The sequence below is a fragment of the Mus caroli genome, unplaced genomic scaffold, assembly GCF_978045245.1.
Source record: "Mus caroli unplaced genomic scaffold, Mus_caroli_1 scaffold_9, whole genome shotgun sequence".
Classification (NCBI taxonomy): domain Eukaryota; kingdom Metazoa; phylum Chordata; class Mammalia; order Rodentia; family Muridae; genus Mus; species Mus caroli.
In genome coordinates, this window is record NW_028227264.1 from 57,510,794 (window position 1) to 58,087,509 (window position 576,716).

Sequence of the window (576,716 nt, forward strand, 5' to 3'; positions counted from 1 at the left end):
GGCTGTGTGGTTTTTTGCTTTTTTTGTTTTTCTTCTGTAAATTCTCTTACTAGTGGCCTGGTTGGGATATGCCTCACACTTAAACCATGACAAAGGAGCAGAAGTCTCTGGAAAATCCAACTGTGTTGTCATTATAGCAAAAGAATCGAAATCGTCCTACAAAAACATTTTTGGCTTTACTGTTCCTGACTAGACCCACAGAACCACACGTTTAGAAACCATTGCTTTCAGACGCCTGAAGCTCTTTGTCCCTCTGTCCCAGAGAAGTGCCAATCAGTTCCATACTTTAGCAAGCAAGGAAAACTTTACCGTTTTTAAACGAGTAACAAATGTTAGAGAAGTCTTTCTTTCCCTGACAGGGAGTAAATTATCTCTGGCATTGTCCTTAAAGGTTCTCTTCTTTTAGATCAAGATTAACTCAAACACACTTAGTGCCTTATAGAGTGTGCTCAGTATTTTTTTAAAGATTTAATTTTATTCATTTTAACTGTACGTATGTGTCTTGTGTGGTTAAATACTGGTGTTCTTGGAAGCCCAGAGTTGTTGGATCTGCCCGACCTGGGATTTCAGGACGTTGTGAGCCACCACCCAGCACGGTGCTGGGAACTGAAATCTTAGCTATGTGTACCACATCTCCAGACTTACTGTTGTTGATGCTTGTTTCTGTGCTGGTTTGTTTGAGGCTAGGTAATAAAATCTAAGGCCTTTTTTTTTCCATGCTAGGTAAATGCTCAAAACCCAACATCCTGGTACACCTCCTCCCCGGCCCCATTATATGTTCCCATGCTCTTCCTGAATCCTAGGCATGTGCTAAGTAAGTGCTTTTTCATTCATTGTCTCGTTCCTCACAGCAAGCCTAGGGCCTAGGGAACAGATAATATTGTATTCCTTCTTTGCAGATGTAGCACCCAAGATACAGGGAAGTTAAAATCTAACTTTATACAGAGTGGGTTAGGATTTAACCTCAGATGACACTCAATTGTCATCTATTATTCACCCATAAAGTATGCGGGTGGGAGATTAAGCGAAATCCTCGTGTTCAAAAGTGTAAAAAAGACGCTTATTAAAGCAAAAACAACTGTGGGCCAAGCCAGCCCCGACAGTCACCCCGGTTGCATCGTCTTGTTTCCCACTCCACACCCCCACTTTATTTCCTAAATTCTTATAAACCTCTCCTAATTTTGCACAACTGTCCTTCCTGAAGGCTTCGATGGCTCTGAGACCCGCTGCTGACCCTGAAATGAAGGCGCTAAATCCTACAGGAACCCGGGCGGGGGTGGTGGGGGAAGCCCCATGGTAACCACGGGAACGGTGGCGTGGCAGGAGCTCTGCGCAGGCGCACTGCGTCCTCGCGTGGGCCAGCCTTGGCTTGGAACACCCCGGGCCTGGGCGACTCCCGGGTGGGTGGGAGGCTCGCAGCATGCGCCTGCGCAGTGGCGCGGGAGCTGGTGTGACAGAGCGCACGTAGCGAGGGCTGCGGCCGCCCCCTCTCCGGCGCGCCGGCGCGGCAGGGGAATATAAAAGAGACGCCTGGCTCCCTCTGCTGCCCAGTCGCACTGCCAGCAGGCTGAGGGCGTCAGGGAGCTAGCTAGCGGGGACTGCAGGCGACAGGACTGACCCGAGCCGAGCTGTCGCCTTCCTCACGGCCCGCTATCCAGGTGAGGCGCTCCTCCGATCTTGGGGACGGATGCAGGGTCCTCGCGGGCAGCCGGGGTCCCCTCGCTCTGGAGTGGGACTCAGCCCTTCCCACAGCCGCCCCCGGGTCTTCCCGAGAGGACCCGGCCCCGCACCCCCGAAGTCAGGCCGCCCCGGCGTTCTCCCAGCTTCCCTCGCCGTCCCCCCACCCCCGTCCTGCCTCTGGCCGGAGCGGCAGCAGCGGCAGTAGCGACTTGCGCCCCGCCCCAGCACTAGGACCTTCTTGAATGTTCCATCCCGGGCAGCCAGCCTCCCTGATGACTTGTGCAGCGGTACCTCGTCCTCCCCACTAAGCCGGGGGAAGGCGAGGGCGGACGGGCGGGGGTCTGGGCCGCCCCAGCCGCAGATGGTTAGCATGTGGCAGTGGAGAAAGCAGGCAGCGCTTGCAGTCGGGGGCTGAGGCTCTCCGTTTCGATCGCTCTTCTTCTCTTTTCCTTTTCACTTTTGGAAAGTAAAGCTGGGAAGTGGGACCTACTCAGAAGTTAGGACTGAACTTGTCTGTTGCTCTTCTCCGCGCTGTCTCAGCAAGTAGACATAGCCCGGGGCGCCAAGTTTAGCTGAGAAGTTGCTGTCATTCACAGTTGGGGAAGCTGGCTTCTTCCTTCCTCTTCATCCCAGTGAATCACTTAAGGACACACGCGTCTGTCTCTGTATCCCTCTCTCCCCCAGCTCCTCTCACGGTTTCCACTCTTCCCCACCTCCTCTGGTTCGGCTCACCCTGATGATCCCCTTTCCCTTTTCGTCCCTCACGCTCCCCTCCCCTTGCAGGGTCGACAAGTCAGTCCATTTTAGCCAAACCTTCTATGGTTGTGTGAGACTTTTAAACTGAATTTTGTGATTGGTCCCAGATGGATGTTCAGTGTGGGGAAGGATGGTACAGTTAAATACGGTTAAATTCCACTTCTAAAGAGTGGGAATTTGGTACAAAGGCAGGCTTTCGACGCTAACATCTTCAGCTGACCATCCAAAATGAGGACTCTTGGAGTATTGCACCGTGGTTTATAGGGAAGAGCCTCCACAGAAAGGGATAGAGAAGCTTCTGGATTCTCTTTTAGGAAATGATTTTTTTTTTTTTTTAATTAAAAGGAACCTGCCAGGTTCGACTTAACTCGAGATCCACGGCTCTTGGACTTTTTCCTTGGAATGCACTCTGGAGGGATGGAATAGCCACTACGTGAGTGGGGGAGGGGGGAGACGTGGCAACGCTGTTCTTTCATCAACTTTTTTTTAAGGTTGAGGGGGAAAAAAACTCGTTTCCCTTCTCAGGTTTAGATGTAGCTTATGAATGGAACTAGTCTTTTCCTAAAATAATCGCATAAAAAAGATTACTCCTGCATAGCAGGAACATTGGAAATTAAACTTAAAAAATACACATATTTCTAGGGAGAAAAGAGATTTTTAAGCAGGAAGTAGAAGCTAAAAGTGAACATGCTCTGAATATTTTTATCTTGATTTGAAATAGGAATAGTCATGATTTCTTTCTTTTTTTCTTCAGCCACTGATTTTCTTTAACTTTAGACCATCAGTGTCATTTCAGAACCTTAAATATGAATTAGAAGCTTTATCTTTTCCTTTTGTAGGAAGCATAGATTTTTGTTCCTTACTTTAAAAGGTCATGACAGTTTGATTTTGGAATATTGTGTCTAATTTTTTCCTGAGGGCAGATGCCTTTTGGATTTTCAGACTAAGAAAAGGTCTACTGTTTCTCTTTTAGGTGGATGAAGCTATTTCCATTGTTATGCTGAAATTTTTTTACTTTGAAATTAAGCTGAGAGTTTGATAAAAGGCTTAGGCATTTTGTCACTTTGTAAGTCAGCTAGTAAAATAGGTGAAAACCAGATACAACATGTAATTGTAACGAATAAATATTGAAAAAAAAATTGAAAAACCTTTATAGCCAGTGGTGGTCATACATGTCTTTAATCCTGGGACTTGGAAGGCAGAGGCAATCGGATCTCTGTGAGTTCAAGGCCAGCCTGGTCTACAGAGTGAGTTCAGCATAGTCAGGGCTACATAGAGAACTCAATCTCAAAAAACCAAAAACAACAAAAACAAAATAAAAAACCAAGGAGGAAGTGAAAGAAGAGGGGGAAGAGGAGGAAGATGAAGAGGAGGAGGAGGAAAGAAAAGCTTTAGTTCTCCTGTGTATCACCATTGTTGTAGGAGAACTGTAGCTCTGGTGAGGAGACACTAATTTTCTGTTACTACAGAGTGAGTTATGGACTGACAAGCTGTGGTTTTCATGCAGAGGTTAATTTCAAGCATTTGCTTTGATGCTAGGGATGTAGAGAGAATAGAGACAGCTATAAACCTTATGAGCCTTAATTTCTGTGGGAGGAATGCTTTGTTTTTAATAAATGACTAACCTGGGTATAATTATTGTTTTTAGATAAATTTGTGAGATCCAGAATGTTTTTCAGTCTATTTTTGAAGCTATGAAATCTCTTGAATGTCTACAGCAGAGTGGGGGCCTAAATCAGAAAATACAAATATTTCTGTATAGTTTATATACCATTTATGCCCTCACTCATGAGCTCTGTTATAAGAATCCCTAAAAACTTGAAGGCTATGTAGGCTTCTTGAGACAGACTTCCTTGGCTATTTCAGAAAGCTGAAGTGAGCATATGTATCAATTTCATCCAAGTATGAGAGTGGCCCTCCTAAGCTATTGCTGAAAGTGTTTCTAACAAAATAGGTTCTTAGGACTTGCTGAACTACTCTATTGTGAGTCAGTTACAATATATCATATTAGATCTTGTCCCTCCTCTCCCCCAACATTGTAACCCTCTGAAGGTGAAAAAGCATGCAGAGAAGCAAAATGAATGGAATGGTCCTTAATGTTAATATTGTCTGTCTGCCTTGTGGTGAGCTCTAACATCTTATAATTAAATCATTCTGTGAAACGTATGTATAAATGTATGAACATAGGAGAAGCAAAATAAACTAGGTGTCTATATATGTGAAATCAGTGTTTATATTCAGTGAAATGTTTTTATATAATTTTTATATACATTTTTGTAAGACTTGAAGCTATTCTGTCATTAGTTTTCCTTTAGCCAAAGTGATATTATGCCTGAGTGAAAACATAAGGAATTAAAAACAGTTCTCACTTAAGGGGCCACGGAAATGTCGAAGCAGATTCCATACATCCCTTTTCCTTTAGATGTTCAGGAGGGCTGTTAGTATATTTGACTGGGTGTTGGCTAAAAATACAGTACAAAGATTCATGCTTCTTACATAACTGTCAGCAGAATGAATCCTGCCTTAGATTTTTTCTGCTTCCTGTTTTTATCAATGTGTTCGTGTTTTGGTGGTTTAGTTTTCTCAGTAATACTAAATCAGTATGATACGTCTGTTATTGTATATTTGAGCTGTTGTTATAAATAGTCTGAAGGGAAGACTGTAATTCAGTGGTAGTTTCATTTTCTTGGATGGTTGCAGTTAACTTTAATTGGCTTTCTTTTCATAGCTATACTTAATTAGTTATTGGGGGGTGGATTTCTCACTGAAAAGAACTGAAATGTCAGCCTACCCATGTCTGCCTAGTCACTGAAAAACACAGCAGACAAAATTCCGTTTAATATTATTAGCTCAATTTCAAAGGATGCAAACTTTAGTGGATTTCATCAAAGGTGACAAAAGAATGAATGATAGCAATTTTAAGAATGAAAAAAATTCAAATGTACTGAAGGAAGAAAATCACAGCTGGGAGAATTCTATGACAACATAGAACACCAGGGAAGAGGATTTAAAGCAGGTATTAGAGTTAGTGAAGAGGAAAAAAACCAGTGAGACTGAAGCAGTAACTAAAATGTAAAGGAATTAAAATATTTAAAATGCAAGGGGAGAGTAGCCCTGGTTGACCGGGAACTTCCCTCAAACTTAGAAAGATCTGTCAGTGTCTGCCTCCCAAATGCTAGGATTAAAGACATATGCCACCATGCCCAACCTTGTATTGGTTATTTTTCTATTGTTATAACAAAAGACACAAGGGTAGATAATAGGTAAAGAAAAGAACTTTGTTAGTTAATGGATTTGGAATCTTACAAGTAGGACATGAAAGGGCCATCAGCTGCCAACCTGATGCGGGTAATGTACTCCATTGTAAGGATGGGTAAGTTCTGAATGGAACTACATATTTGGAATCATTCACATCTTTTCTGCAACTGAGTTCATTATTTTTTGCTCTACTATGTATAATATTCTTAAAAGATTTATTATTATTGTATGTGTATGGGCGTTTTGCCTGCATCTGTCCTCTGCAGAGGACAGAAAAGGGAGGTCAGAAGCCTTGAGAATGGAATTTGCTGGGGGTTGTTAGCTACCATATGAGCACTGGGAATCAAACTCTGGTCTTCCGGTAGGAGCAACAAAAGATGCTCTGAATTGCTGAACCATCTCTCCAGCCCTAGAGCATGTGATCTTAAGAACACGTGGTGTGTCTCTTTCTCCTCTTGAGAACTGGCGTTAGGAAAGAGGAAACTGAAAGCTAGAAAGAGAAGAGTTAGGCCTAAGGAAAAGGAATTTAAGATAGCTAATCCAGCACTCCAGAGATGGGCAGGGGGAGCACAAGTTTAAGGCCAGTCTGGGCTATGTAGTGAGAGCATACTTCAAATGAAACAGAACACCCAGAGGCACTTTCGGTAGGATGGCCTTGGGAGAGATGGAAGTTTGGTGACGTGTACGTTGAAGATGACTTTGAAGCTGTAACCTGTTTGTTTGTTTTTTGTTTGTTTTTGAGACAGGGTTTCTCTGTGTAGCCCTGGCTATCCTGGAACTCACTTTGTAGACCAGGCTGGCCTCAAACTCAGAAATCCACCTGCCTCTGCCTCCCAAGTGCTGGGATTAAAGGCGTACGCCACCACTGCCCCAGCTAACCTGTTTATTAAGAGGATAGAAAGTGTTTCTGCTCTCTATTAACTTGCCTGCTTTCTAATGGAATTGGTTGTGGCCAGAGATAAGAGAATACATAATCTTTTGTATTGGGGATGATATTGGAGCACTATAAAGTATATAACAGCAGTTTGTCTCTCAGGTATGCAGAGTGTGTTAAACCCCCTAGATATTTCAACATGGAGTCAATATTTTCCTTTTGGACTATCACAAAGAACCTAAAATAAACAGTTGATAAATATGTCATTTTAAAAAAAAAGCCTTGAGCCTGGGACTGAAGAGGTGCTTGACTGTTGGGTCCACTGGCTGCTCTGTCAGAGGACCCAGGTTTGGCTCACAGCACCACATACACTCTCAAAACCATCTGTGGATCCAGGGCCCCTGTGCTAACCTCTGAGGGTACTCCATGCATATTATACACCAACAAAACACTCCTGCACACGGAATAAAAATACACCAATCTTTTAAAGGAGGGGGAAAAGCTTTATTAAGTACTGTATGATGGATGCATCAACTAGAAGAATGATATGTAGTTGTCCCCGGTCATCCACAGGAGGTGCCTTCAAAGATTCCCAGTGGGTATCAGAAACCTCAAGCGATAGACTATATTTTGATAAACACACACAAACTAAAGTAAAGCTTAGTTTGTGATTTAGGTACAATAAAAGATGAATATCAATAACTAAATAGAAAAATTATACTGTATCATATAATAAAAGCTGTGTTTATTATCTCCCAAAATATCTTACTGAACATTATGGCTGTTTTCTTACAGGGAAGTACTTTATGGCTTCTCTTTGTATGTCTAAATTTCCAGCATCACTACACCTGTGCTTAGAAAATCGTGATTCATCATGACACTACAGTGACATTAAAAACTTGAGAAAAATATCACTACATTTACTGTGGGGGGGTGGGGGGTATGTGTACATCTGTGTCATAATGTGTGCATGTGCCATAGCGTGCATGTGGAAGGTCACATAAAGAGAGTGACTTTGAAGTTTTTAAAAATTTTAACTATATTTTGTGTGTGTTTTGCCAATATGTCCCCAAACCCTAGAGGACAAGTTTTGGGTTTTGGTTGACCTCAAACTTAAGCAATCTACCTGGCTTTGCCTCCCCTGTCCTGGGATTAAGGGTGTGTGCCACCACTGCCCAGCAGTAGTGAATATTTTAATGTATAGCCATCATAATTACAGAAATGGACTCTATAAACAGCTCATTGGAAGCTTTTATAAGGTCTCTGGAGAGCGAATAACTTTTAATAAATGTTGTTGATGCTAATCTTTCTGGTTTTCTGGTTATAATTTTTGTAAGATTCTTTACCTCAGTTCCTGACTTTATCGTCTGAATAGTTTCTCAAGCTTGATCATGACTTGTTCTCTGAATTATTTGCACCCCTTAAAAGGCAAAGTTGGTCCCAAATACAGTGATAACAGTCAGCAGTTGTGACACCAACTGCCCAGAGCTTTACATTAACTCACCTCTTTAATCCTCAGAGGATTCTATTTTACAAACAATGTCCTTCTCTTCAGAGGCAGCCCACCTGCTGTACACTTGTATTGACATGGAGTGAGAAAGAACTGTAGAGTTGGATTTGTTGTTAGTTTCTGGTTTTTGTTTATTTTTGTTTGTTTTGCTTGCTACAGAATCTCTTAATCTAGAGCCTAGGCTGACCTCAAACTCAGAATCTTCAGGCCACTTTTCCACTTCTCGAAGTCCTTGGATTTTTTTCCCCATGTCCCTCATATCACATGTGTCTGGTCTTGCCTGATTGTACCTCTGTGTACCATATGTTTGATGTCTGAGAAGGCAAGGAGAGGGTGTTGGATCCCCTGGAACTGGAGTTAAAGATGGTGTCAAGTGGTCATTTGGGTCTGGGAGTCCAATCCCCGTTCTCTGGAGGAGGAGCTAGTGCTCTTAACTGCTGGATTCTCGCTCCAGCCCCCAAAGGACTGGTTTAAAAATTATTTGGTGCTGGTTACTGTTAGCCTCATGTTTTAACTCCTTGCTTGTCCCCCTTCTTACTAAAGGGGCCACCAAATAAACTAGACATTGTTAATGAGCCTTATTTATTTAGAATGCTTCTAATATCAAAATGTCATTTTTAGGCTCTCTGTCCTGGGAAATAAGATTTTTTTTTCAACACGTATTGAGACAAGATTGTGTGTGTGTGTATGTGTGTGTGTGTGTGTGTGTGTGTGTGAGTGTGTGTGTGTAGATATAGATAGATATCTTGGGCTGGCTTAGAACTCATAATCTTAATGTTTTAGTCTCTTGACTACTTGAATTGTAGGTTTGTGGCAGCACACATGGTAGGAGATGTCTGCATATATCTAAGGTGCTTGAAACAATTAAGAAGTCTGTTACATAGTTTAAAGAAGGCAGTCTCAGCCAAATGTGACAGACAGAGGTAGATCTCTGAGTTTGAGACCAGCCTGGTCTACATAGAGAGTTCCAGGACAAGCAGGACTACATAGAAAGACTCTGTCTCTAAAATAAAATGTGCAGTTCAAAAATAAAGAACAACATCATTTAATAGCGATTCTTAATTTTTTTTATTAAAAATTTGGTCAAAGTTTTAAAAAATTGTCCATCAGTGTACTGGCTAGTTTTCTGTCAACTTGACACAGCTGGAGTTATCACAGAGAAAGGAGCTTCAGTTGGGGAAATGCCTCCATGAGATCCAGCTGTAAGGCATTTTTTTCTCAATTAGTGATCAAGGGGGAAAGGCCCCTTGTGGGTGGGACCATCTCTGGGCTGGTAGTCTTGGTTCTATAAGAGAGCAAGCTGAGCAAGCCAGGGGAAGCAAGCCAGTAAAGAACATCCCTCCATGGCCTCTGCATCAGCTCCTGCTTCCTGACCTGTTTTGAGTTCCAGTCCTGACCTCCTTGGTCATGTAAGCCAAATAAACCCTTTTCTCCCCAACTTGCTTCTTGGTCATAATGTTTGTGCAGGAATAGAAACCCTGACTATGACAATCAGAAGCATGATGAAACTTGATGGAATAAAGTGAAGACAATGATTTGATGAAGGATTACAGGGAAGATGAGCAATTTAACTGTTCCTTCAGTAATTGCTTACTTGTTTTGGAAAACATGTCCTATTTTGATTGAAAAGCATGCCAAGTCCAGTTCCGCAGCACATTGTGGTGGCCTTCACTAGGAACCAGTGTGCTGATTGTGAAAACTCACAAGACTAAAGGTGAACACAAAGCAGCAGTTAGGGTGAGATCTGCTAGAGCTTTCTAGAAGGTTTCAAGCAAGACCGGGAGGCATGGACAGATGTAAAAGGAACCTTGTGGAAAATTTTAATGTCAGGCAAAGTTTAGATTAGAATATCAAGCATTCTTTCATCTCTGTTAAGATTTGGATGATGTGTCTGGGTAGGAGGAGTTTTCTTAAAATGTTGCAACTTTTTTAGAAGAAAAGTATGAGGCTGAAAGGGTAATACAGTTTCTGCCAGATGCCCTGTGCTAGTCATACATTAAATAACTTGTACTTGGAATTCAACGAATGCTGATAATACAGTAAATGTTTATAGTGTAGTAGTAAAACGCTTTCAAAATCTGTTCCTAGGTTTGGTCGCCCTGTGGAGTGTGGGGGGCTGCACTTTCCTGGAAGCAGGACAGAAGTTTGTTTGTGTTGAAGTTTGTTTGTGTTTGTTTGTTTCTCAGGCCTACCTGAGAATTCGTCTTTCAGGAAGGTTGTCCCTATTCACACTAGCCTATTATATACATACATGTATGTTACAGGGTTGTATAATTTACGAATCTACTGTAAAGAATAATCAGACCCTTGTCCTTTTTGATGTGCAGTTTTGCTATGTAGCTTAGGCTGGCCTGGAACTTACATTATGGTGACTCATGATGGTCTCAGATTTACAGTTTTTCTGCTTCAGCCTCATAAGTGCTGGGATTATAGGTCTGCACTGCTATACCAGGCTCAAATTATTTACTTTTTTTAAAGGTTTATTTATTTACTTTATGTATATGAGTGCACTGTAGCTGTCTTAAGACACACCAGAAGAGGGCATCAGATTCCATTACAGATGGTTGTGAGGCACCATGTGGTTGCTGGGAATTAAACTCAGAACCTCTGGAAGAGCAGTCAATTCTCTTAACCTCTGAGCCATCTCTTCAGCCCCCTCAAATTATTTTTAATAATCATTCCTATTGCTACAGCACCAAGTTTATCTTGGCATCGGTGAGTCTTCTTGGTCTTCCTTTTCTGTTTCTTCTTCCCTCCCTCATCTCTTCCCCTAGCTCTGCAAGTCTCTCAGGGATCCTAAGACTTGATTTTTTTTTTTTTTCTTTTAAGAGATTACATTTAGTATCTCTGGGAATTCAAGGCCAGCTTGGACTCTACTCCAAAAACCCAAATAAATAAATGATTAATTTATTAATTTTTAGTGATTACATTCAGTTTAAATTCTATTCCATTCTTGGAGACTTTGGAGCAGAAGACATTTATGTGTCACTTTTCTTTGATGCTGTATTTTCTTTGAAGCTTGACTCTTAACTACTCTATAGTATTTGCTTTGTGGACTTCGAAGAGGGAAGAGATAAATGGAAGTAGGGTATTATAACTAAGAAAATCATTTAAAACAAATGATTAATAAAGCTATGTCTCCGTATTAACATGCCACTTAGGTTGTTCAGTGGGTGTGGCTAAATGAGACATATAGTATTAAAACAGATTAGAGGAACCATTCAGTTGCGTGATTCTGTTTTTCCAGAAGAAAAATTGAAGAGAAAAGCCCATTTTAAAGAGAGTTCTGTTTTTGTGATTTCAATGTTTTTCTGTATCCAGACCAGCAATATCAGCAGCTCATGAAATGTGTACAAACTGCCTGTTTATTCCAGACCTTTAGATGGTTCTGATACGGCAGACATGAGACATCCAGAAAACACATAGATGACAAGATGGCTTTGTGGGTGAGAGCCTTGCCACCCAGCCCTGAGGACCTGTGTTTGTGCCCCAGGGTACATGCAAAGGTTGAAGGAGAGAACTGATTGTACAGTTGCCCTCTGACCTCCACACGTGTACATCATGTCATTTGTACATACAATAACACAAAAAGCAGAAGTGTGAGAGAAAGCTTATTCCTATATTTTTATGAATGAATTTTCTGCATATTTTCTCACACTGTTAAAACTATGTTACATTACTAATTTTTTCCCTTTTGTTTTGCTAGAGACACTTTCTCACTATTTATAACCCAGGCTGGGTTTGAACTGCTGATTCTTCTGTCTCAGCCTCCTACATGCCTGGATTACAAACGTGCAAGTTTAAATGGTTTTCATGTACTGCACACACTAAAGCGTGTGGGTGTGTGTCTGTGTGGGTGTGTGTCTGTGTGTGTGTCTGAGAGACAGACAGACAGCAGAGAGAGAAAGAGAGAGAGTGTGTGTGTGTGTGTTCCCATGCGTATTCCCTCGTGTGTGCATGCATGTGCGCAGGTGCCTGCAGAGGCCAGAGGATCTGAGGGTTAAACTCACGTCATTAGGTTTGTTGGCCAGTGGCTTTTCCCACTGATCCTTTGGCCACCTGTATTCTTCTTTCTTTTTTTTTTTTTTTTTTTGGTCTTTTCAAGACAGGGTTTCTCTGTGTAGCCCTGGCTGTCCTGGAACTCACTTTGTAGACCAGGCTGGCCTTGAACTCAGAAATCCGCCTGCCTCTGCCTCCCAAGTGTTGAGATTAAAGGCGTGAGCAACCACCGCCCAGCTGTATTCTTATTTTTAAGCTTATATATTCCCAGCTTTTTTTGTTTTGTTACACTGTTTTGGTTATGGAGAGACTTTGTAACTTATTTTGTTACACTCTTAGCCAAGGCTATTAGATCTTTGTAAAATTTATTTTGAAGAAGCAGACATATTCATATTAATAGAGCTTTGAGGTTTTATATAGGCTTTAAAGTATAGTTTCCAGGGCTGGAGAGATAGCTTGGAAGTTAATAAATAGCACTGCTATTCTTCCAGAGGCACTGGGTTTTGAGTTCCGGCTATAAATTCTAGTTTCAGGTAATCTGATGCCCTCTTCTGGCCTCTGCACACACTGCACACAGGTGGCACACAGACAAACAGGCAAAGGATCTTTATACATAAAATAAAACGGGGATGGGTGGGCTGGAGAGATGACTCAGCAGCTTAGCACACTTATTGCTCTTACAGGGGACTTGGGCTTGATTCCCAGCATCATGGTAGATCAGAACCACCTGTAAATCCATGTTTAAGGACTGCAGTACCTTCTTCTGGCCTCTGAGGGCACCAGGTGTGCATGTGGTGCATATATACATACATGCATGCATGCAGGCAAAACATTTATACACATATATATAACTCTAAAACAAAAAGGGAAAAAAGTTTTAAAAAGAATCAGTTACTGGAAGAACAATAGCACTTTCGAGCTGCTTTGTAGTTATTTCTGTAAGCTAATGACTCTTGGTTTAAAGAAAACAGCCGGTAACAAAGAACCTCTAATAACAATATATTTTAGTAATAAAAATGTTCTTACCTGACAGATCTAAACTTTATCATCAAAGTTAAAAATTTATATAATACTTGTAACTAGCCTTGTATTAATATATTGAAAGCATGTATAATTTTTTTTTCTGGAAATAGCATTTACTCACCAAGAAAATTATGGCAGAAATCTGATTAAACACTGAGAGAATTCTAGACTCTTCAGACAGCCTGGTGTTTTGAAAAAGCTTTGTGCTTTGGCAGGAGCTCAAGAGAGGAAGTGCCTGCATCTGCTACATTCTAGAAGCTTTCCCCGGATCACTGTAAGGCAGCCAAAAAAACTGTGTTTCACTACTGTGTGGTTCTGGAAGTATCTGGAAATTTGTAGCAAACTTGAGAGAGGAGATATAGGAGTTCTTCCAAAATGACATTTTATTGTGGTGAACTTTTTCATTGCGATTCAACTTAAGGAGAAGATGAAGGTCCTTTTCAGCTTTTGTGGATTTCAGTCGGCCTCTGTTGAAGCCGGTTAGTTTACACAGCTCCACATGGGAAAGATTAGAGAAGTGTCTACAGGACAGGCTGGCAAGTCAGCCTAACAGAGAGTAACCTGCTTCTGAGACAAGCCAACCTGTGGTAGTAACTCACTCTGTTTAAAGCAATGAGAAAGCTTGTGTGTTTGGTAGGGGAGGAGGAAGAGTATAAGGCCAGTTAGTATGTAAAGCAAGGTGGAGCCTTTCAGTGGGTTCTCAATACCCTCTTTATGATGCACAGTCCTCACTGGAAAAGACTACTGGGGCAGAGGAAGCAGGAGGCAGGGTGTGAGAGGCTCTGTGGTTAGCAGACTGTGAAGACCAGAGTTCAGTGCCCCAAGTGCAGGTATTATGCCAAGGGGGTATGACAGGCTGGCTGCAGGGACTCCTGGCCACATGAGTGAGTTCTGGGTCTGGCTGAGAGAACCTGCCTCTCAGTAATGTAGATGAGTGATTAGGGAGATTCAGGCACCAACCTCAGCATATGCAGCTCACACATAAGAATGGAAAAAGAAAACAAAAGTTATCAAGAAGAGCTTTGCTACCAGGTTGAACATGGGGGGAGGGGGGAGTCACAGCTGTGTACAAGGCTTGGGTGGCTTTATTTGTTATTTTTCAACATAGAACACAGAAGTAAGAGAGAAAGTGTTCCCTTACCCCTTCCTAACAACAAAACAAAACAAAACAAAATCATAGCAAAACCTTTCTCCTCTAAAGCTAGCCCTCAAAGCTCTATCTTTAAGAGAAATTACTAGTTTAAATGTACAGAGCTCTTTTGGTATCCTCCACATCTTAAATGGCATTATGGGTACGGGTGTAGCTGAGTCGATACAGGACTGGCTTATGCTCTGGGTTTCATCTCCAGCACCACCTAAACAGGGCATGGTGGCACATACCTGAGATCCCAGTAATCAGTAGGATCGGAATTCACAGTTATCCTTGGCTATATAGTAAATTCAAGGCCAGTCTGGATACATGTGATCCTGTCTGAAACAAAAAAGAGCATAGCTTCATTCATGGTTAATTAATATACTAATGCAGTCCCATCTCTTTCATCATTCATGATTCAGCACTTTCACAGTTATGAAATAATCAGTTACCTTCCATTTTTATCACCTCCACAACTTCAAATATTAAAGTTTAGAACCATTCCTGGGAAAGATGGGTTAAGTTACAAATTTTAAGGATTAAAGTACTCTGATTTTTTTTCTTTTAAATCATTTCTAACATCTTTAAAGTGTATTGGTGATCTCTAAAGTATATTTTGTGAGACATTCATGTTTTAGAGCTAGACAAAGGGACAACATTTTCATACTAGATAAAAAGCCTCATCTGGGACTTGAGAGATGGCTCAGCTGTTAACACTTTCTGCTGTTCCGGAGGACCTGAGTTCTATTCTCAGCACTGTATCTAGTGGCTCTCAACTGCCTATAATTCCTGCTGTAGTGCCGGCATCTGATGCCTCTGCCCTCTGAGGACACCCACACTCATGTGTTCATCACTGCACACACACACACACACACACACACACACACACAGACACACCACAGACACACAAAATTAAGAATAATAAAAAGGAATTATTTTTAAAAAGCCACAACTGTTTAGTTGCTCTGCTTGTGATAATGGGAAAACAAGTGGGTTGAAGTTTTTCTATAGTATGGAGCATCTAAATTTATTAAAGTTATGAATTAGTTATTAAATTGATTTGTAAAAATTAACATCAATTCTAGGGGCAGCCTGGAAACTAATTATTGCTGTTCTTATAGGTGTGTGAACCTGTGAAGTGCCCCAAGATGATCTGGGTTGTTTTAATGATGGCGATTCTACTTCCTCAGTCTTTAGCCCATCCAGGGTTTTTTACGTCAATTGGTAAGTCTTAGGTTTTAACATTTTAAAATTTACATGCTTTAATATTTTTAAATTGGTAAAAAAAATGCACTATATTCCTGAAGATTAGCCTTGGTTTACTCCTTGCCTATTTAAAAGGGCCATTTTAAAAATTCCTTAATGGGGGGCTGGAGAGATAGCTCAGCAGTTAAGAGCACTAACTGCTCTTCCGAAGGTCCTGAGTTCAAATCCCAGAAACCACATGGTGGTTCACAACCATCCATAATGAGATCTGATGCCCTTTTCTAGGGTGTCTGTCTAAAAACAGCTACAGTATACTTACATATAATAAACAAATCTTTTAAAAATAAATTCCTCGATGCCTGCCTTTCTTTGTTCTTTAAGAAAGAAAGAGTTTACTGAGTCCTCTATAGGAGTACAGTGTGGGCAGTAGTTACGCACTCTCTGCCTTGGTTTCCTTTAAATTAATTTTTCCTGATTACAAAAGTGATATGTATTATGCTTAGAAACTTAGAAAAATTTTGAAAAGCATACCAAAAAAGTTAGTGATAGTTGGGGTATGGCAGCACCCAACTATGTATGACTTTAATCCCAGGACTGGAGGCAAAGGTAGACAGAGTGGGATGAGTTTGAGGTCAAGCATGGTCTTATACTGAGGTCCAGGCCAGCCAAGTCTACATAGTCAGACCCTGTTATAAACAAAACAAAACAAAAAAGAAAGCGATTAATCTCTACAAATAATTAATGCATATACATACCATTTTAATGCATAGATATATAGTTGCTCTGTACATTACTTTTGAATATGATTTTACTTCATTGTAAACGTGCTATTTTTTTTCCACACCATCATTTTAAAAAGTATTACACAAATAGTTCGTTGAAGCTGGGCAGTGCTGGTGCACTCTTTTAATCCCAGAACTTAGAGCAGAGGAGGTAGATCTTTGTGAGTTCAGAGACAGCTTGGTCTGCAGAGTGAGACCAGGACAGTCAGAGCTCTATCACTGGTCTGGCTTAAGGCTTTTGCTTCTGCTGCACTGTTAACACTGGGTCCTCAGCAGGACTCCTCTCGGATAGACTGTTGTTGCAGGATCATGGAGATCCTGCAGCTTTGGATCTGCAGGACTGACCCCTTCTCGAGCTCCAGCAGTTCATAGATGGGGTAGATGTTAGTGTGGATCAACTAAAGGCCATGGATCTTGGCCTGCATGGTAGCTGAGCTGGTCTGCCCACCAGCTCTCCCAAACCCACGCCACTAGGATGAGCTCTCTAGCATTGCTCTGACTAGTTCACCCAATGCTATAACTGGCTCTCATGCCCTCAGGCTGGTTCACCTACACCTAGGCTTGCAGGGCCACCTCTAGCATGCTGCCCAAGTAAGGTGTGGGAGCTTTCTCTTCTCTTCTCTTCTCTTCTCTTCTCTTCTCTTCTCTTCTTTTCTTTTCTTTTTTTGGTTTTGTGTAGCCCTGGCTGTCCTGAAACTCACTCTGTAGACCAGGCTGGCCTTGAACTCAGAAATCCGCCTGCGTCTGCCTCCCAAGTGCTGGGATTAAAGGCATATACCACCACTGCCCAGCGGCTTATTTCTTAAAAATAAATTTTAAAACTTTTGCAACTTTTTAAAGTGTGGATTTTTTTTTTTTTTTCCGAGACAGGGATTCTCTGTATAGCCCTGACTGTCCTGGAACTCACTCTAAATACCAGGCTGGCCTCGAACTCAGAAATCCTCCTGCCTCTGCCTCCCAAGTGCTGGGATTAAAGGCGTGTGTCACCACCACACAGCTGTAGATTTTTTTTTTAATTGATTAAAAATTTGATCCCAATTTATCTTGAAAACTAAAGATGAGCTATAAAAGCAGAGACAAAAAAGAAGAAACATTAATTCTAGTAAAGCACTGTTTTATTGTTTATTAATTTAGTTTGCAAATGAAAACACCATTTTCCAACATATTTTCAAGTTTGCAAAATTTATTAGTTCTAAAAACTAGAACCAGAACTCATTAGAATTTTATTTGGGTTTATCTGATAGGGAAAAAAAAGGAAGGAAGGAAGGAAAATGGTCCTTTACAACAGGCCTGTTCCATTCCAGTTAAATCTCCTACAGGATAAAAATCTTTCTAATGAATTCTAAGAGATTTATATTGATGAATATTTAATAACCTTCCTTTTCCTGTGTAGGTCAGATGACTGACTTGATCCATAATGAGAAAGACCTGGTGACATCACTAAAAGATTATATTAAAGCAGAAGAGGACAAGTTAGAGCAAATCAAAAAGTAAGTGTGTTTTCCTTACTACCGCTGTCTCTGTCTGGATGTTTTCACTCTTGCACTAAAGCATAGAGGGGAAATGAAAGCCAGGAAAGTGTCTAAAGCAGGAAGCCCAGGAACACAAGGGTTAGTCCTGGGTCAGGGTTGGTGTGTGTCAGCTTGTGGCCTAGGTATATGTACATGCATGTTTGCTGATGTACATGTACATGTGCATAGAGGCCAAAGGTTAACGTCAGATAACTTTCTCTAGTACTCTCTTTTTTTTTTTTTTTGAGACAGGGTATTGAATCTGGCAAGGCTAATTGACCACCAAGTTTCAGGAAACTTCTTGTTCCTACCACCCAGCTCTAGAATCACAGACAAACACTACTATTGGTGGGGGTGTTGGGATCTGAACTCAGTGTCCATCCTTGTGTGATAAACATTTTACCACTCGAACCATCTCCCTAGTACCTAGTTAGCTTTTTTATTATTGTGGCAAAGTAACTTAACAAAAACTTCTTGGAGGAAATAATTACTGTCTCACAGTTCAGATGTTCAAGTTTCATTTCATTCTAACTGAGCAGCTCAAATGGCAGTTAGGGAGCAGAGGTAGAGAATGGAGGGGTTGGCAGTCTTCCTTCCCAAGCCTGTGTAGGTGCTGACCACATTCAGGGTCAGTCTTCTCTGAAAACACGTTACAGACACACCCAAAGCCGACCCTTTAAGAGCTACTTTGTGGGCTGGAGAGATGGCTCAGTGGTTAAGAGCACTGGCTTCTCTTCTAGAAGTCCTGATGTCAATTCCCAGCAACCACATGGTGGCTCACAACCATCTGCAATGGGGTCTGATGCCCTCTTCTGGGGTGTCTGAAGAGAGCAATGGTATACTTATATACATAAAATTAAATAAATCATTTAAAAACAAAAAAGAACTTCTTTGTAATCTAATGATGCTGACTATCAAGATTAACTATCACAGTGTGGAAGAATATGAATGGATGAGGACATGGAAGCCCTGCTAGTATCTTTCATAATCTCTCCAATAAGCCACCTGCTAGAGCAGTTTTCCAGTTCAACTCGAGGGATTCCGCTGTAAATTTATAGGGACAAGTATGATTAGTCATATCTAATTTAAAAACCATGTGGTTTTTCTTGAATGTTAATTTTAGTGACTCAGGTTTGTAGTTAAACCTGACTTGAGAATTTGTACTTTGTTAAATGAATGCCTTAGTGTTAATGTATTAGGTTTTGAGACAGTCTTACTGTGTAGCCCTGGCCGGCCTGAAACACACTGAGATTGGCCTGCTCTACCTGTTGCATGCCGGGATTAAAGGTATGCACTACCCTGCTGAGTCCTGCATGGCCATGCAGAAGGAATGGCGTAACACAGTTCCCATCCCTGGAGCAGAGCAAGCAGGGCATAGACCTCCACTAGTGTTGATAGTTACTAGGCACGAGGCTTGTTTGTATAATAATGTGCATATTTTCATGTTCCTCCTTTGGGGAATGTTCTCCCTGCTAAGGTTAATGACTCCATGAAAATAAGAAACAGTGCGAGTCTGGGAGTTGAGGGTGTGTCCAGTTTTCCTGAGCAAAAATGGAAAATGTTGAGACCCCACAGCCCTTAAGGCTGTGGAAATGAACTCTTAAAAAACATGAGTTAAGAAAAAATTAGGATTTCTCAACTATGTAAAATATAAGGATGCGATATGAGTTATATGAGGGGCTTCATGTACCTAAAAGAACAGAGGCAGGTACACTATAAGCCAGCTTGTCAGAAAGATACAAAGAAAGGAGATAAAGAGGTTTAGGAAACTTTGGTCAGAAACACAAGACTTACTTCGAGACTTAACACAGCTCTCTTTTTCTAGAAGCTTTTTTGGCTTTGGTCAGAAAACATGAACTATCCAGAGAGCTTTTAGAATATTTCCTAGCATGAGAGAGATGTCTTAAGCAGAGAGCTATCCTGAGCAGACTGCAGAGCTGTCAGCTTGTACTTTGATTGTCTTTGTCGATTGGCTTCGAGTTGTTCTTTTGCTGCTCCCAAACACCCCTTCTTCAGAAACCCAGCTCCAAGCCAAGGCTGGCCCTGGGCACTAACCCACATGGCTCGTGGTTCTGTTTTAAAATCCATATTCTACATAGGGTGTAAAAATTTGCTGTAAATTAGCGCATAGTTGCACAGATGTGGTTCCAGCACTGGGAGTGGAGTCAGGAAGATCACAAATCGAAGGCCAGTCTAGACTGCACAATACAGTAAGACCTTGTCTCAAAAAGCAAAGCAACAGCAACAAAAATAATTAGTATGAATTAGGCAGGGCTCAGTGGCACACATCAGTACTTATTGCTACTCAAGGAGATGAAGCAGAGAGATTCTTGAGCCCAGAAATTCAAGGTTAGCCTGAATGGTAACAATGTGAGATCCAGTCCTTAAAAAGAAAGAAATATGTAAGGTGTTAGAGAGATGACTCAGCAATTAAGAGCTAAGCTTTCAAAGGCCTGAGGTTCAATTCCTAGTACTCACATAATGGCTCACAACTGTCTGTAACACCCCTTCTGGCTTCTTTGGGCACCAGGCATGCATGTGGCAAACATTCATTGATGCAGGCAAAATGCCATATGCTATACAGAACATAAAAATAAGAAAAAAGTAGAAAAAATTTTTAGAGCATAACATAAGTTGTTGTAAATATATACTTAGCAGAATTTAGGCAGGGACAGTTTATTTTTATTTTATTATAATAGTGATTTTTAGCTTTTGAGGGCTTATGGGGATCAAAATTTTCAGTGATTAAATTTTAGCGCTTGTCTGAGATGAGATTCCATTTGGGAGAAACAGTCTAAAACAAAAAAGTTGTATTTTGATTCATTGTTAGGTTTTTTTTTTCTTCTGTATGATGTGTTTTAGAGAGGCTTTATATTTTTACTTTAAAATGAAGTTATAGGCAATAGTTTTAAGTGAAAAGCTTATAATTAGTCTCATTTCCCAAGTATTTTACTTAATTGATTCTTTTCCTTGGTGCACTCTTTTTTTGTGAGGTGGGGAGGGACTCACTATGTAGACCAGGCTAGCCTTGAATTTACAGAGACCTACTTGTCTTTGCCCCCTGAGTGCTGGGGTTCAAAGCATGTGCCACGCTCGGATGGGTAGGGAAATGGGGAGGAGTTGGGGGAAGGGAAAGCATAATCAGAATATATTGTTTGAAAAAAAAAGTCTATTTTCAGAAACAAAAAAAAGCATGTGCAACCATGCCTGGCTTTTAGTACACACTTTTATGTCTGATATCTATAGATGGGCAGAAAAGTTAGACCGGCTAACGAGTACAGCAACAAAAGACCCAGAGGGGTTTGTTGGGCATCCTGTAAACGCATTCAAGTTAATGAAACGTCTGAACACTGAGTGGAGTGAGTTGGAGAATCTGATCCTCAAGGACATGTCGGATGGTAAGTGTAAAGGGGTGGGGAGACGGAAAGCTGACTCGGGTCCCAAGTGCATCACGTGCCTGTGACGTAACTGAAGTATTCACGTGTGTTTGCTTTGACTAGAAATTGAAATCTGGAGCATTTGATCTAAAAAAAAAAAAGTAACTTCTAATATTTGTGATAACGTGGTTAATTTTACCTTTTGATCTTCAGAAATGATTAGATTTTTGACATATAACTTCATTTCTAAGGGCAAAAACAATGGGAGTTGTGTTACAAAGAGGAGTTAGCTGTGTTCTACCCAGGGTTTTGTGATTAGGGTTATTTTTCTTAATGTTGGCAATCATTTAAAACACTGATGCTACAGACATCAATCCTCAAAAGCTTTTGTACATGAAATAATAAAACTAGTTGAAGTGTTGGTGTTCTAGATCTCAACAAACACAGAAAACTAAGTCTGGAGCTTGAGGAGGTAGAGGGATTATGTAGTGTACAACAGAAGCACAAGGATTACTTGAATGGTTGCTGACTGCTTAAAAAAAAAAAAAGAAGAAGAAGAAAAGATGCAAGCTACACTATCTGTGTAGTGCTCTGTAGAGTGCATGCCAGTGTTGGTGAGCAGTAGGGCTGCCATAGTCTCTTAATCCAAGGTGCTCACAGCCACAGCTCCAAAATGCCAAGTGGAAAACTTGAAAAATGGTAAGATTTAAGTTTTGTGGCTCTCCAACTGGTGAGATGAACTCTCCAGTTTCCCTGCTGGGATTTGAGGCCCCATGTTTGTTTGCAGCATGCCCCTGCCCTGAGTCCTTAGCCCTCTGTTTAAGTAACATGTGTTGGAGCACACATGGTCCATAAGTGCAGGCTTTAAGATGCTGCAGTTTGGATGTGTCCTCATAAGTGAAAGGTCTTGACCTAGAACTGAAGGAAAACTGTGTAGACGTTGCTGAGGTTCCTGGTACGATTAGGTCTCACGTTCATTAAATTGTGATGGAAAAAGAAGTTGTTTATAGTTTTCCTTTTGCACCTTAGATTACAATAGCTCTAGCCACACTGCATCATGAGCACCTTGGTTAGCTAGAAAACATACTGAGCATTCGGGTGTGTGTGTGTGTGTAGAAAAAAAAAACTTATCTTTAAAGTTCTGGTACCATCCATGCTCCCTTCCAAATACTAAAAGTATTGCATGTGTCTCCTGTGGGTAAGGAGGAAACACTACTACCTATAGGACCATGAAAAGTAATGGCATATGCTTGTGGGTACTAATTTACCATAAGCAGGTTTTCCCATGTATTAACACCCTGAGAACAGTTAAAAGGAAATACACCTTTTGTTTCTCCTACACTCTATACTCACTCTCTCTGTCTCTGTCTCTGTCTCTGTCTCTGTGTCTCTCTCAAGTAATGACCTGTAGTTCTTTTATAATGTGAACCTTGAGACTTTGGCAATTTTTCTGTGTGTTAGTCAATTCATAATTACACACACACACACACATATAAAATCACATATACATTTTTCTTTTTTTAACTTAAGGAGAAAAAGAACTTAAGCAACATATTTGGTTTTGTTTTGATTCATGAGAAACATAGGGGCCAGGTGGAGTGGCTTACGCCTTCAATCCCAGTACTCAAGTGGCAGAGGTAGTCAGGTCTCTGTGAGGTTGAGGTCACCCTGGTCTAGTAAGACCTTGTCTTGGACAAAAATTAAAAGAAAAAAGAAACTATTATAGTCTTCTGTAAAACTTGCTTGTAGGATTTCTTGTGGCAATTGTTAGAGTTGGCTTAAAGTAGAAAATATTGATAGGAGTGCCAGTGTCCTTTCAGTTAGCTGTTCATGTGTGTAATTCCACTAATTTAACTAATACCGGATACTTACTGATCGAAGGACATGTAGCTGATAGTCAGTTAATGAAAGTCTTTACAGTGCTGACATTTGTGTTATTAAATTTAAACCACATTTTGATAATTTTTTTAAGGAGTGTTCTTAATCCATTCTCCTTAAGGGATATATCGTTCTTAAAGTAATTTATTTGTTAGTTTGATTTTACTATGTTTTATATAAATCCCATAGTGTTTATATCTGTCAGGAAAAGGTGCATTTAGACAGGTACTCTACCATTGATCTCTATCGGCCAGCTTTGTATTTCTGTTTCTGTGTCTCTGTATTTTTTAGACAGGATCTCACTGTGTAGCACTAGCTGGCCTGGAACCCACAGACTGTACCTGCCTCCACCTCTGCATGCTGACTGAAGGCATGTGCCAACATGCCTTGCTTCCTTGGGCATTTAATACAGTCTCGTGTGTTCTAGATTGCCTGGCATGTTTGTCATCCTCTTGTCCTTGTAGTTCTTGGTTCAGAGGTGTGTGCTACTATTCTGGCCTCTGGGTGGGTTTGGGTTTTTTCTCTTTTGATTGTTTTTCCTTGTTATTTTGTATAATAACAATTACTATTAGTAATTAATATTAGTAGTGACTATTAGTAGTTTGATCTTACTAATATGGATGTGATTTTTGCAGTGACCTCACATTGCTTACATTTGAATGGGACTAGGTATTGAAGTTAATGGTCTGTTCCATCTCTGTGTTTTTTTCTTGTAAATATAGAAATTTCATGGTAAGGTAGAAAACTGCTAAGATATTTTTTATACTCAATTTTTTTTTTCTATTTCAAGGCTTCATCTCTAACCTAACCATTCAGAGGCAGTACTTCCCTAATGATGAAGATCAGGTTGGAGCTGCTAAAGCTCTGTTCCGTCTGCAAGACACCTACAATCTGGACACCAATACCATCTCAAAGGGGAATCTCCCAGGTAAGTGGACGCTTCCATCCGTGGATATATTTGTCACTTAGCTGCTCTTCAGCCCACAAGGAAAATAATTTTTTTTCATTAATTAATTTATTTATTCACTTTACATCTCAATATCCTCACCTCCTTCTCAGTCGTCCCTTCACACAGCTCCTTCCCCATGCCCCCATATAAAATCATATAATATGATTTTATAGCAGGATCCCCTGCAATCCAGGCTGGCCTCAAACTCAAGTTCATGGCAGTCCCTCCTGTTTTCGCCTGCTGAGTCTGGGATTACAGGTGTATACTATTATACCTGCCTTTTGATCTTAATGGTTTTAAACTGTAGCTTTTATTTGTTTATGTATTGTTTGTTTTGTTTTTTGGAGACAGTGGCTCTCATTTTAGTCCTGGATGGCTTGGAATTCACAGAGATCTACCTGTGTCTGCCTCCTGAGAACAACCTAAGGAAGGAATTTTAGTATATAAGAAAACCTAATTTTTCCGGTATTTTAGAACATCCGCTATTTCTTAAATGATTTGTATATGAAACTATAATCATCAAAATGTTTATAAGCTAAGATGTTCAGAATATGAACAGGTATTAAAAGGTTCTGTAGTATGAAACTGAAGAGATGGCTCAGTGGTTAAGAGCAGTGGCTGCTCTTGCAGAGGACTTGGGTTAAATTCCTAGCACACACACTATAACTATCTGTAATTCCAGTTCCAGGGGATCAAATGCCTTTTTCTGGCTTCTATATGTACTGTGCACATATGTGATACATAAGCACACATGTGGGCAGAACACACATACACATATTCCTTTTTAATTTAAAAGAAAGTTCTATAGTACGAAGCAATCTATTAAATATAGTACAAGTTGCATTTGACTTTATGGTAATTTGCTTCTGTCACTGTCTTTCATTATTACTGGAGAAATAAAAGTGTTGCCTCTGGTCAGACTGAAATTGGTTTTCTCAGTAACAAAAGAAGACAGATGGTTATTGAGGAAGATGCTTTTTGTGCATCTCTCTTCATCTGGGATAAGCCCTGGGAAGGTAAATTTAATATAATATGTTAAGTAAGTTTTTAACATAAACTGGAAAACTTGCATAAGTATTCAGATTTATGTATTTTATTTTCTGTTTCTATTAGCACTACGTCAGAACATTTGATAAGATTATAACATTTAAAAGCCGGGCATGGTGGCGCATGCCTTTAATCCCAGCACTCGGGAGGCAGAGGCAGGCAGATTTCTTAGTTCGAGGCCAGCCTGGTCTACAAAGTGAGTTCCAGGACAACCAGGGCTATACAGAGAAACCCTGTCTCAAAAAACAAAACAAAACAAAACAAAACAAAACAAACAAACAACAAACAAACAAAAAGATTATAACATTTAAAAATTGATTTCTGGTTTACAACCCCACATTTAATAGATATTAATTACATCATGTGTGCAGTTATTAAGGTCGTTCCAAAGATATCGTAAGACAATACCTTTGTCAACTAAGGCACTTAGATAACAATACAGTGAATGCCTGTATATAGAGAGCCTGCCGTTCAGCTAAGTAACAGGAACTTTGTATGGCTTCACTCACAGTTCCAGTGGGACACGCATGAGTTAGGAATGGGATTTGGTTTGCGAGAGTGGTGAGACAGGAAGCTAGAGCGGTAAGCACACCATCTTTTAGGGACTTGTGTTATTTCTCCCTTTTTCTTGCCTGTTTGTTCCCTTCACACCCACTATGGAATGTCCTCATTTTCAGATGCTGTTGATTTTATTTTTAATTTGTTTTCCAAAACCCAATTCCCAGAAATCTTTCTGTAATAATTCTGAGTAGATCAGAATCACTTTACCAAAGCAGAATAGCAGAGGATATTCTGCGCTTTAGCTTACTCATAGGGCACTGCCGGGATACTGGGTCAGTTACAGAGTGTTACTGTGCTGTTTGTGTGTGTTGACGTGTGCGTTCCCCTAATGTGCTTTCTTTGCATGGCCCCCAAACACTCAGTGTTGCTGACTCATGAGCTCAGTTTAGACCTATACCAGTAGCACAGTAACGAAGGTGAAACTTTAATATGATTCTTTGCTTTCTGGAAGTATATCACATTAAACTATGAAGAAGTTAGGATTTTGATATCTGCCTTGTTTAAATATGTCCCCTGCCAATTCCAACTATTGAAACTTTATTGCCATGCACTTGAGACCAGCCTGGGTTCATAACAGGTATCAGACCATACAGGAATTGTTTCTTTTATCAGTTTTTTGGTGAGTAGACGAGTCTCTGGGCTTGCCTGTTGGGGATTGTCTTCATTACAGATTGAGGTAGGAAGACCTGCCCACTGTAGGTGGATTCATTCCCTTACAAGGATAATGTGTAAATTTAACAGGAGTGTTTTGCTTGCCACTTTAATTTTTTTAATTGAAAGTACGTTTTTTTCCATACAGTATATTATGATTATTGTTTCTCATCCCCCAGCTGCTCCAAGATCCTCCCTACTTCCCGACCTACCCAAATCCACATCCTCTTTCTCTTAACCAGTAGAATACAGACAGACATCTAAAAAAAATTAAATAAAAACAAACCAAAATAGGACAAAACAGGTGGACTAAGAGCCACCCCTCCCCCTAAAGAACAAGAAACACATACAGACTGAGACGTACACATTCACACACATACAGACTGAGACGTACACATTCACACACATATAAAACTCATAAAAACAAAATTGGAAACCATAACATAGAAGCAAAAGATCTGTATGGTTAAAAAAAAATGCAAGTCCAGACCGAGCATTATGAGGGGAAAATAACCTCCAGGAATACCACTGAGTTCCTTTGTGTTGGCCATCCACAGCTGGGTGTGGGGTCTGCCCATAGTGTTTGTATACCCAGTGAGAGAGACTCCAGTGGAGAAAACCCCCTCTGTTTTCTCCTCCTTTCCCTCCCCCTCCCTGTTTGATTCTCCCATTGCAGTTGTCTTTGCCCTGCCCCCACCCCGCCCACTGCCTATTCATCCACTTCTTATCTATGCTTTCTCTCCTTCCTCCCCCTAGTCTTGTGCTCTGTGCTTACACAGACTTCTTAGCTAATATAATCAGATACATATCACATTTGTCCTTTGGGGGCTGGATTACCTCACTCAGGATAATTTTTTTTCCCTAGCTCTTTCCATTTACCTGTGAATTTTTTTCACAGCTGGGTAGTGTACTACATTTTCTTTAGTCATGCGTCTGTTAATGGACATCTGTTCCATTCTGGCTATTAGGAACAGAGCAGCAATGAGCATGGTTGAGCAAGTGTCCCTGTAGTAGGATGTAGAATCCTTCGGGCATACGCTGAGTGGAAATAATACCCACAAGGAGTAGATGACAAGAAATAATCAAACACAGGGATAAAATCAATAACATAGAAACAACAGAAGCAAAAAAAAAAAAAAAAAAAAAAAAAAGCAATACAAAGAATCCGTGAAAGAAGGAGTTGGTTCTGATTAGTAAACCCTTAATCAAATTGACTAAGAGAGCGAGATCCAGATTACGAAAGTGAGAGCCAAGGGCTGATACCCATGGGTCCCGAGGAGTCTTTGAAGAAGAGCCTGCTCGGCTGTTTGCTTTTCTTTCTCTTCCACTCTCTGCTCATCTCTTGCTAGAGCGTCCCTTAAGCATAAGATAGATAGCTCATTTTTGTTGTTGCTTTTGAGACAGATACAAGATATAATTCCTGCTGTGCTATAGTATACTTTAACTTAATCCACGTCTCATTTTGGTAACTTCATATGCTTCATATATACTGGATAAATGAAAACACATACCTGCTCAGTAACCTGTACTCAGATGTTAATGATGATGTAATAATAATAATAATGTAACATATGCTAACATATGCTAACATATGCTAACATATGCTGCGAGATTTTATCTAAGCCTGTGTTCTTCTTAAATTTTTTTTACATTTATTGATCCGTGTATGTGTGTGCTGTATGGGTTCTGTGGCATGCATGTGGAAGTCAGGACAATTTGTGGAGTGGATTCTCTGCTTCCACTGTGAGTTTTAGTGATGAACCTCATGACTTCCTGCCAAGCATGTCACTGACCTCAGGCCCTTTAGGCGCCTTCCCTGTCCCAGCTATGCAATTCTTATTATGCTATGTTATTCTGTCTGTTTGTGAAATTAGGCTAATTTTTGCTCTGTTAATCTACTTACTATTTGAGACAGGGTCACTCTATATAGCTCTGACAGTCCAGGAACTAGACCGGGCTGGCCTTGACTTCACAGAGAACTCACTGCCTGCCTTTGCTTCCTGAGTGCTGGGATAAAGGTGTGTGCTAACACACCCAGCTGATTTTTGCTTTTTTTACAACTAAACAAATATTCCAATGTTCAAATGAAAGTGAAGTAATATTTGGAGAGCTATGTAACGCTATATAGTTCACTATGGAGATTGCTAATGCTCTGGGCGTTTGTTTGTTTGTTTGTTTGTTTGTTTGTTTTTGTAGGAGTGCAACACAAGTCTTTCCTGTCAGCCGAGGACTGCTTTGAGCTGGGCAAAGTGGCCTACACAGAGGCAGATTATTACCACACAGAGCTGTGGATGGAGCAGGCTCTGACGCAGCTGGAGGAGGGAGAGCTGTCTACTGTGGATAAAGTCTCTGTTCTGGATTACCTGAGCTACGCGGTGTACCAGCAGGGAGACCTGGATAAGGCGCTTCTGCTCACCAAGAGGCTTCTCGAGCTAGGTCTGTTATCTGGCCTGACTTACAGTGGCTTCTCTGGGTGTCTGTCTTATCTGCATATTCACTTGTTCTTCCCACCACAGTCAGCCATGTGCTAGCTACAAAAAGTCTACAAGACAGATATATGTTGTTCCCAGATCAAACAGTAACTGAAGTTTCACACAATATACCACAATGCTTGTTGTGTTCTCTGATGGTTTTTCTCCGGGAATTTAAAAAATTGGAACTAGCCAAGCAATTGTGGTGCATTCCTTGAATCTCTAGCACTTGGGAGGCAGAGGCAGGAGGATCTCTGTGAGTTCGAGGCCATCCTGATCTACTTAGTAAGTTCCAGGACAGCCAGGACTACACAGTGATACCTTGCCTCAAAAACAAAACAAAACAACATTGAGTAAATAAGAACTAGATCAAGCGTAGATGAAGACTCAGTTGACAATGCTTACGTACCGCGTGGTAACTCCCAGCCACTTTCCTTTGAGGGACATTACTGCTTTGTTGCATTTCATAGTCAAATGTTAGAAAAATGATATGAGAATTAAACAACAACAAAAACGGTCTGTGTGTATGTAGGTGTATCACGTGTGTGTATTGATCACCAAGGCCAGACAGAAGAGGGTGTCCCATCCCTTGAAAGCATGTGGGTGCTGGAACCCTGGCCCTTCTCAAGAGCAACAAGTGCTCTCAACCTCTGAGCCATTTCTCTAACTGCCCAAATATCTTGATTTCCACCCCAAGATATACTATGCTGCAATCTTCAGAATGTATAAAATGATGAATTCAGGCAGCCTTTGATACATTGTGAAGAAAGGATATTTAATAAATATTTTTATGATTAATTAAGATGATAGATGTTAGGAAAGTGAGACTGCTCAGAAAGATTGATCATCTGAAAATGAACTTTATGATAATTGATTTATTTCTTAGTTAGATAATGAATCAAGATATTAATTCAAATAACATTTGTTTTCCTGTTCTGTTTTTCTATTGATTTAAATTATACTTTGTATTCAATATAGAAAATGTTATTAATATAGAAAAAGAGGAATCAACTATTTTTGTTTCGTTATAATGTATATTCCCTTTTCTATACACTTTTCTCTCTTCCAAAATTAGGCTTTTATTATATATATTATGTGCATAATTTATGTATTATCAACATACATTGTGAGCAGTTTCAGAAGAACTAGAAATACTTTATAAACTAGTACTTTAGTGCCACAAGTGATGTCTCTAACTTCCTGTTCTTTTGTTTCTGTCTGTGTGTGGTTGGTTTTTCCTTACTAAAAGGTAGCTAAAAATTATCAGTAGCAATTTCTGAGGCAGTTAGTGGATTGTGACATATTTGAAAATTATATATTCAGTTTCCTTTTTTCTTCTTACTTGGAAATGTGGAGCTTAAGTCTACTCAGCCCTCAGATGTATGTTTTTCTGCGCTTGGCAGTGGTGAGAATTGGTTATGAAGTGGGTTCAATTTGTCTCGGATCTATCATAGTGATTACTTTGGAGCCACAAAATTATCTTTTCACCATTACTTACAATACACAGCTGAAGAAGGACTTCTTTTCTTTTCTTTTTTTCCTAGACAGTGTTTTTCTGTGTGTCCCTGGCTGTCCTAGAACTCACTTAGCTTAGGCTGGCCTTGAACTAAGAGATCCTCCTGTCTTTGCCTCCTCAATTCTGGAAGTAAAGGCATGCCTAGCCACCCCCAGCTGAATAAGACTCTAAACTAAACATTGTTCTGGGGCTGATTAGTAAAGTTCTCAAAGCAGAAGCAGTAATTGGTGCCTGAAGATACAGACCTGTTCTGTCACCAGAACTGTTTCTGTACAGGGCAGCGTGTGCTCTGATTGACTGGATGGCACTGCTTTGTATCTTGTTTTGGCACTAATTACTTTGGCACTATTAGTGCCTCCTTTCTCAAAGGCATCTTAATTAGAAGATAAATCTTATGTAATATAAACTGTTTATATTGCTCTTTTCTGATGATGGAACAACTGTAAACTTGCCTATGTCCACACTTTATTTCTCTTTCTTAGATCCTGAACATCAGAGAGCTAATGGTAACTTAGTATATTTTGAGTATATAATGAGTAAAGAAAAAGATGCCAATAAGTCTGCTTCGGGTGACCAATCTGATCAGAAAACTACACCAAAGAAAAAAGGGATTGCTGTGGATTACCTGCCAGAGAGACAGAAGTACGAAATGCTGTGCCGTGGGGAGGGTATCAAAATGGTAAAGTGGAAAAAGTCAATTGTGTGTATGTGTGTGTGTGTGCTGCTGTGTGGGGATGTGTCTGTGTTTGTATCTAGTCCTGGAGCGATTCAAAGCTTTGTATATTATAGTCTCTGTGGTAAAATCAGAATGACTGCACAAAATAGTGTGCTGTGTGCCTACTGCAGGTGAAAATGCATCGCTGTGCATGCGCTACACACTGTTCCCCAAATAACTGATAGTGGAACATTGTTAAAGTTCATTTTTTTTTCTCTACCAAGGAACTAAACTTAGCCTTTCTGTTTTGACGTCGAATAGTGTTATCAGCCTAATCACTAATTGCAGATGTACATTGCACCATTGTGGACATGTCCACAGTCTGATTCCTAGCAAAAAGTGTTTGCTTTTACTTGGGAGCTAGTGAGCCATGTGAGAATAAGTAGACTTTGTCAGACTCCTTCAACTTCCTCACTCATGTCATCTCTAAAGTGTAGCATATGTGCTAGGCACCTTCCTGTCATTGAGAAAGTGCTCAAGAAAGACAGCTTTCAAAGGAGGGGAGCTTTATTTTGGCTCACAGGTTCAAGTTGTCAAGTCCCTAATCCATCCCATTGACTGGAATGAGCCCATGGCCAGGCAGGACATCTTGGAGAGGGTTTGTGTTGGAGCTGAACTACTGATCCACAGCCACTTGGAAGCAGAAGCAACAGGGACGGGATTCACAGTGTCACCTTCTGAGCACACCCCAACAACCTTCCCTTAAGCCCATTTCTTAAAAACTCTGCCACCTACCAACCACACTGCAGGCTAGAGACCAAGCTGAGAATTTAGGATCAATCTAGATGCAAGCTCTAATAATACATACCTTTTAGAGATAAGAACTCAAACTGGCTAGAAGACATTATCATATCTTTACACAGTTGTAGAAGTGACATAATAATCAAATGTCTAGTTAGTTGCAGATTTCCAGTGGTGAACTGTGTCTGTCTATCTGTTTTGGAAACCCAGGCTGTCCTATATGGAGGATTATTGGCTTGAAATTCAGCGTCTTATTCATCATGGAAGTTTGACCTTCTGCTTGTTATTGAGGCATCTCTCTTCCCCAGAAAGTTCTCTTTTATTTTCTTCAGTGCTGGGGATTGAACCCAGGGCCTTTGATATGAGATAACCACTCTGTGCCCCAAATCCTAAGAATCAGTGATGACATTTTAAAGATCCTAAATGTGTGTTGGTTTGATGCAGAACCTGTACTGGGCACTGCTGCTTTGTGTGTAGTTCCAAAGGTCATCTGTGTATGTGTACACACATCATCATTATTGTTGCAGAGATCGTCTGTGCATGTGTACACACATCATCATTGTTGTTGCAGGGTCATTTGTGTGTGTGTAAGCTCGTATGTGTGTATATGTGTGTGCATGTGTGCACATACAAACATCGTTATTGTTTCTAACAGATGTACGAATGGACACTGAGTTGCTGTTCTAACACGTTTTATTACTTTCTTTGTACGCAGACTCCCCGGAGACAGAAAAGACTGTTCTGCCGCTACCATGATGGGAACCGGAATCCTAAGTTCATCCTGGCCCCAGTCAAGCAGGAGGACGAGTGGGACAAGCCCCGGATTATCCGTTTCCATGACATCATCTCTGACGCGGAGATTGAGATTGTCAAAGACTTAGCAAAACCAAGGGTAACTTTTTCTTCTCAGTTTACCAGATATGTGTGTTAATCTTTTAATTTGCAAGGATAACAGGAAGGATAACTGGGGTGGCTGTAACTTTAGATGGTTTTAACTGTTACTGCCTCAACACAACAGTGTTAACTTAGAGTTTACACTAGTTGTCTTGGTTTGTTATCAACACAAGTAACATATCCTGTAGCTGGGCTTGAAACAGTGAGTAGTGAGCACCATAGATATGTGTTCATACACAAAGAGTCAGCAGTTTGCTGTCTCACTGGAAGACCTTTGCACATGTCGTAGCTCTCAGTACCACTCAGAGCTCAATTTTTTCATACCTAGTATTTTTTTTATCTGAATGAATACTCCAAGTATTGTAATTTTCCTTTAGACATAATAATAGTAGAAAAGTATAATTAGGAACAGATATTTTGCTAGTTTTAAAATAGTATTATAGTTTACTAATTTTAGTTTATTATTATTGTGTTAAATTTTTCTTTTATGTGTATGGGTGTTTTGTTTGCATGTGTGTCTGGACCATGTGCATGCAGTGCCCATGGAGGTCAGAGTGGGTTAGATCCTCTGGGACAGGATTTCTGTGTTCTGCCTGCAGTGCAGGGAATCCAACCTTGGTGCTCTGCAAACAAGTGCTCCAAGCTGCTGAGCCATCTCTCCAGCCCTCGTAATCTGTGTTAATAAGAAAAGTAGTTGAATGTGAATTATGCCAAATTCTATCTACACTTTCAGTGTTTGTCATAGAAACTTGTCTTTTGTGTGAGAGTGGAGAGTGGAGACTACCTCTCTGCCCTTACCTTTTCCTAGCATCTTGTTCTTTAAGACAGTACTTCTTATTAAAGATAAAATGTAAACTTTTGTAGACATTATTAAATACATTCCGATTATTAGTTTTTCTTCCATAACATGTCAGATTGATCTGTTTCTATAAAGGCTGAGGTAGTAAATGTGCTAGAGGGCTTTGTCATCTGTGTGGTCTCTTGTCACGACTGCTCAGCTCTGCCATCTGGTGTAAAGGCAGCCAAAGAAAATAGGAAAATAAATGAGGTGGTTATGGTACAATCAAGATTTTATTTCTAAAAGCTGATGGCAGTTTATTTGGCTAGTGGGTTTGCTGGCCAGGTGTGTACATACTTAGATAAATTTCAAAGTTTTTTTAAGTGTTATTATTTTCCAAATTAACACTTTTTTTTTCTTAAATTGTGTAGTTTTTGTGATGCAATGGGTGCTGTCCAGGGATCTAGCAAATCTGCTGCCAAGCAGAAAACCTCTTAAAAATCATTCCATATTTTCTCATTCTCTTTAGAATTCCTAACCCACTCCTTTATTTATAGTCAGACCCAGTTTACCAGTATTTCTTGGTAGAATCTTTGTTAAGGATTCACTTTTGAGATGGAAGGCCTCAGGCTTCATAGGAAATGTTTTAGTTGTGATTATTTTTGAGCAGTAAATTTAAAAAGTTAATTTTTCTGTTATTTCAGCATCAACCTCCCATTTAATTTTTTTTTTCTCTTGGCTGTCAGCATTTCTGTTAAGACTATGCATTCCTTTTACCTGCATGGCTATGGAAAGGCTGTTTTACTGTACATACTGTTAAGTACACACTTTCTCTTGAAAAGAGGAAAGAATGGCCTTAAAATAAGTTTTAAACAATATTGGGACCCTCTAATCATGTTGTCACGAGTCACAATCTGAGGTTTTAGAGTCTATGATTAATTAGTTGCAAATGGCCATTCTTATAATATCAATGGTACTTTGCGTTTTAGAACCTTTTCTTTATGTTATCAATGTTCTATCCTACTGAAGAAATTAATTCCAACCTTTTCTGTTTGTGTGACCTCTATTCATGCAGTGAAAAGCAAGTAAAATAGTTTTTAAGAAACATAAAACTAACTGGCTTTCAAGGCGCAACACAAGGTGATTGGAAGGGTATTGAGTTATTTTCTATTCACCCTCTTTTGTTTAAAGAAGAAAGAAAAGAAAACCCAGCATTCTGGCTGGTTAGGGAAATGTGATCATTTTTTGTCTTGTAATGCAACTGTTCTGACGGTTGGCTTCACAGCTGAGGCGAGCCACCATTTCAAACCCAGTAACAGGAGCCTTGGAGACGGTACATTACAGAATTAGCAAAAGGTAAGATTGGATGCCACATATTTTCCTCCTAACGAGTGTTTTGAACATCCTACCAGAATTCTTCTTAACCGAAGTGGATCGTCTCCAGTCTCCAGCTCAAGTGGCCGTCATACACTCCAGAGCAGTGCATGAATGAGTGCTTGTGTTTCACAGGCTTTCCCTTGACTAGAAGTTCTGTTTTTAATCTCTGATTGGTCTCAAGTTTCAGGAACTAAGTGCATTGTCATGATCAGGTATTAAACACTCAGGAAATTTCCTGGTCCTTTTTATTTCCCTTTGTTGTGAGCATGTTAAATTAAGAAAAAAAAAAAGAAGCAGTGTGTTCACCCAGGGTGGTGTGCTGCACACACGCCCTCCCCTGTGGTGATTGTCTGCTGTTGTCTTTTGCCTCCAGGCTGTCCTTGTCATATGGAGTAATCTGGTCTGAAGTTTTTTATTCAAAAAACAAAAAACAAAAACCAAGCCACTGGCCCACAAGATGGCTATGGAAAGAGCAGCTGTGCTTCTGAGCTCAGCCTTCCAAATCACTTCCTACCTCCGTTGACTTGGATGGTTTAGAGAAAAACCAGCTTGTCTTGATGAAAGTTTCAAAACAATCAACTAATTTAGAAAACTTGTTGATCTATATTTGAAGCATTATACTTCTAGACTTAGGAGAGCTCCTGTGAAACCCACTGCTGCAGATCACTGACATACACACGCCTCAAAGGGTTTTAGTCTTAAAAAAGTGAAAGGACAATAAATACATTTACAGTCGGATTTTCTCCGGACGGACGAACAAGTGGCTCTTCTTGCCACCTTTCTGAGTGTTTTACGATTCGAACCATTCCCCACCAGGCAGACCAATCAATCCTTCCAATCACCTGTGGCTTGGCAAAACAGAGAACAAAGCCCAGAGACAGCCTGCTGGAGTGTAAGCCTTGTCCTTTCTCTTTTTTCTTTTTGTAGCTGAGCCGAGCTACAGTACATGACCCTGAGACGGGGAAATTGACCACAGCACAGTACAGAGTATCTAAGAGGTAAGGGAGAATGGACAGAACTTGAGGCATATTTGGAGTGCTCTTTCCTGAGGATCTGATTTTGACCATCTTTATATGATACAGTTTCTAAGACCTAGATTTCAGATGAAGCTTTTGGTATCTGTGCTTGATTTTCACGATGGACAGATCCAGGCAGTTCCATGCATTTCCTAGTCATTGACTAGTATACAGTGAATGCCTGGGGAAGCTCTAGCAGTGCTAACCGATAGGGAAGAACTTCTAAAAGGCTCTGCCCAGAGCAAGACCCAAGGCAAACTGCCGTGATGCTGGGGCTATATGGGTCACTAGTAGCTGTTGAAGAAATGTCTAGAAGGACAAAGAAGCTACTACAAGTCAGTTTAAAATCCCTTGCTTTTAGCAACATTTAGAAGTAACTTTTAGAGTTAACCATGGTGCAACTCCAGCTGCATAACTCAGAGTTAGGGGCTGAGTGAGTTAGTATAGCATTGACCTCTCTGTTGGCTCACGGGATAAAGGCTGCTCAGATCACAGTGAAAACAGGAATGTCATTGCACTGAATTGTTTTATTCTAACCCTAAGTAATATTTTTCCACAGATGCAACAATTACAGAAATAATCTTGTTATAAACATTTAATTTTACACATTGCCCATCTTGTTATTTATATTGGTAATAATTGCTCAATCAATTGCTTAGATTAATGTGTATAATAATAGTTGAAACAACTCAATCAGAAGCTACTATTTTTTGAAATTGTTTTAAAGGTGTTTTGTGATGAGTGTGTATGAGTCTGGGTGTGTGCATGGTACAGTGGGCTCGTGGAGGTCAGAAGGTCTCTGCATCTGTGAGTCTGTTCTCCACTTTCACCTTGTTGAAGCATGGTCTTGCTTTCTATGTGTGCTATGCTGTGCACTGAGGCCTGCTGGACCCTGAGGTTCCAGGTGATCGAGTCTCCTCTCATCTTTGCATAGGAGGGCTAGAATTACAGACATTTTGTTTTGTTTCATTTTTTTGAGACAAAGATTCTCTACATAGACCAGGTTGACCTCGAACTCACAGAGATCTGCCTCCCTCTGTCTCTCAAGTGCTACGATTAAAGGCACAAACCACCACTGCCTGACCAGATGTGGGTTTTGTTTGCTTGCTTGTTTGTTTTTATGGAGATGGAACTCAGGTTTTCATGGTATGATCTTGTATCTGAGCTACTTTGCTAGCCCTAAAGATATTATTTTTAACATGAGCATTTATGTAACAGGAAATATAAATTTTTTGTACTAGAAAACTACAATGTGATGAATGTACTTTTGGTGTAAAGTTAGAACTCTGGATTAAGATTTCTCCATATCAATATTTTTGATATTAAAACTTTGTTCATAAAAGAATGGGAATGGGTGGGTAGGGAAGTGGGGGGCGCTATGGGGGACTTTAGGGATAGCATTGGAAATGTAATTGAGGAAAATATGCAATAAAAATATTAAAAATCAAAAAAAATAAAAATAAAAATAAAAATGTACCATCAAAAAAAAAAAAAAAAAAAAACTTTGTTCATATATATTTTTCCTTTTTGGGGGGGGGGTTACTTTGTAGTACTGGGCGTTGAACCTAGGGCTTCTAGCTGGGCAAGCACTGTACCACTGAAATATGTTCCCTGTCTAAGGTCTAAGGTGTAGCCCAAGTTAGCATGTGACTTGATCATCCTGCTGTATCCTCTTTAGCATTTGCCTATTGGCAAGTGCCACTATGGTTGACAATTGATATTTTGAATCAGGTCATTCTGTGTTGGTGGCGGCTCTTTGAGCAAGGTTAACAGCACTCACTACATGTCACAACTGGAAGAAGGCGTAGGGAAAGTTAAGTTGCTTGCTGTGCCTTGATAGGACAAGTACCTACTACCACCTCCCTCCTCCTCTCCCCCTCTTTCCTTCTCCCCTCTCCCCTCCCCTCCCCTCCCCTCTCTCCCCTCTCCCCGTGTTGAGAACCACTGAGGTCAGTGAAAATGCAAGTGCAGGGTTCAGGGAGGGGGAATGGTGTGAGAGTTCCAAGCCTTGTGCCCATTTTTTAAAAATGTTTTAGGTTATATTTTATTTATGTGTACATGGGCATATGCCCATGTTTATGTGCATGCATGTATACGTATGTGGTTACACACATGCAGCATGCCGTGCATATATGATCGGAGGACAGTTGGTAAGCTAGTGTAATGGTGCACACATTCAAGAAGCAGAGGCAGGCAGCTTTCTCTGCGTCAGAGGCCAGCCTGGTCTGCAGAGCACCCCCACAAAGCCTTTTCCATAGTTCAGAGACTTGGGCCTAGGTTTGACATTTTGGTAGTAGTTCTCCTGCTTCTAGGATGCTTAGACGCTTAGACGAAAACCCCTGCCACCCAAAAGGAGGGGAGGGAGGAGAAGCGGTGTAGCTCTGCTTTAACGTTAAAGAATAAAAACAACTTTCATGAGTGAAATGTTTCAGATTGCATTTTTGAAAGCTTTCTTGTTTATAAAATAAATGTGAAGAAGGAATACTCAGCCAAATACATCACTGGACTCACCAGCTGTAAATAAATTGTGTTGAAAGTGATCCCCAACTGTTTGTTTTCTTATAGCTAAGCAGTTTCGGACTAACTTTTAAGTACCCTAGTTTCATAACCCTGAAAAGTAGCTTTCTCGGGTTTACTGAGAAAGACATAGTCAGACTTGACGCTATACATCCTAAGAGGCAGCAGAAGGCTTGCAGCCAGTAGCATTTAATGGCCAAGAATAAATTCTTGGCAAAGAGTGGTGTGTTTTAAACAGACTAAAGAGAAATAGATTTTATATTTCAATGACTTTAATATTTATTTTTAAAGAAACTTGTATCAAACTAAAAATATGCTCAGAGAGAGAGAGAGGGGAGGCCTTAGCTATTAAAGAAGCCCCTACTGGAAACATTGAGTATATTTTAACACAGTATTAGAGGAGGAACTTCACTGATGAATAAATGGGTAGAGGCAGATGTGTCACCAGTAGGAATCGAGTTTTCTTTGTGGTGAGCCAATGTCTTTGTGTGCTAAACAACCAACTGTGCCATGTCCCTGGCTCTCATTTAGGGGACAGGGTCTTACTAAGTTTCTCATGCATAGTTTGCCTTGAATTTGTAATCCTCCTGCCTCTGCTTCCGTAATACTTGGGACTACCCTAGCACAGGTATGAGGCACTGGGCATAGTTGTGAAAACCTGAATTTTGAAATTTATATTAAATTTTGAAGTGATAAATTATTAAATAAACTGGTATTTTGTCTCCCTTATAAGTTACGATAAAAATGCTTCATAGAAAAAATGTGGGTGTTTTGATGTTAATATAATAATCCCTTTTGTTCTAGCAACATCTGCATTTTTAAGATTCCAAAAAGGAATTTAATCTGTATTTTAAGACATTTCTAAGTGATGTTATTTTCTGTAAAAGGAAAAAAGATTTCAGCATCCAACAAATGGAATTTTCTTTGGCAAAGCATACATGGAAGTTTGCTACTGTTTAAAATGAAAGTTTAGGCTGGCTGTGGTGGTGGGTATGTGTAGTCTCTATGTAGTTATGGCACTCGCTGTGTGGACCATACTTATTCCCAACTCACGGAGGTCCTCCTGGTTCTGCCTAAGGAGCGCTAGGACCAAAGGTGTGCCCGCCACTCCCAGCCAGAGTGCCAGAATTTTTACTGATTTCAGAGTGTTTAAAACTGCCCTAATGTGTAACAATACTGCCCTCTAATGGGTTGAACATGGTTTTTCAAAGGAAGAGAGTCAAAGTAGACAGATACATAGTATTATTGCTTAATTATCCTACCAAGACTATATAAGTCTACTACTAATTAGTCGTTGCTTACGTCCAGCACCTAAAAGAATTATTAAAAATTGGAAATGATGCTCTTGGGAACTAGTACTTTAAGCCCAGAATTATCATGTCCCTTTGCAAAGGGACAGTCTATTGGTTTATAATAGCTAATTGTGACATGTTAGTTTTCACATCTGTGTTGTGGTAGGATTTGATTGTATTACTTACATCTTCCACGGAGGTCTGTTAACTGTCCCCCAAGCTGCCCCAACTTCACCTGCTTGCTCTCTACAAGCTAAGTGAGGATGTTCTTCAGCCAACTTATCTGTGATGCTTTTAAGATATACGTTAAAAGAAAAGTCAAGATTATTTAAAATAAAAGAATTTTGCTTTAAAAAATGTAACACACTAATTGAAAGTATGAGGCCTTTTATGAATCCAAAAGGAAGCTACTTGGCTATTTAACTTTTAATGAGAGATATGGTATATATAGAATTACCAAAACAGGTAGGTAGACGCAAGAGGATTTGGAGTTCAAGACATAGTGAGTTCAAGGCCAGCCTAGGCCACATAAGATCCTGCCTCAAAGTGACAATGAATAGGCATTTAAAAGTCTCTGGCCATGAGGAAGTAGAAGTCAGTTTCTGTTTTTGAGTAATAAATTCAAGTTAGGAAAGCACAGACTCACCATTCAGAGCACACGTGACTTACTTTGTGACGAGTGTAAATAAACTAGGGGCGGTGTATGCCCTCAGTGTTAAATATTTACCTAGCATTTGAAAGGCCCTAGGCTTCATCCTCAGCACTGCAAAATGAAATATAATGAAAAAGGATAGAAAAATGATGTAGGATTATGGGTTTTTCCTGGACAGTTTAGGTTTTTAGTGAGAGCACTGCTAATACAGTAGACTGTAGAGTCCAAGCTTAGTGAGATGTGAGGGAAGGAAATGTTGACGAACAGAAGCAAACGAAGGGCACATTTGAAATGGTCCACGTAAGTTCTGAGGTTTACCTGGGGCTTACATTGGAGGAACCTTTTTAAAAATTAATTAATTAATTAACGGTTATTTTATTTGTTTACATTTCAAATGTTATTCCCCCCCTTCCCCTTCCCGGTTTCCCCTCCACATTCTCTATCCCATTCCCCCTCCCCTTTGCCTCTATGAAGGTGCTCCCCCACCCACTCACCGCTGGGACATGAAGCCTCCAGGACCAAGGGGCTCCCCTCCGACTGATGCCAGATAAGGCCATCTGCTGAGCCTTTATTAATGTGAAGTACAGCTGCCAAGTCATAAAGTTCACTCTTTTCAAAGATTTTTAAATGTTATTTTTACTTTATGTATATGAGTGTTTGCCTAAATGTATATGCATAAATGTATGTTAAGTCTGGTGCCAGCAGAGGTCAGAAGAAGGCATCAGATACCCTGGAACTGGAGTTACAGACTGTTGTGAGCCACAATATGGGTGCCGGGAACCAAGCCCAGGTCCTCTGGAGAGGTGGCCACTGCTCTTAACTGCTGAGCTGCTCTCCTGCCTTATTTTTACATTTTTTGCTTTCTTGGTTTTTTGTTTGTTTGTTTGTTCGTTTTTGTTTTTTATTTTTTCAAGACAGGGTTTCTCTGTGTTGCCCTGGCTGTCCTGGAACTCACTTTGTAGACCAGGCTGGCCTCGAACTCAGAAATCTGCCTGCCTCTGCCTCCCAAGTGCTAGGATTAAAGGCGTGTGCCACCACCGCCCAGCTTGTTTTTACATTTTTAAGTTTTATCAAGTTTTTTTTTTTTTTTTTCAGACAGGGTTTTCGTCTGTGGTTCAGGGAGGCTTTAAATTCCCAATCCTAACTCAACTTCCCAGATCCTAGGATTGAAAGCATGTACCCACAGCTGTCAATTCACTGTTCTAAAGGGTGGATTTCACGTGTTCTTAGTCCTTTGAGTTGGCCAATTATCATTTAATTCCAGACATTTTAATATAGTAGCATTTGTGCATATGTATATATATATATCTGTGGTCACATGTATGAATGTGTTCGTGTGGAAACCACAGGTTGATGTCAGGAATCTATCTCATTCTCTTTTCTTTATTTTATTTTATTTTATTTTATTTTCCTGAACTAGGAGTCCACCAGGTTGGCTAGTCTACTTAACCAGCTTGTCTGTCCTAGAATACAGTCTCTGTCTCCTGTGTGCTAGGGCACATCATCCACAGACTCCTTAAGCATTTTTTGCATACATCCCATTAACTAATCTGTGGTTTTAGATATTTGTAATGAGTCTGATCATAAATTGATGGACATTAAGGTTGTTACTTTTTGGCTGTTAATAACATTGCTGTGAACATTTCTGCTTCTCATGATTTAATTTTCCTTGCGTATCTAAACAGAAATAGAATTGCTGGTGATAGAGTAACCATGTTTAACATTTGCCCCATTTCACTGTCCAGTCAGCAATGCATGTGTATAACTTACATAAGCAAATAATACATGAATTTGCATGAACAATGTTAATGCAATGTTTCACAGAAACATGGGATGTTAGTTTCTTTCCTCTAACTGAATTAGTAAAATTCTTATCAGTCAAGCAGACCAGGTAGAAGTCGTGCGGTGCGATGTAGTGCAAACCGGTTACCTTAGCACTTGGGAGACTGAAGCAAGGCAAGCTGGAGTTCAGCCTGGGCCACACAGTAATGAAACTCTGAGGGGAAGGAAGGTTACCAGGAGCAACCTTGGCATGCACACTGTCCTGTGTGGTATTTAAAATGTTCAGTGTTCTCTGTGCCACTTTGTAAGTGGTAGGTATTGGGTTTTATCTAATGAAGCAGTAGCCCTAAAACCAACCTTTTCTTGTCCTAGTGCTTGGCTGTCTGGCTACGAAGACCCTGTGGTATCTCGAATTAATATGAGAATACAAGATCTCACAGGACTGGATGTTTCTACAGCCGAGGAGTTACAGGTAAGCAGCCAGTGTCTTAAGTTACTCCCACGTCTCCAGGAGGCCCTTTAGACTTGCTGGCACTGAACAGGAAGTGCTGACCTAAATAATCCCTACGGACACAAGTGACCCTGTAAGCCCAAGCATGCGAAGGACATAATAATCAACTGCAGAAACTGGAAATGGAAGAGGCATGCTACTAAGCTTACTACTAAGTATACTCTTAAAATTTCAAATTATTTATATTTTTATTATATCCTGTGTGCATGCATACGTATGTATATGCTGTGTTTGGTGGCACATACCTTTACACCCAGCCATCCCACTAGTCCCTAATTTTTCTTGTTAATTTCTAGACTCAGTCTACTTGTTGAATGTCTGGAGTGAAATTTGGCTTTTTAAAGGTGTTCTTTAACCATATACCATACGGTTTGCCTTGGTTTACATGTGGTTACCTGGTTGTGACCTCATCACCAGGCTTTAATTCCAGACGTCTCCATCACACTAGCAAGAAACTGCACGCACGCCCTGAGCAGTAACTTCCTAGTCCCCTTCCTAAGCCTCTGGCAACCACTAGCTACTTTGTGCTCCTATGGATGGACTTATTCTGGATATTTTTATAGGGGTTGTTTAGTATGTGGCTTGTCTGTAAGGTTCCTTTCACTAAACACCATGTTGGCAAGGTTTACTGAGGTCGAAGCGTGTACTCCACTTCCTTCCTTTTCACGGCACAGTCCTCTGTGCTCTGTGGATTCTCATCTGGCTGCTCATTAGTTGGTGGGTACTGGGTACCTTCTGCTTTGCTGCTGTGGATGATTCTGCGTGCGAGGTTTTGTAGGAGCAAACATGGAAGTTCCGTGTGTTACGAATGAGAGTGGAGTCGCGTGATCGTCCTGCACTTAACATTTGAAGAGCTTTCAACAGTTTTCCTTAGCGGGTGCAGCAGCAGCACATGCAGGTCCCAGTTGTGTCTCCTTGACAACACCTTCTTCTCCAGGGTTCGTGCAGCCTGGCAGGAGCTGGGGCTGCTGCTTCCTGGGCTCACTTGCATGTTCCTGATGGGCTTATTAGTCATTTCTGTTGTTCTGTTAATTTGTGGTCTTTATATATTCTGGATACTAGTCCTTTATCAGATAAACGTCTTATAGATTTTAAATCCCACTCTGTGACCTGTCCTCATTTTCTCAGGGGTGTTCATTAGCACAGGTTTTAATCTGTGTGTTTGGTTCATGTATTTGCACCCAGGGGAAGTGAGACGAAGGTGTTGGGTGTCGTGCTCTGTCACTCCTGCCTTCTTTCCTTGAGACAGGATCTCAGTGAGCCCCAGTGAGCCTTTCTCCCTCCCTAGTGCTGGCCTTACACGTGGGCACAGCTGTGCCCTGCTCTTAAACACATGGATGCCAGGAACTCAGATCCTCACACCTGGGCAGCAAGCACTCTTACCCCTGAGCCCTCTACCCCATGACTTCTTACCTACTGATGCAGTTTGCTGTGTCACTTTCTGTTGCCTTGCCTTTAGGTATTTAAGAAGCCATTACCTAATCCACAGTCAGCTGTATTTCCTATAGTAGTAATAGCTTCAGTTCTCTTTCTCCATGTGCTAGGAACTAAACCTCAGGTCTTACACATGTGACCATACACTCTGCCCTTGGCCCTAAAGAATTCTGTTATTACTTACATTCAAGTCTTAGGTCCATTTTGGATGATGTCTTACATGTGGTATTGTGAGGGAGGTGGGGTCCAGTTTCGTTACTTCCAACTGGATGTCAATTGCCCTAGTACCATTTATAGAAATCTCCCCCTGCTCTCATTGGAGAACTAAGTATTGTACTTTTAGTTGAAAAACATTAATAGTTTGAGTGTCCTTTTTTCCCTTGTCACAGTTTTAGAGTGGGCCAGGGTGCTCCTTGTACCACGTCATACTTCTGAGTTTGGGTTTTCCCCTTTGTCCTTTCAGTGCTCTGAGGAGGACTCCTGAGGACTCCTGTGGTGATCACACACACACACACACACACACACACACATACACACACACACACACACACACACATACACACACACACACACACACGTGTTCTCCTTTTCATTAATCTGCCGTCATGCGGTCCCCAAGATGCTTGCCTAGAGGCTGTCAGATGGCAGTGAGCATGGTTCTTTCACATCTGTCCCTGCACGCACACACTATGAGTTTCATTTCTACACTCTTGTACTACTGTTCTGTCATCTCTTGTAGACTGTCACACAGATTTATCACAGGAGACAAGGAGGTGCCACACTGTAGGCCTTGCTGTCTGCATGATCCTGAGGTGTAGCTTTCACTGCCAAGTTGTTAAATGAGAACCAGCAGCAAGCTGGTTCATAGCACAGCAGCTGAGCTGACACTCAGCCATGGCACTGAGGTCTGTGTGCCTCGAGCAGGCGGCCGGTATGAAGGAGTGGCTTACATTGCCTTTTATTCTGTGATAATCTGCCTTGGTGTTTATCTGGTTTTTGGTTGGTTGGTTGATTTCATTTTGATTTTTCCACGCAGGGTTTCTCTGTGTGGCACTGGCTGTCCTGAACTCAAATCTGTAGACCAGGCAGGCCTTAAACTTAGAGATCTACCTGCCGCTGTTTCCCGAATGCTGGCATTAAAGGTGTACACCACTACAACCCAGCTTAAACATCGTTTTGATGTCTTTTTCTCCCCTAGCCTAGTTTACCCTACTTTTACAACCTCCTAGAATTGTTACATTTCTACTTCCTAGAGGATCCAAGTGCTTGTACAAGGTAACAGAGCACACAGTGTCACACTTGACAGCGCCTTAGTTGTCTTCTATTTCCCAGCAGTTTATTTTGTTAAAGACAGTATCATTCTCACTGTATATTGTGTTTCAGCTGTGACATGGACTTAGACTGAATGCTTCCGTTGCCTCTTCTGCCCCTTCACTGGGGCACCATGGTAACTGATGCTCTTAGGACCCACAGCAGGAGTGATTACATCGGTTTGGACTTTTCCCCCTTTAACCTTAAGTGAGAAAAATTATGTAAAGGAAAATGTATTTTTGTTAAGTGCACTGGGTTAGAGAGATGGCTGCGTAGTTAACGGCATAGCTGCTCTTCCAAGGGACCCAGGTTCAGTTTTCAACACCCACAGTGTAGCTCACACCTTCTGTGATTCCATTTCTGGGGGACCTAGTACCCACTTCTTGCCTCCACAGGTTCCAGCACACATGATGCACATACAAATATACACTCATGAAGGCTTATAACATACAAACTTTTAAAAAGAATTTATAGTTTACTTAGCTATATAAGCTATATTCTTAGGATGGAGGATCCTAAGGTACTAGGGGTTGGACTCAGAACCTCATTCATGCTGTGGAAACTCTGCATCCTTGAGTGGTAATATTAGTACTTCTTAGTCTTCTCTCTTCTTTCCTTCAGGTAGCAAATTATGGAGTTGGAGGACAGTATGAGCCCCATTTTGACTTTGCAAGGGTAAGTGAAAGAAAGAGTAATTAACTCACTTAGGTTAGGGACTCCATGTTTAAAGACGAAGTCTTCATGACACGTGTTTAAGACAGAAGGCTTGATTGGGCGTGAGTGGGGCGGGAGCAGCTGTAATGAGGTTTTTCAGTGAGAGATGAAGCTTAAGTTCAGGTACAGAAGGAAACACGGACAGCTGCGGGGCTGTGGGCAGTACATTGATCCCTGAGCAGTAATGGGCTGTCCAGCTGCAGCAGGGACAGGAGCAGGGTGCACTACCTGGGGGAGGCTGAAAGACAAGGAGCCCCGTGAGAGAGCAGATACTGAGCATGCAAAGCCCACAAGTCAGGGCCCAGCGAGGCAGATGGAGGAGGAGTGTGAGTGGGTGTGGTCAGGAGGAGGATCTTTGCTGATTCTGTCTTAGTATAAAACCACATTGCCTGATTGACAGGTATGACAGGAGATCCTAAAAAGCCTTCTCAGCAGAGAACAACAACAAAACCCCTCATAAAAGGCTTTTAAGACTTTCAGTTCAATGCATTGTTGAGCCTGGAGGAGCATAAAGGTTATTTCCCGCAGGCACACTGAAGCCTGGACAGCTGTCGGCTGGGGATGAGGCAGGAAGACACACTGCTGGCAGCACCTAGAGCTTTCGGGTGCCAGCTCTGAGAGAGGACTGGCCTCTAGTCAGATTACAGTCAGTTGGGGAAGGGCGGACTGACAGGAGCTACTCTCTGGGAGTTTTAAAGCACAGACCCAGCCTCCTGACAAAGGTCAAAGCTGCTCAGGGTGGAAATGTTCCTCAGTGTGACAAAAGCAGGCTTCATTCTCCCTGCAGATTTAAAAACCGACAGTACCTAAGGTAGGCTGAGAAGAACTCGGCAGCCACAGCGTGCCCTGAGTTGCTTGCATACTGTGTGTGTCACCTGTAACAAAATCGACAAAAATGACAAAATAGCAAAGGGAAGTTCTAAATAGGAAAATGTTAACATTTAGAATTTAAAGGATATAGGGGGGGTTTGTTTGTTTGTTTGTTTTTAAGATAAAAGACAAGTGAAGTGAATTATTGAGCAATAGGTGTGAAATACTTACAAGAACTCATTTAAGAGTGAGAAGCAAACTGGAGTCCAGGAGCTGAGAGATCATGAGACTCCATTAAAGTGTGTCATTATTAAATCTCACTTAACCAGGTCTTACCACAATCGTAAGCTTCTAACACTAATACTGTGCTGTGAGATTCACAGACTCCACCTCCTGTGCTCTCCAGGGGAGAAGCAGGCGTCCAGTCCCGGAACAACTCTCCTGGCTTTATCTTAGATCCCCATGTTCTTTTCCTGTGGGATCTTGCAGAAGCTGCAGTTTTGTCTCTTCTCCACTTACTCTCTGATACTGAAGTCAGGGTTTTGATGATATCTGGTTAAAAGTCCCATTACAAATTTACAACATTATCTTAGCTTTGAGATAATCATTGATTCCTATAAGTAGCAAATGAGAGTACAGGGCACCCCCGTGAACCTCTCCCAACACGCACAGCCCCAGTCTGCAGTGTGCCATGTGCATATTCATGGCACGCACTGTGATGTCACCAGTTCTGCTTACTTGTCAAATGGCTCTGCACTTCTGGTATAAGGTGACCTTATGTAATCCTATGGTGCCCAAGGTCTATCACTGTCACAAGGCTCCCTGTAGTGGTTGTTACCCCACACACCCTTCTCACATCCTTCCGCTAGCACCATTAGACAGGAGAACACACTATTATTCAGTCAGAAAACAGATGTAGAGTTTGTGTTCTCTGATGATTTTGCATGTATATGTGCTGGATTGAGCCCTTGAAAGACTAGTGGGACACAGCACACTGGCGGGCACAGGCAGCATTTGGGGTGTGTCCTTCCACTTACTACTGCTGTGCCCCTGGAGTGTTCACATTACTGAATTTATACCATTCACTGTTTTATCCACAGAAAGATGAGCCGGATGCCTTTAGAGAGCTTGGGACAGGAAATAGGATTGCCACGTGGTTGTTCTATGTAAGTAACAGCTAAATGTTTGTTTTGGATTTAGTTGCAGGGCTCACTTATTCGGGCATACTTTATGAAGTTGGTTTGGAGTGGGTCCTGTTTAGCATTCTTAAGTTTTTATTATCCAAGTACCTTTGAGGGAGATGGTCTGGAGTCATCTGACTACATCATGAGTTCCCAGCTAGCCTGGGTGTCAAAATACAAAAAGGGCTGGGGCTGGGGCTGGGGCTGGGGCTGGGGCTGGGGCTGGGGCTGGGGCTGGGGCTGGGGCTGGGGCTGGGGCTCTATGCTTCCTTTAGCATGCAGGAAGGTTTGGGTTTGATTAAACTCAGGGCCTAAAGTACATTAAGCAAACACTCTTCCTACAAGAACAACTCCAAAATTAACTTAATATTTGTTTCACTTTTCTATTACATGACAAATTACCCCAAAACTTTTCCACACTCTGTGGGGAGAGGGAGAAGCGGTACATCAAACCAGAGGTCTCCTGTGTGTTCTGGGTGGCTTTAAGTAATAGTCATTATTTCCTCCTATAGCAGAGATGTTAATGGGGTTAACACCCTGTTCAGCTCTCTCACACACTTATGCACTAGGATCTTCTGGAAGGCGTATGCAGATGGGGCTCTGTGGCCACCGTCTGTACAGTCCCAGCCAGTCTGTGTGGCTAGACATCCTCACAGCCTGGGGAGTAGTAAGCCTCTCAGAAAGAAAATTGTACATGGCATGGCATTTTTACAGCCCGTCTTTAGGAGTCCCGAGTGTCCTTCCCAAGGTGTTTTTAAGTCGCACCTGCTAGAGTGTTTATGCTTCCTCTGAGCTCCGTCTTCAGCCCCTCCCAGCTTCGAGGGGAGTGAATGTGGGCTGCACCACTTGAAATGGGCTCCAGAGCAGGTGGAGCTCAAAATCCCATGCAGTCAGAATGTATTACATTGGGAAACTACACTTTGTTAGTGGTGTGACCCTTATTTTTAAAATATGCTTTAGAAGGGCATGGTGGCATAGAGTTTTAACAACTTAAAGTACTTGTTTTAGAGGTGGCTTTATGATACAATACATAGTTGGGCTTTGTTTGATATTTTCTGATTTTATGGTTAAAAATCTTCACATTGTGGTGCGGTTGAGGTTCCTTAGTGTGTGCTGTTTTTTCTGTTAATTTAGGTTTGTATTTTCATTCTAGGTCAACTTTATGATAACTATATATAATTCTTTAATCTGGGTGGGTTGTTTTTTGGTTTTGTTTTTGTTTTTTTCTTCGTTTAAATTTTCTCTAGAGAAGGATTGGAAATGGCTCAGTCATTAAAGTATTGAACAAAACACGAGGCCCTAAATTTAGATTTTCAGCCCTCAACAAAAAGCCAGGCCTGGTGGTATACATCTTTATTCCCTGTACTGGGAAGGCAGACAGGAGAATGCCTGAGGTTTGCTGGCCAGCCAGCCTAGCTGAGTAGTGAGCTCCTGGTGAGAGGTCTGACTGAGCAGGAAACCCTGTGTCACAAAATGAGGTGGACAGTAATTGAGAGGAGACGCCTGCTGTCAGTCTCTGCCCTTTACACACACGTAACGTACAACAGAGAGAAACTTTATGTAAGCAGATATTTACTGAGTGCCAACTATTAGTGAGGACTTATTCCGTACACTGAAGATTGTCAGCAAGTGAAACCTGAGTTCTGCCTTCTAGAGAGGACATTCAACTTGAAAATGCTTACGTGCACTTCTCATTACCTCATTATTTACTTTAAGATGTTTCTTTTCCGAGTTATAAAGGCGACTGCCCAATTCTAGCTCCATCTTCCTCTGTCGTTAGTAACTTGGGTGCATGCGTCTAAACTGTATAGCATGTTAAACCAAACAACCCAGCCATACCTAAGCAAGCCTCCAGTGTCCATTCAGCATCTGCTCCACCTCTCAGGGTTTCTACCCTCGTTTCTCTTGTAGATGAGCGATGTGTCTGCTGGAGGAGCTACTGTTTTTCCTGAAGTGGGAGCCAGTGTTTGGCCCAAAAAAGTGAGTATGGTTTGTTGAGCCTTTTTCTCCTGAGTTAGAGCTGTACCTACAGTTAGTGGCTCAGGCAATGCGCTACATTTTCAAACGACATCCATCCCCAAGTAAAGGTTGGGCCAACGTTATGGTCTTAACTTCCATATGGTCAAGAAAACATCTGAAAGGGATGGACCCACAGAGTTAGAGAGCAGCATGTACTACTATAGAGGGGACAGGCAAGTGTAAGTACCGCGGAAAGTGGAAAGCTGGCATTTCACTGAGTGATGACACTGACTGTTCTCCACAGGGCACTGCTGTCTTAGCATATACTACTATAGAGGGAACAGGCAAGTGTAAGTACCGCGGAAAGTGGAAAGCTGGCATTTCACTGAGTGATGACACTGACTGTTCTCCACAGGGCACTGCTGTCTTCTGGTATAATCTGTTTGCCAGTGGGGAAGGAGATTACAGTACACGGCATGCAGCCTGTCCCGTGCTAGTTGGAAACAAATGGGGTAAGTAGTTCCTCTATTCTCAGAGAAATGAGTCATTTCACTTTGAAACTACTAGAACCTGTACCTTAAAACAGAAAGCTTTCTCCCATGGATTTGCCAGCATGGATTCACATTGTGTGAGGTTCAGCCAAGCCTGTCTCTGATCTGAATATAAATTTACGTCTCATAGATGAGCGGTTCAGTGAGATTGTTTCGCAGGTGCATGCTCCTTCTCCAGCTGATTCTGCGAGAAGCATTAGTTGGAAAGTTAGTATTTCCCCTTGAAAGGTTACAGTTGGAGACTGTGTCCTACTGGGTTAGTCAGAATATGGCCCAGTGCAGCCTGCTGACCAAGGTGGAAGAGGAGAGGGAGAGGGAACCTTCCTAAGCCTTAGGTTAATTTTTGTTTCCTCAGCACACAACAGTTATTTTTAAAGGAATGTTAAGTGCCAGGATAGATTTGGTAAAGGCCCCTGGCTTTAGTGCAGAATTTAAGAGCCCCCCCCCCTTTGCAGACCATACAGGCATAGGATTGACTCATTAACAACTAAAATTGAGAAAGAAACAGGTTTAAGCTGGGCATGGTGGCGCATGCCTTTAATTCCAGCACTCGGGAGGCAGAGGCAGGTGGATTTCTGAGTTCGAGGCCAGCCTGGTCTACAAAGTGAGTTCCAGGACAGCCAGGGCTATACAGAGAAACCCTGTCTCAAAAAAACAAACAGGTTTAATGTATGTTAACCCAGTGTACGAGTTTCAGTGTATCAGTGCCACATTTCAGATGCTCACAATCTGTATGTCTAGAGGTTATCACATAACCACTGTAAAGAGGCCTGTTCAGCAAGGACTTAGAATTCCCTGGCTGATTATGATGCTTATGAAATGTTGGGACGCATTGAGGACAGCAGACAGGGAAAACAGATTTAGAGACTCTGCTCTGTTGTATGCATGGGCAACAAGAGGTCTAGTCGTAAACAGCAGCAAAAAGTCTTGGCTCAAAAATAGAAGAAAAATTGACCAGTTGATGAATAAAGATTGGGTACCAGAGAGGTGATGATAATGAGTGTAGGAACCTTGTTCAGATATGTTGATCAAGTCAAGGAATGCAAGAATAGCCTGGTCTACAGAGTGAATTCCAAGACAGCCATAGCTATACAATTTCTCTAACTCTGTCTGGAAACCCAAACATCATGAATCCAAGACAAGAGTATGAATATGTGATAGCAAAGATGTCTGGGACCCTTTCCAAAAGAGGAGTTGTCTTCCTTTCTGCCTTTGGGTTTGGAGGGAGGGCTTGGAAGAGGTCAACGCGCTGTCCACACTGGCTCTTAGCACCTCCTGTAGCTCACTGTAAGCCTCACTAGGTGTGCGCGTATGGCTCTTATGTTTCCAACATTGTCCAGTGTATGCAGCATCTACCTAGGTCTGGCTTTTAATCTTAAACTTTTCATCTGTGTTGAAACTGCTGTAGGCAAGCTTTTGGATCAGAAGAACATTCTTTTTTCCCTCTCACAGTATCCAACAAATGGCTCCATGAACGTGGACAAGAATTTCGAAGGCCGTGCACCCTGTCAGAATTGGAATGACAACCAGGCTTCCCTTGGCTCCTGTTGTCCTCTAACGCACCAGGCACGATCGCTGATTATAACTCTCAGACGTTTACAGCTGACTAACACTCCATGATTAATAGGGTCATGAGCCTCATCCTCGTGTCTCATCTGTGGACAATCACTTATTTTGTGGATTTTTTTTTTTAATTAGCTCAATCACCACACTATGTAAAACTTATGGTTCACTTATCACAGGATACAGGACATTTAAAATGAGGAACCTAATCTTGTGTTTAAAAGAGCTTTTGGTTAATTTTTTTTAAAAAGCATTCAGGAGTAGATTTCACCACATATCAGGAGCTGGTGGAGCAGGCGAGGCTGTGTGGCAGGCGAGCAGATGCCTGTGGTCATACAGACGGCAGGCATGCAGACGCCCGTGCGCTGCTCTTCCGCTGTGTGGACTGCTGAGCACTGGTAACTAACTAGGGCCCAGTCAGGTCTGCTATTCCACCTGCAGAGATCCTATTACTTAAACTCTTTTTATCAAATCCCCCTCCTCACCACGGTGAATTCAGCCAGTCTGAGAAAATTACTTTGTTCAAAAAGTCCTGCAGAACTGGCCCCCCAACCGGATGCTCAGACTTCGCCCTTTCCCTCAGTGACTGCTGGTTGTCCGAGACTGTTCCAAGTGCCGATCCGCTGCAGCAGGCGCTGGTGTCGGCATTCTGATTAAATTCTGTGCCTTAGGAGACGGGGAGTTAGAAAATGGACAGGTCCTTGTACTGAGGGAGTTGATTTTTAAAAAGAAATGTTTTATAAGAAGCCAAGATGTTTGTTTTTTCCATTCTGAAATGTGTTATGATAACAATGACCTATTTATGATCTTAAATCTTTTTTTTTTTTAAAACAGTCTCTGTGTGGTATTTTCATGTTTAAATCCAAATGTAAGAATTGAGTGCTACTCCCAGGCCCATTCTAATTTACTTCTTTACTGCATAGAGCTTAGATTTACTATTCATGGTTAAACATTCGTCACCCAGAACAGGCTTCCTTGGGATAAGCTTCGGAGCATTTGTCCCAAGACGGTGACGCTTTGGTATGAGTTGTTACAGTAAAGACACTTGCAGTTTCTCTTAGTCAGAAGCAGGAACGTGGTCTTGAGGCCCTGCACTTGATGAATATGAAGGAATTCTTTACACGGGGCTCCAGCTCATTTTAATTCTCTGGGAAAGTAGATATTAAAATGAGCTGTGTCCATCACAAGGATTTTAGCAAAAAATATCAAAGATTAAGTTCAGCAATTTAAACTGATTTTATAACCAAACTGTTTTAAAAAACAAACAGGCTGGAAATGGTGGGCCCATATCTTTGGTCCTAGCACTTAGGAGGCAGCAGCAGCAGAATCTCTCTGAGTTCAAAGACAGCCTGACCTACATAGTGAGTTCTGGGTCAGCCAGGGCTACATAGAGAGATCCCATCTCAAAAACAGGCAAAACAAGTTCTTTTATAGCTTAGTCAGAGCACCAGTGTGAGTCCCTGGCTTCCATTCCCACTACCAAAACCCTGTGTTCTAGCTAACATGAACGCAACAGATTTTACAAGTGAAATGGGGATTTCAAGGCGAAAAAACAGTTCTGTCACAAGGTGTTAGCAAGTAGCTTGTAAGTTAGGAAGCTAACATATGCATCAGCCTGCCTGTATCCTGAGTCCTGATGAGAAAGTGGGGACTTTGTTGAAACCAGCAATGGCCTATAAACACGTGAAGAAACACTCCACCTCTGGGCCTTTAAGGAGATCAGCAGTGTTAACCCAGGGTCCTATCAGGACAGTAAAGTTGCCTAGAATGTGTGAGATCTGTTATTATGGAAAAGTTCCTCACAATTCGACTTCCTATCATCAGTTTCTGAGTATGAAATGAAGACGGGGTGGAATGTTTATACCAGTGCTCATAACAGGATTATTTGTAATCACCGTAAAGAGGAAGCCACCTATGTTGAGAAACAGGTGAGTGGAGAAACGATGGCATGTGCATTAGAAAAATAGCCACAGCCAATTCACCCCGCTCAACATGGACGAGCCCACTTACACGAGATCCCTAGAGGAGCCGATGGTGCCTGAGCCGAGATGAGATACTTGGGGTTAGCATTTACTGGGTGTGTTGCACAGCAATGTAATACATTTACTGTGATCTCAATACACTCTTTGACTTCAGATTTACTTTCTATGTACAACTGTTTTGTCTGCATGTATGTATGTGTACCTCATGCAAGTTTGGAGCCCTTGGCTATCAGAAGCAGACATCAGATTCTCTGGGGCCCCTTAGAGTTGGCTGTTAACCATTACATCGATGCTGGCAAATGAACTCTAGTCATCTGTAAGAACAGCAAGAGCCAAGCCATCTTTCCAGCCCCTAAACACATATAAAGAGAAGTAGAGTCGAGCATGCCCAAGGTCAACCTTCAGTCTGCTCCAAACTCACAAGGTTACGTTTGATAATTTAAATAATTGTATTACATCCTAATTCTTTTTATAAGTCCTCCAGATTGAAAGCAAGGAAATCTTTACATCCATGTTTGTGATTGTAGTACCATTAGTCCTGTTGACCAAAGGTGGAAACAATATTTATCTATAATTGAGAGGATGGGTGAAGGTAAAAGAACAAGATGATTTTTAAAATCTGAAAAGAATTGACAAACATTGAAAATTAGCAGACCCCCCCCAAACAAGACTAAGGGACGAGAACGTCTTCAAAACAAAACAACAACAAAAATGGTCAGCCAGGCACAGTGTTCTACATCTCTAATCCCAACACTCAGAAGGCAGAAATGGACACATTGCAGACTTTGAAGCCAGACTGCTCTACGTAGTTCAAGCCAGGCCTCAGGACTACATAATGTAACTCAAAGACAACTTTTTAAAAAAATATTTAACACTCCATACTGTTTAGAAACAGATGCTGTATATCTGAAAAAAAGAATCGCCAATGTGAGTACAACCTTAGGTTTATCAGATCTTAAAGAGGAGGAGAATTGGCCATGTAAGTAAACTTCATGACTTAGAAAAGAGAGAATTAGATTATTAGAAGGCGTTGGCAACAACACCCATAGAACAGGAACATACTTAGTCAAGAAAAGAGTATATGGGCTGGAGAGATGGCTCAGGGGTTAAGAGCACTGACTGCTCTTCCAGAGGTCCCGAGTTCAATTCCCAGCAACCACACAGTGGCTCACAAGCATCTGTGATGGGATCTGATGCCTTCTGCTATGCATGAAGACAACAGTGTACTCAGAATAAATCTTTTTTAAAGGGGAAGAAAAAGAGAAAGAGCGAGTGTGGGCTTGGGAGCTCAGTACTGGAATTTGGTGACTCAGAACCCATGTAAATTCCATCTTCCAGGTAGGCATGGCAGCCCTCCTGGAAGATGGAATCTCCCAGACGATTCAGCAGTCAGAAAATTGCTGAGTTCCAGGCCCCTGTTCATAGAGCAGTCTGGGAAGACTCCTAATACCAGTTTCTACCCTGCACCCACATATACCTAGGCACTTACACTGTCACATGCATGTAACTGCATACATACAACACACAAATAACAAATCTATAGCCAATGAGACATCACGTAGACAAATCTATGAATATGCAGGCAATCAGAGCATGGTAAATCCTTTCCCCAAGGAACCTACTAGGAGTCGAGCTCTGACCTCCAGACTACAAATTACAGAATAGTTCCATATCTGTGGGATGTGTCTGTATTCATAGGTGTTACAGTGAATCTCCAACCCCAATAAGCCTGTGTAAAAAAGCACACAGCTCAGTTACAATATTTATAAGCTACACACCTTAGGGCAGATTTACCACTACACTACTCTATTCCCCAGCTATGAGATCCCTTGTGCTTGCAGCTTCTCTGGGCCATGTGGTTCTGCTCCATCTTCCTTCCACCTCTTCCTCTGTCTTTCTTCCTCCTTCCTGCTCTAACCCCACTCTTTAAAGCCTCCATTCACATCTTTCCCTTCCACTGCCCAGTCACAGGCTCTAGCCTTTATTTGACCAGTTAAAATGAGAAGGTTCTCATGAGATCACCCGAGCATGTGTTCCACTTCTTGTTGGGGCAGCCCCTCTTGAGGAAGCAGAATTGACATCATGCACCAGGACAACCCACAACACATAGGGATTAGTGTTTGTGATTTTTTTTTTTTAAAGAATGCTTTTCATCAAACAATTCAGGCCAACCTCACACTCTTAAGCCCCTCTCCTCCAGGGCTGGGATGATACCATCATGCTCAGCTAATGTTTATGATGGTTAAATCTACATTTGCTGTTGTATTCTAGTAGCCTGCTAAAGTATAGTGGACACCCACAGTTAGTGAAAGAGGAATGCCCTAGGAGAAAGCTATTAGAGGTCAAACCTACCTTACAAAATAGAACATGGTGGAATTTCATTTTGTAATCTAGAGAAGGGAAGCAGTTGGAGTCACCAAGAACCTGTGTATGATTCCATGTGTTCAGAGTTCTAGAGCAAGCATACATAAAATGAGAAAAGAATAGGGGGAGAGGAGGATTAGAGACCTGATATCTGACTTTTCTTCAGCTAGTAATGGAAACATTTCTAAGTTGTGTGAACTAGGGGAGGTTTGCACACACTGGAGAAATGGAGGTGGGAGGATCAGAAATTCAAGGTTGTCCTGCCACATCGTTAGGTCAAGGCTAGCCTGGAATACAAGACACCCTGTGTCCCAAGAACAAATGTCCGGGGGTGACTATAATCCTATGAGCAAGCCATCGGATGAAAACTAAAATGTATAACAACTCTATAAAATATACACCTCAAGTAAGTTGGACGGTATGAAATATATGCCTCAGAGCCATTTTTTAAAAGCTAGAAAAATAACATAAATAAATGAAATGTAAACTGGGCCGACCTCAGAGAAATTTAAAGAAGCCAAAACCTCCAGCTAAGCAAATTGCCAATATCTTTATGACAAATTGGGAAGATTATGATATTAACAAATTTCTTAAAAGAGAAATTGCTAAAATCTCAAAAACTCAGAATATCCCCACTATTGAATTAAGAAATTAAATACTTAAAAATGTTACCAAAAGGCAATACATTAAACTCTACCACACATAAAGAATCCACCAACCCTATACAGATGACTTTAGACCTCTGAATTTCCCAGCAAACCTTAAGAAACATCACTGATCTCTAAGCAGACTAAGGAAGTCTAGGGAAGAAATCATCAGTATCTCTCATGAACATAAATGCAAAATACTCTTAAATCTAACCAACTGTAACAGTATACCTCGTTCAACAAGTATATCAAAGTCGGGGCCAGTGAGAGGCCTCTGAGGGTAAAGGCTCTTGTGGCTAAGCCTGGCCACAGGAGTTCAATCCCAGGAGTTCACAGAGTAGGAGAAAGCTGGCTCCCACAAATTGTACTCTGACTTCATACGCATGCTGTGGCAAACGCACATGTAGCCTCTCAAATAGATGTAATAAAAACAAACAAACAGACACGAAGTCAGGTTCATCTCAAAAACCTAAGATTGGTTTAAAGAATCCAAATTCCACCTGAGTAATCGATCATATTAGCAAGTAAATGTCGGGGAGAAATACGTGATCATTTCAGTAGCTGCAGAGAATGCATAGGACAAATATCATATGCTGATGACGTTCTTATAAGTGAGCCAAGTGTGATGGCACGTGATTGTGGTCCTTGGCTCAGGTAAGGAAGCTTGCTCCAAGTTCAAGGCCAGCCTGTGCTGTAAAGCAAGTTTCAGGCCTGTCAGACCCTGCCTCAAATAAAACAAAATTCCCTCAACTTGACGAGTGAGGGGCTTTTCAGAGATCCTGTTCTGCTTCACTTAGCAGTAAAAGGCTGGGTGTTGCCTTCAGTGCGGCAGCAGCTTTCCTCAGGGGTGTTTAGCATTGTGTTTGGGGTCCCAGTCAGTAAGAGGAGGAGAGGCATACACACCCAACAGGATGCAGCTGTCCTCATAGCTAGCTTGAGCAAGTTTGTAAAACATCCCAGAGGAATCTACAGAACTCTTACAGTGGAGCTTAGCAAGAGTGCAACACACTCAACACAGAAGCTGAGTGCTTAAAAATAGGACTGCTAAGAAGTGTTAGAAAGGTGTGCATAAATAAAGAAGGGCCATTCTGAGGTAAGAAAATGTCCTATATCCTGGTGGCAGTACTGAGTGAGGTAGGGACATCTGTCAAGAGCAATTTATAGTGCATTCAGAATGTGTGCATTTTTGTGTAAATTGTCAGCAAGGTTTGATGTGAGTGTATTTGTGTGTGTGTGTGTGTGTGTGAGAGAGAGAGAGAGAGAGAGAGTGAGAGAGAGAGAGAGAGAACAACTAGGCAGTTTAAAACAAATTAAAAATAAAATAAAAATATCAGAAACAGCCAGGCATGCTTTTAATTCCAACACTGGAGGTAGAGGCAGGTGGATCTCTGAGTTCGAGGCTAGCCTGGTCTACAGATCGAGTTCAGAACAGCCAGGGCTACATAGTAAGACCTTGCCTTAAAAAAGAAAAAAATCCAACAAATGAAAATATCAGAAACAAGTATTGCTTGTCCCCTGACTGTAATGATGGTTAAAATATTAAGTATTTGAAACATTTGCTAATAAAATCCATATTAGACATGTTGTTGTTATGAAAAGGGGTCTGGTATTCGTGTCAAAGAAGAAAAACAGAAGTCCTACAAGTGAATTAGAATCTCAAGATGACCAAGGCTGGCCTTGAACTTATGGTGAAGGTGGACCTTGAACTCCTGATCCTGTCTGTATCTCCCGAGTGCTGAGATTATATTTCTGAACCACTGCCCAGTGGGAATGGGAGCTCCCTGCTCAAACCAGCCGAACCTGCTCAAACCAGCCGAACCTGCCATACGTTCCTGGCGAGTATCACATTAGGCTGTGAAGCCAATTTTGAAATATTCTACTTAAGACCAGAAATAAAGTTAGGACACACGTCAGCACTCCTTCCTGGAGTGGTTCTGGGGTTTGGTTTGATTTTTTTTTTTCCCAGGCACTGGGGATTAAATCCAGGACCTCAAACATGGTAAAGATACTCGGCCACATTCCAGTCCTCAGAGTGCTTATGGAGGAGAGCACAAATATATAAAGAGCAATACGGAACAGTTCCAGGGCTTCTCCTGCCCTCTCCAATTCCTTTCCAAATAGGTTGTAGGAACTGGCCTAGATTTCCACACAGACACCCCTAGGGGCAATGACTTGTACAAAGCTTTTGATCTTTTGAGAAGCCTCGTGGTGGTTGGCATCTCGGTCTTCCAGAGCTTTTGTAGTCAGCTTGTGACATAGTCCTTACGATCATAAATGCCTAGTGACGGTAATGGCTGGCTGGATATTTTACTTGCTATACAGTACCCAAGCTCAACACGGCCATAGGTTTTGTGACCTTATCAGGGATATTTTTGTTGTTGTTTGTTGTTTTATTTTATGTTCTGGGGCCGGTTCTTATGGATTCTAGGCTGCCTGTGAACTTGTTGTGTTGTGGGGGATAGTTCGTGATCCTCTGGCCACTGCCTCCCAGGGCTGCGATTACAGATGTTTGCTATTCTGCCTGCTTCTGTGCTGCTGATGACTAGTGCATGCCGGGCAAGCACTCTTAACAGGTAAACTACACCCCCCCCAGTCCAAGACAGAATCATTTCTGTGTATTTTTAAGGGGTGGAGGTGAGGCTTGTGCCTGTGAGTGCAGTGCCTAAGGTAGCCAGAAGAGGGCATCAGATCCCCGGAGCTGGAGTTACAGATGATTGAGAGCTTCCCAGTTTAAGTGCTAGGAACTGAATTCTGGTCCTCTTGAAGAGTAACAAGTGCTCTTAACTGCTGATCCATCTCCCTGGCTCCCTAATGACTTTCAATGAATTATTATTACTATTAGTATTAGTAGTAGTAGTAGTAGTAGCCTGAAATGTTACAAGAAGCTAGCACTCTTGGCCAAGAAAAACGAGAATAACTAAAGGGAAATTACTTTCTCTTTATTTGTGTTTCATGTGCCTGGGTATATATAGAAAAAAATTGAGCTATATGCCATATAAAAGTAACTGTGGGGGCTGGGGAGACAGCTGCATCACACACATCAACTCAGACACATCTGTAGCTCTGAGCTGAGGAGACAAGGACAAGACAATCCCCTGAGATTGCTGGCTAGACAGTCGTCCCATACTGGTCCTGTTCAGATCCAGTGGCTGACTGTCTCAAAAGCTAAGATGGGGAGACATCTGACTTCGACCTCTGACCTTCTGACCTTTACATGCACATGCACACACACACACACACACACACACTCACACTCACACTCAGTGCACATATACCGTACACACAAGAACCACAGTCCCAAAGGGATTACACCATCAGACTTAAAAGGTGTTAAGAAAGCTGACCTAAAAACCTGTTAGGTTATTCAGAGCAGAGAGAACTCCTAGCTTTGGAGGACGTAGTGGTGCTGAGCAGGGTTGAGGATTCGTGAGAGGCTGAGATGCTTGCTGGCTGCTAAGAAATAGATGAGATTCAGAATGTCGACAGGCAGTGGGAACCATAAAGTAAAGGAGCTGTCAGGGCAAGGTGGGAAGTTAATACGGTAAAAGAGGAGAAGAAAATGGGGAAAAGTGAAGAAACCCACCACGAACTCGGGAAGGATGGAAGTGTACCTAATACGGAGGGCGTTTGCCTGGGCATATGTGAGTGTGCGTATTTCAGAGTTGAGGCAGCCAGACAGGAACACAAGGATGCTCTAGTGGCAGGGCCCTGTAGCTGGAGAGATGTGAAAGATCAGTTCTCCAAGGGTTAACAAAGCAACCCCCTCCAGTGGGGTGACTGATAATTTGAGGAGAGTCACCACAGGGTCATCCTTCCGGGATGGGGGTAGGGCTCTTGATAATTAACTTTAAATACAAATACCAGATACTCTTTTCACCCCTATCACCGCCCACTGCCTGCCAAGGGTTGTGTGCACTATCGCAGGCTTTTTAAGGAGAGCCAGGAAGTGGCTCTTCTCAGTTTCCTCACTTAAGCCCTCGGCAAACATGGGCCAGGGCCTAGATTTCCTTCAGATGCTCTGCCATGTAGACTGACAGTCTATCCAAAGACACAGACGTCCTGCAGGGCCTCCACTGAGTTTGTCCTGGAGGCTCCCCTACTCTGCAGGGAGAGGGAGAGCCTTATTAGAGACCAGGCAATGGATACCGAGCTTGGTTCCCAGTATTCACTGAATACAGAGATGGTGGGAAAGAAAAAAGGAGAAACTCTAAAAGGTGAGGTGGGGTTCTCAGTTTTAGTTTCTCAGCAGCAGGGTGGGGAGGAGGATGGGGGAAATCCAAACATCAAAAACAAACAACAACAGTGAACTACAGCTACACTACAGGACCTGGCAGGAACCTTGGTTACAATCAGATCTCTTGCCCAGGGCAAAGGACCAGGAGATCCGCACACTATCTCCCCTGTGCCTTTGTCAGAGGCTGCTCCAGGGTAACTGATAGCCGGGCTACTTCCAAATGGACACTGCCAGACCTCATGAAGGAGGCTCAGGTCACTGAAGTCAGTCTCCAGGGAAAGCCAGCGCTGCTCCAGGAGCAGAACTTGGTTCAGGAGAGAGCAAGGACAGCTACTACCCTAGAGACAGCTGCGCCACCCCTCATCGGTGCAAGAACACATGCTCGGCACCAGCAGACCAGGAGCCAACACCCTGCAGTGTAAGGAACAGGCGTGGGAATGGAGGCACTGCTCTACTGGGGGGTGTTCACAACGCAGAATCTGACCTCGAATTACTCAGCCTGTTTGGATGCCTCACCGTGCTTTCCCACGCACACTGGCGACAATATCTACCTTACCCAGTCCCGAGAAATACACCCATAGACACCGACCCCTATAGAGTACACTGCACTTCCTCCACCTTTCATGACTTCCTGCTAGGACTTGTATATGCCATCGCTCTGACAAGGTTGACCTACAGTGAGCCATCTAGGTTCCCATGGGCATTTTGCCTTGTCTTCCATTTCACTGAGCTATAATCAAAGTTCTATAGTTCAGTGTCCTGAATACACAAATATAACACATGTACATGTGTGTAGCACACTTGGCTATGGAAAAATGTTGTAGGGTTGGGACTTTGAGCCTGGGGTTACAGACTCATCTTACCCTGCAGAAATCCAGTTTACATGAAGCTGACAGACAAATCAGCATGGTCTTGAACATGCTACATGGAGATAACAAGGTGTGTGTTGGGGGAGCATACAATCTTTTTAAAATACTAGGCAGTGTACTGGCTGGTTTTGTGTGTCAACTTGATACAGGCTGGAGTTATAACAGAGAAAGGAACTTCACTTGGGAAGTGCCTCCATGAGATCCAGCTGTGGGGCATTTTCTCGGCTGGTGATCAAAGTTGTAGGGCCCATTGTGGGTGGTCCCATCCCTGGGCTGGTAGTCCTGGATTCTATAAGAAAGCAAGTTGAGCAAGCCAGGGGAAGCAAGCCAGTAAGTAACATCCCTCCATGGCCTCTGCATCAGCTCCTGCTTCCTGACCTGCTTGAGTTCCAGTCCTGACTTCCTTTGGTGATGAACAGCAGTATGGAAGCGTAAGCTGAATAAACCCTTTCCTCCCCAACTTGCTTCTTGGTCATGATGTTTTGTGCAGGAATAGAAACCCTCACTAAGGCAGGCAGTCTCATTTCTATTATAAGCTTTAAAAAAATGTAGAGTTGTGAGGTTGGACAGATAAAGCCATTGTTAAAGTGCCTGCTAGACTTGAGTTGGAGTCTCAGGACTCAGTCAGGTACGGTGATGCCTGTGTGTAGTCTCAGAGCCTAGAGACAGAGACAGGTGGCTCCTGAGATTGCTGGGCAGCCGGCCTAGCTTAATTGGCAAGCTGCATGCCAGTAACAGATTGCACTATTTAAAAAAAAAAAAGTGTGTGATTTTAATTTGCAATTTAAAAAAAAATAAAGTTTCAAATCAATAAATAAATTCAGTTGAGTGCACACTTTTATACTTTTCATCTCAGATCTCAGGGGCAGAGAGAGGTAAATGGATCTCTGTGAGATTGAGTCCAGCATGGTCTACATAGTGAGTTCATGCTGGCCATGACTGTACAGTGAGACCCTGCAAATATATAAATAAAATTAAAAAGATAGGTGGCGCCTGAGGAAAGACAGCTAAGGGTATCCTCTGCCTTCTACACACACGAGCTGATGCACACAAAGATACATGCACACTGAGTAGCTCTTCTGTGTCTGTGAAGAGACACCAGGACCAAGGCAACTCTTTTTTTTTTTTTTTTTAAAGATTTATTTATTCATTATATGTAAGTACACTGTAGCTGTCTTCAGAAACTCCAGAAGAGGGCGCCAGATCTCGTTACGGATGGTTGTGAGCCACCATGTGGTTGCTGGGATTTGAACTCTGGACCTTCAGAAGAGCAGTCGGGTGCTCTTACCCACTGAGCCATCTCCCCAGCCCCCAAGGCAACTCTTACAAAAGTAAGCATGTAAGTGTTTGCTGACAGTTTCAGAGATGGAGAGCATAGTGTGGTCCACAGGCAGTGGTGCTGGGGAGGTAGTTGAGAGCTTTATATCCTGATCCATGTGTGTGTGTGCAAAAGAAAGGAGAGAGCAACAGAAAGATAGACAGAGAGACTGGAGCTCAGGGCCCACCCCTAGTGTCACCTATTATGGGAAATATTAAAAAAGAACCACCAAGTTCCTGCGCTCTATCTAGCTACTCTCTACCCACCAACTCTCTGGTAGGGCTAGACCTCTGGAGTTCCCTTCACTGCCACGCCAGCCCCACGCAATGACCATCCACCCTGCCGTCAGATGCCACAACACCCAGCAACCTGGTAGAAACAAAACTCTAGAAGCTTATAATTAACAAGTCAGATTTATATATCAATAAGTTCTCAACTCATAAGATGCCCACACAATAATTTCAGGGCCAATTGATAATGGTACAAGCTGCCCACCTAGAGTAGACAAGTTATCCCAATTATTCTATCCTTTATGATATCATAGCTACCTGTGGCTATTTAAAGCCACACTGGTTCAGGATCTTCTTCCTGTCTGTCCTCCATTTTGTTTTTCCTCCTTTTCTCCCTGAGTCACTCTCTGTCCCTGCAACTCTTTGCTCCACCTCTCTTTTCCCTGTCCAATCACAGGTCTCCTGCTGCACTAATATTTTAATATAATTGGACAGGGGAATCCTGCCATAGCACACTTCCTCCAACAAGTCCACACCTCCTAGACCTTCTAATCCTTTCAAACAGTTCCATTTCCTGATGACTAAGTATTCAAATATATGAATCTATGAAGACCATTCTTATTCAAACCACCACATATACACATACACCCATCACTCCCTAACTCCAGAAACCAACTCTCTCTGGTTAACACAGTTGCAGCTGAAGAGGTCTCCACCCCTCAGTGGGCAGAAACCCAGGAAGCAATGAGCGCCACTATCTGCTCTTGAGGGTATGCACTCTACTGGTCAAGCAAAGACCCTCATGGAACTAGCCATCACCCACCCCATAACTCATTTGAAAGTTTTCTTCAAGAATTCAAGGCAAAGGTCTGCATGGGTACTTCAGAAGGGATGACATGATGGCATGATATGGTCCTGCCCCTGGAGTAGAGCGGCCCCTGGCCTGTTCATGGGTCTCCACGAGTGTTAATGGTTGCTGTAGGCATAAGGCTTGTTTGTATAATAATGTACATATTTTCATGTTCTTCCTTTGGGGAATTCTCTCTCTACCAGGGTTAGTGACTCCATGATAATTAGAAACAGTACAAATCTGGAAAGCTAAAATGTGTTTATGTTCCTCAGCAAAATGGTAAATGCTGTGACCTGGATAGCCCTTAAGGCTATGGGAAAGAACTCTGAAAACATGAGTTCAAAAATATATAATTTCTGAACTATGCAAAATATAAGGATGCAATATGAGTTCTATGAGGGGCGTCACGGGCCTAAAAGAACAGAGGCAGCTGCACTATGAGCCAGCTTGTCAGGAAGATACTAAGAAGGAGATAAAGAGATTTAGGGAGTGGTGATCTTGGAGTGAGATCCCACCCAGCTAAACTTACTGTCTTACAAAGGCAGGCAGATCTCTGAGTTCAATTGCTATGTTAAAAAAAAGTACTTGCTCTCTTTTCTAAGAATCAAGGGGCTAAGGTCATAAGATGCTGATTCATGGGATAACCAAAAGGGAACTTGGGGTGGTGGAGGATTGAACAGATATGCAAATAAAAGACTGGACTTTGGTCTGCAAGAGCTGAGCTGTCGTCTGGAGAGATGCCTTGAGCAGAAGACAGGGCTGTCAGGATTGCACCTAGGATTGACTTCGAGTCCTTTCTTTTGCCTCTCCCAAACACCGCTTACTCAGGAAGGACTTACTGAGGCTGGTCCTCGGCAGGCGATGGCGCATGGCTTTAATCCCAGCACTAGGGAAGCAGAGGCAGTCAGATCTCTCTAGGCCAGTCTAGTCTACAGAGCAAGTTCCAGGACAGACAAAGCTACACAGAGGAACCCTGTCTCAAAAAAAAAAAAAAAAAAAAAAAAAAAAGGTTCGCGACAAGAATCAACCCCATGCTTTTGGGAGACAAGGGAGTCTTCAGTTGGCCTTTCTGAAGACACCAACTCAAGTTGGGAGCCTGACAGTCCTGTCCAAAGACAGCAGCCAGCACGCTGCATATGCAGCCACCTGTTTAAGAAGCCACTGTGATGGGAACTGGTTCATTATGGAAGATGTTCTTCCTCTTTCTGTTATTTGTAGCTCTGGAGTTATGCAATCCCACCACTATGATGGAGTCAGAAAACTGATTCTGAGTGGAAAAATGGGGCGGACATCTGCTGTTGCCAGTTTTTCTATTTACATCCTGCATGTAAGGTTTTAACATCAAATGCTTAAATCTAAGGCATTAATATAAGAAAGTAAGAAAAACAATACTTGCCACAATATTTCTGTGAACAAGATTTTACAATTCAACTTTATAGTGATTTAATTTTTCTGGACAGTACTGTTATTTGGACTTTAAAGAAAAAAGTCAGTTGAGAATATGCTTAAATCTAGGGTTAAAGATGGCGTCCATTCATCCATTTGGACTGAAGGTGGAAAAAAAAAAAGAGTGGAGAATTGTGGAACACTGAGGTGCAGCAGAAATAGTGGTATCTTTGTGTCTGTGAAATAAAACCTTTGAAGAGGTTGAGCTGTGAGCTTTGTAGCACCCTGTATACGGGCAAGCAAGGGTCACTGAGGTAAGTCGGTTGATAAAGGAGCTTGCCTCTAAACCTGAGTTCCTTCCTGGTAGGAGGAATTGATCCAACACTCTGCCTAGCATGCTTGTGGCCCTGGTTTCTATCCCCAGCCCTACACGTAGCATTAGGGGAAAGTAGCTATACTAAAAGGCAAGGGACCACTGAAGCTTCCTTTGGGAGCACAAGAGGAAAAGCATCAGATGCTGAGAACTAAGACGCCAAGCCTGGGAAGACCTCCCTGGTTCCTCCATGCGAGCTTTGTCCTCCGTCTGTTGGATAAATCTGGAAAGGCGTTCCCTAGAGTGACTCGGCTCCCAGAAAACCTTAGGGCTTGATTATTGCCAACAATCCTGAGTTCCAAACTTCAATACAAATGCTTAATCTCTCTTCCAGAGTCTACTGAGAAAGCAGGGAGGGAAAATATTACCAGGAGTGTTTTCAGCCTTCAGTTAGATGCAAAGGGCCAGATGGAGGATGGGTTTCCACAGGCCAGTGTGGGCATGTCTCTGAAACTGTAGTGGGCAGACGAGATTGACAGCTGCCTGTAAGCTCTGTGCCCAAGGAGCAGAGTCAGGAGGATTGTGAGTTCCAAGCCAGCCTGGGCTACACATGATCCTGACTCTAAGTGATCAGCCAACCCAAGCCTTCCTCTTTACTACCCTTTGTAAAGTAACACGGGCTGTTATGTTCTCAGGTTTGCCTGTCTGAGTTATGGGGATAAAATGAGCCACTGAGCACCGAGCCCTGGGTACTCAGCTGTAAAATATTTGAAGTTGATTTTGAAGTTGAATGCCAATATTTTCCAGGCTTCCAGTTTTAATGTTCATTTTCAGTTGTAAATATTTTATGTAGTTATTTACTTACATAATACTGTTTGTAAATTTACAACCAGATGTTAGACCAGATGACCGCTCTGCTATTTGAGATTTGTAGATGTTGCTACTCATCCATCAAACCCCAGACCGTTGAGGTTTATGCTTGTGGAACACTCATCAGAAACACTCACGTCATCCTCTGTACTAAACGATACGGTGACTCCTCAGCACCGGTAAGAAGGCATGCAGACTCCATCGCCACTGTCCGTGTCTCACCAGGTTGTCCTGCATGCAAGAACTTATTTTGAATATCCCATCTGCCAGGCGGTGGTGGCACACGCCTTTAATCCCAGCACTCGGGAGGCAGAGGCAGGCAGATATCTGAGTTCGAGGCCAGCCTGGTCTACAGAGTGAGTTCCAGGACAGCCAGAGCTATATAGAGAAACCCTGTCTAGAAAAAAAACCAAAAACCAAAAACCAAAAACCAAAAACCAAAAACCAAAAACCAAAAACCAAAAACCAAAAGCCAAAAACCAAAAACCAAAAACCAAAAACCAAAAACCAAAAGCCAAAAACCAAAAACCAAAAACCAAAAACCAAAACCAAACAACAATTCCCCTCTGTTGTGCTTACCCTGTAATGGTAATCAAAGCTACATTACTATCTTTGTGTTCCTAAAGATGGCAGCTTTGAACTTCCTCTGTATGAATGAATTCTGTTGGCACTGGAGCCAGTTGCTGAGCACTGGTGCTGGGACTGGATCTGAGGATACAGGAAGAGTTCCCAGTGCTAAGCAAGCAGTTGTGTGCAGGGCTTCGTGGAACATAAGCCAGCAGGGCTCATCCTTAGTAGGACTGTCCAAGTGTCTCAGCAGAAGGCTGCCAAGGCTGCCATAGAGAACAGGAGCAGTGTATCTCAAGAGTGCCAAGGAGAAAGAGATTCTCCTTTACTGAGAATTCTATATCTGGCAAAAGTGTGCTTTGAAAATGAGGGAAACAATACATTCCTGTTGGTGCTAATTCTTTTATTACTTTATAGGGTTCCTGCCTTCCAACCTTATTTCCCCCTAATCCCTTCCAACCTCCCCCGCCCCCACCTAGACTAAGTAGGAGAGGAAGGTTAGAGGGAAAAGGCGGGCATAGATCTCTTCTGGCCAACAAAACAGACTACTTCCTGCTGCTTAGGGGCATTGGGTTCCTTGGAGCAAGCCCTATCTGTGTCATCAGAATATCTCTGGCTTCTTATCAAACCACAATTGCAATCAGGAGTAGCAGGGACCAACAACAGTCGCCTCTTCCTCCTCCTCTTCCTCCTCCTCTTCCTCCTCCTCCTCCTCTTCTTCCTCCTCTTTCTTCTTCAGAGTGCCTCAGTCCCTCTGTGGGCTCTGGCGTTTATTCCCTCTCCAGAGTCAGAATTAAACTATCTGCCGCTGACAAAAGCCACGCCCCCTCCTAGTTAACAATCAGTTAGTGGCTGTGAACAAACACAAGTAGCCCCATATCCCATACCTGGAATTAAAACAAAAACATATTCACATAACACAAACCAAGGAAACAAAAGGCTTCTACAATGAAAAGTTTAAGAAATGACAGAAGACACTAGAAGATGGAAAGACCCTCCCACCCGCAGGAATTAGGAAATTTAACACCGGAAAATGGCCATCCTATCAAAATCAATCTCCAAATTTAGTGAATTCTCAATAAAAATTTCTGGGCCATCCTTTATGACATAGAAAAAAAAATTTAAATTCAGATGGAATCACAAAAGGCCCTGATAGCCAAAGCAGCCCTGAGCCAAATAACCACCGCCGAAGATATCATCGTATCTGACTCCAAGTCATGCCACAGATCTATCACAATAAGAGCAGCTCAGTACCAACACAAACGCCCAGATCAACGGACTAAAAGATGCAGATACAAGCTTACATGGCCATGCATGTAACTAGACAAATATGCAAAAGCTGCACTGGAGAAAAGACAGCCATATCTTTCCACCACCAAAAATGGTGCTGGGACAACTGGACATCAGCATGTAGAAGAACGGAACCAGATCCTTATCTCTCACACAAACTCAACTCCAAACAGACCAAGGACCTCAACATGTGACCAGGCACCCCGAAACTACTACAGGAAAAAGTCGGGAGCATGCTTCAGGATCTAAGCAGGGGTGAAGCCTTTCTGAGTAGAACTCTAGCAACACAGGAAGAGCAATAATCAACAAATGGGAGCTCATGAGACCAGGCGTGTCCTCCCAGCAAATGAAACTGTCAACCAAGCAAAGGGCTGGTCTACAAGACGAAAGAAGATTTTTGTTATCTAGAGAATTGTTGTCTAGGATATACAAAGATCTCAAAACACCAAGATAGCAAACGACCCAACTAAAAATGAGCTATAGAATTGAACAGAGAGTTCTCAGAAAGAAACCAATGACTACTTTTAAGTGTTTGAGACTTTTAACCATCAAGGAAGTAGGTATGAAAACTTCTTTCAGGTTCCATGTTCCCCGGGGCTTCATCGAGTAAACTAAAACCAACACACACGGTGAATATGAGCAGAAAGAAACCCTTTAATTCACTTTTAATTTTATATATGGTATGTGTATGTTGCCTGCATGTATGTCTGTGAACCATGTGTGTGGTTAGTACCTGTGCAGGACAGAAAAGGGTGTCCTGGACCTCCTGGAACTGGAATTACAGATGGTTGTGAGCCACTGTGTGGGTGCGGAGAGTTGAACCTTGATTCTCTGGAAGAGCAGCCAGGGCTCTTAACTGCTGAATCATTTCTCCAACCCAAACAAACTTAACACACTAACAGGTGCAAGTGTAAACTAGTGTCACTGTGGAAATCAGCCAACACATGACCCATATATGGCACTCCTGGTCATGTATCCAAAAGGCTGCATCCTACTTCAGAGTCCTGGCATGTTCATGTTCATTGATGGGCTGCATCCTACTTCAGAGTCCTGGCATGTTCATGTTCATTGATGGGCTGCATCCTACTTCAGAGTCCTAGCATGTTCATGTTCATTGATGCTTTATTCGAACTAACTAGGAAATGGGATTGGCCTCTGTGTCTGTCAACTGATAAATAACAAGAAACAATGCATACACGAAACAGAACAGAAAGGAGGTAAGTCAGACCCGGAAAATCAAACAGAATGTGTTGTCTCTTGTACGTGGTTTTTAGCTTCAACTCTGAGAGGTGATAACATTGGAATGCCTGGAAAGATCTGGAGGCAAGGAAAAGAACCATAGAGGGAGTGGGCAGAGGGAAGGGTACGTGAAAGGAATGGGGATAATAGAAAACACGAGACAGGAAAACAGAAGGAGGGAGGATTAGGCGGGTGACAAGACTTATTCAGGGAGGGCAAGAGATAGGGGAGAAAGGAATGTGAGGCATGTGAGGAGAGTCAGTGAAAGCTAAGGATATGTGGAGCCTGGAGAGGTGACTTGGTGGCTACAAGTACTTGCTGTACCCACAAGGTGGCTTACCTTCATCCATAACTCCAGTTTCAGGGGATCTGATGCTCTCTTCTGACCTCCTGAGGCATCAGGCATCCCCGTGATACACGTATGTACACACAGGCAAAATATACATGCACATGAATGAAATAAACAATACTGCCTTTTAAAAGGGGGCAGGAGAGATGGCTCAGTGGTTAAGAGCACAGGCTGCTCTTCCAGAGGACCCAGGTTTGATTCCCAGCAACCACATGGTGGCTCATCATTGTCTGCAGCTCCAGCCCCAGGAGATTCATTGTCCTCTTCTGCTCTCCAGGCACTAGGCACACATGAGGCTTACAGACAAACGTGTGGACAGAACATGCATACAATTAAGTCAACACAGTGATGATGGAGAAGCCATGTGGAAATTGACTACGTTAAAAACTAATTTATAAACACAGTTTAAAGAGACTGTAAATGGGCTGGGTAGTGGTGGCTCTCAAAGCAAAGCCAGAAAGACAAGAAAGGAGAATGGCCACTCGGTGGAAGGGGGGCTGGGGGGAAATGTGACTATAATGTACTACATACGTGTATAAAACTGTCAAAGAGTAACTTTTTAGAAAGGTATAGAGAAACAGAAACCCTCTACTCTCATTGTATCCATAGAGCAACAGATGAAGGTCTGGGTAACAGATCTTCAAAAGGCTAAATAAAATTAACGCATCCAGAAAATTCAATTCCAGACCTACACCCCACAGAACTGGAAGGCCAAACTCAAGAATCTATGCTGGCGCACACAATTCACGGTAAGGACCCATTGGCAGACACTGCATGGACAGGCTTGAAACCACCGCGCTAAGCAAAAGAAGGCAACACAAGAGGACACATCACAGGATTCCATTTCTCTGAGGCACCAAGACTGGCCAATTTCCTTAGGAAGACAGAGGCAGATGCAGCGGGGGGGGGGGGGGGGGGCACGACTCAGTTTAGGACAATTAAAAAAAAGCTTTGGAAATGGTGCCAGCACTTGTCACACAACAACACATTAAGAACCTCAATCCTCAAAATAGTTAAAATGATAGATATGTTTCCTTCCCTCAAAATTTAAATTGAAGGGAAAAAATACTACCAACAGTGCCACTAACAGTTGCATAAGGTAAAAAAAAAATTCTACTTGTGTCTGTTCAAAGAAAATGAAATTACTTAAAGCAGTGAAAGACTGAGCTTTGGTGAATTAAATGGATTTTCAGAAAAATAAAAAACAAAAATCAAACAAAAAAAACCAGTCTCATGACCAGCACAGCACATATTATTAAAACATTATACATTGTATATAAAATTATGACATACATACTACTTGTGTATCACTATTATTTTTGCATTTAAAAAGACTTTTTTGATACAAAGTTTCTTTATTATCATGAAACAGGTAATATCTTTTAAACACATAAATCATCACATGTAGATATGTAAAATTAATGACAGAATCGACTACATAAGAAAATTTCATCTCATGGAATTGTATAAAACACAGCACCAAACTGATCAGATAGCAAAAATTATCACTAAAATGTTACCAAAAAATAAAAAGTCAAACTGGTAAAAAAAAAAAAAAAAAAGAAAAGAAAATTGCTGAACATATAAACAAAAACTTAAATTCTAGATGAGAAAAAAAAATACTCACAAACCCACAAAGCAACAAGAAACACTTAAGACCCTAATCAGCAAATATATAGACAAAAAATTTACACAAAAGAAATCAAAGGCCCATAATAATTTGTTATACAAATATGCACTTGTGGGGCTGTGGGTGTAGAGGAAGAGGGGAGTGGGAGAGAGTGCCCGCGTCCAGCCAGAGTTCCAGTGCTCTGGGCAGGCAGATTCGGTAGGACTGGGATGCTTGCCATGTGGCCCCAGGTGGGCATCTGGCTGTGTGAAGCCACTGACCCCACATGGCCCAGCCCCCAGTACCAGGTTCTCAGTCTCCCTCATCCCACACTGGATACTGTAGAGGAGCTGAGAACAGAATAGGGGCCCCAGGGCAACACTCTCCTCCTTGGAGATATGGGAAGAGGGCAGAGGGAGAGAGGTTCCCATGCAGGCAAGAGTCCTTAGTCCCGGCTTTGATGAACAGAGACAGTCTATGGGTTTAGAGCTTTATTGTAGAAAGGCAGAGGGAAAGAGAAAAGGTAGAAAGAGAGAGAGAGACCGACCATGGCCAAGAGGAGAGAAGGGGGAAAAGGAAAGAGAGAAGAAAGGCTAGAGAGTAAGAAAGCTTAAAGAGAGAGAGGTAAAAGCTTAGAGAGTAAGAGGGAGAGAGTGAGGTGGGGCCAAGCAGCCCCTCTTATAGTGGGCTTGTTATCTTGCTGTTGATAGGTAACGGCAGGACTCTAGCCTGAAGGTCAGAAGCTTGGGACATTGTGTAAGTGACTGAAAGCCAGGAGCCTCTCCTGTGGGGCTGTGGGGGCGGTAACTTCAACAGGAGCCAGGGGTCCAGGAGGGAATGCCTTCCATTCCATGTAGGTGGGAATTACCACCCATTGGGTTTCACTAGGGTTCAAAACCTCAGCTCGACTGGAGACCAGGCTGTTTGTGCATAGCCCATTGTCCCACATGCACTGACAACCAGGATGACTCAAAGTGCTTGGGGCATCTGGGAGAGCAAAGCAGGTGCAAATGTCCTGCACCTGGGTGCATTCTATCGTGATGCAAAGCCAGTTTTTCACCACATCTAATACAGAAGGAACTACATCATGGGTTGACTTGGAAGTTGCTTCCCATCATGTATGCTGTTTAAATCACCTAGTGTCTGAATATTGGTCCCCCCCCAAGCAAGTATTGGTACTTAATTCTCAATGTCATGGTAATAATAGGGGCCTTTAGGGAAATAATTAAGTCAGCAAGATCCTAACCTCACAAATGAGATTAGTGTCTTCATAAAAGAAAACTATCTACTCTTATCTCTTCTTCCACAGTCTGTTAAGTTGATGGCCAAGATTAACCATCACAAGTAGTCTCTAAGTTACACTGTTTTCTAAAGGCTTTGAGAGGGGGCATTACATTAATATATTTTAAAATATTTTATATAACAGACATTTCACATTATGTTCCCATTAATATGACTATTTTTAATTATATATGTGATTGTTTCTTTTACTTATAGGCCATTATAGAATATTTCAGATCCCCCATAATCTGTATTTTGAGATAACTTCAAAATAAAAATTAAAATACATTAGTAATTACTGAGATTATTGTTCCTATTCTGATATACTTATGTCATAATGTGAATGTTACTTATGTTATTATGCTAAGTATTATTAAAGAAATTAATTTTTTGTTTATTTAAGTCTATAAATAAACAAAAGTTTATTCCTTCTTTTCTTTTTTTTAAAAATTGGATATTTTATTTATTTACATTTCAAATGTTATCCCCTTTCCCAGTTTCCCCTCTGCAAATCACCTATCCCATCCCTCCTTACCCTGCTTCTATGAGGGTGCTCCACCACCCACCCACCCACTCCATCTCACCACCCTAGCATTCCTCTACACCAGGGCATCAAGTTTTGACAGGACCAAGGGCCTCCCCTCCCATTGATGCCAGATAAAATCCCTTCAGCTCCTTCAGTCCTTCCCCTAACTCCTCCATTGGGGTCCCTGTGCTCAGTCCAATGGTCTGCTGCAAGCATCCACATCTGTGTTGGTCAGCATCTGGCAGAGCCTCTCAGGAGACAGCTGTATCAGGCTCCTGTCAGCAAACACTTCTTGGCATCAGAAATAGTATCTGGGTTTGGTGTCTGCATGTGGGCCGGATCCCCAGGTGGGGTAGTCCCTGGATGGTCTTTCCTTCAGTCTCTGTTCCACTCTTTGTCCCATATTTCCTTTAGACCGGAGCATTCTGAGTTAAAATTTTGGAGATGGGTGGGAGGCCCCATACCTCAGCTGGGGTGCCATGCCTAACCACTGGGTATGATCTCGATAGGTTCTCCCTCCCCTTAGTGGGGTATTTTAGCTAATGTCATCTCTGTGGGCTCTTGGGAGGTACTTGCTTTCCTGGCATCTGGGACTTTCTGGTTGCTATCCCCAGTTCCCCATCCCCCACTGCTACACACCTGTGTTAAATTTCCTGACCCTCTGTACTTCTCCTCCATCTCCTTCCATGCCTGATTCTTCCTCTGTTTTTTCCCTCTCCCTCCTTTCTTCATCCCAAGTCCCTCCCACCCTCTACTTCCCTTGATTATTTTGCTCCCCCTTCTAAGTGGGACTGAAGCATCTGCTTTTTGGTCTTCTTTCCTCTTGAGCTTCATGTGGTCAGTGAGTTGTATCATGGGTCATCTTGGTAGATTTTTCCTTTGATGGGTATGAAGTTCCTTCCTTATCCTTTTTGATAACTTTTGGTTGAAAGTCTGCCATGCACACTCCAGTAAAATCTGATTGACAGGCTGAGAAGCCTGGAAGCACTCACGAGGCATAGAGTTTCACGGAAACTCACCTCCTGGAGCTTTGGCGTTCTCATTAACCCGTATACTCATACCCTATCCCCGAGTTAGTCTGGTGTATGGATCCACGTGCTCTCTTTTAGTATTATCTTATTATAAGTGTTTTTTAAGATTGAATTCTGACATACGTAAGCCCTCGCCAGTGTTCCAAGGTGCCAGAAGCCAATGAGCTTGGAATCCTGTAAGAATGCAGTAAGGAAGTTACCTATTCAGTAACTAATTAAGCATTACAAAAGACAGAGCCAAAGCAGCTCAAGGCTGGTTACAGAAAGAGCCAGGGAATCCCACTGAGATAGAAATCTTCAGTACAGGCAACATTGCATATTAGAAGCATGCTGGTGAATTCTTCTGACAAATGGAGTTTCTCCAGATACTTAAAAGTTACACTCATATAAGAATTTAACAAGGCCTAGGAAATAGGGGGGTTGTGGTATTGCATTAGCAGAACCCCCTGGTGCTAGCCTTCACAAGACTCAAAGGAATAGCCAAAATTCTGACTCTTTCACTAAGTAAGTGAAATCCTTACCTGTCACTAAGCTGACCCTAGGCAGGTCTGCTTTATCTTTACTGTAAACATTTACCTGATTCCTGTAAGTCCCTTTGTAGTCATTCCTTTGTTTTGTGTCAGGTAACTTCAATGTACTTTGCCTGCTGTGACTTCCTACCCCTTTTATTTTCTGTACTATATAAGACTGGTGTTCACTTTGTGACAATACATTCAGATTCTACACAATCTCACGTGTTGGTCTGTCTGTCACCCTCTGACTCCTTGCCCATCTGCACCCAGAGACTCGTTCCACGCAGACAAGGGACCCAGAGGGTCTGCAGCAAAAGTCGATTTAATTCAATATTAGAATGGTTACTCGAGCTTGTTTCTTGGGACCATTTGCCTGGAAAATGGTTTTCCAGCCTTTTACTCTGAGGTAGTGTCTGTCTTTATCACTGAGGTGCATTTCCTGTATGCAGCAAAATGTTGGGACCTGTTTATCCATCCAGTCTGTTAGTCTATATCTTTTTATTGGAGAATTGAGTCCATTGATGTTAAGAGATATTAAGGAAAAGTGATCGTTACTTCCTGTTGTTGTTGTTGTTGTTAGAGGTAGAATTATGTTTGTGTGGCTATCATTTTTTGGGTTTGTTGAAAGATTACTTTCTTGCTTTTTCTAGGATGTAGTTTTCCCAAGTTTTCCATCTATTATCCTTTGTAGGGCCAGATTTATGGAAAGATATTGTATAAATGTGATTTTATCATGGAATATTTTGGTTTCTCTGTCTATGGTAATTGAGAGTTTTTCTGGGTATAGTAGCCTGGGCTGGCATTTGTGTTCTCGTAGGGTCTGAATGGCATCTGCCTAGGATCTTCTAGCTTTCATAGTCTCTGGTGAGAAACCTGGCACGATTCTGATAGGTCTGCCTTTATATGTTATTTGACCTTTTTCCCTTACTGCTTTTAATATTCTTTGTTTTGTGCATTTAGTGTTTTGATTATTATGTGTCGGGAGGAATTTCTTTTCTGGTCCAGTCTATTTGGAGTTCTGTATATTCATGGACATCTCTTTCTTTAGATTAGGGAAGTTTTCTTCTATAATTTTGTTGAAGATATTTACTGGCCCTTTAAGTTGGGAATCTTCATTCTCTTCTATACCTATTATCCTTAGGTTTGGGCTTCTCATTATGTCCTGGATGTTTTCAATTAGGAGCTTTTTGCATTTTCTTTGATTGTTGTGTCAATGTTTTCTATGGTATCTTCTGTACCTGAGATTCTCTCTTCTGTCTCTTGTATTCTGTTGGTGATCCTTGCATCTATGACTTCTGATCTCTTTCATAGTTTTTCTAACTCCAGTGTTGTCTCCCTTTTTCATTTCTTAATGTTTCTATTTCCATTTTTAGATCGTGGATGGTTTTGTTCAATTCCTTCACCTGTTTGATTGTATTTTCCTGTAATTCTTTAAGGGAATTACAGAGACCTGAGTTTAGTTCCAGATACCTGTGTCAGGTGACACCCCCCCCCAACCTTCAGCTCCAGGGCATCCCCCAGCCTCCACAGGCTCCTATACCCACATATGCACCCCATTCCCAAACACACTCGAGGCATTGCACATATTCGAGGCATTGCACATATTAGAGGCACTATTGAGTTGTGCCCCCCACCCCAGTTTTCCTTCCTTTTTGAAGAAGGAGTCCCATGGTTCTGTTCTGATATGATCTCATCAGTTATGGCCCTGGCCCAGCCTTGGGACCTAAGTAATGAAGTCATTTAATCTCTCCCTGATTTCTTATTTCTCAAATAAAAATATCAACCTTGCCTAACAAAATAGGTGTGAATGTGTGGAGGGAGGGAGGGAGGGAGGGAGGGAGGGAGGGAGGGAGGGAGGGAGGGAGGGAGGGAGAAACAAGAAGACAGGGAGACAGACACACATAGAGAGATAGACATAGAGAAACAGGAAGAAAGTCAGAGAGAGACAGGAAAGGAGAGATTGAGAAGAGACTAGTTCAGAATGTGTATGGTCGTTTCCCAGACTGGTGATTTTATAGGTATTTCTTCACATGGCCAAGAGCAAACTACGCTGAAAGTGACGCCCAAACCCTGGATTCCAGAGAGCAATCTCAAAGCTTGGAATCTCAAACAGGCTTTCTGATAGCAGCCTGGACTTTTATCTGCCTAAAAGGGGGTGGGAGGAAGGAATCACCGCTGGGGCCATCTTACAGTCTCAGGGGATCCCAGGATACAGCACTGAGTATAAACACATGCCCTGCAGATTCTCAGAAAGGTATTCCCTGGGAGGATAGTAGGACCTTTGCCAGATGGAAGAATTTGAGCTAGAGACACGGAGGGACCAAGGCAGAAACTGGGCTCAAAACCTGAACTCTCACCAAGGCACACTTGGATTTTAGCCCCTCATAATCTGACTGTTATTAGATTCACCTGTGGTGACGGTGACCCCAGTAGGGCTACCGGGGTCTCGCACACACCCTCATGGGCCTCCCCAGGACAGGTATAGAGGAGGAAGTAGTTCAGGGGTGTGGCTGAGATCTTGGGACGAGCTCTGCAGTAGAGAAACCTGAGGTGCCCAAGTGTGCTGGAGAATCCCAGGGCTCCCGTCCCGCCTCACAGAGCTAGCAGTCATCCCCCCAGCGCTTCGGGGTCCACTGGGAAGTCCCCTCTTGGGCCATCCTCATACAGCCCCTCCCACAGTTTCACCTTTGTCCTCTCTAATCACTCGGATCGGCTCCCAGCCTCCATGGCTGTGTTTAAAGTCCACCTCTGGGGAACACAGACTGACTGTACCGATAAGCCCGGACACGGGGTTGTGTATGTCCCCAGGGCTTCCTGGGACCCTGGCTGGGGTTGGGGACGAGAGCAGCCGCGAGGGTCTACTTGTGCGTGCAAGATGAAGCTGCTCTGCGGCTTCTTCCTCCTGTGGCTTGGCCTGGTAGGGAACCTGGCTCAGAGTGACCCCAGCCCCAAGGAAGAGGAGTCCTTCTCTGACTGGGGCCTGAGGCAGCTGCGGGGCAGCTTCGAGTCTGTCAACAGCTACGTGGATTCCTTCATGGAGCTGCTGGGAGGGAAGAATGGAGTCTGTCAGTACCGGTGTCGATATGGTGAGTAGATGCCTTCTCTGGGGTGGGGGTGGGGAGTGACAGCATGAGCAGCAAAGCAGGTCACATCTGTCCTACATCCAGTAGGCCAGGTCGCCAGGCATAGCAAAATCAGGTGTAGTGTCATCCGAAATGCAAGTAGGCAACTAAATCCTGTGAGGGGCCCCGAGTGAAGTCTGGGTTCTATATCTCCTGATAAAAGTGTGATTTATCGGAAACTCAGGCTCTGCTCAGCTTCCTGGGAACTTTCGCTGAGGCCTTTTAGGAGTTTGCTGGAGGCAGGTAAGGCCTTAAGGAATGGCAGAGAGGTTTGAGAGGGACCTCAGGGTCTCAGAGATGCTCCTAAGGGGAGAACGCTGAACCGCAGAATCTGCCCCGGGTCAAACAACTGCCTTCGCATCCCAAAAGCTTTGAAGGACTCTCCTCTCTGCCGCAGGCTTCTGCCTGCGATTTGCCTAGATTCTGCCAAGGGAGGGGTCCAGCCCTGCCTTAGTCACTGTTATCACTGAACTGACCTGCCTGCTGCCCGCCGGGGGTCCCAAGCTCTGCCACCCGAGAGCCAAACACCAGAGACACAACTGGGAACTGGAGTGGGCTCCCATGCCTACCTTGCTTGAGTTGGAAAGCCAGCTAGGGCAGGAGCTGGGGCTGAAGACAATTTCCCCTTCACCCTCTTGGGAAGAGATGGGAGCTGAGTATCGTGTTCCTACCCTACCCCCCAAAACGTTATGGTGTCAAATTCTGGGCGACTCAGCATCACGTTTACTCAAAGTTAGATGGATAAGCACAAGGCCGGGTCACCTCATTAAGCTCACCTAATATCCATCAAAGAGGCAGGAAAGTTAATGCCTGCCATTTGAATCAACACAAGTATTGTCAATATACCCAAGGTTTAGCAAACATCTAACAACAGGAGGACTTCTTGTAAAATGGTGAGCCCGATCTTGTTCTTACTTCTCTAGTAAAACAGCGTCAAAAGATTTCAGCAAATTTTGGTTGGGCAGCCTCTGACTGGGTGGGACCAGCGAGCTCCCCAACTGCTTATGGGAGGAATGTCTTGAGACTGTGATCCCAGCTACTGGAGAGACTGAGACAGGTCAGCCTGGCTACGCAGTGAGACCCTCAAGATCCTCTCTCAGCCCACTTCCTCCTAAAGGATGCTCTAAACACAAATCTTTAAATTTTTTAAAAAATCAACAAAAATAATAGTGGCTACTTATGGAGAAGCCTGGTGCTTTCATCCATGATGAAAAGGCTCAATGCATAGGCCACGCCTCCCACAGATGATCCTTTTATTTGTGGTGAGAGTGTTAAAAGTCTGTACTCTGGGGGTTTGAGATTGGGTTTCCTTTCTCACTGCACGTTTGCTAGAAATGATTTAAGGAAGGAAGGGGCTTATGTGGCGCGGGGTTTCAGAATGTCTCTGCCTATCATGGAAGGACGCTAAAGAAGCAACTGTGGGCAGTGGGAGCCTGAAGTGGAGCCTGCTTCACCAGGCAACATTGGCAAGCAGAGAGAGCTAGGCTGGGTGTTGCCTTCAAAGGCATGGCCCTGGACAGCTACTTCTGACACACAGGCCCCCTCTCTTAGAATTAATTCTTCAGCTTCCCAAAACAGTAGCATCAGCCAGAAAACTAGCATTCAAAACAAAATCCTGTGGGGAGTTGTGTGTGTGTGTGTCTAAATATACATAGACATGGAGGCCAGAGAAGGACATCTGTGTCTCAAATTATCACACTTCACCTTGATCCCTGAGACTGGCTCTCACTGAACTTGGAGCTAGGCTGGCAGTCAGAAGGTGTCAGCCATCCTGACTCTGGTGTGGTTTTTTTTGTTGTTGTTGTTTTTTTTTTTTTTTTAGATTTATTTATTATTTTCTGTATGTGAGCACACTGTCACTGTCTTGAGACACACCAGGAGAGAGCTCAGATCCCATTACAGATGGTTGTGAGTCAGCAGTGGTTGCTGGGAACTGAACTCAGGACCTCTGGAAGAGCAGTCAGTGCTCTTAACCACTGAGCCATCTCTCCAGGCCCCCTGTCTCTGTATTCATATAGCCTTGGGGTTGCAGGTGCAGGAGCAGTCATGCCCAGCTTTTTTACATAGAAGTTATTGATTTGACCTCAGGTCCTGATGCTGCGCATCAAGCATCCGTATTTACCCACTGAGGCATCTCCCCAGTCCCCATGGAGCATTTTAGGTTCAAACGATAGCAGAAATATGTAACACAAAATCATAGGTGTGATCATCAGTACAAAAAAATTACTAAAACTTATTCGTTCCATCAAAAATGGGCCCTTTGGCCAAGATCTCTCTTTCTCAGTTTCTCCTCCGCTCAGCCTTTCTGCTCTCCGTTTCTAGGAACCTGACTTTTCTTTCTTAGGTTCCACACTGGAGATCATACAGTACGGGTTTTTCTGATTTACCTCCCCCACCCCACCCCCAAGTGCATTGATTTCCAGTTCCAGGATGACAGGCTTTCCTCCTTCCTATGGTATAGCATCCCACAGTGCACACACGTTTTCTTTATCTACTCCCACATTGACAAGTGTTTGAGTTGTTTCTGTGTCACCATCAATGCTGCGATGAACAAGACAGGGTAGATGTTTTTTCCACAAGCTCAGCTTTGATGGATATATACCGGGAGTGGGATTGCTGGGCCATACAGCCATTCTGATTTTAGTTTTTAACTTTTCATGGAGGTATGAGCTCCCTTTGGCCATCCTAGCAAGTGTAAGGTGGTGTGCATCCCTTGTGGTCCCCACTTGTATTTCCCTGGAAACAGGGATGCACCTTTGCATGTGCACCCATCACTTGCTAGGCTTCTTCAAATTGATTTTTGGATGTATTTATTTTATTTTATTTTATTTTATTTTATTTTATTTTATTTTATTTTAGTGTGTGGGTGTTTTGCTTGCATGTATGGATATCATATGGGTGCCTGGTGCCCATGGAAGCCAGAAGAGAGCGATGAAATCCCTGGAACTGGAGTTATAACTAGTTGTGAGCTGCCACGTGGGTGCTGAGTCCCCTGTTTGGCTTCTTTTGAGAAACATCTTTTTGTTTTGGTTTAATTTTTTTGAGACAGGGTTTCTCTGTGTAGCCCTGGCTGCCCTGGAACTCATTCTGTAGACCAGGCTGCCCTCAAACTTAGAGATCTGCTTGCCTGCCTCTGCCTTCTGCACGCTGGAATTAAAGCATGGGCCACCACAGCCAGCGAGAAACATGGCTTGGCCATTCTAAAGTTGGGATTTTATTTATGCTATTGCTCCTGTCCGTGTTTTGGGTGCCAGCCCTTTCTTAGCTGCACAGTGTGCTAATACCTTCTCCGTCTCTCCGCTGCCTCTGGTCTGTCATGGCTCCTTTTTATCTTCAGAAGCTTCGCACTGCAGCAAATCTTCACTTTTTAAAATACTTTGAGACAGTGCCTCATAGGACCCAGGCGAGCTCCAAACTTTCTCTGTAGCCAAGGATGACCCTGAACTTCTGATCCTCCTGCATCCACCTCCTGGGTACTGAGATGATACACACAGGCCACCATGTCCAATTTACTCACATCCAGGGCTCAAATCCACAGCTGCATGTCATCAGGCACTCCACCCACTGAGCTACATACCAAGCCCTGTCATTTTTAATCTTTTTTTTTTTTTTTTTTTTGGTTTTTCGAGACAGGGTTTCTCTGTGTAGCCCTGGCTGTCCTGGCACTCACTTTGTAGACCAGGCTGGCCTCGAACTCAGAAATCCGCCTGCCTCTGCCTCCCGAGTGCTGGGATTAAAGGCGTGCGCCACCACGCCCGGCATTTTTAATCTTTTTAAGAGACATTTTTATCTGTCTGAAATGCCATAGAAAAACTTCGCATCCTTGTGTTTGCCTATTTTCCCAGCAAAGGACTTTTCTACAGCCTTCACTGGGTTCTCAGAAGCCTGTGGAAAGAAACAAACACCTGCAGAGTTAGGAGCCAACCTATTGCCTCAGTGCTAGGGTGAAGAATTTACCAGTTTGCTGAAGCAGACAGGGGGTGTGGTGGGGGTGGGGGCCAAGGATCTGGGACTTTTGATATTTAAACAGGATCAGGACCAATGAACTAGGAAGCAACTTACTCCTTTTTAGTGTTTGGCGTGAAAAGTCTATTCTGTTGATGGATGGATGTTATCTTGCTGCCTCCAAATCACCGTACTGCTCACTGGGGCATCCCTGGAGGTTGTCAGGCAAACGTGCACTGTGTCCTTGCAGGTACCTTTTGGAAAGCAGCTGGATGAGGGCAGCCTCACCCTCCATGGGAGACATTCAGATCCCTGATCTGTGATGTGCCCTTCTCTTCATCTTTACAGTAACAAAAATGAGAGAGGAGAAAGGTTGATCAAGAGGGTGGGGCCCGTGGCGGGAGGTGGCATTGCTGGGCATCTCTGCTAACTCTTCCCGGAACCTCCATCTCAATGTCTGTGTTTTATGGGGTTAACTTGTTTATGCTTTACATTTTATGGGCACAAATTTGCCAGTCTCTTTCTTTACAGCCCCTGACTTTTACATCTTGATTAGAAAAGCATCCTTGGTTTAAGATTGCAGCAATCTCCTGTGATTTCTTTCCCTGTGGAGACAGTCACAGCTAATACATACTAAATGAGTGTGGCTGTGCCCCAATAAAACTTCTTTATGGGCGCTAAAACTTGAATTTCATATAACTTTCACATGTCATAAAATATTATTCTTGTTTTGATTCCCGTCCCTGATCATTAAAATAGATGAAGCCCATTTGTAGTTAGCAGGCAACTACAAGTTATAAAAGTCTGGCAACGAGGGGAGTCACCATTTGCAAGCCAAGGAAACAGTTTCAAGTTCTCAACTGCACCAGGAAATAAATTTACATGTAAACATAGCATGTTGGGGATGCCCAGGCTCAGAGCATCAACACTATAAACAACAGCTGGAGTGTGTTATCTCTGCCTAAATTCAACTGTCTCCTCCACTAAAACTTAGGCTCCATGTCTCTCTCCCAAGCAGCTTCCTGAAGCGAATAACCCTGCAGCTCACCAGCATTGTGCGTAGGGCAGCCCAGTCATTCCATTATCCTTCAAACTGACTTTAGAAGTTTCTCATCTGTGGTTTCTTAAGTGCAAAAGACCAAGGGTAATTTGGGAAGCCATCAGTGTATGCAGCAATCACCTCCTGCAGTCACTAAAATGATGCTTTGGGTGGGGGTGGGAGAGCTGGAGGGATTGCCCAGTGGCTAAGAGCACAGGCTGTTCTTCCAGAGGTCCTGAGTTCAATTCCCAGCAGTTCACAATCATGTGTAACTCCAGTTCTCTTCTTGTCTCCAAGATCACCAGGCATGCATACGGTACATAGACCCACGTGCAGGCAAAGCACCCATACACACAAAATAATAAAAGGCAATTTAAAAGAAACTATAAAAAAGCATTGCCTGTGAATTCAGACATTAGTTTTATTTACGTTTTTCCTGATGTCTATAAAGGTAGCTGTGTGGAACGCTTATAGACGAGCAATCTGGAGAAGAGATAAAATTTCCCTCGTTTTATTTCCAGGAGACAACATTGAATTAAACCACATGGCTCCATTGTTTGTCCATGTGTGACTCATCTATTAATGTCAGACTATTCCCCAGTATCTGTCTGTCTGTCTGTCTGTCTCTCTCTCTCTCTCTCACACACACTCACACATACTTATACACACTCACATATACTCATTCATATTCACACACATGCTCACATACACTCACTCTCTCACACTCTCACACACACGCATTTACACTCACTCTCACTCACACATACTGACATACACTCACTCACACATACTCACACACACTCACTCTCTCACGCTCACACTCACACATTCTCACGCACTCATTTACACTCACTCTCTTTCACACACACTTCCATACATACACACACCCTCATACACACTCACTCACACTTTCTCCCACTCTCACACACACATTCACACACTCACACACATGATCACACACATACATGCTCACACACTCACATACAAACACTCACACACATGGTGAGATGATAATGGAAACCTTCAGAGACGGAGAACGTGAGGAGGTGATGGCGGGCAGATCCTAACGCTGCAGACCCTGGGGCTTGGGTCTGAGATAGGAATTTCAGACCCAGGTCAGGGTGTCTAGTGCTCAATACCAAGAGAGGTAACTGGTCCCTTAAGAATTGGGGTGCTGAGCCTGAACGACTATAGAAGGACGAGTTTCTTTCATTTCCATAGACATGTGTGTCTGCTGCATACATATTTTCTGAGAGTCCTTGAGTTGGTCTGGATTATTTAGGGTTCTAGAACTGGGAGCCAGTGCCGACCTGTAAGTGCTGACAGCACAAGCACAGACACTTGTTAGGAAGAGCTACGTTCAGATTCTGGCTGGAGTAGACGCTGAGCCTGGCAGTCCTTGCCTGTAACCCAGCCCTGTGGGGCAGAGACAGGCAGATGCCAGGCACCTCCCCCAACATGCATAACACACACACACACACACCCTCCACACACACACCACATTACACACACACACACCACACATAACCACATCACACACATTACACACATACACCACACCATACACATGCACACACACAGCACAAACATACCACACACCACATACATGTACATACATACCACCACACACCACACAAACACACATTTCACAGGCAAATACCTTACACATACCACATATATACCACACCACACACATAGCACACACACCACCACATACCACACATATCACACACATGCTTATACATGTGCACATACATATACCACACACATGTACATGCACATATATGCATTGCACATGCATGTACACAGAATACACTGCATATGCATGTACACACACACACATGAACTCATTCATATGCACAAAGAGATTTCAAAATCTCAACCCAATATTACAAGAAAGAAGCAAGATGCTTCCCATCTCCCTACAGTGATGAGGGTGAAGAATGGTCACCGGAATCATCCCCAGCTCCAGAACACCTCACACGCAGGAAATGAGCAGAACTCACCTGGTATTCAACTGTGGCCCAAGGAAAGCCAGGCTGAGCAGTAACTGTGGGTACCTAATCAGCCTGAGGCTTCACGGTCACAGCCAGAGTGTTGGCAGGATGGAGCATAGATCAGTGGCAGAGTGTGCGCTTACGGTATGCAAGGTCCTGGTACAGTTCTGGAACATTCACTGCCAAAAGCAATAGTTTCTCTGTACATAAGAACTGAGGTGGTGGGGAGATGGCTCAGCAGCAATTGAGAAGAACTTGTAAGGTACCTATGCCTGTCTGGATTTCCAGCTCTAAAAGTGTCCAAAACCTCTGCACTTGACAGACATCAGCATGTGCGCACAGAGCCACACATACACGGGATTAAAAACAAAGTAAGTAATTTTATTTTTAAATCGTGCGTGTGTCTGTGAGGTATGTGCATTTGAAGCATGCACATCTGGGGTCTGTACATGTAGTGCCCATGGGGGCCAGACGAGGGTGTTGGTGGCCTCACTCTGTCTGGAGGAGATATTCAATTTGCTACCTAGTCAATGGGAATATCTTATGGGAGACAGTGACATTTAAATGAAAAATAGAATATGCTTTAAGGAAATATTAATTTGATGAATAAGTGTCAAATGTTTGACTTCTAAATATTTCTTCCACTTTTTTCCTTCTTCCTGCCAGGAAAGGCGCCGATGCCCAGACCTGGTTACAAAGCCCAGGAGCCCAATGGTTGCAGTTCCTATTTCCTGGGTATCAAGGTACCAGGAAGTGTACGTATCACTAATATTGCCTTCTTCATTGATGCGTTTTTAAGTAAATAAGGGCAATCCAATGATAATCAGTGACAGAAGCGATCATTTATGGAATCTACTGGAACAGTGGGATTTGGAATTTTAAACTAGAATGGGGGAAGGGAGAGAATTTTCAGGAAAGATATTTGAGTTCATTTTCTCAAAGACTGCTGAGTTTCTGGTATCTGTGAACTTCAAAGTCACCATTGTAAGCATCAGCCAAGATTTATGGCATCAGGACACAACTTAAAGACGACTGGATGATGGCGGTTTACTTAAACTAGTAGTTCATTCCAGCGAGGGACTAGAGTGGCTGGTACTGGCCAGAAAGAACGGATTGCTATGTTGGCTGACTTCTGCAAGCAATAGCTTTGTGTTCAAAGGGTCATATCAACAACATTTGCAGTTTGGGCTGGAGAGATGGCTCAGTGGTTTAAGAGCACTGACTGCTCTGTCAGAGGTCCTGAGTTCAATTTTTAACAACCATGTGGTGGCTCACAACCATCTGTAATGGGATCTGATGTCCTCTTCTGGCGAGCAAGCTGATAGAGTGCTCATATCCATAAAATAAATAAATCTGAAAAAAAATGTTTGCAGTTTGACCCACTCGCTGCTTCCTGAGATCCATTAGCACATCACCAACCCCTTCTCAAACTGTCAGCCTCTCCTGGAAGCAGGCTGTGATTTGATCTCCTGGTAGATTTCTCGGACCCATCTGGGGTTTGTAGAGTGCTTGCCTTGCATGCACAAAGCTCTAAGTAGCATCCTGTAAACTAGGTGTAGTGGCACATGCCTGTAATCCCAGCACTCCAGAGGTTGAAACAGGAGGAACAAAAGCTCAAAGTCATCTTTGACTACACAGTGAAGTTGAGGCCAGCCTGGGCGACGTGAAACCCTGTCTCAGAAATTAGGAGGTTGGATTGGGTGATAGCTCAGTCAGCACGGTGCTTGCCTTGCAACCAAGAGGATCTGAGTTTGCTCCCCAGACCCCACATTAAGAAGCCTGGTCATCGTGGCACACACTTGTAATGCCAGCACTGTGTGGATGAAGACAGCCAGGTGCCAGAGGGAGCAAAGAATTTATTTGGAATGTTCCCGGCAAAAGATGCACCCTGACTCAAAAAAGCAAGAGAATTGGCCTCTGGGAAATAATAGCTGAGGTTGACCACTGGCCTCCACTCATAGGCTCCCATGGGTGCACATACTCATACAAGTACACACATGCACACCTGAGCATGCATGAACACACACACACAAGCACACCTGAGCATGCATGAACACACACACAAGCATACACATACATACACATACACACACAACCTGAGCGTGCATGAACATATATATAAGCACACCTGAGCATGCATGAACGCACATACACACAAGCACACACACTTACCCCCCACAAGCACACCTGAGCATGCATGAATACATACGCACATGCACGTGTGCTCATAGACACACACATACACACACAAATCATGCTTTTGACCTGCACTATAGAAGAGAGGTTTGATATAAAATGAAGCTAGAGGGACATCAGCTATAATATTGAGTTGTGTCGTGTGTGTGTGTGTGTGTGTGTGTGTGTGTGTCTATGAGCACACATGCATTTAGGAAGACAGAGGGCATTGCTTCTCGGCCTTTTGGCTAAGATCAAGTGAAGACAGAGGGCGACACTAGATATCTTCCTCATTTGCTCTCCACCTTACTTTTTCCCCGTGTGAGCGTGTGTACTTGTGCATGCTCATGCACACGCACGTGAGGAGTGTGTGCAGTCTAGGGGTCAATGCTGGATAATTTTCTCATTCATTCTCCACTTTTAAACTTTTTAAATTATATTTTTATTTGTTTTGAGTGTGGGGCCATGCATGCCACGGTGCATGTGGAGGTCAGAGGCAACTTGCAGGAGCTGTCTGCTTCCACTGTGTGGGTCCTGGTGTCCCGGGGACTGAACTCCAGTCTTCAGGCTTGGTGCCTTGCGCTTTTAGGACATGAAATATCTTGCCTACCCTCTGCCTGTTTCTTTGTTCCTTTGTTTCTTTGTTTGATTCTTTCTTTTCTTCTCTCTTTGTTTCTTTCTTCCTTTCTTTCTTCTTTCTTTATTCGTTGTTGATTTTGAGGTAGGGGTGTGTGTGTGTGTGTGTGTGTGTGTGTGAGGTGGGGGTCTCTCATTGTACCTGAAGCTCATCACTTGGCTAGGCCAGCTGGCCAATCAGCTTTAGGGAATCCATATGTCTCAACCTTTCCCCTGCACTGGGGGTTGATAGACAAGCTACCGTTCCTGGCTTTTATGTGTGCAGTGGGGGCCAGGACTCGGGTTCTCTGACTTATACAGCTGGCACTTTATCAACTGAGCCACTTCCTTCTTATTTCTTACCTAGAGCTTACCAATTTAGCTAGACTGCCTGGCTCACACACCTTGAGAATCCTCTTGTTCCTGTCGTCCCTGGATGGGCTGCACACAGCCAACCTTGTTATGGACTTGGAGAGTTAACTGTCAGGTCTTAATGGTTGCACAGCAAGTGTGTCACTCAGGCCCAGAATAGTGTGTTTTTTGAAGGTTTTTTTTTTTTTTTTTTTTTTTTAAGATTTGTTTATTTTTATGTATGGGTACACTGTAGCTGTCTTCAGACACACCAGAAGAGGGCATCAGATCCCATTACAGATGGTTGTGAGCCACCTCGTGGTTGCTGGGAATTGAACTCAGGACCTCTGGAAGAGCAGTCAGTGCTCTTAACCACCGAGCCATCGGTCCAACCTGGAAGTTTGTTTTTTTTTTTTTAATACATTTTTTTTCTTTTAAATTTTATTTTATGTGTTTGGATGGTTTTGTGTGTATGTTTTTGCTGTCAGGTATGTCTGTGCACTTCATGCCTGCAGTACTTCTGGAGGCCTGAAGAGGGCATCAGATCCTGGGATGGCTTCATAGATTGTTGTGAGACATCATATCAATGTTGATGCCAGGAAATCAGACTCAGGTCCTCTGGCAGAGCAGTCGGTGTTCCTAGCCTCTGAGCCACCTACCTTCCCAGGCCCCTGGATTATATTTTAATAATACAGTTACACCTCCATTTTTAGCTGATTTAAGAATTTCACTGGGCAGTAGTCTTCTAAGCAGCTCTAGGACCCTTGTTCTATCTGACCTGCTGCTAGCTTATTAATTACAATTTAATTCTGCACCAACTGCAGGAAGAGTCTCCATTCTTTAGGCAATTTCCATGCATCTGTCAGAAATACGCATTCACACACTGATTGGCTAGAAGAAGCTTGACTGCTATTGGCTGAACATGTTTTCTTAAGTATGTGAAATTGAATGTCTTGCCTCTTTCCATGCAGTGTTTTGGTAGTGATCACCACTCCACTTTGGTAATGGACAGTTGCTTTGTCATGGTATAATTTTAGTTTGGGGGCTGAGGCCAAGCAAAGTCCTTTTCCTTAGGCATTAGACAACCACAGCCTATGAAGACTTACAGTACCCAGCCTGTGCTGCATTGAATGAGCCGGGATGTCTTTAATAGAATGTTGTTGTTGTGTTGCTTAAGAGGACATTTTAAATTGTGAAAGTTCTTATTCTGCATCTGATGACCTTGGGTTAATAAGAGAACCCGGAGCCGGGCGTGGTGGCACACGCCTTTAATCCCAGCACTTGGGAGGCAGAGGCAGGCGGATTTCTGAGTTCAAGGCCAGCCTGGTCTACAAAGTGAGATCCAGGACATCCAGGGCTACACAGAGAAACCCTGTCTCGAAACACACACACACACACACACACACACACACACACACACACACACACAGAGAGAGAGAGAGAGAGAGAGAGAGAGAGAGAGAGAGAGACTGGAAAGCACTATTGAGAAGGGGCTCTACCACCACTGATGTCGCACTCCTCACACACGCCCTGAAAGCAGATTTGCTCCATCTCTCATCCACATCCCAGCCTCCAAAGCCAGGTGTGGAGGCAGGAGGATTCATTCAAGGCCATAATGAGTTTGAGGCTAGCCTGAGCTATATAAGAACCTGTCTGGAAAAACAATAAGCAAGAAATCAAGCCCATGTTATCAGGAAACTGCAAAGACATCTAAGATGTCCTCCCTAGTACTAACCTCACCTACTCTGTGATCTCATGCCCCATTGAGTGCACTAATGCAGCACTGAGGGCACCCATGCAGCACTAAGTGCACTCACACAGCACTGAGGGCACCCATGCAGCACTGAGGGCACTCATGCCCCATTGAGTGCACTAACGCAGCACTGAGGGCACTAACGCAGCACTGAGGGCACTCATGCAGCACTGAATGCACTCATGCAGCACTGAATGCACCCATGCAGCACTGAGTGCACCCATGCACCACTGAGTGCACTACTGAGTGTGCATCTATCCATGTTTTTGGTTTTTAAAACCATCTTTGTCTTGCTCTGTATTATGTGTTAACTCTAACTTGGAAGGCAAAGCTATTTATCAAGCTGGGCTTGGTGGTGCACATCTTTAATACCAGCACTCGGGAGGCAGAGGCAGGCGAATTTCTGAGTTCAAGGCCAGCCTGGTCTACAAAGTTTGTTCTAGGACAGCCAAGGCTACACAGAGAAACCCTGTCTCGAAAAACCAAAAAACAAAAAAAAGCTATTTATCAATTTGGCAAGTAAGTTTCATTTTGCGATGCCAAGGCTCAAATTTGGTGCCTCAGGTATAGCCAGTGAGCCAGATTCTAAGGCCCACAAAGCTTCTTCCATGTACATACGTGCTTGCACACATATATATGTGCGTACATTTCCTGCTAAAATCTTTGACACATTAAATAAATTGACTTGTTAATCTGATCATTCTCTTTTAGTGCTCTGATCTACTTTGATTTTATTTCATCTTCCTCCTCCTCCTTGCCCTCCTCCTCCTCATCCCTCCTCTTCTTCCACCTCCTCCTGTAAAGGCACAGTCTCATGTAGTCCAGGCTGGTCTCAAGCTTGAAATGTAGCCAAGGATAGCCTTTACCTTCTGGCTGTCCTGCCTCTGCCTGGGATGCAGGCATGTGCTGCCAGGCCTGGTCTTTGCAGTTCTGGGGATAAAACCTCACACACACTAGGCAGGCCCTTTCCTAGCTGAGCCACTTTCAATCTTTTACTTCAACAGACTCTTAGACCAATGTTAAGTTTTAACCAAGTTTAAATCTCCTGGTGCTCTGCCCTCTGGACTGTCCCGCTAATCTCTGTTTTGTATCACCACACATGGCTGTGGATTTGAAAATAACTAATATCACAAAAGGAAAGATGGAAAAATAGGCTACTGTCACTTAAGAAGCTAATAACAACATTAAAATCAGCATCCTGTGACTTGGAGCAGCTTCTCCTGAGTCCTTGGCATCTCTGAACTGATCTAGTACGTGGTACACACTAGTTCACAATGAGGTGGGCAGGGTTACCTCAGGTCCCCGTTCTTACGTGGCGCACTCTCCTGCTTCACTTTCCCAGATGGACCTGGGCATCCCAGCAATGACCAAGTGTTGCAACCAGCTGGATGTCTGCTACGACACCTGCGGTGCCAACAAATACCGCTGTGACGCGAAATTCCGATGGTGCCTCCACTCAATCTGCTCCGACCTCAAGCGGAGTCTGGGCTTTGTCTCCAACGTGGAAGGTAAGTCTCTTAAGGACACTTCCTGGTGACAGGGAGCCAGGGTCCCCTTGACTGGAGAGAGGGTTGGGGCTTGCAGGAAAGGTGGAGGGAGAGACTAGGCACTCTTCATGGAAGATCTTTGCTACCCATGAGCTGCTGGGACCCACCCTGCTGGGAAAGGCTGCAGCAGTGCTTCCCGGAGAATAAAAAAACCTGCCTTTTAAGACTGGAGAGAAAGATTCCATGCCCCTGCTTAAAATTTTTCCACTCAGTAGTCCTTCTATATAGGATCATGTGGTTTGGCTAACACTCTGTTTTCATAATTCGCGTTTAGTTTGGGCAGGAACTTTAGAAATTCTCTTCTGTGTGCACAGCTCTCTGTGTTCCTCCAGATCGCTGTTTGGAAGCACTGCCTAACCCCTCGGCTTCCAGCTCTGGCTTGGTTCTTTCTTTTTTTCCTAATTGACTGTTCAAAAGTTTTCATAGCTCTTTGTCGGACGCCAGAACATGATAACCTGGTGTTAATGTTCAAAGTTTCCAGATGGGAAAGGTTGAGACTCCAGCTCCTCTGAGCCACAGAGATAGCAACTGTGGGGACAGTCTTGGATGTGGTTCATAGAACAGTGTCTAGAAAATAGTCTTTGTGTGAATGTGTGAAGGATATAAAACATTAACTGGGCCTTGTAAAAGCAAGATCTTCTCTAACCTGTGGCCACAAAGGGTAGAAAGAGATGTCATTGATGTAGGCTTGGGTCAGGAAATGGTTCTAGGCCAATGTCCTATTGATTTTTTCTTCCTAAATATCTCATTGCTCTCTTACTGGCCAGGTTACTACAACATTCTGATTTTATGTTCCACCAACTGAGGGGCCATCCACTGGGACCAGCTCTATTTTAACATTGCCTATATCTAATGGCCTTTGCCTGCAGTTGAAGCCACTGAGCAGTTTGTCTTCTCTAGAGACTAGATACAAGTCCCAGAGCTCTGCATGCACAGCTCTGTCTAAGTCAGCCCTAGGCCAGCTCCTTAGCACCATTTCAGCCATCCTGATCTCCCTCTGGACTCCCACACTGAAATCTATCTGGGTTGAAGGCCCGGGCTTTCCACCCTAAAGTTCCATCTGTGAAGAACATTCTGAGAATGCGCTGGTGGCACTAAGACCATGTATTTGAGGCTGAGCAGTGGTGGTGCACGCCGTTAATCCCAGCACTTGGGAGGCAGAGGCAGGTGAATCTGAGTTCAAGGCCAGCCTGGTCTACAGAGCGATTTCCAGGACAGCCAAGGCTACACAGAGAAACCCTGTCTTGAAAAACCAAAACCAAAAAAGAAAAAAGAAAAAAAAAAGACAGTATATTTGAGATTTAATTTATGGATTATTTAACTCATTTAAGTACTAGTAATATGTCTGCAGAGTTATACAATCAGCCTCATGTTCATATCTTCCAAAGAAACCCCATAGCCATTTCCCTCAGACCCTCACCCCCACCCTCACCCTCACCCCTGCTCAGCCCAGCTGGGAAACTAATTTCCACCTCTATTGATTTGCCTCTTCTGGAATTTTTATACAGTGGAATCAAAATACTTGGGTTTCTGGGACCAATTTCCTTCAATTCTCTATGCTGAGGAACGTATCAGAAAGTTATTTCTCTTTAGTGCTGGAAACTTTGTACCCCTTCCCATACCATCTTCATCTGTCCATCAGGAGGAATTGGGGTTGGCTTCGGCATTAGTACTGCTACCATGAACACTGGCAGATGAGCATCTGCAGGAACCATGTTTGTGTGTGTGTGTGTATGTGTGTGTGTGCATATATAAATGAGAAATTGCTGGATTATATGGAACATGTGTTGAGCCGTTTGATAATCTTAGAAAATGTTTTTCTAAACAGCCACATCATTTTATATCCCCCAAGGCCCCAGATTCTTCACACCCTTGTCAACATTCATTATTGTTTTTGTTACAGACCCTAAGTATCCCCCTGATAACTGATGATGTTGGACACACACACACATATATGTATATATATATATATATATATATATATATATATACATATATATATATATATATACATATATATATATGTAGGACATATAAAGTATTTATCCAGGTTTATTGTCCCTTTTTAAATTTTTATTTTAGTCATTGAGTCAGGAGAACCTTTCTAATCCCTCATCAGACTTATGATTTACAAGTATACACACACACACACACACACACACACACACACACACCCTTACTCTTTGAGATAGGGTCTCTGTGTAGCCCAGAATGATGACAAACTTCCAGATCCTCCTGCCTCAGACTCTGGTCTGGGTTACTGGTGGACCCACAGCAGCTTCTACTGAGTGTTATTTATTTATTTTTTTTTGAGACCCAGAAAGCTTAAATTTTGATGAAGTGAAATCTGCTTTTTTTCATCAATGGTATTTTTTGCTGTTATGTGTAGTAAAGGCTTCACCAGCCCAAACCCTAAAGTACGTACTCATCTTTCCTTCTAAGACTTTGTGGTGTCCCCACCACCAGAGCACTGCAGTGGATCTGCAAGCTGAGATGTGCCCTGGAGTCTTGTTCTTTGTGAAGATCTCTCTGGACACTCCAGATTCCTGCCATTTCTATGGAATTTTAAGATCGGCTTCTTAATTTCTGCATTAAATGACAGCTGTCGTTCTCAGAGCTGTGGATGAATCTGTGGATAAATTCTAGCAAAATTATGTTTCCCAGTCCAAGCACACGAATGTCTTTCTTTTTGTTTGTATCTCTATTCATCCCCGCTCCCGGATCCCATGTGCTATCATTGTTGTAGCATAGGCCTTGCAGGGTTTTGGTTTGTTGTTTGTTTGTTTTAGTTTTTTTCCTTTGTAATATTATAGTAAATGGAACTATGTTCTTCATTTTCTTTTTTAAATTTTGCTTCATTTTTTGCAAGTGTGTTTATGTGGAGGTCAAGGGACAACTCTCTAGTGTTGATCTCCCCAGCGATCCTCCTGGCCCCGCCTCTCATCTTCTTATAGAGATGCTGAGATAACACCTCTAAGCCACTGAGTCCAGCTTCTGCTTTTGCTCTTGTTTACTAGAGACAGCATCTCACTGAATAGCCTTGGCTAGTCTGGGACTCACTACGTATTCTAGGCTGGCCTCAGACTCAGGGATCCTCCTGGCTTTGGCTCCAGCGCTGGGGTCAAAGGTGTGAGCCACCACTCCCGGCTCCAGCTTTTGTATACTTCTGATTGTGAGCCTAGCCTTGAAGCAGCTGAGCCATCTCTCCAGCCCCTAACTCCAGCTTTTGTATATGGGCTCCTGGGATCAAACTCAGGATGCATCAAGCTGGTGCAGCAAGTGCTGTCACCCATTGATCCCTTCCTCCTACCATTTTAATTGGCTTGGCAGGTGACTTATTGATACTGTGCAGAGAGATGATTGATTTCTGCCTATTGGTTTATTCTTCCATCTGGCTGAACTCATGTATTAGTTTTCAGTGCATAGCTTAGTCTTTCACACGATGCCATCAGCACGTCCTTTCCACTGGGATCTGAATGCCTTCATTTTGCTTGACTTTCCTGGCTAGAACCTTAAATACCCATGCAATGGAAGTGTTGTGACTATATATCCTTGTATATCTTCTTCCTGTTCTGTAGGGAAAAGGTGTCAGCTTAGCTCTGAGCATGAGTCCTGGCCCTGAGTCTTCCTAGGTGCTCCGTGTCAGGTGTAGAAGTCCTCCTCCTGTGTTGTTGAGTGTTTCTATCACGGAAATGTCTGCTGTATGTGGCGTGTGACTTTTATTTTATTGGTAGGGGATATGCTATACTGAGCTCAGTGTGTTAAACCAGCTTGAATCCTTAGGATAAGCCCTACTTGGTCATGGGTAGGAGTCTAATTGACTAGTGTCTGCTGAAGATGTTGCATTTAGTCATGAGAGATATCTATCAGTGGTTTTCTGTCTGTTTGATTTTATTATCAGAATACTGCTGACCACATACAACGGGGTAGATATAGTCCTAGGTTTTGGAAGCATTTAGAAGGGATTGCCATGAATGGTAAATATTTCTTGAAACCACACGGCAATGGATCTCTTTGGGAGATGCACTTTTTAGTGACTAGTCATCTGTTTTCATTTTCCATTTCATTGAGTCAGTTCAGTGGAGAACTTCTATTTCCTGCAGGTTGTTTAGACGTTCTGGCGTGTCCATGGTATCTGTTATACAAGTGAGCCAAAGTCTTTCCCTGCCTCATCTTCCCTCAGAGCCCCTTCACCCAAGGGACAGGAACCTTTCCATGAGTTCCCAGCCACCTTGTGGTTCCTGTCACCATGGTGTAGTATAGTTAGCTATTGTCCCATTTGTTCGCTTCATCTCTTGGTCCAAACTAGGAGGTCCTTGAGTTGGGATGATGTGTTTTGTCTGTTTAATCTCTGGTGCCCTGCTTATCTCTCATGCACATCTCCCTTCCATCAATAAATAACTGTGCACCCCATGGTTGATCAGGGAAACATGGCAGTATAGTCTAAACGAGTATTCTGAAATCACGATAGTGTGGGATTTCTAATGACTTTCTCCTGGAGGTGCCACAAAAGTGAGGTGCCAGCAAGCGTATCTGCTTTATTGGACTAGGGGGTGGAGCTTCTCTGAAAGTGCCTCACTTGAAGGTATGCTGTTCTTTTAACTCTATGCTCCCTGTCTCTGCCACCCCTCTGCTCATCACCCTGGAAATACCCTGCCTCACCCGCTCCTGGGGTGGTCTGTGCTGGGTCTTTACGTTTCTATTCATCTTTCTCAAGCAGCCTGTGATTCTCTGGCTGATACCGTGTTCAACACCGTGTGGACCTTGGGCTGCCGACCCTTTATGAACAGTCAGCGGGCAGCCTGCGTCTGTGCAGAGGAGGAGAAAGAAGAATTGTGAAGAGGAGGTGGCTCTTCCAGGCTTTGAGGCACATCGGGGCGGTTTCAGAGACGGCTGTGTGACAAGAGAGCCGCCCTTTCTTCAAACCCTTCGGAAACCACGAGCTGGGAAAGGGAAGCAGCAGGCCTTGTCCTTTGAGGAAAGTTAAGAAAAAGACACGCAGAGTCTGAAGACTGTTTGCTCTCCCCAGCCGAGAACCATGTGCCTGGAAATCGAGAACCATGTGCCTGGAAATTCAGTTCTTAGCGGAAGGACCGCTACAAGTAGATCCCGCTATTCCTAGATCTGGTCATGACAGTCATAAGCGAAATCTGGGGGAGCCCAAACATTTGGGACATAATGACTTTTCTCTGGCCCATGTTTCAGCTGCCAGTTGACACCTCACATTTAATAAAGCACACTTTTTAGAAAACTCTAAGAGAGATGAATGAATTCCATTCTCATCTATAGTTCTATCTCACTTAATGAGAGCAGAATCCGGGCCGGTAAGTAAGTTCTGCCCATGAGATTCCTCACTGGGGAGCAGAGGCTAGTTGATGAAGGTCAGATGGAATTGGGGCGCCTGAGCTTCCATTTCTCCCTCCAGCGGCCTGTCCCCATGGGTCCGCTCAGACTTCAAGCTCTGTGAGAGTCACTTGCAGATCTGAGATGCGTTGGGTTAGGGGTAGGAGGTATGCTTGGGAGTGACAGGGAGTGACAGGCCATCCCCTCAATTGTGGCTCTCAGCATTAGGAATACCTGTGGATCCATTAAACAAGGCCAGTCAAGACTCTGTGGGCGGTGCCCAGGCCACTTCTGATACTCTGCAGATGTTCTGTCGCCCCTAGCAGGCCACCAATGTAGACTATAATTAGCCAACAAAGTAACACCAGCCTGTTACTTGGATTCAGTTCAAGGCCTGCTGCTTTGTATAGCCTTTCTGAACACAGCCCACTCACTTTTATATTTGTATCTATTTGTTTAAAGCTGCTCTCACCCTGTCATGTCAGAGAGAGAGACAGAGACAGAGACACACAGGGAGAGACAGAGAGAGAGAGACAGAGAGAGAGACAGAGAGAAAGAGAGAGGTTATGATGAAGACTGAAAGGCCCCAATGTTTAAAACAGTTACCTTTGACTATTTATAGAGAAACATTGTTGATTTCTGACCAAAAATTCCCACTCCTTCTATTCCCTTCCTAATTTCATTAAGTTGAACCAGAATTGTCCATCATTCCTCATGGCAATTAAAGAGACCTCCCCCAAAAGAACCCCCCAAACCTGAACTGTTTGTTGCCGCCATTTTAGAAGTCGCCTGACTAGGAGTTAATTGGAGTATCAAGGAGCTGAATTCCACTGCAGATAACATTTTTCTTTATACTTTATGGTATTTATTTCAATAAAATTTATTGAGCACCTGCAAAGTAAGAGTATGATGTAATTGTATACCTTTTCCTATTGTCTTGTCTAACCCAGGGCGCAGAATACTGATATTCCGGGTATATGGGGCCAAAATTTAGTTTTGCTTATAGTATAGCCATTGAATTATTTACGTGCATTCTGATAATTTGAAAAATTAATTTATTTTACTTAGGTGTATGAGTGGTTTGCCTGCATGTGTGTTTATGCAGCATATGCATATCCCATGCCTGGGGAGTTCAGAAATGGCCATTGGATCCCTGGACAGAGTTACAGACAGTTGTGAGTCACCACAACGGGGTGCTGGGAATCGAACCCGGGTCCTCCACAAGAGCAGCCAGTGCGCTTAAGCACCTTATGAATTATTTTTAGGTGAAAACATTTCACCCCAGGCAATATGAAAACACTAAAAAGTACTATGTGACGTTCAACCTATTGTGTTTCCTGTTACACATTATTTTATTAATAGGCTTTCAAATCCCCTTTAAATACTCTATACTGGGGTTGAGATTTTAGGTCACAATTATTAGATATCTAGGAGATCATGAGTTATGCTCTTAGTCATTCATTATTTTAGGGTTTTGACTTGGAATGACATTCCCAGCTCCTTACATTAGTGGCCCTGTTACACCACAAACGAGGTATTTCGTTGTAAGAAAGGAACAGGGAGAATGAGGGAGGTGTCCTTCCCTGAGGAGAAACGCAAATCTTTGAGTCCAGAAGCTAAGGCCCACCTAGGCCACACAGGCCAGCAGTGCCGTGATTTGGACGAACCCAGGGACAAAACCAGCCAGCCAGTCCTTTCATGGGGTGGGGTTATCTAAACTCACAGTACATGATTTAAAGAAGCCAGCTGTCTTAGGAGGTTCTCTGATGTCTCTGAGGACACAGGAAGTTGTTCTAGAGGGGAGGACGGCTGGAAGTGACGAAGCAGGAACTAGTCCTCCCAGTCGATGGCGATGGGGCCGCCTGTCAGTGTCTGGCTCTGCAGCCCAGCAGAGTCCTCGTCCTCACCCACCTCACGACGTACTCTTCGGTGGCACCCTTGGGCACAGCGGGAACGCTCATCCAGCACCCCACATACAAGGACGCGGCAGTGTAGAAATACCTCCTGAAGGGATAAGGACAGTCAACTGTCACTGTAGGCGACAGCAGAGAGTCAACACAGTACCTCTCAGTTCATAAGCACCAACTAGACAATGACAATCTTGTATTTATGGATAGGAAACCAAGGCTTAGAATAAGGAAATTGCCCAGTCCACACATTAAGAATGTGGCCACAAGGAACAGAGACACATGGGTGACCTCAAAAGCTAGCACTATAACTCTGATACGCTGAAGAGCCTTTAGGGGAGCAGTGTCCTGTGCCTTAGCATTTCAGTCCTCTGGACTGGGAGGGGTTCTGGGGCCCAGTGCTCATAAAGAAGTCTTTTTCAGAAGGGTCTGCTAGGCCAGGATCAGTTACTCAGCTGGAGTTTTGGAATAACAAATGGCTGCAAAGCTAGCTCACTTAGAGGCGTTATAGGAAAGAACCCTGCTCTGTGAAGCTTGACCTGAGCTGTGTTTCAATACTGCCAACAGCAGCAAAAGGGATCCATCTTGTCACCCACAGCCTCTTGGGATAGACAGCCTCTTGTCAGCTTGACCCTCCTGTACCCTGTTAGGACACTTTCTTCACCCCTGCTTTTCTCATGTTCATAATTTTAAAGACTGCTTAATGGTCCATTAAACTGATAGTGTGGCCCCTTGGCTGTGTTTATTTGAGGCTCCCCTTTTGCCCTCTTAAGAGCACGCTCTAAAACATAATCTGTTTCTGTGAGATTGCCAAAAGTGTATTTAGACAAAAACCATGTGCGAAGTTAATGATTGTGGCATACTGCCAGGTAGCTTAATTTAAAAATATATATCAATGTATGCTGTTGTTGTTCAGTGCCTATGGCTTAGAAGGCCTCGTAATCTGTAGTTCCCCATACATTCCATGTAGGACACTCCCTATTACGAAGTTATGTCCTATGATTAGCATTCTGGGTTCTACTCTCTTCCCATTCCTGGGCTGTCTTTCCATGAGATTCCTGTCTAAATCCTTTGTTGAACTGACGGCATCACTGGCGTTTTACACTAATCTGCCCACAAAGATTCCAAATTATGGTCCTATGATATTCCTTGTGCACAGCCACTTTATGTGGGTGTGGTGAGGGGCAGGCAATTGTAATTTGTGTGAACCCTGAGTTTCTCAATGGCCAGTTTAACTATAATCTCCCAGAGGTTGTGCACAAGCTAACCACAGGCTCTTAAAATGTCAGTGCACCGGGGCAATACGAAGGAAGGCTCAGGCACGGGGTTATGGGACAAAGGCGTCCAGCTTACCTTGTGGTCTTTGCCCACAAACTTGAAGACCGGGGCTTGGAAGTGCTTTGCTAGGTGGTCCCTGGATGAGTACTGCTTTACTGAGTCATCGGAAACACAGCTAAAAGTAGGATAGACAGCGTGTCAGACCTGATGGCTTCCACAGAGGCAGCGTACACTCCCAGCCAAGGCATTTGGCCCAAGGAGAGGTGAAGTAGGTGGAGTGTGCTAGGCTGCATGCCAGCCTTGTGAGAAGCAAGAGTCAATAGCTTCCTCTCCTGGCAAAGGCATCGTCAGACCTCATCGGGCAGGGCTAAGTAGGATGTCTGCCCTATCCTCCATTCATGGGACCCCAGAGAAAACAGCATCCTGGCTTGGATAAAGGCTCTACGTAATTAGAAGCACTGAGATGTGCTCTTCAGAGAGACTATTGGCTAGTAAGCTTGTCTTTCTGTCTGTGACATGTCATAAAAATCTAGGTTAGTATAGTTGTTGGTCTGAGAAGGCTCTTCCTTGGTTTTAACACTTACTTCCTGGACATAGGAGGGACACAATCCCCCAGAGGGAGTACAGAGGTGAAGGACCCATCTGTGCACATACATTTAAGCTTCTCAGGTGACAAGTGGCCTCAGATGGTTTCATCTCTCTTTTCCCAAACATAACAGCAAGCTGCCATTTCACAGAGTCTGTGGTCTTAATCTTAGTTCAGTTTGGCACATTGCTATGAGGTGCCTGTCATGATGAACTGGGGAAAGGACTTATTAACTGACACACTGAGGCTTGGATATGAATGCACATTTTCTCCTAAGAAGCTAAGGGCCCTCTTTGTGTGATTTGATCCGTTCTAACTTATTTTATATCTTCTTGCATGTACATGCATGTGTGCACACAGAGTCACACACAGACATATATGTACATATGCACAGATGTATTTTTCTATTTTATATGTACTAAGGGTCAAGGTAGAAACAGCAGAGCTTCTTTTGAACTATCTAGACAGAAGGTGACAGTCTTTTACCCAGAGTTTAAATAACAAGTACGTAAGCAGACTTCCCAGCACGAGACAGCAGCTGACTCGTCTCTGGCAAATATAAGAAATGACTTCTAAGCTGACCTTGTCACATTAAGGGTCAGAAACCATTGTTCAGGGTGCTGAGAGCTGTGAGGGGAAAAGAGAGCTGGGGGGATGGGGGGAGGAGGAGCAAGAAGCTGGAGAGAACTAGAAACTTCCAAGGGAACGGGGCAGCAAGGGGAGGGAAGGACCAAAGGCCAAGGAATGTTCCCAACACACGCCATGCCTCTCCCCCATCTAGAAGACTGAAGTTCCTGTCTGCCTGAGCTATGTCCCAGCTGCCATTTAGGCCAAGGAAGAAAGAGATCTTGATATGAACTAGGGGAGTGTTTAGGTTCGCTAATGCCAACACACACCTACAAACCCAATCTAGGGCCTCTCGGCCATTCCACAGAAGTCTCCATATTGTTTCCTCCAGCATCGACCAAGAGGTTCTTCCCTTTTCAATCCTTCCCGATTCATTTCTTATTTCTATGTCTATGCCTGTATGAGGTCTTCTTGTGCTCATAAGGGTATGTGCATGTGTATATGTGGGTTCATATGGTTATGTGCATGTGTATATGTGGATTCATATGGGTATGTGCATGTGTATATGTGGGTTCACGTGGGTATGTGCATGTGTATATGTGGGTTCACGTGGGTATGTGCATGTGTATATGTGGGTTCATGTGGGTATGTGCATGTGTATATGTGGGTTCACATGGGTATGTGCATGTGTATATGTGGGTTCACATGGGTATGTGCATGTGTATATGTGGGTTCATATGGGTATGTGCATGTGTATATGTGGGTTCATATGTGCATCTGTAAAGTCACAGGGCAATGTCTTCCTCTGTCGCTGTCCACCTTAGTTTTTGAGGCAGGGTCTCTCACTGACCCTGGAGCTCATAGATTAGATAGATTGTTTAACTGGGTGAGTGGGCTCCTGGGTGCCAGGAATTTGAAGTCCTGTCTTCTCTCTTGGGGCAGGCATTTCACCTGCTGAGCCATATTCCTAGCACGCCAGTATCAAACTTCTTGAAAGAGGAGTCCACACAAGCTGTTTCGGTGTCTTCCCACAGCCTTACTCTGTTGTGACTCCTGACACATAGCTTTTTCCTCTGAGCAGGGTTATGAATCCTGCTCTTAGCGATATGTGGACAATTCTCTGTTCTGTGTAGTTCTGACTGTGTTCTGGAGACTGGCACACATTTCAAGTGACCCATCGAGCTTCTTCTTAGGTATTCCACAGGTGTCTCAAGTGAAAAACTATTTACTGTTTTATGACCAAATTCAATGGTACCTCAAATTTGCTTATATATGTATATATATATACACAATTTATGTATATAATATTATATATAAAATATATAATAATTATATATGATATTGTATTATTTATATATAATTACATATAAATATATGTTATTTATATATTGTATATATTATACACATTATATTATTATAATTATACATAATATATATATAATTATATATATATAATTATACATAACATTATATATTATATATATCACAACACACACAACACACACACACACACACACACACGCCAAGACAGCGCTGCACTTACCCGTCCTGGATCAGGTAGTACTTGAGGATTTCATCCATCTTTGCAGTGGGTGTGGCAAAGCAGCTCTCTACCAAGCTCTCCAGGCCGCTCACATGCACCAAGGGCTCAATGCCAAAGTAGAGTGAGTCGCGAAGCTTGAGTGTGGGCAGAGTCTCCCGGTACGGTTCCTCGAATTCACGGTCCTTGAAAATCTCCAGTGTGAAGGGGAAGATGCCATGGTTTCGGCTCCTGATTTCCAATGGGGCATTGCGCAGGTTGGGCACGTATCCTTCCGAGATGGTGTACAGTCGTGGGAACTCGCAGGTCACCGGGATCAGCAGTTTGCTGGTCCGAATGATGATGTCCCCGCTGCTCCCAGGGGTCTGCTTGGGCAGACCCGTCACGATGTTGCTGGCAACAATTTTGTCATTCACCACCTGTGCCAGTCAGGGGTGAAGAGAGATTGTGAGATTGTTTCTAGTTACTTCTCTCCTCACCTTAACATTCTCCAAACAATCAGTGAATGCCAAGCTCTGGCCCTCACAAGAGGCAGTGCCACATGCAGATCCTGCTGCAGCTAAGCTAGCCGCGGATTCATCCCGAACCTGCACCCACACCAGTACAGAGGCATTTCAGCTATATACCCCAGAACTGTTTCTGCTCAACCAACAGGAAGTGGTACCAGTCAGTTATGGGGCTATTCCATCAGGTTATCCATAGAAACAATACACACTGCTTGCCTAAATGAGGAACCCCTATTCCTCCATAGATACCCTGTATCTCACCCATAATTAGCCCTAGGATTCTTTTATCAGCACTCATAAACAAATGATTTACTAAGGCCTCTGCGCTGACCTGTATCCAGTCCTCTGTATATCATCCATCTTGCACACTATGTGGTCAGAGCAACTAGCTTCATCCAGTTTTTGTGGACTCAAACCTGCTGTCCCTCCCTAGCACACAAGTCAGGCCTTTGGAAGCAGGGCAGGCTGCTCTGCCCATCAAAAAGATCCGTTGCCTCTTGGCTTGTGTGTATCACACACAGTTCTACCCACATTCAAGCCATAGCCCTTTCCTGGACTCCTAGAGTCCGTGTCTGTTGTGTGTCAGACAGCCCAGCTCTTATTTACATTTTATATCATCTCAGGACTGTGTATGTGTCCTAACAGGCAGGAACTTTTTCCATATTCCCCTCTGGGGCTTCAGAATGGGGGTGTGAGCATGTTTAGATAAGAAAAACATAAGCCTTTTTACCTCAGCCTGGATTAATGTCTGGACTCATTCACCTGTCCTAAAATGATCCACCAACTCCTTAGCCCACTTCATCCTTAGCCTCCAACTAATTGACTACAGGCTGTCGTCAATCCTGCCTCTTGGTACTCCTGGGATTGATGTGGGAAAATACCTTGCATTCAGGTGTCTCAGGGCTGTGTATGAACAGCGGTGGCAGAATTAGTCATCCTACACCTCACTGTTCCAGGACCATGGCTCAGGGCAGAAGATGTCTTGAGCTCAGTTCTCTTGTGTGGACCTATCTCTCCATATACCCTCTGTCCAATACCTCCCTAAGTAGCTTTGGTCACTCCCTAAGTGTCTGCCAGGGAACCTACGTCAACCACGGTGCCGCAGGTCTTGAGGGAGAAGACGATGTTGATGTGGGTGCCATTGGACACTCCTCGGCAGGAGGTGTTGGTCAGGAAGAGCTCCAGGCCTCCAACCAGCTCCCGGGGGACACTCACTTCAATGGCGCTGGACTTGCACAACACGGGGACTGTGTGTAAAGGGGTTCTGTTAGAACAGAAAACCTGGCTTGTGGGGAAGCTAAGGAGGCTTCTAAGGGAATGCTTTCTCCTCCGTGCAACCTGCACTCTTGGCTCTTTTCTTCAGGAAACAGCTTGAAGCAAGTCAATGAATACAGCCAGGATCCCTAATTCCCAAGACGCTGGTCAATGATGCCCCTCAAATCATATTGATTTGAGGCAGGGAATGGTGTGGTTAAGCCTCTGCTCAACAAACGCCTGTCCAAAGGGTGGCTGGCATGACTCCATGGGATGAGACATCCTAAGGATGGACTTTAGCGCCCACACAATTCATTGGCAGCACAGGAAAGACACCACTGACATAGGACTAAATGGCACAGCAGAGCTGCTGTGTTTTGACGTTAGTTACTGCCCCATTAAACAGGCATAAACAGTGTTCCCGCACTCTGGAAGCCTTCCCAATTGTCCTTGAGCTACTCAGTCAACTGCAAACTCAAACTATAAATTCCACTTTAACTTAATATGAAGAAGAGGAGGTCACTTTTCTGTGGCCTTCCTAAGTCTATGTTCTCTCACCCTGCAAACACCCTGAAGGACACTAGGTACTGTCAGAGTTCCCATCTGTGAGCATACATCTCAGCATCGAGACGTACAAAGAAATCAGACACTGGTGCTCAGTCTGTGTTTGCTGGGTGATGGGATGAATAGCCCAGACACCAAGAACTGGGGAACAGTTCTCAGGACACTATTGATGTTGGGGAAGAATTCGCCATTCATCATTATTCAAGCTAGGCTTGGCTCCTGGAATCCTGCTGAATAAGTCAATACTTCTAACCGAGTAGCAGTTGCACTGTTGGCTGTAGAAATCAGAGACCAACTCAGGCAATCAGCAAAGGAAAGGTAGCTTTTCTGGACTTTAAAAAGAGAGAGCTTTCCCCACTCCTGTCTGTTTATGAGACAAGGTCTGACTGGGTAGCTCCAGTTGACTTTGCTTTCTTAGGCAGGGTTCTAGCCTCCATCACCCAAGTGCTGGGATTACCGGCACACCCTGAAGGGGGGAGGGGAAGGGAGAGAGGATTCTCTGTTGAACCATTCCTGTCTGCTGACTCAGGGGACACTTGGTGCTCAGAGGGACAGTGTTCTGAAAGATAAGAATCTTACAGTCTGGAAGGAGGGAAGGCAAAGGTGGGAGGGAGGGACCTCCTGTGAATCAGAAGGGATTCAACCCTTGCCCTACCTTGGCAAGTGTGATTATCTTCAGACAGCACCAAGCCCCGGGGACAGTCACACTGATAGCCCTTCTCAGACCCAAGGCAGGAATGGCTGCAGCCACCGTTGTTGTTGTGACAACCTTCGATGTCTGCAGAGGGAAGTGGCAAAGATAAGAGTCCCGTCCTGTAACCCGCTTCTGCGGAAATCTCAGCATTAGTCACCAGAGATTATTCTTAACTCATGACACAGTCTCCTGTGCTCTAATGTGGTAACCGGTGACTAGGCAAACCCACAAAAATGTTCACTAAATGTTATGACTGCCAAGAGTAATACACCGTCCTCAGCAACAGCTACTGAAGCTCTCCGGACATTTGTAGAGTGTCTTTCTAGTTTTCTCATGATTAGAATGAGGTCATAAATATGTATAAGGCTCAAAGCCATTGCTTAACTGTTGTAATATATGTACACATAAATTAAAATTTTAGAGACCTATTGATGGCTGAAAAGGGATTGAGTAAAAGTTCTGGACCTGCTGGCTGGGTCAGAGTTGCTGCAGAGCAGTTGGGTCATTGGCCCCTCTCCTAGACTCTCTAGGAATAAGAGCACCAGATATAAAAAGTCTTGTGTAGGCTACGGGGCTGGAGAAATAGCTCAGTTACAGTGTTTGCCTACCATTCCCAAGGCCCCAGGTTCTGCCCCTGCTCTAGCATGTCAATGACCATAACCTTAATCCCCAAAATGACTTTTGTGGGACTTGGACTTATCTTTTAGGTTGAGGGCTGTCAGATCCCAATCTGCTACACGGTGTCTAAAGGAAGGTCTATTAGCACGCACAGGCATGACTGTTTGCAGATCATGGCGGTCTATGGTTATTTTATTTATTTATTTTTCACTACAAGGGCAGAACTGGGTACTTCTGATGGATTCTGGATGGTCCACACAGTATTTACAGACTGGTCTTTATGCCACAGTTTTGTGCTCTTTTCTAAGAAGACGGAAGGAAATGTTTCAGATTATCTGACATGCTCAGGGAGCGATGGAAGCTGATGCCTAAGGGTGCTTAGGAAAGACAGGTTAGTGGGTCATCAGTAAGTTGCTGTGGTGTATCAGTACTTGGGCAATGGAAGCGACTAAAGTTGTAATGAATTAATCTTCATTACCTGCTTAGAAGCCCACCTATAACAATTAAAAGAATTTATGTAGTGTGTGTGTGTGTGTGTGTATGTGTGTATGCAACCATGTGTGTATAGAACAGTGACAGCTTGTGTGTGTATAGCAAAGACAGTGTGTGTGTGTGTGTGTGTGTGTGTATAGCAAAGCCACAGTGTGTGGAGGTCCGAGGACAACTTGTGGGCTCAGTTTTCTCCCTCTAGCTTGTGGGTCCCAGGGATCAAACTCAGATCCTCAGGTTTGGTGGCAAACCCTTACCTGCTTCGACATCTTACCAGCCCTAGACAAGCCATATTTTTCCATTAATTAATTAATTTACATCCTGCTTACAGCCCCTCTCTCTCCTCCCAGTTCCCCCTTCATAAGGCCCATCCTCCTCCCATTCCTTTGAGAATGAGGAGCCCCACCCCCATACAAACCCACCATGGCACCTCAAGTCTCTGCAGGACTAAGCATATCCTATCCCACTGAGGCCAGGCAAGGCAGCTCAGTTAGGGGAGCAGTATCCAAAGGCAGGCAAACAGAGTCAGGGCAAGTCCATACTTCAGTCGTTGGGCGACCTGCATGTAGGCCAAGCTGCACATCTGCTACATATGTGTGGGAGTCAGGGGAAAGGGAGGTAGATCCAGCCCTTAGATGCTCTTTGGTTGGTGGTTTAGTCTCTGTGAGCCCCCAAGGGTCCAGGTACGTTGACTCTATTGTTTTTCTATGGAGTCCCTATTCCTTCCTGGTTCCTCAATTCTTCCCCCAATTCTGCCACAAGATTTCCCAAACTCTGTCTAGTGTTTGGTTGTTGGTTTCTGCCTCTGTTTCTGGTCAGCTGCTGGGTGGAGCCTCTCAGAGGACAGTCATGCTAGGCTCGAGTCTGTGAATCCAGGCTAACAGATACAAACATAGCCTGAGGCTCCAAGGAAGTTGAAGGAGAAAGGCAGGCCTGCAGGGTGTCCCTATTGATCCCTGTGGGATGGCTTGGCACACACCTCATCCCCTGGCCCCCTACAAATTGGCAGGGGTTGCTACTCCATTCATTTATGTCTGTCTGACACAGGACACCTGTGTGTCCAGGCCAGCAGTGACAAATATCGCTGTCAACAGTGTCTTCACAGGTTGTATCACTGTGAAAAGCCATGCCATCTATTTTTAAAGGATATATGCAGTTTGTGGATTTTTGAAATAGTTGAGATTATAGATAATAATGTGGAAGAAAATATAAAAATTTGCTACTATGCTATGAAGTGTTAAAATCACCGGGATGTGATATGCATGCCTTTATTTCCAGCACACTGGAAGCAGAGGCAGGCGGATCTCTGTGATTTCTAGGCCAGCCTGGCCTATATACCAAGCTCCAGGTCGACCAAGGGTATATAGTGAGACACCGTCTCAAAAAAAAAAAAAAAAAAAAAAAGGTGTTCAAATCCACATTAAAGGTTTTTTTCCTTCTAACAGAAGACTTCTCTTTCAGTGCGAGGTCACCCCCAGGGCTTCACCTGGCTCAGCATACACTCTGCTGCCCGCCACCTTCAAAATGACCTTTCCTAAGTCAGTTTATTTCTCTAAGTTGCAATTTCAATATCTGTAAGATGAAGCGGTAACCCTAACTAAGTACACTGGGCATTTTCAGGTCAAAAATGCAAAACAAACAAAAAAAAGCCTCCCCCCCCCCAAAAAATCCAAATTGCCTTAAAGGATTTAAGCCCCTCGGGACAGTGGAAAGAAATGTTCAGGGCAGAAACTTCTAGCCCTGAATGACTGGGGGTCATTTACATTTTTTTTACTCTTCCCTATTTTCCTATTTATATAATAAACCATTAAAATTTACTTAAAAATTCAAAAGTATAATTAATTTTTAAAAAGCTATAACCATTTAATAGCCACACTAAAGAAACAAATACATTTAGCCTTTCAATAAAAGTTAAATGTTATAAATAGAAACACTATTCTTAAAGTATTGCTCAGACAGACACATAAAATTTTTATTATTTGCTAAATATTTTTCAGTTATGGTTATTAGGTTTTAAGATTATATGAATATTAACCATAATAGTCTCAATAATGTGTTCATGAATAATTACAACTGTTCTTCATGAAATATTTTATTAATATTCAAATATGTTGAAATTATTACATAAAATTATTAAGATTTAGGGAGGACTCCTGACATTATCATTATTCAATAAAATTCAAAATAATTTAGTCTCTTTATAAGGACAGCAATGTAATACTCCAGTTAATGTTCTCTGAATTAATAATGCAAACTTTGTAGGACACTACTCATAAATTTTTCTCTTTGGGATGGTATCTTATTATTTTGAATGTGACAAAAAGAAAATGAACTCTTATATATTATAGATTGTAACTATTAATAAACAGGTTTAATGGTACTGATGGGCAATCATATAGCCTTTGTAAATAATAACAGCCATGCTATTTACCTGTCCATGGCAGGCTCTCAGGGGTGTTAGGGCAACTTAGACTTGTGAAAGCAGGTGTGAGTTGTCCTAACACTGGCCCTAGCTGTGGCTAGGACATGGTCTGAGTCCCAGGGAACAGTAGCAGATTACTGAATCATTACCCATAAAAATGTGAAACGTTACATCAACTAAAAGGTAATAGAGTAACAATAGATACTTTCATTTCAATTCCTTGCAATACATCAGTAAGGCTTTGGTTACTAAACCATGCGCATAGCAACCCTGTTATTAAAAGTAGTTAATGGGGTCAGGGAGCAGCTGAGGGGCTAAGAGCCCTAGCTCTCTTCCCAGAAGACCTGGGTTCAACTCTCCCAGCACCAACACAGTGGCTCACAACCATCAGTAACTCCAGTTTCCTAACCGCTGTGGACACCAGTCACTCATGTGCTACGTGTCCATACATGCAGGCAAAGCGCTCATACAAATAAAAATTTTAAGTAGATAAGTTTATCTTCAAAATAATTAATCTTCCCCAAAACAAAGAAAAAATAAATCAATGTAAAAAAAGTTTCTCAAGTTGTCTGTCTTTTTTGTTTGTTTTGTTTTGTAAGACAGGGTTTCTCTGTGTAGCCCTGGCTGTCCTGGAACTCTCTCTGTAGACCAGGACGGCCTCGAACTCACAGAAATCCGCCTGCCTCTGTCTCTGGAATGTTAGAATGAAAGGCGTGGGCTGCCACCACCTCTATCCTAGTGTTTTCTCAATTTTCTAAGCCAGTAAGAATCACCTATAGAATTTATTAAAATTGTAAATTCTGAGGTCTCATCCCAGCGTGTTGAAGCAGATTTCCCCACTAGAAGTGGCCTTGTGGGGGTTGGGGTGGGGATCCCAGTCTCAGACCCAGGAAGGTTGAGAACCTGGGCTGCTGCATGCCACTGTCAGCTTCTGGCCAGCAGTAGCTGGCACCTAGACATTAGTTAGCAACATAGTTACCTCTGCACTTTAACAAGATCCTATGGGATTTGTGGACACATTTAAGTTTGAGAAAGTGGATATTATTCCTCTTCAGTTTCCCCACAACGTTCTAATTCTTGCAACCCCCGCACCCTTCGATCTTGAATTCTGTCCACAGCTTAAGCACCGCCAGTGCCCTGTAGTCATTTCCTTAGGCTGACAAAGTGTTATTTTCCGCTACCGCCAAGCCAGCTTCCCAAAAGTCAAAGAACAAGCCAGTGGCTCCCTTTGGATGCTGGGTTTGCATCCCCTCCTCACCCAGTCTCACCTTCGCAAGTCTTCCCGTCGCTCCTGAGCACGCGGCCGACCCCGCATGCGCAGCGGTGTGAGTTTTTGAGGTTCACGCAGATCTCGCTGCAGCCACCGTTGTTGTGCTCGCATTCATTTTCGTCTGTAGAAGAGAAACCACATCACTGCCAACACCATTGAGCAACCTTACCCTGCCCCAGCTCCTGAACAGAATCCCCGTTCTGTGTCTTCCAAGATGCTGTTGGATAGCCCGGTGCCCCATTGTGCATGAGCCAGCGTGGTCCGGTCTATGGGCCTTGTCCCTCCCTAATTAGCTGTTAGCTCATCTGTCCTCTTCTGTTCATCTGTCCTCTCCAAGCAGAAGGTGTCCGAGTACTTGTGAGATGCTATTCTTTAGAGTAGAGCTATGGGGCTGGCAAGATGGCTCAGCAGAGAAAGGCACTTTCTGCTAACCCGGACAGCCTGAGTTTGGGTGGAACACACAAGGCAGAAGAAGATGAGAACTGACATCTGGAAGTTGTTCTGTAACCTCCACATGTGTGGCATGGCACATGGGAACTCATGCACAATAAATACATAAATGTAATAAGGGGAAGGCCACGGGGGGGGGGGGGCGGGGAGGATGAGGTTCCTCTCGTGTGCTAGGTACACTTATTTATTTGTTTTTATGAAGTCCTCTTTCTCCAATAAGTTCATGAAAAAATTGTTCAGTGCAAGGTCATCGATTTTACTTTGTTTTAAAGCACAGAAAGAGCTTAAGGGGCAGAAGGAACTATCTAGCAAAACACTGTGTGAAAATAGTCCTCTGTTATTGCATGACAAACCACCCTCATGTGCCAATAGAGGAACCCCAGGTCAGTGCACTGCAACGGCTGAAACATAGATGTTCGCCTCCCACTTGGGATGTCAATCTCCAGTTGAGAAACTGATGTGCAATTGGTCCTGACTTACAGGCACACTTGGAAACCTGCTCTGGAGCAGGGCATCCTTGGAGGAGGCGAGACGGGTGGGTAGAGAACCACAGAAAGCCCCTAATGCCGGGTGAGGGCGTGGCACAAATCACTGCAGACAGCTCACAATGGAAACGAATAGGCACGTTGTAGAGGCTTTGACTGGTGTACTGGCTACTTTTGTGTCAACTTGACACAGCTGGAGTTATCACAGAGAAAGGAGCTTCAGTTGAGGAAATGCCTCCATGAGATCCAACTGTAAGGCATTTTCTCAATTAGTGATCAAGGGGGAAAGGCCCCTTGTGGGTGGGACCATCCCTGGGCTGGTAGTCTTGGGTTCTATAAGAGAGTAGGCTGAGCAAGCCAGGGGAGGCAAGCCAGTAAAGAACATCCCTCCATGGCCTCTGTATCAGCTCCTGCTCCCTGACCTGTCTGAGTTCCAGTCCTGACTTCCTTTGGTGATGAACAGCAGCATGGAAGTGTAAGCCGAATAAACCCTTTCCTCCCCAACTTGCTTCTTGGTCATGATGTTTGTGCAGGAATAGAAACCCTGACTAAGACAACTGGTGATAAAAGAATAAACCAAGAGCCATACAAGCATTTTTTTAAAGAGAAAAAAAAAATCCAAAGGGAAAAAATGAACTAAGTAAGGGAAGCCAATGTTTAGAGCTTGCAGTAGAAAGACAAAACGGTAAACAACAGTAGATAAGATGAGAGTCTCATGTAGCCCAGGCGAGCCTAGAAGCACTATGCAGAAGAGGCTGGCCTTGTACTCCTGATCTTCCCTTTCCATCTTCCAAGTGCTGGGGTCTCAGCTATGTGTCACTGTGCACTGGGCCCTTGAAACGACGTTGAAATGACCCGATAGTGCATCTCAATTTGGATATCAGATTTTCTGGGTTTGCTTTTTGAGTCAGAGTCTTGCCTATGTAGCTCAGGATGGTCTTGAATTCACCATGCTTCTGCCTCAGCTTCCTCAGAGCTAGAGCTACAGAGTAAGCACACCTTAATGGAGGCCAGTTCTCAGCAGAAACATTTAATCTGTATTTACGGTTCGTAAAAACAGACAAATTTCTGTCATTCGAGTTGTCCCAAGCATTTTTTGGTTTGCCAATGGCTGGATCAAAAGGTGTTTATATTAAAATCTAGTCAACTGAAGAGTTGGACCCTCGGGGACACTGGCCACTCTCAATGGCTTTATAAGAGCAGACTGTGTGGTTCCAAACTGTCCCTGATCACACCATGAGCTTGTGCTGTGCTGTAGTTGTGAGCAACAAAGACAAGCTCAATTGCAAATGCTCAGAGATTCACTGGGATGTCTCATCGATCCCGAGGGACCATTTCTGCCCTGTGACTAGTTCTTACCAAAGCAAGTCTGCCCATCTGGGCCCAGCGAGGTTCCTGGAGAGCACGCACACTCGGTGGTATCCAGGCAGTTGCCGTGACAATCCTCATCACAGATGTCATAGAAATCTATGGAAGGACAACAGTTACCTTCTGTGAGTGGCGAGGCTCAGAGGACCCTGTCTTTTGAGTTGTCTCATGAATGCCGGCGTGGGCCACAAGTTCCTGACATTTCTCATGGCTCAGGGAATGTATCATCAATGGAGTGAGACCAGCTGCTCATGGGCAGTTTGGTCCATTCAGATAACCAGTTTGCAGCTACAGATCTCAGGCCCATGGTGACCAGAGGACTTCAGCAAACTAAACACATTAGTGCATACGAGCTAGGTCATGCTCAGCTGTGGTCTCTCCAGAGTATGCACAGGAGCTGGGAACACCAGCTTCTATGGGCCCTGGGTTTGAGCTTTACTGTTTAAAGGTGTTTACAAAGTCCCCAGATTTTGATGGCATTGGTGATGTGGTAATTCACTTCTAAGTATTATTGACACTAAGTTGCATCTTCCCGTTATATATCATGCCTAAAAAGCATCGAAAGCAAGCACAAAGCTACCGTGTGGATTTCTGGGCATCTATCTGTTCACCCATTGGTCATCTCTACACAGGTAGATTACTGAGGGCTCTTCCATACTCAGGAAGGTGAAAATCCATCACTTCTAATCTTGTAATGTTTTAATTTCTTTTCTTTTAATGAAGAAATAAGCACCACACTAACTAACTGGCTTTCATACGGTGCCTTTCTCTTTAACTCCATCTGTGGGCTTCCTGGGGAGGGAAGGGAGCACAGGCGGGTACTTACGGCCACAGTAGACATGGAAGCAGACGCTGGGCCTGGCCAGCCGATACACGTAGTAGCCTCTGGGGCAGGCCTTGACTTCCACCGTGGCGTTCCACAGACAGCAGTTTCCTTTGAAGCTGGCACAGGCCTGGCGTTGCACAATGCCATCCTCTTCTAGGGGGTGGCTGCCATTGAGCCAGACAGGAGCATGGGTCCCACAGTGATTTTCTGGTATGCAGAAGGTAGGCATGGCATCTCCTGCCATCCCCGTGAAGCGATACCACTCCCCATTCATATGGTTGTCGCAAAGAGGTTGATTCTGGGACTCGTCAAACTGGTGGTCAGTGTTCCTCCAGGGCTCGTTCAGACTGATGTAAGCGGAACAAGGATCTAGGGCTGGGGGTGAAAGAGGACCCAGAGATACCCGGTGATGTTTCAGATCACAGTGCCAATGACTGGCTACATCCACCTCGCTCTTGCATTTTGATTTGTCAAACAAAAAGTGTGTGGATGTGATGTGATGTGATGTGATGTGATGTGATGTGATGTGATGTGATGTGATGATGTGGTGTGGTGGTGGTGGTGGTGGTGGTGTGTGTGTGTTGTGGGGAAATTCTGCTAATCAAGATCAAAGTCTTCTGAGACTTGACACGTAATGGAGGACTCCCTTCATTGGCAGGGCTCCTCCTTCTCTGATTTTGTCTGGGGAATTCAAACCGTTCACACATACCTCCATGCCCCTGTCTGCAGGGCATTGTCATTCATTGTAGGTACTCAAAGGCTGTGTTCATCTCTGTTCCCCTTGCCCTCCCGGATCAATATCAGCCTATGATCCCTGAGGGCGGGGAGAGTTTTGTGTGTGTGTGTGTGTGTGTGTGTGTGTGTGTGTAAAAAAGGAGGAAGGCCTTGAGTTACCTTTGCAAAAGTGGCAGTCAGGTCTTGCCTCAGTATGAAGTCTGACTGAATAAAGAATGTGGAAAGCTCATTCCACAGAAAGGGAAAGGCCCGAGGCACACGGCCAGTTGCTTTGAAATACTCTGCAGCTTGGCAAGAGCAGGCGGGAAATAACTTGACGGTCTGGGGCAAAAAGTGTTCAGGACACTGTGCTTTCTGGAAATGACATTTGTAAGATTGTAAATTCTTGCTTGTGCCACCTTCTCTTCAAGTTTTGTGAGTTCCTTCCAAAGTCTTTAAAATGCCTCTGAGCTGCCCCAGCAGAGTGCCAGCTGACAATTCAGTGCTTCCTGAAGGGATGTCCTCAGATTCCCTCCCTGCTCCTAGGGGGCAGTCTCCTCCACCCCTCTGACTATGGCTCTCCAGCCAAGCAGGGCTTCCAGAACAATTTCACAGATGATTATAACTTCATAGAAATATTTCACTCATCTCCCTGTCTCTAATTTTACAAGAAATGTTAGACTCTCAACCATTCATGGCATTGACAGCAACTCCTGTAATGACTATTCCATGATTTCTAAAGTTTTCCTTAAAGTTAAAGGTCATTTCTTAGACTGTTGGAAAGTTCAGTTGCCCTCCTGTTGTAGAGGAACGGTGGCGTGAAGAAGAGATTGACCCTATATGAGATGTTACACAAACATAGTTGCTGGATATTTGCTGACATTACATTCTTCCACCCTCTTTTAAAATCCCCATTTGGTGTCAAATCGTCTTTTTGCTCTCAGTGTAGAGGCAAGAGTGTGGCATTATAGAAATTGATCCTAGTTAGCTCAGACAGTCCTCAGCGTCTTGCAAGAGAACACCCTGTATGTTTCTCTCAAAGTCTCCCTCCTTGCTAGAAAGCTCAGTGGCTCAGCAGAACACTTAGGAGCTTGGGTCTTATACAAAGACCAACCACGGGACCTGAGCAGACGTATTTGTGTCCCTATCTTGTTATCCTGGAGGCTGGTGTACCTGGGAGGCCCTGTACACTGTCCAAGTCACAGTTTTTGCAGCCCTTGTGCCTTTGCTGTGTCTAGAAGCTCCCTGTCCTGTCCCCTGCTTCTCCCTGCCCACCTCTTCTTTCCTGGGTTCCAAGCACTGAGAAGCACCATTGATTATTATTATCTCAAGCCTGTGGTCATTCACATTGTTTTAGTTTCTATCTACAATGTCCCCTGTCCCAGGATCCCATCCAGGATATTGTAATACGCATATCTCCTCAGGGTTCAATCTGTTGTTGTTTGTTGTTGTTGCTTGGTTTCTGTTTTTCAAGACATGGTTTCTCTGTGTAGCCCTGGCTGTCCTGTCGAGACTCACTCTGTAGACCAAGCTGGCCTCAAACTCACAGAAATCCACCTGCCTCTGCCTCCTGAGTGCTGGGATTAAAGGTTGTGCCACTATTGCCTGGATTCAAACTTTGTGTTTGTGTGTGTGTGTGTACATATGTAAATATATATGTGTATATGTATGTGTATGTATATATATACATATATACATATGTATATATGTATATGTGTATACTTAAAGGTGTCAGTGTGGCCCAAGTAACTGCAGAGAAACTAATCTAAGCCAGTCACACACTGAGCTACACAGAAACACCCAGAAGGATCCTCGTTGGCAAGTTTTATGCCAAGCCTGAGAAAAACAGCTTGAGAGTTGCTTGGTCTGTGCAAAAAGTCACTCGTATTTCTAAAGGTCAAATTTAATACCTGTTTTATCCAGGTCTGCACCCTTCATGGGGACAGAACATTTGCTCCCTTTTACTCATTAAGGAAAAAGCTCTGTTCTCATTTCTAAAAGAAACAAAATATTGTTTCCATTCTTAAAGTTGGAACTCTAAAGTCCTTACCCTAGGAAGAGATCTAATTTCTTTTCACACATACTCCCATAACCCCTTAGCTCATAGGAGGGTTTTAGAGAAAAAAGGTCCTTGGAAGTCCTAGCCACTCAGGCAGGAAGCTAAAGGAACATGAAACAAAAATTCTCTGGGTATATATCCGTGTAGGTTGAATGACTGTTTTTGTTTTTTTGTTTTGTTTTTGTTTTTGTTTTTTTTACACAACCATAGGGCTGTATTTAAGACCCTGTCATCTGGTTCTTAACATTTGGTACCCAAAAGCAAACAGCAACACAAAAGTACATTGTGCCAAATTCTTGACACGAGACTTACCCGCAGGTGACACCAAGGTGACTGTGCTGGAGAGGCAGGTGAGCAGCAGGAACAGAGGCATCGTTCTGATCCAGCTGCCAGGAGTGGATAGAAGATTCACGGTGTAACAACAGTTCTCCGTTGTTCTTTCAAGCACTCAGGAGAGAATATCCCTCTGGACTCTTAGGAAGAAAATCTGTATCAGCACTGGCTGGGACCTCGTGGGACAGCGGAAGAGGGTGCGTGGGATAACGCTCTGGCCTTGACTCCAGATAGAGGCCCTGCTCCTCACCTTCCCCAGCAGTATTTTACTGATATGGGTCTTTAGAGGAAACAAGAAACAAAAAACCCCTCTCCATGCCTCATCCTCCTATTGTGTGTGCCCCCACCCCGCCAAGAACCTCCTGTAACAGAGCCTTCAGTATCTTATCCAGAAGGGAACTCTCACTTAGGGACATCCCCTCACGTCAAATCTTGTTTTGTGACTTCTAGGAACTGACTTCCTGATGTGGCAGCCATGGCATTGTGCAACCTTCTTCAGCCAGAGCGAGTCAAGCCACACCATTGGAACTGGGTACTGGGGAAATGTCTCAGTCTGATGGTCCAGAGCACACACACACACACACACACACACACATAAACACAGAGAAACACCAGAAATACACACATACACACAGAGAGACATATATATAGACATACATATGTACATACATAGACACAAACGCTCACACACAGAGACACACATAGACACAGGACACACATACACAGACACACAGAAAAACACATACCCAGACACCCACACATGCACACAGGCACACACACACACACACACACAGGAGACAGTGAGGGGCCTGGGAGGGGCTGGTATTCTCTTGAAGTAGTTCCTAGGTTTTCCTTATTCTGGTCTCCAGTCTCAGAGTTTCTGAGGGGACAAACCTTCACTCAGGCATTACCAACCCAGCAGTGATGCCTGGTGGTTCCGTGCTGAGTTTCTTTTCCATGGGGCCTTAGGGGTTTTTTATTTATCCAGTTCTCACACTAAAATGATAGCAGGAACTTCCCAAAATTTGGAACTACCCATTAATTAACAAAATCCCAGACCAAAGAGGAAGACCATGGGGATCAGCTCACTAGATGTCACCAGGCCTGGGTGTAGTAGCTTCAGACATGGGGGTCAAAGGTCTCTGGTATTCTAGGCTGTGGGCACCCAGAACCAGAAATTATGGTAAAAAGGCAATGCAATGGGGTCCATCAGCAGGGTGGGCTAAACATATGTCAAGATCTATTTTAAATAGATCGGAGGGAAATACATTCTCTCACCCAATCCAACTTTTAGAGCCTCAAAGTCAGAGCTTATCCCCACGTCCCCTCTGTCCCTTCCATACCTGAGTTTGTTTTCTGAGTAACCACATCTCTAGCAACTGGGACAAGAAGCATGTTTGGGGAAGGCAGCCCTTACATTTTAAAAAAAATTGGTCTTAAGCACTTTTCCCAAATGATTGTGGCTTCTTTCTTCTAAGGGCTCCATTTCCAGGAACTATTAGGGCTTATTACTAGATTGCTAATTTCTAGATTGTGACGGTAAACAGAAGTGGGATGTGCAGGAGCTACAGGTAAACAAGGAATCTCATGGATCTAACTTTCTTTCTTTCTCCTCGTTAGGACCCAGGCAACTTGACCACTAGAGTCTTAAGTTGTAGTTTGACAGCAGTGATGGATGACGTGGGACCCCATAGCTGGGCAATGCTGCTGTTGCTTTTAACAACAACAACATCAACAACAACAAAAAACAAGCCTCGCTGTTTCCTGTCCCTGAGAAGACATTCCAGTGCTTTATATGTGTTTGAAAAAACAATTGACGTGTGCCTGAGATAAACCCAGGCTTGTGGCCAAGATTGATTGCCGGAGTCAAGGACTTGCACCAGATAGCCCTTTGGTTCTATAAACAAGAATCCTGGGATGCCAGGATACCCCTCCCCCACTCTTGTTGGTTTTTTTGCCTTTTAGTTGACCTGCCTTTAAAAATATACAGGACAGAAGGATGGTGAACACCCAGCTGCGAAGCCCACTGACATCTTGATTTTTGATTTTATTTTGTTCACATTCCACGGTGCATCCCTAAAGAGGTGATCTCTCTTATTTATGTCACCACGAGGCTGTTATTACAGTTATGGAAAGCAGGAATAATTCTTCGGCATCTGATGTCCTATCTGTGTTTAGCTTTTCCAATAGTTTCAAACGTTCATTTGTATTGCTAGTTTGAATCAGGCTTGAGCAAGACTTTTACTGTAGACTGCATTTTGAGGTGTCACTTAAACGTTCTACACCATCCTGCCTCTTTTATACTATTGGCCAGACATCTAACTAGCTGCTTATAGAGTGTTCTGTGTTTCAGATTTGGTTAATTGCTTCTTTATTGTATCATTTAGTGCCTTCTCCCCCATTGTTAGCACTTGTTTGTATTTTCAAGTCTCCTAAAGTATGTGTCCTTAGGATTTAAGCCCCCAAATACCCTGGTGACAGGGAAGAAACTTACCATACATAGGACAATACAGTCAGGGAGGAAAGGAAGCCAGCTTGCTGCTCTAGAGAGACCTCAGAACCAGACTGGGACAGCCTTCAACATATAAATGGTACCGGATTTGGGGGAGTGGGCGAGATTGCCCAAGGGAAGTGCGCCCCAGGTTAGATAGAGCATGGTGGGAAGTTAACACTTAATATGTGGTCACTGGCAGGAGACTCTGCAAAGAAGACTAGGAAACTGTGGCCTTGAAGAGGGAAGTCCAAGGGCTGAGACACAGGAGCAGAGAGATGTTTGAAGGAGAGGGCCCTGTTTAGCATGGGCCACACTTATAAAGAATATGTAAATGACATGCAAATGCGAACATATAAAACAGGTAACTTAACATCCAGTATGATCCCAAGGAATTGACTCCAGAGGTGGTTTATGGAAGGCATACATGGTATGTGACTTATTAGGGGAAAGAAAAGGAAAGATGGGTGGTGTTGGGGAAAAAAAAATCAGTGACATTTATGTCACTTTCCTGTAAGGGTCAGGGAACATTGAGGAAGAGGGGGCAAGAAGTGTGTGAGAGCTAGAAGACAGGGTGACAGGCTTCAACATGCCATCTAGACTTAAGACAATTCCAATCGTGAACTTAACCACCATGGTTACCAGCACTGACCTGTACAAGGCTGGCCCTGTCAACAATCTGTCACGGGTGCTCATGAGACCCTATCCCTTGTTGCTGAACTATTGGCTACTGATAGCTTCTGGGAGAGGGGGCGTCACCGACATCACCAGGCTCTCTTGGGCAGCTCCATGGTCATGCAGATGGCCCCTGTTTAAAGTACTCAGTGGGTCATTAAATAAAATGCATAGACATGAATTAAGAAAGAGACAAACAGCTATAGCTGGGACATGTCACTGGAGTCAACAGCCTACCTGTGATCTTTCCTTTCCTCTCTTCCTGTTCTTTCTCCAGAGCAATGGCTCATCTGGACCACCATCTCAACAGAATGGGTGCACAGAGGTAGAACATTCAGTTCCACAACCTTCTAGGAGGTGCAGATCCTCTCTGAGGACCCTCTGCTGGCCTCAGCAAGTCCCCTCAGCCAAACTGCATTGCCACACCCAGTGACAGATCGGCGCTGACCAATCTGTCTTTAGTGAAAATTCGCAGCTTTAAATACAACAACTATTCCTAACATAAAAATCTCCCTGCAAACTATCATTTATACTTCTGTGAATTTGATTAGCTATTTCACACAAGTGGAACCATATGATTTTAATGACTTTTTTTCCATTTAGCTTGTGATCGTCACAGTTCATCCATGTTCTAGCATGTCAGAACTTACGTCTTTCTCGGCCACATCCAGCCATCTGTCGCCACTCTGTCTGTAGAAGCGTGCTGAGGGCCACTTGGCATTTTTTTCTGCCCTTTGGCTGAACTGAATAATGCAGTCACCTGAATCCTCAGGTTCTTTCTGACACATACCTAGAAGTGGAATCGCTGAGTCTTATGGCCGTTCTGTTTAGCTTTGCTTTCAACTGATATCTACTACTTAGTGGATACTTTGTAAAGCACCGTGTAACAGAGCTCATCCATTGTCTCCATATTTCCCATGAACCTCCACCAAGGTAGATGTTACACCCACATCTTACAGACAGCACAGGCATTTGCAGAAAGAACAACTGCTCCCCCTTCCCTCCGCCCTCCCACCAGGAGAAGCTCAACCACAGTTTGCCCTTCATTTGCCTAAAATCCCCCAGGCAAAGTTGAACAGAATGTTGCATACAGTCAATGGCGAAACAGTTTCACCCTTCCCTACTTTACACTCCTCTTACCTCAGAGGTATCCCACGAGGCTCTGTAAGCTGCAGGGAAGGACAATGGCTCTGCAGGCTCTTTACCAGAGCAGCCAGACACTATGTTGTTGTTGTTGTTGTTGTGTTGTTGTTTTTGTCAGATGCAGCCTTTGACAATGTGGTTCCCCATGATAATTTCCTATTTAGTTAGTGATCATTATAAATTGGATTCAGTTTCTGAAATAGTGAATATTTACTTTGATTTATCTTTGAGCAGCTTTCTGGAGTACCAGGTAATCAAGGCAGAATGACATAGAAGTGATTTTGTTTTCTTCCCTGTACATTAAAGGGCGAGGACACCAGTTTCATTGCAGCTTTATACTGGCTATAGAGGCCACTTGACCTCTTGGCTTTGAAAACTTAGGAATATAATATCTATTTATGTTTGGGAAGAATTAGTGACATACAGGCTCTAGCAGGAAAGTTTGCTTTGATATTGTTATTTCTACAAAATCTACTTTGATTGATTTTTGTTGTTGTCTGGGTCTTTTGTTGTTGTTGTCTTGTTTGTTTAGGTTTACTTTATGTTTTTGTGTACACCGTCTGTCTCCAGACACTCCAGAAGAAAGCTTCAGATCTCATTACAGATGGTTGTGAGCCACCATGTGGTTGCTGGAAATTGAACTCAGGACCTCTGGAAGAGCAGTCGGTGCTCTTACCTGCTGAGCCATCTTTCCAGCTTTGTTTTTTGAGACAGGCTCTGACTGTGTAGCACTTGCTGGTCTAGAACTCACAGAGATCCACCTGCCTCTTCCTCTGCCTCTGCCTCTACCTCTCTGCCCCTCTGCCTCTGCCTCCAGAGTGAATACTAGGATTAAATGTGTGTGCCACCATACCTAGCCTATATAAAATAAAACTTTAGACAGAAAAATCTTCCCAGCTACAATCACAGGAAAGGCAGGTTCTTTCTGGCTTTGTTGTAAAGAACGAGATGCCATGATTCAAAAATTGAATAAGTATTTATTGTTCCGGAAGGTACATTGCTTTTTATACATATTTCATAAATGATACAGGATTGTACACGTGTCCAACATCTTGCTCGCCCACCCCCCGCCTCCCACACTACTCAGAGGATTTGCTCATTGCACTGTGCCATGCCTTCTTAAGAACCCTGCACACAAACAGGATAGATGGCTTAAAATAATCTGCACAAGGAAAAGAAACAGGGGAGAGGTTGAAGGACAGGAAGGAAGGAGGAGGCGGGCTGGGGACCGAGACATGCATCCTCTCTCTGGCAGGCCAGTGGCGGCTGGTGGTGGAAGCGGTGGCGTGGCTGGCCTTCAACCTCTGCAAGGCACCTAGAGTCTGGGTTTGTCATTCAAAGGTTTTCTTTCATACACAATGATCCCCAAAGGAGGAGGAAAAAGAAACCCCTTGTCCCATGAGGCGGGGTGAATCATGGGAAGGAAGCTAACCAAAACCAAACACCCAATCGGCTGTGTGGCAAGCCCCCGTCCTCCTTGCCATCCTGTCCCCAGAACAGTTAAAAACAGGACACTAGGCAGAGTGCTTTGACTTGGAGCGCAGGTACCATCTGGAAAGATGGTAGAAAACACTCTATCAGAGTGTAAGAGTAATTCTCCTGTCTCTCTGTTTAAGATAAAAATAAACGGGGTGGAGAAGACAGGCCAAAGGAAGCCATAGGAAGATATTCCTGGTAAAAAGATAGCTGCACCCTTTGAGATCTGCCCTTGATTTCCAGCAGCTGGGGTGGTGGAGTTGTGAGAGCACATGATGACGTGAGTGTTAGATTAACCCAGAGTCTCCGGGTCTGAAATAGACTCGGAGCCTGATTTTTAGCCGATCTGTAAACCTTACATCCTCCTCTTTTGGTAATATGGATGAGCACGGGCCTTCTGATCCGTGGTGTGCAGGAAGTGGGGGTTATCAATGGGATCAATATATAAAGGAAGGAATTTTTCCTCCTCTCAAGACTAATTAGTAAAAAAAAAAAAAAACCAAACCAAAAGAAAAAAAAATGCAACAAAAACCCTCATGCAGTATTGCCAGTGACTTCTAGACACTGATTCAGAGCCCGGGGGAGATCGACATGAGATCTCATTAAGAGATAATCCACGTGTCAATCATCAAACAATCATAAATTAATTCCAATGATTATGTGGTTAAAAGCAGTGTGACCAACCAACCAGGATCCGCAAGTAGGTAGGTGGTCAGAAAAGGGGTGCAGGGCCGAGAGATTCTGGTACCTTTGCAGAGACCGGGTCCAGCCTAAAATGAAGGCTAGCCGCACTGGCCCAGACTCTGCCATTCATGAATCAGAAGATTTGATTTTCTTATACACTGATTTATTCCTATGTCAAAAATAAGAAACTTTAAATTAAAAAACAAAAACAAAAACAAATCTGGAGCGGAGTGGGGTGCTGGTGTGTGAGTGTTCCGCAGACCCTGCAAAGATGCAAGACGCAAACACCCCAGCATCCTCTGCCCAGCTGCGATGAGTCTTCACTCTCATCCGAAATGGAGATGCTTAAGACAAGACTCGCTAAGCCCTTTGCACTTGGATTCCATGATGCCGGATCCTCAGCATTTAAGATCCCTTTATTCCCTAAGATCCTTTTTGTGTTTTGTTTTTAGAATTAAAGGTAAAAACCCTCTACCCACGCGGCCCCAGCCTCCGCCTGCCATGCTTTAATTAAAACGGCATGAGTTACAAACAGGCGCGCTCTCTGCCGGGATTCACGGTCATCTCGGATCATTCCTTTTCTCCAATCTGTCGGAGGGGCAGGTGTACTTGTAACGGGTCTCTCAGTCTCTTAAGATCCATTTCTGCCTAAAATAGAAACAACAGGTGAGGAAGGGCAGCCAACGAAGCCCATAGCAACATCAGTGCCTACTGAGACAGGCAACCACTCTCCTTCCTTACCATCCTCTCAGGGACTCTGAAAACCCTAAGACTTTAGCCCAAGGCAGAGCTGCCCACCCAGTCTCAGCAAAGACCTGCCCAGGGGATATAAGGAGCCCAGCCTAAGGATGCAGGGGCCATCTCAGACATACGTGACAGCATGTCTCCATAAGCCTTTAGGAGGAGCCAGTCTTAATCTCTGGCATTTAAGATTATTTATTCATTCAATATCTATTTAAGTTATTTTACTCAGTCATTGAATTTTTGTTGTTTTTCCTCTTTTCTTTTCCTCTTTCTTTCTTCTTTCTTTCTTTCTTTCTTTCTTTCTTTCTTTCTTTCTTTCTTCCTTTCTTTCTTTTTTTTAAGATAGGGTTTTTCTATGTAGCCCTGGTTGTCCTGGAGCTCACTCTGTACACCAGGCTGGCCTTGAACTCAAGATATCTGCCTGCCTCTGCCTCCTGAATGCTGGGGTTAAAGGTGTGCACCACCATGCTTGGCTTTGTTGTTGACTTTTGAGACAGTCTCACTCTGTAGCCTAGGTTAACCTCAAACTCATAGAAGCCTTCCTACCTCAGACTTCAGGGCCAGGATTACAGGTGTGAGTCTAACACTGCTACAACACCATTAAAGGGAGATGTGCAGTCAACTGAAGCATCTTTAGAGCCTGTCACATGCTTGGGTCTCATCCTTAAGTAGTTGTATTAATTAGCATGGGTGGGGCTAACGTTCCTCTATTTGTACTGGTCCAGAGATGACTGGTCAGTATTATCTATGGCTCAGAATGACCTCATGCACAGCCACAGAAGACAATGTGCACTTACACACACACTACACATACTCACATGTACATGATCATGCACACTTACAAACACACATAAGACATGCACAGATTACACACATACTCATTCACACATAGATGTACACACACACACAGACACACAAACATATGTACTACACACAGACACACACACTCATATGCTCACAAACACACAGACACACTCACACAGACACATACATATGTACCACACACACAGCCACATACAGAGAGACAGAGACACACACACAAATACACTCATACACACAGACATGGACACAAATACACTTACACAGACAAGCACACGAAACACACAGAAATGCACATACACTCACATACCACAACCTTCCCCACCAACACACACACACACATACACACACACACCACACAGAGACATGGACATACACATACTCACACCACACAGACACAGACACACACATATACCACACACACAGACACACGAACACACCAGAGAAGGGTAGCCAAACACTCTAGGGAAGGAAGGCCTTCTGGTAACTGCTGAAAACCTCTGCAATTCCAAGACTATGGGGAACAAATGAGGATTTAGTCACCCAAATCAAAGGGTCTGCAGGAGTTTGAAAGAGGGCCAGCTTCTGTGGAAAGGGAGCGTGTCTTTAAAACGCATCCCCCTGAACGACCTCTCGAGTACCCTGCCCAGCCCTCCTTGGCTCTCCCACAGTGCAGTTTGCTTTTGGCTGTAGCATCCACCCAGTTGACTTGGAAAGACTTTGAATCAGTCATTGTAGAGAGAGTAGAAGAGGAAAACAACAAGAAAGTAGAAAAAAAAAAAAGGTTCTGAAGAACTGACTATTAAAAAAGGAAAAAAAAATAGCTCTAAAAATTCCAGTGTGTTTGTGTCAACAGCAAAGCTGGGGCTCACCATTTTCATCACTGAAAGGTGAGACCCAGAGCTACGGTGAGGGCACACAGTGTACAGGTGCCTGAGAGGCTGAGGTTGGAGCGAGACCTGGAGTCACAGGCCAGCCTAAGGCAGGCATCCAAACCTATCTCTTCAACAACAAACAGCAAAACCAGCCAGGGTGCAGCTCTGCCGACAGAGCATTTGCCCAGCAAGCCTGAGGGTCTCACCTCAACCCTCAGCATCTAAACCTTCGGTGGAGTCAATCCTAAAGGAAGGTGGAGGCAGGAGGACCAGGAGTTTGAATCATTCCCAACTGAAGGATAGCCTGGGTCACAGAGGCCACTGCCTTAAAACAAACAAACAAACAAACAAACAAACAAACAAACAAACAAACAAACAGAAAAATATCCTTCTAACAGGAAGCCAACCCCCTTAAAAAACCAAAAAACAACCTTCTAGCTAAATAAAGTTTTAATTAACCACCTTTATACTGGAAATGGTGGCCATCTCCTTCCCTCAGCCTGCCCGATTGCAGGACCACGGTTATCGATGATAACGATGCTATTGAAGACGGGGCTGGGCTCGTTTAATTCTCATAGGACTTACCTGAGCAATTGCATCCTTGAGCTGATTGTATTTCTCTAGGTCGAAACGTGACTTTTTGGCTCCTTTATGGAAAAATAATAAGTATTGTCTGTCTCTGGCTTCTGGATAAACATATTCCTACACCACAAAGGAGAAGTTAGCCATTAGTATTCTAGACATTTATTAACTGCTGGTTGATAATTCACTGTTGGTTAGATGCAATACAATAAGTATTCATAGACAGACCCACATGCTGTGTTACATATTTAGTTATTTCTTAAACGTTGTTTGCCTTTGTGTTTCCCTGGGCTCAAGCTATCCTCTTGCCTCATCCCCGCAGGCAGCCGGGACTACGAACACTTGCCCTGTTCCAGGCTTTGGTTGCTCTTTCTTGGCCAGAGTCTATTCATTTCCAGTGCTACATGGTATTGTACTGTAGCCCACCAGAGTGTTATTGTCTCCTCTACCACGACTAAAGCTGGGATGATTGCAGGTATGTGCTAGCATGCCTGGACTCACCAGATCTTCTTATTTCAAGGAATTTGATGTCTTACAAAGATTCTTCAGGTTGAGAATGAATGTAGTGTGTCATTGTAATGATTCTGAAGTGTTTAGATGTTGCTTAACAGTCATTTAGCTCATGGTGCTAATTAGAGATGCTAGTTAGGTAAGCCAATATGTAGCCTAAGGAATTATGTACATTTAATCGGCTAATGTTTCTGGTCAGAGGTGTGACCAAACTGGTTACTACTGCTATGTCATAACTTGTCACTTGGGGGCAGTAACAATACTCTGGAAGTCCAGTGGAGCAGGGAACACAGGACAGACACAGCATTACAGCTGTACATGGTAATGAAGAAGAGAGAGCCGCCACTGTGTTGCAGACTAACACCGCAGTAAGTAATGCAAAGGCACATTGAGCGTGTACAAAACAGAGCTCTCTGGGGCAGTGCCACCCCCTCCGCCCCTCCCACCAGCCCAAGCAAGTCTCTCTGTACATCAGGATGACCTTGAACTTGCAATACTCCCCGGCCTCTGTTACCTATGCGCTAGAATACTTCTTTTCTCTTCTTTCCCTTTCCTTCCATCTCTCCCTTTCCTCTCCCCCTTCCCCTTTCCCCTTCCCTTCCCTTTTCTTTTCTTTCTTTCCTTTTTTTTTTTTAAAGATTTATTTATTTATTATATGTAAGTACACTGTTGCTGTCTTCAGACACACCAGAAGAGGGCATCCCATCTCATTACAGATGGTTGTGAGCCACTGTGTGGTTGCTGGGAATTGAACTCAAGACCTTTGGAAGAGCAGTCAGTGCTCTTTACCACTGAGCCATCTCTCCAGCCCCCATCTTTGGTATTTCTACTGTTATTCTAGATCCAGATGATTTAGTTTTCAGAAATAACTACTCACAAATGAACTCAACAGAGGGAAAGGTGGTATAAAAATTTATCAGAAAGGGAAGCTTGGGGGCAGGGCACACTTGGGTTCAGTAATTCTTATCCTAACAAGCTACTTCCTCATCTGTAGAATGGGTATGTAGTTACAGAATTGAGACTAAATGAGTGGCTATATATTCATGCTTTTTGATATAAAATATATGATTCACCTCGGAAAAAGGTGCACAGGCATTTTTGCAGATGTGAGAGGGCTTAATCTTTTCATAATCAAAGAAATGCAAAATCCATAGGGAAATGCCATTTTTAAAATTTTGCTGACTGACTGGAAAGAATACATCAAAGAGTTTCTGAATTCAAGATGTAACTGGAAAGGTTCTAGTGTGTGCCCAAGGGTGTGGCTGCCTTTTATTTTCATTTGTTCATTTCATTCAGTCCTTGAGATATAAGGAACCACGCATATTACAGGACAAGGGAGCGAGATGTGGATGACACCAGGCTATGCAGGTGTGGTGGGGCACACGGGTAACCCTGGCACGCTGAAGACCCAGGCAAATGCCAGGCCACACTGAGTTACAAAGTGTGAACCTGTTCCCCAAAGCAAGCAAACCACACCTTTACACACACACAGACACACACACACACACACACAGACACACACACGTAAAAGATATTATAGTCTCCTTTGAAGGAAAAGACACTGAACTAATAATTGTGATAACGCACAGGGCAAGAACAATAGAATAATACACCACAGTGTTTCACGGGAAACGGGAGACAAGGAGCTGTAGGAAACTGATTAGACGTTCCTGAAAGGTGGAAATTCAAGTAAGCCTTGAAATAGAATGGAAAGGAACAAGGAGAGCATTCCATACTGAAGACTGGCATGGGGAGGGGAGGGCAGAGGAGGGCAGAGGAGGGGAGAAAAGGGGAGGGGAGGGGAGTGCAGAGGAGAGGAGGGGCCCCTTGGGGACTAGAACACAGTGTAAACACAGGTGAGCTGAGAGACATTTAAGAATGGACAGCATCAGTTGTAAAAGCCCTGGCTGAGGAGGAGGAAGAGGGAAACTGAGGCAGGCTGCTGGGCGGATGGCATGCTTGCCAGCTCTGCTCCCTCAGTGACTGCTGTGAGTCACAGGATCACAGCAGACCCGGGTAAGCATTCAGAGGACTGGACAGTCCACTTTCTGCCTTCCCTGCTAGGTATGTATGGGAGGCTGGGAAAGGTTAATTACAATCCCCACACAACCCTAGATGCACAGTCACTGATCTAACGGCAGGAGGGACATGCCCAGTTCAAAAGCAGCCGCAGGAAGGAACTCTTCGTCTGCTTTAGACAGAAAAGGGAACCTGGGGAGCCTTGTGTGTCTCAGCTGCTTCAAATGTTTGTTATTCAAGGCTATGCTGCTTAGATCCAGTATGAGAGACATAGAGACAAGTGCTACAAGGGCGCAGGTCTCAGGTACAACACAGCTCAGCAGTGGAGCATGGGGCTCAGGCACAGCTCAGCGGTGGAGGTGGGGATCAGATACAGCTCAGAGGTGGAGTGTGGGGCTCAGGTTTAGCTCAGAGGTGGAGTGTGGGGCTCAGATTTAGCTCAGCGGTGGAGTGTGGGGCTCAGGTTTAGCTCAGCGGTGGAGTGTAGGGCTCAGGTTCAGCTAAGCGGTTGTACTGGCTATTTTTGTGTCAACTTGACACAGCTGGAGTTATCACAGAGAAAGGAGCTTCAGTTGAGGAAATGCCTCCATGAGATCCAACTGTAAGGCATTTTCTCAATTAGTGATCAAGGAGGAAAGGCCCCTTGTGGGTGGGACCATCCCTGGGCTGGTAGTCTTGGGTTCTATAAGAGTAGGCTGAGCAAGCCAGGGGAGGCAAGCCAGTAAAGAACATCCCTCCATGGCCTCTGTATCAGCTCCTGCTCCCTGACCTGTCTGAGTTCCAGTCCTGACTTCCTTTGGATGAACAGCAGCATGGAAGTGTAAGCCGAATAAACCCTTTCCTCCCCAACTTGCTTCTTGGTCATGATGTTTGTGCAGGAATAGAAATCCTGACTAAGACAAATTGGTACCAGCAGAGTGGGGTATTCCTGTGACAACCTGACCATGTTTTGGGGAGGACTGTGGAAGGACTTTGGAACTTTGGGCTTGAAGATCCATTCGTTGTTAAGAGCTCTGTCAGATGTTGTGTAGGAGCTTGGAAGATAATGCTGAGAACAGTGCAGAAGATGGAGGCCTGGTTTGTGAAATTTCAGGGGGAAAATTAAAGACTCTCTTCAGGGCCATTGCTGTTTTTATTGTGAAGATTTTGTAGTTCTGGTTAGCTGGGGCTGAAGAATCAGCTGTGATTAACAAGATACCAGAACTACTAAAGCAAAAACTTTGCATTACTGGGACTATTGATGCTGGTTAGCTGGAGCTAAGAAATTAGCGGTGATTAAGAAGAGACCAGCATCGTTGAGGTGACATCTTCTGGGAAGAGTTCTCTGAAAGCACAAAGAGGCTGTGTTCCAGAGATAGGCAAGGTTGTACTCCTTCTGCAGTGGGACTTGGTAATGTGTAAGGGTCACCCAGGTGGTACTGGTTTTGAAGGCATGAAGGGGTCACACAGCAGCTCAGGCTCGGCACTGTGAGAGGCCATGGAAGGCCATTGGTGAAGGTGCAGCCCCAGTTGTAATTGAAGGCCCAGGACTGAAGGGGTCATGCAGTGTTTTGGAGATGCCAGTACCACGAGATGACCACCAAGAGCAGCAGCAGCAGTGGAGTACAGGCATCTGGAGCCCAGAGGACGACGTGTGTGCTACAAAGGGCATGGCTGGAGAAGTGACCCAAGCCCTTGGAGGAGTCCAGAAGATCGTGAGTTGGATCCCAGACGTTGGACGGTTGGAGATTGATTTTTGCTTTGATTGTGACTGTGCCCTGATATTTTCCCTCTTGAAGGAAGAAACTGTTTTAGTGGAGCCCACAGTTAAGAGACTTTTAATTGTAAAAAGACTTTGGATTTTAAAAGAGATGGATATTTTAAAGAGATTGAAATTTTAAGAATATGTAAAGACTGTGGGACTTTTAAAGTTATTTAGATCTTGGGGATGAATAAGATAAGGGTTGAGGCTTACTAGTGATGTGTTTGTGTGTCAAGTTGACAAGGGGTCAATTGTACTGGCTATTTTTGTGTCAACTTGACACAGCTGGAGTTATCACAGAGAAAGGAGCTTCAGTTGAGGAAATGCCTCCATGAGATCCAACTGTAAGGCATTTTCTCAATTAGTGATCAAGGGGGAAAGGCCCCTTGTGGGTGGGACCATCCCTGGGCTGGTAGTCTTGGGTTCTATAAGAGAGCAGGCTGAGCAAGCCAGGGGAAGCAAGCCAGTAAAGAACATCCCTCCATGGCCTCTGTATCAGCTCCTGCTCCCTGACCTGTCTGAGTTCCAGTCCTGACTTCCTTTGGATGAACAGCAGCATGGAAGTGTAAGCCGAATAAACCCTTTCCTCCCCAACTTGCTTCTTGGTCATGATGTTTGTGCAGGAATAGAAATCCTGACTAAGACAGCGGTAGAGCGTGTGTCTAGCATACGAGAAACTCTCAGTTCTCACCGGCACATTAAAAAAGCTATAATCCATCATACTTCTCAAAATGACGCCATGGATTTCCATGACACTTGAATCAACAAAACTGTCAACAAACTCGGTTCTAGATCCTGGCATTCACTAAGCTGGCCTTGGTTGATAGAGAACTGACTGAGGGTAAGCTGGCTGAGTACCTACTGGTCACCTCTTTAGGGAAATCAGAACATCCTTGAATGTACACAGAAGCAGCTTAGAGTTTAGTCTATGCATTCGATTCATTATAAGGAATTCTTCATTCCTAAAGTTCAATAAAAAATGAATGACACTTACCACCCAACTGTTACAGTAATTACATAAATACAGAAAATCAGGCCAGTAGGGCTGGGAGGTAGCTCAGAGGCAGAGCACCTAGTGTCTATGAGGGTTTGAGCCTCAGCACTGTAAAAATAATATTACAAATAGCAAAGAAATAAATATCAAGCAAAATGGTGAGCACGTCTCCTATGGAGGCACACTTTTCCATGCTTGTCGTACCACAACCTCAATTCTGGCAGCATCTCTGCACATGCACCCTGGTGGCCCAGGCCGTGTCCTACACATCCCTCTCCATGTTGAGCGCCACCAACCTTGCCGACCCGTAACTGAGAGCTGGCCTGGTCGGCTCCATTCCCAGTTGGTAAAAGAGACGTGAAGAGGAGTTCTCACCTGGCGCGTCATTACAAAATACGCGTACATGGCCATGGCGCTTCCGTACGTGATGAAGTAGGTGACGGGCTCCATGATGTCCCAGGAGTACTCCCACCAGGTGAGCCGGGCCAGAATGCCAAACTGGGTGGCCATGTAGGCCAGGCCTCCCCACAGCACCAGAGTGGTCCTCTTCTCCGCTTTTCTGCTAATTTCAATTCGTACCTATTGGGCACACGTGGACAACATCAGTCACAGGCTTTTAGAACCAACTCACAGCTCTTTAAACTGCCCTACATCCGCTAACGGAACAGGATCTACCAACAAGCTGCAGTCAGTCCCCCAGACGTAACCGGTTTCCTAAATAACAGCGGCAGTGTTCACTGAACAGAAGTCTACAGTGACAACTAAGATTTCTGTGTGCTTTATCAGAGGTTTGCCCTGGAAGTGGGCTCATCCACCTGCAAGGCTAACTTGAAAGAGAAGCATAAAAGCCGTAATGTCTGCTGATGGGTATGCCAGATGGCATCCATTATCAGTTTCAGTTCAAACTCCTCACGGCAGAACAAGAGAGCCAGTGAGCAGTCTGTGGATGCTGAGTGACTGTACTCGGGATGAGGTCTGCAGACAGGCAAGGACACTGCATGACTGTGACACACGGTGGTATCAATGTGGTAACAACCACCCTTCCGAGAGCACAGGCACCAAATTAAAGGGGCTTATTTTGCTCCTCAATCCCAGTTATCCAGTTTCTTAAAATGAAAATACAGTCCCATGCCACACTGTTGTTTTGGTCAGTGAGGGACCACATGTATGATCGGCTCCCCCAAGACAGCGTGTGATTCCCGTGTTTGTGGTGATGCTGGCGAAAGTGAGGCCACTGCACTGTTAGCACATCAAAGGGTGATGTGATTCTTGTAGGCAACGGACAGGTATGCTACGGGGGAAGTGTTTTCTAAACTATACGTTCTATTGCTATGTTAGAGGCTGTTACACAAGCCTCATTCATGTAGGGCGACCAGATCTCAGGCTATAACGAGAGGCCAAACTGAATGAGGACCTCAGCCATCTGTGTCTGTGCAAATATACTCTGTGAGGTCCCCACAGTGGAATCTCTCCTAGACATTTCTCAGACTATATCCCCATCAGTGAATGAGCTGTGTCTGCATCTGCAACACTATAAACATTCAGGTTAACATGTTTGTTACAAAATATTATAAACAGTGTAAAGGAGAAAAATCAACCACGGTCCTGTGGCTGTATTAGGACATTATATTACTTCTGATTGTCCTTTGTGTGTAATTATAGACGTGCACAGGTATATGAATAACACATTAAAGCCTGGATCACAGTGGCCAGTGAGATGCTCAGTGGGTAAGGGAGCTTGCCAGCAAGGCTGGTGACACAAGTTCAATCCCTGGGACCCACACTAAAGGAGAAAACCGACTCTTGCCCGTTGTCCTCTGCCCTCCACATGCGCTCATGGTGTCGTGTGGGTATCCACAGATTTATAAATAAATAAATTCATTAAAAAAAAAAACACCTGGATCTTATCCACACTGGTTTGGGATTTACCTTCTGAATCTATAATATCACGGCTATTTTCTACAGCAAATTGAGTTTACATAAACAGTGTTCTGTACGCTATTCACCTATCCACAATCAGAAGCTCTCAGGGTCGGTAGTAATTCTAGTCTCTGTATCAGTGCCGGTAAATCTGGCACGGGGCGGCACAATGGACCTCAGTGCTCTTGGTCTCTTACTGTGCTCCAGACAATTCCCTTTATTTTGTCTGTGATTGAAACTTTGGACCAAAAAAGTGAATGGACAGATTTGACTGAGTGGTCCCAGTTGTATCGAAGTGAGACACAGAAGTCATGTGTACTGGGGAGAGAGGGTAACACAGGGGAGCCTGGAGGGGTGCTCACCTTCTCCAGGGGGGCCAGCTGCTGCTTGAGGTCCTCTAACCTCTCCACGAGCTCCCGCTCCTTGTTAAGCTGATGCTGCTCAATGCACAGTGTGGTGTACAGCTGCTGGACCAGGGTCTTCACGTCGTTCAGCGTCGCTGCATCTTCATGGCTTAGGAGGTCTGGAGGAGAGAGGTTTGTAACTGGGGTCAGGATGTGATGGATGAGAGAGGAATAATAATAAAAAAAGATATGGTACCTTAAATAAAATAAAACAAAAAATGACATGGTACCATAAAATAAAATAAAATAAAATAATGATTGAATATCTTAGCCAGGAGATGGCTCAGTGGGCAAATGTGCCAGCGTGGTGAAGCCTGATGACCCGAGTCCAATCCCAGAGGACAGCATGGTGGAAGGAGAGAAGTGACTTCCACAGGTTGTCCTCTGCCCTCCACATGTGCACAAGTACGCACACACTCACAGTATGTGCACCTGGGCACCTACATAAGTAAATAAAAATGTTGATCAACACTGAACACTTTAAATGAAGAATTGCTATTCCCAGAACTATTAGGAAATGACAAGGCCTCAAGCAGTTCCATCCATTACAGGAGGCCTTCTGCATTAAACTGAATAACTGGTGTTTGTTTCTTTGTTTGTTTGTTAAAATTGGTCTACATATCAAGGAAGTAAATTCACATGAGGGCAACTCGGAAACTTTGTAATCAACACCCATTATTTTATTCATGGACGTACAAGTACTACGAACACAGACAAGGCCAAGGGAAACAGGGAAGGGTAACGCCCAGTGGTGGGTGTGGCTGGGGAACTCATCTAGCATACCAGGCCTTGTGTTCAATCCCCAGTCCTAAAAAACAGCAATAGTCCCAACAGACAGAGGAGCACAAAAACCTTAGGACACATGTTCAAAGCCAGTCAGGAGCGTCAGTGTCACCGTCATTAAGACTCTTTATTAAATGGTTGGTCTGTCATTTATCCCCGGTCCTTGACATTTTTGTTTATGCTTTTCCTAGACAGTTCTGAGGAAAAAATATATAGCATTTCAAAATTGCAAATGATAAGGGCACTACATGCATACATACACCTTCACTCTCATCAGCTAATAATGCTCACCCCCGCCCCCCAGCACACCAACCAACTTTTCTACTCGACCTTGTTTAGTGAAGGCAGAGAATAGCTGTTTTGGCCTCAGTATCATGCTGTGAAGGACATAGTTATGAAAATGACCAAGAAGATTAAACTCTTTGACTCAGTATCTTCTATTATGGGCAGCAGTGTTTCCAAAAACCTAAAATGTGTTTTGAGTCTCTAATAAAAACTCAGCTACATTCCAAGCCCTGACCAGGACCAGTCCTTTCCCAGATCGAAACACAGCCCGAAGAACATTAACCCTCTATTGAAAATATCTTTCAACATAACTATCACAAAAGTTAACGAAGAAATCTGTGTAAGGCCAGGACATAGGCTGGAGAACAGATGGTAAAGCATCCAACACGGAATCTCCAGGAGCTTCAGTCAATGTTCACGGAGTCACCAGTGATGTAGACAAGACCTCTGTGAGGTCTCTTGAAGTCATCTGTGACAACAGGATCCTCCGTGAGGCAAAGCTGCAAGCTCACATGTGAACACAGAATTTCCACGGACACTACATTCTAGACGGTATTTCTCCTGTAACCTGCCTAGAACCTTGGTGTGACTTGGTGGGACCCACTGCTCCCAACTCCCAGGCTAGGAGCTGAGCTAAGACGTAGCTACTGTCACCCCAGTACTCCCTGCAGCTCATTTCTCATTTAAAAAGATAAACCCTGAAGCTGTAATGAGTTACCTGTGGTTAAAAGAATTCTCTCCCAAATAGTATCCCTTGCTGTGGTGGTCTGAATGAGGATGGCCCCAGAGGCTCATGTGTTTGAACGCTTGGTCCCCAGTTGGTGGAACTGTTTGGGGGGGATTAGGTGTGGACTTGATGGAGGGGTATGTTATACATAAGAAGTGGGCTTTGAGAGTTTCTAGCCATGCTCAGTGTGCTCACGGCTGCCTGCTTTTGGGTCGAGATGTGAGCTCTCAGGTGCTGCTCCAGTTCCTGCCTGCCTGCCTGCCTGCCTTTCTGCCTGTCTTCCTGCCTGCCCTGCCTGCCCTGCCTGCCCTGCCTGCCCTGCCTGCCCTGCCTGCCCTGCCTGCCCTGCCTGCCTGCCTGCTGCCACGCTCTCTGATATCATGGTCATGACTTTCATTCCACTGGAACCATGAGCCCAGACAAGTCCTTCTATAACTTGCCTTGGTCATGGTGCTTTATCACAGCATTTGAAATAAGGCTTATATTGTTTTAGCAAATCATTAAAAATGTGTTAGTTTAAAAACAAAACAAAACAACGACAAAAAAACTTCAGACCATGGGTTCTGGCATATAGAATTAATTAGTTAATTAAGAGACAGTGCCTTATTCCGTAGCTCAGGCTGGCCTTGAATTCATCTCATGACTGTCTCCTGAGCTAGGATCTCAGGCAAGCACCACATGCCTGTGGAATACATTTTTATAACAGTCTTCCTGTGCTCACTAAGGCAGTACAGCTTTTTTTGCCCTGCTGGGCTGATGTTGTAGATTTCTCATTCCACAGTCATAGGACAGTTTCTTCCGAAGGGTCTTTTTTAAAACTTCTTTTAACATGTTAATGTTTAATGATTTTTTTTCTTCTTCTTTAAAATCTGAACTGGGATCCACACTCCCTCTGTCCCAACAGTTCTCCACACTGTCCTCCCATACATTCAATGTTGCATGTAAACTGTGGCAAAAGATCAAGACTCTAAGTCCTGCCAGTAAATCAGAAAACAAGCAATGGGGGGGGGGATGATGTACAGGATGGACAGATGACGGACATGGGGGGGGGGACTGGGGAGGGACAAAGGGAGACAGAGGAGGGAGTGACACACGGACATGGACACAAGATAGACCTCATCCAAACAAACACAGCAGGACAGCTGGGGAGGAGGAGGAGGGGGAGAGGGAGGGAGAAGAGGAAATCCTTACCAACTGGCACGAAGTGCACCAGAGCCTACTGGGTAAGGGAAGCGGGTTAGTTAGGCTTTTATGCCTGGCCGATGTGCGAAACTGGCCTGTGTTTCCCAGAATGCCTTTCTCTGAGTGGCTCCGAGCCAGAGAGAGAGCTAGGTGAGATTTTGGAAGGAGAAGTGAAGCCAATGGCACCACGCTTTGGAGGATGCTGAGGTTAGGAGCGAGGCCCAGGCAGACATGTCTGCGAATGCCAGCTGCGCCTACTCGCCCCTGCATTTGCAGCATTTGTTGGTTAGCAGATGAACCTGATGCAGATGCAGCCTTCTAGAAATGGCCTGTCCAACACTGGGGCCACGCCACATGCTTCAGTTTATTTTTAACTAATTGTTTATCTTAAACTGGTGAGTAAAAAGTATGTTTGTATGTGTGTGTGTGTGTGTGTGTATATATATATATATATATATATATATACCCCCACATATATATACACACACACAGATATATGTGTGTGTGTGTATGTATGTATGTGTATAGGTATATTTACCATCAATATCCTATTTTGAAATATGTACACTGTGAAATGGCTAAATACAGATATTTATTACTTCACATACTTTTTTTGTAATGAGAATACATAATCTACTCTTAGTGCTTTTCAATAACACAATGCATTGGTCAAATTATCCAACTCCTGTTTGTTTTTTTAATCTTCTGACTAACACTTCTACAACTTCCCATGTGTTATAATTGAAAAATTCAGCTCTTCCGCTACAGTTCCCTTACTTACGGCTACGATATTTGACAGGGCAGAAATGAAACATTTTTAATATCACACAGACTTTTTTCTTGGCACTGGGGATTGAACTCCAAGCTCCGTGCCAGAAAGTTCTACTTAACAACATGGAAGAATTTCTCTGCCTACATTAAAGCACTTCATCACAGCCCTCCATTAAAATCTGGATACGGATTTCCAGGTTCCTAATGACCTGTCAGTCATGCATGGTGCCAAAGCTTCATCATTCCTGACTTTTCTCTGACCCTCTGAGCTCCCTTTCAGAGCCCCTCTTCTTCAGCTGTAGCTGCAACTGTAAAAGGTCTTTTTTTCTTTTTTTTCTTTTATCCTTTTCCTTTTTCTTTTTTTCTTTCTTTTTTTTTTCCTTTGGTTTTTTGAGACAGGGTTTCTCTGTGTAGCCCTGACTGTCCTGGAACTCACTCTGTAGACTAGGCTGGCCTCAAACTCAGAAATCCACCTGCCTCTGCCTCCCAAGTGCTGGGATTAAAGGCGTGCGCCGCCACTGCCCGGCTAAAAGGTCTTTTTCCTACCATGAATATTTTCATGCCTGTGTATGTGATCATGTGTGTACTCATGTATGTGCATGTGCTGGGGAGCCAGAGACAGGCAAAGACATATATATGTGTGCATGTGTGTGTGGAGGCTAGAGGATAGCCTCAAGTGTCATCCTCAGAACATCATTCACCACCTTTGACAAAAGGTCTGGCCTGGAGCTTACCATCAGGTTAGACCAGCTGGCCAGCGAGCCCCAGGGATCTGCCTGTCTGTCTCTGCCTCCCCGGCGCTGGGTATGTGCTATCATGCTAGCTAGGTTCTTCCCACATGTTCAGAGAACTGTGAGGTAAGCACTTTCCTGATTAAGTATCTCCGCAGCCCCCTGCCATAAATCATTATAATATTCACATGGCTCTGCTTCATTAACTGAAATGTGACCAACAGAAATGACAGAAATAGTATGTATGATATGTTGCCTAAAATATGTATAATACTCGCTTCTGTGCTATAAAGGATAGCTGGGGAACAGAGATTCGGGGAGTTTTATGTAAGATTATTTTAGACTTTTGGAGCTGAACTTTATGAATGTGTTGTTTATTCCATCATAAGGACAAACTAACATACCACCCAATGCTTTCTAACAGCAATTAAAAAAGAACTGGAAAATTTTAAGTTATAGGTCACAGAGATGTATTCTAGACCTGGCTGAGAGTAAAGTTATCTTTTGGATTCTGCGTTAGTAAAGCTTTAGAAGAGTCAGAGTTTATGATTCATTTGTCAGGTTGCCTTAACAAGCGTGATATGGCTGTAAGGTACTGTCAAAACACAGATGACTATAACAACCCCAACCCTTGACCTGGAGAAGTCACTGAAGGTGAAATCATAGGAAATGCAAAAGCCTCTAATGGCTTAGCAATAGTGAGTTGAATCCTGCATGCTACACACACACACACACACACACACACACACACACACACACACACACACACGTTTACCAATGTACATACTCAGTACACACCATCAGTCCCAGAATAATAACAGCAGAGAGCTATGCTAATATGAGCTATGGAAATTCTCATTATCCGCAAACATAATTTGAGAAGGTTTTGGCTCTCTGGGTCTCTAACAAGGCAGTCATTATCCCTGGTTAGCTTGCCTTTTCGACCTTGTTCCTTGAGTCATATCATTATGAAGTGAGTGTTCTACCCTCCTGCGGATGGCTAAAGGGGAACTGGCTTTAGTGGTGCCAATCTTGTGATTCTCCTTAGCAGGGAAGTCGGATCCTCTTGTGACATGGGTGCGTTCCCTTCCTTTCCAAGGAGAGAAAGGCAGTGAGCTGTGTTTCAGACTGTGTTCCTTTCTACAGCCTTGCTTCTGTTTGAGACTTCAATGGCGACCAGCCATGACTACTAAAAGAATGTGCCAGAGCTGGCAGCTAGCCTTCCTGTTATGCCATGTCTCTTTGTTTCAACTTGGGATACAGGTCCTCTTGTTCCCCTGGCTTAGGCACAAGGCTGTCAACATTTAAGGACCCACACCACCTACAGCCCGCTATCCCTTGTAAACATGGCGTGTGGCCATTCCTGACTGAGCATGAATGAGCCCTCTGTCTCTGGAGCCTGGCGTGTGTGAAATCACAGTTTATATGACATTCTGAGTTATTTTAGTTCTTAAAAGCCACACTGCACCACCACACACACAATTTTTAAAGCTATGTATGAAGCCAGATATGGTGGTGACAACCTATACTACAGACAGCAGAGGGGAAGGGGTGGTATGAGAGGGGGAGGGGTGGCAGGATTGATAACCTGAGGCCGGCCTCAGCTCTATAGTAAGACTGACTCTAAAGTCCAAAGATGAACAAAAAATTCTTCAAATCTCACCCTTTGGGTTACAATGCTCTTCATAAATTTCAGACTTACAACCCCTGAGAACTTCCTATTCCAATCTACTTCTAGTGAAGCTGGGCAGATACCTCGTAGTTTTGAGACACAGAAAAAGGAAAAAAAGAAACCCGCCGTGGGTCAAATATAACTCCTCCTACGATCAGTTTCTGCCTTAGTTTTCCTTAACCTGCTTGAGAGCAGCTTTATTTTAAAAAACCGAAAGCATTTATTTCTGTTTGAAAACATCCACAAATTACTGGATCAGTCATAATGTCAAAAGAAAGCCCTTAGTGTGTGCCACTGTATACAGAAGCTCACATTATTACTTTCCTGAGTGTTACACGGCGTTCGTTCATTCATTCATTTCCTGTCATTAGATAAGAGACTCTGGCCTCTGAGAAATGAAAATGCTCCCCATTTGGTTCCTTAATTCCTTCAACATAGAAGGAATCGTGATTCACAGAGCCCGCCTTCTTGGAGGGCGTTTACAGAGAAAAAGAAGCAGCAGAATTCAGAGGCTATCTCCTCTAGTTTGCTTGGAGCCAGAGAAAGAGTGAATAGGATCCTTTAGGGTGTCATAGTCGAGCTGACATGATGATTTTAACATAAGAAAATGCAGGAGAGAAAGGAGCAGGGAGGAAGGGGCCACGTCAGGGGTGTAGGGGTGATCTGATCTGATAAGGCCAACACGGACAGTATTGGGGGCGTTTAAACTTAGGCTTCCACTCTCAACTTTTTCTTTGATATATGTAATTCCTTTTTATTTTATTTTTTATTTTTCCTGAGACAGGGTTTCTTTGTGTAACCCTTATTGTCCTGGACCTTAATGTGTAGATCAGGCTGGCCTTGAACTCACAGAGATCAGCTTGCCTCTGCCTCCTAAGCGCTGGCATTAAAGGTGTGTGCCACTAATGCCTGGCTTAAAGAATAGCATTAAGAAGAGATGTCCTAGGACTGTGATTCTCAACCTGTGGGTCTCTACTGCTTTAGGGGTTGCATATTAGATATTCACATTAAGATTTACAACAACAGCAGAATGATTCTCAACCTGTGGGTCTCTACTGCTTTAGGGGTTGCATATTAGATATTCACATTAAGATTTACAACAACAGCAGAATTACAGTTATGAAGTGGCAACAAAAGTAATGTTTTGATTGGAGGTCACCACAACATGGGGACTGTATTAAAGGGTCACAGCATAAGGGAGGTTGAGAAGTGCTGGCCTAGGAAGTCAGTGTAGGGTGCAGTGATTATGGCAGGGGGAATGACAGTATCTCAGGCAAAGAGAGGAAAATGTCCAACGAGACATCAGAAGCAATGCCATCCCCGAGGGCTGCTGAGCATCAGCGCTGGGCAGAGCTACACTGGAGGCTGCTGAGCATCAATGCTGGGCAGTGCTACACTGGAGGCTTCTGAGCATCAATGCTGGGCAGAGCTACACTGGAGGCTGCTGGGCATCAGCACTGGGCAGAGCTACACTGGTGCTGGAGATGAATGGAAAAACCAGAAATACATACATACATTTTATGTATGTGTGTATAAAAATTGGTCATTAAAATGTTACCTTGAAGGCTGGGCGGTGGTGGCACACGCCTTTAATCCCAGCACTCGGGAGGCAGGGGTAGACGGATTTCTGAGTGTGAGGCCAACCTGGTCTACAAAGTGAGTTCCAGGACATCCAGGGCTACACAGGGAAACCCTGTCTCGAAAAAACCATAAAACAACAACAACAACAAAACAAAATAAAATGTTACTTTGACTACTGGCTGTTTTGGTGCCCTCTTAAAATGGGTACCAAGTTGAGTGCTTCGCTCTTTCCCCCCACAGCTAAGTATATGCATGTCAGAAGGTCCTAAGGATTATAGATGGCCATAGGACTCAGAACATTTTGATTCTCTAGTGGCGAGAGAACACTATGCATTCAGCCGGAATCTGGATTCACATCTTGAGATCCCATCTTTTTCCATGTTAGTGATGTCTGGCAGAGCCTGCCATTTGCTGGTTCCACTCAGCCATGGGATCACAGAGATAATCAATCAATAATCTATCCTATGCTATATGGGTTGCTAATGGGGTTTGTCTGTTTGTTTGACACTGTGTTTTACATATGTACATTTAATTATGTCTAAACAATACCCTGCTGTGTGTTGTACAAGAGATTTTTTGGCAGGCTTTGTGTGAGATGATTTTGTTCAGTCTTATCTGATGTGTTTAAGTTCTGTATATGCAGAAGGTAAACGTAGACATACTTTTTCTAAGTCAGATCTATCAAATACAGTTTGTATTAACAACTCCAGTGCACTTACTAACCCCATTGGAAGCCAAGGAATATCATTTACAGGTGTGACTTTAATCTGCCGAATGTAAACCATCATAGAAAGAAAAATGACTAACATCTAGTGTAGTGTTTAGCAGAACAGAGAAATCCTTTATTTAAACATAAAGATTCCCTTCACATTAGCTTAGTGTATAAGAGTTCTATGTCCCTGCCATGATAAGACTGTGTTCCTCTGGAACTGTAAGCCAACAGAGATCCTTCAGCGAGGAAACCAAAAGGCTGGTGAGTTGGCTTAGCAGGTTAGTGGGTCAAGGTGCCTGCTGCCCAGCCTGGGGACCAGAGTTCTGTTTGAGGGACTAGTGCGAGGTACTTGACCACATGGCGAACCTTGAGAGTGTGTTATTTACTGAAATCCCTGTTTCTAGTTGTGTTGCTTTGTCCTAGGCACACCTTTAACCCAAGAGCTTTCTGTAAACAAGATTAAATAAAGTCAACCATAGGTCAGGAGGCAGAGCAAGCAACCAGCCACACGGGATGTGTGGAAAGGCGGATGTGGGGCTGGAGGGTATTTAAGACAGCATGAAGGAGAAAGCGCGTGGAGCAGGAAGGTCAGCTAGGTGCTTCCTCTGCCTCTCGGAGCTGGCAGGCTCTCACCCCAGTGTCTGGCTCCTCCATCTTCCTTTAGTAGAGTGTTTGGGATTTTGTTTTAAAAACAACAAGGTACTTTCGTGGTAGAGGAAAAGAACTGATTCTCAAGGATTGTCTTTTACAAGTGTGCAAAGGTAAATACACACACACACACACACACACACACACACACACACGTATAATAAAAAAAAAATATTTAAAGAGAAGAAATGAATCAGGAAGGAGGTTACGGTTGGGACAGCCAGGTAAGTCGAGCAGTGAGGTGGAATTCAAGCGCTGGAGGCATGCAGAGCCAGGCTCTACTGAGCTCTCAGCCAGAACAATCCCACTGCACAGAGTGGGAAGACAGCTTGGTGTCTGCTCCCCCGGCACTCAGGGAAAGACTAAGATCCTCCCAAAGGTCTTCCCGCATCAACAAAGCCGTATTAAAGCTGCTCTCACCTCTCTTTGGGGGCCGTACATGGTATGTTAAGTCATTAATGACAAGCTTAAAGTCATCGAGGAGCAGGAGGTCTATCCCCGTGGAGGCAGCGACTCGAACGCCATCTGTGAACAATTTAAATAGAACGTGTCACAGGCCCGTCATTACTTAAGAACGACCAGAAAAACCCCCGTAGCAACATAAATCCCCAAATCTCAAATAGCTTTAAGGTGCTCTCATGTCTCAGTTAACTCTGCCTCTGCCTCACCTCAGGCCTATGCTGGGCAGAGATTAGGTGTATATCTGATGCTCTTTGTGTTTAGGCCAAATTGGATGCTTTAACTGTTGCTTTCCCTGCAGCTGTGGCAACAAGTGGGGTAACTGCTGGTCACAGACAGACCTATCTGGAATCTGGACTCACCTGCAGGGCAGTGCGGTGCGGGCCTTTACCTTGGAAGCTGGAGAATAACCTACCTGGCTCTCAATCTCATGGTACTTGGCAGCCCAGCCATGGGGAAGCTGCTAATTAATTCAGCAGGGGAGGTTGAGATAGGGAGCAAAGGGCAGCAAATAGCTCTACCAAGGGTGCTCTACCAAGGATGGGACTAGATAAGTCTGGAGTGCTTAAAGCACACAGTTAAAAGGCAAAGGACAGAAGTCGGCAGCTGTCCTGGCTGGTGACCCCAACGGAAGGGTAAATGGGTACTTGCTAGTCTCAATCTTTCTGTAGGTTTGAAAGACTTTTCTAAGTCAAAGCGAAAACAATTTTTTTTTTGGCACTTAAATAAACAGATGTTACATCAAATGAGAGGTTTTAGTGTCTTATTGTATACTCTCAAATCACAGACTCTATTTTGGTAAACATTTGAGTGCTCAATTGCTGGAGAAACATATTCCACACCTACGGTAATGATAAGAGACCTCAAGGACGTGAAATGTGATTGCCTGTCTGTCCTTGTGGTGACATTGGATGCGAGCGGCTTTGGAATGAGACTCCCTGTGGGCACACATCTGCTGACAAGAACAGTTCGAGGACCACTGGGAGGAACAAGGCTTTGTCTTCCGTGCTTGCAAACCAAAGCTCACATGCCTTCTAACAGGACAATATTCTTTTGTACCGAGCTGCTTGGGGTCGGGCCTGAGGAGGAGGTGAGAAGTAAACGTGAGCATGACCTTACCTGGTGAGTAGATGGCGACCCGGTCAATTCCCCGATCCTCCTCTTGCAGTTGTCGTAAAAACACACCGACTGAGTCAGAGATAGGCTTGAGTGTGAATTGGCAGCGCTCCCGTCGAGAGGGTAGCCTCACAGATATCACCGGTAATCCATTTTGGTAAACCACCGTCACGTCTGAGCGAAAAGACCCACAAACATACGATGGTTAGATTATAGTATCAGTAAAAGTCTCATCATCATTTTTCCTGCCTGTGGTGGGAACACACACTACCATTAGTGTGACTTAAAAGGTTTTTAAGGAAGGCTTAGGAATAAGAACTTTTAGAGTTAATCTGGGAACAGGCTCATTCAAGATCAATCAGAGCAGTGGACTAAGTTTTTTAGATATGGCTGTCTCTGAGTAGGCCAGAGAGAGGCTTTTGTGGACTACAACACAGGGGGTCTTGGTATGGCCGAGTCAAGTCCTGGTCCTATCTGGAAAAAAAGGATGTGAAGCCCAAGAAGTTACACAGTTCCCAAAGATCCTGAGCCAAGACCCAATCCCAGTTTTTACTCCAAAGCCTTTCCCTCTCCTGTCGGCACCAACTTTAAGTGTTTAGCTGCTAATGTGAGGTTTGGGGCTGAAAATATTGCTTTAAGAATATATCTGAAAATTATTCTTAGAAAAGGTTTTCTGAGATTCATTTTACTAAGGCTCTGTGCATCAACACTGCCAAAGAAAGAGAAGGGGAAATAAGGAACGCTGCTCATACATAGAGAGTGGGCTCCTAATTCTCAGAATGTCCTTAGGAAGAAAGGAGACAAATCTCTTTACACAGCACACTGCCTGACCAAGGACTGCTAACGAGCTCGCTCGCTTTAACAATCAAAAGGCTCCTCTGTGGTTCTCAGTAGCATCACAGCCATCATCAGGAGAAACTGTTGCGAGTTCCCAGAGCTGTGGCCCACACTCATTCCTCCTTCCTCGTCTGTCTCAAAAACAAACCCCCAACAATTCTTATTTTCAACAGACATTCTCAAGACCATCCCCATGACTCCTTCAGACTCCCTCAGCCCTACCCTGCAAATTCCTAGGCACTTTGGGTCTGCTTTCTAGAGCTACTCTACCTGATTTTGTGGTATTACCAACTGTTACTGGTGCTCTATGGCTGGCAACTCTTTGCATGGTGGCTTTCCCTCGGCATGGCTATGAGACACATCCATGCTATATGCAGACGACGGTAGTTCATTTGTTTGTATCACTGAGCAGAATTTTTTAAAATTCTAGGTTAACATGCAAAGTAACAGGTCCACCCTTAGTGTCTTCATCCTCCCGGGTCCTATTCTGATGCACAGAGCCACTGAGATTGCTCTTCACGTCCGTTAACAGAATGTGGGTTATTTTTGTCTTTAGTGATTATCAATGAAGCCTCCACGACGACTGGAATGTTCTTGTGGCATAGTTAACATCCATCTGTGGCAGATTCAGCCACCAGCAAATCGGTATTTGGAAAATCTTTGTGCCTCTACTGAACAGAGAGCACATTATTCTCTCAATACTAAAGTGACCATTCACAAAGCATTCGTGCTTCATTCAGTGCTCCCTTCTGTCCGAAGAGCCATCTTAAACATCATTGTGGCGCAAATGCACTGCCAATGAGTTCTCTCCATCTGAGAAAGTCACTGCACCTTGATTTTTTGAGAGATATTTTTAGTATGTAAGAGAAAATCTATCTGACAGATTTTCCCCCGTTTTGGCACTCTTGGAAGAATTAACTTCATCATCTTGCCTTAATGGAATAAGGAGTTTAGGCTTATCGTATCTTTCTTCTATGTGTCATCCATCTGTATTCCTCGAGTGCTCTTCATGGCCTCTGGTCAGCATGGCTTCCGATGGTTTGGTTGTGATGTCACTTGTTTTCCTTTGTGATTATTCTACTTGGAAACGGATGCATGTCTTTGATCTGTGCACTCATAGCATTCACCAAATTTGGAGAAAATCTGACCATTATTTAATTTTCTGTCTTCTACCCCTCCCTGAAAGCCCTAACTATGTTTCCGTTCAGTCACAGGGTACTGGCTCCACACCTGCTGAGCCTTCTTCCTATATTTCCTGTCCTTCCCTGGGTCAGCTTCTGGGTCAGCTTCAGCACTATTTATTCCCTTGTTACAGATGTTTCCTTCCACATCATCTATCTCGTTAATTCCTTCTGTATGGTTTTTATTTTAATTAATTAATTTTTGGTTTTTTGAGACAGGGCTTCTCTGTGTAGCCCTGGCTATCCTGGAACTCACTCTGTAGACCAGGTTGGACTTGAACTCAGAGATCTGCCTGCCTCCACCTCCCCAGTGTGCCACCACTACCCGGCTCTGTATGGTTTTTAAATTTCAGATATTAAAAAAAAAACCCAGAAAATTAATTTGTCTTTTCTTACAGTCTCACCCCTGTTTCCATGTTAACACATTTGCTGACTTCTTCATCATCTCTGTCATTTCTGGGTCTCTGTAGGCTGAGTTAGGGGATGGCCTCCTGACACTCCACGACTAGGTAATTTTAGTCACTGCTTATATATCCTTAATTTTGTATTGCTGAGCACTGTACAACTCTTTCATGACAGAAGTAGAGAATTCTTTATTGTGCGGCTACTTCCTAGGTGACTTTTCTGGAAATCTCTTTGGAGTGTCTACGTATGTAAGTATTCTGGCTGGATAAAATGATATGGACCCTGAGATTCGTTCATTTTTATGTTTTCTGGTAAAAATAACTTCTGAAAAAGTTTTTCTAGTCTCTGAACAAGAGCAGTAGACTTTAGGCAGGCTCACAGGAACACGATTTCCTCTCAGGCCCTTCCTTAGGACCATTGTCCCACAATCGCAGCTGATGAGCCATTCACCCCAAGGATGGCTGCCTACCCCGGTTGTGTTCCTTATTTAAGCAGACAACCCGGCAGCTCTGGCTGTTCACAGCCCTGGCTCAGGAACGCTATCACACAAGCCCGGCTGCCTAGCCAGCAGGGCCTGTTCAGTTCCCTGGTCCATTCTTCACTTCAGCTGGCCAACCTGGACCTGGCTGTTTCTTCTCCTTGTGCAAGAGTCTAGAAGCTGTTTCCTGCTGAAAGGCTGGGAGGCTGGGAGGAGGCTGGGGGGCTGGGAAGCTGCCTGCAGCCATTTGCTTTCCGTTAGCTGGGATTGCAGGACTATGCTGCTTGATGTCCAGATTTCTGAAAATTGTTGCCAGAGACACACTGTGTGTTCGCAGCAGGGCAGATATCACCATTAGAGTTCATAGTTCACTGACACAGATACATGACTTGAGATTTGACATAGAAAGTTAAAAAAAAAAAACCTCACTCAAAGAGTAGTGTCATAGGGAATATTTAATCTCAACAGGGGTGTCTATGCCGCCTTTGACCATTCAGTTCCTGGATAAAAGACACACAACCTTTACATTTACAGGAAGACTTAATCAGCACTAGAGCTGGGCAGATACCTATCCTCTATGCTATTATGTCTATTTCCCTATCAATAACCACACAATATGACTTGCCGTGTTCCATCTGGGCTGCTCTTAACTTCAGCTGGCCAGGTGTCACAGCTGTGATTTTATGACTCTTACCCCAGGGCAGCCTTCTCCTGTCCCCATCTTCTCCTCTCTCTTCCTCCCCAAACCCAAAGCCTGGGAACCCAGTCCTTAAGCCTAGGAACTTCCAGATCCTGCCTGTCTCAATTCTCCTAGCTACAGGCTGTGGGCATCTTTATTCACCAATCAGGGATAACTTGGGGGACAGGGTCATTGGATACATCTGCTCCAGGGCACTAGTCTCAAGGAACCAGTATTTAGCATTAGGATACAAGCAGCATCAGACCAACCCATGACAGGGTAGAGTCTGCTGTCCCAGGAACAGGTCAAACAAACAAAACACCCAATACCAACACCAGCACGCATTTGCAACATCTAAACACATTTGAAAAGGTGTTCATTTTCCTTTTCAGAAAGAATCCTTAACCCAGCCTTCTCAGCCTCTGGTATGTAAACATGTAGGTTTCTTCTACAGATAGCAATGATAGTAAATTAAGTGATTAACGTATTCACTTGGCATCTTTATTGCAATTATCTTCTTTCTGTTACGCAAAAGACAAGCTAACCACAGATCTCTAAAGGAGGCAGAAGGGAATTTAAATAAAAGATAGCATTCTTTGAGCTAAGGCTTGGAGCATTTCATTAAATCATCAGTTTCACAGATAAACGCCCAGAGGTTACTACTGTCTTTAGAATAACTGAGACAGAGTCAACAGGGGGAATGAAGATCTCTGCATCTGGCTTAACGTCTTCCTTTAAATATGAAGCCTTTGGAAGGAAAGAAATAGAAAAGCTGTGAGCAACAACTCTGCATGGAATACACACACCTTCATTATAGCACTGCCTTTTAAAAGAATCCCATGTCTTCCTCTCTCCCACATGCTGGATTACAGTGCAAATGCTAGAGTTCTTGGTTAACAGCCTACAAGGACAATCACCAAAGGTTGTCAACTTTAACAACAGGTCAAGAAAAGGCCTGTGGAGGCTCACAGAGGCTGAACCACCAACCAGAAAGCATACAGGGGCTGGACTTAGGCCCTCTACACCTTTGTAGCACGTGTGCAACTGGGGCTTTGTGTGGATCCCCTAACACTGGAGTGAGGGTGATCTCTGACTCTGTCGCCTGCCACTGGATCCCTTTCCCCTAGCTGGACTGCCTGGTTGGGCCTCAGTGGGAGAGGATGCGTTTAGCCCAACTTCAACTGGACGTCCCAAGGTGGGGTGGTTCTGAGGCAGGGCTTCCCTTTCTCTGAGGAGAAGACAGGTAATGGGGGGGGGGGGGGGTTAGTGGTTGTAAGGTGAGCCTGGGAGGAGAGGAGGAGGGGAGTTACCATCTGGATGCAAAGTGGGATTTACAAGAAGGGCCACAGCAGCCACTACTACAGAGATACTCCGACCAAGTGTAAGTTCCACAAAGTAGTGTTTGCTTTGACTTCCATATTAATAAAATAAGGATAAACAAGCATGTTCACCAAGACTGTTGCCTCAAAGAGGCTTAGAAGTCATGGGGTTGCCACCGTAAACACTTAGAGCCGGTCATAGTGCGACAAGCGCTTTAAGCATAACTCAGAGCATCTGGAATCCTGTAAGCTAAGGAGAGCTCCAGGTGCTCCAGACACTGAGGCTGTGAGGAGGCCAGGAAGAGAGCAACCCCTGTGGGTTGGGGTGGAAGGGTGGGGTGGAGGTGGGTAGGGGGGAGGGAGAAGGGAGGAAGGAATACACACCTTATTATCTGGTCAAATGTTTAAGCCAAAACGCTGTAAAACACCCTCCCCCTTGTTCTCCCTCACACCCCCTCAGCCTGGAATGGTGGTACATAACCCCAGAACTCTCAAGGTGGAGAGAGAGGATCAGTTCACACTGAGCAAGTTCGGGTCAGGATGGCTTATCGACTGGAAAAACCAACCAGCTGAGCAGCCACCTACCGGTAACTGCAGATGAATACAGTTTCTCACAGTTCCGTTAATGGGGCCTGTAGGGTGGGATTCGCAGAGTTCCCTGGAACTAACTTCGTGTGACAGATGATTTCTGTCCCTTATGTTCTCTGCACACACTGCCCGCTTTTGATAACATGAATGCATCACAAAAGTGAGATGCAATGACATGGTTTTAACGTCAGGAGGCCAAAGAATCATGAGTTCTTCAACAACCTCTTTTTATTTATTTTTTAATATTTTACATTTTTTATAGCTAAGAAAATTAAACTCTTGCAAGATCAGACAACGTCCCTGAAGGTTGCAGTTGGATCAAATGCAACCTAGTTTTCACTGTTTGACTAAGTCACTTCCTCAGGGTTAGCATCACAGACATGAACTACCTTGCTTGGCTCGCAGTCATTTCTCTTAGATCACATATGATGTCTGGGCTGTGGAAATCAGTGGAGATTTCAGCACTGAGTCTGCTTCTTTTAGCAGCATCCCATGATGTAATTACTTCATTTGGTAAAAACATTTCCCCTTTAGCTTTAATAGCTTTAATAGACTTCTCTAGTCTGTCTGTCTTTTTTTCTTTTTTCTTTTCTTTCTTTCTTTTTTTTTTTTTGAGATGAGGTCTTGCAATTGTGTGTATGTGTGTGTGTGTGTGTGTGTGTGTGTGTGTTTGTAGGTGGGAGTAGTAAACACCAACTTCTAATCTCTGAGTTGTGATTTCCTTTGGAGAAAGAAAAATCACCCTGGCTCAGTGTGGATAATAAAATAGTAGCAAGGCTGGGATGAAGGGCAATGTCATTCCTGTCATCTCCTGCCTCTGATTTATAAAACTAATTCTATCACATGCCAGATTTCTATTGGCACAAGGTTTCTCTAACCTGATGCAATAATCTTTCCCACACCAACATGTCAACTGTTTTGATGATAGCAATTAGCATGTTCTTTAGTAAGCCTTGTTTTCCTGCCGCACTTCTGTCTGGTAAGCCATGCCCCCCCTCCCCCCTTATCCCTGAGATCTGCCTGAGCTGTCTGTATGGTTTTACTCACTCATATGAATTCTGAGCCATGTCATCAGTCTCTGTTGAATTTTGACTAGTATTAAACCCAGTTTACAGATTCACTAGGGAAGATGAAACATTTTAGCAACATTATCTTTAAGCCCAAATATGTGTAATCTACATTTATTCTATTTTCTGTGTCCTCCAATATAGTTTATTCTTCTCAGTAGTGTCTTAGATAATTTATTAGTTTTACAGCTAGAAACAAATATTTTAACAGTACTACCCCCATGGTAATGGGTTTTGGTTAAACTGTATATTAGGCTAAGCATAAAATTATCATATTAGTAGGATGAACTAACTTTTATTTTGATGATGACAAGAAGCCTTTTTATATAGTATATAGAAACATTCTTGGAGGGTCCACTACAATTAGGACATGTAGTTAAATGTGCAGTGTCAAGATTCTGCTACACTGCTTTGGCTGCTGGGAATCACATGCTTACCCACCCTGGAGCTATCTTTGGATCCTCGAATAAAAAACAAATGTCTTGCCTACCTCAAAGGCTGTGCACTCCTAAACCTTCCCCTGCTACTCCAAGTCCAACTGGGGAAGTGGCCAATGGCAATTTACCTGAAGTCTCACGTGGCTGGTTGGCTTATTTCCTGCTGCTCCTGTGTCTCATCCTTCTATCTCGAGTTATGGTGATTTTCTCCTGTTCCTCTCTGTGTCCAAGCCCACACAACTCTAAGGGTCCCGCCCTGTGCCCAACTATTGGCCGTTGGCATTTTTTATTGATCGATCAAAAACCAACTGGGAACAAGGACCATTAGCATTTGGACACACAGATCTCTGATTGAATCAAAGCACTAGGACCAATCTCCAACAAAAATATACTTGCCTCAAAATAACCTCAGAAGAATCACTTATGTAGAGCATTCCTTTCTTTAAAATACTCATAACATATTGATGTAAAAACACATTTTACCTATATGAGCTAATTGTAGACCCTCCAAGAATGTCTCTGCATACTATATAAAAAGGCTTTTTGTCATCACCAGAATAAAAGTTAGTTCATTCTACTAATGTGACTAACTCTGTCTCATTTTCATTTGAAAAATAATCATGTCTTAAGTCATTTTGTGTCACTATAACAGAATACTTGACATTAAATTATAAAGAAAAGAGATTTATTTAGCTCAAGCCTACAAACATCTGCTGAGGACATAACATGGCTCCACCCCACAGTGGATGACATCACATGACTCCACCCCACAGTGTATGACATCACATGGTTCCACCCCATAGTAGATGACATCACATGGCTCCATCCCACAATGGATGACATCACATGGCTCTACCCCACAGTGGATGACATCACATGGCAAGAGCAGGTGTAAAATTAGCAAGAGGATATATATGAAGAGGGAGGAAGGGGTACTCTAGCTTTATAACAGCTTGCTTTGGGGGAACCAACTCCTATAAAACATTATCCACTCTTGAGACATCTAGATCAGTTTCTTGACACTTAACCCAAACTTTTCAGAAAACCATTAAGCCATAACCGTAAGCGTGGTGATTCCAAGACCTAATTACCTCCCAAAGGTCTCACCACTGACAGTACTGCATCAAGGAAACAGCTTCTACAAGAGGTTTGGATGGGACAAGTCACACTGGGCCATACCAACATATGGAAACAATTAAGAAAATATCCTCGCAGGCTAGGCATGGTGGTGCAAACTTGCAACTCTATCACTTCAGAGGTCAGTACAGGAGGGCTGCCAAGTCAAGGCCAGCGTAGACTACCTAGCAAGTTGATGATCAACCTGAGCTAAGAGTAATATCCTGTTTCAAAATACTGAGGGTAGAGTTGGCAAGATGGTCTAGCAGATAAAGGCATCTGCTTACAACCTGATGACCTGAATTCAATCTCTAGAACCTCCATGGTAGAGGAAGATAATTAACTCCCATGGAGTGTCCTCTGACCTCCACATGTGTGCCACTGTATGAGCTGCCCCTTTAATAAGTAAATGTAGTTTCCACCAAAACACTGCTAGTGTTGGGGACAGTGCAGTGGTGGAATGCTTGCCTGGCATGTAGAAGCTTTAGGTTTGATCTTTAGCACACACACACACACGAAAATATTTATCTTTCCATAGTAATATTTGATTATATTTCTTTCTTTATGTGTAAACACCATTATGCATGTGTGTGGATGCCAGAGGACAACTTTCAGAAGTCATTTCTCTCCTTCCACTATGTGAGTGTGGAGATTGAACTCTGGTCATCAGGTTTGGTAATAGGTCCCTTTACCTGCTGAGGCATTGTCCCAGACTTCCAGGTTAATATGTGAAAATTCAATTATAATATTCACATCAATAATTTGATAACCACAGCTGTTTGACTCTTTCTTACAAGCAAGATAGTTGATTCTAATCACAACAACTAAGTATTTTATTGTGTACCCCAAGTAAATTAGACAACTGACTCCCTTTGAGATTATATAAAATATTGTCATTAAGGCATTGTGAGTTTAAATAACAAAAGTGAAAAAGCATCCTTTAATGTTTGATGAAAGAGTGATGTGGCCTCTACCTTTCTAATTATAGTTCTCTTAAAACCAGTTTATGAAAATAACTGATTCATGATTAAGTATCAGAAAACCTCTGCATTATATAAAGGCCATTGTCTTAACTACTATTCTATAGCTGTGAAGAGACACCATGACCAAAGCAACTCTTATAAAAGAAGTGTTTAGTTGAGGCTGGCTTACAGTTTCAGAGGGTGAGTCCATTATCATCATGGCGAGGAGTATAATGGCATGCAGACAGGTACTGGAGCAGTAGCTGAGACCTTAACACCATTATCCATAGGCAGAGAGAGAGAGAGAGAGAGAGAGAGAGAGAGAGAGAGAGAGAGAGAGAGAGAGAGAGAGAAGAAGAAGAAGAAGAAGAAGAAGAAGAAGAAGAAGGAGGAGGAGGAGGAGGAGGAGAGAAGGAGAAGGAGAAGGAGAAGGAGAAGGAGAAGGAGAAGGAGAAGGAGAAGGAGAAGGAGAAGGAGAAGGAGAAGGAGGAGGAGGAAGAGGAGGAGGGCAGCTGGGCTTTTGAAATCTCACAGTCTACCTCAGTAGCATAGTATATCTTGTCCAACAAAGCCACACCTCATAATCCTTCTAATCCTCTCAAATGGTTGTACTTCCTAGTGACTAAGCATTTACATATATGAGCCTATGAGGGACATTCTATGCAAACCACCATAGTTATCCTCTCTCCCTGTATTCTACTAAAGATTAAGTAAGGGATTCAGTATTTTATTTTGGTTTTATAAAAGTGAAATCCTGCCAGGTGTGGTGTCAAATTTCTTTAATCCCAGCACTGAGGAGGCAGAGGCAGGTGGACCTCTGTGAGTTTCAGGCTAGCCTGAGCTACACAAAAGTACAGCAAATAACAAAAGCAAACAAGCAAAAGGAAATTAAAACCTCCTCTTAATTCTTAATTCTCTATATTTTTATTTTAAAACAATACATTTGATGGTGTTATTGGAAAATACCTTTAATTACACTTTGACTCTCACTCAGTCCATTTGACTTCCTGAGTGATAAAATGCTAAACACACTCAAGTACAGTAGCAAAATTAAGGGTCCCAGGGTCTCACTCAGACTTCGTAGTATTCAGCTCTCCCAGAAGGCAACACGGTGGCTCTGTGGTCAGGCATTTAAACACAACTGACCCTGAGTCTCCTCACCTGTCATTCAACTCTGCTCATGGTGCTCAAGGCTGCTGAAAAGATTCAGTGAAAACATATGGGAGGCATTTCTGGGCTTAGGAGTTTCTTTTGCTTTTCCTAGAATTGGGAGTCTAAAATTACATCATACATGCCTAAGAGAATTCCCAATTATCCCTTTGAATATCGCAAGAGCAAAACTGATTTGTTCCACTCAAGGCAATGAGGAGAAAAGAGCATCAGTTCAGCACGGATGCTGGCTGAGCTGTGGGGCTGCCACAGGGATGAAGATGCTAGGGCACGGTTTCATGGTACATCACAGAAACAACAGGCTCTTCCTTGCTGACCATGCTTCTTGCTATCTGCCCCAAATAGTGAAGATTTATGTTCACGTGGAAACCAGCACATAATGTTTATAGTAACTGGTATGGTTAGGTCCAATGGCAGACTTGACATAACATAGAGTCATCTGGGAAACAAGTCTCAGAAATGGCTTGTCTAGATCAGGTTGGACTGAGGACGTGTCTTCCAGGAAGTTTCTAGTGGGGTTGGATGGGGTGGGAAGACCTGACACGTTTGTGGTGGAACCAGTCCCAAGCTTTGGGCCCAGGAGTGTGTGTGAGCAAGAAAGTGAGGGAGGCACTGAAGCATGCATGAGTTCACTTCTCTCTGCTCTGGGCTGTGGATGTCACGTGACCTGCTGCTTCCTCACAACGATGGTCTAGGACTGGAATTGTGATAAAGCCTTTCTGCTCTAAGTTGCTGTGTTAAAGTGTAGGTGTTCTATCACAACAAGAGAAAAGCGAGTAGAAGAAGTTGCTCTGCTCAGGATCACGAAAACCTTGGAAATAATCAAGGGACAGATAAGACTGTGGCATATTCAAGTGACAGACTTCTTACTGTTTGGTGCTAAAGAGAAAAAACAGAAACCAAAGCAAGCAAGCAACCAAACAAACAAATAAAACCCCACACTCTCACCCCATCCCAGACTCTGTTTTTCGAGACATCATATTACACAATTTCAGTTGGCAATTTCTTAACATTTTTGGTTTATTGACCAAAATAATGAACCTGATGGGTTGTAGACTTCTTTAGCTTAGTTTCTTGAAAAAAAAAATCTAAGCAATTTGCATATAAAACTTTTATGTATAATTTCTTTTTACTGCATTGGCTACTGATTTCCTTCATATTTGAAAAGTAAATGCTCAATAAAGCTGAATTTCTTCTCATTTTAAACCAGTATTTCTTGTTTATTTAAAGAAATAAATCAGCCAGGCAGTGGTGGCTCATGCCTCTAGATCCAGCATAGGGAGGCAAAGGCAGATGGATCTCTGTGAGTCTGAGGCCAGCCTGGCCTACAGAGTGAGTTCCAGGACAGCCAGGGCTACACAGGGAAACCATGTCTTAAAACAAAACAAAACAAAACAAAACAAAGAAAACAACAAACAAAGAAATAAATTATACAAAATTTAAAAAGTAACTCTAACAATTTAAATTAATGAAATTTAATTATATATGAAGGATCACGTCAAGGCTGCTATTATTTGACTAAAGTAAAGAAAACAAATGTCCAGCTAGGATGTGATGGTCCATGGCAGTAATCCCTGTACTGGGGATTGAGACAGGAATGGCCATGAGTTCAAGGCCGGCCTGGGCTGTGCAGTGGAACCCTGAGTCAAAACCAAAGACAATGCAAACCCCAAACAAACAGACAAGGGCATTACCCAAGGACCTGGCTTTGGAACTTGGTAACTTGCATATCCTTCTTGGCACTGGAGGTCTTGAGCTTTGCTCTTTAGATGCGGCGACAACTCAGGTGTTGACAAAGTGGCCCTGCTCTGCCAAATGACAGGCTTGCATGGGGAACCTGAGGACTGTTACTCTCAGTGTTAGAGTCTTACCACTGTTCTGATGCCAGGTCACAAATGGGGGGATTAGAAACCCACATCTCAACTTGAGGTTTTCTGTGTGGGGTAATTTTCACTGCTCTGAGGGATTTCTTAACACCTGCAGACAGACTATTCCACAAGTGATCCTCAATAGAGGTACTTCCTCCAGCTGTGGGAATCCACTTGCTTGTTTTTGTCTAATTATCTAGTTGGGAGACAGCTCAGCTCCAGGGCATATCATCTTTCTGTCAAACCAGTAATAATGGCTGTGAGATCAAATGAGAAGACCACACTCATTCAGGTGCCCCAAACTCTCCCAGGTGACTTCAGCCAGGACTAAGCAACACCTGCACCCATCTCTCCTCTCAGGAATACAAATTTCCCATCCAGAGTCCAAGAAAAGAACTTTATGTTTCCATCCATTCTGTGGGGGGAAAAAAACCCAAACCCTCAAATCCCTCGTTCTCAAGTCATGAGCACCTATGCAATGGGCTGGAGTTCACTTTGGCCTGTGAGAGGCCTCTTCAGAGCCAGCATGAACTGGAGCAATAAAGCAATGTGCTGTTACACTGGGTACAGATGCTTTCTCCCTGACAACCTAAGTATCTATGTTGCTAAGTGTGGAGAATGTGCCATCTGTGTAGAGTACCAAGATCTTCCTGACAGTCAAAAAATGGCCCTCTTGAGCCGGGCGTGGTGGCGCACACCTTTAATCCCAGCACTCGGGAGGCAGGTGGATTTCTGAGTTCGAGGCCAGCCTGGTCTACAGAGTGAGTTCCAGGACAGCCAGGGCTATACAGAGAAACCCTGTCTCGAAAAAAGAAAAAAAAAAAAAAAAAAAAGGCCCTCTTCCTCCCTACTGGGTATTTTAGCATAGATACGGAATGTTTCTTCAAAGACGGTGGTCAGTCACAGCGAGAGTCCTTCCAGTTTCCTCCAGAACCCACCCATTAAAGATTTTTTGCGTCAGCATGCATATCAACAGAAACGCCAGGATCTAAATCCTTAGAGCGAGGCTGGATAGTTCATCAAGCTGCATTTGTGAGAGAAATGAGAGTTTCTAATTCCCTCGAAATATTGAAAAGGATTCTGTCAGCTGAAATCCTGCACAAGCTTGCTTCCTCCCAAGCTAAGCAGTAGGGTTTATATCCTTTCCCATGCGGTGTGGCCATTCTTCTGTACGATGTGAACAGCCAGGCTTCCCGCGTCCTTCAACAGAGGGCTTCTGTGACAGGACAAGTCTAACCCTATATTCTGGTAAGGATTCAAACTAAAACTCCTGTTTACAAAAAATGTCCAAGCTGTCAGACACGTCTTTTAAGTAGAAAACTATAAGGTGTCTTAGGATGTAAGGCCCTGCAATCTGTCACCTTTCTTATTTCCTTACTTTCTCTTTCTCATGTCTTTTTAAAGTGAGGGTGAAGGATGTGTACTTGATATGTGCCCTTGGTATGATATTTGTAGTTGATATGCAGTATATGTAGTTAATATATGCTCAATATATTGTATGTATACTCAGTATATGAGACCTGTACCTGATATGTGACATGGTTACTCAATATGTGATATATGCACTCTGTATGTGGCATGTGTACTTGATATATATGTGCTCTCTGTATGTGACACATGTATTTGATATGTGATATATGCTCTCTGTATGTGACACTTGTACTTGATATGTGATATATGCTTACTATATGTGACATGTGTACTGATATGTGATATATGCACTCCCTATGGAACAGGTGTACTTGATATATGATATATGATCTCTGTATATGACACATATATTTGATATGTGATATATGCTTTCTATATGTGACATATTCACTTTATATGTAACACGTGTATTTGATATGATATGTGTATTTGATATGTGTACTAGATATGATAATAACAATTATCCAGCTGTGCATGAGTGGTTACTAACAGTGCCATTCAATTCAAAACATCTTTCCCCCTTAACACATTTTTGTAAGTGACGTGCAGTGGCTGTGATGGCTATGCTCCTATAGTACTAGTACTCAGGTGGCTGAGGCAGGGGGATCACTGAGGTTTAGGTCAGCCTAAGCTATATAACAAGACCTGTCTCCAAAAACCAAGAAACAGATTAAGAGCTAATCTTGGTTATTGATTTGACTATATCTGAAACTCACTAAAACCCAAGGCAAGCATCTAGGCCTGCCTGTGGGACATGCTCTTGACTCGATCCTTTGAGGTCAGAAGACCCTCCTGAAATCTGGGCTACACCTTCAGGCAGCAGCCCATATATAAGGACATGGAACAAGGAAGCTTTTGCTTTTTGCCTGCTTGTCGTCATTCTTGGTGGCAAGTCCGTCTGTCCTGCTGCTGAGGCGTGATGGTGTTAGAACCTACTTCTTCAGGACTCAGATGTAGACTGAAGACCAGCTGACACATGCAGGTTCATGGACTGAACGACTACTGGATTACTGGATGTCTCCACTATGAGACAGTCACGGTAAGGCTAGCTGAACTACAGTCTGTAAGCCACTCTAATAAATACCCGCTTTAAATGCATATGCATCCAATCTATCCTTCTGTTCTTTTAGAGAACCCTGACCAATACAGAACGCTGACAACTCAATTATTAGTAGGTAAATGTCTTTCCTCTGCTACCTAATGCCAGATAATGTTTTCTACACATGACAGGGAAGCTGCAGCCATGGCTGCCTAAGTCCTACATAATTAGAATACCAGTTGACCAGTTGACATGCCAGCATGGACAGTAGAAACTTCACAGGCCCCAGCTCTCAATGAAGAGCTACGGGCAACTAATGGCTACTGAGAGAGAATCAATGTCCTTCAGAAATGAACTCCCAATGGGTGGGTGATCCAACCCCAAATTGTCAGTCCTCAACACATGTGCGTAGTAGCTACACTAAATGGACTCAGTGGTGTGTGTGTGTGTGTGTGTGTGCGTAACAATCATAATTAAAGACAAAGAGGGCATGAATTTCATAGGAAGTTATGGGGACATGGGAGTTGGAGAGGAAAAAGGAAGGGCAAAAGATGATACAGTACTAATATATGAAAGTCAATACAGTACTAATAGATGAAATTCAAACACACACACACACACACACACACACACACACACACACACAGATAAAAATAAAAGCAGTAGGGCAGAAACCAAAGTGAGGGGGAAACTGGGAATATACCTGGCTCTGCAACTCACTCACAGATCCTAACCTAAGAATTATAAATTCTTAGATATAATTACCCATGCCTGGAGTGACTAAACAGACAATTGTATATCACCATACAGGATTTTCGTGAACTTTCATTATGAAAAATTGCCCCCAAATGGCTTTTATGAGGCAGTCATACCTTTTACTGATTACAGAAATCACATAATTTCCCTGCAATTCTTACACAGTGCCAAGTACTCGGACTGTGAAACTGAAGGTCAGAGAAACCGACATCTTTTCTAGTTGGCCTTTCACTCTCCAGACAGAGAGGGAGATGGGGTCTTGGCCTGTAACCATCAGAAGACCTTACAGTCTTTAATATCACCTTTCTCTCTCTCTAAAGTCTGCCAGACTGAATGACAAATCTTCCATGTTAGAGTTGCTCTCATCCCTGGCTTTCATTACCATGGAGGGGATCCCTGAAGGTTTCAAGCAGGTCCAAACCATCTGCCATAAATGTTTCGCTCTTAGTCATTTACAGATGAGGTCTGGGGCCAGGAAAATTGAAATGAGAAGCTGGAGACCACATGTCCAAGCTGTAGGGGCCTTGCTATCATTGCAAGCCCCGCTCAGATCAGAAGGGCTCTTTCTGCAAGGCAAGTGCATGCTTCTCTTATGGTCTTCACTTCCCAGTGAGAAAGGAGGCTGTGAAGAACGACTCCCTGAGGTGTGTATACTCGGTCAGCCCAGCAGGGCCACGTGCATAGCTTGTATGTAGCATTAAGAACACTATTGAGAGAAGACAGAGTTAAGGGTTGGGTGTACATCCATTTGCATCCAGGCTCAAAGATTTCAGGATGGCTCTCAAGCTGGGGACTGCTACTATGGAAGCAGTCTAAGGCTTCACTCAGTCACCAAAAGTGTGTCCGCCAGGACACAAGAAAAGTGAAGAATGTGTTAGAGTGCTTTTGGTAGAGAAGTTAAGTGTTCAAAATAATCTATGTGAGCTGAAGAGATGGCTCATCGATTAAGAGCACTGACTGCTCTTCCAGAGGTTCAATGCCCAGCAACCACAAGGTGGCTCACAACCATCCGTTATGGGATCCAATGCCCTTTTCTGGTGTGTCTGAAGACAGCTACAGTGTACTCATACACATACAATAAATAAATAAATCTTTCAAAAAGATAATCTAGGTTTTATATCAGCTATTATATAATCACAATTAGAAGGTCTTTCAAATATCATTCATGAAATTATTGAGAGGCAGTATCTTTAAATTTGTAATATTACATAATGTATCATTTTAGGCTGTACATATTAAAACCGAAGGCCAATTCACCTTGAGATACTGAATATGACCCAGCAATAAAGACAAAGTAGAATGAATGACAGTGAGAATGTTTGTTAATGGTGACTAAACCTTCTTTACTGTATGTCAGGCAAAGTTCCTAAAACACTGTACTTATCTAAAGCAATATTAATTTTGCAGTGCAAAGTAAAAGGCTGAGGGTGTAGCTCAGTGGAAGGATGTTCGCTTAGCACTTGTAAAAGCTCTCAGTTCAATCTCCATCATTATAGGCACGTGGGCATGCTCTCTCTCTCTCTCTCTCTCTCTCTCTCTCTCTCTCTCTCTCTCTCACGCAGGATGGGTGCATGAAATAAAAAGATGTATAATCGGAAGGTAGCAAGAATACTGAGAGCTGCATTAAATCAAATGATGTTGTACTTCCATTTCTTATAGCTAATATGAGTTATGGGTTTAAAAAGACATTTATTTATTCTGTGTTTATGAGTGTCTGCAGATGCCGATGTGTGCATGCCGTGGCTTACGTGTGGAGGTTAGGAAGCAAACTGTGGGGCTTGGCTCTCTCCTTCCACCACATGGGGCCTAGGGATCAAAGCTCGGGTCAGCAGACATGTGGCTTTCACCTGCTGAGCCTTCTTGCTAACTCCAGGAAAGTTTTTATTTAAGGGCAAAAATTAGTAAAAATTTGGGGAGCACTTTTTAAAAAGTTGGTATCTTGGAAGGAGGTCATCAGTCAGTAGTAATATACTTGTTTAACATGCCCAAACCCTGGGCTTAATCTCAATAAAAACATATACACACTATAAAAATATGCATGATTTCATTTGTAAAATTATTTTTAAAAAGATTTATTTATTATTATATCTAAGTACACTGTAGCTGTCTTCAGACGCACCAGAAGAGGGCGTCAGATCTCATTATAGATGGTTGTGAGCCACCATGTGGTTGCTGGGATTTGAACTCAGGACCTTCAGAAGAGAAGTCAGTGCTCTTAACCTCTCTTAATCTCTCCAGCCCATAAAATTATTTTTAAAGTGTGTGTGTGTGTGTGTGTGTGTGTGTGTGTGTGTGTGTGTGTGAGAGAGAGAGAGAGAGAGAGAGAGAGAGAGAGAGAGAGAGCAAGTGCAAATATAAGATATGTGTGCAGTACCTGAGGAATCCAGAAGACAGTGTCTGATCTCCTGGAACTGGAGTTACAGGCAGCTGGGAGCCACCTGATGTAGTTGCTTGGAAGAGAACTCAGGTTCTCTGCAAGCGGAGTACATGTTCTCAACTGCTGAGCATCTCTCCAGCGCCTACTTTATTTATTTATTTATTTATTTATTTATTTATTTATTTATGGGTGCAAATATTATTTTTAACCTCTTGTGGAGTACAGGGATAACCTATTAGCATCCATGATTTCAGATAACATTCAGTTATATCCCTGCACAGTTTTATCACTAGTAAATTACTAGGGTTCTTCCGTATGGATTGATTTATAGGAACACATTTGATTCAGTGATTGGCAAAATAATACAGATGCCTATAAGAATTTATTAGTTCAGATCAATCACCATGAATACCACACCAACCAACTGACACCCAAACTTCCTCTCTTTTAGCCTGATTTTGTTGATCTTAAAAATATAATTTCTAAACATACTGAGTTATAGGAACATGGACCATATAGTAACTTCATAAATTCTAAAGGCTAGACATTTTTTAATGAAATACTCTTAGTTGGCACAAGCCAAGAGTCTCAGCACTGTGGATTATTTCTTACATGAAGAGAACATCTCTTAATTGGATAGGGCTAATGTGGGCTAGCAGAGGAAAGGAACGGGATTCAGGAGTGACCCATATGCAGACATGGTTGTATGTGACATCAAGACCATGTTGGAGGAAAAGAAATAGTCCTGCTCTAGAGGGCTCTTGGAGAGGAAGGAGTGGGAGATGCGGCAGATCTCTGGCTCTTGGCCATGTGACAAGTTCTGCTATCAAGTGTACACTGGAATTAGACATTGACACACACATGTCCCCAGCAGCAACACAGCCAAGTTCTGCTTCTTAGCTTACATATTTATCAGTGTTTCTCTGGCAGCTCTTTGTCTTCCGGACACAGGAACAAGGATGCCAGGTAGCATTTTCCTTGTTTTTCTTCAGCCTAATTTTCCTCTTAGTCGCCTCTGTTCTATAACTGAGTGACCACAAAAGGGTTTTGTCAGAAGCCACCTAGGAAAGGCTAAGGCATGAAAGTGAATTTTCTAGAGCTAGCCCACTGTTTTGCATGGCCTGCAGTGGGTAAGCTCTAAGGTGCAGGATCCTTAGACACTTCAACCCAGGTTGCTTCTTGCTGCTGATATGCCTTTTTCTGTCACTATTGCACAGTCTAATGATTCGTGGGCATCAGCTCACCCTATTGCACAAATTTCCTGCAGATCTGCATGAAGATGTACTCTCATATAGGAATGTTTTATAAACGAATTGAAGATTTCACAATTTCTGAGAGTGATTTTTTAAAATTTTTTTATTACGTATTTTCCTCAATTACATTTCCAATGCTATCCCAAAAGTCCCCCATACCCTCCCCCCCACTTCCCTACCCACCCATTCCCATTTTTTGGCTCTGGCGTTCCCCTGTACTGGGGCATATAAAGTTTGCATGTCCAATGGGCCTCTCTTTCCAGTGATGGCCGACTAGGCCATCTTTTGATACATATGCAGCTAGAGGCAAGAGCTCCGGGGTACTGGTTAGTTCATAATGTTGCACCTACAGGGTTGCAGATCTCTTTAGCTCCTTGGATACTTTCTCTAGCTCCTCCATTGGGGGCCCTGTGATCCATCCAATAGCTGACTGTGAGCATCCACTTCTGTGTTTGCTAGGCCCCAGCTATAGAGACAGCTATATCAGTGTCCTTTCAGCAAACGCTTGCTAGTGTGTGCAATGGTGTCATCGTTTGGAGGCTAATTATGGGATGGATCCCTGGATCTGACAGTCTCTAGATGGTCCATCCTTTTGCTGAGAGTGATTTTTATAGAACTCTTAAATTGAGACAAGTAATCTCAAGCCCCCTATAGAGTAAAGCTGCCAATAGAACTCTGTAAACCTTCACGTGTCAAGGGCTAATTGCATTGGGATAGGAAAGCAGGCTTGGAACGAATTTGTGATCTAGGGAAAGCATTCATTCGAGGTCAGGTCCAAGGATGAAGCCACAGGTGTGCACTATGATAAAGTAAAGGCCATGTGAAACTGTGGCTTTGAACTTATAATGAGCTTATGGAATGAAACACTGCTTTGAACTTACTATCTATATCCTTCTGTAACTCCCCCTTTTGTGTAACATTTTATCTATGAGGTAATTCTTTTTTTACACAGAGAATTTTTTTTGTCTAAAAATTATAAAAAGCTAAAAGCAATAATAAAGTTTTGGTGTAGCCATTTCTGCTACCTCTGGTGTGCATGTTGTCTATGTTAATGACTTTCTTTCCTTTCCTTTCCTTTTCTCTCTGGTTCACAAAGAGTTAACAAACTCCAAGCCTCTCACCTGGCCAGAGAGTGGTCCCTGTGAAGGGTCCCAGAGCCAGAGTGAAAAGAGCCCTAGCAATTAAATCTTCTTTTAATGCCCTGCTGATAACAGCAGGAGTTAATTACCAGAAGCCATCAGTTTTTGGCCTTAGAATAGCAAAGACTTAAAGGAAGAAAAAATTTACAATTAGTAAGCAACGTTTGCACCCATAATCACTGGCGCCACCCATGGCTGTTGGCCTCAATTTACCTAGATGCTGGGCTGGTCCCAGCAAGATTTCCTTTAAGGGCTGAAGAATCACCAAACATGAGTGCATGTGTATGCATTCAGATTCCCCAACAGCACTGGGGAAAGGATTCCTGTTACCCTGTAAACTTAAACTGACAGATATAGAGGATCTGGGGCTTGCAGGATCCATTTTGGGCTTCTCAGTTTTGTTGTTTCTGTGAATTTGCAAGATGTTCTTTGAATGCATGCCGTCTGTGAATTAATGCTTAGAGAGTTGAATTTAGAACAAGATCAAACTGAAGTTTACACAAAATATGTTAACCCCTAAGCCAAGCTCTGTAAATTGAAAATTTATGGTAGAAATGGTAGTGAAAGTTAGAAGGGCCTGGGACAAGGGAGGCATCCAAGAATCAATGGGGGCAACCTTAGCTTTGATCACTGGAGATATGGAACCTGAAGAGGCCACCACCTATAACCAGACAGGAACTCCAGTAAAGTGATAGAGACACCAGCCCACCCACAAAACTTTCAACTCCAAATTTATCCTGTTTACAAGTAATACAGGCATGGGGGAGTGAGCAGAGACTGAGGGAATGGCCAACCAATAACCAGCCCAACTTGAGACCCATCCCATGGGTGAGCACCAATCCCTAACACTATTAATGATGCTCTGTATGCTTGCAGACAGGAACAAGTTGCCAAGATGCTCCACCCAACAGCTGACTCAGATGCAGACACCCACAGCCAAACAGTCGATGGAGCTTGGGGACTCTTATGGAAGAACAGGAGGAAGGACTGTGGGTCCTGAATGGGATAGGAACTCTACAGTAAGATCAACAGAGTCAACTAACCTGGACCCTTGGGGCTCTCAGAGTCTAAACCACCAACCAAAGAACATATGCTGAACCTAGGCCTTCCCGCATATATGTATCAGCTATGCAGCTTGGTCATCATGTGGGTCCTGAGCAACTGGAGTGAGGGCTATCCCAAAGGGTACGTAGGATATGTTCTTTTAGGCTTGAGGCCTTGTCTGGCCTCGGTGGGAGAAGAAGCACCTAGCCTTGCAGGGACTTGAAATGCTAGGGTAGGAGGGACACCCAGAGTGGGCCCCCACCTGCCCAGAGAAGGGGATGGGGGAAGGATTGTGGAAGGGAGTGCCCTCAGCAGGGGGGCAGTGAGCAGGATGTGAAGTTAATAAGTAAAAAAATAAATTGATTAAAGAAAAAAAATAAACAAAGTTTCAATCCTCTTGACAGTCTGGGGCACTCTGAACATTTACAAAGTATCCGCCCCTTCCCCCAGGACCTCTCCCTCTATAATCCAGACATTTTGGTCTTCCTTCTCTTTCTTCTCCTCTCCTGTCTCTCTGCATGCACACTTTCTCGATTTTTCTTCCCCATCTCCTCTCTCTCCCTTCCCATGGTGACTTCCCTGGCCTCGGTCCTTGGGGCCAGCAAACTTATCCAAGAGCAGCTTCCCAATAAACCTGCATTTAATATAATCAAAACTGGCTTGAACTGGCTCATTTCACCGGCAGAGAGGTAACTCAGCACCTGTTTCTAAACGTGAATGACCATTGAGGACCTATGAAGACTTGACGGACAACTCGTCTGCATCAGTTAACTCTCTGAATTCACCCTCTTCCCAGCTCCACACCCCTTTCCCTAACCATCATCATCCCCTTTCCCTGACCTCCAAGAGAACCAGGAGTGGGAAGATGGTCTGTAAATCAGCAAGTGGGCTGCAGAGGTGGCCGAGCAGGTACAGGTACTCACTGCCAAGCCAGACAACCTCAGTTCAGTCCTTGGAACTCACATGGTGGGAGGACAGAACTGACCCCCTCAAGTTGTCCTCTGACCTGCAAACACATGCCATGTCATGCATGCACCCCCCAAATAAATAGATGTAATAAAATTATTAAAAATAAATGTTTAAGCCGGGCATGGTGGCGCACGTCTTTAATCCCAGCACTGGGGAGGCAGAGGCAGGTGGATTTCTGAGTTCCAGGCCAGCCTGGTCTACAAAGTGAGTTCCAGGACAGCCAGGGCTATACAGAGAAACCCTGTCTCGAAAAACAAAAAACAAAACAACAACAACAAAAAATGTTTATGTTGACTAAAGATGTCTGGAAACACTAAGCTAAGGAGGATAGGAAAAAAAAAAAGTAAGATATAAAAATGGATTTTCTGAAACTCACCATCAGAGGGCACAACCGTACTGCAATATGCGGCTCCCACGCTCTGCCAGGAAGCTGGCCTCTGGTGTGCCTAAGAGACAAAAGCCAGGTAAACCGTCAGGGCAAATTGATTCTAGGCACACGTGCTCCAAATAACGCTAGCATCTGACTGTGTAAGTCTGACTCTTCATGGGGAAGCAGAGAATGCAAATGAACGGAAACAATAAAAGACATTCCCAGCAGCCTGTTAGCAACAGAGACACTACAAACAAACACATCTTCATACATAGCTGGGTGGTCTCATACTAAACAAAATGAGAGTCACACCTGGGGGAAAAATATATTACTGACTTTTAAAAGCAATCCTGGGTAAGCACTATCCGCTCTAACTTTCCCTGCCTCTCGCTGCCAGACCTTAGATTGGCATCTCTTTCATTAGTTATGAGAATGGGATGCACTGTGCAGCTTCAGTATTGGAGTGGGCTCTGGCTCTTGCTGTTTGCTTTTCTTATTAAAATCTTGGACAGGCAACCTCAGTGCTTGAGCCCAGAGCATTAGAACGAAGTCACAGCCACACACTTTTGCCGCATCTTCACAGGGCAGTGCTGCGGCCAGGAGTCTAGACTGAAGTTCTCAGAAATGAGCTAGGTTTCAAGGAGAATACTGAACACATTTCTCACTAAGCCCTTTCTTTGTACCTTTCCCAGTCCCAAAAGTATGACAGAAGGAAGGCAGGAAGGCACTAAAGAAAACCCATGCCAAGACAATCGAGACCATTTAGGAATCCAGGACAATGCCCACGGTAACTCAGCTGTAACACAGGATGCAGGAATCTCATTACCTCCCACCTCCTTCCTCCTGAAGACATCTGGGAACGTAAGAAAGACTGACTGTGGTGTTTGGAATGGGAATGGTCTGGCAGGCACTTACATCTGTTTGAATATGTGGTCCCCAGTTGGTGGAACTGTTTGAGAAGGATTAGGAGGTGTGGCCTTGTTGGAGGAAGTGTGTCACTGGGGCTGGGCTTTGAGATTTCAAAAGCCCAAGCCAGGCCCAGTGTCTCTCGCTGTCTGCTGCTTCTGTATAAGATTAAAGCTCTAACTATGGCTCTGGCACCACGTTATGCCTGCCTGCGTGCCACCATGCTTCCTGCCATGATGATTCTGGACTGACCTGAGTTCTGAAAGCAAGGCCTAGTTAAACGCTTTCTTTTATAAGTTGCCTTGGTCACAGTGTCTCTTCAGAGTGAGAGAAAAGTACCCAGGACACTAATATTTAGAAAAAAATATAAATAAGTCATTTAAATAACTACAGAGAACGTTTGTAGATTGGTTTTTCTTTCGGGTTTAAAATTTTGATTCATTGGACTTAATTTCAGTCACATTTCAGAAAGACACACAGCCAATCTCTCTTCCACGGCAGCACGGCTGGTTGAGGTAGCGAATAACCCATCTTCATCTCACCTCAGACAGCAGCCTCCCCCCTTTCCAAATACTTATATGAGTTTCAATCTGTTTCTGAACAAAGCTTTGCTCTGTCCAGTGATCTGTCTGCTCGCAACCAGATAACCACGATGGTTCCACATTCTGGCTTTATGGTAAATTTTAGTATCTGGCTTGGTTAGTCATCAGGAGAACTGAATTGGTAGTATATATAATGCACTTAGAACAGTCCCTGGTCTACAGTGAGTGCTCACCTGTAAGTGCTAAGCATTTTGTTTCGAGACCATGCTAATGCCATGGGTTGACATAGGGGAAACTACCATCTGTATTATGTCAAGCCTTGGCATCCAGGAGTCTTTGTGGTTTGAGACAGGGTCTCACTATGTAGCCCTGCCGGCCTGGAACTCACTGTGTAGACCAGGCTATCTTCAAACTCACAGAGATCTACTTGCCTCTGGAAATACAGGTGTATGCAACTATACCTGATGTAGCCTAGAATCCCACGTCTCTCCTTCCGAATCTTTATCTGTATACTAGAGAAGCATTTTACAGTTCTCCTCACAGAGTTTGCATCTGTTCCCATGACCACTGTCTGTGTTGTAGTGTAGTAACCAATGCTGAATGCATTACCCTGAGGTTTTTTTCTTGTGTGCATCCGCAATGTCTCTATTGGCCTGTTATTTACTATCATTTCTGTGAACTAATCTGGGAATTGTTCATTAGGAAAGTCTAGTCTCCTTATATTTATTTATAGGAATATAAAACATATATTTAGTCTTTTCCAGTATGCAGTTTTAGAGTCTTGTGCTTGTTTTTATTTTTTTCTTTTTGTCAATACGGAAGATTAAACCCAGGGCCTTGACCATGATGGGCAAGCAGTATAGTCTGGAGTTTTATGGGTGTTCTGATCACTGCTTTCTTGTTAAATGGTTTCCTTGTGAACTAAAGCATGGCGATGCATGCTTGCAGTCCCAGCACCCAGGAAAGGGAGACAGGACGATGGCAGCTGAGTTTATAACATTGGTTTTCGTGACTACTTGGCTCCCTCTCTCCCCTTAGCTCTTTAAATGTCATTCCTGCTGGGAAAGGTCTACTCTGGCCCCTCATGTTAAATACTGATCCAGTGTTAGCCTCTCCTGATCGCCTTCAGGTATATACCCCTACCCAACATGCTTAGCTTTCCCCTGATTTTGGTAGGTCCAATTCTTCTAAGCAAATTGCTCACTTAGTTTATGGCTGTATTCTCTGACCCATGGGACAAATTTTAATTGGTTCAACCACTGACAGTGTTTGTGAAATAACAAGTCCTCGTCAAATAAATGCTAGCTTGTGGAAAATATTTATTATGTTACAACAAAAGTCTTCCCTCTGTTATGAGTTCTGAGGCTTTTTTATGTCCCTTTCCTGATCAGTTTAGTTCAGGTGTCCATTCTCTATCTGCCTTCCTGCTTTCTCAATGCTCCTTGTGTGACGTTGTGGCTGGGTCTTTCTTAGATGACCGTTGGTGGCTTTCATAAAGCATGAGTTTATTCAGTATTAGTCCTTCGTCCTCCCCACCGCCCTGCGCCAGCCTCAGAGATGCAGACACCGCTCTGAGGATACAAACCCACATTTGTTTTCATCTTCACTCTACAGACAGTGGGCTCCATGCTAGCTGCCAACTCTGTAGCTACAGTTTCTACTTTTATTGCTTCAAGGATCAAACTTCTTCTTGAAGGGGGGGGGGTGTCATGAGAACTGAATTTTCTGAAGCCTGACATCTTAGTTCTTAACATTAATCTTTCCTGGAGTACTTGCCAAAGCCCTGAATTTGCTTTTGGGGTGTCTGAGGCCAACCACCAACTCTGAAGAACTTGCTGGTCTGGCTTTGCTGGGGATCTGCAAGCACGGGTGTCACCTCTTGAGGTCTCGGGCATCTGTCTGGCCTTCACCAGATCTGGCTGCCGCCCTTTATACAGAGTGCTGTGGGGTTGCTCCCTGGTTGTGTTGAAGACAAAGCTTAGAGTTCAGTTTCTTATCTCCTTCCCATGCTATGGTGTGAGGAGAGAAGGGAGGGACTGGTACATTTACTGGGCCATTATGACTATGCAGTGGCTTTTACCACGACCATCTGTGAACAGGAAAGAGCAAAGTGCGAGGAAATCCCAGGCACCCATCACTCCCTTCAGTAGTTAGCAACATTTTGCCAAACTCAGTTTATCTAGGCCCAGCTAGTTTGCTTTCTTCTTTCCCTAGTCAGTCAGTCTGTCAGTCAGTCAGTCTGTCTGTCTCTGACTCCCTCCCCTCCAGCTCTCCTCCTCTGTCTCTCTTTTGATGTTTATGAAATGCATTCCCTATGATCAAAGCTGGCCTGAAGCTTGCTGTCTAGTCAACAATGATGTGAACTCAGGATCCTCTCACCCTCTTCTCTACCCCTCGTGTGTTAGGATAATAGGCACTCACTATCATGCCTCATTTCCCCCCAGAACATCTTAAAAGACATCCGAACCATCAGAACACTTCACCTGAAAATACTTCAGATCACCATTTGCTGGAACATTGTAAAAGCCAGAAGCCTCTATGATTTTTACGAATTGTCCTTGGCGATATATATATTGCAGTCAACAGTACATGACATGATTTCTGTTGGATGCTGTAGAGCATGAGCATGGACTGGCGGGCCAGCCACCTCTGTTTGTAGAATTTTAGTGCAACACAGCTGAGTTCACTCATGCCCACTGCAGGTCAACTGACTCTTTCTGAACAGCAGATTTCAACAACAGCAGTGAGAGGAATGAGTAATTGCAACAGAAACCACGGGGTCTTAGAAAGCTAGAACGTCTGTAGTGCAGCCCCTTAAGAAAGCCTTAGCTGGCCCTTGCTATAGAATAAAGCTTACATGGTGTGGGGATAACTCTCCAGACCATGTCTATAGTGATACTGACAATCGCAACTAAAAATTATATTTAGAGGCGGGTTTTCAGTGTTGCACAGGTTGGCCTCAGACCCCTGGGCATAAACCACCAACTTCCTCAGCCTCCCAAACAGCTGTGACTTACAGCCACCATCCCAGGCTATTATTTATTGAATCGTCCACACACAGATATTGGTCTGTAACTTTTTTTAAAGATTTCTCATGAGAAATTTGTTGAGACTAACATAAACAAAAATGATTTTGTTCTAGCCATTTCTCCTTGAAATATGGTAACAATACAGAGGAAAAACAACAAATCAAAAGCAACCTGGAAATGGGTAATGAATGCTCATCACCGAAGAAGTCCTGCTCCTCGCCCCCTGTATCCTGTGATCCCCAAATCAGAATTATCCGTGCTGCATCTCTTTATTCTTGATATGTCACAATAAAATAGTAAGCTTTTTAGTTTTCTTTTGTTCTAAAGTAGCAAGCATCTCATAAATATTTGGCCAATATTAACATTAAAAAACACATCAGGAAGTTTGCTGGGAGCCAAGAATGGAGCTATATGTATATGTATATGGTATGTGTATATCAGCTCCTGGGAGAGGGATACAGGAGTTCAGGGCTAGCCTAGATGACAGAAACAAACCACAAAATCAAATCAAACACAAGTTTGTTAGTTTGTTAGGGATGTGGAAGAGTGCAAGCTTAGCATGCATAAGCCCTGGGGTGGATTCTCAGCTCTTCAACCAAAACAAAACCTGAGCAAACCAAGCAAGCAAACACCAACAAACAACCAAATAACTAACAAATAGTTAATAAAAAGAAAGACATTCTCGGTAAACAGTGCATATTCTTCATATAGGGAGTGACCAAAATCAAGGTGAAGAGAGACTGTGGAAGGCATAAAAATACCCAGGGAGAGAAGTCTCTGGGAGTCTCTGGGTACCATCAATGCCAAATAAAGAGATGGGCTAGCACCACAGACCTTTGCAAAGAAAGTAAGTTTCTATTTTTTGTAAAGGGAAGTCCACATATTCTGAGAAGTAACCTGAGAATGTTAGGGGAGTGCAAAAACGTGTAATTAATGTAAGAAATGCATAAGGCCACCCTTCCGTGTGTGCTGCGACAGGTTACCTTTAACCCTCACCCAGGAAGAAAAATCTCTAGCAGTGTCAACTTAGAATACAAAACGTTATCTTCCCCCAAGTCATAGGACTTAAGCTAATTCAAAACCTTTGAGTATTAAAAAGAGATATCCCATGTCCTTAGATCCCACAATTAAATCCAAGTTAATGCTACTTTTGTGTCCCTTACTGGTAACATAAATCAACTTTCCCTTCATCTACCTTACACAGCCAGAAGAGCAAACCTACCAGAGACCCAAGAAGACCGAGTCTTATTTCGGAAACAAATACATACTAACTACCCCAAAGCATACTGTAACTAACCAGGCCAATGAGCTTTAGATGAATAACAACTATTTGTCCAAAGCTGAAACGTGGCCAGAAAAAGCCTCACTGTGCCACAGTCTAGATCAGTCAGATTCTACATCCCTGTTACACGCCGTTACATCAGCATGATCCATCCACACACTTATAAAAATGGATCCTTTCAATGCTGTCTCAAAGTGTCTTTTTCAAGACCAGAGTATTCGTCCAGCCGGGCTAGCTCAGTGGACAAAATGCTTCACCTTCTGAGGACTTAAGAACCTGAGTTCGAGTCACCACCGTACCCTAGCCGACACTTCTCAAGGAAGCTTCCTACCTGACCAGAGGCAAGGCCAGCATTCTGAACCCCAGAAGACTCTCAGCTAGATCAGAGGCCATACACAGAGCCAGAACTCCAGCCCCCTTGGAAGGAAATGCTCTGTTCCACCAGAGACCATCCAGGCCATCAGAAAACCAGCTCCCAACGCAGGCAGAGACCCTCTACTCTACCACAGGGCACTCCAGCCAGAGGGCCAGAGAGGAAACAGAAACCAAGGAAGAAACACCCATCCCAACAAAGACAAACCCAGAACTCAGCACCCATCCCAACAAAGACAAACCCAGAACTCAGCACCCATCCCAACAAAGACAAACCCAGAACTCAGCACCCAGGCCTCCAATCGCTCAAAAGCCCAAATGTCAGATTAAGAACACAGAAACCAACAGCCAGGACACCATGTCACCACCAGAGTCCAGCCATGCTACTAAGCAAGCCCTGGATATTCCAGCACAGCTGAAGCACATGAAAACATCCTTAAAACTAACTTTATGAAGATGATAGAGGACCTTAATGAGGAAATAAATAGATCCCTTAAAGGAAACCAGGGAAAGACAATTTAAAAATTGGAGGAAATCAATAAATCCCTTAAAGAATGACAAGAAAGCCAAGAAAAAACAAACAGTTGCAGGAAACAAATACAACTGCCTAAGACCTGAAAATGGAAACAGAAATAATAAAGAAAACACAAACCAAGGGAAACCTGGAGATGGAAAACCTAGATAAGCCAACAGGAACAACAGATGCAAGCATCGCCAACAGAATACAGGAGATGGAAGAGAGAAAGAATCTCAGGTGCTGAAGATACGATAGAAGAAATAGATACATCGGTCCAAGAAAATGTTAAATCTATAAAACTGAGAACATCCAGGAAATCTGGGATCCCACGACAAGGTCAAACCTAAGAATAAAAGAAGGAGAAGAAGATTCCCAGCTCAAAAAATAGTTTTAACAAGATCATAGAAGAAAAATTTCTTAATCGAAAGAAAAGCATGCCTACAAAGGTACAAGAAGCTTACAGAACACCAAATAGACTGGGTCAGAAAAGAAAATGCTCTTGCCACATAATAATCAAAACACTAAACACACAGAACAAAGAATATTAAATCCACAAGAGAAAAAGGCCAAGTAACACATAAAGGCTGACCTATCAGAATCACACCAGCTTCTCGAGACAGGTAGAAAGCCCGAGGAAACTTAAGGACAGAGAGAAGTGCTGTGGGTGTTGTCTTCCAGATGGAATTGATCAGGATGAATGCCAACTGTGACTGCCTGAACATCCTTCCCTCCGTCTTGTGAAGGAAGGGAGGGAGATGGAGAGAGGGGAGGAAGAGAGGAAAGGAGGAAAGGAGGAAAGGAGGGAAGCTGGAAGGGAGGAATGGGAGGGAAGGAGGGAAGAAAGGAAGGAAGAGGGGAAGGAAAATGGAGGGAGGGGAGGAAGGAGGGAGGAAGGGAAGAAGGGAGGAGGGAAGGAGGAAGGGAGAGAGGGGAGGGGGAGAAAGGAGAGAGGAGGGACACAGCATAGGAGAGGGTCAGTTGGGAAGGGAGGTTGATGGAGTAGAAAAGGGGTCTGAGAAAGAATGGGACAGTGAATGTAGTCACAATGTGTTACATGTAAGTATGGTATTACATATATAAGAAGCACTTTTAAAACCAGACATGGTGAAATGTGCTTGTAATGCCAGTGCCGGGTGTGTGTGGGGGGGGGGGGAGCACAGGAGGAACCTGGGGACTTGCTGACCAGCCTACCCAAATTATTGAATTCTAGGTGGTGAGCCTGTTGAAGAAGAAGGGGTGGGGGAAGGGAAGGAGATGGAGAAGAAAGAAGAAGAAGAAGAAAGAAGATGAAGAAAGAAGAAGAAGAAGAAGAAGAAGAAGTAGAAGAAGAAGAAGAAGAAGAAGAAGAAGAAGAAGAAAGGCAGATGGTGCCTGAAGAATGACACCCAAGACTGTTCCCTAACCACCACCATCACCTCCTCCTCCTCTTCCTCTTCCTCCTCCTCCTCCCCCCCCCCTCCAGAGTTTATGGGCATTCTATAATTAACTGTGTAAAACTATTGCAGTTGGCCTATAGCAAAACATATCTATAGATAGCAGTGTACTCAATTTGAAGTTTGGTTTTTTTTCCACGTTTATCTCCTGATAAAATAAAACTACTGAAGCATCACACCAGTGAGAGACTTTTACTACCTTCAATCAAAGTACCAACTCAAGCACTCAGCTCTCAAAGCTTGAGGACTGAGAGAAGGGGAGACCCTGGAGTTATTAGAAAAAAGTTATTAGTTATTGGGACCTGGAATTTCAGGCCCCAAGATGCAGTTTCCCACCTGTTATATTAATACTACATCTGTTGGCTATTTCACTTAAGGGTGAGTGACCACACTCGAGTGAAGCTTTGTATTTGAACTTTAATGTTCTATAGAAACACACTCACACAAACCATCTCTATAAGAGATTTGCCTCTTACTGGAAAGTCTCATCCATTAGAAAATATAGTTCTTTTTTAAAAGCATGAGGATCTGTACCCCGAAATCTGTGTAAGGTTAGCCCTACCATGTGAAAGGCAGATACTCCAGGTTTTTCAGAAATGTCCCTTCAGATAGCAACAAAAACAATTACACTGAACCGCAGGACTCTCTGGATAACTAGGAGACAAAGTGTCTTATGAAACAAAGTGTCTTATGCAGTTTAAGTCAGAGTGCTATTAATATGTGTGATTTAATGCTTTGATATCAGAAAATTATTCATCCTCTGGTTATTTTAAATGACTGTTAGACTTTATTATATCTGGACTAATGTTTTCCCCACTAGATACATTGTAATGTCATAAAAGAAGTCATGACTAAATATATAAAAGTATATGCCTTCAATTCCCAAGGCAACTTCTGTTCTTAGTAAATTATTAAATCTATCCAAGTGAAGTGACTTAAAAAAAATACTTGTTGCCAGTGGCTAGAGCAGGGCTCAGCAGTTAAGAGTGCTTACTGCTCTTTCAGAGGAGCCAGGTTTGGTTTTCAGCACCCACACCAAGTGGCTCACAAACACTTGTAACTACAGTTCCAGGGAGATCCAATGCTCTCGTCTGGAGTCCTCAGGCAGGCCTGTAGTGTACATGAATTCACAAGAACCCATACATACACATAAAAAGAATAAACCAGGTTTTTTCCTTCTAAATTACCAATGTTTTAGAGGGGATCAAGATGGTGATTGAAGCCAGTGTTCCCAGCACCTGGGAGGTAGAGGCCAGGAGGATTTAGAACTGAAGGCTAGCTTTGACTATGTACTGAGTTTGAGGCCAGTCAGAACTACAGGAGACGCTTGCCTCAAACAAACAAAACAAAGGAGAGTTTTTGGTTGTGTTTTGAACAGTGATTCTAGGTTCTCTGTAGCAAAGGATGACCTTGAATCTCTTCTCCTCCTGCCTTCAGCTCCCAAGCACTGGGGGTGTACATTTCCTCAGGGATCATTTGTGGTGCTGGATACTGAAGCCATGACTCTGAAAACGTCAGGCAAGCATGCTCACGAGCTAGGCCACACCCCCAAGCATGCTTACCAGCTAGGCCACACCCCCAGCCCTTGTATTACTTTTAAACACATTATGTCTTCAAGTTCATCTTCTTTACATCTTCCATACACTGTTCCTAGATTCTGTCCAAACCCTTTTATTCCACCATGCTGTGTTCTAATATCTGTTCTGATGACAGACTCCCCTTTAGGGTTATGGTCAGCCAGAAGACTTCATACATATTAATCTCTTTACACATTAGGACCCCTCAGTATGCCAGGAGGAAGCAGACACTTCATAAAGACTTATTTCACAGAATTGTCGCGCCCCCCACCCTTTTCCCCTATTTCAGCTTCTTTGACAAGCTTTATGACGGCTTTGTACTCTACTCTTTCCCTTGGGGAATTATTGCTGATGTTTTATTTACTGCTGAGGGAGTCTGAGAAATTAGAAGAAATGACGACAGCTACAGGCACTTGGGGAGTAGTTAGAGCATTCCTTCACCTACATATTTAAGGTCTGTTTTATTTTTGGCTGCTGCAGGTGGATTTCATGTTACATTGAGTTGGTTTAATAACTATACTGTTAACTAATTTTAGACGACAAAATACCCAACCACAAAAATTCTTAAGAATCCTTATCCACAAAAATCCTTATCATCACATAAACACTAGGATTTGTTCTTGATAACCTTTTCTACTGTTCCAAAAGGAATCAAAGCACAATGCCACTTGTCAGACTGACTAAACAGACATCATTTGGAAAACGCTCGCATCGCGCATGGAGAATGGAACATGGTGTCGTGGTCTTCTTGACAGCGCTCTTTGGCAGAAGACTTGAATCTATGGGTCCCTCTGTATTACCAGCTACGTCTATGAAGTCTCCAGTCACTGCGGCAATGACCTTGGAAGTCTTTCGTTTTCAGTTGGTAGTGGAGAAACAGGTGTTGATTACATTAGTTTCTGGGTTTTATAAAGTGCAGTACTGGGTAATGTTTGAAAATACTCTTTCCTATTTGGGGGACTCCTGGGCTATGCGAACCTGGGCTGGTTCTGACAGCTGTCACCTGCACCTGTGGCGTCTGCATCACCCAGGAGCTAGTCAGGAGTGAGGTGCAGACTCCCAGCTCCCACCTTAGCCCTCTGGCTTTGTAACAAGGTTAGCGGAAAATTCTTATACAAACCGAACCTTGAAAAGCCTTGTGTAGCTCACCCAAACCAGATTCAAGGGCAGGCAGGAGCAATGGAGGTGTGGTGGTCTCAGACCTCCACCTCCTCTCTTATCAAGACTCTGGCAGAAGCAACAGAGTTTCAGTGAGAATCCCTGTGGTAGAAAGAATGCTGCCCAGACAGCTTGAAAATGAGATTCTCCAGTCATATCTAGCTCCATGACCTTGAACCAGACTTTTCGCCTTTGAAATGAACAGGTCTTACAGCAGACGTCGTGAGTCTTTACAACTCAGAAAGCTATGAATTTGTGAAGACAAATAGCGATGTGTTCTTTCCTGACATGTGTCACGCACAATGAAGTAGTTGAGGGGAATGATTTAACGGTTTGTGCAGCTCGGAGAAACGGTTCAAGAGACAGCCTGAATAAGGCTTTGGGGTCCGGTCCCTTCAATACTTTGTATTTATTCAGCACGGAAGCTGAACTTCTCTCTTTTTCACACTTGGATTCTGAACGATGCACAGTGGTGAATAACTTAGGCGGTGGGCGGCAGCTATTAATACTCCCTCCCGCTTCCTTTGTTCCTGAATACAGATTAAAAACAGGTAACAAAAGGGTTCCAGAGATGAAAACAGCTCTTATATTGTGCACAAGAGATAGAGAATGCTAGTGTTCTTACGAAATCAGGGTTAAAGTGTTTACAGGTAAAGGAACTGGGAAAAAAATAAAGCCAACATGTATGTGAACACGTAAATGCACCTATGTAGAGAAGTTGAAACTAATGTGCATCTGTACACGTGAATGCACATATTTAGGGAAAAACAAAAGTAACACACCTGTGGACATGTGAAGTACATATGTAGAGACTATGAAACTAATGTGCATGTGTATGTACACGTGAATGCACATATGTTGGGAAAATAAAACTATCATGTATGTGAACATGTGAATATGTATGTAGAGAAAATAAATCTAACACACATGTGTACATGTGAATGCACATATATAGAAGAAATAAAACACGTTTTTTCCATATGCATATACATAGGGAAAATAAAGCAAATGTAGTCACATATTAATAACATAAATCTAGATGGGGATAAGACTACATGCACATTGTATTCTTTCTATCATTTTCTTTAGATATGAGAATATTCAAAATAAAAAACTGAGGGAGTACAAACTAACATGAATATGCTTCTTGCTTTATTCTTTTTTTTTAACAAGTAAAATGTATGAGATTTAAGTTTTTGGTAAAGTTTATAAAGCATCAGAGACTAGGATGGAGAAAGCAGTAAATACGGTATTTTAATAACTCGCCTTCCTGCGATGCCTCTTTAACGAAATAAACAATGTCCAACCACCGGGTGGGAGATGACCCAAGCAACAGGGCGTCGTGGCAGGGATGTGTGAGGTCAGATGCCTGGGACCCGTGCAAAGGGTCAGTGTGGCAGCTCATTCCTGCAAGCCCAGTGCTGGTGGAGGGGGGCAGGGACGGCATCCTGGGCACTCACTGGCCAGCCAGATTAATCAAACGGGAGTTCTAGGCTCAGTGAGAGATAGTGAATAACCTGGTGAGGAAGCGAGGAAGGCACCTGAGGTCACCTTTAGGCCTACAAGTGCACCCATGTAAATAATGTGTGCACTTAATGTGTGTAAATAACGCGCGCGAGCGCACACACACACACACACACACACACACACACACGCGCGCGCGCGCGCGCGCGAGGGGCAGTGCAGATAAATAGGTCTGTCTGAAGTGACTTTTATTTTTGCTCTGGCGTCAGCTAGTATTGGAAAAGAACGCAGCTTTCTTCCTTCCTTCCCCTCGAGGAGAGGGGCCGCAGTAGCTGTCCTGAGCATCGCTCTCTGTCCTCCCACGCGCGCCTGAGCGGAGTGGATTTCTACACCAGGAGAACGAGACAACAGGCGAGAGTTCCAGCACTGGAGTGGGTGTGTTTCAACACTCTTCCCATTTACTCTTTTTACCGACTTACGACCCAATCAATGCACACTTGCCTTTCCGGGATAACCGCCCTGCTGAGTTAGCAGCTCCAGCTGTAGCTCTGGCAACAGGCAGGGACCAGGAGCAGCCAGTGCTCCTTCCGCATTGCCAGACGAAGTCCCATAGCAATGCCACCCAGAACAAACACACTTTAATTAATGAGAGATTTAAACACATTTGTTCTTAATACCCCGGGGCTTCATAAAAACACGTCAAATTCAATGACTTTTTTTTTTCCTTTTCTCTGATGTTAGTTAAGTGGATGGATTTATTTTAGTTTGCTGTTAAGCTTCATATAGTTAACACATTACTTAAAATGATCACAAAGAGGCTGTTATTAAAACTCTTACAAATCAAATCATCACAGTGTAGTGTAAAGGGATGCAGACAAGGCAGCTAGGGTGGTTTTCATACATAATTGAAAGCCCAACTCACAGTAGCTCTTTGCTTATTCTGCCTGAAGCCAGCTGCTCTTCGCTGGTCACGTGGGACCAAACTCTCAGCCAACAGTTCTCGTCATGGCTTCACAGTCCGAGCTGACAGAGGCTCAATTACATATTAATGATGACTCTGCTTACAAATACCACTGCCATCTTCATTTTGCAAGAATTATGAACAGCTAGGAATGATAATTCATGTTTGCTTAGTACCCAAACTATCCATTGATTTAAACATGAATAAATCGCAAAAGCAATGTATAGTAAATGTGTAAGCTATAGAGTAAGTAAGTTATAGTACTTGATGAATTAACATATGAATACATGCATTATTATTTTACCTTTAATGGGTATATACATATATACATATTAATAACTATTGAATATGTGGAATATATACACATAACAACATTGAATATGTGAATGTGATTACTCTTAAGACTCATAGAGATGGTATATCATTTTTATACTACATAGCTCTGGAGAGAAAGGTTTGGAAATTGGGGATGGAAACAGATAGTTTTGACAATATTGCAATATGTATTTTCTATGATAATATTAAATGCCAATTTAACAGAATGGAGAATCACCAGGAACTCAGGGGGAGATACAGACATTAAGGTCAGTCTCTGAGACTGTCTACGAAGTATTATCTTAATTATAATAATTAGTGTGGAAAGTCCCATCTTAACTAGGTAGGACCACTCCCCAGCCAAGGACTCTGGAAAAAGCAAGCTGTGTACTGGCACACACGTATCCACGGCTCTCTGCTTCCTAAGTTCTTCTCATACAATACGGTTTGATCATATTCTTTCCCCTACTCCAGCTCTCTCCAGATCTTCCCCACCTCCCTACCTACCCAGCTTCACGCTCTCTCATTTTTCAAAAACGAAACAAAAATAACCAATAAAACAGAAAATGACGGATGCAGAGTGATCAACTCCCACAAGCTCCTGCTGCTGACCCCCCTGCCCCACCGTGATGGACAGTACCCTGAACTGTGAACCCCAATAAATCTTCTCTTACGTTACTTTCCACAGAGCATTTTATCACAGCAACAGGAAAAGAAACTAAGAAAATTTCTCAGTTTAAAAAAAAGAAAAGATTTGGCACGAGCTAGACCAAACGTGGATATTTAAGAGTGGTAAGTATAGAATATGCATTATAGAATCCTTTGTAAATTGTAAAAGTATTTCTAAACTGTTTTTGTTTGTTTGTTTGTTTGCTTGTTTTAGAGCATCTTTCAGAGTCCTCACCAAGTCTGCATGCTTGCTAAGAGAAGCTGGGGATGTTCTTTTCTGATGAAGGCTTGGGTTGTATATGAACAGAGTGGACAGCATTTATCTATTTTATCTTGCTGTGTGTTGGCCCACATTGGCTCTATTGGGCTCTCCCACGCTGGCAGACAAAGCAATGACTCCATTTCAGTGCTGCAGACTTAGACGTCCATTAAACAAGTCCACCACAGCGGACTTCTGGGCTATCTCCAGGTTGACTAATATGCAGGCGTGAACGTTCACTTTATATACTCTTCGAGATAAAACTAGGAAATGAACTTCAGAGCTGAGGGACCTGCATATGTTCGCGGGGCCACACAGTGAGTTCTATGGCAGGCTCCACTGTCTTACCTCCAGTACCCTAATACCCAGAGTTCCAGACTCTTTGCTTAAAAATTTTTTTTCTAATTATGTGTATGCGTGTGAATCTGTATGTGGACATGTACATGTGAGTGGAAGAGCCCATAGAGGCCAGGGGCATTGGATCTCCTGGAGCTAAAGTTACAGGAAGTGTGAGACTTCAGGTGGGCACGCTGGGAATTGAACCTGGGTCTCTGGCAGAACAGTAAGTGCTCTGAACTGCTGAACCATCTCTCTAGCCCCATGCTTTTTAAAAATTATTTTATTTTATTTCATCATGTCTAATATTGTCAGCTTAGCTAATTTGGGGCTATGCTACCTTTTAAATTTTATATAAAATTACTTATATATTGGGACATAAGCCCTTTGTTGGGGCTTCATATGTATGTGTGTGTGTGTGTCTTTATGTGATATGTATGTGCATTTCTTTTCTCACCGTAGCAAGCATTTTGATGGTACCTCAAAGAATGAAACTGAAGCTTTTAATGTAGCCCAACTAGTGATGTTTTCCTTCATGAGTAGTGGCTTTTATATTCTGTTTTAGGTACTGTTTCCTGCCTGAAGGTCAGGAAGATATTCTTCTGGTTTCTCCAACAAGCTTTGCTCTTTTAGCTTGAACATTTATACCTGTGTTTTATGATTCGTTTTATTTAGTATAGGACCCAGCCAAGCTTAGATTTACTTTCTTCTGCAACAAGCTGGCCATCTTTTCCTCCACTGAGAATATACAGATCCTGCAGATGAATCTGCAGAGAAGCAACAGCTGAACAATGTTAAATATTCTCGGGCATGATCTTGACACATTCTTTCCTCCCTGGGAACCTCTGGTTTTCTCTGGGGAGGCCTGACATCTCTTTCTTATGACATATTTTAATGTATCTTAATGTTATTGCAAATAGTTTCATTTTTCAAATTTCATTTCCTAAAAGTCAGCGACAGGAATATAGCTTCCTCTCCCTAAGCTTTGCACTGGATTGTGCAGTGTGTCTACACTCATGTAGAAATGGCTCAGCTTCGTGAATTTAATAAACTGACCGATCGTGTCCGACTTACAACTGGTTTAGCATGTGGTTTTTCTTCAATCACTTTGTGATAGTCACATTAATTTTATATCTTTCCCGTGGATTCTTTCGGAGTTTCAATACATACAATTGTGTCACCTGTATGTGAGGTTAGATTTACTTCCTCTTGAATGCTGAAGTTCATTTCTTCCTCAATGTAACCGAACTGGATGAGTCTTTAAGTTCAAAAGTGAATAATCCTTACCTCAGCCTGGATCTTGACATCAAGAGAACAGTCTTCAATACTTATCATCAATTATAACACCTTTGAAATCTTGGGGTAGATAACCTATTGTCAAATATGGATTCCCATTAATCCTCTTTTGCTGAGGGTTTTTGTGACAGCTGTTCACTTGTATTTATCTGCATGAAGATGCCCTTTCCTTTCTTATAATGTCCTCATTGAGGATATTTATAGATAGTACATACATCAGTCACGTTTTCATATTCACTGGGGAAGTTTAAGACTTACTATTTTCTATTTTAAGTGTATGAATGTTTTCATGCACGAATGCACATGAATCCCATGTGTGCAGTGCCTGATGAGGTCAGAAAAGGGCATCAGATCTCTTGGTGTTACACGTGGTGGAGAGCTACCACTTCTGTGCTCGGAACAGCTACCACTTCTGTGCTCGGAACAGAACCCGAGTTCTCTGCAACAGTAGTAAGCACTCTTAACAACTGAGCCATCTCTTTAGCTCCCTCTGGAAAATGTCTCAAGCCTAGAGTTTTATGTCTGTGAGGTTTTAATTATCGGTTAAACTTCTTTTATAGCTATAAGACCAATCAGACTTTGTATCTCTCCTGGCATTGGTTTTTTGCTCTTCCCCTACCAAGAGCACCATTATTTAGATATAATTACCATCTTGTATAATTTATCTACTTATGGGTGGCACATGCCTGCAGTCCCACCCAGCACCTGAGAGGCAAAAGCAAGAGAAGAAGCTCCAGGCCATCATTCCAGGCTATATAATGAGTTTGAGGCCAGCCTGAACCATATAATGAGAGTCTATCTGAAAACCCGTGTCTGATATGATGGTTTTAGTACATACATAGCATTGTGTAAGTTCTACGTCAGTCAGTAGTACAGTCTTTCACCATCCTCACAACCTAACATCCATTAGACATCATTTCCTGTTTTCCCTACTCCTAATCCTTGACAACCTTCTGTTTTTATGGATTTGCCTGTTCCTGACATTTCATGTTAAGCAAAGTGACTCAGGATGTTGAATTTTGCTGAGTGGATTTTACTGAATAGCATAATGTCTTCAAGACAGAATTATAAGACATCGTATACCTGTACTTCACTCTTTTTAATGCCAAACAATGCCCCATTGCGTGGTGATATGGGATCCTTTAACAATGATGGTTACTGGGGTTGGTTTCACTTTCTGGCTATGAGGAATAATGTTCCCATGAAAATTCATATGTAAGTCTCTGTGCAGCGCCATTTCTAATTCCTACCTGCTGTGAGGCTTCGTCTACGTCCCCATCAATACTTCTCACTACAGTCTCTCTTACAGTATTTCCCTTAGTAGATATGAAGTAGTACCTCATGGTGCCTCTCATCTCCCTCTTCTAGGGACCAATGATGCTTTGTATCATTTCAAGCTCTCGGCAGCCATCTTTATAGGAGAAATATCTGTTCTGATCTTTTGCCCATTCCCCCCCCCCCGCCTTTTTTTAGGAGCCATTTGACTTTTTAAAAAGTTATTTATTTTATTTTTCAGTACACTGTCACTGACACACCAGAAGAGGGCATCAGTGAGCCACCATGTGGTTGCTGGGATTTGAACTCAGGACCTCTGTCCAGAAGAGCAGTCAGTGCTCTTAACCACTGAACCATCTTTCCAACCTCTTGACCATTCTTAAAATCAGGCTTGCTTTTTAAAGTTTAATGTTAGGTTTGGAAATTATGTTACTCTAGGAACTTTTGAGTGAAATTTTAAGTTTATTGGCATCAAGTTTTTCCAGCCATTTTTTTTGGCTGCTGTTGTTCCAGTGCTGGGTACCAAACCCAAGGCTTCCTGCTTTGCTGCTCTGCTGCATCCTAAGCCGCCTTCTTAGCAGCTCCAGGATTTGTAGTGATAGCCTTCTTTTCTGCTTTTAATCCTGGGAAACTATGTATACTTTTAATTTCTTAGCATGGTTCCTATTTCTCCTTTGATACACATTTCAAATATTGGAGGATTTCCCAGAGAAAGTGATTCATTGCTTCAGACAGTGATTTCCTCCGTGGGTAGAGAAAATGCTATATGACTCCAGTCCTTTGGAATTTATTAATGTTTGCTTTATGGCCTGATTTGAGGTCAGTTTCAGAAAATATTCCGTGTGTGCTTGAAACAGGACGAATTCCACGGTGGTGGAGGTGGCATTACCATGGGCTTCTAATAGCAGCTGATTTGAGAGTTGGCTTTGTGTGTGTGTGTGACAGCTTAGGTGTTTCTTGACTGAACTGAGAATCATTCACCCTCAGCAAAGCTCTTCTTTAACAAGCTATTGGGAAGAATATCCTGACTGCATGTTGCCCCCTAAGAGGGAAAAGTAGAAAGGCATGTTGGTTTCCTTTCCTGTGTATGCATGGTGTGTGTGTGTGTGTGTGTGTGTGTGTGTGTGTGTGTGTGTGTGTGTGTAGGCCAGAGGAGGCACCATCCTCTCTTTGCCTCATGCACTGAGACAAGGTTGCTCACTGATCCTGGACTTGCTGCATTGTGAAGGCTGGCAGCTAGCAAGCCCTAGTGTTCTTTCAGTTCCTATGCCCTTCTCCCCACCCCCATGTGAAGAGCTATAGGTGGTTGTGAACTTCCTGTCTCGGGTGCTGGGAACTGAACCCAGGTCCTTCTCAAGAGCATCAAGTGCTCTTAGCCGTTTAGTCATCTCTCTAGCCACTACCCATGGCTTTCTGTTATATGGATGCTGGGGAGCTGAACCCAGGCTCTCAACGTTTGGACAAGTGCGTTTACCTACCAAGTCATCTCCCCAGCCCCATGCTTGCTTCCTTTTTTTGACAAAGGCCTATTTCATGTTAAGAATACAGACATTCACATTAATATCATTAAAAGGACCAGACTGAATCTGAACTAGAAAAGGATCCCATCATGTAGTCCAGGCTGGCTTTGAACACCCAGTCTCCCTCCTCAGTGCTGAATTATGAGTGTTCATTACCACGCTTAGCTTAAAACCAGCCTTTTAGAAGAAATACAGATTATTCAAAACGTTTCTCACATACAATTCAAAATATTTAAGCACCAGATGAAATTTAAAATTAGCCGACTACTTCACTCCATTTTATATAAAGAAACGCTTCATTAGAAAAGTGTCAATCTTTGGATCGCATGCAGATTTGCAGAACCAAATGTTTAGTGTGGGGGGAAAAAAAAACCCTTAAGCCCTATAAGCTTTGCCATAGATCTTTGCTTCCTTCCTAGTCTGTGTCCAACAGGACAGGAGGGCACTGTTCTCACGGAAGGTAACATCCATCAGGAGGTGGATCGCCAACAGAAAGAGGACAATGTTGGAGATAATGGAATCCAGAAATAGACCCTGATGTCGGGAGTCCAAGTTCATGTGTCAACACTGAGCGACAGGGCTGACTGTTGTGTCAAGTGTAGTATGCCACCATTGGAGAAAAAAGCCAGGGAAAGCATATAGATGGGGCACGGTAGGGAATAGCTACTGACCCTAACACGACCCCCTTCATGTTGTATGTAGCCCACTAAGAAATTCCACCCCGGTGGACGGGGAGTCCAGGAGGCTGTGTACTGGATCATTTCCTGCAACACAGCAGCTGCTGTTCAGCTTCTCTTCAAAGTAAGGCTGGAGCAACCGTGACAAATGCGGCAAATCACCCAGACAGCTGTCTGGAAGCTACAAGCACAAGGTCCAAAATAAACGTAAGGAATAGCCAAAATTTATATTTCTGTCCATAGACTAAGTTTGTCTTAGTCTATGAGTGCGGGTGACGTTTGTGTAATAGGAGGGCCAGACAAAGGGAGGATTTAAAGTCAGTCAGATCCTGTGGCACGTGGCACACCATCCCTTGTGCTTTACAGACTCAGTCCTCTGGAATATTATGAAGTTATGGGAACGAAGTCATAAAGCACGGGGCAATGAGATGGCTCAGCAGGTAATGGCACTTGTCACACACACCTAAGATTGAGGTCAGCACCCAGAGCCAATGGTGGAGGGAGCGTCAACCACTTACTGTTATCCTCAGACCCACACACATGTGATGTGGCATGCACGAACCACACACACACACCATAAAGAATGTGCGTATGTATTATACACATGCATAGCATAGATGAATTTTTTAAAGCATAAATGGATCGCGTGTTGCCGCATTCCCACTGATGAACTCTGCCTCCCTCGGGCACGGTTATCTCTCCTACCGTGTCAGAAATACATACTACTCACTGTCACAGAGGAAACGCCACACATTTCCCCCTCGGTCTTGTCAGCAAGGAAGAAATATGTTCCTCATTTAGGCAAGCCATAAAAATACACTTTCCATAGATCAACAACTCTGTCTCACTTTTCTTTCTTTCAGCTGACTGCCTGGCTCGGTAGAGGAATGTCCTTCTAAGAAGACTGAATGTTTTACGGATGAAACGCTCAGTGAGACCTCTCAGAAGGCTAGACGTACCGGCAAATCGCTAATGAGTGTGCGTGCAGATGAAAGGACTTTGCATGGCTGCTGGACTTTTTTGTCTATGTGATTTTTTTTTTTCAAAATAAAAACCTAGGGAGGAAAGTCCCCATTAAAAACCCAAAAGTGCCATGGCTGACGAGTTACCATAGTGAGGAGCTGCAATGCTAACCATTTATGGTATGGTAGCTTTATGGTGTGATATCCTCTGACTCCCGTGTCAAAGGCAGAGTGTGCTAGCATCAGACAGTATGAGATATGAGTGTTTAGTTGTTGGTGTAAAGGGAATGAATGGTAAGATACAGGAGTAGCGACAGGTAGTTAAAGAGTAATGGTCTGTCCTAATTGTTCGTGTGTGCACAGGTCTTAACTCTTACTTAAACTCCATGTCTCAAAAGCAGGTTCTTCCAACTGGGGACATGCTAGGACTCCAGGCATCCCAAGGCAATACCTTAACCAGAGCAGAGGAAGGCAATGCAGTCTTTCTTTATGTAAGTCTGGCAGAACTGTGAGAACGACTGGGAACTACTTGCTAGTGACATTGGTTCACGGAATCCACTTGGTCCCATCACCTTCTGACAGGACATTACCAGTGTCACCTTGAGGGTTTCTGCATGACAGCATTCGTCCTCAGTGCCAATCTGGTGCTAACCAAAACGCCAACGCATTTCACGGTACCAAATGCACATGTGGGTGGCAATGACATCTCGTCTAGTCTCCATCACTAGGTCCCTTCTCAAAGTGTAACTTGTAAAAGCTGTCTCCTCCAAGTGGCTCTTCCTTTAAGTTATTCATAGCTGAGGGGAGAATGACCCAGCTCACTTCCTGTGCTGGATCTTGAGAGGTTAGCAGCCCCAACTTCACACTCAAGGCACTGCCTCTCTGAAAATCATGGATGCCATCAAATAGCCAGTATTTATAATCATTTTCTGCTTGTCACCCAGAAGAGAACATTCTAGGGCGATAACGTGTGAAAAATGCAGTCTGTTTACACAGCGGATTAATGTTTTTATAAAAGGAGGATTAAGACCATTAAGCATGAGAAGTAACTTCTCTTTCCATTGAACACTGTATGGCTCTACATTTAGTGTCAGTGACACGGGGACAGAATCCTGGAGTCGGTGCTATCTTGTATTATGTCTTGACAACTCGAAGTCTTTGAGAATGGCTAGAATATTACCTTATTGTTCTTTAGATTCAACACTACTAAATAATGCAATGGTTGATTTTCACTAACAATTACAGTAAGTAAAAGTTAGCCACCTCTATAATCAGGGTGTATTAAGGATATTTACATTTTTAAAATGGAAACCAAGAAGAACAAAGAATGCCAGTGGATTCTCAGGATAGTACTCTCTTTTTATATCCACAGAGAAATTGGCATTATATACATAATAAGTACTACAGGGCACTATCCGCTAGTTCACACGTGACCCATCCCCTCCCACTAATTCACCCATCCCATGGAAATCTGAAGAATCACAAGAAAGAACAGTGACCCAGAGGAACTTCTTGTTCTAAGTCACGTTTGCCAATCCATTACAGCCAGAGCACTGACTTAATTACAGGCAGCTGATGCCTTTCACGGCCCCATCATTTTCCTATTGTCTAATTCTGTTCCCAGAGGGAAATGGAACACTTGTTGACGTTGCATCTTTTAAACAGCTTCTCTCCATTTTACATATCCCAAAAGAATAACGCAAGTCAAAATATTCTCCACCTCTGGAGGTTAGAGTGAGTGCCGGCTTTCATTTTGTCAAGGTGTTAAGAGTATACGAAAGGCTACACACTAAGTGTTTGTTCTCTTTGGGACAAAAATCTGAGGCCCCCGAGTCACTGGCATCTACTGCAGTTTCTGTTAATGTATCATTAACGCTTTAGCGATATGAAATGTTTCCAGTGTTTGTGTTTACTGACTTCTGTTGATTTATTTGTGTTTTGAAAACAGAAAGAGCATCATACTTTCCTAATGATCATTTCCGGTCACCATTTACTAACACTCGTGTTCAAAACACTAATAATCTTATACTCAAAGACAGGTGTTACGCAAGCAAAGCCTTATGACTGGAGTCACATTCTTAACTGTAGTTTCCTTGTATACCATAGCAAGCTGTCATACTTCAGGTTCTATTAAGAATGTAGCTGGGCCTGGTGGTGCAGGTTGGGACATAAGGACTGCAAGCTTGAAGTCCAGCTATGCTACAGGCTGAGCTCAAGGCCAGCCTAGACACCTTAGTCAAAGAAAGTTTAAGGCTGGTGGGGGTTGGGGGCGGTGGCCGGGTGTGTGTGTGAAGCTTTGGAATACAGCTCAGTGGTGTCTAACATGAACAAGGCTCTAGATTCAACCTCTAAAACTGGTCAAAAGAAAAAAGAAAAATAGGGGGTGGGGGTCAGCGAGTTCAATAAAGCCAGGTTGGTATTCTATGAGGAAAGACTGCGTGGGATGGAGCTACACAGAGCTAAGGTATCCTGTCAACAGCTCCAGACACAAAGGTGAGAAACCGTGCAGTGGACCCCCTCACCCAGGGGGCACTTAGTCAGAGGACTTACTCTGCCTGGAATGGCTATCGAGCAGGCCTTTGCTTTGAATAGAGGCCTTGTGTTTGATATAGCAGGAATCATGGAACAAGCAGCCCAAGATGAAGAGAAGCAGGAACCAGAGACAATTCTCCCGGACACTACAGTGTTTTCAGAATGTGTGTCAGGGGAGGAATAAGAAGACACTGACCCTATTAAGTAACAATAAGTAATTATAAAGTCACCAGTAATGAAATGGAGAAACCATATCAGCAGGAAGCTGGCTGCAGACCACTTGGTATTAGTATTAGGTTGTTAAGTGTAACCATTTCAACAGTGACCTTATGTTTCCAGTCCTCCTTCCAGGTACATAAACATGCTGATTTTCCTGGATGCCCAAAGAGCTCTTTGGCCTTTAAGTTCCTGACCTTGCTAAGTTACATCTTTACTCTAGTGGCTCTGTGTGAGCTGTTTAAAACACAGCAGCAGGCTCAGAGGAAGAGCCTTTAGTTACCTATACTAGGAAGCCTGCAGACTCCCGCTTTGCGGCAGTGACTACTGTAGAACTGCCTAACCACCACCATGCCCCACCCCCATGCTATTTTTAAAGGATTTTGTTGTTGTTGTTGTGGGACACTGTCTTCTGCACATGGCAACGGTTGTCTTGGCACCAGAACAGCTGTGACCACTAACATAAGACCCTCACACGATAGGGTCACTTACATTCCCTGGCGGAAGGGAGAAATGAGTCATGATGAGCTTGTGAGCAGCCAGAGGACCTGAGGGTACACAAGGGATGACTGCGGGGCAGGAGACCTTTCCCTCCTGGCTGGTGGGCAGCCGGGTGTTGCTCCCACTTTTGTGAATAACTACATTTGAACTCATTCACTTCTCAAGATAGATAGGAGAATTATCTCAGCGCCTTATGTAGGGTGAGAAAACCTTTGTTCATATCAACCCAGGGAGAGTTTATACACTATTTAATTTAAACTTTGGTTTGTTTTTATTTCTGGCAGGGGCTTGTGGTTGGGGCCGGCCTGAAATGGACTACGTAGCTAAGGCAAACTCTGAGCTTCCTAAGTGCTGTGGTTACAGACGGGCATCACCATGCCTGGCTAGCTTTAAAGAATTTTAATGTTTGCACTGAATTATCTGAAAAAGATTATCAGATGAAAAAAATGGAAGGCTTGGCTATGAGTCCTGATTCATGGCCTAATAGTTGCTAAAGATCCTTCTGGGGTTAAAGAAATAAAATGATCATAAAAACATTAAGACACTGGCCTGCTTTTTAGCCCTGTGCAACAGTCAGGGTGGTTTTAGTCAATTACTAAAGACGATGCGTCTGTACTCCTTATTTCTCCTTGCCTCACATGATTATCACAATTTTTATAATGAAATTCATAAGCTTATAATTTATTCTAATAAATTATAAATAAATAAGGCATATTTTCCACTAAAGCATATTATATCTGCAAAGAAATACATTTACTTATCTAATTTTAAAGTCATGTTTAACAGAGTGAGGGATTGGCTGCGGTGGGCAGAAGGACAACAAGACAAATCCTGTTTGAAAAACCAGGATAAAACACAATTCTTTGTGTGCTAACAACAACAACAAAAGACGTGAAAACGATGAAAACGCACTAAAGACCACCTGGTAAGACCTGGAAGGTAACGCCTACTTTCAGGGAAATGGATGTCATGCCTGAGCCCCCTGCAGGGGTATTTAGCCAGCTATGCTTTAAGTTTATACCAAACCCTCCTGCCTCAGTTCCCCCAGGACAGACAGCTCTTCTACTTTCCTATCCTCTTGTTTTTGTGAGTTTCAAAAGGTGTAGGGAAGAGTAAAATAGCTCCTCTTCCTCACGTGTATTTTAGGGTGAGGTCATTTTTAAAGTTCTAGACAATGGTGTTAATGCACCAGGGGACCAGATATCACCACCAGGACAAAAGAACCGTTTGGGGGAAGGCTGTGCTGGGAACACTGGTTTGGAGGTCTGTCCAGCTCACCAGGATCATTTGGATTAGGGGTATCAGAATAGTCTACTATGGAAGGCTTCTGTGGGGCCTTGCAGTTTACCAGTGTGCCAGTGTCCTAATCCAACACTGGAAGTTGACCTCTGGCATGTGCACATGTGTGTACATGGACATGTGTATCTACCTACCCATGAACATACATGCACACACAGTCATGTGTCACATTTCTTATTGCTCTGGCCCTAATTTATGGACATAGACATATATAACTACCTTTTTTTCGTCCATCTTCTGTCATTTGGGCTGGACACATTCCCCGCAAAAAATTTCAAAAAGTTAGATTAGTTGATATTTGAGGTTTATCATACTGTGAGTTACAATATATTTTGTGGGGTAAGAAAGTGACTTAAGTTTTTAAAATGTCCCCATAACATACTAGAGGAACATGAGATAGATCCACAAGGGACTATTACCATACAGTTTACAACAGTTATATATTATTTTACAATCAGAAAAAGAATCACCAAAATTAACATCAATAGTGTAGGAGAGATGACATTTAAATTAGCCCGTGTTTATACATCTAACCCAACTCTTCGTCACTTTTTATCCTTAAAGTTTGGGGTTGTGCAGTTGATGGAGTTGTTCAGAGCTCTGGGCTTGCCAGCATGCTGCCGCTGATGCCATTGCTCATGAGAAGACACCAACTCTAATCGTTCATTTCCAAATTGGCTGGTCAGCGGCTGCTCACCAGCGTCCGCGGCTGGCCGTACTGTTAGCATTTGTGTGCTAATGGACTCTGCCCGTCTCACTAAAAGCTGTCTCACTTCAGCTTCCTATGAGGATCTCTTTGGATTCCTGCCATGAGTCAGTCTCAATCCACGAAACATGCAGGATATTGGATGGAGATGCTGGACCAGGAGCTAAGCTGCATTCCAAGTGCTGGCAGCGGGAAGCCATTGTGCTATTTAATGTTTAGTACAGCTCGGAAATGACAGCGGTGACAGCGATCCGGGCATCAGATGTGACAGAGTGCCATCTTCGCTCTCCAGCCACGAATGACTGGCATGTCAAGTTGCACGTGCTGAGTTTCCACAAGAGTTCCATGCTCCCCTTCAGAAAGCTTGGATGGGGACTCTACCTAGCAACAATGAAATGTGGCAGCCAATAAAATATTAGTTTACTTCTTTCTCTATTTTTCTTCAACAAACTGATCCAAACTACAATAGAAAGAAAGTCGTATGAGAAGAAGCACCTCCCTTGCTATATTGCATTTTGAACCTAAAAGGAACAAAGGTACGAACTATTACTCGCTGCCTATTACCGAGGACCCTGTGCTCTTCACTTCAGAGCCAATGCTCTAAATCCCATTCTAGAATTCCATTCTCTCTGGTCCATGAATCAGGGGTCTCTTCCTTCTATCTCCCCCTCTGTCCACTGTTTCCACCTCATTGATAATAACACACAAGAGGGGCCTGGCATGTGACTCGGTGTGAGAGTACCTGGTCAGAGGAAGAGCGGACCTAGACACACACACACACACACACACACACACACACGCACAGAAGCTTTTGTTTTAAGCACAATAACATCCCACCATGAGAAGGTAAGTGTTTCCTAGAAAATGTTCTGTACAGGAAAGTAAGAGTCAAGAAATAAAGGCTTTGCTAAGTGAAATTTATTTCACTTTTATCCTGAAAAGCAAGGAAAACACACCCGGGAATGTTGTAGGCTATACTCATGATAAGGGAAGAGATACAATGTAGAACTGTGTAATTACCAAAACAAGATTAAAAAAGCCAGAAGGACTTATGGCGAAATTCTTTTTAATGGTATTGGAATAGGCTATCATTTTTCTTCAAAGGCAAGTTGTTTAATAAGGTATGTGTCTTTCAGTAATTTAAACCATTACTACTTAGCCTGAATACAGAGACAGAAGGAAATCATTAAACAGTAAGTTCAACGGTAGCTTTAATTAACAGTGGGCTCTTCTATCAAATCATACCGAGGGGGAAGTTCCCTCTTGTTAAGGGATTCTAATGTGTAGGGTGAAATAAAAGAGCAAAGAAGAAGAACTTGGTGTCTTCCTAGTTAAAAGCAGTTCCTACCCCAAGAATAACCTGAAGGGCCCTGCTGATCTCACATGGCCATCCTGTTACCAGGCTGTAGGCGGACCGGTCTATTGGTTACACCAGATCACACCAATCGGCACCGTGGGTACAAGAAAAATACAAAACTGACAACTTAGCTCACCCAACACACACATCAACAGGAGCTCAACAAATCTGGTTTGGGCTCATAGAATGTGAGTTCTCTTGAATGCCAATAACTATTTTCTCAAAGATGAAGCCATGCAACAGAAGCAAAAAGGTGATCTGGATTTAAACCCAGCAATGATGTGATGGCTTATCATTCCTACATTGTGAATGCGTTCTTTAAGACCCAGACGTAGGAGATCTGGATCTAGTCTAGCTGGGCTGAAAATGTGACCTTGTTGGGAGGAAAAGTGACAGGCACACTATGCACACTAGGCACCACTTCTGAACGTGCATGCATCTCGCCCCTACCCTGTGCAGTACAGCTACATTTGCTGCCGTCTTTCTTTATGAAATCTGATCTTCCGAGTTATCCACAAGTTGTCTTCTTTCCCCTGTCTTATCAAACTTCATTGTGTTGGCTAGCTCAACCTCCCTTAGACCTCCTAAGCTATTACCCTCAATGAGAACACTACATCTAGTCTTTTCTGTATTGATTTTCAGATCCGAACTTCCAAGTGCCGATTTGTTATCCCTCCAGTTCCTTGATTAAAACATGCTTCCAAAACCTGTTCCATCCCTGTATTTCCTGCTTTGATCAATTGTAACCACCACCTTTCGGTCAACCTCGCACATTTAAGCTGCATATCTGTCTTAGGCTTTGTTTCCTACTCCTGGGAAGTCCATCCTAACGTCTCCCCTGCCAACACTGTTGTAGCCCAGTGGTTAAGAGCACAGCCCTCTTTGCTTCCTGGCTTCTACAGGGCAAGCATCACCCTTCACCAAGCACCCCTGCCACGATGTCTGCGGGCTAAGTAGGAGCTGTGAGACGAAATGAAACAGTTTCTCTTTTGAAGTTGCTTTTTCAGGTACTTGCCACAGTAACAGGAAAGCGAACACTGAGGAATACGAAGCATCTGTCCATCAATGCTCGCACTGTCAGCCTCCAGAAGTATTAGAAAATAATCGCCTAGGGTTTAAGCACCCACACCTAAGAACACATTGAATTCGTATGAAATCAGACACGAACGCAAATGGCCACAACCACTAGACATCGCTATGTAAATGCATATCCATCCAAAGGGACACAAGCCATCACGTCTTGAAGTCACAAACAGATCTCAGTCCTTGTTCCTTCATTTTGATTTGTGATGTTGAACCCTGTGATTTTTTTTAAAGCAAGTCTCTAAGCTTCAGTTCTATGTCTACAAATCCAGATGATGAAAGATGCCAGAGCGTCTATACCTAGCACATTGAGCAGAGTGCCTCATGCTAAAAGTTACTGTCCTTGTGATCAGTGTGAAACCCTGGTCTTCGGTCCTTCTGGTGCACACACCAGGGTGCACCAGTTTTAAAGAACAAAGCTGAGGCTTAGATTTTTTTTTCAAGGATTTCCAGAAACAAACTCCAGCCACTCAAAGGATGTCTCCTAAAACTGACTTTCGCCATGTATTAGAAGAGGCTTGCTTTCCCATCTAACATTTACGTACTGTGGGGCATACAAAGAAAGCCCCTGAATTTTTAATGGTGTTCTGCAAGTCTTTGTGGAGAGTGCTTTCGAAGCCCACAGTTGTCCTACAGTCTATGGGAGGAAGAATCATCTAATTCCAGGCTAAACATTTACTTGAGTCTCTTCTCAGCTGGCCAGCAGTGAGGGCTGCATCAGAGGCCAAAGGCAGGAGGGTCTGGCTAAGTTTCAAAGACTGCAGGTGGAAGAAAAGGCAAGCCAACTGCTAACCATGACCAAAGAACACCCTGAGGTGATCATGCGGCCCAGTGAGACATCATTATCCCTTAAATAATACTTAGTCTTTTCCTATACATCTCTCAAAGAAACCATCTGACTACCGTTTAATAAAATAAGCTTACCAATAGACTGCTTGAAAGTTTCCTGCTTCAGATTGCTTATTGATGAGATGGCACTTAAGTGCCTCCTTGATTTAGGAAACTAATTAAATGCGCAAGCATCATTTGACAGAGATCAGGGAATCTCCGCATTTTTGTATTTCCTTAGATTATCTCACTAATGACTTGCAAAATGCATGCCAACAGAGTGTTATTTTGTGAACAGTGCATAGTTCTGAGTGAGGAGAAGATTATCAGTGTCCTATGTGTCTTCTCTTGGCTACCGTTAGGTTAGGTAATCAAAACGGGGGGGGGGTGGCAGGAGGGGTTTTGCATATTTCATTTTGTTTTAAACATATTATTTTTCAGACAGGTTGACCTCAAAGTGGCCATCTAGCCCAGACTGACCTTGAACTTGAGGTCTTCCTGCCTCTGCTCCTGAGTGCTGGGATTCCAGGCCTGTGTCAGATGCCTGGGCAGCCAGTGCTGCGGCCTGATCCCAGGACCCGGCTCCTTCCAGGCAAACACACAAACTGGGCTACTCCTTGAGCTGCTCCACTTAATAAAACCCACCATAATATTATTTATATGAAAGAGGCAAGAGAAGACAGAGAGAGATGTATGTGTCTGTCTGTCTGTCTGTCTGTTCAAGTGCTAGGAGGTAGAACAAACACAGGGTTAGGTTCTGTTCCAATAAGCAAATCAAAACCAAGCTGCTTTAGAGAAATGTCTGGGCTTTGATTCTCTCATTATGAATAACCCTCTTTGTCTAATAAAAAAAGAACTCACGGAACTTAGGCAAATTTCATTAGTTCTCTTGGCATAAAACACATTCAAGTTACCAGCTCTAAGGGCAGGCACTGCAGTAATTTTTTAAAAGAGTTCAGAAAAAGTGCATTTGGCACAATGGAAGCTATTAAAATGTTATTAACCTTAGATAATTCAGTCTTCTAAGTTCTTATGTTTGACTTCAACCGAAAGTATTGTCCTTATTTGACTTGCTTAGGACCAGAACGGCTTCGGATATTATTTATTGTGTTGAATTTAGTATATCTGCATATATATATATTATATAAGGTATATAACATACATACATATATATTATATATAAGATATATAATATGCATACATATTATATATATATATATATATATGATATATAATGAGATTCTTGGGAATGGGTCTAATTTTAAACATGAAATTGAATTGTGATTCATATACCCCTTACATATGTAGTGTTGAAATAATCTTGTCCAGCATGTGTACTGCCCCTGTGTTTTCTCTGTGACATCAGAAGAGCGAGGTATGGAATTTTCCACCCATGACGTCATTCCAGTTCTCAAAGCAGTTCTGGACTTTGGAGCAGTTAGGATTTTGGATTTTCAGAGCAGGGCTGCTGAACCATAAGTCAAAATAAATCCTTCCTTTTAAAAACTGTGTCATCAAGTATGACCCACAGCAATGAGAATCTGGCTAAACAGGACTGCTAAAGTGAACATCACCCTACCCACACTGCAGGGCATGGTCATCTCCATGTCTGCATCTTACACTAGAAGCTGGGTTACCCACACTGCAGGACACGCTCACCTCCAAGTCTGCATCTTACACTGAATTTGTGAGAAGGCTTGACATCATCAAGTGAATGATCAACTGCCTTATGGTGTAACACAGTCTCTTTCCTCTGTGTAAAGTAGACTTGCAGGTTGTTTTTGTATGATTATCTTCTCCATCATTCCTGACCTCTAAGGACGCTGTCCTTCCATGCTGTATAAAGTGGCTTAACTGAACACACCTCTTACCTTCATTCTATCCTTTGCACTTCATCCCATGTAACATTTCCTTTCTTCCTGATTGTTTGTTCTTACCTTCTTCCCTCCTGCCTATTTCTCCACACACATGCAAGGTCTACAAGTGGCTCGTTTTGCCTGGTGCATAAAAGACAAGTCATTCAAATAATCGCTGTGTATTTGAATGATTTAATGAAAAAAGGGTCTCCCCATAACTACCTAAGAAGCCCTTCCTGGCCCTTGTATCTGACTGAAAATACAGACAGGATAATCAGGAAGTTTTAAGTGATTGCTAGATATTTGATGCTATTAAAGTGTTACTATTTTTCATTTGATAACGGCATTGCGGCTCCTCTTAACTTTCAGAGAAATATTGAAGCATTTATGGAAACATTCACAGGATAAGTGATTTGTATAAAGTAGTCCCAGTATCTGTATGTGTGCCAAGGACAATGACTGAGGTGAAGACGAAGACTTCCACATAAACCCAGACCCAGTGGCTGTGGGCGTCATTCAGGGATTTGGAAGGCGGAGGAGGCTTAAGGATCAAGTCTTCCCCTTCTTTAAACTACTGCATTACTGAATGAAAGTTCTGCAGCCTCTGAGGCTCGACGAGTGTTTATCAGACAGGCAATGTAATAGCCAAGCAGAAGGTGAGAGATGACAGAAGACAGCTGGATAGAGGAGTGCAGGAAATATTAGAGTTGCTACAGATCTTGCAGAGAAAGACCTCTAAGACAAACAGAGCAAGCAGGGCAAACACTGACAATGAACTGTTGTGTGTGCCAACACTGATATAAACCAAGACGGATAACCCAGATGGAAAGGCCCACTTCATTTTGCTCCTGGAAATTATTGTTTAAGTCAATCTTGCTTTACAATAGAACTCAGACAGGAGACGAGGGGGAGGTTACTCTATTGTATGAGGAATCCAGAAACAGCAGTCATGAATAATACAAATGAAACATGAAGCAAAGCTCTTGGCCCAAGGTCTGAAGGTTGTGTGGAGAATGAACTCATCGCTGGTGAGCTAGAGAGAAAAGTGGCCTGCAGTCACTCCCAGGTCACAAACAGCTTAAGATGACGTTGAGCTAGTGAGCTCTCCCTGGTAATCGACTGAACAGAGAGGACAGAACACGTGCCATAGGAACGTATCGAAGAAGGGCTAAAACCCAATGCAGAAAGTGACACTTCACAGATCCAATGTTCTGGTGGCCATTTAAACCAGAGACTAGTAGAAGACACACAAACAATGTATTTGAGGAAAGCAGGCTCCGGGGCGGGATTCTGGCCAGGTTCACTGAAGACCCAGTTAAGAATTCCTGACCAAAGAACTGTCGACCCTGGGTTGCTCACAAACCTTTCCTTGTAAAGAAAAGCAGCGTTGATTTATATTTTGATCAAGTACGAAATTATTAGACACTAAAACTATGAGACTAACAATAATTGGCTAACTTATTTTTTTTTTAGCTCTAGTCATGCCAATGCTGAAGTTAATGGGCAATGGCTTATCAGTACCACAAAGGGGACAAACTGAGGTAGCTGCATGCTCTCGCCATGTGGGAGGTCTTAGGTCCCACCCCAATACTCCACCCCCACACAAAAGGCCTGCTTCTCCAAGAGCCAGTCTGTCTCCCTAAAGCATGCAGGGGAGACCCACAAAGTCGCCAGGGAATGCCTTAGGTTGCCCTAGGAGAGGGGACCAGCCTCTTCACTGTAAGAGTTTCTCTCTCTGAGCTCAACGCTTCAGCATCCAAATTCCTCAAAAGCTACACTGGTGTCCCGAAAGGGGACCGCACAGGAATGCAGACACTGTGCTGAGGAGTCGGCGGAATCAGTTACCTAGAATCCTCACCTAAAAGAACAGTTCCTATTTTTAGTAGCAACTGTAAAAACAAACAGGCAAAGAGCTTCCAAAGGTGAAAAGTATCTAGGTTAGATCGAGTCCCTCCAGAGAAGGAGGCGGTACAGGAAGAACAGAGTCAGGGTCGGAAAGCCAGAAGCAGCAGCCTTAGCTCCAGTACTGGTGGAGACTACAGCCTCCCTCAGAGCCCACAGCACTCCAGACTCTGCTTTCTCTGTGTGTGATAGAAGACGGATCTTATGGCCTTCCAGGTCCTGATTAGAAAATTCCAATAGGCCCTTCCCATCCTACAGTATCTATACTATAATTGCGGGTCATCATAAATGGATTTATAGTCATAACAATGTCAGTCCAGGGCAACAGAATCATTTTGAAGCTCTGTTGTGCACTGTTACCTCCCTTACGTACCCAGCATCCCATCTGCGCGGTACTGAGAATACACATTCTCTAGAGAAGCTGATGGAGGACTGTGGATAGGGTCCTAAAGGCCTTTCCTCAAATCTTCCCCCCAAATTGACGATAATATGATAAACTTTCTAGTTTCTCTCTTCAATAAAACTACGTAAGACAGTCTAATATCCAACACTTATTTATGCACTGTATGATGAATAAATGCTGTGCTGCTTTTTGTTATGTTCAGCTTTGGGTTGTGGATCTTCCTGTGTAGACCGAGCTGGCCTTTGACTTACAGAGAACCACATGGCTCTGCCTCCGGATCGCTGAACAGGTGCAACCACGCCCAACTCTTTCTTGATTTTTATAAATCACATAAAGACAAAGAGATTTGTCTAGAAAGTACAAGTTTCTCTTCCTTGGGTTTCAGCTACTCTTACATGCCTTACCCTTACTGCCAGCAGCTGTCCACCTTGCCAGTAAGAACACATTTCAGAGCCTGTAACTTTTAGAAAGGATTTCATGAGGTGTGCAGATTTATTAAAGCCACCCAGCAAATAAATCCTAATTTAGAAGCGAATGACAGGCTTCTCCATCTTCTTTACGTTATTTGTCGGATTGATTATAAAAAACAATTAATAATCACAGAAACAACAGCTCAAACAAATGTTGGGTGTCCAGTAGATCTCAAGAGAATCTCATGGCCACACTCTCATTTATTGTTTGTGGTCCTTGGGGTAGGGGTAGAAAAATCCATAAAAGGAGAAATGCAAATGGCAAGAAGTTGGGAAATGTTTCACTGTAAGAAGGGACAAAAGTGTAAATTGTAGTGACAATTGTAAAATGAGACAAAGTACCTCCCTGTATTTCAGTACTCAGAAGTCTACGTCAGGAAGATGCTGAGTTTGAGGTCAGCCTGAGCTACATAGTGAGACCCCCATTGGGAGAGAGGGAAGAAACTACAAACAAAAATAAGAATTAAATGTTTTAAAAGTGGAAGTAGGCCAGAGATGGCTCAGAATTTAGACCACATACTACCTTTGAAGAGAACACGAGTTTGGTTCTCAGCATCCTCTTTCAATAGCTCCCAAATATCTGTAACTACAGCTCCGGAGGGCATGATGCCCCCTTCTGGCATCCGTGGGCACTGCACTCACATACACATACAGACACATATGCACATAACAGAAAAATGTTTAAATCTTAAAAAAAAAACCCACAAGCAAACAGTAATGAACACATCTTTGAAAGTTTATCATTAAGATCTTGATTGCTAAAACTAGAAGGTAAAATAGCTATAATTTTATTATAAAATATCATTTGACTTTATCTGAATTAAAATACAGTGGGATCCTGTTGTGTTTAACATGTAAAAGAATGAAGAGCAAACTGCTAAAGGTATCACAGTAGAAGATAGGCCCGCCTGCTTTCTATTCTACAGACTTGTGTTGTGTAACTTGTTTATAAGTCTCATATACGACCCTAATAAATAATTTATAAAAATTTTAAAAAAATAAAGACACCTAGAAGCAGTTCCTGGAAGGATGCAGACAGATGGGATGGTGGCTGTGGTACAGGAATGTCCCCTCTGTGTACCTTTGTTTGCTCTTTTAAGATGCCAGGCCGAGTACTTTTCCATTTGCAGTCTTGGGATGTTTCTCTTTTTCCTTTTATGCATGCAGGCTTATGTCTTCCCTTTCTGCATTTATGGGCTGAATAAATTTTAGCCATTATTACCTTTGTAATTAGAGCCAAGAGGGGAGGGAGGGAGCGAGAGAGAGAGAGAGAGAGAGAGAGGGAGAGGGAGAGGGAGGGGGAGGGGGAGAGGGAGAGGGAGAGGGAGAGGGAGAGGGAGAGGGAGAGGGAGAGGGAGGGGGAGGGGGAGAGGGAGGGAGAATAAATTATGGGAAACCTCAATATGCAGAAGCACTGGCTGTTGCTGTATCACCACACTGGAACTCCCCGAGGTTAGACCATACACGAGGTCACACAGCTATCAGGGTGAGATCCAAGAGAGCGCCCTCGGGGCTCCAGGTACAAGCAAGACATGGAAGCCATGAATGCTATGCAGAAAAATGGCGTGAAAGCTTGCTACCATGAGCAGCAGGAAGCACAAGGAGATGCCTCACAACAGGACAGTAGGCTTTTCCTTCACAGCCTAAGCAAATAAAAGTCACAGTGAACAGGCTGGGTAGCTCAGCCAGTAGGGGACTTGCCTAATATGTACAAAGCCTTTGGTTCAATCCCCAGCACCAAATAAAAACATGCCCTATAATCCCACACATCAGTAGCACACACCGTAATCCCAGCACTGCAGAGGTGGAGGCAGAAGGGTCAGTTTAAAGACTTTGGTGTAGTCTTTCTGACAACCACCCTTGTGCAACAGGGGATCAGAACAATACAGAAGACGAAGCCTCATCCCTACAAGAAGGGACAAAACCCTATGAAATGGACTTACCATACCAACCTGAGAGATCACGGCTGGGTATGGCCCTGACAGGCTCCAAGTCAACACAACACAGTGCTGTTGTGCGACAATGTTTATCGCAGCTCTATTTGTCATAGCAGAGGAAGGGATGGAGAAAATGGGGTGTGTGCACATGTGCAAGAATCTCTTCTTCAGCCATAAAAGAATGCAAGTAGGTTGTTGGCAGCAAATGAATACAGCTGTAGATTACCATATTAAGTCATCATGCTGCTCTCAGAAAGACAGGTATTCTCTCATCTGTGGTTCCTATATTTTATATAGTTATATAAAGTCACGTGTGTATACGTGACTTGAGAGTCATAGTGAAACTGTCTAGGGCAAGAAAGTGGCTAAGAGGAACGGGGAAGGGTGAGAAAATTGGGGAAGGGTGAGAAAATTGGGTTGAAGGGCATAGGTACAATATACCCTTATAGGAAATAGATTTAACAACAAAAAGTGAAATATAAATTTTCATTAGAACAGTTAAAGAAAAAACATATATAAAAGCATTTTCCTTTACCAATTTCTGTTTTCTAATTTATTTTGAACACAGGAAAACTAACGCAGTAGATGTATGGATCTAAGTGTCCAGTGACATTACTTTGGAATAACCGTCATATTCTCCTACAGCAGATAATAAACCTTTCTCCACCCTTGGCTGTACCTCTTTTGGATTTAGACCCATCAAGACAGGAACCTACCATGTTTGGATTCAGAATTCCTAATAGATGTTTTTAACGAACATGACCATACTATCAAATAGATACTTGCATATTCTATTTTTTTTATAGTTGCGTTTTCAAGTTCAAGTAGTTTTAATAAAATTATTTCCACCACTTAGTTCACTTTCTGTAAAGCATGCTGAGTATGCAACAGATTTTATTTGATAATCCAGAGTTGATATTGCCAGGCATCAGATGCTGCCTTTTGAAAGCACGGGGTCCTGATACTGGGGTGAAGAAGCAGGTGAAGCCAGCCTCAGGAAGTGCCAAGAAGGGCTTTCTGGGAAGTTAGAGAGTTTTACCAGAAGCTAAAAGGGTAGACAATACTGACAATACTTCCCCCAGTGGGAATGTAGGGGACAGGAGCTCCATGTCTAATGAGCTCCATGTCCCCAGAGTAGACTTTAGGGCTGAACTTCAAAGCTTCTGTGCATCTTCCAGCTGTCCACAGTAGAACACAACTCAAAAGATGAGCTGGTGATAGCAACAAGATCCCAAACTTCTTTTGTTTTAAGGACATATTGGAGGAAGAAGTAAGTGATAGGTATGAAAGCAAGTGGACAATCAGACAAACCTTTGTCTCAGCCCGTCACTTCTCAAACAGGTTCCAGGCAAATGTCATACCCTAACAGACTTCTTATGACACCTTAGCAGGACCTCAAATTTACGGTGGTACTTTATAGACCTCAAGGAACAAAAGAAAAGGCCTATCTAACCTAAGGTTATGATATGTCTCAGACACGGACATTTCTAAGAAATGTAAGGACATTGCCTTTATACCACACCAGAAGGAATTCAAGGCGAAGAGAGTTTATCCTCGGATTCTGGACTGTGTTAGTCTAATGAAGCCAACTGTCTGAGTTTGGAGAGAAAAGAGAGCCAAGGAGAACGAAACTCAAGGGTGCCTTTGGAACCCTCAGAGTTCTATTGGGAGAACTGGGCTTTGTAATTCTAGCACCCCTGGGGAGGCTGGGGCAGGAAGATCACGAGTTTGAGAACAGCCTGGTCTTCACATGAAGATACCACCTGAAAAACTCAAAACAGGGTAGACTCTGGGTGAGGCTCAGTTGTAGAGCTCTTACCTAGCATGTGAGAGACCCTAGGTTTGATCCCCAGAGCTGCAGAAACAACATAAACCAACAGCAAATGTGGTGTAGGCAAAGGATGGTCAAGACAGCCACTCAGATGCAAAGCCAGGCTCCTTTCACGTAAGAGTAAGGATGCTCAGTGGGGTAAAGAGCCCAGTGGGTACAACCTAGACCTTTAGACACAGCATAGGCAGGAAGATGGCTGGCCTCAGGGCAAGAACAGGCAAGGAGCATGCTTGCTGAATTCTGGAAATGCTTTGAAATCTCTTGGTTTCCCTCAAGGAATAGCAGGATTTAAAGTGGTTGGTCCACTCTTATATGCTGTGTGTTATGGGACAGGTCTTCAAATCCGAACTTGGTTCTCAAGGGGGGGGGGGGGAGGGGGAGGCTGGTGAGCCTCAAGAGCCTCATCCACACACAGACTTGATTTAGGAAGTAAGATCATAGACTTGATGTTGAGACTATATTGAATTGTGAGTTGGCACTCTGGACAGGAAGGCTGAAAGAGAGAGAGAGAGAGAGAGAGTGTGTGTGTGTGTGTGTGTGTGTGTGTGAGATAGGCATAAACATATCACAGGGTGTGTCATGGGAGTCAGGAGATGAGAGGACAGCTTTACAGAACTCACCCCCTCCATTTGCTTTCACATAGGGTTCCATGGGTTGAACCCAGCCAGGTTTTAGTGGTAAGTCCTTTAACCAACAAGATCATGAATAGGCTGAGGGATGTGAATTCTTATGGCTAAGTAAGACTGGTAGGCTGGTGTCCACAGTATATCCTCCATCCTACACAATGTTCACTCAATACAGTGAAGGGGATATCCCTCCCAAGAGGTGGAGACAATGATTCTCTGAATGTGGATGGGCCTACAGATACGGAATAAGTAGTGATGTATCATTTCTAAGACTAGGTCATAAAGGAAGTGTAGTTTCTACTTGGTGCTTTTGGGATAGTCACTGGTAGAATCTAGCTACCGCACAGTTAAGAAATTCAAGTCACACACAAAGATCAGATGTAGATACACTGTCATCTACAACACCAATATCGGTGCCACAAAAGTGTCAGCTGCCATTTGACTGCAGCCACATAAGATATGCCATTCCAAAAAAATAAAACAAAACAAAACCCAAATCAAACGAACAAACTACCTTGTTGACTTTGACATTGTGGCATATGGCATCGTTCCTCAGAAAATTGGACATAGTACTACCTGAGGACCCAGCTATACCACTCCTGGGCATATATCCAGAAGATGTTCTAACTGGTAATAAGGACACATGCTCCACTATGTTCATAGCAGCCTTATTTACAATAGCCAGAAGCTGGAAAGAACCCAGATGTCCTTCAACAGAGAAATGGATACAGAAAATGTGGTACATTTACACAATGGAGTACTACTCAGCTATTAAAAACAATGAATTTATGAAATTCTTAGGCAAATGGATGGAACTAAAAATATCCTGATTGAGGTAACCCAATCACAAAAGAACACACATGGTATGCATTCACTGATAAGTGGATATTAGCCCAAAAGCTCAGAATATCCAAGATACAATTCACAGACCACATGAAGCTCAAGAAGAAGGAAAACCAAAGTGTGGATGCTTCAGTCCTTCTTAGAAGGGGGAACAAAATACTCCCCCTCATATTTACAGGAGCAAATATGGAGACAAAGTGTGGAGCAGAGACTGAAGGAAAGGCCATCCAGAGATGGCCCCACCTGGGGATAGATCCCATATACACTCACCAAACACAGATACTATTGTGGATGCCAAGAAATTCATGCTGACAGGAGCCTGATATAGCTGTCTCCTGAGAGGCTCTGGCAGAGCCTGACAAATACAGAGGTGGATGCTCTCAGCCAACCATTGGACTGTGCATGGGTATCCCCAATGGAGGAGTTAGAGAAAGGTCTGAAGGAGCTGAAGGGGTTTGCAACCCCATAGGAAGAACAACAATATTAACCAACCAGACCCCCCAGAGCTCCCAGGGATTAAACCACCAACCAAGGAATACACATGTAGGGACCCATGGCTCTGGCCACATATATAGCAGAGGATGGTTTTGTCACAGCATCAATGGGAGAAGAGGCCCTTGGTCCTGTGAAGGCTCGAAGCCCCAGTGTAGGGGAATGCCAGGACGGGGAGTCAGGAGTGGATGGGTGGGTGGGTGAGCACCCTCATAGAATCAGGGGGAGAGGGGAGGGAGTTTCTGGTGGGGGGAGCAGAAGAAAAGGGGATAACATTTGAAATGTAAATAAAGAAATATCCAATTAAAAAAAAGAATTGAGGCAGAAGGATGGTAAGTTCAAGGCTAGTCTGAACTAGTAAACAGGGCATAGAAACAGTGGTCCTGGCTCTTGGTTTTGCTTCTTGTTTGTTTTAGGGTTTAGTAATAGGGTCTCATGTAGTCAGGACTGGCCTAGAAGGCCTTATGTAGGTAAAGATGGCCTTAATTTATCTCCTGACCTTTCTGCTTCCAGCACACAAGTGCTAGGATTATAGGTGATGAGCAAGACATTGTGTTTAAAAACAAAAAATAAAATGAAAAACAAAACCAGAATACTCCCATCCGACTCCCAATAAACTCAAAACATTATTCCAGACAATGATACAATGATTGTTCTCAACCTGGGCATTTGGGAAGCAGAGGCAAGCAGATCTCTGTGACTTCAAGGTCAGCTTGGCCTACACAGTGAGGTCTAGGACAACCAGGTCTAAATAAATTCTGTCTCAAAGAAACAAAAAACAAAATGCAAAAGTAAAACCATTGCTCTAAGTCACTGATTTTGATTAGTTACACAGCAATGGATAACCATATGCCAATGTATTTGGTTTAGGCTTTGCTTTCAGTGCATGGTCTCATACTGCAGCCTGGAGGGACCCCTTCTCTGCCCCTCAGGTTCTGAGATTGCTGAACGCCACCATACTCACATTCTATCTCTGTTTTAACGAAGTGTTTCCTCAAGTCCAGAGAGTTACAGAGTGGTAAGTGGGTCACCGAGCTTCTAAAAGGCATTTTCACGGTCCCCATCTCCCTTTTTTTGTGTGTGGCATTCACTGTTTTTATGAGTGGTTTAACATCTGGCTCCCCGTCTGTTGCTTTACTTTGCCTATGGGAGGGCCTGGGGTAGGCTCTGCCTCGTCTCTGTGACAATGGTTATTTCTAGATGCCTGGGTGTGTTATTGCAGAAAGGCCTTGAAAATTGGCATAATCACGATGCCACCCATGTCTACTGAATACCAAGCCTTGAGATACACTGTCCCTTAGTGTGCACTGCTGTCATTTAACCGACCAGAAGCCTCCTGAGGGGCACTGTCATTATTCCTATATTCATATAGAGATGCCAAGTGAATTTCAAAGTCCAACTTCTGGAAATGTTTCAATCAGGGTTCAAATATGACTTCAAACGCTTAATTCTATCATTACTGTACTGATGGCTTTCTGATAAAGGGATTGAGGCAGCAATCTCTTTAGATACAAAAGAAAACATCGAGAAGGGGAAATTTAAAATAAGTTTCTGTCTTTTAATATTCTGTGTTAGTCAAGACAGGGTCTCACTATAAAGTTCTGGCTGTCCTGGAACTCACTCTGTAGTCCAAGCTGCCCTTGAACTCACAGAGATCCACCTGCCTCTGCCTCCCAAGTGCCAGGGTTAAGGGCATGCGCCACCAAACCTCTCATAGCTCTCATAGCTCTCACAGCTTTACTTAAGAGTGAAGAGGAGACTTTCCAATCACTATATCTACACGCAGATGGTATTTATTCAAACGAACTGTGAACTGTAGCATTGCAAGAACTATGCGGGAAACACTGGGTTTGTGAGGCTTCCTTGGGATTAATGTAAAATAAAACTGACTGCTGTAGTTAAACAGGCAATATGAATGAATAAGAAGGAACATCAAAGGCAGAAAAAGTAGAGCCTTTTAAAAACCAGGGAAGAGTGTCTAAAAACATTGAGCTGGGGTAAAGCTAAAGACTGGAGCCTTGCGAGAGAACTAAACTCAGAAGGAAGGATGACTGTTGGGTACCCAATACCAAACAGTGAGCCCCGAGAACACACCTGCACCACTGTACACACCAACCCCTATGCATATACATACACATGGCCACATGTGTCAACAACAGCCAGGAGGGAAATGATATCACTGTAACCCTAAACACAAAAGAAATCATTTAAAAATATTGTTCTATTTAAATCTTTTTTTAAAAAAAAGGAAAGAAGGGAAATAGTGATCTCTAGTGATCATGGTTTAGAGCCCATCGGTGACATTGACTTAAAATTTCTCTTTTGCCCATTTTGTTCAACTTTTTAACAACTATGGCAAGAAACAACAGCTGATAGAGATTTAATTTTAAGACATCAAAGTCATTCCACAGTAAAACGGATATGAAATGGCAGAAGGCCCATTGATCTTTTGGAAATGTTGGGAATAGGTAGGGCAACAACCTCTTGGTTCCCACGAGGAGGCTCATCTCCACCCTGCCCCCACTTGCTAATATTAGATCAAGCATGTATCACTTTCTGGGGAGAATCAATGAGTCTAAAGAGCATCTACTGGGTGGGCGCCAACAGAGCAAGGCTTTCAAGACTTGGAAGAGCCTCCAAAATAGCTGACCTGTCTTGTCGTTGTTACACCACAGTAAGTCTTTTTGTTTCATGTTTCTCTATATTCAAAATGAAAAGCATTATTTTAAGCTAAAATATACAGTGGCTTTAAGACCATAGATCTTGCATTTCAACTGAAATGCTTTTATTCACAGAAGAGCTCCTGCAATCAAGGCTCTGTGCACAGCAGCATACAGCATGCCTCGTGGCTTTTCTTATGCTGCTGCAGTATATTCCCTAGATACGGATCTATAAATAAACAAGCACCCGGGAGTCCTAGGGATACCCAGCATTATTCTAGCAAGCAAACAGAGATTCCATTTAATGGGTGCTGTGTATTTCACCTGCATACCCAACACCTTCATCTGTAAAATAACAATTCAAATAGAAAATACACCAGAGTTATCTTAGAGAATCTCCCTCATAACAAGGCTTCGAAGAGTGAGCCTGAGTCACCTTGAATCTCAGTTGGTCTTTACACGCGTGATTAGACTTTGGGAGGACAATGTCATACACAACTTCCTAAGTTGTTTCTTCCTCTGTCACAGTGGTTCTCAACTCCCCAAATGCTGTGACCCTTTAATTCAGTTCCCCGTGTTGTAAGTTCATCAATTGTAATTCTGCTACTGTTGTGAATTGTAGAGAAAATATCTGTGTTTTCTAATAGTCTTTGGCAACCCCTGTGAAAGGGTCATTTTTGGCACACAGGTGAGAACTGAGGCTCTACATCCATTAGAGTTAAGAAGAAGAATTCCTTTAAAAATGACTTACTTTCCTTGGAAAAGGCTAACAGTCACTGGATACAGGTCAGGAGTTATCTTTTCCTCCTACCTATGTTGCTGAATTTTGCAATATGAAAGTCCAACAATAGACATACGAATACAAGAGTTCAGAATTAAGAACTTCGTGGTACATTTTAGGTGGTCTATGGTGTGCATATGCATAGAATGGATTCCCATGAGGTCCATGGCACTGGGGCACTTTCAAAGCGGAGCTAAAGCCAGCAGATCTATATTACATGTGCAAACAGATGGCTGATGGGCGTCTGGTGGGCCATGGGTGAAAAGAAAGAGAAGTGGACAGTCTCCTAGATCTCTGTCCACCCTGTATGGGCTTCCCGGGTCCTTCCCAGTAGCCTAGGTTACATTTGCACAGTTAGTTACTTTACTTACTCAGTGTGGTCCAATCTGAAATCATGGTCAAAGAGGTCAATTTTCCTGCTATGATTAGAAATTTTAAAAAATCTAACTTCAGAAGCCCAGGAACATTGTGGACGTGGACATATTGATAATCTTACTTGGATGCTAATATAATGGAGAGTAACAATGAACAAGTCTTCCCAAGGATTGGTAGGAAACAGGAAGGGCAGGCTAAGGATCCTAGAGGCAAGAGCCACCAACGTTACATTTGAGGAGACGTGGTTAGAAGAGTTCATACTGTGTGTCAAATATGGTTTCATCTAGTTTCATCTGAATATAGTTTGAGGGATAGAATAGCTCCACACAAAAACTGACAGCTCAAAACATGATTGGACTGGAACAACATACAAAATTAGCAATATAAATACTTACAAGCTTTTATTTGATATCAAGCTAAAACCACCACAGTTGTAAATACACCACAGAAGAAACACACATTTTGGAAAACCTACAATGTGTGGTAATGACAGCTCAATTCCAAGCCATTTGACTCTGTCGATCATTAACTGGTATGTCTACTACCAAGAAGAAAGCATGGATTTTATAATATTTAGATCTACAATATCTTACACAACCTAACATGTTAAGATTATGGTTTTAGCCTTTTGCGGCCATTGGTGAATCACAGCCGCCAAAATGAAGTTCAATCCCTTTATGATTTTTGACTGAAGAAAGAACCGCAAATGGCATTTCAATACACCTTCTCACATTCTGAGGAAGATCGTGTCTTCCCCTCTTTCCAAAGAGCTGAGACAGAAGTATAATGTTCGGTCTATGCCCATTCGGAAGGATGATGAAGTTCAGGTTGTTCGAGGACACTACAAAGGCCAGCAGATTGGCAAGATGGTCCAAGTGTAGAGGAAGAAATACGTCATCTACACTGAACGAGTCCAGCAAGAGAAGGCAGGTGGTTATCACCAGACTAAAGCTGGACAAGGACTGAAAGAAGATCCTAGAGAGGAAAACCAAGTCCCAACAAGTAGGAAAGGAGAAGGGCAAACCCAAGGAAGAAACGATTGAGAAGATGCAGGAGTAGAGACATCTCATGCATGGCTTTCATTAAAGATTGCTGGAGTAAAAACGAAAAACAAAAACACCTAACAAATAAAAAAAGATTATGATTTTATATTTCTAAGCAGTTTCCAAAGCCTCCTGTCATTCAATTTCCTTGTTAGATTTGGTCAAATGACTCAAATAAAAGCTATAAGGTTGTGGTAGATTGAATGGTGTGAATACTGAGTCCCCAGTTGGTGGAACTGTTTGGGAAGAATTGGGGTTGGCCTCATTGGAGGAGGTGTGCCATTGGAAGCAGGCTTAGAGATCCTAAGATAACTCAGGGTATTTTCTGCGTGTCGCCTCCTGCTTGTGGATCGCAGTGTGAGCTCTTGGTGAGTCAAGCCTTCATTCCACCACCATAGACTACCTACCCCTCTGGAGCTATTAACCCAGTTAAAAATCTTCCTTCCATAAGCTGCAGTGGTCATGGTGTTTTGTCACCGAGATACAACAGTAATCAAGACTAGCTATTTTCCAGATTTCCCTACCTAGAACTCCAAACCTATTCCTTACAAGTCTCAAAGAACTAGTCCAGCACTTAATCTAGGAAGCACAGTAGAGGCAGTGTCAGACCTCATAAGTATAGTGTTTTTAGGTCATAAGAGTTTTATGAAACAGTACAAGTGGTTCTAAGACATCACGCTCAATTCCCAGATGGCCTGTGACTCAAAATTATTTTGCTTCCGGTTCCCTAGTACTTAGATTATAAGCTGCCACACTCAACCCAAAGGAGTTTTTAAACACATTCATCTCTGCTGCCTCTTAGCAACGTGGGCAAGGTGCAGAATTTCCGTTGCTGGTTTGTATGCATACCAGGCTCCTGCCTATGTCCTTCTGCCATAGCCTTGTCCTTTCAAGACTATGCTGGACAGCAGCTGCTGACTTATTTAGCCAACTAGAGGTATACACTCGAATTCAACTGCTATTTGTTTAGGGCGGACCTGGATACTTACTGAATGAATAAGCAGGGTTTGTTCTTGCTTCCTTACAATTATAATCACTAGCCTCAAGGAGAAGGGATGATCAACCCAAGTGCCTATTAATGTACAAAGTATCACTGATGAACTATCAAGTAAATAGAAGATTAAAACACAAGTTCAAAGTAGGAGGGAGAGTTGGCCCAGTAGTCAAGAGCACTTATTCTTGCAAAGGACTCAGGTTCAATTCCCAGTACCCACATGGAAACAAAACACCTCCTTTAGCATTAGGCATGGTTGTGGTATAAAATACTCACATAATAATAATAATAAATAAAATCTTTTAAAACCACAAGGTCAGTGATTGCTAAGTGGCCATGATCTATTGAGCAAGTCAGGATACATGTATAAAAACAGATATACCTTGAGTTGCAACAATACTGAAGTGTGTGTGTGTGTGTGTGTGTGTGTGTGTGTGTGTGGTCAGTTCAGTCCAATTTATACAACCAAGAGAAATGAAATTTTCAGTAAGGAAAGATTACTGTGGGCTAGAGAGGCTAAAGAAGGCTTTTTTCTGGGGCTGGAGAGATGGCTCAGGAGTTAAGAACACTGACTGTTCTTCCAGAGGTCCTGAGTTCAATTCCCAGCACCCACATGGTGGCTCACAACCATCTGTAATGGGATGCAATGCCCTTTTCTGGGGCGTCTGAAGACAGCAACAGTGTACTCATACACATAAGATAAATAAATAAATCTTAAAAAAGAAAAAAAAAAAAGAATAGACGGCCTTTCCCCATAGCACCCCAGCCAGGCCCAGAACAGGCACACATTCTGTGCCACAAGGTGCAAACTCAGCAGAATTGTCTTTCAATTTATATTTTCTTCAACTTGATATAAAGATCATTTATAGTATTAAACTTGGGGACAGTTTATTGAATGCTTAAGACTACGTCCCTTGAACAATCCCTCCCTTCCTACGTACACATGTCCTTGCGTTTGGCTATGTGAGGTCCAGTCCATGGTGACTTCTAAAGAAGGTAGGGAAACCTGAGCTTACTGGTGTGGACAAAAGCAGGTAGCAAGGAGAAAACTAACGTTGCAGTCGTCTCTGCCCACTGGGCGTGTCTCCAGGAAGGCTGCACTTAGTCAGAAAACTGGGGACACTGTATGTGCGTGCTTCTCTGTAATTTAATCCCAACCCTCCTGTGACCTAGTAACTATCGTCCTTACCCTTTCTATAAACACTGACACCCCAGGGCGAGCACAGGGCGGAGAGCAGCCCGTGACTGCAATCAGACACATCCAATTCTAAGCACAGCTCTTCCCACAATGTGACTCATTGGGGGAGAGAAAAACAATGGTGCCTACTCCCTGCTGTTCCAGTGCAGTCCACCGCAGCCCAGCTATTGAACCAACCCTGCCCAAACCCCACAGCCAGCCAGGACTACAAACTGGTTTTGCCTCTGACCCTGCAATTCATATCTACTGAAATGATCTCTCAACAGATCAGTCTACTAAAGTGTCTTTATTTTATTTTATTTTTTTTAAGACAGGGTCTCACTATGTAGCTCTGGCTCTCTGGAACTCACTACATAGGCCAGACTGGCCTCGAACTCAGAGAGCTGCCTGCCTCTGTCTTCTGAGGGCTGGGATTTAAGGTATGTGTTACCACACTGGCGATTTGTCATCTTGTGTGTTCACTGTAGTAAACTGCCTTCCTTGAGTCTTGTAACTCTCCTCAAACTGGAGAGAAGCGGCTTGGAGTGGAGGAAGTGGCTATTTTCTTCAGGATCTCTGAATTGCTCTACATGTCCCTGGAATACACAGTCAGTAAACAACTATTAATTAAGAGTTGCCGAGCAACGCTCCTTTGATTTCTATAAAAACCTCCTTTGTCCCAGGGATCCCTTCATTCATTTCCATGATTACACCGGCAACTGACACTAGATTAAAATAAATGGCTACACATGCATTATAGTGCTTTTCTTGCAAATTAAAATAAGATGAAAACCCACAGCCTTGTGAGGTCTTACAGAAACCTGGCCCGGGGACACTCGGAGATTAAATCGAGCTTCATTTCCACTTGGAGAATTTACATAGACACTCAAAGTGAGAAAGAAAATGCAATTCTTGACTACATAGCAACACATAAAAGCAGCTCATCTCAACCCCAGATGAACAGCTACTGAGCAAGCGTGCCTTCTAGAGTACCTCTGGCTCTTTCATATTCAGTTTCCTCTAACTGTGACAGTCACAGAATGTTTTTAGACACTGGGGTTTCTATTATGCCCATTTAAAAAACAAACAAACAAACAAACAAAAAACTCTGGTGTGTTTTTAAAATGTCACCCTCAGTCTCTGCATACCACCTGCAAGTTTGCGGGACCCCAGTGGGAGGGGTGGCTGGGGAGGAGTCAGGATGCTGTGTGAAGGCAGAGATGACCGAAGTGCCATAAGCTCAACCGCTAACCTTGCTGCAGAAGCACCAAGGTTATGAGCAAAGTCCTGACTGGCAGCAGCGCAGGCAGGGTTGTCTGGAGAGGCGGCCACCACCAGGCGCTCCGCTCACTGTGTGAGGGAGCTGAGGAGATTCTCCTGCTGGATCACGCAAGGGCAGCTGCCTGCCTAGCAGCTACAACAGTGGTTCTCAACCTGGGGGTCACGATCCCTCTGACCAAACCCTCTATCTTCCAACATTACAGTTATGGAGTAGCAACAAAAATCGTATTGTGGCTGGGGGTCAGCACAACATGAGGAACTTTACTAAGGGGTCACAGGATGAGGAAGGTCCTGAACCACCGAGGTAGGGGCAGAACTCTGGGTGAGGGAGAACAAGGGCCACCCCTGCCTGTGCATCCTAGAATCGCAAACTCATTTGGCAACGGCAAGGTCCTGCTTGAACAGCTTCATCAAGGGAGTAAAAGCTACGTTCTCCAGAAACTGATTGGCGTTTTAAATCATTCTCTTCATGCTTTCCTGCTCCTCTCTGCAACAAGAGCTCGGGCCACTCTGGTGCTGAAACGCATTAGCATTTAGGAATTACCCGAATTGCTCTTGGGGGGAGGGATCCCCGTGGCAAGATATGGCTGCTGTTCTGCACACTTCAGGCGGGCGAGCGCGCCCAGCTCTCGCCCACGCACACCTAGGGCCAGGCTTTCCCCGCCGCCGCCGCTGCTCTGAACCAAGCAGGCTGCTGCTCCGCCTCCCTGGACAGCAGCACATTAGCATTGCTGGGAGCTGCCCACAACCCAGAGGGCTTTTCCTGACAGACAAGGACAGTCAGAGATTTAATCCCTGCAGACAACTGCTTTGTGGGACTTTCCAGCAAGCCTGTTGCCAATTCTTCAACCTCTCTCCTACAGCTAAATGCAGCCCACTGAAAAGATTCCATTTGCTCTCAACAAAATTCAGGAAAATCAGACGTGACTACCCCGGAGCTCGATTTTAAAGTTAATGAATCACATTCACGTTAGTTAGCTTTAAACCCAGCAGTTGCTATCTGCACTGAGGGACACTTTTCCGGGAGATCTAATAAAACTGAGCCGCATCCTCCCAATGGGGCGGTTATTACTTGGATAGGAGCTGAAAAATGAAAACTAAGAAAGCAAAATCCTTCATGCTCCCCTTTGCCTCTGATCAAATCCTGCCCCTCTCTGCCTGTCATTCGCTTTGGGTCTCAAGGCAAAGTAGAATAAAGTCCTTTTGGAATGCTACCATCTCCTAGATCCAGGCCTGTGGCTACCCACCCCTGCAGTACAGCACAGTGGGTTAAGCCAGAAGCCACAGCACCCGGCAGTGTGGGTCTCCCACAACAGGAAAGACTAAGCCAGAAGTCATAGCACCCAGCAGTGTGGGTCTCCCACAATAGGAAGGACTAAGCCAGAAGCCACAGCACCCAGCAGTGTGGGTCTCCCACAACAGGAAGGACTAAGCCAGAAGCCACAGCACCCAGCAGTGTGGGTCTTCCCCTGGCCTCCCTTGTACTCTGCAGCAGGGTTAATTGTGTGGAACAGCCAAAATGGTACAGTAATTGGATATTGACTTTTGGGGGTTGATAATTTCTTTAACGCCTATGGCCTCAGACTTTCTAATGAGCTTTTCCTTAATCTGTGGTTGAAACTGAGGAGTTGAGGACACGGTAAAAGATTTTCTAAGAAGGAAAGGAGAGAGGGCAGATGCAGATGGATATTTTGCCCAGTCACACTCCTAGCCTTTGGAGGTCAGCATGGAAAGCCCTTCCTGCAGGCATCCTTTTAGGGGTGCAGGGCATCTTCCCTACCACCCCCTAACTGTGTGCTTTGCCTGGCATACACCCTGCTTTCTCTCTTCTTTGGAGAAAAAATAAACTGTGTCTGCTCTATATTAATGATTTACAACAATCCCCTCCACATCTCTATCCTGTAAGGTTTAACTTGGGCATTCCACACTTGGACTTTTCCCACAAAAGAAAGCAGACTGGAAATCTAAGCACACAGCACACCTCTACCAAGTGATAAGATCCATCTTGAAAGCAGTCTCCGTGATGACGTCTCTAGCCAGCATGGAGGATGTGCAACTCGGCGACTTCAATCAAACTATTTAATGAAGTACTTAAGGTAGATATTGATTATGCTTAAAGTGCATTCTGCAAACTTCACATCAATTGAGTTACTGTTTCCTTTTTTATAGATGGGAACTCCCTTCACACTTTTCTGTAGAGCTGCTGGCTTCAGGTTAGACACCACCAGTCTCAAGCCCTTGGCTAGTTCTGCGCTAAGTTGGTTCAAGGCTAGACAGCTGCACTACTCAGGGTAACCTCTGCCATCCCTGGCTTGATGTGGACATATGCAAGGAACTAAACACCTAGTGAGAGAAACAACCTGACGCACATCCTGATGAAGTGAAAAATAAAGCGACCTCCAGGGGAAAGGTTTTTGGTGCGTTTTAACTCCTGTGTTACCAAAGCTGGCCTGATCCTCCAGCTTCAGCCTCCCAAGTGCTGGGCTAAGTAGGTTTTGTAAGTGCAAGGGGATGAGAGAGGATGGGGAGGGAACATGCATATCGTGAAGGCAGGGATGTAGGTGGCACTCAAGGGCACAGGAATGAACACACCTAAGCAGCCCACATTGTCTACCGACAGTCAGTGCTCCTGGTTCCTGAATGCATGGCCAGGCAGCTCTTGTTCTTCGTTTTGGTTCTAGTCAGCAAGGGTGATGGAAGATTCCTGAACACGATGCAGAGACTCTCGACCCGGAACTGGAGCGAGAAGTCTGCAGAGTCCTGGCAGCCCTCAGAGTTTCTCTCATGGAAGGGATCCCAGACCCAGACATTTGATGGAGACGAGGGGGTGCTTCCTGCCTCTGCAGATGCTGCCCAGGGATGGTGCTAAGTCAGTGTCCGCTCTGTTAGCATCCTCTATAGAGATCTCATCGCGAGCCGGACTTGAGGATCATTATCCTTTTGGCTGATCTGCAAGGACCGTAAATGTATCACAGCCACCAAGAAAAGTGGGGTGGGGAGAAACTGGCGTGAGACTATTCCTCTTTTCCTAAGGGATGTTGGAAATGAAACAGCTTTTTCTCATTCTTCACCTAGGAATTTGCTTGAGTAAAGTTCTCTCAGTGGTTCCTAAGACAAAAAAATCTGCGTATGTTCAGCTATAGGACTCTCCAGACTGAGTCCCAAAGGTTGGTTTTAGCTAAAAAATGGGGTAAGTAAATGATGCCCCCCCCCATTTCCAGCACTGTTGTTTTTGGGGGACAGAAGCTGGGAGTCCATACCACCTATAACCCAGCTAACCTTAAGTAGGCTTTAACCCCACACTGGTTCATTTGAAATCTAGGAAAGTCAGGAGGCTGTATCCAGAAGCAGTCAGAAGCAAAGTAAGCCACTGGGAAATCCCAAATGTTTGCAGCCAGGCTGAAAACACGATTAGTCTCCATATCTAAACAAACAGGTCCCTGGTGGCTTCAAGCTGCCTCCACCTTGACAAGTTCTTCTCCGTGCACTCCTTAACTTGACAAGTTCAATTCCAAAGTCTCCTGACTGCTAGTAACAAGAGGCTAGGCCCTGCGTGCAGATAACTCCGCTCCGAGTTTCTCCCTTTCCTCCCATACCAGCGCTCCAATTCCGAAAACTGTGTTAAGGTGGGAAAAAAGTTCCCAAACAAAAATTAACTAAAAGACATCTCTGCATATCAGACCATGACAGTGTATATTAAGCGGCCACCACAATGTCACCAAGTTAAAGCATCATCCATTATTTCATGTGTTTGTGTTATACTTAGAGGCTGTGTTTAATTCCTTAAGGCTCCTTTTCCCATCTTAAATTTTTTTTTTAATTTAAAAAAGTTTAGTGGTAGTAGTGTGCACACATGCACGTGGGCACATGTACATGCACGTGACATGAGTGTGTGGCCTCCCCTGCAGCACACAAGTATGTAGGTCCGAGAGGACTGGTTCACAGGGCTGGTTCCTCTTCTGCATTTATGGGAGTGAACTCAGACCAGCAGGCTAGCCTGACAACTGGCAGACCTCCATCTAAAATCAGATTTGACTCTCATCTCGCAATGACCCAGTGAGTGTGAGAAAGATATTTACATGGGGGACAACTAGGATGCAGTTGACAAGGCAAAATGCAGCCTCTGCTATTCCAAGTCTTCCCTAGACCTTCCTAGATGTCGAGAAGTTTAGGAGGCCAATCATAAGAGGGGCTGTGCGGTCTCATTGGAATCTTGCAGCCCCGGTGCTCCTGCTCTGCACGTGGGATTGTGGAAACGTACTTAACAAGTGATGACTGTGGTATCTTGCTTCCACTCTTCCTAACTCATCCACACCAGACACACACAGAGACTCACACACAAATCTATACTAGCCAAGCATTTGCAAGAACTGGCAGATTTAATTTCCCGCGTCCTTCCCCAATGGGAGTTTTAAAACATACATTTGATATGTAATTTATATTTCATAAAAGTGGCATTTTAAAGCGTATACATGGGCGGTCTTGTTACATATGTAGTCATGTAACCACTACCACTCGGCCCTTTCAGAGGGTTTTTATCACGGCAAAGAGAAATCCTATGCTTACTCTCACGTGTCTTTCCCGTGTCCCCTGGCTTCCGGTAACCACTAACCACTAACCCACCTTCTGTCTCTCTGAATCTACCTATCCTGGACACTTCATACAATGCAATCAGACAGCTGGCTTGCTGTCAAAGTTCACTCATGTTTCGTCACTTGACACGATTTCTCTCTTCCTGTGGGTGAACAGTCCTGCTGTATAGACATACCACATTCTGCACTCGGCTAATGGATCTGGGTGCTTTCCACTTTGGGGCTGCTCTGAATGAGGTTGCTATAAACATGAGTACAAGTGTTTGTGTGTGCATGTGCTTTTATTTCTTTGGCATGTATATCTAGAAGTAAAATTGCCACATCATAAGTGAAAGGCATATTAAACATTCTGAGGAGCTGCTCAGCCGTTTTCCAGACTGAGTCACATGGCTCCATGCTCCCAACAGCACCAGAGGGTTTCATTTCCTTGCGGGCAGACCTTACAGTCATCCTAGTGAGTCTGAGGAGGAACTGTACCATATTTTCCAGTTTTGTTTCCTAACTGTCTAGCGATCGCAAGCATCCCTCCGCATGCTCACTGGCCATTTACTGGACTGTGTTGACCATGTGTTGAGCATCCACGTGTCACCCTCATGGTATGGCCTTCTGATCTGTGATGTTTTTAACACATAACGTTTTTTAGGCTGTCTCGCTTTCCGAGTCTCACGGTGTTGTGTGTACAGTGCCTCTTTCATGCCCTCTGTACTTATTTTGCTCACAGAAACACAATAGAATGGAGGTTAACCTATTAGTAGGTCCGTTAATGGTCCTTGCCATGTTTGGAGGGGTCCTGCAGAGGATCAAAGGCAGTGTGCATGCTAAGCCAATGCACTACCACTGAGCTACTCTCTAAACATACCATAGGCATTGTCTCTCACCGTATGCTTTCCATTAACGGAAGAGTCACATAAATGCTTCGTGTAACCTGTCAATTTGTGGCAAAACCAGCAGACCCTGACCACACCCCATCTTCTTCACCCCTCCTTCTGACTTCCAATCTCTCCGAGTAATTACTTGGGGGTTATTTTTGCTGTTCTGAGGAATCACTTGGAGTTTTTGGTCATTGTTTTACGTCTCTAATGTAGTTCTAGTACCATTTTGCTTTTTCATGTTTTGACTGCATGCATCATTTACTGAGTTATTTCTTTTTCCTAGTGTCCATGACTGGCTTGACACTCGGTATATAATCCAGGATAGCCACAAACTCATGGCAATCCTCTAGCCTCTGTCTCAAGCATGGCGATTATACAAGCATGGCTTGTACCACCAGACCTGGTTTATCTGCTGACTTCTTAAGTCAGTCAGTAAGCAAGTAAGTAAGTAAGAGTTAACTCTTGTCCACAGGCAGATATCCCCTCTCCAGTTACCTCATTGACTGTAACTTTACTTTCATCCTACTATGGGAAGGCGATTAAGGCTCACCCACACGTTGTAACATCATTGCTTGTTTTACTGTATAACTTTAGTTTTTCCAACTAATTTTTTGACTTAGTTTCCTGTGGAAAGACTCTGCTAATTAAGGTCGAAGTCCACCATGACTGGATAGCTCTGGGCTCCGCACAATAACAGTGACTCCCTTCATTAGCAGGGTTTCTCCTCCTCTGACCTTGTCTGGAGAATTGCAAACCCCCCTACACACCTCTACCTGAGGAATGTCACATAGACTCAGTTAGATTGTAGGACCAATTTCCTTTCTCCTGAGAAAACCTGTTCAGCCAGCACCTGAGAGTCCTGAGATGCTTCCCCGTGCTAATGAGGCGTTCCGGGTGCCCTAATCCCTCAACCAAAGACCTTTGCCCATTCTGGGTGTCCCTACTGTCAGTCCCCCAAGATGTTATAAGCCTTGAATCATCCAGTGTAAAGTTGCTCTGCCTGCTGAGTGAGGGTCCCAGTGTGGTTTATTCACCATACATTCTCCCAGGGCTTCCAACCCCCTGTTCGACGTCTCTGTTCCCATAGCCCTCATGGACTGTATCAGTCAACAATCCATGAGAACGGGAAGACCCACATTTTCCTATACATCTAAGACACCAATTCAACTCCAATCCTTCATCTGTACTTATAGAAATCTCTTAATAAATTCAAACATTACCCATCAATCCTTTTTAAAGAATAATCTCCAGAACTACTTCCTCCTGGACTGCTCTTGAGAACACCATAATCCGAAGGCTTTTCTTCCCCTATAAGGTCCTAGTTTCCAGCTACATTTCCCTCTACATTGTACTTTTCCATTAGAGTACACGAGCTTCAACAGCTTCCTGAAAGCAAGCGCTTAAGAGGGAAAATGGTAGACCGTACATGTCCATAGATCTTTTGACCCTTCCTTGTGCAGCAACTATATCCTAACTGAACCATTCTATCCTAGAAGGAGGTTCAATTAAGAATCAATCAACCAAATAAACACAATTTTACTAGGTTCAGGAAGCAAACTAACAAGTCTCAAGAAGTTCCTGAAACCTAAACTCACAAGGACCGGCCCCCAAAATTACATAAACCTCCATCTCAAGTGCTGAGATTCTAAGTGTGTGTCACCACACCTGGTTTACTGCTAACCTCTATGAAGCTCACTAAGTAGTCCAGGCCTCAGGAAAGAGGAGACTCTGGCAGGCATAGCTGCCTACAAGTCCTACAGGAAGCTTCAGAGATATAGCTTTCCCAAGCTCTCAGCTATTCTGGGGTGGGCCTTCTGGTGGTGCAGATGCCTTCTGGATAGTCACACTGTTGTAGTTAACCCATCACCCAGACTCCTGTAAGTGATCTCAATAAACTCACTGGCTCACTGAGCCGGACATGAGTGGAATCATTTCTTTGATGTGTTCTTGGTACCTCGTTAGTGATGAATAGATGTTTATTCGCATGTCTCAGGGAAAGGCCACATGTTTCCGTCGGCCACATGTTTCTGTCACCTCAGAGACTGGATGAGCATAGAATCCTAGAATAAATGGACTAGGGTTGTACACTTACCTAATGTATAATCCTGGCTTAGAGTTCCTTCACATCTTAGAGGTCATTTCTACAATGCCTACTAGGTTCTGTTGAGATGAAAGCTCTGATTTCTAATCCTCAACATCATTTTGTCTTTGTTATGAAATTTCACAACGATGCCTTTTATTTGAGTCTTGTGCATGGCAACTGCTGGACCATCTCAGTTTTGAAATCTGCCTTTCAGTTACAGAAAGTTTTCCTGAAGTGTTTGTTTGGCTTGGTGAAGGACCTTTTGTTAGTATGTCCTATATTAGTTTAATTTGTCTCTTTGTCTCCAAAATATTAAATATAAAAAGCATACAATTCTAAGGGTCATTAGCAACAGGAAAATGAACTTGGAAGAAAATTAATTACTTATATTCAGAAGACATTTCCTCACTGTTTTTCCCAGTGGATATCGTACTATATAGAGAAAGCGGACGTTCTGAGGGTGTCCCTCAGTGGCTGAGCACTTGCCTAGATGTACAAGGTTCGGGCTCAACACAGCATACCTGAAAGAGAAAGCTAACCTAAATTGTGAATACATTAAACCTTAACAAGATAACATTTAATGTTTCCTAAGACCTGAACTATTCACCATGAAAGTCCATGTGTGTGGTAGAACAATAAACTCTAAGAAAGGAAACTTAGGGGTACACAGAACAAGGGAAATATGGGGGTGCTTTCCGTACACGTTGGACTTCTAAATAGCACAAAGTCTGAAAGAAAGTAGGCAGAGAAATGGGGAGACTCCGCCCTCATACTCCCCTGCGGTTTATCTCAAAGCATCCTGTCTCCCACCTTTAGCTCCTAGGTAACAAATCCCAGTTTAGATAATGCCTAGCTGTCTGGCATGCTGGGAAGTGGGAGGGCGAGAGTGCCTGACTGCCTTTCCTCTTGTTAAGTGGGCTAACTGCAGAACTGAAGTCTCAGCAGTTCCCAGAGTAAAACCTTAATAAAGAGCATATTCTTCTCCCCTGCCCTCTTCAGACTGGGGATGTCACACAGAGGAACACTTTGCTCATAAGCCTGCTCTGTCACTTGTGTTTATTTTCTCGGGGTGGAACTGGGATACAAGAAACATACGTGCGGGCTTCAGGATTTAGCTCAGTGGTACAGTGCGATGCTCCGGGCAAACACGAGGCCCTGGGTTTGGTCCCCAGTGCCAGCAAAAACAAATCACAAAAAGAACCGGCATTTGTTCTCTCCTCCTGATTTCCTGGCACAGGGCTCCTAAGACTCTGGCAATGTGGAGGATGATGAGTGCCTCCTGGATGAAAGTTTCAGTATCACCAGAAAGACCAGATCCCCACACTACAGAAAGCAGTGTCCACAGGGAGCACAGGGGTTCTAAGGATCCAGACCTGGGAAACACACTGTTCAGCCCAACAGCAACTGGCAAACTCAATTATTTTGATCGCCACACAAAAGGAATTTCAGTATTCAAATTCCAAGTTTTTTACTTCATTTTTCTGACGCAAGAATAAGGAAAATCGAAGGGAGAAAAAGACCCATCTACACAGAAAGCAATGTGTCTGCCGCCCCGTATGGTTGTCGGTGTCTCTGGACAAGCACTTGACAATAGAGCCCAAGGGCAGCAAAAGTTCATGACTCCGCAGTGAAAAGCGTTGTTATACACGTTGTTACAGAACCTCCAAAAGGGAGAAGCCGGGGTTCACCTTGCCCAACAGCCTTTTCCATTGGATAGAAAGTAACAGCAGCAAAGGAGAGAGAGAGCCTTCTAGGCTGCTGCTGTCCCTGGCTAATCAGCTATTCACAGACAACCTGATTCTTAGAGCTTCTTCATTCTCCATGTATTAAGGCCTAAGGATAAGTGGCTCACACACTTCCAGTGTTTTCAGCTATTAGGACATAGTACGAAAGAGTGGTTAATTACTGCTATCGGGCTATTTAGTATATTTTTTTCATCCACGCATAATACGTTTTAAAAATTAAATATATTATTGAGACTTTCTCCGAATGACACTGTTTTTGTGTTGTTGCACTTTTCGGGGAGAGGTAATAAGAGAGCATCACCCAGCGCTTATTCAGGGGCAATGCAGTCTCACTCTGGAGACCTCTGGAGACACTCTGCATTCCACAGTTCGTCCTGGGTATACTGTGATGTTGTAGCTACTAGTAAAGGGACAGAAGAGGACAACGACCTTGTTTTGGCACTTCTTCTCTTATTGGGTAATATAGTTTTGTTTCCAGTAAGTGGGGAGGGTATGTGCGCCTGCGCACGGGAGAGGGGATGCCACGGGAACAAACGTGAACCATGTTGAAGTTGGGTGAGGTGGGCAGAGCTGAGGGGAGATGGGTGGAACTGTGTAGAGCTGGGAGGAGCTGGGAGGAGCTGGGAGGAGCTGGGAGGAGCTGGGAGGAGCTGGGTGAGCTGGGAGGAGCTTGGGGTAGCTAGGTGGGGCTGGGAGGAGCTGGGAGGAGCTTGGGATAGCTGGGTGGAGCTGGGAGGAGCTTAGGGAGCAGGGAGGAGCTGGGAGGAACTGGGTGGAGCTGGGAGGAAGGGATCAAAATATACGTAAATTTTTTAAATAAAAAATGAAATAAAGAGGGCAGCAGGGTAGGATTCATTACAAACACGTATGAAAAGGTCACGGTAAAACCATCACAATATTTAATTAATATGTGCTAATTAAAAACTCAAAATATAAAAATTGGGTAATTAAAAAGTATGAAGTAAGATGGCAAACGGAATTTAAGTGCAGGGTTCTAGAACGGCGATCTGAGATACTAAATCATCTACTCAATAAAACGACTGTAATGGGAAAATAGCCAAAGTCATCTGAAATCTGGAAATCGTCCTAAAAGCATACAACAAATGAAAAACGAGTTAAGAGAATCCCCTAAATCTCTCCAAGAACTTAAAAATCTATTGTATCTAAGCCCTCTCCTTCTCTGACCTCTGACCTCTGGTTCGGCATGACATAAGCTCTACTCTGTCTAGTTCAAACAATAACGGGGCGTCTTTCCCCTCGACTCCCAATGGAAGACCATGGTATCTTCTCAAGAAGAGCAGGCTGCCCACATTTCTCAGTTGCAGGGCTTGTACCAAGCAAGAGTTGCTGAGACGTCTGGACTGTACTTCCTCAGGCTAAACCCTAACTACTAAGTTGGACCTGAGCAGGCAGGACCACAACACTGGACCCCAACTGTCCTTGCAACAGCTTATCCATGAGGTAATTCTTGGACAGTGGAAGAGGCCAAGGCTGAGGAGTGGTGATTCTCTGGCGTCACCTTCCCCGGTTCCAGAGCAGCAGCAGGGGCATGGTGCAATCTAAAGCAGGCCGGAAGCAGAGCGCTTCAATGAGAACACAGTGGAGATGGTAAAGCATGGCAGGACTGTACAAAATAACAGGAGATCTATCTGAGTGCCACGCCACCACTGAACTATTGGAATCTGAGAAAACAGGAAAGAGAGCTAAAACAGGGACCACTTCGAACAAGCCTCACAGACTGGTCTCAAGTTCCTGGGATGGGATTAACCTGGCTTTCATGAAGGTGGCAGAATTAGTCAGTCCCACTGATATAATTAATAACAACCAAGCAACTGGCTGGGCATGAGGACGCTTCCACGTGGGTGTGCAACCCATAGAGGCAGGCAGCCTAAGAGAGAAACCCAGGAAAGCAACACCCAAAGGTGCTGAGCCACCTCCATTCCAGAGACTGACTAGGTGCATGCACAGGCTCCCCAGAAACGATCCTGCCAGACACTGAACACAAAAGCAACTGGGGACACCCAGGCTGGTGAGGAGGCTGGGGTGGGGGAGGGGAGTCTACAGCCTCATCTGCTCCAGTGTTAGCCACGTTGTTGGTTTTCAACAAAACACCAAACTGGGAAAGTATAACCCAAAGCAGGAGGCAAAACGAGCAACAAATCTGCCTTTGAGAGAGCCAGTGTCAAACTTAACAGAAAAGCACTCAAAGCAATGGCACACCTGTGTTCTGAGAACAGAGGGAGGCAAAGCTTCAGAAAGAGAGGAGACCTTGTAGGTGTAGCTTGGTGGCCTTCATCTTCAGCGAAGTTCCCCAAAGGACAGAGTCACCAGAGCTAAAATGCCTTCCTTACCAAACAAATTATATAATTTGAAAACTGCGTTGAAATGGAGATTCTCCCTAGGTTAAGTGCTGAGCATCTTTAATCCTAGTATCAGGGAGACAGACACAGAAGGATCAGGAGTTCAAGGCCATCCTTGGCTATATGTGTGACTGATGCTCAAGGGGCCAAGAGAGGGCACAGGATCCCCTGGAACTGGAGTTAGGGGTGATTGTGAGCCACCACGTAGATGCTAGGAACCAAACCCCAGCTGTCAGTAACAACAGTGAGTGTTCTTAAATGCTAAGCTCTCGCTAGCCCCTTGATTATGTTTAATAAGTATGCAGTTAAAATCCATCATAAATATCATACAATATCTTAATTAAAATAAATGGCACATCTGTTGGCAATGAGCTCAAGGAGGGAGTTCCACCTAAGAGAGCCAGTGTTTGTCTCGTCTGAGAGCTGCCGGGTTACTGGAACCCTGATTCCTGCCATTAGGAGGCTTCGGCTGTGGAAGAAGGAATGCTCTGAGGGTCCAATGCTTTCAAAGGGTGTCACCCCCTCCTGCAGCCCTCTGCGCCTCACTCTGGTACTTAATTAATGCAACAAGCTCTTTTCAAACCCTTGACCCCAGAGAGGGCTCTGAAATTTTGGTAATTATGATGTAGGTAGACTACAGTCACTCGAGAAGAAAGGGAGATTTCCCTCTGTAACTGAACTCCATGCAACCTCTGAGTCTGTGTTACAATCAGTGTTTGCAATACAATACTATAGCATACACATTGTTACAAAAGGGGTGTATGGTACAGTGTTAAGACTGATTCTAATTTGCAGGATTTTAACATGAAAAGTGAACCCCAAATGCACTGAGATAGTATAAAAATTAAAAAAAAAAAAAAGAAGCGAATTACCAGAACGCTTTAGAGTCTTATTGCTATTGAATGAGACTTTATTTTTTGAAAAAGCAACATTATTAATTAAAAAATGTTGCCAAGCCTGGTAGGGCACATTTGAACTATGCACCCAGAGGCTGAGGCAGGAGGATCATAGTGAGGTCAGGGCCTGCATGGGCTACATGTGGAGTTCAAGGCTATCCTGGACTACACAGCAAGATGCCACTTCAAAATATAAAATGAAATAAACTTCACAGTGAAGTAATTTTACCCAAGAGGGTTCAAAGACTTTAGAGATTGAAGATTCCATGGTAATCGAATGCAGGAAAAATGTAAATGAATATCGTTTTAAGTTTTGGGTTTTTTTTCCCCCTTTCTTCTCTAGCTCAAAGTTAACTAGTCTTTATTTTTCAATTCTCTTTTTACTTCTTGGATATGGTTCGCTCCAAGGGGACGGTATAACTCATTTTAAGAATCTTGACATTTTCTAGGTTGCCTTAGAGATTGTTTTTTGAAGTTGATCTGATCATGTGATGTCTGCCTAAATTCAAAGCCAAGGACCTGGGAAGAGGCTGGTAAAACAGCCTGTTCAAGCTCTCCAAACTGACACGACCCTCTGTCTATTCATGCTCTCCCTTTTAACTCCTGGAACAACTCTGAATTTTGACTTGAGAAAACTCAGATGAGTAGACCCTTTGGCTAGACACCGGAAATGAGGGATGGGATGGGAATGGAATCCAAGACTCCAACACAAGCCTTAAATCTTTAATTGGCATCTTTTATAAATTTACCAGAACCTAAGAAGACAAACACAGAAGAGCTGGAGCACACCAATTTAATATCAAAACCCACAGGCATGGCCAAATCAAAATATTCCTATGCCTTTCAAATTCTTCCTGGGCTTCATTTGCAAAAGCAAGGATCTCCCTTGTCCAGAGCAACTGCTGAGCGTCTAATATCTGTGCCAAGTTCTGAGCTGTCAATTGCAGCTAATTCCTCTCCAAGGCGGCCTCAGAGATAATGCCATTGAACACACCAGAAGGGAAGTAGGTAGTGGGAACCCTTAAAATAATAAACCAGAATAATCCATTAAAATAATAAAAGAGTATAAAACAACCCCAGCTTGAAATAACTTTTTTTTTCAGAGACTCTAAAACAACAAACAGTAGGCTGGTGGAAGCTCTAACTGCAGAGGGTGCAGGGTCCTTCTGGGGTTTGAGAACTGCTCAGCTATCTGATTTTGGCGGTGATTACACGGGTATGTACACTTGTCAAACTTATTACTGTACATGCAAAGGAAGTTTAGTTCATTACATGGCAAATTATACCTCAATAAAGTTGACTTTATCCCATAAGATCTCTCCTGCAAGAACAGTTTCTTTTGATTCTAACTTTTAGATCTAATTGCTTGGGGAAGGCTGTTTAATGAATTTAATTTTGTTGTTAATGTTATCAATATTATTTACTTATTCATCCATTCATTTCTTTTGGGACATCTGAGACAGGGTCTCATATACACCAGGCTGACTTACAAGTATGGGGTTGGACTTATAGCAGGGGTTGGACTTGAACTCTTAATCTTTTCTTCTCTACATCCCAAATGCTAGAAACAGGTACCCATTACCACACCTGGCATGGATTTTATTTAAACCAGAAAAAAAGTAATTATTGATCTTTAAAGTTCCTTTGAAGACTCATGCAGTATTAAAATCTGCTTTCTAATAGAGTAGTAAATATACAAAATACAGGGTCAAATAGTAATAAAGGACCAATTTTAAAGGGAATCAGAAATATCAGGGAATGGATGATGATCTAATATTCAGTATCAATGCCCTAACTGTAAAAGTCTGCAATATCCTTAAAGTGCATGTAAGAAAAGAATTAGTTTTAAATTATTTAAAGGTAAAACTGAAAATAGTTCCTAGAACCAGGAAGGTTCTATGAGTCCATGCAGTCCCACGGTATAGACTGCTAATTTATGACCTCAATAATCTAAATGTAGAAAACAAACATAAATTTTGCATATCTCCTCCACTGCAGTAGAGAGGTTGGCAAAGGGAACGAGACAAGCCCTTCACTAAGAGCCTCCCACACAAACAAAATGGCCACGGCAATCCAGTCTTGTCATGCTTTTTCTATTACACGTAAAAAAGACAAAAGACAACCCTGTACAAGGGACTTGCAGTTTCTACGCCTCTATGCATTTTCCTTCCCCGACTGTAAACTTCAAGAGACAGACACAGTAGTGTGAGTTGTTCTCACTCTGGACAGTTTTAAAGAACTGTAGCGTGGTGAGGACAAGGACCCCTGTTCATAACTGGACATACAGGACTTAACGTCATACGCGTCATACTCGAGAGGAAGCCCTGCAGGTTATTAGCACAATAACCTTTCAACTAGAAGATACAGCCCAGGAAAGCACATTCCTGGGAGCCGGTGACATAAAAACAGAACAAAAAGCTAATAAAACTCAGCTGCACATAAAAACCTCTTCCACTATCTCTCATTTCTATAGAACGTCCAATAAAGTAGATTGGCAAATTTTGCAACATTTTACACACAAAAGAGTTTTAATTTTTGTTATCTCAAAACAGTCATAAATGTACTATGCATTCAACAGCTGGGTTCTGTTGGGCTTGGATGACTAGGTAAAGCATTATGCTTTCACATTCTGGGGGAACACTGCTCTTGCAAAGGGCCCAAGGTCAACTCTCAGAACTCATGCTGATACACACATCCCAAGGGATGTGGTGCCCTCTTCTGGACTCTGTGGGCACCTGCACTCACATGTGCATATACCCAATGTAGATACACATATAATTAAAACAAAAAAAAAATCTTGAAAAAAAAAAAACACTTGTTCTGAATATACTAATATATCACATTTTTCTCTCTTACAATTGGTGGTTATTAACAAATCTATATGACAGCTTTTCTTATGAGCAAAGAATTAATGCTTCAGAAACATCCCCTGATCAACATCCTTCTCTTCATACAGACATATCAAGTCTTCTTAGAATTTTGTGGCAAATATATTTATATAAAATATGATAGATCAGTATAATTATATATAAAGTATATTGTATATATTAGTATATATAATTATATATTATATTATATTGTACACATACAATCATATTATATTTATATATTATGTATATTTATATATTTGTATATAATGTATAATAATATGAATTATATATTTATATATTTATAATAGTATAAATATATTATATAACATAATATGATATATACATAAATATACTACAGTCAAATATACTTATATATAATATATATAACATCATGTAATATATGTAATTCTACATATTATATAATTATATTATAATATGTAATATATGACATATTTATATATAATACATAATTATATATTCATAGCATGTTATATAATATGTATATTATATAATTATATACCAGTATACATGATATTATATTTTCTGTTTATAGACAGGAGCCCATATCTACTTAGAAATATTAAAAACAAACTCCAGGTCTGTTTAAGAGAATATAACTTTTTAACTTCAAATGATACTTGTTTTCTCTGTGGAAAACTCCTAATGAAAAGGTACAGTCACCTTTACAGTGTCCTGTAAGTGAATCCAGAGCACATAACAAATTTTAGTTTGGCTATTAAGTAGAAAATATCTGTATACATGAACTACATTGTATGTTATGTGAGCTGTGAAAGAATAGATTTAAAGGCTGCGTAACCATAGGGGGAAATAGCATGTATACAAGCCATCCTAGCCCAGTTGGTAACCCCCATGTGTGCGCGCCATCCCAGCCCATGTCGGTAACCCCTTCCCCTCATTTTTCTGTTTCCTTCAAGCAAGCCATACTTCAGCCACTGAGATCACACCGTCCATTAACCTGAATAATGGACTACTTGGCAAGCCAGAAACTGGCTCCACCACCACAGCATGACAAAGGGAGAGACAGCAAATTGAAGTAGACCTCTATAGTGCCCTGATTCCTTAAATCATTGAGCAGAGCTGAAAGCCACAGGCTAGGGGGAGAATAAAACATGTGGGCCAGTGGTCAGTACGAAAATGGGGTATGGCTGCCACAGGGAAAGGGCTTCTACTTCAGAACAGGAAGTCTAACAGGTCAACCTAGTTGTCCCTACGTGCTAGGTGGTAAGGAGAAGAGGAGGCTTTGAGCTGTTGTCTGTCTGTGGTAAGCGGAAACGAGAATCTACAGCATTCATAGTGCTTTCCTGTGCTTTCCTTCAGCATATGGTATGACCCAGCAGCCCAGGCCAAAGCCATAATCAGATGAATTATATATAAAGACACCTGAATGGTACCAGCATCTCACTCTGCCTCCAGCCTGTCCTTCCACCAGTAGCAAATGATCTCTCTGAAGTGAAATCTGATCACATCACTCCCTGGTTTCAGATACTTCAATGTCACACAACTATTTGTCCACAGGATAAACAGGGAGTCAGACATAAAGTCTAGCCCAGATCAAACCTTCTTTTCCGTTTCTCTCTCAACTTCCCCAACTCATACTACACTTTGAACTTTTTTGTTGTTCTTGAACATAAACTTAGAGCCAGGCAGAGGGGCACACACGTCTAAACCCAGAAGTTTCTATAGGATACTGAAGCAGAAGGGTGTCAAATTTGAGGCAGCCTAGGCTACATTGTGAGCCCCCATCTCCAACAGTAAACACATAAATAGGATATAAGCAAGCAAATGTATGCATTCAACATACGCTCATAGAGTGCCCTGAACTCGAATGTCCATCCGACACTGATCTGGTATATCAATCCAACAGCCGTCTCTCTACTTCTTCAAACAATTCAAGGTCCAGCTTATCTCCCCCTGAAGGTATCTCTGTCTCCCTAACTTAAGTTGGTTCCAGAATCATCCTGGTTGGTGTGCTGGACAAAATAGCAGCCCTCAGATATGTCCACATCCTAACCTTCAAAGCCTGTGGCAATGTTATCTATCTTGTCTGCAGTAAGAGACTACAAACATTGTTACACCCCCATCCAGGCTGGGTGCAATTTAATCTGACCACATAAAACCAGAAATCCTTTCATGGTTGTGGAGAAGCAGATATCCGGCAGCCTGAGAGAAGCTGGACCTCCTTCCTATTGTTAAAGGGCCCCAGGCCAGGAAATGCAGTATCACGTAAAAAGGAGCAAGGTAAAGCAGGCATCTGCTAGAGTAAGCAGAGAGCACTGCCAGCCCCACACCTTCATTATGGTGCAGTGAGAGCCCAGGCAAGCTGCTGACCTACAGACCTGCAAGATAACAAGTTTGTTGTTAAGCTCATGAGGATTTGTTACACGAACATCAACAGAAAAAGACCAAAAAGGTCACAGGGGGCTGGCTTAGTTGGCAGAGTTCTTTCTTAGCATGCACAAAGCCTGGGTTTCACACCCTACAACTGCATAGCCTGGGCACGGTGGTGCACGTCTCGAGGCCAGCCTGGCATACATGCTACTCTGTTTAAACAAGCCAAGCTTCCTATACCTGGGGATGGTTTTGCACGTTACACCGTTGCTGCCTGCTCTCATGCTGTTGCTGTGAGTAGGAACTTGACTTATAGCACTCTCAGTACAGACCCGATCCTGTGCATATGAAGTCCTCAGTGGGACTTCAGAAGCAATAGCAGCTCGTGACTTAACTCCAAAGATGCTATTACTAGAATTAAAACATTTTTTTCTTCAATCCCAAACCAGAATTTTGTTCTCCAACAAGCCATTCTAGAAACATCTGCTGGTCCTGATTCACTTCCGGCTTGCCCCTTTTGTTATCAGGGTAGCTACTTTCTTTGACCCAGTCCTCCCATGAAACCTACATGTATATAGGTGTGAAAAAATAAAAATCTACATTCTCAGACTAATGACTCGGCTAAGCAGATAAAGGTGCCTGCCACAAAGCCAGAAGACCTAAGCTTGACTCCTGGGACCCACATAGGAAGCAGAAACCTGAGTCTCTCAAAGCTGACCTCTGACCTCTGTCTGTGTGTTAGAACACACGTGTGTCACCCCCTCATCCCCATCATCACCACCACCACCAACAACAAAGAATGTAAAAAAAAAAATCTGAATTCTCTAGCTTCATATCTGACACGCTTTAATATCGCATACTATCATGGGAACTTATTTTTACTTCTGTTCTAAGAAACAACAAGAGCTACCTTATTTATCCACAGGGCTTTGCACTTGGGTCTCCTAAGCATCAACTAAAACAAATTAGTATTCGAGATTCATCTCTTGAATCAGGATTTAGAAATATTCAGGAGTACTAAAATGCCACTTTATAACCCTCTAAAATTGACATTACTTACCCTTTTTAATAGGCAAAGTCAATACTATGGCGCACATCCTATCAATTATCCCGGCTTGATGTACGTGTGGAAACATACAGTTTGTGCCCATCGCTGTGCTAATTACATCAATATAAGCACTGAAGAATCTGTAACCACCCATGCAGTTGGTTCTCTATATTTTCTCGCCCTTGGAGAGCACTGGGAAGAATGGAGATTCAGAGGATCCTGCTGCAGATTCATTTACACAGTTTATAAATCACAGAGATGCGAATTCTGAAGGCAGATCATTAGTAAGAAGTAAACTGCACAAATCAACATTTATACAGTTTAGTCTCCTCATCAAAATGGAATTTGGGAAAGTCAATCTTCCAGATGACACAGAACTTTCAAGGGTGGCAGGCAAGGACAATGGCTACTGTAATAATATCAAAAGCACTGGAGATGCAGCTCGGTGGTGGAGCATCTGCATAGCGTGTGTGAGGCCTGAGTTCAGTACCTAGCAATACACTAAAATCAAATCACAAGTGGAGCCGTGTTATAGAGCTAGACAAGGCTCTCTGGCCACAAATGACTCCATCATCTTAGTATCTTAACACCCCTCCTCCATGATGAAGACAGGCTGTAAGCTGTGCCTGGCCTGGATGTCTTCCTACCAATGGCTACTTCCATTCTTTAGGACACAGAGTAAAACGATTCAGACTCATTTTGTGATTTAAAATGGGTTCCATATTAAACCTGGAGGCTTTTAGGGAATGTCATCTCAGGATGGGATCCCTGGTGTGCTGATTGCTTCACACTGAGAACACTTGGAGGCCAGCCAGTGCAAAAAGAAGCTTTTCTCAGAAATTCCAGGAGGGTGGAACACCTTTCAGGCACAGCAGGGGCATTACCATGATAATCAGAGCGGCTATGAGGACCTCCCAAGATCGGGCCTGTTTTCTCCCACAAGAGGGTACAGGTAGGTTCGTGAACCTCGCCTGAGACTCCAGCCACTCCACCATCCCCATGTCCTCTCCTCTACCCCAAGTTGTATATAATTCTGTCCTGCTGGATATGTTCTTGGATGGAACAAGCGGTCACCAGTTGAGAAAGTTTAACCAAGAGTGGACTCTCTGTAACTTTTGGGAAGTCCTGCCTCTGCTGGGTGGAGCTTTCAGTGATGTAGCTCTCTTAAGTCACCCACACACAGTCCTGTAGGTAACCCCTCTCCTCCAGTACAAAAGCTTGGGGCTGGCAAGCATAGGGAATGGTTCAGCGACTCCACTTGGTCTGGTCTAGGCACACACGTCTCTGCTAATACTGCACTTGGCAACCTGAAGGCCTTACCTGCAGGTACTGCACAAACACACCCCTCTCGAAACATGGAATACATTTCTCATAATGAACATCAAATCTGAGACAGAATACTCTGTTCGGCTATGAAAATGAGATCAACCAAACTAGTTTTGGTACATGAGCAATAAGTAAACTATGCTGGTGTAAGTGGAGTTTTAGAAAGAACCCACTATTTGCTGTCTTATGCCTGAGTAAGATTAGGCATACATGTGATTAAAAAAAAAAAAAGCCAGATGCATTATGGGAAATTCACAGTAGAGAAGTAGATACATAATGCAATCTATCAAAGATAGAGAACCACCCAAAGAATGCCCCGAGTGGCTCCCTTTCCCTTTTTTTTTTTTTTTTTTGGTCCCATTAGGAGAAGCCACAGACATTTTGAGGCCTTGAGAACCTTAGTCCATAGTATCTGTTGTCAGTCTTGAGAGTGTGTTCCTGTCTAATCTATAGTTGCTTCACTGTGAATACAATGTTATTGTTACTTTTGTCATCTAGGTAACACATTATTTCAACTCTTTGAATAAAGAGGCCCTAGGCCTGGCCTCAATAAAATCAGTGGATGAACTTGGGTGGAATGTGTCTCTGGTCTGTTGCTGGGTGAACAGACATTTGTTAGCCTCAAGAAAAGCTCAGCTGGGGCTGGAGAGGTAGCTCAGCGGTTAAGAGCACTGACTGTCTTCCAGAGGTCCTGAGTTCAATTCCCAGCAACCACATGGTGGCTCACAACCATCCGTAATGAGGTCTGATGCCCTCTTCTGGCGGGTCTGAAGACAGCTACAGTGTACTCATTATACATATAAAATAAATAAAATCTTTAAAAAAAAAAAAGAAAGAAAGAAAGAAAGAAAAAAGAAAGAGAAAAAGAAACGCTCAGCCAACACATCCCAGCCTAAAGTTTAGATCCAGAAGGAAAAAAATCTTCAATGGTCCTCAATCCTGGCCCTGAGATTCCACCAGCCAGAGAAGACTAAATGTTTATCTGAAGAGGAGAGGAACATTCCCCGTGTGGAGTCTGGCTTTGACATCCACTATCGTCCTTCACCTTCACAGAGAACCAGTTACAAACCAGTCTGCTCTCTGGCCCTTCACGTCCCCTGAAGATCATGCCTCTCCTCAAACTGACCACATCCCCACCTCCCTTACAGAAAGACTATGCAAACCTCTATTCTCATTGGCTCCTTAAATAATACAGTAAAGTGGATACATTCATAAATCTGTGTGCTTCCTCTGCTAGTCATTTACCCACTGTCCGTTCACTTCAGCAAACCATCAGAAGACAGAGGGGAAGTTTCGTTATTGATAGTTAGCATTTACACACGTTTAAATTTGAACTACAAAACATTAGTGGCATTGATCTTCCAACTTCACTAATTGCTACGTAATCTTAAGTGAGTCCATTAACTCCCTTGCTGAGCCTTCTTTCTCATCCATAAAACAAAAAGTTGGATTAACTGAAGCCTAAAATCCTTGCCTAATGCTAGCATCCTAAAATGGCAATCATCTTTGCACTCTGCCTGGCATCCTAGTGAGATCCAAACAAGTAGGAGATGAATAGAAAGAAACCAGGCATGATGAAAAAGCCTTTAAAGAGCTAGGCCTGAACCTCAGCCCTACCCTGAATTCACCATAAGGCTGTGGATAAGCCTTAGGTGCCTTTATCATCAAAGCTGGATTGCAATGTCTATTATCTAGGTTTCGTTCTCTATGAGGATTAAATCGTAAAATACATTTGAAAAATACATCTAGGTTTTGAGGGAAGGGCCATAAGTCACGCAGTTTGATTCTGAACACCAAAAACCAAACAAAAAACAGAAAAACCTCCTAAAACCTATAATGGCTCACTGTATGTCCCCTCTCTCAAAGCCTGACTTCTAGCATCATAGCATGATTTTTTCCTTTGAGAGTCATTTCTTTTTTTTTTTTCTTTTTCTTTTTCTTTTTTTCTTTTTCTTTTTTCGAGACAGGGTTTCTCTGTGTAGCCCTGGCTGTCCTGGAACTCACTCTGTAGACCAGGCTGGCCTCAAACTCAGAAATTCGCCTGCCTCTGCCTCCCAAGTGCTGGGATTAAAGGTGTACGCCACCACTGCCCACTTTTAAAACCAAGACTTTTAACTTGATGAGGTATGAAGAGTGTCTCAGCCTGCAGTAACCTGAGTGGGTAGGTTAAGCAATAGCAATGGGTTTTCTTTCTCTTCTGGAGGCTAGAAGGCTCAGGTCAGGGTTCAGCAGGCCTCAGGCTATTGAGGGCTCATGGCTGAAGGACAGACAGCTGCCTTCCAGCTGTGTCCTCTTCAGCAGAAAGAGCTTCTGTGTCTCACCTGGAAAAGCTCACACATCTGTCGTGCAGGCCTCATTGTTAGGGCCCATCTAACCTTTATCATCTTACAGTCATGTCTGCCCACAGCTACAAGATCAGGGCTTCACTGAATGATGCAAGGAGACCTAGAGATCTTCCATCCATATGAGTATCAGCTCATTGCTGTGCTGAGGGCTCTTCTTATCTTAAGGCATAATGGTCATTAAAACTTCATGCTAAGTTTTGAAGATGAGCAGAACTATTAGCCTACATGCAGGCTTGGGGAGCAGAAAGAAACACACTTGATAGGGAACAATTAGCAAGGCTACAGATTTGGGGCCTTGGAAGCTCATTCTATTAAATATTGCATTAATTTTTTTAAATAAATGCATTATTTATCATTGTCTTCGCTCACATTCAAACTCTGATTTCAAGAGAAAGTTTAAATATTATTATGGAAAAGGGATGCTAAAGCAATAAGAATCACTGGGTACTCGAGGGACATACAGAGGCGGGGGCATCTCTGAGTTCAAGGCCAGCCTGGCCTACAGATGAGGTAAAGGACAGCGGACTTTCTCTGTCTTTACACAGAGAAAGCTGCCCACCAGTGCTTATCAGGGAGTCTCACCCAACCACAGAGGACAGGAAGGGATGGATTTCACAAAGATGCTTCAGCTTCACCAGGTGGACAGACTTTGTGTGTCACCTCTCTGAGTACTAGTATACACCCACATCTTTGTGTGTCACCTCTCTGTGTACTAGTATACACCCACATCTGTGGACACAGAGGTCTCTTTAAAAGTCTCATGATCTCTTCATACTACTTTTACCAGCAAAGCATACATTATTACCCTCTCTTCAGAAATGTGTGTGTATGTGTGTGAGTGTGTGTGTGTGCTGCTATTCTAATTTTTAGTGTATTTTTTCCCCAACTTTTATCCTTTAGCACCGACATGAAGGCTGGCACCTCAGATAAAATGTGCAAAACTCATATTCAGAAATAGCAGTTTCTACAGTTTTCTGTACTTTGGGGGAGGGAGGAAGGTGGAGCATATTGTACTTGCCCTTACCCAATCAAATAACTTCCTTCCTCCCTGAAATGCTGGGCTCCCTGTGCAACCTCGTTGCACCCCCTTCCTGTGTTTCTCCAGCTGGAAGAGGTGAAGGTGGCGACTTCCTGTTGTTAGTCTCTACATTACCTCACTACATCCTACTTGGCTCCCTCAATGCCTGCGTTAGAATTCTCCTGTTACAAATCCCTTCTGCTGTAAATGCCAGAAATGGATTCTCTTTTCCTGATGAAACCCTCACTAAAAATACCTCCTTGACAATAAACCACTCAAGTGTTTTCTGAAATGTTTATTTGCTTTTTCATCATTTACCTTGCTTTCATATAATTCTTTCAAAAAAAATCAAACCTTTAGGTCAGGGATTAAACTCAAAACTCTGATGTTGTGGGACACACACCAAGAGAACTGAAGAAGAGAGAACAAAGCAGCCAAGAGAGATCAGAGTATGAAAGGGATAGCCAGGGCCACTTGGGTAATATGCTAGCTTTACCAGCACACACTCAGATCAACAAGTCTCAGAGTGCGGCTCTGGATACAAGTGGAGTACTATAAGGAAGAGCTCAGAAGGGGTACTGCCACAAGCCACAAGACTCCCATTCACCCAATAAATTATAGCATCTCCTCAGCCTCCAAATAGACAAAGAACCCAGAAGAAAACAGTTTATGTGTAAGTAATTGTTAGTGGCTATAATCTGGAGCAATGTGTTGAAAATGCAGTTCTTTAAACGCTAACCATCCAAACACACACTGATGGCATTAGAGCACACAAACACTATCGCCTCAATGGACGGAAAACGCCATATGGTTGTGGAAGCCTGGCGTTTAAGAAGTGGTTTCAGAGAGCTGGGGACATAACTCAGTGGTAATCATTTGCATAGCATACACAAGGCCCAGTCGTGCCAAAAGATAAAAATATAGAATTGGTTTCAGTTGAAAGGGTTGTCCTTCAACCAAGGACTCTGAGAGAATCTTTGCAAATTCTTGTTGGGTGCCTACGTGTTGCAAGAAGTACTGTATTAGGATGCAGATGATGTTTGCATTTCAGCAATTCAAGCAGCCTTGTGTTATAGGCCGTGTCCATAAACTCATAATGATTGGATGTTAATAATACTAACAGAGGAATTACTTCACCAATGTACCTAGCTATACCAAAAATAATGCTTCAAGTACCCATTTTTCCAAAGGTCAAATATAAAAGTTTAAGTGCTTCTTATTAAGCAGTGCTTTAGATATTTAATTCATTGGGATAGGAACATGATGCCTCCTTTAACATCACACACCAGGCCGAAAGACACCAAGTAAACTGCCTTGATTTACAGGTCTAGGCTTATTCTTGTCACCACACTATATAATGCCCTCTTTGTCAAAGTCACAAGGCTAAGTAGAAGGTCAAACCAAGAATGTGTATAACTGTTGAGCCACATTTAATGAAGAACACAATTATTGAAATCCTAAAGAGTTTGGCATCATTCTCAAATAGGAAAAAAAAAAAGTCCTTACCCAGGGAGAGTAGGGAGAAATAACTCAGGACCCCAGTGTCATCTGTAATTTGAGCAGGACCCCAGTGTCATCTGTAATTTGAGCAGTATGTTAAACAAAGGAGCATAAGGAGAGTTTAAACTCAGAAGAACTTACACTGAACGCTCTGCTTTCCATTAATTGGACATTTAGTAATAAGAATCCAGTTCTGGAATCAGACCTGCATGGATAACCCTGGCTTTCAGGTCATCAGATAGAGGCACTTGGTGTACCCCATAATGAGCTACTAAGATATCCATCCTGGAGAAAGGACACATGCTAGAAGGGACAGCAAACCACAGGCTCCCAAGTCAGTGAGGGGGGGGGGGGAAGCCAGGCCAGAAGGAGGTCAGCTTCCTAACTGGCTCACCACAGGGGGAACCTTTTTCCTTCAGGCAAAAATGTTTCATAGCTTCGGGCGGCTGCCTGCTTATGACAGCTTTTGTAATTGATAGTAAGTTACTTAACCATGCCAGACCTCAGGTTCCTTAACCTCAGAGACATGGTTGAAAATCATACTTGCCTTAGTGTGGTCCGAGGGTTGCATAGAATGACGCAAGTTAATGTCGGCAACAGTACCAAGCAGTTAGCAAGTGCACAATAAGTAACAGGTGAAATCTGTCAAAATGCATAGCATGTATCTTAGTCAGGGTTACCGTGGCTCTGATGAAACACCATGGCCAAAGCAACTTGACAGGAAGGGCTGATTTGGCTTACACATCCTGAGCCACAGTCCATTGAGGGAAGCCAAGGTAGGAACTCAAACTGGAGGCAGGAGCTGATGCAGAGGCCATGGAAAGGTGCTGCTTACTGGCTTGTTCATCATGGCTTGCTCATCCCAACTTCTTACAGCACCCAGGACCATCAGCCTAGGATGGGACCACCCACAATGGGCTGTGCCCTCCCAAGTCAATCACTGATTAAGAAAATGCTCTATAGAGTTCCCTCCAGCCTCATCTTACAAAGGCGCTTTCTCGATTGAGGTTCCTTCCTCTCAGATGACTATAGCTTGTGTCAAGTCGACATAAAATTAGTCAAGCCACTACCCAAGTGAAGCCAGGGACGCAGCTGGGAGGAGGAGTATTTCCTACTATGCACAGGGACCTGCAGAAAGCAACCAAAGCCCTAAAAGACATTCTAAGGAAGTTCAATTAAACTAAGAATGGGCAAGCATTTTGAGGAACCATGGCATACTGCATAATAATTAGTAATTTCAAAGAGTTCTTAGTACCAAGCAGTCAATAAGTGCTATATATGGGGGCTGGAGAGATGGTTCAGTGGGTAAGATCTTGTGTCGCTCTTGCAGATGACCTGGATTTGATTCTCAGCCCCAACATGGTGGCTCACAAACATCTGTAGCTCCAGTGCCGAAGGATCTGGCCTCCAAGGGAGCAGGCATGCAGGTGGCACACAAACATACATGCAGGCAAACACTTCTATGTACAAAAATGAAGTAAATCTGGAAGAAATGTATGTATAATTGATGTTAAGATAATAATGTTGCTCTCAGCTGTCAGGAGTTCATTTGGAATGTTCACATCTCGTATTCTTCTCTGGCACATCTTATTTTAAGGAAGACATCATCGTGCCCATGTGTCATTCTGTTGTTTCTTCAGTCTGGAGATGGAACCAGGACCTCATGCATGTTAGGCAAGTTCGTGACTGATGAGTTACACACCCCTAGTCCTCTCTCAGATCGTCTTAAATTGTGAAAGGAAAACAATCTCACCGGGGAGAGCTGGAAACAACCCTAAGGGGTCTCGGTCCAAAAGAAGTAAGAAGCGGAGCTCCCTAACAGAGCAGACAGTTGCTTTATATTCCCTAGCACACAGAAGCCACCAGACACCCTCAGAGTGGCCTCCGTCCATCTTCTCTAGATACAGCTTTCTTCAGAACCTGACTGTTGATTCATTCCAACCTCAGAATAGATGTCTGGCCCTGGTCCCTTTAAAGAAAGGCCTCCTTCTCTCCATACTGAATGTTTGGGATATTTAAAACTTCTATTGCCATAAATTCCAAGCTGACAGTCTCATAGCAGCCATAATTCAGTTGCAAGGAACACACATTTACCACAGGCCTGCAAACTAGAAGATTTAATAGGCCCCTCGCTGTGTAAATGAATGGAGCTCACTGTGCCCCAGCAGAAAGCAGGACCCAAACAGCTAGGAGCCCTCAGCCCTCCAGATACAGATATAGGAACCATTGTAGTGTATGCAACCCACCACCACCAAACTGCTAATATGTACCACACGCTTGTACTTCAACACTGAAACCCTAAGTCCTATTACATACCTGAGCACTAACAGGGGCTTTAAAATAATTGACCTGAGAGAGAATGCTTAGGATAGACATTGCTCCAACAGACATAATTTAGATACTATATCTATGTAGAGTAGGATTTAGCCTGTCTGAAATGGAGGTAATATTTATATAGACACATGAAACATTTATGTTTCCTGGATACTAAGTATCCAGGAATGTTTGTATAAAAGCTTTGTTTTGTTTTTCTTAAGCAACAAGGGGGAAATCTATTCTTTAGATTTGTCATATCCATGGGAATTTCTAGTCATCTCTTTGTTGCCTGTTATGGCACCTCCCCACAATTCAAATACTTGATTGAGGATTCTTCTTTCTGACGTTTGAAAATCTACAGCCAGACCAGCACGCTGGTATTCAAACCAGAAACAGTCAGTGCCATCTATCACTTTTTATTATTCCGGACCTTACTGAATACACAGAAGGTATTCCACAAACACTTGTTGACTAGATGAATGAGAGGAGGGAAGTATCTCTACTACTGCCAGGCTGTGCAGAGTAACTGGATACAAGGAAAGAAAATATAGATAGAACCAAGTGGGATGCTTGATTTTTGAACTTGGCAGGCTTTAGAATCACCATGGAAACCCATATCTGAGTGTTTTCAGAAAGATTCTACTGAAGGGGGAAGAGCCGCCCTGAATTCGGGAGGCACTATCTCACAGACTAGGTCCCAGCATGGAGTATAAATAAGAGACTTTCCAGCACAGCCCCGTCTACGCCTCTGCCTCCTGACTGCGCATGCACCGTGACCAGCTGCCTCAACTTCCTGTCACCATGCTTTGCCCACCAAGGCAGATGGCGCCTGTCTCCATGTGCGTCCCGCTGTGGCGTACTACATCTTTAGACTATGACAGCACATAAACTTGCCTTCTTTAAAATGCTGTCCTTGGGTATTTTTTCATAGTAACAACAACAACAAGTAAACAATGCAACAACACATTAAGAGAAGCCCTCGAGTCAAGAGGTGTCTGTGGAATCCTGAGCCATAAATGGAGTATCTAGCTATAAATGGAGGGAGGAAGGAGGAAGAGGAAGGAAAGAAAAGAAGGAAGGAAGAAGGAGGAAAGAAAGGAAGGAAGTTAGGAAGGAAGGAGAACAGAAGAAAGGAATGAGCCATTGCTCAAGCTGCATTCAGTCTGTTCTACAGAGGGAGCATGCTATTGCTGCTGAAGTCCTCTAAAAAATACCAAGCAAAGCTGCTTTAGATCTAGAATAAGAAAAATGACATCCAGAGAAAATGTTTCCAGTACTAAGAGTAGGAACATCAAACGGTGTATAGCTTGGGCTATACACAGTGAAACGTGTGTTGTGTGTGTGCATGTGCATACACAATCATGGAGGACAAATGAAGACCCTAAGCTACATCTACAAATACCAAATGGCTGCCTGGGACAGCCTGTGAGCTCAGCAGTACCACAGCACAGTGCATTGCTCAGCCTCCCAGAATCAGATCCCATCAGGCACTAACTCAAGTACAAGGAAGTTCCTACACAGAGCTAAGGTGATTCACAAGCCCAATTAGTCTCAAATCCCAAGTCATCTACTTCTAAATCATTCAGGATTAGACTTCACGGCCATTCTTCAGAAGGAAATATCTTCCACTCCGGGTAATAATGCAAAATGAATTTAAATTGAAGTTTTATCCATTTTGTTTAAGTCCAAAGTATAATAATTTACATAATAAAGGCTCAATTGCAAGCCTAAAGAGGTAGAAACAGAACCAGCAGCTCGCGTTAAGAGAACATTTTTTTAAGAGCTCCAATAATTAGAGCAATATCTGGCATACTGTAGATACTAAAGGAGTTGTTGAATGGATAAAGGAATTAATTATCATAAGTTACCATTTCCCTTTCATGAAAGGTACTCTAAAAACCCTCATCTAAATAGTTAACCGTGGGGCAATGCAACGCAGAGGTCCAGGGTCACACATACACATACAGTCTGAAATACACCATCTGGACACCTAAGTCTATCAGAGGGCCTTCACTTCCCTGTTCCCTGACTGCCTTGACTAAAATCCCTAGCAGTGTTTATAGCTTTGTATGTGATTTAAAAACAAACACACAACAACAAAAACCCACCTCGGTGGTTGTGCAAAGAGGGGACTGCCCTTCAAACCACATCTTCAGAAAACAGGCCTTTCCAATCGGGATCTCTCGGGAGTTCTCGGTCTCCTTCAGTGTAACTTGTCTAGAATCTACACCCTGCTGAAGACAGACTGAAGACAGATTCTTTTAAGATTAAAGGCTCTTTAAGCAAGACACAGCAATGGTGGGATACACCAGGAAGTCCAAGCTGCTCAGGTGGCCAAAGATCATTTGAGTCTAGGAGTTAAGCACACACAGCCTTGACAACAGCCCGGAACCCCACTTCAAACAAACAAGCGTGCTAACGATCACTCATTATTAGGCATACCCCCAAGTATGAAAATGTGGGGGCAGGACATCAATCTGACTTATCTTTCACTGAATCCAACATAAATGCTACCAGGTATGGTTTTTCACACAATTAATCCAGTCGGTGAACAGGAAGCACTCAATAAACTCAGGAAGGGTGGGGCAGTAAAAAGAGAATTCATTTTTTCTTTTTAGCATTATTTAAGAGCTGTGAAGTGGCTGGAGGTTGGAGAGATGGCTCAGCAGTAAGAGTTTGTTACAACCTGAGTTGGTTTCCAGCACTCAGTTCAGGTGGCTCACGGCCTGTAACTCCAGGGGATCTGACACCCTCATCTGGCCTCCGAGGGCACCTGCACTCATGTGCACACACACACATAAACACAGCTTTAAAAGATCATTTCAAAAGTGGCTTGATGGTATTGAAAGACTTTCGAAACCCTTTGATGACCAGGCCCATGGCACACACCTAAGATCTGCTCAGTGACATACAAGGGGAAGAAATAAAATAAAATAAAGTTTTAAATAATTGCTGATAAAATAGATCAGTGGCTAAAGATGCCTGCCACCAAGCCTGCTGACTGGAAATTAATCTCTGGGACCCATATGCTAGAAGGAGAGAACTGGCTCTGACAAACTCTCTCTCTCTCTCTCTCTCTCTCTCTCTCTCTCTCTCTCTCTCTCTCTCTCTCTCTCACACACACACACACACACACACACACACACACACCACTGACAAATGCAAATGGACTCTTTTCAGAGTACAGACGCCTCCCTCCCATGCTATGGAAATGCCCTCCACTGTCCACAGCTGACTTTCTGCATGCTTTCCCTTTCCAGGAAGCATCTATAAATCGCAAGGGTGTTTTTGGAACATAATTTGCCTATACCAATGGAAACTTGTACTTAGCCTAAATGAAGCTTTTTAATGAGCTTTTCTTATGAGCTTGATTTATGTGCCATTAGCTGCTAGATGGGTAGGTGGGGTGCTGACAACTATGTTTATAATTAAATGTATGCAAGTAGATGCATTAATATCTTATGGACATATTGACATGTGCTGGAACAGCCTACATAATGTGGAATACAGCTAGAAACATATCTAGAGCCATGCTCTGGTTTCTCCATGGCTGCAGCTGGACTGAAGAGCTTGGTTCGGACAGAGAACTCACTAAGAGACACAACCACACCTTACAGGTGCACGCTGGCTGCCTCCCTCAGCCCACAGCCAGGACTCTCAGAGCTTGTGATTTGAACTCACTCTTGTAGATTAGATTTTTCAGACAGAAAGGAAGTTGCAAGTCTAGAAAACAAACAACATGACAACTGCACATGAGGCTAAGTCAGAAGTCAAAAGAGAAATATAGAATTAAACTTGCAATTTTCCCAGGCTTGTAATATCAACTACTCAGACTACACAGCAAGTTCGAGGCCAGCCTAAACAACTTACCAAGACTCTATCTCAAAAGAAAAAAGAGAAAAAGAAGGTTATACTGTAGCTCGGGGCTCAATTCCACTACCCCCAACTGCCAGCTCCCACCCCTGCCAGCCTCCCTCCCTCCCAGCACCACTGCTGTTCAAGACTGGTAAATACAAGACGTCTGACTTGGGAAAACATTTCTAATAAAATATTCTGCTACTTTGCTGTCCTGCTCACACACAGAGGAACATCTTATCTTGGGACAACAGAAGAGGACACAGATAACTCTTTTCCTAGGCTGACCACAGAACATGGAGCAAGAACCAGCTATTCCAGTAAGAGAAGGAGGTGCATGCCACAGCACACATATGGAGGCCAGAGGACAACCCTGTGCAATAGATTCCCTCCTTCCATTTTATGCAGGCTCTAGGGGCTGAACTTGGGTCTTCAACCTTTGCCACACTGAGAAATCTAGCTGGTTGGAAGACATTATCTGAATGGGTTGAAGTGGAGGGACAGAATACACTTTAATTTTCTTCACTGGTCAACATCACACTCCAAGCCTACTTTTAAAGTAAAGAAGCTGCTTAACCACACACACACACAGACACAGACACACACATACACAGACACATACATACACACATACTCTCACACACACACACACTCACACAGACACACACATATACACACACATACACTCACACACACACATACACAGACAGACACACACATACACACACACAGACACAGACAAACACACATACACAGACACACACACACACACACACAGACACACACAATAAAACACCACTCTGGCATAAAGCCGGTCTGTGAGGGAATAAGAAGCAGCATTTTTTTTTAAATGGAAAATGTTTTTCTATTTTATAAACAAAGAGGGACTGCTCCAAGGAAGGCTGTTAAAATACTAAATGGCATTCCTATCTCTCCAGACTTCCTCTTAGTCTGCTCCAGCCAGCCTGCAGGAGCCCCTCACCCACCATACCTCTCTTCCCTGGTGCTGGATACCCTTAGCTCTTTCCCACTGACCCTCTCGGTTCCCTTCTAACCCATCTCCATTTCTTTGTGTCATCTACCAACCCTCAGAAACACTCTCTACCAGGCACCCAACAGCCTAGGAACCATACATAATAGGAACAGCAAAGGACAGAACACCCACCCAGCAAGGACAAGGACAGATACCAGCACCAAGAGATATCACAAACATAACTACAGGTGCCCAGATTCCAGCACAGGACACAAACATCAACAGCCAAGATAATATGTCTCCTTCAGGAGCCAGTAACCCAACTCTAACAGGCCTTGAGAAATACAATTTAGCTGAAGCAGAAGACAAGGACTTCAAAGCAGCAATTATAAATGTGCTCAAGGACCCTTAAAAGCATGTGAATGAATGCCTTAATGAATACAGTGAAAATACAAATAAACAGTTGAATAAATTGATCAAGATATGAAAGTAGAATTTAACAAAGAAATACAATCACTAAAGAAAATCCAAACAGGTAAAACTAGTAATAAAAATCTTAGAATGTCAAATAAAACCTCAGAGGTAACCATTGAGAGAGTACAAGACACAGAAGAGAGAATCCAGATGTAAATCTGAAAAAAAAAAAAAAAGCATAAAATATCCAGGAAATCTGGGACACTATGAAGAGACCTATGAACAATGGGGCTGGATGAAGGAAGAAGAAACCCAAGTCAAAAGCGCCGAAAACATTTTTAACAAAATCAAAGAAGAAAAATTCCCCCAAAAGAAGGGAAAAGGTGTCTATTAAAGAACAAGAAGCATACAGGACAGAAAATAGAAACAAAAGAAAAAAATCCCCATGACCCATAATAATCAGAACATGAAATGTACAGAACAAAGAAAGACTATTAAAAGCTACAAGGAAAAAAGAACAAGTCATAAATGCAGACCGGTTAGAATAACATCTGACTATTTATTGGATGGAGACTCTTAAGAGCCAGACGGCCTGGATGGATCTACTCTACAAATCCAAGAGACCATAGGTACCAACCCAGACTACTATATCCAGCAAAACTATCAACCCCAATCACCAGAGAAAGGACAGCATTCCATGATAAAACCAAATTTAAGCAATCTACCATTCCAGCTCTACAGAAGGCACTAGAAGGTTAACTATACCCTAGAAGACAGGAAGAATAGATAATCCCAGAACAGTACATCCAAAGAAGGGGAGAATTCACATCATAAAAAAAAAATTAAATAAACAGCAATTACCTACCAGTAAATGTGGCTCACTGACAACTCTCAATATTAATAGTCTCAATTCCTCAGTAGACTAGCAGACCAGAGTAGGAAACAGGATCCGTCTTTCTGCTCCATCCAAGAAACACACCTCACCACTAAGGGTAGACATCACCTCAGTGTAAAAGCATAAAAAAAAAAAAAAAAAAAAAAAAAAAAAAAAAAGATTTTCCAAACAAATGGACCCAAGAAGCAAGTTGGTATATTTATTTTAATATCTGACAAAATAGACTTCAAACCAAAATTAATCAGAAAAGATAGGGAAGGACACTACATACTGATTAGAGGAAAAATCCACCTAAAGGATATTGTAATTCTGCACATTTATGCACCAAACACAAAGAAAGGGGAATGGCCTACCTTCCATTTGAATATGAACTTCACTGCAATATATACTGCTCACTTGACTTTTTGCTGTTGTTTGTTTGTTTGTTTGTTTTATTTTTGTAAACAGAAAATCAGTCACTAAACTAAAAAAAAAATTAAGGTAAATGACACCTGCACAGTCTCTACTTCAGTAATTTGATTGCTGTGTGTTCTCTTTGTGTGTACCACCCCCACCCCCATCCCCACTCCCCACCCATCCTCACTCCCACCCCCACAGCTGAGATAAGGCAGAAGGCAGTGTGACTTATCAGGCAGCATCCACTTCTTTTTTAAAAACAAGTAAGAATTCACATTTCTTTGCTTACTCTAAACTTTCTGGAACGTCTCTTTTGTCTTCCTGCCCCACTTTATCTAAGACACTAGCACAAACCAGTGGAAACAACCATTCTAACAGTAGTTCACTACACAAGCTAAGTCCTGCAGATCAGCTGCACACTGCTCTCATTCTCTCCAGTAGCCTGCGTCCCCACCCAGCAGGCTTTTCTGTCTGCAGTGCTGAGCTAGAACTCAGGGGCTCAAGCTCACATCTTACCACTGAGCTACCCCTCCACACTCCCTGGGGATTAGCTTTTATTTGTTGGACTTATAATGAAGGAGGGAAAGTGGGAGGGATTTTTCAGTGCCCCCAAGGACTTTATACCATTTCACTCTGGTTTCTCCACCATTTAGCTCAAATAAATTATTTTATAATTACAAGCTTTATTTCACCAACCGTGAAAAGATTTTCCAGTATTTTATCACACTATAATTCTGCCCCAGTTCCAGTCTAGGTTTTCTTACTCTTTTAATGAAACCTCTGAGACCTAGAGACATTAAACAACTGTGTCTACAAGAAGCCTGTCACACCACAGATCACTCTGCCTTTCCGAGTGAAGTATATGGCGGTTGGATATAGTAACAGGCCAGTGTGCAGCTGACCTGTAGGACTCAGCTTGTACATGAAAGAATAAACACTAGAAGGGTCTTTTCTGCTGGTTTGTTCTACTGTCTTAGATTAAATAGATGGGAAAACAGAGAATTTGCAGAACTGAACAACAGAACAATTCTGAGTAGCCATGGGTGTGAGAGCAGCCTGCTGCCCTGGTGAGAACATCAGCTCAGAGCTCAGAAGGGAAAAGGTATATATATATATATATATATATACAGTAATATAATATATATGTATATATATATATAATAATATCCTATATGTAATAATGTAATTTAGAAACTATTTCCTTTATTCCCTCTAAGTTTTAGATTTTTAACTCCATACCTAGACATGGTAGTGCACATCTGTAATCGCAGCACTCAGGAGGCTGAGACAGGAAGGTGAAGAGTTCAAGTCCAGCTTGGGCTACAATAGTGAGTTCAAGGCTAACCTTTGATACTCAGAATCTGAGATCAAGGACTAACAGTGAGCCCTTTACAGAGAAATACTGAATATTAGCTTTAAATAAAAGAAGTGCTTTCTGAAATGAGGTTTCCCCCTCTATACCACTTTTGTCCCTGTGTTGCCCTAAAAGAATGTCTGCTGTTACATTTGTGATTCTTTGTTTTTCTGTGAGTGTGTGTGTGTGTTTGTTTTTAGGACACATTAACACATTTGACCATATCCAAAGGAAAGGACAGCTGTAAGCCTGTATTAATGGTGAACACTGTTCACAACAGCTAGAAAGACATAGAATCAACCTAAGCACCCATCAACAGATGACTATTTTAAAAATGAACAGTGCAGGGGGTGTTTAATGGGGAAGTGGTGTTTGGCAGGGGTATCACTCACAGGAGGGCTTCCCCTTCTCAAAGAGAAGGTAGAATGGGGGAGGTCCTGCATGAGGGGTCCTTAGAGAAGGGGACTGATAGTGGGCTATAAAGTGAATAAATAAAATAAAAAATTATTAGGATGTACATTGCATATACCAAGTGATACTTCATAAAAAAAAAAAGCAAAATCATAACTGTGGATAAACCTGGGAATAAATCAAACAAAGTGAGGCACAGAAGAGCAAATCCTACCTGAATCTTAAAGAACAGCAGTTAGCAGAGGGTGGAGGATAGTGGGAGAGATGGGTTGGGACGTTGTGAGTCACCTGGTCATAGTGTTAGGAGGAATTAAAAAATTATCTCCAGAAGGGTGGGGATTTGGTCAAAGGTTACACAGCTGTAATTAGATAGTAGGGATGTTTTCTGGTAGTTCCACAGCAGGAGAGCACACAGATGACAAGGTTGGAGCTGGGATGGTGGGCTGTAAGTAACTACTAATGACCTCTTTAACATGGTAATACTGTTCTGGCATGGCCAGTGCTGCCTCTTGATGTTATCACAGGAGAAACATCGCTTAGACAATTTGGATAATGGATGATCTGAGATAACTTGATGCCAACAGAGAGCTGCCTGGCATTTTGACTCAATGTGCTGGAAGAAACTGTTCTGTTAACATTTGGCCAAACAGGACTTAAAGGGGTGATTGTAAGACACATGAATCAGAGCTCCTGCGCTGCTATTTAAAAAAAAAAAGCCAGCTGGATGCTGTTAGTGCTAGAGAAGGGACTTAGAAACCCAAGGCCTGCGACCAACCCCAGCACTCACCCCCCACACACACACTGACAACACAGGTCAGGACACTAACAACTCGAGACAGTTACAACAGCATCACAACTCCTACAGTAACAACTGAGAGGCTCTGACGTTTAGAGAAAACACATAAAGAGATATAGTCACAAAAGCCTTTGTGGCCATTTAGAACCGATACACAAACCATACACCCTAAACACTTTACTAACAAGCCTCCCCTCACACTAAAATCCTCGGGGGAACATCTTTAAAACAAACAGATCTTGGCAGAAACTTGAGAAATATCTAAAACAGCCAGCCCAGGAAAGCATTCTGATTCAAAATTAACCGAAAATTAGCGGAAAACTTTCTCCTCCTACCATGGTATATCAGACATCAAACAGCAATGCCCGAACTATCTACTGTTGGGACGGCTAAATGTCTAGCCTAAAATAACCAAAGGAAAGGGGCATACTGAAAGCCTCCTCACTCACAAATTAGTGCAAATTTTAAAAGCCTATGAGAGTCCCGCTTTGATGTAAGGCTCTTTTTTATTTTTAAGATTATAACTTAATGACAACAGCTCCCCCTTCTCTGTCCTCCAAACTCTCCCATACTCTCCTCCTCTCCTCAGTCTTTGCTTTGATGTTTTTATGTATCAGTTAAAAAAAAAAGCCTAATTCCAGGAGCCAAGCATGTCCTCACAGCCGTGTTACCCAGGGCTGCAGAAGGCAAGAGCAAGAGGATTGAGAGTTCAAAGACAGCCTGGGCTACATTAGTGACATTCTGTGTAAGACAAAAAAAGAGTAACTTAATTTTTTTTAATTATAAAACTACAATCCAGGATAACTTCCAAGAGAGTGGTAGGGTATAACATCTCCTTCTTTTAAAAAAAATGTGTGTGTGTGTGTGTGTGTGTGTGTGTGTGTGTGTGTGTGTATTTAATGTATACTTTTTTTTTTTCAGGAAGGGTGTCATGTAGCCCAGGCTAACCTCAACCTCCTATTGCTACTGCTCCTGCCTTTTAAGATCTGGGATTTCAGGCAAGTGCTACCAGGCCTGGCTTTGACATTTGAAAGCGTCCTAGGGACACATAAAAAAATCTGAAAATAGATCTGGGGTAAACACTTCTATTCGATCTCTCAGTCTGTTTGCCCATCCTGTGCATCTGCAGCAATGCCAGGACCACTGAACCTCTTAACTAAACAGGAAGAGCTGCTAATAATGATTTTAATAAGACCTACAAACGCTCAAAGTGCCCAGCATTCTAGCACACTGGTGACGTTCTGCTGCTTGCCAGACTCATCTTTTTAGTTTTCAAATTCCACGTCAAGCAACAATAAAGCCCCCTAAAATTTTTAAGTAAAATTGAGAGGCCTGAGCCACTTAAATAACCCCAAATCCTAAACTAACACTTAGTAAGATTAACAGTGGAGGAAGAGGGTGTGGCTTGGGGTTCCGTTTACAACCTATTGACTGAAGTATCTTAGCAACACTTTCCCTAAACACTCCCAGAAGGCAAGAGTGGGTCAGAGTCCCGCTTACTCAATATGCATTAAGGGGCCAGCCCTTGGTCTCTGTTACATCTCTGAGGATGTAACAGAAGCCATCTGAGGGACAGCAAAGATGTCTGCTTTAGCAGGAAACATTTTCACAAGAGATAGCAGCCTTTTCTCCCACTCTCTTCCTTTTAGAACTAGCAGCCTCTGACATTACAGCCATGCTAGGCAGCAGCAGTCAGGGAGGAAATGAATCACAGAAATTAGTCAGGATTTCCTATTTAGTTACTTAATAATCCAAACCCGGAGGCAGGAGGTAACCCTGAGCAAGCAGAGCGATCTGCCAAAGCCCGGCTTTTTCTAGCACTTAAACAAGCTAAAGGCAAAAGGAAAACGCGTATATCCAAACCCAACCTCCACGTGTGCACTTGGGTCTGAAAGCACATGTAGGCACACACAAGAGGATGTGTCTTCCTGCCCACCACAAAGGCTGATGGCTGACATTCTTGGAAGACAGGCTAACAGGAGAGAAGCAGAACACGTGTATTTGATCATAATTTTACAGAATTGAACACCCAAAGACCAAACGAGAACCACACATTTTTTTTAGGCTTAGGTTTGCTGACTCACAGACAGCCGTGTTGAGTTATGAGTAGACCAAAAGGCATGACGGAAGGCTAAAGACCACAGCCTGCCCAGATGTTTCTTTTCCTCCCTGTGTAGTACTTTGCCCTCCCAAGGCTGGGACAAGACCGCTGCGAGCTGGTCTTATGGCCTTATCTTTATGGCTAGCAGAAGGACAGATCAGCAGGGGAAGATTAGGGTAATATTGTAGGTTTTATGGCTGGCTTTGGAAGAAAGGGTTCTGGTTTCTGTGACCTCGCTTGGGGAAGAGGAATGAATTCTAGTTCTCTGGTTTGCCTTGGGAGAGAATGAGGGAGGGATGACACACAGGAAAAAGACAGGAAATGAGAGAGAAACCTTAGCACACTGTTTTCTGAGCTCCAGCATATGAAAAGGCTGATGCAAACTAAAGATTTCTATTCACTGACTATGGTTTTGGGGTTTGGGTTTTGGATTGATTTTTTTTTAGGAACATCGAGGAACGGCTGTGTGTTTCTGTTGGTACACAGGAGGTTTTTAGAGACACGGTCTCATGAAACCCATGCTTCCTACTGAGCTGAGGGTAACTTTGAACTTCTGATTTCCCCGTCTCATTTTCTGCAGGATTATGGGCATGCAACACCAAGCCTACTTTATGCAAGGCAGGGCACTGAATCTAGAGCTAGGCAAACTCTGGGATATATCCTCAGACCTAAGTTCTTTATGTTGTAACTGTTTTAAAGTATTATTGTTTATTTGCAAAACAAGAGCATTGCTTTACAACTGTTTTTTTAATAGAGTAATATATATTCACTATAAAAGCTAAAATTACATGCAGACATACATAACAGAAAATGACTTTTCTGCAGTCCCATTAACTACAAATGCTTTAAACTCAAAACTGTGTCGTGTTCTATTATTATAAACTCTCAAACATGCAGGATTCACGAGGTATTATGCAGATTCAAGCACATTCTCTGCCTCCGCTGGGAAACTATTGGTGTTAAAACAGTCTAGCAATGCACAGCACACGCTCATCACAGTTGGTGCTTAGAAGTCCTGTGACTAAGACCGAGTATCAAGGCAGACCACTAAGCTCTGAATCTAATAGCGAGTGGCTACTACCTCCCTATAAAATCATCCTCTTTTTTTTCTTCTAAATACACAAATTTTAAATATTTAACCCTTAAAATATGCTGGTACTCAGCCATGGATACAATGCGGCAGCCGGATCACAGTCCATGTTCAGTATGTTATACTTCTCTTTAATAGAGGCCAAGTTGGTCTGCGGCCTCACTGTCATAGGAGATGTGAGAGGGACACTCACATGTCACTGTCAGATGTTTGTCACATTGCAACTGAGCCACGTCACATTCCTTTACAGTTACACTACCGAGTGAGGATCACACATGGAATTTAACATCAGTGATTCCCACAGCTTGATGAATACAGTCTATCCAATAACTAGTGTCAATCTCTATTTGGAAAATGTAAAACTTTAATATCACTGACAACTCCCTGCCATTTATGGATTTGCCAAGCAAGTCATTAATATTCCACCCATGTTATTAGTAAAAATACTGCACAGTAAAAAAATAAATAAAACTACTTAGTTATAAATGGTTATAAAAAATTGATACATGACACAGTATCCATGGGCCAGAATCAGAAAGATAAATATTATATGATTCTTCTTACATAAAATATGTAGACTAGGCAAATTCCTTGAGATGGAAAGTAGAGTAAAGGTTACGAAGATGTGGAAGGAGAGGGAGTCTTTGGCGAGTGAAGTAGTTACTGAGGATGTGGGAACATTTGGTAAACAGAGAGTGGTGAAGGCGAATTTCTTGTCACTGAACTGTACACTTGCAAACATTAAAGAGACTGCATGCATTTTATCCCAATGCTTGTCCAGTGGAGTCATTTACTGGTCTAGATGGCAACTTAGATGTTTGTCCAGTGGAGTCATTTACTGGTCTAGATGGCAACTTAGATGAGTCACAAGGTTACCATGCTAAGAGAAAGAAGGTCATCTCACAAGGTTATGCATTGTGTGAATCTATTTTTATAACACTCTTGAAATGACAAATCTGTAAAAAATGGATAACAGATTTGCAGTGGAAAAGAGGAAGGGTAGGTAAGACATTGGTGTGGTTACAGACCAATCTGAGCAGGAGGCTTCAGGTGACAGCCTGGTTCTATACCTTTCTGCTCCTTGCTGAGGTGTGGTCTTTTGCTGTGTATCGTCATGGTAACTAGTGGCCTCCAAGGCCAGGTGGCTCGCAAGGATGAGAATCCAAACCTACAATGGGACCTTGCTCCTTTAATTTAAAACTATTGGCTAAATAAAGATGCCTATAGCCAATAGCTGGGCAGAAAAGACGTAGGTGGGGTTTGGGTTCCTGGGCCTGGGGTCTGAGGAGACCACAAGGAGAGAAGGAGAGAAGGAGGGAAGAGGAGAAGACACCATGGGTTAGGTGAGTCATAAACACACGGCTATGACAGCTGGCCAATTGGAGTTAAGAGCTGCCCAGATGGAACATGGCAAGTTATAATTCGAGGTTACTGATGGGGAAGTAAATTCTAATAGCTTAGAGGGTCGATATCTGTCCAGATCTAGTGCTGATTAAGACTTCTTATAAATATAAAGTTTATGTGGTTTTTATCTGGGAACTGAATAATTAAAGGCAGAGTAGAAGCCCTGGATTGAGATTAAATATTTTCTACAACAGCTCCTCCCCGTTCCCACTCTGAGATCGGAACCCAGGGCCTCGTGGCCTGTAGGCAAGCCCTCCCTGGACTCCATCTCCAACGCTGTGCTGTACCGTGACTGAGGTACTGGAAGCAGGGACCTATTCCAATGATAAAGTGTGCCTTCCTCTAAGTACACACAATGAGGGCCAGTGAAAGAGAAAAGCTCAAGAGAGGTGAGTGACGTCAGTGTTCTGGCTGTGACATAATACTACGATTCGGCAAGTGCTGCCACTGGAGAAGGTGGGTGAAGGGTCCACAAGACCACTCTACAGCGTTTCCCACTGTTCCATACATCTACAATCTTCTCAAAGTCTATCTTAGAAGGCAAAAAACGATTAAGCTAGGCATGGTGGCAAATGCCTTTGAAGCCAGTACTCAGAAGTGGAAGCAAGCAGATCTCTGTGAGTTTGTGGCCAGCCTGGTCTACACAGAGTTCCAGGACAGTCAAGGTTGCATATATACCCTATCCCCAAAACAAACAGAACAAACTTATTAAAAACAGTGAATAGAAGAAGGAAAAGCTTACTGTCTCACCCACTGCTACCATTTCCCACTGCCTGCTGTTACCATGGTTACTAAAACTGCAACCTCCCCTCATTAGACACCTTCATCCTTTTATTAAAATTCCTCACGGGTTTGTTTAGTTGTAAGTTTACTTAGGTATGAGAATGCAAGTCTTGTTTATAAAAAAAATTATTAAAATCTTGGTTTACTATTGAACACATTAACTTAAAATCCTCAAATTTCTCAGAAATAACTTGGTAAATAGTATAATACCTAAAACAACAAAACACAACCCTGTCTAGTAGAGATAAGTGAGCCATATTCCTAGAGTAATAGTCATATTGATAAAAATAGAGGAGGAGCTGGGTGTGGCACAGTGGTGTAGTACTTGCCTTGCATGCACAAGGCCCCAAGTTCAAGCCCCAGCATCAAACCAACCAACAACAAACAAAAGACAGCAAAACAACACAAAACAAACAACAACAAAGATATAATTTTTAAATATTATTATTTTGTTTTCTTGAGATAGGGTCTCCCTCTGTATTCCCAACTATCCTGGAGCTTGCTACGTGTGTGGTTGTGTATGTATGTGTGCAGTGTACTCCTGAATGTGTGTGACTGTGTGTGCTTGTATGTGCTTGTGTGTATGCCATGTACTCCTGAAAATGTGTGTGTGTGGTTGTGTGTATGTGTGTGTATACTCCTGTATGTGTGTGTGGTTGTGTGTACGTGGTTGTGTATGTGTGTGTATACTCCTGTATATGTGTGTGTATGGTTGTGTATGTGTGTGTGTACTTCCTGTATGCGTGTACACACATGTATGGGTACACAGGCACATGCATGCTCACGTGGAGGCCGGAGGCTGACATTGGATAGCTTCCTCTATAGCTATGGTTATTTTGAGGCAGAGTCTCTCACTGAACCTGGAGCTCTGAAGCAGCTCGGCTGGCTGGCCAGCAAGCTCCAGGGATCTGCCCATCTCTTCTCTGCTTCCCCAGCACAGGGGGTACAGCCATGCCTGGCTTACAATGTGGATGCTGGCAAACTGGACTCAGTTCCTCAAGCTAGAGCAGCAAGCACTGTACTGAGCTGAGGGAGCCATCTCCTCAGCCCTGTAAAAAGTAACTTTAAAAATAATGTCTTTAAATAAGCACATTTTATCATAATAAAAAAAATCCTTCAAAGAAGAAAATCTGACTTGCTTTATGTACATTTTATAAAATTAAATTACCAGAAAGGCTGGTTGAGATTGGCATGATCCAATTTAAACAATATAAGATTTTCTGACTCTTCCCTAAAAATACATCATTGTGAAACATTTTTTTTTTGTTTTGTTTTGTTTTTCGAGACAGGGTTTCTCTGTGTAGCCCTGGCTGTCCTGGAGCTCACTTTGTAGACCAGGCTGGCCTCGAACTCAGAAATCCGACTGCCTCTGCCTCCCGAGTGCTGGGATTAAAGGCGTGCGCCACCACGCCCGGCTATGAAACATTTTTAAAAGATGGTAGCATCAAGTATGATTCCACACAAGCCTGTGTGTGCCAAGTACCAGCCCAGAGGCTCCTCATACACTGCCTCCCTCACGTTACCATCACAGCCTTACAGGAACAAGACTTTACATGTGGCCTCTCCTTTACATGTGAGAAGACACTGCACATACATGAACATGGGTTGCCAGTGTCACTCAGAGCAGAGTTAGGATTTGAAAGAGTCTGGTGCCATAGCCTGTGCCCTCCCAGCTCTCCCTGCCTGCCCTGCCACTCTCCTTACAGCCCATTGGCTTATACTTTCTCCGTTTTGTATTAATGAGCACAAAAGCTCTTACTGAAAGATTACACCCAGATTAAGGCCACTGAGTGTAGAGAAGGCACTCCAGATGGTTATTTTGATCTCAAAGATGCTCTCTCCCCTAATTTAATCAAGCTAACCAATAGTCTACATTTGCTATGGCAGGGGATGAAGTATATGCTAGAGATATAAATCGCTACCTCGATCTAGTTAAACTAGTTATGAGCTCTTTAAATATCCACATTCCTAACGAGGGAAGGGAAAACAGGCACACAGTCAAAGCTGCACATATGAGAGCTTGCAATACTAGAGAGATGTGTTTTGTGTGTTCCTGATAAGGTGATGTGCTTAAGGAGTATGCCAGAAACCAGCATCAGTTGTTGGATAAAGTCAGTGCTCAAACCTGCTCAGACTCATGGGAACTCTACGGGTTAAAATTCAATTCACCAGGTCTTAACCTGCCTGCTCTATATTACCAAAGCTTTTTAGTTTCTTCCACTTGTCTGTCTTTGCACATCAACAATCCCCATTTCAATTGCTTTAATCATGACACTCTCTTGGTAGCAGCATCCAAAGCTCTGAATGACACTGAAAAGGACATCAGTGCCTTCTTTGAAAAAGGATGCTGTAAGTTACTGGATCAAATAAATTAACGGATTAATTAATTTAATTAATTCATAATGAAGTAAAGGATTTTAGAAAGATAGCCTTACTCTTGTAACCCAACAATGCAAAGTAATCCAATTTAAAAATGGACTAATTTGGGGGGCTAGAGAGATGGTTCAGCAGTTAAAAGCACTGACTGTTCTTCCAGAGGACCCAGGTTCAATCTCCATCAACCCCACAGGAGCTAACAATCATTTGTAACTCAATGTCAGGGTTCTCAGTCCACCTTCTGGCCTCTGTTGGAAATGCATACCCATTGTACACACACCAAAGTAGCCATACAGATAAACTAAAAATAAGTAAGTCTCCAAAAATACTTTTTTTAAAAACAACAGGCTACATTTTAAACATGTATTTTTACTAACTTAAAATAGCTATAAGCACATGAAAATGCATTCAACGTAGTCATTAAGAAAGTGCAAATCAAACTCACAGTGAGGATCCGAGAGAGCAGCTAAGTGGGGGAGGAGATGCTCACTGATAAGTACGAAGACCTGGATTCAGCCAGGCACTAGTAGCTGGTGGCACACACCTTTAGTCCCAGCACTTGGGAGGCAGAGGCAGGCAGATCTGTGAGTTCGAGGTCAGCCTGGTCTACAGATCCAGTCCCAGGACAGCCAGGGCTATAGAGAGAAACCCTGTCTGGAAAGATCAAAAAAAAAAAAGGCCTGGATTCAACCCCCAACATGAAACAAACAATCGGATGAGAGAAGCCAGGGAGCGAGCACTTCATATTTTTCAGGAAGGCTAAAACAAAAACAGGAGTAAGCACTGGACCCTATATGGTACTGGGAGAATGTTTTAAATGGCCCAAACTCTTTGGGAAACAGTTTGGAAGTGTTTCACAAAGCTTTGCACAGAGCAATCCTGTGACTCAGCAATTCCACTCCTAGAGAGATGAAAACACACACCTACAAAAGAGCCGCACATGTGTGCTCAACAACACTTCATATCATGGAAAACACCCAAGTGGGCATCCAGAAATGAATACACAAACAAACTATGCATATTCACATGATGACATGCTAATAAGTGAGAAGGAAGGGTTAAAGCACTCTTTTAAAACATAAATAAGTTCTAAAAGCAAGGTTAAGTGAAAGAGACCAGTCACAAAAAGCCAGGTACTGAATGAGTCTCCTCAAGGAAGTATTCAGAGAAGGAGATTCACAAAAAAAAGGGGGGGGGGAATGGGCTGGAGAGATGGCGCAGTGGTTACAAACAAATACTGCTATTCCAGAGGAACAGCTCACAAAGAACCTGCAACTCTAGCCCCAAAAGATCTGATGCTCTCTCTTGACCTCCTCACTCAGCACCAACACACACACACACACACACACACACACACACACACACGAACGCACACATGCACATATACATAGATAAAATAAAAATTTTAAATTAAAACATAAGAAAAATGGGGTTTTGCCAGGGACTTAGGTATAAGTGATACTGGATATTGACCATTGGAAGTTTTCTAGAATTAAAAAAAAAAATGGTGCTACTAGAGAACCTGTGTGTCTTTAAAACCACTGAGTTATTATACTTTACACGGGCAAGCATCACCCTACGTGAATTAGCTCTCCGTAAAGCTGCTGTTAGAGAGGAGAGGAGACAGATTGTCCCCTTTCGTCCTCTATCCACTGGCCTATGCGGAGGAAAAACCCTTCCATTTGAATATAGAAGGCAGTGCTTCCAGGATGGAGATAGAAGGGTCCACAGATAAGGACAAGCCTCACTACACAGAACCTCAATAATAAAAGGGAGTTTACACACAGAGTGTTGATAATTCTTAAAGTGGCACACACTGCAAATACTAGGGATTGAGTTTAAATGAAGCTGGCTGTTTTGTGAGTCTTGAAGTAACTCGTTCCGAGTCCAGCCGATTTTCATCCAGATTCTGAATGTAGAAAGTGTGCAGCTAAAATAATAAAAAAAAAAAGAAAGAAAAGAAAAGAAAAAGAAAGAAAGAAAGAAAAAGAAAGTGCGCAGCAGCATTTGTTCCAGAGCAGCACACCTCCGGTGTCCGGTCTGATCAGGTGCTATCTCGAGCTACAGCTAGAACAACAGCTCAAAAGCGCCAGAAACGTGCCGTGAGATCACAAGGGGTTGGCTTCGAGGCTGGTGAATCTCGAAGTTCCGCTCCCAGGTTACACCCAGGTTTAACAACACCTGTTTGTTTCTCTGTTACTCATGAGGCAGAAGAATGAAGAGCCACATTCCACAGGGAGGAAATGAGGATCAAGAAGATGAGAGAGGACCTAATCAAAAGCCTTTCCTTCAGGATGACTGGGCCGGCTCAGAACACATGCCCATTGCAGAAGCAACATCAGTTCCCAGAAGGGAACTCCAAGTGCGACTCACTTCAACCTGGGCTGCTCACTCAGTCACTGGCAAGGATGGAACGGACAGCATCAGCTTGCACAAAGCTCCCTAACTTTTTCAACTAAAAGTCACAACAAGAAACAAATGTACGCTACACAGTAGCAGACACCTGGGATCCCACCACTTGCCATGGTGGAGACACTCCAGGCTACGTACAGTGGGCTTAGGCCAGTCTGGGTTATACAGCAAACTCCTGTCTCAAAGTACTAAAATAACAAATAAATAAAACCTCCAAGAGTCATGCCCTGCTTAAAGATGGAAGAGATTCCAAGAAATGCATTATCAAGCAAGTCCATCCTTGTGAAAACATCAAACCCAAACTAAGTTATTAATGAACTCAAAGTCACTATAATGTTATGGACCCATTATTGCGTATGAGGTTGGTCAGTGTGCCATGCACAGCTGCAGCTTGTAAGATTCGGTTCTCACAAAAGCAACACCGACGTCTGTGAAAGAATACTGACCCTGCCTGTGCAGAGTGCACTTAGGTATGTTGGTGCTCCTTTCTATGACCCTGTGTCCGTCAACCTCTGGGTAACTGGCTTATCTAGTCAGAGATCACACTTGAGGGAAGGGTAAAACCATCCTGCTACGGCATGATGGAGAGAAGGCTCAATATTGTTCCAGAATAAGCCACTGTACCCACAATATCACCCATAGTGAGCATGGGTGATACATTCTCTTATTTGATATTACAAAAGCAGTGCCAGATAAAAAAAATCTAAACGGTATGCACAGAATGTGGATAGAGTTTTGTCTTCTCATTTTTAAACTTCCCAGTTTCCTAGAGAAGAGTATGACCTACAGTCCTGACTATCTAAGAGGCTGAGATTGCAAGACGCTTCATCCCAGAGTTCAAGGCCAGCCTGAGCACTCAGTAAGACCTGTTACCAAAACAAAAATAGCTTTCTCAGGGTATGGCCACCAGGCACTAAAACCACAAATAAGTTTTAAAAGACAGGCAAAGGGAAATCGAGAGATGGTTCTCAAACAGAAATGGTATCCGGCAGTGCCCAAAGCCACAGCTGAGAGGAGTATGCTACCTGAGCCTGCTGGGTAGGGACCAGGGATGCGGCTACGAATTATATGGGAGAGGTTTCCAATCAAGGATCCGCTCACTCAGAACAGCAGTGGTGTGAAGGCTGATTAACGGAGTACAACCTCCCACGCTTGCTTCTGTTAGCTCATCTAAAGCCCACATGCCATTCTGAGGTAGGAGAGTACTAGATAAATCTGGATTGTGCTCCCCTTATAGGGGGCCAAGTTTTACAAATGGGAAAGACTTAGCAGGAAGCAGGGTTGACTTTGTTCAGTGTTGAGATTCTGCCTTCCAAAGGCAAATTTTGGTTGGCGTAGTAGCTCAGCAATTATAGGCGCTTGTCACCAAGACAAGCCTGACAAGATGGGCCCCATATGGTGGTAGGAGAGAACGAACTCCCACAGGTGTCTTATGAACTCCACATATACACCAAGGCAGGTATGCACACACACACACACACACACACACACACACACACACACACACACACTGTGAACTTGTAGGACTGATTTCTTTTATAAAAAGACCAAAAGGCATGGATTTTTTTTAAATCACTTAACTATATAATGCAATTATTCTTTTGTCCTTGGTGGTGATGCTGGGGAATCAAACCACAGCATGATGCCCTGTACGTGATCTGTCTCAGAGGTATATCTCCAGGCTAGGCTCGAACTCTCTCCTTCTGCCTCCACTTCCCCAGTGCTGCAACAAAGGCATGTGTCATCACACCCAGGTCATTGTGCAAATGGAAGACTACCAGCTCACCTTTGAGACGGCAGGCTGTACCTACACTGGAGCCATCGGGAGACCTGGCATACTGTAAGCAACTGTAACCACGATCCTCGGGTCCACCAAGGTACAAAGAATCAAGAAGTCATTGTCTCAAGGCCCACCAGGATGGGACACTGACATCCCCCTCATCCCTTTCTCCCATCTCCTCATTCTCCTGACCAGACACTGTCTTCCTAATATCTCCTGTCTTTGCTAGATCCTCATGCCAGTCTCCTGAACCATGCGCAGATGACATTAGTCACCCCATGGCATCTCAGAGCCCACAGCGTTTCAGTTATACAGGTGTGTCTTTCCTGTACTCACAATGACAGCACCTCCCCCCGCCCAGGACACCTCAGAGGAGGAAAGGGGGTAAGAGCAGTAACCTCAGACTTAGTTCAAAAACGTCTCTCTCAGTTACTTCACCACACACTTCCTCTTCTTACCCATAACCACATCTTCCTTCAACTGGAAGCCCATATAACACTGAGATGGCCTTCGGTCACCCCATTGTAGGCAGGGGCTTTTCATTTGTCTCTCAGCAGGAATATGCTTTACCTGTGTCCTCGCAAGGATGGTAAGCCCTTCTGTAACTACTCAACTCTAAACTGATCTTCTAATTACTCTTCCAAATTCCCCATGGTTTTTAACCACTCAGGACTTTTAAACACTCTTTTTCGGGGGAGGGAGGAATTCTCATCTTCTAAAGCCTGCCTCCCGTGATAGAAATCGAAGGCTGACTTTCCCAGCCTCTCTTTGCAAACAGGGTGGCAGCTATGTGGCCATGTTCTGCCGCTCTGGTATTCTGACTAGGAAGCAGATGCCAGCACGGAGGTGGTCCCATGGAATCCATGCTGACCAGAGTGGGACCAGCTCTCCTTCCAAAGCAAAAGCGGCAGAAGTCCTCGTGGTTCAAGTGGCACTTAGTAATGACAAGGCAGGGCCAACACTTGTTCCCCGTGCGAACGCAGAGCAGTGGGGTCTGCAGTGACTTTAGTCCAGTGGCAGAACGCTGGCGTCGATCCTGACTGAGCATATCCCAAGACTGATTCTCAGCTGTCGGTGAACTCCAGAACACACTTTTTAGATCACTTTTTCCTGTTTACTGTAAGCAGATCCTGCCGTTTGCAACTACAAACTCTGGTTCATCCCTCGCACCTTTTTTTTCACACAGTTCAACGATGAGGTGCTTCTTTATCACTTATTGCATTTGCTGGCTGACTGTGAAGCCAGGGGTACTGTGTGCACCGCTCATCTCCATTAACCCAGTACTTAGGACAGTGTTTTACTATGCAGACACAGACCCATGACCCAGCTGAAAGAAATTCAACGTCATCAGTGTTATGAGAGTCAAAAGCTAAAAATTAGGACTAACCTGGGCCAGAGAAGTCACACAGGGTTTACAAACAAGATGACACATCTGCAGACGATTGAGAAGACAGTCTGCAGTCGGGGTGTGGAGAGAGAGAGATGCGTGACTTCCGAAGGATGGGGAAGGATGTGGCAAGTGTGGAGAGATGGCTGTTAAGGAAAAGGGCGCTGAGCTCGGAGAGTCTATCATCCGCCATGCCTATGAGCTGGATTCTGAATGGCTCCGCAAGCTAGGCCTGGAGAAGGCTGGATGCGATGATGCTCTAAGAACACTAATCCTCAATGAGTATTTTCATCTGTGCTTTATTCTAGATGTTATCTTCTGTGCAAAACTACAACAGCTACCCACACATTTTCTACACAGTTCCCTCTCCAAACACTGCTGCTCTATATTTATCTGTTCAAGCTGAGAGACTACAAGAGGAGAAGATCCTTATAATTAATCCTCTTGCAACCAAGCAAATATCCAATTTAAACATAAAAATCCATTACCAAAATGGCCTTTATTCCTCAAACCCTAGCTACAAACTCAATTTTAAAATTTCCCAATGCCATTTATCTTCTAATCTATTAAAATCTTGCACTGGTTCCAAGTATTTAAACTAAGGTCCCCGATGAAATTCTATGCTAAAATCACACAGTCGTGCTGAAAACAAAATGTGGTCCACTTTATGATAGAATGTTTTAGATAGAATCGTTTTAAAAGTACAGCAAGTCTGGGCTGGAGGTGTATCTTGATTGGTAAAGACCCTGCCCAAGATCCATGAGGCCTTAGGTTCAATTCCCAAGTTCTACATAAACCAGGCCTGGTGGCTCACCTTCAAAGTATCAAAGTATCAGCATTTGGGAGGTGGAGGCAGGAGGACCAGAAGTTCAAGGTCATTCTCAACTGCACAACAAATTTAAAGCTAGCTGAGCCTACCATGAAATCCTGCGTCAATTCAAACAAACAAACAAAGATTGCAAATCCTATAACTATAGAAAGCCTGCGCAATTATTTTCTGGCCTTAAATGAACCAGAAGAGATCCTTAGAAAAATTCTTTAGTGATGTGTGTGTGTATGTGTGTGTGTGTGTGTGTGTGTGTATCCTAGTTACATCATTAGAAAACATATGTAAAGAAATGGGCCAAGTGCATACCACAGTGTTCAGAGTGGCAAAGATGGGAAACAAAGTTCTTACGGGATCGGCTTGCTAAGAAACCACACTATAAGGCTGGTGTAACTCACGGGGGAATGCCTGCCTGGTGGGAGAGAGGTCCTGGGGTTATCCCCAGAACAGGAGGAGGGGGGGGAAGCAGCAGTGGCTCATGGAAAAAGTACAAATTTAACTTACATTGATATGCTTTTTTCACATCATAAGTCATAGATCCAAATGTTTGGTAGCACAAGTTGACAAAGATGTAAGGATGGAGTAACCCTCCTAACTCCCATGTTTAGGCACACATCCTAAAATTCACTGTGAGCCAAGATGAACCCACAGGATTATCACCTTAGCAAAGCAATAATCAGCAAAAGACTGGAAATGTATGTGCAACAGAAGGGAATTCACTGATCAAAGTGGGCAATATAGGCTGAGGATTACTTATCTGAAATGTTGGAGAATAAAAATCTGAATATTTCATGGTTTTGCTTGTGTACAATGAAATGTCTTAAGGATGAGACTCAACTCTAAGCACAAAATTTATTTGTCTCATATGCATTTTATGCTCATAGCCTGAAGGTACATTTATACACTGTATTTTCATTTTTTAGAATGCGTGTATGTAGGTAATATTAGAAAGACTCAACCAGAGACTTGCTTTTAAAAACCGGTCAATGAAATAAAAACAAAAGTCCACATACAAGGCCACAGCACGGGATACAGAATCCAGTACAGACAAAAAAGAGAACACAGACCATCTAAAGAGAGAGCGGGCAAGCACACGAGGTGGAAGGAAGCACAACTCTTAGCTGGAGACTTGCTTTCAGTGAGATTTTGTTGGTGGGTAGCATACTTCTCAATGATGGTGAAAGGTCAGCCATTTGTCCTCTGGTACATCCAGGTAGATGTTACCCTGGATACCCATGCTGGGATGCTAGCAGGGAGTAGGACCTTCACCAAACACACACCAGAGAAGTGGCCACCGAGGCACTACAGGAATAGCTTAAGCTCTCATCTTCGTAAATGAGGCCAGTTGCCTGTTTAATAAGCTTGTCTGATTCATGGTATCAAACACAGGCACGGGGATCTAAGTTCACCCTTTGCTCTCTCTGAGAATGTAGACCTGGAAACTTGTAATAGCCTAGTTGAGGGATGGAGAGCAGAAGAAGAAGGAGAGGGGAACGTGGGGAGGAGGAGACCCAGCAGCAACTTCTAGAAGATGATACTTTCTGAAGACAATTGTAACAGAACAGAAAATTAAGCTTTGATAAAGAAAAAACTTTTTCTTTCAGTGTGCAATAAATGCTTTGAGGAAAGAAAGAATGAAAATCTTAGTTAAAATGTTGCTGGAGAAAGTAACGGCTCTCCTAAAAGGCACGCAGACCAGGCTGAGATGTAGCCAGGGCAGAGCATTAGCCTGCAAGCCGGAGGTCCTGAGGCTAAGTCCCACACAAGTAAAAATGGGACAAAGAAGGATGGGAGGAGGGGAAGGGCAGGTGAAGAAATTTCGGCAGTGCAAATAACCGTCAGAACATTGACTACCCCTAGCCCAAGCCAGGGGGAAGCTTAACTTCTTAATGAAATAGAAATAGGAGGAAAATGGGGCTGCTGGGAAGGCTCAGTGAGAGAAGAGAAAGTTTGTATCACTAAATCCAGCCACCTGAGACCTGCCTCTGAAATCCACAAGGTGGAAGGAGAAGCCTGACCCCCAAATGTTTTCCTCAGTCTCCCACACATGCATTGCTATCTGTGTGCATGTGTGTGTGTAGGCTGTGTGTGTTGGGGGAGGGATCCCAATCAATAAGAAAAAAATTAAAAATAAGGCAGCAGCAACTAGTTATGAGAAGACATAGTATTCTAATATTTATGTGTCTCTGTGAATGTACATGTGTACATGTTCATGTATGTGCACATGTGTCTACATGTGTTTGGAGCCAGGTCAACATAGAATATCATCCTCTATCATTCTCTGCCTTATTTTCTGAGACCATCTGTCACTGAACCTGAGGCTCACAGATTCGGCAAACCTGGCTAAGCTGGGAGTTGGGGGATCTTCCTGTCTCTGCCTCCCAGCACTGGTGACTACAGGATCCTGCCATACACATCCGACTTCTTATATGGACGCTCAAGACCTAAGTCAACATTCCAATCGAACAAAAGTGTCAACAGAAAGAACCGGGAGGCAGGTGCATGGCTAACATTTTTTTAAGGAAAAAAAGGGGGTCAGTATTGCAGGAACAGAGTGGGCCAGAGCAAGCAAGGCAGCAGATGGAGTCGGACCGGAGCCAAATGTTCAGCAGTGGCGCTGGAGAGCAGACTGTCACACGCTCTATAACTTCAGTTAGCCAGTGTGGGAGGAGTTATATCAGGCCAGGAACCAAAAGCTGCAAGTCAGAGGCTCTCCCTGGGAAGCTGGCTTCTCATGACCACCTCTAGGCCACCTTGGCCTTCTACTATGACTAAGACCGGAAGATACAGGAAGATCAGGAAGAATTTTTTGCCGGGCATTGCCACTCTGAGTTCTGACCATCAGGAAAAAGGGACAAAGTCGGGTGACTAAGTTGGTAGCTGTTAATACAACCTGGGTGGGATGATTCGGTAGCCTCACCCACGGTGCCAGTGGAACGAGAGTAAGAGGAAGCTAACCTCAGCATCTGAAGAGTTGCTTGGTTCTGAATCAGGACCAGGTTTCACATCCACAAATCATCCACAGCTATTGCTAGCCAGGTACAACAGCCTTGGCCTGTAACCCCAGCCTCTAGGGAGACTAGGGCAGGAAGATTGAGCCCAGGAGTTCACAGCTAGCCTGAGTACCATATTGAGAACCTACCTCAAAAAAACAAATACCAGGACTGGAGAGGTGGCTCAGCAGTTAACACACTGGCTGCTCTTCCAGGTAACCCAGGTCCCATTCCCAGAAACCACATGGTGTGGCTCACAATCATCTCTGACTCCAGTCCCAGGAGACCTGACATTCTCTTCTGACCTCTGTGTGGGTACCAGGCAAGCACATGGTGCATAGACATACAGACAGAACCAAAGAACTCATACACATAAAATAAAATTTTAAATAATTTTAAAAAACAAAATTCCGCATTCTAACCTCAGCATCTCCTTCCCAGTTCTAAAATAAGACCCACAAGTCAAATTAGTTCAGCGAGCTCAAACAAAACAAGTCTTAGATGCAGTGGTGTTGGTCTGACTTCTGTCACGGTGACAAATATCTGAGACAAACTGTAAAAGAGTTATGATTTCCTCTAAACTCAGCTTCCAGAGGTTCGGTTCATGGTTCATGGGCTCTCCATCACCACGAGCCTGGCACAAGGGGATCAGGATGTCAGAGCAGCAAGGTGAGTGGCAGTGGAGGTTGCTTACCTCGTGGTGACCCAGAGAGTCTGGCTGTGCTAACGGCTTCTTTCTTCCTTAACTCAACTCACAACTCATAAGATACTGCTGCCCACATGCCTGTCAGGCCCTTGTCTCTTAACAGATGTCCCGCAGGACAGTCACCTCTAGACATACCCTCACAGGGACATCCAGAAATATGCCTTCCAATAAAGACACCTGTCAATCCAAGCCCTGACTGTCGTAACTTACTAACTCAGATGCCCCTCGGAGCAAAACCCTCTTTAGCCACACAGGGTTTCCTTATCATTTAAAAACTGAACAACACATTCACTTATTGATCAGCTATTATACCACGAGGTCCTGCAGAAGATACCAAAAAAACAAAACAAACAAACAAACAACAAAAAAAACCAACTTCTTTATAAAGCCAAGGCCTTTCCTAGAGATCACGACCTAAAGTCTAGTTAAATTGTTCACATAATAAGACACAGGGGTGGGTGTGAGGCTGTGTGGTAGAGTGTTTGCTGCATGTGCAAGGCTGGGGTTGGATCCCAACATAAAAAAAAAAAGAAATCCCTTCTCTTAAGAAGCCCAGGCCCACGCTTGGCTCTGTATTACCTATTTTTTTTTCCGAATTGCCTCTCTCCATGTTTAAATCTAAATTAAAATCTTTTCTTAATAAACCCAAAACAAACAATTGAAACAACAAAAGACTCCAAACAAGAAAGTGCAAAAGATTTGAGAATCATATATAATAATGTGAATATACAAGTATTAATATATGTGTAGTTAATATGCCATATTAACATGAGTATCTAATATGCTTGTATTAATAGACAAGAAGTAATTTGTGAATACTAATTAATATGACGAACATTCTGAAAGATAGAGATTAAAGGGAGCAACTATTGCCATCTTGGACTTGAGCCTTGTTTTAAAGAATGAAAAGTGGGCTGGTCAGAGAAAAGAGAGGAAGTGGGCAGTGGCCCTGCAAAGAGAAAGGGCTAAGAGATTGTGGGGTACAGTTACACTATAGGAAGTACTCTATTCAAGGCTTCAAAACATGGGGCAAGCCGAGTGCAACGCACATATAACCCCGACTGAGGGAGAGAATAGCTAGTTTGCAGCTGACCTAGGCAACGCCATAATGTCGTTTTTAAGGTAGGAGGCAGGACACAGGAAGATAGATATTACAACTGGGAGATCTGTGAACACATATTTGAGCTCCTAATTAATTCTGCCATTCATTCCCTAGCCTGGACAAGTTATTAGACACCTCCCGTCCATTTTCCCAGAAATGGCAATCCAGTGCCTACGTCAAAGGTCTCTCGAGAATAAGAATATGGTATTAAAAATATTACTATAAAAGTTACTAATAGTCACTACTTATCAAAATAAAACTATTATCATTAAAGATGAAAATGAATTGGAATTCAATTATAGATGGCCATGAATTTCAGACTAAGCAGGATTTGCATTAAATTTTATAGGTAGTAGCAAACCAAGGTTTTGTGTGGGGAAATAAGAAAGTCAGGTTCAATGGCTTCATTTACTTACTTATATCTGTGGTGCTAGAGATAGAACCCAGGGCCACGTGCATGTCAAGGAACGTAAAGTAATCTACCCCAGGACCACCACTCAAGCTTTAAGAAAGCCAATTTGTGGGAAGCCATAAAATGGACTAATTACAGAGGAAACACGGAGGTCGGGACCTGAACGGTCCAGGTCCAGCTGCGGGATGAGAATCTAAACAAGATGGGGTGCTGGTATACACAGGACTCATCCACGGATCTAACCAGGGCAGTCAGTGGGAAAGACAGCACACCACCGCGTGAACACACTGACAGACCCAGGTTATAACTTAATTTATGAGCTTTAGCATAGAGCGTGAGCTGAGCACTGGGGCGTGTTGGCTCCACGTAGCTCAGATCAAGAGGAAAAGATGCTCTCCTCCGAGGGATCCCCAGACCTGGGACAGTCAGGAAAGAAGACAAAGGCTGCTAACATCACCTTGTCTTCTAATACAAACAGGACCGCATCAGCTCCGCCAATCCAGATGTACCCGCCATAGCCCTAGGATCCAGCCCCGTTTATTCTAAGCCGTAAGGTTAATCCATTCAACTTGTTCTCCGTAGAGCCCTAAACATCTGCAGGGAAACTCGGTGGTGCTGTTAGAATACTTTTTAAACTCTGTACATTTATTTCCTTGACGAACTCCATGCACGTGCGAAGTCTATAACCTTCACTGTCTGTCATAGGGTGAAGCACACCTGTGGAGCCAGGACCCACCGGAGACACAGAACACTATAGCATCCTGGACTCCTCCACAGTCATAGAAACACGTCTCCAAACCCTCAGGGGGTAACCAATCTTCTAAGTTCTGACACATGGATTAGTTTGCCAACTTTTGAAACTGATGCCAAGGAGACTGTAGAGTATCGGTGTGTGGTTCCTTTCACCCAACAGTATATTCCTAAGATGACAAATTTTCTCACCCAAAGCTCCAGTTTTCTCATTCCGACCACTATCCAATATTCCTAGGCATTTATTTCACAGCTCATTTATGCATGCTACTATTGATCGGCACATGGAGACTTCCTGTGTGGCCTTTCATTTGGCATGAACATTTTTGTGCATCTGCTTTGGTGACTCTGTGCACCCAATTCTGTTGTGCATAAATCTGCAGTGGGACTGGAATCCGAGGCGGAACTGCTACAGCATAGGGCACAAGTGTGCTCGGCTTACGTCAGCCACTAAAAAGCTTTTAAGGGAGAAATAGTTCACGGCCTTTGAAGTAACATGAATAATGACGGAGGAGAAGGTGCTAACTCCCTTCGGCAGCCTGGTGGGCAGAGCGGAGGGCTGTGGAAGGCGGAACTTCTGAGGAGCTTTCAGTAGGAGGAACATATTGCCAGCTTGCCCACCTGGTCCTCGGAGGCCGTTTAATTTAGGGTATTTTTAGCAGCTTCCTAGCATGTCCATGCATGCCCTTAATGATAGGACATAAAAAGGGGGGGAAGTAGGGAATCTGAATAAAGTATTGAGTTTAGTACTTCATTAATTACAGTAAATGAGCCATAACTCATTCACCGTAGATAAGAAAAGGAAAATGGAAGAAAGAGAAAGCATAAGGAATTGAGGAAATACATAGGAATTTAGATTGGTCTAAAAATCTAAAAGTGCTAGAAAAAACTTAAATGTACATTTGAAAAATAATCTACACATTGTAATGTACCTGCAGAACGTCTTTCAGGTTACACTTTAAAAGCTTTAGATACATACACTCATGTGCGTACACATACATGCATGCACATTTCCTATCTATAAACTTAGATACACAGACAAACATGGGATGCATTCTACCTATGCAAATGTTGGGGTTTGTACCTTATGAATAAACCACTCTTTTCCATTCTATCTATTCTAACCTCTCTGACTTTACACTATAGGCATCTGATAATTCATCAAGAAGCAACCTTCTTATCTTTAAGCAATAATAAATCAAATCTCCAAGTGAAGCTAACATTCCAAAAGCCATGTCTTAGCAGTTTAAAGTCATGGAGTCCTTGTTTACACGATGTGGGGAGGGGGGAGGTGAGGAGAGAAGTAGATAGTTGCTAAAGAAAACAGCCACTAAAATGATAGAAAACGCAGGGAAAGGAACCTGGGCCAAAGGGCAGAGACCGGGCCTCATTCAGCCCTACACTACTTGAGACCAATCAGCAATCCTTGACCATCTCCAGCCCTCGGTACTCATGATTTCAAGTCTATAATCAACTATGGAGTCTCTGTATGAGCCAAGAGATCCTTCATTCTCACTTCTTGCTTGTGCAATTGTCCCACTTAAAGCTTTTCTCTCCATACTACAAAACGTTGAGAGAATCTAAAACAGGACACCTCGCCACTGAATGAACACCTATGCCAAAACACACACAAGCACATGCAGACACACATATACACAGGCATGCACACACACAGACACAGAGAGAGAGACACACACATACATGCACACACAGAGGAGAGGGGATGAAAAATGAAAGGAAAGATAAAGTTAGATGACAAGTTTTCATTTCTTTAACCTTGTATTAGAAATCACACCACTATATAAAGAGTCAGGGACACAAAGCCCCAGGTTCTATCCCTGGCACTAACTAATCCAAGTGTGACGTCTCACACCTGCGATTCTAGCACGGGAGGCAGGAGTATCATCCTCAGCTAGGTAATGTTCAAGACCAGTCCGAACTACACAAGACCCTTTCTCAAAGTACCAGCCTCAACAGATACAGCACCCACACCACTACGTGGACTGCAGACATTTTCTTTAACATGTCTTTCTTCATTTCATAGGCTTCCTAGGTTTGCTCCCTGGTAGCTTTGAAATCAGTTGGGGTTCTAGCAATTTTATGTGTTTAAAGATTGGTTCTTATTTTGGGGGGTGGGGCATGTTTCGAGACAGGGTTTCTCTGTATAGCCCTGGCTGTCCTGGAACTCACTTTGTAGACCAGGCCAGCCTCAAACTCAGAAATCCACCTGCCTCTGCCTTCCAAGTGCTGGGATTAAAGGCGTGCGCCATCACACCCGGCTTTAAAGATTGGTTCTTTTACAGTTAGTTAACAAGCTTCTTACTAAAAAGCCAAACAATAAGTATTTTAAGCTTTATGAGATCCCATCATCTCTACGGTAACAACTCAACTCTGTCGTTAGACAAGGACAGATAGGTATACATGAAAATGAATAAATCTGTGTTTAGATAAAACTTTATTTATAAAATTAAGCAGCTGCAGGCTCTAGTTTGCCAGTCTCCTTCCTAGAGTCACGGTGGGGCAGGAAAAACAACTGGAAAGACAGAGTTTTGTAAAACTACATCGCAAGCTCACAAGAAGACAACCGTTTTGTTTGCAGGGGAATAATGCTCATGAATCAGGATCTTCACGTACCTGCGAATGGTCAAGTTTCCCCTGCATGAACAGGTCCCATCACCAATACCTAAAGACAGAGCAGGAAAACACTCTCCCTTACATGGTTGTCAAGACAAAGCAGGGACGTGTTAATTTACATAGGCAACGTTTACAAGATGACCTGCAAAGGTAACACACCAGGTTTCAGCAAACTTCAGCAGTCAACACAGAAACTCAAGCCTGACCATGCCTTCTACACACTAAGCAAGTAATCAAGACAAATGCCAAGGTCGTTGGCTTTCTAGGAAGAGCGACTGTGTTTTTATTCAACCTAATTGCTTTAAATCTACCGGCTCTTGGTCACCCGTAAACTACTAAACCTGCAGATAGATAGGCAGAGCAATTACTAGTTGACCTGATAGTTCTGATATATTTGGGGATGCCACAGAGTGAATGAGTGGGCTGAGTTAATTCTACCTTCCTTTGGGTCTACCCTAGCAAAAATGTCCCAGTAACAGTCACCTCGCTCAGTCACCCCCATGGTGGCTAGCAGGTGTTCAGCAGCAGGCTGGAGCAGAGCTGGCCCGCCGAGATCAAGCAAGTGCCTTTTAAAAAAAACTGATCTTAAGAAGTTTTCGCTTCGTGGCTTTGCCAAGTAAGCAGAGACCACGTCAAATAGTAAAAAAGGCACTTACTTGATCCCACAGGCCAGCTCCACACTCTAGCAGCTAAGATGTCACTGGCACGGAAGGTGGAGAGTGAGGTGGGGATCCTGCCAGCCACTGAGGAATGGTCATGAAAGAAAGCCCTAAGGAACAGAGAAGAGCAAGGTCAACGTCAAAGGTGAAGGCCCTGCGCCTGCCAGTGTGGCTGCCTCAGCCTGCAGTGCTGGGAGCCTCCAAAGACCTCCTGAGAGCACTCTTGGAAGAGCTCCAGACGGATTGGGAGAAACCTTTCAGAGAAATAAAGTATTAATTCATCAATTGCCACCCGGAAAAACTCACAGAGATGGAAGAAATGGGGATCTGACCCACTCGGCACTCATTCTCAGACCATGGAATAAACACACAAACAACCCGAAAACGAAGGTTTTCAGAAACTCTTGCGAAGACCCGAGATTATTTTTCTCCCACTTTATCTTCCTGCTTCAGAATATAAAGATAAAACAGAGAGCTCTAACAAACCACGAACACATCACTGTTTCTGATGGAAGTGGGTCCTAGAAACAGAGCAGTGGGGTTATCCTTAGCACTCCAAAATCTTGGTACACTTAAAAACACAACAGGAGCGAGGGCTTGGCAGTTAAGAGCAAGCCAGGTTGCTCTTTCAGAAGACCTGAGTTCCATTCTCAGTGCTCACATGGAGACTTAAAGCCATCTGTAACTCCAGTCCCCTGGGATCCAACACACTGCTCTGGCCTCCACAGAACACCAGGCATGCATATGTTACACAGACACACAAGCAGACAAAACACCCATATACATCAAACAAACAAACAAACAAACAAAAAAGTTTTTTTAAAAATCCCAGCACTTGGGAGGCAGAGGCAGGCGGATTTCTGAGTTCGAGGCCAGCCTTGTCTACAGAGTGAGTTCCAGGACAGCCAGGGCTATACAGAGAAACCCTGTCTTGAAAAAAAAGTTTTTAAAAACAGATGCAGTCCATTGGCCTAACCACAGAACTCTCTGGGACGGGAGTTGCCCTTGACTGTGACTGGGGATCACTAAAACCCAAGAACAGTAATAAAAGGAATCTGTACATAGCAGGACCCCCTCCCCACACACATAGCTATACCTGGATTCTTCAAAATGTGTGCTTTTCTGAAAAGTGGTAACAATGAAAAACAAAACTCTCATCTGTCCATCATTCTCCTCCCAACTAATCATCCCTGAAAATAAAAGGCAGGTGACAGACAGACAGACAGACAGACAGACCGCTTTCTTTATCAACAATCCATTCGGGACTCATTCTCAGACCATGGAATAAACACACAGGCAGCTGAGCTCAGTCATTGCTGAGCCTCTAGAGCTGGCAAGTTCCTCAAAAGGCAAATATAATTCTTTTCATTCTAAATTAGTTATTTGTCAATCAAATATTCTTTCGTGGCCTTTCTTTGTTTTTCAATGTATTTATTTTGTGAGAATTTCACATGAGTACTGAATTTACATCATTTCCACCCATCCTGGCCCTTAATTCTAAGATGCATTAAAACTGTTCATCTTTTTAGCAGACAATCTGGTGGCTCAAACTGCCCAGGTCCCAATCAGTTTAATTACAATCGGCGACTCATTGTTAATGGCATTTCTGGCCAGACTACAGCTTGAACGCCTAAGTAGCAACTTCTCCTTGGTTTTGGCTGCGCTGGCCTTGCCTTCCGACCACCCCTGGAAAGCATCCCGCTTGCTCGAGTTCCCCTTGCTGTCTCAGCATTTCTGGTTAATGTGCTTCACAGCAAATCATTTGGAGGGGCAACCCGAAGGGAGCTCTGCACTGTGGGTTCTGTAAAAGAAACGCTCAAATCGTTGTTAGCCTGGATTTTGAAAACGTAAGACAAAAGCATGAGAGTGCGAAGATAAAAAATCTACCCGAGACGGCTCCTGAATACAAGGACCATAACCCAGATTCAAATCCCAGCTCCCAGATGGTAATGCACAGCCATCTGGAACTGGACCTCTGTGGGCACTGGGCACACATGCAGTGCACATACAGACAATACACAGAAAACCAAATATAAATACATTTAAAAAAAACAAGGACTATAAAGTAATAATCCACAAGGACTAGTACCTAAGCCTGAGCATTAAAATAAATATTTATTTGCCATCAACTATCTCAAAAAGAGGTCCTTCTTGTCCTTTTTAGAACGTGAGTTTCCTCAGCTCGCTCTGGAAAGCTATGCCACAATTTAACAACATGCTTCTTTATTTATTTATTTATTTTACCATAAAAGGCATTATATTCTTTTACAAAATAAAGCAGCATCTATGCACTGCAGAGAACCCCAAACATGGAGAAACAAGTTGACACCAACAGGTTTCGTGCCACAGCTTGTCTGCCCTGGGAGAATCCTCATATTTCCGTGGAGAAAAGCAAGCTCTCCCACAGCAACCCGGTGTCCTGTGAGCTTGCTGTCAGAGCAGATGCTATCCTGCACCTTGCACGAGCCGTGTTCGTCTGTGTGATGAGACATTACTCCTCTCCGCCTTCTCTGGGGGAAGTACAAAGGGCTTTCCCAGGAAGATGACAAACGAGGACATTGCATACCAAAAAAGGAGATCAGCTTGTCTGAAAGGCAAAAGAGCATTCCTCATCTAACTCGAAAAAAGGCACAATAGATTCCTGCCCCTCACAGCCATCCGTGAAAAAATACTCAGTGAGCTGGGAAATGATCATTTATACAGATCAGACACAGAAATGTCACAGAGCACTTAAAAAGGAATGGAGTTGGGGCTGGATTGATGCCACTGGCTAATCTTCCAGAGGACCCGGATTTGATTCCCAGCACCACAAGGTGGCTCAAAACCATCTGTTCCAGGAGAACTGATGCTTTCTTCTGGGGTCCACAAGTACCAGACATGCACACGGTACACAGACATACATGCATCTTGTCTAAGATGCTCATACGCATAAAATAAATAAATAATAAAATAAAAAATGAACTAGATAATGTATTAACTAAGCATAATTTTATTTTGTGTTACTTTTATTTGGGGGATGCAGGTAGAGGTCAGAGGGCAACCTGCAGGAATTGGTTCTCTTCATGCTCCGAGAGGGTTCTGTGGATTGAAGTCACGTGACCTGGATCTGGTGGTAAGCACCCTTACCCACTGAGTCATCACGGTGACCCCCCAACTAAAGATTTTTCAAGTGTTATGCAAAGAGAATAAACTGGAGAAAGACACAGAGTGTAAAACCTCCTTTTAAAAAGGGTTTAATTTAACTATTCCTAAATAGTTTTAAAGCATGTTTGTAAGACTACACAGGTTTTGAAGATGCACACATGCAGGGCACATGCAGGACAACCATGCATCGGGTGGGAAACGCCAGATCCCAGAGAGTGTTACTGGCAAAGAGGACAGAGGGAGAGTTCCTAGGGGAATCCACTGGGCATGATGTAATCTCCTTATGACCCGCCCCTCTAGGAAACTCCTCCCATGACAGCAGGTCTTTCCTAGTGAGTTCCTTGGTGCACTAGCAGTCCGGTCCGTACTTCCTGCTTCTCCTATGATTTTTCTGGTGCTGGCTGTGCTGTGACCTTTGCCCATAGCTCAGGGCCTCAGCCCATGGCTGCTGTTCATCTTATGAGAATACTCATTTTAGGCAAAAAAAAAAAAAAGAAAGAAAGAAACCATAGAAGACTATTACAGTTCCTTTCCATTCTACTTCTTTGTTGCTGCAGCTCTAGCAATCATTAAAAAGAAAGCCATTACATATTTCAAGCTCACCCAACTTTGTGGTATTTGGCCATGCTAAGAATTATAATTCATTCTGAATCCCAGACCAAGGCAGAATGAGCTATTAAAATTAAAGAAAGCACTGAGTAGTGCTCAGCTCTCCATTAAATAAATCAATATTCCAAAGTCCTGTAATGTGTTACGCTAACATTCTGCCTTCCCACCCCAACCGTACTTAGAAACCATTTTGTTTTAAGACATAAGTCAGAGCTACAGATCTGAAAAGTTATTTAAGATTTTACTTTCTTGGTGATTTAAAGATAAAATAAAAGTATCAGGTAGGTGAATATATACACTTGGGTTTTTAAAAAATTTCAACAATAGCTTCTGACCAGAAAACTCCTTTTTATATGGAATCGTCTGTCACCAGCCCTTACAGAACAGTGAGAGAAGAGGAGGAAAAGGGGGGAGGGGGAGGAGGAGGAGGAGATGATGATGATGAAGAAGAAGAAGAAGAAGAAGAAGAAGAAGAAGAAGAAGAAGAAGAAGAAGAAGAAGAAGAAGAAGAAAACTCTTCGATAAGTTTAATGCCCTCATTAGGTTTTTACTCTTCCACTATATTCAAACTATCTTTAAATATACTTCTTTAACATATCCTAACATCTGAATTCTTTACCCCAGTTGGCCACCTGCCATAACCATATTCTTGGCAGCTAGCAGGTGAAGCTATGGTGGGGGCGGGGGGGGGGACAGATTGGAGATTCTGAAGGTTAACACCTAAACAAATACCTAAAATATCTGCCACCTTTGGAATGCACGTTGGGAGGGAATGTGGGGATGGCAGAATCTCTTGAGTCCATTCCCTCCTGTCTTCTGCAGAATCCAGCACTGCCCCACTCCCACCACCACAGGCCAGGCAGCAATTTCTTTCTGTGTGGTGCAGGGGATAGGACTTGCTCTCCACCTAGCAGTGGTAGAACCCCTTCTAGACTGCTAGGACTGCTTCATCGCCTTTACACCACCCTGACTGTTTCAGCACAATGCAGACTCCTTCAAGATTATACGCTGTTGCATGAACCGAAGACATTCCATCACTGTAATGTCCTGGCAGAGAACGAGATGATCTACATGTACCCTGGAGCTAAAGGATTTAGACAATGGTCTCTGGGATTGTTTAACTCACTGACTCTCATCCATCCTAAAGTGATTGAATATCTAGGCTCTTGACACTGTGCTCCGGCTCTGTCCATAGAACCGGAAGACTTTATGGGCTGCTAGTTGCCCACCAATGCTATGGCTGCTATTAACTCATGAATAGCATGAACAGCTAACCACTTACTAAGGTCTTCCTGCTACACTTTCAGCCAATGTAACTAACTACAAAGGAAAAGAGAAACATTGTGTTTCAGGCTACTCTGCCTGGATGCTATGATTCACTAATACGATCCTATCACTTCACACCAACTTTGCTGCTTGTATCTTCTCCCAGCTCTCCAACCCATGGCTCCCCAATACATCTGCCCCTCCTCTGCTGTTCTTTCAACAGCGTGGACAAGGAGGAGGAGGAAGAGGAGGAAGAGGAGGAAGCTGATGGCAACCACAAAAGAGAAAGATGGAACTACAGTCATAAATGACTCCCTACGGGGATGAATACAAGGCAAATCGTTGACCAAGATATCAAGAAACTATGAAACTGTCCTGATGAGGAACTAGAGGGCTGCTTGTATTACCTCAAACTCCTGACCTCATCGTGAAGACAAAACCTGGACGTTCAACTGTAATGAAGCCACAAAATGAAACAAAAGTAACTTGTAAGAGTTATAAAAAATAAAATACAGAGCAAGGAAGGTGGCTCAGCAGTTAGGGGTGTGCACTGCATACAGATCTTGCACAGGATCTGAGCTGGGTTCCCAGTGCCCACATCAGAAGGCTCACACCCAGGCCCCCATGGACACCATACACATGTGGCATATATTCCCATAGTCAGAGAGAGAGAGAGAGAGAGAGAGAGAGAGAGAGAGAGAGAGAGAGAGATCTTTTACAACCAGATACCATGGCACCTTAATCCTACCATGTGTACCCATCACAAACTCATACATATATGCACAGACAAGCATACACAAATAATAAACAAAAGACACTCTTAAAGCTCACTAGATAGAGCATACTTAGTTAACTGACCAAAAAAACAAAAAAACAAAAAACAAAAAAACAAAAACCCAACAACAACAAAACTATCAAAATATTAAGACCAAAGAGGTTAAGTGTTTTTGCTCAAGTTCATGGAAAAAAGAAGAGAACTCACACTACTGACTTTTTTTTATTAATCATTTTATTCATTTACATTTCAAATTATATCCCCCTTCCTGGTTTCCCTTCTGTAAACCCCTGCCCTATCCCATTCCTCTTCCCCAATAGAAGAGCTAGGGTAAGGACTGAAGGAGCTGAAGGGGTTTGCAACCCCATAGGAAGAACAACAATATCAACTAACCAGAACCCTCCCCACCCCAAGAGATATCCCAATGCCTGAAAGACTGTCACAGTTACCAAAGAAACAGATGCCCACATTGGTATTACAATCCCTAGAAGATCAGAGAGCTGTGCTTTGTAAATGAACAACTCCAGATTTTTTTTTCATTTTTCTCTTTTCCCCTTAAGCAGTGAGGGGAGTAGAAGAACCAGCGATTATGTTTCTAGTGTAGAAAGGAAGATGGGTACATTTTTAATAGGAAAATAAACGACCCTCGAGATTAGGAATGCCTCCTTAAGGAGAAATGGCATTCTACTGCACAGAGACATTAGACAACCATGTGCTCGATTTGTAAGTTCTCCCAACGGGAAAATAAATGTTTAAGGAGATGGGTACATTTATTTATTTGAACGTCACTCAGTGTGCACACAAACCAAAACACCTCATATCATACCATATTCAATAATTCCTTAAGGGAACCAAAGGCCATGGCCATTAAAGAACTCTTTATCAATACATACAAGACAAGACAGAAAGCTAAGAAGAACTAAGTCCAGGAAAATGACTCTAACGTCCTCCTCTGATGAGCACAGTACAAAGGGCCACTGCGCAGAGCTACGACAGGGACATAAAGCACACAGCGCAGCCTTTGTCCAGAGATTTGCTGAGTGCTCTCTGTGCTGTGTGGACCTTCTCAGATCGCTGAGAAAATCTAAAGTCAATGGGGAAGAGGGGGAAGGCAGGTACATGAGGAAGCAGGCGTCTGACTTGATATAGAAATGTAAAAGTGACTTAATAAAAGCACAACGACACATTTTAATACAAAAATAGAAGCCCAGAAAAGAACGCAAAGGAGCATATTTAGTCAGAATATAAAAAGGGAACTTTCAGGCATCAAGAAATAATCTTTGTGCCTAAGGAATAAAGTCGGACCTTGAATTGAACTAGCCTCAACCTGGTGCTGGCAAGGAGCTTGGCAAACAGACACAGCCCATCAAGTCTAATGCAGAAACTCTCGGATCCCTACTCTCTATCCTGTCTCTCCTACCCCTAGCTAATGTCCTAGTTCAGCATCCCTTCCTGAGCCACTGAACTGGCTGGCCCTTTACTGCTCTCTACCTCTCTGGCCCCACCCTCCCTCCCTACCTTCACAGCAAAGCCAGCATGACCTGTGTAAGAGCGTACAGTTGCTCAAGTGACCCTCCTGTTTTATGTCCTCAGCAACCCTATTTAGAAGCAAGGGTTTGATTTTTGTATTTTCAAACCACGGCTTCTTCAGTTGTAAAATCAACTTGAAAGAGTCCCTAGTAAGTCCCTCTTAAGCAGAAAGGAAACCACACACGTTTCTTCAGTTTAACCTGTACGCAGGCATTCGCATATACACACACGACAGGGCATCTCTGACACGTTCCACGATGGTGTTGGCCTGCAAAGGGCCACTGCTGTACAGAATAAACTTTCAGCTCCTTTGCAAGTCACTTCACACTCACAGTCTGATACACTTGACTATCACAGAGGCTGGAGCCAGGCTCACTCAGGATGACGTGTGCCAAGCGTGCCTTTGCTAGTGTGTAGTCCTAAACAAGTGTTCTCAACTATGGTCCCGGACAGATCACATAACTGATCACAGAGGTAACTCAGTCTTACTATCTGTAAAATGAGTACTCACATCTTGAGGTAACTCAAAAACTGAAGATTAAATATAAAGTACATGGTGAAGTGAAGCTGATAAATATTATTATTGATATCACCACCATCGCTCACCTCACCTGATCTTGTCCATACTGTGCTGGAACAAACCCCCCTTTACACGGTTGCACTACATCTCCATGGCCTGAAATACCAACCATGCTTTTCCAGTCCACATGCATACATTTGCTTCACATTTTAGCACTGTGAGGCCACCTTAGGGAAGCCTTCCCGCTTCCAACAGGTGGTACCCACCACTCCTATTCAACTTCCACAAGCAAAAAAGGCCTGGCATTGCGCCCCATGCCTTTAATCCCAGCACCACCCAGAGGACAGAGGCAAGCAGATCTCTGTAGGTACAAGACCAGCCTGTTCTACACAGTGAGTTCTAGGACAGGCATGGCCTACATAGAGAGACCCTGTCTCAGAGAGAGAGAAAGAGAGAGAGAGAGAGAGAGAGAGAGAGAGAGAGAGAGAGAGAGAGAGAGAGAGAGAGAGAGAGAGAGAGAGACTACATTTAAAAAGCACCAGCATAACCCATAACCCATCATGGTGCTTGCACCATATCCCCTGGCCACACTGTGACTCTTGCTTGATCCACCAAAGGCACCATCTTCCCTAGCACCGTGACTTGCAAGGAACGTCTAAGTGATTCTGGGTAATTTAACCTTTGTAGGTGGAGCATTTTGTAACAGAGTTCACTAGAAAACGTCACAGAACTATCCAGTATAGAAGCAATACCCAACAATTACCTCGTTTAGTAGGACTATTTAGCATTCTGGATTAAATTACCAAGACCCCTAGGAAGCAAGCCTGACTCAGACTGCAGTCACAGTCAGCCAGCTAGCACCTGAAGGGAACATGGGGAAAGATTTAAGGACTGGAGACAGTAGGAAGGACCTTGAGGTCTCTTGGAAAACTACAGCAGATGCTTAGGAAGAAGAGAGAGGCAGGGGGAGCAGGAGGCAAGAGGAAGGCAGTATTAGCTTCAGCTCAAAAGCCAAAGTGTTTCCCCCATCCATCACTAGCGCTGAAACAGTTCCTGGTACTTAAAGACAAGTAAATCCATACTCAGGGTCCACACCCACAAAACTGGGGTAGCAATGCCTCTCGCAGGGTTAACAGTGAGAATGAAAGGACTCTGCCAATGCCCTCAAATCCTTCTACACTGCAGAGGTCGGGTAGTGCAAGCTAGCTCACTGGCTCTATTGTTATTTGACAATTTATCAGTCACTTGAATTTTCTCTGCATCAAAGTTTAAAGCAGACATTAATATCTTGAGACGCCCTATAACATCACTCAGAATAGACAAGAAGCATGACACACACCTATCTTGGGAGGCAAGACAACTTAAGGATTTCGGTACCTATTAAGACAGTCTGGACAGTGAGCTGCTGGCTGTCCACCTCGGCAACTTCCCAGAGCTTGTTACGTACGAGGCTTCCGCCAATGATCAGTTGGACAATAAACAGCAACAAACATGCAAAACCGGAAGGCTTTAGCAATGATGTGAGGAAGGCAAACACCACTTTCTTACAGACTAATAAATTTAACATCACCCAAAACATCCATTCGAAAAAGTCATTGCCTTTAAGAGATGTCAAGATATGATGTCCCATTATCTAGTTACTTCAGAACTGCATCAGACAAAGGCTCCCTTTAGCATCCTGTTAGATCCAGTTAGTGATATTATTTACCAAGTTATATTTTTATGACTATAAAAAATTCAAGCCTATATACAGTTTATGGGCCAATAGCTCACTAGGCTTATTAAAATTAATTTGCTTGATGCCAGCCTTCATTTTTACACAGCTGTCTTCACTGCAAGCATTTTACAAAGTGCACAGGAATAAATGGGTTGCTTCTCCCCTTTGTTTTCAACCTGCAGGAGACAGCTTTTTCAAAGATCTACTTTTGGGGATTTTAATGATGAACGTGGATGTACAGGTACGCACATGTGTGTCAGTGCAGATGCCCATAGAGAAGACCAGAGGCACCGGACGGCCCTGGAGCTGGAGTGCCAGGACGTTGTAAGCTGCCTGACATGGGTGTTGGGAGCCCAACTCTGGTCCTCCGCCAGGGCAGTAAGTGCCTTTAGTCCCTGAGCATCTCACCAGGCCTGGCAGGTGTTTCTTTCTTTTTTTAATAAGATATTTTCTAGCCGGGCGGTGATGGCGCACACCTTTAATCCCAGCACTCGGGAGGCAGAGGTAGGTGGATTTCTGAGTTCGAGGCCAGCCTGGTCTACAGAGTGAGTTCCAGGACAGCCAGGGCTACACAGAGAAACCCTGTATCAAAAAACCAAAAAAAAAAAAAAAAAAAAAAAAAAAAGATATTTTCTTCATTTATATTTCAAATGCTATCCCAAAAGTCCCCTATACCCTCCCCACCACCCTACTCCCCAACCCACCCACTGCCTGGCCCTGGCATTTCCCCTGTACTGGGGCATATGATCTTCACAAGACCAGGGCCTCTCCTCCCATTGATGGCCAACTAGGCCATCCTCTGCTACACATGCAACTAGATACATAGTTCTGGGCGATACTAGTTAGTTCATATTGTTGATCCTCCTATAGGGTTGCAGACCCCTTTAGCTCCTTGGGTACTTTCTCTAGCTTCTTCATTAAGGGCCCTGTGTTCCATCCAATAGATGACTGTGAGCATCCACTTCTGTATTTGCCAGGCACTGGTATAGCCTCACAAGAGATAGTTATATCAGGGTCCTGTCAGTAAAATATTGCTGGCATATGCAATACTGTCTAGGTTTGGTGGTTGTATACGGGATGGGTCCCCAGGTGGAGCAGTCTCTGGATGGTCCTTTCTTTTGTCTCAGCTCCAAACTTTGTCTCTGTAACTCCTTCCATGGGTATTTTGTTCCCCATTCTAAGAAGGAACAAAGTATCCACTCATTGGTCTTCCTTTCCCTAACCTAAAGAAAGAGATGCCCATGAACATACAAGAAGCCTACAGAACTCCAAATAAAGTGGACCAGAAAAGAAATTCCTCCTGGCAGGTGTTTCTTAAGCTTGATACATATCAGAGAACACTTGCTCAAGACTGACTCACCCTCTGCACTTACTCTAAGAATTACACCCCAGTTAACTTTTTTTTTCCAACTCACCTTTTAAAACCAGTGTTAACACTTTAGAGCAAAATCCACAACCATGTAATTTAGAAGGAAAAGAACTGGACGGGGGAATGGAGAAAGTAACAGGCCTTCTCAGCTCTGCATTCACGGATACCATGAAAATCCATTCAATCACTCTCAGGTGCCTGCATCCTCTAAAGCAGAGGTCCTACCCCTTCCTAATGATGTGACCCCTTAATACAGTTCCTTCCTCATGCTGTGCTGACCCCCAACCATAACATTATTTTCATTGCGACTTCATAACTGTAGTGTTGCTACTGCTATGAATTGTAATGTAAATATTTGTGTCTTCCAATGGCTTCAGGAGACCCTGTAAAAAGGTTGTTCAATGCCCCATCCAGGGGTCATGACTCACAGGTTGAGAACTACAGCTCTAAGGGCTTCTGAGTTCTGTTCTAGAATTACTTGTGTACAATAATTATAATATTCCGAATAACATACTCTAGTAGTTTTAATGTGTCCATGAGCCCTGGCTTAGCATTAATCAGTCCAATTAAGAAAAAAGGTTCAAAAGCTGAGCACATATCCTAAAATAGTATAATATAATCTTGGCCTCAATCCTAGTGGAGAGTCACATAGTGGCACCATACTCTAGAAGACCTAACAGGAGGTTATGTGACGCCCCAACATAAGATAAAAAGGTTGACTGTCGATTCATTGTCTTTGACTACATAATTCTTAATGGTGGATTTTCTGTTTAGTTTTTTTTCTTGTATGAAGAGTTTCACAGAGCATAAGATAAAGTCCTCAGAGCCTTAAAACGATCAAATAATCAGAATTTGATGAATAAATCCAAGTTCATTCATTAAAATATTTTACAGGATTCAAAATAAATAAGATTTTTAAGATGAAAGTAAAACAAGTGTGTTCTAAACCAATTCTCCCAGGACCCTCAGTAGTCCAATACTTTAGTAGACAGAAAACAACCCATTTGGAATCTAATGGAAGCATATATTCCTAATAATCTCGGTAATTATCGTTATTTTAACTGATTATGAACAGAAAGCTACTGGTCACCACAGAGATAACTTGGTGGTACCAACTTTCTCCACCAACCCATCACAAAGAAATGTAACATCCAATACCCAAGCTTAAAGAAAAATTTCAGATTAGGCTTCCTTGGCAACAGGCAAAAAAAGTCAAGTGGGGAAAGACTAGTAAGATACACATCTTGGCGTTATCTCCCCAGTAAGATAGGAAGTCCAAAAATGAGACCTAGGCTGTCATTCACAGGCTGAGTACACTGTCAACCTGCATCCTGAATGTAATAAATTCTATTAGGATTTAGATTGGAGAACAGAAAAAAATGAAGAGGCAAGAATCACCAAAGTTAAGATATAAACCAAGCCTTCCATTTAAAGTAAGCTCAATCCCGGCTTTCATATTTGCCACAAATATAACCTCAGATGTCACTCCTCTGTTTTATTAGATTTATGAAGTGAGGGAGTTAGACTTGCAAGGAGTTTTATTTATGTCAGTGTCTGGCCGGAAATGGACCTTAGACATAAGTGGAATGACTGGGGGTTGTTATGGCTGAAGCTCAGACAACAGAATCTGCTTAACAGTACATATGTATGGAACACTTGAGGCCAGTGCTGAAGCCAGCTCAAATACAGGAGAATTTTTGTGCATGAATGCAGCACAGGAAAAAATACCAGATTCTGACCAGGAGAAACTCAAGAGAATTAGGGTTTGAGACTAGAATTCTCATCCAGGATCCCATGCAGGAGGATCACTGCAAGTTCAAGACCAGCTTGGACTGACTGCATAGGTAGCTGGAAGCCAGCCTTGGCTGTATACCCCCCTCAGGAAGGTGCAGGAAGTCGGGGCAGAGGGGATCTGTGTATTAAACAAAGTAGCCTCAGGTAAGTTGCAATAGTATTACTGCCGGGACACTGCAAAGTGTGGGGAGGAGGAGCTACAAATTGTAACAGTGTAACGGCAGCTTATGATTTTGTAACTGGGCCCAGAGGCTGACCACTAGGAACTGCCAACATTCAGGCTGTCCTAATCCCCGGTGAAGCGGTTTGATTTAGCAAAGGACCTACACAGCCCACAGTGAAAGGCAGTTCCCCTCCAAGGAGCATCTTTGGAAATAGCAGCCACCTTCACTAATTGCACAGGGAGGGTCGAAACAAACAGTCTATAGTCACTGTAGTTCTCTGGAGTTAGATCATAGCAGGCTCTTTACACAAGAAGTAAAGCCACACTACATGGAGCAAAAAACCAAACAAACAACCCTGGAAAAGCCATTGATCTTCACCGCTATGCATTCCGTTGACAGCTGCTCTAAAGTCAGAGTGCATGGATGCACATTTTTAGTCTCAGCTAGGTGGGAAACTGAGGCAGGGGGATCTCTTTAAAGCCAGGAACTAGAGGACTGCCTGGGCAACAAAGTAAGACTTGATTTCAAATGCTGTGTTGGAGAGGAGGCTGGACTACACTTTAATGGGGAAGTTATAAACAGTTATGCTTATAACTGTGCACCCACGTTGACCATTCTATTCAAGTTCTACTTGATCTACACTCCTTTTAAAACGACGACTCTTGGCTGGCTGAACACAGTGGCGCATGCCTATAATCCCAACACCAGGGAGAGGAAGAGCAAGAAAAAAAGAGGCCACTTGGCCTCCACTATATAGTGAGACCCTGCCTCAAACAAACAAACAAACAAACAAAGGTGACCCAAGCCAAGAAGCAGCAGCAGTTATTATTAGCTATGACCCTTGGCTCCAATTTGCTATCCCTACTACTGCTGAATAGGAGTGCCACAAGCTAGGCTTGTGATCGGGTTCGATGCAGACTGCCATCTGCTGCACACACGGGATGTGTCCGCTCGGCCCCAGTGCCTCCCCAGGTAGGATCAAGTGGTTTATTCCATAGTCTCCTACCACATGTGTCTCAAAACCATATCCACTTAGCGATTCCTACTCCTGGAGGCTGTGGAATGCAAAGGGTTAATTTTATAAGAGAAGAGAGATATGCAAAGGCAACTGTAGTTCAGGATACAATAAAAAGAAGACCAAAAGGGCAGCAGTCTTCCCAGCTGCGCATTCTTGGCCAAGTCTTTCTCCCTTCTGGGCCTTAATTTCAGGCTTGAAATATCAAGAGTTAAATCCCTAAGAGGCATCTTTCAAACGGAATGCCACATGAAGAATCACAGAAAATAGGAAGGGGGGTACATTCATGATGGCTTTAGAGCAACTGGAACAGAAATTCAGAATCTGCTTCTACATGTTGAAACAATCACGATCACCTCTTTTCAAACCTTGGACTCCTAAGTTCATTTACAAGTCACCATTCCCATGACAACACTTCTGCCCTTCAAAAATAACACTTCATTTTTAATTGTGCTTTCAGTTACGGATTCAGTTCATCACTTTTACCCACCCCAGAATAGCACAGAAGAATATTGTCTGAAGTATCTCTACAAGGAAGACACACACAGACCAGTGAGTGCATCTGAGGCACACATTTTCAAACACCACTTGAATACCACACCCAAACAGTATTAAGAACAAACTGCAAAATCGGAAGATGCTTCATTGGAAAAAAAAGATAGCTCGGGAAATCTTCCAATAGTTCAGAGAGAAAAGACTGCCATCACATTTTGGGGGTGGCCTGTATGTCTTTCAGAGAACATAACTGGAGGCTATCATACATGCAAATCAGAATTGAACTATAGAAAAACTCGGCTCTCACCCAAAAGCTTTAGCAAAGCAATGTCAGTATGCCAAATATGAAAAAGTACAATCTTCTCACAAGAAGGAAGCGCAGGTCCATCACTACCGCTAATAATAGCAATACTATCTTGTATTCTCAGCGCCTCGGTTCTTTTCATAGTGCGTTCCCACAATTTTATGCTACCACAGGTCTGGGGCTATCCTCTCTGCAAAGCTCTAGTCCTTTCCTCTTAGGAGACAGGGAATCAGAACAAGACAGATCATAATGCACGAGCTGAAGGCAGCACCTTCTCTATTGGGCCGGCTGCAGTGAGCCTTCTCATCACACTACACAAGTTCACCTTATGAAATTAAACCTACACTTGTTCTCTCAAGAGTTGGCCAGAGACCAACACGTATGGGCCTCGAAAGTCCAAAGGAAGGGAACCTGCTGACCTGTTAGGTCAAGAACTCCATGCCAAGCTCTGGTACCGTACCTCCAACACTACACATACACACGCCCGTGGGCTATTGACAGAATTCCTTCTTTGCCAAGCAATGAAACCCGGCAAGAACTGGTTAATGGAATCTACTAAATCTCTCCCTCTGTGAACAACTTGCCATGCCGCCTCTCTTGTGCCTGCTGCCCTTCCTTTGGGCACGCGTGCACAACCCTCGGAAGGGACCACCGGGATCTTTAAGGACCCGAGGGGATGGTATTTGCCTCCTGAAGCAATGCAGCATCCACCTCGAGGAAGCAGAACACGCACAGGCAGGGACCTGATCAGAGAAGGATAAAGTTTGATTTTCCTTCCTGCGTGTTCCTAGGGGGCCGGGAGAGGGCGAGGCAGCAGCCTCCTGGGGTCCCGGGGTGCTCTCCGGGGACAGTTCCCAGCAGCATGGCACTGCCACTCTCCTGACACACCGGCAACCGCGGCAACTCCGGACGCTCCAACCCGCCCAGAGGAGGTGAGAAGGGGACAACTTGCACCGGGCTCAGTTCGGGAGCATTGGAGCAAAGCTGTCAGAAACGACGGAAGGAGGGACCGAGCCCGGAGGCGGGTCAGGGAGAGGTTCAAGTCCCGTGCCTTCCCCGCCCTGGCGTCCCCAGTCCTGCGGGAACATCCCTGCTGTCGCCCCTCCTCCTCCTCCTCTCCTGCCTCCCGCCCGCCCGACCGCCCGCCCTGCCTTCTCCGCCGCCGCCGCAGGCGCTGAAGGACACGGCGGCTCGGTGGCCCGCCACCCCGGGGCGGCCGCGAGTTGAGGGAAGTCGCCGGGCGCCCCGGCCTGCCCGCGGCTCCCCACGCCGCCCCGCCCTCCCCGGAGCCGCGCTCGCTCACCGTCCGGTGCTGCTGGTGCGGCCGGTGGCGGCTGACGACCAGCCCGGGAAAGCAACCGGCAGTCAGCGCTCCGCAGCCGCCGGCGCCCCCGCCGCCGCCCCGGGAGCAGAGCAGCAGCAGGAGCGATCTACCTGCGGCGGCCGCCATCTCTCAACTGGAAACGGCGCTGGCCCAGGCAGCGCAGCGGACGGCAGGGGCGTGGCCAAGACCCGCCACTCAGCCGCACCAGACCAATTGCAGCCCTGAGTCAAGCCTCTGAGGCGGGGCTTCCTGCAAAGCCCAATCAAAAGGCGGGAGAATCCCGGCTTCGGGATGTCTGTCACTTCCAGAGTTACCTTACGGGCAAATTCTAGGGGACCGGTCTCTGGCATTCGAGCCTCTGGGAATGGAGCAGTAAGGGATTGCCCGTTCGATTTGGCTAATCTTTACCAAGTGACTTGATAAGAGAACTAGGGAAATAGATACCTGTGCAGAGCTTGTTCCGAGTTGAGTTCTGAGTGTTCTAAGTTGTCTGCCTAAGCACCCAACTGGTCATTTTAAGGAGGTTGGCTACAACTCTGGACTGCATGTCTAAAGTTAGCATCCATAACTAACCCTGAATTGTAAAGTTATCCAATGGCAGTGCTGTGTAGCATGGTATTAGGTAGAATGGTTGTAGCTTCAAACTCCCAGGATGAGTACCTGCCATTGGGCTGAATGAACAGAACGCTACACAATTAAAACATCTGATTCTTTTCCCCAGCACCCTTAGATCCGCATCCCTCTATAAAAGCAACGCTGTTCGTTACCATGTTTGACCTTGGTCTCCTTTTTAAAATAAACTACAAAAACAGAAGACGCCGGCAATGTAATAAAGCCATGTAAAGATGAACCAAGTTTCATAATTTTGCTAAGATAGCAAGTAGAACACAGTTGAGAATAACTTTTTTTGCGGGGAGGCGGGGATACGGAAGGCTGTCATTATGTTGCCCAGCCTGGCCGGCAATGCTCTATGTAGCCCAGGATGACCTCAAACTCACCTCCAACCTCACCATCCCCAGTGCTGGGGGTTATAGGTATGGACCATCACACCCAGCGTAGAATTACACTTGTTGTTGTTGTTGTTGTTTTGTTGTAGTACTTCGGATTTTTGTTGAGATTAAGTCTTGAACTTATGATCATCCTGCCTCAGCCTCCTGAGTGCTATGATCACAAGCATGAACCATCATGCCTGGCTTGGACTGACCTCACTCAACTTTCTCTTGAAAACACGACTTGCCACAGGACAAGGTTTCTCAACCGATGGGTCGCGACCCTTTGCGTCAAAAGTTTTTTTCACAAGTTTCCCAAGACTATCCTAAAACACAGGTATTTACATTATGATTCAAAGCAGTAGTAAAATTACAGATATGAGATAGCAACAAAAACAGTGTTATGGTTTAAGGTCACCACAGTATGAAGAAATGTATTAAGGGGTCACAACATTAGGAAGGTTGAGAACCACTACACAAGAAATTAAGTTCCTAGCAATGGTTCGTTGAATGTGGTGTAACAAAGGAGACCTGCAGTTCCTCTACTTTCTTAGACTTCCGAGCTGTTTGTTATTAAGAGCCACTCAATTCTTTCAGCTCCTTTTTAAAATCCAAGTGGGGGAAGGTGTAGATTTTTAAAAATTCTAATAAACATCACTGTAGGTTATATAACCCTACAAGAAGTTTTAAAAATTAAAATTTGTATTACTTGTTCTAATAATATTCTTTAAAGTTTGACTAAAATTTGCTTCCTTGGCCAAACACTGAAGGAAAACTTCTCAGTTAATTCTTTGGCCAGGACAATAAAATGGTGGGCTTCTCCTGGTGACCCCCAAAGAGCTTTATGTTCCACAAGAAGAACCTGGGAACTGAGGAATGTGCTCCATCGCAACAGCTGAATGCAACAAGTCCCCATTTGGAATTCTTGGCATTGCTGGAACAACTTCAGTCACAACTGAAGCCTTTTACCCGTCTATAGTTACCAACACAGCATCTCAAGTATTTATCCATACTGCACATTCCCTTCTCTCTGTCTCGCCTCTGGGTTTTAGATTGTTTTCTCCTTCTCCTTCTCCTTCTCCTTCTCCTTCTCCTTCTCCTTCTCCTTCTCCTTCTCCTTCTCCTTCTCCTTCTCCTTCTTCTTCTTCTACTTCTTCTTCTTCCTCCTCTTCCTCCTCCTTCCTCCTCCTCCTTTTCCTCCTCCTCCCCCTCCTCTTCCTTCCCTCCTCCCCTCCTCCTCCTCCTCCTCTCCCCTCCTCCTCCTCCTCCTCTCCCCCCTCCTCCTCCTCCTCCTCTCCCCCCTCCTCCTCCTCCTCCTCTCCTCCTTCTCCTCTTCCTCCTCCTCCTCCTTCTTCGATAACCTCAGGCCCTGGCCAAGAGTGTTCCATCTCTCTCTCTGCTTTACACTTTGGGAAATCTTACTAGAATTGCCGTTCTTCTCTACCCTGCAGTACTAAGATTTAGTCCTGGGCATTAGAAAAAAGAACCAGATTCAGTACTGGCCAGTCACAGTAGCATACACCTGTGATCACATAACTCGGGAAGCTGAAGCAGGAGGACTTCTGTGATTAGGAAGCCATCGTGGACTACATAGCTAGATGTTTGGGGAAAATATAAAACAAAAGAAAACAACCTGGGAGAACAGTCACAGGTTGTTTTTTTTTTTAATGTACATATCTGAAACTAGAGGCATTGCTGCATTTCAAACCTGTATTCCAAAATATATCATCTCATATCTATGAAAATTAAATCTCTGATGCCCCTACATTAGGCTACATATAGCATCTACCAGTACACCACGATCTTATAATGTAGATCTAACAATTGTACTAAACAACTGTCATTTCTCTTCACCCAGGAAAAGATGTGAAATAAAACCTTCCCTCAGCGGCAGAGGACTACAGGGACTGGTTGGCCAGGCTGACTACCGAGAAAGTGTTCAGCAGAACAGAATCCTCAAACCTAAGATGGACCCATTGCCATTCATGTGTCAGGGAACGTGCTGGCCATTCTAGAGGTAACACATCTTTAAAGAAGGACACACACTTTGTGAGAAGTTGAAGACAAGCTCCATATCTTCCAATAAAGTGCCTGCCAAGTAAATCAGATATCAATCACTTAACAAAATATTATCCAACCACATACAAAAGTTAACTATGCACAGATCGACCATATCAGCACACGTGCTACATCCCAGCACTTGGGAGGCTGAGGCAAAATTACAAGTTCCTGGGCTACACAGTGAAAATTTATCTCAAAAAAAAAAAGTGTGTTGGCATGTTCTTATAATCCAACCTTGGGGAAGCTCAGGTAGGAAGATGGCCAAGTTTAAAGCCAACCTGGGCTACACACACAAAACTCTAGTTCATCTATTTCAAATATAAAAATAAACGACAATGAAAAGAATTGTCCTGTCTACACTTTCACACTTAATCAAAAGACCAAGAAATGATGTACTTATTCTTCATGAAAGTAAACTGGGCATAGCGGCACATACCTCTAATGCTTGGGAAATAGAAGCAAGGTCAAGTCTGGAGTGCAAGGCCATCCTCAGTTCCTAGAGTTCAAGGCCAGGCTGGGATATGTGCGGCGCTGTCTTCAGAAAAGAAAAAAGAAAGAAAGAAAAGGAAAAGAAAAGAAAGAAAAGAATACAGTAATTCTGTGCTTTTTTTGGCTGAAATCGTGTACAAGATATAAAACTATAAATAATATAGTATGCATGATTATTTTGAAATCACACTTAACATGGGAGCCGGTGAGTTGGCTCAGCAGGTAGAGGGGGTTGCTGCACCTGTCTGACAACCTGAGTTTGGTCTGGAACCCAAGAAAGGTAGAAAAAGAGAACTACCTCTCAAAAGTTGTCATATAACCTCCGTCCATGCTCTGTGTTGTGCACTCACGCACACAATAATAATAATAGAAATAAATATGCAAAACAATTTTAACATCATAGATAGGGCTGAGCATGGTGGCACATGCCTTTAATCCCAACTCATGATGAGAGGCCAAATCTTTTAAGTTCAGACTCCATTCTAGAGAACCTGATCTAAGTTTGAACTCAGGCAAACAGGCTGGTACCTAGCATTAGTGTCCAAGTTGCCCCGCAACAAAATCCCAGCCTAGCTACGGTCTCTAGGTTAATCCCCAATAAGGCCACTGTCTCCAGGTTACAACCTCAACAAGACCAGCATCTCCAGGTTATTCCTCCAACAAACCTGCACCCCCAGGTTACAAGCCCACCTCCTGCCTAACGACCACCAATGCAGAGGGAAGCAGAAATTAAGTTTATGATATGACTCCAACACCAGCCACAGTAGCTTTCCAATTAGATGCTTGCGCACTTAGCCCCTGCTCGCTGCTTACTATAAAGCCTTGCCCTGATAGATATTCAATAGATATTCGGGGCTTCCACCACCGCCAAAACTATCCTGCATGATGGTGGTGCACTGGAGGATGGGGGAGGAGGTAGCTCAAATAGAATAAAGACCCTGCTGTGAGTTGCATCAGGTCGGCTCCTGTCTGTTTTGGGGGGGCATCACTAACACTTCCCTGGCACTACAGTGAGAGGCAGAAGCAGGAAGATCTCTGTGAGTTCAAGGCCAACCTGTCCTACCTCAAATGTGTCCCGGTTCCAAACTGGTCAGGACAATATAGTAAGACCCCACCTTTAATTTATATGTGTGTGTGTGTGTATACAAATACATATATGTATATATATATATGTGTGTATGTATATATATGTGTGTATATGTATATGTATATGTATATGTATATGTATATGTATATGTATATGTATATGTATATGTATATGTATATGTATATGTATATGTATATGTATATAATAACTCAGGTGGTGAATTTAAAGGAATAAGCAGGAAGACACGTTGCCTTGGGGAAGTTTTGAGGGACACCTGCTCTTTTAAGTGATTTAAATTGTTCCCACCTGCATATTAATTTTATAATTTAAAAACATGCCATTAAAACATTCGCCGTTGCACATTATTTTCTATTCCAATCCTTAAAAAAAACAGATTGCTTTTTAAAAAAAAAAAAAAAAGCTAAAACGAATCAGAGTGTATTTCTTGGAGCATGAAACTTTAACCCGTTTCCCTACTAAACCGTACACTGAAGTCAGGTCCCAGCTATGATTCAACTCAAAGGAATATTTACCCAAGGGTTCCAGAACAGGTAGGGTGGCCAGGTGAAGCACACACACTGACTTGAGCAAGCAAACACGACAGGACTCTCCTCAGAGATTTGGGGGCTGTGTTTCCTGGTTCACCGATAATGTGAAGTAATATCTGCGTGCTAGCAGTAGTTCTGAGTGAACAGGAAAGAGTACATCCAAACGAAGGGCAGAAGGAAAGGCTGCAGCTTTCAGATGTTATGGGAGCCCCGCCCTGGGCCAACCCTGACCCTATTTGTCCTTTATGTTTGCTTCATTCTCTCAGGACGTCATCACACACATTTCTCTTGCCTACTATCACACATTTCTCTTGCCTACCTCCGTTAGGAGCAACCTCTCCATCACCACAACCAAGTTCCTGAGACTTCCTCCTTTCAGTGCTCCTTGCTGTTCTTTCTCAGGCAGTTCATCTGCACAGTAAATATTTCTAGTCAGTGTAGGTGAGAGAGGTTCAACTACCTTTAAAGCCTTCTTTGTATATAACATACACATATATGAAAAACACTGATATACAATATGAGATATAAGTATAATATAGTGTATTATTATGATATGTTATATATCATAATCTATGTAAACTATATTACTTTACATATATACATGTATGTGTATACATGTGTACATTTACATATATATGCTACATGTATATATGTGTATATATAACATACACAATATATTATATCTTTTCCTCTATATATCTGCTTTCATTTCATCATACACATAAGCACACCCATGCTCTCCTTGTTTTTCCTTATTCCCTCCAATACTCCCACTTGTCCCAACTCTAACACAGACCGACTCCAAGTCAGAAATGTATTTGCTTATCCCTCTAAAAATGCTTGTTAGTGGAGGCTCAGGCCCTGATTTCCAAAGGAATGACTGACTCCATATTTTATAACTCAATCAGCCTGTGGTCTAATCTTATTTTCTGTCGGCAACATGCAAGCCTCGATCGTTTTTTCTTTCATGCAGAGAACCTGCAAGGAGACACTGAGGTGAGCAGGGCAGGAATTGTTCAGGTAGATTGCCTTTGTTCCTGTTTCTCAGACTCCGGGAGCCTGGCAGCAAATTTTAAGGCTGTCTTTCATTTTGCGGTGGACTGGCTCACGCCCTTTTGTAGTCTTTGATATTTACTAGACTTTTGGATCTAGGAAGTCTTTTGTCTCTCTCTAGAGTGACCAAAGCTATTAATTTTATATTCAAATATAGCACACTTCCTAAGTACATAGGAATTCAGCTCCCATGGCTATGAAACTCAGCACCGTTCAGAGTAATAAAAAGACCCAGCTGACATGGAATGGAATCCCAAACAATGGAGTGACTCCTTGCTTAGCAGTCACTTCTCATAAACCTGTTTCCTGTGCCTCAGGCTCTCTCAAAAGCCATCCCAGCCATCTGTGCTTCTGTAGGTGGGGGTAGAGGTGGGGGTGGAGAATATAGCCTTCTCTGAAAATAAACATCTAGGTAAAACTTAAGTCTCCTTGCAAGCGCCCATAATTTACTATTGACTTTGTATCCCAGTTGCTTAGTGCCAGATGTGATAACGTTCTGTGATCATTAGGCCTTTTGGATTGTTGGAGACCGAGTCTGGTATAGCCAAGGATAACCACACACTAGCTAGTGTAACTGATATGAGATGCTACAAGAAACTCTCATTAGACCTGTCTGATCACTATAGTTTGGCTGACTCAGCCACAGATCCCCTACATGTATCCTGCAGCAGAATTCCTCCTGTCAAGTGGAATTTTTTTTTTTTTTTTGGTCCTACAGTGGGCTGTCCTGTAAGAGAATTCCTTACGTGGAACTATCTTTGTCCTACGGGACTCCTCCAGGTTTAGGGATGCCAACCTGGCAAGTTACCTAAAGCGAATTCTAGACAATGCCAGTTCTTCCTTCAACTGTCTGTTCTTCACATCACTTAAATTTATAGACAGCTCTGATGAGACTATCTAAAAGAATTTCACAAAGCAGAATAGTCTAAAAGAGCCTTCTTGGGCTGGTTTCTAGCCACACGAATCTGCCTACTTCAAGGTGAGATACATCTTTAATATCATGCTGAGTTTGGCCCAAATTTCAGCTCCTCTGAATCTAAACTAAGTTACTGTCAAAACTAATACATTTCTCCTCCGTTTGGATGGATTGGACACCACCATCATCAGGACTGACTTCCAAGGGAAAGCGTGAAGGTTCTGGGTCATAGGCTGCAGTTGGTGGGAAGCAGGGGGTAGAGGAAGTTGTGGGTGGGAGCGTGGGCTTTGCCAATGAACAACAGGTGCAAGCGCGGCTCTTTAAATTTAGCCACTGCTCTTGGCATCCTGTCTCCAGCATCCCGTCACTTACGGCAACCACTGCTGATTTGGAAAGGATCAAGGGACAGATAGGAGGAGGGATCCTATTTATTAAAAGTCAAAAGGAGGGGGGAATTAACTTTTAAAAAACCAGCCAAAGGAATGAAAAAAACACTGGCCCTCAGAAAATATACACAGTTAGAAGGAATAAAAGGGGAGGGAAATTATTCAGAGATGATCATTGTTAGCAAGTCATCCTTAATTAAGCACTTTGAAAGTCACTCTTAGCTGCCAGAATGTGGGAGCAAAAATCACATAAGATTTAGATTGAAACTCAGAAAATAACATCTAGTAATCCCAAGTGTGGGTGAGAGAAGGGGGAATGAGTTGGATAGGTCAGTGCATTTATCATCCCATAAACCTGTCAATCAACTGGAGGCTCCCATGCTAGGAAAGCTAGGCAAAGGTATGAGACACAAGCACTCCCCGAATTCTTCTTCCTTACGCATTGCTTTTTCTGAGATAGTCACTTAACCCTCATCACCTTGACCTTGAAATGGAATCCATTTTTTCCCACCTAGCATTTACCCATCACTGAAATGAATGAAAAGTCTCCCTCTTCCCCCGCCCCCCTTGGCAGTTTGAGGACCACCGCTAAATCATGAATGATGCAGTAATGATGTAGAGCAGGAAGTTCATGACTGGTCATCTGCTACACAGGGTGTCCTTCACCCTGGGAAGGCAACGGTAGAAAAGACAGGAATTCGAGAAAGGCTAGCCAAAATGTACAAAACCACACCAGAGGCCATCTTTGTTTCCAGACTCAGAAATCCCCTTGATAGTGGCGGGACAGCTGGCTTCACACGATGGAAGGTTCTTGGCATTATGCGAAGAAGAATGAGCCTAAACACAGGCTTGTGAGACAAAGTGTTTATGGGCTGGAGAGATGGCTCAGCGGTTAAGAGCACTGACTGCTCTTTCAGAGGTCATGAGTTCAATTCCCAGCAACCACATGATGGCTCACAACCATCTGTAATGAGATCCAATGCCCTCTTCTGGTGTGTATGAAGACAGAGACAGTGTACTCACATAAATAAAATAAATAAATATATAGTTTTTAAAAAGACACGGCATTTACTGAATGAAAATGACATGAGCACTTTACAGTATGTTTGAGGAGAAGGCTTTTTATTGTAGATCTGAGGGGGAGTATGGCCAGAGGCATTTGGAAGGGTCCAGACTGAACTGGGCCAAGAGGGAGCTGGGGGGTGGGGGGCGGTAGGGAGAGAAGGGGGAGGGGAGGAGAGAAGGGAGAAAAAGAGGGAGAGGGAGAAACCAAGGGGCCAAAAGAGCACCCAAGAGGCAAGATTATATAGAAATGAGAAGCTGGGGAACCAGCAAAGCCCAGCCCCTGGACAGGAGATGTTATGGGTAGTGGGCGGGGTAGGCAGTGTGGGAGGAGCCACAGGTACTGCCTTGTCTAGGTTTCTTTGGGATCTGACATTTATGAGAAGAAAGACCTCCAAAAACTGGGGAAAGGAATGCAGGAACAGAATGAAGAAGGTCCAGGATACTGCAAAGGTTGGTGCTGGCAAAAAGCAAGTGGAGACCGGCTGCAGCTAAAGGCAGGGAGACTCTGCAGTGGCCTGATCTGCCGCGATGGTGCCAACATCTAAGGACAGTGCTAATACACTAAAAGCTTGTGTGTGTGTGTGTGTGTGTGTGTGTGGAGAGAGAGAGAGAGAGAGAGAGAGAGAGAGAGAGAGAGAGAGAGAGAGAGAGAGGACCTCTAGAATGATCTTTGAGTATTAACACAGCATAAATTTAAAGCACACTACTAAAACAATAATCAGCCAACCAACATTACTGAAGTCATCAAAGAGTTACAGTGGTTTTTTTTTCCTTTGTTTGGCCTTTTTGTGGGTTTTGTGTATGTGTGTGTGTGTGTGTGTGTGTGTGTGTGTGTTGCTGTTAGTTTTGTGTTACAGAGTCTAATTCTATTTAACTAAGGTTAACTATTTCACCATTCAGAGGACAAACAAAAATCGAGATTCCGACTAGAAGATTAGAAGACAGGATGCCAGGATAGTTCAGGACCTGCCCGGCTGCACAACGATTTGTAGGCCACCCTGAGCTATCAGAAGAGACTCTGTCTCACAAAAGCTAAAACGTCAACAAAAAGCACCATGTTTCTTTCTTCACGCCTTTCTTTCTTAAAAATGTCTTTCTGAAGTTGAACCAGGGGCCATGGGTGTCCCGAGTGTCAGAGGAAGAGAGCTCAGTGGGTAAACTGCTCTCCAGGCGTGTTAGGATCTCAGTTTGATATTCAGAACCCACGTTTTTAGAACCATGAGCATAAAGGTGCACACTTATAATCCCAGCCTTAGGGGAGAGGTGGAGGGAGGCAGAGATGAGGGGATGCTGAGGCTTGCTGGTTAGTCTAGCTGAGTCAACAAATCCTAGGTCTGCGCAAAACACTAATATGCCTACACATACACACACATACATACACCATACACATACACACCATACACACATACATACACATACCACCACACATACCACACTACCACACATGTACATACACCACACACACACCATACACACACACATACACATACCACCACACATACCACACTACCACATATATACACACACCACACACACACATGCACATACTGTAACACACACAGACACATACACACACCACACACACACCACACACACACACCATACACACACACCACACCATGCCACACACACAGACACACCACACACACACATACACATGAATATACCATACATACACAGACACATAAACACATATATACACCATCTCACACACATACACCTTTCACAGATACACATACACACACCAAACATACATACACTTACAGACACACACCACTCACATATACACACAGACACACACACACACACAGACACAAATGACTCACACACACAGAGTCCTGTCCTCTCACAAGAGGGAGAATGGGAATTTAATGGACTGGTTTTTTTTGTTTGTTTGTTTGTTGAGGCATTACAATAAGATCAGCATGGTAATTCCATTCCTGGGGCCATTTATTCAAAAGAAGTACATTTTGAACTGCCAAGGCTGCCCAAGCATCATTGAGAACACTGGGATGATGGATTCCAGAGAGCTTCTAGCCAAACTACACAAAGAATTCTTACAAACCATGGGCATGAGACTTGAATAGATACTTTACAAAAGAAGACTTCTAAACAACCCAGAAAGCAATAGGAAGGGGCCGGTGACTTCATTACCAACCCATTAGATACAAACCAGACCCACAATGCTACAGCCCTTCCAGACCAGGGAAATGGTTAAAATGAGAAAGATACAAAAGATGCTAAATTTTCACAAGAATCTGGAACAACCATGAGGCTCATAGGCCAGTAGGAGTAAACACTGATACAACCGCTGTTACCAGAAAACAGATACTGTTGATCAGTTACACAGAGATGACATAAAATAAAGCATCAATGAGCGCCCCTTTTCTTAGGTTTAATAATTCCAGTGGACTCCCTTTGTTCGCTCAGCCGCAGGGGAGTGGACTGTGTCTAGCAGTTGTCCTGTAACTGTTTCTTTATCCATCTGTTTCTTTCCTGTCTTTTCAATGGCTTAAGATCTTTGTGGCTAAGTTGGGGTGTAGCTCAGTGGTAGAGTGCCTGCCTGGCAGTTTTCAGGCCTTGGGCCTTGGTGATCTGGATCACGCAGGCCAGGGCTGCATAAACTGACTGGCTCTTGTTACTGAAGGTGGACTGTGGCAGTCAGGATTTTGAGATTTATGCTATACACCTTTTAAAAATGTTTTTTGTTCATCTTTTGAAATTTTTATACTATACTTTGGTCATATTCTTTACCCTCCCCCAACTCCTCCCAGATCCTCCGCCACCTTCCTACCCACCCAAATTCCAGTTCTTTCTCTTACAGTGTGCCTTTAATCCTAGCACTCAGGAGGTAGAGGTAGGAAGACCACAAGTTCAAGGCCATCCTCAACTACAAAGAAAGTTGGAGGCTAACCTGAGACCCTGTCTCAAAATATATATAAATTGATAATTATGAATTAAATTATATTTGTTCAAAGCCTAATATGAGTCAGGCTTGTAGCAGATGTAATCCTATCATCTTGGAGGCAGAGACAAGAGGACCATGAGGTCAACTCTACCCTGAGCTTCACAGTGAGTCCCTGTCTCAAAAACTTTAAAAAAAAAAAAAGTGAGCTAGCTGTTGTCTCTGGATTTAAGGACAGTTTTGATCCTCATCTTTGGACTGAGCTTCTCAGCAGTGAGAAAATTGACACTGGTGCTCAGTACCAAGCAGTTTAGTCCACCTGTCACCTAATTATCACCTATGGCAAGTGTGACTGAAGTACCTGTTTGACAAGTGTCTGGAGGGCACAAATACCCACGGCACACTCCCAGCACATGGTAATGATGGTTTCTATGATTGCCCAGGTGACTGGAACCCAGGCTCTTGTTACTGTGGCAGTGAGGATTTTGAGATTAAAGCTATACAACTTAAATTTATTCTTTTTTTCCCTTAAACTCTCATACAATATATTTTGAATCATAGTCTTCCCTTCCTTTTCCCAACTCTTTCCAGATCCTCCACCACTTCCCTACCTGCCTGGCTTCATGTTCTTTCTCTTCAAAACCAAATAAACACACACACACACACACACACACACACACACGAACAACAAAAAACAATATGGAGTCCAGTGGGTATACACTAAGTCCTCCTGAGCATGGGCCCTGTACAACTTCACATATTGGCTTTTAAAAACAGATATAAGTAAAAAGAGCCTTGTAAATAATGTGACCCTGTTACTTGATTGGATCTCCTTGACTCTCCAAAACTAAGGATACCTACTGGTGTGAATGTTTTGTCCATTAACTTAGTAAGAAAATGAGACTAATACTGTCTCTGAGTGCGGAGGACTCAGTGGACTCGGACACAACACTTAGTGTTTTGTGCACCTTGGCTCACTCACCCCATCACCAGCATTAGAATACAGGTGCCCCTCTTTCTGTAAGCAGAAACTCTGAGGTTAAGTCATCCATCCAAACTGAGTACCCAAACTCAAGGACCCTAGCTCCTACATCGGTAACACAGCCCGCCTTTTTGGAAGGCACGCTCTCAGTACACAGTCCAATCTAATCCTCTTAATACTACCGTGTAGCATGGCCTTTCTTTTCAGTGCCTGGGACTGAAGCCAGTGCTTTACAGGCTAAGCACATACTCCAGCACTGAGCTACATCCGCAATCCCAGCAATGCCTGTTTTCTCTCCAGGACATTCAGTTTGCAAAGGAGGGAACAAATCAGCACGGAAGGTTTGAGCTGAAAAGGACCTCTCTAATTAAGGCTCTCTGGCCACAGAGAACTCATTGAGGTCTAAGCTCTTAACAGCCTTTGTGTGGGTCACAAAGCTACTTAATGGATGGGCAGGACTGAGAGTCAGTTTTCCTGGCTCTGAAGGTAAGTCCCTTTCCCTACACCAGAAACCCTCCCCTCCCACATCCCGGCATTTCAGGGTACTGCTTTCTAGAACAGGGTTCAAAGTTCTTGTTGACTCTAAACGGAGTGGCCAAGGGGACACAAGAAGGGTGGGTAATTAGGACAATAAATGCTTACAGCTTCCACTTCCTGATCTGTATTCGGGGCCACTTCCAATTGCACCCAGTCAAGTGCTGTGTGCTGGGCTGGAAAATCCCGTCTGTCTTCAATCAGCTTCTCTACATTAGCTGCGTCTCGATACTACAAACCCTGACATGGTTTGCTCCTTTGGGTTGAACACTAGAAACAGCTGTTAAAATGCCAACGACTGAACGTCTAAATAAAATCTTGTCGATACATTTGCAGGGCTTTATTTATGGAATCGGCCATTTGTCTGCTGAGAAGGTCCCGAAGGAATGCCTCTGTTGAGCCTGTCTCAGTGGGATCCAATGGCGTGGGAAAGCGAGGTGGATAAATGGGAACTGCAGGGAGGGGCCGTGGCTGGATGAAGTCACCGAGTACCTGGAGAATACACTAGAAAGGGAAAGGGAGTGGGAGAGAGACAGGTGAAGGATGGAGTAGCTCTCTATACCTTGCAGAGTGGAATACAGATTGAGTTTCTACGTCTGTGCCAGAGGACCATCTAGATGGATTGCCCTGCTTACTGTTGCTATTCTTTTTCCCATTTTGAAACAAAGTCTCAATGTGTAACTCTGGCTAGCCTCAAACTCACCGAGATCTTGCCTCTGCCTCGGCCTCCTGAGTGCTGGATTTAAAGGCATTCCCAAAGGTTGGTTAGGACCACTTGTTCTTTTTGTTTTGTTTTGTTTTGTTTTGTTTTGTTTTGTTTTGTTTTGTTTTGTTTTGTTTTGTTTTGTTTTGTTTTTTCGAGACAGGGTTTCTCTGTATAGCCCTGGCTGTCCCGGAACTCACTTTGTAGACCAGGCTGGCCTCGAACTCAGAAATCCACCTGCCTCTGCCTCCCGAGTGCTGGGATTAAAGGCCTACGCCATCACTTGTTCTTTTTGTAGAGGACCCAGGTTCAATTCCCAGTCCCCACATGATGGCTCATAACAACCTGTAACTTCAATTTCAGGGGTTCATATATTGTCTATAGACCTTGGTGGGTACTGTATATGTGATATACAGACATATATGTAGGTAAAAAATTCCTACACATAATATAATAAAATCTTAAAAATAAAATAAAAGCACAGGCCACCAAGCCTTTTCCAATGTGGCTCTCTTCTTCTCAAGAAGGTCAAAGAAGAAGAGAAGAGACTAAAAGATCAGTGCCTGGCTGTAGCCTGTGGCTTGCTGAGACCCACCCTGTGCAGTCTCTGGTGTGCATCAGACATCACCATCCCAACTGTACAACTGAGAAATGGAAGATCCAAACAGCTTATATCCCTTCCCTGATGCACGTGCCTGAGAGCTCACTCAAGGGGGCTGAGCACTGAGTACAGACTGTGTGAGGATCTCAGACCCAGGCTTGCTTACTCTTCCACACTCCCTCCATAGAAAATGTGTTTCCTAGAGTCTGTGCCCTCCCTCTCCATCTCTTTCTCCCTTCTTCTCTCCTTCCCTATTTCCTTCCCTCTCTTCCTCCCTCCCTCTCTCCTCCCTCTCTTTTCCCCCCTTCCTCTCCCTCTCTCCATCTATCCTTCCCCCTCTCTGTCCCTCCCTCTGTCTCTGTCTCTGTCTCTCTGTCTCTCTCTCTGCCTCTCTCCCATCCTCCCTCTGTCTCTTCCTCCCTCCTCATTTGTAGTTCTATACTCTTATTTATGACAACCCCTATTCTGTACTATATGGCACTGACCTTCACTGGTCTAATTTATCATAGTAAGGTTGGTGTTTCATCTGTAAGTGGGCCATCTGGCAGGCAGCATATGGAAATAGACCCTTTGGCAAGGTCATGAGAACATTAAATTTGTAATTTAAAGAAGTTTCCTAAGCTGGGGGAGTACATTTGGTAGAACACTTACTCAGCATGTGGAAGGCCCTGGGTTTGAACTCCAACACCATAAAATAAGTGTTTTTTTTTTTTTCTAAAATCTGTAAGGAATATTGTCAAAGATAATATTGAGGGCCAGCGGTTAGCAAGGTATTGTGATGTGTGCCATGTGAATATTACATTATAGCATCTTGCTTAATCCTCACCAATTTTCCTATGAGAAAAATACTCTATTAGTCTACTAGATCCTTTTTTTTTTTCTGATGATAAAAATAAAACTCGCCAGAGTAATTTGCTAAAGATTGGCTGGCTGTTGAGTGATGGAGACAATTCATGGATACAGACAGACACCAGAGCCCACACAGTGAACCTAGAGTTCATCCTGTAGATGCTACAGCATAGAGCCCTATACTATTAGCTCAGAGGTAATCACCATAAGCCCATTCAGAGTTCCAGAGAAATGACCAAGTGGAAAGAATTTCTTTGGGGTATGAGAGTTGCCTGATGGGTTAAGCATGTGCACTAGACGAGTGGAGGAGCCAAGTTCGGTTCCCAGATTCCACACTGGAAAGAGCTGACCACTGAAAGGTGTCCTTTGACCTCTATGCACTGTGGCATGTGAGTGCACACTTTCAGATGATGATGACGATGACGGTGATGATGATAATGATGATGATGATGATTATCTAGTGAGAGCAATGGGATGAACTAACATCAAAAGCCGTAGCTTGGGGCTGGAGAGATGGCTCCAGCAGTTAAGAATACTTGCTCCTCATGCACAAGAGCTGGGTTTGATTCCCAGCAACCACACAGAGGTTTACAATTCTGGTTTGAAAGGACCCAAAGACTCTTCTGGCTCCAGAGGGCAGCAGACACAATGGTGGTGTACATACATACATACATGAAGGTAAACACTCATACACTTTAAAAAAATTTTTAAACTAAATAAATATTTTAAAAGTATAGCTCAATTGATTCACATGCATCTCCTTCCTTATGTTGGAAAATATAGGATTATGTTTATTTAAAGCATGTTCAGCTCACAGTTCTAACTTTACAATTCTGCCAGCAACTATTATGTGTAACTTATTGTTGAACTCCAAACAAACAAGAATATCAAGAATATAGTATCCAGATACTTGAAGAAATGTGTTTGTACATTACTGCCATCAAAAGACTGATAATGTACTACCTTAATCATAAGGTTGAAGAAATGTGCAAGAAAAATAGACATGCACCAAATAAATCCTTTTGTCTATTTCTTTAAAAGCCATGAAGAAGTCTAAGCCCAACGTGGTAGGCCCTGCCTGTGACTTAAGAAGCTGAGGCAGGAGGAGTATTATAAAGTCAAGGCCAGCTTCAGCTAATTGGGAATTCCAGGACAGCCTCAGTATAGAATGAGACCCTGTCCCAAACAACCAACCAACAAATAGAAGTCTGAAATCTATCTAGAAATTTCCCTAAAAGGAAAAATCAACAACAAAAACAAAAAAACAAACAGCACCACAGCCTCTTGTGACAGATCATAAGGAATGTTGGAAGTGGTTTCAGAGACCTAGAACCTGAAACTACATCCAGACTACATGGTCTGTAAGACCTTAGGCTCACAATCTGCAAAAAAATCTTAGGCCACTGTCTTAGTTAGGGTTTTACTGCAGTGAACAGACACCATGACCAAGGCAACTCTTATAAAGGAAAACATTTAATTGGGGCTGGCTTACATTTTCAGATATTCAATCCATTATCACAAAGTGGGAACATGGCAGCATCCAGGCAGGCATGGTATAGGAGGAGCTGAGAGCTCTACATCTTCATCTGAAGGCTGCTAAGAGAAGACTGGCATCCTTAGGCAGCTAGAAGAAGCTCTCTTTGTCCACACCACAGTGGCACACTTCCTCCAACAAAGCCATACCTCCTAATAGTGCCACTTCCCATGGGCCAAGAATATTCAAACCACCACAATCACTCAGTCTGTAAAAAGAGAAGTTCAGCTTTCTAGGTTGTTATAACACAGTGGTTTTTAGCCTTCCTAATGCTGCAGCCCTTCAGTTCCTTGAATAGGAACTCCTTCTGTTCTGGTGACTCCAATTATAACATTATTTTTGTTGCTACTTCTTAACTGAAAGTTTGCTACTGTTATGAATTGCAATATAAATATCTAATATGCAGGTAATCTAACATGTGACCCCTATGAAAGGGTCATTTGACCCTCAAAGGGGTTGTGACCCACAGGTTGAGAACTGCTGTTGTAAATGAAGAGGAGGGGAATGAAAATAGGGGGAAAGAGAGGAAGAACGTGAAACCATGTGGCATCCTAAAATGTTATTCGTTTACTTAAAAGCAGGGGTGCTATATTAAAGAGTTCTCTTCATTGGCAAATGTGTCATCAGAAGAAAAATACAAAGAAATAAAGTCTTTATTATTTTTAGTTTGGAGCCTACCTTTCTGAGACAGGACCTCACTTTAGCCCAGGCTAACCTGGAATTCACTTTGCATCTGAGGAAGGCCTCAAACTCATAGTAATCCTCCTGCCTCTAACTATCAAATACTGGTATTACAGATTTGAGGTGTCATATCCTGAGAAATTGCCTGGTTTCTGGGACCATGCAAAGCCCCTTGGTTTCTGAATTTTGACTGGACTCCTTCAGTGGCACTTACAGGGTTGACCACAGATGTCTTAAACATAAAACAATAAATGCCCACACCCCGTTCTCTTCTATTTATTTCCCATTTCTCCTGGTCTATTTTAAGATCTTGGAATGGACCATATTACCCTTGAGACTGGCACATCGGGCTCGTCAGCCCACTGAAGCCCTGAGCTTCACTAAGCTCGCTGACTCACACCCTCCATGCACAAAGGCAACAGCCGTGAACTTTTAGTGTCTTTCTCTTCCCCTGACTCCTAATGAGCTTCAGCTAACCAAGATCCTTTTCCATGACACAAACAAATATTGAAGTAGATGAAATGGCAATGTTGAAAAAAATTCAATTTGAGATTTTCTTTAGGTAAGCCAAAAAGAATCATTCTGTCTGCCTCTACGGGAACATTAACTGAACTGATATTAGGTAGAAGAGCCTTATAGCATTACAGCAACGGTGATTTTATGAAATTCAGCGATTCCATCCTGCAGCTCAGTGGTAAGGGATGTGGAGGTTTACACTGTCTTCAGGTCTAATGCTGGCTCATAATCACCAGCCTCATCACCTTTTATAATAGATTTTTTAAAAAATTCTCTCTAAAATGTTACTACGTAAAGAGAAATGTCCTTTTATTTTATACATTTTTGTTTTATATATATTTGTTTATGTTATTGTATATATAGCCTTTTTATTTTATACATATTATATAAATTACATATTATATTACATTTTATTGCATATATCCTTTTTATTTTATATTTTTAATTTTAAAAATATATTTATTTTATTTTATATATCTATTTATATATAATTTATATAATTATAATATATTATTTATAAATTTTATTATTTGTATAATATATTATATATGTATATATAATGATATATATCTATGTATAATCATGTATATGTATATATATAACATATGTAATACATTATATGTATATATTATATACTTTGTGTTATAGAATTATTTTCACTAGCATTTTCAGGTATCTCATGGTCTCTGAGTTTTGGCCAAATCAATTCTATTTGGAAAAGATCACTGTTTATATTGCCACTGTCTCCAGAGGGTCTACAGAAAAAATATAGTTGGAGGAGATGCTTAAAGAAAACCAAGTCGATCCACGGGGTTGTTTGGTGGTTGAAAATTCTCCTCATTCACATCATTGTTCCTAATCAAAATGCAGTTTACTAATTCAGAGCATCTATACCATGTTGTCTAGATAGCAAATACCTGGGCTGACAGCTGAGGATATCACTCAGTTGATCCTAGTTATGCCAGGATTTCTGCAAAGTGCTAAAGAAAGGTATGTAGGCAGCCAGGAATCTTGATCTCTAACAACAGCTGGCAGGTTGCCTCTAATCCGTTTAATTCTGTGTGTACATCAAACTTGAATTTTGTTGGAATTTTCATGTATCTTATAGAGACAGCAGAAGGCTTGACAGATAAGTCATCTCCTATCCAATTGCTGAAAGAAGTGTTTATCCTTATAATGAACCATTTTAATTTGTTTTAAACACAGCATTTCATTGTATTATCTAGGCTGGCCTCAAACTGGACTTAAACATTCTTCCTGCATTGGCCTTCAAAGTAGCTGTGACTGCAGGCTCACACCACCACATATTTTAAGTTTGTGGTTATTTATTTTGAGACAGGATCTTACTGGGTAGCCCAAGCTACCTTTGAACTTGCTATGTAGCACAGGCTAATTTTGAACTTGGGATTCATTTGCCTCTGCCTGCCATGTACTGGAATTAAAGGCAAAGATGATTACTGTCTTAGTTAGGGTTTGACTGCTGTGAACAGATACCATGACCACGGCAACTTTTATAAGAGCAACATTTCATTGGGGCTGGCTTACAGGTTCAAAGGTTCAGTCCATTATCATCAAGACAGGAACATGGCAGCATCCAAGCAGGCATGGTGCAGGAGGAGCTGAGAGTTCTATATCTTCATCTGAAGACTGTTAGTGAAAGACTGACTTCCAGGCAGCTGGCATGAGGGTCTTAAAGCCCAGTCCCACAGTGACACACCTATTCCAACAAGGCCACACCTCCAAATAGTGCCCCTCCCTAGGGCAAGCATATTCAAACCATGACAATTACTATTGCACTTGGCTTTTGATAAGTTTTAGAGATGGTAAGGAAAATGCATTTTGTAATAAATCTGTTACAGATCCAAAATCGGACCCAAAGCTCTACTCAGAGATGTTGCTCAGTGGTAGAGCTTTAGATGTATAAGGAGCCCTGGTGTTTCCCTAATAGAAAATAATAATAATAATAATATAGAATAATAAGAATCCAGGCGTGGTTTTGCCTACCTGTAATTCTAGCCCTTGAAACGCAAGAGGATCATGACCCCAAGGCCTGCCTGGTCTATATAATGAGATCCTCTTGCTCTCTCAAAAGAGTGAAAGGATTCAAAGCTGAGACACAGACACAAATCATGTTTCTAAAAAGTAACCCAAGGTACAAAGAAGGCAGCCAAGTAAGACCTAAGGTACAGGGCTTGGCTGGGAGCTGACAGGGATCTTAGCAGACATGTCAGAACTGTGGGTGCCTGGCAACAATGTTAGGGATTAGTAACCAGGAGACCAGAGTTGAAAACCAGACACTGCGGTTACATTGGTTACAAATGTATCCATGATCAACCTTGGAACGCTTGATGACATATTTTTATTCCTTCATAAAAAAAATATATGGCAATTAACATATCAAAGAGTATCCGGGGATCTTAGACACTGAAGAATACGTAGTGAATAATACAGACAAAGACTTTGTGTAGTTTATATTCTATTTGGGGTTGGGATGGGAGGCATCTATCAACAAGTAAAGCACAGAGTAAGTTAATAGAAATGAGTCTATGTAAAAAATCCAAGTGGAGAATTCTGTGGGTAGTAAGTGGAAACACAATTTTTATTCCTTTGCCTGTTTTTGAGACAGAGTCTCACTGTGTAGCCCAGCTCTCCTGGAACTCACTCTGTATACCAAACTGGCCTCGAACTCAGGGATCTGCCTGCCTGCCTGCCTGCCCAATACTAGGATTAAAGGCGTGCTCCACCACTGCTTGGCCAATTTTAAACAATGTTCTGAGGAAAATGTTCTCTGGGAAGATGGTAAGGAAGAGTGGGGCAGGGCTGGCCAACTCAGCAGTGAAGTGCTGAGCTAGCCAGTGAAATGCCTCAGAGTTACAGGAAAAAGAAAAGAAAAGAAAAGAAAAGAAAAGAAAAGAAAAGAAAAGAAAAGAAAAGAAAAGAAAAGAAAAGAAAACCAAGCATGTCAGTCATGACGGTCTTCTGGAGAAGACTAGAAATACTACATCGGACTCAGACTCTGCTGAGGTATCCCTGCAGGCACCAGAGAGGAACGCAAATAGTTGAGCAGCTTGAGCAGAGTGGTGGGTAAGGTCAGAAAAATGGGGAGATTTGTCAATGAGGTTGGGTTCGTGGACCACTGTAATGATTTCCCGCTTTCACTTGGAGTGAGGTACAAGGCTGTCCGAAAATACTACGAAGAAAGAAAGCACATACTGCAAGTTGAAAGGACCCTCCAGCTTTCTGCTTTCTGCGCATGTGCTCATGGTGCAAGGGTATAAGCAGGACCATTTTCTCAGGACAAAAGAATAACAGTTTTGCACAGGCTGGGGGTGATGGAGGAAGAGAGGTGATGGGAACCTGGATGTTGTTGGGAAGTGGAGCCATCAGGATGTGGCACACATCTGGAACGATGGAATGAAAGGACATGAGAGGAAGGGGCAGTCAAGTACAGCCTGGAAACCTAGAGAGAGCAGGAGTGGGGAGGGAAAGAGGAAGGAAAAGAGAGGGAGATGTTTTTTATCGAAATGGGGGGGGGAGGGAAAAGATTCTTAATCCTGCTTGAGGCACAACACCAGACACATTGCAGTCTTCGGGTTTGCTGTTAACCTAATCAAAAGCAGTGTCTGTGTATTTGGGTCAAGAGTTGCTTTAGATAAAAAAAAAAGGGAATAAATAGATAAATAAATAAAATGACTTATTAGCTTCCAGACTAAGCTTTTGTTTCAGACTCTGAGATAAATTTAAAACCAGTGATGTGCTACAGATGGTTTACTCAAGAGCCAGGCTATTGGCAGGCACTGGAGACACGTAATACTTCTTAGGCATTACATCATTTGGATTTACAGGTGGGAAAGTATACTAGAGACAGAGGAGAACACACCTAAAGCTCATTACTCATTTCCTACATTTCACTATGGTCTGGCTTCTGAAGCAACGTCCCAGGATGTACCTGTACAGTACAGTGCTTACTGCAATAATGGTGAGCCCCCGTGCCTCCCCTTCCAACAAGGTGCTGATTTCTGCAGCAATAAAAACAATGCTTTAAAATACTTAAGCCAAGTAATTATGCTCACTGCGAAGTTTTACCGAATATGGACATCATTTAAAACAAAAGACAAAAAAAAAAAAAAAAAAAAAAAAAGGACTGAAACTTTAAAACTGAGAGCCAGTGAGCAGCAATGCTAGATGTCAGGGGCTCTTACTGAGCCAGGAGACAGGGACTTCAGACGCAGGGACTGACAAATGCTAAACATTAGAGTGTGAGCAAGCTGTCCATATCTTATAAATACACACAGGGATAACAGCATTACAGTGTCCTTCTCCTGCAGGTCTCCCCCTCTAGACAGCAAGGGTTGGGAACTAAAGAAACCTGAGTAGAACCTGCAGGAATTCCACACAGCTAAATGCTTTACATACTGATCCAGTTAGGAACTGCTAAGAGAGATGAGCATCCCACGTTCAATCAATGCTTCATAGAATTAAGCCTGAACCAAATCACCAGCCATTTAACAGGATAGACTAGTGGCTTCGGACCCATGCAGGTGAGACACTCATCCGCAGGCTTCTTTAAAAAGAGATGTCGAAGACTCTAAAGACATTGGTTACTTCAGTGAGGCGGCTAGAAAAACAACTGCAGTTTGTTGCTTTAATGTTACAAGAAAGGCAGCTGGGATCCAGAGAATAGCTGTGGGTTCCTGAGGGAAAGAAAGGGAATGAGTCATTTTGTTGGAGTGTGAAAAATAAAAAATTGGAATGTGTCTTGAGGTCCTGGCCAAGACCCAGTGGACGATAACAGAGAGTGCAGCATTTAGTGCTCTGGTATTTCACTGTTAGGTATGCACATCAGAGCTGAAGGTGTAGCACCACAGACAGCCTGCTTGCCTAGCACCTGTACGGCCATGGGTTCAACTCCTCAGCATCTTGTGTACTGGAGTAGTAGGACACATCTATACTCCTAACACTTGGATGACATTCAAGCTGCTTTTGTTTGTCAACTTGCCCAAGCTGAAGTCAACAGAGAAAGGAGCTTCAGCCAAGGAAATGCCTCTATGAGATCCAGCTCTAAAGCATTTTCTCAATTAGCGATCAATACAGGAGGGCCCAGTCCACTATGGGCAGTACCACCCCTGGGCTGGTGGTCCTGGGTTCTATAAGAAAGTAGGCTAAGCAAGCCATGAGGAGCAAGCCAGTAAGCAGCACCCTCTATGGCCTCTGCATCAGCTTCTGCCTCCCGGTTCCTACCCTGTTTGAATCCCTGTCTTGACTTCCTCCAGGGATAAACTATGATCTGGAAGTGTTAGACTCTGAATAAACCCTTTCCTCCCCGACTTGCTTCTTTGTTTTTTTTTTTTTTGTTTGTTTGTTTGTTTGTTTTTTTGGTGTTTCGTCACAGCAGTTCCAAACCCAACTATGACAGATCATCAAACATAGTGAGTTTGAGGCCACCCTGGGCTACATGAGAGCCTACATACAAAAAAAAAGTACTCAGTGTTCTGTGATTTCAGGAGGCTGAAACAGGAGGATCTGGTGTTCAAAGCCAATCTGGGATATATGGAGAGACTCTGTCTCAAAACTATACAAAAGATATATATCGTTCACAAGCATGGTAGTTACAACAAAGAAAAGCTGAACTTGACGAAAGAGGCAATGAGAAAAACTCCACCCTTGATCTACAACCTTCTCCAGCCTTTCCCACTTTAAGGATTCCTGAGTGGTGCTAAAAACCATACTTTCCATTTTACTTGGATAGATTCATCCTCTATCTCCCATCCTTGCTTACTGGCTTTTGATTTTGAACTTTCAATGTCTTTGTACTTTTCGCATGTATCAGGATGCAAAGCTCTCTCGCCTGTCGCTCCGGTGCCACCATGGCGCCATTCTCCTCCTCTCCGCGATAATAACGCGATGCAACTGTAAGCGAGCCCCTATTTAAATGCCTTCTTTTATAAAACTTGCTTTGGTCGCAGTGTCTCTTCGCAGCAATTTGAAGTTGAGCGTGTACCAAGTGTTCCTGTCCACCGTTTTAACCTCGGGAACAAATATTCATGACCCTAAGCGGAGCACGACAAGAAATCTTTTCTTCTTCAACTCTGACCTTAAGTTGAGACCACTCAGGACTGTGCCTGCCACTAAAGTGAGGCTGTTTAGGCTCCTCACAGGAAATCTTCCTGTTTCCTTTGTTTGGGGGGCGGGGAGGGCATTGCTTTAGAAATGGCCTCTGTGCTTTCCTTAACTGCTGCAGGTACCAAATCTTCCTCCACACCTATACTCCGTGACTACGCTTGCTTTTGTCTTTGTTTTCTCCAAGATTTGCTGAGCCTGTTGATTCGATTGTGTTACAAAAATCTGCTTTTGTTTTCCTTTGCGGTCTTTTTGGTTTCTTGCTTTATTTTATTTGCCTCTAAGTATATAAAAAAAAAAAAAGAAAGAAAATCATCACCTTCCAGAGGTTTACTACGCATCCAACTCTGTCTTCTTCTGATTTTTCCTACCCTTTAACTCAGCCAAGATCGATAGTGTGAAGGGATGACCTAAGATGCTGTTTTACAAATTGAAAAGCATTCTGCTTTGTTTTTGGTCTTGAGACAAGGTATCATACCCTAGTCTGGTATGGAATTCACTGTGAAGCCCAGGTTAGCCTTGAACTCAAGACCCTCCTGCCTCAGCTTCCTGAGTGCAGGAAGTTACACAGGTACCTGGTCTAAACTAATCAGCATTTTGGAATCTTTCCTTCCCTTATTTGACTATGCATGGCATTTGCTTATATAGTGGGTCTATTTCTGTGCTAGGCTGGTTTTTCCTTTGTACCTTTGTTTTAATGCAATATTTTTAGTAGACTGTTACGTTCAGTTAGTTTAGTCCTTCTGTGTCCTTAGAAAGATCTTTTGAGCTAGTGTAGATGGCTTTACAGGTGAAGATGCTTGCTGCTAAGCCGGGTACCTAAGTTCAATCCCCAGATCCCACACAGGCAAAGAGAGAGTCCACTACTGAAGATTGTCTTCTGGTCTCTCTACATGTGCCCTGTGGCATAGACAATGCCACAATAAATAAAGAAATGGATAACAACTTCTTCCATTATGTGTATCTTATTCTCCCAGATCTTCTTTTTTTTTTTTTTTTTTAGAATGCTTGTACCTGGTTCAAAGATTTGACACTAATGACAGTCCTTTGTTCTTTGATAGAGCAGTGCCTACCCCCACCCAATTTAAGTTGCCACTTAAATTAACAATTACTTATTAGGTTAACAATAAGGAAAGGGTTCATGAAGTTGACTCGTGCTACTGAATTCTGCAGTGTTGACTGAGACACCTGCCGAAGCCTCAGCTTCTGATGGAGAAGGATTTGTTTGTTGTCTTTTTTTAAGACTTAAAAGTAACAAAGCATCTATACAAAGCTCTCCCTGGGAAGCTGTTCGATGATTTGGAAGAAGAAAGATTTTTCTTTGAAGCAAATAAATACCAAGACTGTGAAGCCAAAGTGATTGAAAAATATAAATTTAATGTGCCCTTGAGTATGTTATATATCTTGCAATAAACCTTTCATAATGTTCTCAAAATGTAAGCCATGTCCTGTCAACAATTTGACAATACAGCCCCTTATGCTTCCTGGCCCACGCAAGCTATTTTCCACATACATTAATTCGCCTAAAAAAAAATCACTTTAAACCTTAAAGGACAAGATTTTTTTTCCCCTTTAAAAATTGAAAGCTTCTACATTGTGTGGTATTTCTTGGTAGAAAGCAAACCTTTTCATTGTTGTAACATATGCAAGAATGCAAAAGCTTTCATGCTCTCAGATAGGGCTGTCTACATTTCCTCTGCCGTCTTTAATATATGAGCATGTCTCAGATGAAAAGTAGACATTTTCTTGTTTTTTTTTTTCTTTTGTCAGAAATGGGCTTGAAAAAAAATAGAATTTTATTTTAATCTCAAGTATTTTCCCAGGATCTTATGGTAAAGGTATGGAGTCTTACTGGAAATCGTGCTTAACGATGTTGAAGTCTCCTATTATAGAACAAAGGCTCTACACGCTAAGGCTTAGCCAATAACAACAGGGCAGTGATCTGTTTATGGAAAGCACAGAAGGGTGGGTGGTCAGCTCTAGGTGTTTGTTTTAGCTCACACCCTTAGAGGTTCCAGTCTATGAATGTGTCTCCTTACTCAGGCTGGCACGAACCTTACCATGTAGTCTAGGCTATCCTCCAGTTCACAGTCTCAGGCTTCACGTCCCAAGATTACAGGCATGCACCACCATACCAGAATTCCTACATTTCTTTTCAAAAGGATTGTGCTGTCTAGTTTTATGTAAAGTGACACAAGTTAGAGGTATCTGAAAAGAGGGAACCTCAGTTGAGAAAATGCCTCCATAAGATCTGGCTATGGGATGGCTTTCTTAATTAGTGATTGATGGGAGGGGGCCCAGCCCATTTGTGGGTGGTACTATCCCTGGGCTGGTGGTCCTGGGTTCTATAAGAAAGCAGGTTGAGCAAGCTACAAGAAGCAAGCCAGTAAGTAACACCCCTCCATGGCCTCTGCATCAGCTCCTGCCCCCAGGTTCTCACCCTTACTGCTTTTGATGATGAACTGTTTGTAGTATGGTACTGTGAGTGAAATAAACCCTTTCCTCCCCACGTTGCTTTGGGCCGTGGTGTATCATCACAGCAATGGTAGCCCTAACGAAGACGACGATCCCACCAAAGATATTTCATCATAGAGTCCTCAAGTCTTCTGAGATATGGATTCCATTTTTTCCTCTTGCCTTCTATACTCACCCACTTGCTGATAAAGCTCTGGGATTGTTGTGTTTGCTCAAGCTGAGTACATTCCTAGACCTCTTTATTCTTGGTTTCCTGTTGCCCAGCCTTGTTGTCTTAGTGAAGCATCAACGGTGACTTGGGAGGAAGTGTGTTTACTTGTATGACTGGGTAGCCACACCCAATAATTAGAGACTTGGTTGCCATTCAACACTAGTACAGTCATCGCCAAAACATCACAACATGGGTGCTTACGCCTCACTGAGTTTGGAAACTGCTGAAGCACTTCACCAAACGTGACAGCTCCGTGAAATTATCAAGTTCAAATTTTTATAAGAAAAATACCCCAGTTCCACTGGAAATGTTCTCTCTTTCCAATAGCTTAGAAAAGCCACCTTCCTCTTTTCTCAGCCCAGCTGACAACCTACAAATGTTTAAAGGCTCAAAAATGTGCAGAGAAGATTTGGAGTTGGGCATTGTCAGGGAAAAGTGTTAAGAAGTCAGTCAATGTTAAGAGGTATTATCTTTTCAGAAAACAAGAGTATTTAAGAGGTGTTTGAAACAATGGGAGTCATTAAGTAAACACACACAATGGAAAGCCAGCTTTTAAAAATGATGCTGTACATCTGTGCCCATTGCCCGTTGGCATGTGTGGGTCAGAATTCTGCCACAGCAACAACAGACAATCAGCTACCAAAAGGGAAATGTTCATCTTGGCCATCCCTGGATGGCCATGGTTTGGGGAAACACCTGTGGTGAACACCATGGTGAGAGCACATGGGAAAGCAGAACAGGACGGAGACGGAGAAGGAGAAGGAGACGGAGACGGAGACGGAGACGGAGACGGAGACGGAGACGGAGACGGAGACGGAGACGGAGACGGAGACGGAGACGGAGACGGAGACGGAGACGGAGACGGAGACGGAGACGGAGACGGAGGAGAAGGAGAAGGAGAAGGAGAAGGAGAAGAAGCAGCAGCAGCTTTGAGGAAACACACCTTATGGCCTTCCTCACAGGCCCCCACATACAGGTTCACAACACCCCAACAGTGCCACAGGAGGTGCTGTCCAAACCACAGAAGCACGGAAAGTTATTTTAAAGGGAGGAAAACTACAAAAAGACTCTTACTCTTGTTTGAAGTAAGAGAGAACAAAATTAAAAGAAAAAAAGTAGTTTTTGTGTATATGCATTGGTGGACATACATCAAAACGATAGTGTCTGGGTTTTGCATTCAAGATAACCTTTATATTTTCTGATGGTTTTGTTTTGTTTTACGACGAATGCTTATCACTTTCACAATCAGACAAAAAACTCATTTCTAGTAAATAATAATCATAATCATAATAATACTAGAAAATGAGGTTTCAGAGAAATGGCTAAGCAGATAAAGGCACTATGAAGCCTGGCGACCTGATTTTGATCCTTGGAACCTACAAGGTAGAAAGACAGTATTGACTCCTGAAAATCATCCTCTAACCTACACACACACATGTGCCACAGTATATGCATATCCACGAACATCCACCAAAACACACACACACACACACACAAATCTAAAATTGTTTAAAAGAATAAGTGAATTGGATGAGAACATTCTCTCTCGCCCTCTCTCTTTCTTTCTCTGTCTCTGTCTCTCTCTCTCTCTCCTTCTTCCCTGCGCTCTCCAGTTCCCTCCCTCTTTCCCGCCTTCTACCTGCTTTGAATTCTAGTTCTCTCTAATAGGCTTGCTACTACATACAGATTCTAGTCTCAGAGTAGGAAGGTTGACGACACCTGGCTCCAGACTCTAATGAAATGATACTCTAGCAAACAGAGACAATCTTTTTCATTAGCTCCAGCAGGAAAGTCACAGGGTAGACTGCCTTCAATCAGGACACCATAATACCATTAGAAGTCAGTGGGAGCCAGCTGAGAAAGGAATTTTCTGATGGGACAGGTCTTGGTCACTGTAGCTATTGAGAAGAAAGAATTTACTGAGTTGGTTCCTGTTATAGTTTAGACCTTGAACATCACCCAGAGGCCCATGAGTTATACAGGCTTGGTCCACAGAATGGGACTGTACTGAGGGATAGTAGAGCCTGTAGTAGCTGGAGATTTTAATCTTGGGGCATGTCCTTGAAGGAAAGTGAGAGACTGTTCTCTCTCTCTCTCTCTCTCTCTCTCTCTCTCTCTCTCTCTCTCTCTCTCTCTCTCTCTCTCTCTCATTTTCTGATCACAGATGGCAACGTTCCCCTGCTACCGGCTCCAGCCATAATATGTGGCTAGATCACATTATCATTATTAGAATAAACTTTGCACACTCTGCCACACCCTGACCAAGACCTATGTTAAAACTCCAGCTCCCTTCCCGTCACTGCCATTTCCAAACTCAGCCACCCACTAGGACCTTCATCCCGATGGCTAGGGCAAGGCAGTTTCTAAAGGTAAGATGACCTTGGACAAACAAGGCCAGGAGAGAGAAGCTGCAGGCTCACACCCACCTCCCCGCAGTTGCATTCACTTCCTCTTCTTCTCCAAGCTCCCGATATAAACTCCAAGTCTCCCCTTCCCCTTTTGGCAGACCCTTGCCTGCTGTGTCTGCCTCTTGACAGTCCATCTGCTAAAGCCAGTCTGGTCTTTCTCTGCTCCCTGTCTCTTTAAATTGCCCTGGAAATCAAACATCCCACCGTTTCCGAAATTTAATAATCATAAGCCCAGAGTCTCCAAACTCTAAGTCCTAATAAACCCTTTTAACACATGATTTCATTCTCTCCAATATTTTGCTCTACTGAAAAAAAAAAGTAACCGGTTATCATGTGCAGAAGAGAGATGAAAAAAAAAAAAAAACAACACTAAAATAAGAGATAAACAATCTTCATGATAGAGTTTCCTGGTAAGATTATAAAATGTAAAAGGTATCCACATTGGGTGTTTCAGTATTTGGGAACTGGAAGCCACCATTCAGTTTCTAATCTACAAGGCATATTCATTCAACAAGTACTTGGCAGGTATCTCTTATGAGCCCAGGAGTCTACATCATGCTGGGCTGAGAAGCAAACAAAATAACCTTGGGCTCCGGGGTCTCATGTGTTCAGACACCAGAAACAAATCTACAAGAATGAATCTAAAATTGTCCTTGGGCTGGAACTTTTGTTGAAAGCAAAGCAAGTCCACAGGCTGAGGAGAAGGCTCGGTGAGGAAGGTACTTGCTGAGCAAGCTGAAGACCTAAGTGAGGACTCCCAGCGTCCATACAAAGGCTAGGCATGGCAGCCGGCACCTGGAACCCAAGCTCTGGGTGAGCAGATGGAGGCAGATTCCAAGGTTTGGCCAAAATTCAGCTCTAGAGTCTATGAGAGAGCCTGTTTCCAAAACTAAGGCAGAGAAAACTGGAGGTTACGATGTCCAAGCCTGGGCTGGAGAGATGGCTCAAGAGGTTAAGGTCCTGAGTTCAAATCTAGAAACCATATGGTGGCTCACAACCATCCATAATGAGATCTGGTGCCCTCTTCTGGTGTGTCTGAAGACAGATACAGTGTACTTACATATAATAAATAAATAAATCTTTGGGCGGGGACGGGAAGAATGGAGGGGGAGAGGACCAGAGCCAGCAGGGTTGGAACGAACAGGACTGGAGCGAGAAGAGGTCCTGAGTTCAATTCCCAGTAGTCACATGATGGCTCACAACCATCTGTACACCTACGGTGTACTCATATACATAAAAATAAATAAATAAAAATCTTAAAAAAAAAAAAAGATGTCCAAGCCCATCTCTGGCCTCTGTAGCCACATGGACAGCCGAGCATACCCACCCCTGACACACACACATGCTATGACACACACACATCCTGTGAAAGAAATAAGATGAAGAAGATGCCTGGAGATGAGCACCAACTGAGACTGACCTCTGGAATGCACATAAAAGTGGAAGAGATGGGAGGAGGAGAATCTGGCTCCACAAAGCTGTCTTCCGGCCTCCGCATATGAGTGCCTCCATTCCCCCTCCCCCACAATAATAGTAATACATATTTTAGCTTTCATGTCACTGGCCTCACTTTCCTGTGAGGACACTATTGAGATGCTCTTCATAAAGAGAACAAATGAGCCACAGTACTTAACCAGACTGAAATAGCACAGGGTTGTGTGCCCGGCATCTGTGCAGAGCAGCGTTATCAAGACACACCCCAGGGCACTCTGCAGCATCCTTGAGCTCTCACCTGTGTTCTTTAACCTTTCCATGACAGAAAGAAAAGTAATCTTCTGGTATATATTTAATTTCAAGGGAGGGAGCATGGGGGAAGTAGGTTGTTTTATGCTGACTCAGCACTGAGTAGCCAGTAGGTGAAGTTGTATAGAGCAGAACAAAACAGTCACTTGTATCTTGTTGGCATTTACCCTCGGCACAGCAGTTTCTCAACATGGAAATTCAAATCTTGGAAAAAGGCTCAAGAGCAAAGTTTGGTTAACGGATCTTTATGTTATTATTATTATTATTATTATTTTTTTTTTTTTTTTTTGGTTTTTCGAGACAGGGTTTCTCTGTATAGCCCTGGCTGTCCTGGAACTCACTTTGTAGACCAGGCTGGCCTGGAACTCAGAAATCTGCCTGCCTCTGCCTCCTGAGTGCTGGGATTAAAAGCGTGCACCACCACGCCCGGCCTTTATTTTTTAATCACTAAGATCATAGGACTGAGAAGACCTGGGGATGTAGTTCAACAAAAAGCTCGCCTAGCACGTGAGAGGCAGCACTAGGGGAGGGTGGGAGGGAGGAAGCTATGCATGGTGGTATAGCCTATGTTGCAAATCCTTGGGAGTCTGAGACAGGAAGATCACAAACTTGATACCACCCTGGGCTCGAAAACCATAGGAAGGTGTTGGAGAGAAGGCGCGGTGGTTAAGGGCAAGTACTGCTCTGATAGAGACCCAAGTTCAGTTCCCAGCACCCAAGTGGGTGTTTTCCCATGGCCCAGTTCTTCTGGACTCTGCAAGTAAACACATGTATAAACACACATACACATTTAATGAAAAAAAAAATAAGTCTTTTAAAGACTGTAATAGTATAATCCCCAAACATGGTGGTTCCCAGTTGGCTACAGAGAAGAGTTACTTACAGTAAAACAAGAGACCTAGGCTGCGAGTGCAGGATGCTGTGTGGTGATCTGAGTGAGAACAGTCCCAGAGGCTCATCTGTTTGAATACTTGGTCACAGTTGGTGGAACTGTTTGGGAAGGATTAGGGGTGTGGTCTTCTTGAAGTGTCACTGGGGCAGGTTTGAGGTTTCAAAAGACTCAGGCCATTCCTCTCTCTCTCTCTCTCTCTCTCTCTCTCTCTCTCTCTCTCTCTCTCTCTCTCTCTCTCTTTTCCCCCTTCCCTCCCTCCAACTTGTGGATCAAGATGTGAGATCTCAGCTGTTCCTGACACCATGCTGTTGTTCCACCATCATGGACTCTAACTCTTTGTAACTATAAATCACGAACTAAATGCTTCCTTTTTTACGTTGCCTTATCTGCAGTGTCTTTGTCACTGCAATAGAAAAGTAAGTGAAACAGATTGGGATTGGACATTGCTATCCTTTAAACAGCATTGTACAGAGGTTGGGGTGCCACTCAGGATGTGTGCGTAGCATGTGCTTGTCATGGGTCAAAGCCTCAGCACACACACAATAAATATTTATTGTGGTGAGTTTAATATATAGGTAAGTTTAATAACTGCTTAAAAGAGAAGACACAGGCAGTAGCAATGTGGGGGAAAAGTGGAGATGTTGAGTCTGGAAGTCTTAGCTATAGTCATTTTATGTTGACCTAAATTTCTTCAGCAAATCACTTGGCTTTTATCATTTACGTGCTTTTTAAAAGATGAGTAGAATTAGGCATGGATATGAGTCTATAATCTTAGAACTCAAGAGGCTGAATTCAAGGTCAGCCTCAGATGCATAGTGAGTTTTAGGTTAAGGTGAACTACAGGAGATCCCATCTCCAAACAAACAAGCAAATAAACAAAGTGATCTAACATCTGTATAATTTTCTTTCTGCCTATCATTTCCTCTTTCCCATTCACCAATTCAATCATTCAGTCATTAACAATTATTTGATGACAATATCATGCTAGGTAATAAATCAAAAATAAAATTGGTACTTTTGTTAGCATATCACTGTGTTAGGAAGGTCATACGTTTAATAGCACAGATAAATTTGCCATCCTGGGATTCTCTTTTTTTTTTTTTTTTTAAGATTTATTTATTTATTATATGTAAGTACACTGTAGCTGTCTTCAGACACTCCAGAAGAGGGCGCCAGATCTCGTTACGGATGGTTGTGAGCCACCATGTGGTTGCTGGGATTTGAACTCTGGACCTTCGGAAGAGCAGTCGGGTGCTCTTACCCACTAAGCCATCTCACCAGCCCCCATCCTGGGATTCTCTAGTGAAGTTGAAACCCTACAAAATAATTAAACAGTCATCTGAAACTGGACTTATTAAAAGTTGTGTTGAAGTCTGAGTTGTGTCAAGCAAACATCAACATTCCTGACCTCACATACTTTCATGAGTGAGCACTATCTTCTGTCACTAAATGACTGTCCATCTCATATTGAATGGAAAATCATAAATGCCTACAATTCATCCTGTCCTAAATAAGAAAAGACCCTGCAATATCGTCAGTGTTAGGAGCTATCCTAATTTAATACTCTTCAGGTACCTTTGGAGTATATTATGATGTTCTCTTGCTTCCAATTTATCAAATCCTTCTCAGAGAGTTAGGCAATGTAGCTTGATGTTTAGATTCTGTCCAATCCCCAAATCAAGTTATTGTCTAGGCAAAGAGAGAAGACTGCTCTATTTAATGGTAAACACTTTCCTCTGAACAGTTCAGGCTGTTTTAAATTCAAGTTGCCGCTTCACAGCTGGCTAAGAATCAACTTAATGCATACTAAGTATGTGTGAATCCTTGGGAAATTCCCAGCATAAGCTCCAAAAATGATTGAGGTGAGGTCCTGGGTTCAATCTCCAAAACCAGAAACAAACAAACAAACAACAACAAAACCCTCAAACATTTCTATGGATAATCCCAAAACTAGGATTGTAGCTCCCTCCCAGAGACCTGGACATAATCATACTATAGAATCAGTCACTGATATATGTAAAAGTATCTTTTATTCACTTGATATAATTGTCATCTCTGAGCCTTACTGCCTCCATCTGCTAACCTAGGCCTAGTACTGGAAGCTTCTAACCTCTGTGTAATCTTATCTAGGCCTAGAACATATCCAGACTCTGAAACTTACTGCTGATAAGCTCACCCTTTCCATCTCTTTCTGAACTCTAACTGGCTGGTCAACTCAGCTGTTCTGGCTCAAAATTCTTCTTCCCACTGACTGATTCAAACTGGCTTCTTTCAGCTTTTGACTGAATTGCTGTGCTTGGTCTCATACTACGTTTGGCAATCTGTTCTAATCTTCTAGCTCCTTCTCATTCTCTGGCTCATTCTGTCTTCACCTGTGTCTGGCTTGCTCCCTCTCTGCAACCTGTCTCTGTACAACTGTCCCAGTAAGGACTGTCTTCCTCCCCTCTCTCTTTCTGCATTGCTCTCTTAAGTAGCTTCCCTTTCCTCTCTCTCTCTTCTCCTGAAAGTTGGGCAGATCCTATTCTCTCAAATCTTTCTCTCATTCATCACTTTGTCTGCCACTCAATTAGACATCACTTTCAAATATGGATGCTTCCTTCTACAAACTAACTTTGCCTTCATTGTTCGGAATTATAGGTGTGTACTAAGGATATGTCTATTTTTAAGCCAGAGGGATTAAAGTTATGTGCTAAGGGCATGCCTGTATTCCTGCCAGAGTAGCCATGTTGCTGGATTAAAATCCCTCTACAGATGTAGTAAAACTGCAAACATGCCCAGACTTACACATTTAATCCCAGCACTCAGGAAACGAAGGCAGGTTTGTGAGTTCAAAGCCAGCCTGAGCTACATGGCTGAACCATGTCTTAAAATGACTAAACAAATGGACTAAAGAGATAGTTCAGTGCTTAAGAGCATATGCTGCTCTTGAAGAAGACCTGAGTTCTGTTCCCAGCACCCCATGAGGCAGCTCAGTTCAGATAACTGTTCTCTTCTGGCTTACGTGGGTAGCTAGATTCACATACACATATCACCATCACACACATCCATATAGCATTTTTAAAAACCTAAATATTAAGAAAAACTTAACAAACAAATCAAGCTAAGAACAAATGAAGGTTTATCTTACCACAGATGCACTACAGTTGTCACCACTATAACATACCTACTTCAAGCCAAAGAGCAAGAGAAACTCATTAAAACCAGCTGCAGAGGAAATGGTGGCTGGGCATGGAGAAAGAGCTATCTTTTTGCAAGGAACAAAATGAGGCTGATAGCACCTAAGAGACTCAGTCTTATCCAAAACATAATGTTCTCTGCAACCAGGTGTTATTATTGTAACTATCATATAATTATTTATTATAAAGTGTTTGCTCATATGAATCAAAATACAGGATAATGCCAAGGATAATGGGAGAGAGCCAACATGTAGAGAAGAAAGTAAGTTGAAGTTTGGGGATGCTGTGTCTGAATTTTTTTTTTCCCTTAAGAAGTCACACCATGCAAGGAATGAGAGCAGAAGAGAGAAACAGAGAAGAACCATGTACACAAATTGTCACAATGACACGAATTGTCTGAAGATGTGGTCATAGAAACCGTTACTTTGTATGTGAACTTTAAAAAACTAAGGAAGTTCAAAATCTTTATTATTAGGAAAAGGGAACTTGTTGAAAAGTATCTTCCTGGTGTGATACTATTTGGAAGAAATTAAGAATAGACAGGTATCGGGGCTCTGAATGGGGTTAGTATCAGAAGAATGCAGGCTAACATGCACATATTCGTAGGTCCGATATCCTGATACCATGGCAAGTCTGCAATCCCAACACTCAGAAGCCTGAGGCAGGAAGACAGCTTTGAGTTAAAGTTCAGCTTGGGCTACACAGTGAGTTCCGGTCCAGTCAAGGTTACAGAATGACATTCTTTCTCTATAAATAAAAAGATCAATCATTGGAATTACAATCCTCTAGTTGAACACTGAAAGCAAAATTTATTGACGTAGACTGTGGTGACTAAGAAAAACGATTGTCAAGACTAGTCATCCTCTTAACAAATAAAAAAATGAGTCATGGTTTATAAAAAGCCATCCTTTCAGGGCTGGAGAGATGGCTCAGCAGTTAAGAGGTTGCTTTTCCAGAGGTCCTGAGTTCAATTCCCAGCAACCACATGGTGGCTCACAACCATCTGTAATGAGATCTGATGCCCTCTTCTGTTAAGCAGGCACATGTGCAAATAGAGCACTCACATACAGAACTTACAGAATTAGCCCAGCAGTGGTGGTGCACACCTTTAACCTCACCACTTGGGAGGCAGCAGCAGGCAGATCTCTGTGAGTTCAAGACCAGTCACTCTTTTGCTTTTTGAAATGAAAAGCAGCAGACACATACCCACATGCAGGCTGTCTTGGATATTGTTAGTGTGAAGAGAATATTCTGTAGCTCAGAGTTGCTTGGAGGATTGCTGTGAGGAAACCTGTATTGGGGGAGGTTATACTAGTCATGTGACAGGCAGATCAAGGAGTCACTGGGAATTTAAAGAATGGTTTTGATGTGTGTGTGTGTGTTTCTCTATATATGTCTCTGCCTCTGCTGTGTGTGTCTCTCTATACATATGTCTGTCTCTCTGTCTCTCTCTGTGTCTGTCCGTCCATCTGTCTCTGTGTGTATTTGTATGTGTGCCTGTGTGTCTTTGTGTGTATGTGTGAGTCTCTCTCTGTGTCTCTCTCTGTCTTTGTCTCTGTCTCTGTTTCTCTGTGTACGTGTGTGTGTGTATGTCTGTGTGTGTCTGTTTCTCTGTGTCTGTCTGTCTCTGTGTGTGTATTTGTGTGTGTGTGTCTGTATGTGTGTGTGTCTGTCTGTTTCTCTCTGTGTGTATTTATGTGTGTGTGTCTCTCTCTGTGTCTATATCTGTCTCTCTGTGTGTGTATTTGTGTGTGGGTGTATGTGGCGAGCATATGTGTGGTGCATATATTCAGGTGTGCAGATGCATGTGTGCCTTGAGTTTTAGGAGATTTTTTAAAAATAAAGTTGCAATAGCAACTCCTTTATGTTGCACCAAACTGAATATACAGTTAATATACATGCATACACATCATATACATATGTTACACACACACACACACACACACACACACACACACACACTAAGTCCCTCCATTCAAACTCTGGATTTTAAAACCTTTTCCTAGTTTGAACTAGTTTTTCCTAGTTTGAATTTCACTATTCATAATCTTAGCTTGGACATATTTCCATCTATAATATGTTATTTCCTCACACATATTACAGTAGTTTTTTTTAATCACTAACTGAGGGAACTTAGTACTTAAGCTTCTGGAGAAGGGACTGTTCAGCCATACGACTTGGTGTCCCCAGTTTCTGGACAGAGGTTTGCAGGGCATTTCTAATGAGTGTGGGTGGGGTTTTTTTTTGATTTTGTGGGGTTTTTTTGTTTGTTTTGGTGGGGTTTTTTGTTGTTGTTTCTGTTTTGGTTTTTTCAAGACAGGGTTTCTGTGTAGCCCTAGCTGTCCTGAAACTACGTCTGTAGATCAGACTGGCCTTGAATTTACAGAGACCCGCCTGCCTCTTTCTCTCAAGGGCTGGGATTAAAGGCATGTGCCACCACTGCTCCGCAACTATACAGTAGTTTTTATCACCACCAAGGGATGTATTTTCTGCAGTCTTAACACTAGGAAATCCAGGGCTGATAAATCTGTTGCTAGGTTCCCAGCGGTATAGTGATTCGTGGTACATGAAGCAGACATTATAGTTTAACATGGCCCCTGGAACCTGCAAGCTGTCCCAGTTAGAGCTTGGGACTCTTTGTGACACTTGAAGAACCACTGGGAGAGACTGTCAGGGCTCATTCCCTCCAGAGATGCAGATTACAATGATGTCGGGAGATCTCCATTTCCAACAAGCTCTCAAGTGAGATGAAATCTGCCAGTCAAGGACCACGCTCTGAGGTAAGCTAGTCTAAAAGTATCAGGTAAAGGTCAAGATTCATGGCTGGTTTTAATCACATCCCTGTGTGTGTGTATCCAGTAGTCGTTGAAGGTCTACGCTGGAGAAAGTAGAAATTGGCAAAGGAAGCATAGCCACTGGCTGAATTCTTACAGGAAGGTGAACTCATCCATTGCCATTAGGAACACACTCCTGTGAGAAGGAAGCTCTTTAATCCAACCCAAGCATGGATGGTAGTGGTGGCAGCAGCAGTACAAGCCTTTAGCACCAGCACTGGGGAGGCAGAGGTAAGCAAATCTCTGAGTTCGAGGCCAGCCTGGTCTACAGAGCAAGTTCCAGGACAGCAAAAGCTACACAGAGAAATTCCACAGAGGCTGTTGCACTGAGGGAGGTGAAGTTTGGGGGACCCATTTAGGCCATAACAGATGATGCATACTGAAATTAAAGGCACTGTTTGGTGGACTGACAGATATTAGACATAAGTAGGAAAAGCAATTTCTCTCGAAATGAGACCCTGATTCCAGCTGCTTCAAGGATATAACACGATGTCATTAGACCAGCATCAGCATTAGCCCGTAACTGATAGGAACTGAAACCCTTGGGTACCACCCTGGACCAATACGGAATTCACATTCTGGATTGAGAGCCTTCCAGTTTATTATAATGCATGATAACTTCTGAGATAACTGACAGCCTACGGTGCTCAGGACCACCACTACCTACATTTGTTTGCAGAACTAATATATTTTCCTTTCTCCAGGTCAGCCTAAGGTTTCAGAGTTTGGGGAATTCTGATGGAGGCAACATTTTGATTGAGAAACACTGTTCTAGACCAGAAGCTTTCAGAAATGTCGACCTGGACTCATATGTTACACCATGGCTGTCAAAGATAAGCATATTTATACCTAATACAAGGGTATCACAAAGCACTTATTCTTACACACACAATGAATACTGATGCTTTCTGTTCTTCGGTATTTTTTTTATTGTATTTTCCTGTATTTCTTTTTTTATTAGATATTTTCTTTATTTACATTTCAAATGTTATCCCCTTTCCTAGTTTCCCCTCCAAAAGCCCCCTATCCCTCTCCTCTTCCCCCTTCCCCCTGCTCACCAACATACCCACTCCCACTTCCTGGCCCTGGCAGTGCTCTATACTGGGGCATAGAACCTTCACAGGACAAAGAGCCTCTCCTCCCATTGATGACCAACTAGGCCATCCTCTGCTCTGCTACATATGCAGCTAGAACCATGAGTCCCACCATGTGATTTCTTTGATTGGTGGTTTAGTCCCAGGGAGTTCAGGAGATACTGGCAAGTTCATATTGTTGTTCCTCCTATGGGGCTGCAAACCCCTTCAGCTCCTTGGGTACTTTCTCTAGCTCCTTCATTGGGGACCCTGTGCTCTGTCCAATGAATGGCTGTGAGCATTCACTTCTGTATTTGCCAGGCACTGGCAGAGCCTCTCAGGAGACAGCTATATCAGGCTCCTGTCAGCAAGCTCTTATTGGCATCCACAATAGTGTCTGGGTTTGGTGGTTGTTTGTGGGATGGATCTCCAGGTGGGGCAGTCTCTGGATGGTCTTTCCTTCAGTCTCTCTCCACACTTTGTCTCTGTAACTCCTTCCATGAATATTTTGTTCCCCCTTTAAGAAGGATCAAAGAATCCACACTTTGGTCTTCCTTCTTCTTGAGTTTCATGTGGTTTTGAATTGTATCTTGGGTATTCTGAGCTTCTGGCCTAATATCCACTTATCAGTGAGTGCATATCATGTGAGTTCTTTTGTGATTGGGTTATCTCACTCAGGATGATATCCTCCAGATACATCCATTTGCCCAAGAATTTCATAAATTCATTCTTTTTAATAGCTGCATAATACTCCATTGTGTAAATGTACCACATTTTCTGTATCCATTCCTCTGTTGAGGGGCATCTGGGTTCTTTCCAGCTTCTGGCTATTATAAATAAGGCTGCTATGAACATAGTGGAGCACACAATGAATACTGGTGCTTTCTGTTCTTTGGAATTTAAATATAGCAGTACCACTGCATTGACTTCATGGCCCACTCTAATGGGTTTTATAGTCGCAGCTTGCAAAACAAGTGCAGGATCATTGCTTCATAAAGTTTCCAATGCATTTGCAGGTTCTGATTCAGCAAGACAGGGTGAGGTGGGGCCTGAGGTTCTGCAGTTCTAATATGGTTCCACATGCCACCGCTGCTGCTGCTGCCACCTCCTTTGCTGCCACCATTGCTGCTGTCGTTAGTGCTGCTACGGCTGCCCTTCTGAAAAGAGCACAGAAGGTAAAAGCAAACCTGATGCTCATTTACCATAGGAATCTGACCCTGTTTGTGACCCTCTTAGCTGCACGAAAAACTTGCAATTAAGTCCCACGAGGAACTTGCAACTAAGTTGCACAAAGAACTTGCAACGAAGTTGCACGTAGGGATGAGGGGGCACTTGTCCTTTGATACTAGCACTTGGAAGAGGCAGAGTCAGGCAGAGCTCTGTGACTTGGAGACCAGCCTGGTCTATATTATAGCAAGCCTCTGGCCAATCATGGCTACACAGGGAGAGTCTGCCTCCAAGAGAGAGAGAAAGAGAGGAAGGGAATGGGGGAGGAGGAGGAGGAGAAAAGAAAAGAAAAAAGAAAGTGAGGAGAAGAAAATTCCAAGTAGCAAGTAGACCATAGACCAGTGTTATTATATTGTTATGCTCTGATACAGTGAACGATGCCCTCTCATTAAGAGCATTACCACTAAGCCATGGACAGTGGCACACACTTTTAATCTTAGCATTCTATCCAGAGGCAGGGTGATCTCTGTGAGTTCAAGGCCAGCCTGGACCATATGGTGAATTCTAAGACAGCCAAAGCTTCATAGCAAGACCCTGTCTTTAAAATAAAAAAAATAAATCACTGCTACTCTTTATGTTTATAAGGTGTCCCTAAACATCATGATTAGATGGGTGTAAATAGAGGTTTCAGCAGATGTCAAGCTAGGGCACTTATGAAAACTCACAGGGAAAGCTTCTCTTTGTCTTCTGTCTGAATTAATCCTAGAGAATTTTACCTGCTTTTGACTATATACCAGAATTGGGGAAATCTTCAAAAATCAGGTTAGGGCTCAGCATCTAAGAACATTTGTTGCTCCCGCAGAGGATCCAGGCTTGGTTTTCAGCATCCACATGGTGGTCTACAATCATCCAGAACTCCAGTTCCAGGAGTCCTCTGTCTTCTTCTAACCTCCACGAGAACCAGGCACGTATGTGGTGCATACATACATGTGAAGGCAGAACACCCACAGACATAAAATAAAAAATAAATAAAAAAAAATTTAAATCAGATCAGTTCATTCTAGATCAGTGATGTATGTCTTGCATTGCAATTAAAATACCTCTTCACAAGTGAAGCAATCTAGAGAGAGAGAGGTCAGGATGTTGTCAAATGGAAGGTGACTGGCCTCTCCAGGTAGGCCCCACCTTAATCAATGCAGACAGGCTGTCAGTCTTGCAGGCTCGGAAGCCTGAAATGTCAGCCAGAAAATGGTGCTCAGACTCTTGAGAGTGTCAGCTGACCTTAACCTGGATCCTAGACACTGTGTGTGTATAAAGTAAGGATACCGGCTGTGCATGGTAGCATGTACCTATGATCCTAGCACTCAGGCAGGAGGATCATGAGTTTTAATGCGGAAAAGCAAACAAACAAATGGAAGTAAGAATTCTGGGCTGTTTCTTTGACAGTGGAAAGCATACAGCTGCCAGGAAGTTCTACACTCACACCCAGCATCTGTCCCTTACCTTCCTGTGAGCGTTGTGGACGGGGTTGGCCTGTCAAAATGGTGAGGTAGCTGATGAGCATAAAATCCATGAGAGGGACTTCGTAACTATTTCAAAGAATTATTGGTCATCTCCCTAAGAGGGAATTGATTGGTATCTTAGTTAGGGTCACACCATGACCAAGGCAACTCTTATAAAGGACTTTTATTTGGGGCTAGTTTACAGGTACAGAGATTCAATCCATTATCATCAAGGTGGGAACATGGTAGCATCCAGGCAGGCATGGTGCAGGAGGAACTGAGAGTTCTACATTTTCATCTGAAGGCTGCTAGCAGAATACCAACTTCCAGGCAGCTAGGATGAGGGTCTTAAAGCCATGACCACAGTGACACACCTACTCCAACAGGGCCACACTTTCTCATAGTGCCACTCCCTGGGCTGAGCATATACAAACCATTACAATTGGCAAAACAGCACCTTTCCGGCCTGGTGTGGTAATACATGCCAGTAATCCCTGCACTCTGGATGTAGAAACTAGAGAATTACCATGAGTTCAAGACCAGCAGCTTGCACTCCATAGTAACAGGTCATCTGGGGCTACATAGCAACATCCTCTCTTTTTGTCTTTGTAGAGGCTTGCTTCTTTTAGCATAACTGTAGCCATTTGTATTCAGACTCCACGTTACTCACAAGGTGAAATTAGTTTTGTAGTTATTACTTTAGCTGACACTAAAAAAAAATGTTACTAATAAGCCAAAAAATTATGGTTGAATCACTTATACCCTGTTATCTCAGTGTAATTCCCCTGTCCACCACCCATTCACCGCCCTTCTTACCTCACTCAGGACCAATAAGCTTAAAGGTTGGCTGATAATGCTTCGTCTAGTTAGCCAAAAATGTCGTACCACTTCACTGCTTGCCTTCAAAGTTTTGAACCTGGTTTTTCCTATAAAAAGCCTGCCTTGAGGACAGATTGGTGCCACAATTAGGTTTTTCCTTTTTGTGGTCCTGAACCACAGTATTTCAGTGTGTGTTCAATAAACTATTCTTGCTTAACTGAGATTGGTATATTGGCTTGTGTGGTGACTCCCAGACCCCAACAGTCTCAAAACAAACAGCAGACTACACTAGGTGTGGTGGTCCACGCCTGCCATTCTAGCACCTGAATAATGGAGGCATGATGATCCATTCAAGATCAGCCTGGGCTGCAGAGTGAGTTGGGTTTAAAGCCAGTCTGGGCAACATGGGACTCAAAACAAGGAGACAGACAGATGGGTGGGTGGGCCAGTTGACAGATGGACAGACGGATGGGTTGATAAAAATAAATAAGTACACGGTAACTTTCCCTTGGCCATCGTTGAGCCAGGCCTCAGCAGGCAGAATGTGTCTCCAACTTTAGCAGATCTCTAGATGCTACTGCCTAAGTGATTCTTCTAACTCAGGAATACATTAGTCAGTACACTGAGTGTTTTCAGCTTGTTTCTTTAACTTTTTGAAAACTGTATCTCTGCTCTAACCTATATTATGTATAATTTGTAAAGTCCCTCAGAGAGGAACACAATTTCTATACTTTTAAAGGACATTTTCTTAATTACGATAAGTTTAGTGATTAATGAACTATTCTCCCTCCAATTCAGCTTATATATTTTAATCAAAGTAACGACTACACTTTTTTGTTTGGTTGGATTTTGTTTTGTTTTGAGTCTCTTTTGGTAATCCAGGCTGTCTTAGTCTCTGAGTGCTGCCAAGTCCTGCTCAGCCATGTAAGGGGTGGAATGACATGGCTCCCACCCTTGGAAGAGAGCCAGCAGGTAGGCCTCCATGAGTGTTGATGGTTGCTGTATGTGTAAGGCTTGTTTGTACAATGATGTATCTATTTTTCATTCTCCCTTTGGGGAATGTCCTCTTTGCCAAGGTTAATGACTCCATGATAATCAGAGACAGCACAAGTCCGGGAGGAGAGGATCTGTCCAATGTCTCAGCAAAATCACTGTGACCTTCAGGGCAGCCCTTAAGGCTGTGGGAAAGAACCCTGAAAAAATGGGTTCAAAAGTATATAATGTCTCAACTATGCAAAATATAAGGATGCAATATGAATTATATGAGGGGCTTCATGGACCTAAAAAAATAGAGGTATCTGCACTATGAACCAGCTTGTCAGAAAGCTACCAGAAAAGGAGATAAAGAGATTTGGGGAGTGGGCAAGGTCCCACTCACCTAAGCTTACAAAAGCAGGCAGACCTCTGAATTCTTTTGCAATTTTTTTTGAAAGGTACTTGTTGTCTTTTTCCTAAGAGTCAAGAAGCTAAGGTCATGGAATGCTGATTCCTGGGAGGGAACCTGGAATAAATGGTTGAACTGATATGTAACTTAAAAGACATGAGGTGAGGGGAGGTTGGAGAGATGTCTCAGAGGTTAAGAGCACTGACTGTTCTTCCAGAGGTCCTGAGTTCATTTCCCAGCAACCACATGGTGGCTCACAACCATCTGTAATGGGATCTGATGCTCTCTTCTGGTGTGTCTGAAGACAAGTACAGTGTACTCATATAAATAAAATAAATAATTTTTTTTAAAAAAGAGTTAAAAAAAAATAAGACCAGGTTTTTGGACTGCATGAGATGAGCTAGCAGAAATCAATAGCAGTTCTTTTTTTTTTTCTAAGAATGTTTCCTAGTGAGAGTTGAGCTGTCTGGAGATCTAATTCTAACAGAATTTTTGATCTTAGACGGAAATCCCAGGAATCACTTAGAGAGCTATGATGGCTCATTTAGAATGTTTCCTAGAAGCTATCCAGAGAAAGCTGTATGAAGAGCAAACACAGATCTTTTAGAATGTTTTCTGGCTTTCTGATTCTGATCAGAAAACCCAAGAATTACTTTTAAATTTTTTTACTGACAAGATTTCTGACTTTGGAAAAATCCACGAGCTATTCAGAGAGCATTTAGAATTTTTTTTCTAGCAAGAAAGAGCTGTCTCAAAAGAAAGCTGTCTTGAGCTGACTACAGAGCCAAGAGCTATCTACAGAGAGCTGTCTAGGGAGCCATCTTGAGCAGAACATAGGTTGTCTCTTGTAACCCACAGTTTGTTTATTTCACTGCTCCCAGAAATCCCCTTCTTCAGGACCCCTGATCAAGCTGAAGTCGGTCCTTGGCAGAGTGCTGGACTTCTAAGTGTGAGCCTGGCTTTATACTGATCTTTAAATACCGAAATGCTAATCAAGTGAACGAACAAATGAACAATGTAACAAAAACAATGCAGCACTGTCCTTCCACTCTCAATACTTTCCCCAAAAGTGGATACTCAGATTTGCCATGTTCAACTGTGAATGCGTGTATGTGTCTGAGTGTGTCTGTGTGTGTGTGTGTGTGTGTGTGTAGGGTGATAGTGAAGGGTGTGTGTATATGAGTGTCTATATGTGTATGTGTGTCTGAGTGTGTCTTTGTGTGTGTGTGTGTGTCTGGTGTGTGTGTGTGTGTGATGTCTGTATGTCTCTGTGTGTATGTGAGTGTGTATGTAGGGTGGTAGTGAAGGGTGTGTGTGTGTCTGTGTGTGTGTGTATTTGTGTGTGTGTTGAGGGATTATGGGTATGTCTGAGTGTGTATGTGTATGTGTGTATCTGTGTATATGTGATTGTATGTGTATCTATGTGTGTATGTTTGTGCGTGTGTCTGTATGTTTGTGTGAAGGGTATGGGTGTGTCTGAGTGTGACTGTGAGTATGTGAGTATGTGAGTCTGTGTGTGAGAGTGTGTGAGTGTGTGTTTATAGCATGGAGCCTTGGGGCACATGTGCCCATGTCAGCAAGTGCAAGCCAGAGGGTGTTTTAATGTATCTTACTTCACTATGCTCTGCCTTATTCCTTTGAGACTGGGTCTCTCTCACTAAACCAAAAGTTCACTGTCTCCATGAAGATTTTCATATGGGTTCTGGGGATTTGAACCCAAGTCCTATTTGCACAGTAGGTGTTCTTACCCACTGAGCCATTTCTCAGTCCCCATGTTCAACTTAAATGCTTTTGGTTGTTGTTCATTTATTTATCATGGTGGTAAAGAGGGCATGTTGTTGTACTTGTGCTGAGGTCAGAGGACAACTTACAGTAGTTAGTTCTCTCCTTCTACCGTGTGGGACTCAGGCTTGAACATGGGTTGTCAAGCTTAGCAGCAAGCACCTCTACCCGCTGAGCCATTTCGCTTATTCCCACGATTAACTTTTAAAAACTGTTTCTTCTGGCTCTAAGCTCCATCTATTGCACACCTCTATGATTTTTTTTCTCTTCTCCATGAGACAGGGTCTTCCCACGACATAGCTTAGGCCACCTGATGCTACCTGTTCCTCAAGCTTACTGCTACGCCTGCCATTCCTTGAGTTTTCAATGTGACTAACTTCTCTCTTTGGAAAAAGAAGGTTGAAAATTCCATGCCTATACCTATACATGTCTTTCTAACTCTGAAAACTTGTTATTAAATGCATAGAACACTAGTAGGAACATAAATTAATCTAACCACTATGGAAATTAACACAATTTTTTTGAAAATAAATAAATACTTTTTATACAATCTTGGGCATACAACTGAAAGATTGTTATGAACATACATAGAGAGACATCTGCTTCTATGCTTATTCACAATAACTGAAGCATGGAATTCTCCTAGTCACCTGTCAACAGATGAATGGATGAAAAAATGTGAGATAAACATAAAGAGGAATTTTATCCAGCCATTGTGGTGGTTTGAATATGCTTGCCCCAGGAGTGGCAGCATTAGGAGGTGTGGCCTTGTTGGAGTAGGTGTGGCCTTCTTGGAAGAAGTGTGTCATTGTGGGAGAGAGCAAAGAGAGCTTCCTCCTAGCTGCCTTGGGATGCCAGTCTTCTGGTTGCCTTCAGAACAAAATATAGAACTCTCAGCTCTTTCTCCAGCATTATGTCTGCCTGAATGCTGCCATGTTCCCATCATGATGATAATGACTGAACCTCTAGAACTGTAAGCAGCCCCAATTAAATGTTGGACATAGTGTCTCTTCATGGCAATGAAAACCTTAACTAAGACAGCCATAAAAAAAATAAAATTATGTGACTTATAGGAAAATAAGTGCAACTTGGTGATCATCATACAGAGCATAATGAGTCAGACTCTTAAGTACAAGCATCATTTGGTGTTCTTCATTTGTAGAGCCTAGATTTTATACAGACACAGGGACTTGTTTATATATATGTGAGAGTTGAAGCAAGGCTGTTCAGGGAAACTGAAGTGACTGGTAGGAGTGGGGGCAAGAGGGAGTGGGTGGTGAACCTGGTTAAAGTACATGATAGACTTTCTTTTAAAAAGTCCTTATGACAGCCTACACTATGTACAATGAATATACGCTGATAGTTATCCAAGACATCATTTTTTGATGCTGGAATTGGGTTCTGGCCCTGGGAGCCACCACAGAGCTGCAGCAGACCTTTACTTGTGTTTGTAAATTGCTAGTTTTCTTATGTCACAGGATTTCATTTAAGTCAGTAAATAGTGTTTACATTATGGCGCTCAATAACTATTTCCTCATTAGGACAGAGATATATACTATGAAACATTTTTTCTATAAAAAAAAATAATAATTTCTTGGGTCTCCTGGAGTTCCTGTTTTCCCAACTTCTCTACCTCCAGTTAGCTCTTTAAACACATGCACACATATGCACACATGCACACATACACACACACATACCCCAGAACAGTCTTAGATGTACAGAAGAACTGTAAAGAGAACACCGAGCACCCTCATCTATTCCATATCCAGGCTCCCTGGTGAGTAACATTATGCATTACATTTACTGTAACTGGTGACCCCGTGCTGGCACATTGTGACTAACTACAGCTCATATTTTATTGAAATTTCCTTAGGTTTTGTTTTGTTTTTACCTGACCTGGCTTCTCTGTCCATTACATTACTGCCTGCCTATTTTTAATCTTCCAAGGATACTTCTTAGGCAAGCACTGCACTGTGACACAAGCCCTCTAATGGCATTTCCTTTGGAACCCTCCACTGTTTCTGTTTGGTTCTTGCTGGCTCTTGCTGGTTGTGTCCTCGTGGGCTTGCTGGTGAGTCTCTTCACATTCTCTCTGGGTTATAGCTCCCATTCCCTGTAACTCTGCTTCCTGGCTTAGCTCTTTCGTGGGTGGATGTGTCCCTCCAGGAGGCCCTGCAGGAAAGGACACATAGTAGGCAGTTATATGCCTATCATCTAATTATTCTGTTGGAACAGTATTTCGTTATACCTGGCTGATGATTTTATGTTTGTTATATTAGTTAATAACTTCTTCCCAGTGTTCTCATGGCCCTTCTCAACAAAACAAAACAAAATAAACCTCAGTAAAAGCCTTCTTAAGTTCTGTGGGATTGTTTATGAGCAACTGGTCCTGTCCATCAAGTCTGTGCATCAGCCTCTCCCTGCCCCCTGCCAGGACATAATACCATGCCTAGAACATAGCCATAGGGAGCTAACATATCTTCAGCTCCTGGGTACTTTTCCCTTTGTAAAAATTTTTGTTAGACTAGGTTATTTAAGGCCATGACCACACACATATACTGTATACTTAGAAAATATTCCTCCCCTGACTGCCTTTCCCCTTATCCCTCTTCCTCCTCCCTCTAGTCCTTTTGTTTATCAGGGGTTTGTTTCTATTTTCATGTTCTATCTGTCTGTCTGTCAGTCTGTCTCTGCCTCTTTCTTTCTGTCTCTCTGCTTGTCTCTCTGTCTGTCTGTGTGCCTGCCTGTTCTCTCTCTCTCTCTCTCTCTCTCTCTCTCTCTCTCTCTCTCTCTCTGTGTGTGTGTGTGTGTGTGTGTGTGTGTGTGTATGTGTGTGTCTATATGTCACTGTGTCTGTCTCTCTCTCTGTCTCTCTCCCTTTCTGTCTCTGTGTATCAATCTCTGTCTGTGTTTCTGTCTCTCTCTCTCTTTCTCTGTCTTTCTGTCTCTCTGTATCTTTGTGTGTGTGTGTGCACGCAATTGTATGTATCTATAAAGCCTAGGCCCCACAAATGAGAGAAAACGTTCATTATTTGTCTTTTTTCTTGCAAATGACATAACTTTACTCTTTATGGATGAAAATATCCATTATGTATACACCGCACACTTTCTCCATCCCTCTGCTGCTGGGCACATGGGCGAGTTCCATAATTCAGCTAGTGTGAACTGTGCTGCAGTCCTCATGGCTGTGCAGATAGACTTAGGTTCTTAATACAAATTAGCTGAAGAAATGAAAGAAAAGCGTGAGAAAGCTGGGGCCATCTACAATGGTTCCTGCTCCAAAGGTTTCCTCGGGTCCTAGTCATAGCAAGGGTACATAGACACACTTGCAGGCACACGTGCCTCCCTTTATTGTAAGTAATGACAACCAGAAAGACACACATACTCAGGCAGGTTGACAGACCTGACCCCAAGGTAATCAGAAGCTGGCTGATATGTGATTCCCCACAAAGGAGGCATTGTTATTGTCTTTGCTGACTGGAGCTCAGCACTCGTACATAGTAACTGTTGTATTAGTCAAGGATACCGACAGGAAACAGATGGCTCACTCAAAATAGGATAACTTGAGGAGAGACCATTTATAAGCTGCAGGGGAACCACAAATGATTGTGAAGCAATTTGGGGCTCCACACATGAAAAGCTGTTACCACTACCCCAGGTCTGAAGAGAGAGCTTATATATATATAGCCAGTCTTGAGAAGGACAATGGCCACTGCTCACAGCCACCTGACCACCAGCAGGGCCACGCCCAATGAGGGAAGCCTCAGTCCAGATCATAGTGTTCCATTTTAAATGGCTGGTACTAATGTGAAATCTAGTGTGGGGATCAAGCATGGGACTCTGTGACAAGGCTGGCACACTCTCAAATCTAACCTCCATGGCATGCCTTTCTTAAAACAAACAAACAAACAAAAAATCACATTTTTTTTCCTATTTTACTAGGAAATGACTACTAATAAACAGCAGGGTTTTGAGGTTCGGGTTTGGTTTGTTTTACTGTGTGTGTGTGTGTGTGTGTGTGTGTGTGTGTGTGTGTATGTGTGTGTGTGTGTGTGTGTGTGTGTGTGTGCACACATGGGTACATGCATGTGTGGCACAGTGTTCATGAGTGTGTGAGTATGTGTGTCATGGTGCACATGTGTGTTCACATGTGTAAGTATGTGCACACACGTGTGTCACCATGTATATGTGTGCACATAAATGTGTGCACAGTGTGCATGTGCATATGTGTATATATGTGTATGCATATGTGTTCCATGATATGCATGAGAGTGTACATTCATACACACATACATGTGCACAGAGAGATCAGAAAACGATTTATGGACATCTCTTCCTTCCTTCCTTTCAGCACACAGGTTCTGGGATCAAACTCGCGTTGTCTGGCTTGGCCGTCTGTATGTTTCTCACCTGCTGAGCAACCTTATTGGTCTCCTTCATTTTGGTTTTGGTTTGGTTTGGTTTTTAAGTCTGGCCTGGAACTTGTTATGCAGTACAGCCCAGCCTTGAATTCTAAGTCCCTCTCTCTGCCTCCTCTGAGTGCTGGGATTGCAGATGTGAACCACTGTTCTTTTTAAATTTGTTACCCCATAGAAGGCCTGTTTGCCAAGCTGACTCAATTAAATAAGAGTAGTAGGAGTTTGCTAGGTTATTTTGGTTTTGTATGCTTGTTTTATTTTGTGAGGCAAGTTCTTGCTGTGTAGGCTCAGTCCTCAAATGTCTAATTCTCCTGTGTCAGCCTCTTGAGTGTGGGGATTACAGGCATACGTGACCACTCCAGGTTTCTGTTGTTTTGGATTTTTTTTTTTTTTGAGATAGAGTTTCACTATCTCTATATTTGAGTCTGGTCTTAAATCTACAATCCCCCTGACTCAACCTTTTGAGGCAAGTGAGGTGAAGTCTGGTTTAGGTTCTGCTAAGAGGAAGTAAAGCTCAGCCGTCACTTGGGGATACAAAGGTTGGACGGGTTTTCAGGGAGAAGGGAGTGCCAAGTGCCTGACTAAACAGCCGTGCCCTCCCGTCAGACACCCCAGGCCAGGGCTCAAGCTAGGATTCCATTCCTCAAGGAGGAAATCAGAATGCAAATCAGCAACCAAGGTAAAATGTACAGTCTGGTCAAACAGTGAAAGTCGGGGGAAAGCGCAGCATGCGGGAGCACGCACACAGGATCTGTTTGTCAGAGCAAGGCTGATCTCACATGGGTGCTGATGAACGGCTATTTCTAGCGTGCTATTGGAATAACCCATGGTGTGGGTAGAATACAATATTTGGTACTACCAAACTCAGAATAGTTTACAGAGCACAGTTTACAGAGCAAACCAGAGCAAGAAGAAATGAGCTGCTTATTTTTTTCTTACCTTTTAAAAATCACCCTTTCTGGTAAATTTGCTAAAGCTTTTTGGGGGTGGGGGTGGGGAGGGGGTGGGGGTGGGGGTGGGGAGGGGGGTGCCTAGACTCTTGTAGCCTAGCCTGATCTCAAACTCACGTCCAGCCTCCCAAGTGCTGGGATTACAGACATGTGCCACCATGCTCAGATAACTGTAAAGCTTTAAGTACTTCAACTAAAATAAGCGCGACACCGATGACAGTACAGTATCTGCCCTGTTTTTCTCAGCATCTCCTCTTTAATGCCTTAGGTTACTTCTCATTAGTCTGCATAATACCTTTAAAAGTAAATGTAATTGAACTGTACACATAAGGGACAAGGTGTTTAGCGTAACAAAGAAACTAACATATAACTTTATGGGTTTGATACAAACTTTCTGGGCTCCAAGACAGGTATGACCTCTATCTCACACACCAGCCACTTGAGCTTAGCAGACAAGGGTTTTAATCAACCCCAACCGTCAACTTTCTTAGGCTCATCACAAGTAATGATGACAAGCAAGCTGAATGTATCAAGGCCATGGAAAGATGTATATCCTCATATTATCATTTATTTTCATGGTTAAAAGGACCCAGCTATTTTATTCACCTTTATATTTTTCTATCAGTTGCTGTAGCTACCATATTAAAAAAAAAAAAACTTTCTATGAGAAGACATCTTACTCATGGCTCCTCATGGCTCAGCAGTCTATGTATTTATAGTGTGTTATATCCCTCTTTCAGAATGCCCTGTTCCAGATGTGGGACCCAGAGACCTCTCGTAAGAGCTGCCAGCCTTTATTAGCTGATAAGCTCCCACCACGCCCAGCATGACAGAGCAAACGGAAGCAGCTGCCTGGGCTCTTTCATGCGGATGTTGGACCTGGCCAACAGAGATTCTCAGGCAACAGACGGCAAGAAAGCCGGTTGAGTCAGTGCTGGATCTCAGGCTTAAACAAGGAAAGCAAACAAAACAGACAGCACTTGGGGCGCCCTTCAATGGTAGATTATGTTTCCAGTATGTGTGAGGCTCTAGGTTCATGCCTGCCACTACCAAAACAAACAAAGGAACTATCTGGACTGAATTATTTTACTTCATCATGGGTACAAATGGTGCCTATACAAGCAATCTTTTGGGAAAACTCTCATAATTAGGTCAAAGTCTACCACTGTCCTGATAGCCTTCTGAGCTTGGTGCAAAATGGCGAACCCCCTTCTCCGTCTCTGACCTTATCTGGGAAGCCCCGAATGCCTTTACCCTCTCCCTGTGGAATGGCAGGTAGCCTTGGCTAGATTACAGGCTCAACGTCTTATTCCTGATAAGAACTTGTTCAGCAAGCACCTGAGATTCCCGGAATGCTTCCCCATGCTAACGAGGCATATCAGCACTCTAAGCCTTCAGCCAATGGCCTTTGCCCATCCTGGATGCTTCTACCCCAAGTTCTCCTACAGTATATAAGCCTTGAACCAGCTCCGCAAAGCTAATCCTGGAGATAAGTCTGTACCTTCCTTCATACTCACGGGCTGTCTGAAACCCCGTTTATCAGCTCCTCTCCCTTCATCCTCATGGGCCTGTGGGAAGAAGGGAGACCCACAGAATCCACTTTTTATTTTCACTGTAGTATTCAATAAGTTACATGAACAAGTCAATACTTTACTATAAAATAGGTTTTGTGGTAGGTATTTCTCTCCATTCTAAGCTAGTGTAATTCTGAGTACATTTAAGGTAGACTAAGCTATGATATCATTAGCAATAATTAACTCATTTTTTTTTAAGTTTAGGATACCTTCAACTTACAATAGATTTATCAAGTTGGAAGCATCATCTTACTCAGGGTCCTAAGGGGGGGGAATATTAAGTGGGGGAAATTGAGATTAATTGAATGGAATTAATTACAAATATGTGGCTGAGTGTAGGAGGGAAACGGGGGTTTTAAGAAACCCACCCTGGTCAGGAAGGAGACTATTACTACCATACCCATAAAGGGCTGAGGGAGTCTGCGAGAGACCAGTTGGATGAGCAAGACATCTTGAAAGAGCCTTGGTTGCGAGATACCGCATCCTAAAGCTACCTTCTAGGGAGGAAGGAGGCTGAGGATGATAAACACACTGGCCTGGTTCTTCTGATCCACTCCACACAGGCCAGCCTTCCAGGAAGACAGAGCGCCACAGAGAAGGGTTAAAGGTACGTTTACTGGGGCATCCTGAAGATATTCTGGGCACAGCGAGATTTAAAAATAACTAAAACAATAAGTAAAGGCGACAGAGCAGTTCAGACCAGACTGTGAAGGTTCTCTGTAGATCAGCTGCCTGAAAAGGACGATGGGAAGGAAAGGTCTCCCTGGAGGTCCCTCCATATTCAGGACTTGGGCTTTGAGGCTCCGCCAGTTTTAGTCTGGTGTAACTTTGTAACAGGCTCTCCCTTTTAAGAAGTATGTAAGCAATCTTCTGTTTCCTTTTTGTAAATGCTAATGCCCAGGGAAACGCTGGGCGCCAGGAGAGTTTATCCCTCTTAGAAACCTGGCAAACAAACCTGTGATAGACAGGCTACTTACTGAGAATGAATTATAACACTCACCTCGGCTTGCTGTAAAGTATCCAGATTTAAAAATAAAGGTGCTGAAGTTGTGAAAACTGCTTACTGTCAAAACAGAGAAAATCATAAAACTGACCTAATTAAGTGGGTTATAGAAAACATGGCCAGCTTTTTAAAGGAATCACTCTAAAGGAAATTAAGACATCTGTACTTTTTTTGGTCTTTAATTGTGTTCCACCTTAGCTGTCCTTTTTCTCTCTTCCCCCTGTAGTCCCACCCTTCCTTTCTCTGCTTAAGATGACAAGGATTTAACGCAGGCCTTGTGCCTGCTATACCAGTAAGCATGCTACTACCAAGAATATCCCCAGCCTTTTTGATGGATTTATGGATGCATTGGACTGCATGCATTTAAAGTTCGTAAACTGATCTGTGTTGACACAAGTATCTATAGTTAACATAACATTCCCATCTGTTCCAAAGGTTTCTTTGTACCACTTCATAAACCGTCCATCTATTCATAACCCCAGCCAATCAATGATCTACTTTCAATCATTACAGATCAGGATGCATTTTCTAGGCTTTTATATACATAGATCAAATGGGATGTATTGTTTTCTTGCACTTTTGTTTTATTTTTGGAGAAAAGATCTCACTTTACCTCGAACTCTCAGCTTTGAACTATACAGCCCAGGCTAGCTACAAAAAAACTTGAGAGATTCTAGAATCACCTGGGAGATGGGTTTCTAGGCATATCTATGAGGAATTCCCTTAATTAGGTTAGATGACACCCACTGTGTCACCCACTGTGGGTGGCCTCATTCCCCTGGCTGGGATCCTGAAGTATACAAATGAGAAAGAAGGCAGAGAAGCCAGAGGCATTCATCACTCTGATCATGAGAGTGACTGTAAGTGACAGCTGCCCTGACTTCCCTGCTGTGATACACTGAGCACTGAAATAAACCCATTGCCCATTTAAAGGCTATTTTATTGTGATAACTAGGGAAGACAATGCAATCTTGAATTCCTGACAGTCTATTTTTGCCTTGGTCCCTGGGTGTTGAGACACAGGTGTGAGATGCCATGCCTAGCTCTCCTTACCTCCCTTTGTTTCTTTTCTTACCCAGTATTGTAATTTCTGAGATTAATCTATGTTGCTGCACATTTTATTGCTGAGCATCAAATCTTTATATAAATTTACCTTAATTTAGCCTAGCATGGTAGCTCATGCCTTTGATCCCAGCACTTGTGCAACAGAAGCAATTGGATCTCTGTGAGACCAACCAGGTCTACAGAGTGAGTTCCAGGACAGCCAGGGCTACACAGAGAAACCCTGTCTCAAAACAAACAAACACACAAACAAACAAACAAACAAACAAACAGTAAATTGCCTTTGTTTGTTCATTCACATATGATCAGACTTTGCTTCTAGTTTGGGCTTCTACTTTATTTTGAGATGCAAACAGGAATGATGTTTTTACACATGCCTAAAGGTTTGTAGTAATGGCTTCAGTAAAATGAAAGTGAAAATCTGGTCTCCCAATATCTGAGTTGGTCATTGAGGTATTTGAATATGAATGTCTCCCATAGTGGCACTGCTTGGGTAGACTTAGGAGGTGTGGCCTTGCTGAGGGAACTATGTCACTGGTGGCAGTCTTCGAGGTTGTGGAGCCACACATCTTCCCTAGTTCACTCTCCCAGCTACCTGCTTGCTGCTCCAGCCACCATTCACTCTCCCAGCTACCTGCTTGCTGCTCCAGCCACCATGCCTGCCTATTGCCTTGCTCTCCCACCATCATTCCTCTGGAACCATAAGCGCACACAAATCCATGGCCATAGTATTTTATCACAATACTAGAAAAGTAGTTAATACAGTCATTTCCTGGTGATGGTACTTGTGTCAATACATCAAACATTGTGAACTATAACCCCTTCAGCTATAAAAGAATATTAGCAATACCTGCTCCCCCATTTTGTACCACCATTTACAATAGTTAAGATGTGAAATCAAGCAAAGGAGCCGTCAACTAGTGAATATACTGACTATACTAGAAATATAAAAAGAATGAACTCGCAATTTTTATTTCATTGTTTTTTATTACAGTGTGTGTGTGTGTGTGTGTGTGTGTGTGTGTGTACTGTGCACTGGGTTTCAGGTCCTAGGGAATGAACTTAGGTCATTATCTGGTCTTAATGGCAAGTGCCTTTACCAACTGAGCCATCTCAATGGCTAAAGGTCCATTTTCACAAAATGGGTGGTGCTAGAAGAGATTGTTTTAAGGGAAACAAGCAGGCACAAAAAGCAAATACTGCATATTATTACCCTTGATGGAAGCTAGAAAACAAGTCAGCACCATAGAAGAAGATGGAAGATGGTGGCTAGCGGCCGTTGGAGACCAGGATGTGTGATGTGGGACAGAGACAGATGAGTTAAGGGGAATTGAAAAACAGTAAAAGAAATCCAGACATGGTGATGCACACCTGCAATCCTATCCCTTAGATAAAGGAGGGGGATCAGGAGGAATTCAAGGCCATCCTGAGCTAAACAGTAAGTTTGAAGGCTGCCTAAGTTATGAGACTTCATCTCAATAAAATAAAAATAAAACAAAAATTTACAGTAAAAGTGCAGTAAGAGAAGTGGAGTTAGCGCTGGTGTTCTACAGCACAGCAGAGTAACTACAATCTTTTTTTTACAAATTATGATATAATAACTCTTTGACAGAATTAGAGGAGTCTAAAGTTCACCTAGGGATGATAAATGTTTGAAGTGATGGAAATGTTAATTGCTCCAACTTGATGATCACACATCATAAACAAGTATTAAATTATGCTGTATCTCTTAAATTTGCATAAATATTGTTTCAGTTGTAAATGACAAAAATGTAATTCCCAGGATTACTATGAACATTAAATATCAAAACTCACACATTCAACTTTTCATTCAAGTATTAACTAGCTTTTACTACTATGGAGGTAGAGGTGAGAGCTACTCTACACTAGTTAGCTTGGTTTGCCATAGCAAATACTGTTGACTAGCTGTCTTAACCAACAGAAATACATTTATGCATAGTTTTTGAGGCTTGGGAGTCCAAGGAATGGGTGTCAACACTGTCAAGCTCTGGTAAGGACTTTCTTCTAGACTTACAGATAGACATTTTCTATGTCTTTATGGGGTAGGGAAAGGGAAAGCATGCTAGTTCTGTGATGTCTCATTCTGTGAGGGTGCCAGTCACACCAGGCCACTGCTCTCTAGCCCTCATCTAAATTGAACCACCTTCCAAAGGCCCCGTTGAGAATGCCACCATATTGGACAGTTCAGCCTATAAACTCAATGATACTGGCTGGGGATACAACTCAAATCACATCCATAGACTCTTTATTTTTCTATGCCTTTACATTAAGGCACAAATGATGATGTCAAGTATTACGACTCTGAGCGACAAGAGATTCTAGGTTGGGCTGGACGGGTGGCTCAGTGGTAGAGTAATTGCCTAGTGTGTATGAAAACCCAGATTCCTCACTCAGCACCCTTTTATTTTCCTTCTGGAACTAGCCACGAATGCCATCCTGTGAGTCTGCATAAAACACTGGGTCATATTTCTTACTTTCTAAACTCTTGGGAGTTTGATTTTTGTGAACAAAGTAGAGAGTGAATCGGGGAGTGTTCTGTTAAGTAGTTCCCAAGAGGCCACTGTATTGGAAAGAACTCTTTACTTATTACTACATATTTATGCTCTTTCTATTAATAAATCAAAACTCTTGAGGCCAAGGTTCCTCTAAAAGAGGAAAGTTTACTAAATTGCCTGTTTTGACTTGTTGATTAGTGTCTTATAGAACCCTAAGCATTACAGGCTAATGTCAATTTTCTTGGTTACCCTTCGGAACATGGCAATATGACCCTATTGCTGAAAATCCCACATACTTAAGTCACAAACCACACAGCACTAAAAAAGTGGTACTCACTAGGACATGTCATCCTTCCTGGATGGCTGTCATAGTCCTGGAAGATGCTATGCACTCTATCTAAGGAGAAAGATAAACCATCAGTCTCAGCCTTAGATACAATCCCTGGAAGATACAGTAATGAAGGTATGTAGGCTGGAGAGATAACGGCATGAATGATACGGGAGTAACCAACAACTTTCTCATTAGATCTGAGCCCAGCTCCATGAGATAAATGCCTGTTCAAGAGCCCCAAAAGACCACCAAGGAGCCCACTCCAATGCAATCGCACTAGGGTCTTTTTATTCAAGCTTGGGTCACACCATCATCTCTGACACAGCAGAATGGGAGGGTGAAGCCCTGAGCCCAGTTTCAAGCAAGCATTTATAGAGATAAGCAAACAAGCAAGGGTGGGGGGGTTCTAGCCTGGCATATATCTGATGGGGGGAGGCTATTCTGGAAATTTGTTGTCCTTTAAAATAATTGGCTGGTACTGGGAGCCAAACCATAAACTTAACTTCTGCTTTCCTCCTGATTGGTGGTTGCTAGGAAGTGAAGTGCCAGGGGCAGGCTTGTAACCCTGAGACGCAGGTTTGTTGGGGAGTAACTCAAGTTCAACCTTAGGTCAGGTTCTCTTAGATGGAGTCTGAACCCAAGATTTGGTCTCTCAATAGAAACCCTACCTGGCACTACTAACTGGGTCAAGAGCCTGTATCCTAAGTCCTAGGGGAGAAACTAGTATTATTCTGCTAAATGGTCATGGGGTTAAAATGACTCCTAAAGACTGATTGCTGTGCTCATTGATTGGAGCATCTCTCAACCCTCATCACTGACACTGACCAATGTGTCTATTTAACACGGAATAAAATGACAACGTAGCATGAAGTCTATTAAAGGCCATTTTGGACAGCCATCTTGTTATCATGAAACCTCCTATTACGAAGAACTTCCAGACAGCCTGTATTGACTTATTTATTTATGTTTTTAAAGCAGTGTCTTACACTATAGGCCAGCTGGTCTTGCACCCTTTCTCAGAGAAAAATCGGACCCAGTCTCCCAAATAGAATTGCTGGTACGAGCTACCACGCCAAGCTTCTCTTTGTCTTTAAAATCAAGATAGAAGAGGGTATATAAAGAGGAGTAAGTAAGGCAATCTCTGCAGAAATTGTACTGGGTGAAAGACCATTATCAAGGAAGACCTCTTGTTGCTTTTTGATGAATGAGGTGATGTCTAAAGGCTTGGCCACCTGGGGCCTTGAGTTGGTTTTAATATATATTGCGAAATGAGACTAGAATTCTGATGTGGTAACTTTCCTTATTTTCCCTCTTCTCCATGCTTTAGCTCTTGAAATTAAACTTAGGAGATTTAAAAAATATTCTCTCATTACTGTTGTTTACACACACACACACACACACACACACACACACACACACACACACACACGAACACATACACCCCTCACCACCACCACAAACAAGAACATCACCAGAAGAAAGTTCTTTTTGCTCTATTGACTTGGATTGTATTTGGGAGAAGGAAATAGCTGGCATGCCATATCTGTATTTCTTAAAGAGGTCATTTTCTCTTATATTTGTATCAGAAATTCTCTTTAATATAATATATTTACATTCCCTGGCTCTCTCAGGACACTTTCTTTAGCCGGCTAGGTCTCAGTTTAGCTTTAGCTGCAAAACTATTGTAGCACCTGCTATTACATCATGTAAATTATTTATTATAATTTAGCTTTTTAAAATCTGTGAAAACTACTTACAAATGTCAGTTAAGAGCTTGGAATTTGTTGGCTCACATGACAATATTCAAATAGCCTTCTTTGTAAAGGGGCTTACTCATTCACCTTTCAAAACTAATTTGCCTTGAGCTGTCTGTGTACATGGCCCAAATAACCTAAAAGGAGACTATGTAGAAAACAAAACTCAGGGTTGGAGAGATCCAAGGATAAAGTGCTTGCTGTTCAGGCATGAGGATCTGACTTCAGATCTCCAGCACCTATTTGTATGTGGATGACAGTGTGCCTGTATCCACAGCACTATGTGGAGAAGGGAGAGAGACGAACTGATCTTGGCATCGTGTGGCCAACTAACCTAGCTACCCCAGGAGTGCTGGGTTCAAAGAGAGATCCTGTCTCAAAAAATAATGTGGTGAATTGGTTAAGGAACACAACCCTGATGTCAATATCTGGGGTCTGCATGAGGCTGATGCACCCACATCATGAATACGTCACACAGTTTTCACAGTAACACAATCAACGGGGTACTTCTGTGACCCCAGGTATAGAGCAGTTCTACCTCAACACTGAGCAGTTCTCAAAACTCAGGACTTAGATGTTGTGGTAGTTTAAATGAAATGGCCTCATAGGCTCATAGGGACCGGCACTATTGGGAGGTATGGCTTTGTTGGAGTAGGTATAACTTGTTGGAGGAAGTGTGTCACTAGGAGGTAGGATCTGAGATATCAGATGTTCAAACTGTATACAGTATGGCAGTCTTTTCCTGCTGTCTTTGGATCACGATGTAGAACTCTCAGCTCTTTCACCAGCACCATGTCTGCCTGCATACCACTATGCTTCCTGTCCCAGTAAATATTTTCCTTTATAAGAGTTGCCAGGATTATGGTGCTTCCTCACAGCAATAAAACCCTAACTAAGACCAAAGTAGGTACCAGGGACTAGAGTATTGCGTTAATAGGCTGGACTGTGTTTTTGTTTGGAGGAATGTGGACTTTGTGTTAGGAAAGCAGTGGGACCATCTTAATGGACCATCCTAGTAAGAACGTGGAAGACAGTGGTGCTGAGGGTGATTTGAACTGTGGGGGACTGGCTTAAGAGGTTTTAGAGAAGAATGTTTGTCTGTGGCCCAGAGACTGTTCCAGTGATATTTTGGTGAAGAATGTGACAACTTTTACCCTTGTTCAAAAATATACCTGAGGCTAAATTGAAGAGCTTTGGATTGGTTGAGTTGAAAATTTTGTAACAGTCGAGTATTGACTGTCATGTGGCTCTTAAGTGTTCATTCTTCTAGAGAGCTATAATGGAAAGAAGCAAGCTGAGCGAGGAAAATATAGTGTATAGTTCAAGAAGGAAAGGAGCACCAGGAAGTAGGATGGAGCTAAACCCTGTGTTCAACAAGATTAACAGGTTAAATAAAAGCCTGGTATAAAATGGAGTGGTGAACTCAGGGCAAGACCCCACCCAGCTAAGATTCCAATGTGTGTAAAGGAATTAAAGAAAAAAAAAATCAGAGCCAGGTGTGGTGGTCCATGCCTTTAAGCCCAGAATTCCAGAGACAGAAGCAAGTGGATGTCTGATTTCAAGGCCAATCTTGTCTACAGAGTTCCAGGACAGCCAAGCTTAGGCAGTGAAGGAAACCATCAAACCCAGAAAGTTAATGAAGATTTAATTGAATGAGGGGCCGTGTTCCAGCCCCAACAAGCAGCAGAACTTGGCAGCTTTAACCATATGGTTCTGGTTTTATAGTCAAGGAATAGAAGGAAAGGAGTTATGGAATCACCCTCCATTAACTTAGGAAAGCCACTGAGGCCAGGCCTGTGGCAGAGGTGTACCTGCATGGAGGCCCAGAGAGGCCATTGTGTGAAGCTGTGAAAGTGAAACTCAGATTGCCTTGGAGAGCCCAAGATGTTAGAGATGCCAGATCTGTGGGATACCTGCCAAGGAGAGCTGCTAAGAGAGAGTGGAAACAGCCCAGGAGAAGAAATGTGTTGCAGTCAACCAAGCTGAAAGGAGTTAGAGATCTGAAGAATGTTTTGACATCAGACATGGATGTGAAGAGTCTGAAGTCGGCCCAGCTGGTTTTGGTCTTGCTTTGGTCCAGTATTTCCTCATTGAGTTCCCTTTTGGAACTGTAATATATATCCTGTGCCATTAGATACTGGAAGTATGTGGTCTGCTTTTTTTCTTTTTGATTTTACAGGGGATTACAGTTAAGAGACTGAATGGTCTTAGAAGAGACTATGTTGAGATTAGCATAGAATATGAGGACTTTGAAAGTTTGACTAAATGCATTTTGTATTATGATATACCTTAAGGCTATGGGGGCCAAGAAGTGGAATGTGGTACTTTAAATGAAAATGGCCCCATAGGCTCATAGGGACTGGCACTATTGGGAGGTGTGGCTTTGTTGGAGTAGGTGTGGCTTGTTGGAGGAAGTGTGTCACAAAAGGCAGGCTTTGAGGTCTCAGATGCTCAAGCCATGCCCAGTGTAACAATCTTTTCCTCCTGCCTGCAGCTCAAGATGTAGAACTCTCAGCTCCTTCTCCAGCACCATGTCTTTCTGGATGCTGCTGTGCTTCCTACTACGATGATAATGGACTAAATCTCTGAAACTATAAGCCAGTCCCAGTAAAATGTTTTTAACAAGTTGCCTTGTTATGGTGCCTCTTCACAGCAACTAAACCATAACGAAGATACAAGTCTTCTAATTTAATTCAGTCTTGAAACCCCTGCTTAGAAATATCAACCAATCCCACAGGTTAGGGGGCTCAAGTCCCTTTCACAAGCCTTGAGCTGATTTATCTACATGTGTGTTTTAAAGAAATGGTCTCATTTAGCTCAGGCTGTTCCTGATCTCTCAGTATAGCTAAAGATGGCTTTGAACTCCTTCTTGATCTTCCTGCCTGTCTTAGTCAGGATTTCTATTCCTGCACAAACATCATGACCAAGAAGCAAGTTGGGGAGGAAAGGGTTTATTCGGCTTACACTTCCATGCTGCTGTTCATCACCAAAGGAAGTCAGGACTGGAACTCAGACAGGTCAGGGAGCAGGAGCTGATACAGAGGCCATGGAGGGATGTTCTTTACTGGCTTGCCTCCTCTGGCTTGCTCAGCCTGCTCTCTTATAGAACCCAAGACTACCAGCCCAGAGATGGTTCCACCCACAAGGGGCCTTTCCCCCTTGATCACTAATTGAGAAAATGCCTTACAGTTGGAGCTCATGGAGGCATTTCCTCAAATGAAGCTCCTTTCTCTGTGATAACTCCAGCTGTGTCAAGTTGACACAAAATTAACCAGTACAATTGACCCCTTGTCAACTTGACACACAAACACATCACTAGTAAGCCTCAACCCTTACATTCTTATTCATCCCCAAGGTCTAAATAACTTTAAACGTCCCACAGTCTTTACATATTCTTAAATTTTCAGTCTCTTTAAAATATAAATCTCTTTTAAAATCCAAAGTCTTTTTACAATTAAAAGTTTAACTGTGGGCTCCACTAAACTAGTTTCTTCCTTCAAGAGGGAAAATATCAGGGCACAGTCACAATCAAAAGCAAAAATCAATCTCCAACCGTCCAACGTCTGGGATCCAACTCACGATCTTCTGGGCTCCTCCAAGGGCTTGGGTCACTTCTCCAGCCATGTCCTTTGTAGCACACACGTCGTCCTCTAGGCTCCAGATGCCTGTACTCCACTGCTGCTGCTGCTCTTGGTGGTCATCTCATGGTACTGGCATCTCCAAAACACTGCATGACCCCTTCAGTCCTGGGCCGTCAATTACAACTGAGGCTGCACCTTCACCAATGGCCTTCCGTGGCCTCTCACAGTGCCGAGCCTCAGCTGCTCTGCATGACCCCTTCATGCCTTCAAAACCAGTACCACCTGGGTGACCCTTACACATTACCAAGTCCTGCTGCAGAAGGAGTACAACCTTGCCTATCTCTGGAACACAGCCTCTTTGTGCTTTCAGAAAACACTTCAGAAGATGTCACCTGAACGATGCTGGTCTCTTCTTAATCACTGCTAATTTCTTAGCTCCAGCTAACCAGCATCAATAGTCCCAGTAATGCAAAGTTTTTGCTTTAGTAGTTCTGGTATCTTGTTAATCACAGCTGATTCTTCAGCCCCAGCTAACCAGAACTACAATATCTTCACAATCAAAACAGCAATGGCCCTGAAAAGAGTCTTTAATTTTCCCTCTGAAATTTCACAAACCAGACCTCCATCTTCTGCACTGTTCTCAACATTATCTTCCAAGCTCCTACACAACATCTGACAGAGCTCTTAACAACAAATGGATCTTCAAGCCCAAAGTTCCAAAGTCCTTCCACAGTCCTCCCCAAAACATGGTCAGGTTGTCACAGGAATACCCCACTCTGCTGGTACCAATTTGTCTTAGTCAGGGTTTCTATTCCTGCACATACATCATGACCAAGAAGCAAGTTGGGGAGGAAAGGGTTTATTCGGCTTACACTTCCATGCTGCTGTTCATCACCAAAGGAAGTCAGGACTGGAACTCAGACAGGTCAGGGAGCAGGAGCTGATACAGAGGCCATGGAGGGATGTTCTTTACTGGCTTGCCTCCTCTGGCTTGCTCAGCCTGCTCTCTTATAGAACCCAAGACTACCAGCCCAGAGATGGTTCCACCCACAAGGGGCCTTTCCCCCTTGATCACTAATTGAGAAAATGCCTTACAGTTGGAGCTCATGGAGGCATTTCCTCAAATGAAGCTCCTTTCTCTGTGATAACTCCAGCTGTGTCAAGTTGACACAAAATTAACCAGTACACTGCCTTTGCCTGCCAAGTGCTGGTACCACAGGCATATCACCATGCCTGGCTCCTTACCTGTGCTTTTGACGAATTAGCTATAAGTTAGGGCCCCTATACTATCACCTTGGGCTTGACTAAATTCTTGAGCATCTCAAGGGACTCAGTGAATCCTGAGTTAATTTCTTGATTTCTCATGAAGAGAATTTCCAATGATATAGATGAGAGATGTGTGGAGTGAGGTCATGGCAGAGGGACAGGGAGCTTCCTACCACTCCTTGACCTAGCCAGAAGTTCTCCAACCTTTCCTTTGGAGAGTCTATGAAGGCTTCATTATGCAAACATAACAACTTAAATAATTAATGATTTGTGATCAACTTGGCCTTTAACCCTTCTCCTCTTCCTGGATATTACCAGGGTGTGGCTAAAAGTCCAAACATTCCAATCACGACATGGACATTCCTGTAACGACAGTCTGCCCTGAAATTGCCTAGGGCTTTCAGCTGCTGGACATCATAATAGCAGAAAATACTCCAGTTGCCCTGGAGAGTCCAAGGGTTTTTAGAAACAATAAATCAGGAAATGGGGCAAAAACAAAACAAAACAAAACAAAATGAAACAAAACCCACAAATACTTATTTCACAGTATCACAATTGAAAGCCTCATCTTTTGACTGAAAATATAAGACATTTTCTTTATACTACTATGAAAACAATTTTGAAAGGCAAACAAATAGGAATTTCTCACATTAGGATCATTAGTACTGAGAGCCATTAAAATCTATGCAAGATAACTTGTACAATATTTCAAACTAAGCAAACAACAGAGACATGGAAAATTCTGTATAGAAAAATTGTAGCTAATAATTGCAGAAGAAGCACTAGAGTTATGGAAAGCATGACTTTGCAGCTCCTAATGAAATAATGGGCATACACAGTGACTTACCAGGAGATGCTAAAAACCATTAAGAGAGACTTTGATGGAGAGCTTTATAATGGCTCATCTGCCTGAAAATACTTGAACCCACTGGTCAGAATCAACATCATCCCAAGTGAGACAGACAGTTGTAGTATTTTGGTGGGTTCCTTGGAACAGAAAAAAACATTTTCAAAAATCAAAGGAAATCTGAAGAAAACATAAATTGTAATGAATAATAATGCATCAGTTACTGATTGTAACAAATACTCCACATTAATGGTATGTTCTAGTCATGGAGCAAGGAAGACCTGTTAATTTAGGAACTCTATATTTGCTGCTTATTTTTTCTGACTCTAAAAACGGAAGTTATTACTTTGGGGTGTGCATGCTGAGGAATAAACACAGGGCCCTGTACACTGTACTACACTCCCAGCATAAAATAAGTTCTACCAATAAGTTCTACCGGATGTTATGTCTCCCAAAGTAACTAAACAGGAAGTAAGTACGAGTCACTTAGAAGCATTCACACTGAAAGGGTGGGACTGGTTTATAGTTCAACGTGCACAGTGACTCTATTTGTAGGACAGGGTTCACTCAGTCACACTTGGATGCGGCAGTTTTGCAAATGATTTGGTTTCTTAAGAGACAGAGGTGGAAAAGGAGGAAAAAGAGGCTGAGGACCTCTACCTACCAACTAGACACACCTATCTTATCTGAGCCATGGTTTGAAACTATCAGCTGTAAAAAGGCATTTGGGTGAAATTCAGCATGGGTGACTGATGAAGTAACAGGAAGTATGAGTGTTAATTTATTAAATGTGAAAATGGCACTCTGGCCTCTTTTTAAACATCTATTTGTTTTTATTTTATGTGTATGAGTGTTTGTCTACATGCATCTATGTTCACCACATGCATGCCTGGGGCCTGCAGAGGTCAGAAGAGGACATGAGATCCCCGAGACCTGGAGCTACAGATGGTTGTGAGTGACCTTGTGGGAGCTGGGAATTCAACTCAGGTCCTCTGCAAAAGCAACAACTGCTCTTAGCCACTGAGTCAATGCTCCAGCCCCTGGCACTATGGTCTTCTTTTTTAAAAAAAGGTCTTGTCTTCTACACAGAAATCTCTTTGTGGTGTCTCAATTTAATGTGGGAAAGATAGAATTTTTTCTATTTTTTTCCATATGTAAAAAACGATATATCAGACCTCTAAGTCCACATACATAGAAATAAATCCCAACTAGATTATGGCTCCCTGAAAACTTCTATCCTGAGTCATTATAAACTCTATGAAAAGATTAGCCACGTCTATGTTGATAATCTAGAGAAACGTGAGCAGTACACCATAGAAGTTAAACATTGGAAGCCCTGATCTGTACCTGCTAGAAGAGACTGCTCAGTACCAGTAATTCACTTCAAACAACAGAAATCTGTACAGCTCCGAATGGAACAAAGTAATTGATCTGTTTGTTTGTTTTGTCACACTGTGACCCCAGAGTTTTACACATGCTAGGTAAGCACTCACCACTGAGCTATCAGCCCTTTGTTATGACAGAGTCTTACCACATAACCCTAGCTAGCCTGGGCTACACCAGACAGGCCTTGAACTTGTGGCAAGCCTTCTGACTCTGCCTGCCTAGTGCTGAGATTACGGGCATGCACCACTCTACCTGGCATGATAAATCTCTACAATGTCTTATTATTACAGTAGAAGTTAAAATATGCAGGTGCTTGGTTGTGGGGGGGATAGCTTAGTCAGTAAGCAAATTGTCATCCAAGCCTGCGTTTGAGCTCTGGAGCCCCGGTGAGGTGTCTGGAGTTGATGGTGTGCACCAGTAATCACAGAGCTAAGGGAGCAGAGGAAGAAGGATCCCAAGAGCTTACTGCTGGGGACCACGAGGAGTTGAGAATGGAGTTCCAGGGCTGGCTTGGCTCTAAGTGAGTGCCAAATGTACAGAGAGGCTGGAAGAGAGGCCTTCTGTGGGAGATTTGGGCGAGGCTCTTTATGACAAAGGTCTTTCCCCAGCCCCCATGATGGTCCTTGATAAAGGAGATGGTCCTTGCTTGTCTAAACTGTTTTATTCATGGCAGATGAAAATTCATTTGTCTTACTCAGGGTGAATCCAGGATTAAACAACTTTTGCAGAAAGGGATGCTAAACACTCAGGTTCTATCAAGATAGACCCTGGGTCTATCTCATTAGCATGGGTGTCTTGGTCATGTACTCCAGGACAGGTAGCGTCTGGCTGATTTTCATGCCTACTGTTCTCAATTATGACGTTTACTAGGATTTTGAACCTGCTTCTTCTATCTTAGCAGTTCTGTCTAGTGGCATGGTTCACCTGCCCCACACCTTCCTCTGAAAGCCGGTGAGTACTTTGGTACTTTGTCTGTGGATGCCCCTACCACGTTTCCCCAAGTTTTATTGGTTTCCTTTCTCCCCTGTCTTACTCTCCATTTTCCTACTAGCCCACACCAACTGTTGGGCTCTTGGCTATGTCAAGATTTGATCATCAGGGAAGCCCCAAGGAGGGCAGTTAGATGCTAGAGCATCCTCACTTCAGCTCAACGCAATTATCCATAAACATAAGAGATGCTTGATCCGTGGGTTACATAAAAGACATAATAGAACACAAGATGTTGCAGTCATAGCTCTTGATCGCAGGGGGGCTATGTTGTGGTGTGCCTTATGCATGTGTCATACTTCAATAAGCTTAAATTCCCATCCAGATGTTAAGAAAATCTGTTACAGGATACTCAGGATGCTGGCCAGACTACATCAAAGGGAAATTCTACAAAAATAAAACAAACAGTAGACACACTAAACATCTTGCATGCTAAATGTTCTCTCCTACATAGCAAGTATTACAGTTTCTCCTTCAAACCCCAAGCCTCCATTTTAAGGGTTGTTTGTTTGTTTTGCTTTGTTTCTTTGTTTCTTTGTTTGAGACGTGGTCTTACTATGTTGCCCTGGTTCACTCAGAATTATGTAGAAGATCAGGTTGGCCCTGAACTCACAGAGATCCACCTGCACCTACTCCTTGAGCGCTGAAATTAAAGGTAAGGAGGCATGTGCCACTGCCTCTAGCTAGGCTAATATCTTTTTATGAATTATGTACTTTTCTTTATGTGTGAATTTTTTGTCTGCATGTCTATATGTGCACATGTGTGTCTGGTGCCCTCAGAGGCCAGAGGAAGGTATCAGATTCTCAGGAACTCAAGTTACAGATGACTGTGAGTGCTGGTAACTGAACCCAGGACCTCTGCAAAAGCAGCCTGTGTTCTTTGTTGTTTTTGAGAGAGTTTCTCTATGTCACCATAGCTGTCCTGGAACTAATTCCATAGACCAGGCTAGTCTCAGACTCAGAGATCTGCCTGCCTCTACCTCCAGAGTGCTAGGATTAAAGGTGTGCGCCACCAAGCCAGACAGCCAATGCTCTTAACTGCTGAGTCGAAAATATCTTTCCCAAGGGATGAGTATTCCTTGTTAATGGGCTGTCAAACCGACTCTGTTACCTCTGGTTTTCCCTCTGCTTATCACCATGGGAAAGGGAGAGTTCACTTATTTCAGCTTCATTGTGAAGAGGAATGAATAGAAGTCCTCGGGCTAGTGAAGGCTTTATTTCTCAGCGGCAATTAAAGGGCAGCCACATCCCCTGGAAAGCTGCCTTCCAGAAACAGCGTAAGGATGGAGAATGGAAGCTCAGGCTACATGCTTGAGCTAAGTCACATTAAACAAAATGAGGTGAAAGATCAGAGAGATGACCCAGTAGGCAAAGGTGTCGCTGGCAAGCCTGATGAGCTGAGTAGGAACCCTGGACTCACTTGGTTGAAGGAGTGTGCCAATTAGAGAAATGCACTAACCTTCACACCTGCACCATTATGCCTTGCTTGTAAGCCTCCCCTCCTCCCCTGCACACGCACATGAGCACACACACAGCACACACAGAGAGACACTACACACACTCACACACATACACACACACACGCAGCACAGAGAGACACCACACACACTCACACACATACACACACACAGCACAACACAGAGAGACACCACACATACACACACACACACACCACAGAGAGACACCACACACACTCACACACACACACACAGTATAATTAAAATTTTAAAAAAAACAAAAACAGGGTTGGAGGGATATCTTGGCCATTAAGAGGCCTTGCCACTCTGCTAGGGGTCAAGAGTTCAGTTCCCACTTCAGGAAATATGACACGTGGCATTCTCAGGCACACATGTGGCATACAGATAAACACATACAGTGATTTTTTTTTAAAGTTGAGTCTGCAGGGCTAGAGAAATTGCTCAGTAGTTAAGGACACTTTTGATTTTCCAGAAGACTCATGCTTAGTTAGCAGCACCCACATCAGGAAACTCGCAACTCCAGCTACAGGGGCCCTGACACCCTCTTCTGTCCTCTGCCAGTACCCAAGCCCACATGACACACATATATAAATGAATAAATATTTCTAAACTTTGTATTGGCTCTTTGTGAATTTCACAGCACTCACCCCAATCCCATTCGTCTCCCTCTCATTCTCCTACCCCCCCTTAACCTTGCAACCTTCCCCACCATAACGACAAAATTCTTATTGTGGAAGCTCTAGTGTGCCATAGTGTGTCACACAGTACACCCTTTTGTCCACACTCCTTAGCTTGCAAATGTTCATTGATTGCAATGAGTCATTGATCTGGTACGAGGCCTCTGGCTTCTGCTACTCCATCAATACTGGAACCTCACTGGGACTCCTCTCAGATATCCTGTTGTTGCCCTGTGTCATGGAGCTTCTGTGGTTTGGGATCTGTAGGACTGGCCCTTTCATAAGCTCCAGCCATTCATAGATGGGGTAGATGTTGGGGTGGGCCAATTCAAAGTTCTGGATCTGGGCCTAAGAGGTATCTGAACTGGTCAGCCCCCCCCCCCCCCCAGCTCTCCTGATCTCACACCCTCAGGGCTGGCCCGAAACCAGGCCCAGCTCCTTTCCAAGTAAAGCACGGGGCCTGTTCTCCAAGTGTTACAGCTGGTGAGGAACATGGCCAGTTCTCCTACTCTTACAGCTTTGGGCCAGCAGGGCCAGCTCTCCCACCTGCCATAGATGTCAAGGGATAAGAGAGGGGAGGATGCTCTCAGGGTCAGCTCACCTGCAATCCTGGAATCCAGGGCTAGCTCTACTGTGCTACCCAGGTGAAATGCAGGGCCTGCTCTCTCAAGTACTGCAATGGGTGAGGGGCAGGACTCTCCTGCTCTCATGACCCTCGGGCCAGCTCTCTTGCAAGATGTAAGAGGCAAAGTGCATAGGTCAGGGAGGATAGCTCTCCTTTGTTGATGCCATTGCACAGCAGACAAGAATCAAGGCCAGCTCTCCTACCCTCAGGCCCGCAAGGCCAGCTTATCCACAGCACCCACATACAGGAGCGTGCACCCAGGTAAGGTGCAGAGACTGCTCCCCTGAGTGCTGCAGTAGGTGAGGGGCAATGCCAGCTCTCCTGCTCTGATGACCCCAGGGCCACCTCTCTTGCCTGATGTAGATGCAAGGGGCAGGGAAGGGCATCTCTCCTTTGTTCGGTGTACTTCATGGCAGACAAATGATGGACCAGCTCTCTCATGGTCACACCCTCAGCGTTGGCTCACCTGCAACTCCCACATTGGGGGGGGGGGTGAGGGGCTTATCTTCTGAGCACTGCAGCTGGCTAGGGGTGCAGTCAGCTCTCCTGCTCTTATGGTCCCAGGGCCAGTTCTCCCATGATGCTCAGGTGAGGGGTGGGGCCAGTTCTACACAGCGCTCAGTTATCAACGTGCCCCTGGGTGACATCCCAAACCAGGGATGTCTGCCTGGCCTTTGGTGGTAACAGACCTCTGCTGCTTCAGGGCTACAGACCCAGATGTGGGCCCCAGTGGCAACCCAGGCTAGTACCCCACCAAGGTCCCAGGTGGTTACACTGGCTACTCACATCAGGCTGTTCCTCACCACCCTAGTGTCTCCAGTTCTGCCTCTCTTCATAGTGGCCACATCCTTCTGTTTCTGTTTCTCTTCCATTTCTCCACTACCTTCTTGTTCTTAGTGGTGCCTGGGGTCTCTGAGTCTCTGGGATCATCTCAGGACTGCTATGCCCCACTAGTGCATTATAGCACTGGGCAGGAGTCGTTTTGGGCATGGTCTGCCCCTCCAGGCCTGAGCAGCCCAGGACTGGTGGTCATCCCAGGCTAGCTCCCTGTCCGGGCCCATACTCTTTGACCTGCTCACCTGAGTGACCCCTTGCAAGGGTTGTCCTCCAAAACAAGCCCACAGCCCAATCTGATCTGGGCTATCCCTCTATGGAGACTCCTTTCTCAGATGAGTCCAAGCTCTGCCAGGTTGACAGTTGACGCTAAGTATGACACTTCATTTGTCAGTGTTCAACAGGACACAGTGATTGCTTATTACTCAAAATGAAAGTTGACACTTTTAAGTTATTTCTCACTTTTCACACATTAGAAATTTGACACTCTGAAATTATTTTCCCACTTTTTCTCATCTCCCTTTACCCCAGGTTTTGCTAGTCTCAATTATATAGTTCAATACATTTAAAATGTCACCAGGCTACAGTGTTATACGCTCATTATCAAATTCTAGAACAAGATGTTTTACCTTGTAGCTTTGAAATGCTACCACTGGGCTGGGGGTGTAGATCTGTGTTGGAATCCTTGCTTATCACATATAAGGTCCTGGCTGGACCACTAGAATCTCAAACTAAAGAGATAAAAAGTAAATAAAATATTTCTAGTAATTTTTATGGCATTAAACACTGTTAACATTCTTTAATTAATAGAGCTTTTAGATTTAAACTAAGCAAAAAACTAGCATTTGTTTTAGAGCTTTTCCAGGCTTTTTTCTATACATGAAAAAAAATTTTTATAAATGAACATTTTTAAACCTGAATTTTCAACACAGATAAAAATGCAAAACTGATGCACTGTGTGCTGCCAGTTCTCACACATCCTATGGGTTTAAACTATCCTGAGTAAGACCAGAAAGGGAGAAGGAAAACGGTGAGACATTATCCTCAGACAATAGCGAGCACATCGGGAAATCCGCAACAATACGGGACAAAGAAATGACTTGTAACTGACATGGGGTGTTTATAATCTGAATTCTTTGCTGGAATTGTGTTTGCAGAGAACATTGTAATAGTTAGAGGTGTTCCAAATTTTGAAGATAAAGGACTAATACTGTTCCCTGAAAATTTCAAATCCCCCATGGTTCTCTGTAACAGCATCCACTGAAGTACAATAATAAGATGACACCAGCTGTTGGAGTTCCCTAGGATTAGAGTGTGGCCTTAGATCCTGCAGAGAGACTGTATATGTGGGGAGGGGAGGTGCTAAAGCAGACACCTGAAACCTGTCAAGAATAGTGGTCAGCAGTGTGGCATTTCAAAGGCTAGACCACTACTCTCAACCTTAGCTTCCTTTATTCACATTAGGGTGATATCTTCCATGCCCAGACAGAGTGTCTAGAAATGCACAGTAGCCTGTGGGACAGTATATGTGTACTCATTTGTACTTCAATAAGTATACTTGGGGTACTTGATGTAAGAACTACATTTTACTTTTTTAAGATTTCTTTTTTATAGGGGACTGGAGAGATGGCTCACAGGTACATTAATTATTTTTAATAAAACTGTAAGCAGTGAGTTAATCCAGTGGCTGTATTTCCTTACCTTATGCTACTCCCCAATAACTTACAGAGAAACCAAGATTTATTTAAAACTGCACCTCAGTAGGGGAGCCCTCTATGCTAATCTGAATACCTCCCAGCCCCAGCCCTGACACTTGCGTATTATTATTGATCTGGCTCTTGGTCTCAGGTATGCTTCCATGATCTTTCCATGGCTCCAAATCCTCCATCCTCCTCGCTGATCTGAATCTCCCTCTCTCCTCCATTCTCCTTCCTCTGGCTGGCAGATGTCCCGCCCTATTCTCTATTCTGCCCAGCCAAAGTGGTAAACGTTTACCCGGTGTACAAAAATATTATGCCTACAGTTAAGAGCACTTGCTCTTAACTTGTTCTAGAGGACCCAAGTCTGATTCTCAGCTTCTACATAGCAACTGACAGCTATGTAATTCCAGTTCCAGGGGAATCTGACACCTTTTTCTGGATTTCATAGTTATTACATGCACATGTGGTCACACATACATATAAAAAAATTAGAAAAATACTAAAATAATTGTAGCCAAGTGTATGGGGAAAGGGGGCTTAAAGGGGTCTCTCAGGCATGCATAAAGGCTGATTCTAAGTTGTTTATCTACTAACTGATTTATTTGCTTTTATATTATTTAAAAATTTTAGACAGAGTCTCAATAAGTAGCTCTGACTGACCCAGAACTTGCTGTGTTGACTAGGCTGGCCTTGAACTCACAGAGATTTGCCTGCCTGTGCCTCTCGAATATTAGGACTAAAATCATGTGCCACCACACTTGGCTTATTTTAATTTTTAAAATAGCATCTCATATATCCCAGGCTGGCCTTGAAATGGACCCATAGCCAAGAGTGACGAGTGACAATTTCATTGAGAATTAGTTCGTGTTTTCCAAGAGCTGTAAATCCTGCTGATGAAAAGCTAAGGGAAAGATTTCAGGCTAGAGCAGTACTATAGCCTCAGCTTTTCTCGTTTTAATTTAAAACACCCATGTGACTTCTGCCTTTTCAGAAGACTAGAAGTGATGTGGAGGTCAGAGGACAGCTTTTGGGAGTTGATTCACTTCTACCATGGGTGTTGGAAATTAAGCTCGGGTCACTTCCTTTATAAAGGAAGTGCTTTTATGTGCTGAGCCATCTCAAAGCCCCCAAGAGTATTTTTATGCATTAGAGAGCTCCCAGTAAGAATTAAATGATTGAGGGACATAAAATCATTTTAAAAAGTCACTCTTAATCCCAGCACTTGGGAGGCAGAGGCAGGTGGATTTCTGAGTTCGAGATCAGCCTGGTCTACAGAGTGAGTTCCAGGACAGTCAGGACTGCACAGAGAAACCCTGTCTCAAAAACAAACAAACAAACAAACAAAACAAAACAAAACAAAAACAAAAACAAAAACAAAAACAAAAAACAAAAAAAAATTCACTCAATCATATCATTACAGTTATATCTATTGTCTCCAAAATCGGGAAGCAGAGACCCACCTTACTTTTCCCTTTTTATACAGTCCAAGATCCCAAGCCAGGGAATGGTGTCATCTGCAGTGGACAGGTCTTTCTACCTCATTAACCTAATGATGCTATCATGCATAGGCATGCCCAGAGACTGCCCTACACATGTACCAGAGCTTGTCTTCTTGGTGGTTCTAGATCCTGTCAAGCTGAAATGTAACGCTCACCATTACGGTGTCCAAAGTGTGATTGATTGCTTTGTTTACGAACAGAACGATAGTATCCAGATGGTTGGGCTATCCTAATGTGTGTCCATTTAAAAACTCATTTAGCAGGGCATAGTGGCACACGCCTTTAATCCCAGCACTTGGGAGGCAGAGACAGAGAATTTCTGAGTTCGAGGCCAGCCTGGTCTACAGAGTGAGTTCCAGGACAGCCAGGGTTACACAGAGAAACCCTGTCTCGAAAAACAAAACAAAACCTAAAAACTCATTTAATTAAGGAACTTCTCATGTCATGTTTTATAAGAAAGAAATTCCTGAGTGCTATATTCATTTTGCTTAGAGAGGAGAAGCCAAAAAAAAAGAAAAATTGGGGACCTATTACCTATAATATCTTGGTAATCCAATGACTCTCCAGAGTTGTCTAAGTTCTAACCCCAGGGTAACATTGTGTAAGATTTAATCACAGCAGACGACACATGACAGGTCATGTAGTGCCTCTTGTAAATATTCAAGATTATCCTAAGAGAGCGCGTGTTTGTCATAAAGTTCTTGTAACGGACGTTTCCAGTTGACTTCTGAATCTTTTTGTAGATGAAGAACAAAGAAACAAATTGTCTAGATTCCAATCTAGGTAGAACTCTTGTAAAAACTGATTTTTAAATATGTATATCTTGCAAAAAAAATAGTATGAGAGGGTTTCCCTGTGGTGTTACTATCTTTACACTGTTGATTCTTTGAAATAAATGCAAACAAATATTGATACTCTTATCTACAAGGGTTCGTGATACATGACACAAGGATACATGATAGAACATGAATCCACTAGTGTCATTTCTTCAGACTCAGCTGGAGCCATTGCTGTCAAACAGTTTCTATGTAATAAACTTGGGATACTTCCTCTTAGGTATAAGGTTCTACACAAATGCAAGCTTATCTCTGGACGTTAGTTTTATAGGTAAGGTACCATTATTAGGACGAGCACACAGACTATCAATCCTTACTCCGTCAGGTCTTCTACTATTGCAGTGATTCCTTGTTTACTGAAGGTTTCTTGAGAAGAATGAGGCAATCTAGGAAACAGGAAGGATCAAACTTAACTTAAACAGGCTCCGTGTTTTAGGTTTTTTCTTACATGGGTAGAAGAAGATGTCTCCAAGATTTCAGAAGTTTAGAGCAATCAATTTGGGCCTGGAGGAAACTGATCAGCAATCTACCTAAATTTTATTTCTTCAGAAGAGAATTTGGTGTGGATCTCAACCGTGGACAGCAGGTCCCTATCTGATAGTTGTATGGGGACAGAATTGCATGGCAGGAAGTGATGAGTTTGAATAACAGTTCAGGGCTCCAAAAAAGGAACTCTTTTAAGTCACTTTGAAACCCCCACCACCAGAAAGCTGTTATTCTCACAACGTTAAGTTGATTTAAAGGAACCGTGGAAGTCACTTAGCAGGCAATTCGTTGGAGCCCTGTCAACACTGACACCTGCAGAAGATCCCAAGCTTGTTCCATTTCCTCATATCATTAAGGGATAGTCTTCTATCCAGTAGTCTTTATTTTTTCTTTCTTTTTTGAGTTACATTTATATTTGGGGGTGGGGGGGAGGCACATGCATGGCTATATATCTATATCTATGTATCTGTTTATACCTGTATTATCTCTATCTCCATAGATAGATAGATAGATAGATAGATAGATAGATAGATAGATAGATCAGAGCATAACTAATGGGAGTTGTTATCCTCTTCCACTATGCGAGTCCAGTGGTCAGGTTGCCAGGCTTGGCAGCGCACACCTTTACCCACTGAGCCATCTCACCGGCTCTTTAATTGTTATAGTAACAATATGGACCTGTATTATCAGGGGCAAAATTGGAAATAATTGTGTGGGGAGGGAAGGTGTATGTGTGTGTGGGGAGGTGTAGTGTAGTGTACTTGGGACTGAACTCAGCCTTGTAAGTGCTATACCCCTGAGTTTTACCCACCCCCCAGTCTCCAGATTTTCTTAAAGTTGAGGCCCCTGAAACTATTGTAATTCAAAGGTAATTAGTTTGCTTGATGCTTCTCTTTTGGGCTCAATGTCCTTTCAAAATATTCTGCTAGATACTGTGATTCTGCTGGGAGAAGTCTCTCCCTTTCCTTTGTTTCTACGTCATTTATTTCTGTATGCAGATCTTTAGCAAAATGGGCCAACAAATATTCTTCATCTTCACCCTTAAGGCAAGAGTGTAAAGACATCTTCGAGGCTCCCCTTTTTGGCTTAAAGATCAGGTTATTCCCAGTTTGTTCATGGGGACTATTTAAAAGGACGTGCTATGAGGGCTGACCCATTGTCTAATGCTTTACAGTTCCTTTTTGGAGGCATTTTAAATATGATCTTCAAGGTCTTGGATTATTCCAGTGTATTTTTTCCAGCCATTTCCCCCTTGTTCTCTTTATTATTGGGGTGGGGGCATTATAAAACAGAGAGCGGTAAGTTATAGGTCCTTTCAGTACCCTGACATTTCCTGCAACCCGCCTAGATCTTTGTGGGATGACGAAGGACTTCTTGGCAATAACTCAGAATTATGAATAAGACACAGGTGTAACAGTGCTGCACTTGAGGGTCCAGTTCTTAGGCTAAGCTGTTATTGACAGACCCAGGCAGGAAGGGAGAGAGATCCGAAGCCCTAGTGGGGCTAGTATCATCAGAGTCCAGAAAGCAGGGAAGAAAGGTTAGCTGCAGGGCTGTAAGTCAGAGTTTTAGCTTTTCATTTTTCATGAATGTTCTATTAAGACTCCTTAAGAGAAGTTACTTTGGGTGATCAATCTTGTGGAAGGTCCTACGTTCTAGAGAATATATCATATTGTTTTGGAGACTTTTAGCATATTCTAATTTGAGTATTGCTCACCCTGGACACTGCAAATCCAGGCTAGCCTTTGTAAAGTTTGCTCAGGGGCAGGGGCAGGAGATCAGTGGGACATGGACTTGTCTAGTATTAGTGAAACTGGGGTCTTGATTCTCAGCACAGAAAACAAAAAAAGAGGAAGGAGGTGAGGGACGACTTTACAACAAACATAAAGACAGACTGCATCTGTCCATTAAAATGCAAAAACTACCTCAGTTTCCAAAAATGGCACAGGACCCTTTGGAGTGAGAATGGATGTGAGAAGCAGGGTTTATTTTTGGTTTGGAAGTCGCGCACAGTGCGCACGCACATGTGTGTGTGTGTGTGCTGCCTAGATGTATATCTATGCACTATGTGAGTGCCTGGCACCCACAGAATCAGAAGAGGACATTGAGTCCCTAGAACTGTTGTTACCGCGGTTGTCAGCTGCCTTGTGTGTGAACACTGAGCCATTTCTTCAGCTCCAAAAGCATGAATTTTGAGGGAGGTGGAGGAAAGATCTCAAAACAGGTAGAACCCATCTTTGTGTTAGGTTCCTTAAAGACACTCTGTTCATAGAAGGCCAGTGGATCTACTAACAGGCCAGGGAGGCATAGATTTCCTCTTTGTAAATAGAAGTTCTCTTAAGGAGAACACCAGCAAGATACAGGCATCCACAATAAAGTCAGTAAGCTTGAATCGAACAGACTGGGCTTGGGTCCAAGAAAGGCACGCACTCCCATAGCTCTGATTCAGGACAAAGCAATTAGCCTAGAATGGGTCGGTAGCAGCATTTGCCTACTCACTGGTTTCAGGGCTCAGGAGGAGTCTTTGGGGTTCTGGATTCTGATACTATTACTTTCAACAAATCAGATCCTATTTTTTAAAAATTAACTGTCACTCTGCATTAAAAGAACAGATTGTGAATTGGGAGAGTTCAAACTGTGCTGAGTTTGACCCATAGTCTCACAGTCTCTGTGCAGCTTCTAAACCATAAACGTTGATTGTGAGATGATGTGGTGGCACACCCCTTTAATCACAGCACTTCCAAGGCAGATCTCTGAGATTGAGGCCAGCCTGCTCTACAGAATGAGTTCCAGGACAGCCATGGTTACACAGAGAAACCCTGTCTCAAAAAACCCAAATCAAACAAAACATCCATGACAAAAAAGCATGTAAATGTGGAATTACATCAATCTCCACTGTGCTTAGTTATTATAGCAATTAATATATGTATATATTTTATATGTATATACTATATATGTCCTTTAGGGCAAATAGAGTTATCCAAGATTATTAGGCTGTAGCTGATTGGTTCTCTAATTACTATGACAAAAACAAAAAGATAAATTCCATTCACATTTAGAGCTGTCATCTTGAGAGAAATAAACATACCTTAAGGGTCTGTTATGAGCGGAAAGAAAAGCTCATTGGTGCCACGTGTGGTGAAGCACACCTGTAATCCTAGCACTCAGGGTGGGAGACAGGAGGATTGTGAATTCAAAGGCAGCCCACATAGTGAGACCCTATCTCAAAATGAAACCAAACCAAACCATTTGTTGATAGCATCAGAATGGTCCCAGGTTTCCCTGAGACCTAACAGAAACAGTACTAAAATGTTGCCTCTTGATAAAGATTGTTGTATTTTAGTAAACGTTGGAATGTGTTGTGCTCTCTCTCTCTGGTACTGGAGGCAGAACCAACTCTCACAGGCTTCGTGTATGCTAGACAAGTGCTCATATGTGAGATACTGTGTTAGTGAGAGTTTCTATTGCTGTGATAAAACACCATGACCAAAGAGACTTGGGAGAAAGTTTATTCAGCTACTTCCACATCACTGCTCATCATCGAATGAAGTCAGGACAGGCCCTTAACGGGGTGGAAACTTGACTTTTGCTACTTTGTGGGTTCTTCTTTCCTTCTACTCTTTCAACCCTCTAACACTAGATATGAGAAAGAAAAAAAAAGAATAGAAAGGAAAGGAAAAAAAATCTTTGAATAAAATCAGGGGTCAAAAGAGGTTGTCGTCATTATTAGACTATTTCCTGCTGATTAGGAGCATTGAGTTCCTTGGGGAAAGTTTTACCTTCACAGTCAGGACATCTAATTTCTTTTTGTAGTTGTTTCTTCTTGGTGCACCACTACCTAACAAACAGTGACCAACAATGACCATCAACAACCAAACAACAACCTATCACATCTGTTGGGGCCTTAGCATTTATATACCCTCTGAAAAATCCCCAGAATTCCAAATGTTATGCAATCATAGAAACTATCTGCAGCTGGCAAAATCACGCTCCTGCTAGAGCTTGAGGCAAATCGTAGTCATCTGCTGTAGACTGAAGCAGCCATCTGCTGTAGACTGAAGCAGCCATGTATCCCACACCTGGGATTAAAACAAAAACATTGTTATACTATTTCTATAGGGGTTTTGTTGTTGTTTTTGTTTTGTTTGTTTTTGAGAAACCAAAATTCCAAAATTATTACTGCACAGGGAAGATACCCGGAAGCAGGGGCTCTTTCAGACCTGGATACAGAGGCCACAGAGAAATATTACTTACTGGCTTGCTTCTCATGGTTTGCTCACCCTGCTTTTTTATAGAACCCAGGACTACCAACCAACTCAGGGATGGCACCACCCACAATGGGCCGGTCACCCCCCCATCAATCACTAATTTAGAAAATGTCCTACAGGCTCATCTACTTATAGTGGCATTTTCTCAATAGAGGCTCCATCCTCTCTGATGACTCTATCTTGTGTCAAATTGACATAAACTACCTAGTGCAGATACCATGCTGCTGAGAGCTTTTTTTCTTTTTAAAGAAATGCTACATTGAAGAAATTCTACAAAGAGAACAGAGGAAAGAGAAGAAAAAGTTACCAAAGAAAATTGCAGGTTAGAGAGTTAAAGGAAGACAGACAAGAGAGAAATAACCAAATAAAAGACATGAGCCCAGAAAATTATTATTAACCAAAGACAGCAGAAAATAAGATAAGGTAACTATGACAATCTACATGCCTCGGATGTGAGTAACACATATACAAAATGTTAACAAAGTATTAAAGTGCTGTATTGGAAGGGTGTGTGGTAAAGACTTGGCTAACTTACCAGACACTAAAAGTCCTTACCATATCACTTTTAAAATATTGAACACAGGGGAAGAATGTACAAAGGATATAAGCAGACCATTCAGTGAAAAGAAAAACAAGGGGCTCTTTAGGATATAAAGGAAGATCAACTTCCTTCAAAATTTAAAAACCAACAACAACAACAAAAACCAAACAGGAAACCTGCAGTGTGATGTTGTATTTCACCCTGATTGACTGGAAAATACTGAAGTCTGACAACACAGTATGTTGGGGAGGAATATGGGCAAACACACATTTGTTTGTGGAATATAAATTGGTGTGGTGCTTTGAATATATGCTTGGCCCAGGTAATGGCACTATTGGGTGATGTGGCCTTATTGGAGGAAGTGTGTCACCGTGGGGGTGGGCTCTGAGACCCTCCTCCTAGCTGCCTAAGGACAGTCTGTTCCTGGTTTTCTTTGGATGAAGATGTAGACATCTCAGCTCCTCCAGTGCCATGACTGCCTAGATGCTGCTGTTGTTCCTGCCATGATGATAATGGACTGAAACTCTGAGCCTGTAAACCAGCCCCAATTAAATATTGTCCTTTATAAAAGTTGCCTTGGTCATGGCATCTGTTCACAGCAGTAAAACCCAAATTAAGACAATTGGTGTGGCAAATTGGTAAAATGTATCAAAAAAAAGAAGAAGAAGAAAAGAAAGAAAGAAAGAAAGAAAGAAAGAAAGAAAGAAAGAAAGAAAGAAAAAGAAAAAGAAAAAGAAAAAGAAAAAGAAAAAGAAAAAGAAAAGGGAAAAGAAAAAGAAAAAGAAAAAAAGAAAAACAGATTTTTCTTTCTGAAAGGTCTCGTTGCCCCAGCTTGTGAGGAATTGTGTAGCAGGCAGCCTTCACCTGTCAGCCCTTTCAAGTTTTGCCTCAGCTGCAGAGAGCAGCCTCACTCAAGGACAAGTTTTTCTGGGGCAACCCACAGCCTGTGACTGACAGGAAGTATTTGTTATTTCCACCCAAAGCCTGAAGACTGACAAGCAACTTGAACTCCACAGCTTCTCTGTGGGGTTAGCTAAGGTGCAGGGGTCAGCAGGGGTCACTTCTCCTTCTGCATGATTACGCTTCCTCCTTCTCTCTCCCTGAGCGAGGGCACTTCTAAAAACACACCCTGATCTTGGGCGTTCTCACACCAAATCTGCTTCCCAGAGAAACCAGGGTATATAAATTTTGACCCCACAATTATGCTTCTAGGAGTTTATTCCATTGACTCTCACAAAGGTAAGATGAAGTATAAACACTCAGAACTATTAGCTGCAGATTATCTGTTGAAGCAAAATTTGGTTACAATCTAAGAGTCTGACTACACAAGTCATGTGACTAATTAAAGGGATGTGGGAGACAGAAGCTGGTAGATCCCACCCAGAGTTCCAGGCCAGCCTGGTCTGCAGAGCAAGTTTCAGGCCAGTTAGGACTACACATAGATACCTTGTCTCAAGCAAACAGACAGACAGTCAGACAGGCAGATGAAGAAGTCTGTTAGTGATATGAAGGTCTTCAAAGTGTGTGTGTGTGTGCCTGCATTTTTAATGTTCAGTTTACATTATTTGTCCTACTTTGCTCTCTACTGCTGTGATAACACACCATAGAAGAAGGCAGCTTGGGAGGAAGAGGTGCATTTGTCTTCTATGTCCCCAATCATGGTCATCATGAGAGGAAGTCAGAACAGGAACGTGGAAGCAAAGAGTGAAGCAGAGGCTGTAGTAAGCTTACCAGTTTGTTCCTCATGGTTTGCTCAGCTTGCTTTCTTACACCACTCAGGACCATGCTTAGCGCTGACACCGCCCACAGTAGGCTGGAAAATGCCCCACAGACTTATTTACCTTACAGGCAGATGTTAAAGAAGTATTTTCCCAATTGAGCTTCCCTCTTCCCAGATAACTTTAGATGTGTCAAGTTGGCAAAACATTAGCCAGGACATTATTTTATGTATCTGAGTACACTGTCACTGTCTTCAGGCACATCAGAAGAGGGCATCAGATCTCATTACAGATGGCTGTGAGCCACCATGTGATTGCTGGGATTTGAACTCAGGATCTCTGGAAGAGCAGTCAGTGCTCTTAACCGCTGAGCCATCTCTCCAGCCCCCAGGACATTACTTTATAACATTGTTTTAAAACGTATGATTTGTTTGATGTTAATTATAATGTGTGTGTGTGTGTGTGTGTGTGTGTGCTTGCTCACGTGCATGCTGTAGTAGAAATGTAGAATTCTTGAGAACAACTTGGGTTCCTCCTTTCACCTTTACAGAGGATCCAGGGGTTGAACTCAGGCTGCCAGACTTTCCAGACAAGGGCCTTTGCCAGCTGAACCATACCATTGGTCCTTTGTTGTTTTTGATTTTAGATTTTTTGTTTGTTCGTTTTGAGACTGGTTTGACTGTCAATACCCACGTGGAGTCTCACAACCATACCTAACTCTACTTCCAGGGGATCTGACACCCTCTTCTGGCTTCCACAGACATGAGATACACATTGGATGCAGAGACATGAATATAGACACATAAAAATAAGATTAAAAATTAAATCATATAAATGCATACTTTTGAATTCAAATGTCTGCGTATATGGACTGGAGAGATGGCTCAGTGGGTAAGAGCACTTGATGTTCAGTTTCCAGCACCCACATCAGGTAGGCTCACAACCCTATAACTCCACTCCAGGAGATACTATACCTCTTCAGACACATATACACACATGAACATACACATATATAAAATATAAAACCAGTCTTCCGTGGGGCATGTGGACCGTGATGCGAGAGAAATTGGTGTGGAACTGGGGAGGCAGATCATGTTCAAATACCTGAAATCTCAAAACTTGAGATTTAACTCTCATCTTGAGACCAGCAGGAGTGAGACTAAGCCCCTCTCTGTTTCCAGGCCTGCCTTGGAGCATGTAACTGGGAGAACCCCAACCAGATGATCTTAAGTAGTCGGTCACACAGCCCATCAGCTGGAAATCTTCCCCGTGCAAACAGAGCATCACCAGAATCTTAGCCTGAGCCAACAGAATGCATTCACCCTCCAAATCCCCAAGGTTCATATAGATCCTGTCCACATGGAATAAAGAACACGCAGGCCATTTCAACAAGGATCCACTGAAATTGGCTGTCTCAAGAAACTCAAAAAAAAAAAAAAAAAGAGATAAGTATGCCTTTACCCATTTTGAACATTTCAATGTATTGGCTTTATCCCTCTGTCTAGCTATTTTCTTTCTTCTAACTCCTCTGAGAATAGCTTGTGTAAGTCATGCTCTTATGCCTGCTGGCATGTCAGGTTAAATTGCTAAGACGGATACTCCTATATGTAGTCACACAATTATCAAATGTGGGGTCTATGTTTATCTAATCTATGGCCCATAGTTCAATTGCTTCAATTGTTCCTATTAACTTTTTATAAGATTTCAACTTAGGGTCATGTCCTAAGTCCAGCGGTCAAGTCCTTTCTGATCCGTAAAGCTGAGCACTTTGCCTTTTCTTTTCCTTTCATTCAAAAAAAAAAAAAAAAAAAGAGTAAATGTTTACTTACCCCACCTGGTATCCCTTGACACTCGCTCTGTCTTTGCCATGCTTGGGGCAAACTGTTGGTTTGGGGTTGGTTTGTGGCTGTTTTATTTTGTATTTATTGTGGGGACTTCGTGTTAAGGGAGTAGCTGTCTTCTTCCATCTATTTGTGTATCCCCCGCTCCCTCATTACTAAAGACTCGTGGAGTCTTGTTTTATTCCGTGGATTACAGCCTGTCTTAGTTACGGTTTTACTGCTCTGAACAGACACCATGATCAAGGCAACTCCTTTTTTTTTTTTTTTTTTTTTTTTTTTTTTTTTCGAGACAGGGTTTCTCTGTGTAGCCCTGGCTGTCCTGGAACTCACTCTGTAGATCAGGCTAGCCACGAACTCAGAAATCCAACTGCCTCTGCCTCCCAAGTGCTGGGATTAAAGGCGTGTGCCACCATGCCTGGCTCCAAGGCAACTCTTATAAAGGACAACATTTAATTGGGGCTGGCTTACAGGTTCAGAGGTTCAGTCCATTATCATCAAGGCAGGAACATGGCAGCATCCAGGCAGGCATAGTGCAGAAGCTGAGAGTTCATCATCTTCGTCTGAAGGCTGCTAATGGAAGACTGGCTTCCAGACAACTTTTAAGACCCCCAGGAGCGTCTTAAAGCCCACGCCCACAGTGACACACCTTTTCCAACAAGACCACGCCCATCCCCAACAAGGCCACACCCACTCCCTCAAGGCCACACCTCCAAATAGTGCCACTCTCTGGGCTGAGCTTATAGGAACCATGGAGCCAGCACATTGTTCTCTCTTTAATACTCCTATAGTCGTTGGCTATCTCGAAGCCCTTCAAGTTTTTGGCATGCACCTTTTAATTTCCTGGGTACAGCCAGACTTTCTAACACAAGATGTTCCAGATCCTCTTGGACCTTTCTGCCCTCGCCCTGAATTCAACCATTTCTCCATGAACGCCTGCTTCCTTTTATAAAAGTGGGGGAAAAAAATGGATTTAGGACTCAAAATAGGAGAAGCGATTCTTTGATTTTGTAGTTACCTTCAACTACAATGAAAAAGAATAGATTTAAAATGTGTATGTATCGTTGATTTAGCTGGTCTTCCTTGCTTCCTTTGTGATAGATAAAAAGAAAGGAATATTTAAGGTTTTTTAAAATTTTTTCTTACTTATTTGAATATAATTATTTCTGGCCATAATATCAGGAAAGAAATACACACTACAGTAGCAACCTAAGAACTTGACTTCTAAGTGATACTGGGCTATAATCGTTCCTCAACAAGAACCTGTGGGGTGGCCAACCGCTCAATACTAGTGGGCTTCCTAGACTGTACAACGTTCGGTGCTCAGTCCCCAGCACTACAGAAGAGAGAGGAAAGCTTTGGAAATCTGCATAGGTTTTTAAAGACTATTATTCATAAAACTCTGAAGATAAATATAATGAAGGATGGGGAGTCTCTTTTGAATTCATTTGAAAGAATTGAATGGAAGGCTTATGAAATGACACTCCAGTCACTCGGATGCCTGTCACAGGAGAGATTCACTTTTCACTGTGGTGTGTAATAAGTTGAGCCTGCTGGGGTCACACCTGGAATTGCTACTTTTATGTATGTGATTAAAAATAGGTAAGTAGGAAATGCTTGAAAGCATGTCAATTTATATGCTGGCCCAATTGAAAGGGAAAAAAAAACTTCTCTCTCTCTCTCTTTCTCTCTTTCTCTCTCTCTCTCTCTCTCTTTCTCTCTCTCTCTCTCTCTCTCTCTCACACACACACACACACACACACACACTAGCACAGGATTTCTAGTATAATGTACTTTTGCTATACTGAAGGCAAAGTAGAGATATTTTATTCTGTGGCATGGAGGGGAAAAAAAGACCCAAATCCATGTCTTTTCCCATTCAACATTTACATGGAAATCACATGGGCCTATGAAGACCCAGATTTCTGAGCACCGTTCTAGTCCAGTGAGTGTATCTTAGGATGCACTGATTGGAATCTGTGTTATTTTACCCTGAGCCAGGCAGAGTGGTGCATGCCCACAACCCCTGCACTTTGGAGGCCAAGGCAGAAGGATTACCATGAGTTTGAGAACAGCATGGGTACCCTAGCCTATATAGAAAGACCTGTCTCCAAATAAAAACCCTAAACCAAAAGTCTCTCCAGTTAAGTGTGAGGCATTTGATCATCAACGTGGCTTGGGAACTACTGGTGTGGGGCAGGGGAGGGATACCTGGATATTTCTTCTTATGTTTATTTACATATTATTATGTGTGTGAGTATGTATGTGGGGTGACACATTTGCTATGGTACATGATGGAGGTTAGGGAACAATTTGCTATTTATGTAGCTGAGGACAACCTAAAGACAATTCCTGATCCTCCTGCCTCCGTCTCTACAGGGGTTATAGTCATATACCAGCATGCCCAACTTAATCATTGCCTTCCTTGATCTTGATGGATTTTTATGTGTGGCTTGGCTTTTGAGACAGGATCTTATAGAGCCCACACTAGCCTCAAACTCACTATGTGACTAAGTATGGCTTTGATCTCCTGATCCTACTGCCTCTGTCTCTCAGATGCTGGGATTACAGTTCTATGCCACCACATCTGGCTGAAAATTTTATTAAACAATTTATATATTGATGATTTTTTTCTCTTTTCCTTATTCAAATAAAGAGTTAATTTATCCCGCGTGAGCCTCCAAAGTGTTCTATGGTATTTACGATGCAATGTGAAATTTACAAGTTTCAGAGATAACAAGATGTGCGTCCCAAGAGAAGACTTTTACTCGCTCCTTTTCTCCTTCACTTTTTTCATGTATGTATGTATGTATGTATGTATGTATGTATGTATGTATGCATGCAGGTATGTGTGTTCCACAGCATGGTTCTGAAGGTTAGGGGACAACTTGCATCAGTCAGTTCTCTACTTCCACCGTAAGTGTCCTGGGACTCAAATACCGGTTATCTAGACTGGTGGGAAGAACCTCGTTATCAATTTCCCACTTACGGAAGAGCAGGGTTTAACTAGAAAGAGGCACAAGAGAGGTGCACTTTGACAGCAGAGAACCAAAATCAGCAATGGAATGCAGGAGGGATTTTGCAAACCTGCCGGCTTTCCCGCCTAAACAACGAGGGCGTGGCGCCGACATGTGGGCGGGGCTGAGGACAGGGCGGGCTCCCAGGCGAGGGCGGAGTCTTGACTCGGGGAGGGATCCGAAGTGTGGGCGGGCCCCAGGGAAGGGCGGGGTTGCCTCTCCGCCTCGCCCCATTTTTCCCCAGCTCGGTTCCTCCCTGCTACGTTTCATCAAGATCCCGGCAGGCCCAGCGGCTAAGGGAGTCACGTGAGAGTGGGCGGAGGACGCAGAGCGGGGCTCCCCGGCTTTTGCGTCTCTATGGTTGTCAGAGGTGGGCGGCATTCTCCGAGTTGCTGCTAAAGCTGGAGCGCGGACGGGTGAGTGTGAGGACTCTGATCGCCTGGCGGAGGCGAGTTTAGGGGAGGAGAAGTCGGCGCGTTTTAGGGACGAGCCTTTCGTGTGGCTCTGAGATCCGGCCACTTTTCAGGTCCGCCAGGGACTGCTGCTGTCTTGGTGATGCAGTTGGTGATGTGCTGAGGGGACTCTCGGTCCTCCGCTCCCTTCACCCTATCATCCCTTATCCTTGTCAGGGAGAATTTGTAGTGCCCGGCTTCTAGCCTCAGAGTGCATCCTCTCCACCTGCGGCCAGGACACACTGGTTCACCCGGAATTCGTGGATGTGGTCAGAAGTAGATGGAGGAGTTTAGAGCTGCGACAGAAAGATAGATAGATACATGTATTGGGGATCGAGAAGATGGGGGGGGGGGAATCATTGGCTTTTTAGAAAAGCAAAACAAACTGCAGACTTCTCGGACTGTTCCGTTTTTTATCCTCACCAGCAACTTCACGTTCTCATTCTCCCTTTCTCTGTCTGTGCCCAGTCCCAGTCGGGGCTACCCACACGATGTTTCGAGAATGAGCCAGGTATTACTGATTATGTGGGATGCTAGAAGAAGAGTTTAAGGCGAACTGTGTTTTATAATAAGTTGTCACCTTTATAAATTCGAGGTTTTGTCTACAGTCCCTTTCAGGTGCTTTGAAGTGCAAATATTTGTTCATGTAAATAAATAACTAAGGTTAAATAATTTTCTTCCTGAGACATTTCGGAAAGACCTATTTTTTTCCGCTTGTTTATAAATAGATGTTTTGATCCACTTCTGGGATGACTCCCTTAATAAACCTCTGTTTACTTTAAAGCAGTCAGTAGGGTCAGACAGAGAGGTAATTTAACAGCATTAGAAAGGAGTGTGTGCTGGAGATGAAGCACATCTGTTGGGGAGTTTAGGTTGCACTGATTGTCAGCCTTTGAGACATAACAAACAGTTGGCAGAAGAACGTGACCATCTTGAATGTTTGCAGGTGTGAACAACGAGATGCTTGGTTAGAATCTTATCCTAAAGAGTTTAGAATGCCACTTATCCGGGAAGATGTTCTGGCCACCAGTTACTTTGTTTTGTTCGAATTCTTTTTTGTTCTGTTTTTTTTTTGAAGTAGGTTCCCCACCCCCATCACTCAGTGTGGCCTTAAAGTCTGAATCTTTCTGTCTCAGCCAACTGAGTGGTGGGTGGGATTACAGGCCTGCCCAGACCTTACAGACTTCAATGGGTTCGGTCCCCACTTCTCATCAATCTTTGATTCTGTTTTGCTTAAAGACATCACCCTGGCTACCTACTGATGCCAAGAAAGAGTCATCAACGCCTAAGTATCTGCACAGGGGTCATAACATTCAAAATAATATTAGCCGAAAGTGAAGATTCCGGAATGGCTTATGTGCCTGGAGAGAATGATAGGAGCCAATAAAGGCTGGTAAAAGCAAGAGCATCACTGCCTTTATTATAGTTTCATGGAGTGGTTACTGTATTTGGTAAATCCATCCATCCAGTTTGTCCATCCACCCATCTATTGATACAGTGTTTCACTGTGTTGCCCAAGCTGGCCTTGAACTCCTGGTTTATAAACACCCTGCCTCAGGCTCTGTAACTTGCTTTCTTATACTCAGAGAAAGAAAACTAATAATACATAATTCCTCATGTAATTGAATATCACATGAAATAATTATAACCGTTATATTTAACTGAACAACTACTTCAGACCTTTGTAGTCATTTTAAAGACTCAAGTAATTAATGACGCTCTCCTCACCAACCCCCACAGTTGGCTGAATATTTAATGGCAGTCTTCTGCCTCAGGCTCCTGAGTGCTGGGATTATAGGCATGTGCCACCATGCTGGCAGTGAAGCCCTATATATATATATATACACACACACATATACACACAATATATATATGTATATGTATATATATGTTCACTTTTAAACTGCAAAGCTAGTTTTAGCTCTTGAACAGTTTTTACAGTATTGAAAGCACATGCTAAATACTCTCCATTTTTCCCCAAAGAGTTATTTGATATACTTCCTTTTATATAAAAGTACTTTTTAAAGAAAAGGTTTACCACAACATCCCCCCAACTTCTAATAGAAATAGCTTCCTTTGATGCCAAAAAAGGGAGTGGATTCTTTTCAATAGGTGTTCTGATTTAGTGTATCATGGGGAAAAAATGTTAATTCTTTAAAAACACTAAATGTTACTCTCTGGGCATGTGTGAGACACCTGAGAAGTATCTTGAAATGGTTTTTGTTTCTTCTTATACAAACAGTGTGTCCTGTTCAAAAGTGGAAACATTACAAAACCTGTAACATTGGGCTGAGTGTGGCAGTGCAGGTCTTTAATCTGAGCTCTCCAGAGGCAGAGGCTGTCAGAGGTCTTTTGAGTTCCACACCATCCTGGTCCACATAGTGACTTTCAGGCCATCCAGGGCTACATAGTAACACCATGTCTCAAAAAAAAAAAAATTCACCCAGCCACCTACCAAGTCATGGTTATAACTAATCTTCAGAATCATTTCCCTTTGGGGGATGTAATTGGGAATTCTGGGAAAATAATTGAAACTTGGCCTCATACTCCTTAGGAAAGGTTCGCACCCCAGAAGAGCTCCTCATGTCCTCTATATATCTAGCACGTTTCTGTACGGTACCTCATTGGCCAGCAATGCCAGCTTGTGCCTCTGTTTATCCTGGAGGTTTTCCCTGCCGCCAGGGAGATAGAAAGCTCTTTGTGGCCAGGCATGGGTTTCTTTCTTACCATGGACTAGGAGAAAGGAAAACATGGTCTTGCCCCACACACATTAATGGCGGGAGCATTTAGTTTCTAAAGGAAAACAATTGCAGTGTTCCATCCTGCTGGAGGGAGGTCCGTTGTATGAAGGCGGAAACAGTAGATATTTACAAGTATTTGTATTCTAACTGAAGAGGTCTTCTTTTCCTTTGAGATATAAATTACTTATATTTGTAGTTTGGGCGTTGACATCTGCTTTTTAAAATATCTATTATTAACTTAATAAAATTTGAAATTTGAGCCCTTCCTTTGCATAGGTGTGTATTGTTGTTACAGGTGTGGTGTCTTGGCGCTGGAGTATCTTTTTTTAGCTTTATTTATTTTAATGTTGTGTGCATGGGTACTTTGCCAGCATGTATGTCTGTGCACCATGTATGTGCCTGGTGCCTGGAGAGGCCAGAAGAGGGCGTCAGAGTCCTTGAAACTGGGGTTGTACGTAGTTGTGAGCCACCATATGGGTGCTTGGAACCGAACCCAGGTCCTTAACAAGAGCAACAAGTGCTCTTAACTCATGAGCCATCTTTGCAGCCCCCAGGTATTGACGGTTTATAACCTGAAATATAGTGTCACCTTGGCCAGTTTGTCTCACTTCCTTTTTTCTCAGCACAGGCTCTGTTGCTGAGCTACAACTTATATGCCAAGCTCAATAATCACTGGTACTTTTTGTATTGTAGGTTAGTTAACTTGACTAAGCGACTCCAGCTTATAAATAGTGAATAAAGATATTTTAAGTGCTTGAATAGCTGTGATCAATAAGAGTAAATTCTAGTCCTCTGCATTATTCTGCTGACAAGTCTCTTGGTGTAGAGACTACGTTGTGTTGATCATTGCATGAAAAATAAAACCTATAATTCACTATTTGCTGTCAAATGGATATTAACTTTAAAACTAGTTAACATTAGTGCCTTGTTTTCTATCTTTTTATGCTTCGTTGTAATGATTCATTGTATTTTAGGGGAGACTATAATTAAAACGATGTACTGTTTATTGTCTTGTTTTCAATGGAAAGAAATGGTGTTGGCAGCTCAGTTCAGTGGGCACTAACTGCTGTACTAGCTGCTGACACTGGCCGCAGAGGTTCCGATGAGGTATGTTATAATGCCCAGCTCCATCCCTTCTTAATGGCGAGCCGGATAACGCCTCTGCACCTGAGATTGTCCCTTTGCACATGGGAGAGACCATGCCTTTCTCTTGTGTGGACAGGTTAATTAGTATATAGTGAGTGTGTGAATGTGTAACATTCTAATCACATGTAAGCAGACAGAATGTCTTAAGTGATTTTAGTTTTCTAATTTTTAGGATTCTTGTCTCAGTTGTGTGTGTTTAAAATATATGGATGTCTAAGCAGTGAATTAGATTGCCCTTCAAATTGTCTTGATTTTAAGATGTTGAATTCCATGTTCCATACATGTCAGTGGACTGGGAGATTTATTAAACTCTTCTTATTATTAAAGTGCTCAGGTGTTTAAAGACTCCAAGAGTGATAACTGGTTTCCCAGATTAAAGAGGGCAGTACATTTGATTAACTTATGTTTATTTATACAATGTGTATGATTGCTGGAGTGCCTACCCTTGGTTCTGTAAAGAAGCAGCAATGCTTTCAACACAGGATATCCTGGGTACTTGCTGATAGACAGGATAGCAGTGTAAAACGTAACTTACAAAACAGATGGCAATGGTGGAATTGGAGAACCATGAGACATGATTAAATCTAATTAGTGATCAGTTATTGGGAAGTTAAACGTTGCTACGTACATATGGAGGTGTGTTGACTCCGTTTTTCTTACAAATTTAAATATTTTCCGAGCTAAAACTAGCAAGTTCAAAGTGAGTTTTACTCTTTGAAACTGAAACTTGTGGGGCTGGAGAGATGGCTCAGTACTTAACAGCATTGGCTGCTCTTCCAGAGGACCAGAGTTCAATTCCCAGCACCCACATGGAGGCTTGCAACTGTCCATAACTCTATATCCATGTGGTCCAACATATTCTGACCCCCGTGGGTACCAAGCGTGCACAGACAGATATCCAGGGATGACACCCAGTACAAATGAAAATAATTTTCAAGTAAAATAAAATTAAAAACATTTAAACTTTATTATTTTTTATAGATAAGGCTAGCTTCAAACTCACAGCAATCCTTCTGTCTCAGCCTCCTAAGTGCTAAGATTACAGGTGTGATCCAAAATATGGGGATGGAGATCGAGAGACTTTCTTGTAATATTTGAACCGTTGTGGTTAGGTTGATGAGATGACTCAGCAGGTGAAAGTGCTGACTCTGCAAGATTGATGATGACCTGAGATCCATTCCATGGTGGAGGAAGAACACTAAACCTTGAAAGTGCAACACACACACTCTCTCACTCTCTCTCTCTCTCTCTCTCTCTATCTATCTCTCTCTATCTCTTACACCCCTTAAAAAATAGCACAATGCCTTTTGGATGAAAGAAACCCACTGCCGCCCTTTACTAAAGTTTGCACTCCGTTGTCCTCAGTAAAAAATACAGGAACAAGTTGGGCGTGGTGGCTCACACCTTTAGTCCCAGCACTTGGGAGGCAGAGACAGAGGTAGGCAGATTTCTGAGTTTGAGGTCAGCCTGGTCTACAGAGTGAGTTCCAGGACAGCCAGGGCTACACAGAGAAACCCTGTCTCGAAAACAAACAAATAAATAAACAAATAAAAATATGGGAACGGGTAAACAGCCGAAATCTATAATGATGCCTGGAATTCAGACTCCGGAGACCGGCATCAGAGTGCAGATCTAACTTTCTTGTTTATTACATGAGTTTATATATAGCTTTGTAGCCAGTTGGGGTATGTTTATATATTCAAGGGCAAATCCTGGTACAACAGGTGATGCTTAGCAGAATCTGACTCTCCTGCCCAAGAGCCTGTAGGGGAAGGTCCAACCCCCCCTTCCCCCTGTGGAGATCTCCCTGAAGATGGGAAGCAGCCACCACCCTGGCCTTGGGTCCTTGTGTCTTCTCACCGGCATGCCGGGAGCCATGTCATAACTGACACAGTGTACTGTGGATCAGGTCTCTTCAAGGAGTCGCAGGAGCCTGTGGCGCCTCACTCTCTGTCCCACTTCTTCCTCCACCAGGTTCCTCCACATCCCCCACAAAAAGCACTGTAAGATATGGGACATTTGTAGTCTTAACTGAGAGTCAGATTGTGTGAAGAAACATTAAGTGTGCTCCGTCTTGGAGCCTGTAGGTGTCTGCTGGGAACAAGACTTATAAAAGGTGATGCATCGGGATGGCTATCGTAAAAGGCTAGTTTTACTGACTATAGGCAGTGTCTCTAGATCCAAAGAGAGCACACAGCTGTTCTTAAAACTGAAGGTAGTCATGCCTGAGATGAAAGAGAATTCTGCTTGGGCAGGAGCTGTACGCATATGTATAAAGCAGAAAAACCACACAGCAACCCCTCCCTGGTAGAAATTGGATCAAAACCAGAATGATCTGGCGAAAGGTAACCAGACCCATGAAACAGTGGCAAGGTTCATACACTGAAATACATTAAGAAAGTATTGCTAATTCGAATTTGTGATCATTGTCTTATAAGAGACAATAGTATAAAGATGTTTTGGGATGAAGTGTTGACCATAACTTCCTTTGGAAGGTTCAGAATAAAATAACAGAATAAAATAACTGAGTGTGTAATTCCAGCACTAAAAATGGAGGCAGGAAGCTCAGATTTTCAGTTATCCAGAGTAACACGAGGCTAGGGCTAGCAGGCCTCAAAATGAAAACAAACTCAGCCTGAGAGAAGCAGATGAGGCTAACTTGAAGACTTATTCTAGGTAATGTGCATGGCGGTGTGCATAATAGCCGGCATCCTTGATCTCTGCTTAGCGGTCTTATTGCCAGCACTGCTAGTGTTCTTACAATTAATCTCACGGGCCTTGTGGAGTGTGCACACTTTATGTGTACCCAGCATTTGAAGAAGCAATTCAGTTGTCAGTACTTTGGCATGGCGCCCATTGTTCCTTTAGCCTAGAGGTTTTCATTTCATGCTCTATAGAAAACAACTCTTGCCATTAATAATTTTTCTTTTTTTTTCTTATTTATTTATTTATTACATGTAAGTACACTGTAGCTGTCCTCAGACACTCCAGAAGAGGACGCCAGATCTCGATATGGGTGGTTGTGAACCACCATGTGGTTGCTGGGATTTGAACTCTGGACCTCTGGAAGAGCAGTCGGGTGCTCTTACCCACTGAGCCATCTCGCCAGCCCTAATAATTTTTCTTGACTGTGTGTTTTCTTAGGCTCAGATTAAAATCAGTGATAAACTCCCAAGTACTGCGCATTCTGTATTAAGATGAAGTGTTATTTATTTATTGGTTCAGAGAGTAGATTGTAGAATCATGAATGCTGTTGTGGGAAATCTCAGTTTCAACTGTGAGAAATTAGCTAAATATTCTAACCTTGTGAATCTAGATCTCATTTTATTTACTTAAGTCTGTATTAGCTTTTTCCCATATATAGAAATATGTACATAATATATAGTATTTATAATATACATACATATATATTACTGTGCTTTTGGTTTGCTTTTAAGGCAAAGTCTGTGTACCTCTGGCAGGCTTTGACTTTAACAGTGATCCTCCTGCCTCCGCTCCAGTTCCTCTTTGCCTGGGACTACAAATGTACAGCACCACACCCAGTTACTTTGCTCAGTATTAAGCTATTCACATTATTTCTGTAGCAAAGGGTAAGAAGACAGTCAGACAAGGAGTTGTTAGATCTGGGTTTGTTTCTCGGTTTGTTGCTTGCTAGCTTTCTGTTCTTAAGTTGGTAACATCTCCTTACTGGCCTGTTGCCTTTCACACTGAAATCTTGAAGATTTCTGAGATCACTTCCATCTCTTAATATTCTAGTACATTAGTCCCTCCCCATTTCCTGTGTCAATCACTGTTTGAGAGGATTGGGGCCCACCATGTGCTAAATCTAAATCCTCTTGTCAAAACTGTTTGTCTTTTTTTTATTATCTTAAGGTTTATTGATTTTTACTTTATGTCTGTGTTTGCCTCTATTTATGTCTGTGCAGCATGTACATGCAGTGCTCACAGAGACCAGAAGAGGGCGGTGGACTTCGGGAACTGGAGTTGGAGATGGTTGTCAGCATGGTGATGTTGGTACTTCCCGATAACCAAACCTGGGTCCTCTGCAAGTGCAGTACCAGCTCTTAACCACTGAGCCATCTCTCCAGCCTCCTGAAGCTGGAGGTACAGGCAGTTGTTAGCTGTCATGTGGGTATTAGGAATTGAACCAGGGTCCTCCGGAAGAGCAGTCAGTGATCTTGATCTTAACCACCAAGCTATCTCTCCAGCCCCTTTTATTACCTTCTAATCTCCAATTCCACACATAGAATTAAAAAGGGAAGGATTCAAATGAATATTCAGATATCAGGAACATTATTCCCAATAACCAAAGTGTAAAAGCAGCCCAAGTATTTATGGATGGAAGAGGGATGAGCAGAGTGGGGCCTGCTCTGCAATGGAATGTTAGCCCACTTTTCAAAAGATAGGCAGTTGTGGGATACGTCACAACATAAATGAGCCTTGGTACCATTTACCAAGTAAACGGCCAGATGCAAAAACGCACCATTCGTAAAGGAGGGATTGGAGGAGGGGAAGAAGAGGTGGAGGAGAGGGAGGAAGGAAGGAGGAAGGGAGGACAGAAGAAGAAGGACGAGGAGGAAATGCATATTCCACTCCTGAGGAATTTTTGTATTGGAAATCCCCACAGTTTTGCATTTTTACCGGCAGTGCATCCGGGGTCCTCTTTTTCTCCGTTTATTCTCTGTGTTATTTTCTGACAGTCTGCTGGGTAGAGAGTCCCAGTGTGGTGTTGATGTACATTTTCCTCCTGACTCATAATGAATATTTGTCCATTCAAGTCTTCTGCCCATATTTAATTGGATTGTGTGGAGTTGGACCAGGCTCCCCCGTCCCCGACAAAATAGATATACACCATACTCCCATGTAGCCCAGGCTAGCCTTAAGCCCTGCATGTAAGTGAGGATGGCCTGAAACACTGGATCCTCCTTTCTCTGCCTGCCAAGTGCACAGAGCACAGGTGAGCGCCACCAAGCATGGACAGGAGACAATTTAAATGAGCATACAATTTCTTAGAGACGTTACAATGGAATTTACATTATAAGAAAAAAAAACTTTTATTTCCTAAATTCAACAGTATAAAGGAAAAATGAAGTCATGGCAAGAACCGCCTTCCTCTCCTGTGTCTCCCAGGACTCAGTAGTTCACATCCGATACCTCCCGTGTGGATTTCTTCCCTGACCTGTTCTCTAACACCAGCGAGGCGTCTTGTGATTTGGTTCAGGTCTGACATCAAGTAGAGCAGGTGCGTCTGCACTCCTGCAGGTCAAAGCTTCAGTCCCTCTAGATTGGCCTTCCCTCGGCTCACAAGCAGTAAAGCCCCCATGTTCTCCACGGCTCCTGTGTGACTGGCCCGTGCAGCTCTCACACTTCATGCTTGGATTTGATCATTTGCTGCAAGAGCTGCCAGAGTCCTAGAGATGGTTCTACTTACCGTTATAGAGTATGTGTGCATGCATGCATGCGTACATGCATATGTGTGCGTGAATGAGTATATACAGGCATCATGGAGATCCGAGAACAGCTTGCAAGAGTTGGTTCTCTCCTTCCACTATGTGCGTCCAGGGATTAAACGCAGGTCCTCAGCCTCGGTGGCAAGTGCCTTTACCCGCTGAGCCATCTCGCCCGCCCTTATTCTTTTATATAAAGGATGCAGCTTGGGAACAGGCAAGGTGGAAGAGCTGCTTAAGGAAGGGGTGCTGTGCTCCCATGCTGCCTTAGGGTCTGTCATCCTCTCCGCACCTCCAGCAGCCCAGACCCAGTTCAGTCCTGTCTTTAGGGGTTCCATAGAGCCATGGCTGATGAAATAATTGGCAGGGACAGCTCAACCATCCGCACATTTCCCCTCCCTGGGGATAGGAAGTAGAGCTGAGGATGCCGACCTTCTGGAACCAGCTCGCACCCGAAGCTGCCCCAGTCGTCATCTGCGTTTATATATTTATCATAGTGTGGGTTCAGGGTGGAAGCCGAGAAAACTCACTCCAGGTCTGGAAGCTTAAAAATGAAAGCTTTATTTTCTGAGCACCTAAGGAGTCAGCCAGTTCAGGATCTGAACTGCATCCCCCAAGGGAGATTGTACTACAATTTTTAAAGCAAAAGGAGGGAGCTGGGGAAAACTGCAGTGTTCTCCAATTGAATTTTGACATCATGGGCTAAGCAAGGAGTACTCATTGGAGACTGGGCCGTATCCAGGGCGCCTGGCTTCAGGATCTTTAGTTCATTCTCCTCCACATTAGGCCTGGAGCTCAGAGTGATGAGGGGAACAAAGGATCAGGTCAGCTGCATGTAGTTAATTAGGGGATAACAAGCAATTGGTTATACATTTGTGCAACTTATGCACCTTGGTTGAGGTAACAGCAATTTCTATTTTCTTTGCTGGTTAACAGACAATTAAGAAAAAACAATGGGAGAAGTGGGATAGGAGTTTGTTCCTAAGCTTGGTGATATGATCTTGTTTGACTCTGCCAGCAAGATGGACAAGCTGCCCTTGAGATGGCTGGACACAGACAAGGTGTCTCCTTACAAGTTGTCCATGAGTTGTCTGGACAAAGACAACTGTTTACAACATAAACTGTTCAGCTTTTGGGACCCCTAATTCTCAGTAGCTAATCCCACTAGATTGACCTGGGACCTTGAATTTAGTTTCTCCTATGATTAAATGGAATCTGAAAACAAAACGGTAGCACTTAGGATAAGTTTCGTTTGCTTGTTCCCAACAATAGAAAACTACACTCTGAGAGCCCAGCTGTTTTAGAGAGCTATGTGCCAGGAACCAGCAAGGAGACCAAATAATTGCTTGTCACAAATTATTGCAGCATAGCAAAGATAGGTAATGTTTTCTTAATTTACTCTTTGAATTCTAAAGTATTTGCACTAAAAAGATAATATTTATATGGGTTTATATATTTATGTAATATTTTATTGAAAGTTATTTTCCATAAATGGCAGATTTTTAATTAGGCCATTAGCAGATTTTTTCCTCTTTTTATTTTGCTTCTTGCTTGCTTGAGACAGAGGCTCCATATGTAGCCCAGGTTGGCACTGAGAGTCTCTGTGTAGCTGAGGCTGATTTACTATGTAGCTGAGGCTGATGTCATCTTCTCCACCTTCTTGTCCTTCTGATCTCTGGATTGCAGCATTGACTTATGTTACACATTGTGCTCAGGTGTGTGTGCGTATGTGTGTGTACATACCTGTGGGTAATGCATGTGCACATACATGTACATGAAGAGCCCTGAGGAAGAACTCAGCACCCTGCTCTCTGCATTGGTCCCTTGAGACAGGGAAGCTGGAGCTAGGCTGTCAGTCATCAAACCTCTGCAATCTCCTGTCTGTGTTTCCACTGTGTGTGTGTTTTAGGGGAGGCGTCACGGGCACACACTTTAGTAGCTATGCCCAGGTTTTTATGTGAGGGATGAAGATTTGAACTCAGGTCTTCATGCCTGTGTGGGAGGCACTCTTGCCTGCTGCACCATCTCGGTAGCCCTCATCCTGGCCATTCATGGTGATTTATTATCCATATTTTCCTTGGTAAGCACGTAATTGCCATCAGTAATGAAACATAGTCCTGGCTTCCTGAGGAATTGTTCTCCATTAAGAGGTCAAGATGGTTAAGTCTGATGGCTAGAACTAATTAATTATGTAGAGAAGGATATTTACGGGCCTCTGCTTATTAAAGCAAAATAGACAGAAACAAAGCACACAACAGCAGCTCATACTGTTCCGTGTGTTCAGTTTCTCATTGTCTCGTTTGAGTTTAATTAAGTCCCAGAGTTTACAACAGCACTTCAAATGAGCAGGAGTTCTTGTTAAGAAAGAGCAGAATGTGGCCAGGAGTGCCTTGTGATCTGAGCTGTGGCCCTGGTGACATAGGACGCAGAAGTGAAGCATCTGAGCTCAAGACTTTAAGAACAGCTTCTTAACATAGCAGATGCTCCCCGCCCCCTTTCTTTGAAAGAAAAAAGTACCTGGGAAACTAGACACTGGAGCAAACGTTAAAGGCCGGAGGGGGCAAGAGAGCGGGTAGGAATCCATCCTGTGAAATCCTAAGATTGTTTGTCAGCTTGGCATGTTTGTTTTTAGAGAGACCATAAATATAGGCAAATTGTTGTAAGGGAGTATGTATAGCAATGCTTACTTCTGTGACTACTAGAGAAAGGACACTGCAATGTTTATTTATATAGGAAAAGGCTTCATTTGGCAGACATATATACCTGATATATGTGTGTGACTGTCTATAAACACATTATCCTTACAGATAGTTCTGTACTATATATGTGTATGGCTGTCTATAAACACATTATCCTTACAGATAGTTCTGTACTACAAGCAATTCTTCCCTGCTGAACTGTGACTGTGAGTGATATGTCATTGACTCACACATTTATTCCCATACAAAATAGTTACCATGTTGCCTGGATGAGTGCCCTTTTCCCCTCTGGAGACTGAGCCTACCGCAGATGGCAGGTGAGAATGTACTGGGAGGGGCACTGGAGCAGCAGAGTCCTCAGCAGACGCAAGGAGACAATGTAACTCAGTCTGATCCCTTTATTCTGTCCTCTTGTGCCATTTCTATCCCTCAGAGTCCATGCCTCTGATCTTGGGACCGCTCATACAGTGCTCTGACTCTGTGTTCTGTGAAGAATGAAGTGCATCCTTGCTGGCCAGTGTTTGCCTTTCTCCTTTACTAAAAATGACTCTTCCTGGGTCCGTCTCAGCGTTTTTGAAGTTTAGCTTTACTTACCCAGTGATGTTGACATGTTAAAGCTGTGTTGCCAAAACTCATTGTATCTTAAACAGATTGTCACAGTGAATGAATTAGCTGATATGCAAACTACAAATGAAGATATGACTAGGCTTACAGGAGCCATTTGATTGTTTTTATCATAGTTAGCTCTACCTAATTACTTGTGTGTGAGTGTATGTGCACATGAGAGAGAGTGAGTGAGAGAGAGAGAGAGAGAGAGAGAGAGAGAGAGAGTGTGTGTGTGTGTGTGTGTGTGTGTGTGTTTTAAGACAGTGTTATTTTGTAGCCCTCAGATTCACACAGATCCACCTGCCTGCCTCTTCTGGAATTAAAGGCATATGCCATCATGCTTAGCTTAAGACATATCATACATATTATAATAATAATAATAATAATAATAATAACAACTACTACAAGAATTTTCTAATTTAAATACGTTTGCCTTCTATTTTAATAAATCTGTCCTTTGTTGTAGACATGAACCTAGGATGGAAGAGAAGGTAGGTTTTTTTTTCCCACATACACATATAGAAATTCTTTAGCTAAGCATTGGTAGTTTTAGCCTATAGTCCACATACTTGGGAGGCAGGTACAGAAAGATATCTTGAGTTCTGGGTAGGCTGGGTAAAACTTCTTCATTGTTCTCTTTTACAAAAAGGATCTCATTCTGTAACCTGTGCTGTTCTCAGACTCACCACTGTCTTCTGCCTCAGCCACTCACACACACACACACACACACTTTAAAAGAAATAATTGTAAAAATATGCCTCATGTGCAACTGTTATTCAGGTTTGGGCTAAAACAACAACAGCAAAAAACCCCAGTAAACAAGAAACCAAGCACATTCCTTTGGGGCAGGAGAGATGGCTAAGGCCACTTGCTGCTCTTCCAGAGTACCCAGGTTGGGTTCCCAGTGTTGGTTCACAACTGTTGTAACTCCAGGTCCAGGGATCCAGAACTTCCATGGGCACCAGGCACAGACATGGAACACACATGTGCACACAGGCAAACACACATACACATAAAATAAAAATAAATCTTTAAAAAGTGTTAAATGCCTATATCCTCAATTCTAGAATATCATTTCCTGGTTGAGATTGTCCCTATCTTTGTCTATATTTAGGTTTTGGCAACTGATGTCATGCAATCAATGTAATAATCAAGATTAGAATAGCTCCCTTACCTGCAGAGAGTCCCTTGTGCACCCTTTGGGGTCATCGTGTTCTCTCATCCTCTGACCCTCGACACCCACTGATCTGCTTTTCGGTCACCTTTTCTAGAATGTAGTGTCAGTGAGCTCCTACAGTGGACAGTGTGGCTTTTAAAAGCCTCCAAAATTATTATGCAGCAAAGTGGACTTCTATTTTTCTCTAGTACAATTCTACAAAATTGGATGTAAGACTTTTAATGGCACAGATTGGCTTCACCGTTACCACAAGATGTAAAAGCCTTTGCTAGTGGCTCTCGTGCCATCTTTGTTGGGTCAGAGCTTCTCATATCTCTGCTCCTTGGCATGGTGCGTGCGTGTGTGTGTGTGTGTGTGTGTGTGTGTCATGGTTGGTGTGTCCTCTGTCACTGTAGTTCACCGTATGCGTGTGAATGTGCAGCACTCACTATTTGAGACTGGCTCTTTGCATTCAGTAGAATGCTTTTGAAATTCATCTAAATTGTTGTATGTATCACAAACCCACTCTTTTTTTTTTTTTAAATAATTTTTAAAATTGTTTTATGTGAATGAATGTTTTTACCTGCATATGTGTGTATGTGCACTTAACGCACATTTGGTGCCCATGGAGGCCAGAAGGCAGAGGATGTCCTGGAATTGAGTTACAGTTGGTTTTATGCTGTCCTGTGGGTGCTACCAATCAAACGCAGGTCCTCTGGAGGAGCAACGCAAACTCTTCGCCACTGAGCCGTTTCTCCAGCCTTGACAAGCCTATGCTTGGCCATAGGTGTGCTCAGTTCTACAGCCACAGTTTGTCATTCAGCTGTTGTGAGACATTGAACATTTTATTTTTGGATAATTTATAAAGAGAGCTCCTAAAACTCTGCAGATTCTTCAGCTGGATGACTGAATCTTGTGGGAGGAGCGTGTTTAACTTCAGAAGACATCAGCTGTCTTCAGAGGGACTGTGCCATTCTGCATCCCAGCAGGGATGTCTGTACAACGGCTCTCCTTGCTTTGCATCCTCTCTGTATGGTTAGTTGGTTTTCTCCTAGGCATTCAAATGGGTGTACCAAGGTGTCTCGTTGTGTTTTTAGTCTTTCACTAATGAACAGTGATACTGAATACTGTGTATGATTGGAGCTGCTGTCAGCATTTGCTTTTAAGTTTTTCTGTTAATATGTTTTCCTAGGGTAAATGCCTAAATTTTAGATTAGACTTTTCATTATTTGGTTTTTTAAAAAAAAAAGGTAGAACTAGAAGAACCCTGAATGCAAGGAGAGGCCCACAGCTCTTCTCAGCAACTCAGCCCAGGCGCTCCCCAGCAAGCCCAGGGTGTCACCGAGGACCGCATAAGCATGCTAATGTCATGCTGCACGGCATGAAACAAAGTGATGAAGGGAACAGCTGGAAACCAAGAATGCCATTCCTAGTGAGACCATGAGGCTGTTCCAGGACAACAGGAATCCACCCCATCCTCTCACTACTGGACTGGTACACACTAGAGAACAAGCAGTCAGAGAAAAACGACACAGTATATCAAAACGTGATGGGCTTTAGGACATAGTACTCCAAAAGGTGACTGTAGGAGTCAAAATATGTCATGTGAAATGCGCCTTTGGATAGCTGATTATTTTTAAAAACTCCAATTAGAAAAGAGTATCTGAAAACTGAATATTGTAAGACATTTATATGTACAAAGGAAATCTCCATTTAATGGGAGTGTCTCTGGGAGGAGAGGGCTGAGTAAATCACTGGAGACTTGTCAGCGCAGACAGCACCCACTTAAGTCTGCATTCACAATGGTACTCTCTAAGAAAACATTGTATTGCTTTATGTTGCTTCTTTGTGAATTGCGCATCATGTGTATCAATCCTACTCTGGCCCGCCACATCTCTTGCACACATACCCCCGCCCCCAAAGAAAATAAATGCCAAAATTAACTAACCAACAACAAAAATACCTTGTGGTGGAAGCTGCAGTGTGTCGCAGTGTGTCCCACAGTACACCCTTTGTCCACACTAGTTTACTTGCAAATATTCACTGCAATGAGTCATTGGCCTGGCGTGAGGCTGCTGGCGTCGTCTGCTACCCTATCAATCCTGGATCCTCACCCATACTTCTCTTGGATAGGCAGTTGTTGCCTGTGTCATGGAGATCCTGCAGCCTTGGATCTGCAGGATCGGACCCTTCATAGGCTCCAGCAGTTCACAGATGAGGTAGATGCTGGGGTGGGTCAACTTCAAGCCCTGGATCTGGGCCTGGGTGGTAGCTGAGTTGGTCAGCCTGCCAGCTCTCCCTCACCCACACCACCAGGGTGAGCTCTCCAGCACTGCCCTGGCCAGCTCACTCAATGCCACAGCTCTCAAGGGGTAGGAGCAGCTCTCCTACTCTCACACCCTTGGGGCGCTCACCTGTGCCCATGCCACCAGGGCGCAGCTCTCCTGAGTGCTGCAGCCAGTGAGGGGCGGGGCCAGCTCTGCATAGCCCTTAGACATCAACATGGTCCCAGATGGCAGTCCACACCAAGGATGTCTGCATAGCCATTGGTGGTAATGTAAGCCATGGGACTGACACCCCCGCTGCTACACGGCCATGGATGGACCCAGACATGGCGCTCAGCAGCAGCATGGACCAAGACTTCACCATGGCCTCGGCCTCATGGCAGGCTACCCCCATCAGGCTGTTCCTCTCCACCTCTCCAGTTCTACCTTTCTTCATAATGCTCAAGCCGTTCTGCTGCTCTCTTTCCCATCTCTCTACCACATACTTGCACGCCATTATGGCTCCTGTTGTGGACAGAGCTGGCAGGCCTCTGGGTGTCTCCCACCCACCATGCCCCATGATGGTACTCTTTAACACTTGTTTGTTTGGATGTGGGGTTTGAACCTGAAGTATTAAGTTTTTGCACACGTATATATTGAGCACACTTCCCTGTATAGCGCCATCTTTCCTTGCCTTTCTCTCTCCCTTCCCGTTGTTTCCTGTATCCCCGTGGCAGGCACGTCCAGCCTTTCCTAGGCTTTATACACCTCAGGGTAGCTATGAACGTAGCCTAACACAAACTCATAAACTTAAAACATATGTTTTTTTTGTGATTTTTTTTTTTTGGTAATTTGCAGTTTTTAATCAAAACCTTTTGTAGATTACATCATTTTGCAATGCCAAAGGGTACAGATTGGGGGGCCACTTAAGGCATGGTGGCACATGCCTTTAATTCCAGTTCCAGCACTCAGGAGGCAGAGGTGGGCAGATCTGAGTTGGAGCCAGCCTGGTCTATATTCTGAGTTCTAGGCCAACCAGGGCTATGCAGTGAGACCCTGTCTCAGATTTATATCATATATATGTACATATTTTCTGCATCTATATAAGACAAGTTACAGAAAGCATGCACTCTTTGTCTTTCTGAGGCTGGCTTAATTCACTTCCTGTGATCATCTCCAATTCTGTCCATTTTCCTGCAACATAATTTATTCTTTATGGTTGGGGAAATTCCATTGTATTTGCTGACCACGTTTTCTTCATCCATTCCTCTGCTGTTGGACCTCTAGGTTGAAAGCATAGGATCTTGTTCTTGCTCCATAAGTCTCTACCACTGCATTGCACCTCCAGCTCTGGTCCTCTCCTTAAAGGGGCCGCCTTGTTCCAGAGGTGGATGGGATTCTTGTCTGCCTCTGAAACAAATGTTTGAGACCTGCTCATCCCCGAGTTTTCCCGTGTGTACGGGACCTGTATGCTCTCATGTTTTCCTTGGTCTCAGCCAAGAACTCATGTAGGGTGGAGGCGATAAAGATAAGAATTACAGTAGTCTGATCTGATCATGTTACCAGAGTTCCCAGCCATAGAGCCCAGCTCTGGGCGACTCACCCACAGTAAGAGAAAACAGCATAATATATATACATGGAAAAGTGAATTTATTTACAGTTTTGTCCAAAACTAGAGAGAAAATATCTGTCATCTTGCCCACAGCAGAATTACAGATTTTAGATATGATAAAGCAAAAGGCAGGAAATGTGCATGGGCAGATATCAGTGTGTGTGTGCCCCAGTTACCAGAACTGGATAGTCCTCCTGGGAGATGTGCCAGGGCCCTTGGGATGGGCAGTTTCACCCCCAGCATGGTAATTCCGGCAGTGATCATACCTGGGGCCCCTGATGCACTCAGGCATGATGAAAAACATTTCTGGTTTAGTCCTGAATTCCCCAGGCTTCCTCTTCTATGGTTCTTCTCTCTGAAGAACTTTTAGTAGGTTGTGTGTTCTGTTCTGTTTTTAGAGCATGTCCATGGACAGATGATTCTAAAATACCATGCTTTGACAATATAGGTGTTACAACTGTCACTTGAATAATAGGAACAATGTTGACTTTATGTCTGTCTGTCTGCCTGTCTGCACATGCTCTTAGCAAGCAGCTGACCTAATTAGGTTCAGGCTGCAGATTTTGCTTTCGCTTTTAAGAGTTGTCGATCCAATACTTTTCATGGGGAATAAATTATATGGATTTATGTAGTTTTTTTAGAATGAGGGTCCCAGGCATTTTCTGATGGAGTCTGATAGTTTAAGAGGGAAGAAGTCAAGGGTGACTTACTCCTGCATCTGGGCTTGACTGACTAGATGTTTGGTTTTAGAGATGAGGGGAGTAAATTGGTAAAATCAGGATCTGTTAAGGACTAACCTAAATTGGAGATGCCCGTCAAGGTGGGGCTTCAATCTAGCTGTGACCTTATGGGAAGCATAGGCTAGAGATGACCTTTGGAGAAGAATTTACATGTAAATGCAACCTAAAGATGAAGGATTTAAGGAGGTTGTCTAGATAAGAGAGTAGAAAGGGAAAATTGCTCCTCAGACAGCCTTGGAGAGTTTTGACAAGTAGGTGTCTTAGTTCTGAGGGTTTCCGTTGCTGTGATAAAATGCCATGGCAGAAAAGCAGCTTGGGGAGGAAAGGGTTTATTCAGCTTACACTTCCACGTCACAGTTCATCACCAGAGGAAGTCAGGACAGGAGCTCAAGCCGGGCAAGAGCTGACACCCTGACACCGAGGCCATGGAGGGATACAGGTGAGCGGGTGCTCCCCATGGCTTGCTCAGCCTGCTTCCTTACAGACCTCGGGACCACCAGCCCAGGGATGGAGCCATGCACAATGGGCTGGGCCCTCCCTTATCAACCACTAATTAAGAAAACCCCTTACAGCCTGATCTTATGGAGGCATTTTCTCAGCTATTGCTCCCTCCTCTACGGTCACTCTATAGCTTGTGTGAGCTGACATAAAACCAGCCAGCACAGTAGTAGGTAGGCATCAAGCAGAGAGAGCCAGTCGTAGGAGAGTGGAAGGAGGCAGGGAAGAACAGTTGTTAGACCCACATAAAGCACTGCTGCTGCTGCCTGTGGCCAAGCGTGACCTCAGTTGCTGCCTGAAAGAACGGCCTGGAGAAACATTGCCCTTAAAAGCCTGACCACTCGCACTTACACGTGTCAACTATAGCATGTGTGCGTGCCTTTGAAAAACAAAAGCTGCCTGCCATTGTAGGCTTCTGTAAGCTCTTGCTGCTCATCCCACTGTGGCTTCAGAGTGTAAGTGAGACTGCAGCTGGACCTGAGGAAAGGCTTTCGGGAACCATCCTGGCTTAAGTGCCCTGGTGACGTCTCTCTTCCACTCTCGGAACCATCCTGGCTTCAGTGCCCTGGTAACGTCTCTCTTCCACTCTCGCTGGTGTCCACCAGTGACATCGCTTCTTTCCCTCTCCATCTGGTGTTGGAGTTCTTATTCTAGAAAGATTCCCATAACTTATCAACAGAATGAGGAGAATGTGATGTTATAGCATGCATGGTCAGTCATCACTTATCTGTGAGGATGCATTCTGAAGTGGTTCATGAACACTGTAGAGTTACAGTTACATAATCTAAGGCATCATTGAGCTTGTGTGTGTCTGTCTGTCTGTCTGTCTGTCTGTCTGTCTATCTATATAAGTAATGAGATAGATAATCTCACAATGTAGTCCTGACTAGTCTAGAACTTGATATGTAGACCAGGCTTACCGTGAACTCCTTGAGATCCACCTGCCTGTGCCTCCCAAGTGCTGGGATTAAACAATCTGAGCATCCATTCACAGATGCAGACCAGGACCCAGAGTGGTGTATGACTATGTTGACGGTAAAGGAGTAATTATCTTTTCAAGTGCTTCTTAAAAATCAAGCAGGATCAGGACAGACATTAGCTAGGGTTTGGCAATATGAAGATTACCCTGATAAGAGTGTCATATTAATTGTGATAACAGTAAGAGTGGCGTCGGGTGGATCAGCCGGGCTGAAAATCTCACTGTGGTGAGTTACACAGAGGCTGGAATCTGAGGAGAGACCACTGAGCTAAGATGCCACCGAGTAAGCACGGAGTGGTGAGGCAGTAACTGTCGGGTATGGGCTCAGTGAGGACACACATCTTTTTCATTTTATTTATTAAGTGAGTAATGTGTGCAGGCTAGTGCCACATCATGCCTATGGAGGTCAGAGGACAGCTTTGGGGAGGTGGTTCTCTGTCCTGTATGGGAGCTGAGGAGCAGCAAACTCAGGCCAAGGTTCTGCACACAGACACTTGGTGTGCCATCTTGCCAGACCAGAGAAGAGAAGGATTTTTTTTTTAATTTTAAAATATAGCAGAATATGTCTATATAGTAATATTTTAGAGTTCCAATAAAAAGAAAAGATCTAGAAAGAGAGTTTCTTTTCCCTCACCTGTAATTCCTTCCTTTACAGTTTGCCTTTTGTAATCATTCTCTGGAGACTGTCCTCCTGTTACTCAGATTTGCCTTCAAGATGCTCGGCTAGTCTGGTGTACTAGTGACTATGGCTCCAACTACTCAGAAAGCTTGAGGCAAGAGCGTTGCTTGAGTCCAGGAGCTCGAGACCAGCCTGGGCAATGTAGTGAAATCCCATCTCAACAACACTGACAGGCGTTCTGTGAGACTAAGGCACTTCAGCTCTCTTGGTAGACTGTGTACCAGAATCCAGCTCATGCTTGTGGACTTGGGTGCTTAATGCTGCTGCTGAGCTATACACACAACTCAATGTTTTCAGCTGGCTACTTTTAAAATGGATGGGGAAGGAAAACTGTTATTCCTTTAGCTTCTCCAAGGGCTTCAGTTGGGCTCATTGGAATGAAAAATAGATTAGTGAAGGAAAGAAAATAAAATGGCAGGTTATTAACATTCGTATGTCATCTATATATGGGAAAATGAGTTCATTCAAAGAGTGGACTTCAAGGTTAAATTCAGTCCTCTGCTGAAAGCAAGGGTTCTTTTGTCTGCACCTCCTGTTCTGAAGGAGGGGCTCTGGGGTTTCAGGTGCACACCACCACGTCTGGCTTTTTGAAGGTGGGTTCTGTCAGGCTTGCTCTGTGTCCTCTACCCTCTGAGCCCTCTCACTACCATGCCCCCAACCCCCATCGTTCTCCAGGGCTGCTTCTCTCAGACCATGCTTTCTTATCACAAGAGATTTTTTTTTTCAAAGAAAAAATTTCTCTCTCTCTCTCTCTCTCTGTGTGTGTGTGTGTGTGTGTGTGTGAGTGATAAAAACTCTTCAGTTTGGCACTCAGAGATCTTCCCGATTGAGATCAGCCACACTCAATCGGGAAGATCTCTGAGTGCCTGATCTAGTCTCCTGGTCTTGCCAGAGCAGCTTTTCAGCTTGTGCGCTGGCTCTACTCCTCTTTGTCACCTTGAGAATCCCCTAGGGCCCTTTCCTTCTGGTGATGACCACAGTACCTCCACTCGTGTGTGTGCTCTTTGTGCTCCTTGTTGCTGTTGTCAGAAGCAAAGCTATTCGTATCTACACATGCGCACATCTGGGAAATGGTCATTTAAAAATGAACCAGAAAAGGAAAGAGTAAGAAGTTATCAGGTAGGAGGAAAAGATAAGGGTTGGCCTCCTTTGGATTTTATTAGCATATGTGCAGAAATGGGAGATGAGCTCTGGGATGGGGGAGGGGAGGCTGCTGGAATTGTGTTTCTGAAGCTTAAGTCACAGAAAGTAAATGTGTCCCCATTCTGTCTATATGGACAGCAGATAAAGTTCCTGCATTGACAGTGAGCCTGGCCTGGGATCTTTCTCAGTCTCAGGGAAGAGTCAGTGACTGGATCTGACTGACACGAGTCCCGATAGCCAAACACAGTTATTTTAGTAAATTAGAGGTTGTTAATATACATAAATATTAGGAGTAAGGACCTGTGTAATTAATACTATACAGATGTTTCTCTTGTGGAAATAGTTAAATAGTCTATGCCTAGCTGTGCCCAACTGTGTGTCTACAAAAGGGGGAAAAAACATTTGGAGGAACTTAGAGCTGAGTCAGGAAGCAGGTCTCTGGGTAAATACGTTGCCCTGGGTAGATGCATGCCAAGTCCAGGGTAATTTAAATTACAGAGCAGTGTGCTATGCAGGGTGGACACCATGCACGCACAGAGGGAGAGATGACTAACTCAGTGCATTCCTTACCAAAGGTTAAGTAAGGGCTCTGCCTTCCTGTGGAGAGAGAGAAGGAAGGACCAGCTGTGGCCTCCAGGTCATTGCTGAGAGGGAAAAAAAAATCAGTCACCATTAATTCTCTTGATAGAACTGTCTAAAAAGAGCCTAAGGTTTGGGGATGTCCCTGACTTTCTGCCCTTCCATCAGAATTTTGAGCTGATCTGAGGCTGACAGTGAAGAGAGATAAAAGCTGACTGAGCACCTCTGCCACTTCTAGTCTTTCTTGCTGTGTCGATGTCTGCATATGGAGGCCAGAGGCCAGCCTTGGCCTTGGCCTTGGCCATGTTCTCTAGGCACCATCTACCATTTGGCTGTGGATTTTTTGTTGTGGGGTTTTGTTGTTCTTGCTTTGTTTTGTTTTTGAGACAGGGTATCCCTGGCCCAAAGTTTGTCAAAGCTGCCCAGTGATCTATCTGCCTGTCCTGATTTATTTTGTTGGGTTTTAGTTATTGTTTTGAGACAGGGTTTCACTGTGTAACCCTGGCTGGCCTGGAGCTTACTATGCAGACCAGGCTGGCTTCTGCCTCCCAAGTGCTAATATGAAAGGCACGCACCAGTCTGCTAGGCTTACAAAAATCAACATGGGCTCTGGGAGCTGATGAGATCCTTGTGTTTGTAAAGTACCATGGAGCGCTCCATGACTCCCTCACGCCCATTTATAATTTGTTTATACTTCTTCAGATAGCATTTTAGAAATACTGTTTTAAAGTGTTTCAAGGAGCCAGCAAGATGGCTTAGCTGTTAAAGGCCCTTGCCACCAAGCCTAACAGCCCAAGTTCAATATCTGGGATACACCTGGGGATAGAAGAGAACTGACTTCTGTCAGTTTCCCTCTGGCCTCCACACATATGCCATGGCATCTGTGCTTGTACATACACACACACACACATATACACATGCGTACTCGCACACACACTTAAGCATGTAATAAAAACGTAAAAGAATGTTTCAAATATGTCTTGCTTCCTAGAACCTAAACTATTGGTCATCTTTCAGATGACTCTCATGGCCAGCCAGCCAGCATGGATTTAATCAGGTCATTTTTAGAAAGTGCCTTAGTCACTCTGTTGGATGTTGAATTTGTTCTCGGCTGAGGCCGTGAAGAGCCCCCAGTTTTTGTGGCTCTCACTGTCAGACATCTTTTCTCAGCAGCGTCCTGAAGGTCTGCCATGCTCAGCCGTTTCAGCTGGAGCGGACAGTGATTTGTTCAAGCCTCTTTCTTGTGGAAGCCAGGTGGAAGGGCCAGTGTCTACTTCCAGAATGGTCTCTAGGTGTCACAGAGGAAGACTAACAGCAGCATGTGCTAAAAGGACTTTGCAGAACTCCTCTGTGTTCCTCGGAATGAGGAACACGGTGAGACACGCACCCCAAATTAAAAGATTAGGAAAGCAGAGTTCGCCTCTGGGATGCGGGCTGTGAAGTTGAGTGTGTGCTGAGCAGTAATACGAACAAATATGGATGTGCCTGTCTTATGATGGAAAAAAAAAAGTCTATTTAGAGTTAGTCAGCAGGACCCAATGGGAAGGGTATTCAGGAGAGACGCAGGCCTCCTTTCCTTCAGAGCTCATCGGGTGACACAAGAGCTTCTGCACAGCTGTGTCAGGCATCCTTGACATCTGTAGGGAGCACGGGTGTGCTGTCTTCTGTGCTCCTTGGGGGAGCTTGATGGTTTTCAGTGCCCAGGCTTGTTTCTCTTGAGGGCGCCCTTCAGACAGTATGTGAGCTGCTTCCGTGTCCCGGCTGCCAGGAAGGTGGGTGCCATGCACTCTGGTTTGCTCTATGGATTTCAGCACAGCGTTCTCAGCCTTTAAAACCTTTGTTTTGGTGATTGAGACGGGCAGGGACTTCACTCTTGGTATCATCTTGATGAGGTCCCAATACTAAACAAAACGGGAAAGCATTGATTCTTAACCCAGGGGTTCTCTAATGACCCGTTAACAGGGGTAGCACATCAGATAGTCTGCACATCGGATATTTACATTATGATGCATAGCAGTAGCACAATCACAGTTCTGAAGTAGCAATGAAAATAACTTTATGATTGGGCAGGTCACCACACACAAGTAACTGTACTAAAGGGTAGCAGCATCGGGAAGATTGAGAACCACTGCATTAAAGGAATTTCTTTCTTTGGTGATATTTTAACTGTGACATGAAAAGAATCTGGTAGGGAGGAAGCTTTCCAAGGGCTAGGAGTGAGAAAGGTTTAAATCAAACTTCAATTACTTTAATGGAAGCATCTCTCAGCATTAAGGCATGAGATAGCAAGGACTTCCAGCTACAATGTGGCACCGCCTAGCTTCAAGCTCTGGACCCCACTGCTTTCTCCCATGGATTTTCAGGCGCGAGTCACACTTGAGCAACTTTCTCCCTTTAAATTTCCTGTTTCTCACCAGGAGCCAGGCGTGCAGGAGGAGAGCTGTCCCTTCTGATTCTGTGTGCTCTTATTGTTACTTCTGTGCTGTTCACACCTCAGTGGGACATTCAGGAGCTTCCCCTGATCCAAGTGCCTGACCAACAGATTCTCCTGCCATGAGTTCTTGTGGCTTTTCCTGGCATTCCCCCAAAATGGCTTTCTAGTACATTTTGCTGATATGATACGTTGGTAAAGTTCCCAAGTTTCCATAGTTTTGTCCTCTCCATAAGATCTGGGAATCATCCCCGGTTGGGCTGGCCCCTTTGGGTGCTCTCCATTAGGCCTGGAAGCCATGGCTGCTAGAGCTGCCATCTCTTTACATCTGTGTGGTTAACTCTCCTGTTAGAATTAACTGTATTTTAGATCAGGATTTCTCTGTTTAACTTAGCACGTGGTTTCTGTCTTCTAATTTAACTTTGATTCCTTTGAGTTATAAGTAGTTAAGTAGTAGCTCTGTTCTCATAAGTTGTTCTGAGGCCAATAACTGCAAAACAGTGTGGTGTCTGATAGTGTTTCATCAGCGTTTGGTGATGTAGCTGCCACCACCACCACCACGATCATCATCGTCATCACCGGCAACATCTAAAAGTGACGTTTCTATCATTTGTCCACAGGATGTTTCGTCTTAACGCCCTTTCTGCGTTGGCAGAACTAGCTGTGGGCTCTCGCTGGTACCATGGGGCATCACAGCCCGCACAGACCAAACGAAGACTGATGTTGGTGGCGTTCCTGGGAGCATCTGCAGTGACTGCAAGTACCGGTCTCCTGTGGAAGAAGTGAGTGTTATTTCTGGCTTGCTTTTACATCAGAATTTCTTTGCTGAATCATTCGGTATTGATGATGTTGGTCTATGGAATAAGGTTTATCAGCTAGTCGTGCCCCCGTGCCAGAGCAGCGGAGACCAAACAGCTCCTCAAGCGCTGCCTGCTGCCCCTGCTGCATTTTTTCATCGAAATGAAACATTGCTTTAGGAAAGGGATGTTTTCTGAAACTTCAAACTTAGGTGGCCACAGGAAACTAATGCTTGTACTCGTATATCACCTGGTCATTTTCTTCCTCAGTGTGGAACCTTCCCTGGAGAGAACAGAAAATGTGGCGAGCCACAGGCTTCAGTTCCTCTGCCTCTGCCATACTATGTGTCTTCTGTCTCATCCACCCTGCCTTCCAGTTACTGTCCTGATCCTTGGCTTCCCAAAACAGCACATTTTAAAAATTAGTCCTACTGAATAAGTATGCGATAAAGTGTGCCCATGTAAAACAAATAGTCCCATGATTATTAGCAAATGCATATAGTTTCATAACCGCCCCCCCCAAATCAAGAAATAGAACATTTCTACCAACCCATAGTGCCCTCCACGCCAGGTAACGTCACCCACAATTCCAAGCTACTGGTGAGTTGATTTCTGTCACTATCGATTTATATTTCTGAAATATGACGTTAAGTGAGGTCATGAAAAATTATTTCTTGGAGGTAGGTTAGTGTCATAGCCTCGAATCACAGTCCTAGGGATTACAGACGCAGGAGCATTGACAGTTTGAAGGCAGCCTGACTTTAAAACAACTTATAGCAAAGTAATAACAATGTATGCTTGGCTGCATCTGCCTTCCTTAACTTAGCCTGATGTATCCATCTGCAGCAGAAGTCAGAGTTCTTTTGCAGTCAAGTGGTGCTCTTTCAAATGGGCTGCACCGTTTATCCAGCTACCTTGCTTCTACCTGTTTGTTCTCATTGATAGAAGCCACCTTGAAATTCATATGTAAGTCTAAATACCTTTGGCTAAATACCTAGGAATATATTTGCCAGGAAAATGTAACCTTGATTCCAGACTGCCAAACCAGGGCAGTGAGATGGCTCAGAGGGTAAAGGCTTCTGTCACCAGACAAGGTGAGCTGAGTTTGACCCCTGGGATCCACATGGTGGGAGAGAGCAACTTCCAGAGTTGTCCTCTGGCCTCCACACTCACTGTGGTGGGCGCCTCACCACACATAAGTAAGGGTAATAAAATAAAATTAGTACTTGAAACAAAATAAAAGCCAAACCATTTCCCAGTGGGTTCTCGGCAGTGCCCCACCGCAGTCTGGCTGGGCAGGGATCCTGTTCTCACTTGCTCGTGATATCTGGCCAGAACACTTTGCTTCCTGCTTCCCGCTTCCCGAACAGCTGACGATGCTAAGCCTCTTCCCAGAATTGGTGGCCATTTCTTTGGCCTTATTTGTGAATTGTCTATTCAAATTGCCCCTAAAAATGAAATTCCTTTTAAAAAGATCTCTACTTATGCATACGTGTGTGTATATTTGTGTGTGGGTGTGTGCACATGTGTGAAGGAATCTGGCAGAGGCAGAAGAGGGCATTGGGTCCCCTGGAACTGGAGTTACAGGTGCTTGTGAGCCCCAGATACGAATGCTGGGTACTGAATATTATTGGTAACTTTCAACTATTTAAAAATGTAGAAAGCATCCCCCTCTCAGAAGGCTGATGCAAGCCAAGTGGTGGTGGTGCACACTTTAAATCCCAGCACTCGGGAGACAGAGGCGGGCGGACCTCTGTGAGTTTGAGGCCAGCCTTCTCTACACAGGGAGTTCCAGGACAGCCAGGACTAGAGAGACCGACCCTGTCTCAAAACAAAACAAAAAACCCAAAACAAAAGGAAACTGGCAACCATTGTGTTCAGTTGTATACTTGCTGGTAATCCACCAGTCTCTGACAGATGACTCTAAGCCTGAGACCACACAGATGGCCCTGGTTACACTCAGTAGACAAACCAAAAAGATTTGAATGTAGGAAAGAAACTTCTAGTGGGGGATTGACAGCAGTGTGAGGGGTGTAAGGACGGACATGAGAGTAGGGAGAACATACTATCTACAGTGTGTGAAATTGTCAGAGGGGAGTGTGTGTCTGTCTGTCTGTCTGTCTGTCTGTGTCAGAGGTCAGTTGGCTAGGGTTGGTTCTTTCCTCACACTGTGGGCTTGAACTGAAGGGCATTAATAAACTGGTGACATCGGGGTTGGTGCCATGTTGTCCTCCTGAGAAATTCTGAGAGACATTTTTGCATCTTCCCGAGAGGTTTTCATCCTGAGTTCTCCGTTCCTTTCGTTGCCCCACATTTCTTTCTCGTTTTGCTTCCTTCCCTACTTAAATTTTCCTTTCTTTGTAACTGAAGCCCTTCCTGCAGTGCCCACATTGTGGATTCCATGGCTGGTGCCTTATGTATTTACTTGAGCATGACTTTGCTTAAAAAGACAAAAACAAGATTGGACTGGCACGCAGGATTCACGGTGACCTACAGTGAGAGCTCTGGTGTTCTAAATCAAGAGAAGGCACATCCTACAAGATAGTTCAGCCTGATAATGTTTCAAAATGTGCTTCTGGAAACGAATTGAAACAGATCACATCTGATCTGCCTGTGGGTCTCCTCTTGAGGCAGAGTCCCTGTCTCAGAAACCTAACTCAGAGGCTGTCTCCACCTGACAACTGCTCGCAAAGGAAAAATTCGTTTCTCCAAGGGAGTTTCATTGGTTATAGGAGCCACTCTTAAGGGCAAGTCCTTTGCCCAAGCTTTTGCTTATAAGTTATGATTTCCAATTTTGTGTTTTTATGGTGTGTGTGTGTGTGTCTGTCTGTGTTTCTCTGCTTTTTCTTTGTTGTTTGTTTTGTTTTTTTCTATTTGCCCGTTTGTTTTCTAAAACAAGAGAAAAGGAAGGTGTAGAGTTGGAAGGTGGGAGACAGGGAGGACCTGGGAGGAGATGAGGAAGGAAAACCTAGATCGGAACAGTTTACTTTGATCTGGGTGTGGTGCTGCACACCTTTAATCCCAACACTTGGGAGACAAAGGTAGGTGGATCTCTGTAAATTGGAGACCAGCCGGGTATATCTACTTAGTGAGTCCTAAGATAGCCAGGGCTATGTAGACAGACCTTGTCTCAGAAAACCAAACCAAACAAAGAAATATAATAGTGTTTGAAAGATATTATTTTCAATAAACAAGAATCTGAGAAAAAGTCTCTTCCATTATTCTAGTACACTAGTAGCAGTGTACTCTCCTTCCCTTGTTCTCCCTCTTCCTTTTCCCTCTTGCCCCTCCCTCTCTGGGAGCACAGCTGAGGACTTTTGTTGGTGCTCCTTCATCAGTCATACACATTCTGTTTTCTTTGTAAAAGGTACTGGCCAACCTAAAAGAATAAGGATACGCTGATAGGGGAAGCATCTTTGGGGTGTTTTGATTTGTTTTGATTTGGGTTCTTGAGATGGGATCTCACTGTGTAGCCCTGGCTGGCCTGGGCTTGCTGTGTAGATGAGGCTGCTCTGATATGTGCTGTGAGCACTGAGATCGCAGGTGTAAGCACCACACCCAGCACATTTGATTGGGGTTTATTAGTGGGTGTAGGGAGTCAGTCAGTGGGTAAAGTGCTTGTCATACAATCGTGAAGAGCTCACACAAAACACAAAGCCAAAAGTGGAAGGAGGGGCATCTGCCATCTTCCAGGGAAGTGAGAAACAGACCAGAGAATCCCCGGAACCTCATGGACTAGCTAGCCAGAGTATGTTCATAGCCACACACAACCAAGAAACCCTGTTCAAGCAGGTGAAAGATGGAGACAACATCTGGGCTTGTCCTCTGACCAGCACACACTAGCATGGCACATGCATGCGTGCACTTCTGCATTTTATACACATATCACACACATAATCACACACATACATACACACACAGAGGGAGAGATTTTATTACTTGGTTTTTACTTGTTTTTATTTTATTTCTATTTTTATTACTGTAAACAGTATATAGCATTTCTCATTTTAGTCATATTAAATATATTCTTGTTGTGATTAGGGCTCTGGAACTTCCTCCTCTTGTAAGAGTGAGGTAGTGTGTGTATTAAAAAGAATGAAATGCTATACTCATTGGGAAGTAAGCATGAGATGATATCCCAGAGCTGGGGAAGACGGCACAGAGGCGGAGAGCAGATTCAGACCCAGGTTCAGTTCTCAATAACCACATGACTGCTAACAACAGTCTGAAACTCCAGTCCCGGGGCATCCAATGCCTTCTTTTGACCTCTGCTGACACTGAACACACACATACACACACACATACACACACACACACGATATACAGACATACATTCAGGAAAACACTCATACACATAAAAGTAAATAAGTCTCAAAAACAAAGCTGACATCCCCATGAAATGGGAATGGGCATGAAGTGATGAAACGCTAAAGAGCAGCTTCCTCTGCCCTCCACTGCCGTCTTCAGACCGTTACAACCTGACACCCCGTAACTAACCATGCTGCATCCCTCACCTGCTCTGTGCTTTAACCAAGCTTGATAACTCATGGAAACGCACTTGTATGGTATTCGCCCTTTGTGCCTAACTTACTTTACTTAGCAGGCTGTTGCTTTTGCTTCATGCATGTGTGTAACACAGGGGGTGCTGAGTGTTTTTGGCTGTTTTAGGAGGTTCTTCATGTGGGATTCATGACACATGTGATTAGTGCTCCTCTGAGCTGTGTGTGGGTACTTCTTAAAGTCATGGAGTTTCATGCTTAACCTAGGCTTCTCTTCTGCACCACCAGGGCTCACGCAGAATCTCCACCATGCGTCAACAGCAAGAAGCCTGACACAGGAGATAAAGAGAAAAACAAAGACACGGGGGAAGTGTCCAGCCATGAAGGAAGGGCTGCAGATGCCGCGGCCGAGCCTTATCCCGAGGAGAAGAAGAAGAAGCGTTCTGGATTCAGAGACAGAAAAGTACGGAGCAGTGTTTGCTAGTGAATCAGAACTGTGTCCTAGAGGGGAGTCACGTCGCCCATCTCCTAGTCCCGCTTTAGACAGGTCACAGTCCCTCCTGGGCTCCTCGCCTCTTTATTACTGATGTAAGCCAAAGGTACCTCGGAGTGTGAAGTGTTGTGTGACAGACTTTTCCTGGGGAGTCGCAACACACACACACAGCCCACAGCAGACTAAAGTACAGATCCTACCAAAGGCTAACTTGGTGAACTAGTGTGTTTTATTGGGATGATTAATAGGGTCATGAGTGAGTAGTTTTTTACGGGAGTAGAAATGACTCAAAAACCACCCAGCACAGGCACAGCTCTCCAAAGCTGGGAGCCTGGAGCACACTGCACTGCCTGCGGGCAGCTCAATAGTTGGAGAATTTCCTTTCCGGGTACCTCCGATGTTCTAAACCTCTGCCAGGTAGCCTACCTGGTTTTTGTTTCCCGTAGGCTCCTTGGCTGGTCTCTGCTTCTTTGCGGCTTCAGTGGCTGGTCTGACAGCAACTCTTGACAGTCTGCACTATTTACCCTCAGGAGGGAGGGGCCTGGTGAATCTGGTCTTCCTAGAGCTATATTGAGTTGCTTACCTTCTGTCTTCAGGAGCTTCCCTACCAGGTGGAATGTTTTCATCTCAACTACTATACAAGGTGGGGTCAAAGGGAGGAACAGGGTCGAGGGTTATCTGGGTAAACACATTCTTCTTTAGGGTGAACATATTCTTTGTTCTTTCAGTCCAAATAGTAAGCTGATTCTTGCTTTCTGGGTCTTCCTTTTTGTTTTGGTCTGGTTTGGTTTGGTTTAGTCTTTCAAGACAGGGTTTCTTTATGTAGTCCTGGCTATCCTGGAAATTGCTCTGTAGACCAGGCTGGTCTTGAACTCACAGAGATATGCCTGCCTCAGCCTCCAGAGTGCTGGGATCAAAAGTGTGCCTAACCACACTTGGCTATGGGTCTTCTTAATGCTTAACATTATCATAGATGGGGCTGGAAAGATGGCTCAGTGGTTAAGAGCAATTGACTGCTCTTCCAGAGGTCCCATGTTCAATTCCCAGCAACCACATGGTGGCTCACAACCATCTGTAATGGTGTCTGATGCCCTCTTCTGGTGAGTCTGAAGATGGCTACATTATAGTCACATATATAAAATTTAAAAAAAAAATTTTTTTTTAAACCCATTATCATAGATATACTGAATTTGTGATATTTCTGGTTTGCTATGTCAAAGCAAACCATTAAAGCAAAAAGTAACAGGACAGTAATATCTGTGGGGGAACATACAATTCCCAGAAAGCAAACGGTGTGGACAGCCTAAACTATGACCACAGCCTCGGGGCACTGCCACTTTACCTCAGAAAAGTTTAAGTTTGGCTATAATAACGCTCGTGATGACAGACACTGGACTCTGTGTTTCAGCAACACTCTGAAGGGTTGTTTCTCAAATCAACATTTGTTAAGCTGCTTCCATTTATAGCCCCGCCTTCTCTGTAGCAGATGACAAAGACTCCTGCATCGCAGTGACACTAAAGCTACCAGTGTGATTTATGAATTTGTAACTCCTGACGCTATAAAACCTAACTGAGCTATGTCAGGAATAGTTCTTATTCTTCCCTAGGCTCAGAGGAAGAACTGTCTCCCCTCCCTCTCTTCAGGAACGCTCATTGTGCATGTCACTCCCCAAGAGTCTGTCTCATTCTTTCTCACGTCTCTGTTCTGTTGGGTTTTTGTTTGTTCTTTTAAGTAACATAAATATGGTAAGAATTCTTCTGTCTATAATTTAGTAATCATAGCCACAATTTATTAATACCAAATTTATTTTTTAGTATTTTAGTTTTTTAAAATCAGAAAATATACAGTCTATAAAAGCAAAAATTACAAAAGATATACAAATATATCTAATAAGTAAAACCAAAAATTTTACTGAATACTTCTTTAAAAAGAAAATACTAGGCCTGGCTCCATGAGTCAAGGCCTTGCTACCAAACCCGAGATCTGAGTTTGATCTCTGGAACCTCAACCCAAATGTTGGAAGAGAGAATCAACTTCCTCTAGTCATTCTCAGATCTCCATATGCATGCACATACAAGCGCGCGCGCACACACACACACACACACACACACAGAAGGAAAGAAAGGGAGAGAGGAGGAGAGAGAGAGAGAGAACATGGAGAAAGACTGTGTGATAAACTCCATTTTCTTAAGTTGTAAACTTTTAGGAACCATCTCTCTTCCCCTGAGGTCAGGAGTTTGCATCATTTTGCAAGAGACCACCTCTCCTGCACACACCCTTGCTTCTGCTTTTCACATGTGATGTCCAGATTTTGTTTAAACTGCTTTTCTTCAAAACAAAATATATATGCAGGGTGCCACAAATGGATTGGATTTTTTAATGTGTGTTTTATTTTTCCTTTTTTTTCAATGATCCTCTTGCCTCCACTTCCTGAATGCTGAGAGTATATGTATTCCATGGCCCAATACAGCAGAGATCTTTATAATAATTGCTTCCTTTCATTTTGGGGAAAGTTTAGAAAACTCAGCAGCGTACTTGTTTAGACTTTGCATTTTCAGACTGGCAGTGCAAGCCATTAATTTTGAACCTAGGACATTGCCTCCCCAGGGACAGTGTAGCTCATCATTATCTGTCACTGTAATTGGTCCTGATAGCTGTCTAGTTACTCGGTCTTCTGCATTAACCTCTGTGAAGGTGAGGATGGTGGAAGTTTTGCCTTGGACCAGATGTCCCAGCCTGGCCTTCCGCTCAAGGAAGCCTTGGGGAAACCCTAGCTTATGCCACAAGGCAGGCAGAAGTCAACAGGCTCAGAGGCATCTGGGTCATGTGCAGCTGGACGAAGTTCCCCGGCCCCCAAGGGAGGAACGGTTTTCACCCCACCCAGGACAGAGGCTTCTTAGGGACATCCCGTCACTGGCCACTTTCTTCTCAGGCTAGGCCAGAAGCTGATCTGCTTCCCTTGCTGTGGTCTGCTGTCTGCTTGTCAGCCATTATACACAGCTGGGTGGTTACTTGGCAGTGCCCGGCCTAGAGGGACTACCTAATGACCAGGCACTTTCAGCTTGTTAGATGGGCGAGTTCCGTATGCTGCTGCTGGAATGGAGGCGTTTGAAAATGGGAGTTCAGGAGTTTGCATGATTTTTGAAAGAGATCACCTCTCCGAAGAGCTCTCTTGTGTCTCCCGGGTGTGGTGTTCAGGCCAGTAAGAACGTAGGGATTTAGTGGTTCCTGGCCTTTTGATCCTGCAGCAGCAGCAGCAGCAGCAGCAGGACAGAGGAACCTTTCCTCCCCTTGGCTGCCTTTCACAGTAGTGGGCAGGAGAGTGAGCTCTTCTGCTTCTCTCATCTGGATCTAGCATTCATCACGAGACGTGATTATTTCAGCTTGCTGTTTTAATGTTAGCCCTCCCCACATCCCACATGGATACTAAGGAGTGAACTTAGGACCAAGCGAGAACTCTGTAGTCAAACTATTTCCCTCCAACCTAATGATACATGTGATGCAGAGGAGACAAGCTCCAGGCCGTTTAACCGTTCAAGTTTCCTGTGGTTGGATTCTATTGACACTTTTAAGTGCTATTCAGCTCCTTCAGTCCCTATATCGTTTGAGTATTGGTTTGACTCTGAGGTTTGATAAGACGTGGGTGTGGTCCCAATAGCCACACTAGTGGTGGTACTATTTCCTGTTCTCCTCCTCTTCCTCCTTTTCCTCTTCCTTCTCTTTCGTTTTACATTTATTTATATTTATGTGTATTTAAACTTATTTCTTTGTGTATGAGTGTCTGTCTGCGTGTATGTATGTGCACCACATGTGTGCAGTGCCTGTGGAGGCCACAAGAGAGTACCAGGTCCCTGGAACTTGAGTTACAGTTGTAAACTAGCATGTAGTGGGTAGGAATGGAACCTGGGCTCTCTGAAAGAGCAGGAAGTGCTCTTAACCACAGAGCCATCTCTCCAGCCATTATTTTTCCTTTTAGCTATGGATAGTCAAAATCTAGATCTTTCCATCCACTGGGATTGCAAGATGATGATGATGATGATGTAATTTCTTTTCCATCCCCATCCTTTTCCTTTTTTGACCGGGTGTCTATCCTGGGCTGCCTTTAGCTCCCTGTGCAGCTGAGGGTAACCTTGAGTTTCTGATCCTCCTGCCTCCACTTCCAGGTGCTGAGATTAGAGGCAGGTTTCACCATACCTGGACTCTTTCATTTGTTATTTTGAGTATTTTATAGAGAAACCATCCCTCATCTGTTTGGTTATAAGTCCTTTCTGGCTGCCCGATAGTGTAGTTCACATAGGAAAAATAACCCCTGATTTTGATCCAGTTATACGCAGCAGTTTTATGGAAGGTGTATCTTAACATAAAGATGCTTAAGAAAAGTTGATAAATGACAATGAATTATTACAGTTTTCTTAGTATATCTTTGAACATCCCCTAGTCCCTCAGAGAAGCCTATCACTGGCTCCAAATATTGCTCTCTTGGATTCTGTGTCCTGAATTCCTTCTGCAGTGATTTGGTGAAATCACCAAGTGACGAGAAGGAAGAGGCAGTCAGCGTGGAACAGTCGCCAGACTGCAGTGCTAAGCTAGAAAAGGCAGCATGTATGTACTGAGCTACCATCAAGTTTATACTAAATTCTGCCAATGTGCAGCTTTACTACATCTGTTACTTTTCTGGACCTATTGTTTCAGAATAAAAGTCTGTGACCACACAGAGCCATTAGTTCATGTTAACAAGACAGCAGCTGAGTGGTAAGGAAGGCACTCAGGCCGCGGCAGATCTCGGCTTTCAAAGCTGACCAGGGATATAGCATAGGACCCTGCCTCAAAGAAAAAACAAGATTACTGTAACGGAATGTATATACTCAGATTGTGGTCTGTACCATGATTGACTGACCCTGCAACCATCTGGAAAGCTGGTCGTCAACCTTGAAACCCCTGACTTTGACCGTATTCTCCTACCTTGATTGTGACTGATTTTAGTTCACAAAAGCCGCTTGCCCTAAGCATTCCAAACCTCACTCTCCTCCTCTCCTCCTCTTCTCTTCTTTTACCCTGTCTTTAGAGCGAGCACAGCAAATATAAATGAGCCATAGAAAGATAACTTCTTCCCTAGCCAATATTGGCAGTGAAGGCGCAGTCTAAAGTTGAGCACCTTTGCTCTCAGACCCTACAGGCCTCCAGACTGCACAGGGATTGTGCAGCCCTTTCTCTGTTTACTCATGCTCAGTGTTTTAGTCTGCAATGAAATCTCAGATTTGAGATCTTTTTAAAAATGTATTTCATGTATATGAGTGTGTGCCTGAATGTATGTCTGTGCACCATGTTCACAGAAGAGGGTATCAGATCCCCCAGAACTGGAGTTATAGAGAGTGGAAGCCACATTTTGAGTGCTGGGAATTGAACCCTAGTTGTCTGGAAGAGCAGCCAGTGCTTTTAACCTCAGAGCCATCTCTTCAGCTCCCTAAAATCTCAGATTTTAATGCATATTATCACCGAATTCCTGTCATGTGGAGTCATAAATTGGCAGTTTGTTCTCAGTTGCTAAAACCACATTTGGTTGTAGAACTAAGGCCATTGTTAAATAGCTGCTGCCAGTGACCTCAAAGACACTGTTCGGGGTTGACATCTACAGTAACTGCTGTGTTAATTGGGCAGATTTAACATTATTGATAACTTAAATATTACCTGCTTTATAGACACAGAACTAATGAGTTTTTAGGTTTTATTGCATTTAGGTTTTATTGCGTATTGCATATTTATTAATTGGGCAGATTTAACATTATTGATAACTCTAATATTACCTGCTTTATAGACACAGAACTAAGAAGTTTTTAGGTTTTATTGCATTGACACATTTTTACAAGATACTATTTAGTACTGGCTGCCCCAGCTTATAAAACTCAGGTATGAGGGACTGGGATATAACTCACTGGGTGGGTACTTTCCTGTATTCACGTGGCACTGGGAATGCTTCCCTGGAGCTTTTTAAAGTACTAGGTATGGTAGTGTTCACTGTAATGCCTGCATTTGGGAATTGAAGGCAAAAGAATCCAAAGTTCAAGGTCTTTGTCATCTACTGAGAGAGTTTGAAGCCAGCTGCCATACTTGAGGCCCTGTCTCAAAATAAGAAGGAGGAGGAGGAGGAAGAGGAGGAAAAAGAAGAAGAAAAAAGAAGATGAAGAATTTGTCAAATACCATTCAATACTAGAGACCTTTTCCCCAAAAGCACTGTAATTGGTATAGTACTTTGTATGCTCTGTAGGAGAGCAAGCTGTCACAGTGATATGACAGACCTTTGAGTGAGATGTCACTATTTGTGTTGTTACTTGTACAAACACTTGTGCTCTGACCTCTGTTTCTTTCTAGAGAGGCTGCATGTAAAGGCTTGCTGGGGATTTGCCTAAAAGAATCACCGAAGTATTTCAGACCTGCCAGTAACTAAGCCTCCGTCATAGATCATTTTATTTTTCTGTGGTATTTCAACTATCTTGTCTTACAAGGACTGCTAACCATCCAAACCTGTGAAATTTCAAGTCTGTTTTCTCTTATTATTCAGGCAATTCCACAGAAAGTAAATCCCTTTTAAAAACAGGCAATTCCACAGAAAGTAAATCCCTTTTAAAAACTTGGTATTTAAGAGCCTGTAGACTACTGTATGCAGCAGTTCCCTGTCACTGTGGCTTCTGAATTCTTTTCATGGTGTTTTTAAGTTTTTCTAGCTTTTAGTAACTAGGAAATTATTTTTTAGAGAACTCTAACAAAGTTCTGTGAACCTTACTTCAACTAGGGTGTGAATGATATCTTGCAAGAAAGAAATTTAAAAATTTTTGGAATTGAGCTTATTTAATATTAAAAACTCCAACTAGAGAGAGATAATGAACTTATTTCAGAAGTAAGACAAACACTATAAGAGAACGGCGAGCCTTGAGCACAGCTCAGCATAGCAACACCTTCCAACTTTCTCGTTTCAGGTGATGGAGTATGAGAATCGGATCCGAGCCTACTCCACACCAGACAAAATCTTCCGATATTTTGCCACCTTGAAAGTAATCAACGAACCTGGTGAAACCGAAGTGTTCATGACTCCGCAGGACTTTGTGCGCTCCATAACACCCAATGAGAAGCAGCCAGAACGTAAGTTGCTATCGTGGGAAGCTGGTTTGGGATAACTGTCATGGCTTCAACTGATCCCTTCTCGGGACCTAGTAATGTTCTTGGGTCCAGGCAGTAGTTAAAATCACCATTTGACTATTGAATGCTTGGAGTCGGGCTCAACTTCTACAATCCAGTGTATATGTCTCATTTAGGGGAACTAGCCGAGATAAACAGCGTGTGGAAATGTCTTAGTTTTACTGCTGTGAAGAGACAGCATGACTAAGGAAACTCTTGTAAGGACATGTAATTGGAGGTGGCTTACAGGTTCCGAGGTTTAGTCTATTATCAAGGTGGGAACATGGCAGTGTCCAGGCAGGCATGGTGCAGGAGGAGCTGAGGGTTCTACATCTTCATCTGAAGGCCACTAGAAGAAGACTCTTGCACTGGGTGGAGCTTCAAAGCCCACGCCCATGGTGACACACTTCCTCCAATAAGGCCACACTTACTCCAACAAGGCCACACCTCCAAATAGTACCACTCACTGGGCCAAGTGTATTCAGACCACCACAGGACACACACAGCATCCCAGTAAAGGATTGAGGGTGCCTTCGGGAAATACTGTAAGGATGAAGGCTGAGGAGGGTGCTCCTCACCTCAGACGCTCTCTTGGAACAACTACTAATGAGAGGACAAGACTCAGTGTTTCTGTGATCTGCAGTCTCATCAACAAACAAGCCAGGGAGTGCTTACTATGCAGTGAGTCTGCTAGGTTTTGGTGACAGCACTGTGGTGGTTTGGCCTACCACAGTCTTCAGCTCAGCAGCAGCCAGGCGTAGGACAGCAGCCCTGACAGTGTGACTGATTGCCTGGGAGGGAAGGGAGGAGGTGGCCAGTGCGGACCTGGCTCTCAAGTGTTTGCTTTGTGCATTCCGACTTACTCAGCAGTTTTCCCTTCTTCTGGCTCCAGCATTTAAGTAGAACAGAAACTGCAGGAGGACATGACCAAGCATGTAATTTCTGTACAGATGCTTTGGGGAAGTCACTGAAGAACTGATGGCTGCAGTCTTTAACAGCAGCTGAACCCCAGAGAAGAGAGAATCTGATTTCTCTTATCCTCAGTATCATAAAAATACCCAATTTTAGCAAACAGTTACCTGGCCATACTAACAAAAAGAAAGTATAATTCATTAGCAGGAGCAAAAGAGCCTGACAGTAATCACCCCTGGGTATGCCCAGGTAGGACACCCGTGGCAAACAGCGCGAGGGCCATTGGGGTTCACAAGAGAGCAGTTCAGACATGTCTAGATAACTGAAGCTCTGGTAGCTGGTTGCTAGTAGACCTGTCCTTCGGGGGAGTGAAAGGATATACTTTATATTGGTGCAAAAGGCCACAGGGCAGCAACTAAAAGCCCCACAAAGAAGTAAAAAGCATTAAAAACCAAGCCAATATATAAACCAGTAATGACTGAAGACCCTGAATCTACCATCTATACTCCCATATGCTCCAGAATTTGCAGTGTTTGGACGTCAGTATGACGCTGTGAGTGGATAACCCCCTGTTTGACCTATGACACTGTGAGTGGATAACCCCCTGTTTGACCCCAGTGCACAGGAAATAGGATAGCATCATCAGTGGCTGTGTGTATAGGATGTGTAGGAAACACAAATGTAGTTGATACGGAGTTGCCCCTACACAAACTGGCTTCAAGGATGGGCTAAGAAGTGAGCCCAGGGCTATGCGGAGTGGAGAGCTGAGTGCACGCCCTCACCTGGGCTCCGTGACCCTCTGTCTCACCTCCATTCTCCCACACAGATCCCGTGCCTCTTAGCAAGCCTGCATCATTTACCTGTGGAAGAATGCAGGTCTTATTCTGCAGAATCTCTCTCCTCTGTCTTTCAGTGGTTGTATCTCTATGGCGTTTATTGTGCTTCTCGGTCTTCTGCATTTCATCTATGTGAAGAATACACAGACAGTTCTAGAAAAGGATACTACCAAATATCTATGAGTGTTGAAATCAGACGGATGGATTTTATTGTACCGCAAATGGTCCTTTATTTCCCAATAGGTTCTTCTATATTCATAGTTGCTTTTTGCTTCCAAAGAGTTTTATAAGATACACCAAGCTTGTCGTTAATGGCATTGAACTTTAGATGTAGATCCTTTTAAAATATATTTATTTATTTATTTATTTATTTATTTATTTATTTATTTATTTAAAGGTGCGTTGAGGGAGTTGGTCCTCACTTCCAATCTTGCGGGTTGTGGGGATCAGGCTCCTGTGGGCAGGCTCAGTGACCAGCACCTTTAGCCACTGAACTCTCCAAGACTTAGATCTTTGAAGCTTGCTTTGGCAGCTTGTTTGGTGACACGGAAGGGAAGAAATCCAGGCAAGGTTGTATGCAGAAGAAAGACGCTCGTAGATATTTTCTCGTATTTTTATGATAGCAAAACATTTTTATGCCTGTAAGGCAATTACCATTCAAATAAAACTCTCCTCTCTATCAGGGCTGTTAAAGACTATAGTTTGCTTCCAGTGTGACAATGAAAATGAGCCATCACTTTTAAGACAGGCCACGGAGGACTTTTTCCTCTCTTAAGGGATATTATGTTTATTCTTTTGAAAACAATTATATTTGCCGGTTGCCTTCATACATTTAACTCTGTAGCCGTTTGCTGTTTGCTTATTTGTTTTTATGATGGTGGGAATTGAATGCAAGGCTTTCTGCACGCAGCACATACACTCTACCACTGAGCCCCGCCCCCCCTTAATTACCGAAAGATGTCCTACATAAACTGAATAGTCACTGGGAGTGCAGTACACCGAGCACCCTTCTCATTTTCATGGGAAGCTGGAATAACGAACGAGTGCTTTTCTTATGAGAATCAGAAGGAAGAGAGAATTCTGTACAGTGAAATGAGATCTAACTGGAAACTGGCTTCGCTTTCATTTGCTCATTAGCAAGAATTCATTAGCAGGGATGTCGATTCAGCAAAATTAAACCTGCTGCCCCTGTGTGAGGTGAAGGATAAAGGCAGCCGATTTCTGTTTCAAGCCAGTTGGTGGTGGAGCATGCTTTTGATCCCAGCACTTGGGAGGCAGAGGATCTCTGTGAGTTCAAGACCAACTTGAACTACAAAGCAAGTTTCAGGACAGCCAGAGTTATGCAGAAAAACTCTGTCTCAAATCTACCTGCTCCCCCAACTCCCCCTTACGCCCCCAACCCCCACCATACACACACACACACACACACACACACACACGTACACACGTAAACGTGTAGGGGGAGAAGAGCTTCAGGGCAACCATAGGTACATAGTGGCTCAAAAATAAACAACAGGGGCTGGTGAGATGGCTCAGCAGTTAAGAGCACTGACTGCTCTTCCAAAGGTCCCGAGTTCAAATCCCAGCAACCACATGGTGGCTCACAACCATCTGTAATGAGATCTGACGCCCTCTTCTGGTGTGTCTGAAGACAACTACAGTGTACTTACATATAATAAATAAATTTTTAAAAAAAGGAGGGGCCAAGCAGCCCCTTTAAAAACAAACAAACAAACAAACAACAACAACAAAGACTGACCTCACCCCACTTACCAGTAAGGAAGCAGGCCCTGAGAAGGGAGTTGCCAGGGTCAGGTGGCTCAGGTGTGTCAAAGCCGCTGCCCGGGTCACCCAACTCTAGCCTAAGGAGAAAGATCTTTGTCACCCGGGGGGTGGAAACTGGCTTCGCTTTCATTTGCTCATTAGCAAGAATTCATTAGCAGGGATGTCGATTCAGCAAAATTCAACCTGCTGCTCCTGTGTGAGGCAACGGATAAAGGCAGCCAATTTCTGTTCTTAGATTTCTGTCTCCAGCCAGCCGTTCCGATTTCAACTTCGTTTCGTCATGACTTCACACATACTATATCCCAAGATACCCAGAGGATCTAAATCTGTGTGAGTCTTCGTTTTAGAACTGTTTAAAATAATCTTGGAGCACAGGCTCTCCAAGGCCCCCGAATTAAACCATTTGAAATGAGCTAATGAGTTTCGGTGAAAAGGTGACTTAAGAATCCTTGTGTACTAAATATCAAAAATGTATAGCGAGAGGAGCCGTAGGGAAGTGTGAAGGAAAATCACATAGTGTGCTCCCTGGACACACGTTGGCCCCCGCTATGATGCCGATGCATCACCACCATCCCTGGATATAAGGACGGTGACTCCATTGTAGTAAAAACCATCTTCACCAGCTATGATAGCTCACGCCTTCAACCCCAGCACTCAGGAGGCAGAGGCCTGTGGATGTCTGAGTTCCTGACAGCCAGGGCTACACAGAGAAACCCTGTCTCCAATAAAACAAAACCAAAAGTTTGTTAACAGCCATTGTGTGATGCAAGTAACCAGAAGCATGGGATGCGGTTAAGAGTTCCAGGAAACAAAAGAGTTTGGGGCAGAACACAGCATACCCTGTGGCATGGGCAGTCCCTGCGTCCTTTCTACAGCATCAGCCTGGGTGACTTTCTATCTAAAGATAATTTGCCTATAAAGAATGCTTTCAGGGCTGCAGAGATGGCTCAGCGGTTAAGAGCGCTGACTGCTCTTCCAGAGGTCCTGAGTTCAATTCCCAGCAACCACATGGTGGCTCACAACCATCTGTAATGGGATCCATTGCCCTCTTCTGGTGTGTCTGAAGATAGCTACAGTATCCTCACATTCATAAAATTAAAAAAGGAGACTTTCAGGCAGTGACACATAATTGAGTCTGTAGTACTGTTAGCCTCTGTATACCGCCTGTGTTCTGCTTCTGTTGATTTGTTGGTTTCGTTACAGAGTTTCACTCTGTCTGCTTTTGCTTTTGACCCCCTGCAATACTACTGTTTCCTATAGAGCAGGCCAACTGCAGCCAACTCCCTGATTCTTTATGGCCCACAAACACAAAACAATTTGTCCATTTTTAGTGGGGAGGAAGAACACGAGAATATTTAGAACATGTAAAAATTAGATGCAATTCAGATTTCATTGTTCATAAGAAGTTGTACGGGCACAGCACACTCATTCCTGGGTGGCCGTTTCAGAGCTGGAAGAGCAGAGTGACGAAGTTGTAACAGACCTTAAGTATACGGTCTATAAAACTTGAAGTGTTCATTTTATGTGCTTTCAAAAGGGGGATATGCTAGCCCTTGGTGTCGGGCATTGTGTGAGTGTTAAAACATGGGCTGACATCTAGTGCAGGGGTTTAGAAATCAAAGCACTTTCAAAACAGTTGTTCTTTTTTTTTTTTTTTTTTTTTTTGAAGACATTTAGAGCTATGACTTGCCGTTGTATAGGGGTTAGCCTTTTTCTTTTTTTTTTAATTTGCCATGGGATAGGGTCTCACTCTGTAGCCCGGGTTGGACTTGGAGCAAAGTTTGTTTTTGCTTTAAAGGACAAATAGTAAATATTTAAGGCTTAGCTGACTCAACAGCAATGTAATAAATGCTACTCTTCTCCCTGGGGAATCTAAGGAAAAGAAAGACACAGTGAGTTGGCTGGGCGTGGCCTGAAGGCTGTCGCTCACCAAACTGCCCCTTCTGTGAACTCGGAGGGACATAATAACTAGTGTGTCTGCGGTCCTGTGCGCAGGGTTCGCCCACGGTGGCTCTTCCTTACTACGGCTGTGGTTAGCTTCACCTGCTGACATGAAGGACCTCAAAGCCTTTGGGGAACGTGGTTTAAGGAGAGAAGCGATATAAGTTGCAGTCCATTTGCAGTCTATTTGGGAGAGAGACAGGTGACTCAAAAGTATGGAGTCAGAAAGATGTCCTACATAAACTGAATAGTCACTGGGAGTGCAGTACACCGAGCACCCTTCTCATTTTCATGGGAAGCTGGAATAACAAACGAGTTATGTAACAAAAGTATGGAGTTTAAAGGATGGCACCAGGGGACATGCCAGACTGGATGGGGGAAGCCCACAGGCCTCCAACCCACATAAAGGACCAGTGGCAGCTGAGGAAAGCTGGAGCAGGACAGGTGACCATCCCCCAGAAGAGTACACCAATTGTCCAGTGCCAAAGGTCATCCCTAAAAACATACATACAAGTAACATGTGAACTAAATGGATTATATTTAAGAATGTGTGAGTGAGTGTGTGTGTGTGCACGCGCGTGTGTGTGTGCGCGCACGCGCGCACGCACATAATAACAATCTAATGAGAACAGAGGCCATGAATTTGAAGGAAAATGGGGAAGGACATATGAGAGGATTTGGAGGGAGGGAAAGGAGGGAGAAATGTGGCAATTAAATTATAATCTCAAAAAAATTTTTAAATTTTTTAAAAGTATTGAGCTTAGGTATCTGGTAGCCATTGTAGCCTAGATTTATTCAGCATTATCATTTTTCCCTTTGTGTGTGCTTATGAGTGTGTGTGTACACATTTGAGCCGATTTGTGTGTACATGTAGAGACCAAAAGTCAACTTGCTTAGCTCCATCCACCTAGTTTAATGAGACAGGGTCTCCCATTAACCAGGAGCTTGAAGAGTTCAGCTGGCTGTCCCCACCTCCCCAGCTCTGGATTACAAACCCGTGCAACCAGATCTACCATTAGCATTATAAATCTCATGAATTTTACATACCAGTTCAAGGTATCAGACCTCCACCCAAGGTTAATATGCATGAGATATTGCTGAAATCTGAAACTCTGATTATAAAAAGATTAGCGCCTAGTAAAGGCCAAGAAGTACATGATGAAAGGATATAAAAGCTCCTACAAGATCAAGTAGATTACCATTCACACACTAAAGGGCGGATGAGCTGTAATGCTTAAGATCATGGTAAAACCTTTAGTATTCCAGATGTTTCATAAAAACTTAGGATATTGAAATTTTATATTCTACACTGACGGCATCCTGTGTGAACGCAGAAAATTGGCTTTGTCTCATTATAAAAGACTTTGATGTTTGTCACAGTTTACATGTTCTGAATTTACTAAGTGGCTTCTTGTGATAATCCACTTTACCAGCCCAGCCTTTCAACCATGTACCATGTGTAAACTGCTGAGCTTGTGTGTAAATATGCTCCCTGTTGCTCTCAAGGTTGTCTGTCCCTGCAGAAGTGGTGTGGTCCTCAACTGGGCCACTCTGTGATCATGTGCACTGGTTGGTGATTTTCATACTAGGCTGCTTTGGTCTCCTAGTTAGTCATCTAAGCAGATAAGGGAGGAGGAGAGACTGAGGGAAGCAGGAGGCTTGGGAAGAGGCACAGACCCGCATGTGGGCCTGCTGCTTGTGGGCCTCCTCGGAGCTTGCCCTTCTCTTGGACTTAGAGCTGCCATTCTCCTCCCCCTCATACATATTTTCCTGGCTGCTCTGTGGATTACTTAAATGTTTTTACTGTATTTTATTTTAAGTGATTTTTTTATTTCTTGGCTACATTTCTCGTATTTAGTAATTGTCATAGGGATTATACATACTTCTCACAGTGTTGAGTACGAATTTAGTTTTACCACTTCAGGTGGCATACATACCTTACCACGGTAAGCCCTGCGGGCTTTATGCTATGGTATGTAACCACTTAAATTATCTAGTATTTATTCCAATAAAGATAGCAGAGGTGTAAACTGAAGAAAAACCCTGCTAGCTCAGTGAGGTAACTTTATTTTCTTAACTATGTACAGAATATCTCTTTACAGTCTACAGCTAAGCTACTCGCTCTTTAGCCATCTCTATCTGTTATCATTCTATCTAGCTGCTCTGCCTTTCTCTTGAGCTCCTCCAAGCCCAAGAGTGCTCCTTCGCTCTCTTTCCTAGAATCCTGTTTTACCTTGGTCCTGCCAGCTGCTTCTCTGTGGTTACCGCAAACCCAAAAAGAAAACCCCTTCTCTTTCCCAGAACTCCTTCTATAAAGGCTCTTCCAAGGAGAGAGAGGAAGTGAGAGAGAAATCAAAGGCCCAATTGCTTATAAAAGTCTCTAGCTCCTCCCCACACCCTTAGCAAGCTGTCACCATCATGGGAGAAGGGGCTCCGAGCCAAGTCAGGAGGGGCAGAGAAGCATTTCAGCTTTAGGTGGGGTAGCTCGAGGCCACCCAGGTAACTTTGCTTCTGGTCATAGAGCAAAGCCACAAGACCTCTGTCAAGCAACTTGCCTTAAAATAGGCAGGAGTAGCATTCTTATTGAAGGAGGCTTTTAGAAGCTCACCCAAACTGCATCTCTTCAGGATACACCTAACTGCATCTGACAAATGCAATATCTATTTAAGGTTTTATATTTTGCTAACAGTTAGGTTGTCTATGTACAATAACTAAATATCCTGTAACCATGATATGGCTTATCTCTCTCCATATTGGAAACTCCATCTAAACTGTTTCTGTAAGGAATTTACGGCAATACTGTCTCTCTCATACAGAGATACTGATTGATGGATGGACCATTTCTGCCGCTCTTGTTCTCCGGTTCCTGGTTCCTCGACACTTGTCACTTCCTGTCTGCAGAATTAGCATGACTTCTAGAGCAGGCCTCCTGCACAGGAAGTCACTGTTTTCCTTCATCTTAGAATCCTTTATTTTGTCCTTATTCTTTAAGGGCATTTTCACTAAAAAAGGAACACAGAGTTAGAGGTCTTTACTCTCAGCACTTGAACTGGCTGCCTCAAAGTTTTTTCTTTGTCAGTTTTTAGGAGCTAGATGTTTTTGCCTTTTAAAAATAATTTTAGTTTATGTGTGTGTGTGTGTAGTTCTCAGTAGCTCTTTCTTGCTCTCTATTGTTTATAGGTTGGTTGGTTGGTTGGTTTTTGAACTGAGGTATCCTGTGGTCCAGGCTGGTCTTGAAGCAGATGGAGTGGCTGGGGAGGCCCATGAGCTCTGGGCCTGGAATCAGTGTCTGTTACAGATATGCACCACTGTGCCTGAGTTCAGTTCTTTTATTGTAGAACTTTGTTCTGTCTTTCTTAAAAAAAAAAAAAATGTATTTATATTAGTACATCATAGATGTCTTCAGACACACCAGAAGAGGGCATCTGATCCCATTACAGATGGTTGTGAGCCACCATGTGGTTGCTGGGAATTAAACTCAGGACCTTTGGAAGAGCAGTCAGTGCTCTTAGCCACTGAGCCATCTCTACAGCCCTTGTTCTGTCTTTCTTAATAATGTCATTTTGAATACGGAGATAGTTCAAATTAGAATTGGTTTCAGATTTTCCTTTCTGATTATGTATGCTTTTGTTTGTTGGTTGGTTTGTTTCCCAGAGGGAGATATAGGCACCCCTTCCCCTAAGGTCCCAGTGACAAGCTGAGACCTAATTCTGCCAGATTCACTGGCAGTTATTGGCTTCCTTGGAGCGCAAGTGGGGAGTTATTTACAGAGGTGTGGGGGCTCCTCCCATCCCAACAGGCTGTCCAGTAGGGTAGCTTTTTTCCAGTAGGGATGAGGGCTTTCCCACAGTGGCATAGATGGATCCCCGCTTTCCAGTCTCCCCTGGCCAATACGATCCTGTGTCTCCAGGATGCCATGTGTAATTAAGCCAAAGTTGCAAGTAACAGGGGTATGGAAAGCTAGATACTCAGGTAAAGATCTCTGGGTTCTCCCTACTACTCTGTGAGGGGACACCTCCAGTCAGCAAGTCCATCTGAGATAGTCCCATTTCTAGAAGTACAGCACAGTTCCCAAGACGGCAGTTGCTTGGCTCAGAGGACAGTCACTCACAACAGTACCCAAATTATTAGGAGCAGAGATGCAGAATGCAGCTCCTGATGCTGGCACCATTCATGAGCTATGGTGAGCCCAGCGTGGAGACTGGCATGTGCGCCTTTCACACTGGCACCTTGCTGTTCTGATACAGACGAAACGAGTTGGTATCTGTCTGCCAGCATTTGTACTTTAAGTCTGAAAATGGAGCAAAGTAATCATTCCTGTGTGACTCTGGATGAATATTGTAGCCAAGCCATCGAGTACATTAAACTGAGTAATTTAAAATAAAACTGAGAGCTGTTGTGTATTTCTGGAGAGTTATGACTGGGGCTAATCATCTTCCCCTTTCTTTTTCAGACTTGGGCCTGGATCAGTATATAATAAAGCGCTTTGATGGAAAGGTGAGCAGACTGGCACACACATGTCCTAAGTTTCACTGAAAAGGTTTTCAAGTTCCTCTATAATCACATGACAGATCTGTGAATACTGTTTAGTTGCTGGAAAAAAGTTCGTTTGGGTTCAGAGGCTTGCATCTTCAGGAGATCCTGCACAGGAAATCAAGCCAGGGTTTTTGCTGGTTTTTTTTTTTTTAATGTTTTTCCATGTAAGGTAACTCATGGTTTGTCATATATTGAGGCTGAATTCAGTGTTTACTGACTTTGGAATATTAACACAAAAATCGCCATAAAGATGACAGAGCACCCCTGTATTGCACTCACATTTCATGTGGACGCCTACCTGATTGAACCTTCTGACAGTTTATAGCAATAACCCTAAGTATGAAACTGTAACGATCTCTATAGTGCTTTTGAGCAGTTATGAAGAATTTGCACGTTTGTCTTGTACTTTCAGTTCTTTACTTCTTCCTTGATAAAGAACTCACATTATGCTCCATCAGTCTTAGTCATTGAAAAGGAACCTTTCAGTTTTACTATCCCATAAAGCTGCCAGCTCAGCATGGCTTTCCCTCTCAGGATGAGTTCTTCAAAAGGAAGAAGAAAAGTTTATACAGGGTCAGCATGGAAGGAAAGGGCCAGGTTTGAAAATATTTTTTAATTAAATTATAATTATATGTTATTTCCCCTTCCTTCCCTCCCTTCAACCCCTCCCATATCCCAGGCCTCTCTGTTGCTGTTCCGTGGATGTATAGATGCATACATATGGAACTATAGTCTGCTGGCTCTGTGTAACCTGAGATGATGATGTCAGGGCTGACCACTTGGGATTGGATAACCAGTTAAGGGGCTCCTCTCTGTGGGATGACTGAATCTCCTCTTACAGCAGGCCTTAACTGTCTGCAGCTCTTTTCTTAGGGGTAGAACCCCGGGAGATTTCTTCTTTCGTGAAAGCTGGCCTATCCTTTATCATCTCTTGCATTTCAGAGCTGTCTACTTAGAGGTCTTGAGTAAAGAATGCAGATGCCTATAGCTGATACTGCTTGAAGAGTATGTATTATAGAAGAATGGTATTTTTAATATTCAGACTAAGATCAAAAGTTCCAAAGCTTCAAGTCTTAGATGACTTCAGATTTTCTCTGATGATAAATTTGGAAAAGACAAAAACAAACAAAAAACCCTTTTACAGCATTGGATAGCTAACAGATCCTTTTATAAACAGCTTGTCTCAGCCGGTAAGGGTACGACGTGGCAACAAGCCTCCTGACCTGAGTTCTCTTCCCAGAATGCACCTGGTGGAAAGAGGACTGACCCCACAGGCACACCAGCCTACACAGAACATATATGAAGCACACACATAAAAAGAAAAAAAAATGTAAAAAATTATTTTAAAAACTAACTAATAATTTGTTAGTACTATTAGAAGTAGTGATAATATAGCATATGGAAATATGGGGGGGTTTTAGTACACCCCTCCTAATATACATGTTTTCACCCAAGATTTGTTACTATAATCATTTCATGTACTATATATTATTTTTTATTAAAAACTATAATTTCCATGTGATGTTTTTAGCATCTAGTAATTGCCCTATAAAACAAAATATTTATTTCCAAACAGAGCTTTATTTTACAGTAGTGTCAGGTGTCTAGTCATAGTTGCTGTCTTTAGTTGGTCTGACGTATTTTGTGTGGTTTATAGTCTTTGGGTCTCATTATGTCTCACTCCTTCTTCTTGGCAATCTAAATATAGAGAGATGCGCCCTGCACTTTCTATTCCTGTGACATGAAGTAAGCACACGCCTGGAATCAGATGCGGTCACGTTCCCTTCAGACATCGAAGGGGGGGACTTCATGCTGCAGATGTGATCACTTCCTGAGCAGGGATGCAGGGATGCTGTTGCTGAGCTTTGATGTCACCCTGGCCTTCTCTCCCAAAGATGACTAAGTTCTTACCCTGTTTCCAAACACAGCAGCAGCAGCAGCAGCAGATTCCCATTGAAACAGACCATTCACCATCGTCCCTAGTCTCGTTCCTCTCCCCTCCCTATCTTCCCAACCTTCCCTTTCTTTCTCCCTCATCTCCTTCTTTCCTATCTGTCAGTCAGTCTGTCTTTCATGTTTATGATAGAGATCGAACCCAGCCTCTTGCATGTAAAGTGTATGTGCTCTACCACTGAACTGCAACCTCAGCCCCCAAAGCTCTTTAAAGGTTACTGGCACGCCACTGGGTTCTCTCCCGCCCCGCAGGCCTCCACTGAACTCTGCTGACTGTTTCCTTGGCTGTACGGAGGCACTGAAGTATTATGAAGTCCCACCTGTCAATTGATGGCCCTAATCTTTTCACCCTCCCACCTCTGAGAGACTTAAAATCAGTCAAGTCCATATTCTATTGAATTAATATATGTATTCAGGTCTTGCTGTTGCTAAATACAGATAAAATTAGGCAGAATTTTAATATTTTACTTCTGATTTATATTTTTGTTTAGCCACCAATGGCACCTATAATAATAGAATATATCCTTTATACTTTCTGTCTTTTACAATAAGGAAATTTTTGAAAAAGGAAGGCAGGAGAAACTAGATTCCAAAACAATGAATGAGCTTGTGGACAAGGCTTCTTGAAGCCTGAAGCTTGCACAGATGATATTATTGGGGTATGAATGGAAAATGAGGACGTGACCCTCCCAGGTGTGGCGGAAGAGAAGGTTAGTGTAGATATGGAGGAGGCGCCAGGGAGAGTCCAGACTGAACAGGACCAACAGACTGAACTGGGCCAGGAGAAGAGGGTAGGGGTAGGGGGTGTGAGAGAGAAAGGAGAGAGGGAACCAAGAGAGAAAGAACACCTGGGACGGTGGGGAAGGAAGCAGGAAGCCTAGACCCCAAGAGAAGAACCAAACCAGAAAGCAAGCCAGGAGACGAAGAAGACATGTAGCCAGAATGGCTGAGCTTTATAGGAAAAGGGACTGGGAAAGCAACACTCAAGGCTGGAGAGGTTTATGGTAGGGGAAGGGGTATGCTAACCAGGATGACTGTGACAGGTACTTGTGAGTACAGACTTGGGTGGGGGGGTAGAGTCGGCTTTGATATGTTAAACAGGCAAGGTTCAAAGCAGCCTAGTCTAAATAATGAGTTCCAGGCCAGCAAAGTCTATTTAGTGAGACTTTGTCTCAGGGAAGAAGAGGGAGGGAGGGAAGGAAGATGGGCAAGGGAAGGCAAAGTCTTTGCATTGTTTGCTTGTCTGTCAGGCACTATCCGTGCTGATACATAATTGCTCATTCCATCTGTAGCAGCATTTCCCTGGACTGTGCATTTTACATTTTACAAGTTAAGAGGATAGGCAAGCTAGGTCACTAGACAGGTCACACAGTAGGGGGCCCGTGGAGCTGTCCTGAGTGCTGTATTCTACTTTCATATGCCTCTTTTAGAATTTGACCTATTCGTAAATAGTGTTAATCCCAAAGATGTGAGAAACGCTGCCTACTCAAATCATCATGGCCAAATTAATTAAAGCAAGCAGTTAATTAAAGCAAGCTTTTTAAATGCATGTACATGAGCTGCCTCCCCCTAAGGCGGAGTGCAACAGGTCAGCCTTGGACATGAGGAAGACAAGATATTTATAGCTGAGGGGTAAGAGGTTCCAAATGGGGGATTTGACCACAAAATAGGTGGAGTTACAGGAGCAAAAGTAAGGTGGTCACAAGAACCTTTGAAACAGAGGTAGGGTTGCAACATGGCCATAAAGTAGTCATAACAAGGTGTTCATGACAACAGGTGGCCATAATGACCTTTTAAAACAAAAGCATGGTTGTCATTTCCCAGAACAGGCAGGACAAAGTCCTTTGTAGTTAAGATTACAGGTGGGGCATAGCCTAATCCTTGAGAAACAGGGAAGGAAGGAACCCAATTTGTCATAACTAAAAGATGGCCTTTAAGCCTAAAATGGAGGCAGGCTGGTTCATCAATAGGACTTTTTTCTCATCAAATGTTCTTGCCTTATTACTGTTTGAATAAAAGTAACAACAGTGTGTGTATGCGCACACACACACACACACACACACACACACACACCACCGCCATGTTTCTTTCACGTTCACTTTGGTGACGTTAGTGTGCTCTGCCCAGTTGGTGGTGGTGATGGTTTTGGTTTGGGGGTTTGGTTTGGGGTTTCAGAATGATGGATTTTGAGGCGATTGCCCAATCTGGTCTTAAATTTGAGCTGTTCTGCCTCTGCCTTCCAGATAAAGCACAGTTAGAAACTGATAATAAATGAAAAATTTTCATTTCAGGAAAGAAAATATGAAACTTGCAAATTTAATAACTGGATTTAGAAACTAGAATCAAGCTGTTCTATGTCCCACTGTGTCATAATGTGGTCAGCTGGCATTTTGGAAAGTACTGTCTGTCTTTTTATTGCCCCTGTCACTCTTAAAGTGATCTATCTATGTGGTGTGTAAACTAGACCCCTTCTGATGGTAATCAGGCCATTTGAGTAAGATGTTGTTTCTGTCATGGACAAAACCAGGCATTCCTCTCGCCAGTAATGATTTGCTGTGTGTGGGATAAAGCATCATTTGAACAGGACTGGTTATGATAACCTTTTCTTTTGAACCAAAAGCTCAGAGGGTAATTGAATTATTACAGTGAACCCAGGTGCTGAGTCAGCATTTCCAAAATCCTCTGGGTTGCTGGGGTAGCTCTGTGCTAGAGTGTGTGCTTCAGCCTGGGAACGGCTCTGAGTTCAATCCCTGAAAACTTGCTAAAATTTCCATTTTTTTTTCCCTCAGAGATTTTCCCATCTTCTTTTGTACTCAAAGGTTTTTAAATCACTTTCATGGTCTTTTTCTTACAAATTAATTTCAATTATTTTTTTCCACACAGTATCACTAACTAATAACAATAACGAAATCTAGCTTTGGCGTGTGACCTCTTTCTTTTCCAAGGCATTTATTTCTGTGGAGTGTGCTCCCGCATCTGAGAGCCATGTGTAAGTGACCAGTGGCTGTTAGAAAGCGTGCTGAATTGGGGTGAGAGATACAGCTCTGTGTCACAGGGTAGCATGGTTCGCAGCAGAGCAAGAGTGTGGACCTCAGACTGTCGTGCCCTCGTTCAGACAGTGGCTCTTCTGCACAGCCGAGGGGCAGCAGCACCCTTAGCTGAGTGTCTCTTGCCTTGCCAGAGAACTGGGGCAGTGAGGACAGCTCGTAGCTGTTTTACATCGTTATGAGCCTGTGCTCATTTTATGTAAGGACCTCCCACTAACATGTACGCCATCTTTCTTGGGTTTTAGCGGCCCCATACCCTGTGGGTAATTGTTCTCTCCTCAGTTCAGTCGCCTAGAAAAGTCTCCCTGTGCTGTCCTTGACTGGTTATTTTGTATAGAGACTCCATTTGCCCAGCAGAAACGCAAGCTCCGCTGTTCACAGGAGCTCATTCCACCCCACCCCTCTACTGTAGGTCCCTCTGGGCCTCAGCAGCCCCCACTGCAGACGTGTAAATCGCTAGTGATGCTTGCTTTTCATTCAAGAACTTTCTTAATGATAACTGAGCTTGATTTGGAAAGAGCGGTAAGTTTCAACCAAATTTTATTCCACAGCCAATGAACTTTCCTGATGTAAAAAAAGCTTTTTGAAGCCGCTTGATATTTGGAGCAGAGCCTGGCTAAATTAACTGACCTGAACTACTCCCTCAGATGGCGGCCAACACGGTGACAGCCTTCGTTACACAGGACACCCCACCCCGCTTTAGTGGAACATAATAGAAGGTTCAGGTTCCCTCCTGGACTGCTCCGCTGAACCGCTACCAGTTCTCAGAACTCATCCCGCTTTGGTGGGTTGTGTGTTGGAGCGAATGGCACAGCAGGCAGTTTGCCAGAAAGTTGAAGCTACGGCCCCCTAAAATTACGAGACATCCCAATAGGAAACTTCCATTCCAGAAATGCTTTGACTGCCCTGGGGACGACGTGGAATCTTTACAACTCTTTTTTAAAAAACACATTGACTCACACATTCTCTGTGATTTGGTGCCGGGAGGTTGTGTTGTAGATCTTTGTTTTCTTGTGCTGCCTAACGGGTGATGGCTAGAACATTTTCGTGTGTTTCTTCTTGTATTTTCAGGTTTACAGTGCTCATTTCCACAGGTTGTTATTGTTCCTTCATATGTTGCGATTTGTGATATATGTGTTTGTGTGTTTGATTTGTGGGCTTGTTCATATAATCACTGTCGACTTGTTTTTCTTTCTCTCTCCTTCTGATCAGGAGTTCTGGCAGGTACTGACTCGGCAGCATGTGCTTTCGATTAGTCACTGCTCTGGAATCCGTGTTAATGCCTCCGAGGCGGAGGGTCGGTGCATGCCTCTGGCCTCCCTACTCCCTGCACAGTGGTTTCCATCCCTGACTTAAGTTTCCTGCTTTATCTCTAATATGACAATTCGAACACTGCACGGTCCTTGAGAATGTAGAACCCGTTCTAACTCAGAGGGAAGTTTCATCAGAAGCTGTTACCACACAGGGATAAGAAACGCTTGTAGGCATTACGCCCCATCAGATTTTAATTAATTGGTCATTTAAATGTTGGTATTGTTTGGGTTGTTTTGTTCCTAAACTATCATAGGAACAGGAGACAGTTTGAACGAATAGATCCATTTTTTTCTTTTGAAATTTCTTAATCAGTGCAAATAAGCCATTGCTTGGTTGATCTTTGCTCAATAAAATAGCTTAAGAGGAAGCTGGTAGCTCATTTAGACTTCATTACTTTGCCCCTTTAAGCCAGGGAATGGCTGTAGCTTGGGGAAATAAGCAGACACATGGGAAGAACATGTAGGTAGAGCTGGCCAAGAGATGCCCAAGGACAGGCAGAACACAGGCATTTTAAGTTGATTTCTGCAGGGACTCTCAACTACAGATTATAAATTTTTAAATTTTATTCATTTAAAATTACTCTTGCATTTTTGATGGTTAGCTGCAATAAAAAAAAATCTAAATTCAACTTAAATAGCAGCATCATTTGATTTGAAGTAATTGGTGATATAGTTAATGAAGACCACAAGAGTAATCTTTCTTTTCATAGTGCATTGCCCCCTGTGTTCCTGTTTTAAAATGGGGTGGATTTTAGTAGTTCCACCTAACTGTGGCATTAACTGTATTCTGAAACAAACAAATACTTTAAAATTTGCCTCAAAAGAATTTACTGCTTCAAATTTCAATGCTTCAAATTCTGGGATTTTGTGTCAGAATAGCTAAGGTACAAATAAATGCTAGCCAGTAGAGAACATAGCTGGGCTCGATCTCCTTGCCTACCAAGGACAAGCCCTGGACTGGGCCTTACCATAGCACTCCAAACCTTTAAAAAAAGAAAGGGTTGAGGGCTGAGGGCCAGTCCCACGAGAAAGCCCTTCCCATGGCTCTCAGTGCAGTTAGACAAATGAGAGGCAGCGCAAAAGCCCTTTCTCTTCATTAATAACCATGTGCTTTCGGTTTGGAAAGACTTGCCTTCCAGGAGATCCATACAGCAAGGAGTGAGGAGAAGAGAGAAGAATTAGCAAGTGCTAGAAGTCTCTGGAGCCTGCAGCCCTCAGTGCTCAGCACCAGTCACTGATGCTTTCAGTACACACGAAGCACTAGTTTCGCTTCACCAGAGGTTGGGAATCAGCCATTACGCCACTTGCAGATTAGTGCCTCTGTGTAAGGAGGAACACGTAAATTTTGAAGTAGTCTGTATTTTTCTATCCATATTTTCCTGAACCTTTTCTGAGTTTCTAGAATCAGTATCTGAATGCAATATGTAGAAACTGTTTCGCTAAAATTAAAAATTTGAGATATTAACTACTTTTAAATCAGTTTTTACTGCATCCTTCAAAATATCTTGTGAATTTGTATTTAGCATAGGCTTTTCTTTTAAAAGATGCTGAGGGAATTGTTCATATTAGTTTCTAGAAACAGTGCTTGTCTTGCTGACACCAGTACGTATCTTTTAAGCTGCCCATGAGAGCAGCAGGCCCCTTGTTAGAGAAGGTGGGCCCTTGCGTATCTTTCTGCAGGATCTGCTCTTTGCATGCTGTTCCTACTGCCTGTAGAAAGCCCAGCACCGTGGCCTGCTAGTGTAGTACACTGTTCTTCAGGCCAGCTCACTGATGACATCAGGCACTCAGTGCATTGCCATGAGGAGTATCCGAGGTCTCTTTCCAGTCTCTCCAGTTCCACCACTCCTAAAGTCTGTGGATTTAACAAGTTTTGGTTATTCAGGTTGAAAACAGAAATGAGAATGCAGTCATTAACTCCCCCAAAAGGATATCATTCACTTGCTTGCCTCAAATGCTCAGACTCCTACTACTACGCCTTTAGATACATTTTTATTTTAGGTTATGTTATGTTTGACCTTGAGATCAACCAAACCCATCTGATGTTCCATTGTTTATTTGAAGCATAATCATAACTGGCCATCACCTCTCTGACGACGCCCCATTCCTGGCTTTTCATCATGGAACAATGTTGGCAGCTCACTCTGACATCAGAGGACTTTGTTCTAGACTGACTTCCTTTTTCATGTTACTTGAATACGAGCATGTTTAAGGCCACACTGTCATGATTCTAGAAGAACTACTCAAAACAAGCATCCTCCATTCTGTAGACGCAGGTCCTCAACTTGTTCTAAGTGTCTGCGATGCTCGGTGGCACTACAGAGACTGGGAAACTGGTTCTTTGAGAGTAGGCAGCTTTAAGAGTATGGAAGAACATTTTCTTTTTGAAGCGATGCACATTTTGAAAATGAATGAAGTAGATGCTTGGCTAATAAGTAAAGGCACACTTAATCATTGGCTCAGCTTTTCCTCCAGTTAGCCGAGGCAAGCAAGCTAAGCCCCAAAGCTCCACCATAGTGAGCTAAGTTTCCCTGCAAAAGTTTCCAGCCCTCAGTAACATCTTCAGAAATTACAAACATGGACCCCCGTGTGCCCCTGGGCTGGTCATAGCATATGAAGTTGAGAGGTCCGTGATAGGGCTGTGGAATCAGACCACAGTGGGTCCATTACCCTGGGCAGTTATTTAAAGTCTCTAAACCTGAGTCATCTCGTACAGGATCACAAGTGTGGGGACTACAGGTGTGGCCCACTGCACCCATTATGCACTGCCAGGCTTGAACCCAGCATCTTCCAGCCAAGCTACATCTTCAGCCCCATAAGTCCTTCATGAATAGCTCTTAATGTTTGATCTCAAACTTGAGACAAAAATTTTTTCTCAAAGGGCTTCCTGAGAGGCAGTAGCTGTGTCAGTGAAGGGGGTGAGCAGTGATTCTTGCAAGGAACTTTTTGTTTTTCCTTACATGTGTCCCTTGCTCTATTTTTTCCAAATGGGAGGGAATGAAACTACTATGTTGACTTATTCTTTCCAAACGTGTACTTGAGATTGTTTTACATGGAGCGATAAGGCCACTTATGATAACTACGTGACTACAACCAAGATGGCCGCCAAGCTCAGGACTGTTGTGGGCAGAGGCTTGTTTTCTAGGGAGTTTGGGTCCAGCACTAACCTATTGGCGTGACCAAAGTTCAGAATGAAATTCTTAGATTTAGGTAGCAGGCTATCAATAACATCACGTGTCATTTGTCCCACAACGGAGTCTGATGTGAACATCAGACATGCAGTGCCAGAACATACATCCAGTTATGTCCCTCTTAGAGTTCCCTCCTTCAGCAGATACTGAGGATTCAAATAAGTCATTTCGATAAAGCTCTGCCTTTTGCTTGAAATTCACTCCATTGCAGCGGATTTATTTGAATCCTTGTGACTGCTTTTAACCATCTCATCCACCGCTGCTACAGTTTAAGCATCTTCGTGGTAACGTTCTCTCTGAGGCAACTAAATGAAGGAGAACATCTCATTCTGGTATTTGGGTTGTTCTCAGAGCCCATGTGGTTAGAATGGGGACTGAAAAGAGAGCTGCTTTCTGCAGTTGGCATGCACGTCATCTTCAGCACTCCCCTGCCTCGGCCTGTTGCACACTAATTTACGTTGCCTCCGATGAAGTTAAACCTTTGAGAAGCTTGGACGAGAATCTGAGTCAGAAGGGGGGGAAATCATAAACTACACTGAATTGGAAACATTTCAACTTAATTTTCATTTGGCATGCACCAAAATCTACCTTTCTACCAATTGGGTGTGAACCAAATCAGGAGCGACAGATTTTAGCTGTGCAACAGGTTCTGTTTGATTAAGAATAATGTGATTGTTTAAAATTAACGTTTCCCAAGGCTTTGGAAGCTGTCTGTGCACCAAGGAGATAATGAAGTGTGAGACTCATTGCTTGAGAGAACCGCTGAGCTTTCTCTAACACACCCTTCTTCCCCTGTAACTCCAGATTTGGAAACGAGATGCCAAAATCAAATTTTCTGGAAGCAGTATATAACTGTCATTAAACTTTAAAGTACAACTTCAAATATTACTAGAGGAATTTGAAATCCCTTTTAGCAATATAGAGAAATATTGATTCTCTTTTTTCATTTTTACAGTACTGGTGATTCCACCCAGGGCTTTGCACATGCAAGGCAGGATGCTCAGCCACTGAGCTACAAACCTTGCCTTTTTTATTTTTTTCTTCAAGACAGGGGCTCACTAGATAGCTCTGGCAGTCCTGAGACTCACTCTGTATCCCACACTGGCTTGAAACTCACAGAGATCTGCCTGCCCCTGTTTCCCAAGTACTAAGACTAAAGGCATAAGCCATTACACCTAGCACCTTTTTAAATTTTGAGATAGAGTCTTGCTAAATTGTCCTTATGGGTAACTCATAATCTCTCTCAGCCTCCAAGTCGCTGAGATCACAGACCTGTGCCATCATCCCTGGCAAGGACCACTGATAATAAAATAATCCTTAATAAATGTCAGTATTTAAAAAAAAAATCAAAAAACCCTTGAGGTTCATGGATGATAACATTTTAATTTATGTAGCAGTGCTCTGCACTTTCTTTTTATTTAGTTTCAGAAATCCACAACTATTTTTAGTTTATAGGTTGATACCCAAGCATTTCCTTGTGAAGTCTGCTCGGTTCCAGGAGCTCCTTTTGTTTTAAACTTCAGAACTTGGAAACTGGATGTTAAGTTGTAAGAATGATAAGGTTAATTGGCTCCATCTCATTGAGTCCAGGAAGGGAAAATCAACTGCTCTGTTTTGATCAACCCTGTAACTAGCCAGTTGGGATTCCTCACACCCTGAATGCTAACACATTGGTGTCCTGACTGGAAACCCAGTCCTGGGGCCCTTCATGGTTCACTCAACTCTAACCATAAGTTTATGAGACTAGTCCGAAGCCAAAGGGTGGGTGCTTGAGCACAAAGCCATCCAACCCAGTTAAACTCAGGGCTTTTTAATTCACTGTGAAGTACAGCAATCACATATGTGAAGAATAATGTGCTATCTAGTAATTTTACATAACAAGTTTTTCACTTGTTATGCCTTTACTACAGACCTAAAAAGCAAGGTCTGTAGTGAAGGCATGTAATCTCTGCTACTCATGGGGCTGAGGCAGGAGGATCATAGTTGGAGGCCTGCCTAATACCATAAAGTAAGATCAAGTCCATCCTGGCAATTTAGTGAGACTCTGACTCAAAATAAAAAATGAAGTCTGGGGATTTCACTCAATAGTGTCTTGCCTCACACATACAATGCTCTGGGTCCAAGCCGCAGTAAACACACAGACATGTAAATCAGGGGTCTACAGATGCAGCTCACCTCTGTGGTATAAATCTTGCCTTGTAAGCCCTAGTTTTTGATTCCTTGGAGGGGAGATGGGGGGATTCAGACTATGGTACCATAGTACATGAAAGCAGCCCCTTCAAGGTGGGGTTTCTTAAGGTTTACCATGTCAGCATCTTTCTTACTGATCTCAGGTCTGTAACTCTGCTCTTCATTTGGAAATAAGGCTGGGTTCTGAGTTATCTTTTGTTCATGCATGTCCGTGAGCTTGCTGCTTTGAGGCACTCTACAAGATTCCGTCATCCAGTCGGGGGCATCTGTCACGAAGTTAGATGGAAATGATGCTCTGAGCTGACCCGCATCCTGCCTTACACTGAGAATTTCAGAACTCGAAGTGACTGATTGGAGAATCTGAGAGGTCACCCCTGAGCTGTGAGTGTGGCCCTGGTGCTTCAGAAGCTACGGGGAGTTGGCGCTGGTTTTAAAACTACTCAGGAAATTCTCACCATGCACTGAAACGGCTGGAGCCCCGCCCCCTCGGGAACCTAAAGGCGAAAGCATCTCCCAGATGCTCGCTGAGTTAACACTGAAAGACACCTAATCTTACAGTCTATCCACTTAGAAGACAGTTGAAGCGTCATGGAAATAGTTCTTTGCACTCTTAAATACAGCTTCAATTTCCTTCTTACACTTTGTCTATTATCTTTGCTATTTTTCCTACTTTGCTATATTTCCTAATATTGAATTAATGCATATTCTTTGGATCTTCTTAGAAAAATTACATTTCAAGGAGAAAATTATAAGGAACACTGTGTTTACCTTTAAAATGTGCCTCCCTCTAGCTCTTTGAGCAAACTGATGATGTTTGCTTAGAGAAAAAAAAATGACTTATATTTTAGTCCAACATTAAGCATTACCTGAAAGATTAAGCAAGGGACATCTTGCTGGCATTTTGCTTGGAGAATTGGACATTAATGAGACCATTGGCATCAGAGACATTAATCTGAACCCGCTCTGTTCTGCTGGCCTTTCCACTTTTATTTTCCATCTTTACCAGACTTGGGCTTTTACATTTCCATTTTCAAACTCATATCTCTGTTTTTATAGCTCCCCTATATGTCATGGGCAATTGATTTGAGGATATCATCTATATAAGAATTAGATCTTTTTTTAAAGAAACCAACTAAAAAGAGCCTTAGGCACAAAACAGTCTAATAAATGACTTTCAGATAACACTCATCCCCTCTTAAAAAAAAAAAAAAAATCACCTCGCTGTGCACACCAGGCTGGCCTCACACTTGCAGACATCCACCTGCACCACCACTCCCAGCCCCACTCCAAAATCTTGACCCGGCCCTTTGACGCTCTTCTTACTTTTAATTTAAGACACTAAATTTGCTGGCTTTATGATAATGTTGATGTCTATGATTAAAATGTCCTAGCTTTTGTACAGCTCTTCTGTAGAGCTTTGGGTATTTACAGACCTGTAGCACTGATAAATGCAAGGTCCTACTGTGTGCCAGCACACTAATGAATGTGCCTTCCTACTCATACCCCAGCCGCTCTTTAACAAGCAAATGCTCAGAAAACACACAGCCAGCTTCTGTTCCCTGCTCTTCCTGCCCAACTCCAGAAGCTCGGATGAAGTGTGGACTTTGCGCAGTGAAGAGATTCTGGTCCCACGGTGCATCCCAGGGCACACGCTGCCTGCGGACCGTTAAGCATTGCTTGTTCTCGTAACCTTGGAAGAACTGCTGTGAGGCGCACATATTCTGTACTTACTCTCCAGTACCACCTGTGCAGTACGCTCTTGTTCCCTCCACTTCTCCATTCTTTGAAGTTTTCTCCCCTCCCTGGACACACCCTCTGGTCCTGAGCCCTTGTTTCTTGCATTTCTTTTCTTTCCCATATCTTTTACTTCTTCCTTAAGAGGCTTGGCCATCCTCTGGGCTCTCCTGCTCCCTCCCACAGTAGCAGGTGTTTCACATACAGCTACTCTGACAAAAAACCCTTTCCTCCCCTAAGGAGCAGGAGGTCCTAAACCCAAACCTGCTCTGTTAGGTGAGCTGGCTATAGCTCACAAGTGTAGTGAAGAGACCCTACTGAGACTGTTGCCCACAGTGAGTCTACTACATTTCTGTCGTGTCTACAGACTGTATACTGTCTAAGGATGAGGAGGATGGGCCCAACTTGTGCCTACAGGCACCTCTCAGGCTGCCCTTCTAACCACCAACATCATGACAGTAGCATAAACATAGGCTTACAGAAAATAGCATATGGATTCAGAAATAAACCTGTACTCAGGATGGATTGATTTTCATCAGTGGGTAAGAGCATTCAGTAAAGTCAGGGTCATCTCTTCCACAAATAGAATGGGGTTCACTGGATATCTAGACACAAAAGAATAAAGTTGAGGGCTTACAAGATGGCTCAGTGGGTAAGGATGCTTGCTGCCAAGCCACATGACCTTGAGTTCAATCCCCCAGAATCTAAGTTCTTACTCCCCAGTGTACACCATGGCACATGCACACACACACACATATTAATAAATGAATATAAGAAATGAAGCTGGACTTCCCATCTTAACTTTATAAAAACTCTAAATGAATCAGTAAATTTTGAAAAGGAATTGATGCTTTCAGACTAGAAGATAGAGGTAACTTTGTTACCTTGGTTTTGGTGATAAAGTACTAACTACAACATGAGGTAAAAGAAAACAAGAAGTGAATTGGATTTTACCAGCAAATCCTTAGATGACTCAAGGAACGTTATCAGAGCAGTGGAAACCAATACAAAGGGGGAATGAAGGTCGCAGCCTCCAGAATGTGTCAAGAACTCCTACAAGTCATCCAAGCAAAGCCAACAGAATGATGGCATAGGCCTTGAACAGACGTTCAGATGACAACAGCTATGAAGATGACTCTGTGCACAAGGCAGATGCCCATCAAAGCCACAGTGAAGCCAGGCCTGAGGCCTGCCTGAAGTCCTCACCTTCGGGAGGCAGAGCTAGGAGCCTTACCTCAAGCTTGAGCCATTCCAAAGCAGCCAGGGCTAAGTCAGGAACCCCTGTCTGTAAGAAATGGAAACCCTACATCGAGGTACCAACTCACATCCATGAAGATAGCTGCAAGGATGTGTAGAAATCAGTCTTTTATGATGCTGGGGGGTGGGAGGGTAAATATGTGCTGAAACCACTGGAGGAAATGGTTTGGCTGTCCCTCAAAACATAAATATATAATTAGCATGTAACAGGGCAGTTCTACTAATGGGCCTACATTGAGAGAAGCCAAACTACTCTGACAGCTGTTTGTAAATGATTACATACGGCAGCGAGAGGCCGCGGTCATCTGAGTGCCCTGCCTGTGGAAGGGTAAACCAGTCCTGGTGTGTACACACTGTGCAGTGTCTTTGGTAACACAAAGTACTGATTTGCACCATAGCATGGATAAGCCTATGAAACATTTAATGGTAGAAGCCAGACACAAAATATTCATTTGTTGTATGGCTAAAATGATGATTTCTATGGAAATGCCATCATAATAATATAAACCTTCAAAGGAAAATAAGGAAAAACACCCAGCAAATGGGTGCATTTTTATTCTGATACATGTAGACTGGGGAAGAAGGTACATGCGTGTAAAGGGAATTGTTGGGATAGCTGGCTAAATGAAAATGGACAGGATGCAGGTTGACAAGATGACCAGAATTTGATCCTTGGAGCTCACATGGTAGAAGGAAAGAGGTGGTGACCACCACACTCTTACAGTGGCAGACACACAAAATCATATTCTAAGAGTCTGTCTTAACAGGTGGCATTGGATCATACTCTGTGCACTAATATTAAATTCCCTGCTTTTATTGAGTTTACAGTGCCTAAGAGAATGTCTTTGTTCACGGGAAATATATCCTAATATGTTTAAAATCATGTAAAGTAGCAGCTCACCTCCAGCTCACTCAGCGTGCTGCAAAGTCTGTCTCTATAGAAAATACAAAGCTGCCGGAGTCATGTGTTAGTAGGCTTACATAAAAGGGATATCCTGGCTCCTTATATGAGGTTTTCAATTTTTCTGTCAGTTTGAAATTGAAAGAAAAATCTAAAGTTACAGGCCAAGTTTGGTTTCTGTCCTTTCTTTTTCCCAAGCAGCAGGAAGTGATGCTGCCTCTGGCTGGCAGCCTCCTTTCACTTGTAAACGCTCACCTGCTCCTCGACTTTTGGCTTGCAATAGTTTACTCATTATAGTGCGCAGTGCAGTATCTCCATGAAATTATATGAATGTTTTAGCTTCTGTATACACTTATTGCTTAGGCTAGCCATCATTTGCCTTTGGAAATGTATTTTCATTTTGAGTAAATCTTTCTGTTCTCTCTGTTTTGCAACATATCAGATAATGTAAGACAGACAGACATGAGGAGTTTGCATATTAAGTTCCCAGAGAGTGGCCTTGCTCTAGCAATTCCTCCGATAGGCTCTCCTCCTAAAATTTGTTTGACCTTGGGCAGAGAACCAAGCATTGCTGTAGAAAGATCCCTCCAGGGCTGGTGAGATGGCTCAGCGGTTAAGAGCACCCGACTGCTCTTCCGAAGGTCCAGAGTTCAAATCCCAGCAACCACATGGTGGCTCACAACCACCCGAAATGAGATATGACTCCCTCTTCTGGAGTGTCTGAAGACAGCTACAGTGTACTTACATATAATAAAAATAAATCTTTAAAAAAAAAAAAAAGAAAGAAAGATCCCTCCATGCTGAGAGCACTGAGCTAAGTGCACATCCTAGTTGTTGGGTCAGAGAGAGAATCACTAAATACTGTCTTGGGGATACTAGACCAGCCACAAAAGCCGGGGGTGAGGTGGGCGTGTCTCTTGCTTTCTGTCTTCTGTTGGGTTTCTGCACTTCTGGGGATGGAACTGGGAGCATGCTAGGTAGCAGCTCTCGCATGGAGCAGCAGCCCAGCCCCGCAGAAGGTCTTTCTCAAATAGTATCCGTCACCCACATCTAGAACCTGGGACTGTGTGGCCGCACCGCCTGGCCTGTGGGTTTGTACCTGTTTATGGGCCAGCAGAGTTAAGGTCCTGCGGGGTGACTTCGTTCTAATGGTGCTGGTCCTCTCCATTGCTTAACCATTTTTCTTTCCTTTGTGATGTTGATGGGATCTCCACTAGACAGAGGTAACCGTGGCAGGCTGTGTGTGCCTGGATGCTGGTGTGTTGGTGCTTGTCCGTTTTCACGAGGCTCTCGCCTGCAGTGCCGCCTCTTGCTTTCTCGCTTGCATGAGATTGTTTCTTTGGTTATGCTGCCTTGGTTTGAATTCTTAAAACCTCTTTCTTTCTGCCCCCTCGGTGCACAGAATAAATATTTCCTTAAGTGCCTGTGGTTGGTCCAGAACTTACGGACTTTGTTTCAAGTGCAGCCCTCTGGTGGATCCTTTGCAGTTTTTGAAAGTACCTTCAATGAGGAATTCAGAGACCAGGAAACAGTGCATCCAGCAGGCTGTTACTGGAACTAAGAACTGGCCTGCGTGACTCTTGAGTAAAGGAAGGGAGTGTACACTGGGAGCAAGAGCTGAGTCTGGAAGCGGCTTATTTCCATAACAGCTGAAACTCAGTAGCATCCGCTAACATAATGATAGTGCAAAAGTCCGATTCCGGATTACACTTCAGAATATTCTTTATTCTAAATGCTCTTCTGTGTTCTAGATTAAGATTAAGAATCCAAAAGGAAAGTTTAAAATTAGTATTTCAGAAGCATATATATGGCCTTGAGAACAGCTGCCTTCCCTCCGCTTCAAGATCACCAACAGTATGATTTTTTTATTTGATTGATTGATTGGCCAGTTGGAACCAGTTTTAGCTTTCTCTTTTCTTTGGTTGTTTTTTTTTTTTCCTTTGTACCACCAAATAATAGTCTTAAGAGTGATGCCAGGTGTTCTAAAAGTGACACAGTTCTGAAGTTAGGCCACGTGTTCGATGGCAGGAAAAAACTGAAAACATCTTCAAATTTCAATGAACCCGGTGTTTACGTGAAGAACAAATGACCTCTTGTCTTGGAATCTTCATTAGCTTAAAAACTGTAAAGGATCCATGGATTTTTGAATGGCCTTCCTAGAAGTGCTTAGGGGACGAGGGAACTGGGATAAATGTCGTCCGTTCTCCCTGCCTGTGTTCTGATTCGGTTGTATCTTTTCTGTTTCTTGCTGGGACCTGTGCCCCTGCTAGAAAATTGCCCAGGAACGAGAAAAATTTGCTGATGAAGGCAGCATCTTCTACACCCTTGGCGAGTGTGGGCTCATCTCCTTCTCCGACTACATCTTCCTCACAACAGTCCTCTCCAGTGAGTACGATCTTCCCATCCTGTCTGTCTGTAAGGAGCCCCGAGAAATGCAGAAACGGCTCAGCTGATTAGCTGGAAAACAGCCCCTAGCTTACAGTTAGCGGACTGTAAATCCTACGAGATCCCATTTGTTTTGCTTTGTTTGTTTTTCTTCTGTAATTTGGGTGTAAACTCTCTTGAAAGGAAAAGAAAACCTAAGGTGTCAAGGTAGAATTTTTAAAGATGACAGCCTGCTGGTTTGCCCCTGCTGTAACTGGGCTCTGTGTTCGGTGAGGACCAGATGCACACGGCGACTGTCACAACTGTCACGGCATGGTGCCACTCTGCACACTCCTGGCTCTGTTGGCCTGCCCATGTTGAGTGGTCACTTATTAATCTTGGAATGGTATTCCTAGAGACTCAAAGCTCAGTTTTCACTTATGGAGAACACAGGTAAGTTTTTAAATGTTGAACTATCTAGGGTATGCAACTCTGGCTCTTTCTCTTAGCGTGAATTGTAATCATTCAGAAAAACCAAACAAAATGTTCATAGCTCTCTGTGAAGTCTGTTAAAATGTAACTCAGGCCAGAGTTGTAGGCAACTGCAGGGTAGAGGTGAAGTATTGGCCTAGCACGGCACAGTCCTAGGTTCAGCCCCAACACTGCAAAAGAAAATACCCATAGTGGACCGGAGTTCAGACACAGTGTTAACAAAGTGATTCCGAGTGCTCTTCCAGCTAGGAGAGAGACAGCCATTTCCCTCACCTTATCTCCTCTCCTGCCACAGCTGAGTTTCTGTAAAAGATAAAACCCTGAGTCAGGTGGTGGCTTTGAGACTGGGTCTCTTTATGTAGCCTAGGCTGCCCTCAAACTTGGAATGCCCCTGTCTCAACCTGAAAGTATACGCCATTCTACAACACTGTGCCCAGCGAATGGGTTTTTACAGACGGAAGACAATTCCTGCCGTGACCAACTACTTCAGCCTTACTCCTTCAGTGTAACTGCTAACAAGGGAGATAAGACTTCTGCCTTGGGCTGGTGAGATGGCTCAGTGGGTAAGAGCACCCGACTGCTCTTCCGAAGGTCAGGAGTTCAAATCCCAGCAACCACATGGTGGCTCACAACCATCCGTAACAAGATCTGACTCCCTCTTCTGGAGTGTCTGAAGACAGCTACAGTGTACTTACATATAATAAATAAATAAATCTTAAAAAAAAAAAAAAAAAAAAAAAAAAAAAGACTTCTGCCTTGTCACAGAACCCTGTGGGTGCCACTGCAGGAAGAATGTATGTGGCAACCCAGTGCTACAATGAAAATGCCCATTAACATAGTGACGACAACCCGAAAATAAGCATACCTTGGCTTTGGTTTCTTTTCTTTTTCTTTCTTTCTTCCTTTCTTTCTTTCTTTTTTTTTCCTTTTTTTTTTTTTTTTTTTGAGACAGAGTTTCTCTGTGTGTCCCTGGCTATCATGGCACTCACCCTATAGACCAGGCTGGCCTCCAAGTCACAGAGATCTGCCTGCCTCTGCCTCCCTAGTACTGGGACTAAAGGAGTGTACCTTGCCACACCCAGCCCACACCTTGACTCATTTTTTAAAAATACAAGTCATTTTCTGGGTATGTCTATATACCTACATATATGTGTGTATGCCACTCATTGTGGCTGATGAGAGCTCAACCCTGAACCTCTATAAAAGCAGCAAATGCCCTAACCTCTGGGCTGTCTTTCCAGCCCCTTGTTGCGCTCCCCCTACACCCACACACACCCACACACACCCACACACACATTTGGAAATTTTTCTGCTGCTCAGATTCCTTGTGATGCTCTTCAGATGAACTGGTGATGTAGACGTTTCCCACACTTCAGCCTGGAGCGTGCCCTGTTGTTGCCTTCGTTTTACAGGTGAAGAGACTCAGTATACAAAATGTTCCAGAACGTACCCCTAGTCCCATCCCTGGATGGATGGATGGATGGATGGATGGATGGATGGATGGATGGATGATAAACAGGCATTGCTAGTCATTTGGCATAGGACTAGAACATGAAATGCATTAGTGTATTTGTCTTTCTGATAAACAGTGGGTAGCTGGGGCCATAGAGTAGGCCAGTGGGAAGGGTCACCCAGCTGAGGCAAGACTTCCCATCTGCTGAGTCCCTAGCACTCAATGGGTGGACTCCCGCCATCCCTTGGTGCTGCCAATACTGTACCGTAGCGGACTGAAGCACGGGACCCCGGGCCACTTGAACAGCTGTACTCTGTTGTCAGAAAGAAAATCTGAGAACTATGCATGGCAGATTGTTCTTTTCCAATTTACCACGCCTAAAAATCAACCCGGGGAAGCTGCTTTCCTGAAGGATTATGTTGTGCGGTGCGGTGCGATTTCTCATTAAATAGTGTTCATTGTCATGGAAACTTCTTGGCAGTTTGATAAGAAACATCTGTACGTAAAGCAAGACTTTTCTCCTGCCGTGTGAGACTTGAGTACGGCCTTCCTTGGCCAGCTAACCACTGAGCGGCTGTCCTCCTGCCTCACACACACACACACACACAGCTCCGAAACACTTTTCTTGCTTTACTTTGATTTTCCTCCTCGGCCCTAATCCCCACTTGAGAGTCTGGGTCATTCATTGTTTACCTTATTAATTGTACCTTCTCCAACCTAAACCTTTGAGTTACATAACAGCAATCACAAGTTTGTAGTGATGGCCACTGCAGATGATTGCAGTGCACGAAGAGTTGCGGCAAAGACCCAGAACAAGAATCTAAAATATATTGGGGTTCGTGTGTTTGTTTCTTCCAAAACCAGCCTTGCTCTTGGTACCCTAGGCCAGGAATAAATAGTCTTTGTAGCTGTTAATGTCTTCAGTCTGCAGCTGTGCCAGCAGAGTGAGGGAAACCTGGTTTTTAAATTAACATATTTCATAACTCGCTTGATCCCTTATGCTAATTCAGAACCCATGTGTTGTACCCTCCCCTAGGCCAGATTCACAGATTCTGCTGTTTACAGCCCATTTCCGTGGTCCGCTTTGATGGATTTTTTTTTAGCATGAGCATCTGTATTAAGCAGACTGTCTAGTAATTATATTTAAAATATTTACTAGCTAGCTATTCATCAATAAAATAAGTTTAGATTCTTATTAGGCAAGATGATTAATAATTATTATTAAGTAATTTCCAGAGAGCCTCTGATCCTTAAAGTAGGTTAATAAGAATCAAACGAGAATACGGAGGCACAGTTATTAATGCCTCATTATCTACACTGTCCAGCTGCAGCATTGGCTCATGGTCCTAAGATGGAAGGGGGCCATTTTTCCTCATATCCAAGTACAGAGAAATGCTATCAGGATTTATCTAGAATGCTGGATATTATTAATTTGGGTCATTTTTATTAATGCTATTCTACAAAATGACAGTGTAACTTAAAATCTGGCTCTTGCCTGTTGTCACCCGATTTTATTTTGACAAATGACTATTTGTTTTGTATTCTTCTCTCCGTAGCTATCCTAATTACAATTGTTAATCCCGTGAGCTAATACCATGGGACAGTCTTGGCTGGGGAGGCAATGGTAATGAGACATTTATAAAAGCTCAAGATGAAGCGTCTTCCTTGCTATTCACTGTGAAACTTCAAAAGGCACCAGAGAACCCTGTGGCAGGCTCAGTACCTAGGGCTTTAAAGTTCATGTAGGTCTAATGACTGTCAGGCATAACTCAGCACATTCTGGTTTGGGCTATTTTAGATTTCAGGCAATGAATAAAGAAGTTTGAATTGTGTCTTTACGGTAGCTGAATTTTGGCTGAGTAAATATTAAATCGTGTCTCACTGTTTTGCATATTTCTTATAAATTCATACATGTGCTGGACAGTCACAATAATGATGATGATTTTTTTAAAAAATCCTTTCAGATTTGTAGTATGTGAGGTCATGTTTGAGCAGCTATGTGTGAGAACAGATGTCATTTCAGTGATGCCAGGTCTCCAGAAAGCAGACATATCGACATCATTGTATCAGCCACCACCCAAGGGAGGGTTTTACTTGGGATGAACAGGACAGAATTCTTCTGGAAGGATGTGTGACTTATGACAGTGTCATGTGGACTTTGGTGTCATGCCCTGTCTCTCTTCTGTTACCCTAGGCAGACTGAAAGTTAGCTCTCTCTGAGTCACGAATAACCCCTTCTGATTACTGTCCCCCTCATCCTCAGGGCCACCCCTGTCCTCTAAGGTTCTGTGGGAGCTTAGTTCTCAGCAGTTACTATGTTTCGGGGCCTTCTCTCATGGCCTGTAAGCCCTGGACTGGAACCCAGTTTCTATACCTGCCTGCACACCTAGCCGCACGTCTGTCGGTATGCCGTGCCTTTTACCTTAAACATGAAGCTTACAATGTTGTGAATGCTCAGGCTTCATCTTGGCTCCTTCCTTGTTTCTGAAACAAGTTTTTAAGGGGCCATTGCAAGCTGGGTATAGAGGCACATGCCTATAACACCAGCATTTGGGAGTCTGAGGAAGGAGGATGGCTGCAAGGTTGAGATCAGCCAGGATATATAGTAAATTCAAGGCCAGCTTGGAACACATAGCAAATCCTTGTCTCAAAAGGGTCAGGATGAAGAGTACTGCCGTTGAGGGTTTTTCCCAATTACCATCTATCCTAGAGAAGCTAGTCAGCACAATTTGCAGCATATGCAATTACTCCACGCATATGTATTGGCTAGATAAATGAAATTTTATGAGCTGTTACTTTACACATATTAAAATTTTATATTTCTGAACATACCTTCAGCTTCTTGATTAATATTTTAAAACTATTTTATATTAATATTCTCTATTACATATAAACAAAGCCAGAAATTTAATTATAATAGCCAGAATGTTTTTTCTGTTGGGACACTTAATTAAAAACCAAATAGCTTTTGGATACCAAACAGAGTAGCATACAAAGAGGGGTCCTTCAGATTGAATGGGTTAAGTAACAAACTCGGATTCTTTTAATAAAGCAGCTAGATCTAAGCAGCGAGGTGGCAAATTCCATCTCAGCACAAGCCGTTGCCTTGGTTATTGAACTTCTATTTTTGAAATGAAGCCACACAAAATGAAAAGAAGGTCGAGTTGGTGAGCATTTGTCTTTAAGCTCTCTCAATACGAGACCAGGATTCTGTCACATAGGCAGATGTAATTTGGGCATAAGACAGTAATGAACATGAAGAGAGTGTATTCATGCTGTGAAACCTGACCTTATGCAGGTACAACTTGGGATTGCTTCACAGAACCCCTCCTGCAGGCACTCTGGAGAAATCTAAGCGCTCTGACATTTCTGGCACTGAGTACCCTTGACAGCACAAGCAGTGTCAGGATGGCCAGGGTATATAGATGAGAAACGCGGCTCTCCGGGATAAAGTCCAGACTGGCTGTGGACTGTCAACCAGAGCCATCAATCTTTACGCTTGTCTTCACATAGGAAGTTGGCAGTGGTGGTAAACATCTGGCTGGAATGTATTTTATTATGAAAATGGCAGTGGAAGAAGTTGTAAGTAGACTGTCTATACAGCTTGAAGCTGGAGAAATACAAAATAAATTACATATATAAATTATATATAATATATCATATGTATTACATATTTCATAAGAGGTCTTAAAGTTCAGAATCCCTTGACATGATGTGTCTCATACTATCAACATTCAGAAACTTGAGCAATTGATCGATTAAGCACACAGCATTTCAATGAGGAGTAAAGGTCTCCTCCTCCTAGGATTTCCAAATATCAGTGAAACTGGATCAATATCAATTTTATGTCCATTCTGAGAATACATTAAATTTATAAATTACTGTTTAGAACATAATAGAACAGAAACATGGTGCTTCTGAGTGGAACCTCCCAGTAAGTGCTGCCAGAAATAACAGCTTGAGACCCTCTGGCTTTAAGGGTGCCTTGGATAGTGCGTAAATCCCAGAGTGTAGGCTTGTCTAGGCAATGTGCAGTGTCAGCATCATGACTGCACCTTACATTTTGGGCAGCTTCCCCCTCAGCTCTGTGGAAAGGTTTAACTGTCTAGATTGAGCTCCATCCTCCAAGCTATATGAGCAGTCTTTCGTAACTGCACAGAGATCTAAAGGGCTGTAGGATGTGGAGATGAACTAGTACATTCGACCCTAAGTCACATCCCCAGCACACACACAGAAACACTCAGCATTGATCGCCTCTGTGAGAGGCAGTTTGTTATTCCTCTTCTCCCTTGACTACCAAATCCTCAGAGTGTACCCAGCTATGTGTGCAGCAGATTAACTGCTTGGATTGACCTTTACATTTGACTGACAGCTCCCTCCTTACTCTGGACAGCCTTCATCAGGCACTTGCATAAAGTTCCTACCCATGAGCTTAGACTAATGAAATAATCACATACATAATGATGTTAGTCTTACAACGTACATTGGAAAAGAGCTCAGGGTGGCTGAGTTTTTCGGTTAGCCTGTAAAACAGTGGCCTGAGCCAGCTACTGTCAACCTATGCAATGAGGCTCAATAGCATTCTTTTTTTAAAGATTGATTTATTTATGCATATGAGAACACTGTAGCGATCTTCAGGCACACCAGGAGAGGACATCAGATCCGATTACAGATGGTTGTGAGCCACCATGTGCTTGCTGGGAATTGAACTCAGGACCTTCATATAATGTATGTAATACAGAAATGTGGTCAGCAATGAAAATGTTCATAATGTATTGATGAGTCAAAATTTACCCATTATATGATTACATATTGGAAAACCATATATGTTTTCACATGTCGTGAACTTTGGCATTTTAGGTAGACTTTTTGTCTTGTTTCTCCAGGGACATTTCTAAATACTGTATTCTCAAAGATAGAAACGGATTTCTTATTTTAATCATTTCAATTTATTTAATGTGAAAACTGCATGTGTGTGTATACACGTGGAGCAGGCTCTCTACTGACCACACCCTCTCCTGGTCCAGTATGAGCTGGTTTTAGCAAAGACATGATGCTGTTTCACAGTGTGTAGTCTGGCTCCCCTTGAGTGTGTTTAATGGGAATGTACAGCCGTCTGGCCACAACAGAAATAACCAGAAAATAATAGAACTTACTCTTGCAGGGCGTAGTAAGTTACTAAATGGTAAGAAACTAAACCTTGTGGTATAGTCGAAAAGATCAGAAAGTGTTTAAAATCGTAATTCCAGCACAACCCGAAGAAAGAACTTCAGTTTAAATTTTATTCCACAACAATATTTTTCTATAACAAACTATAGTCTGGATGGGTTTTCTGTTGAACGTAGCTTTACGTTTTCTTTCTTCCTCCCTTGTGTCCTAGAGACGCCAGACAGCACACACAAAGGCTGCTTGCTAAGGAGAGGAGCTGCCGATGACGTCTAGATACCATACTGACTGACCCAGCTCTGAGTGTAGAGAAGCTCAGTTAATTCTTCACACTACCTTATGGGCTTGAGTGGAAATTTTCAGGTTCCTTTTTAAACTTAAAGTGGATAAGGCTCTAGAAGAAAGTATCCTGACGGCAAAGGACTGCCTCGGAAGGCCTGAGTTCTGGGTAGTTCTACAATCCAAACTCCTGCCATAGGCTTGGGGGCACGAAAGCTCGGGGACATGTCCTGTCCTCTATCCTTGTCCACAGACCCCCTAGGCCCAAAGCTCTCAGATCAGGGTGAGCAGATGTCAGACAAGCTGGAACGAGGGTGACTCCTGAGCCACTGGTTTCTCCTCAGGGTGGGTCTGCAACACCATGAGCTCCACCCAGGGGCAGCGAGTCACAGGGTCCTTGGCCACCTGCTGAGAGCCACCACTGTTCATACAGTTGAGGCTGCGTCATTTAAATACATAGGTCAACTCTAGTGCCACTCTGCTCTTAGACTGTGCGTGAGTGACCATCTGCAGAACCACTGGGGTGTTCAGGTCTCAAAGGTGATGGTTGCTGATGAAAGCCGTATCTAAGCATGCATATCTAAGCACAGCTTCTCTCTAGACTCTCCAGCAAAACTCCAGGGAAGACGCACATCTCCTTGCTTTTAGCTGTGTGTTCAGCCCACAATGAGCCAGGCCTGGTTCTCTTCGCTTGTTTTCTTCGGCCTTTGTCCCTCTGAATCCCTCGGATCCCTCTGTTCCTTGAAAGCCCCAGGAGAGATGAGGCATCCTGGATCCTGGCGGGACTTGCCTGGGGTCTCAAGCATGTTGAACTTTTCTGTATAGCTCAGATAAGTGGGGACCAAGTGCAATGAAGCATGCCTGCAGTCTCAGCCCTGGAAGGCTGAGGCAGGAGGATTGCAAGTTTGAGTCCAGTCTGGAATACATGGGAGGACCTTGCCTCAAGATTGACTCTTTATATATAAGAACCAGGGATAGTGCAGATACATGGCCATAAAAAAAAAAAATTAAACGGGCTGGGTTTGTTGGCTTTGTTCTTTAGCAGTGAGGCCCTCTTCAACTCCAGGCACGGCTTGGCTCACTGCAGTTGTTTCTGGAGAAGGGGTTCTCCCTTCTTGCAGATCTCAGCGCCAGTGGCAGAGCAGAGGTGAGAACCCACAGGCTGCCTAAGGCACTGACCGACCGTGCATGCGGAGAGTTTTAGCCCTTAGCTTGCTTATGTCTGGTGGTCAAGGGAGGCCCATGAGCAGGAGCTGAGTCCTGTGAGGATCTGTCAGCTCACAGACCTGTAGAAGATTGCATTGCAAGTTAGTCACTGTATGGGACACAGTCCCAGTTTCCAAGTAGGGCTTGAGCTCTTACAGGAAGACCTCCACAGCAGGTGACATCATCACTGCACTAGCCCTTACAACACTATTTACAATAGGTGACCTCATCCCTGCACTTAGCTCAGACTTCAGCCTCCAGGACTGGGACAGCTCAGCGGACCGCTCAGTTTCCCTACACCGGCCACCTTTGCCTGAATGTAACCCTGCAGGTGACAGCCCCAGACTCAGAACCCTCTGGGCAAGAGTGTTACAGTCTGCTGTGTCCATTTGCCTTTGAAGCCCCTGGGTCATCCTTCCATGGACACTTCCTCCCTCCCTTGGGCTGCTTCCTTACTGAGTGGTACTGAGAGAGCACAGTCCCAGATTGTCATCCGGATGCTGTGTTTGGAGGGCGGCTGGCCAGTGCAATGAGGCACTCTTGAACCTATGCATCCTCGAGGCATCGCTAGTAATACAGCCGTAGTAGATGACTGGGAACCAACCCTGAAGATCCCAGTCCACGCTCGGCTCTGGGTTGCTGAGGCCCTAGCAGAACCCAACTGAGACTTGAAAAAGGACCAGGGGACTCCCCCAGGTGGCTGTCCTCTTTCTGTTGGACTTCAGGATAAGGAGAGAAAGAGACCCCAAACCCTGTCCTGGGTAGAGGGAAATCTGAGAGGTTATTCAGGGAAGTGGTTTTGAAGCTCTGCAGGCTGTTAGAACAATCCAGCAACCCTGCTGGTCCTTCTAGCACCAGCTGCAAAGATCCCCCCACTCCCCCCCCCGCACCCCTCCCAGCAGTAGGGAGGGGGGAGCCCAAAGGATTTCCAGAGTTCCTATGAAGGATTCACTGCCACAAATAAAACCAGACTGAAATAACCAGTCTAGGTCAATGAAAAGAGAATCCATCTGCGTGCCGCTGCTTAATTGCCTTTAAAATGATTCTGAGGATATTTGCATCCTGGGAAGTGTTCCTCAGAAGCCACAGTCTCCCCAGGCAGTGTTGAGCCACAGCTGTGGCGCACTTGACGGAGGCATGCTCCCTACTCCATAAAGGACAAGAGTTCCTCCAGACATCCTTTCTGAATGCCAGTACCTGAAGCATTCAGAAAAGCTCTTCTTAAAGCCAGGAGTGGTCGTGTGTGTGTGTGTGTGTGTGTGTGTGTGTGTGTGTGTGTGTGTGTGTGTGTGTGTGTGTGTTTGGAATCCCAGCGCTCCAGAGGCAGAGCTGGGGCATATTGAAGTTCAAGGCCAGTCTGGATGACAGCCAGTTCCAAGAGAGCTTATGTTAGAAAAAGATGCTACCTCAAAACGAGCAAAAAGAAATATCTAATACTAGCAGAGCTTTTAAAAATTACTTAATTTTGAGACCAGGTTTTCCTCTATAGCCCTGACTGATCTGTTCTGCTATGTAGACCAGGCTGGCCTTGAACTCACAGAGATCTGCTTGCCACTGCCTCCCAAGTGCTGAAATTCTAAATGTATACCACCACACCATTTTTATTTTTGTTTATGTGTGTGTATGTGTACTTATATGGCACCTTGTAACAGTCTCAAAATTGCTGAAGGAAGACCCTAGACTCAGTATGCAAAAACAAAGATTGTTTATTCTGGGGGGAAAAAAACCAGCATGCAGGAGTCACCATTATCTAAAATGGCAACCCTAGACAAAGACAAGCAGGCCTTCTTATAGGGAACCGGGGAACTCTCTAGAAGGATTAGATAATCTAAAATTTTGTTGGTGGGTCATATTGCTAGGGGCTCACAGGTGGTCGGTGGCCTGCATTCCTATGTCATGAACGTTCAACCATGTGATGAGTTAGGGCTGCTAGCACAGATGGCCCAACTCTGAGATGAGATAATTCCCCAGGCAGTTCTTGGGTAGGGGGCTTTATGATCTTAGCTGGATTTTATGGTCTGTTCCTAGAGCTGGTATCTTATGACCTAGTTTCTGAGACTCAAAAGTCGACTCCTGAAGCTGGTACATTATGCCCTTTTTTGAAATCAGACCTGGTCCTTAAAAATGCAGGCAAATGGGGTCCTTAAATGGAGACAAATGGAGTTTATATTGTCCTTTCAACATAGCTGTTGAAAGACCCACAGCATGAGGACTTCCCCACATTCTGACTCAGGAGAGGCAACACCCTAAATCACTCACAAGAAACGGTCTTTTTTCTTGGTTTTTTTTTGTTTGTTTGTTTGTTTTGTTTTTTCTGGTTTTTCGAGACAGGGTTTCTCTGTGTAGCCCTGGCTGTCCTGTAACTCACTTTATAGACCAGGCTGGTCTCGAACTCAGAAATCTGCCTGCCTCTGCCTCCCGAGTGCTGGGATTAAAGGTGTGCACCACCATGCCTGGCTGAGAAATGGTCTTGATGCAAATTGCAAGAAGACTTATTTCAAGAGCGCTCTCGGGCCCATGGCCGAGTAGCTGGGTAAGGGGTATTTAAAGGAAGAAACCACAACTCAAGGGGGTCGGGAGGGCATTGTTGGAAAATACCAAAAATAACAGTTAAGAGTCACGAGGAAGTCACAAGTCACAAGGAAAAATACCTGATAATTGTGAGGTTATTTCTCAAGACAATTTCTATGAGCCTCTAACAATAGCACATTTGCGTAGCAGGTTCCATGAATGGTCAGGGTGGTCCTTTTTGAACAAACACTCCCTGAACCCAGAAAGCAGGTGGGTGGAGGAATGTTGCTATCTTTTTTATGATTAGCATGCCTTGGAGCATTGAGTCACAAAGGTCACATTCTCAAGCCTGGGCCTAAAGGCCTAGTTTTTATGTTTTTATGTTTCACTTTTTCACTGTAAATGCCCATGGAGACCAGAAGATGATGTTGGGTCCCCTGGAGTTATAAGTGTTTATAAGCTGCCTGATATGGGTATTGGGAACCAAACTCAGGTCTTCCAGTCCTCCCCTCCCCCAGCCCTACAGAGAACAAGACACCAGGGCATCATGTAATAATCTAGCCCATTAATTTAAAAAAAAAAAAAAGTAGTCTTGTCTGACATCATGTGATAACCTAGGCCATTATTTGAAAACGAGAAAATGTAGCCTTATTCTCAAAAGCACATCAAGTCCAGACATAACTGTATTTAGAATGTTGCTTTGTGCAGCATTGCCCACTTAAGGTGCTTCACAAATAGACCTTTGGGATGCTGGGATCTCAAGCATGCCTGAGAGTCCTGGTAGGGCTAGGATAATGGTTCTGGGGGTTGTAGGTCTGTTTGTTTATTTCTTCAGCAAATGAAATGGTTAGCTTGTAAGAGCTACACAGTAGATTGGGGGGGCTCTTACATAAGAAAGTTAATTAATACAGTTGGCAGATTTTGGGTCTCAGAAGTGGGGACTTCCATGTCAGATAATCAGAGGCTGTCTGATCAGCTGTACAAATATAGCAGAGAAGCCGACCACTGAATGGAGGCTCATGGTCTAAAGGTTTTCCTGACTCAGAATTCTGTGCTACTGCACATCAGCAACCTCATTATAGCCTACAGCGTCCATTATCAGCAGGAATGATGGACATGGGTAGTAAGTAGCTCTCTGACTGGAGAACCAGATTAACTGAAAGTCAGCTTGCTTAGAGGGCAACCTGTTCCTTTGTTCATTGTTCTGTGAGTAACTGAATGGCACGGTTTCCCACTGTGAGAAGAGCCACGGTTAGAGATCCCCCCCCCAAGTCCCCAACCCCTGCCCCTTGTGCATAAGCACAGTAAGCAAAGTGACCCTGAAGGGGTGGCTACTGTTCTTGCCATCTGAATGTTTGACTTGGTGCATGCAAACAAGACACTTTATTGTTGTTGTTGTTGTTGTTATTGATGAATCAGAAGGTTTAAAATGTGCTCTGGGGTAGTATTGCGTTATTACTGCTATCATTGGTGTCATGGTATGAAACTATTGTGAAAATAGATTTGTAACTGGATTAAACCTGATTAGACCTAGGCTCCGCAGCCTAGCAGGGAAAGATTGTCATGTCCATTTTAATCCATTCCAGCATGTGGCTAGACCATAGAAATCATGTAGGAAATAGGTTCCGTGGCTCTGTAAAGGGAAAGCCTCACTGTTCGCCCTGTGGGTAGCCTCAAGTTCAAAAGAATGCCTCTCTAGCCTTCCTGTGGAAGCAGGTCATGAGTTACCATAAACCTAGGACCCCTGAAGGTTGCCGGACAGCTAGATTTTAAAATCACTGTGAATTCTACACTTAAAGGGAAGCAGGGAGGCTTCCCAGAGAATTCCCCAACAGCATGTCTTGAAGGCATGCTGTTTTGTGGCTTGTTTGTCTTGCATGTTTTGTTGTAGTTGGTGGAAGACTGAACATATTAAGGGGATTCCTGATGGGGACCCTATACTGATGGGCTGGCTGGGCATGCTCAAATGATAATGTACAGGGCAGCGGCAGTCTGGCTCAACCTCCCTAGTGCCAGAGGAGAGCAGTGCAACCTTGGTGTATCCCTGCATAGTGCCTGCCACCAGAGTAGCTCCATAGACAACCCGTGCTTGGTTCAGAGGACCCAAGCAGGACAGAAAGTCGCAGGAACTTGTACATATAGAGTGCTGTCTTGTTGGTAAAATTAATTTAACCTTAGTTGTAGGAAGAATTATTAACCATGATTTGATGGAAAACTCATTTAGTCACTGAAATATTTGTGCATATGCCTTCGTGAAACTAAAGGACAATAAGAATAAAAAACGATGGGACCATCAAGATGGCTCAGCAGATAAGGACACTTGCCACTAAGCCTCATGGTAGCCCCACAAGAGGCTCACGGTGGAGGGGGAGAACTGAGACCTACACAGTTACCCACTGATTCCACGTATGTACTTTTTAGCCAGTGCACACACATGCACACAGATGCTCCAGATATAAACTTTTAAAGGGGGCTGATGGGATGGGATGGCTCAGCAGGTTAATAAGGTGCTTGCTTGCTGTCAGGCTGGCAGCGGCATTCAGTTCCCAGAACTCACATAATCAAAGGGAAGAACCTACTCCTGAAAGTTAACCTGTGAGCTACGCATGCGCGTGCACACACACACACACACACACACACACACAAAAGAAATAAATATAATGAAAAAGTATAAGAGACTATGCTAAGCTAGAATGGCAAGCACTCCGTGCTACTGTGCAGTGGAGAGCGACGGCGCATGCGTGGGAACGCTGGGCTGGCTCTGGCAGTTTCTAGCCATCGTCCAGTCGTCCTCCCAATGTGTCTTCTCTCTGCTGCTGCTTTCCTGGTTCCCTGCTCCTTAAACACCAGCTCCTTCCCATACTCCACCCTCCTTCTCTTTACCCAGTTCTTTGGGGAGCAGCTTCATGTCTGACTCCCTGCCAATGACCACACAATATACCAGCAGCAGCTCCCAGCCCTAACCTTCTAACCTACTGTCTCCTCACTGTCCCCGTCAGAGTGCACTGCGGAGTCTGTGAACTTGGCACAGACCCCTGTGGCAGCAACTTCATTCAGTCACCCCTTTCACATGGATTTAATTCCTTCTTTTAAGTGACATGAGTCATGTAAACCAGTCACGCAGTCACCTTTGCAGTGTCCACACAGCTCAGCTAACAATCATACACTCCACAGTTCTAGCCTTCTTCAGGCGCTGCGGATTCCTCCTCTCTCCATTAGCACTGCCCACACCTCAGTTCACATAATCCAGTTCACAGGAGCTGCTGAGACCTGCTCTGAAATTCACCTCCTTTGCAGCTCATCCTTCAACGCTGGCCAGACAAAGCCTTCCTAAATGCCCGGTAGGACCACTATTCGGAGTCTCCATATTGTCCACTGTCATTAAGCCTTCAGGCACCACAGAAACTAGGTACGTAGTGTAGGTGAGTGCAGGGGACCTAGAGAGAGACACCAAGGAAACATGGGAGAGCATGGTTCATGTTCAGAATTTTGAACAACATGGCACACCTCCAAGAGTCTCGAGTTGCCTCTGGGTCTGAGGTTAGACCTGAGCCAGGTCTAAGCTGCCGAGTAGCCTGTCAGCAGGTTTCATTGAGATGAGCGCCTTGACCTCTCGGCTCTGTAGAGAGTGACACAGCAACTAGCTCAGGTCCTGTTTTGTCTTCAGGTCAGAGCATCTCAGCATGAAACAAATGTGAGCGTGTCTCTGTGCTCTCAGTGGATCACGGCATGAGAGAGACTCGGGCCTGGAGTCAGGGCTGCTCTAAGTCCAGTTCCAGGCCGGCCATGTACTGGGATGCTCTGGCCTAGACAGTTAACTGCTCGAGCCTCGAGCCTCAGTTCACTCCTCTCGGTGTTTTTTGTTCTGCTTTGTTTTTGTTGTTGCTTTAACTCAACATTCTGCTGACTTCGTTATATTCTAAGCAGTCAGGTGGCTATAGCTTTGATAAAATCTAGCCACTTATATCATTTTGTTTCAATACCAAAGCAGGCTCAGGTATGGCTCCTTTAAGATTTAGAGAGACAAAGTTTTACTTATCTGACACACAGAAATTAACCATTTTCTTCCACTTCTGTTGTGCAGTGGATACCAGCAGGTAGCCTACAGGAAGTTTGGTTTTTTTGTTGTTGTTGGTTTTTTTTTTTTTGGAGTTTTTTAGATTTCTTTGAAGCATGAATGAGTAATCTTTTGCTGTATATTTAATTCCAGTGACATATGATCATGGAGATAAACTATTCAGCACATGCCTTTAATCCCAGCACTTAGGAGGCGGAGGCAGATGGTTCTGTGAGTTTGAGGATGGCCTGGTGTACAAAGCCAGTTCCAGGACATCGAGAACTACACAGAGAAACCCTGTCTTTGAAAAACTGAAGGGGCGGAGGGTTGAAGGGGGTGTGTTTGCTCATAACCAGTAAGTTTGCAGAGACCGTATTAAGGGCCAGACTCACCACTGACCACACTGTCTGATACTGAGAAAAATAAGATGCTTTTAAAAAGAAGAAACAGTGTATGTGACCCAAACCCATTCTAACTTTGCTAATGGGATTGATGTCCATGGACAGTGACTTTTCAGATTCTGACAATCTCATAAGATTATCTGCAGCAGCATTTGGGGAAGGAAAGACAGTAAGAGGTATAAGAAAATGACTCTAAAGGAAATAAAAAGTATCTAGGACTGCTACTGAGGGTGGCAGCGCCCCTTCTTGCTGGGGCTGAAAAGAAAGTCAGGTTGTACCTGACTCCCCGATACTCAAGTCTGATCTGTGGGTTCCAGTGGCAGAATGCTCTCAGTAGATGCTCTACAGGAAGCCTCTGGCCATTGTGACAGGCCGCTCCTCCAGAGGGTGTTTAGTTGGTTCCTCTGCTTTGCCAGTCTTTCTCACATGTGCATCATACATGTGCATACATGCGTGTATGTGTGCACACAGATGAAGTCTTGGAGATGATTCTGAAAGGTGGGAAGAGAGGAATCACGGCTGATGAATCACTACAGATGCTACAAAAATGTACGTCACCCAGCGTGATGGAAAGCCACACCACCCAGACTGTAGAGAAGCTGCAGTCTGTCCTGGAGAATGCCAAGGTCAGCTCAGCCCAGACCTACAGAAGGCGCGGAGTGCTTGGAATAATGCCATCATTGGCTTGGGTGACCTGGTTTTTTTGAATGGTGAGCCTAGCAGGCTTTTCCAGGCCCCGTATGGTCTGGTAAAGGTTTCAGCAGTGCCTCCCTCCCTCTGTGTCCATCTCTGGCCCCTGACATAATTACTTTCAAAGGCAATGTTACTTAATTACTCCCTGGCCTTTGCTGTGTGTGCCTGAGATCCTCAAGACTGAAATTAGATTCTTTACATTGCGAGAGGGAGTCCGGGAGAGCTCAGAGGGATTGTCCCTGTGACGAAGAAGAGATTCCAAATCACGAATCAGGATTACAGTAGCCAAAACTGGTTCCAGAAACCCTCTGGAACCCATCAGCAAGAATCTCGTCATTCTGGGTCAACGGCTCTCCAGCTGTTGGAGTGAGAGCCTAAAAATCGCCTTTCTTTAAAGGAAGCCAGACAGAAGTGCTTGATATTTAGCTGGGTTTTAGGCATGATCCCAGTGTTCAGGTATTAAGTAGTCTGTCTGAAACCTTTTACCTGATTCCCTACATACTCCGATCGATGACTGCAGGTTGCTGACCCTGGCAGAGGGTGAGAGGCCAGCGGGGCATCAGGGGAAGCTCCTGCTTTGTTCATGCCAAAGCCAGGTAAAGTGTATCATCGTCATTATCTGTCATCTGCCAGCATCCGCGAGCAGAGGGCTAACCAGTGCCACCACTTGCCCTGATGTTCACAGCTGCCTTCTGCATCTCTCACGATACACAGCAGAGCAAATCTGCGCTACCCGACCCTCCCACCCCACCCCCGTCCCCAAACCCCACGATGTCCTGCTGCAGCCCACAGTCTGGACCACTTTTAGTTTGTTTGGTTTTAATCTTGTGTGTATGCATGTTTTGCCTATTTGTATGTCTGTGTAAGTCCTGGTGCCAGCAGAGGCTAGAAAAGGAAGTCAGATCTTCTTGGAACTAGAGTTACAGACAGCCATGTAGGCGCAGAAAACCAAACTCAGGTCCACTACAAAAACAGCCAGTGCTCTTAACCACTGAGCCATCTCTCCAATCCCCTGTTTTGTTTTGTTGTTTAAACGTTCAAGATTGCAAGTTACAAAATCCACCAATAAATAGATGGAATTGTCCATCTTAATGCTTGACTCAAGCGGTGCACGGTGGCTCCTGCCTTTAATCCCAGCAGATCTATGTAAGTTTGAGGCCAGCTAGGACTACAACATGAGACCCCATCTCAAAAAAACAAACAACAAAAACCCCGAAGTTTGACACTTACCAACATCTTAGTAGAAGATTAGAAAGAATACTTTTGAAAAGTGCCAATAGCCAGGTGTTAATGACACCTTTAATCCCAGCACTCAGGAGTCAGAGACAGGCAGATCTCTGAGTTTGAGGACTACAGAGTGAGTTCCAGGACAGCCAGGACTGCACAGAGAAGCCTTGTCTTGAAAAAAAATAGAAGGAGGAAGGAGAAAGAAAGATGCCAATAAACATAAAAATGGGATTCTCCAAGTGGGGTTCTGCTCAGCAATCGTAGCTCCAGCCTAAAGAACAGTAGTTACGGACCAGGGAGGCAGTGCACTGGAGAGGCTGAAGCCAGCAGACCAAGAAACAGCAAAGGAACAAATCTGTTGGATGCCAACATCAAGTGAATCAGACATCCGGAAGCCGACAGGCACAGCATTCACCGAGGCAACCAGCGATATAAGCCAGGAACTTTCCAGCCAGCTGCCTGTGTGTCTGAAAGGAGAATTGGCACCCAGGAAGTACTGCTGTTGACAAACTCACAGTGGGGGCTTGGCCTCTCTGGTTATACATGCTGTGCAAAGCTCATCACACACACACCTCTGTGTCTACAAACAATCCTCATGGTTATGGTTTGGTTTGAGGGTTGTTTTGATTTTTGTCTGTTGTTTGTTTAGTAAAAATGATGATAACCGAAAACTTGTTTGGTGGTATTGGGACAGACAGGACACTTATTTTGGTTTATTCTCTAAAGCTCTGCAAGTTGGGAGCACGGAAGGAAGGGAGGAGGAAGATGCCTTCGTTTTCTTTACGAGAACACCTAACTGCTCAGGAGAACAGCCATTCGTTTCCGTTTCATTATGACACACGAAGTGTATTAATTGTGTTTTGATTGATTCTGAAACACTAAAGCCTGGTGCAGGGGCTTTAGTCACTCACTTAAGGAGGAAGTATGTCCAGTCCGTGGAGTTCATCTTGGTTGTTGTTGTTGTTGGGGGTTGGTTTTGTTTTGTTTTGTTTTGTTTTGTTTTGTTTTTTTCAAGCTTCAAATGAATTTTAGCATTTAAGGGTGCTTCACTTAGTAATTGGTGTATGAGGCCAGCATCTTGAAGAGGGAGCTGACTGACTTACGGTACACTTTCCTGTCCTACCAGGGAACAGTGATGATGACAGCTAGAAGCCCTCACAGCAAAGTGACGCTCACGGAACATTGCACATATGTAAAGCTAGCTTGTTTAATGGCAAGGGCAGAGGCCTAGACTCTGACCTCCTTGCATCGCAGCAGTGGTACGGCTCGTCATAGACAGGCTGTCTCGGCTCAGTAAATAATAGTGTATTCAAAACAACATGGTGTGCATGCTTAGCATGTAACAACCAAAAAATGGGGAAGAGTGTCATACAGGTGAAACTGAACTGTCATTCAGCAAAACTGAAGTATTTAAGAAAGGAGAGATGGCTGGGTGGCTTAGAGCACTGGCTGCTCTTGCGAAGGATCCAGGTGTGACTCCCAGCACCCACCTGTTAATCCAGTCTTAGGGAATCGGACGCCCTCTCCTGGCCTCTACAAGCACTGCACATACTTGGTATGTAAACATGCAGGCAGGCAAGACACCCATACACATAAAATGTTCCTTTTTTTTTTTAATGTAAAAAGGTTGAAATACAAAACAAAAACAAAAAAACAAAAACAAAAAACAGGAAAATGCAGTTTTTAGGGGCCACAGAACTCTCTTGGGGTTTTAAGGAGTTAACACTTGACCTAGACAGTGTCCTTTTCTGGTTTGGGTATAATTTAGGGTTAAGCCATTTTTCTGGGGTGACTTACGTCTTGACTGATGTGTTCCTTCTATTTTTCCTCCCCTTTTTCCTTCTCTACTTGTAGCTCCTCAGAGAAATTTTGAAATTGCTTTCAAGATGTTTGACTTGAATGGAGACGGAGAGGTAGACATGGAGGAGTTTGAGCAGGCAAGTGGTGCTGACTTCTGTTTTTAGTATTTCTTCGCCAGTGGGGAGAGAGCCATTAGTGCAGGCACTTGTGAGAGCTGTGGCAACCACAGACTTACCCAAGAAAGCGCGTTTGCATGTGGAGGCCACTCTTGTTAGTCCCTAAAATTAATGTTTCTCAAAGACTGAAGATATTTCCTGCATTTTTAAAATTTGTACCAATTTCGTGTATCATAAGTCATTCTAATATATTTAGATGTCAAGAATTTGCATGTAAGGCTGGAGAGATGGCTCAGTGGTTAAGAGCACACGACGCTCCTCCAGAGGACCTAGATCCAGTTCTCAGCACCCCCATGGTGGATCATCACCTTCTGTAACTCCAGTCCTAGGGGGGAGCCAAAGCTGCCTTCCAGCCTCTGCGGGCATCTGGCACACATACAGTGCATAAACGGACATATATGGAGGCAGAACAGCCATATGCATAAAATAATTTAAATCAAAAGAATTTTTGGACAGCCATAACCTCTTGCCTCATCTTGAGTAGACTGGGAAGTGTGGGGTGTTCCAACCTTTTGGGATACAGTGTTGCCAAGTAAAGATGGCTACAGATGGATACAGTAAAGATGGCTGTTCTCGTAGGAGAGCTTTTGCATCATGCTGTCCCCACCAGCCCAAACAATTCCTCTTGTCCTGAAAACAAGCTCTCCAGGAGGCTTCCTGAGTCAGAATTCCCGTTCTCCCCCTCGATGCCACTACTCAACTGTCAATGCCTCAGTCTTCTCATCTGTAAAATGGGGGTGATAGGGCACTACTTCTAAGGTTGTTGTGTTGTACAGTGTTGACACAGAGTGTCAAAACCCGTGTCTCACCATCCTGAGTCTAAGGGCAGGAATACGGTTCTGTTCTAGGTTCAGAGCATCATTCGCTCCCAGACCAGCATGGGCATGCGTCACAGAGATCGTCCAACCACTGGGAACACCCTCAAGTCTGGCTTATGTTCGGCCCTCACGACCTACTTTTTTGGAGCTGATCTCAAAGGGAAACTGACCATCAAAAACTTCCTGGAATTTCAGCGCAAACTTCAGCATGATGTTCTAAAGCTGGAGGTAGGTGTCGCCTGGACTAGGATCCTCCTGTACACACAGAGCCTGGGGTCAGGGGCCTCTAGGCTTCCTTGCAGTCTCCCTCCAGCTGTGAGAACCAATGGGTCTGGCCTTGTGGTTGATCCGTAAGCAGGAGCAGATGGGAAATGCCATGTTCTGCAGGAATTGTCGTGGACTGGGATGGTCTAGGACTAAATGAAGCAGGGATGAAAAGATTCTAAGTCTTAGCTGTCTTTGGATCCCCCGTTTAAGGAGAAAGACATGTGGGTATCAGAGCAGGCCTGGTCCTAACGTGTTTCCCAGTGTTGTGCTCATTACTGGAAAGCACCAGAATGTAGAAGAGACAGGATAAGAGCCTTTCCTATGAATGTTTGCAAAGATGCCAGCAGCTGGAGGTGCAGACTCAGGATGAAATCTCTGCTCAGAGCTGCAGAGGTGTCTCGCTGTGCTTGGAGAGTTATATGCTCAACTTCTCCACTCAGGATGGAGACAGCCATGCTGCTCAGGCCCCAGATGCCCCACCATCTGAGTGCTAATGTTTTCACACTGTGTCCCAACCAGTTGGGTTTGGGGGTTTTGCTGTTGGTTCTATTCAGAACATCCATCAGATACCTTCTATGTACGCTTTTGCCTAGAGATTTAAAATGCCCTAATTTTTAGGGATTTTCTTAAATTCCCTTACAACCTCCTAATTCCAGCATAATCCCTGCTTTAATATTATTTGAAATTTCAAAACATTAAACAGAGTCACTAAACACACATGAAAAAAAGGCTCCCACTTCACTTAAACCCCGTACGTTTCTTCTCTGCACTCCGCTTTCCCAGCCCCGCCCGACTCAGTTACAAGAGTTGGGAAAATCACAGCCTAACTGCAGTTATTTATACGCATGCTCTCTGATACTCAGGATGTGAGGCAAACAGAAGGCCAAGCAAAGTGGATCAAGCTTTAGGGTTTGCTTTTGTCTTCATTTGTAAGTGATCTGAGGAATAGTCATTGCTGGCCTTGATGAACATCTACAATCCCAGCACTTAGAAAGCTGAGGCAGGCGGACTGCCATGAGTTCGAGGCCAGCCTGGGCTACATAATGAGTTCCAGACCTGCTTGGTCTCACAATGGAGCCCCTGTCTCAAAAAACAAAACATCAAGCTGGCACTGAGATTCTAGTGCCTAGAGGGAGAGGCGGGAGGATGAGAATGTCAAGGCATCTTCAACTACCAGGAAAGTGCTGGGTCATCCTGAGCTACCTGGGACCCCAGAATAGATCTCTACAGTTAGCCAGGACTTCTTATGGAGGCCTGTAGTTACTCACAAGCACTGCACCTGCAGGAAAGGGCAGCAGAGAAGCTGCAGAGCCGATCCTGTCACTCTAGCTCCCTTGCCCTGGCAGAGAAGGAGCACACAAGGCTGGGAACCCATCAGGAGAGTCCGGTGAGTGTTAGATTTCAAAGGTTCTCCTCCACTGCACGCAGAGGAACACCGCAGGCTAGTACATCACCAAAAAGATTTTTAACAATGATTGAAGCAAAGCAATTGCATAATCAACTCTAATGTAATCAGAAAATTAGTCATAATGCCTGTTTGTAACTTTCATCTTACATGTACTGATTGGTCTGTGGGGTGGGGACCAGAGGACAGCCTATGGGGCCGCTTCTTTCTTTGCACCGTGGGTTTCCTGGTGATCTCACTCAGGTCACGAGCCTTCATGGCAAGTGAGCGCCTTTGCCCTCTGAGCCATTGCTCCAGCCGTAATATTCTAGCTAAGTGCCATTTTGCTTTAAAATGTTCTATGAGACAAGATCTCACTGTACAATTCTGACTGACCTGGAACTCACTGCATAGCCCAGGCTAGCCTCAATCACCAAGATCTGCCTGCCCCTGCCTCCCCTGTGCTAGCGACAAAGGTGTGCACCCCCATGCCTAGCAACATTTAAATAAAGCAAATTTCTTCAGTCATACACAGAGGGCTGTCTTCAGGGAAACGTCAGGACTCAGATTTTTGCCACTTACCTTATCACAATAAACTTACAGATAATGGAATTTAAAGTGGAACTTTTCAGAATCAGAAAATTAGTCATTTCAGCCTTAAGACTCTAGAATGTTATGTGTAAATATTCATGTTATCATAGCCTGAGCATCCATAATTCACATATTTGGTAATAATGGTATTTTAGATTTATAATTTACTTTTCTTTTTTGAGTTTAGAATATTTGCATATGTGTGTCTTGAGGGGGTGGAAGTTTATATTGAACTGAATATTTTAAGTCTAATATATACACTAAAGATGCTCAATTATATATATACATGTACACTAGAGATGCTACCATTTTATATGTGTGTGTGTATACACCAGAGATGCTACAGTTACATATATGTTTGCATATCTATGTATATACATATATGCAGCATGCTGTGCTCTCATAGAATTTGTATTCTAACTGGAATATTTCAGCCTGTTCCTCAGTGCAGAAGGCAGTAGTAGACCCGATCCAGCAGTTTTTGTAAGAGAATCTGCATGTTCTAGACTTAATGTCCTATGTCTAAATCCCTGTAACGCACACCAAACTGGTCTTTACCAGAATAATGACATCTGGGAATATAAATAGTTTGGTTTCTTACCTTTATAATTACAATTTAATACCGAATGTATCCCCATAAGATGCAGTCACGGATAAAGCTCAAAGCACCAAGGTACCTAAGCAAACTTGAAAGAACAATAGAGTCCGTGCCGAGGGCTGAGCAGGAGGCTGGCCAACCACAGTCTAGCTGAACACTCCTAAAAACACGAGTGGGATACTCAAGACACCGGACCCTGACCTTTATTCTAGTTAGATGTTCCTCAGAAGAGGGAGCCAGTCATTGGTTTTTCTTGAGTGGAGGAGGGGGCCCAGCCTAACATTCACTGAGTGTCGTGTAAACAGTTATGTACCCTGAATCCATTCTTTCCACATAACGACACAGCTCGGTGACTTTGGAGCTGTAGCTCTCTTCCTCAGACTTCCCTCCATCAGTGCTAGATAAAGTATCCCTTTGAGGAAGTCTCCCTAGCAGACAGAGCGCCAGCCTGGGCACTAATGAGGTAATGAGTTAGTTATTCTCTCAGAGCCTGGCTACCCATTCATAAAATGGTTAAGTGAGTCAGTGTTTTGTTGTGGGCTGAATCATGTCCCTCCAAGATCCATCTGCTGTAGCCTACTACAGTTTGGGTTGAAATGTCTCCATGGGTTAATGTTCGGGGCTTCTGGAGCTAGAGCCTGGCTGCAGACCTAGGTGCTCAGGAGCAAGCCTTGGAGGTCCCACCCACCTCTGGTTCCAGTCTAACTCCTGCCTCTGCTGCTTGGCCTGGACCATGTGAACAGACCTCACCCCATGGTTCCACTGACATTGGCTCTGCCCACTGTGCATTCCCACCATGATGAGCTGAAATGTCTCTAAAACCACAAACCAAAAGCTTTTCTCCCTCAAGTTGTTTCTGTCACGTTATTTAGCTGCCATAATGGAAAGGTAAGCCAAAGCCCTAACACCGCTCTCTCAGAAGATGGCCGTATTCAGATACAGTACTGGAACAAGTAACTAGGTTCAAAGAAGGCCACTAGATGGGTCTAGATCCATCTGACATTTGCCTTTATGAGAAAAAAATGGGCACATCAAGAGACACCAGGACACACATGCACAGAGAGGCGATGATGGAGAAGCAGTCTGGGCAGCCACCCACCCACAAACCAGGCAGAGGGCCACACGTAGACCTTCCAGAACACTGACAAAATGGGTTTCTGCTGTTTAAGCCACCCAGCTACAGAATATTGTCCTGGCAGCCCTGTCATACTAGTGCAGGGCTGTGTGCCCGATAGCTTCCTGCCAGCGCTGTGTCTTAGTGTCCTTACAGTGGCATCTACTGTCACTCTGCCTCAGACAGACCACAGGCAGCTGCACACAAGGCATCCCAGCTGAGAGGCCAAAAGGCTGTTCGTTCACTTTGAAATCGTTTTCTGAGAAGACATCTGGAAATGGCAGCAAGCTTTGTTTTTATGAAACACTTCTAATTTCACTTTTCCAAGTTTGGGTGATTTCTCCCTTCACTGAGCATGAAATAAAATCTCATCATCACTGCTAAGAGGCAAGTGGAGATGATTAATAAATCTCAGTACCTTTGCTACGGGCTTTATAATTCCATCATTCTTCCTGTCTCTGACTAGTTTATTCCGTGCCGTGTCTCCTTTAAAACCTGAGAGGGGGGAGATTTATGGCTCCATTTATCCGCTCTTTTCTGCCTTTTTCTCAGAACAGCAGTTTTGAGAATAAAGGAAGTTTGATCCATCACTCTGCATTTTCAGAAGGGTGAGAGGAGGGGCGCCTGTGAACGCTATAGCAGTGTCTGCCTCTGATCCAGGCACTTTGCATATCTTAACTTTTTATTTGAGACAGGTTCTCTTGGCTAGCCTGGAAATCACAGAGACTCTGCCTCCTGAGTACTGGCATTAAAACCATGCACCCGCTGGCCCTTCTTTCATTCTCATCAGCTCTATCAGAGTCCATGTGATAGAGGAGAGGACACACCCATATCACAGGTGTAGACACGACAGCCATAGCTGCTGTGTGGTAGTGTTGGCTCGGAGCCTGGTAACTTCACACTTCCTCTCAGACAGAGCTATTTCTGTTCCTTACCTGATTGGTTCTCGGTTTGTTTTGTTCTTTTTAGCCTGTGCTATGGTTTCTATGGGACTCAACACAGTTTGGATTTTAGGGGCTGAAAAGGACCAAAGTTGTAGCATTTGGCCTTCTCCAGAAGTCCGTTTCTGGTTCCTTTGCTACCCAGGTATCACTCCCAGGACAGAGAAGAATATTCTATTGTCTGTCTGTTACCCAAGCCAGCTGAGGCATCATGAGAACAATCACCCGCTGAGCTCTGCCCTGTCTGAGTGCTCTTACATGGGACAGCCTTTGTCCCATTCCTCCCCTCCCCTTTTCTCTATTTGAGAGCAACAGCAACAAAAACACAGTTTTAAAGAAGTGATGTAAGAATACAAAGTTGCTTCCTTAAAACTCTTTTTTAGGTTAAGAATTCTATCTAAGGCTGCCAGAAATGAGTGAGCAGGGTTCCTTGGAGACAGGTGCCGAGTCTAATTCCAGTTAATATATTCACTGATTTCTTGAAGACTGTAGCAAGAAAGATGTCAATCAAAATGAAAGATACTAGAGAATTCTTTGAAAGATTATGGTTAATTTTAATTTGGGGTAAAGGAACTGTCATGTCAAAGAGAAGTAAAAAACTAATTTATGCAAGAATAAAGACTCTAACTAGAACATACAACAAAGAAATTATGAAATGAGTTGGGGGTCTGTGTGGATAGTGTATAACCAGCCAGTCACTTAATGACTGACTGTCTTATGTTTCTGGGCAATATTTATATATAGAGAGAGATTACCTTGTTTAATAGGGAAAAAAAAATCCTAAAAGCAGGACACAGAGAAATGGGCTAACTATTCACCACTATCAATAAGAATAGAGAGACCCAGCAAGTGGCTTAGAGAGTAAAGATGCTTTTGACCTGAGTCCAGCCCCAGAGCCACATAGGTAGTGCGTAGGGTCCACGTAAATCCAACTTAACTCAAACACCATGTCAATGCAGATGACAAAAATTTACTGTAATCAAGCCGCTACTGATTGATCAGGGCCACAGAACAGACTTGGGAGCTGAACTGGGACCCTAGAGAGAAATTACACAGCACATTAAAAGGATGAGACCACACAGCGAGAGGGAGTGGAGTGGGCTGTAGCATTGTCCAATCATATTTTGACTTAAGGGGTTGAGCAAGGGAGTTTTCACCAATCAGGATAGGAGTAGGTTCCTGGGCCTGGAACATGAACTTGTTTGATCCTGCCAGCAAGATGGAGAGGTTGTCCTTGAGATGTCTGGACTCGGACAACTGTTTCCTTATAATGTAAGGGTCCATGATTCCCGGAAGAATGAAACCCCAGACTCAAAACAGTATGAAAGCACAGAGTGTTTTATTCTTCAGAAGTCCAGCATTCTCCCATTACCAGGATAGAGACAATCACGTGAGCCTGAAGAAGGCTAGCTTTAAAGCACATTGGGATTCTGGGGTGGATGACCTTTGTCTTACTCCACCTCTAGACATTCTGGAACCATTTTCAAGGTGTGAAGTCTGGAAACTGCTGCCGACCCATTGTCCTTGCCTCAGGCCAGGTGGTGGGCAGCTTCTGAGGGCAGGACTTGCCTGGGTTTGCCCAGTTCTTAGAAACTGAGATTTAGGCCTTGTCTCCTGAACTGCCAGTTTGAAGCCTGTCATGGAATCAACCTAGCCTTCTCAATAATAGAAGCTGTTCAGCTATTGGGAAGTTCCTAGCTCTCCTAGGACCTGGGACCTTAAATTTAGTTTCTCCTATGATTAAATGGAATCTGAAAACAAAATGGTAGCACTTAGGATAAGTTTGTTTTGCTTATTCCCACAGTGAAAGAAAGAACTGATTCTACAGGGTTGTCCGATCCCTACAAGTAGGCCATAGCACATGGGCCTGCACACTCGTCTCTCTCTATCACACACACACACATAATCCAAATAAATAAATTGTTAAGGATTAGAGAAAATGAGATTAATATTTTTTTTTATTTGCTCTTCTAATCTATGAGATCTGGGGATTAAATTCAAGTCCTTGGGCGTGGTGGCAAATGTATTTACGTACCAGCTGGCTTGCCTGCCTGTTGCTATTGCTTTCAGTGTTGGGTCTAACCTAAGTCTGGCCCAAGCCAGGCGAGTGCTCTGCCACTGTACTATATAGTCTAGCCCAGAGGGGTTAATTTCAGGCAAGGAGCATTTTTTTTAAATTTCAGAGTGCCTAAAGAGCCCCTAGAATCATGTTTGGATCCATCCAAGCATAACTGTGTGTACCGTTTCTTGCTCTAACAGTACAGGCGGGGATCACATTGCCTGTGAGAGACAGACTCACACAAAGGCCAAGTGGTTACAGAAAAGGACAGGGCAGGAAGGCCTCCAGCCAGGCTTGGTTCTCCTCACAGCCTGTATTTGTCTTGGCTTTTGTTTTTGATCCTGGCTTTTTGAGACAGGATTTCTTAGCGTAGACCTGGCTGGCTCAAACTTCGTCTCCTGGCTCTGCCTTCCAAGTACTGGTTTGTAGGTACATGCTACCAAGCTGCCTGGTCCAGAGTCAATTCTTTCTTTTTTCCTCACAATTTATTTATTTATTTGATGGGCATTGGCATTTTGCCTGCTTGTCTGTCTGTGTGAGGGTGTCAGGTCCCCTAGAACTGGTGTTACAGGCAGGTGTGAGCTGCCAGGTGGGTGCTGGGAACTGAACCCGGGTCCTCTGGAAGAACAGCCAGTACTCTTAACCTCAAAGCCCCACAGAGTTGACTCTTAAATTACATGCAAGCAAACAAAGCTGAGATTTCATCGGGATTGCTTCTCTTTTACTCTTTTGCTTCTACAAAGCAAAATAGAGATAATAATAAATTTATAGTTTCTTATTCCATTCTCGGTTTTAGCTTGAATTATTCAATAAAAGGTACTTTACTCCTTTAAGTATTTATAACTTTAACAAGCAAAGTACATATTTAAAGGAGTTTTTTGTTTGTTTATATTTTAAGAAAAAAGACCTATTAGCAGCCTCCTCCCTTGTAAAGTAATACAACTGTTGATTATAAAGGTAAAGGTATTTTACTAACATTTTTTTCTTTGAGGGGAAAAATCTACTTATACAGTATGGCCTGCCTTATTCTTGTCAAAGTGTTGAGAGAAGACTAGAGCAAGCATTTTCTTAAATGTGAAAAAGTGGGCTGTGGTTTTTCACCAGAAACTATGATATTACCACGGCATTGCAGACCGTGTGAGGAGGCTGCAGCAGTGACTCGGGATAACAATCCAGGACTCTTGTCCCAAGGATCTGGGTTCAATTCCCAGGGCCCACCAGGTGGCTCTCAGCCATCTTAACTCTAGCTCCCCAGGATCCAGTGCCCTCTTCTGGCCTCCATGGATTTCAGACACACACACGGTGCACCATGTGCATGCAAACAGATACCCATATGCATAAAGTTATAACATGTTATAATGCAAGATATAGATGCAAAAATAGAATTATAATGTAAAAATAAATTGTAGGGAAATAAGAAAACCAAAATTACAGTATGTCTTCACCCTGGGAAACTCCTCTTGCAACTTTAACAATACCATTATTTCAAGTAACATACATACATGCATACATATGTGCTCATGAATACTTAATATGTATGTACATGTGCTCATACACATATATTTGTGTGTGTGTGTGGCTTTAGTGGCTTTATTTTTTGTCCCTTTCAAGTACTTTATTTTGTTGTCTTAGTCCTTAAATCTAAAGATCTATCCATTTTTAAAAAGTCAATAAATAGGATCAGTAGCATGATTCATACACACCAGGAGTTAATTACAGAACCAGAGAAATATTTTTATTGGTTTTTGTTTTGGGGGTTTTTTGTTTGTTTTGGGGGGGGTTGGTTGGTTGGTTTTTGTTTTGTTGTTGTTTGATACAAGGTTTCACTGTGTAGCTCTGGATGTCCTTGAACTCACTCTACAGACCAGGATGGCCTCGAACTCAGAGACCCACCTGCCTCTGCCTCCCAAGTGCTGGTATTAAAGCCGTGCACCACATGCCTGGTTCTGGAGTCAAGGATTTTAAAAGCGCAGATCACTGATTTGAGAAATAGAACATAGCTGGATTCGATGATACACACCTGTAATACCAGTGCTTGGAAGGTACAGGAAGGAGAATAAGGAACTCAAGGCCATCCTCGGCTATGGAGTATATAGCCTGGGCTACGTGAGAGCCCCTCTCAAAAATAAAAATAAAAATAAAAGATAGTAGGATAATTTAATTTTCCCTAGTAGTTTTTATCTTTTGGTTGTGTTGAAGAAGGGAACATCTCAGGGTGACAGAATGCAAGCTAACATAACTTCTGGGCTCAGGTCATCCTCCTGCTGTGGCCTTCCGAGGAGGTAGAACGGTGCTCCCACGCCTGGCAGGAGACCCTTCTGAGCACTGAGTCACATTAATCACTGAGGACAGGTGTCAAGCGTTGGAGGCTTGTCTTGCTCTGGTTTACCGATAACTTTGTAATCCCAAAGTCAGTGGGATGACCGAGATACTTTGACAATATTTGGCAGTTTTCTGGATTTTTCTGTCACCCGATATCCTTAAAGCTACATTCTAAATTCATTTTAAACTGGCCACAAGGAAAAAAAAATCAAACTCATAAATAAGTCATGAAGATTTGATCTCCCTCCTGGGAAATGTCTCTTGACTGTCATTCAAAGTTGTGTCAGCCCTTTTTTCAGTAGCACACAAGTCCTTCTCAACTTTGGAGCCCGGTGCCTGAGTTTCAGAAGATCATGGTCATTCATTTGGAACGTTTGAGCGCAGGGCTAGTTAGAGTTTTAATGTGCTGGAGTGGAGCTGCAGCACAGAAAAGGAGAGCAGTGTGAGGCAAGCCTCAGAGGCCCACAGTTCACTGGTTAGCCACACATACTCCTGGCTGGTCTGTGACTATAGAGCCGTAGCACTGCCCAGCACATTAACAACCCCAGGGCCGGGGAAGGTGCTGGCCAACATTCCTTGAGGCCTCCCCTTAAATCAGGTGCTGATCTAATTGTGCCCCCGCTCTTTGTTTCCCTTGGACTTCACAGTGCTGTGAGGTTAGCATTGTAATCCCACATTTAAAAAGTGTAGAAACTGGGGCTAGAGAGACGGCTCAGTGGTTAAGAACACTGGCTGTTCTTCCAGAGGTCCTGAGTTCAGTTCCCAGCAACCACATGGTGGCTCACAGCCATCTGTAATGGGATCTGAAGCCCTCCTCGAGTGTGTCTGAACACAGTGTACTCACATATATGTTTTTTAGGTATGGCAAGTGAGGCAGAAAGAGGTTGAATAGCTTGCCATGGGTTCACATACATGGAGGGTGGGCCAGAGATTGTGTCCCTGGCAGTCCAACTTGAAGTAGTGCAGGATCTGTACTCAATGATGAAGATACAAAAAGAAACAAAACATTGCTCTAAGCTTCTCAAGGCAAGATGAATGAACCAGAATTTTATTTGTTTATTTTGAGGCCAGGTCCCACTCCGAAGCCATGCTTAGTCTAAATCTGGTAATTTAGCCTCGGCCTCCCAAGTGCTGAGATTATCAGCATGCACCACCATGCTCAACCCAGACAGTGTTTTCATGGTGTCGCATGGAATCCCTAGTGGAAGCGATGAGTGTCTGGTACGAGTCACGTCAATCAGTCTATGAAGTAAGAGGACAGGAGTCTGCTCAGGGGCATTTTCTGTGTCACTCTTGACTCTGAGGTGCGTTCTGTCTGCAGGAGAGGCTGACTTACCTTTATCTGCTGTTTACCCAGGTGTGGAACAATGAGACGAGTTGGGGGAGGGGTAGCCCTGGGACTGTAGCCAGGAAGAACTCTGGGGAGATGGGCCATCCTCATCAAGTCTGTCCCAGAGCATGCTTGAGTGGGTGATGGTCTGTACCTTCAAGGCTGGCTCTGTAGAAATACAAGAGGGGTGTGCAGACAGACACAGACAGACACAAAGAAAATTAGTGGGCAAGATCAATGAAGAGAAATCTGTAGGTTTCCCTAAGACCCTACAGCTGGGCCTAGAGACACAAACTTTGTTTGGCTGCCTCCTGATCAGCCCTCAAGTGAGGAAGCTCTATGGGCACAGTGGCACAGTCCCGAGAGCAGTGAGGAGGCTAACGGGCAGCCACTATTTCGAGGCCAGCATGAGCGACAACATCATTTCTCAAGTAAAACTGAAGATTAAAGCATGAGGAAGCTTAAACAAAATGTTTAGGGTATGTGAGTTCTCTCTCTCTCTCTCTCTCTCTCTCTCTCTCTCTCTCTCTTTCTCTCTCTCTTTCTCTCTCTCTCATATAACAGTGCATAGCTGCAGATGCAGAATTAGGGTCTTTAGAGCTCAAAAGGAAGTGCTTAGAAGAAAAAAAGCAAGCTTTAACCTCTAGTCTGTCTTTGGAGTCTAGACGGTGTCTTAGGAGCCAGAGCCAGCTTTGCGGTTACTCATGGATAAATAATGCATTGTGCCCCGCCTGATGACCTGATGCTCAGAGCAAATGCCTTGTGAGAGGAACGTGTCATCTTCTGAGTTCAGCATAGCAGTGGATGTGCCTCAAGCCCCTCCCGTTTCTCATTACTTTCCTCATGAATGTCTTCTCCATCCACGCCCACACTCTCCTGTTTGCTTCGTGACAGCCTACCCTACAGGGCATGAATGTCTTTTCTTATTAAAGCTTAGGCTAATGAAATATACACTACTTCAGTCGTTTTTCAGAGAGGGGAAAAGATTTGTGAAAACAGAAGGAAGAAAAATACACCACAGGAAATGGAGCAGCTTCAAAGGTGGGAGGAAGAGAAGATGGCGTATCTCCGAGAATAAAGCAGAGACAGCGGCCAGCCATGAAGTGTGCTAAGTGGGGCTCTGGGCACCCCCTTCCCGCTGTGTGGGTCAGAAAGCTCACTGCGGCTTAAAGGGGAAGCAGTGTGAAGGAATCTGGATCTCTAGAAAGATCTATCCACCCGTACTGTATAGATGAGCAAAGGAGGAAGAGCCTTTAAGTAAAAGGTGTTTTTAGAATTGATACCAAGGAGAGGAGAGGAGAGGTGATGCCACGCAGTGACACAGAAGAGGGGACAGCTGGCTTCGTAGACAAGTGCCACGTTCTATCTTGGACAACCCATGGTAGCCTCTCAAGGGCTGAGATTACAGGGATGCACCACAGTGTTTGGCTCCAGCTGCAGTCTTAGTGATAGCAACTGTAGCAATACAGTTGGAGGCTTAGCCAGAGGACCACCAGTGTATGGCATCTGTGGGCGCAGGGAACACACACGAGGATGCTGAATGTACCAGAAGAACAAAGAGAGCACCAGGGACAGAAATTCTTATGTGCAGATTGGAGAAGATGAGCCAGAGAAGGGCGGGTCTCCGTGTGAGCACCCTTGTGTCCACTGGGAGATCTCAATGCAAGAGGTGGTATGCAGCTGTGAAGAGGCAACACGGGAAATGTTCTCAGCTTTAGTGTCACGTGCTTAGAGCAGCCTTCCTTGGCCTCTCTGCTCATCTATCCATTTGTCCACTCCTAGTGGGGTTTGGGGAGCAGGTTATTTGATTGTTTTTACAAGTTCACAGTGAGCACACTACATGCTGACCTGGCTCAACTCCCACCTTCCCCACCATCCCTAACCACAAATCTTTGTTGAGCATTCACATTTCTTCGCTCTGTTTTGTGAGCCAGCAAGGTTAACCAGGGCCCATCTATGTGACCGTGGGTTTGGCACCTTCTGTTGGATCCTGGTAAACTCAGCACAGGGTACACAACTAAACACTGCCAGTTTTCTCCTCTCCTGGAGCCTATCCAGGAGCTCGGCTACAAAGGGTGGGGGTTGTTAGTTTGTGTATGGGTGTTTTGCCTGTGGCTATGTCCATGCATTACACACGTGCCTTTAGGGGCAGAAGAAGAAGAAATCAGGTGCCCTGGAGCTGGAGTTACAGACATTTGCAAGCTCTCCTGTGGGTGCTGGGAATTGAACCCAGGTCTCTGGGAAGAACAACTAGTGCTCTTAACCACTGAACCAACTCTGTAACCCCAGCATTTGTGGCTTTTGAGACAAGGTATCACTGTGTAGCCTAAGTTCTTCTTAAACTTGTGGTGGTGCTCATGTGCTAGTCTCCCAAATGCCTAAGACAGGCACGGACCACCTATTTAACACTGGTCTCTCCCCAGTCCCTGTCCACTGATTCATCAGGCAGCGGACTGTCTGACTTGTTCACCTTTTTATCCCCTAGACCATGTTCAGCATAGAATAGGCACAAGATAAGTGTTTGAATAGAACTATCTATTAGAATAACTGGTATACAAGAGTGATTTTTGTATTTTTTGATGGGTTTAGATTTTAACTTTACCTCTAGGACACTGGAAACTGTGCAATCTAGTTTTATGTCATCTTGGCACAGGCTAGACTAATTTGGGAAGAGGGAACCTTAATTGAGAAAATGCCCCCACCAGATTGAGCTGTGATGCATTTTCTTGATTAATGACTGGGGGGTGGTGATGGGGGTGCAGCTCACTGTAGTCCTGGGAGCTGTAAGAAAGCAGACTGAGCAAGCCAGCAAGCAGCACTCACTCCTCCATGGCCTCTATCTTAGAACCTAGTCCTGCCCTGACTTCCCCAATCGTGGATTGTGATAGCAAACTGTAAAGTAAAATAAGCCCTTTTTTCCAAGTTGCCTTTAACCACGGTGTTTTCTCCCAGCATTGGGAACCCTGACTAAGATAAGAGCCTTGGTTTTCTGTACAGAATGGAAGTAATGCTGGCTTTCCAGGCAGGTGTGGAACCCCTAGCACGTTGTCCAGCCTCCATTCCACGTTCTCTGCGTCTACCAGTTTGTTCATCCTCTCATAGCTATTTCTGTGTTGGCAGAAGCTGACTTCTCTCTGCTCCACAGAGTGCCTACCATAGCCTGCTAGTGTGACCTGCAGGTCTTCCATTACTAAAAGTGGAAATAAGGGAAGAACTGGTGGCCTGGACTTCCTAGCATTCCTGTCCGTTCCTAGTCGTTGCAGCTGTGCAGCTTTTAAATTTTGGAAGACAGCCAGAAAATTGCCCACTTTGCCACCAGTATGTTGATACCATTTTTTAATGCCCTAGATGATTTCTAAGGTTTTTTTACTCTGGGATTCTATGGCTCTGAGAAGAAGTTGACGCTTTGGCGTGGGACAGAGTCACAGTCTCCAGACCCTTCTTTCCTTCTCTTGACTTCTCCAGTTGATGACAGCTCTTAGCTCCTCTTCACATTTACAGAGATGCCAGAAATCAACCTCAACATAATCCGTTGTCAGTGATTTTCAGTATATTCAACTAACAGGGTAAATGAGATATATGGAATTCATTGCTCTGGAGAGTACCAGTCAGCGAGCTATAATGTTTTTAGATTTCCATGCAGGTACATTGTGATGCGTGACATCAGAGATTAAGGAGCAGTGTGTGCTCCTGTACTCCAGCTACTCAGTCCTGAGTACTCCAGCTACTCAGGAGGCTGAGTCCAAATTTTGTGAGCCCAGGAGTTCAAGGCAGCCTCAGCAACACAGTGAGACCCTATTTCTAATATAAAGAAATAGGGGCTGGAAAGATAGCTCAGAAAATAAGAGCATTGGCTGCTCTTACAGAGGACCCAGGTTCAGTTCCCAGCTCCCACTGGTGGCTTACAAGCATCTGTAACTCCAACCTCAGAGGTTCTGACACACTTTCTGCCTCCATAGGTATGCACATGATGCACAGACATACATGCAGACAAAATACCCATATATTTAAATAAAAAATTTTAAATAAGTACAGTGTGGAAAGTGCTGTAGTTTCCATAGTTACAGGATCACTATGGCCACTTCCTCTTTACTGGGCATCATATAGAATTATTGATACAAAATTGCTGTCATCATTGCTTAACATGATGACATCCTCGTCTACCTTCAGTGCAGAAATTGAAATTGGTTTAATGGCTTTCCTGTGCTGTTAACATTGGCAGAGAGGGTTGAGACTATAACTCAGTGGTGGAGCCCTTGACTAGTACATATGAGACATTGAGTTGGATTCCCAGTACCACCATGGCAGTGGGGGTGGGGGAGCAAAGAGCCATTCTTGAAGTGTCCTGCTGGTATTACCTGCTGAATTACCTTACTTGTAGAACGGTGGCTATGATATCTGTGGTCCCTTTCACCTTCTGACTCTCATACTCAAAATACTGGTTAGAGTGAATTAGCTACTATAGGGCAGGTGGGAAGGGTCGGTCAGGAAAGGGCTAGCTTTATAACCCTGAGGACCTATGTGTGATATATCCCCCTCCCCCCACACCCCAAGTAAAGAAGTCAGGCATGGTGAGCACATGCTTGTAACTAGGTAGACGGAGCCAGGCAGACCCTTGGAGCACACTGCCCAGCCAGCCGAGTGTATTGGCAAGCTCCAGGCCAATGAGAGACCATGCCTCAAAAAGCAAGGTAGATGGCACCTCCTAAATAAAGTCACTCAAGGTTGTCCTATGGCTTCCATATGCACATTCGTACATGTATACCTGCACACACACACACACGAAAAGTATATATATATATTCATTTAACACCTGTTACTATCCAAGGCAACATCCATGTTACTGGGATACCAGCTCTGCCTCTGGTGTCCCCACTAGTAGACAGCCCTGCATAGACTCATTTCCCACACAGGAAATGAAATGGTTTCTAACACCTTACCTCCAAAGTCAAAGCACTGAGGCTGCATATTAGCCAACTGTTATTGTATGAGAAATTACCCTAATTAATCCGAAGCCAGTGACTTGGCGCATACATCAGCTAGAAAATTAATGAGCTACGGTGAGTTCATTGTGCTGGAAGATCAGAATCGATTGTTCTCCCTGCCTAAAACAGCACATATATCACAGAATCTCCAAGGGACGGACAGGGATCCAGAGGTAGTGTACCTGAGGCTTGACTGAGCCCCAGGCTCCTCTTGCAAGCTTGCTCACACAGCTGTAGGCAGAAGGCTTTGTTTCCCCTCTCTGTGGACCTCCATAAATTCTCAGGATGTGGCAACGGCCTCTCACAGAGCTCAGACTGACCCTGGTCCATTGCAGGAGAGGACTACCCAAGCTTGTGAGTATTAGAAGCAGAATGTTGGAGGCCATCTTTATATCTTTTACCACCTTCCCAGGGTACAAGGTTGGCCTTAGGAAGGCTGAGCCAAGACCAGACAGTTCCAGCAGCATGTTGCTTCCTGTACTGCTGTCCTGTGCACTTGGCCCCACCCCTACTCTTCCCAGTAGTTTCTCTTCCTTCCTGGTGATTTTCTCTTAGGTGCTCAGAATCACCTCAGCCCTCCCCCACGTCTCACTCACTCTGAATGTAGTGAGTAGAGAGGTGTGTTCTTTCTCTCCTAGAGGACAGATGCTGCTCTGTAGGAGTTAACCACCATCATTGCTCCCCTCTGTGTTGTGAAAAGCCCAGCGGTGCGTGCATATGGTCCAGACTGCCCGTGTGCTTATGCTTCAGGCCTGACCCCTTCCTTCTTCAAGAACAAGGTCTCCTTCCGCAGCTTTGCCTCCACTAAGAATACTGCCTCTAACTCTCGGTATTGAGTCTCCCCACTTCTGCTAGGAATAGAGACTTGTAGAGACCAAGCAAACCCCTGTCGTACCACACCATGGTTTGTGGCCGCCATTTACAACACATGCTTCGGGCATTGAAAACAAATGTCCTTTCACAATTGTCTTAGTTAGGGTTTTACTGCTGTGAGCAGACACCATGACCAAGGCAACTCTTATAAGGACAACACTTAATTAGGGCTGGCTTACAGGTTCAGAGGTTCAGTCCATTATCATCAAGGTGGGAGCATGGCAGCATCCAGGCAGACATGGTGCAGGAGGAGCTGAGAGTTCTACATCTTCATGTGAAGGCTGCTAGCAGAATACTGGCTTCCAGGCAGCTAGGATGAGAGTCTTAAAGCCCACACCCACAGTGATACACCTACTCCAACAAGGCCACACCTACTCCAACAAGGCCATACCTCCAAATAGTGCCACTTCCTGGGCCAAGCATATATAAACCATCACAACAATCAAAGCAATAGTATGTGGAAATTTCCATACTTGTAATTTTTTAAATTTATTTATTATATGAGTACACTGTAGCTGTTTTCAGACACACCAGAAGAGAGCATCAGATCCCATTACAGATGGTTGTGAGCCACCATGTGGTTGCTGGGAATTGAACTCAGGACCTCTGAAAGAGCAGTCAGTGCTCTTAACTGCTAAGCTATCTCTCCCATATTTGTAATTTGTTCTGTCAATATATTAAAATTACTTTACAATTGTAGGGTTTTTTTTTTCTGTAGTATTTTATAACCAGTTTGGGAAACTCCTACCTTGCCACCTTGATAATGCATTTAAAACCCAATAGGTTCCTTTTAACTCCATGTTTGAGGAATTATACTCTGATAATGTATGGGATATGATACAAAAAGTTTAAAAAACCTTACCAAAAAAAAAGTAACAACAACAATATAGTGTATCATTTAGTGACAGCCCACCCAGATGTCTGAATTATTTCTTTGGTGTAGTGAATGTCAGTTTTTAAGTTAGAAGTTAGCTATTTGGTTATACTCTTGTATAATCTAGTTAGTCATCTAATGGAGGCCCTTAGGCATCTGGGATACCAACCCAAGAAGTTAGAAGCAAATGCCCACCAGGAATTTCCATTGGCATACACCAACATCGGTTTTGTCACTGTATACCTAACATTGAGGCTAGATTTTAAATCTGAATCTGGAGTGGTAATACTGCGGCTTTTCTTGTCAGCTACTGATCTCATCCTCAGCTTATTTCAAAGATCACACGAGTGGCTTCTAGCTTTCTCTTCTCTACCAAGAAAGGTAGCGAAATCTCTCCAAGATTATCTTCAAGTTTGTCTGAGAGAATCTCGTGGCGTATATATAGATCTGATGCGCCTGTGTAGCTCACTTCTAATAAATAGCTTTACAGCCTTGACAGTTAGGATACCTGAGGGAGCCATCTCTTTGATTTTCCTCCTCCTCTGTGTAACCACAGGTGTGACATGAGAGTGGTTTTACATTCAGTTTAAGCCAGAGAAATAATAAACTATGGAATTGCTTGATGAGGTGAGTGTGTGCATCCATTTATCTGAATATGCAGTCATTAACTGGCCAAAGCTAACCAGATTTTACATATGCACTGTCAGCTGGGCCCAGGAGCCCGCTCAGCATAATAAACCTAAATTCAGTCTGGAATGATGGGACATAGCCTTCGAGTCCTTGCTACACCACCCAAAAAGGCTCCCCTTCCAGCCCTGGCTTGTGGTCCTCAGGCCCATGTGTTTGTTACTGGAGTCGGGGCCACAGCTGAAAGCAGAGTATAACTTATATGGCTACTGCTGAGCTGTAATAAGTGTGTGCTGAACCCTGGGTACCAATAGCTTTAAACACTTGAACCACCTGTCTCCATGTGCCATCATTAGCTGGTAAATACATGACAGAAACCAAGCAGCTTGTCCTCCCGTTGCCACGGTGACTTGATTTTAGTGTATTTAATCTGCGGGTCCTGGTGGAATGTACTCATTAGCATCCTTTCTGCCTCCAAACTAAAAACCAGTGCCAGTCTCCTCAGGTAACGCAGGCCGCTGAGGCGACAAGGCCCATTACTGCCTTCCAGCTGTGTGACAGCCAGAGCAGAAAGGCAGACGTTAGGACTATAGTGAAGCCAGGAATGACTGACTATGGTCTCCGTCCTCTATGGTCTCCGTCCTGGGTGTCTCCGCCAGCTCTACAGACCAGATCCCTGGAGAGCGCCAGGAGATCATGGGTGTGGCTTCAGGAGTCACCACTGCCCTAGTTACCTTGAACTGGTCATTCATATTGACATAGCAGCAGTCTAATAAGACCCCAAGAAGACACTGAAAGACCTTAGGATCAGAGGAAGTGTTATTCCATACCCGAGGGCATTCTTCTAGAACCAGCAAAAGAAAAATCTTTGAGGGGAAAAAAAATACAGAATTACCTGATGTTCCTTTAGTAAAGGTTTAGAATTAACAGACTATGAAGCAGATATATAGTCTTTCATGTTGTCAGAGTCACACACTGAGAAATGCGCGTGAAGCAGACAGGACTAGTCCTACAGTCGCAGTCAGGAGCGCACCTCCAGCTCCATCTGCCTTGTCTTAGCTTCACCTCTTCCACGTGGTCCACTTCAGCTGCCTTGTCTCCTCATAGCCACCATTGCTCTCAGTTGCTCTCAAACACTGCATCCATGCCTTGAGGTGCTGTGTAACGTAACCTCTGCCTCCTCCTGATTCACCTGGCACCATCAGTCTTCCACCTAACGGCCTTCTGCTGTAGGTTGCCTGGACTGCCCTCCCCTCCCTCTGCCCTGCCTTTCTCTTCCCTCTTTACCTTATTCCTTCTGTCAGCTGAACTCCAACTCTACTTCCTCATAGAGGCTGGTCCTGCTTCACTGCTCTTCCACCCCAAGAAGGGTCACATGTTTGTTTCACACTTCCAAAGTATGATGTCCATGTCCCTCACGTCACTCTGCTGTAGAACCATGTAACTAACTGTCAAAAGCCTGTCTACAAACAGGTAGGAACCTTTGAGAGAGTCTCAGCCTAGCCATTGTTGCCCAGGTGCCTGGCACAGCAGACATGAACTGTACACGCATGCTCTGAGAAGAGAGTTAAGGAGCAGCATTTCATCAGGTGTGGACCAGAGCCTGGTGCAGGACGGACACACCCACAGGCACGCTGCCTTTCTAGCATCTTCTCTGTTCTCCTTCAGCTGTCGACAAGGATTTGTCTACAGGCGTGGGCCTGTGGAAGCCTGCCTCCCCTTGCCTTTATTACAATGACAGATCAGACTTTCTCCACATTGGGAAGAGGGACAATGGCTCCTTCTGGCAATTGTCTACAGCAATAAAAAACCACAGCTCCAGGGTAACTCCCTGCTGTGTCTTCTGTGCCAACCCAAGAAGCACATGGGGGAGAGACTGACAGAAAACCAGGACTGGTGGCCTCATAGAATCAGAACCCAGTCTCTCTTTCCCCCACTTGCAGCCCTTTCCCATCTCGGGGCCACCTTCATCTCCTAGGGTTCAGAATTTCTTTTTCACTGAAGCCAGCTTGTTTTGGTTTGGTTTTTTTTAATCATGTTTACTCAAAAAGAAGCTTTTTAAAAGCAACTAGAAAAACTAAAAATAATCACTTCAAAGCAGGGAAGGTCTGTGGGAAGCAGCCCCTATGATCACAAACCTCTGTGGACCATACACACACTTCAAACACTTTCAAGTGCCCAACAGACAAAGATAATAGTTAAGAGAACCTTCATTAGCTGGTGACTTCTCACATGACCTGTTGTGTTTATAAAAAGATAAGGAGAGAAGGAATATGTTTGGTGGGTGCATAGTCAGGTGTGGGGGAAGGGGGTGCCTCGGTGGGCCCATGCTGAGGCATCCCTTCCCACTGAGGGACCAGCCATATGATGGTATAGTACAGAATAGAGTTTATTCAGGGCATAGGGAGGGGGATTGAGAGGGTAGTAGAGGCAGAGAGAGAGAACACAGAAGAGAAGTAAAGTAGAGGCAGGCCATGAGCACGTGGAAGAGGGGGAAGAGAATAGGTAGAGATGGGGGTGGGGCGCAAGAGGACAGAGAGGGAGCAAGAAGTCAAGAAAGAGGAGGGGGCGAGCAGAGCAGCCCTGTTTATAGTGAGTCAGGCACACCTGGCTGTTGCCAGGTAACTGTGGGGCGGAGCCTAGACAACACCCCCCCACCCCCCACCCCCCCACCCCACCCCCACCCTAACATGACCTACCTTCTCAGTTTTTTCCTTGGTCCTGTTGAAGAGCTTGACTGGCCAATCAGTGGACAGCTAGACTAGGTTGAATTAGAGGACTAACACAGACAGACAGACATCCTACATGTTCTTTTTTATTTTGATTCTTATTTTTTCCTGGGTCCTTTCACAGTTGTCCTCATAAGGAGTCAGTAGCATCTGAGGATGTGGCTCCGTGGTAGAGCGCTTGTCTGGCATGCGGGAAGCCTTGGGCCCAGCGGCCCAGCGGCATGTGAACTGAAGGTCAGGCAGAGGTTCTTGAGAGACAACCTGGGGCTGCAGAAGGCCCTGTCTCAAAAATAAAGGGAGATGAAAAGATTAGACTGTCTTCCTATTCTTAGGGAAATACTGTTGCTATCCTTACCTCCTTCTTCTTCCTCCTCCTTCTTCTCATCCTTCCTTCCTTCCTCCTTCTTCTAGAGGTATATCATGAGACAGGGTCTCAGTATACAGCCCAAGCTGTTCAACTAAGGATCCTCCTGCCTCAGCTTCTTTTGTACTGGGATCTCAGGCCTAAGGGACCACACCTTTCTTCCTGAAGGCCAATGATACTGATGATGCTCTGGCCCTATATAGATGCTGTGCCTTTCACTTGCCGTTGGCTGTGTCTTCTCCCTTCATAGACGTCATAGCTTCAGTGAACGCATGTTTCCGAGGTGCACACTCCTGATCTTCCTTGTGTTTCCCAGTCTGTTCTCCAGCCCGCCCAGTCCCAATTCCAGCTTCTATGTACTGGGCTTTCCTTTCTAACTGTCCATTCCTGTTCTAAAGAGTTGGCACTTCCCAACAGGACATTGACTTTACTGAAAAATATTAACTTTTTCCATAACAGCTAATGAGAATGAGCTCACAGCCTATGTAATGACTTTCTGGATGGCCACAATTAAGAAAGATAGGATTAGCCTAGTGTGGTAGCACGCTGCCTTCAATCCCAGCACTCAGGAGGAAGAGGCAGGGAGATCTCTGTGAATTTGAGGCCAGCCTGGTCTACACAATGAGTTCTAGGACAGCCAGGCCACATAGTGAGAACCTCTTGTGGGCTAGAGGGGAGAATGGTAGAATTAAGCCAGCCAATCAGGGCTGTGAGCATAGCTCAGTGGAAGAGCATGTAACTGTGCACAGGGTTCAGGGTACCATTGTTACTGCCACCAAAACAAGAGACAAAGATCAAGCCAATTAAAGAAGGGATCAGGTGGGGGGTGGGAGAGTTGGAGCAATGGCTCATGTGTAAGATTATTTATTGCTGTTGTCTCAGAGATCAATGCCTGTCACCTTTGTTGGGCAGCTCAAAACCACCTGTAACTCCAGCTACAAGGAGATCCGTCTCCTTTGACCTTTGTGGATACTGCACTCACGTGTACATACCCACACATGGACACATACACCTAATTAAAAATAAACAGATCTCTAAAAATGGGGGAGGGGCAGCATCCATTCAAAACAAATAGATCAGCCGAGATGTGTGCTCTGAAACCCAGAGAACAAATTATGTTACAAGTTTAACCAGTGTGTTTCAAGTAAGGTACAGTTTTAGGGTCGGAAGACATTTCATACTACACAAGTTAATATTTAGCTCCCCTCGTATGTGTAAAATCAGACAGCCTGAACTGGTCAACTGTTGTAGAGTAGCGGAACTCTGCCTCTCCCAGCTGCCCTTTTGTGGAGCCCAAGGAGCTAGTGTGGCATATTCCTTGAATACCACCATTTCTCTGTCTCTTCAACTGATCTTGTTCGCGGCTTAGTTCTGTAAAGTTGTCCCTGTAGAAAGCTTCAGCCCAGCTGTTTTCTGTAATGTCGCCACCTCCTGGGTACAGACAAGCAGCCTGACTTAGCTCCCTGAGAAGAGGTCCCACACTCAATTCCTCTTTATCTGTTAGGAGCACAGAGACTTGTATCAGGTCACATTACCGTTTGGTAAATCTTTGCAATTTTTGTTGTGGCTGTAATCAAGCCAGTGATTTACATCCGTGTAAACTTAATTTAGACCCGCCACCCCCCCCCCCCCGCGCGCGCGAACGTGTAAGCTGTGTCTCAGTAAGTGTGGAGGTCCTAGCTGTTCCGCCTCTGTCAGAGAGTACCATGAAGCAGGGATGAGCGAGTAAATAGGGAGAATTTATCATCATTGACCCGCAACCCATTAATTTGGGCCCCACTTGGAGTTAATGCAGGGCTTACGGTTTCCCCTTACAGCCCCAGTTTCCATACCAAAGCCTAGTTTTTAGAAAATGAGTTTCCTATTCAGCCTTTAATCCCAAGCATAGTTCATGCTGTCTCCTACGCGCAAGGACTCCCTGTGGGCGTGGGAAAGGGGTGATTGTTACTTCCCTTTCTCAATCAGCTTTTCTATGTTGCCTTTTATAATTTACCCTTTGGTAATTTCACATATGCATATAAGGTGTTTGCATCATAGTCATCCACACCTTCTTCATTCTCCATCCCCCCACCCACCCTGTCCCCCAGTTCCTCTGGACCGCTTCTTCCAGCACACCCCTCTTACGGTCCTGCCTTTTATTTCTTTAGACTCACTGAGCTTCACCAGGGTAGCCCATATGAATATGCGTATGGGTAATTTACCGAAGCACAGGCAACTTACCAGGGACCGCTAACAAAAAGTGACTTACCCTGCGCCAGCAGCTGGCCGGCATCAGCTGCCCGAAGCTCTTCAGCCAAGGGCGGGGCCGCATGAGTCCCTTCTCCATTATATGTTGTCTTCATAGAAGGTGATGTAGTTCTCTGTCATTGTAGCTGAAGGGAGGCTGGAGAGATGGCTCAGTGGTTTAAAACGCAGGCTGTTCTTCTAGAGGACCCACATCAGGTGGCCCACACCACCTGCAGGGGACCAGGTGCCCTCTTCTGACCTCCGTGGGCACATATAAACTCACATACACATCATATGTTCACACAGCTATACATAAGCAAAAATAAGGATAAGATCGTGTTTTTAAATGTATCTCAAGGTAACAGAAGCAAGTCTGATCGCAGACCTGTTGCTAATACTGGTATGCATAGCTAATGTCCACTGAGCTCTTTGTGTGTGCCAGGCTGATTACTATCACACTTCAGCAAAAAAACAAAGCCCAAACATTGGATGGATGCACCATCAACTTATCACAGAGAAAGAAAGAAAACGCAGTTGAGCTTGCCACAAGAGAAGTACTTTGGCCATGTCAGTATCTTTCCCCATCAGTGAAGATCAAGCTTACAATACACCTCTAGTTTTAGACTTCTGGTCCGTGGAGTTCTTATGCAGACAAAAAGGGAAATGCAAGTAAATGAACTAATAAACTGGTCTGGACCTCCCCTCCTTGGAGAGCCAGCACCTCTGGCTGTTTCGTTCTGAACCGGCCTATCAGCCTTCCCACATCTGTTGTCCTTTGCGCTGTCACAGCATTGGTGATACAGCAGTTTGAAAAGAAAATTCCAGTTATCTGGAATTTTCTCCTAAACTATTGGCACCCATTCTGCAAACTCTGACTTGTTTCTGCAGGCAGAGACAGCAGGGTACAGTTGCTCTCTAGGCAGTCTGCTGATTTCAGAGACACTAGACTGGGCAATGGCCCCACAGTTAAGATATAGCCTTACCTTTCCAGCTCCCAAGTCAGGCAGCCCACAACCACCTGGATCAGCTCTGAGGGATCTGACGCCCTCTGCTGGGCTGTGGAAGCACTCACGTTACCAACATACTTTGATGATGATGATGACAGTGGTGGTTGTGGTGGTGATGACAGTGGTGCTGAAGATGTGGCATGTTTGCCGCTGTAATTGGCAGCAAGAACCTGGGAGAATAGGGCCTAAAAATGAGGTGAACTAAGGACCCATGCAAAAGCCAACTTTATTCAGAGCATCTGACAATTTTTACTCCGAGTGTTAAGAATCATGTGGATGAAGTGTACAGTCACAAGGACAAACCTCTTGTGTTTTTCCTCAAAGGCATAGAATAACTATACTTAGGAGGAGCATGAAACACATGCCAAAAACAGTTATGTGTTTCAAAGAAGCCAAGGTCACAAGACTCTTGTCTTCTTGGGGTTTTCTAAAAAGCACTCAGAATTCTCATTCAACTCCATCCTTGGACTGTATCCTAACAGTGGCCCAGCAGTTAAATGTGTGTCCTGCAGAGCACCTGAGTTCAGGTCCCAGCACCCATATCAGGTGACTTACAACCTATAACTCCAACTCCAGGGTATCCAGTGCCTTCTACTCCACCTTCTACTATGCACACACGCACACACACACTCAAGCACAAATCTCAAAACAATAGTAATTCTTAAAATGTAAAAGACTATCTCAAGGGGGCTGTGGACCCAGCTCAGAGATACAATGCTTGTCTCATGAGCTGTAAGGCCCTGGGTTCAGTTCCCAGCAATATTTTTTTTTTTTTTTTTTTTTTTTTGGTTTTTCGAGACAGGGTTTCTCTGTGTAGCCCTGGCTGTCCTGGCACTCACTTTGTAGACCAGGCTGGCCTCGAACTCAGAAATCCGCCTGCCTCTGCCTCCCGAGTAGTTCCCAGCAATATTAAAAAAAAAAAAAAAAAAAAAAAAAAAAAAAAGGATTCACACCATCCTGGGCTACCTAGTGAGATCCAATCTCAAAAAGTTAATTAAGTAAATTAATTAAAAGTAAATTAAAATCTGAGAAAAGATCAATGGAGATAATTTTACATGTATTATCTAGCTTAACTTTGGCAGTAATCTCAAGAGAAAGATACTGTCATTTTACCCATGTTATAAATAAAGTAACCAAGGCTTGAAAGGGTTAAAGAGCTTGCCTGGAGGTGCACAGTTGGTATTTGTCCAAGGGAGGAAAAAAAAATAGAGTCTCTCTGACTGCCAAGGCAATTTTCTTGCTGCCATGTTATATTGGATTCCCTTCTATAACACATCCACTTCAATACCTTTGAAGTGGATGCAAGGGATAGCCTGATCCTTCCACAGCCAGAAGAGACTATGGGGCTGCGTAAAAGTGTTTTCCAGGGGCTACCAGATTCAGAGACTAGATGAAAGGACCCCCAGGAATCTGGATCCTGAGACTCAGATTTCTAACTTAGAGGACAGGGTCTTTCTGTGTTTTGATCCAGCTATTCTCACTTCCCTATGGGGCACAGTGCTATGCTAACGACTTACCATCTCTCCTTGCGCGGATTTTATACGACGTGGCAGAAAGCACAGAACTTTGCTGATGGACTCTTTTGGTTCTCACTTTAATGAATAAGTGTACCTGCCAGTCTTGCCTAATTTATCACTCCAGCCTGCTTCCAGATCTCAGTACAAATTGTTTTGGCTTGCATGGAACTGCCATCCCGCCCACGAGCTCCTGGGAGCTTGTCGCTGTACTTGGCTGTGTGTATTGTTTCTTCCGGGCTTGTTGTATGTGAAGTGACCCTGCAAAAGCAAGCTGTCCTTCCTAGCTAGCAGAGCTCTTACCTAGCCAGCAGAGCCCATACCTAGGCATCTCCTCGAAGCTTTAGGGGATACTTCAAGATCCCCCCGACCCTGAGGAATGAATACCAATTCTAAAGAAGCTGTGCCCTCTCCCCCTTAGGCCTTCTGCATTCTCTACTGCAAAGTGTGTCTTAGTTGCCTATTTGGTAATAATCTGGTAGGTAAATTGTGTAAATGAGCCAGGGACTCATTCAACCAAAATTATTTAATAAGCACATGCTATGTGACCCTGCACTTGTGTAACCGACCAAATAATATAAACCACAGACTTTTACTTCAAGAAGTACATGTTACTGGGCTGGGAGATGGCTTAGTGGGTAAACTGCTTGCTACGAAAGCACATGGACCAGTGCTCAGGTCGCTGGAGCCCACATACAGCCAGCCATAGCATGCTGATACAACCCCAGCTCTCCTAAAGCGGGGTGGAAGATGAGTCTAGGTGGTGAGTCAATCGAATCACCAGGAGCCCTGGGGCCAGCTAGCCTGGCATATACAGCAGAGAACAAGAGATCCTGTGGAAAACAAGACAGGACCACCACCCAAGGCTGTCCTCTGACCCCGGTATGCTCACGCATGCATGCACACACACACACACACACATAAAAGAATTTTTAAAGTAGTACATAATGAGAGATTCAGGCATCAAGAACAAATAAATCCTATCACAGTGCAAAATATACTCTTTTGTTATATCAGACAGGATATCCAACATCTCGACATGGGTTTTTTTCCCCTGGGAGTGTTAAGCTGCCTATCATTCAGATGTATGCAGGTCAGAACATTGAGTGGAAACATAGCCTTTCTCCTCTCTGCCACCTACTGACACACATGTGACATAGCAGCCACACCTGCAACACCTCTAGGTGCAGTTGTGACACAACATTGTTATCTACAAAATTTAGGCCCAGGAACCACACAAGCAGGTTACGGAAAAAAAAAAATTAGAACGATACCTCCTGCTCTCAGTAAGCTGACAGTTTTGTGTTGGGTTGCATTCCTAGCTATCCCAGGTCACTGGTAGCCTGTAGGCTACAGTTTGGACATGCCCAGTAGGCCTTACCTGCTGTAAGAGCTCAGAAGAGTCTGGAAAGCTGACTGTGTCTGGGGTCATTAGTAGAGCCATAGGGTTCACAGAAGGACAGGGTTTATACAAGTAGATGAAGCAAGGGGCAACCCCAGACAGGAAAAATGACAAGAAGAAAAATTACCCAAATCCATAGCATAAAACAAGCCTTCCTCCAGAGTCTCAAGTTATTCCGAGTCCTGTCACAACTGATGAACGCCTCCTTTGGAACAGAGAGTCTAGGGGTGGTTGGGTTCTCCTTGGCGGCAGCCGGTGGCTTTTACACTTCTATTTCATTATTCTGAGACATCGGCAAGGCATGTGGGCAGCACACCTGGGGACGTTGCTGTCTGTGCCAGTGAGGTCGCCCTGGAGCCCACAGAGAGTGTATGCACTTCCATTGGAGGGCTTATGTATTCTGACCTGTTCAGGTTCTCTCCCCCTTATCGGTAAGAAATCTTTGTATCTTTCCCCAAGGTTGCTTCTTAAAGGGATTTTGGCTTTAGGGGCCTGGAGGTGGGGTAATATATTTTCTCCCAGGTTTTCCTTTGTTAGTTTTCCTTCTCAGCTGTGCTGGGACAGGGAACCATGTAGACTGATCTCCTCTCCCGCTCTTTATCCTCCCCCCTCAGCCTCCTCAGTGCCTGGTCCACAGCCACGCACCAACTCACCCCAAATTGTTTTTGTCTCCATCACTGGGATGAAAGCACAGTCCATTATGAATCACCTAGCCCAACGTAAATTCCATATTTTGATTACCATTGTTACATCTTAATCCTTGCATTGGGCTGGAGCAATGGCCCAGCAGTGAAGAGCACTGGCTCTCTTCCAGAGGACCCGGGTTCCATTCCCAGCACCTACATGGCAACTCACAACTGTCTACAACTTAAGTTCCAGAGGATCTGACACCTTCACACAGACATGCATGCGGGCAAAACACCAATGCACACGAAATTGAAGTTAAAATTAAACAACAACAACAAAAATCACAACCATACTGGGTGGTGGTGGCCCCAGCACTTGAGAGGCAGAGGCAGGTGGCCCTCTATGAGTTTGGGGATAGCCAGGGCTACACAGAGAAACCCTGTCTGGAAAAACCCAAATGAATAAAGTGTAGTGCATATCAAGTAAAGAACGGGCCAGATCTCTAGCTCACATATGAAACTGATGCACCGTCGGCCGCACTAGGATGAAGCTGCCGTATTTTCACCCTGGCTCCTTCCCAAAGCTCTCTCTACAGAAGGGTGGACTGGGGGAAAGCACACGGGCGTCAGTGCCCGGCAGTTACAGTTAGTCCTTGGTTCTTACCTCCTGAAATTGGAGCATAGCCGTTTCTTCCCCCTCCTCACCCGCTCCCCAGGCTGCCTTTCTATTTCCATGAGTCCTGTGATCTCAACATGAAAAGGAAAGTGTCCTTGAACTCTGAGTAACATTGGCCCTCTCAGATCTCACAGGAATAGAGAATGCAGAGCTAGGGAACTTTCGTGTTGAGGGAATCAGAAATCGCCTGTAACATCCACTGCTTGCTGAAAGTCCTCTTAAAGGGGAAGCCCCTGTATTCCTCGGCAGTTGCATGGGGAAACATTAACTTCACTGATGATGGCTTGGAATGTTTCACAGCAGCTGCTTTCATGGGGTTATTGATCAGGTTCTTGGGGAAGGAAGACCAGTGGGTTGGTGTTTGGAGGTCCCAGATGGAAGGACTGAGTGTTAGCCTCCAGTGAAATCAAACTGAGTCCTGCAGGCTCCCTCTGGAGGGTGTGGCTCTTCCAGGCATCCTTTCCTCTGAAAACATATCTTCCCTAACTCCACATCGATGCACATTTGAACAGAAGACAGGTTAACTGGCCTAGAGTCACCCAGGACTCTTCCTTCAGAAGAGGCAACCTCATGAATTAGGCTCATATGATACTTAAAGGATGGTTAAAATTCCCAGCCGATCAGGCAGGCATTGCAGCCACGCCCCTAATCCCAGAAGGCAGAGGCAGGTGAGACAAGCCAGGTCTACAGAGTGAGTTCCAGGACAGCCAGAGCTACACAGTGAGACCCTGTGTTCAAAGGGGGGTGAATGTGGGGCTCAGCAAAAATTTAAAAACTGGCCCTGTTAATCTGCTTTTTTATATTTTCTTTTTAACTTAAGACAGCATCTCATTGAGCTCAGAATGATCTTTGTTGCGTAGCCAAGGATAACCTTTAACGCCTTACCCTCCTGTCTGTACCTCCCTGTGTGCTGGGACATATACTCTCAGATCCGGTTTATAGAGCTGAAGCGGGGGGGGGGGGGGGGGAGGTCATGCATGCTCAGCAACATTACCATATCACTTGAGCACACCACCAGCCTTTCTTCCCCTCATGTAGTTTTGTTTGGGGGCGGGGGGGGGGGGGTTGGTTTTCTTTTTTTGGTTTTTTTTTCTTTAGGACAGGTTCTTTCTATGTAGTCCAAGCTGCCCTGGAATTCACCAGGAGCCAAAGTTACTTGAAAGTCTGTCTGCTTCCCTCAGGTTCCAAATTCGGCATCAGAGCTGTAGACCATGATCTGCTCTTCAGTTCAGGGAGCTAATCCCTGCCGTTAAACTCCACCATTAAGTGTCTTTTAGTATTTTAGGTGATGCTTCCCTGTTCAAAATACAGAAATCTTGAGTAAGGCCTAGTAGGTAACACCTGTAATCCCTGCATTCCAGGTGTGAGGTAAGAGGATTAAAAGGTCATGGCCAGCCTGGTCTATGAAAGGGAACTTTGGGCATTATAGTCAGACTTATGTCTCAAACAAAGGAAAATAAAGAAAGTACAGGTGAATATTTAGTTTCTTACCTTACTAGGAAATAGTTCTTAGGCATAACCAGTTTTTTTTTATCTACATATCTAGCTATAAATGAAGATTTCCATACATAAAACAGACCTAAACAAAGTTAAATGATGGTCCAACTGAGCAGAAAAATTTACCGTCCTTTAACAAAGGGCAAACATTTTTATCTTATATTAATATCACTGTCCCTATTTTCATATGTATGGGTGTTTTGCCTGCATGTATGTCTGCATACCACATGGGGCTCTCAGACCGACAATTAGCCCCTTTCTTGGTCTGGCTAATGATTTCGACTCATGATTCAGTCAGCTGATTTGGTCACAGTCCGTGTTTCCATCCTTCTAATTGTGTCAGGGTCCAGGGTCGCCACACAAATCGATAGGAATACCAATCTCAGTTAAGCAAGAATAGTTTCTTGACTGCATACCTTAATACCGGTCAGACCAGGGACATAACCCGGAATTATCTGAACTATGACAACAGACATCTTTTTCTGTCAGCTTATAAATAATAATAATAATAACACAGTGAGCTCATAGGCAGGTGCGAGAAGTGCTGCCCAGTGTTCAGGTCTGACTCAAGACATTTTAGACAGAACAGTTCATATTGACCTTTAACTTGATGAGTCCTACATAAAGCTTTTAGATTTCCTAAGATTAACAACCCTCATACAGAACATAACAGGGAATGTGGGCAGCATGACCCTGCTCTGAGCCAAGTCACTTCTCTGTGTCAGCGACTGGCAGGCATGTTACAGCAACAGTATGAAATAGCTGGTGGCAAGCATGGGACAAAATGGCTACAGCTATACTGTGGGGGTGGGAGTTGGGGGGGGGGGGGTCAGACCTCAACAATCCACTGGGGCAGGTCTTAAATCCACGGGCTCAATGATCTTCCCTCCTCAACCTTCCATGTAGTGAGGACTGTAGGAGCTACCACATTTCCCAGGCAAAACAAAACAGCCACAGAAGACAAGGTTTACCCTGGAGCACTGTGTGAACCAGGCTGGCCTCAACTTCAGAGGTCGGCCTCCTCAGCGCTGGGATAAAGGCATGAGCCACCACGCCCAGCCTTGAGTGCTGGAATTAAAGGTGTTAAAGGTGTTTGCCACCTGGCTCCAGCTTAACCAGCCTTTTAAAATGTAAGAAGTCTTAAGATTTGGAATTGAAAGTATAGTTTAGACCAGGCATATCATGCAGAGGTAAAATAATTTCCCGGCATGCATAAGGACCCAGCACCACAAAACCCAGAGAAGTCTAGCAGTTTAGCTAATACTCTGTAATGTCATGGTGACTGGGATCATCCTGTTAGCCCTTGCTGAGCAGTGAGCTATGGTGCCCGCATTCCAGATTGTAGGCCTTCTTTCTCCACTTGCCAGGAGACAACCTGCATGAGACAGTAAAGATTCCTCTTGTGTTGAGAGACGCCCATCCATTACATAAACAGATTTCAACTCAAACTTTAAAATATGTCACAATTCCCTTAAGAGGAGGGTTCCCATAGAGAATGGTGCCTGTAAGCCTTTTTTCCTTTTCATGAACTAGTGGTATGAAACTCCAGACAGAAAGAACAATGGCACAGAGGCCCTGCCATTCTGTCCCACTAAAGAGCACAGATGTGTCTGGCTCAGTGGCCTGAGGTCACTGTACAGTGTGGCTCTGTGCGGTTCAGAAGCTAGGAAAGGCCTGGGGAAGCCTGTCATTCTGAAACACAGATGTAAGGGAGGGATTTGCAGAGGTTGTAACTGTACAGAGGAACACATGGGCTTTCCTCATCCCGGAGTGCAGCGCCCTCCAAAGCCTTTGCTGAACAATGACGCACTCTCAGACACTGATTGCTTTCTCCTTCTACTCGTTTCAGCCTCATTTTTTTGGCACTTGTAATAAAACATATTTTTTTTTCTCCCTAGCTTTTCATCTTCCTCAGGTAGAGATAGATAGAGTGATAGATAGATAGATAGATAGATAGATAGATAGATAGATAGATAGATAGATAGATAAATAGATAGGTATCATATAGCTAAATGTATATTATCTATCCTTCCAAAAGACTAGCCCTCCTCTCACCAAGGAGCAGGGGTAGGAAGGAAAGGTGCACTGTGTTTAGAAAGCCAGGAAGAATCTCCCAGTGTTTGCTGCCTTCTCTTTTTTGGCCCTTCCTTGTGGCCCTGCAGCCCCTGGGGTCAACAGGGAGCTTGTATGCGGTTGAGAATGTGGCCGCGGCTGCATAGGGAAGCCACAAGCCTGGGCAGCTGCCTGTAAAACATGGGTAGGCAGACAGATGGTCAGTGATATGCTGGCCTGCACACGTTCTTCGCCACAGGTTGAAGGAAAATAGAATCCCTTAACTGTCACTGAAGCAGAGCTTAAGGGACCCCAGCTTAAGTGGGGCATGTGCTTGCTAAGTCTTGCAAGCCGGTGATGCAGACTGCTTCCAAGATACACAGTTGTTTTCTGCACTGTGATAATTTTGTAATTACCTGGGTCTCTCCTTGAGGCCCTCGGTGACCTGGAGGACTGATTACATGCCTGTGGCACTCCCAAGGGCGAACCTGCAGGTTTGTCAAGATTTAACATATCCTGATTGATATGAGGCCCCCAACACACATACAGTAGAGGGCTTCCAGTTCTAGGTTCATTCAGAGATGATGCATCTAACCCTCAAGAGACTGGAGGCCCCAGGGAGTTTAGAGGTCAGGTGGGGTGGAGGGTGCGGGCATCCATGTGGGGAGGAGGTGTGGGATGTGGAGCAGTTGGAGTGTGGGAGGGGAGGGGCGGGGAATGGAATATGGAGTGTAAAAAATGAATTACAAATTAAATTTTAAAAAAATATGTGGTGGTTTGAATAGGAGTGGCCCCTGTAGACTCATTAGAATGCTTGGCCCATAGGGAGTGGCACTCTTAGGAGGTGTGGCCTTATTGAAGGAAGTGTGTCGTCACTGTGTAGGAGGGCTTTGAGGTCATCTATGCTCAAGCTCTACCCAGTATGGTTGCACAGTTGCCTCTGCTGCCTGCAGATCAAGATGTAGCTCTCTCAGCCCCATGTCTGCCTACACACCACCATATATCGCACCAGTGATGACAATAAACTAAGCCTCTGAGCCTGTAAGCCAGCACCAATGAAATGTTTTCCTTTTTAAGAGTTGCCATGGTCAAGGTGTCTCTTCATGGCAACAGAAACACTAAGACAGAATACAAGATGGGAGTCAGGCATGGCGGGGCACACTTAGAGAGCTGAGGCAGCAGGATCATGAGATTGAGGCCAGTGTGGGCTGCATAGTGAGAAGTCTATGTCAAAAAATAATTGTACACATGGATCTCTCCAGCCATGTAACATCTATCCGTGGCCCTTGACATTTTAGCCGGTAGATTTCCGAAATGCAGTCCTCAAAACTCCCAAACTACCATTTAGTAGGTCTTCAACTTTAAAATGTTGAACAAGTAGAATGTTTGTGTCTGTTAGCAGTTGTAGTGTGTGAAACACCTACCACCTACCTCCCCCCACCAAGCCCTCTACCCCCACCCCACCCCATCCCTGCCACCTCGGCCTCATTTAAGCCCTCAGAACCTAATGGCCTGGGGCTGGAGCTCAGTGTAGAGCACGTGCCTGGTACGCACAAGACCCTGATCCTCTGCAACATGAAAAACCTCATTAGCTAGGCAGCTTTACCCCAGAAGACCCAGTAGGCTAAACTGAGAGATGCTGGCTGTCCAAAGTGAGATCATAGAGCAGAAGCCATGCGTTTTGAAGTCGGCCAGGCTGCAGAAAGGACAAATATTGATGTTTAAGCCTTTTGGGTTCTAATTGCTTGATAATAGTGGAACATGTTACCAAAAGCCAAGTTTGTGTCTTCAAACACTAGTAAAAATACTAATTTGAGCACTGAAATTGCTACTTGAGGCTCTCCCCTAGAAACTGCCCTTGAAACACAACAGAGGAATGTTTGTGCCTTTAGAGGGTGGAAACTGAAGGCTTTTCATGAACCCTGAGCAAGCCAGCCACTGTCAGGTTTACAAACAAGAAGCATTTCAACTTGGAATCTGCCTTGTTCCACCCTGGTGGGGAGTTCCAGAATGGCAGGCATGTCTATCCAGATCCTCCAGGGCAGCCCAGAGAGCCGCTGGGCACAGCTTTGGGGTAGACCCTACCTGTAAATACATTCTGTATGGCCAACTCCAGCTCAGCCATCTGACCCTACGGGAAACCTGCTTTAAACAGTGCAAAACGTTGCCCGCTTTCAGAATTTTTATCAGTTCCTCCGTTTTGTTTCAGGATGGCAAATTGAGCCATAAATCAAACTTAAATCGAATCCCCCAAAACTTTGGGTTTTGTCAGAAATTAATCAGTTCTGTGCAAGAGACGGAGTGACAGATGGGAACTGCTGTGGGCCCGAGTGGGAAAGGAGCCTCTGGCCTGTGGTGGTGATGTTGGTTCCTTTGCAGGAGGAGTTGTGCTTTCCCTTCACCCGGCTCTCAGCCCCCGCCCCTCCTCCCGCTGTTGTAGCTTATTCAGAATATCAGGGTGCTGCCCTGAAGGTTGCAGAGAAGTAGGGAATTTTGTGAGCCCAGATGGGCTGCATCTGCTAACCCAGCTTAGTCGCTTGCACGTTGCCTCAGGCTTCTTGTCTGCAAAGCAGAGCCAAGAAGCTCCAGCGACCTGACAAAGATTTAACTGAGAGAGTGCACGGGGAACTTCTGGAGTGAGGCGCAGGCGCAGTAGAGAGTTGTTATTGCGGTGTAGTTCTTGTGCCTTGTATACTCTGTGACTCATGAGGGAGGAAGCAAGACTGGAAAGAATCCACTCGTGGCTATTTCCATTTTTATCACTGTCTTACATGTGTCATCTGCCTAGCAGAGGTCCCCAAGGATCTTCCTTCCCATGCCGCACGGTGACTCACACAGTGCTGGACAAGGAAAAGACGGTGGGGACATGCTTGTTGACATGAACTTACTTAGTACCATCTGACATCTGTGAACTCCCTCTCAGGAGAGCAGATCAACCCTGCCATGTGAGGACATTCTACCATCCTCCTGTCCTTTCGGCCCCTACTTGGCCACTAGGCCTACCCTGCCTTTGATCATTTGGTTCCCAGATAAAAGACATACAATTATTATTATTATTATTATTATTATTATTATTATTATTATTATTAGCCTTAATCAGCACTAGAGCTGGGCAGATATCCACCCTCTAAGCTATTAGAATCTATTTCCCCATTAATAACCCTGAGTTATAATTCTCCATGTTTCATCTGAACTGCTCTTAACTTCAGTTAGCCAGTCCTCATGGCCGTGCTTTCATGACTCTCCTACCCATGACATCTTCCTTCTCCCCTCCTCTCCCTCTCTCATGGTATCCTCAGACCCCAAGCCTGGGAACTCCAAGCCCTACCTATATCAATTCTGCCCAGCTATAGGCTGTAGGCATCTTTATTCACCAATCAGGAGTAACTTAGGGGTCAGGGTCACATAGCATCACTTGAGTCTATGTGCAGATTTTCTCATCCTTGGGGGCAACCAGACCTTGGGGACCAGTATTTAGCATTATAATAATATAATTATAATACATAGCAAAAGACCAAACCTCAACATTACATGTTACATATTATGTAAAATTAGCATTGCAACTGGGACCAAGAGACCTTCCTTGTCCTGTTTCTAAATGAAATCTCAATGCTCTGATAAGCTTAGATTAGCTCAAGGTTCTTTGTCTTGTTACATATTTCTCTTAAGCACTATTGATGTCCTATCATTCAGATATCCTTTTTGAGAAAACTTGTAAATTATATTACCCTTGTTTGAAATCCTTAGGGATCTATTTGATTTTTGCATAAGCATGATTGATAAGATTTAAAATCTTTTTTTTTTTAAGTCTTCTCTAAGAAGCAAGGTCATGGATGATCTTAGAGACTGGTTATTACTATTAATGTATGAACTCTCGAACTCAGGAGGTAGAGGCAGGCAGAGCTCTGTGAGTTCGAGGCCAGCCTGGTCTACATCCTGAGTTCCAGGCCAGCCAGGAACTCATAGTGAGAGCCTGTCTAAAAAGAAGAAAAGAGAAAAATTGTGAATTTTTCTATAGTTTTAAAATTGGCCCTGTTCCTCAAGGATGCTCCTGACCCAAGCGGGGATGGGGAGGGGCTGTCCGTTCTGAGTTTAATTGTTTGGTGTTATTATTATTGGTGCATATTAGTAACTCAGAGTAATGAGTGTCATTGTGATGACGTCACACAGGCGTATAAGCAGTTCTGCTCTATCTGTGAGGAACCAAGGGCCAGATTCATTTCTCCCCTCAAACACAATTGATCATCCCGCAGCCCACACCAAAATACCTTCCATGTAACTCCCAGAACACTCTGTCTGCTTCCTCCCCAGTTTGAACGCCATGACCCGGTAGATGGGAGAATCTCTGAGAGGCAGTTCGGGGGCATGCTGCTGGCCTACAGTGGAGTGCAGTCCAAGAAGCTGACCGCCATGCAGAGACAGCTGAAGAAGCACTTCAAAGACGGGAAGGTAGGTTGCCTCGGATACAGGGAGAAATGAAACCATGGGAACCTCTGGGTTTTGCAGAGGTATCAATAATAATGAGAACGTGTCGTGAACCATTCAGGAATGAATACATCTTTCAGCTCTAAGGCCCAAAGAGAGAAGACTAATGAACAGTACACAGAGAATGGGAGAGAGGGTAGAATAACCCCAAGTCTCTTGATCAAAGCCAGGTGGCTCCATGCACTGGGACTGGGGAACATTAAAAAGTTCATTTGGATGGGAAGAAAGATAGTATTCTGTTGTAGATGCCTTGGATTTAAAATAACTATAGGCAGTCCACATGGAGATGACCACAAGGCAGCTCAGCATGCACATCTGCCTCGGAGCTCTGAGCCAGGCTTGGTAATCATTGGCCCTTAAAGCCATGAGAACTGGAGAGATCTCCTGAGGAGTCTTGTTCAGAATGAAAATGATGGACCAAAGGCAGAATCCACTGAAACATGATTTCGAGAAGGCAGGGGAAAGACTTACCCAGTCTGCTTTGTACGGCTGATAAACACCATGACCAAAAGCAACTTGGAGAGGAAAGGATGGAGCAAGCTTACAGGTTATGATTCCTTGTCAGAGGCAGCCACGGCAGGAACCTATAGGCAGGAACTGAAGCGGAGACCATGGAGGAAGGGCTGCTTATTGGCTTACTCTCCATGATTCGCTTGCTAAGCCTGCTTTCTTATACAGCCCAGGACTACCTGTTCAGCTTTGGCACCACCCACAGAGGCCCTCTTGTATGAATTATTAATCAAGAAAACGCCCCCACCAGACTTGCCTACAGGCCAGTCCGATATGGCAGGTTCTTAGTTGAGGTTCCATCTTCTCAGATGACACTAGCTTATGCCACATTGATTAATGCACAAGAACACGACCTTTGAGTGGAAAATTAGCAGTAAAGCAAACCTGGCGTGTAGGGGGAGCTGATCAGAAGCTAGTATTGCTGGAACATCCCAGAGCAAGAACAACTGTGGTCAGAGAGGCACAGAAGGAGCCTGGCCCTCACTCAGAACAGCGAGAGGGTACTGAAGGCTTAATGATGAAACGACAGGGTTGGTTATTTACGTAAAGAGAGTCATGGCCCCATTGTGGAAGGTTCTGTGGGAATGAGCAGGAGTAGGATCAAGTCGACTGATAATAAGGTTACTAGAGAGGAAGAGGAGAGTGAGCAGCATTGACATTAGAGACCTTGGCATCTCGGGAGCTCTACTCAGCCCCACTCTCTGCCATCCTTTAACACTGGCTGTACCCAGTACAGGTGAAGGGCAGCCACAAAGCCTCAACAGCACTTGGGGAGGAGCAGACTGAAGCAGAGACTGGACTGCTGGCTGCCCAGGCACTCAGACCCACGGGAGAGCCTGGACTCTTCCCAGAGTCTGCCCAGAAACTCTCACCGCAGGCCCCAGACCTTCCCCACAGGACAGCAGTCATCATGTGACATCATGATCAGAACCCCAGTCTGGCACTGAAGATGCTCTGTGAATAAGGACCAGGGTCATGGGTGTGATCAAGACAAGGCTTCTCTATAGACAGTTCTGCTGCTCCCCTAGTGCTTCCCATAGTGACGGTAGGTTACCCTGACCTCACTGGCCTTGAAAACTGAGCCCTTCTGATCTACTTGCCATTGGACCATCACAGCTTTTAAAAGCCAGAAGCAGCTGGGCAGTGGTGGCGCACACCTTTAATCCCAGCACTTGGGAGGCAGAGGCAGGCGAATTTCTGAGTTCGAGGCCAGCCTGGTCTACAGAGTGAGTTCCAGGACAGCCAGGGCTACACAGAGAAACCCTGTCTCGAAACACCAAAACAAAATAAAAGCCAGAAGCTAAAGAAGCAGCATTCTGATGTCCCAGCGTTCTGTTTGCGTAAGAAATTGTCCACAAACACCACTGCTTTTTAACCACTTCTCAGCTAGACATGTTTCTTCCTTGACTTGGATGTTGAAAAAACTGAAAGGACTCAGAGCCAGGCTAGGTTCTTCTAGGTCCAGCCTGTCTCCACAGCAGGTACTCTCCTAGCTGAGAGGTAGGCTTGTCTTTAATGGGGTAAGGGACTAGTTCTTCCACTGGAGAGCGCTTCTGCACTATCCAATACCCAGCTTGTGTCTGTGGAAATTATGATCTACTGATTGCACGAGTTTAGGTGAGTTTTTTAACCCTTTGCTAGACACAGGATGTTTGCATAAAGGAAGCATTCCTTTCTATAGACAGACTTTTCGTCTTTGTTTTGTGAGAGCCTTTTCTGGTTTGCTGTTTGTAAGGTTTTTGAGGTGCCAAGGATCCAGCCTGGGGCCTCACAGATGCTAACTAGATATGCTACTCTGTGTTACACAACTGGCCTAAGCAGACCTCTATTTTTAAAGGTTGCTGCAGGCATCAGTTTGACCTTAAGTTAGCTATCAATTATGATAGGCTAATTCATATTTTATCATGAATTTATATTTGAAAGTAATGAATGAGGTGTTGAAGACGTCTCCTTTGATGACAGAGTGTTTTAGCTTGTACAGGAGTTAATTTAGGACCAAAGACCTTGCAAACAGAGCTTGGTCATGGAAGAACAAACCATGAAACTGGAAATCTGGGTGCAAAATCACATTTGGCCAGAATGTCTAGCCTGCTTTTGCTAGGAGGTTGAAATTGATTGCCCTCTTGTGTTGATTAAATAGTTGTGAACCTAGCAATTAGCCAAAATGAGAGTTAATAAAGGGCTTTGGCTCCTAATGTTGCCAGTCCATCTCCCCAGAACCATTTCCCATCAAGAAGAGATTCCCATCTGTTTCTAGCTTCGTCCTTTTCCCACTTTGGGTCTGTTACCATGAAAATGCAAGGGCTGGAGAGACAGCACAGCTGTTAAGAATGCTGACTGCTCTTGTGAAGACCCGGGTTCAGTTCCCACCACCCACATAGTGGCTCACAGCCACCTACAACTCCAGTTCCAGGGGATCAGATGCCCTCTTCTGACCTCCACAGGCACTGCATGCACATGGTACACATGTGCACGAATATATGAACACTCATGCCCATAAAATAATTTTTTTTAAAAAAAGGCCTTAAAGAAGATAAAATGGCAGGACTTCTTCAAACCAATGAAGTCAGAGTTCAGATAGAGGTCCATGTGTGTGTGTGTGTGTGTGTCTGTGTGTGTGTCTGCGTGTGTGTGTCTTATGTTGGTAGGTCTAGATGTGTGTCTCTTAAACATCCTGGCTTCACTTACCCCAGTCTTCACCCCATTTCCTCCCAAGATGCCACAAAAAAAAAAAGAAAGAATCCCTTTTAGAGTTTAAGAAATCCATCACTGCTAGTTTAATAGAGATGAGCCTAGTAGCTTACAGGTAACTGCCCACCAGTTACTATTGCTGTCTCTTTAAATTAACTGCTGCTATCCTAGTAATACAGTATTCATTTGTCTTCTCTCTGCCAAACTCCCAGCCAGCCACTTTCCAAGACTTCCCCAGGAGGTCCAGGAAAAGGCACATAAGGAGCAGATGAGACCTGGGGAAAAGAACTGCAGGTTAGAGGTGGAGACAGCTTGTTCCCATGGTGGGGTGGCTGAGAGGGCAGAGCCCGGAGCTGAGTCAGAGGAGGAAGGGTTCCTAGATTCTCCAGAGATGAAGCTCCCTAGGTGGTCCCAATCCAAGCCCCACAGCTGGCCATAGCCCAGTCCCAATCTGAGCCCCACAGCTGGCCATAGCCCAGTCCCAATCCAAGCCCCACAGCTGGCCATAGCCCAGTCCCAATCCGAGCCCCACAGCTGGCCATAGCCCAAGTCCCAATCTGAGCCCCACAGCTGGCCATGGCCCAGCCCAGAGCCAAGGAGCATGGCTGTGCTATAGATGTCCCTTGAAATGATGCAGGGCTGGGAGCTGCAGCTCTGTACAGATGGCACAAGGGATGCAGGCCTGCCAGGCTGCTGCGTTTCTCATCTGTCAGAGTTTCCTGTCGTTTCAACTCCACTGCAGGTGATGCAGTAGCTGGGAGGAGGTGCCCCTGACTAAGGAGCAGGTCGAGAGAAACTCAGAACAGACTTACATTTCCAGGGGTGGGGGTTGAGGGAGGAGAGCAGGACCAAGTGGAGAGAAGACAGCAAGGGTAGAACGTGACACTGGCAATTTTCTATGTGCTAGACATTTACCCTCTGTGCCCAGTTATCACAGTTTTGCTTGTAGACAACCATTGTTCAGATAAAAAATACTCCTTTTTTTTCCTCCTCCTTTTCAAGCTTGTGTTTCTCTGTGTTGCCCTGGCTATCCTTTGTAGACCAGGCTGGCCTTGAACTCAAGTGCTGAGATTGAAGGTGTGTGCTACCATTCTGGGCTTGAAAAAGAAACCTTTTTTTTTAAGATTTTATCTATCTATCTATTTATTATTTTATGTATACGAGTACACTGTAGCTGTACAGATGGTTGTGAGCCTTCATGTGGTTGTTGGGAATTGAATTTTTAGGACCTCTCTTACTCCAGTCAACCCCGCTTGCTCCGGTTGGGCGCCCCCTCCCCCCTCTTAAGAGATAATGCCGCCGGGCGGTGGTGGCGCACGCCTTTAATCCCAGCACTTGGGAGGCAGAGGCAGGCGGATTTCTGAGTTCGAGGCCAGCCTGGTCTACAAAGTGAGTTCCAGGACAGCCAGGGCTATACAGAGAAACCCTGTCTCGAAAAACCAAAAAAAAAAAAAAAAAAAAGAGATAATGCCAATATCCTAAGCCAAGAAGACTCCATCACCTTCCTGCCAATGGTCCTATTCTTGCCATAGTTTTGTTTTTAGATTTTGACAAGGAATTAACTACATTGCCTGCCCTGGCCTTCACCTCTCAATCCTCCTGCCTCCACCTCCAAGTGTGGGGATTCAGGCATATCCACCCCTCCCTGTCCATCTCCACTCTTTATTCCCTGTGATCTGAATAAGCACAAGGTTTGGGAGAAACAAGCCATGGACACCAGGTTCCCACCCAAGGTTCCTAGGGAAATAGAAAGGTCCGTTCACTGGAGCAGACGGTGGAGGACTTGACATCCTTAGCAACCAAGTCTGGGAGCCTATCCACTTGATAACAGGAAGTCACTGACATTTCGTGAGCAGGAAAAGATGAAGATATGAAGAAAGTACTATTTCAAGAACGTGGTTGTGGCAATGCAAGTCCCAGAAATATGTCATTTCCCCTGCTGCCAGGCTGCAGTTGAAGATAAGTCCTGAATTTACGACAGGAGGGCACTGTACAAAGAAAGAGACTGACCAGAGACTAGATGACGAGGTGTATGGTGGCCATGTCATAAGGAAGAAATCAACTCTTCAGCGAGTCACAAAAGATACTTACGCAGTCACAAGCACTCCCCGCAGATAAATGTGCTGTCAACTTGAAGTCAGGGCCCAGGGTCTGTCTGTGGTGGTGTTTACACTCATCCATGGCCCCTCGCCAGTGGCGTCTGGCTTTACAGCTGACTCCGGGGGAGGCCAGACTCTCCTTACCTCCATCCTATGTACTGCATTTGTCTTGTGATTTAGAGATTGGGCATATCTCTGTAGTCTTGTCACTCCCTCTGTAGACCAGGCTAACCTCAGACTCACAGAGATCCCCCTGCCTCTGCCTCCTGTGTGCTTCACCATGCCTTTGTTTTTAACTTTACTTTTTGAATGTATTTACTGGGGGAGGAAAGGGTGCATATTCTACAGCATGCGTGTGGAGGACGGAAGACAGCTGGAAGGAGCCTGTGCTCTCCCACCGCCATGTAGGGTCCAAGGATCGAACTCTGGTCACTGGGCATCTCCCAGTCCTGTGATGTATTTTAAACAGCTTTACTGAAGTATAATTTATACACCATAAGATTCAGTGTACAGTTCAGTGGTTCTCAGTAAATGTACAGTTACGCAACGTCACTGCCTACACAGTGCGCAGACATTTCCATCACCCCAGAAGACCCCTCGGGGCAGTGTTCAGTCTGCGTATCCTGGCCCTATTCCCACCTGCCGCCGTCTCTCCAGAGAGCTCGCCTTTCCTGAACATTTCATAGTAACTGCAGCATCACAGTGCAGCCTTTCTCCTCTGGCTTCTTCTACTTAGCATAATGCTTTGAAGATATTAATCTTCTCATCGCTAAGTAGCAAATAGTGTTACATCATCCGTGTTTCCCTCACCATCACCATCAAATGCACAACCAAGCTGCTTCCCTCTTAGGCCCTCAGGAATACTGCTATTTTCTGTGTTCACATGCAGATTCTCACATGGACCTGTGGTGTTGTCATTGTCCTTTAATAATAATAATAATAACAACAACAACAATAGAAGTAGTAATAATAAGATAATGGTGGTGGTGGTGGTGGTGGTGGTGATGATGATGATGATGATGGTGATGGTGATGACGACGATGATGATGATGATGATAATGCTGTGTTCCTGGGTGTTTTGCTTTCGTATATGTTTGTAAACCATGAGTGTGCCTTAGTGCCACCCAGAAGAGGGTGTCAGATCCCCTGAAACTGGAGTGACAGATGGTTGTGAACTGTCATGTGGGTGCTGGGAATTGAACCTGGGTCCTCTGGACGAGCGGCCAGTGCTCTTAATCACTGAGCCACCTCTCCAGCCCCTGGACCTATGTTTTTTTATTTTTATTTTTTTAGAAGAATCCTGGAAGGGAGATAGCTGGGTCTTATTGGATATTTATATTTCACTTTTTAAGAGGCATCCAAACTGTCAGGGTGATGTGTAGCTTTAGTCCTGGCACTTAGGAAGAGAGACAGGAGTATCTCTCTGACTCTGAGACCAGCTTGGTATATATAGTGTGAGTTCCAGGCCAGCCAGAGCCATGTAGAAAGACCCTATCACAGAAAGCCAAAAGAAGGTATCGTTCTGGCTTTGCCTTGTATTTTTCTTTTTTTTTTTTAACATTTATTTATTACTATATGTAAGTACACTGTAGCCATCCTCAGACACACCAGAGGAGCGTCAGATCTCATTACGGATGGTTGTGAGCCACCATGTGGGTGCTGGGATTTGAACTCAGGACCTTCAAAAGAGCAGTCGGCGCTTTTAACCACTGAGCCATCTCTCCAGCCCCCCTTGTATTTTTCTAATGTGTTTATCATTCATGCATCTTGCTTAGTAAAATGTCTATTGCATATTTATTCATTTTTTTGTTTATGATGCTGAGGTCAAACCGAGGGCCCCAGGTATATAGGACAAGTGCTATCTATACCCCTATCTACACCCCTGAGCTACATCTGCACTATGAAATCATTTATTAAATCATGTTGTTTCACTATTGAGTTGTAAGAGTTCTTTATACAACTCTGGGTACAAGTGCTGTATCAGAAGAGGGATTTTCAAATCTTTTCCTTTAGCCTCTCGTTTGCAGTTCTCTCTCGGTTTGGAAGAGCTCTGGTTTACCCATCTTTTGTTCCGGTTTGGTTTGGTTTAGGTGTAGATTGTGCTTTGCCGTGTTATGTAAGAACTCTTGTCTCAGTTAGCCATAAAGATATCCACTGTTTTCTTCTAAAATTTTCTTGATTGCTTTTACTTCCAAAAGGTAGTTCACTTTATTAACAACTCCATGGTGTTAAATTCATTTTTACAGTGCCTAGGAAAATCTCTACCTCCACAAGGTACTATTAACCTTCCCGTCTTTTCTGAGTAGCCTCCCCTTTGGGAAGGCCATCTTTCCTCTTACTAATTAGCTAGATCACAGAACAGTTTTCCATAAACTCCTCCATTTTCACCCTCCCCAAAGAGTATCCAGAAGATTCCACTGCCACTAAGCTCAGGGGGGGACACTCCTAGCTGCTGTGACACCAGTTCCATTCACAGCCAATGGATCGTATGTGAGCTTTAGTCTTCCTGTCTGAACAACTCAGCTCACAGTAAGCATAGCCCCCGAGCTTCTACTTTACATCCACAAAGCTCATGGTGTAGTCTTCTTTTGGTACATGTATGTGTGTGCACGTGCATGCATGACCTACAAGTATATATGGAGGCCAAAATTCAACACCAAGTGTCTTTCTTGTTCTATCCCTCTTCACATATTTTTGAGACAATGACTCTCATGTCAATTAGGATTCACTGGTATGTGTGTGTGTGTGCGCAGGTGTATGCACACACACAAAGCAGTTACTGAAGAGTTTTGTGGTTGTTGTTATCTCTCCTTTAAGAAGGCCAATGTAGCTAGGCAGTTGTGGTGCACGCCTTTAATCCCAGCACTTGGGAGGCAGAAGCAGGCGGATTTCTGAGTTCAAGGCCAGCCTGGTCTACAAAGTGAGTTCCAGGACAGCCAGGGCTACACAGAGAAACCCTGTCTTGGGGAAGAAAAAAAAAAAAAAAAAAAGGAGGAGGAGGAGGCAGCGGAGGCGGCGGCCTATGTAAATTACAAGCCCCATAACCTCAAGGCCTATGTCCAGTGTTGTTCTATTTCTCTTGCTGTTCTTGGCAGAGAGCTAACTGATAAGTAAGCGCTCAATAAATATTGTTTATTGCGTCAGTACACTAAAGACAGCCTTATATATTAGATTCAGCGGTGTCACCGGGTGATTTGTGTCCCACTGTTTGTCTAAATCATGTTGAATAAGATGCAGCTTGTCCTCCTCCACAGCTCTGTCCTTCAGGAAACTCAGCAGCAGAAGTCTGGTCTCACTCTGTCGTATTTGATGTTTCACAAAAAAAGAAAAACTAGGAAGAAAAGAAAAAAAATTAGTAAACATCATAGATTCTTTGTCAAACTAGAAAGCGTTTTCTCTACCGCATCCTCTCTGTTTTATGAGTCTTAAGTCAGCCTTTAGTCATCAAACCCTTTCCAGGCTGAGGCTGAGGCTGCAGCTCAGGGGTAGGTCACTCGTCCAGCATGTACATGTCCCCATCTTTGTTCCTCAGCCCTACAAAATAAAACGAATACAAATGTAGGGCAGGCAGGCAGGCAGGCAGACTCAGCAGATGAAAGTGCCTGTCGCACAAGCAGCATGATCTGCGTTCAGTCCCAGGAGCCCACATAAGGAAAGCTAGCAGTGATAGCACAAATCTGTCATTCCCAGCAGTTAGATGCTGAGGTGGGAGGCACAGACAGGGGAATTGCTCAGAATGTCTCAGGGCAGCTAGGCTGAAATACAGATCAACAGAAACAAGAGAGATCTTGCCTTAGCAAAACAAGAGAAAGAGAACCAATTCCTAAAAGCTGTCTCTTGGCCTCCACACACACACCGTGGCATGTGCACATACACACAATAATTAATGCACATACAATAATTAATACACAAACATTGGAGGTTTTAGGAAACTGGGTCTCACTGTGTAGCCTTGGCTGGCCTAGAACTCACCGAGATCCACCTGTCTCAGAGCCTCCCAAGTGCTAAGATTAAAGGCATGCATCACCACACCCTGCTTAAAGTTGTATTTTAAGATTTTATTTATATGCATGCTCATTTTGCTTGCATGCTGATTTCTTTTTTGTTTTGGTTTGGTTTTTTTTGTTTTTGTTTTTGTTTTTCGAGGCAGGGTTTCTCTGTGTAGCCTTGGCTGTCCTGGAACTCACTTTGTAGACCAGGCTGGCCTCGAACTCAGAAATCCGCCTGCCTCTGCCTCCCGAGTGCTGGGATTAAAGGCGTGCGCCACCACGCCCGGCTGCATGCTGATTTCATGCACCATTTGTGTGCCTGTTGATTGAGGAGGCCAGAGAGGACATCAGATCCCCTAGAGCTGGAGTTACAGTTGTAAGCCACTGTGTGGGTGCTGAGAGCCAAACCTGGGTCCTTGGCAAGAGCAGTCAGTGCTCTTAAGTACTGAGCCTTCTCTCCAGCCTTGTAAAGTAACAACAACAAACCTCCCCCCATACACCCCTTAATTTTTGTTGTTGTTGTTTTGTTTTCTAAACAAGGTCTCACCATGTATCCCAGGCAAGCATCAAATTCAAAATTCTCCTGCCTCAGCCTCCCGAGTATAAGGTCTACAGATGTGCACCACCACGGCCTGTAGAAAGGAGTGAGGCAGAACGGGTTTCTTTGCCTTGGTGACCGGTTCATGCCTTGGTGGACACTTGTGTTGCTTTCTTCTTCACTGATCTTTTGACGGAAGAAGGAAGATGGTGGCAGTGTACATCCAGTGCAGATACAGTGATACTGTGGAACCAGCTTCTAATCCAGTGATACACTCACCTACAAGGTGGATACTAGGGAATGCTTACATTACCCAACACCCTGCAGCACCGTATGAGCGGTAAGCCCCAGCTCTGGGCAAGAAAGTCAAGGCCAAGAAAATGACCTGGAATTAGGGTCTGCAAAGGTTATGCCTCTGGGTACGCAGAGGTAGGTGCCCCATGAGTGTTTAACTGAGTGCTCTCATGCAGGTGGCCTTTGTTCACAACTCCCCAAACCTGGAGAGCACCCCTTTCTGAAACCGGAAAACAGCTTGCAAGGGCCAGTGAGATGGTTCAGTGGGTGAATGCCCTTACTACTTTACCTGGTGACCTGAGTTTGAACCTAGGATCTCACGCAAAGGTGGAAGACAAGAACAGGCTCCGCAAAGTTGTCCTCTGGCCTCCGCCCCACCCTACCCCTCCCTGGCCCTCAGACACACGCACACGCTGCTAATGAGTCACAAGTGCATAGGGAGTCCTTTTAACAAAGAAAAACAGATGTGATATAGTTAAGTGCTATCATACTTTATACAGTAAAAATAAGCTGTAGATAAACAAAAGCCTAGGACAGATCTTAGGAGAAGCCACACAGTGCAGAATGCATACTACTTAATTCCACTCAGAAAGTTCAAAAATAGTCTAAAGGGACTCTCTGTTTAAGGCACCAGCGCTGGGGTTGGTTGGTTGGTTGGTTGGTTGGCTTTGGTTTTGATTTTTAATGGAAAAGAATTCCCTAAAGTCACATAGTGGCCTCTCCTGGGGATATGGGTGGCAGGAGCTCAAGACTGGGAAAGGGCATGCCCTCGGGAGGGATGTAAGAGGATGCTGACCCCTGACCCACAAGGAGAGCCTGTGGGCACTAATTTAATAGCAACTTGTTGGAGTTTATGCATCCTTAAGAGTCATCATATCATACAATAAAATAGCTTTCAAATTGTGATTCTCCTGGGGGGGGGGAATTATAGAAGGTCATATGACATAATTGTATAACCAGAGTTCTAGCTGTGTTGACTGAGGTAAGAAAGCCCCAGTTGGCCCAGCTTGGAGAGTGCTGTGGGTGACCTGTGTCCTAGCTTCCTCGTCACTGTGCTCCTGGGCTTTGTGGGTCAGGAATGGAGACCTCCGTAGGAGCTAGCCAACATGTACAGTCCACTGGGGCCCTGTGGCAGCATGGACAACTCCAGGACACTCCCCTGTGCTCCGCTTCTGCCTTCATTGTGGTCACATGCACTATGTGAGACATGGAGAAACAAGTAGGGCGCTCTAACTCCTAGAAGGAGCTCCAGGCGGCCCTGATGCCAATAGATGCTTTGCTTGAGTTGTCATAGAGAGTGAAGTTAAGAAGAGCAAATATAGCCAGGCGGTGGTGGCGCATGCCTTTAATCCTAGAACTTGGGAGGCAGAGGCAGGCAGATTTCTGAGTTCGAGGCCAGCCTGGTCTACAAAGTGAGTACCAGGACAGCCAGGGCTACACAGAGAAACCCTGTCTTGAAAAAAAACAGAAAAAAAAAAAAGAAGAAGAGGAGCAAATATAATTATATATATTATAGATATAGATGTAGATATAGATATAAATATATATATATATATCATTTCAAGACAGGATTTCTCTATAGCCTTGGCTGTCCCTGGAACTCACTCTGTAGATCAGGCTGGCCTTGAACTCACAGAGGTCCACCTGCCTCTGCTGGGATTAAAGGTGTGAGAAACCACCACTGCCAGGCATCATCTGGAGCTTTTAAATGAAATTAATGAATAGCTTTTCTTCTCAGTGCCCCTCATACATCCCAGTCTGTGGTGACTCTGTGAGCAGACTGTCACCTGGAAGTCCTGACTTGGTTAAGATGTGTAACAGGTAAAGTGGCCACAACCCACGTAGGAAGTAAAGTAGACAGTGTGGCTAGTTGGAAAGCACAGGTAAGAAGTTCATCACTGCAAGTGCATTAGGTCAGAGTCTACATGTGAGGGGGAAGCTGTTAGCCATTTTACTCTCCTCAGGGTGGTGCTCAGCCTGTGGGATGTGACCCTTTGGGAGTTGAACAACCCTTTCACAGGGGTCACCGAAGACCATCGAAAATCACACATTTGTATTACGACTCACAGCAGTAGCACAATTGCAGTGATGAATTAGCAAAGAAAAGAACTTTATGGTTGGGGGTCACCACAGTGCGGGCAGGCATGTATTAGGGGTCACCACAGTGCGGGCGAGTATTAGGGGCAGACCACAGTGAGGATGTGTATTAGGGGTCACCACAGTGCGGGCATGTATTAGGGGTCACCACAGTGCGGGTGTGTATTAGGGGCCGACGCATTGGAGGATTGAGAACAGCTGCTCTAGAGTTTTGGCCTGTGCTGTGCACACTTGCCGACCTCGGCTCGGTGTCTGCCAACCTTGGCTCGGTGTCTGCCAACCTTGGCTCGGCCGCTGTAAGGTGGGAGTGAACTTCCTGCTGGCTTTGCTCTGCTTGCCACCGGCTCTGCTTTATCTTCTGATTGCTCCTCTTTCAGGGCCTGACTTTCCAGGAGGTAGAGAACTTCTTCACTTTCCTGAAGAACATTAATGACGTGGACACTGCACTAAGCTTTTACCACATGGCTGGAGCATCTCTTGATAAAGGTACAGAAACCTGGGAGTTTCTTTTTTGAAATTCTATGCGTTACTCCGTATCTGAGTACCTCACCTGAAAATGACAGATTTTCTTGCATTTTGTTTGTTCTGTTTGTTTTGAGACTGGGTGTCTGTGTGTAGCCCTGGCTGTCCTGGAACTCAATCTGTAGACCAAACTGACCTTAGACTCAGAAATCTGCCTGCTTCTGCCTCCCTCCCGAGTGCTGGGATTGAAGATGTGCAGCATCCCCAGTGGTTTGTTCTCTTGTCACACAGAGATGCCAAGTTCAGCACATCCATCTGACTGTGCTGCAGACAGGGCAGAGCCATGTGATTGATTAGCCTGCATACAGGCATGAAGTAAGGCGGAGCTGCAGAACCACTCTGAGCCATCAGAGTCAGGATGTGTGTAAGGAGAAGCCAGGAGCACTTGGCATTGGGGTCTTTGATGAAGGAATGGTCTGGTTAGCATCTTTGCTTTCAACCATTAGATATAGATATAGATATTTTAAGAATTGAGAAGGACAAAAGAGTCTTTAAATACTTGCATTCGCCATTTTAGCTGTTTTTCCTCTATCCCAGAATACCCAGATACTCATCTGGGCTCAAGAACTTCTTTTACAGCTGTTTATGGTGTGATAAACTCCTGTTACGTTTAGGCTGTTTGAGATGCGGGTGCTGTGATGCATCCTCGCAGATCTGCCCAAAGCAAACAACTGCAGTTTTAGAGGCACAGACTTGCTTGTTCAGCACTTCTCAGGAGATTCCATCAGTTACTTTCTTACGTGAGATGGTAGCTCTAGCTTACATGTGAAATCTGAAAATGAACCAAGCTCTAGAAATCAAAGAGACTGCAGTTGCAACAGGATCCAGGATCTAGGAGTGAGGTAGATGGGGAGACGGGTCAAGGGACTCAAAGTTTGAGTGACATGGAATGGGGGGATCCTAAAGAGCTGATTACTGCTCCATGACTGTAGTTACTAATACTGTATCATATGCTTGGATTTGCTAAGAGAGATGCTTAATGCTGATAACACACACACACACACACACACACACACACACACGTAACTATATAAAGAGAGAGAGATGGTGATTTGGAAGGTTAGCATGATAGCCCATACCTATAAGTAGTACTCAGTAGGCTGAGGCAGGAGGATTATGAATTCAAGACCAGCCTGAGCTATATATCAAGCCCCTGTATAAAATGAAAAAAATAAAGAAAAATAAAGAGACACTTAATTACACTAGTGCAATAATACTTCACAGTATATCACATATCAGCACATCTTGTTGAAGCCCTTAAATCACAATTTATACACATAAATAGCAGTCTTAGGGTTTTACTGTGAACAGATACCATGACCAAGGCAAGTCTTATAAAGGACAACATTTAATTGGGACTGGCTTACAGGTACAGAGGTTCAGTCCATTATCATCAAGGTGGGAGGATGGCAGCATCCAGGCAGGCAGGGTACAGGCAAAGCTGAGAGTTCTACATTGTCATCTGAAGGCTGCTAGCAGAATACTGGCTTCCAGGAAGCTAGGATGAGGGTCTTAAGCCACACCCACAGTGGCACGCCTATTCCAACAGGACCATACCTTCTAATAGTGCCAGCCCCTGGACAGAGCACACACAAACCATCACAGTAGCTATATGTCAGTAAAGCTAGAAAAACAAAAGAAATCACTCTCCTTGTAGCCAGGACTCAGGATTCTTTTTCCATCCCGATCTGGCTGCCTTTTACTTTAAGCCATCCATATAGCTTTTTAAAATAGCATTTGTTTGCTTAAAATAACGCCTCCTCTCATCTCTGTAGAGTCCTTTTGGGGAGCGGTGATGTGGGTGTCATGGGGAAGGAGGGGTTACCATGCCCTTCCTCCCGAATAACCCTCGCTGCGCTGCCGTCTCGCAAGGCGGCCGTAGATAGCATGTGCAAATCCAAGAACGTAAGATTTAAAGCCACAAGGTACAAAAATAGAAATAATAACCACCTCTCAGAGTTTCCGTCCCCCCCTCCCCCAACTAAAGCCAACAGAACCACTTAAAGAAAGCCATGCGGGATGAATCACTATCTGTGTGTAAATTATAGGGTGTACAACACCAAATGATTCAGGGTAGAGGTAACGAAGAGAAACACAACAGAATGATTAAAAAGGTGGGCGGAGTTTCTTTCAAATGACTTTGGGCCTTTCCTGAGTAAGATGGCAGGCCTCTGGTCCTCATGCCCTTACATCTAGAGACCATGCTGGATACTCAGAGCAGGCCTGTGGTGCCTGGTCATTCAAGATGGCTTCTTGGTTTGCTTTCTAAGTTTTACATCGGATCCCCTGAACATATATTGATAAATATCAAAGAGATAGACAGAGCCCAGTTTCATGCTAAGTAACAGAATGAACGACATGCGTTTATCTCTCAGACAGCACTTAGGAGGCTGAGGCAGGCAGATCTCTGAGTTCGAGGCCAGCCTGGTCTACTGCATGATTTTCTGGGCAGCCAGGGCTACACAGAGAAACCTGTCACAGAAGAAAAAAAATGACACAAACAGAAAGCAACAGAAATTTATTCTCTCACAGTTGAATTTTAAAGTCATTGTGCATGAACTTAAATTGTCCATGGACCATGCTCCCTGGAGATGCATCCTTCCTTGTCTGTTCCATGTTCTGGAGGCTGTAGGTGCTCCTTGGCCTTGGATACATAGCTCCTATCTCTGTCCTGACTCTTATGTGGCTCTCCTTTCACTCACTAACTGGGTATCATTGGGCTCTTTCTGTGTGTGGAGACAGGAGTGGAGCCCTGCCTGACATAGGGTGTGGGTGGAGAGGGAGCCACGTAGGGTCAAAGGGCATGCTCTGCCCAGCCTCTTCTAGTTGCTGTCAATCCCAGCGGCCTTTTTTCTTTTGGAAAGGTCAAGACCTTCAGAACCTGATCTCTTCCCAAGGCCTTGGCACCGTTTCTTCCTTGGCTAGTTTAGAGCTTTCAAGCCAACCCTGAAATTGATGGGTGTTTCCCAAGCAATGCTCGATATGGTAATGAGTCCTCCCTTGGCTGCAAAGAAAAGTGGTCTAAATCAGTTTGGAAAATACCAGAGTCGCACATAGATTCTCCCTAAGCGCCACCGGGCTGGCTTTTAATATGCTAATGTTTGTAACTAATCCCCCCCCCCAAGGAGGGTGCAGTTCCCAAGTCCCCAGCCCTGATCTGCTCCCCAGTACCTTCACTACCTTACAGATTAGAGCTCGCCTAAGCAGCTCAAGGCAGCTGACAGGCAGCAGGTGCAGACTGATGGGCACACCATCAGTGGACATGATCCCGTCCTAATACCGGAAGTTTCATGAGGTGGTGGTGGTGGTTGTCTAGTTGTTTTGTTGTATTGTGTTATTATTGTTGTTTGTATGAACCACGTGGTAACAACTCAGATAAGAATGAGGTGTCCCTGGTGATTTCTGACCTCCTGAAGACATGGTCTCCAGGAAAGACTGGATTTCCTCTCTAGGTCATCTCTCATTTTGTACATAAGAACAACCAGGTCTTACTGTGCATGCATAAGTATCACCTCTGACGGGCTGCCTGAGTTATGGAAGCAATCTGCTGAAGACGGTTATGGGAAATTGAACATGACTCTCTCCCTAGCACCTTCCTGTGATGGAACAGTTGGATTCGAGCTGGAGCTTAAGAATGAGCTATGGCCTCTAAATCAGCATGTCTTGTTTTTGCCAGAAAAGTAAAGGGTCTCCAGGTGCCAGAGCCCCGGTGGAAAGCACCCCAGGATGTTAGCATTAGATGTAATCCCTGGGGGGGGTCCACTCATGGGGGCCCAGCACATCACTGCTGGGGTGGTGGGAGGGGCCGCAGGGCTCCAGCTGGGGTGGTGGGAGAGGCCACATCGGTCCACTGTCAGGCAGCAGAGAGATGAACACAGCTGCCCCGGTCGCTTTCTCCCCTTCTGACTTTTTTCTGGTCCAACCTATTGGATCACCTCATCTTCAGAACAGGTCTTCCTCCTCAGTTAAACCTTCTCGCAGACATGCCCAAAGGTGTGTCTCCTAGGTGACTAACTCCAGTAGCGATGACAGTGAAGATTAGCCATCATGTTACAGCCCAGAGTTACGTGCGAATCCAGGTGAAAGTGGCCTAATTTATAATTATCAGATAAATTTAAAGTCAGAGAAAATCTGTCAGATTCCCAAAAGAAAGGGGGGGGGGGCTTTTATTTCCTTGTTAGAAAATTTAAAACTTAATTAGACCTCAGCTAGTGCCTCTCCCGAATCTCATTTGAGCAGCGAGGCGCTGTAGTTGCGCAAAGGAATAGCACAGCGAAAAATCGAGGGCAGCTATAAATAAAGTGTGACCTGAGGAGCCTGGGACTTTCCCAGTCATAAATACTGTGCCCATGGGCCAGCTCTACTTGCTTCTGAGCAATAAAGGCCAGTGCTGCAGCTGAGAGACACCGTTAGTAGCTGGCGACTGGGGTGGTCGAGAGCCTGGGTGCTGCCTCTGGAGCCCCTGCTCAGATCTTTTTGTGAAGTTTTGGTTGGTTTTTTTAGATTTATTTTTATTTTATGTGATCTGAGTATTTTGCTTTTGTGTTATGTCCTGCATGTGTGTCTACACACGACATGCATGTCTGGTGCCTGCAGAGGTTGTGGATTCCCTGGAACTGAAGTTACAGACTGTTGTGATCTGTGGTCTGCCATGTGGGGTTCAGGGATTCGAACTTGGGTCCTAGAACTAGATCCTCTGGAAGAGCTACCAGTACTCTTAACCATTGAACCACCTCTGCAGCCCCTCTGCTCAGACCTTAAGGGGGCTTGTAATCAAGGTTTTCAGTTGTTAGCAGAATCCCATTCATTTCTGTGTGGGGCTGAGTCATCTTTCTCCTGCTGGCTATTGATTCTCCATGGGCCACAGCAAGTCCAGCCATATAACAGTTCACGGTCCAGCCACTCCCTTCTTCTAAAATTGCTACAGTAGATTCCTGTAGAAAGAGGTCAGGAGAGTGACCGGCCTATCACCATTGCCATGTAAACTAACCTAACAGCAGGCGTGTGTTATGTCCTATTCAAAGGCCTGCCTCCATTAAACAAGATGGAGATGCTGGGGTACCTCAGCAGTCTGTGTGCCACACCAACCAGTAATTCCAGATATAGCCCTGGCTGTCCTGGAACTCACTCTGTAGACCAGGCTGGCCTCAACCTCAGAAATCCACCTGCCTCTGCCTCCCAAGTGCTAGGATTAAAGATGTGCATCACCACAGCCCAGCTAGTTTTATCCATTTTTTAGACTTTAAAAAATATGGGTATGGGACACATATAAGGAAAGAGAGGTGTGTGTGTGTGTGTGTGTGTGTGTGTGTGTGTGTAAGCCCACAGAGGTCAAAAGACTGAACCTGGGTCCTCTGGGGAGCAGTACACACTCCTAACTGCTGAGCCAGCTCCCCAGCCCCTCGTTTCTTCTCTGTAGGCTCCCTGAGATATGGACATTGTAACTGACTGATGCTATTAGATCATTAAAAAGGAAAAGAAACAACTTGGCTGTCATAAAGTTTTAGGAGTGGAAGGGAGTTTAGAAATCGTTTTGATTAAACTCCTACTTTATTGTTCCTAACCAACAGTAAAGTCATTTGCTATGGAGGAAAATGACTTGCCCAGATCACAGCTAGTGTGGTACAAACCAGGGCAGAAGCTGAGGGTCGGAACTTCACACCTGTGTTGTCAGTAATGATGGTGATCAGAGTGAGCTGGGATATTAGAAAAGAGACTCCAGGCTGGGCGGTGGTGGTGCGAGCCTTTAATCCCAGCACTCAGGAGGCAGAGGCAGGCAGATCTCTGAGGCCAGCCTGGTCTACAGAGTGAGTTCCAGGATAGCCAGAACTACGCAGAGAAGTCCTGTCTCGGAAAACCATAAAAAGGAAAGTGAGAAGGAAGGGAAAGATGCCAGGCTGGAGAAACTGCTCCTCTCTTCCAGCACCCGTGTGGTCGCTCGCAAGCATCTGTAACTCTAGTTCCAGGGGATCTGACACCGTCTTCTGGCCTCCTTAGGCACAGGCATGCACATGATAAGCACATATGCAGGTAAAACACACCTATAGTAATGCAAGATGTTTAGTTTTTTTAAAAGATGTTCAACACTTTTATGTGACAACAGAAAGAGAAGAAAATTCAAAGCAAGGCTCCTGCAGACAGCCTAGGCGGACCGTAGAGGTAGGAGTGTTACAGACATGCAGGGGGAGGGGATTAGAACTTAAAGGAGCTTCAGTTGATAAACTCTGGCAGCTCGTGAAAAGCAGGCAGGCAGTCCCCTGCCCCCTGCTCATCCCTGTATGTTGTAAAAACCTTGTTCTATGAAGGAAATGCTGACCAGTATCCCACTGTCTTAAGATAAAGTCATCAATTTTTAAAGTAAAATTACTCAGTGTAGGCAAGGAAGCTCAAAATCTAAAATAAATGTTTGCTTCATGAGGGATTTTCCATGCAAAGACCTGATTTATTTTCTCAAATTTAAAATCACTCAGCATTCTAAAGATTGACTCTGCCTTGATCACATCACTGTGCATATATGATGGGTTTGTAAAACTCATAGGCACCCTGAGGAGGAGAGATGCCTTAGAGAGTCATGACTACTGGTTGGAGACTGGGAGGAACGTAAGCTGCCAGCACTCAAGTCAGCCCACATTATAGTCCACTGCGGAACAGACCAGAAAAGAAAGGTGACAAGAAGTATGGGTCAACATGATGGTGCAGCAGATGAGGGCACTTGCTGTAAAGCCTGATGACATGAGTTCGATCCCTACCACCCACACAGTAGAAAAGAGAGAAGCAATTCCTACAAGTTGTCCTTCAGCCTCTGTACACACACACACATACACACACACACACACGAAATACATGCTTTTTAAAAAATCTTTTAGGTACTGGAGACATGGCTCAGCAATAAAGAGAATGTAAAAATCTTGCAGGGGACCTGGGTTTGATTCCCAGAACCCAAAATTAAGAGGCTCACTACTGCCTGAAACTCCAGCTCCAAAGCTATCTGATGCCTTTGGCCTCTGAAGGCATGTGCACACACACACACACACACCCTATCTGCTTCCTGGAGACTTCAAGGTTTACTACCATGAGCAGCCTATGAAAATAAGTGAGAGTCTTTCAGGTAATTTCAACACACTGAATTATAACGTGTCTATAGCCATTGGTGTTAGCCTTCACTGGAGCAAGCATCACAGTCCATCAAGAATACAGTGTTATACAGAAGGAGCCCTCCTGCAGATAAAGGGTAGAAGAGAGCAGGAGCAAAGCACAGGATACAGCCATCTCCAGGATGCTGCTACAGCCATCCTGTCCTGGGAGGCTCACTCTGCAGCTGCTCCGGGATGCTGTTTGTGTTCTGGGATGGAATTATTTTTCAGCCGAGGTGCTAAATGAGCCTTTTCAGGGAAAGAGGGAAAGAAGAAGAGAGTCTTTTATGTGCATGTGTCTGAGAGAGGTACTGCTGGTGGCCTCTCAGGGGTAAAGGCACCACTGCACACAGCTGAGAGCAAGACCTCCGCTCCTACACCGTCAGAATTTTGAAATAAGTGAAGAAGGCATTACCTAACCAGAAATAATTTTCTAACCAGGCTTAGTGGCTCACAACTTTTAATACCAGGGCCCCGAAGGCTGAGGCAAGCCAGGCAGTGTAGGCCTTTAATCCCAGCACTAGGGGAAGTAGCAGCCAGTGGATCTCTGGGAGTTCAAGACAGCCTGGACTACAGAGTGAGTTCCAGGATAGCTAGAGTGCTTGTGTGGCTCGTGTGGCTTAGCACACCAGGTATTTCTTCTCCTTAGCAGGGGTTCTACACTGGAACTGTCTCTGGTATGTCTGTCCTGTAGCCTTTAGGCTGAAAACATTAACTGCCTAATGGCGCTCATAGACACACTTGTCTGGAGCCAGGCAGGGTGGGACATGCCTATGGTCACAGGACTCGGAAGGCTAAGGTAGGCAGTTCATGGAGCCCAACAGCACATCTTTAAAAAATAAAATAAAATAAACTCCTTCCATTCTTAGACACGATGTGATAGGATTTTCAGTGAAGCTAAGCACAGCACTGTACAATGCAATAAACCTTACAATTAAGTTAGCCCGAGCCAGTTTAAGCAAGGAGCCCATTGTGGCTCATCTGAGCTGCACTTGGTTTTGGTAGGTAGCACTTAGTGTCAGCTAGGGGATGGGGCCAACTGTGTCATCTCTGACAGGCAGGCCGCCTGATCACACAGAGGTTGTCAGCAGCCTGTACCACACAGAGCCAGTACCACGCAGAGCAGGCATTGTCCTCTTGCTGCGAAGGCTCTGGCTGTGTTGCTCTTAGTTCTCCTGAATCTTAGTTCTTTCCCCACCAGTCACCCCAAAACTGTGTCAGAATGTGTGTGTGTGTGTTCCAGCTGCCAGAGTGGCTTAGAAGTTACAAAACAGAAAGAAAAAAAAAAAAAAAAAACACATGCAAGAAAGGACCCCCCTCTTCCCCTCCCCCCACTCCCTTCCCCCTACTCCCTATCCCCCCCCTCCATGTAGAAGCAAGCCTTCCCAGGGCTAAAGCAGCGCCCCCTCCCCCCACCTCACCTTGGCAAGCACAAGCCAGCTTTTTAATTTTCTCCCCTGCAGTCCAGTAGGGCATGACTGACTAATCACATGACAGACCAGCTCAGGACATCACCATAACCCCCAGGGTCACCTTTCCACACTCCTTCACAGGGGGAAGAGACAAGCAGCTCTAACTGGGTCGCATGGAGAACAGCGCCCGCCCCTCACCCTGGGCCACCTCTGTGACTTGTGCTTTTCATGAGGTTGTTGTCCTCCTACACATTTTTAGTTGTCACTTCAGTTGTCAACGTGCGTTCCAAGGGCACAACGTGTGACCCTCACTGCAGAACACAGATCCGTGGTCTGTTATGTACTGCCTCCCCCCAGTCCTGGCTGTCACTCATCCCTGACACAAAGCACTGAGGGTGCCCTAGCTTGGCTTTTCTTTTATCTGGACTCTGTCCCTTTAGGATGACAGAGGCGGAAAGGAACTGGTACCATCCAGGTGAGAGGCTGAGTGGGTATAGGGAAAGAACAGTGGAATATGTAGGCCCTGCAACCACTAGCTTTGTGACCCTGGCAAGTCACTTAAGTCCCCTGGGTCTCTCATCGTCTCTGTGTCTTCTGGCTCTAAGAGCCTGTGGTTTTATGTGGACCTGTGAGTTTTATCATTCTGAGTGGCCTGAGTGGCCATTGCATGGTAAGTTTTATGTAACCTAATTTCTGACATATTATTTTATCACAGAAACTTAGCATGAGTCTTTCCACCGTTGAAGTGACCAGTCATGGACCACACCAGATGCACCTGGCTCAGTTCAGACGCTGCCCGGAACAAAGGGCAGCAGATTTTGAGTGGCAGGATTCTGCCGAATCTCCCCCATCCCAACCTTAAGTGGATGTAGGTCCCTGGGAAAATGAGTAGAAAGGTCACCTGTGATCCTTGGGAACCTAAGCTGTCTCTTTCCTGGGACCTTCTATTCCAGCACTCAGGAGGCAGAGGCAGAAGGATCTCTGTGAGTTCAGGCCAGCTGGAGCCGTACAATGAAACCCTGTCTAGGAAAATAAATGAATAAAAATGAAAAGGTGTAAGGATTTCTCCGCCATCATGCAAGCAGTCAGTTCTGCCTGGATACCCTGCCTGTTCTTTCTCTTTCATTGTGATGTCTCTCCTGGAGCTAGCATCAGGTCTAGTACCAGTGGGTTGGGGTCTCCATCTCTGAGGCTGCCCGTTGCCTTCAGACACTAGTCACAGCCCCAGGTTGTCTTATCTGAGCTTCTTTCTGTCCAGCCAGCTCCTGATGGGATGGGGTTCACTTGATTTGTGAGAGACTCAAAGTACTGGAGCAAGCACTTGGGTTTATTGGCTTATCGTAAAGGTTACAGATACGTCGGGAGAGGTCGGGGAGGAGCCCAGAACTTCTGTACCCGCCCAGGGCACACCATCCTCCAGGAACCTCTATGTGCCAACAGACTGGAAGCTTGCCAAAGCCTGTGCTCCAAGGATCTTAGAGGGCATCAGTACACAGCATGACTGGTTGGCCCCTTAGCCTTTGGTGACCAACTCAACAGGTTAGAGGGCAGAGCTGGAAAACCCCAACCAGACTTGGTCTTTCCTGTGATCCACAGTCCTCTTGAACCTGCCTATATGCTGTCAGCTCAGTCATCTCAGGAACACAAAGAAAGATATACTTTGGCAATCGCAAGGATATTAGGACTTCTATGTCAAAACAGAACCAAAAAATCCCCCAGAAGACTATATTAGTTACTTGTTCAATCCATGTGACAAAATACTTGCCTAAAGAAACCTAAGAGGGCCGGAAAGTGGTGGCACATGCCTTTAATCCCAGCACTTGGGAGGCAGAGGCAGGTGGATTTCTGAGTTCAAGGCCAGCCTGGTCTACAGAGTGAGTTCCAGGATAGCCAGGGCTACACAGAGAAGCCATGTCTCAGAAAAGAAAAAAGAAAAAGAAAAAAGAAAAAAGAAACCTAAGAGGATGGAGAGATGGCCAGTGGTATCACTTGCTGTGTGAGCACCAGGACTTGGGCTTTAATTTGGCTGGGCATGGCCAGGCATACACCTTCCGCCCTAGGACTGTGGGGGGCAGCGGCAGCATTGCTGGGGCTTGCTGGCTGCCATCCTGGCTCCAGGTTCAGTGAGCAACCCTGCCTCCGGAGCAGAAGGAGAGTAACAGAGCAGAGCATTCACCGTGCACAAGCCACATTCCCTCTCCATACCCAGGAGAGGGAAAGGCATTGAAGGAAGAAAGGGAGAGTTGGCTTGGGTGCAGCCTGGAGGTAAAATGTGTCGGGGCCGGAAAGTCATGGTGGCAGGAGGCAGCATCGGCTCCACAGCCAGGAAGAAGAGAGGGATGGATCTCTATGCCCAGTTCACAGTGTCCTTGTTATCCAGTCCAGGTCCCCAGCCCGTGGAATTATACCAACCACATTTGGTGCGAGCATCTGCACAGACATGAAGTGGGGGCAGGGTTCCATGGTGATTATAAGTACCATCAGGTTGCCAGGGGAAATTATCCATCACAGAAGACCCAAGCATGTGTTTCAGAATCACAGTCACCAAATAGGAGAGGCCAAAGTTGGAGTACCAACAGTTCTGCACAGGAATGCTGAGGTCCAGGGGTAAGGGGTTAGGGAAGCCCTCTTCACTGTGGTTTAATTACAGCTTTGTGAGTTAGAGATGTTGGAGACGGAGACATTGTGAATGAGCCTACTCTTGGGAGCGGCTGTCAGGCGCTTGGCCTGTAATCCACTGTCATCCCACCAGTCCCCACAGTTCCCAGTTTGGCAGTTTCCCTGCTAGTTGGTTTGTTCTGGGCTTCTCTGTTTCATACCCTGGGGTCCTCTCCAAGGACCTTTTCGCTATGAAAAGGGCACCCCAGCAAGTCTGTTCCCATCCCCAAGAGTCACAGTGACTTAGCAGCCCTGGTAGTCCACAGGCCACCAGTGTCCCCTCCAGGTGGGATGGGGCATAATCTATCCCTGCCACTTGAGGGGTGGCATTCATAATGATGTTCTTGCTGTAGTCTCTAGGAGTCCCCATTCTACAAGCACTTAATACCAGCCTAATGAGCTGCTCGGTGGAAACTGTCAAGAGCTCTCTCTCACTGACATGCCTGGATATTGCTTACTGGTTTATTGGAGCAGAGTGCTGTCGTGGGGAGAAAAATGAGTCTGAGAGTCGCAAGAGGACTGGCCAGGCATTCTACCTGAGAGAGCAGGAGCCTCAGGAGAGAGCAACAAGGCAGTTAGAGCAGTTAAAACATGAGATTGATGTGGCCTGCAGCAAACGGTATGGCCAGCAGAAAGCACACTCCTGCCACGTGAGGTTCTCGGATCCTTCTCGGGACTCGTCTGCGGCCGTGGAAAGAAGTTCGGCAGATAGCAGTGTCTGAGAACACCCACTTCTCCACCCTCATTCTGTCCTCCCCAAGAGATTCCCCCAAAGTCAACTGAGTTTCCTTAGGAGATCTCCTCTTTCGAGGAGTGTGAAGAGCAGCTTCTTCTCCTTGCAAATTGCTTTTGAGGACAGCCTCCTCCCCCCTCGCCCCCCTCCTCCCCCCTCTTTCCCCTCCACGCAGTGAAATTAGCAGTGATTAGTTCTTCCTGCATGGCTCAGTCTCTCAAGCTTGGTACTGTAGTTTTGTTCATCGCTGGCACATGAAAATTTACCACATCTGGTTCTTTTTGTTCCAAAACACAGCAGCCTCTCCTTCACTGTAAGTCACAGGCTGGGAGGGAGGGTGATCTGAAGAGTGGCCCAGGCTGCAGGAAGAAGAGACTAGCTCTTCCCTCCTTGCTAAACAGCTCGGTCCCTCTCAAGCTTGAGGCTTTGGGTACTGAAACAGAGCCCTGCGAGCCCCTCTGCTCTTGCCAGACACTTCCACCCCACGTCCATCCTCACCCTCCCGCTCTGAAATGAACACCAGGGAAGTCCCCGGTGGGCCAAGAACCCCAGCGGCCTCCTTCAGGCATCCTCGGACTTGAATATGAGAGAAGCAAACCCTAAGCCATCAGGCAGATAGCTGTCAGGGTAGAGCCACTCAGAGAACCCTGTCTCCTGACACCCAGCACGGTTCTGCCCCACCATACCTGTGTCTGCTGACCTCGGAGGCCGTGCTGAATATACACAGAGGTGACAGATGCAAGTGAGTAAATTCAGAAAAAAAAATGACAAGGCAGATGGGAACTGATGCTAAAGTGTGAAATAGCAAATGGTGCAGCCATGCATTGATGCTCCACAGAGCTTCTCCGTGTCTAAGCCAAAGGTCGGCCGCACAGCCTACAATTGCAGAAGCAGAACCTGCTCCTTTTCTTTTCTTTTCATCTTTATCTTATGTACACAGATGTATCCCCTGCAAGTATGTGTGTGTACCTGTGTATGCCTGGCACCCGAGGAAGTCAGAGGAAGGCTTCAGATCCCTGGGAATAGAGTTATGGACAGCTGGTTCTGGGAATCAAACCTGCGTCCTTGGCAAGAGCACGAAGTGCCGTTTCCTTAACCACTGAGCCATCTCTCCAGCCCCTTTTGCTTCCTGCAAGTTTTATTTCACTTTGGGCCTGATCTGTAAGCAGTAGCATAATTTATAGGCAATAGGTAGGCCAGGCGTGAGGATAAATGAGAGGGAAGACAGTGGAAATTGCCTAGTTCTTCCTGGCTCGTCTTTCATGGAAAACCAATTCCACATGATTGCTAATATTTCATAGTAAATGTCGGGGGAGGAAAATGGCAGAAGAGAGTTCTCTACAGAGGACAAAAAAAAATTAAAATAAATAAAGGCTGTGTGGTGGTCTAGTAGACCGAGTACCCTGCATCTCAGGGATACAGGTAAAAGAAATGGCTGGAGCAGACCAGGAGGAGGGGGCTAGTGGAGCAAATAGCTCACCATACAGATCCTAGATTGGCTGGGAACTAAGGTGCACCTGCCTCCTGTCGTTGCTCTGCCCCTCCTGTCAGTGCCCCGCCACTCCCACTGCCTGCCACACCCCTCCTGTCAACCTGCTCATTTCCTTGACATTTGTCATCCTGTTATCTGGGGCTGGCGATATGAAGTGGCTGCAGTGCAAGCGTGAGGACAGAGTTCAGATGCCAAGTTCTGATCCACATGAAAAGCAGGACCCACGCAGGGCACGATGGCGCACGTCTTTAATCCCAGTAATCAGGAGGTAGAGGCAGGCAGATCTCTGTGAGTTCAATGCCAGCCTGGTCTACAGAGTGAATTCCAGGACAGCCAGGGCTACACAGAGAATCCCTGTCTCAAAAAAACAAAACCAAACCAAACAAACAAAATACCCTGAGTTGTGGATAAGGGTTAAATTCTCATTTTTCTTTCTTTTTTATTCTTCACTACTGGGCTTTGAGGCTTAAATCCAGGCGTGTCTCGTGTCTCTCAAGTGCCGCATCACTGAGACATGCACAGCCCATTTTGATTGTTGAAGACTGGCTCGATGCCTCTCCTCTGTGGCCTTGAACTATGCTCATGGCTTTGACACAGGTTCTCATTGTGTGGCCCCAGCTGCCCTCAGTGCCTTGATCCTCCTCCCTCACTGTCCTCAGCACTAAAGGAACGGTGTGCTGCCCCCACAGCCGCCCCCACAGCCGGCCTTGCTTTCTCAGATCTGACTGCAGAGTTTGAGTGGTTTAGCCAGCTTCCGGAGAGAGGAGAGGAGATGAGAGATGTCTCTTCAGCTCTAACCCAGCGTTTCCTTCCCTCAGTGACCATGCAGCAAGTGGCCAGGACAGTGGCGAAGGTCGAACTCTCAGACCATGTGTGTGACGTGGTGTTCGCGCTCTTTGACTGCGACGGTGAGTGGGGTCCCGTGGAGTGGAGAGGGTGCACTGGGCCTCGCTGTAGTCCTAGACCCTGTTTGTAGTGGGGCAGTTTTATATGGCAGCATCGCCTCCGCAGCGGTCGGCCCTTGGCATTGTGAGCTTGAGAGTCACCACCCTGGGCCCCAGTCTGTGTTAGCCACGTCTCTGGGTTCATTTTGGGTTTTTGTTTGTTTCTTTGTTCTGTTTTGTTGAGATGGGGGTGTCTCTATATAACCCTGGCTAGCCTGGAACTTACTGTATACACCGTGACTGAGCGCCATGATTAAGGAAGTGTAATAGCACACCCAGGACATTTTCCATTTCCTGTGATTCCACCTTGCCTGTGGGTCTAAATTAGTGACCACATGGGTTTCAAAATGACAGCAGCAATCACATTTGTTCTCCCAAATTGTAACCCTGAGGATCCCCGAAGACATGTCATTTTCTCTAGAAAGTAAAGAAGCAAAAATATTAACACACACACACACAGTTGCCAGTAGATGAGAGCACATGTTTCAATGTCTCTAGAAAGAAGATGGCTGCAGCTCTGTTCTTACAGAACATAGTGGATGCCAGAGCCTGTGTCACGTACTGAGAACAGCGAGAGAAATGAGGGGCAGGGCAGAGCAGGGCAGATCACTGGCTGCTCGTACCAAGGGCAAAGGCTCAGTTCACAGCATCCAGGAGATCTGTCACCTCCTGACCTCCTCGGGTACCAGCCACGCACAGAGTGAATATACACGTAGACGCTATGCACACAGAATTTTTTTAATTAAAAGAAAAGAGATGGGTACAGTCCACCTTGGGAAGGATGTATAAGCCCAGACCAGCAAGGGTTCCAGAGCCAAGGCTAAGGATGAGGAGGATGGCCAGGTAAAGGGCGACAGGGACACCTCCCAGGAGGAAAAGCAGATTGAACTGGAGCCTCGCCACACCCCAAGGGTCCTCATTCCTTGCTACAGAAAGTAGCCACACTGCTCCCCTGCAGCACAGCATCCTCTCTTTGCCCCATTGTTGCGATGTCTCTTCTGCAACCTGGGAGCATTCCAGGAACCAATGCACAAGGTTCATCCATCTCTGTTCCAACACAGACCTGACTTATGCTCTATTCAAAGCATCTGTGGGCTGTGTTTGGAAACAGGGAAGGAGCTGGGTGATTCATCCTGAACTAAGGTTGAGAGTGGCTGAGTGTGTGCTGGGCTGCAGAACCCACAGGGTGTAGGGGCTGGAATTTCTCAGTGGCTTTTATCCCAGAGTCCCCACTGACACCTCTATGTCTCCTCATCCTCCAGGCAATGGGGAGCTGAGCAACAAGGAGTTCGTTTCCATCATGAAGCAGCGGCTGATGAGAGGCCTGGAGAAGCCCAAGGACATGGGTTTCACCCGCCTCATGCAGGCCATGTGGAAATGTGCCCAAGAAACTGCCTGGGACTTTGCTCTGCCCAAATAGTATTCCCACCTCCTGCACCTTAGCACCCTGCAAGCCCTGGAGTGGCCCTTCATGCTGCTGATGCATCGGGAGTGGTGTCCACCTCCCCTTCTTTCTGGGAGTAACCTCTGGGCTCAGTGGGCTTCCCTCTCCACCCTGTCCTGACTGCTAGGCTGTTCTGCTAGGCTCTGAGTCTGCAGTCAGATGGAAGGTCCTAAAACAGTACTGAGGCTTCAAAGTAGAGACCTTAGTTAGTTCCCTTAACAAGTGCCCTGTGGGTCAGTGCAGGAGCCCTCCCAACTCCGGCCAGCCCGGGAGGGAGGCATCTCTGCTCTGCTCTGCTCTGCTCTGCCATCTGTCTCTCGCTGTGGATTTATAGTACCAAGAACACTCCCTGCCATTTTCCTCCTGCTGTTTTTAAGCTGCAAGTTTGGAAATGAGCTGGCAGGCGAAAGGAAGTGTGTGATGAATGATAATGCAGATGACCCTGGCACCCTGAGCTGGCAGGAAGCCTGGCCAGAGGAAGGGTCTGTGTTAGCCACCAGGGGTTCCAGGAAGGCCCTGTGCGCCTCCCCCCCCCCCCAGAATCCTGATTCCAAGTGGCTGCTTAAAGCAGCCTCTGGGACTCTGCTTCACTAGAGCAATGGCTGAGCCCCTGTCCCTGTGTCTCATCCCCTCTCTATGGACCTGCGGAGCCCAGACCCAGCTCAGAGCCTGGCTGCCCTCTGTCTAAGACACTCGTAAAATATCACTTTAATTATAACACTTTGCAGGAAATACCCGCAAGAGCTCTGTGTCCTTTCTTTCTTTTAGGCCTTTCCTCTGGGCCCTTGTTTTTTGTCATCAGCCAGAAACTGATGCTCTCTTGTCACAAGCAACTTGAGGCAGGGACAAAAGGCAAGAGTGCTTGCACATTAGGGTAGCATTGTGCCATCTCCTTTTAAGTGGTGCTTCCATGGACTGTCACACACAGTCCCTGACACAGACCCATGAGCATCCAGTATGTTGGATGTGCATTGAGAACCATAGCAACAGTGTTGTCTGATGGACTCGGCTCCACCACTCAGTGGTGCTGAGCCCGTTCCCCATCTGTTCGTTCATCTGTGAAATGATAGATTGAGCTGAATGAGCCCGAAGTTCCCTCCTATGAGCCTCTGCTTCAGCTCTCCAGAACCTCCAGGATCTGCCTCAGCGTGGGACTCCACCCTGACTCGGAACACAGCCGGGGGTTATTGGGCAGCAAGAGAGCTGGGGCCTCTGCCCACACCTGCACAGGAAAGCAGAGGTGGGCACTTCCTCTAGGGCCTCCCTTCCACGAGGCCGGCTTTGCTCTCTGCTGAGACAGCTGCTTCGGGCCTTGTAGGTGCCCTGTCTTCACCACTCTGCCTGGAGTCTTAAGTGCAGGCTTTGCTGTGCTGGGTGCTCTAAGCCTGAGGCATCAGTGCAGTGTAAGTGTGTCTTAAATACGACCCAATAATCCCTGCTCACCCTCTCCCCCATTTCCATTCTCCAGAAAGCCATCCACAGGCTGGGTGGGACATTTACTTCTCCCCACAAGAACTCTTCAGGGGAGCGGCTGGGCTTCCTTAACCTGAGGTTCACTGTTATCCTAGGAGACAAGAAGAGGAAGCTTAGAAACTGTTGCTAAGGGCAACTTAAGAATGCTCCATGATTAAAAAAAAAAATTTTTTTTTTCAATTGCTTCTAGTGCCCCACCTTGTTTCTGCTATGGCTGAAGCACATACTCTAGGGAAAGGAGGAAAGGAGAAAAGGAGAGATGTGGCCAATGGCTGCTGCCACACAGTTAAGAAGGGACTTCATGGGCCACGGAGGCTAGTGCTGGCTCCAGGGTGCAAGCCTCGAACAGACCAAACCCACAGGGGTCATGAGAAGTCAGGCAGGAGCCAAGACTGGCTCAGGTGTGGACTTCCAGTGCCACCTGCTGGCAGAACTGCTCAGTGCAGGAGCCTAACTTGCCAGCAGGGCTGGGTGGCCCAAAGGCATAGCAGAAGAAACTGAGAGGATCCAAGTGCAGGTGAAAGAGAGGGAAATGGTGTATTGCTCTCTGACTTAGAAGATGAATGTTAATGAGTAAATGTATGTTCTTCGAGCTATTCGATGTCACCTTCACTAATCAGCAACTGTAGACGAGGCACTGAGCAAGGTCTTTGAGGAGCATGCGCCGTAAAGAGGAAAACCCGAAGGCGCAACAGATTCTTCATACCGTGAAGCAGCTTTCCATCGGATACCTACGTGTGAGTCCACACACGCTGCCGGCAGAAGAAGTGGGATTGGGGGCGCTTCGGGGTTGATTTGTCGTTTTGAATAGGCCTGTGAGTTGAGTAGAAGGCCCCAAAGATTGAGGAGCAGGAGGACCAAGGGAATGCAGATTCAAAGGCCAGGTCCATCCAGAAAACTGGAGTCCAGGGTTCCTAACGTGGTTTAGGGACTGATTCTGCGTTACAATAGGGAGCCAAGTGTGGCAAGCGTGGTAGCTGGCAGCACATCTGTAATTCCAAAACTAACAGGCAGCGGGGGTCGGGGGGAGGGGGGTGGGTTGGGGTGCAACTTTGGGCAAAAGATCACTTTGAGTTCAAAGCCAACCCAGACTAGATGGTGAAACTCTGTCTCAAAGGAAAGAGTGGGAATGAAGATAACAACCATACAAAGTAACTCAGAAACCATCCATCTGGTGGACATTTGGGATTGGGAGTGTAGCACAGTGGAAGAGTTTGTGTCAGCGTGCCTGAGACCCTGGGTTCCACCACCATCATACTTGAGTCCTCAGAACTGAGTATACTACTGGGTGTGCTGTATATGGAGGCAGCGGCAAGCTCACTGACAGCTGGACCTCAGTATGCATGCTGTCCTGGGTTTGGTTCCTAGCACCATAAAAAAAAAAAAAAGAAAAATTATAAATCTCCATTATTAGGCCTGGCATGGTTGCAAAAGCCTTTTATCCCATCACTGGAGAGGCAGAAGCAGGCAGAGTTCTATGAGTTGAAGGCTGACCTGGTCTGCACAGTGAGTTTCAGAACAGCTGGGGCTATTTAAAGAGACTGTCTCAAATAAATAAATAGATGAATGAGTGAATGAATGAGTAAATAAATGGATGGATGGATGGATGAATACTTCCATTCTTGCAGAAGACAGGCTGACAGTATGCTGTGCACCTGCCACAACAGACTAAGTGGAGAGAGCCACAGGACTGGGGGAATGTCTCAGTGGGTAACATGCTTGCCACGCAGGCCTGACAACCTGAGTTTGGGTTTGGATCCTGAAAACTCAGTAGAATACAAGACTCTAGTTCCAGATGAGCCTCTCCTGGAGGGTGGGAGGTGAAGACAGAAGAACCCTGCAAAGCTCGAGGGACAGTTCCCTTGGCATGTGCAAGCAATGAACAAGAGAGACCCGATCTCAAGGTGGCAGGTGGGATTTGACACCCAAAATTTTCCTTTGACCTCCACATACATGTAATGGAGTATGTGCACCTGAACATAGAGAACACACATGTAAATAAACGTGGGGTTATAGGCATGTACCACCGTGCTCAGTTTTATACAGTGCTGGGGACTGAACCCATGACTTCATGCATGCTAGACAGGACAAGCACCCAACCAACTGAGCCACATCCCTGGTATTAGGAACTTTAAAATGCATAAAATTACCAATAATCAACAGCTTAAAAAATAGTGCTGTAGGTAAAGGTAGGGGAGGGGTGTTGTCTGGGCAGTGGTGACACAAGCCTTTAATCCCCATACTTGAAAGGCAGAGGCGGGCAGATCTCTGAATTAGAGGCCATCCTGGTCTACAGAGTGATTTCCAGGATAGCCAAGGCTACACGAAGAAACCCTATCTCAAAAAACAAAATAATAATAACAATAAATAGTACTGTAAGCAACCCTGTGCCAATAACTGTGAAATTACTATTTTCTCGAACATATCTTACCAGATAGACATAAAGGGAAAATTCAGGTAGCCAAACCACAATATATTTAACCCATAGAAATTATAACAAAAAGTGCCAATCACAGATGGCCTGGTGGGGGAGAAAGGCAGCTATAGGACCCTGTAAATAAGTTAGGACAGTCATATTAATAATTAGCCACTGGGGGCGCTAAGAGGGAAGATGCTGTAATAAACTGCACTGTGTTTACCTTCTTCAGTACTGAAGTTAAAACCCATCATTTTGTACATATACCAGCCAAGCACTGCACATTGGGCTGCACTCCCAGAGGCCAGCCCTGCATTTTTGAATGGTCAGTTTTCTTGCGATGCATTAAGTGGACTTCAGTGGAGTCCACAGTGAGTCATAAGCCCCCCCCTAGAACAGTGGCTCTCAAACATCCTAATGCTGCACCCCTTAATACCATTCCTTGTGGGACCGTGAAAGGCAGCCTGTTTTCTGGTCAAGCTCGCTCTCTCTCTCTCTCTCTCTCTCTCTCTCTCTCTCTCTCTCTCTTTCTCTCTCTCTCCCTCTCTCTCTCCATCCCTCCCTCCCTCCCTCTCTCTCTCTCTCTCTCTTTGGTTGTTTTCAAGACAGGGTTTCTCTGTGTAGCCCTGGCTGTCCTGTCCTGGAACTCACTCTAGACCAGGCTGGCCTCAAACTCAGAAATCCTCCTGCCTCTGCCTCCCAAGTGCTGGGATTATAGGTGTGTGCCACCACTGCCCAGCAAGTTCTTGTTCTCTTACTCTCACCTCTTGCTCTTCTTCTCCCCCTCCCTACTCCTCTCTCTCATTGTGGCCATGGCCGCCCTCTGCTTCCCTCCCTCCTCCCCTCCTCCCTTCTCTCCCTCCTTTTCTACAATAAAGCTCTAAAACCTTGGCGGGAACCACCCAGCACCTTCTCCCCTTGCCCCTTCTCCCTTTGGCCCCAGGGCTAACGTAGCCGCCCCCCCCCCCCCCGGCCCCCACTTTGTTCTCAGCTCTTCCTGGACATCCAGCGGAGTCTGGAATGTCAGAGAATGAGAACCTATTGTATCTGACCTCCCGTGAGGCCCAGAGACCCCAGAGCCCGCTCTTTCTCTCTGGTGCCTGAGAGTGTGCCTTCCCCACTCACCTCCAAGCAGGGTCAGGCGGCCTAACACGGCCAGACGCCCTTCCCAAGGTGGTTCTATGGGGTCCCGCGGCAGTCTCCAGCATCCACCTGTCCAGTCTTCCTGAGCTGGGATGCTGGTCTCTCCCACCCCTGTATTTTCCCACGTCCAACGCAGGGCAGATCCTCATGGTGTGACCCCCAACCATAACATTTTCATTGCTACTTCATAACTGTAATCTGCTACTGTTTTGAACCGTAATGCAAATATCTGTGTTTTCAGATGGTCTTAGGCTTAGGGTCATTTGACCCCCACAAATGGATCATGACCCACGGGTTAAGAATCACTGCCCAGGTTGTATCAGGCTGCAGCACCGGAAGGAAGGTTTAGAGGAAGGCGAGGCCACAGCATCATGTGACTGGATAAGGGGCAAGCATGAGGCACGAATCTCGGAAGATGGCTAGGTTGTCAGTCATGACTTGTAATTGAGTAACAGTGCTGTGGTTGCTCTTCAGGGCCCTGCGAAGCTGAGAAAAGAGTCAGGGTTAGACAGAAGACAAGCCCTTCTTCAGAACGGAGGTCGGGGGCTGGTGAGGTAGCTTAGCAGTTAAGAGCATTTATTCTGACAAAGAATCGGGGTTCAGTACCCAGCAACTACACGGCAGCTCTCTAAAACTACAGTTCCAGGGGATCTGAAGCCCTCCTTTTAGGCTCCAAAGGCACCAGGCATGCATGTCACACACATCTATGCAGATGAAACGTGCACATAAATATTTTTAAAAGAAAGTGGACGTCAGAAGCAAGGAGATATTCCCAGGGCTGGGCTTGGCTCTGCTGATGACAGCGAAAGTTAAAAATAAGCTCAGGAGACATCCAGAGACCTGCTGACCAGCCACCATGCCACACAGTGTGTGGGAAGGTAGAGATGCCCACAGACCCACCCTCTGCCACACAGCACAGTAGCCCATGGCCCGCCTGCAGCAGGAGCCACTACAGTGTGCACCTGTGTGATGGACAGATGGGAGAGGAAGAGAAGCAGAACAGCCTGAGCCTTGTGAAGGAAGATGGAGTAGGAGATCATGATAAAGCACCAACCCACGCTGCCGCCGAGGGCCATGTCTGGGTCCACGTCTATGCAGTGACAGGGGTTGGTGTCAATGTCCGTGGCTCACATTACCACTATGGTGATTCCCCCGATCCAGGCGGCCACCTGGGACCACATGGGTATCCAGGGGCTGTGCAGAACTGTCCCCACCACCACCACCCCCAGCAGCACTCAGGAGAAATGCCCTTGCCCCTTGCCTGCAGCAGCACTTGGAAGAGTGGGCCCTGTGCCTCGCCAGAGCAGCACAGTGGAGCTGGCCCTGGTGGCAGGGGCACAGGTGAGCTGACCCCCGAGGATGAACGTAAAACTGGCCCCACCACTTGTCTGCCATAAGGTGGAGAGGGCACGGTAATGATATCCTCCCCCACCGTCCCCCTCCCCTTGCTGCCTGTGGTAGTGGAAAGAGCTGGCCTGCTGTCGTGAAAGTGGGAGGACAGGCTCTTCACCTTGCCTGGGCGGCACAGTAGAACTGGCCTTAATGGAGGGGGGAGGGGGCACTGGTGAGCTGCCCAAGGGTGTGGGTGCAGGAGAGCTGACGTGGCCCCTCATTGGCTGCAACACTTGGGAGAATGGGCCTCACACCTTATGGGCAGCATAGTGGAGCTGCTCTGGAGGCCTGGGTGTGGATGAACTAGCCCCTGGGCAGAGAGTAGGAGAGCTGCCCCTGCCAATGGCAGCCACTGGGTGGCCTAGCTGGCACAGCGCTGGAAAGCGTGCCCTGGTAGTTCGGATAAGGTATAGCCAGACGGCTGGCCAGCTCAGCTACCACCCTGGTGCAGACCCAGGGCTTTGAGTTGGCCCACGCCAAAATCTACATCATCTATCAACTGTTGGAGCACATGAAAGGCTGGTCCTGCAGATCCAAAGCCACAGGATCTCCATGACACAAGGCAATAACTGGGAGGAGTCCGGATGAGGATCCAATATTGATGATGTCACGGAAGTCACAGACCTCGAACCAGACCAACAACTTACTACCATGAACATTCACAAGTGAAGATGTGTGGACAGAGGGGTGTACTGTGGGACACACTGTGACACACTATAGCTTCCACAAGATTCTTTGTTATGGGTTGGGTTTTTGGTTTGGTTTGGTTTGGTTTGGTTTGGTTTTTGTTTGTGTGTTTTTTATTTTAGGGGGGAGGTTGCAAGGGCAGAGGGCAGATATGAGGGGACAGGGAGATGAGTGGGACTGGGTGCATGCTGTCAAACTCACAAAGAAGAAAACATTTTTAAAAGAGAGAGGATGTAGAGGTCCCTGCAAGACATCGAGAAGGGGGTGTCTTACAGGTAGGCCATGGTGAGGCTCTAAAACCCAGGAAAGATGTCAAGAATGGAGGTCTGTCTTAGGAGTCTCCCCCCAAAAAGGACACACTTCCAACTTCAAGTCCACTCACCCATTAACACATGAACTCTCTAGGGTCAGTTTCCAACCATGAACCACTGACAGCTGTTCCACGACTCCCCTAAGGGAAGCTGGATAGAGGCTGTCTTAGGGTTTTACTGCTGTGAACAGACACCATGACCAATGCAAGTCTTATAAGAACAACATTTAATTGGGGCTGGTTTCCAGGTTCAGAGGTTGAGTCCATTATCAAGGCAGGAACATGGCAGCATCCAGGCAAGCATGGTGCAGGCAGAGCTGAGAGTTCTACATCTTCATCTGAAGGCTGCTAGCAGAATACTGACTTCCACGCAACTAGGATGAGGGTCTTAAAGCCCACGCCCACAGTGACACACCTATTCCAACAGGACCACACCTTCTTAATAGTGCCTGGGCCAAGCACATACAAACCAAAACAGGGGTTGAGACCAAAGGACTTTGAGTTTTTTTTTTTTTTTGATTTTATTTATTTATTTATTATATGTAAGTACACTGTAGCTGTCTTCAGACACTCCAGAAGAGGGCGCCAGATCTCGTTACAGATGGTTGTGAGCCACCATGTGGTTGCTGGGAATTGAACTCTGGACCTTCGGAAGAGCAGTCGGGTGCTCTTACCCACTGAGCCATCTCACCAGCCCGGACTTTGAGTTTTAAAAAGAATTAAATATAATAGGCCAGCCAGGAGACAGCCAAGTCTGGTGGAAGGATGACTGCCTACATGCCTGTCTCTCTCCAGCATCCAGAGAACGTGGGCCAGTGAGGAGCTCCAGCTATGCCTTCAGCATGTCCATGAGTCCACTCTACAAAGAACTCACCATGCTTTCGTAGCCAGCCTAGACTTCATAGCCTCCAAAAGTAAAGTATTAGTAAAAAGCCAATGACCTAGCCACCTATTACCCATTCGTGCTTTGGAGTAAATTATATTCATCACCTGCCTTGTGAAGTTTAGGTTTACTTTCTTTTTCTTTTTTTTTTTAAGATGTATTTACTTATTTAATATTTGTTTGTTTGTTTGTTTTATGTATGTGAGTACGCTGTAGCTGTACAGATGGCTGTGAGCCTTCATGTGGTTGTTGGGAATTGAATTTAGTACCTCTTCTCTCTCCAGTCGGCCCCACACGCTTCTGCCCAAAAATTTATTTATTATTGTAAATAAGGACACTGTTGCTGTCTTCAGACACACCAGAAGAGGGCATCTGATCCCATTACAGATAGTTGCAGGCCATCATGTGGTTGCTGGGATTTGAACTCAGGACCTTCGGAAGAGCAGTCCGTGCTCTTACCTGCTGAGCCATCTTGCCAACCCTCTCTTTCTCTTTTCTTTTTTCTTTTTTCTTTTTGTTGTTTTGTTTTGTTTTTGAGATAGGGTTTCTATGCATACCCCTAGCTGTCCTGGAACTCACTCTGTAGACCAGGCTAGCCTCAGCTGACAGAGATCCACCTGCCTCTCTGCCTCTCAAGTGCTGGGATTAAAGGCCTGGGTCACCAACATCCAGCTTCTTTTCTTCTTTAGTGATGTGAATAATTGACCTCAGGGTCTCCTGCATGCTAGGCCCCACTCTGGCCCACACTGCTGCTCTGTAGCAGGCCCAGGAACTACTATTGTGGGCAGGGTTAGATTGAACACCAGGTAGTGGGGGGACCCAGACCTGTGCCCGTTACCACAGAATTCTTCTGTCTGCCTGTGTGCTTATGTGTACTGTAGTTCAGGCAGAATATTTGAAGGTGAGATTTTGAGCCTCACAACTTCTTGAAAGGATACGTTTGGGTACACAGTGTCCCCTAGCAGGCTTGGTCCACAGCCAGTGGTGTTACTGGGGATCAGGAAGGAATAACTTATCAATGGGTGCCACCACTGATAAGTTCATGTGGTAGTTTGAATATGCTTGGCCCAGGGAGTGGCACTATTAGGAGGTGTGACTTTGTTGGATTAGGTGTGTCACTGTGGGTGTGGGCTTTAAGACCCTTCTCCTAACTGCCTAGAAGTCAGTATTCTCCTAGCGGCCTTCAGATGAAGATGTAGAACTCTCAGCTCCTCCTGCACCATCCCTGCCTGGATGCTGCCATGTTCCCGCCTTGATGATAATGGACTGAACCTGTGAACCTGTAAGCCAGCCCCAATTAAATGTTGTCCTTATAAAAATCACCTTGGTCATGGTGTCTGCTCACAGCAGTAAAACCCTAAGACAGTTCCTGAATGAGCTATCAGGAAGTGGGGCCTATTTGGAAAAAGCAGACCACTTAGGGCGGAGTCCATCCGTTGTTCCTTCCCTCTCCTTCCTGGATATCATGATGTGAAGTTCACTTACACCACCACCAGGATGGTCTACCTCACTACAGGCCCCCAGCAATGGAGCAAGCCAACCACAGGCAGTAACCAGGGGCCAAAACAAACCCGGTAGGCCCTGCACTCAGGCTAGGGGGAATGGGGTTAAAGTGTCTGTCTTGGTTTGGCTGAAAGCAGGGTATGAAGAGTCACAGGCAGAGAGCACCACTGTGCGAGGCAGGGGAGGTGACTTCTCTTGGGATCCACACTTAAATGATAGAATTATTTGGAGCATGGGGGGGTCCAGGAGGAAGGGGGCACTTTCTCAGCTTGAGACCCAGGCCCCGAGGAGAAAGAACTCTTCCAGCCCTACACAGAATGGTCGACTCCAGCATCTGAGCCACCTCTGGAGTTTGTAGTCCCATGTCATTCTCTTCCTCTCACTCACCTGGAGCCCCTGTAGTCAGCCTTTATTCTTCTTCATGGTGCATCTCTGAAGCTCTGGCTTCCGACAACTGAAATGACAAATTAGATTTGTCACTTCACAGAAGTGATGCTTCCCACTGAGACCTACAGAATGAGTGAGAATTGGACAGACAGGAAAGGTAACTGAGGATGTTCAGGTAGGCGTGGGGGTGGGGAGGAGAGTGAGGAGAGATGTGTTAGATACCAGGAGGAAATGGGGGTGAAGGGGTATAAATAAAGGGACAGCCAGATGTGGTGCTGGAGACAGACGCAGCTAACTGCAGCCTATCACAAGGGTGGGTTCGGGTCCAATGGCAGATCCAGGTGAGGCTTTGCAGTGACCTTGGGGTACTCAGAGGAGGCCACCAGAGCGCTTCAGAAAAGTTTTCAGATTTTCTCCCAGAACACCATAGTATGCAGGCTTGTAATTCCAGCCCTTGGGAAGCTGGGACAGGAGGACCACAGCACGCTGAAGCAAGCCTGGGCCCCAGGGAGAAAGGGGTGTGGCTGTAGTTCATCCCTACAGGATTCTTGGTTTGTTCTGGAGACAGGAATTTATTCTGTAGCTTAGGCTGCCCTGGAACTTTCTGTGTAGGTCAGGCTGGCCTGGAACTCACAGCAATCCTCCTGCCTCAGCCTCCCAAGTAATAGGATTACAAGTATGAAGCTGGGTGGTGGGGACGGCTGCGGGGGGGGGGGGGGAGGGGGGGCTGCAGCGGCGGCAGTTGCAGAGCACCCCTTCAATCTCAGCACTCAGGAGGCAGAGGCAGGTAGATCTCTTGAGTTCAAGGCCAGCCTGATTCACAGAGCAAGTCTGAGGACAGCCAGGACTACACAGAGGAAGAAACGCTGTCTCAAAAAAACAAAACACTGAACAGACAAACGAACGAAAACAAGTATGAGGTATGAGCCAACATACTCAGCCTTGCATTTATTTATTTATTTTTAAACAAAACCTGAAACCATGAGCCAAGTTGGTTAGCATGAGCTGAGGAGCAGGACTGGATGCTGAAAGTGAGGGTATCAACGCAGAGTGCAGAGTCCGTTTAGGTGAGCCCCAGGGCCCAGGTCACTGCCTCTGCTCATCACTGCGCCTCTGTTCAGGACACAGGCAGGTCTGGAAGGAGCCTAGCTTGGGAGCACCTGCCTGGAGTACCTGCCTGCTCTGTGCACAATGCATGATGCTCTTGGTTCCCTACACCACAAAAGGGAATGGGGTTGAGAAGAAAGGGGATGGGGGTCGGGAGGGAGGAGGAGGGAGGAGGAGGGAGGAGGAGGAGGGAGGGAGCCAGGCCCAGCAGCAGAGAGAAGGGTGGGAAGCTGAGGTGCTCCCTGCTGAAAACCATGCAGATCCTCACAGGGAATGCCCAGCCTCCTCTCCAGGTCCTTGCAGGTTGGGACCTGCTGTGGTGGTTTGATAAGAAATGGCTCCCATAGGCTCTTATATTTGAATGCTTAGTCACCAGGGAGTGATACCATTTAGCAGGGCTCAGGAGGGGTAGCCTTGTTGGAGCAGTGTGGCACTGGGAGGTGAGCTTTGGGGTTTCAAAAGCCTATGCCAGCCCCCCACACACACACACACACATACACATACACAAAAGGATTAGCTCTCAACTCCTTCCCCAGCACACAACCTGCCTGCCTGCTCCCGTACCATGCTCTCTGCCACCAAACTCCCTGCCACCGTGCTCCCTGCGTGATCATCATGTACTGAGCCTCTGAAACCCTCAGCCAGCCCCCAATTGATTTGGTCATGGTGTCTCTTCACATCAATGGAACAACGTCTAAGATTCCAGCCAACCTGCCAAGGAACCAGAACTGATTAAGGTTTTTTTTAAAAGATTTATTTATTTTATTATATCTAAGTACACTGTAGCTGTCTTCAGACACTCCAGAAGATGGAGTCAGATCTCATTATGGGTGGTCGTGAGCCACCATGTGGTTCCTGGGACCTTCAGAAGAGCAGTCAGTGTTCTTAACCACTGAACCATCTTTCCAGCCCCTGATTAAGATTTTAAATGTCTCTGTCATTTTCTATGGCAGGAAGAGAGGGAAGGCTCACAGGGCAGTAACGGAACAATCACAATCTACAGTCCTTAGCACACTGATAACCCCACCCCAGTAGAAGAGGGCACTTCTGACACTAGGAAATGAGAGAACAGAACTCAGGCACTTAGCAGGAGATGGAAGGCAGACATTATAGTTCTAGGTCAACAAATGTCAAGAAGGGCTGTTTGAAAGCTCTCTGTTCCGGATTTAAACATAACATGTTAGGTACCCACTAATCTACTCAAATGTAGGGCTGTCTTGTGAAAGGGGACACGCGGCCTTGCTCCTCAGAGAACTGAGAAAATAACAGAAGGGAATATCCTAATGCCCCTGCCTCCACACCTGCTAGGCTGCCTCTCCCAAAAAATATTGTGTCCATGTGTCTGTCCAAGGCCAAGTGTCCCTCTACCCCCAGATCTTATATCTTTTTTTTTTTTTTTTTTTTTTTTTTTTTTTTTTTTTTTGGTTTTTCGAGACAGGGTTTCTCTGTATAGCCCTGGCTGTCCTGGAACTCACTTTGTAGCCCAGGCTGGCCTCGAACTCAGAAATCCGCCTGCCTCTGCCTCCCGAGTGCTGGGATTAAAAGCGTGCGCCACCACGCCCGGCTCAGATCTTATATCTTATGTCAAACTGTTCCCTCTTTTATTTGCATCGTCAAAATTTCTTTTTTTTTTTCATCAAAATTTCTAAGCCAATTAAATAACTTCTATTAGAAAATGTTATAGTGGACTGAAGAGATGATCAGCGGTTAAGAGCGCTGGCTATTCTTCCAGAGGACCCAGCTTCAATTCCCAGCACCCACATGACAACTCACAACTGCCCATAACTCCCGTTCCAGGGACCAGGACACTCACATTCAGACATGCATGCAGGCAAAACACCAATGTCCATAAAATAAAAATAAATAAAAATTTTAAGATAGAGAAAAAGAGAAGACATAGTCTACATGCTCTTTAAAAGAAGAAAACGCTACAGAATACCCCGTGTTAAGAGCACACAGAGCCCCTTGGGAACACACTTGAAACAATTGCATCACAGTGAGCACAGCGGCTCACACCACCAGCATCTCTCCGTGCTTATATTGCTTGGCCTCAACATAAAATTTCATCATGTGAAACCTTCCTCCATTAGAAACATCCACTTCACTTGGTCCCTAAGTAACTCATTTTTCTTACCTCATACCACACTTCAGTGTACTCTCCTCTCCTCAAGCCTCCTCTCCCTCCAACCCTCTGGGTAATGGAGGGCTCTGTAATCCAGCTCCCCTCTGCTCCACATTTACATCTTGGTGTATCTAATCCCATAGTTTGCTTTAAAAGCATTCGAGACTGGTGAGATGGCTCAGCAGTTAAGAGCACTAGCTGCTCTTCCAGAGTTCAATATCCAGCAACTACACGGTGGTTCACGACCATCTATGAAGGGATCTAACGCCCTCTTCTGACATGCAGGTGTACATGCAGAGAGGGCATTCGTACATTTAAAAAAATTCACATCCATTAATAATTTTCAAAATTAGGTTTCTGCCCAAGCTTCTTGTTCTGTCTGTTATTTTTGTCTTGGTGGGAAGGGGCATTGCTGGGGAATTAAAGCCAGGGTTTTACACCTTCTAAGCATGGTCTCCACCGTCAGCCCTCCGTCTTCCCTACACCGTATGGTTACACAATCCCGATTGCCATTCCCATCGCCAATACATCCTCCCTATATCTAACATCTAATATTCCTCCCAACAAACTGCTTCTTGCACAGGCTTCCCCATTTCTCCGTCCGAGTACACAGAAATCCTGTCTAGATATATTCAGGCCAAGAATGTTGTCATTGGCCAGAAGTCCTCCATTTCTCTCACACTGAACATCTATCCACAGCAGCAGAAAAAAAGAAAAGAAAAATGTTTTCAAACTATATCCAGACTTTAGCCAGATGTGGAAGGCAAAACAAAAGGAGCCTGACAAGTTTGAGGACAGCCTCAAACTTCTCAGAGGGAGTTCCAACCCAGCTAAGTCTCCATGGCAGTTCTCCCAACACTCATCCCTCCTCTTCCCTCCCCACCTCCTTTCCCACCCTGCTCCATCCCTCCCTCTATCCCTGTGACTATTTAATTTCCTCTTCTCAGTGAGATTCAAACATCCTTTCCTGGGCTCTTTTTGTTACTTAGATTCTTTGGGTCTGTGGATTGTAGAATGGTTATCCTGTACTCTATCTATGGCTATAATCTACTTATAAGTGAGATACCATGTTTGTTTTTCTGAGTGTATTATCTCACTCAGATGATCTTTTCTAGTTCCGTGTGTGTGTGTGTGTGTGTGTATTTATATGTTTTATATGTTTATGTTATATATTTATGCTTTATATATATGTATATGTGTGAGTATCTGCAACTCGATGAATATATATTCATCTCACTTGATTATAACAGCTGCTCTTTAACTTTTGTTTGTGTCTGTTTCTCGAGGCAGAGTTTCTCTTTGTACCTTTGGCTGTCCTGGAACTCACTTTGTAGACCAGGTTGGCCACTAACTCAAAGTCCTTCTGCCTCCCAAGGGCTGGGATTGAAGGCTTATGCCACCATCGCATTGCACCCTTTAACATTCATTTGGTTTATTGATGTAGTTCTTGTGAAAGACCATAGTGCAAGGGCTAAGAAATAGCCAGTAGATTTAGCCTAGTGGAAGTCATTGGCAACCTTCACTAAGTTGCTGTCACTTAAGTGGGAGGTAGGCTGAGCTGCATCCTGACTGGCGTGACTCTGTAGTGACTCCTGTAAACTCCTCCTTAATTCCCCGCAATAACTCGCAACGAAAATCCTCATGCGGAGCCTTTCCATCTGTTATTTCCTCCAGTCGAACCACCCTTCCTCCAATCACATGTTCCTGTTTCTTTAGAATTCAGATGCCCAGGGCTACACAGAGAAACCCTGTCTCGAAAAAAATCAAAAAAAAAAAAAAAAAGAATTCAGATGCCTGTAAAATGAGTTTCTGATATATTAAGCTATCTTAAATGGTAGCCCTCCCTTCCATCTCTCTACTTTTCGATATTTGCCTTGACTGTGTCACTATCTGAATGTTTCCGTTTACTTGACTTCTCCCCACCCTCGACAGCTCTGTGAGGACAGGGTTTTGTTTTGATACCACTGCCACTTCAGACAGCAGCGTCTGACAATCGGTAAACACCTGTACGATTCAGATAGTCGGACTGGAACGCAGGGGCTACCACCCGAACGTGCGCGCACACTCAACTTCAGCATTTGCGCTCTAGAGCGACCCCGCGTTCTAGCGCCTCCGAACCGAACGCCCCTTTCTTAGGAGACATACGGTAGGGCTTCCGCCCGGGTTCAACCCTCACTCAAATCCCGGGAAGGAGGGGCGGAGGGTTATGTCATCCTTCCGCGCCGGCCTGCCCCGCGACGCGCCGGCGGCTGGCGCAGCCCTTCGCTCGCCCGGCCTCCCCCTCCCTGGTTCCGTGCTCGGGTTCCGCCATGGAATCCAACAAGGATGAAGCCGAGCGCTGTATCAGCATCGCCCTCAAGGCCATCCAAAGCAACCAGCCCGAGCGGGCGCTGCGCTTCCTGGAGAAGGCGCAGCGGCTGTACCCGACGCCACGAGTCAGCGGTGAGTGGGAGGCGCCGCAGGGACCGAAGGGGGCAATAGCACGGATCGGGGGACCACGGGAACGGACCGACGGGAGCAGTTGGCGGAAGGGGGAGGGGTGGCGAGGCGCGGCTACGCCTGCGCACTGGCGCGCGCGGGTGCTGCTGGGATTCGTAGTCCAGCGGTGCCGCGGTCTCTGGGATGCTGGCCCCTTGGAGACCCGCGAGGGCCCGGCTCCCAACCCCTTCCCAGTGCTTGTGGAGGCCTCTGGAATGTGAGGTTTCTGGGAAGGAGACGCGCTGGGAGACCCGGTGAAGAGGACTCTTGTGGACGCGAAAGCGAACTACTTTTCCCAGAGGGCTGTTCGGTGGCTCAGGGCCACTGGCCGGCCTGGGAAATATTATAGTTCAGGAAAATAAACATAACTATTCTAAGGGAGAATGGGTTCTAGAGAGGGAAGGAATTCATTCGCTCCAATCAGAGAACCCTTAGCGAAATAAGCCATTCCAACTCGCAGTCCTTCCTGCAGTCTCTTGAAAGCGGTGTTTCGGAGTGGATGGATTGTTGAAGATCCCAGTGTCAGCCACCCCATCCCACCTTCGTCCTCAGCAAGCCCGGGTGGCGGGTCTTATGGACTGCTACGGCTGCTGAGCTGCAGGTAGCTGAATAGCCTAGGGCTGAGACCTCCCAAACCAGGGAGGGAATAGTGATCTTGTCTTTGCTACCCAATCGTTTCACTTTACCTGGTAACGTCCCCCTCCTTTTTGCGTTTGTAACCGAAGTGCCCAAAGAAAATTTTAATACCAGCTGGGAAGGAGAAAGACACAGGATTTGTTTCTGTGGAGTTAGTAAACTCTCTGACATGTAGCAGGCTTTCAGAATTAAGAGACCCACATCTCATCGTGAGCTTGGGTTTCCCCATCTGGAAGTTCAGGAAGTTGGAACAGATAATGTATATAAACAAGAATACCCATAGTGCTTTTCTGTGTAGAAAGTTCTTTCTCGTACGTTTTGCCACCTGATCCTGTAAAGTCAGGAAGACAGAACACCACCCTTCTATCTTCTCAAGATGAGGAACTAACTCCGTGATAAGCGTCTTAGGATGTGACACAGCTAGAAAGTGGGAAACCCTGAGATTCCATACGTGTTTATTAAAATGAAATGAAGAAACAGCAGCCAGCCTCTCACCTTCCCTGCCCAGGTTTGGAGTGCTGACCTTAGAGGCGGCTGTGTTCCTGAACTTTCCTCCCTCCTGACTCTGCAGGTTGATCTTTGGTCTCTTTGCCTCTGCTAGGAGAGAGTTTCGATCTGCTCTGGTAACTGCTCCCCTATGGGATAATTCCCTTTTTATAAGTGGATAGCACCAGGCGGGGTGCAGACTGTCAGAATTCTGATTACTGCTGGGAGCCCAGGAGCAGTTAAGAAAGCTGATGAAATAGAGTTGTAGGGCATAGCAGAGGCCTCCTGTGCTAGTTCAGGAATCTAGATAGGGTGTCATTGCAGGGCTTGCTGTGTGTGTTTGTGTGTGTGTGTGTGTATGTATGTGTGTGTGTGTGTGTGTGTGTGTGTGTGTGTTTTCATTCATGTGTTCATGCTCATGAGCAGATAACTTGGTGGAGTCGGCTGTGTCTATCTTGTGGGTCCCAGGATCAAACTCAGGTAGTCAGTCTTGGCAGTCAGTACCTTCGCTGTCTGAGCCATCTCAGAGGCCCACGATTTGGATATTTGTTATATCTCTGATGGATAAAACATATGCCTCATGCACTTAAACTTAACAGCAACCTCGCCTAAACGGACAAGAATGTAAGACTAGTTTAGGCCCAGGAAATCTTAGGTGGCTGTCTACACTGAATGTTTAACTAGGAGTTCTTTCAACACAGCAGATGGTTGCAGGTAGGGTGATCCATGCCTGTGACTCCTGAGGCAAGAGGATTGCCTCAAGTCTGAGGTCACCTGGGCTACCTAGCAAGACCTTATCTTTATCTAGAGAAAAGTAAACTGATTTTGAATCTCTTTGTTCACTGCTTGATGCCGAGTGGCACAGCAGGATTGGCAAGATCTGCAAGGATGCAGGCTTCCAGAGAGGAAGGTTGCAGGGCAGGCGATAGCAGGGATTGAACAGAAAGAAAGACAGAAAGGAAGGAAGCAAGCAAGCAAGCAAGCGAGCACAGTTTAGGTGCTGAGGTCTCTAAGAGTAGTCATAAAAAATCCAGTCCCTGCCACCTGCGGGCTCAGTGTTGAGGGAATGTGTGGAAGATGATCTCCTGGCCGTCATATTGTAAGCTGTTGGGAGCACTGTAATGAGGCCACACGAATAATGTTATCATACAGAGGGAACAGCCTCAGGCTATAAGGATGAGGCAATGGCCACACATCACTTTGTTGGAAGGTACTAGAAAGGTGAGGCCGGAAGCTGGAAAAGGTTTGGGCAGGGATTGTGTAGGAGATTTAGCGGCAGGTGACACAGGAATTTATATAGAGGATTCAAGGTAGAAAGCAAAGTGGGGGCCAGACTGTAGAACTCCTTTCCTGCCAGACATTTTAGTTTCACTTGTTCTGCGTAGAAGAAACTGGAAGAGCCTGCTGAGGTCTGTCGGACCTGCCAAGTCCACTTGGAAGGTAGAATACCAAGCATAATGAAGCTAGCACAGGCTATGCAGCCAGTTTGACTTTGAGTTAGCCTGAGCTAGAAGAAACTAAAAAGGGGGAAGGGATAATTTTCTTTAAAACAAAACAGGATGAGGCCAGGTGTGATGGTGCGTGCCTGTAATCTCAGCAGTGAGGACAGAGGCAGCAGATTGTTTGAGGCCAGCCTGAACTGTAGCTTGGTGACACTCTTGTCCCCCACCCCCCAAAAAACAAAACAAACAAACAAAAACCCATAAGCCAGCAAAGGGGAGGGGACTCCTAGAAAGGTTGATGAGAGGGATGATGGCCCAGGGGGGATGCAGAGGTGAAGAGCCATCAGGAAATGATGATGTGATAGACGGGGAGGGGGGGGATAAGGAATCGGGGTCAACCTTTGTCAACTGGAAAAGGCCCAAGCTAAGAAACTAGACAGGAAGAGATGGACAGACAGCATGGGAAGGGCCAGTGGGATGTTCCTGGGAGCCACCAGCCTAAAGGCCAGGGGAAAGCACCAGGTTCCAGATGAAAGGCTACTGTCACTAGCTTGTTGGCACTCTCTGGGAACAGGTATAGCTGAGGTCACTGTAGGAAAGTGGGGAACATGGAGAAGCTGTTGGTGAGCAGGCTTGTAGCACACCTGTGCTTAGCCAGGAGACTCGTCCTGGGGAAGACAGAGGCTGAAGACCTGGAGATGCCAGGAGCCACAGAGGCCAGATGGGCAAGGGACAAGTCCTAGACCAGAAGGGAGAAGATAGAGAGCCAAAATAGAAGCTTAGTCTTTGAGAGGTAAAGGAGGGGTCAGGGAAGAGGCTCAACCAGGAGTTGTGTGTCAGCTTTCTCCATGGAAAAGAGAGGAGGGGCCTTGAAACCCCTGCTATAGAGGCAGGACAGGGGGACATCACCATCGGACAACTGCATGGTGGGATAGGAACAGGACCTCGGGGATGCCACAGCAGAAGCAATACCATGAGTATCTTTTCCTGGGAGTTTCTTTTGTAAAAAGCCTCATTCTGTAGCCAGGGCTGGCCTGGAACTCACTTTGTAGACCATGCTGAGCTGGAATTTAAAGAGGTCTGGCTGCCTTCACCTCCCAAATGCTGGGATTAAAGGTATACACCACCATGTCCGACCTTTTTCTGGGATGTTCTATCCAGCATCTGCTGGCCTGGTGGTCACTGGTTTCACCTAATACTTAGTGAAGGGGTTGAAAAGACTGGGCACAATGGGGACATGGTGGGCACAGTGGGGACATGGTGGCCCACATCTATAGTCACAGTGTGTGGAGGGCAGACAGAAAACATCCCAGGTCAGTTTGGACTACATAGTGAGAACCCGTCTCCAAGAAAATAGAAGTTAGCAGACTTTGCAGGGAGGCCTTGAGAATACATTTAGGCCTTGGTTTCCCTAGCAAAGAGAGAGGTGGCTGGGTGAGGTGCCTGCAGCTCACGTGACCCACGCGTCTGTAAAAGTGGCTCACTGTGCAGTCTGGGTAAGTCAGAAAGGCCATCCAACAAGGCCGTGGGAAGCTTGCATTCCAGGGCATTTAGCCCTTCACAGTCAGTGGGAGAGAGAATCCTAGTTCCAACAAGGCACAGGGTGGAGCTGTCCACTTACATCGGTCCACCTTGGTGGTGCCCGGTCCTTCCATTCTCTCTATTTTATTGAATCTTATTTGCTTCTCTAAGCAGCCAGGGGCAGGGTCGAGGTATCCTGAGGAATTAACGATGGCGGCGAGTGCATAGTAACAGATGCTGACGGCCCCAGTCTTGTCTGACTGCCCTGGACTCTTTCCCCATTCTGAGCTCTTCCCTTGACTCCCTTTGAGTGCCAGAGGCCTAAGAACAGAACAGCTGCTAGCCACGCACTAAGCCCTGTATACACCTCACACCTCCTCACACTGCCCTTAGGACAGAAGTGCCCAGAGAAGCTAGGTTGATTTATCCAATATGAACCTGCTAGCAAGTGCCCTTGGCCCAGTCTGTGCAAGTCGGGGCCTGGCTCCACACTGGCGTGGGGAAGGGCAGGTCTTGGCAGCTGTAAGTGTCAGTTGCCCTAAGACTTCTCTTACTGAGTCCTACCTTTTTGTTCATCGTTGAGACAGGCTCTCTATGTAGCCCTGCCTGGCCTAGAACTTGCTTTTGTAGGCTTGGCTGTGTTGAGGCTCACAAACATCCACCTGCATCTGCCTCTCAGACACTAGGATTAGAGGTGTGCTGTGCGCTACCACACCAGGCCCTTTTTCTTTAAATAAATTACTGTTCAAACAACAGCATCTCACTGTGGTGCCCAGGCTGGCCTCAAACCTTGGACCTGAGCCGTCTTCATGCCTCAGATCACAGTAGCAGAGACCATGGGTCACACCTTTGAGGTTCACTGATCCAGTAAGCACACCCAAAGCTAAGGTTAGCATTAAGCTGGCCTGCCTGTTCCCCAACCCTTTTGTGCCATTGAACATTGTCTGTCAGCCACTGTGTCACAGGAGATGTAATGATGAGTCAGGATGAGACTGTCACATGCTGCAGGCCGGCTGGGGGCATCCAGACCTGTGGGGAGGTCTGCGTGCCAGCAACCAGAAATCTTCTGTTTTCTGCTCAGTCTGGAACCTTCTGAGTGGTGCTGAGTTTGGAGAATCCACTCCTTTAGGTTCTGCAGCGTAGGGAAATCAGAGTGACCGCCCAGTGCCTGAGAAGCCTCCAGACTGAGGCTGAGGAATACGTGTGCAGGCCTCTGCCTCCTGACCTGTGCAGCTGTGTTGATTGGGTCACCAGTGCTGTTGCTCTTGGGACATGCGCAGCAGGCTGGGCCTGGACCAGAGACAACTTCCAAAGAGATCAAAACAGGCAACTTGGTTCAAACCCCCTGGGGCCAGGTCCTTCCTCTGCTGTCAGGAACAGCCCCCTCTTGTCTGTTGGTTTCTTCCTTTGCCTCCACTGCTGCCTGGTGTCTTGTGGTACTGCTCAGGGCTGAGATCTGGCTATCTCTGCCTTAGCCTGGACCACGCTAGGCACCCAGGCCCATAGCTTCCCTCCCCTCCCCAGCCAGCTGCTCCTCTGGCCAGTTGCTCACCCAGGTTGTGATATTTAGAACCTGATGCCTTGCCAGTCCCAGACCACGGACACATGTTCTCTTAGTTCATCCCCACACTATCAGTGAGGAAACTGAGGTGCTAGCAGGTATCGTAGACCAGCCAGGGTCATGGTACCATGCTAGGAAGTGGCAGACGGGATCCGGCCTCTGCAAACATGACATGCAGAGTTCCCGTTCAGAGACACAGTCGGGGAGAACCACAGAGTTAGAATAGAGACCTGTGCACCTCTGCCAGGACAGTGCTGCCACGGCGCCTTCTCCCCAAAGGGAATGGCAGTAGGTGATGCCACTTCCTGTCAGAGGCTGTTGTGATGGTTACGTGAGCTAATTTTTACAGAGCATTGTGGCGTTGCCTGCCCAACACACGTTGAACACTCAGTAACAGAAATGGCTGTTACAAGTGGGAGAATCATAATTCTGGGGCCAGCCTCAACTACTTAGCAAGGCACTTCCTCCAAAACAGAAGAAAAGATGATTGCTGCTAAACTGTTTTTTAAAGATTTATTTATTTACTTTATATGAGTACACTGTAGCTGTCTTCAGACACATCAGAAGAGGGCATCAGATCCCATTACAGATGGTTGTGAGGCACCATGTGGTTAACAGGAATTGAACTCAGAACCTCTGGAAGAGCAGTCAGTGCTTTACCTGCTGAGCCGTCTCTCCAGTCCGCTACCAATCTCCTTTGTTTGAGATAGCATTCTGTCCCGTGGCCCAGCTCTCTATGTAGCATAGACTGACCTCCAATTCAAAATCCTCCTGCCTCAGCATGCCAAGAACTAGGATCATGGCTGGGAGGTGATGGCGCATGCCTTTAATCCCAGCGGATGGGAGGGAGAGACAGGCAGATCTCTGAGTTCAAGGCCAGCCTGGTCCACAGAGCAAGTTCCAGGACAGCCAGGGCTACACAGAGAAACCCTGTCTCAAAAACCCCGAGTGGGTGGAGGGTGTTAGGGTTATAGCTGTGCACTACGACACCCAACTACTAATGCTTCTCCAAGTCCTACTTCGTCAGTCAAAGCCTCACTCCCCGTGCTCCACACGGGGTCCTGTGGTCAGCTTCTATATTTGAATTGCCCAGTCTGGGGAATTCTCTGCACTGAGATAGCCATGGCCATGGTGCTGTGGTCCCCTGGGTAGGTGTGGCCTATGTCTGTGGTGGTGGAAGGTGTCTGATACTTGGTACACTGCTGTGACACTGGAGAAGGAAGTGGGATCTAGCCTGAGTGGTGGCATCATTTTTCCTTGGCCCATAGGTATCTTGGGTCCCAACAAGGATCTAGGTAACATGTTTGTCCAGATGTCTGTCAATGACTCTGGAATTGACGAGCCAGGACACCATAGTTTGCTAGGCTTTGTAGATGCTGAGTCAGGAGGAATCAAAAGCTTGCATTTGAATTGTCACGATCCCGTTTTAGGGTGACAGCAAACATCTCATATGAAATAGATCATTCAATATTGCCAGCTAGTTGAAAAATATAGCAATAGGGCTGAAGACATGTCTCATCAGTTGTTAACAACACTGGCTGCTCTCGCAGAGAACCCAGGTTCAATTCCCAACACCTATATGGTGACTCACAGCTCGCTGTCTGTAACTCCAGTCTCAGGGGATCTGTGGGTACCAGGACTGCACATGGTGCACAGACATATGTGCAGAGAAAATGACTGTACAGGTGAAAGAAAATAAATATGTAGATGCAATAATAATTGGGGCTTGCTGGCACACACTGGTAATTCCAATACTCAGGAAGTGAAAGCAGAAGCAGGGTGTTTATCAACTACATGGAGAATTTAAAGGCTAGCCTGGCCTACATTAACCCCTGTCTAAATTAAATGTAACAATAGGGCTAAGGAGATAGCTCCATGGTAGAGCACTGGCCTTGCATGATTTAAGTCCTGTGTGTAATCCCCAGCATCACAGAGGAAAACCTGGCATAGAAATAATCGCCCAGGGATCCTTGTGGGCCGGCTGGGACAGACAGACTTCCCCATTCCTCAGCACTGCTAAGCAAAGGCTCCAAGAATCAGCCTTCTCTCCTCCACTCCCACTGAATCAGACAGGCTGCTAGTGGCCACCACAGAGGACTGTGCCCTCCCTGTATCCACCAGAGGATGTGTGTTGGAGTCTGAAGGGTCAGCCTGGAGAACAGGTCTGGCAATGGCCCACAGCACCCGGGTTGATCCCCTGCACTGCATGGCTCACATTTTGCAGCTCCAGTTTCAGGTACCCCAGGCATTTATCTTGTGCATAGACATTCATACAGCCAAAGAAAGCCCCAGTACCCATTTAAAAAATAAAATTAAGAAAAAAAAAAAAAAAAGAATCCGAAGACTGGGCCAGGATGTTGTTCTTTGGTGGAGTGGTTGCTCAGCCTAAGTGAGGCCCATGTTGGTTCCCAGTGATATGGAAATACAATTGATTTAAGATGGATCTGCGTGAGGTGGCTCGTGCTTATTACAATCTTAGCACTTTATACGCAGAAGCAGGAAGGGCAGGATGTTCAAGGTTAACCTTCGCTTTAGAGGGAGTCCAAGGCTAGCCTAGGCTTCTTGAGACTCTGACTCAAAAATGTCCAAAACGTAAAATCACCTATTCTTCAGAGTTGTACGCTTAAAGCGTCAAGGTCGGAAAAGTCCGTGAGGCACGGGTCACTTGAAGTGGGGCACGCTAGCACAGCTTGCGCAAGGAGATGGAGGCAGGATCAGGAGCTCCAGGCCAGCCTGGGCTAGAGATGTAAAGAATGAAGACCTGAAATCAGACTGCACCCCAGCTGGCAGCCAGCAAAGCCCAGGCTCGCTGTGCACAAACACAGCAGTGGAGACAAGGAGAACGATGGGGAGGGCATTAGCTAGATCAGCAGGCCCTGGCTAAGCAAGCAGCTCTGCCTCAAAACTAGTGTGGAGAGAGACTGGGGAAGGCGCCCCACATCGACCTCTGGTGATTTCCACAATGAGGAAAAAATTGTGGTATTCTCAGCTAAAAGAAGATGGCACTATTAAATCTAAACTAGGACAGCCGGGCGTGGTGGCACACGCCTTTAATCCTAGCACTTGGAAGGCAGAGGCAGGTGGATTTCTGAGTTCAAGGCCAGCCTGCTCTACAGAGTGAGTTCCAGGACAGCCAGGGCTACATAGAGAAACCCTGTCTCGAGAAAAAAAAAAAATCTAAGCTAGGAGCACTACACAGTTTATAATTCTGATGTACTGTGCTAATAAACAAATATTCAAACTAGGGAACGTTAAAATTCACATTAACTTCAACTTAATATTAAGTTTGCACTAATAAAAATATTCACTTAATTATTAAAAGTGTTCTAAATAACAGGCATAAAGTAGAAGACAACAGGAAGAGTAGCCATGAGGCCTGAGTTCTGGGTGGTGTGATGCAGCGCTGAGAGAATTGCTGAGAGCTGAGCTCAACAGAGGTTCATAAGACAACAAAGAGCCTAGTCAAGCAAACAAGCACAATGAAAAAATACCAAGGCAGGAGGATGGTGAATATGAGACCAGCCTGGGCTGCGTAGCAGGATCCTGTTTAAAAAACAACACCATCAAAAAGAAAAGTAACTGAATTCTAGATCATAAACTGCTGGGTTCATTAGTCAAACTCCTGTGTGTGTGTGTGTGTGTGTGTGTGTGTGTGTGTGTGTGTGTCAGGCTCTTACTGTGTATCCCTGGCTGGCCTGGATGGGATTAAAGGCATGTGCCACCATGCTCGGCTGTGTGTGCTCGCCCCCCTCCCCTCTCCTTCTCTTCCTCCCTCCCCCTCTTCTACCATTTGGAATCTGGGAGTCAAGCTCATTTTCCTGTGGAGCCATGTCCCCAGGGCCTCCTGTAGTGCTTTGTGGTGTGGGGTGAGGAGACAGTTAATGCAGTCTCTAACCTGTAGGCTGGGCTGGCCCAGGACGGCCGTGTTCACCCTGTGTTCACCGGGCTAGCCTGAGACATAGGTTCCTTTGCTTCCAGAGTACTTGAGTCAGAGGTGCACACCACCATCCCCAGTTCCTCTTTTGCAGTTTGTTTGTTGAGGCGGGAGCTCTCACACACCTAGGCTGGCCTCACACTCCCCCGTGGAGTAGAGGGACACCTGAGAGCCAGGTTTTTAAGAACTGAGGCTACAGTGTGTGTCACCATGGCACTTTATGTAGTAGTGCTGGCTCCGGGCACGTTAGCAAACACTGCCAAGTGCTTTTCCCTATAACTTGTTAAGAAAGAAAATGAATGCATATATAAATAAGCAGAGTATCTGAAAGGAAGGAAGCCAATTACTTCAGTTTCATGAATTCGTGAGTTTGTAATGAAATTAATATTGCTTATATTTTAAAAGCTATAATCTTCCTATTCCTGAGAACTGGGGCTCCTAAAAGAACAGGCCGAAGTCGAGAGGGCAGCAGCCGTGCTGGAAGGGTGGAGAGTGGGGTACCAGGGCTGTGGGCATGGCAGGCAGACCCCTCAGTGGCTCCTTTTACCTTGCAGCTCTGATCGAGTCCCTCAACCAAAAACCACAGTCTGCCGGTGATCACCCTCAACCCACAGACACTACCCATACCACCACCAAGAAGGCAGGCGGGACCGAAACCCCCTCAGCCAACGGCGAGGCAGGAGGAGGGGAGAGCGCCAAGGGCTATACCTCAGAGCAGGTGGCGGCTGTGAAAAGGTAGGGACCGTGGGATAGGACGGGGGTGGGGGGTGTCAGGAAAGCCTCTCACTTCATCCAGTGGACTCAAAGGGTCTTGGAAGTTGGAGGTCCAGCTTCATTTCCCACAGGGTGGGAACCAGGGCCTCACTGCCCACCCCTAAACTGCTGACACTGCAGACTAGAGACCTTGCGGACCGACCCAGGCCTTCCTCTGCCCTTGGCCACCAGCCCTAGGCCTCCCACAGCTCTGTTTGTCACACAAAGACACTGCCATCTTACCCTCCAGATTCTACCCCCACCCCCACCCCCAACAAAGACCTTTTCAAACCAGAGCCTGTGGCCAAGAGGCAGAGGCAGAGCTGTGTCACCACCGGGGCATGGGGGGACGGGAAGATTCAGCCCTGCAGAGTGAGGCTCTCCCAGGCTTGTGTCACCATCTAGGACCACTCCAGACTAGACCCTCCCAGCCGTTCTTTCCCCCACCAGTTAGCCTCACGATCCTTCTGAGGTCAAGCCTCCTGGCAAGCCAGCCACCGTGTCCTGAGTGGTCATGGTGTCTCCTGCAGGCCCTGCCCAGCCCTCCTGGGGGCTCCCTCACCCCTCAAGTTAGCCAGCTGACCCAGGTCTGGTCCCCCACCCCTGCCCTGAACTGCGTGCCTCACACCTCCCCTCAGGCCCCCTGTCACACTCTTCTCCCTGTTCCAGGGTCAAGCAGTGTAAAGATTACTATGAGATCCTTGGGGTAAGCAGAAGCGCCTCAGACGAGGACCTGAAGAAGGCCTACCGCAAGCTGGCCCTCAAGTTCCATCCAGACAAGAACCATGCGCCTGGGGCCACCGAAGCTTTCAAAGGTAAGGCAGCCCTGGGCTGTTTGAGGTTTTGTTTGTTAGTTTGTATCCTTATGTAGACTGAGCTGGCCTGGAACCCCGAGAGCCCTCTGCCTTCAAATACTGGGATTAAAGGTATATACCACTATATCCAGACAGCTTGGTGTTTTTATTCCTGTCTTAAAATATAGGGCCAAGCCTAGGCAATGGTGGTGCACACCTTTAATCCCAGCACTTGGGAGGCAGAGGCAGGCAAATTTCTGAGTTCGAGGCCAACCTGGTCTACAGAGTGAGTTCCAGGACAGCCAGGGCTACACAGAAAAACTCTTGTCTTGAAAAAACAAAAAAGAAAAGTCTTTAAAAGAAGAAAAAAAAATTCAGGGCCGAGGCAGCTTACTCAGGAAGTGGGGCTAGAAGAATGTGGTCTGTAGTGTAATTGTACAAGACCTGTTCCCTGAGAAGGTTCCAGTAGCCACCCCTAGCCATATAAACTAGCAGCTCTCATGCAGTGCCCCTCCCTGCCTCTTCTCCTCATTTTCCGGCTTACAGTAGAGGAGCCAGAGGCGTTCCAGTGGCTTCTCCAGGGTCAGCAGCACCTAGGCCATGAGCAGACTCTTGACGACAGTCCCTGTACCGAGGGGCAGGGCACCGCATACCAGGAGGGCGCCTTCAGAACAGGCTACCAGCTTCCTATTTCCCACAGCCCGCCCCAGGCCTGCACTGGGGACAGAGAGACTTGTGATCATACAGCCTCTTGATCTGTGCCGTGAATGTGTCACCTCTGGCCAGAATCCTGAGTCATTCTTTATGCATTTAGAGCTCCATCTTCCCTCTCCCTGGTACTCATGTGCACTGGCTCCATGCCTGCCCTCTGTTGCTGGGCCTTGCGTTTTCTTGGTCCCTGGGTACTGTTCCCTCTGGAGAGTAGCGTAGTGACTGGGAGCCGTGTTATGCAGTACTGAGTATTAGCCTGTGGCAAAGCGGAGAGGCCTTGTCAGATGGAAAAAGAAGATTCCATCCTCCCTCCCAGGGGCTCCCAGCTCTGAAACTAGTCTGCAGCCCACTGCTGTGAACAAGGGGAGCAAGGGGATGCAGCCCTGGGAGGCTGTAGCTCTCTGCCCTGGGAGCTCTGGTGAGGAGTCCCCAGCGCCAGATAGAAAACAGCAGCTGAGGCTTGGGCCCTGGGGACAGCAGACTCATCCTGGCCACACAGCAGACACACGGGTGTCTCCACCAGAAAGCAGGGGGTTGTGTCTTCCCCGCAGTGTCTGCCGCGCTCCCATTTACAACTAGGACCTCATGGGTGTCTGTTATTTTGGGTGGCACCATGACTGCAGGATTATATTACACTGTCTCCTGGGCACCCCACAAGATGAGCGTGTGCAAGGGGCATTTCTGTACCATCAGTGGCAGTGCTTGAGCAGAACACACCTGAAGCAGGTGTGTAGGCTCATGCCCACACCCAGTGCAGAGGCAGGGGGATAAAGAATCGAGGGCAACCTGGGCAAGTTCCTGGACCATTCTGGCAGTTTCAGTTTAGGAGATGTAGCAGGGACCCTGACTCTAAAAAGGAAAGAGCATCCTCACAGCCCCAACTTTAGCCTTGCCTAGAGGCGCTCTGGATTGCCTGCCCAACAGGCAAACCCTCTACCCCTAAGTCCCCACTTCCGCTGAGACCTGAAAGAAGCAAGCTCTTGGCTGTGCTAAGGCTGTTTCTCCCCTTGCAGCCATTGGCACAGCGTATGCTGTACTCAGCAACCCAGAGAAAAGGAAACAGTACGACCAGTTTGGTGATGACAAGAGCCAGGCTGCCCGGCACGGCCACAGCCACGGGGACTTCCACCGAGGCTTTGAGGCTGACATCTCCCCAGAAGACCTCTTTAACATGTTCTTTGGTGGCGGCTTTCCTTCCAGTAAGTCCACAGCCAGTTCTCCTTAGCGGTGGTTCTGGGGTCTGACTGCTGCAGCCTCTGACTCTATCTCCATGTTTCAGGTAACGTTCACGTCTACAGCAATGGCCGAATGCGGTACACCTACCAGCAGAGGCAAGACCGCAGAGACAACCAGGGTGATGTGAGTTGCCAGAGGCTGAGTAACACTCCAGCCCCCCACCCCACCCCACCCTCCAGGGCATGGGCCCCAGAGGAGGAGGGAGTCTTGATCCACTTAATACCCCCCCCCCCCAGCATTCTTAGGCCAAGTAGCCATCTTTGCTCCTTCCCAGTGCCATTCTGCCTAGGGACACCAGAGGGAGCCACACTCCGTGTTGCGTGATGCTTTGGCTTCTGTTGGGGTCATAAAACAAAGCCTCACCTCCAGGCAGCGCATAGTGGGAACAGCTTCTATGGAGTCTATTTGTTCTTAAGACTGACGTAACATTTTCTGAGCGATGGAAAGTTAAAACATGATGAGAGGGAGAAAGAGGCCTGTGTGGGTATTCAGCCTTCTAGGAGAGTGAGGAAAAGCTGTATAGCCAGGCAGTGTGCTTCAGACACATTTGGGATGCCACGGATCAACACAGCCAGCGAAGAGCATTGAACACAGGCACCTTATGCATGCTTGCCCTCTCCTCTCCTCCCTGCCTCCCTCCCTGCCTCCCTGCCTCCCTCCCTCCCCCTCTTCTGTTCTTTTTCTTCCCCTTCCTCCTTTCTTCCTCTCTGTCTCCTTGGATTTACCCTGCAATTGAAAACAACCTTGAAGCCCTACTTCTACCTTCCAAATACTGGGATTATGCCTCAGCAACCTAGCATAACGCCCAGCACATCCGTTTTGTTGAGGGTGGGCTTGGCTTTGGATTTTGAGACACGGTCTCACTGTATAGCTCTGGCTGGCCTAGAACTTGCTGAACAGACTAGCTGGTCTGGAACTGCAACTCCCAACCCTTCTCCCGTCCCTGCCTCCTGAGTGCTGGGATTAGTGTATCTTTACATCTAACGTACAGAAGAGTTTAAAGTCAGATTCATGTGTAATGCCTTTATTTCTGGCTGTCCTGTCTTTGTTCTAAGAATCACACCCAAGGCCTTGTGGGTACTAGAACAGCTCCATGCCACAGACTGCATCCCAGCCCTGTAATTAGATGCTTTTCTGTCTGGTGAATATTTGTGTGGCTCAGAATTCAGAAAGCTGTGGATGGTGAGGGTCTGTGTCCCCCGCTTGCCGCTCGCTCTCACACTCACACATGTGCTCCACAGCGGTTGCTATGTCCTCTGGGAAAGCTGTCAGAGGGAGGAGAGGGGGCTGTGACCACTGCTCTTGCTCTTCCCCTCAGGGCGGGCTAGGAGTGTTCGTGCAGCTGATGCCCATCCTCATCCTCATCCTCGTGTCTGCGCTCAGCCAGCTCATGGTGTCCAGTCCTCCCTACAGCCTGAGCCCGAGACCGTGAGTGCACGCCCCGGGCAGGGCAGGGCAGGGCAGGGCCGGGCCGGGCCGGGCCCCTTAGACTTTTGAGGATCATAGGCCTCGCAGAGAATGCAGACGAAGCTCTAGCCCTTTCCTTAAGGCAGCACGCATGCACTTTCCTACGTGATTTCAGAAGCGTGACTCCCCGCCACTGTCCCCACCTTTGCTGACGCTGAGATGTCCTCTGCTCTTGAAGTCTGTTTGAAGCCCTAAGAAAGAAAGAACAGGGTATAGTCAATCAAGGGAGGGTGGCTTTGCACCCCAGCTTCTTCATTGAGAGCTGTAACTCCACATAAGTTATGTAACCTCGGGTCCCTGGTCTGTAAAATGGGAACAATAGCATCCACCAGCTAGTAGAGTTACTAAGTAACCCATGTAAGGCAAGGTGTCCAGCTCAGGGAAGTGCTCAGCAGTGTTTGTTGAGTGGTTGCCAAGCTCAGCTGCCAGTGGTTGACTCCAGGGAGTTAGTTGACCCTCTGTGGTATCAGGGCCTCTCTTTTCCCAGGGCCTGGAGCAGCAGGTTCTAGCTTCTGCTGGTTCAAGCCCTGAGCTCCAATCCCTTGGCCTGCCACTGCCTGAGGACCCAGCAGGCTCCCTCGGCCAGCAGGGGGCAGAGTTGGTCTCTGCTGCCACAGCTGCCCTGCTTGCCTAGAGCCAGATGTAACCTCTCTCCCGCTAGAGATAAAGAAAGCACTTTGGGGAGCTGCCTCCCTGGAGCAGGGACTCCTGTTGGGAGGTGTGGCTTCTCCTGCTGCCCACAGGTCTTGTGCCCACATATGCTTCCTGACATTCCGTGCCTTTTTGGGTTTTCTCTTCTTGTGGGGTTGGGAATGAACTCCTAACTCATGCTAATGTGCCATGCTGTTAGAGACACAGCTCTGTCCTCTTGTTTTGACCCGAGGCTCATTACTTTAGGCTGGCCCTCAGCATCTAGGAGCTTTGAGGCATGGAAGGCAGAGCCCACACCCTTGGCAAGACCAGCTTCCCAGACCAGGGCTCCTCTCCCCATCTGCCCGGTTCCCCGCAGAGCCCTGAAAAAGAGGGCGTGACATAGGCTGAGCTATTCCTGCACTGGAGTGCTCTGCTTTTGCTGCAGACCTTCATTTTGGGGAGCCAGTGAGTTCCCGCTGCGGTGCAGAAGGGATCCAGCTGTCCCTGTGGCCTGGGTGGCACTTCCAACTGCCCACTCTGTGCCTGGTGTGTTTCTGGTCAGGTCAGTGGGCCACATCCACAAGCGAGTCACTGACCACCTGAACGTCGCCTACTACGTGGCAGACACCTTCTCCGAAGAGTACACGGGCTCCAGCCTCAAAACAGTGGAACGGAATGTAGAGGATGACTACATCGCCAACCTGCGCAACAACTGCTGGAAGGAGAAGCAGCAGAGTGAGTGTCTCGTGTGTGTGTGTGTGTGTGCGCACGATCGATATGTGTGTGTATGCATATGTATGCATTGATGTGTGTATGTACTCATGCATGTGTGTGTATGTACATGCAGATGGGTACATTTTGTGTGTGTGTGTGTGCACACGTGTGCGCAAGCATATGTACCTGTAGATACACTGGTGTTTTCTCAAGCATGAGAAGAGGGAGGTGGTGGTGGTGGTAGGATAGCCAGGAACCATGTTTGAGAACAGAAAAACCCTCCTTTGGTTCTTCGTGGACCGTAACACCTGGCAGTGCCCTGTGCAGTCATCTCCCTGCCAAGATCTGACTCCACTCCTGCAAACCCAGGGCCATTTGATGATTTCGTTAAGGTCTTCATGTGTCACTAGTGCCTATCATTAAGGTTGCTAGAGATGAATGTATTAGAGACAGATTGCAAACCCCTAGCCACCCACTGGTTGTGTACCCAGTCTGTCTGGGACCATAGTCCTGACTTCCTGTCCCATCCTGGGAAGCCAGCTCTGCCCCAACCCCTGGTCCTGTCTTCCTGTTTCCCCCTGGACTCAGGCAGGTAAATGCCACAAAGTCCTGGGGCTCTGACCTCACCCTGTTTCTTTGCAGAGGAAGGCTTGCTGTACCGAGCCCGCTACTTTGGTGACACAGACATGTACCACAGAGCACAGAAGATGGGCACCCCGAGTTGCAATCGGCTGTCAGAGGTGCAGGCCTCCCTGCATGGATAGTTCTGGGCCAGCCACACCACCCAGGTCCAAGTATGAGCCAGGACTGCTTCTTTGCTGCAACTCCTGGCAGCCTTGGCCTTGGTCATGGACAGAGGATGGAGGGAGGGAACCTGATGATGATGGCAGAGACTCTGTCGTCACCATCCTCACACTTCCAACCTCCAGAGATGGCAGTTCTGAGCACCTCCCCCAGCCCCATTGACCCCATTGTCCCCTCCCCAGGGCTGCAAGGATTCGGGGGCAGAAGCCAGGCAGAGTGAGAACCTGTGCTTCCTCGACTACTCCAGTAATCAAACCACCTCAGCCCTTTCCCAAGCCTGGCTTTTGTTGCCTGTGCGTTCACACATAACTGGGTCACCCACAGTAACCCACTGAAGTCAGAAAAACCCATGGGGAGTTAAGTGGGCAGGAGAGCATCCTCCTCTCTCCACCCAGGAAGGAGGAAATGGAGCAAGATGCCCAGTTCCATCAGCAGGCAGGAGGGGTCTGTGGGCCCTGACCACTCCCTCTCTAGTGGGACCTGAGGCCCTCACTCCAGTGCTCCGCACCTGGGAGCCAGGAAACCACGGGCATCCGGCCCCGCCCAGGCATCTCTCCTGTGGTCTTGAAGAAGGGAACAAAAAGTCACAAGTTCAGGGTCAAAAGCAGCTACTGAGCACAGGAGAAGTGGGGAAAAGTGAAAGTTGCTATTAACAGGCACCCACCCCCTCCACTCCTTCCCTCGTATGTGGGTGCCCAGTGCCCAGAGCAGGGAGCCTAGCTCAAGCCTAAAGGAGTGTGGGCAGAGCCAGAAGTTCTTTGCATTGGTACCCTGTCCTCCCCCTCCTCTGCCTGTGTCCCCTGTCACAGAGCCATTCACAGACTGTTTCAAGACCACTCGCTAGCTAGTGTCAGCTCTGGGGCAGTCATTGCACTGCAGAGGGATCAGCCAGGGCCAGCTGCTGGGCTGTGGGGCTAAGCTGGAGGTGCCTGCCACAACGACTCACCTAACTCTTTCCCTCTCCTCCCCAGACCATGAAATCCCTGGAGAATTTTTGGTGACACACACTGAGCCAGCCACAGTGATGGACTGTATATTTAAGGAAAGACATACACAGAAAAAATTTAAGTGGAACTGGAAGCCGAACACCGCACAGCCATCCTCTCTCAGCCAGTGAATGCAGAAAGCTCTTAGGACAGACAGACAGACAGCCTGCCTCGGGCTGCTTCCTCCTCTCCCAGGGCTGGCAAGAAGCTCCGCATCACTGGCTCCTAGGATACAGAAACCATGGCAACGAAAGTAGAATGTAAAACTTGCAGCAAATGTCTGTGGGGAAGGACTGGGGGAGGGGACACCCCACTGTGTCTCCTCCCCCTCCCCGAGCTGCCACCAGTCACTCAAGGAGAAATCAGGCTGAGGCATGGGCCAAGGAACAGAGAGGAGAGAATTCCAGAGAACGTAACTTAGAAATGCGTATGTATGTATATATATCTATTTATATGTAAATAGACATATATAAAGATATATATATATATATATATATAAAGTCTTTTAAAACTATTCAGGGATTCGATTAAGATGTTCAGCTGACTTGCTCCATAATTTAGAAAACGGGGCCTGTTTGGGAAGGCAGCCTGGTTTTCACAAGCTAGACAGTAGCCGTAGCCAACAGCATACGGAAAGTCAAATCAGATATTAGTGTCGCCCTTAGCCCCAGCCTGACTGATGGCAGCAGTAATCATGGTGGTATAAATCCATAGAAAACTTGCAAAGGTCTCCAGGCTTATGGTTAAGGTAGGGGAACAGCTGGGGGCAGGGAATGGTGCCCCTGGAGATAGCTGCTCAGTATTGGGCTACAGCAGAGATCCCAGACAAGGCCCTCTGGGATGGAGCCAGCTCCTCACGCTGCCTCCTCTCTGGCCAGCCTCAGGTGGGCTCGCCACCCTCATGCCCAGGAGCCCTGCAGCCACTCCCCTGCCCATACCTCTTCCCCACCCAAGTCCCCAGGTGGGTTTGCCTTACAGGTGCCACAGGGCACAGCTCCACCATTGCCAACAGGTTTTCTCTAAGTTGCGCACCAAGGACTCCAGAAGGCTGCTCCTCCCAGAGCTGAGCCAGGCCCTGAGTGCAGCCCAGCTTGTGGAGAGCCAGTGCTGTGAGCGCCTGTCTTCACTCCACAGTGGGGCCACCGGGCTCCACTCATTGGATGAAGAATCCACTACGACCAGAATGGCTTCCCCTTCAGATGAGGCTCTTTATCAAAACAGCCATTGCTGCCAGGGGAAGGAGGGGGTTCATCTCCTCCTGCGTGTTTATCACGGGCCTTTGGGAATTGCTGTTTCCCCAGTTTTCCTCTGGCCACGGGTGTGCCGATCGATCACCTGCAGACTTCCAAAGCCTTACTTCCCCAAGCTGCCAGCCCAGAGGTGGTAACTGACCCCCCCTCCCCCCAAGGGTGTCTCTCTCTCATACAACCCCCTAACAAATGGGACACTTGCTGGGAAAGGAAGCTTGGTTAGGAATTGTCAAATTGGTCTTTTTTTTTTTTTAAACAAGGTCCCACCCTGCAATGAAGTGGCCACCCTGGCCTAGAGAGATAATAATAACTGGGTGTGGGCCAGAGCACCCCACCCGCAGTGGCCTGGTGCTCTGCCCCTGCCACCCCACCTGTCCGGTCTTGGTAGCTGTCCCTGGAGGGGCTGAGCCATGTGCAATAAGAACACAGATCCTAAAGGATCCCCCGAGAAGCTGTATTTCTTGAATTAGAATTCTGATACTGTACATGTATAAATATATGTTTATTATGTGATTGGCAGTGGTGGGTCTGCATTGAACAGGGGGTGGGGCAGGAAGCTCCCACCAGCTGCTATTGACACCGCCCAACCTGTGCCCCTGGAGCTCCTAAGTGACAGGCCTGGCCCTCCTAACAAAGGGTATAAAGGAGCTCAGATGGCTGTGGGGCCGCAGGATGCGGTGCCCCAGACACCAGCCCTAGATGGGGACCTGCCCACCACCCTGTCGCTGGGCTGGAGCCCATTCCTGATCTGGGACTTGGGGAAAATTCCCAAGTGGCTCTTGTCATCTCTGGTCCACAGTCTGCCAGCCACAGCCTCCTCTCCCAGGGAGACGGAGAAAGCTAACACTGAGGCAGCCTGGGGCTCAGGGTGAGCCAGCGGCAGATCTGCCCGGCCTCCCGGAGACAGGGCGGGCAGCGGTGAGTGGCGGGCCCAGGCCCCTCCCGCTGGCGCGCCAGCCAAAGGCAGGCGGGCTGCCTGGTGGTGCCACCACAACCCGGGAGCTCATTGGCTGTCCCCAGCAGGGTCACCACAGCCTGCCCCGGCCTGCAAGCTGCCACTTGTTAGCTACACTTGGCAGAGGGGTAGCCAGCTTCCTGCCCCCCACCTTCTCTGACTGACTAAAAGAGCTCAGTGAGCCAGAAAGAGAGGGACGTCATCCATCTGCAGCAGAAAAGAAGCTTTGAGCAGGATGCCCCTCCCACTGTCAGGTGGCAAGAGAAACCCGTCTGGGCCTCAGGGACCTACCTGCTATCTCCTTGACCTGCCCTGATCTGGTCTGGAGCAGAAGGGGCACCATGGGACCAGGAACATGCACCTGGCCTGATTTTTGCCAGACAGTCACGTCACCTAGCTGTCTGGGCCAGGTGTGCATAGTGCCAACCTTTGACACCGGTTCAGGAGCAGCTCAGAATTCCCTATCAGAACTCACGCCGTATAGCTGTGAAGTCAGCCCTTTCCCAGAGATGGGAACAAACTTGCCGGAAGGCAGGTGACCCAAGGATCTTCTGGAAGCTGTGTGTTTGCATGTTTGGAGTCTAGCAAAATGATCATTCTGCAGACATTCACTGAGGTCAAATTTACTGTGTTGGACGTGACCATGTGGGTTTGGTTTGGGGTGTGTGAGATAGCCTCACTATATAGGCTTGGCTGGCCTGGGACTCATTATGTAGGTCAGGCTGGCTTTCAGTTTACAACAGTGAGCCTCTTGTCTCTGCCTCCCAAGTGCCAGAAATTACAGGTAGAAACGGTTTATCTGCTATCTTGGTCATTCTAAGGATTTTGACTTTTTTTTTTTTTTTTTTTTTTTTGAGACGGTTTCATTAGGTCAGGCTTGTCTCAGACTTGCTGTGTACCAAAGGCTGACCTTGAACTCCTGATCCTCCTGCCTGTACCTTCAGCGTCCCAGGGTTAGGCATGAACCACTACTCAGGCCACACTTGGAAAATGGGTATCAGCAGGGATGAGCAGTCAAAACGGGTGTCTCTCCTGGACATGACGTGGGTGTCCACCTGCCGTTCAGGACTCTGTCCCTCCATTGGAATCAGCCCCAAAAGCAGCATTTACAAAAGCTATTAGTGTCGCTGTGGACTCCAGCTGCTTGCCACTCAAGACTGCCTTCATATGCAGTGGCTGGGTAACCTCAGGCATGTCTCTCAGCCTCTCTGCGCCTTGGTGGCCTCATGTACACAATGAGCGGGACACAGACCCCGGGCTTATGGGATGGTCATGTTGGATAGGAGTCGGCTCCCAAGAAGTGCTTCACACAGTGTCTGGTCACAGCAAGCTCCATCCAAGTGCCATTTGTCCTGTCAACAAAGATTACCTGACACTGATGTCAAGTCCTATTCTAGACCCTGTAACCACAGAGATGACAGAGGAGCCAGTGCTCTTGAGGAAGTGGGGGCGGGCAGGGGAGTGTGTCTGGTTGGCACTCTCTTGGTGGGGAGATTCCAGCCAGAGGGAGCAGTGTGACAGAGGCCTGAAGATGAAGAGGGGCAGGAAAGCACGGGGCAGCATGTAGGCCAGATGGCTGCCTGTAATTATCACACCAGCCATTCGCAATAGTCTTGGACAGAGAGAAATGTCACTAATAAAAATTAAAAAACAAACAAACAAAAAAAAACCTGCGTATACCTCCTCCTGCCTGTCCCCTATGTCATCCCAGAAACATCTCAGCCACCCTTGGTGCCTTTCCTGGCCAGGGTCTAGGAGTGGTTCTGTAAGACAAAAGAGAAGCTATACGGAATGTGGGGAGACCGGGATATCATTTACCCAAACTCCAGTCATAATATGTCCCCCAAAGCCAGGGCTCAGGCCTACTGTCACCTCCTTAGCCAGTTGGGCAGGAAGTAAGGCCCAGCATACAGGCCAGTCAGGGGCAGCAGGCAGCTGTGTAGGTTTACTCAGCCAGGCAACCCCACCAAGGTCTGGTGCCACACCTTGCCTACCCAGCCCTTCCGAGTTGATCGAAATGAAGTCCCTAGGAAAGTCTGGATTGGCTGTCATAGTTCAGACACTGGGTAGGCTTTCCTTGGGAGAGATGCCTCAGTGTGGTTGGCCTCAAAAAGGGCAAGGATCAAGCTTGGGACTTTGGGGCACTCGGGTTGGCTGTTCCAGTATCCTATCTTATTGTGCACCTTTCTATTGGATGAGGAAGCACAAGAGACAGCAACCTAAACCTATGGGATGCTGAGGGTGTCAGCCAGGCCTTCTTCCTCCATAGTGACATCACCCAAATTGCCCTGACCATGTCACTCCTAGTGATGCTGCCCTGGCTCCACGCAGACTGCATGCCCTGGCATGCACACTGAAGCCTCGCAGCCTTCTCTGCCTCTGGCCCACCTCCAGCTGTTTGCAGCTTGGGGCTGCCCCTCCTCCACCTGCAGTGTTGAACGCCCACCCGGATGCTGAGACAGATGCACAGATTCTTTCCAGCCTTCAGTGCCTGGGCCCCAGCCTTCAGCCATGTCTGCACAGTGGCCTAGCAGTGTCTGCCTCCTCTGGTTTGGCGGGTGCTTGCGCTGTGTGTCACCCTTTCTGTTCCACACACACATCACACACACCAGCTGTATGACTCCACCGTGGGGGAGGACAGAAGGGACCCTTGGGCAGAGACAGCTGTCTGACTTACCATCTCCTTTGCAGAGCACCTGTGGGTCACTTTGCAGCCACAAATTCAGACCAGGGTGTGTCTAAGGCAAAAGGCCCACCAGATCGTAGGCCTCACGACTAGCAGAGAGGGTCTTTCTCCATTGCCCCACCTCCTGAGGGAAGCAGAATCCTACTGAAAATGCCCCCAATTCCTCTCCCTAAGAGAACTCAGAACCAGGAGTCAGTTTGAGAATGGCCAGGGAGCAGCCACTGTCTCCTGCCCTCAGCCTGTGCCAGGCGGTACCACCCATGTCTGGAATCAGAAACAGTTCTGTTCTCGGCTTCCCCAGTGCTATCCTGGCCAGTAGCCTCCCGGTTACCTCTGGCATCATTACCACCTACTGGCGACCAGCCATGGCCCTGTATTCTAACATTGACATCCTAGACCCCAAATTGTCCTTAGCCACAACGGAGAGCTACCACCAGCACTGCAAGAGCCACCCAGGTAGCAGATGTGTTCTGTAAGAGGGTCAGCCTCCAAGGCACGGGGCCCTCCCTGAAGGCTTCGGACTTGTCTCTGCAAGGGAGGCTGGGGGTGGGGGTGGGATCTGAGGCAATGTGTAAAAGACCACATGGATACCAAGGTCCAGTCCCAAGCAGGAACAGAAAACACTCACTCGTCACTGGTAGCGTTTGTAAAATTCATCATACTGACCACCATCATTCTCCCACAGGCCTCCCCATTTATCATCTAGCCTGCCAACCTCTGTCAGCCACCAAGTTTGCAGGTGTTCAAGTTCCTGGACACTAGCATGACTCAGTGCAGGATCCCAAAACCCAAGAGTCACGAGTCTTCAGGACCCTGAGCTCTGCCTTCGCTAGTTCATTGCTGAACCTGGTGGGCTCACAGCCCACGGGGTCAAATAGCATGAGCTACATCTGCCAATATTAATAGCTCCAGAGCCTGGCTGCCTGGGCTGCTGCAGCCTGAGCTGAAACACAATTCGAGGAACTGTTGTTGACTTGGCTCTGTTTCCAGCTAGGAAGGCGGCTGGGAGGGACATGGGAAAGGTTGGGACAGCGAGCCAGCAGGGATTATGGTGGAAGAAATAGGGGAGGGGAGGGGACCCCCTGACTTCTTACAGCTTCTCATTCTGTGTCCTGAGAACCCAGGAGCATAGCTTGAAGACCGGATGTCACTCCAGGGAGCTGTTGATGTCAGTGCATGTGCCTAGCCCTCTGGGACCCTGGATGACCTGCACACTGGGTTATACTGGGTCTGATCTGAGACCAGGCCTCCTTTCCTGCTCCAACCATGCTACTTGGCTTGCCCCAGGCTGACCAGTGCCTGAGTGACAAGCCTCCCATCAGGTCGAAGACAGCTTCCCTCCCTCCTTCCTCCTTCCCTCTGCCAGCCTTTCCTACCCTGACTTTGCATGATGGGTACCTGCAGGTGTCATCATCCTAGAGACAGACCAGGAGAACCTGAGCTGGGCCATGTGCCCCAGCCTATCCCTCCAGAAGAGTACCAGGGACAAGCTCTTCCCAGCTCAGCACCCAGGGCAGAACCCTGGAGCCCTTCTCTTGAGCTGTCACATGTGACTCTTGAAGATGTCACAGACTCCTGATGCCTTATTGACAGATTCAGTCCTAGGGTTTCAGGGGGCAGGGGAGACTAGTGTGATGGCTGCTTAGTAAGGGGGCTAAGGTTATAGAACCAGAAGATTTCATCCCTGGGTAGAATGTTCCAGAAACCCTGGAACCTTCGGGAAATGGAGATGAAGACATAAACAACAGAGAGCTGCCAGGCAGTGGTGGCACAGGCCTTTAATCCCAGTGCTTGGGAGGCAGAGGCAGGCGGATTTCTGAGTTTGAGGACAAGCTGGTCTACAGAGTGAGTTCCAGGAAAGCCAGGGCTACACAGAGAAACCCTGTCTCAAAGGGGGGGGGGGGGAGGGAGGGAGGGAAGGAGGGAGGGAGGGAAGGAGGGAGGGAGGGAAGGAGGGAGGGAGGGAAGGAGGGAGGGAAGGAGGGAGGGGAAGGGAAGGAGGGAGAGAGAGAGAGAGAAAGAGAGATCTCCATGCCTCCAAAGCCTTTATAGGAGCTTTAGCCTGCAGTGACACTTCCCTCCCCTGCTTGTCCTTGGTGCAGACAAAGCTTTGCTGAAAAGAGTCCACTGATAACTAGATACTAAGCTGGGCAGTGGTGGCACACGTCTTTATTCCCAGGACTAGAGAGGCAGAGGCAAGTGGATCTCTTGAGTTCAAGGCCAGCCTGGTCTACTATAGAGTGAGTTCCAGGACAGCCAGGGCTACAACAGAGAAATCTTGCCTCAAAATACCAAAACAGACAGATAGATAGATAGATAGATAGATAGATAGATAGATAGATAGATAGATAGATAGATGATAGATAGATAGATGATAGATAGATGATAGATAGATAGATGATAGATAGATAGATGATAGATAGATAGATAGATAGATAGATAGATAGATAGATAGATAGATAGATAGATAGATAGATAGATAGATTTAAGTTTGGGTTTCTCAGGCAGAGTCTCACGTGACCCAGACTGACTTTTACATTGCTGATTTTTAATTACATTTTTGTTTATTATTTCATGTGTGCGTGCATGTGGAGGTCAGAGGACACCCAGTGGGAGTCACTTCTCTCCTACTCTGTGGATCCCAGAGGTCAAAGCCAGGTCTCCAGGTTTGGCAGCGGGTGCTCTTATCTTCTGAATCGTCCCATTGGTCCCACTGGTGTGTCTGACACTGTGGTTCTGAGCTTCCTCCTTCACTTCCCAAGCCCTGGGATCATGGATGTGTTTCACCCTGCTCCACTTAGAATACTTAAGAGCCAGCCGGGCGTGGTGGTGCATGCCTTTAATCCCAGCACTCGGGAGGCAGAGGCAGGCAGATCTCTGAGTTCAAGGCCAGCCTGGTCTACAAAGTGAGTTCCAGGACAGCCAGGGCTACACAGAGAAACCCTGTCTCGAAAAACCAAAAAAAAAAAAAAAAAAAAGAAAGAAAGAAAGAAAAGAAAGTTTCAGGACAGCCAGGGTTACACAGAAAAACTTGTCTCAAATCTACCTGCTCCCCCCTAACCACCCACACACACACATGGGGGAGGGGGGAGGGGGAGCTTCAGGGCAGCCACAGGTACATAGTGAAACTCTGGCTCAAGAATAAACAAAGACCTGACATCACCCGTCACTCCACTTGCCAGTGAGGAAACAGAGGCCCGAGAAGGGAGTTGCCAGGGTCAGGTGGCTCAGGTGTGTCAGAGCCGCTGCCCGGGTCACCCAGCTCTGGCCTAAGAAAAAAGAGCTCTGTCACCCTGTGGGTGACAAAGACAAGGAGGTGGGTTATCCTCATAAAGGCCCCCTGCCACAAGTCCCCAGAAGAGGGACTCAAGAGGCTGGACCTCTGGGTCAGGAGTCTTGGGGTCCAAAGAAAGGAACTCAGTCCTAGACACCCATCCCCCGGTTCATAACACAGCCCTGAGTCAGGAAGCAGCCACCTGGGACCAGGCTACCCTAGTACAAAGCTTGTCATCAGGTCTTGCTATTCCCTGCCCGCCCGCCCCCCCCCCCCCATCAATGTTTTTCTACACCCCAGCAACTTCTGGAATCACGCAGCCCGATGACAGGCCCACCCTGCCCTTTCACTGGCTTAAACCAGTCCTGTTCTAGGTCTTGGGAAATAAATGACAAAAGAAACCTGGGAGCTGGGGGTGGGGGGGTTGAGGGGGGCCCTGGACCTCCATCCTAATCCAGCTTTGCTTTCAGGCCCAGTGAACAGAGCCTCCCCAGGGCCACAGCAGCTGTGGCCTGCTAGGGGCCCCATGTGGGGGGGGGTGCAGCTACCTGTCTGGGTTTGAGTGAGTCATTTCCTCCCTCAGTTGGCAGAGGCAAGAAGGGAGGGGTGAGAGACATCTAAAAATAGCCAGGCCCCAGACTAAAGAAGATGGCTAAAGCTGCCCGGGCAAGGATCCAGCTTCTGGTGGGACCTACACCAGCTGTGGCCCCCACCCAGACCCCTGCCCTCCTGGCTCAGTGTGGGCTGAGGCCTTCAGAAAGCCTAAGGCACAGGGTGGAGAAGAGAGGAGACTGAAGCAGGCAGGGCTTCGAGGCTGTGGTGTGCTTCAGCGTGCTCTGCCCCACTGAGGCTGGCAGAAAGGGACTCCCTCTCATCCCAGCTCTATGCTGCACCTCTTTCCCTCCCACCCAACCACAGGGACACACAAACTGAGCCCTCCTGCTATCGGCAGCTTGAGTCATTTCCCCTCCTCACATTCCCTCTAAGTGGGCCTCCACTTCCGTGGGCAGGACGGAGACCTGCTGTGGAGTCCCCTACCCCTGCTTGAGACCCACTCTGGTAGCCAAGGATGTTGCGCTTAAGACCATTTGTGCATCTTTCTCAGGAGAGAAAGAAAGGGTCCCAGACCCTGTGGGGTCGACCATCTGATTCACTCAGTGGATCTGGGTTCAAATCCTGTCTGTGTAACCTGAGACACATTGTTCCGTCTCTCTCCCTGCCTCCATTTACCCATCCACAGTGAGTCAGAGAGTATGCAGGACACATAGAAGACTCTTCAAATGCTCCGTTGAGCATCTCTTCCGAGAAAAGCTTGTGATGAAGCTGGAAAGCTCGGTAGAAGATACACAGTCCTGAAGCTGTCAGGGCCTATCGCCACCTCCGGGACCTTTGACAAGAGCCTGCCTGGGCTCCCCTGTGATGGGGACAGAGTAAGGGGTGCTGTGTGGGTGACATAGCAACAGCTGTGTAGCTCGGGCTGGCCTTGAACTCATGATCTTCCTGCCTCAGCTTTCCTGAGCACTGGGATTTCAGGTGCACAACCCCTGCCACACACACACTTCACTTCTGCCTTCTGAATAGGTGTGGCTATCTCCACCCTACACGTGGAACAGAGGCCTGACACATAAACTGGTAACAGGATTCAGACTTGGATCCCATCTGAGAGACAGCTTCCTGTGCATTACGGGGTCCAGGAAGAGGGTCAGTCATGTCCAAGGTCGTCTGGGAGACACTAATCTCTGACTCTGGATTTGTCAATGCCTGAGGACTGTGGAAATGGCCCCTCTGATTAAGAGGCCGCCTCCCTCCTTCGCAGTCCCAAGTCCTCAGGAACCCCCGCTAGGAAGCACAGAGACCCACTACTCCTTTACTTCAGACTACATCCCAGCCTGGGAAGCCACGCCCCATCCCGACAGACCGGAGACCCGCAGAACTAAGTGGTCATGGGCATACTTCCAGTCACAGAGCTAGGGGGTAGCAGCCTGGACCGAGCCCTAGCATCATAGTCCTTGCCGCAGGAAGTCTGTTGGGAATAGGATTCTGGCGTCTGCTGGGAACCATCCCCGTTTGCACGCACTAGGTTCTATGGAAAAACCCAAACCTTGCATCAGTCGGCTTTGGTAAGGAGCCTCTTTCAGCTTCTCTAGCTTTCCCCGCCCCGTTATTTGACTCATCCCCCAACAGTCCCAGGAGACAGGGGAGAGCAGGCTTCCGGTCCCTGTTGCATGGATGCAGAGCCGGGCAGGAAGAGGCTTCCAACAATGAGTCAGGGGTCAGAGCTGGCAGCTGCCCAGGCGGGCAGGTCACAGGTACAGCCACAAGTGCTGAGGGCTGATCCCAGGCTGCCAGTCTTCAATGAGTCTGCAGTGAACAGTCTTCAAGTCTCTGCCTCCCAAATATCTGTGGGGAAGAAAGGAAGGAAGGAAGGAAGGAAGGAAGGAAGGAAGGAAGGAAGGAAGGAAGGAAGGAAGGAAGGAAGGGAGCCAGGCGGGCTGGAAGATGGCTCAGCGGTTAAGAGCACTGACTGCTCTTCCAAAGGTCCTGAGTTCAAATCCCAGCAACCACATGGCGGCTCACAACCATCCGTAATGAGATCTGACGACCTCTTCTGGAGTGTCTGAAGACGGCAACCGTGTACTTAATAAATAAATCAGAGAGAGAGAGAGAGAGAGAGAGAGAGAGAGAGAGAAATGGAGGCAGGCAGGCAGTTAGCTTCAAACTCTGGATCTACAGATGTCATTTCTAATGCAGAAAATGTCAGATCCCAAAGAAACTCAGGACAAGTGTCACTTGGTATCTGTGGCTCCTCCCACACTTCTCACCCCGCCCCCTACCCGAAACCCCTCCAGCGCAGGGTCGCAGGGTCGGAGTTTAGCTTCCCTTCCCTGTAGCTTCTGGGCCAGTCACTCTTTTGGTCCTCTCTTGGCCTCTTTGTTCTCCACTCCTCTCTGGTCTGCTTCCTGTTTCTCCTCTCTCTCCCTCCCAGCCTCCTCTCTCGACCCCTCATGGCCCCGTTCAGACTGGATCCTTCCAGGTGCCCCTGGCTATGCTATGCTATTCCTCTCATCTACGGTAAAACAGTTCTCCCTCAACCTTACCTAGGAGTGGGCGTGACCTTATTTTGGTTCAGAAAACGTAAGTATGAATCCAAAGGGGAACGAGATGGGCCGCAGGAGGCATCCTTACAGTTCACGGATGCTATCCCTTCATGGATTGGGTGAGTCTTAGTGACTAATGGGGCTTCACGTTTTAGCTACTCTTGTTTAAATTTCGATTTATTTATGTGTGTGTATGTTTTGTCTGCATGGATGTTTATGCACAGCGTACATGCCTGGTGTCTGCAGAGGCCAAAAGAGGGTGTCAGATCCTCTGGACCTAGAATTACGGACCCTAGTGAGTAATTGTATGGTGTGCTGGGGAATTGAACTGTGGTCCTCTGGAAGATCCAGTGCTCTTAGTTGCTGAGCAATTATTTAAATTTCTACAACAATCCAATATTACTTCTGTCAGCCTTACTGAGCAGATTCAGTTATCTAAGGCACAGAGATGTTAACCAACTTATGTAAGCACACACAGCCTAGACCTTGTTCCAACAGGCCTGATACACCAGGGAAGGCAAGAAGGGCTTAGAACTTCTCTCCAAACAAGTGCCCCAGCGCGTGCACGCCCACGTGTGGCTGCCCAGGTGTGTCTGAGGGTTGGCACCCAGTCCCCATGTGTCTGTCAGTGCTTGCGGGGGTGGAGGGATAGGAGCGGAACAGAACAACTGTTGCCTGGGGAATAAAATCAGAAGGGCAGAACTGCAAAGAGGGGGAGGGGTCTTCAGGCATGTGTGAGTACGAACCCCCAACCCCACCCCATATGCTTAAGGTCCTGGGTATTCCCCCAGCTGACCCTGGAAACCCAGGGTTGGAGAGGGACAACCGCTACACCTCCCCCCATCTCTGCACCAAGTCCTGTCTTCACCCCCACCCCACCTCCCGCCCAGGAACCCGCAGACGGGCCGGTCAGCACGTTTGCCTGGGATTGCCCCATCAGCTCCTAGATCTTCCTCACGTTGCACACAGCGTGGGGCGTGGCCGCCGAGGTCGTCCCGGGACCTGGATCCCCCAGCCTCCTTCTCAGCCTGAGTCCCAGGCGGCCCATTAACCAGGCAGCCAGCGCCTTCTCCCAGACGCCTCTGAGGGCTGCTGCCCTTTGCTCCTGCTGCCTAGCAGACAAACGAGGGAAATGGAGTTAGCTGGCGGCCAGGCAGGAAACAATCGCCCTTTGTGTTCTTCAGCAACTTGGGGGAGGGGGGGTGGCAAGGGGACATGACTCCTGCGGGGATTTCTAAGCTGCGATGGGGCACCTCACGACTACCTGCACCCTCCTGCTAGGTCTTGCTGCCTCCCAGGGCCAGGCATGGAGGGACAGGGAGCGAGCTGAGACACTTCACAAATTCTTGTTAGAATGGGTGTCCACAGACTTCTCCAGATGGGAGCAGGTGGCTTAGGTTTAGGGTTCTACGGCTGACATTTGATTTGGGACCCTACCTTTGCTGCGGGTTTGCTGTTTCACTTGGGCAAATCTCTTGACCTCTCTGGGTGGCGATTCTGTACATTCACAGTAGGGCAACTCAAGGCACAAAGCAGGCTTTGGGTTCCATTTGGACACCACACCCCACCCCCAATGCTGGGAACGGAATCCAGGACTTCATACAGGATGGGCTCTATAATCTATGCCCTCAGCCTGGGGCTATGATTTAAAACCATGTCACAGGAATATGTCGTGGTCACCTATAGCATCCAGTTCAAAGCCTTGGGTATTCACCACCCCTGACCCAGCCTCTCCATCACCTACACTCCTGAATAAGTCTGAGACTTTCTACACCTTCTTGAACGCTGTTCCCTTTGCGCAGAATGTTTTTCTGTACCTCAAGCAATTGGCTCCTCGTAGAGGTGGCCTTTTTAGCCGGGCAGTGGTGGCACACTCCTTTAATCCCAGCACTTGGAAGGCGGAGGCAGGCAAATTTCTAAATTCAAGGCCAGCCTGGTCTACAAAGTGAGTTCCAGGACAGCCAGGGCTATACAGAGAAACCCTGTCTTGAAAAACAAACAAACAAACAAAGCAAACAAACAAACAAACAAAAAAAGAGATGGCCTTTTTAATGTCACCATTGCAGACAAAGACTTTTCACAAAACTGAGTTCATTCAGGGGTCCTGGTTCCTGCTTCCCGTTCTCTTCCTCCAGAGCCCCCGTCTCTGCACAGGAAAGTCTGTAAAGGAGACACGGTGTGGTTTCCTTCCCTCTCTCTCCCCAGGTGCCTAGGATACAGTAAGAGCTCCGTTAACACCTTGGAAAGAAGGGATATATGACTGACTGATGCAAATCAGTCCCAGCTGGCCACCAGCATGGACTGTCATAAATGACGTTAAGGGGGCTGGGATATAACTCTACGTGCCTGGCATGCACTGCAAGCAAGCAGCCAAGCAACCAATCAAGGGGTATTGAGTGTACTTCTAAAAACAAAAACAAAAAAACTCACTTTCTTTGCTTGTATTTGTTTGTGTGTGCATATGTATGTGTGTCCATGTGTACAAATGGGGAGAAACACATGCGTTGTGTGTGTGTGTATGTGTGTGTGTATGTATGTATGTGTGTCTGGGTGAGGTGTGTCTGTGTGTGGTGTGTCTGTGTGTTTGTGTGTGTGTGTGTATGTGTGTGTGTTTGTGTATGTGTGTGTCTGTGT

At 44.4% G+C, this 576,716-nt stretch overlaps 6 protein-coding genes, 1 non-coding gene and 3 pseudogenes across 13 annotated transcripts; 7 read left to right on the plus strand and 3 right to left on the minus strand.

Moving 5' to 3' along the window:
• The first annotated feature begins 1,508 nt into the window (after window positions 1–1,508).
• P4ha1 (prolyl 4-hydroxylase subunit alpha 1) lies at window positions 1,509–52,812 on the plus strand. Of its 3 annotated transcripts, XM_085842822.1 has the most exons (16): window positions 1,509–1,658; window positions 13,211–13,374; window positions 15,354–15,456; window positions 17,614–17,710; window positions 20,978–21,129; window positions 23,777–23,914; window positions 28,391–28,630; window positions 30,664–30,860; window positions 32,353–32,529; window positions 34,595–34,665; window positions 42,318–42,417; window positions 45,823–45,876; window positions 47,826–47,891; window positions 49,818–49,886; window positions 50,281–50,377; window positions 51,869–52,812. In XM_085842822.1, exons 3-16 carry the CDS (start codon window positions 15,381–15,383, stop codon window positions 51,937–51,939), a joined length of 1,605 nt encoding a protein of 534 aa, XP_085698948.1. In that variant the 5' UTR covers window positions 1,509–1,658; window positions 13,211–13,374; window positions 15,354–15,380; the 3' UTR covers window positions 51,940–52,812. The 3 variants fall into 3 exon arrangements, with proteins under 3 accessions (XP_085698948.1, XP_021029372.1, XP_021029373.1); XM_021173713.3 differs by lacking the exons at window positions 13,211–13,374; window positions 34,595–34,665 and adding an exon at window positions 35,614–35,684 and having other exon boundaries at window positions 1,510–1,658; XM_021173714.3 differs by lacking the exon at window positions 13,211–13,374 and having other exon boundaries at window positions 1,511–1,658.
• Window positions 52,813–78,162: 25,350 nt separating this feature from the next.
• Pla2g12b (phospholipase A2 group XIIB) lies at window positions 78,163–98,231 on the plus strand. Of its 2 annotated transcripts, none has more exons than XM_021174471.3 (4): window positions 78,163–78,532; window positions 86,216–86,304; window positions 91,786–91,951; window positions 96,711–98,231. In XM_021174471.3, the coding sequence occupies exons 1-4, from the start codon at window positions 78,172–78,174 to the stop codon at window positions 96,827–96,829; spliced, it is 735 nt and encodes a 244-aa protein (XP_021030130.1). In that variant the 5' UTR covers window positions 78,163–78,171; the 3' UTR covers window positions 96,830–98,231. The 2 variants fall into 2 exon arrangements, with proteins under 2 accessions (XP_021030130.1, XP_021030129.1); XM_021174470.3 differs by having other exon boundaries at window positions 78,165–78,532; window positions 96,708–98,231.
• On the plus strand, window positions 87,953–88,103 carry LOC115032268 (U2 spliceosomal RNA; annotated as a pseudogene).
• Window positions 98,232–98,371: 140 nt separating the features above from the next.
• Window positions 98,372–117,412, minus strand: Oit3 (oncoprotein induced transcript 3). Its single transcript, XM_021174469.3, has 9 exons — window positions 117,243–117,412; window positions 114,158–114,532; window positions 113,323–113,430; window positions 111,027–111,149; window positions 106,191–106,313; window positions 104,804–104,964; window positions 103,215–103,630; window positions 100,594–100,693; window positions 98,372–99,337 (listed from the first exon to the last, which is right to left on the minus strand). The coding sequence occupies exons 1-9, from the start codon at window positions 117,301–117,303 to the stop codon at window positions 99,164–99,166; spliced, it is 1,641 nt and encodes a 546-aa protein (XP_021030128.1). The 5' UTR covers window positions 117,304–117,412; the 3' UTR covers window positions 98,372–99,163.
• Window positions 117,413–122,529: 5,117 nt separating this feature from the next.
• Mcu (mitochondrial calcium uniporter) lies at window positions 122,530–291,285 on the minus strand. 2 transcript variants are annotated; one of them, XM_029482392.2, is made up of 8 exons: window positions 291,070–291,285; window positions 167,499–167,568; window positions 145,011–145,181; window positions 143,853–143,957; window positions 134,299–134,459; window positions 132,392–132,595; window positions 126,756–126,872; window positions 122,530–124,380 (listed from the first exon to the last, which is right to left on the minus strand). In XM_029482392.2, exons 1-8 carry the CDS (start codon window positions 291,214–291,216, stop codon window positions 124,303–124,305), a joined length of 1,053 nt encoding a protein of 350 aa, XP_029338252.1. In that variant the 5' UTR covers window positions 291,217–291,285; the 3' UTR covers window positions 122,530–124,302. The 2 variants fall into 2 exon arrangements, with proteins under 2 accessions (XP_029338252.1, XP_085698949.1); XM_085842823.1 differs by lacking the exon at window positions 291,070–291,285 and adding an exon at window positions 274,406–274,447.
• On the plus strand, window positions 211,400–211,799 carry LOC110303790 (large ribosomal subunit protein uL24 pseudogene; annotated as a pseudogene).
• A 7,929-nt stretch (window positions 291,286–299,214) lies between the features above and the next one.
• LOC110302689 (small ribosomal subunit protein eS24 pseudogene) lies at window positions 299,215–300,176 on the plus strand (annotated as a pseudogene).
• A 77,796-nt stretch (window positions 300,177–377,972) lies between these two features.
• Window positions 377,973–529,974, plus strand: Micu1 (mitochondrial calcium uptake 1). The gene is made up of 12 exons (XM_021173987.3): window positions 377,973–378,183; window positions 403,560–403,721; window positions 408,524–408,698; window positions 415,704–415,866; window positions 425,830–425,873; window positions 443,769–443,883; window positions 463,202–463,284; window positions 464,172–464,369; window positions 500,511–500,648; window positions 513,280–513,388; window positions 527,671–527,760; window positions 529,059–529,974. The coding sequence occupies exons 2-12, from the start codon at window positions 403,561–403,563 to the stop codon at window positions 529,214–529,216; spliced, it is 1,434 nt and encodes a 477-aa protein (XP_021029646.1). The 5' UTR covers window positions 377,973–378,183; window position 403,560; the 3' UTR covers window positions 529,217–529,974.
• LOC115032219 (small nucleolar RNA SNORA17) lies at window positions 491,006–491,137 on the minus strand. The gene has a single exon (XR_003837874.1). It is a non-coding gene; the product is annotated as a small nucleolar RNA SNORA17 (small nucleolar RNA).
• Window positions 529,975–544,869: 14,895 nt separating the features above from the next.
• On the plus strand, window positions 544,870–564,582 carry Dnajb12 (DnaJ heat shock protein family (Hsp40) member B12). 3 transcript variants are annotated; one of them, XM_029482704.2, is made up of 9 exons: window positions 544,870–545,105; window positions 555,276–555,456; window positions 556,144–556,289; window positions 557,993–558,178; window positions 558,259–558,338; window positions 559,534–559,643; window positions 560,878–561,050; window positions 561,672–561,769; window positions 562,805–564,582. In XM_029482704.2, exons 1-9 carry the CDS (start codon window positions 544,973–544,975, stop codon window positions 562,832–562,834), a joined length of 1,137 nt encoding a protein of 378 aa, XP_029338564.1. In that variant the 5' UTR covers window positions 544,870–544,972; the 3' UTR covers window positions 562,835–564,582. The 3 variants fall into 3 exon arrangements, with proteins under 3 accessions (XP_029338564.1, XP_021030196.2, XP_029338563.1); XM_021174537.3 differs by having other exon boundaries at window positions 544,871–545,105; window positions 561,672–561,823; XM_029482703.2 differs by having other exon boundaries at window positions 544,871–545,105; window positions 561,672–561,817.
• The last annotated feature ends 12,134 nt before the right edge of the window (window positions 564,583–576,716 follow it).

Coding starts and splice junctions, on each gene's coding strand:
- P4ha1 (XM_085842822.1), top strand. CDS start 15,381: ATGATCTGGGTTGTTTTAATGATGGCGATTCTACTTCCTCAGTCTTTA. Junction 30,861..32,352: donor GTGGGGAGGGTATCAAAATG/GTAAAGTGGAAA, acceptor CTTTGTACGCAG/ACTCCCCGGAGACAGAAAAG. Junction 47,892..49,817: donor TTGCCACGTGGTTGTTCTAT/GTAAGTAACAGC, acceptor TTTCTCTTGTAG/ATGAGCGATGTGTCTGCTGG.
- Dnajb12 (XM_029482704.2), top strand. CDS start 544,973: ATGGAATCCAACAAGGATGAAGCCGAGCGCTGTATCAGCATCGCCCTC. Junction 545,106..555,275: donor CCCGACGCCACGAGTCAGCG/GTGAGTGGGAGG, acceptor TTTACCTTGCAG/CTCTGATCGAGTCCCTCAAC. Junction 558,179..558,258: donor TGGTGGCGGCTTTCCTTCCA/GTAAGTCCACAG, acceptor TCCATGTTTCAG/GTAACGTTCACGTCTACAGC.
- Micu1 (XM_021173987.3), top strand. CDS start 403,561: ATGTTTCGTCTTAACGCCCTTTCTGCGTTGGCAGAACTAGCTGTGGGC. Junction 415,867..425,829: donor CAATGAGAAGCAGCCAGAAC/GTAAGTTGCTAT, acceptor TTTCTTTTTCAG/ACTTGGGCCTGGATCAGTAT. Junction 463,285..464,171: donor ACATGGAGGAGTTTGAGCAG/GCAAGTGGTGCT, acceptor GTTCTGTTCTAG/GTTCAGAGCATCATTCGCTC.
- Mcu (XM_029482392.2), bottom strand. CDS start 291,216: ATGGCGGCCGCCGCAGGTAGATCGCTCCTGCTGCTGCTCTGCTCCCGG. Junction 167,569..291,069: donor CGCACCAGCAGCACCGGACG/GTGAGCGAGCGC, acceptor TTTGTCTCTTAG/GCACACCAGAGGCCAGCTTC. Junction 132,596..134,298: donor AGCTGGCCCCCCTGGAGAAG/GTGAGCACCCCT, acceptor TGTGCCCAATAG/GTACGAATTGAAATTAGCAG.
- Pla2g12b (XM_021174470.3), top strand. CDS start 78,172: ATGGCTGTGTTTAAAGTCCACCTCTGGGGAACACAGACTGACTGTACC. Junction 86,305..91,785: donor GTATCAAGGTACCAGGAAGT/GTACGTATCACT, acceptor TCACTTTCCCAG/ATGGACCTGGGCATCCCAGC. Junction 91,952..96,707: donor CTTTGTCTCCAACGTGGAAG/GTAAGTCTCTTA, acceptor ATCTTTCTCAAG/CAGCCTGTGATTCTCTGGCT.
- Oit3 (XM_021174469.3), bottom strand. CDS start 117,303: ATGCCTCTGTTCCTGCTGCTCACCTGCCTCTCCAGCACAGTCACCTTG. Junction 103,631..104,803: donor CCTGCGGCACCGTGGTTGAC/GTAGGTTCCCTG, acceptor TGACTGGCACAG/GTGGTGAATGACAAAATTGT. Junction 99,338..100,593: donor TTGTGGGCAAAGACCACAAG/GTAAGCTGGACG, acceptor TTATCCCTTCAG/GAGGTATTTCTACACTGCCG.